This window comes from Cydia splendana, chromosome 4, assembly GCF_910591565.1.
Source record: "Cydia splendana chromosome 4, ilCydSple1.2, whole genome shotgun sequence".
NCBI classification, from domain to species: Eukaryota; Metazoa; Arthropoda; class Insecta; order Lepidoptera; family Tortricidae; genus Cydia; species Cydia splendana.
The window spans coordinates 14,163,648-14,740,363 of record NC_085963.1 but is presented as its reverse complement, the minus strand read 5'-3'; the positions used below and the strand labels follow the sequence as shown (position 1 = coordinate 14,740,363).

Genomic DNA, 576,716 nt, shown 5'->3' with positions numbered 1-576,716 from the left:
TAAGTAGGTACTTGTGCACTTTCGTGTCAGCTACTTATTATTATTATCTACCTCTTCAGAAGTAGAATTCTTGAGGTTGAATATTTTAAGCACACAAATCGACTTTTTCTTAAGGGGCCCACTGATTAACAGTCCGCCGGACGGTATCGGCCTGTCAGTTGTTCGGAACTGTCCAAATTTTGTTCTAACTAACAGGCCGATACCGTCCGGCGGACTGTTAATCAGTGGGCCCCTTTAGGCTAGTCCCAAACTAAACACGTAATCGCAGGCGGCGCGTAGGTACCTAGTGGAGATGCCCACAACTGGTTCAAGTCCTATCTGAAGAACAGAATCCAATTAGTTGAAGTAGAACATTATGATATTAAAAGGAAAACCGTTGAGAAAATATATTCAGAAACTAAACAAATAACATGCTCCATTCCGCAAGGTAGTGTCCTAGGTTGTATCCTATTTTTGATTTACATTAACGACCTGCCAAAGATAATAAACTCCATCAATATCAAATGTTTTTATATGCCGATGATATTTCCATAGTATTCTCAAGTCAAAATAATGAGGAAGTAAACCAAAAAATGAACAGTATCCTAAACGTAATTGTTAAGGGCTACAAATATAATGACCACCAAAAAATACTTTGGTACCCTAAATAAAAAAATCATGCTTACCAAAAAAAATAACTGAACACCAAAAAAATAAGGCCTAAAAATACAAAAGTACCACCACTTTAATTACGACTGCACTTCAAATTGTATTCAAATACCAAATATATTGAATGATCACCAAAAATCATTAATGATCACCAAATCTTGAAGACCAAATTAATGCGATATTTTCACCTAAATAAACCACTATGATTACCAAAAAATGTATACATATTACCAAATAAAGTAAACTGATGCCAAAATTACTAGCCCCTCCCGCTCAACCCCCCGTAGCCCGCACCGCATACCTACCTAACCTAATCTACTTTTCTAGTAGCATTTCGTTATGCTACTAGAAAAGTAAGTTAAACTGCTATCAGTTACGTGGGTTAGGTTAGGTTAGCACTGCGACCCTTACAGAAACGAAATGGTACTAGAAAAGTAGGTTAGGTTAAGTTTCAACTGCTACCCATACAGATACGAAACGCTACTAGAAAAGTGAGTTAGGTTAGGTTTGAACTGCGACCCTTACAGAAAAGAAATGCTACTAGAAAAGTGGGTTAGGTTAGGTTTGAACTGCGACCCATACAGAAACGAAATGCTACTAGAAAAGTGGGTTAGGTTAGGTTTGAACTGCGACCCTTGCAGAAAAGAAATGCTACTAGAAAAGTGGGTTAGGTTAGGTTTGAACTGCGACCCTTACAGAAACAAAATGCTACTAGAAAAGTGGGTTAGGTTAGGTTAGAACTGCGACTGTTACAGAAATAAAATGCTACTAGAAAAAGGTGACGAAGTGGATTAATTAATTTAATAGGATAACGATATATTAAATGTTTGCACATTTTTAATTAAAATGTGGTTACAATTTTTGTGATCATTTACTATTTTTGCGTTTACAATAATTATTTTGGAGCCATTTGCTTTAATAGGATAGCAAGAATTAAAAATTTGGTTATCATTTTACATTAAAATGGAGTTCTAATTTTGGTGGTCATTTACTATTTTTGGGTTTACAATGATTATTTTGGTGTCATTTTCTTTAATATGATAGCAAGATGTAAACATTTGGTTATCATTTCACATTAAAATGGGGTTTGAAATTTGGTAATCATTGACTATTTTTGGGTTAATAATGATTAGTTTGGTGTCATTTCCTTTAAAAGGATAGTAAAATGTAATAAAATTGGTAATCATTTCACATTAAAATGGTGTTATAATTTTGGTGATCATTCATGATTTTAGGGTGGTAAAATAGATTTTTTTGGTATTAAATTTTACTAAATCTGGTGATCAGTTAAATAGCAGCCATTGTTAAGTGGTTTGATGACCATAATTTACTATTAAATCTTTAAAAAAACCAACCTTATACAGTTTAGACCCCATCAAAGATCCCCAATAGATATAAATTACACATACCTGAATAATACTTTCCAACAAATTAGTAATTGCAGTCTTCTTGGTATAAATATCGACGAAAATATCAATTGGTAATATCATATTGACAAAATTAGTACAAAACTTTCTCGATTTACCTACTTATGTCTTACGAAATATTAAAAAAAGCACAGATTTTAAAACGGCCGTTGCTGCATATTATGCATTTACCCAAACCTGCCTCCAATATGGAATCATTTTGTGGGGCAATAGCACAGACATACTACAACTATTCAAAAAAGGTGCATAAGATTTCTTACAAATATTAAAAACCTTGAAACCTGTAGACCTCACTTTAAAAACTTAAAAATTTTAATTTTACCGTGTCTATATATTCTAGAAGCCAGTAAATTTGTCCGCAAGAATCCAAGTTTATATACAAAAGCAACAGACCACCACACATGTGCCATAAATATAAGAAATAAAGATAAAATAGCCATACCATCAAGTAACTTACAAATTAGTAACAAGAGCCCTCACGTAATGACTATAAGAATTTATAATTACCTTCCAAAAGAAATAACTAACGAGCAAACATACACAAAATTTGTTACTAAGCTAAAAACCTACCTATTTAGACCACAGTTTTTACTCCCTGCAAGAGTTTTTCAATGAAAATAAGTATAATTCAAAGATAATAAAATAATAATTTTGTTATATTTAATAGGCGTAGAAATAGATAAATTATAGTGTACCTTTCTAATGTGTATACATATTTTATATGCACGTGTATTTGCATTTGCAATGCCCTTGTAGGGTAACAAGTTGTAACCTTATTGTACTTGTAGAGTAAGATCAATATGTGAGCAATAAACATATTCTATTCTATTCTATCTATAGGTATAATACATAGGACAACGAGCACATGACTGGCATTACACTATAGTTCGTTTTTTTTAGCATTAGAAAGAACCTGTAAGAAGGTAAGCGATCTTGACATGTCTTTTAATCCGAGCTTTTAATTGAAAAACGCTTTTTAAAAATCAGTAACTATAACTTATGAAAGCAGAAGAATATAAATGATCGTATTAGATTCATAATTGTTACGTAACTTATTTTTAAAATGTGTTTTTCAATTAAAAGACACATCAAGATTGTTTACCTTATTTCTAATGCTAAAAAAACGAACTATAGTGACTACTTGACTAGCTTCACTATTTCTCCTGTTACAGGACCTATACTATTAGTACGGACCATTTACTTAATTTATTAATCGATAGGTAACAAGTTGTGTATTTTTCATTATGTCAAGCCTCAAAGCAAATTTTGTGTTCCTCGAGTGTCAAGCGGTCGTTTTTGCCTGTAGGCCTAGCACATGATTGGCGCGACAGTATCTCTCGGTGAGATAGACAAACCGTCTTTTTCTAAGGGCCCCTGTACATATTGGGCCAACGCAGGCCAGTCCAAGGGACGCAGACATGCGGTAGAATGAGATAGCAATATCACTTGCTCCCTCTAACGCATAAATGCGTCCCCCAGACTGGCCCACGCTGGCCCAATATGCACAGAGGCCTTTACAATATTAAGAGGGACGGGTAGTCGATCTCGCCGCGAGATACTGTCGCGCCAATGAAGTTATAGGAAGGTTAAGAATTTTAATCCTAGGAATGTTTGGAGAATCCAATCAAATAATTAAATAAAAATACTTGTAAAACATATTTTATTCATTTTTAACAAATTAAACCGTAATATAATCTAATCACAGGTCTATCAAAATTACATTTCCACATTTAAAAACACACTTACCACCAGTTTAAAATGTTACATTTTGGTCCATAGTTATTAAATCCTACATTTATAATATCAATACATCTAAATACAAATAATTATATAATATATTACTAATTTAGAATATCACGTAGGTATTCTAAGTAAGTTAACAAGTAAGTATGTGAATTTCGGGTGAGATTACATGAAACCTCGGAAACAAGTTGAAGAAAAAACTATCAATCATCAATACAAGTATATTACAAAAGATAAATTATTCCAAAATAATCACATACCTAAAAGCGTTCTATAGAAATCGAATATCTAACACTGGATCAAGCATGTCAGTGTTTTATTTCCATGTCAAAGAAAGTTAAGTCTAAAAATAAAATTCCTAAACAAACGGCCAGGTACATAATCAAACCTTAACATATGTCAGTCCATTCATGATCTCAAAACATCGTTCCTCACACAATTACAACTAAGTCACTTTTTAATACAGATACCTAAAATATTCATAATACCTACTTATTACACCTATAGGTAGGTCGTCGATGGTATCTTGGCTAGTTCTTGAAGGGCTTCTTCCTTCAGTTCCGGGAGCGCCGATACCTTAGCTAGTTTAGGGTCCAAGTATCTGTTGTATACAGACTTGTACTTGGAATTCTTCACATTGACGACGATTTTTGCGATTTTCCGAATAATAGGATCGAGGTGTTCCAGAGTATACTCTGAGTAGTAGGTCATCGTGGGAGTCCAAACTTCTTCAAGGGTCTTTCTAGACAGCAAGTAGAGGGAAAGGCATAGAGCGGCGGCGGCCAGTTCTGAAGGGCGGTAGTGTGCCATGCTGTATTCTACCAGGCTGAGGTCAACAAAATACTTCGCTAAATGATGGTTCTTTGATGTCCCGTGAGCAGCTTTGACAAACCTGAAAATAATAACATATTCGTATAAAAAGCATATCCATTTTAATTTTATTCGCGATCTCTTGAAGTTTGCAGCACAAACGGTACACGTCAGAGATGAAACGTAAGATGAGGCGTTGCAGACGCCACGTTCTTCAATGAACTTTCGAGCTTTCATGCAAAATGTATGTTTAGCACATTCACTGCCCCCGACCAGGCGTGGCTCACTCCGCGATTTCGTCGCGTCGCAACAAGTAGCTAAAAGTACATCCGTTCCACACCAATTTTGGTGGCTAGCCATAAGCCGCGAGTGGCGCTGTCGCCACCTAGCGGTCATATCTGTCCTGATCGTAACAGACGCGTTTTGTTAGAGAGTGAGTCTTCTGTACCTAGTACTATTATCTATTCTGTGCCCCGACGCACATGTGTGTCCACCGTCATACAAGTTTGTTCCTACGCCACGCCCCCTGGCAGTGAATGCGTTAATACGAGGATTAGTGTTGCGATGTAAAACTGTAATCAGTGTATTTTCCGAATACCTTACTAGAATGAATACAAATAAATACTAGATTCTTATACTCAATACTAACGTTATTATATCTATGGTCTTCAGTGAGGTAGAAATGGTTTGCCATACAATAGGGTATTTTCCTACTAGTCAAATCAGTTACTTTTTTAGCACTGTCTAAACGATTTGCTAATATGGAATTTATATGAAACATTACATCGTGACGTCACGGTCAATTCGCCTACTTTTTATATTTCTATCCGATTTATTAAATAGAACTTGTGTTTAAAAGTAACTCCTATCTGTGTTTATCTAATAATTATCTTTTTTTTTTAATTTATTTACACAAAAGGTACATATATACATGCTCATAAACAAAATTTACAATATCGCCAAACTGTAACCAGTTTGTTGGCGAATGAAGCGCTCACTTAACTAATCGAATCATGCACCTAAACAAAACAATTAGTAACTAAAACAATAGGTAATCCTTATTATAATATAAAAAACTAACATGCATAGATGCCTAACAAGTCTTCACATTGTCTCAAAGTTTAATTTTCTAAAAGGTATGTTTTTAATCTCTTTTTAAGGATCGGCTTACTTAACCTAGGTTTACCTCTTAGCCACCCTATTTCGTTAAACAGCCTAGCCACTAAATATTTATTTAACCTTTTCCCATAGCCCACATATCCCACATGGTGCTTTATTTCATGGAAGGTGTAAAATAATTTATTTTAAATACAGTATAATACCCTATTCCCAGTCATCAAGGTGCTCAATATCTGAACATGCACTTTTATGAGGCTTTGTTGAGATATTTGTGAACACCCTTGACTGCTCCGGAATACCGTAGCGTAGCGACCAAGGCACGGTATTCCTTCCCACTTAAAAACTGTTATATATCCAGAGGGAACGAAACATAGACGGGTTACGGCTCAGCCACGACATTGCGCGACTTTCGACGACGGCAATCATAGGTTAGAGCGAGACAGCGATCGGACCTTTCGTCCCCACCTATGGTTGCCGCCGCTGCCGTCGCCAGTCTCGCAATGTCGTGGCCGAGCCGTTACCACAGAATAAATAATAGTACTAGGTCCAGAAGACTCACTCTCTAACAAAACGCGTCTGTTACGATCAGGACAGGTATGGCCGCTAGGTGGCGACAGCGCCACGCGCGGCTTATGGCTAGCCACCAAAATTGATGTGGAACGGATGTACTTTTAGCTACCTGTAGCAAAGCGACGAAATCGCGGAGTGAGCTACGCCTGCCGTTACGCACAGCGCCGACGATTTTATAAATTGTCTAAGACATCGGTTACACGCTAATTCTGGCGTCAGTTCAGTCCATCAGTCCATTCGAGTTTTGACTGATGGAAAATGGACACGGTTACACGATCAGTCCAGACTGACAACAGACTGATAAAATTACGACACAGTCGCCGTGTGGACACAGAACGCAACACAGTCATTTAGTCTTGTCTAATATGGTGACTGACGCGAGAATGACACGAACAGGTTACACGATCAGTTACCTATCAGTTTTCTGTCATTCAAAATGGACTGACGAATATTATCTAAAAATTTAAATTTTCATCAGTCCAGACCATCAGTCCATCAGTCCGCGTGTTACACGATAATTCTCCCGTCAGTCTGACCAGACTGATGGACTGAACTGACGCCAGAATTAGCGTGTAACCGATGTCTAAGCTTTACGTGGTGGTAATCGTATCAATTCCTTCAGTCTTGCTTCCTTGCTACAAATAGGTCAGTGTGCTGTAAAATCTGCTACGATTATGGTAATTTACCTTCTAAGGAAGCTGAGCGGTATGGGCCGAGCGAGACAGAAGCCCAGCTTGGCCATAATGTCCCTCTCGCACTGGAACACGTCGGCCTTGCTGTACGCGTTGTCGGTCACGTACACGAAGTCGCCCACCTCCGGAGCGTAGATCTCCTCATATTTGGACGCCAGGAACATCGCTGTGACGCCGACTAGCTGCAGCTGGTTGCGTTGGACGTTTGGTACCGCCTGAAATGAATTAATAAGTTTAGCCAAACATATCGTGTGCAGAGTTTTTTTTTTCTAATAGTTTCCTCATACGCTGTTCCGGCATTCGAGGGCTGAACTCAATAATGGCAGAATATTAATGGCTAGGCATAGTTAAAAAACGAACTATGGGGCTGTCCATAAATTACGTCATCGATTTTTGACGATTTTTGACCCCCCCCCCCCCCCCCCTATAATCATCCAAAAATCATGCTTCAAATGACCCCATTTCCTCCTACTTTATGCTACCGTCATCCGATGTCCAGACCCCCCCCCCCCTAATTTGAAATGACGTAATTTATGAATAGCCCCTATGTACTTTCGGTACCTACAAAGAAAACTTCAGGCATGCCTAACTTAAGGTAAGGGGCTTTGTTTTTTAATAGCCGTAAATATTTTTGCCTCTCCAATCTTGTCATACAATAAATAAGCGTCAAATTACACGCAAAGACATCAATCGAAAGATTGTACTGATCAATTGTAGGGGCCCACTGATTAACAGTCCGCCGGACGACATCGGCCTGTCAGTTAGAACAAAATTTTGACCGTTCCGAACAACTGACAGGCCGATACTGTCCGGCGGACTGTTAATCAGTGGGCCCCTAATAATGGATTACAGTGGATTACCAGTCGTCTTCATAATCCTAACATTGGCACAAAAAATGCAAATCCAAAATTCTATTAACTCAGTACTATATTTTGATACTTAGAATAAGTACTTTATACCTTCGCGTAAGCATTACTATGGCCGTTAGCAATTAATGAGAGAAGAAACAAGAATATTTTATTTACCTGCAAATATCTATCAATAATTCCAACAGTTAGATGGAATGTTTCCAAAACTAGGGAGAACTGGCGCTGCACCTCCACCAGCCAGTCAATGAGTGTGGCCCTCATCTTTCCCGTGATCACAGACTGCAAAAAAAACATAAAAAAAATTTAAAGAGGAAACATTTTCCACTAACTACTAACTATTAATGTACCTTGTAAATGCCTGCAATGATTTGTTACACAACGAAGGCCGCAAAAATATCTGACAAGATCTTATTTGTAAAGCCATAAGAGCGTGTTACATATTTTTGCGGCCTTCGAAGAGTAACATATTATTGCAGGTGACTGTACCCTATACTACTACCGAATGAATACTAGCTTTAGCAAATACCATTTTTAAGAAATCATGAAGTAATTAAATAGCAAATGGCCTGTGCTACTAACTAGATAAAAAAGATTAACTTACTTTAATGAAAAAAGGTGACACTAGGTCACTAATATTCAAATTCCTAAACTGCTCTAAATAAATACATGTATGCAATATCTATCATGCAAGTTGCTCACAAATATCTAAACACGCCTCTATTGTCAAGGCACTAGAGTTCCTGTTCAGATATATTTGACTACCTGGGCCGCTCTGATATATCTGATGGCAACTGTTCACATTTCCCTGGTTATCCATTTCAAGATTACCCACATGTTTAGCACAAAATTATACAATCAATCTTTTATTTTGTTACGAAAAAGCCTAGCAAATAATAACTATACACGAGACAATTATTACCTTTAGGGCTCATTTAGATGATGCGAGAACTCGTATGCGAGTTTCATTACATTGCGGTTTTTGATCGGTCGGTTGAATTGGACGTAACCAACAGTCCGCAATGTAACTAAAATCGCATGCGAGTTCGCGTGCCGTTTAAATCAGCCCTTATTCTAAATTTTAGCTAAAAGAAAAACTTAATATTGTAAGTCTAGTTTTTAAGCTACACTTACCTGTTTTCTCAAATGATCAGGCTCAATAGCATACTTCAGCTCCAGCTCAGTCAAGTAATGGTAAATGTCCTTAATATAGCATGACATAAGCAAAGGACTATTATTGTCACCGGCATCAATATCTTCCACATCAGAGGGCAACGGAGGATGCTCCTTTTCAAGTTGCGAGTCCTTATTTACAGTCTCAGCTAACTTCAGTTTTCCCAATGATTCTGTGGGCTCTTTTAATACTGGTTTAGAATCTTCTTTTACAGCTGATAATCTTGACGGCTTCTTAGAGTCCTGACTCTGTTTTCTTGGCTTCAATATGTTTTCATCATTGGTCTTATTTTGTTGAGTCTCCTTGAGGACCGCCTGGATGACAAATTTTGATAACAACTTGATATAACATAAGATGAAAATGTTTTATAAAATGTACTGTAGGTAAGAATAAAACTGAATTAACAGAATATAATTAAAAATCAGGACTTGCAAACTTTTAACAGAAGCCTGTTGTAAAATACACACAGACTTGTATGGAGTACGGAGTAGCTGAGAAATTGAGATACGAGTTTGGTTACCACTTTGGCTTAGCCCACATTACCCTTGGTTTAAATCCCAATAAAAACATCTGTGTAATATAAGAATGAACATAAACATTTGTTCCTAAATTGCTTAGTACAGTCACCTGCAATAATATGTTACTCTTCGAAGGCCACAAAAATATGCGAGGCTCTTATGGCTCTACAAATAAGATGTCAGATATTTTTGCGGCCTTCATTGTGAGACATTTTGTTGCAGGTGACTGTACCCATCACAAGCCAGATTGAACTTACAGTAGGACTTATGTGTAAAGGAATGTCCTATAGTATTTCTTACCCAGTATCATTACTATAAAATTTAAAAGCAAAGTTTACCTTAGTTCTGGCTATTGCTTTAGCAGCGAGCCCGGCTGTGCTTTCTTCTCGTCTCAATGGTGGCCTTGAAGAGGGCTGAATGATTGGCTTGGCGGCCGCCAAGCCTGTGTCAATCTTGGAACGCACATGGCTATAGTTGCTGCAATGCAAATAAAATGCATCAAGTCTGTGCAAAGTGCCATAACAAATAAAAAACAAGTAACGTATTAAGGCTAATACATGAAACCAGTAAAATAAAAAAAATAAGCCACAATAAAACGCTCAAAAGATTCGAGTTTGATGATCATAACACATACAAATATCACTTAAAACTAAATGTGAGGCATTCAATTACTGAGAATCCAAAACTGCAAATCATTAACGCGATTACAAACTTGAGGGTAGATCTGCTTTCTTACCTTTTAATTGTGGCCCGATTTAAAGTAGCCTTCTTCTCATATTCTGCGGTGGCTACTGCCACTTTCCCGATTGCAATGTCCCGCTGAGCTTGTGCGTTGGTGTTCAAATCACCCAAGGCTCCGCGAGCACTCAACCCCTGTCTTTTGATAGGGAGAATCGCATTGCTTTTTCCTTTAAATACATTCGCGTTTTCTTGATCATGAAGATTGACCTGTTGCAAGAAATAAGATAAAATTGTTCGCCATATAATGTAAATAACACCATATTAATTAACACGTCGTCAACAATGGCTTACCAATCGTTGCTGCCTCCTCACTTGGATCTCCATTTCTTTCTAGAATTGACCGAAGTAGCTTTATATTTTCTTAGAATGATTGAAAATGTTGCAGTGCACGTAAATAACGTTGAAAAGCTACAGTTGCAAGTGTCAATCAGTTGCGAGACATCATTGCAACATAAAAATTTATAAAGCACTTGGTAATGTAGCCTCTCTTGCTTGACGGCCGACTTAAAATTAACGGAAAAGATTTGATTTCGACAACCCAGCTGTGATGCAACTCGCTGATTGGTCATTGAGAGTTACGTTGTAATCAACACAAAAGCTTTTTGTATAAATATTAAGTTTATTGTAATAAGTATGAATAAACTGATACAATAAATATATATATTATTTATTTGCATCACCAATCTAATAATATATATTAATATATTATAAATTTCGTAATGATAAATTTAAAAACCTCTCAGTTGACTATAACTCAGAGACAATGATCAGCTGTTTTTAGATGGTCTATGACTACAATGCTTTTTTTAAGCTTTTCATAGGTTTCATTCTAAATACTCAAAACAAATTATTTTTTACAACACCTTCTACAAATCTAATATTTTCTTAAAATAATACTTTTTTTAATAACGACGTTTTCTATATATTATAATTTATTCATCTTAAGTCTATTTTCAACTTCTGATTGTCTATGGAAATTAGTGTTGCTAGTTTTTAATCAATCGGCAATTTCAACGTTTTTATCTATCCTTCCAGTTCAGAAGCCAGCAGATCCAAAGCCGTCGGTGAAGTCTGGTGCCCAACAGCCAGATCCAGCACCCACAAAACCTGACCATCTGACTGAGACACGCCGATCTCGACCGCGTCGTGGAGTTGGTTCATCGACCCAAAGTAAGACGTGCGCCACAAAAAAGGCTGACTGTCCTCCAACGGCCCCTGCTGTAAGTAGCCCCGGGATATCGCCAGCGCTGTTGCCGCCCGCCACTGGTCCGGTGCCACAGTCTCCCTGCACCTCTGGCCTGCGTGCTGCGGGCCCTCGCGTGGTCAGCCTGCACGTATATAACCTCAGCGAGGAAACCACCACGGAGGATGTCGTGCGCCACGTCCAGACCAGCATGGGTATCGCAGCACCAGTGTGCCAGCAACTGGTGGTCACTCGTGGAAACTACACTTCGTTCCGCCTAGATGTGCCAGCTGACAAGGTGAAAACCGCCAAGAATGTTGCCAATTGGCCGTCGGGGGTTGGAGTACGATATTTTAACGTCGTACAACCAAAAAACTCCAATGCACAACGCGAAATCACGACAACACGGTAACAACAAAATTCACAATCATTCACCAAAACGTACGATCGATTTGTGGAAAAATTTCACTACTTGAACTATTATGCTTTGATGAAAACCCAGATATACTTGGATTAAGCGAAATTTGGTGTAATAAAAGTGAATTGGAGCGCGTTAGGTTAGGTGGGTACACGCTCGCGAACGGCTACTGCCGCGCTCGCGCCGGCGCGCACGGTGGGGTAGCTATTTTCTTACGCGACAATATACAATATAAGTTACGAAATGACCTACATAACCTATGTGTTCCATATCACATAGAATTCACTGCAATTGAAATACCTTATTACCATATGATTATTATTGTATTGTATAGGACATGTAATGGCGACATTGATATTTATTTAGAACGTATTGAATTATTATTAAATAAGCTAACTGACGAAAATAAAAAGTACCTCATTGTTGGCGATCAAAATGTGGATTATCTATCTGACAATAGTTCAAAAAGGCGGGTGGATGACGTACTTAATTCTTTTGGTTGTATAAATCTTGTAACTTTTCCAACTCGCGTTACGGACGACTCTGCCTCGTCCATTGACTGCGGATTAGCTAACTACGCGCGCGAGCATCTCACAGTAACAGCAGTGGATACCGCTATAAGCGATCACAACGCGCAGCGGTATGTGTTTACTATAGAAAAGTTAGACACCAAAGCGAATACGACAATGGAACGCCGATTATTCAATAGCCAATCTATTTATGCATTTTACACTGACATTTCATATTACAATTTTAATTTTATTTATGATAGTACTATTGACATTAACTATAAATTTGATAAATTATTTAATATATTGACATATTATATAGACTTACATTTTCCAATTAAGACATTGAAGTTAAGACAGAAATCAACTGTTCCATGGGCGACAGACGAACTGTTTGGATATATGCAAAGGCACCGCGACCTTCATGAGATATTGCGCCAATATCCTGACAACCAAATCATATCAGACTGCATAAAGCATTACTCGCAATTAATCAAGTCAGAGACATTACGAGCCCGTCAACAATATGTTGAAACTAGACTGGCGGAAAGTAAAAATCCATCTAAAGAGATATGGAGGATTGTTAACGAAGAGGTCGGCGTGAAAAAATGCACCCAAACCGTTACTCTAAAAAAACCTGACGGGACCGATTACATGTCTCATGAGGAAATCCCTAATGCATTTAATTCTTACTTTTTAAACATAGCTTCGAAAAACGTGATAAACAGCGATGAGTCATTATCCAAACAGTACGTCAGTAGGCACTTGGATGGCTCTGATATACCGACATTCACTTTTCCTGTCGTAACACGTGAACTGCTAGACAAGACGATTAAGTCTATGTTAAACACCAGGACTACAGTTGACGTTTATGACATATCTTTAAACATTATATTAAGTATATGGCCTATTTTATCTGACATTTTAGAATTTCTATTAAATGACATGTTTCTAGTTGGTACATACCCAAGTGTTCTTAAAAGTACACGAGTATGCCCTGTATATAAAGGGAAAGGAGACAAGAGTGATGTAAACAACTATAGACCCATAACCATCGTGCCTACCATCTCAAAGCTGGTGGAGTCCATTCTATCATCTTCCCTAATGGCCCACTTGGAATCAAATAAGCTACTTACTGACCATCAGTACGCATACAGGCAAAAAAGATCCACCACCATGGCGGCACATAAGATGGTAGACTGTATTACGACTGGTCTAGATGATAGGTACAAAATGGCGGGCATACTGTGCGATCTTTCGAAAGCATTCGATGTAATAAATCATAAATTGCTTCTAAATAAGTTAAGTATGTACGGTATTACTGATTCCGCTCTAAGTTTGTTTGCATCATTCTTGTCTAGCCGTAAGCAGGTGGTCAAAATGTCCATAGGTGGCAAAACAGTGTCTTCAGTCACTGGTTTTGTCAATTTGAGCATCCCTCAAGGGTCGGCAACTGGCAACACATTATTTTTATTATTTATTAATGACCTCCCGTCGGCAATTACGAGTGGCAATTCTATTCTATTTGCCGATGATACAACAGTCATCGTCAACGCAAAAACGCACACGCAGCTTGCTGAACAAATTCACGAAGCAAGTGACCAACTGCAAACGTGGTTTTCCTCTAACGGCCTGCTCTTAAATATGGCCAAATCACATGTTATGATTTTTTCAGGACGTAACGCTGAAGTGCCACCGTGTATTGCTGACGGGCCTATGCCTATATGTAATGAGACCAAATTTCTAGGTTTTACACTTGACTCAAATCTGCATTGGAAGTGCCATGTTGACGGGCTATGTAATAGGTTGAGTAGTGCTATTTTTGCTATAAAAAAACTACAACCATTGATATCTAGGAAGTCACTGAAGGCCGTATATTTCTCGCATTTTCACTCCTTGATGTCATATGGTACGGTTATTTGGGGCAATTCCACGGATGCAAATCGCGTACTAATACTCCAGAAACGTGCGATACGGTTACTGGCAGGAGTTAAACCCAGGCACCCTTGTAAGGAACTATTTAAGCAAAATCGAATAATGTCGCACTACTCACTATACATATTCGAAGTATTGATGTTCGTTAGAAAAAACTTGCCACTGTTTAAACGTGTTGAGGTCACGGGCAAAATAATCAGATCCACGGGGAGACTCAGAACAGTGCCGCGACGCATGGCACTTTCATGCAAAAACCCGCGAGTAATCGGCCCGACATACTACGAGCGTCTACCCGCTGAATTACGAACGGAAACATCTGACGAAACATTTGAACGTCAACTGAGAGTCCTTTTATTGGATAATCCACTTTATTCTGTAAATGAGTATATGACCCTGACATTTTAAATTGAAAATTGAATCGTATAAATTTGACATGTTCTCAGTTATTGATTTATGTATATTGTAATATGTACCTAGTATTTTATTTAGAACATGACGATCATTAAGAGATACTCGTACTAAGTTATTACCGTATTTTGTTTTGACATGAATGGATAAATTGTTGACATAAGATTAATTATTGCAAGACATTTTTTAATTTGAATGTATTAAATAATATTATGTAAATATGAATGACGATCATAATATAAATTCGTGTAGATTAGTCTAGCATAATTTATAATGTAATTTAATATTATGAGAATAAATATCTAAATCTAAATCTAAATCTTTAAGTAAACATTTATTACATGTTACAATATGATTTATGATATGTAGTTCAAATCTTAGAGAAAATTCATATTTATTATAGTTATGTACACTTTACAAAAATGCAATAATTAAATTACTTGATATTGACAACTATGTATCATGGTGCACAAATTTGTTTCTCATTTCTACCCACTTATATGGTATGTTTTTAGTTGATTTTTAAGGAACGGGTTATGTAATCAACTCAGGTTTGCCTCTTAACTAACTTGTTTCGTGAAACGGCTTAGGCATAAAATATTTATTTAACCGTTCGTTTCCCCGTTGACGGCTGGAGGTTTAATATATAATAAATCACATCTTAAAAATATAAACTTAAACTTTAAGTAAGTTTTTTGTATTAGTCATTAAGTAACCTAGTTCTGTTAAAAAAATTGTTCCTGGTTCCCCGCGGTACAGGCAAAGCCTAGTGCGGAGACCCCTGACATAATCTGTAACCTATATTCTTGAAAATAAATACTTTTTACTTTACTTTTACTTTTTATATAATGAGCTATAGTAAAGCTAATTATTCCTTTATATTTATAAAATAAACCTCAAAGTAAGTAAATACAATTGTACTCTAATTTAAACAACAATTTTGCAAAGGGTTTGATATGACATATTGAAAACAGTCAGCAAAGTGATTAGTTTTGCATCTCTGCATACAAATATGTATGCAGTTGCAGGAGGTGTGCTAAACTTATGTTTTTTATTATTGTACATCAAGATATTACAGCGTACGTGGCTGTAATATATTTACAACGAACTTATTCAAACTGTCTTGAGTTTGAAACAAGAGTTTAAATCCAAACAAATCACATGTGACTCTCGATATATGGGCGACTAATTTCCTGCAACACATTCTATCGATCGAACAAATCTCGCAATGTATCTATAGTCGCACCAATAAAAGTCTGCAGCGGATTTGATAGCCCACGCAGTGTAAGTGTTTATTTATACGTCATAATTTCATAGAAGTTTGACGTTTAAAATTACGCTTGCACTGCGTGGGCTATCAAAATCGCTGCAGACTTTTTACGGTCTAACTCTTAAATCTTTTGCAATTTGTTGCAAGGTTAGTAGTCTTAGAACAAAGAAATAATAAACTCGACTTTTATTATCAGTAAAATATCAGGAACAGTTTGGCAACACCAATCGACGACAGACGTCATTTAAATGTCAGTCGGCTGAAGAGCGAAAACTTGTATCCACTATCGATAATATCCGCAATAGTTTCCAATTTTATCCAATTACTCTCTCACTAAGCAAAAAAGAAATTACAGAAGACAGAAGTCTTACCGGATATCACCACGAATTTCATCAAATGTAATAATCATTCATTCAGTGTAAACGTGTAATTCTTAACCTAGGTTACGCACGGCGTCATTGTAATAATCTAATTCGATTTGCATTCAGTTTTTGCAACAATGGTGCAGAAAGGGCCTCGACCTTTGGTGCTGTGCGGTCCCTCGGGATCTGGAAAGAGTACTCTGCTGAAGCGCCTTCTCAAAGAATTTCCCGATAAGTTTGGGTTCAGCGTTTCTCACACGACGAGAGGCCCCCGGCCGGGAGAGAAGAATGGAGTCCATTACCATTTCACTACAAAAGATGAAATGCTCGCTGCCATTGAAAAAGGTGAATTTCTAGAAACCGCTACATTCAGTGGGAACACCTATGGGACAAGGTACGTTTGAGTTTTTCTGGGTACAGGCTGACCATGTGCTTTTTCACAATATTGTGATGTGAACCTTGGCAATGTGCCAAAAGTTCATTGTGCCTATTTTGAAACCAGTGTTTACCCTGCTGAACCAAACAGAATCAGCACACTCGCTTGAAAATACATTGAATATGAATTATTACATCTTGTAGTTATATTTCAGTATGTTGACTCACTATATTCTGGTTTCCTGTTACACAGACATTTCATAAATGCTGCGTGTCCATATCCACATGTAAAATCTAGATTTTGGACTAATTTTACTTAACTAGGACCTGTGGGGCCTTTAACTTTAATAATGCTGACCCACATTGCTACTTGATTTTGCATATTTACATTATTTTATTCATCATTTATTATGTGGCCGGAATATTTGAAATAAATTACACAATCCCAATAGTATATACATGTATGTATGCATCTACTTTGGTTTTTTGATACAAATATTTATCATGAGATGTCCATATCAGAGTCCAGTTGTAATTGATATTTAAAAATTAAACTTATTATCGCTTGTAAAGTTGTTCTTTTACCATCAAGCTCCACTATTGTTGTGCCATTTAGGGTCTAAGCTAAATTGGTTGTTCAATACTTACACTATAGAATTTCTAATTTAGCAAGAACCCTAAATGGCATAACAATCCCATGTGGTGACTGTACACTAAATAGCATTTATAAATACATTGTCCTGCTAATGTCCTGAAGATAGTAATAATCTGCCTGTCACCCTCGTATGATGTATTTATCAACAATGATTACATTATGTTTATGTTAGCCAAGTATGTTTTTTATTTACTAACAATATCAACACAGCACTACTGTGTTGTTATGACTGTGTGTAGTAGTTATAAATTTAATAGCATTTATTTGTAAACATACAATAATGCAGGTCATGATTATCATAATAATTATGAACAAGGAGACATTTAGTACTCATTAAAACTTCTTATGAGTATGACTAACTGCATAGCTGAAATTAGGGAACGCCCCTGGTTCTGAATTTGTTTGACGAGAACCAGGAAATCCTGGTCCGGGACTGATTTTGTACTGAAAACAAGTTTGGAACATACCCTAGAAAACATTATCAACTGTTTATGAAAAGTTTAGTTCCAATATTTTTAGAAACTTTATACTCCTATACTAACAAACCAGATGTTATACTAATATTTAAAATGTGAAAGTTTCAGTTTAACAATTTACTAGAAAATCATCTTTGAATTGATTGTCTTATTATTCCAGTAAGAGAGCTGTAGAAGATGTTCGCCGCACTGGAAAGATCTGTGTACTGGATATTGAGATAGAAGGTGTGAAACAAGTGAAGCGCTCAGACCTCGACCCTCTACTGGTGTTTGTGATGCCGCCTTCAATCAATGAGCTGGAGAGACGCCTGCGTGGACGCAACACGGAGTCTGATGAGGCACTGAAGCTGAGACTCGAGACAGCGAGGAAGGAAATTGAATATGGTAAATATTTGTTTTGTTATATTTTTGCTTTGGAACTCACCTTTTCTTAACATATACTGGGAATATTGACTCATACATTAGAAAATTTTGCCATAGGTAATGGTAAGTTTTAAGGCGATAAAAGCAATGAAAAGTTAAATTTTAAAATTATTGACATAAGTAGATATACTTAGATACTCATATAAAATTAGACATGTATTGATTTAGGGCAGTGAATTTACTTTCACTTTTGTTGGCTATTTTCCACAACAACATGTTTGCCATCTTGGCAATACCCAAATAATAAGTCATTGCCTATAATTTTGTTTTGTTTTGTTACCTGGCAATTTTGAATGCAAGAGGACAACACCACCATTTACGGGCATGTTAACAAATCTAAAGGTGGGTCCACACTTGTGACATGATGATGGACCGGACTATGTGGCATCGCTACAGGACATGTTACGCTAAATGTGGACGGCTAAATCTATGTTGTAGGTTACGAGGGGCGTTCAAAATATTCTCGGTATTGATATCTTACAACCTCTTCTAAAATTTCTTTTGTTACTGGCCGCTAAGGTTTATTCATTGACATTAAAAAAAAGTATAATTCGAACCGAGATGTTCTTTTGTTTTTCTGCAATTGCTGAACAAACATGAACATCATGTGCGAATTGACAATGTTAACTAAATCAGAACATCAATGCGTCATAAGATTCTCGACAAAACAGGGTAAAAATAAAAAAACCATAAAAGAGGAAATGGATTGTGTTTACCGTGAGTCTGCTCCTTCTTTATCTACCATTTAAAAGTGGTCAAGCGAATTTAAGGGTGGAAGGGCTAGTATTGAAGATGACCCTAGACCTGGTCGGCCTGTAGTAGCTACTTCACAAGAAAATATTGATAAAGTGGAAAAACTTATATTGGAAGATGGTCGAGTGAAGGTAAAATCTATAGCTCAAGTAACCAATCTTTCTATTGGTATCGTACATGATATTATCCATGACCATCTTAATATGTCAAAAGTAAGTGCAAGATGGGTTCCGCGAATGCTGACTCGGCTTCAAAAAGACATGCGTGTAGCGTGTAGTTCCGATGTTATTGACCTGTGCGGTGAAAATCCTGATGAGGTGCTGCAAAGAATAGTTACTGGAGATTAAACCTGGGTTCATCATTATGACCCAGAGAGTAAACAAGAGTCCATGCAGTGGCACATTAAGGGTTCAGCTCATCCCAAGATGTTCAAGGTCGTCCCTTCAGCTGGCAAGGTCATGGCCACGATATTTTGGGATTCTGAAGGAATATTACTAATCGATTATAAAGAAAAAGGTGTAAATATCACAGGACAGTACTACGCTAACATTCAACGTCAATTAAAGGATGCTATCAAAGAAAAGAGGCGAGCAAAGATAACCAAAGGTGTTCTGCTTCTGCGTGACAACGCCCCCGTCCATACTGCTCATATTGCCAAGGCAGCTATTGTTGAATGTGGGTTTGAAACTGTTACTCACCCACCGTATAGTCCGGTCTTAGCCCCCAGCGTCTTCTTTTTGTTCCCCAATCTTAAAAAGGATCTGCATGGAATATTTTTTTTCTGATGATGAAGCATTGAAGGCGGCAGTGGAGGAGCATTTTTACACCAAAGACAAAAAAATTTTTTTATCGGGGATTTAAAAAAAATTGATCGATCTTTTAAGTGGATGAACATAGGGAGGGAGTATATTGAAAAATAAAAATATCAAACTTTTCGTACTTGTTTGTTTTCATTTTCATACCGAGAATATTTTGAACACCCCTCGTAGATCAGGATCGGTGGAAGTGGATTCGTACCGCTACCACTCGCTTTCATCGAGAGTATCGAGACACACACACACACACGCACACACACTCTCTCTCACACACACACACACACACTTTCGCTCACATACATACACACACACACACTCACACACAAACACTCACACACACACACACACATACACTCTCGCGCACACACACACACACACACACACACACACACACACACACACACACACACACACACCCACACACACACACACACACACACACACATGCATGTGCTGCGTGAATGATTGAACAGCGCGGCGGCGAGGTGCGGGCGGGGGACGTACCGACTAGGGCTCCCGGTATCCGTGTTACACGCCGAAACGAATACCCGTGTTCTTAAGACCGGCGGTGCTAAAAACACGGTTTACACGGAACCGCCGAGTTCCGGATACGTATCCAAGAACCGTTCCCAAGAAACGTTTCTCAGATACGTATCTCCGTTTACACGGGTACTTAAGACCGGCCCGAACGGATCCGAAACAGTTTGAGCTAATCAATGCTCTAGCTCTGGGTATGCAAGGTCTAGTATTGAATGTTGACTTCAGATGAACTCGTTTAGCGTACGAATTTTTTTTTTAATTATTTATAACAGTTTTAACACATGTGTTAATATAACATATTTAACCAACTACACAATACAGGGTCATTTTTGAACCGTATGCCATATTGTGCGAGGTGATTAGGTATGCCATACTGAACAACTTTTTGTATGGGACCAACTCCGAAATTCCAACTCCAAAATTTTTTTTGGCCGTTTCATATATTTTGGTCGAGTGGATGTCGACGTTTTCTATGGGAAGGCCAAATTTTTTTGGGATTTCGAGGTTGGTCCCATAGAAAAAGTTGTTCAGTATGACCTACCTAATCACCTCGCACAATATGGCTAACGGTCCAAAAATGACTAACAACAAATACTAAAAACAGAATAAAATAAAGACTTAAGTGGGGCTCTGGGACTTAAGTACTTGGATGGGTGACCGTTTTTATAGATGATGGTACGGAACCCTTCGTGTACGAGTCGAACTCGCACTTGGCCAATTTTTTTTACTATTATTGCTTTTAAGTTAATTTCATTACATATTACATTTCAATCAAATAAACACATTTTATATATAATGGTGTAAGTTATATAGTTTCGCGAAGAATAGGTATGCAGACAAATACTACCTACTACTGCTTTGTGGTTATTTGTTATTTTTATCAATTACCTAACTGTGTTAACTAATCTACCAACGAAGCAAAAAAAGTACAGCGGCATTTGAAACGCAGGATTTCACGCGAGAACCTTAAAAACCTATGCTACCTTGGTTACCTTGCAATTATATTGCTAAATACATTAAGATAGATCTCAAAATTGGTAATCATTCATGTTGACTGGGGTCACTTTCACACTAGTGCTCAGGTAATAAATGCCGGCCGGTGGTGTTCCATTCATTAGAACTTTAGAACGTGTTGTTTTCCAATACCCTTTTGTCTGATATCGCCGAAAACAAGTAGAGTCCCAAACCATTATCAGAACTGCCATAGCTAATTATAAGCTTTATGTCGGTGTAATAAGGAGAACCTGTCTACACATATATGAAATTGTAACAAATGCAGCGGCTAAAATTAAAGAAGCAAATGTATCGAAGCAAATGTATCGAAGCAAATGAACACGAAATAAATATGACTTTTAAGATATTGTGTTTAGGTAAGTAGGTATGACTCCAGTTCGCCACTTAGTCGGCCAATTCGTAAAATACAGTCTTTCCAAGTTACTTTAATTTAAAATCGTTTTGTTGTTTTGTTGCTAAAATTGTAAATAATATTTATTAGTACAGTCTTAAAGTTCATTTTATATGATAATAAGATAATGAATTTAAGAAAAGTCTTACTTTTCATAAATTCATACTAAATTATATTCTTCTTCTTCTTCTTCAAGTGCCATCTCCGTCCAGGAGGTCGGCGACCATATCTCTATATGTCTCTCTATGTTCAGTCATGCGAATTAGTCTATCTATATATGAAATTATATTAAAAGTTGTAAATACATTACTTATTGGCAGATACACATGATTACAGTGTAAACTCTTTATAACGTCACTCGATTACGCCAAACTCCTTAAAATGTCGAAATTGCTTGACTTTGGTTGGTTTACCTTGTTTTCTATACAGTAATACACTCTATATAGCGTCACGCTCACTCTATTTAACGACAACAATACGGCATAATACATCATTAAGAAATACTTTCTAAGTTGCCGAAATTGATATAAACTGCAGCTGTGTACGTTTTTTTGTTTGTTGTTTTATTATCTAGCACGTGTTTACTTCGACTGACGTACCGGAGATTCTAAGAAAATTTGTCTTTTGTTTTTGTATGATCAACTTGCACATGTTTACCTCGGGCACTAGACTTTTGACAAGATGTTACACGTTATAAATTAATAGGCGTTGTTATTTGTATGAAATGAATGTTCTTCTTGTGCAAAATGTGTCCTAAGTATATTATAAACAGATACATTAGAATATTTAGAATAGTAAGATGACCTTTTTATTTCACTCCATTTAACAACCATTCTCTATACTTAACGTCGAAAAATCCGCAGTCCCTTCAGTGTCGTTATATAGAGTTTACACTGTATTTATTAATTTTTACGTGGTTTACTATAATAATACTAAGATGTCTGGCTTACGTAACTTGAAAAATAATTAGATTCAAAATATACATTTCTTATTGACAGAATATATTCGTAAAAACTCACACATACAATATACAGAATACAAATTATTAAAAATATAAGAACTGTTTAAAAATATGCAATTGGTAAGAATATTGTATACTTACCTACCACCACCTACCAGATCATGCATGGCCAGATTTTAACGTAAAGTCTTTATACTCTTTATTGCTTTTATTTTTTTTAAGCACTTTAAATTTATTGCTATCAAGTTATATTAATAAACCATAAAGTATTAGCATTTGAAGTCTTATATAAAATACTATTTTGATAACTAGCATAGGTATACCTATTGTATTTCTAATTTTCTACTCGTATTTGCAACATTGCAAGCAAAAACTACCTGGTCAAAAAGGGTTCTGTAAACCGTTTATTGAATTTCGACTCTATGAACCACGGAATAAGGTTAAATATGACTCTTAAGTACGCCGCGTCGGTTCGTTCCTTCGCTACTCGTCAAGGACGTGTCCGGAGCCCCGGGTAAATAAGATCCGTTTCTTCGAATACCCGTTTATCCGTGGAGACGGATCTTAATTACACGTTTCTTAATTACACGTGCGGAACGGGCCAGAAAACCGTGTACGTGTTATTCGGAAACGGGTATTCGAAACGTGTAAACAAAACACAGACTCGACCGCGAGCCCTAGTACCGACCGGCAGCACACGTCACGACGTGATCCACTCCTACCCCGTGTCATTACCTGTGTCATCTGGCGTACTTCGACACGCGCCAATAAATGCAAGTGTGGACGTCTCCTAGTCACGCGGACAATAGCGAACATGGTCTCCTAGTCACGCGGACAATAGCGAAAATCCTTTGAAAAAACCGACTCTCGATGGATCGGCTCGTGACACGTGACTTTAGATGCGTGACAGTACACAGACCAGCGTCCACACTGGCCACGGCTAGTAGATCGTAACTCCATACATTGTCCTGCCGTTTATTCTGTGTTCAGTAGTTTCTTCCTGTGTTCGGAATGGATTGAACCGTAACTGTAGCTTGTGACAATTGTTCGCGTAACAAAAAGACGTCCACATTAATGGTACTGACACGTGTTTCTGATACGGTCACGGGATAATGTTCGGTAAATTGTCACAAGTGTGGACCCACCTTAATACGACCTACCTACCACATAAATAATTACGCCTTAATTAGAGTAAAAGAGAAAAATGCCCGCAAAATTGCGAACTTCGGTGTTCGCGGTAGGCCCTCTGAAGTATGATCCTCAATATTGTAAAACATGTGCATGGCATGTGCTTGCTTGTATAGTCTCTCGATTTGTAACTGGCCCAGAGCCGCTAATCCTTTGTCTATTGTTAAGTAAAACCGCACGTGCCTCTACCTGTAAAAAAAAGGGTCTTGTAATTCTCTACGGCAGCGGTCGGCAACCAGCGGCTCGCGAACCTCTCACTTGTGGCCCGCGAACCTCTCACTTGCGGCCCGCGAGCCTCCCTGCCTATTTTGTATGTAATATTGACAAATGACAATGTCTGATAAAGTCCTAAATATTAACAAAGTGCGGCCCGCGTCCACTTCGTTAACTGCTATGTGGCCCATGGCTGCTAAAAGGTTGCCGACCGCTGCTCTACGGTTACTTAGTGCTGACGAGTCGAACCAGTCTAAAATGTGTCATCCAGATGCCTAACAGAGGCGCGTTATCGGAGAGCGCACCTACACTGGTTTTTTGAGCGTTGGACTAGCTCGCGCTCAGGTGCCAATCAGAATAATTAAGACCTTTTTTTGCAGGTAAGTAGCACGTGCGGTTTTACTTAACAATAGACAAAGGATTAGCAGTTTGGGGCCTACTACGAATCGACAGACTATACCAACACAAGCAGCTGTGATGGTTGCCTTTAAATATTTGTGAAAGATACAGATTAATTTGTTTATACAAAGTTTAACGAACCATGTGACCTTCCTTTCCTTGCATTTCAGTCCAGTGAGACAGTCGACGTCAGAGATATGTTTACAATTTTCGCCTTATTACAAAGGAGTAAAATGCAAAAGTGTAAACATATTAGACCGGGAGATAGTGACACATTTTACTGGGTCATTTGTACCAGTATGGCGGTTCGTCAGGGGTCTAAGCATGTAATGAAGGAAAGAAAATGATATGACCATAGCGCTGGTACCGGCGGCCCAATCGCGTGGGCGTTAGTCGAACGTGTCGGATAAAATACGAGTGTCGAACGATTTGTACCACAAAAATCCTCGTATTATTCGATAGTCCATAAAAAAGAAGTAGGCGGTAGCGTAATGCCATACTTCTCCGGTGTGACTTACAGCCCGCCATACTGAGGGGAACACGTTAATTAAAAAAAAACAATTCAACCATTTGTACCAAGCTAATTTTTGCACAGGTGATCATCGTCGAGCAGCCATTCATGGACATCACCATGCCATACTTTTCGGATGGTTCCAAATGCCCGCCATACCGCCGCAAGGGAGTTAATTTTTTTTTTATTGCTAAACGATTTGTACCATCTTGAATTTTTTTTTCAACACTTTCTGTGTGATCATAAATAGAAATCTCATAATGCCATACCTGTAGGAGGTGGCAAATGTGCACAATATTTTTTTTTTATTGTAAGATTTTATTCGTATTTTTGACGATTTGTACCAGTATGGCACTAATTTTTCCTGAAAGTTTAAGTTTTACCGAATATAAATCCAAAATTTCAAAGACGTAGGTGGCGGCAATCTTGTCTTATAAGCTTATAACTATATATTATGTTGAATAATATTGTACGGCTACCACCGCTCGAACGATTTCTCGAATCATAGAGATCTCGGCTCATCGTGCTGTAAACCTCCATTCACCATTAAATTACATCAAATCTACCACTGTGTTGCCAGTAAAATGAAACGTTTTATTAATAGTAAATATATTTATCGGCGGAAGAATGCACATAAGTAAATAAATTACTACTAATTAAAAATACAATATTTAAATGCTTATTTTAAATAATCAGTCTTCTAAAAAGCTGTCCCATGAATTAATATTGAATTATAACTATTTTGAGGTAGAAAAGTTCGTATTGAATTGGTAATACTTCAGGTCCTTAGAGAATATAACCAACGGAGTGGTCATTAACAGGCGTTCCCCTCTGTCGAAAAAAGGCGGCCAATGGTCAACGACTTGTCAACCATATCTATGGAATGACGTTTATCTGACATGGCTATGTTGGCGTTACGTATACATTTGATGTGCCATACTGTAACAATTCGTTCCATTTTTTTTAAATTCATATCTTGCTTGAGTGTGACAATCTTCCGCCCCATGGTAACAGTAGATATGGGATATTTTTTTTTAGGTAGAATTTTACCCAAACGATCCGGATACAAAGATGCCATACTGTAACAAATGATTTTATGTCTTGTACTTTGAAAACCCGTCGAAATATCAACTTTTTCAAGTATGGTGCCCCTTTTTCCCCCTATTAGAAGTATGGCAAATACAATAATGGTCACATTGCATCATCTAATTTCCAAAAATCCAAATGCCATACTGGTACAAATCGTCAAATTTTATTTTTATTTTTTAAGTCTTGGCTTAAGTCTCACAGTCGTCCGCCCCGTAGTTATAATCCGGAATAATTTATTTTTAGGTATAATTGTATCCAATCAAACAGAATATGATGATGCCATGCTGTAAAAAAATATTTTACGTATTGTATAGTCGTATTTTTGAAACGTGTCGATTAAATAAGTTTTTCAAGTATGGCAGCACTTTTTCCCCCTACTATAAGTATGGCAATTATAATAACGGTCACATTTTATCAAATACTCTCCAAAAATTTAAATGCAATACTGGTACAAATCGTTTAGCAAAAAAAAAAATTAACTTCCTTGCGGCGGTATGGCGGGCATTTGGAACCATCCGAAAAGTATGGCATGGTGATGTCCATGAATGGCTGTTCGACGATGATCACCTGTGCAAAAATTAGCTTGGTACAAATGGTTGAATTGTTTTTTTTTAATTAACGTGTTCGCCTCAGTATGGCGGGCTGTAAGTCACACCGGAGAAGTATGGCATTACGCTACCGCCTACTTCTTTTTTATGGACTATCGAATAATACGAGGATTTTTGTGGTACAAATCGTTCGACACTCGTATTTTATCCGACACGTTCGACTAACGCCCACGCGATTGGGCCGCCGGTACCAGCGCTATGGTCATAGCATTTTCTTTCCTTCATTACATGCTTAGACCCCTGACGAACCGCCATACTGGTACAAATGACCCAGTAAAATGTGTCACTATCTCCCGGTCTATATCTTTTACGTCGAATGGACAAAGCAATGTCAATGACATGGCTATTTTCAGTTGCAGTACTAATACTAAATGTCAACCGTTACAGCGTCAATCACTATTATCCTAACTAAAGGCCTGATTAACGCCTTGCGCTGCGTACAACGTTAGGTAATACGTATGTTGTGGTAATATAATATATTTTTTTATAGAACGTGACGCCGTACGCAGCGTCCGGTGTGAATATGAGGTGCTCGATTGGTGCTGACCTCCTTTTGTAGGCTTTTCTACGTTAAATCTTATGGACTAAAATTAGTTGAAATTGCTCTAGCATCAATGTGCGATATAAATAAATAAATATTATAGGGACATTCTTACACAAATTGACTAAGTCCCATGGTAAGCTCAAGAAGGCTTGTGTTGTGGGTACTCAGACAACGATATATGTGACGTTCCACGGCAAAAGGAACCTTATGGCGGCTGGCGCTTACGTCGCATAGCGTCGCAATAATATTGGAGCGGCGTTAATAATAGCGTAAGCGCCAACCGCCATAAGATACCTTTACCCGTGGGACGTCACAATGTAAGATATAAATACTTAAATACATAGAAAACAACCATGACTCAGGAACAAATATCTGTGTCATCACACAAATAAATGCCCTTACCGAGATTCGTACCCGGGACCATCGGCTTCATAGGCAGGGTCACTACCCACTAGCTCAGACCGGTCGTTGAAATATCGGTCGGCATATGGGTGCCTATAGAATGGAACTGAGAATCCCTATTTTTACAAGCTTTTATTTTGTCCCGTTGTCTGTCGGTCTGTAATCAAATCTTGCAAGTTAAATTTGATCCGGTTTCCGATTGAGCTGAAATTTTGCTTGCATGTATAAATCGGATGACAATGCAATATTATGGTACCATCGAGCTGATTTGATGATGGAGACAGTAGGTGGCCATAGGAATTCTGTGATGAACCAACGCAACCTAATTGTGTTAGGGGTTTTTAGAATTGTCTCAATGAGTATTAGTTTTCTGTCGTAAGAAAAGTACAGTCAGCGATAAAAGCTTGTACCAAAAATGAAATTTTAGCTAAAAACTTATTTAACTTGGTAACAATTACTGACAGTAATATTTGTGCACATTACAGGGCAGGAACCTGGCAACTTCCACATCATCATCATGAACGACAACTTGAATAAGGCGTATTCGGAACTGCGCGAGTTTATTGCGCAGAATGTGAAGGACAACGACCAAGGTAGGTACAAATGGTCGCAGTTTATATGTGAAGTTCCATGGGACAAGGTACCTTATGGCGGCTGGCGCTTACGTCGCATATCACCGCAATAATATTGGAGCGGCGTTAATAATAGCGTATGCGCCAACCGCCCATAGGTACCTTTACCCGTGGGACATCAGATATTGTGAGTGTTGTAACAGCTTGAAACTTGCAAAGTGTGTCCATATCTGGCGATCGCGATACCATTGCGATTGCATTGTTATGCAAATATGCACGCGAACCATAAACACTTTTGAAAATCATCGTATTTTCTCGTACAAAACCTCCTGTTTTTTGAAAGTCTGTTTAAAATGTAGTACGAACATAAATCGATTGATTCATCGAGTTAGCCTCTGTAGCTTCGACATTTCGCTAGAACTCACAAAACAAACGAATCCAATTATCCACATACAGTACCCCTTTTATGGCCTTCCCGTACAATAGAATACACCAGAGGGCCTACTGCGAACCAGGTTCGATGTGTTAGGGTGGTATTCCACTTGTCCAATGTGTATTTTGTCTCACATTTTGCTTAATGAGAGAGTGAGACGCAATGATATTGAACATCACCCTGACCTCCCTGTCACACTTACGTACGAGTTAACAAGTGCGGCAGAGAACGTGGTTCGCGGTAGGCCCTCAGTACCCCTTACCCCTAGTGTACATTTTGTTCGATAGCGTGACGTACGCGTTTGCGTTAAGCTGGACTTCCGAGCAAAGCGGCTCTGACGCAACGGCCGCAGCGTCAGAGCCGCTGCGTCAGTGTCGCAGCGTTAACTGACGCAGATTCGCTTCCGAGCGGCGCGACTCCGGCGACAGTCGCTGTTGTTATTCCATACGGTGCAGACGTTATATACTTATGATAAACCGATCAATTATGAAAATATTTTTAGAAGAAGAGGAGGATCACGATCTTTTGCTTCGTTACTTTTACAGTATGGAGCGAAGACTACCCAACTCAGTTTTCAAAAGTAGAATAGATGAAGGCACGTATAGCATCTTGAAAAAAGCATTTAAACGAGAACGATGACAAACTCAGGAGCTTTTGTCGGTTTAATATTCATTTTTTAGATATTTTAAATATTGACATAGCCTCAAAACCACGTGCGATCGCAGCGACTGCGCGACAGTGCTTGCGCAGACGTAGCACGGCCGCTATCGCCGAGCGATACTGACGCGGCGCCACTGTCGCTGCGATAGTGACGCTGCGCTCGGAAGTAAGTTCATACATTTCCATGCTGCATAATACTATCGCTCTGTCGCCGCGTCAGTGTCGCTGCGTTAGTGTCGCCGGAGCCGCTTTGCTCGGAAGTCTACCTTTAAGTGTCATTTTGTTAAGTGTCGCTTGGCGTGATGTTCAAAATCCCATACAAAAATGGACATAACGCAAACGCGAACGCTCGTCACGCTATCGAATTAATTTTACACTAGGGGTCCTGTAGATACACCGCGTCGCTGCTAACTACTCAACAGTACCTAACCAATTATTAATAACTTATTAACCATGCATTATATTACCTATTTATGTCAGGGGTCGGATACCGGTATTTTTTCGCTGCCCCAATATTACAGGGTTCTATGTTTCACTTTTATCGAACTGAAATTTGAACAATGTCATAGTGACATTAAGTCGAATTTCAACTATCTTGAAAATGTAACATAGAACCTTGTAATATTGGGGCAGCGTTTTGTATAGGAACGAAAACGTTATTTTTTCGTTCTTTGTTAATTTCTAATTGGGCACTCTAATAACACGAAGTCGTTACCTAAAAACACAACTGAGTCCTACATTTCGAGTATAAAATATTTCGAAATATATGGTTCTTTGTATGTTTTTGCGAAAAACCGGTTCCGATCCCTGATTTATGTGTGTTTGTTTGACTAACAAAGTGTTAAGTGTGTCTAATTGTTTTTTTCAGCACGCGACGGTCCTGCGGCCACCCAGTGAACATTTCGATGCATGGAGTGGTTTTAACATTTACTGGGCTGTTTTACTTTCTGAATCTTACCTATGTAACTCCCGTTTAGGTCTTAAAAATAGTTTCGATTGGGAATTATAATTTTAAAAAATCACCCAAGAAAATTATGATAGGTATTTCATAAAGTGAAACTGATTTCTTATTTTTACAGTCTCCTTAATATTCGCGAAATGAATAGTTCTTAAGCCGCGTTTTCACTTAGTGTTCAAAGGGCCTATCGCGAACCGCGTTCGACGTGTTGCCTCCCTGTCACACTTCCGTACGAATTTACAAGTGCAACAAAGAGGCAACACGTCGAACTTGTTTTGCGGTAGGCCCTCTTAACAGTTTTGCGCGAGCAATCATTCGTTCGTTCGTTCAATGGAAATACTTGCTCCAATAGAAAATGGGAAGAGCAAACGTTTGCTCAAATCAAAATGTTTGCCTAAGCAAACATTCTAAAATTCTAGAACTCTAAGTGAAAACGCGGCTTTACAGAGCGTACTTGTGCAATGTTGCGTCTAGCACCACTGTAAATAAAACTGAGAAATAAGTAAAGAAATAAGTGGATCTAATAGCCTGACTTCTTGTGTACTGTGTACTTTACTGGTGTTTTTAGTAAGCGATTTTTCGCCCAGTAATTCCATAGTATACAAAATGAGTATTAAGCCCCCTCCAGACTGCGCGTGAATCGCGGGCGAAGTCGCGAACGCGAGTATGGAGTCGATTTCGCTATCTGCGTAAATCGACTCCACACTCGCGTTCGTGGCTTCGCGCCGCGATTCGCGCACGAGTGTGGAGGAGGCTTTAGAAAGGGCACGGTTTCTTGATAATAGATATTATTTATTACTATATATTTCGTGAATATTAACGCTTACTTTAAATAAATATGGAGGTTAAAAGGCCGAAGAGTCACCCTTTACCTTTACCGTTTGTTTAGTTAATTTTTAACACTTAATGTTTTTATTTGTGTGTATTAGTGCAAGTTAGAAAATATCTCAAGTTTAAGTTGAATATCAATGCTGATTTTCATTAATTTTACTAAAAGATGATATTATTTAATATTTATTGATTTGCCTTTAAGTAATCTCTTATTTTTACTGATCCACTAAATAGTTTTCCTTTAATTAAGTAGGTACAATCTTGACAATTAATTAATTTATGAAAATACATATGTAAAATCAGCATTGACCCTCTATTCATTGTAAGTTTAATTGCATTCACTACTTAGCGTGAATGAAATACGGTGTCGCGTGCAGTAGACCTTAATGGCTATATTATTTGACCGCCATGTAGGTCCACCGAAAATTAATAGTTTCAAAGAAAAGGTACTGTGTAATTTGATGAGCGTATGAAAGGCACACTCTTCAAATGACATACCTACCTATTGCTATTTAAACTTTCCATTATAATTGTGAGATCGGTAAATACTTGGTAATTTATGCATGCTATGTAACTGAAATGCGTATTTATTAAGGAATTCATTAAAATGTCGAAAGAAACTGATAAGATTGTCACTGCGGACTTATCATATTCTTTCGACAATTGTGTTATATTTAAAATTAATGTTTCCCAAACGTTTGCCCCAAAGGTACCGATATTTGGACAATTATTGCTAAAGATATGTGGGAGCTCTTAACATATAAAAATCAATTATGATTATTCAACTTTGCTCAAGAGCAGATATTGTTTACAATTACATAGGAAGTCCTGAGAATATTTATTTTATCGTCATGTTTAATTAAGCAAAGCATTATTTTGCTCTAACAGCCAGTGCAGGAGGGTTGGCAATAAATGCAACCATCATACCACAATTAAATAATAATGATGTTAACGTGCTTAGGTTATTTTACACATAATTATTATTGTTGTAATTTATTACTCAAAAATGAATAAATCATTTATTTACATACAAGTTATATACAGTGGTACTACTAAACTAAATTAATAAATGTCTTAAATCTAAAATAGGCCCCTGAGGCATTGTACCAAGGTTGCTGGCGGCATTTCCTCGCTGTATCGCAATGCTGATACGTTGTGCGAGGTAGCCGCCAGCTCTTCGGTCACCAGTTACGTCAACCAGACGCTTCGCGATTTCTGCGAACAACTTGAAATGGTACAAAATGGTACTCTCTACCGAGGCTCTTATATTTAGACCATATATAAACCATAGACAAAGATATATTACGAATGCACATAGTGAACAGTATTGTAGGTGTGTTTATGACACTTGACTGTGTAGTCTGTGTAACACTTATTAGCGCTGCATGGCGCCATTCGTTTTGTGATAACTATTAGATTGTCATTTGTCTATAATATATTACACAATTTTGTTCATCTTATTATTCCTAGTATGCCTACATTTAAGGCCTTCTTACAAAAGTCGATTAGTGTTTCATATGAGTTCACTCATACATTTGCTATTAGCGTTTAACCTTTTCGACGCCATGTCAAGCACAAAAGCTGCCACTCGGACGCCATATCACCGAAGTGTCAAAACTGAAATTGAACTTTATGCATATGCACGTAGGTATCTATGTTGCTCTGTGGTCTGTGACCGATTAATCCGTCTTTGGCGTTGGACCTGCGGTGCGGATATATCGGTCATTGGCGTCCAAAAGGTTAATAGCAAATATAGGTATGAACACTAATCAATGTGTAAACAGGCCCTTAGCAACTTAATTCGTTAATTATTAGTTATTGTAAGGAAAGTTTGATATACAAATTTTTGCCAACTACCTCTATGAAAACATGAGCTAATTTTATTATAAGATTTTAAACATTTGTACCAAAATTTGCATAACGAGAATCCTGTAATAACCACAACGCGGTCGTAAGCTGCCACGATATATCAAAATATGTAGTAGTTAAAGTAGTGTAGGTAAAAGGTAATAGTTAGTGGGTCAGACTCACTAGTAAATGTATGTATGTATGTAGGTATTGCATTAGATTAACCAAATTGATTGTCTTTGTCATTAAGTTTAAGAAAAAAAGGCAATCCTTCTACAATCATAATATGAACATGATTAGGGTTCAAAACTGCCGGTTGCTCACTAAGAGGGCACTTATAACTTGGTAACTTATAATCTTTCATGTAAACATGATCAGGAATAATTAATAAGCAGGAATAGTTAATTTATTTTAATAAGCAGTGTTCAATAATACATTATTTTAGTTATATTGTATAAATGCTCATTTATTAGTTTTTGAGCATCATGCATAAATAAATAACTGAGGTCGATTATGGTGCCAAATATAAAAGAACATCGGCCCTAGTTTATTTAAGTATATTCTTGTTCATACGTTACATCGTGTAGCGTATTTATGTTTTGAATACTTAAAAATGTAAAAAAATAATTACTTAATTGAAAGTAAACATTCCATCTTAATATTCGTAATATAATATAACTAAGTGCAATAAACTTACCGCGTAGGGTTCATCATCGCCGGCATAATAAGTAAATAATTTATTGTTTTTCTTCATAGACCTCCGTGGGCTGTAAGAAGTAAACTACAAGGAATTAGTCGCCACTTCATTATTTAAGGAATATACGTATGTATACGTTAAGTATATATTCTAATAAGGTAATACTTTTATTCATTTGGGCATTGAATTAATAAACCATTCCATGAAAGAAATACTATGCCGTATCTATGTAATCATAATGGTGTTACCAAACAAACGTATTTTGCGTCTACCGAGGATGATAATTCATCGATCGAACCATTATATGGGCGATTGTGCACTACAATGAATTTTACTGTCCGGCAGTCCGAGTTTTTACGGTCCGATATGGCACGCCATTAAATGTATATAGTAGCTTGTGCACTAGACGTAATTTTACCGTCCGACATTTTACTTTTCCCCATTCCGGACAGTTTTTTTCCGGTCCGAGATGACAGCTATGAATAACGTGTTTATGCTTGTGCACTGCGTCTGGAATTAGTATTATTCATGACTTGGCCGGGCGGGGGCGGGCTAGGGGGGGTGTGTGTTTCATGCCACTGCGCCGCACCTGCGAGTAAAAAGACGGACAAGTGCACAAGCCAATCATCCGTTTTTATCATGCCATATCGGACCATGAAAACTCGGACGGCCGGACAGAAAAATTCATTGTAGTGCACAATCGCCCTAAGACCGATCGTCACATTGATTGGTGTAGAATGAAATGTGTAAATAAAGATAATAACTTCGGTTTGGTAACACTCTTATATAGGCATGTTTTTTGCTTAGTTTTCTTTATGTATTATATGTCGTGATGAACATCTGTTGTTTGTATTTTATTGTGATGTACCTTTTAAGTTGATGCAAGTCATTTAACTATGCAATATTTACTTCCATTATTAATTTATTACTTAGACCAGTGTGTTTCAAGCTGTGTAGCGCGACCCCCATTCTTAAGAAGTCTCTTTAAAAAAATATATATAGTTGCAAACAGCAGAAGCTTAGGGTATCGCGAATTAATTTTATTATAATATAGTTTCACATGTTTGTTTCTTTCATTAATTTTAATATTGTTGAAATTGTAACATAAAATGTCTAACATTGTAACATAACCTACGCTTGTAATCGGGAAGGAACTGGCTCTTGAGACACAGGGAAACCTACTTTGAGAGCCAATGTTATATAAGGTGTATTCGGGTATTACCGAATGTCGGATAATTCCGAAATTCAGATGAAAATCACCCTTAATTCCATCATAATAAAAGTCTCTTTCGGAATTATCCGACAGTTTTCGACATTCGGAATTACCCGAGTAAACCTTAACAACTCAAAGTTGCAATAAAGATTATTTTATTTTATTAAAGGGGCTGCCCCCTTGAAAAAGGTTGAAAACCACTGACATAGGCCTAAATCTCATAAGTTTAATTTAAATCATCTCATTTTGGAAATGAATTGTATCATATCTCAGTCCTAGCTATCCAGGTATAATGTTGCTAACATAGTAGGCATTTGTCGTTGTCACGTGAATGTTGTTACAAATACAGGATAAAAATGTTTTTGTTGTTTTATTTGCACTATTGTTTTCGTTTTATATATTTTTACACCTTATTTGTAGGTATTAAGTATGGCGAAAAATGTAAACATATCTTTGACATCAACTTTACCTGAAGACTAGTAGCCTTACCACGAGTCCTAATCCTAACCACTAATATACTACATAGTACGAGCGAGATGCATAGAAAGTAAGTTACGCACAAGCTAGTGAATATGTCATTATTGACACTGTTAAAGGTGCTAGCAGTTTTTTTACAAAACCAACGAACTATTTCCAGTGCCGTTGGGAGTGAATAACGTTGCTGTGACAATTTATAACTAGGTGTTATAAGATTTATAATTGCCATTAGTTGGTATTCAACAGGTTAAATAAGAACTCAAAAGTTGAGTAAGGGTCTTTTATTAAAGAAAATTGGCATTAACATACATTTATCAATTAATATTTAATCTATAAAATGACAAAATTATCCGTAGTCAATAAACCAAAGTCAAGAAGGTGAAACCAAATATTTGTGCCTCTTAATTGCAAAATATTTGATTGATAAAAGCTTCAGAAATCATACATATCTTTTTATTATTAGATTACAAAGTAAAAATGAGACTACAATATGTGAATGAATTCAGCATTAAATTTAAAGTACAATACTAGTATCTTTATCCCATTTATCGCGATGGGAGTGTGGAGGAGTGTTTTCGCAGTCTCCGATAACTCCAGCTTTCGAAATGTTTTTTAAAGAAGTGCTGCTAGCTGCTGGCATGAATTTGGATTTTGATAACGATTTCAGTCTTGGGATATGTGATACTTTTTTGCCTGTAATCGGGCATTTATTGTCATACAATGTGTTGGCAGATTTAGAGCGGCCATGAGCATTCTCCCCCTTGTTTTTCATGCAAGACAAAGGAGTTCTCGATTCACCTGAGCCTGCTGATCGAGGTTTCTTAGGAGTTTCACGGGTCTCCTCTTCATCTTCATAGACGAGGATTCCATCCGTATCCTTACCAGATTTCTTTGTAATACCATGAATTAGCTCTGCATTGGTATTCTGGAGAACTTTAATAAGTGTGTCATCAGACATATCTTCAACGTTGTCATCAGTCTTATCTTCAGTTTTAGAAATCACAATAGGAGTTCTTTCTATTCCATTAGTGGGGGATCTTGGGTCTTGAGGTAAAATTTTAAATTTGGCAAAATTAAGTATTTTCTGTTCATCTTCACTATTATTACTATTGCTCTTTGATTCTTCACTGTCTTCTTCATATTCTTCAATACTTTCCTCAATTTTGTCATCAAAGTCAAAGTTTGTTTCTAATAATTGTTTTGGTTTGTGAATGGAGTCCTTAGTAGCATTTTCAATACTGTCACTTGAAGCTGTGGATGAGCCTAATGGTTCTTCTACATCCTTAATAGTGTCATTAAAAGTCAGATTTAGGAACCCATCACACAGGTTTTTAGGAACAATGTCAGGAATAGATTTTGGGACAAAACCATAATCACTTGTGCTATTGTTCAAACTAGGACTGCCACTATCATCTATAGCTTTAGCCCGTAGCACATTTTTGTCTTTCAATTCTTCGGTATTCATTCCTAAAACTATAGGTGTTCTTTCAAAGTCCTGAGTGGGTGAGCGAGGATCATAAGATTGTAGGTGATTTTTTATAACAGCAGATAGAATAGGATTGTTGTGAATAAGCTTGTCTTCGCCCTGGCCGTTTTCAAAGGTCTTCCGTAAGTCAACATTTTTAGTTATATTGTGCTTTGATCCACCTTTACCCTGTAACAAAATGTGTATAATTTGAATTATAAGTCCATTGAATTTAGTAAAAACATGATTCTAACTATTCTAAGATACAATTTTACAATGAAGACATACATTTCTGATAAATAACTATAACGACAAAATGTATATGAACTGCTAAACAAGACCTAGACTGAGACCAAGTACTCAGATCAAAAATGAGCAAAATTTAAAGGCGGGAAAACATTACTGCTCAGCTGTGTAAACGTAAAAGTGTACGACTATACTAGAAACTAACATAAATTACCTGTAAAGGTGTCCGCGAAATCTCGGGCGTAGGAGACCTTGGATCAGAATTGATTTCATGGTCGTTTTTTTGGACCTGAACAGCTGCTTCATTTGTTACTTTGCTGGTGTTGCTTCCCATTGTCTTAGTGCATAAATTAAATTTCTTAAACGAATTGCACTAGGCCACTTTAAACATATCGCACATATAACTTTCTTTAGCTACTTACTACTACAACAACTTTAACAACTTCCAGTGCAGAGACAAAAAAATTAAAATAGTAACGGTTGGATGTGTCAAATTTGTTTCCTAATTTAAACGCTGATTGACAGTGACAGAACTCGCAATGCTACCAGTCGCAGAAACATAAAGACTGTTGTACACGAGGGGATATGATTGATCATGATCACGTTAAGGGCACTACAGAGCTTGGAACAAATCGCATGCGATTATTAATTGGTTTCCGACTAAATGTCCGTTTTTGGTGAACATTCAGATAGAACAAACAAATTGCCAATTCAATCAGAAAATAAATTGGCCTAATGATGGTCAATTCGGCGAGCTTATGGCCGCTTTTATATACTAGAGTCGGACCAAAAAATGTCTGCACCGGATTTGATAGCCGACGCAGTGCAACTGTCATTTATACGTCATAATTTCATAACAGTTTGACGTTTAAAATAACACTTTCACTGCGTGGGCTATCAAATCCGCTGCAGACTATTCTTGGTCTGACTCTATCATTTCACTATCACGCACGAATCAACAGGGGGCGAAATGTATTGGACTGTATGAAGTCGCTATTATATTATTATCGACGATATCGTCCAGGATTATTAATAATAATTATTAAGTGCGGTAAGCTTTCACACTATGGACAGGCCTATGGAACTCTCCGCGCGAGCTCGGATTTATATCTACGAATCTGCTCCTGTTCACGGTAGAAAAGCAAGCCAGTTGGTTGCCACTATACATATATTATTATACTCTTTGGTTGCCACACGCGCTCACGTACGCACGTCACCGCGCGCCGCACTGTCAATTTCTACAATACTTACAAGCTACGTAATAGGTAGTGTAGGTACCTACTATTGAATTTCTTTAATTAAACATGTAATGTGTATTATGTATGTCAAATGTATAGTTTTAGATATCTATCTATTTGAAATAGGTAGCAAATTTTTAATTTATTTTGGTAAATGTTTATTTTAACGACAGTAAGTTAACTTTACACCGGAAAGTGCCTACTCATTTTTGCTCTGGTTAACTTATAATTAATTACCTGTATTCATGGGGTTTCTAGTTTCTATTATTTTTCTTTATTGTGTAACATTAATCTCTATCTGGTTTTAAATTACACGAAGTTTTAAAACTAATTCTTGCTGGGATTACTGCGCGGTTTATAAAACGGGGTAAACACTGCGGTTACTGCAAAGACATATGACCTTTTAAAATGACTATTTCGCAAACACTAACGCATAATTGGAATATTAGGTATAATTTAAGATTTAGCTTTCCTTTTATTTCACTCCGCTGTTTAAGTAGGTATTTATTTATCATTTCTAAGCGTCAGCAACCCTAGCGTTGTGCCGGTGCGCGCGGTGCGGGGAGCGGCGCGTTGAAGGTCACTCCATTGTATTTTTGTGTAGGTATCAAAACGGTAGGTATTTGCGTTTTGTTTGAGAGATATAGATGGTCAAGCAAATCTTGTCAGTAGAAAAGGGCGCGAAATTCAAAATTTCTATGGGACGATATCCCTTCGCGCCTACATTTTTCAAATTTGCCGCCTTTTTCTACTGACAAGATCTGCTTGACCAGCAGTATCTGTTCGTAAGAACTATTATATAATCTGTGCTATGGATCTACTATCGATACGTGCGCCGCACCGCGACCTTGGTGCGGTAGTGTGTTATGGCTTTTACCGTCCACGACCGTAATACACCGTATACAACAAAGATATAATATAAACTTGTCAGTAGAAATAGGCGGCAAATTTGAAAAATATAGGCGCGAAGGGATATCGTCTCATAGAAAATTTTAATTTCGCGCCTTTTTCTACTGACAAGAATATAATATAAACTTGTCAGTAGCAATAGGCAACAAATTTGAAAAATATAGGCGCGAAGGGATATCGTCTCATAGAAAATTTTAATTTCGCGCCTTTTTCTACTGACAAGATTTGCTTGACCATCTATAATTCTATACCATGAATCTAGTTTTTAACTGGATCAGGCATGAGTGGTGGGGGGAAATGACAGAACGTGATTAAGTCTTATGAATCTGGAGTAGCAGCGAAAGCGCTATTGTTAGTCCTTGTCACAGTCTCACATTTTTTTAAATTTCCCACCGTAAATTTAGTATGGATTATGGTGGGCAACAAATAAATTCGACCAATCATAGTGTCACATTGCGTATGTTTTGTCCCTCAAGGAGGCACGCGTATACCACTTCTATAGGATCCTACATCCTATCCTCTATAGCCCGCTCCACACTCGTGCGCGAGTCGCGGCGCGAAGCCGCGAACGCGAGTGTGGAGTCGAGATCGTAGATCTGCGAAATCGACTCCACACTCGCGTTTGTGGCTTCGCGCCGGTATTCACGCACGAGTGTGGAGCGGGCTTATGATCCCAAGGTATTTATTCATGGTACTGCGATTGCACACTGGTTAAAACACATTAACATAACATTAACACAACACTGTAATAATTCAGTATGTAGATATGAATACGCATTCTTAGTCAGAATTATGAAATTATTGTTAAAGTTCGGAATATAATATTATTTTTTATTTAATTAATACTGAAGTACAGAATAAGTATGAGTTTTACACAGTGTAATTAATATAATTTGCTGAAAAATGCAGAAGTTGTGCTCGTGCATTGACACGCCGCTTCGGAACATCGCTATAGAATTATGGCTTGGTGCTCCTTTTGCGAATTGGCTGACAGACGAGAGCGTGCGTCCAAGCACCTCGGCGGCAAACTGGCGTCACGCGAAGGCTTCTAAAGCCGCGCATACACTTTACACGGCATCGCGAGCCTTCGGCGAGCCCCTTGCCGTTGCCGATGGTAGCGCCTTGGCAGCTGACGCGTCCGTGTTCGGGCGGCGGTGGCAGCTCGCACCATGTTTTGGCTGTGGAATTCAAAAATTCACTAAATACGTCGGTATGCACGGACCAATGAAAGTGGGATGTATGTTACGCGGAGACTTAGCCAACACGTAAAGGCCCTATTGACACTATAATGAAATTTAAGGGGTAGGTACATCGAGCGGATGCTGGACTTGCCTGTGTCATGGGACACGCGCAGAGGCAGCACCTGTCAGGATGTTGAGACTTGATGAAATCTAAAATGGACTAAGCTTGCATGACGTAACCACACAATAAATAATAGTACTGCCGTACAGAAAGGAAACTTCCTACAAAACCGAAGTTTGACAGTGGTTCAAGGTCGAATCATGCTTTCTAATATATGGCACTATCCTTTTCGGCTATTGAGGGTTGTCAAAATTCAAGTGATTAGGTATCTTATCTGTGGTCGTGCAAAAGGAAGTCAAGTGGTGCCAACCCTAATAATTGCTCGGAGCAATGCTGAGCCGAGCGGAGCCGAATTTGGCCGATCTCAGGAGTTTCGCACCACTGACGTAACGTAAAAACGAAATACATAGTTTTATCCCGCACATTTTAAAGTGGTAACACACTATCGCACCGCACCGCGACCTTGGTGCGTCGCACCCATAAGTGAGAGAGAGAAACAGATATCTCTTCCTCGATCTCACTTATGGGTGCGACGCACCAAGGTCGCGGTGCGGTGCGATAGTGTGTTACCACTTTTAACCTTGGGTACCTACTCTACCTTTGCAAACCGGAAGATCTCCTTTCCACTTCATATCGTCGCCGCATACTTGAGTCGTCGGTCCACTTAGCTCGAGGTGTTTGTTGTAACAAGTAAAGTTGCATTGCTTGTTCCGGTCCCAGCAATGGGCTACCAAGTGTTTCGGTGTCACACAACCCTGAGTCACGACGTGCACTTGCATTTTACATAACTGGAGATTCTGAAAGAGAAAGATAACTGATAACTGTTCTTGCATTGTCATTACTAGTTCCTTTTCCTTCAAGATGATTTAAATATTGCATAGTAGTAGTGTAATAGGTAAGTCATCAGCTCTGGTAGAGGAGCCCAAGAGGGAATTATTGTGTTTACTCGAGCGCGTCAGATTAAGATATGAATGATATCTTGCTACCCCGTGTAGTCTACCTTTACCCCTTTTAGCCATCTATGTTGAGCCCTTGGTTGGTGGGAACACCCAAATATTCCGAAATATGTTTTTCCGACTTTCATAACCTCGATTTTCATAATCACGATTTTTTATACGTCCGAAATATCGAAATCACGACTTTGAAAAAAAAACGACGACTGCCCTATTTCCGAATACTTAAAATCCGATTGTCATATGAACGAAAGCTTAAAGTTCCGATTAAAAAAAAAACCGATTTTTTTTTCCGAATTTGTCTATTCCGAAAAATCATTGACCGATCGGAAATATTCGGAATTCAGAAATTCGATCTTTTGTAAACTCGGAATAATGAAATTCGTGATTTTCAAAAGGGAAGTAATTAAATGGTCGCCGTTTTTAAAATTGATCTGCAAAAAAATGCATTTAAATCATTTGGACATGCTAGAACTGCTACCTTTACAGAAACCAACTGCTACTAGAAAAGTGAGTTAGGATAGAACTGCAACCTTCACAGAAGCCAACTGCTACTAGAAAAGTGGCTTAGGTTAGAACTGCGATCTTTACGGAAACCAACTGCTACTAGAAAAGTGGGTTAAGTTAGGTTAGAACTGCGACCTTCACAGAAACCAACTCCTACTAGAAAAATGGGTTAGGTTAGGTTAGAACTGCGACCTTTACAGAAACCAACTACTACTAGAAAAGTGGGTTAGGTTAGGTTAGAACTGCGACCTTCACAGAAGCCAACTGCTACTAGAAAAGTAGGTTAGGTTAGATCTGCGACCTTTACAGAAACCAACTGCTACTAGCGAAGTGGGTTAGGTTAGGAAGTGGGTTAGGTTAGGTTAGAACTGCGACCTTCACAGAAACCAACTGCTATTAGAAAAGTGGGTTAGGTTAGAACTGCGACCTTTACAGAAACCAACTTCTACTAGAAAAGTGGGTTAGGTGAGGTTAGAACTGCGACCTTCACAGAAACCAACTGCTACTAGAAAAGTGGGTTAGGTTAGGTTAGAACTGCGACCTTTACAGAAACCAACTGCTACTAGAAAAGTGGGTTAGGTTAGGTTAGAACTGCGACCTTCACAGAAACCAACTGCTACTAGAAAAATGGGTTAGGTTAGGTTAGAACTGCGACCTTTACAGAAACCAACTGCTACTAGAAAAGTAGGTGTAGGTTAGGTTAGAACTGCGACCCTCCCTCCCCTAGAAATTTACTGCTTACAGAAAAGTAGGTATAGGTTAGGTTAGAACTGCGACCCCTACAGTAAATAACTGTTTATAAAAAAGTAGGTTTAGGTTACGTTAGAACTGCTGCCCCCCGTAGAAACGTAGGTACCTTTATTTATTAACAACAAATTCGGAATATCGTTATTCGGAATTTAAAAAATAGGAATCACGTCAAATCGAAATTCAAAATTTCGGAATTATGACAATTCGGAATTCGTGATATCAAAAATCGTAAACGTTAAATTCGGTGTTTCTCCCAATCGGAATTGTTATATTCGGAATTAAAAAAATCGGAAATATAAAACTTCGTGATTTTCATCGTTCGGTAATTACGACAATCGGAATTTTGATGGGTCGAGCATTTATAAATCGGATTAATAAAATTCGATATTTTAAAATTCGGCATGAAATATTTCGGAATTATGTAGTGTACCCTTGGTTGGTGGGGGGTTCGTGGGGGGTTCAACAAATTGTTAAGTAGATTGTGGATATGGTCATATTAGTCCAAATTAACGCTATAATTGTGCTATTACTAAATCTGATAATTATTTACACGCATTTCCTTAATCTGACGGTTACAATGTAAAAATTAGGCGTCAAACTTGTGTTCGTCAGATTAAGAAAATGCCTACAAATATGTGTTATATTAAGTTATAGAAAAAATATAGCATTAAAGTGGACAAAAACTACCAAACCCACAAACTGCCTAACGATTTTTTAACCTTCCACCAACCTCCCGAAATTAAAAAAAAAAATGTAGACGCTTTCCGGCTCGCTGGAAAAAAAACTTTATACATATAACTTTTTTTTCTTCTTATCATCTAATATTTCGATTCCAATAGGTCTGTATGACGCTCGAGTAAATCCCGATTTAGCATCGTGGGGTCCCCTACTACTCTATCTTATGTTAAGAATTGGGTAAAAAGTCAAAACTGCAAATAATAAACAGGTATCGGGACGTAATTATTTATCTACATACACAGGGACTGGTGTAACTAAACAAAAGCTAAGAACTAGAGGTGCAAGCACGTACCTACTGCTCGCCTTTTAGAGTTGGTCAAAATCGCCTAGCCTTTTAAAGATTGCATATTACTAGAGAATTTCGGCGGGTACCGCTGTGACCGGGTGGTCTAGTGGTCAAGACGATATAAGCTGACGACGCCGGTTCGATACCGGCCTTGGCCACCGGTAGGCTTGGTCACTTTTTCTTTAGTATAATATGGCACCTATTTTCAGCTTCAGTATAATAAATAAAAGTTAATTTTCTTTTTTTCTAATTCTTAAATAGTCAAGTTATGTTAAATCTTATTTTGCTGCTACATTTCGACACTTACCTTGTTTTTGTACATTATTCGCCCAACGATCATGTGAGACCCTTGTTCCAATAAAGAGCCCATTTTCGGTCCGTTCATGGGCAGAAATCTTGCATTTCTTGGCGCTTTTCGTCCCGAGCACGCTCGAAGTGTCGGGCTCTGCAGCACGACTCGTCCAGATGATGCTTTTGCTACCAACGTTAGGTCATGTGGGCATTTCACACATATGTTAACATCTGTAAAAGTATTAGAATTAGCGAGAAGTTCAAGTTTAATGTGAATTTTAATTTAGATAAATGTGGTTATGTAGATGCATTATCAGCTTTTGAAAGTCCTCACTCCTTGAGAAAGCATTAGTCATATTTATTTCACCATCTTGATAATTATAGTACTTAAAAGCAAGTTGGTGCAAATGTGCCTCACGGCTAAGACTCTAGCAATAAGGTACCAATAAATGAGTTAGGTATATGCTCTACCTTCCCCCTAATTTTACTTAACAATCATTTAAGAGAAGTCTAGTTAGTTATCTATAAAGAAAATGACTAGATTTATTTTCAATTCAACCGTTTCCGTGAATAAACACTTGCTCATTTTGACATTATCGAACCAAAGTAAATCGTATCGACATTTACCATTCGCAGCAAAGGTGCCCACTCTGTCCACGTCCTTAGATTGTATTCGAGAAAGCTCTGCGTGTTCACCAGCTCGTACAACATGCCTGCCAGGATACACGAAAGTGACTTCTTCATTCACTTTTCCCCTAACATGCTCGTTAAGATACGCATCAGACTGATAGTACAAACGCGGGTCTTCGCGTGGCTGGTGGACATCGACCGGAGTCTTGGAGGTTTCGGCGGCATGAGGGGGTAACGCCGGCGCGTGCTGGTACCAGCTGCTATGATCGTCATAATCATTGCTTCTCAAAATTAGCCTATCGTTTTCGTGATTGAGCGGTTGATTTGAGAGCTGTTTAATTCTGAAACAAACGCAAGTGATATTTTAGTCTGGCTGGTTCGCTATCCATCGACGCCACTTCGGTAATCCTGTAAATATTTAGGCAAGAATAGGTAAGTATACCTCTATGCACATAGTCGTGGAATGTTCCACTCTCATTCTAGTTCCCTGTGCTATTCCTATTGACGCAGGTACTATTTCGGTCCAATGTTCAATCGAAAGCTATTATCGGTAAAATATTTCTCTCCATTTATTTACAGTTTATACTATCTACATTTCTCAGGCATGCTGATATATTTATAGCGCTAAAATGTTTAAGTAAACAAACATGTTAAGTATAGGGTATAGGTAATCAAAACACAACATTGAGTATTTCGTACACTCTGTTACTTTGTGGTGTCTCGCGGATTTTAAATACCTAGGTAATATTTAATATAGTTTAATCGATTTTGATTGGTCATGTTTTATAGTTAGTATTTTCCTGGCGTTGGTGGGGCGAAAAATGTTGTGTTTCGCTAGGTAGCAAAGTTTGTTTATCACTCGTGCCTTGACACCCTCGCAACGCTCAAGATTCCACTTTTACGCTCGTGGATCAATTTTGGAATATTTCGTTTGCACGAGTATCAATCAAAGCACGAGGAGTTAAAAAACAACTGTGCCCCCTAGTAAAACTATATGACTAGGTATTTTAGTCTAAAGTGTCATTCTATGGAACTTGCTAACTATGTAAACAAACCGCCATACTGAAATCATCATTCAGTGACAGTTTCAATATGGCGGTTTGTTTACATTATAGCCTGTATCTTTAGGTATTTAAATAAAAGTAAAGAAACAATTTGTAAATTTTCAGGTAGTTATAACATTTATTGGTTAACCGACCAATTACAAAACCGCCTGGATCAGTCACTGAACGACCTGACTTTACATTATTTGATCGTGTAATGTTTTCATCTACCCTCAACTGCCGGAGCCATTTGAGGGTAGATTTTGTTACCTACTTTTATTTAAATACCTAAAGATACAGAGTATATGCATGTATAGGTCAAGTTTTGTAAATCGAGTTTCATCTAATTTGAATGGGTAAATTTTTATACGTTATTTTTATACTCTAAAAAGTCTAAAAGCATAACATGCCGTAAAAAACCGCAAGACGTATGTAATGTACTCGTATTGTAATAATATTTGAATGTTATTTGGAGAGATGATGGAAGCGGCGACTCGATTATTGTAGCAGATGTTAAATGTGAGCAAATGCGAGTGTCGCGAGCCGTGCCAAGCGGAGTGCGTCACTGCACTAACCTGTTGATGTCTATGTCCGCGCGGCGTCCTAGAGCTCCTGAAAGTTTTACATAAAGTTCACAGTATTGTATACCTACAGGGCGTCCCACGACTTTGCCATATGGAGGAGAAGTACTTTAAATACTGTAGATTAGGATTTTTTTACTGATAGAAGGCTTTATTTTTAGGGTTCCGTAGCCAAATGGCAAAAAACGGAACCCTTATGGATTCGTCATGTCTGTCTGTCTGTCTGTCTGTCTGTCTGTCCGTGTATTGACATACATCCACTTTTTTCCGAAACTATAAGAACTATACTGTTGAAACTTTGTAAGTACCTAGATGTATTCGGTGAACCGCATTAAGCTTTTCACACAAAATTAGAAAAAAAAATATAAAAATTTTTGGGGGTTCCCCATACTTAGAACTGAAACTCAAAAATCCCATACGTGTGGGGTATCTATGGATAGGTCTTCAAAAATGATAATGAGGTCTCTAATATTTTTTTTTAATAGTTTGCGCGAGAGACACTTCCAAAGTGGTAAAATGTGTGTCCCCCCCCCTGTAACTTCTAAAATAAGAGAATGATAAAACTAAAAACAATATTTATAATGTATATTACCATGCAAACTTCCACCGAAAATTGGTTGAACGAGATCTAGTAAGTAGTTTTTTTTAATACGTCATAAATCGTAAAACGCAATTTTATTATGTTAGTTGCTGCTACGGAACCCTTCATGGGCGAGTCCGACTCACACTTGGCCGCTTTTTTATGTATAAACAATATACGAACTGCATTTAAAGAATTTTCAATAATCGCCTATCTGAACTGGAAATCGAACCCGCTAAATGTGGTAATGAAACGTCGACAATTTTGCAAAATAAAAAAATCCAATCGCCTCGTCTCGCAGCCCGCTATGACATTTGGTCGAGCCATTCATAGTAATCCAGAAGCCTCTAACTCCCGCCATGCAAAATCTCAGCGCGCTAGGACCCTTTTTAAAATTGGCCGCCATTGGTTCCACATTTAGCGGGTTCTATTCCCCGTTCAGACAGGCGATTATTTAAAAAAAATTGAATGCAGTTCGTATTGTCCTAAAAATAAAAATAAGATTTTGGCAAAAATTTCATTTTTGGTACAAGCTTTTATCGGTGACTGTACTTTTCTTACGACAGACAACTAATACTCATCGAGACAATTCTAAAAACCCCTAACGCAATTAGGTTGCGTTGTTTCATCACAGAGTTCCTATGGCCACCTCCTGTCTTCATCATCAGATCAGTTCGACAGTACCGTATTATTGTATTGTCATCAGAACTACATACAGCTGCCAATTTTCATGACGCTACGATCCTTGGAAGATGGTTAAATTAGTTACCTTAGATTCCATTACATAGTTAGTTACATACAGGTCGAGAGTTCCTATGGCCCCCTCCTGTCTCCATCATCAGATCAGTTTGACAGTACCATATTATTGTATTGTCATCAGAACTACATACAGCTGCCAATTTTCATGGATCCACGATCGTTGGAAGACGGTTAAATTAGTTACCTTAGATTCCATTACATAGTTAGTTACATACAGGTCGCCCTAATAAAAGCTTGTTAATAGTCTTGTTTCAGTAAAATTTCCTATCTACAGTATTTAAAGTACTTCCCCTCCATGTGGCAAAGTCGTGGGACAACCTATATATATTATTATAGTCCACCATTATGTCGTATCCGACAACGGCGACCTTTACAATTTTCTCTGATGAGCACGTATATGGCACAACACTGCCACTGCTAGCTCTCCATCGCCGCAGGACTTTTATATCAGAGTCCAGTAATTTTTCAAAGGTCATATCTGCGCGTGATGCGATTATAGTGAGTGAACAGTTGCGCTTCTGCAAACCCACTCTCTTGTTCCTAACGCCCCTGGCAGTGGACCGTGTGATCGAAGTTCACAATAGAAACTGTATCACTAGGCTAAGAACGGGAGTGCTGACTTTCATTTATGGTAGGGGAGCCCAGGAGGGGATTTTTGTGTTTACTCGAGCGCGTCAGATTAAGATATGAATGATATCTTGCTACCCCGTGTAGTCTACCTTTTCCCCTTTTAGCCATCTATGTTGAGTCCTTGGTTGGTGGGGGTTCGTGGGGGTTCAACAAATTGTTAAGCAGATTGTGTATTTGGTCATATTAGTCCAAATTAACGCTATAATTGTGCTATTACTAAATCTAATAATTATTTGCACGCATTTCCTTAATCTGACGGATACAATGTAAAAATTAGGCGTCAAACTTGTATTCGTCAGATTAAGAAAATGCCTACAAATAAGTGTTATATTAAGTTATAGAAAAAATATAGCATTAACGTGGACAAAAACGACCAAACCCACAAACTGCTTAACGATTTTTTAACCCTCCACCAACCTCCCGAAATTAAAAAAATTTTGTAGACGCTTTCCGGCTCGCTGGAAAAAAAAACTTTATATAACTTTTTTTTCTTCTTATCATTTAATATTTGGGTCAAACAGATCACTGTGTTATGTCTTTCCTGTAGACATACACAAGAGTTAAGGGCTATAAAGGTTAATTTTCTTATTTAACCCTTATCCACGTGAAAAGCTCCTCCTTTTATTTAGAGAACTATGATAAAATCATTGCTTACATGCCCACAAGCTGTTAACTATTGCCCACAGGATAGAAAAATGTGCTGTTCGCGATAACACACTAGTTTTCTCTCCTGTGGGCAATAGTTAACAGCTTGTGGGCATGTAAGCAATGATTTTATCATAGTTCTCTAAATAAAAGGAGGAGCTTTTCACGTGGATAAGGGTTAAATAAGAAAATTAACCTTTATAGCCCTTAACTCTTGTGTATGTCTACAGGAAAGACATAACACAGTGATCTGTTTGACCCATTTCGATTCCAATAGGTCTGTATGACGCTCGAGTAAATCCCTATTTAGCATCGTGGGCGGGCTCCCCTACTACATATTAGGGTCCGTTTCACAATGTCCAAGCAAAGAGAATTCAAGTCCTAAATAAGCTACTTGCCACTTATCTGTCAAATAAGGTCCTGATAGTCCTGATACTTCTGATGTTACTTTGTTGTCGTCACGATTTTATTTAACTTGACTTAACAATTTAACTGAGAATCTTACACAGAATGAGAATAAGATGAAGTCCATACGGTACAATGGTACAATCAAGCTGATCGGTGTAACATATATATTTTTTACAAGCTTTTATTTAGTTTCACCTGACCGTTGTCTGTCTGTATGTAATCAAATCTTGCATGTTAAATTTGATCCACTTCCCGGTTTCCGATTGGGCTGAAATTTTGCATGCATGTACTTATAAATTGGATGACAATGCAATATTATGGTACCATCGAGCTGATCTGATGACGGAGGCAGGAGGTGGCCATAGGAACTCTGTGATGAAACAATGCAACCTAATTGTGTGAGGGGATTTTAGAATTGTCTCGATGAGTATTAGTTGTCTGTCGTAAGAAAAGTACAGTCAGCGAAGCTTGTACCAAAAATGAAATTTTTGCCAAAAACTTATTTAAATATTATATTTGGAAATATAAAGTTTAATACTTATGCCATAAAAATAAAGACAATTATTAGTCCAAGCACGGCTGGATTAGACAAATTGTTTTATATATCTACTTCTGGTACAGTCAACTGTAAAAATATGGGTGTAGCCAACTTATTAAAAAATATGTCCCATAGTTCTTAATTCGCTGACATAAGAGCTATGGGGCTGTCCATAAATTACGTCATCGATTTTTGAGATGATTTGTGCACCCATATTTTTACAGGTGACTGTACCTACCTAATATTTCTTCAAAAATAGGTAAGAACACTAAGAACCATCAAAACAGGTAATTAAAATTTCCGAAACAGCACTCAAATCTGTACATTTGTTTCGGGAACTACATAGATACACTCACATACATACAGTACATACACACGGTACACAGGTACTTATGTATGATATCTCTCTTTTTGTGTCGGCCTGTAGAAGAGAACATCCGGACATACGAAAGCATTTTAGCCCAAGCTGAAACGGACACCTACGCTAACGCTCAGTCAAAAATAAAACTAAAATTTCACTAAATTCAAGATTCCTCGTTTTAAAATATAAAATCAGTTTAAACCAAAAAAACTTACCAAATACACCAACAATCAACAATGCAACCAAAATCTTCATTATGATTTGGTAACAGTCATTTGCGTTTTAAGAATTAATTATTTAACAAGTGTCATTTAATTAAAATTATAAAAAACAACGATAATGTGTAATTTATCGAAAAAAAAAACAATATTTTAGAAAAATTGCAATGCGCAAGTTCGTAACCGGCCAATGTTTGCAAAAAGCGCGCGTGAACTACGCTCAAAACTAGCCTAGTTTGAAGATTGGTTCAGGAAATCAACCTTGAAACTTGAATCTAAACATTCGAGCTATCTCACTTGCGCTTCAGCTGGTAAAGCATCGAGCAAAAGAGACCATACGAATATCGTCGATCTACTATTTCATACTTTGATTTACACTAGATATTTCATACTTTACCTATGTGGGCGGCTACAGTCGCTTGCCAGGTTTTTTTCCAATTGGTCATAAATACTGCAATATTATGTACCTACAAATTATGTAATGTGTTGTAGCGTTTGTGTTTTGTAAAATGTCACGTATATAGTGCGTCGTCGTGTAGGTACAGTCAACTGTAAAAATATGGGTGTAGCCAACTTAATTATTCAAAAATATGTCCCATAGTTCTTAATTCGCTGACATAAGAGCTATGGGACATATTTTTGAGATGATTTGTGCACCCATATTTTTACAGTTAGGGGGGAAACTAATAACGCAACCATCGCTTTCGGTTGGAAACCACCGGACGTAAGCCGTGACCTCGGGCGCCCTGTACACTCTTTGCAGCGGTCCGTCACAAATGAACTACGAGCGAAGAAGAAGAAGGTCGGGTTGAGCTGCTGGAGCGAGGCCAGAAGGGTCGCTGAAGATAGGAAGGCGTGGCGCGAGCTTGTGAAGGCCCTTTGCATCTCTGGGGTGCCATAGGACAACAACAACAACAACAACAACATATTTTTACAGTTGACTGTACCACGTATAAAAGTAGTAAGTCTTAACAGCCACTGGAAAACTCATACAATTGTCTACACTACACCATTGTCGCGCAGCAAATACCAAATAAAAACTGAGTTTTCCATGGCTGTTACAATTGTCGATTGTTAAGCCCGCTCCACACTGGTGAGCGAATCGCGGCGCGAAGCCGCGAACGCGAGTGTGGAGTCGATTTCGCAGGTCTGCGTTCAAAACTCCACACTCGTGTTCGCGGCTTCTCGCCGCGATTCACGCATGAGTGTGGAGGGCGCTTTAGGTATGCGTGGTGAGGTAGAGCTGTTGTGATGGATTGATGAATTACTGACTTGCCGACCTGTCATCGACTAAATCCATCGTAGAAAAAAAGTATTTTCACCTCGGCAGCTCAAATAAGCGTGGTATGTACATTGAAAACTTTTTTAACAATGTGTAGGTAATTTATACCTAAATGTAACGCGGTTATAATAACTTGTAAGTATTATGTATTTGTGATCTTGTTCAGCACAATATCGTGTTGTACAACAAGATACGAAAGTTATTTGTACCTTGTGGCTTTGAGCTCTTTGCTACGTTTATGATTCTAAATAAGATAACTCGCTACGCTTGTGGATCTAATGTAGAGTCATCTGCTTGCTTCGAATTCAACTCAACACTCCAGATAAACGAGATAAAATACAGTAAATGTTAGTTAATCAGGCATTTAATTACCCAAAAACAAAATACACTTATTTCAAATCATAATAAGTTGCAAAACTCCATGGTCATACGAAACTGGAAGGTTATACCTATTTCTGTAAACGTTCTATAAACATTCTCCAAGGGAGCTACCGTTACAAACGATGCTACAGACGCACATCACTTCACAATGCTAAGCCTTTGTATAGGATACCCCTCAGAACTTATTGCAGGTCTGGAAGCAGCACGGATGGAAGGGTGGGCTGGGGCACGTGAAGGTCTGGCAGGGCGGGCAGGCGGGGCAACACTCGCCGGGGTACCACACGGTGCGCGCGTAGCGCCCGCTGGGCCGCGTGCACGCGCCGTGGTTGAAGCAGTGCGCCTTGCATGGCATGTCGTAGCGGCATGGCCTATACGAAGCGAAGTTGTTAATATTTTTAAATGTTATTCGCGTAATAGGTTTCAAGACAGGTATATTCCTATTGGCTCGTTACTTAGTGCACCTGTTACAAATCAGGGATTTTGCGGATGCAGATTTTTTGACATCCGCGGATGCGAATGCGGATATTTAAAGGCTCACATCCGCGGATGCGGATGTCGAGATGAGGTACTTAAAAAACATCAAATATTACATTTTTAGTATTAAAAAAAAAAACACAACGGTTAGTATTTGAGCAATAATATATTACTCGTAGGTGCGTTATTTTAATAAACAGTAACATGGCCGACTTTTCTGGATCTAGACGATTTCGTTATAATGTCGTGCCGAAATTACCTAGCACTTACGCCGCCGCTAGGACGTTCCTTTACCGACTTGTTCGACATTCGCATCCGCATAAGCTCCTCATCGATTTCATGCGGATGCGGATGCGGATGCGAATATTCGTAACACCCTTGTTACAAATGATTGAAATGACATACCTCTCCATTGGAGCGTTAGTGGGTCCACTGCAATAGCCGGCGCACTCCCTTGTAAACGGCTGGGGCCGCGGCTGCCCGTAGCGTGGCCGCTTGTGGTAGATGCTGTACTCTCCGCGTACACAGCCGTACCTATACAGCACATACGTCTTTAGATGGTGGCCATGGTGCTTACCTACATGTTTGTTCAGTAAAAATGAAAACGCTCAGACAGCTGCAGGCATGCAAGTATGAATAGGTACAATTACTACAAATGGTCTCTGTGTCTCATTTTTTTTTAGGATAGGATAGGTTATCTCATAGACTAGTAATCCTCTAGACGGAGTTTAGAGCAATTATTTCATGAAACCGATGCTGCTAAAAATACTGAGGTGTGGGGGACGAGGTGAACGAGTCCCGTGCCGTGTTTGGTCCATTCAAAGACACGGGCGTCACACATTAGACACTTTGACTCGAAAATGGAGTAATACTACCGTATATTTGTGGCAGAGGGGGTAGCGCTACTATGCTCAGTCTGGTCTGGAGGATGTTTTGTCTGTGGGTTATCTTATCACACACACATAATACGCGCATAACGTTGTCTCGCTCAAACATCGGAGCGACGTGCAAAACGCATCCAGTATGATAATCGATTGCATATAGTTTAATATATCAGACATATTGTAGATATTATAGTACTAATTTGTAAAAGTATTAGCTCTGATGATGAAGTGGTTAAAGTTCATCCGACTCTAATAGTAAATAAAACAAATACATATTTTGTATTTGCATTATGAACAGAGTCGCCTGATGTTACAAAAATTAACCATTAAAAAAACTTGTGAACGAAGTATTTCCTCAGTTCAACATGTGAGTTTCAGGTGGGCTATGAATAAAATAAAAATAAACAAATACCTAGGACACGGCCGGCAGCATTCGTAACCTCGGGGTAATACAGACATTAGGCAGAATCGCAGACGAATTCGGCAAATACTTGCAAAACTAAAAAAAAAAATGAAAATATATACTATCTTATCAAGTTAATTAATATTATGTACTTACCTTCATTAACAAGTACTAACCGTGATGCTTTTGATGTTTCTAAATTGTATTTTCCAATTTTTATGATAATTTGAAAATTTTATTGAATTTTTTGGATTTTTGTTCGATTTAGTTAAAAAAATATGAAAAACTGACAGATTTGTTTTTTTTTATTACTATATATAGAGTTGACTATTGTTTTGTACCAGTTGCATAATTACACGTCGTCAAAGAGGTACGTAAGCGGAGTTATATTCTCTATGGCATTAATTAGGCCAGGTGCACACTTATAGAGATAGAGTTACACCAAGTCTGCAACGATTTTGATAGCACCCGCAGAGTATTATATTCTTTGACCCGCAGTGCGAGTGTTATTTATACATCATAATCTCATAGAAGTTTGACGTTTAAAATAACACTTGCACTGCGTGTGCTATCAAAATCGTCGCAAACTTATCTTGGTCTAAGTCTAGTCTTCGACCCGTAGGTATATTCGAACGAGCGAGCGAAGCGAACGAAGTTCTTACATTTGACTTGAGACACGCGGCTGGCTAGGGGCACGTCCCGGCATTTCGATGTTTTTAAGCTGAACTATCAGAGGATAGTTTGATACTCAAGAACTTAAGTAAATTTGTTCTAATTTAAATGAAATTGGGTAAACGTGTAGTTGAGGGCATTATATTTTAGTCATTAAATTATGAGCAGGCTCGATCAATGGGTTATTGAGCTATAATAGAAGAGCTTAGAAGGCTAAAAAGCAATTTGTGAGGGGTCTTGCTATTCTGGTCATATTTTTGCAAGAAATTATGGTCGAGTTTGGTATCAAATGAAAGTTGCACTTTTATAATATAGTTATTAAATTTACCATTTTGAAATAATTAGCAAGATAAAAATAAACATAATATAGGTAAGGTTTACTCGGGTAATTCCGAAATTCGGATAATTCCGAAATTCAGATGAAAAGGGGATATTACTGCAATGTTCTGCCGCCAGAGTGCAGCACTACCGACTCAGTAAATTCATAGACTAACTTATACATACTGTACCTTAAACTGTTTTTTGACAAATTTTCACACACAATAAAATATGACATTGATGCATCAAGGCGGTTCTTTAACAAGGGCCTACCGGTAAACACGAAAATCGAAATTTAGTTATCTGCCTCTTTATCGCTCGAATATGCAAGAGTGATAGAGAGATTAGATGACGAAGTTTCGATTTTCTTGTTTCGCGGTAGGCCATGTGTCAATGTGGTTTGTTTACTGTATGTGCCACAAAGGTGCACCTACGCAGAGCTTTGCCTAATATTCCCTATTCCATCATAATAAAAGTCTCTTTTCGGAATTATCCGACAGTTTTCGACATTCGGAATTACCCGAATACACCTTATTTGACATTTAACAGGAAATATTTCGGCTTACCACAGATACAGTATCAGTTAAGGGCTCCACAGACCTTGTAATATATCCACGCGATTTTTGATCCATTGCCGCCTATAGTGACATAAAATAGTAGAAATTAAATAAAATGGAACTCTAAAGTTTCCAATACTATAGTCGGTCAAACAAGATTGTCAGTAGAAAAAGGCGCGATATTCAAATTTTCTATGGGACAATAACCCTTCGCGCCTAAATTTTTTAGCCGCTTTTTTCTACTGACGGAAATGGCTTGATTGACTATAAATTGTTGCCATACCTCAAAAATGTGACAGCTACGTAGAAAGTGGCGCCCTCATTTATTAACTGACTTCCAAATCTCAAAAAGAGGAGATTCAATTGTGATTTTTTTTATGTTTGTTACTCCATATCTCCGTCATTACTGGACCGATTTTTTCAATTCTTTTTTGATTGTATTTATATGCATACAGATTGGTCCCGTTTTTGTCAAAACCCAGTTCCGACAGGGGTGCGAAACTCCTGACTTCGGTCAAACTCGGCTCCGCTCGGCTCAGCATTGCTCCGAGCAATTATTAGGGTTGGCACCACTTGACTTCCTTTTGCGTGCACGACCACAGATAACATAATCACTTGATTTTTGACAACCCTAAATAGCCGAAAGGGATAGTGCCATATATTAGAAAGGGATAGCATGATTCGACCCTGAACCGCTGTCAAACTTCGTTTTTGTAGGAAGTTTCCTTTCTGTACGGTAGTACTATTAATTATTCTGTGGTTCCGATGATGGGATCCATGAGGAATCGAGGGAACTCCTCAAATCTTAAAGGCATACATATAGTGATTTATGTGTTTTATCAACAAATCAAGCATATACATTCAAAAAAGTGACATTTGATGAAGTGGAACTGCTGATAATGATCAGAACGGAACTCCTCAATGAAACATAGTTCACGTTTGGCGATTTGTCCTCTTCGTTATGTTTGTTGCTTAACAAACATAAACTTAACTTGCTTCAAGTTAAGTTTTTAAGCCACATTTTTGTCAAGCTCGAGTTCTGATGATGAGATCCACGAGGAATCGAGGGAACTCCTCAAATCTTAAAGGCATGCGTATATAGATTTTTGTATTTTCATCAGAAAATCAAGCATTTTCATTAAAAACTGTCGCATTTGATGAAGTGGAACTGCTGATGATGATCAGAACGGAACTCTTCAACGACGCATAGTTCAAGTTTGGCGATTTGTCCTCTTCGTTATGTTTGTTAAGCAAGTTAAGTTCTTAAGCCACAGTTTTGCCAAGCTCGAGGTCTGATGGTGGTATCCATGAGGAATCGAGAGAACTCCTCAAATTTTAGAGGCACGCGTATAGAGATTTGTGTATTTTCATCAGAAAATCAAAAATTTACATTACAACTCTTCGATGACTACACGTTTGGCGATTTTGAATTTCGATTTTGACGGAGCTGGCCCTGGAGCCAGACCTGACCCGGATCCGAGCTCTTATCTGGACCTGAACCCGGACCTGGACACGGACTTGGACCTGGACTTGGACCTGGACCAAGACCTAAACCTGGACCTCGACCTGGACCTGGTCCTGGATCCGGAACTGGACCCGGACCCGGAACTGGACCCGGACCCGGAACTGGACCCGGACTCGGACCTTGACCCGGAAAACCACTGATACCTAAGCTAAATAAACCACTATGATTACCTACCATAAAATGTAGGTATAAAGTATATTGATGGCAAACTTACTAGCCCCTCCCGCTCAAACCCCCGTACACCGCACCGCACGCGCCTTTAAGTGGGTTAGGTTAGGTTTGAACTGCGATCCTCACAGAACCGAAAAAAGTGGGTTAGGTTAGGTTAGAACTGCGAGCCTTACAGAAACGAAATGCTTCCAGAAAAGTGGTTTTGGTTAGGTTCGAACTGCAATCCTCACAGAACCGAACTGTTATCAGAGAAGTGGGTTCATGAGGCTAAAACTGCGACCCTTAGGTACAGAAACGAAATGCTACCTTAGAAAAGTGGGTGGTTTGTGGGTGGTGGTTGGTGGTTTTGTGGTGGTAAAATTTCTACATAGTGCACTATGTACAATAATCGTTCACCGGTCCCCATAGAAGTCGGTTTTTTTTTCTTGAAACTTATTTTCTACTATTTCATGTCGAACTATACTTGAACTATACGAGTAAGTAGGTGCAACAAAGTCAATCGCTCTATATAATTTTTGACAAACCGCGAGTTCTCAGTTCGGGGCGAACTACTAGTTAATTACATTGTTATTGTAAATGGTCTAAGATTGCATCACTTGCCTCCCAGGGTCGAAATATTACTATTGACTGTTGTTCTCGGTAAATTAACCTTTTCGACGCGGTGTCAAACACAAAAGCTGTCACGCGGACGCCACGTCACCGAAGTGTCAAAACTGAAATTAAACTTTATGCATATGCACGTAGGTCTATGTTGCTCTGTGGTCTGTGATTAATCGGTCTTTGGCGTTGAACCTGCGGTGCGGATATATCGGTCATTGGCGTCCTAAAGGTCAATAATTGATAAAAGAAAGGCAATAATTACTTCCGTGGGGTTTGGGATGGGACTAATACCAGCCATCAACCTGGGTAGCCTGATGGGAGCGATTCATCACTTTCATCAGCTACAGGTACAGGTGTGCTCTCATCTCAAGTATCAGGCCTATTCGGATTTCGAGATAATCACAAGATCTTGAGACGATTTAGAGATCAACTAGATCTACGTTAGATATCGACTAGATGTGACTTGGATATCTAAGTCATAACTTGTCGAAATCGTCTTCGAGCAACACGGAAGGGAGGCGGCATTCGCACTATTTCCCCTCTGCCGAGGTACAAGATTAGCGCGTCAATCTAATCTAGCGCGGGTAATAAAACTAGTTGCACTTGGATTTTTCACTAGACAGAGTCCAGACGCGCGCGTGAACACTGCTGCACAAAAATGCCTGTTTGCTCGGTTTTTTGTTATAAAAAGAGGTCGGGGACATCAAATTTACAAAAAGAAAGTGTTACATTTCACATGTAATATTTTTTTTACATATCATACGTTTAATTACATTCAAACACAATTATTATATTTTAGTCTCATGTAATTGTCCGATTTATCGATTTTGCTCGCTAAGTACAAATTGCGGATCGGTCGAGCGACAAATCCGACTTCTCATCTCTCAGAATACAATAACATACTTCAACGAAAATGTGTTAGTGTGCGTGTTGTGACCTCGGAGTAAATATCTATGGAGCGGCCATTAACAGGCGTTCCCCTCTGCAAAAAGATCGCGGCCGCCGGTCAAGGAGGTTATATAAAACTAGTTGCCACACGTCATACGCCATTCAGCAAACGTCAGTCTAAGCGGAATGATAGGAGCCGAAAATGCCGAATTGCAGCGTTTTCTCGTGCAAAATGAGATCGGAAACGTCTAGTCTACAAAAAGAACACGTTTCTTATCATATGTAAGTACTATTACATCTAAATATTATCAAATAGTGCATTAACTTTGCAAATAACTAAAAAACATTGTCAATCTGACAGTGATACCAGTGATATGATATTAGATCTATTTTAGGGTAATTCTAAAGAAGTCTTTCTAAATATTAATTAGGTACGAGTAGAATTTCTAATAGGAAATATTATGCGAAACTCTGCGTAGGGGGCGCGACTACCACAATCCATCACAATCTGGGGGTCCGCCGCGGAACAAGAAAATTTAAATTTCGTTATCTAACCTCTCTATCACTATTGCATATTTGAGCGATAAAGAGAAAAGAGAAAATTTACTAGCTAGCTTAGTGCTACACTCTGGCGGCAGAACATTGCAGTAATATGCCCTATTTGCGTTGCTTTTTGTTATATGTGACGTTCCATGGAAAAAGGTACCTTATGGCGGCCGGCGCTTACGTCGCATGGCGCCGCAATAATATTGGAGCGGTGTTAATAATAGCGTAAGCGCCAACCCCCATAAGGTACCTTTACCCGTGGGACGTCACATATAATTTATGTAACACATTATTTTTATATAACACCTTAGTTTCATATCAACCTAATCTATTTAATCAAACAAATAGATCTATAGGAATAAAGAAAAGGGGGACGGGGGATCAAAAAGTAGTCGAAAACATCTCGCGTGATTTGTGCACAACCCCTAAATAACGTAAAATTACCGATAGACTCTTTTTTTTTAATTAATTTTTCCTAGTTTCTACATATAGCTGGTCAAGCAGATCTTGTCAGTAGAAAAAGGCGACAAATTTGAAAAATGTAGGCGGGAAGGGATATCGTCCCATAAAAAATTTGAATTTCGTGCCTTTTTTACTGACAAGATTTGCTTGACCAGCTATATATTTTTATTTAACATGTCAAATATTTTATTAATTTAAGGTATTTACGGCTGTCACTTTCCATAAATAGGCACTTTTAATTTATTACTCTGGTATCACTGTACCAATATTAGTGATGGGACACCATAAAAACCAATATCGGTAAAATCGATATAAACATAATGAATAATATACAGATGGTCATGATGCCTAGCGAACACCAGCCATATCGTACAAACCTCAATGAGTGATATTCCTTGGCAGATGATGATCTGCCTAGTGACCACCAGCCATATCATGCTAACTTCAAGGTGTGATATTCCTAAGCAGATCGTGAAACGCCGGCATGTCATGATCTGACTAGTGACCACCAGCCATACCGTTCAAACTTCAACATTTAGGCATATCGAATAAGTAGGATGTCCTAATTTTAGCAAATGATAACCATTGAAATGGCTTGACAGCCTACTTATAGTACGTGTTTGGGTAGCGTATGATTTTAGTACCTACCTAGTACCTACGCATTCTGCTCCAAATGCCACATAGAATGCAGCACTAGCCGTGGCAAAAAATGCAAAAGGCAGATTATTAAATGGCGGCGTTTCATGATATGCCTAGGAATATCTCGATATGCCCGATTTTACGATCTACCGCCGATATATATACTAATTATCCCCTACTCAATATCCCTTAAATGACATCCTATGGCCGCGTTCCATCTCTGTCATCAGATCTGCATGCTCGATAGTATATTGCATTGCTTTCAGAAGTAAACCAACATGTAAAATATTAACTAATGAACTGATAATAAAAAATCATTCTATATCAGCTTGCAAGATTCGCCCTAAACAAATTGACAAAATATTAGAAATAACATCTAAATCATCATAAGTTAGTAAAATGCTGGTACAAAGACTTGATATTGTATTATTATTATAATTGATAAAATCAGAAATTAAAATTCATTGTCAATTTTATCGACAATATTATCGGCGCGTCCCTCGCACTATCTAGGTTTACTTAGAACTGACGTCATCTCGTTCACGGACAGGGTTGTCTGTGTTTGTTCTTGTACTTGTGTGAATATAGTTTTTGCTAGTGTTTGATAATTTTGTCGTGTGCGTGTGTAGCGACGCATGCTAAAAATGCATTAGTGTTAACATTATTTGTGTGCGTTACCTCGTCCCCCGCGCCAAAAACGACAGAATTTTTCAGATATAAATTAGTGCGCGTCTCTACTCCATAGATATTTACTCCGAGGTTGTGACACTTGTCACTCGTCCGTACACAAAAAGAGATCGAGGTTTGCAAGATTTGTCTTTGACGTGTGTCATCTATGTATTCGTGTCGTCATTACAGATTGGATTTTGTATGTAAGTGTGTGAGAAGTGCGACTGTGTGCACCTTTCCCCCCGCGAAAAATGGCAGAAAGATTTGTATGGTGAGATATCGCTAGGGCCCCTCCCTTCCGATGTGTCGGAAGCCGGTGTTGCTCGAAGGAAATCGTTCAAGAGGACCTCCAGAATCGCGGAAACGTCAAATTTGACATATCTATCTTACAAATATCTTTAAATTATCCGTATCGTAACTTGTTGAAGTCTAGTAGAAATCTAATTCATTTTCCGAATCGAGCCGTCAGTCTAATAGTGCAGTTTCTGCTAGCTTAAGATATTGGGTTAGGCGGTTAGGGGTTCGGGATTTGGACTAGGGATCATCTAGGGATGATGCCTAGAGTAACCAAGAAAAGTCTGCAACGATTTTTATAGCACACGCAGTGCAAGTGTTATTTATACGTCATACATCAGCGTAGATTTAAAACTCACTTCTAGGTCCTGTCTCCTGTGGGTCATCTCATGTCATTACAAGGGTGTTCATTAGTATAAATAATTTATAAGTTTTATAACTATGGGCATAAGTAGGGATTAAAAAAACAACACACATCAAAACATAGTAATTTATAATATAAATACATTCACATGATAATTGATAACGTGTGGACACGTTACTTGGAAGATGTGTACAAAGGGTACTTATTAAAAAACTTTATTTATGATTCTGTTTATAATACACATATACAGGGTGGAAAGGCACGACGATCCTTTCCGGAAATGGGAGATAGTTTAGCCTAAGCTCTATATTTTCTCCATAGAAACTATGTTAATATGGGCAACCGTTTCTTAATTATGACCTTTTAAACATCCACGCAAAAAACTACTTTGTTCTAACCCTAACAGGTGACAGGGTCAATGAACTTACTTGTAAACAATCAGTATTCGACAGGAAATTATGCTAATTTGTTGCCATCTAACCATTTTTAGGTCTGCTTACAGCACGGTAAGAATCATTGCAGGATTTTCGCTTTCTTAGTGGTTCCACTTGTTCAATACTTGAATGAAATAGTTATGTTATTCCTTAATATTAATAATACTAACCACAACATTGTTTACAACGACAGTTCAAATGGTGACATTGACAACCACTCAAAAGTACGCAATCGTCTTATAAATATCTCTGGTTTCCTTGACTGATAAAAAGGTTTTAGTTTCTTAACACGTTTCACAAAATTATTTTCGAATAATTGGAAACTATCTAAAATAATTAAAAATAACAAGTAGATTGTGTTAGTTGCACCAAATGAACTTGCAAAAATGAAATACTAAGAATAAATACTTCTTCAATACCAAACTAACAAACCTTCTTGCGTGGTAGGAAATAGACAAGACGTCTGATGTTTGAAATTAAATTTTCATTGAACTATACTTATTGAATGTCATATTCTTCAAATAAAAATGTTAGATGCTCGTGGCTATTTAAATTTGTGGGGCTGTGTAAAAGATATGGTGTACCAAACCAAACGGAATGTGAAACTGCGGACGAAATGAGACAAAGGCTAATTGGTGCTTTCTGCGGAGGATAAATGACGAAGAGCATACACTATATCGCATGTGCATCGACATACTCGGGTACGGGCTGCGGCGGCGTTGTAATACACGGAGGTACATTTGAACACCGTATGTGAAAAGAAGATAGTATTAAATATTGGAAAAAAGTAATTATCTAAGAAAGTAATAAAATTGTTTGTAATATTTTTGCATTCATTTGATTTATTTGACATTTATGCGTCATTCATACATCATTGCGATACTGTCAACGATCGGAAAAAAGTGTAAAGTCCCGAGCTTTCCCGACGGAGATCCTTAATCTAGCCGTCATGTGCACATGCTATAGGGTTATCACCACAGTTAAAAAGTAGTATTTTTGCAATTTTTATTTTTTACTCAATTAACGATTCTTACCATTACCAATAGTCTCTGTATCACTTAAACGACCTAATACTTCCGGGAAGGATCGTCGTGCCTTTCCACCCTGTATAAGATACATAATATATAATTATTTATAGTTTGGGAAAACCATTAGCATTTAGAAGTACTCGTCGTTCTTCTGCGTGTCTTTTTATTATTTAAATTGGGGCTGAAACAAATAATTGTCAATTTTAGAATTATAATAATACGGCAGACCTTAAAATCTCACGAGACGGAGTTAAATTTATATCTCATTCCTAGGTAGTTATTTGTCATTTCAATCAATGTGATATTGTACCTATTATGGTCGTATCTAAGATTTTCATTAAAGTAGGGTATTTTTTCGGTAAGTAAAGCATTTGCTTATTTATTGGTTCATTTCGTAGGTTCCTATTTTATTTCAAATTTCGTGTGACCAACGACCATCTACTTACGGCATTCATTTTCTGTAACACACGTATTCGTCTGAGGGTTTCTCCAATACCCTTGCTCGCACGCGCACTTCGGCTCGCAATCATCAGGGTCGCCTGGCACAAACGGAGGAGAGTTGTATCGCTCATCGCAATACTCCCAGTCACCCAAATGTTTGCACTTCCACACCTCGTGTGCTCTGGTGCATTCAACTGGAGCTGCAATAACAAAATTAATTAATTATACTTAGGTACACATAAATTAATCGTCAACAACAGTATGTTGCTGTTACTTTACCATATGCGAGGCAGCGATCTTCCAATTTTATACACAGTGACTATAGAGTAGGTATGTAGCTGTGCATACATATTATACAATTTATAATTATCTATATATTAGCAATTTAGGCAGAAAAAGTCATAGGCATGTTGGTCATACACGTAATTACTTAGTTATATATTACTTATTTGACTACTTTGATTTAATATTGTTAGGTATGTACATGTTGTTTACAAGATATTTAAGCTATAGGTATACTATAGGACATAAGTTTTGATTTAACATAAAACTGCCAAACATTGATAAAAAACAGTTTTCGAAACAATTCTAAAGACCCCAAACACAATTAGGTTGCGTTATTTTAGCTACCTCCTGTCTCCATCATCAGACCAGCTCGATGGTACCATAATATTGCATTGTCACCCGACTCACATATGCAAATTTTCAGCTTTATCGAAAACCGGGAAGTGGGTCAAATTTATTTTGCAAGATTTGACCCGTACAAACATAAATACGTACATTGCAAATTAAGAGCGCTCTTACAAGAAAAGTCGAAATAATGCAAAATTGATGATACTAGTCGACGAAATTCAGGACTTTGCGCTCATTATTAGAAACAATGAGTACTTGTTCCAGTAAAAGCGTCTTCTTATCTTTATAAATATCGTTGTAAATATTAGAAAAAGGACTTATTAAATTAGTAATGATTTTTTTTCTGATGGTCGATTCCGAAAAACCCCGTGAAGCACTGAATGGCGAGCTCTTATTTGGAAATGTTGAGAATTTTACTCTGCTAAACCTGGCTATTTTGTATTACTAATACCCTGTACTTTAGGCATATCAAACTATATTTTTCCTACATACCTTTGAGAAAGAGAAAATCAAAGTAAAACGAACTCGATTTTCTCTCCGAAACAAGTGTCAATTCCTACGAAAATATACTTAATATCGAAGTCATTTTCATACTCAAGCAATCTGCAACGTTTGCTTATACTGTTGGTATACATTAGTGTTTATGAAATTCTACTATAATTTTTTGGCAATTTTTTGAAAACTACTCTATATTACCGATGACGCGCGCTGCGCCAGCTCAGTGCCGCGGCAGAGCTTGTAGAGGCAGGACGTGCGTCGGTCGGCTCCGCACATTTTCAACGGCGACGACGAGGTTTTTTATCATTGTGTGCGGCGGGCGCCGTGTAAAACGCTATACTGTGTGCGTGTAAACCGCAACGAGAGACTTTGATCCTAGCACTGTTTTTATAGTATTATAATTTATAATGGTACAGTTTAATAAACTACCGGACAGGATTAAAAATATTTGAAACGACCTGACATTCTAAATGTATTTATTTGACTCAAGATAGTACTCAGGGTCTGATGATGGAGCGGGAAGGTGGTCACCGGTACCAATCAACCATGCAACTAAACCACTTCGTGTTTAGGCTCGTTTTATTCATCTCAACAAGATCTTTGACACAAGATAGTACTCAGGGTCTGATGATGGAGCCGGAAGGTGGTCACCGGTACCAATCAACCATGCAACTAAACCACTTCGTGTTTGGGCTCGTTTGATTCGGCTCAACAAGATCTTTGACTTAAGATAGTACTCAGGGTCTGATGATGGAGCCGGAAGGTGGTCACCAGTACCAATCAACAATGCAACTAAACCACTTCGTGTTTAGGCTCGTTTTATTCGTCTCAACAAGATCTTTGACTTAAGATAGTACTCAGGGTCTGATGATGGAGCCGGAAGGTGGTCACCGGTACCAATCAACCATGCAACTAAACCACTTCGTGTTTGGGCTCGTTTGATTCGGCTCAACAAGATCTTTGACTTAAGATAGTACTCAGGGTCTGATGATGGAGCCGGAAGGTGGTCACCAGTACCAATCAACAATGCAACTAAACCACTTCGTGTTTAGGCTCGTTTTATTCGTCTCAACAAGATCTTTGACTTAAGATAGTACTCAGGGTCTGATGATGGAGCCGGAAGGTGGTCACCAGTACCAATCAACAATGCAACTAAACCACTTCGTGTTTAGGCTCGTTTTATTCGTCTCAACAAGATCTTTGACTTAAGATAGTACTCAGGGTCTGATGATGGAGCCGGAAGGTGGTCACCGGTACCAATCAACCATGCAACTAAACCACTTCGTGTTTGGGCTCGTTTGATTCGGCTCAACAAGATCTTTGACTTAAGATAGTACTCAGGGTCTGATGATGGAGCCGGAAGGTGGTCACCAGTACCAATCAACAATGCAACTAAACCACTTCGTGTTTAGGCTCGTTTTATTCGTCTCAACAAGATCTTTGACTTAAGATAGTACTCAGGGTCTGATGATGGAGCCGGAAGGTGGTCACCGGTACCAATCAACTATGCAACTAAACCACTTCGTGTTTGGGCTCGTTTGATTCGTCTCAACAAGATCTTTGGCACAAGATAATACTCAGGGTCTGATGATGGAGCCGGCAGGTGGTCACCGGTACCAATCAACCATGCCACTAAACCACTTCGTGTTTAGGCTCGTTTTATTCGTTTCTATAAGATCTTTGACACAAGATAGTACTCAGGGTCTGATGTTGGAGCCGGAAGGTGGTCACCGGTACCAATCAACCATGCAACTAAACCAGTTCGTGTTTAGGCTCGTTTGATTCGTCTCAACAAGACCTTGGACACAAGATAGTACTCAGGATCTGATGATGGAGCTGGAAGGTGGCCACGGGTACCAGTCTACCATGTAACTGAACCACTTCGTGTTTGGGCTCGTTTGATTTGTCGCAACAAGATCTTTGACACAAGGTAGTACTGAGGGTCTGATGATGGATCCGGAAGGTGGTGACCGGTACCAATCAACCATGCAACTAAACCACTTCGTGTTTGGCTTCGTTCGATTCGTCGCAACATGATCTTTGACACAAGTTGGTACTCAGGGTCTGATGATGGAGCTGGACTGTGGCCACGGGTACCAGTCTACCATGTAACTGAACCACTTCGTGTTTGGGCTCGTTTGATTTGTCGCAACAAGATCTTTGACACAAGGTAGTACTGAGGGTCTGATGATGGATCCGGAAGGTGGTCACCGGTACCAATCAACCATGCAACTAAACCACTTCGTGTTTGGCTTCGTTCGATTCGTCGCAACAAGATCTTTGACACAAGTTAGTACTCAGGGTCTGATGATGGAGCTGGACTGTGGCCACGGGTACCAATCTACCATGTAACTGAACCACTTCGTGTTTGGGCTCGTTTGATTCGTCGCAATAAGATGTTTGACACAAGATACTACTCAGGGTCTGATGATGGAGCTGATGATGATAATCAGGTACCCGTCGCCACCTTCGCGCTCCATCATCAGACCCTGAGTACTACCTTGTGTCAAAGATCTTGTTGAGATGAATAAAACGTGCCTAAACACGAAGTGGTTTAGTTGCATGGTTGATTGGTACCGGTGACCACCTTCCGGCTCCAACATCAGACCCTGAGTACTATCTTGTGTCAAAGATCTTGTTGAAACGAATAAAACGAGCCTAAACACGAAGTGGTTTAGTTGCATGGTTAATTGGTACCGGTGACCACCTTCCAGCTCCATCATCAGACTCTGAGTATCACCTAGTGTCAAAGATCTTGTTGAGACGAATCAAACGATCCTAAACACGATGTGGTTTAGTTGCATGGTTGATTGGTAATGGTACCTTCCAGCTCCATCATCAGACCCTGAGTACTGTCTTGTGTCAAAGATATTGTTGAGACGAATCAAACGAGCCCAAACACGAAGTTGTTTAGTTACATGATAGACTGGTACCCGTGGCCACCTTCCAGCTCCATCATCAGACCCTGTGTATCTTCAGTGTCAAAGATCTTGTTGAGACGAATCAAACGAGCCTAATCATGTTACTACATGGTTGATTGGTATCCGTGACCACCTTAATCGTCATCAGATCCTCAGTACCAGTTCGTTTTTAAACCCTCGTTGATACAAACTTTACAACCTATAGGTACCAAATGCAATGACGAAACATGTAAATAAGCCTAACCTATAATCCTAACCTATAATTTCTTTCGAGTAATATACCTTCATAAGTACGAGTATGGGGCTATTCATAAATTACGTCGTTTCAAATGGGAAGAGTGGGGGGGGGGGGGTCTGGACATCGGATGATGGTAACATGACGTAGGAGGAAACAGATTCATCCGAAGCTTGATTTTTGGATGATTTGAGGGGTGGGGGGGGTCAAAAATCGTCAAAAATAGATGACGTAATTTATGAACAGCCCCTATGTAGATTTGCACTGCATTTAGTATTTTCGTACTTACCAAATAACAGTTTTAGAACTTTAAAAGTTAAGTACAGTTAGTGTTGTTATGGTTGATTTCAATATGCTTCGCGAAGGATCAAGAATGTTTAATCCATCATTGTAGTGCGAATGTGGTAGAAGGGATCGGCGTACTGAGCTCGCACGGCCTGCCGCAGCGCGTAAAATACCTAAACTCGCTCAACGCCGAAATGTAATAGCGCTCTTAAATAAAAGCTTGTAAAATGATTTGCTATTGACAAGTTATGAGTAGGTAACTTACGACAATCAGTCGACTTGATGCAGTTGTTATTGACGTCATACCTATAGTAGGGCTTGCATCCACACCCTCCAGGGCAGTCTCGTGGTGGCTTGCACAAAATCGTTTGATCTGATTCAGGACACCTTACTTGCGGGCATCCTTTATATGTGCATGGTACAAAAGTTTGATTGCAGGGACAGTGGATGTAATCTAGAATTGGGATCGAAAAATTACAATTCATGAGAAAAAAATATATTTATCCTTGCTGATCAGAATTAACAATTAAGCAATATAACGTTAATATATCTCAGTTCATTATAGTGTCAGTTGTGTTGTATCTCAGTTGCAATAGTGGTATTGAATATTTCCATTTAGAGAAAATTCAAATAGCAAGAAACATTATGGACATAAGAAATTTTAATAGGTATGCAAATATCATGACCTTTACTTTTAGACGTATTAGAACAAATTAAATTATTTTCAGAAAATACTTTAATTTGTTTTTATTTCAAGTAGAAACACTACTATATAAATTATAAACTGAAATAAATGTCATATTAAACTGAATAATGTCATAAAGTCACCAAGGGTCACTGGAGCCCCAGGCTGGAATCGAACCAGGAGTCCTCTGCTATCGCACCTGCCACACACACCTGCACCTGGACAGGCACCTGCCGCGATAGCAGAGGACGCTGGTTCGATTCCAGCATGGGGCACTAGAGGCCTTGGTTACTTTTTCTTAGTATAGTAAGTCAAGTAAGTCATTCAATTACTTTTCTTTACCTGCGCATGTTTCAATTTTAACGCATTTCCCATCTTTCCCTTGTTTAGATAAAACGTAGCCTTCATTGCACTGACATCCTGGGCAGCAAGGTTTGGTCGGACATACTGGTTTAGTGTTACAGCAAGTGCCTGGGCAGGGGTTACGGCAATCCGCCCAGGAGGCGTTGGGGTCTTTACACACGCCCGCTGCAAAAAACATTTTGATATCAATAAACTGTTAGGTAGTGTAGGTTAGGTGCCTATACTTATCTTTAAAAAAATATAAACTACTGCAAATATAAAAAAATGGAAAAACAAAAATGAAATTACTGTTTATAAGAAAAATGCTGATCGTATTTGGGTGAATTGACTTTATGTGTTATTTGGTCCCGTCAGCCAGGCGACAAAAGTAGTAGTAATTTGTTAGAAGAAATATTAAACTACGTTCTACAAATATGCTAAGTAGATAGCCCATTATGGAAAGTGCTTTTTATAACTGCCATAAAAAATATGTTTGGTTATTTTTTATACCATATTAGGTTTATGAATGAATGAATGAATGAAATTAATTTATTCCAGAAACAATCCATATGTGATTAATACATTTAAAACTAATTACATAATACAATATTATATATATATAGAACCAGTATTTTAAGAGCGACCCAGGCGACCGTAACTATGGCAAAGGGTGACAAGGGGCTCTCGTAGAAAAGAGGGAACCAGTTGTTCCAATGATAGCAAATATCAAATACAAAAATAACATTAATAAAAGTTTGGTTAATATTTTTTTAAACTTTTCGCCGTTCTTTTTTATTCCTGGGAATATTAATTAGGTAATACTGATTAAGTGATTACGTACAGTATCCATGTAAGTAAAACTAAGTAGGCATAAGACGAAACTTACGACACAGTGACTTCTCAATACATTTTCCATTCGCATCTCGTAGGTAACCTTCTTCGCAAACACAGCCATCTGGACAAGGAGGTATTACTCTCGGGCAGCCAGGTGGTTTTATTAGGTCCTTACATGTTTTAGGGTTACATTGACCGATTGGACAACTTATGAGTCTTTCATGGGGTCCTTTACATTTGGCTGAGAAAGAAACAGATACATATTTTTACAACTGAGAAACCTGAGATAATTTATTAAGTACCTAGTCATACACACAACCAGCACACAAATATCTACATCCCTATAATAATATTATAAATGCGAAATAACTCTGTCTGTTCTTCACGCGTAAACCGCTGAACCGATTTATATGCAGTTTGAGGCCCGAGGAAGTACATAACAGGAGTATTTTAATCATCAGCATCATCTCACGCAGAAGAAGTCACGGGCAGAAGCTAGTATTGTATTGTATAAAGGTTGTATAAGTTAACAAGATTAGGACTATTGTGCATTGTACTTAAGGTGCGAAACTTTAAATCTATCTAGTTATAGTCATAAATAACATACGGCATTTGTTGACCGGTATACATGTGTTGTTGAAGTCTCTGACGAATCCTTTCTTGCAGAAGCAAGCTAATTCGCATTTCTTGTTGACGCACGTTGGAGGCGTGGGGTCGACACAGCTGGCTTCGGGGCATGAAGTACCGCAGTAGTACTGTTCGTTCGCTCCACATTGCGGAGTAGCTACAAAAAATGGTAAAATCAATTAAACTGAAGGTTTGCCAAAAATTAGGAAGGTTTGACAATTAGGTGCTAAAACGATGGATCGCATAGGTCGAAACTCTGCGTTTCAAATCGCGTACAGCTGTTATAATTCCACCACAATCAAATATAATTGGACCGGTCACATCTGCCGCATTCATTCGGAAAGATAGGCGAGCATCAGCATAGTCACCAAGAGGATTGCTCTGACGCGTGTTGTAGGCGGGGCACGCTTGGCCCGAGATGCCGAGTAGTTTGGGGTATTACGACAAGTGATGACAGCTACCGTAACGAACTGCTAAAAGCTGTAGAATATACCGTTGAATTTAAAACTAAGTTCTTCGCTTCCTTGTCGGAACCCAATGGCTGAGGGGAGGGACGTGACGATTGTGGACACTTCGCCGGTGATCTCCAAGCCGCTCAAAGGCTAAGTTAGCATGCCAAATGTTAGCATAGCTTTATCAGCAGTAATACAAAAAAATGCTTTACGCACCTGAGACTTTTCTGAATATTCATCTTTAGTAGTCCCAATTTAATAAAATTCCAAGAAAAGAAACGACAAAAAATCTGTAAAATTATCAAACCTGTTCACAAAATTTTACGAGAATCGTTAATCGGTTGGGAAACGCGACGAGTAGAAGAAAACAGTTAAACATACAATGACACTTTTGCCCAAACTGAAACTCAGATCTCCACTTGCCTCGGTCAACAAAATATGGTCACCGGTTCACTACCAAGTCATTAAGGTCATGACCTTCGGTTACCTTCGCTGGTGTCAGTTATACCTACTTATTTAACTGCAATTCAAATACTGAATCTAACTTCAAGCTTGGAAGCGAAACTGATTAAGAGTTGAAATGTAATGACTAGAAAGTGCAACTGCACCTCAAAATGTCTTTCTTTCTCAACTTCAACTTCAACTTCAACATTTATTCAGCGAATAGGCCACAAGGGCACTTTTACACGTCAACATTGAATTTACATACAAGCAAAAATAACAATACAATATTAATCAATACATCAACAATTTTATAAAATACAACTGCAACTACCAATTCAAACTAACGTATTACAATTACTTATAGAGATGTATATTATGGTCTCTTAACGTCGAATTACATAAACAAAAACTATAATAATCATATAAAAAAAAACCGGGCAAGTGCGAGTCGGACTCGCGCACGAAGGGTTCCGTACCATAATGAAAAAAAAAACGGAAAAAAATGCAAAAAAAAAACGGTCACCCATCCAAGTACTGACCACGCCCGACGTTGCTTAACTTTGGTCAAAAATCACGTTTGTTATATGGGAGCCCCATTTAAATCTTTATTTTATTCTGTTTTTAGTATTTGTTGTTATAGCGGCAACAGAAATACATCATCTGTGAAAATTTCAACTGTCTAGCTATCACGGTTCGTGAGATACAGCCTGGTGATAGACAGACGGACGGACGGACGGACGGACAGCGAAGTCTTAGTAATAGGGTCCCGTTTTACCTTTTGGGTACGGAACCCTAAAAATACAGATACAAAAACACAAGTGAAATCTATAATATTTAGAGGTGTAAATGTCTCTAGGTGTCAGAACTATAAGATTATATAGTTTATCAAATTATCATTAGAGATGTATAGGGTCTCCAAGAGTCAAAATCCTGTATAATTAACACATTCATTAAGAGAAAAGAAACATACGAGAGCAGAATGAGGCGTCTCACTGTAATTAAACTCAAAAATAAAGTTACTAAGTATAATAGCTCGTGTTAGCTTAAACAGACCAGTCTCCACAAACAGCACCCGTTCACGAGTATGACGCGTATCTCAGCCATCGCCTCCCTCAACCTTCATTCGGGAAAGTGGCGACCTGATCAACGATGCCACCGTATAAGCAAAGATTTTTAAGCGAGCATGACATGTTCAAGCTACCGGCCTATACTAATATTAAAATAGTAATAACATGTAGCTGTAAGACACAGCATTTTGTGCTCGTATGTTACATAAAAGATAGTATACTAACCATAATAACTAAGTAAGACATAATTACTAGCCTAAATTGACTTAGAGATGTAAAGGTCTCTAAGTGTCAGAAACATTAAACATATAGGCATGTACAATAAAATAAAATAAAATAAATAAATAAATACATACTTAGAGATGTATAAGGTCTCCAAGTGTCCAAAACTAAAATTAAATTAAACAATATAATCAAGCGAGAACATGACTGTCTCATTTGTCAATTTTACTGGACACTAGGGTTTCTGCTCGAGAATTCTCGAGGCGAGAAATCTCGAGAAATTTGTCTTTCGGCGAGGCGGGAAATAAAGACTCAATGCCTCGAGAACTCGAGAAATAAATCTCTTGTCATAAGTAAAAAGAAAACACGCGTATAACACTTGATGTGTCTATAGTGACACATCAAGTGTTATACGATACTAGATTTGGGTAGTTAAATAAATGTAAACAATGTTTTTTTTTTTACATTTTCCGGTACTTCAAACATTGATTAGTTAACCAACTAAATAAAAAACTGCCTTGATCCGTAGCCTATCGTTCTGGCTTCAGCTGATTTCCATGTTTTGAAACTTTTGAACTACTCTAGTTCGTTTTTTTTAGCATTAGAAAGAACTTGAAAGAAGGTAAGCGATTGTGACATGTCTTTTAATTGAAAAACGCTTTTTAAAAATCAAAAACAATTACTTATGAAAGCAGAAGAATATAAATGATCGTATTAGATTCATAATTGTTACATATATTTGCCGTAACTTATATTTAAAATGTGTTTTTCAATTAAAAGACACATCAAGATTGTTTACCTTATTTCTAATGATAAAAAAACGAACTATATATGTGTAAATAATTCGTCTCGTTTTAGGTTCATAACTATACTTCGTTTTTTGAACATTAGAAAAAAGGTAAACAATCTTAAAGTGTCTTTTTATTGAAAAAGGCTATTAACTCTATTAAAAAAATCGTAAATGTAAATGATCGTATATGATTTATAATTGTTACATATATATTTGCCGTGACCTATTTTTCATATTTTTTTCAATAAAAAGAGACGTCTAGATCGCTTATCTTATTTATAATGCTAAAAAAACAAATATGGGGGTAATTAATAACAAATATTACAAAACTAGATTACTTTTGATAAATCTAATCATCTCGATAAAGGTCTCTTAGCAAAATAGCACAATTTTGCCAGCTTCATTGTTACGTTCAGTAAATATTAATATTACGTAGTAAAACTTCTGTAAGATTGTTACATCGAGTTAAACTAATTGCCTAATAAAATACTATATTGTGGTTTGCATACATTTTGTTAAATAAAAATAACTAATGAAATACACTATAGCATGTCACATCCCCGCGCCAGCGCGCACGCCTGCACCTATAGTTTTTCTTGTTGTTTGTTGAATTTTTGATCATTTGTAGTAACAATAAAATTACCATTTGTTTGATTTTTGATCTAACCTACAACTCCTATGAGTCTAACTTGCAATAAAGCAAAAAAAAAACAAAAACAGTGTTTTTTTTACTTTCAAAATTTCTCGAGATACTCGAGAAACTCGAGACATCGCGGTCGAGAATTCCCGTGCCTCGAGAAACGAAAAAGGTCGAGAAACCAGAAACCCTACTGGACACTAGCATATTTAATTCACAATGTAAAAAAAAAAAAACAATATTTATTTAGCTCTTATTATACTAATGAAATCAAGCTACCGGCTTAAAGGCATCTCTATCGTTTATAAAATCTTTTACAGTGTAGTACGCCTTACTTAACAAGGAGCGCTTAATGTGTGACTTAAATTTGTGAAGTGGTAAATTCACGTCAACGATTCTGCTAAATCAAGGTAAAGCATTAAAAAATTAAAACATGCAAAGCATTTACCTACTTAAAGTGAAGAGAAACTTCTAATGAAAACTGTATTTAGTAAAGAAGTTGTTCGTTTATTCATTTAATATCAACAAGGTAATGAAATAAATCACTTACCATTAATAACAGGTGTCGTGGCGGTCGCCGTGGAGATTACGAAACAAAAAAGAAAAACAAAATGCGCCATATTGTTGACACGACCTGTGTGATCAACAGGCCGGCGGGAATTAACTACAAAATAAGTTTTTTCATTATTATTCACGCACATTTAGAATATCGTGACTTATTTGTTTTATGAGTTGGCATACTGTACAAATATTTTTTGTAGCAGAGGTTGCCAATTGCACCCATTGCTTTTTACTTACACTAGTAAAGTTTTGTTTTTCAACTGCATTACAATAACATTCAGCAGACTGGTTTGTATTAAATTTATCAGTTATCGGCTTTTGACGTAGGTAACTAAGGTCACCTTTTTCCGATACCACTTGTTAGAGGTGGGTATGTTTTGGTGACTGGTAGTACCTAATTGACTTTAATTATCACGTGATAATTAAAGTAAAATATTTAATAGAGACTAGTATTTGTTTGTTATAAGTAAGCTTATAATGTCGAGGGCAAAAACTCATGTCTCTAAAGTTAGATTTTTTTGAAGTGAAAACTTCTTTAGCGGCGCTGTCACAGAATAAATAATAGTACTAGGTACAGAAGACTCACTCTCTAACAAAACGCGTCTGTTACGATCAGCACAGATATGGCCGCTAGGTGGCGACAGCCCCACGCGCGGCTTATGGCTTTCCTCAAAATTGGGGCGGAACGGATGTAGCTACCTGTAGTAAAGCGACGAAATCGCGGAGTGAGCCACGCCTGGCGCTGTGCACTTTTTGTGATGGGGAAAAATGTTAAACTCGCGACAGGTAAGATTCGTAAGACGTAAGACGGACACGTGACTTGATCGAAAAACTGTTACAATGTCATTGAGTTTTTCTTTATTGATTTAAATGTCGTCTAGTGACTTTCCCTCTAGTTAACTCGAGTAGGTACTAACAGTGATGTGCTTAGGGGTTTAAAGTAATGCGACGAAATAACGCTAGATGAAGTTAACCTCAATTATACAGGGTGTCCCATAAGTGACACGTCACAGTGACACTGGACGTAGACCAGGCCAATAGGAACCAAACCAACTTAACATGACCCCAGTAAACGTGGCACGGTTTTCGAGTTATTGCCAAATTAAGGTTTTTTATTAATTTTGACCGTTTTTAACATTGTTAGTGCCAGTGTGCACTCGGAAAGGTCTCGAAGTTAGTTTTTTTTTATGTGTACGGCATCATGAATAGTTAATTAAGATAGCAGAATAGGTATTTTATCGATAAACAATGTAAAATGCAAAAAAGTACTGATTTAATCTTGTATTAAATTCACAGCGAAACATTAATTTCGACTTTGACCACCTGTCGTGAAAAAAAATTACTAGAAAAGTAATGAGCAAATAACGTCAAAATATTGAGCATGTTATGTATGTAAAATACACAATAGCACCACAGAACCACTCTCGGCACGACCACTCGGCGCCACGGTTAACAGTCAACTACCCCCACTCCTGCAGGTGCAGTATACTACATCCCTTCCTTATTAACGAAAATAAAAGAGTTCTGATTTGCTTTGACTTATAATCATTGAATTATTTGGAAATCGATACATTTTTATATTCCAGCTAATTATAGATTCCACACGACGTTCATATTAATCTTCATTTTGATCTTGGTCCGGGATGGGTGCATTTTCGCTATTTTTATTTAGGTTACATATCAGAATACCGAAAGTTGATTTACCTAATGTCGAATCACCTATGCTCGATTCACCTATTTTTTTAAACACCTAATGGTTTATTAACCTAAGCTCATAACACCTAATGAACGAATTACCTAATGCACGTTTCACCTATAATTGTTTTACCTAAGCTCAGAATACCTATGGTCGATCTACCTAAACTTGATACACCTAATGCTTAAAATACCTAAAACCGAGTTACCTAATACATGAAATACCTAAAGTTAATATACCTAATACACGAAACACCTAATTTTGATATACCTAATGCACAAATTACCTAAAGCTGACATACCGACTGCATGAATAACCTAAAGCTGTTACACCTAACGAACCAAACACCTAAAGTCGATATACCTAATGCACGGAATACCTAAAGTCGATATACCTAATCCACGTAATACCGAAAGTCGATATACCTAATGTCCGATATCCCTTAAGTTGATTTACCTATTGAACGAAATACCTAAAGTTCATATACCTAATGCACGTAACATATACAGTTGATATACCCATTAGGTACAGTCAACTGTAAAAATATGGGTGCACAAATCATCTCAAAAATATGTTCCATAGCTCTTATGTCAGCGAATTAAGAACTATGGGACATATTTTTAAATAAGTTGGCTACACCCATATTTTTACAGTTGACTGTATCTAACCAACGAAATACCTAAAGTCATTATAAAAAATCATTTACTGCAGATAATTTAAGTAAATATAGCATTAATAATTAAAATAAAAATAATATTGTAATAATGTAATTAATAGATACCTATAATAAAATTATTAAATTAAAAATGATAACATCTATACATTTATTAATTAAATTTAGATTAAAATTAAAAACTCTAAAACAAAAAGCAAAAAATAGTTTAAATCGTATAATGTTACGCGCAGTCAAAAATAAATTAGAATGTCAAACTTAAATTAATTTATAATACAATCCTATTTTTTAGGGTTCCGTAGTCAACTAGGAACCCTTATAGTTTCGCCATGTCCGTCTGTCTGTCTGTCCGTCTGTCCGAGGCCTTGATCCGTGATCGTTAGTGCTAGAAAGCTGCAATTTGACATAAATATATAAATCAATAAATCCAACAAACTCGTAGAAAATAATCTTTAAAAAACCTCGTCTACACGTAAAGTGGGGATGGAATTTTTTTTCGCTTCAACCATATAGTGTGTGGTATCGTTGGATAGGTTTTTAAAACGAATAGGGGTTTTCAACCAACATTTTTTGACAAACTGAATATTTTCGGCAATAACCGCTCCGAAAGAAAAAATAAATGTGTCCCCCTCTAACATTTGAACAATGAATCCAAAAAATATAAAAAAAAACCGTGGAACTAGAGCTTAAGAAAGACATTCAAAGAAAACTATAGCAAACATGATAAATTTATCCGTTTTAAGTTATCGCAAAAAGTCTCCGCTTCATAGTAAAAACTAGAGATGCCACGAATATTCGGCAACTATTCGGTATTCGGCCTATTCGCCCATTTTGCCGAATATTCGATATTCGGCCGAATGTTGCCTACTATTCGGCCGAATACCGAATATCTAATTGCACCTACCTAAAACGAAAAATTACACAAAAAATAACCAAAAGCTAGGTATATTTAATATTTAAAATGAATTCTTGGAAAGTAGTTAAATACGAAGACACGTTTGTTAGCATTTATTTTGTTGATTACAAAATATTTTATTTTTAATATGGATCTGATTTGATTGACTCTAACTACATTAATTAATTCTGTTCAACATAAAAATATATCTTCGCAAACGTTGTGCTTAGTTGGCGAACAGTTTTCATAATAATTGTGACTCAAAATATTCGCATGTCATGCCGAAAATTCGGTCGCTCAATATTCGGTATTCGGTATTCGGCCAAATTCACTATTCGGGGCATCTCTAGTAAAAACTTAAAAAGACGTAATGCCACAGTTAAACGTTATTATGGCATTAAATGGTGGTGGCAGCTGAGCCCGCTGGTATTTCCATTTAATAGGTCATGGTAACCGCACGTGGTAACCAATATGTCACTGTAAACGAAGTCATTCGGCCATGTTACAAAACTTACAGTAGGTATTTTCGTTCGTTAAAACATATACTAGCCTTAGGTATTTCGTGCATTAGGTATATCGACTTTAGGTGTTACGTGCATTAGGTATATTAGCTCTAGGTATTTCGTTCAATAGGTAAATCAACTTTAGGCATATCGTCCATTAGGTATATCGACTTTCGGTATAACATGCATTAGGTATATCGATTTTAGGTATTCCGTCCTTTAGGTATATCGACTTTAGGTATTTCGTTCGTTAGGTATAACAGTTTTAGGTATGTTATCCTTTAGGTAAATCAACTTTAGGTATATCGTTCATTAGGTATATCAGCTTTAGGTGGATCGTCCATTAGGTATGTCAGCTTTAGGTGTTTCATGCATTAGGTATAATAGCTTTAGGTAAAACGTGCGTTAGGTAAAATGTGCATTAGGTAAAACGTTAATTAGGTGTTTCATCCATTAGGTTAATTGAGATTAGGTATTATAAACTTAGGTCATTCAATATTTAGGTAAAATGATCGTTAGGTAATTTAAAAATAGGTGAATCGAGCATAGGTGATTCGACATTAGGTAAGTTAATTTTCGGTATTCTGATATGTAACCTTTATTTATAACAGCCCATTCACCAGTTTCAGCTTTCTTGAGGTGAACAACATTTCTGCGATATTCTTTTCCAGTCACGTCGTTCCTTACTCTAACATCACCACCGGTTACGTCTGTAACAGTGTGCGACTCAGAATTAAAGTTGGGAGTAAGTTTGTTATCTTTTATTAAGTTTTTTCACCGATTTCTAGATTACTATCTGCTGCTTTCCCCTTCCTATCCGTATATTCCCGTCCCTTTTCTTTCTTTTCTTTATCCCTGTCTCTTACATCTGAATCGAGTATTTTGCACTCCATATCAGCCGCTGTGGGTATTTTGTCTCGGAATTGCCTTCGGAAGAAGAGTTCTGAAGGTGTTTTACCTGTAGTGGAGTGTGGAGTGCTGTTGTACATAATTAGGTATTCTAGGAGATCATCTTTCCAGTTCTTCTTTTCTACTTGGCTGATTTTCAGCCGTTTGAGTATATCTCTGTTTTGGCGTTCGACTTCGCCGTTCATCTGCGGCCAATAAGGAATCGTATTGTATATTACAATATTGCATTCCTTACAGAAGGTCTTGAAGGTCTCGCTGGTAAACTGATTACCATTATCGCATGTCAAAGTCGCAGGATATCCCAAACGGGAAAATATTTCTTTTAGGACTCTAACCGTGTCTACAGCCGTGATACTTCGCATAATCTTGATTTCTTTGTAGCGACTATAGTAGTCGACGAGAACCAGTAAGTAATCGTTTGATGGTAGAGGTCCTAAAAAGTCAAACGCAACATCGATCCAGGGTTCGACTGGAAGCTCTCGTCTCTTACTAGGGTGTGGGGCGTTAGGTGCCGAAACGAGTGTACATCCTTTACAGGCCTTTACTCTGTTTTCAGCGTCTCGATCTATCTTCGGCCACCACACTTTAGTTCTGAGACGAGTCTTCATGGCTACGATGCCAGGATGACCTTGATGTGCCGCTTCCAGTACTCTGTCTCGAAGTTCTTTGGGGATAATCAATTTGTTCCCTCTTAAAGCAATATTTCCTTGAAAACAGATCTCAGCTTGGAAAGCTTTATATGCGCTGACCGATTCATGCCATTTGTTTTCATAGATTCCACTTTGAAGCGCCATTATTTCTTCATCTGTGGCGCAGACGGCTTCAATTTCTTTTAGTGGGACTCCTGTGGGCTTGCTGTATTGTACGATCGCATTAATATAATTTTCATTGTCAAACGGTTTGGGACTGATTGATTGGCAAAGCCGAGAAATGGGGTCGGCAATATTGTCCTTGCCTGGCCGGTAAATCACCTTGTACTTGTAAGCCTGCAAGCGGAGAACCCAGCGCTCAATACGTGCGCACGATTTAGATCTGGGACCAAATATGGTTTCCAAGGGCTTGTGGTCGCTTATAATCTCAAAGTCTTTGCCGAACAAATACGTTTTAAAATGTTCGACTGCCCAGACGAGGGCCAAGGCCTCTTTCTCGGTCTGGCAATACCTTTTCTCACAATCAGTTAGGCTCTTGTTACCGAACGCTATGACACGGGGACCATTTTGAACTATTTGTATCAGTACAGCCCCAAGACCCACGGGAGATGCATCAGCTATTATTTGCGTTCTGTCAGCTGGGTTATAGTAGCCCAGGCGTTTGTATATTTGACAACCTCGCTTTTAAAGTATCAAACGCTTGTTCTTGGGAGCTAGTCCAATATTTACGAAGGTCAGTCGTTTTGCTCAATTTAAGTCGTACAAGCTGACGAAGGGGCTCCGTTAATGATGCCAAATTAGGGATCCACTTCCCCACATAATTAACCAATCCGAGAAAACTTTGAATCTCCTCCACATTGGTTGGTCTCTTCGCCGACTGAATGGCTTCGATATATTTATCAAGTGGTTTTACCCCTTTAGCAGTGAGTTCATGGCCAAGGAACTCAATTTTATCAGTCTTGTAAATGCATTTGCTTTCGTTAAGCAGGACGTCGTTGTCCTTCAACAGCTGTAGGACTTTCTTAAGCGGTGTATCATGTTCTTTTTCATTAGATCCGTATATAATTATGTCATCGATGAAGTTGGCGGTACCTTCACATCCTAACAACATCTTCTCTAGCACCTTTTGGAACATTTCCGGCGCGCATGACACTCCAAACATTAACCTTTTGTACCGAAATAATCCTTTACTGGTGCTGAAGGTTGTAATGTGCCTGCTGTCTTCGTCAATCTCTAGTTGATGAAAAGCATTTTTTATGTCAAGCCGAGAAAAGTATTTCGCTTGTCTGAAATGGGGTAGCAATTCATTCATCGTAGGAAGAGGGTGGTTCTCCCTTAAAATAGCTTCATTAGCCCTCCTCATGTCGATACAAATTCGAGGGTCACCATTTTCCTTGAGCACGGGTACCATAGGCGATACCCATTGCGAAGGCCCGTTCACCTCTTCGATGATATGAGCTTCTTGGAGTTCTGTCAGTTTTAAATTAACTTTTTCTTCCAAAGGTATCGGTATTCTTCTATACGGTTGGATAACCGGTTTTACCTTATCATCGATTGGGATTTGAATTTTGACACCTTTGAATTTGGGAAATGTCTTACTGATGTTGTTAACCGGTATGCCAGTCTGAAGGACACCGAGATGTTTTGCAGTTATCTTTCCCAACAGGTTACGCGACCCGTTTCGAATGACATATAGGGTAGCCGTTGTTTCAAGTCCATCACGAATGTATATCTGTGCCTCGAATTTCCCCATGATATCCAGTGGCGTTTGACTGCCATAAGGCACTAATGTCTTGTCAGGATTTTCGATTTGATTTGATGTTTTCACGTTATGGCTCTTTAAATATTCCCACGTTTCATCAGTAATGATATTGCACTTACATCCAGAGTCTATCAACATCTCAATAGTGACACCACCGACTTGGCAGTTGATAACGTCATCGTTATCTAGATGGAATACATAGTCCACTTCTTCGGTATCCTTTTGTCGATGGTCATACTTTTGCCTTTTTGCTTTATCAAATTTTCCATCTTTTTTGTGTTCAAATTTCCGCTTTTGTTTTCTAGTTTTACAGTAATCTTTAAAATGTCCGACAATCCCACATTTCAAACACTTTTTGTCTCTAGCAGGGCATTCGGGTGCAAAAGACAAATGTTTATTGTTACCACATCGGTAACAAGTCTTTGAGGTACCTCTAGCTGGTAATTTCTTAGTATCAATTTTATTGACGTCCGATTTATCCATGTCACCCGCCTTAAATGATCCAGTTTTCCCAAACGTGTCTAGTTGCCTATTGACAGTCTCCAGTGTGGTAGCTATAGTGATCACTTGGTGTAAAGTGACACTATCGCCGGCCGACAAAATCTTTTTCCGTAATTCAGAGCTATTTCCTTTCTCAATGATTTGATCGATTAAATGTTCGTCCTTTGCCGTAAATTTACATTTGTCAGCCTGTTGACGAAGTCTCACAAGAAAAGCTTCAAACCTTTCGCCTTCATCTTGTTTCATAAGTCTAAACACGTAGCGTTCATAATATCTACTCTGCTTAGGAGAAAAATAGGCATCTAATTTTTCCATAGCCACATTATAGACATCGACGTCATCAGCTTCTTCGGCGTGAGCCCCTGGCAAATTGTAATAGCTTCTTGCAGAGCAAGGCCACCAAGATGTAATAAAGTGGCCAGCTTGACCACATCTTCCTCAATATTTGCGGCCAGAAAGTATATTTCAAGCGCCCGTTTCCATTTTTCCCATCTTACACCGACGGAAACCGGGTCGCCACCACAGTCGAAATGGTCTAAACTTGGAATGGTTGATGTTACTTGTGCCATTTTGGTGCGATCTGTAACAACAAGTGATTCTGTATAGTCTAATTTGCAACTACACAGGATCCATTGAGCACCTAGTCAGCATTCACCACATGACCACATGAACCACATCACACATGACCACCATATCTCGTAAACATCCACAACCAGGTCTGTCATATTGACCTTTCGTATAAGTCTTTCAAATCACTTCTATATACGGCCTGTCAAATTGACCTCTAATAACCCACTGTTAACTTTAATCACAGCAACCATTGTCTATCATATTGACCTTTCATATAAAAGTCTTCCAAATCACTTTTATTAAATTTACGTGGTCTATCAAATTGACCTCTCATTTAACTCGGGCAAAACCATGGTTTTGCCCGAGTTAAATATGCCTATCGTATTGACCTTTCATATAAAGTCTTCCATAACACTTTTAATATCTACATGTTCTGTCAAATTGACCTTTCATACCCGTACAACAAAACAATAACAACAGTGAAACTATATGGTCTATCATATTGACCTTACGTGTAACTGTACACCCGCCATACGTAGGTACCGGCATGGCCCGTCGTATCGACCTCTTAAACCAAACGATTAATATTACCGTACCTACCCTAAGATCTTATTTATTTAAATACAGTCATTTATGTGTACATCAACATACCGGTAATTACTTTTTATAACATTCGCAAGCATATCTTGCTTATGAAAGCGAATACCATTCTATTATTTAGCCGTTTGATAGCACGCGTCATCACAACAAATAGCGGTGTAGTTGTAATTATGCACCACAAATTAACTACAGCACTGTTAATTTAATCCGTATTTTAATGTAGTAAATATGTTGCAATACATTATTAAAGTTTTTTAATAATCATTCTATAACCTAGGTAAGTACTAGAAGATACTTAATTAAAGGAATCCAGTAATAATTATCTCATCATTCATTAACGGTAGGTACTTTCCGATCATACTAAAGTAAGCTGATTTCCATCTAGGTAGGTACTTATGGTCGCAATGCAAGTAAACAACACAATAATGCATCAAATCATTGCTCCGCGCTGCACGTCAGCCGGTGCAAATTTCGTTAACAAGACAGTTACCATCAACTGAACCGTTAATTATGGGTAACAGCCGTTTTTTACTATTAATATTATATTAATTTCATAGCCAATAAACAACACCTCGATATAAAGTTCGCTTCCCATTCGTACCTACACGTTTTAGATTTTAGGTAGGTACATACTTAGTGTTCCTTCCCTTTCCTTTAAACAATAATTAAGTAATTTCCTGAATGTACTTACATTTTCCTCGTTCGCCACTTGTAAAATACACAATAACACCACAGAACCACTCTCGGCACGACCACTCGGCGCCACGGTTAACAGTCAACTACCCCCACTCCTGCAGGTGCAGTATACTACAATGTAGATTCAAAAATGGTATAACACATGTACCTTCCTGCAATAAAATAGGAATTATTATCATCTTTCGAAAGCCTCATAAAAAATAAGTGAAAACTAGGAACTCTGCAATCCGTTGCTGCTTTTAGTAAAAATAACGATTTATGTTGAGATATCTAATTCTGGATTCAGAAATTAAAAAAACGCCTATTCAGTATTTGCCGAATGCCTAAAAGAAAGACGGAAAATGGTTATGTCCCTTTTTAAGGATATCATTGACTTGATAAAGGTTCAAAGAAAATAAAATACTGCAAGTTGAAGTTTATTCAATTTTATTTAAGAATAGGTGCTCGAATTGATTATCCCCGGCTCGTATGCGCGCTTGGCACCCTCTTGTAAAACTTCAAGTTAATATCCTTAAATTAATTTCGGATATGTTTCGTGCTGCCTCGAACATGCGCCGCCGTAGTTCCTCTTGGGACCTTATTGGCACGGAGTAAACTTTATGGTTTAAGCATTTTAAGCATCCCCAATGAAAAAAATCTAATGGGTTTAGGTCCGGGGAACGCGGCGGCCATGCCACTGGTCCCAATCGGCTGATCCATCTGGGAACTTCTGTGTGAGGTGGTCGCGGACATCGCGAGCGTAGTGTTCTGGGCAGCCATCTTGCTGTGGTTCCAGCTCCAGAAGATGGATCGGCCAACTGGTACCAGTGGCATGGCCTACGTTCCCCGGACCTAAATCCATTAGATTTTTTTATTGGGGATACTTAAAAGATAAATTTTACTTCAACCCAATAAGGTCCCAAGAGGAGAGGAGGAGGAGAGGAGGAAGAGGATTTTTAATGTTATTTGTACTAGTTATGTAAGCTGACATGTAACTACCTATTACCAATAAAGAATGAGTATGAATATGAGTATGAGGAACTACGACGGCATGTTCGAGGCAGCACGAAACATATCCGAAATTAATTTAAGAAAATTAACTTGAAGTTTTACAAGACGACGTCAAGCTTGCATACGAGCCGGAGAAAAGCAATTCGAGCACCTATTGTAAAATTATTTCAACCTACCCTTTCAAACTTCAACTGTATTATTCTTGTTGTTCTTTGAACCTTTATCAACTCAATGATATCCTTAAAAAGGGAGATAAGCATTTTCCATCTCTTTCTTTTAGGCATTCGGCAAATACTGAATAGGCGTTTTTTTTATTTCTGTATCCAGAATGAAATATCTTAACATAAATTGTTATTTTTACTAAGTAGCAACGGATTGCAGATTTCCAAGTTTTACTTATGTTTTATGAGGCTTTCGAAAGATGATAATAATTCATATTTTATTGCAGGAAGGTACATGAACCATTTTTGAATTTGCATAACATGCTCAATATTTTGACGTCATTTGCTCATTACTTTTCTAGTATTTTTTTTGGCTACAAATATAATGACCACCAAAAAATACTTTGGTACCCTAAATAAAAAAATCATCCTTAACAAAAAAAATTACTGAACACCAAAAAAATAAGGCCTAAAAATACAAAAGTACCACCACTTTAATTACGACTGCACTTCAAATTGTATTCAAATACCAAATATATTGAATGATCACCAAAAATCATTAATGATCACCAAATCTTGAAGACCAAATTAATGCGATATTTTCACCTAAATAAACCACTATGATTACCAAAAAATGTATACATATTACCAAATAAAGTAAACTGATGCCAAAATTACTAGCCCCTCCCGCTCAACCCCCCGTAGCCCGCACCGCATACCTACCTAACCTAATCTACTTTTCTAGTAGCATTTCGTTATGCTACTAGAAAAGTAAGTTAAACTGCTATCAGTTAAGTGGGTTAGCTTAGGTTAGCACTGCGACCCTTACAGAAACGAAATGGTACTAGAAAAGTAGGTTAGGTTAAGTTTCAACTGCTACCCATACAGATACGAAACGCTACTAGAAAAGTGGGTTAGGTTAGGTTTGAACTGCGACCCTTACAGAAAAGAAATACTACTAGAAAAGTGGGTTAGGTTAGGTTTGAACTGCGACCCATACAGAAACGAAATGCTACTAGAAAAGTGGGTTAGGTTAGGTTTGAACTGCGACCCTTGCAGAAAAGAAATGCTACTAGAAAAGTGGGTTAGGTTAGGTTTGAACTGCGACCCTTACAGAAACAAAATGCTACTAGAAAAGTGGGTTAGGTTAGGTTAGAACTGCGACTGTTACAGAAATAAAATGCTACTAGAAAAAGATGACGAAGTGGATTAATTAATTTAATAGGATAACGATATATTAAATGTTTGCACATTTTTAATTAAAATGTGGTTACAATTTTTGTGATCATTTACTATTTTTGCGTTTACAATGATTATTTTGGAGCCATTTGCTTTAATAGGATAGCAAGATTTAAAAATTTGGTTATCATTTTACATTAAAATGGAGTTCTAATTTTGGTGGTCATTTACTATTTTTGGGTTTACAATGATTATTTTGGTGTCATTTTCTTTAATAGGATAGCAAGATGTAAAAATTTGGTTATCATTTCACATTAAAATGGGGTTTGAAATTTGGTAATCATTGACTATTTTTGGGTTAATAATGATTAGTTTGGTGTCATTTCCTTTAAAAGGATAGTAAAATGTAATAAAATTGGTAATCATTTCACATTAAAATGGTGTTATAATTTTGGTGATCATTCATGATTTTAGGGTGGTAAAATAGATTTTTTTGGTATTAAATTTTACTAAATCTGGTGATCAGTTAAATAGCAGCCATTTTTTTTCACGACAGGTGGTCAAAATCGAAATTAATGTTTCGCTGTGAATTTAATTCAAGATAAACCAGTACTTTTTTGCATTTTACATTGTTTATCAATAAAATACCTATTCTGTTATCTTAATTAACTATTCATGATGCCGTACACATAAAAAAAACTAACTTCGAGACCTTTCCGAGTGCACATTGGCACTAAGAATGTTAAAAACGGTCAAAATTCATGAAAAGCCTTAATTTGGCAATAACTCGAAAACCGTGCCACTTTTACTGGGGTCATGTTAAGTTGGTTTGGGTCCTCTTGGCTTGGTCTACCTCCAGTGTCACTGTGACGTGTCACTTATGGGACAACCTGTACATAGTGCTGCAGACATTTTGCACTAGATGGCGCTGTTATTAATAATTTTGAAGTGAAAACTGACTTTTCACTTCTGCCGGCACTCCCAGAGTGCAACCCGTTGTTTTTTTTATCTTCATTACTTCCGAAAATATTCACTTTATCAATGGTTGTTGGAGTCTCGTATTCGTTTTGAAGGATCTTACCCCGATTGGTTTACAGCGAATAAAATTTTTCAAAATATACCTAACATAATATTGTACGAGCGCCAGCGGTACCCTAATAAATATTTTTTTGTAGTTTTTATTTTACCGTTCGATCGCCATGCATGCGATTTATGTATCCATGCCAAATTGCAGCTTTCTAGCAGTAACGATCACGGAGCAAAGCCTCGGAAGGACTAACAGACGAACATGGCGAAACTATAAGGAACCCTTATAGTTTCGCCATGTTCGTCTGTCAGTCCGTCTGTAGTTGAGTTGAGCCTAATACAGCCCACTTGAAAAAATGAAATGTTGTCAATTGAAGATAGATAGAGCTATTTAGACTAACATCCTCGTAATATGCCATAATATATACATAAACGTTAATAAGGGACACATCTGTATGATGCACCCGGACAGATAGGCCAAAATAGCGACCGAATGGGCACCACAGTTCACCCGAGGCAGAGGCAGGCCAAAAACGAGATGGCGAAACGACCGACTCATTTTGTGGCGACTGCATGGCGGGTAGAGATGGGTAGGGGTGAGTAAATACTGAGTATTTACTCGGTATTTACTCAAAGCACCCGATAAATACCCGTATTTACTCATTTAGGTGGGTAAAAACGATTGCTTATGAAATATTAAAAAAGTGAGATTTAAGAACAAAATTGTCTTTTATTGAGGAGTGCTAACGTGTATTAACAAAATCTATAAAATAAAACGCATATAGGTAGCTTAATTTTGGAATAAAAGGTAATTATCAGTGAGAGGCAAATTGTGATAATGCATAGTTAACAATTTTGTTTTAAATAAGAAGGTATTTACTCTAAAAATATGGTACTTAAATTCTATCGATGTTCTAGATAAGTGCATGTCGCGCAAAAGTGCGTGTTAACGCGGTACTTACGACCTTTTACTAAGGGTTTTTTAAAGAAAACTCAATACTGGCTCAGCCGATATTGTTCAAAATATTGTTTTTTGTACTCTATTATATGGCTAATCTCCCGATATGTTTTCATATTTTTTCTGAACTTTGGTTCGAAAGATAAAGAGAGATAAACATTATTTTGGCCATTCGAAACGGTTTATTTCCAAAACTATTCAATTTATCCAAAAAAGTTTTTAGAAACATTCCAGTTATTTTTAAAGACCCATTTAATGATGTGCAACACGTTGGTGGTTTCTGAAATTTTTTTTGGTGACAATTAGTTACATGTATGGAGTGCCCCTCTTAAAAATACATTTCTTACAATTTTGAGTACTTAACCCAGTAGCGGCTTACAAAATACACCTATATTTCAAATTTATATGGCCCTTTCAGCCCTCGAAATAGTTTATACCCACCAATTTGGGTATAAACGAGTAAATACGGGTATATTGAGTAAATACTGAGTATTTACTCGGTATTTACCCGTGAGTATTTACTCACTACCCATCTCTACTGGCGGGAGCATGCACAAAGCCGTGACGAGTGGCGGAAGTCAGGGGAGGCCTTTGCCTAGCAGTGGGACACAATATAGGCTATTAAAAAAACGTTAATCAGGATGGATTTTTGTCATACATAAACCCAGAAAGAAAAAGCTAAGTTTTGAATATATTTATTGTACGAGGAATATGATAAATATTTAAAACATTATATTTGACAGAGAACATTTATGCTTTATACTGAGTTCCCTACAATACCTACATACATATCCGGACAGAATGTATTTAACATAACATACCTAGTTATACTTGGTTATACCAAGTTATACTAAACATTTTAATCAAAGAGTAGTATAATAAAGAGGACAAAGAGAGCCCTCTCGTGGAACTTGTGGAAGCGCCATCTGTAAATCTGAACAAGAAGCATTAACGTCATATTCATACCTACAGAGCCTGTTTACACCACTTCGGCCGCGTACGCAACCGGAGCTTCGTAACCAGTTGCGATCGAAGACTTTTTCGGTCTTGTACGAAACCAGTTGCGATCAAATACTTTTTTCTTCTCATACGTAACCAGTTACGATCGAACACTTTTCGTTTTTGTACGAAACCTCTCGACCGTTCATAGGTACCCGCAAAGACCTTCCTTAATATAAAGTACTGTACACGTTATACACGTAGGTACTGGTACACAGGTCAGTTAAGTGGTAAGGTAGACGTATTTCTGTTAGGAGTACGGCTCCGTCCTACACGCCACGTACTATCCACGTACCCCTAGAGAGCAATTCCGAAAACGGAGGCGCGGAGGGAGGGCAGCCCTCGCCCGCCGTGACAATCTGCGGAACGGAGTGTAGTGAGCGTGATTTGTCACGGCGGGCGAAGGCTGCTCTACGTGTGTAACGTGTACAGTATTTTATATTAAGGAAGGTCTTTGCTTGTACCTATGAACGGTCGAGAGGTTTCGTACAAAAACGAAAAGTGTTCGATCGTAACTGGTTACGTATAAGAAGAAAAAAGTATTTGATCGCAACTGGTTTCGTACAAGACCGAAAAAGTCTTCGATCGCAACTGGTTACGAAGCTCCGGTTGCGTACGCGGCCGAAGTGGTGTAAACAGGCTCTGTAAGTATGAATATGACGTTAATGCTTCTTGTTCAGATTTACAGATGGCGCTTCCACAAGTTCCACGAGAGGGCTCTCTTTGTCCTCTTTATTATACTACTCTTTGATGATGCCTATGTATTCTTAATTTCTAGTTAAGTAGTTACAATATGGCAACCCAATTTGTCAAATTTGATAAAAGTATTAGGCGCGAAGGACTAGGTCCGTATTAGCCCGCTCCGCGTAGGTGGAGGAGGCTCGTCTCCTGTGGGGGCTGTGGGTCATCTTAGTGCCAGTTGCACCATCTGCATTTGACAGACTGATCAAAGTCACCCGGCGCGCCGCGGCGGTTTACTATGAAACTTTCCATACGCTAAAAATTAGCGAAGTCTTTAACGATGACAAACAGTTTGGTGCAACCGACCCTTCGTCATCTTCATCTCATGTTGTCATTACAGGGGCGTTCATAGGTAGGTATAAATAATTTATAAGTTTTATAACTATGGCATAAAATAGGGGTTAAAAAAACAACACACTTCAAAACATAAGTAATTTATAATATAAATACATTTACATGATAACGTGTGGACACGTTACTTGGAAGATGTACATGTACAATACGTACTTACTAAAAAACTTTCTTTATGATTCTGATTATAATACCTACATAATTATTTATAGTTTAGGAAAACGAATACCATTTAGGATTTACTCGTCGTTCTTCTGCGTGTCTTTTTTATATTCATTAAATTGGGGCTGAAACAAATAATTGTCAATTTTAGAATTATAATAACACGGCAGACCTTAAAATCTCACGAGGCGGAGGACTTTAATTTAGGTAGGTATATATCTCATTCCTAGGTATTTATTTGTCATTTCAATCAATAAGATATTGTATTATGATCGTATCTCAGATTTTCATTAAAGCAGGGTATTTTTTCGGTAAGTAAAGCATTTGCTTATTTCGTAGGTTCCTATTTTATTTCAAATGGCGTGTGACCAATGACCATCTACTTACGGCATTCATTTTCTGTAACACACGTATTCGTCTGAGGGTTTCTCCAATACCCTTGCTCGCACGCGCACTTCGGCTCGCAATCATCAGGGTCGCCTGGCACAAACGGAGGAGAGTTGTATCTCTCATCGCAATACTCCCAGTCACCCAAATGTTTGCACTTCCACACCTCGTGTGCTCTGGTGCATTCAACTGGAGCTGCAATAACAATATTAATTAATTAATGATACTTACACATAAATTAATCGTCAACAACAGTATGTTGCTGTTACTTTACCATATGCGAGGCAGCGATCTTCCAATTTGATATACAGTAACTCGAGTAGGTAGGTGTGTAGGTATACATAATTGTATATTTATAGAATTTTTAACTATAGATGGTCAAGCAAATCTTGTCAGTAGAAAAAGGCGCGAAATTCAAATTTTCTATGAGACGCTATCCCTTCGCGCCTACATTTTTCAAATTTGCCGCCTTTTTCTACTGACAAGATCTGCTTGACCAAGTATATCTATGTAAATGCAATTTCGGCAGAACAATGTCAGAGCCACGTTGGCCATACTTAGGTACTAGTAATTTTATTCAGTACTTATAAATGTGACTACTTTCATTTAATATTGTTACGTATTGTTTATAAGATATTTAATCCTAATTTAATTAAACTACATATACCTATAGGCATTTAGATTTGATTTGTCATAGAAATATCAAAACCTTTAATTTATCATAAAAATCAATTGAAAACATTGATAATAAACAGTTTTCATTGAAATCCGCACAGTAGTTTTTAAGTAATAAAATGATTTGATATTGACAAATTATGAGTAGGTAACTTACGACAATCAGTCGACTTGATGCAGTTGTTATTGACGTCATACCTATAGTAGGGCTTGCATCCACACCCTCCAGGGCAGTCTCGTGGTGGCTTGCACAAAATCGTTTGATCTGATTCAGGACACCTTACTTGGGGGCATCCTTTAAATGTGCATGGTACAAAGGTTTGATTGCAGGGACAGTGGATGTAATCTAAAATTGGGATCGAAAAATTACAATTCATGAGAAAAAAATATATTTATCCTTGCTGATCACTTGATCAGAATTAACAATTAAACAATATAACGTTAATATATCTCAGTTCATTATAGTGTCAGTTGTGTTGTATCTCAGTTGCAATAGTGGTATTGAATATTTCCATTTAGAGAAAATTCAAATAGCAAGAAACATTATGGACATAAGAAATTTTAATAGGTATGCAAATATCATGACCTTTACTTTTAGACGTATTAGAACAAATTAAATTATTTTCAGAAAATACTTTAATTTGTTTTTATTTCAAGTAGAAACACTACTATATAAATTATAGACTGAAATCAATGTCATATTAAACTGAATAATGTCATAAAGTGACCAAGGGGCACTGGAGTCCCAGTCTGGAATCGAACCAGGCGTCCTCTGCTATCGCACCTGCCACACACACCTGCACCTGGACAGGCACCTGCCGCGATAGCAGAGGACGCTGGTTCGATTCCAGCCTGGGGCACTAGAGGCCTTGGTCACTTTTTCTTAGTATATGACATTTATTTCAGTTTATCATAAACATTAATGATAATATATCAATCAATTACGTTTGCTTACCTGCGCATGTTTCAATTTTAACGCATTTTCCATCTTTCCCTTGTTTAGATAAAACGTAGCCTTCATTGCACTGACATCCTGGGCTACAAGGTTTGGTCGGGCATACTGGTTTCGTGTTGTAGCAAGTGCCTGGGCAGGGGTTACGGCAATCCGTCCAGGAGGCGTTGGGGTCTTTACACACGCCCGCTGCAAAAACCATTTTGATATGAATAAAGCGTAGGTAGTGTAGAGATACCTATATTTATCTTAAATCTTAGAGGATATAACCAACGGAGACGCCATGTCTAAAATTTTCGGTACAAAATAGTCTGCCGTTTTTTGCGGGGGAGGGGCACATCAAATGTATAGGTACGTCATGTCAGATAAACGTCAGTCCATACATATGGTTGACATGTGGTTGACCATTGGCCGCCTATTTGCGACAGAGGGGAACGCCTGTTAATGGCGGCTCCATTGTTAATTACTCCGAGTCTTAAATCAATTATGAAGATTTATATAAAAATAACTGCAAATATAAAAAAAAAACAATTAGGAAAAAATAAATAAATTAGTGATTATAAGAAAAATGCTGATTGTATTTGGGCAAATCGACTTTTTTTGTTATTTGGTCCTCATGCCAGCCAGGCGATAATAGTAGCATAGTTTATAAGAAAAAATGTTAAACTACATTCTACTAATATGCTAAGTAGAGATGTAAGTACTAAGTAGAGGAGTAAAGAAAGGGCTTATAGCTGGCCTGGCATAGGTATATAAAACCAGGGTTTTAAGAGTGACCCAGGTAACCGTAACTATGGCAACGAGTGTCAAGAAAAAGTTGATTCACCCATTCACAGCAATCAAGTTGTGCAAAGTTTGTAAAAAATTATTGCTTCTGTTGATGAAAATTATAAGCTGATGTAAATAGCGCTGAACGGTTCGGCACACGAAGCGGTAACTCTGGTTGTCAAAAGTTGAAGGTTGCCAATGAATACTTACGACATTCTTTAGCTGGAACGCATAATCCAGTTTTCGGGTGTTTAAAATACCCTGGTTTACAAACACACCGAGGGTTGCAATTTAGAAGCAATGTGTTGCACGTTACTGGCGGAGAGTTCGCTGCTTCGCATTGCTCATTCAAGCAGGCTGGAGGGCATGAATCCCATCTTGCGTTAGGATCCTTACATTTTATAGGTGCTGTTAAAAAAAGGGAAATATTATAATTGTTATTCAACGGCTACTCAAAATAACCTGGTCGGTCGGTAGTGTAGTATGACTGTCTGCAAAGTTGGTGAACACGAATATTAATCTTGACTTATACTATGGATATTTACCTATTCATTTCTATATTTAATAGAATAGAATAGAGAGAGCGTTTATACGTGACAAAAAAAAGAAAAAGAAAATTCGTGTTATTTTCGCATTATTCATTGGTATAAGCTTAGCAACATAATTTTAAAGAAGTGGCAATGCTGTAAAGGTTGATTCGATAAAAGACAACAAAAAAAAGTTCTCACGGCAATCAGAAGCAAGTATGCATTTTCCAGATTGGTCATATCTATAATTGATCTTGCATATGCACCCTGGAGGGCAGGGTCTGGGCGGGTCGCAAACAGGCTGGGGTCCATCTATTTTCGGGCAGTGCTTATCGGGACACTTGACAGCACATTGTACGTAGGTTTCATTAGCTTTGCAAGGAGGTTTGGCTGTAATAATATTATCATCATCAATATTGTGTTTTTGTGCTGGACTACTGAAAAAGTTTTCTCTCGTAGAAAAGAGGGAATCAGTTGTTCCAATGATAGCAATTATAAAATACAAAAATTAGCATGAATTAAAGTTCTGTTCATATTTTTTTTTATTAATACTGACGCACAATATCCTAGCTAATTAAAAGTAAGTAGTCATTAGACGAAACTTACGACACAGTGACTTCTCAATACATTTGCCATTCGCATCTCGTAGGTAACCTTCTTCGCAAACACAGCCATCTGGACAAGGAGGTATTACTCTCGGGCAGCCAGGTGGTTTTATTAGGTCCTTACATGTTTTAGGGTTACATTGACCGATTGGACAACTTATGAGTCTTTCATGGGGTCCTTTACATTTGGCTGAGAAAGAAACAGATACATATTTTTATAACTGAGAAACCTGCGATAATTTATTAAGTACCTAGTCATACACACAACCGCACACAAATATCTACATCCCTATAATAATATTATAAATGCGAAATAACTCTGTCTGTTCTTCACGCGTAAACCGCTGAACCGATTTATATGCAGTTTGAGGCCCGAGGAAGTACATAACAGGAGTATTTTAATCATCAGCATCATCTCACGCAGAAGAAGTCACGGGCAGAAGCTAGTATTGTATTGTATAAAGGTTGTATAAGTTAACAACATTAGGACTATTGTGCATTGTACTTAAGGTCTATGTAGCCAGATTTATTACGTCTTTGTTATACGAGTTATGCGAAACTTTAAATCTAGGTATCTAGTTAAACATAAATAACATACGGCATTTGTTGACCGGTATACATGTGTTGTTGAAGTCTCTAACGAATCCTTTCTTGCAGAAGCAAGCTAATTTGCATTTCTTGTTGACGCACGTTGGAGGCGTGGGGTCGACACAGCTGGCTTCGGGGCATGAAGTACCGCAGTAGTACTGTTCGTTCGCTCCACATTGCGGAGTAGCTATAAAAAATTGTAAAATCAATTAAACTGAAGGTTTGCCAAAAATCAGTAATGTGCTAAAACGATGGATCGCATAGGTCGAAACTATGCGCTTCAAAGCGCGTACATCTATTATAACTCCAGTAAAATGAAATACCCTGATACATCTGCCGCATTCATTCGGAGAGATGGGCGAGCATTGTCACCAAGAGGATGGCTCAGACGTGTGACGTAGGCGGGGCACGCTTAGCCCGACATGGTATACGATGAAAGTAATTGGTGGAAATTTAGGGAAGAGGTTTATGACAGCAATTGGCTTAAATGTGGGCGTTGGTCGGCATACGATTTGATTCATCCAAATGCTCAAAGGAACTTACGCTTAGGACATTCACTCTCTGGAACACATTTTTTAGACTCCGTGCCATCTGTGCTGTCTGTTAGAAGACGGTATCCGGGTTTGCAGTCGCAGCCATTGTACTCGCAATATTGGGGGCAGATCAAGTCGGAATTGTTCGCGTACAGACTCGCGCAGGTTTTACCACAAGGGTTACCGCAACCGCTTACCGCGTTAGGATCTCCTCCACAACATGCTAGAAGATAAGGACAACGGTTTAAATATATTTAGACTCTTTACAGAGTAATTAGAAGAGGTGATTATGAATCACGTTTTAAGTCTGTACTGTTTCTTACGTACAAAACAGAGCAAGATTGCCAAAATCTTTAATGACATCGCCCTACATAGGTACATAACATAGGCCATAATTTTAAGCGGACAAAACTGTATTTTTTTTTATCAGTTTGTTATAAAAAATTATAATCGACATCGAAGCTCCACGCTTTAATAACACCATATTTAATTTTCGTGCTAAATTGCTGCTAAATTTCGTGCTATGTACTATTATCAAATCGTATATCGGATTACATAATATGCGTCAACCAGCAGAATATCTTAAATACTCACGACAATCTTTCATGTCAATACACTCTCCTTCACAGTTTCTTACGAAGCCTTCAATGCAAGTACAGCCGCCAGCGCAGGGGCCTATAATGTCTGGGCAGGGTACTGGATACCCAACGTCTTCGCAATCCCTTGGAACGCATTCTCCGAGCACGCAGTTTGACCAGCGTTCGTTTTTCTTTTTACATTGCAGAGAAGCTAAAATAAATATAAAGTTATAATATAGTTGTTTACATATCAATAGCCATGTCTGTGCTGATGTGCTCATTACGTCTTAGGGTTCTTCACTCTCACTATTTAACATGAGTGTTTGCAGTAAAAAAAATGTTATAATTACCTATAATGGAATATTATTTTGCTAAAACGCGTTTTTCTGCTACATTGATATAAAGATACAGAAATGTCTAAAGATTCTGAGACACAATAACTGATTTTGGTTTATCATATAGAGATTATTTCCCCTATTCAATATTGTTAGTAAAAATTACCACATTTATTATATCATTATCTTTTTAATGAGGCTTGAATTGTGATTTTTTTTAATCTAAGTACTTATACATATAGAGTCTGTTAGTGGTTTTTATAAGTAAAGTCTGACTTACGACACTGTTCCTTCGGTATGCATTTTCCATATTTATCTCTCAAATATCCATCTTCGCAAATACAGCCTCCTGGGCACGGAGGTTTAATTCTTGGACAACCAGGTGGATTCACGAGGTCATCACAAGTTTTCGCGTTACATTGCCCGGCTGGACAAAGAATGTATATTTCATGCGATCCCTTGCACTGCTTGGCTGTGAAGAAATAAGAAATTTATATTTGTAACGACTTGTAACAGTTGTAACAAGCCGACGGCGCCGCAGCGATACGAATGTCAGAATTTTTTTGGACCGTTCTTGATTGATTCATTGACCGAGCGAACGTGAATCTTCGTTTTAGATTGGGAAACAACTGTTCCAAATTTTAGATATCTACTTCAGACGGTCTCTGAGAAAAACGCATTTAACTGATTTGCAAGACTGAAGTGATCCCATAAGTGTACCGTGAACAAAGTTTTGTACGGAACACTAAATATGATTTCGTATGTCTAGTTGTTCTCTTCTACAGTGGTCAAATTCGACAACTGAAAACTAATAATGTTTTTTGTCCAGTTATGCTTGGAAGTTTCTAAAAATGGCGGGGCCATTGGGGTCCGCAAGGCCTACAGCTCACAGAACCACTAGTCCTAATTTAATTTAAGTTTCGTGGTTGCCGCTCAAGTCAAAATTTGGAGGTGCAGGTGCGCGATGCTATAGTAGGTATGTACAAGTATAATGCTAATGTGGTTTCAACGTAGAATTATAATATATGAACTCTCTTACTGCACTGTTCGGGTTTAACACATCTCTTTGTATTTTGATCATAAACCAATCCATCTTTACAGTCACATCCGTTAATATGGCATACATTGTTGTTGCACACTTTGGTCGTATTGTTGTAATCTGCGCATGTTTTTCCGCATCTATTGCCACATCCTCTTGTAGCGTTGGGGTCATCGGCGCATTCGGCTGACCGAAAAAAAATTAAGCTTAGTCCTGCGTCCTGCCTATTTTTTTCAGGTTGTTAAGGTTTTAATAATCGGACACTTGTTTACTTCATTAAATAAAAAAGTGGAGTTTAAGACTATTGTGTTCTATATATTAATACCTATATTAATGTACGTACACCTTCGGGCCTTCCAAAAAAATATTTAACTTAACCATTAACAGGCAAGCTCTTGGGCTTAAGGATGACTCACGTCATGCTAGACCGGGCCGTGCCCGTGCCGAGGCGTCCGACACGTCATTTTCTATGACGGCTGATCGGTGATCACGTAGTGCTTTCCATAGAAAACAAAGCGCCGGAAGCTCCGGCCCGGCCCGGCTCGGTCTAGTGTGAGTCATTCTTTGCGCTTTAAATATTATTTAATTACGTTAAAAAGCTTTGCAACGTTCTTAAAACCTTAATTGCAAAATGAAGGTTACTTACTATCATTATTTGATTTAGAGTTGAACATGCACGATCGTGCGAAAGGTTAATCCCCTTGTTTTCCTTATTTTGATTATACCTAAGATACCTACCTGGTCGAGGTCGTAGCATATGATTTGATTAGAACAATATACTTATTTGCACCTTTAAATCATTATTCTCTAAATTCGTATTTAGTTAAATATTTTTATGCAATGTTTATTACGTTTTAGGGTTCCGTAGTCTTCCGTAGTCAACAAGGGATTACTGTTATTTGTAAAATTATGTATGTATATCACAATCGATTATTTGAAAAACTATTTTTTGACTCACGTGGAAGACACCTGTCTACAGGTACACAGGTATTGTTTCTCCGCAGATAGCCTGATTTGCAAGTGCACAAAAGTTCTTGAGTTTGGTTTGCGATGCACAAAACGGACAGATACAGCATGTCGCAAGAATCCGGGGGGCAGGGCGCTTTTAGCTTGAGCTCCTCATTTGGCGGGCATCTTCGAGGGACACTCGTCACAGGGACAGTAGGAACTACACTGTCATCGGTCTCTGTTACATACGATACAACATATTTAGGTATTTATAATTTGTACTTTGTGCCTAGTTAACATAGTTTGGGGTATTCCGACGAGTGATGACAGCTGCCGTAACGAACTGCTAAAATCTGTAGAATATACCGTTGAATTTAAGACTAAGTTCTTCTCTTCCTTGTCGTAACCCAATGGCTGAGGGACGTGACGATTGTGGACACTTCGCCGGTGATCTCCAAGCCGCTCAAAGGCTAAGTTAGCATGTCAAATGTTAGCATAGCTTTATCAGCGGTAATACAAAAAAGTTGCTTCACGCACCTGAGACTTTTCTGAATATTCATCTTTTGTGCAAGCCCTCATAGTCCCAATTTAATAAAATTCCAAGAAAAGAATCGACAAAAAATCTGTAAAATTATCAAACCTGCTCACAAAATTTTACGAGAAACGGGTGGGGAAACGCGACGAGTAGAAGAAAACAGTCAAACATACAATGGCATTTTTACCCAAACTGAAACTGAGATTTCCACTTGGCTCGGTCAACAAAATATGGTCACCGGTCCACTACCAAGTCATTAAAAAAATATACGAGTAAGGTCATGACCTTCGGTTACCTTCGTTGATGTCAGTTATACCTACTTATTCAACTGCAATTCAAATACTGAATCAAACGTCCAACGACTCCGCTAAATCACGGTAGGTACCTCAAGCATGAAAAAATTAAAACATGCAAAGAAACTTCTAATGAAAATTGTATTCTTTAGTAAAGATGTTGTTCGTTTATTCATTTAATATCAACAAGGTAATTAAATAAATCACTTACCATTAATAACAGGTGTCGTGGCGGTCGCCGTGGAAATTACGAAACAAAAAAGAAAAACAAAATGCGCCATATTGCTGACACGACCTGGGTGATCAACAGGCCGGCGGGAATTAACTACAAAATAAGTTTTTTCATTATTATTCACGAACATTTAGAATATCGTGACTTATTTGTTTTATGAGTTGGCAAACTGTACAAATATTTTTTCAGCCGAGGTTGTCAATTGCAACCATTGCATTTTACTGACACTAGGGGCCCGATTCGGATTTTGAAATAGACATCTTTTAGACATCACCAAGATACGATAACGATATGTCTAAGATCTTCTTCTTCTTCGTATTCTTCATTACTGAAGGTCGTGCCTGTCTTGAAATGCCTTCACCGAGGCCTCGACGAGCTGCTTCCATTTCACCCTGTCTTCGGCTTGTCTAAGGGCAGTAGTGACAGTAAGTCCTGTAATGTTCCTTACTTGATCGGACCAACGGGTGGGTGACCGTCCTCTCGGCCTCTTGCCATCCACTTTTCCACAAACAACCAGTTTCTCCAGGTTATCTGGCTGCCTTCGAGCAATATGTCCAAAATAGCCCAGGACTCGTTGGTAACAGATTGTGGATAGTCTGGATTTGATCCTGAGTTGGTTGAGAATGGATTTGTTGGTTCGTTTTCCTGTCCACGGTATGCGCAACATTCTCCTCCAACACCACATCTCAAATGCCTCAATTCTTTTCCTGTCTATTGCCCGTATTGACCATGACTCCGAGCCGTAGAGAAAAATTGAAAACACTAAAGACCGCACAAGTCTCATCTTGGTGTCATTGGAGACGTTTCTGTTCCGCCAAATTTTGTTCAATTTGCTCATGGCGCCTTTTGCCATCTGTGCGCGTCTTCGAATTTCTTTCTCACAGCCGCCCTCATTGCTGATGAGTGAGCCCAGGTAGACAAACTCTTGTACACATTCGAGGTCTGACAGTTCACCAGTCCGTACAAGCAATCCAGCTCGATCAATGACCATGATTTTGCTCTTCGATTTGTTAACCGAGAGCCCTACCATTTTGCTTTCACGCTCTACCTGCTAGTTCCTGTTCTGAAGAAGCAAACAATGTTGTGTCGTCTGCATAGCGAAGGTTGCTGATCTTGTGACCACCTATTGAGATGCCTCCCTCCCAGTCCTCTAGGGCTCTTCGCATTATATATTCGCCGTAGATGTTGAAAAGAAGCGGTGATAGAATGCATCCCTGGCGGACACCCTTTCCTGGTTTGAAAGCACCGGACACAACATTATTGATCTTGATGCTCGATTCTCCATCTTCGTACAAACTACTAATCAATGCTATCAGATGCAGAGGGACGCCCATTTCTTGCAAGATTCTCCACATACAACTCCATCTTACACAATCAAACGCCTTTGTGTAGTCGATAAAACACATGAGCATTGGAACATTAAATTCTCGGCTCTTCTCTATCATCTGTCTAATGTTCACAATTTGCTCCCTGGTGCCTCGGCCTTTGACAAAACCAGCCTGTTCGTTTGGTATTTGGTGTTGCAGGTACGATTGTAGCCGTCCGCTGATGACGTAGAGCATTATTTTGCTAGCATGAGATATGAGCGCTACTGTTCGGTAATTTCCACAAGACTTCGTTGAACCCTTTTTATGCAACGGTATCAAAAGAGACTCTTTCCAATCGTTTGGCCATTTACCAGTAGTCCAAAGCTGGTTACACAGGTCCAATAGGATTCTAACACCTGTGTCTCCTAGGTTTTGAAGTTCTTCAGCTAATATCGTGTCTCTTCCGGCTGACTTGTTGGTTTTAAGCTTTTTCAAAGCTCCCCTAACTTCAGCCTCAAGTATCTTAGGCTCGACGTTATCATAGTGGGCTGGTGGCAATCCTGAGTCATCAGCTCTTCCGTTCCCCGGCTCTTTATACAACCCTTCACAATATAAACGCCATCTTTCCGTGACCTGATCTATCTGTGTCAGCAGAACGCCTTGATCATCTTCGACAGCCCATGTCTTCGGCTTAAAGTCTCGTGTGATACTTTTCACTTTAAGGAAGAGATCTCTGGTGTGTAAAGTTGCAGCATGAGATTGTAGTCTCTGCGACATAGACGCTGTACTTTTGCTGAGAGGTGCTGATATTGAGCTAGACCTGCATCACTTCTGTCTGCTATGGCTTGTTTCCTATATTTGATTGCGGACCATGTTTCCTCGGTAATCCACGGCTTTTTCGGACAATCGAATTCTTGGTTTAATACTTCTTTCCGCGTCTCAAGAATTAGCTCTTTTAACTTAGTCCATTTTGTGTTTACGTCCTCATTTTCTTCGTGTACAAAGTTTGTGGTTTTGCCGATAAAACTATCTTTAAACGCAACGATTGCTTGACCAGAGATTCGCTTTTGAGGTTTTACTGTAGTTCTTATACACCTTTTAATTTTAATACTCATCTCTGCCACCAATAGTTTGTGATCACTTCCGCAATCCGCACCAGGGTATGTTTTAGTGTTACTAATGCATGATCTCCATCTCTTTGCCACTGCAATGTAATCAATCTGGTTTCTAAAGCGATCTCCTGGCATAACCCAAGTATACAGACGTCTCGGATGGTTTTGGAAACAGGTGTTCATAATAGTGAGAGAGTTCTCAATACAGAATTGTAACCACATCTCTCCTCTCTCATTCCTTTCTCCAAGTCCATATTTACCAACTACTTCTCTAAGGTGATCATCGTGCAGAGTTGTCCCGATTTTAGCATTAAGGTCCCTTAATGCTAAAATCGGGTCTAAGATCTAATAACCTGTCAAATTTGACATTTGCATGATTCTGGAGATACTGTTGAACGATTTCCACAGGATATGACTTAGAGATCCAATTCACATCTAATAGATATCTTACTCTACCTAACGTAAAAGTGACATTGGTTGCCCGAATTGCGCTGCAAAAGAGAACGAGTTGATATCTAAACTATAACGTATCTAGAATGGATCTAGTACGTGTAGTCTCTTGTGAATATCTTGAAGTTCGAATACGGCAGTTTGAAAGCTTTGTTTTTCAACTGTGTTACAATAACATTCAGCAGACTGGTTTGCATTTATCAGTTATTGGCTTTTGACGTAGGTAACTAAGGTCACCTTTTTCCGATACCACTTGTTAGAGGTGGGTATGTTTTGGTGACTGGTAGTAATTGGCTTAAATTATCACGTGATAATTAAAGTAAAATAATGTACTAGAGACTAGTATTTGTTTGTTATAAGCTTATAATATCGAGGGCAAAAACTCATGTTTCAAAAGTTTTTTTTTATTTCCGCAGCGATTATTTCCGGAAATATTCACTTTATCAATGGTTGTTGGAGACCCGTATTCGTTTTGAAAGATCTATCCAACAATACCCCGATTGGGTTAAAGCGAATATTTTTTTTTTTCAAAATACCTGTACCTTAGCACATATACATGTTGTACGAGCGGTACCCTAATAAATATTTTTTTCACATCACCTATTCGGAAAAAGGCTTTTTCTTCCCCGCTAGGAGGAATCAAAGTGGCACTTTTCCTCCCTGCTAGGGGGGATCAAAGTAGCACTTTTCTGTTCTAGGACACCGTTTTTGTTATTTTTTTCAGTCTTTTTTTAGCTTGAATAATATTTTGAAACATAATAATTGTGTCAACACTAAGATTTTTTTATTTTCCTCATAGTTGATGTGAAAAGCAGTATGTGTCACACGGTATCAAAATTATTTCGTCTTGGGCGTTAACACTTGAATCCCTCATTACGCTCAGGATTCTACTTTAGAATCCCTCACTACGTTCGGGATTCTATTGTAGAATCCATCGCTTCATTCAGGATTGACGGAACGCCGCAACGCAAGACGCCCTTGACGGAAATATATCATTTTGATCCCTTGTAACACAAACTACTATTTGTAGTTTTTATTTTACCGTTCGATCACATTGCATGCGATTTATTTATGTATTCATGCCAAATTGCAGCTTTCTAGCACTTAACGATCTCGAAGCAAAGCCTCGGACGGACTGACAGTCGAACATGGCAAAACTATAAGGGTTCCTAGTTGACTACGGAACCCTAAAACAGCCCACTTGAAAAAATTAAATGTTGTCAATTGAATTGAAGATTATGATTAGTAGAAAAATGGTCCACCTAGAGCTTAGAGCTATTTAGACTAGCCATAATTATCAATATGATACTTAAATTATCTATACATATAATAAAGCTGAAGAGGGTCGAAAGTCTGTACATGGGAGATATTTGAAAAAAAGTTGGCTGGGGATACTTAGAATTGATAACAGAACACGTTCCAACAGTTTTTAAAATTTTTGTCTGTTTGTCTGTTTATCTGTTTGTCTGTTTATTTGAACGCGCATCACGTGAAAACGGCTGAACGGATTTTGATGAAAACTTTACTAATCTGTCGAGAAAATCCCCGGCCAGGTTATAGGCTATAAAAATTCAAACCCTAAAAGGGGGGGTAGCTACAACCCTCGATTGACTTAAGTTTGCCCCTGAATCGTATGGCGCTACTTAGGAAGGAGGGGCAAACTTTTTTCAAATATGTGCTAACACTATAGAGTACCCTGGTAAACTAACAGATGGCGCTGAATTTAATACGATGTGACATAAATAAGCCACCGAGAAAGGATTTTGCCAAATTAACTCTAAGTTTAGAAGACCCCTCTTGTAAAATTTCAATCGGGGGGCACGGCAGTGCCCCCGCCAAGTCGAGCGCGAAGCAAACACTGCCGTACCATCCTTTACTGGAACCATTTCGCCGCATTTTCAGGTCCCTATTTGAGAACCTCTGGATAAGACCAGAACGCAGAAATTTTCGTCATCCAGTAAGCTATAATCACATACTTAAAATCCAAAATTTCAAGTCTGTAGGTCATTTAGTTCCGAAGTTAAGCGAAAGCAAAGTTTCGCATTTATGACACACACTCACTCACTTATGATCATCAGAATAGAACTAGTACTTCCCATTAACTCAGAGAGCTGAAATTTGGTACAGAGTTAGGGTTTAATGGCCACATAAAGGGAAAACTATAAAAACTAGGATAATCGAAGATCTGGAGTACCTGGTGACCCTGATTAGAAAACACAAGAGCCCAACCAAACTATTGGAGATCGACATACCGCCTTTACAAAAAATATTCATATTGGTGGGCCGCTTCATTTGATGTCAAAAATCGAAGGTCTGAAGTATCTGATGAAGAACCCTCAGCTGGTCTCAGCTGTGTTAAGGCTCCGTCAGACATAGGCGTTTTGCTTGGTGCAACATATGTACACACTGTTTTGGTCATCCGACACGCCTTGATGAGCCTTTGGGAAAGTAGTACCCAAGATGGAGCTGATGCTGAACCCTGGCTGTACCTAGTGGAACTCAGGCTTGGTGCAACATATGCACACACTGTTTTGGTCATCCGACACGCCTTGATGAGCCTTTGGGAGAGTAGTACCCAAGATGGAGCTGATGCGGAACCCTGGCTGTACCTAGTGGAACTCAGGTTTGGTGCAACATACGCCCACGCTCTTTTGGTCATCCGTCACATCTTGATGAGCACTTGGGAGAGCAGTACCCAAGATAGAGCTGATGCTGAACCCTGGCTGTACCTAGTGGAACTCAGGTTTGGTGCAACATAGGCCCACGCTATTTTGGTCATCCGTTACACCTTGATGAGCACTTGGGAGAGCAGTACCTGAAATAGAGCTGATGCTGAACGCTAGCTGTACCTAGTGGAACTCAGGTTTGGTGCAACATAGGCCAACGCTATTTTGGTCATCCGTCACATCTTGATGAGCACTTGGGAGAGCAGTATCCAAGATAGAGCTAATGCTGAACCCTGGCTGTACCTACTGGAACTTAGGTTTGGTGTAACATAGGCCAACGCTAGTTTGGTCATCCATCACATCTATGAGCACTTGGGAGAGCAGTACCTGAAATAGAGCTGATGCTGAACCCTGGCTGTACCTAGTGGAACTTAGGTTTGGTGCAACATAGTCCCACGCTATTTTGGTCATCCGTTACATCTTGATGACCGCCTAGTGGAACTCTGCAACAGGCACACGACGACAAGTCGGTTAACCAAAACAAAGTGTGCCTAAGTTGCACCAAACCTGAGTTCCACTAGGTACAGCCAGGATTCAGCATCAGCTCTATCTTGGGTACTTGCTCTCCCAAGTGCTCATCAAGATGTGACGGATGACCAAAATAGCGTGGGCTTATGTTGTACCAAACCTGAGTTCCACTAGGTACAGCCAGGGTTCAGCTTCAGCTCTGTCTAAGGTACTGCTCTCCCAAATGCTCATCAAGATGTGACGGATGACCAAAATAGCGTGGGCTTATGTTGCACCAAACCTGAGTTCCACTAGGTACAACCAGGGTTCAGCATCATCACCTTTACCAGAATGTAACAAACACTTTTCTGAAAACCGCATCAAAATCGGTTCAGCCAAACGCGAGATAATCGCGAACAAACATACATACGGGTCAAACTGAGAACCTTTATTTTAAGGCGGTTAAAAATACATCAACTTTGACATTTTTGGCAGTAATGCAGTCGGCAGCTATACTGCAGCAGGATTGCAGCATGCACTACTGCCGACTGAATTACTGAGGTAAATATCAAAAATTCGGTCAGCATCATCGTATTTGACATTTGCTGCAGTAATGCAGTCGGCAGTATTGTCGCAATATACTGCTGCAGGCTACAAAACGCTCGTGAAACTATTCAACGTCCATGATCATGCTTTCCAACGTCCAACGTTCAGTAATCGAGTGACCGCTCGCTGTACATCATTCGATACCTCCCATTTAGGGAGGTATGAGAGGCCGTGCCCGCCTTTCGGCTGCGACGGCTGTGGCGGGTCGCTCCCCACCGCGTGGGGAGGTCAGTCGTCATCGTTTTGGGGATGACAGTGTTGCTGGTGACCGCTCGCAACACGCGCTGTGTTGTGTGTGACTGCGCGGACGTGATCAAAGCGGGTCGCGCGCGCAGCGCGCCGGCGGGCCGCTGCGTCCAAGCGCAGATCGCGAGCGCTACGCGCTCGCGTCACGCTCGCATCGTGCCCCGCTGACGCCGCGCTTTGAAAACGCTCATGTGTGACGGAGCCTTTAGAGATATGGTAATAAAAAAAACTACTCCTAAAAAGAAAAAAAATGTGTCAAATAAGAAAATGTAATAAAATAAACCAATATGCCCACGTTTCTACAAAAAGAAGTGAAATCCCACCAAAAACATTCTGTAAAAACTAGCCAAGTCTCGATGGAGCTGCTTGTTTATCTCTAAAAAGTAATGAAATCTAGACAAAGTCGTGCCAAGTCTAAGGTTCCTTACTGCGATTTCTTTATTATTATAGTTAATGTTGTGTGACTTGGCCGTTGAAGGGTACACAAGGGTACAAAACCAGGTGCTCCATGACACCAAACATACAGTATAAAAAATTATTTCCAGTACAGACGGACTTCTAATCATTGATAGAAGTCCGTCTGTACGTCTATTTTATGCTAAATCGATGGTCGATTTGACGCTTCAAAAAGAAGTGTTTGTTTCAGGCTCGCCTATACATAAGTATTATTGAAATACGCAGCTTTATCAAGCCTACAATTGACTGGTTATTGAATCAACGTTTTCCAAGTGGCAATTTTCCATCGTCAATGGGTAGCGGTTCTGGCGACAGATTGGTGCAATGGTGTCATGGAGCACCTGGTTTTGTACCCTTGTGTACCCTTCAACGGCCAAGTCACACAACATTAACTATAATAATAAAGAAATCGCAGTAAGGAACCTTAGACTTGGCACGACTTTGTCTAGATTTCATTTCATTACTTTTTAGAGATAAACAAGCAGCTCCATCGAGACTTGGCTAGTTTTTACAGAATGTTTTTGGTGGGATAAATATTACGGATATCAACAAATTTAATTGAATAATTGTGTTGATTTAATAATACAACAAAATTAAACGACAGTAAATTAATTGCCCCTCATTGCACAGAGCCATCTTTTGGGGAGCTGAGTAAATATTAAGTAACCAAGAAAACTAAAAATGAGTTTACATAGTTACGTAGTGGTAAAATAAACACACATCAACACGCGTATAATTGCATAAAATTATTTAAAATTATTTATTTTCTCTTTCATGAATTATACCTAATCGTAATTATATCGCATCCATATCAAATCCATATTCATACGTATCGCCTCCTTAAGCACTTAATAATGGCCACGAAGGTGGGTAATTTGAAAAAAAAAAATATTGACCTCTGTCATTTGCAGTGCCGGATTAACCCTTTTAAGCAAATAAGCACTTGCTTAAATAATAAAAATTATTGAAAAAGTTACGCGTTCGCTTCGCTCGCGTTTTCAATAAGTTTCTAAGATATGATAAATGTGACATTCGGTTGGCGACTGCAGCAGCATTACTCTGCTGCAACGTTACTGCTGCAGCACTGTCAATTTTCGTGATAAAATGATGTGACTGATTTCCACACTAAAAGTAAAAATGTACAACTGTCTATCGAATTACGTTTTTTTATATCGAAAAATTGTCGCGCTCGCTTCGCTCGCGTTTTCAATAACTTTCTAAGATATGATAAAGGTGACATTCGGGTGGGGACTGCAGCAGCATTAGGTACTCTGTTGCAACGTTACTGCTGCGGCACTGTCAATTTTTGTGATAAAATGATGTGACTGATTTCCACACTAAAAGTAAAAATGTACAAACTGTCTATCAAATTGCGTTTTTTTATATCGAAAAATTGTCGCGCTCGCTTCGCTCGCGTTTCCAATAACTTTCTAAGATATGATAAAGGTGACATTCGGGTGTCGACTGCAGCAGCATTAGGTACTCTGTTGCAACGTTACTGCTGCGGCACTGTCAATTTTCGTGATAAAATGATGTGACTGATTTCCATACTAAAAGTAAAAATGTACAACTGTCTATCGAATTGCGTTTTTTTATATCGAAAAATTGTCGCGCTCGCTTCGCTCGCGTTTTCAATAACTTTCTAAGATATGATAAAGGTGACATTCGGGTGGCGACTGCAGCAGCATTAGGTACTCTGTTGCAACGTTACTGCTGCGGCACTGTCAATTTTCGTTATAAAATGATGTGACTGATTTCCGTACTAAAAGTAAAAATGTACAACTGTCTATCAAATTGCGTTTTTTATATCGAAAAATTTTCGCGCTCGCTTCGCTCGCGTTTTCAATAACTTTCTGAGATATGATAAAGGTGACATTCGGGTGGGGACTGCAGCAGCATTACTCTGTTGCAACGTTACTGGCTGCAACACTGTCAATTTTCGTGATAAAATGATGTGACTGATTTCCATACTAAAAGTAAAAATGTACAACTGTCTATCAAATTTCGTTTTTATATCGAAAAAATTTCTAAAAACATCTTAATGTTTATAATAAAGGTGACATTTGGGTGGCGACTGCAGCAGCATTAGGTACTCTGTTGCAACGTTACTGCTGCAGCACTGTCAATTTTCATGATAAAATGATGTAACTGATTTCCATTCTCAGCTGAAATGCAGCAATGAACGTCACTCAATTTACCTAAAAAGTTCAATGTAATCTTGATGACCCTAGGGAGAGGGGGCACCATGGCCTAGAAATACTTAGGGCATCAAAATATCTTAATCCGGCACTGGTCGTTTGCGGAGTCAAACGATTTGGGACTCGCATTTTATACGCATTACCATGCCTTCCCGAAAAAAATCGAATCATTCGCGAAAGTTTCGCAACGCATTGAGGTTACAAGGGGCACGTGGTCTTCCTCAGGAGTCTGAAGAAGACCACGGTAAGTGGCGCTCTAGCCAGGCAGGCCACTTCGCTTTCGCTCGCGCGCGTATACCTTACTGTATCGTCCGATATACACCTACTACTCTGTCATTTAAATCCTTAGAGAATATAACCAACGGAGACGCCATGTCTATAATTTTCGGTACAAAATAGTCTGGCGTTTTTTGCGGGGGAGGGGCACGTCAAATGTGTACCTACGTAACGTAAACATAGCCATGTCAGATAAACGTCGGTTGACCATTGGCCGCCTATTTTCGACAGAGGGGAACGCCTGTTAATGACCACTCCGTTTGGTTATATTCTCTAAGTTTAAATCACATGTAAAATTTGAATAAGGGCAAATAAAACTATTGATTTTGGAGTGTAGTTTTATTTAGTGGTACCTAATTGTAAAATATTTTATCTGGACTTCAGTCCTCTAGCATATCCATATTATCCATATGTCAACTTTACTTCCGCCTCCAGGGGAGAGGGAGAGAAATTAGGATTAGAAATTAGCCGCTTACTGACACAGACCGAATTACACGCGGGCGGAGCCGCGGGCACAGCTAGTAAAAAATATAACATAAACGTTAATCAGGATGGATTCCCGTCATAGAAAACCCCAGAAAGAAAAGGCTAAGTTTTGAATGTATTTATTGTACGATAAATAAATATTTAAAACATTATATTTGTTACAGAATATTTAATGCTTTACACTGAGTTCCCTAAAATACCTACATATAGGTATGATTATGATATGCAAATATGTTTTTCTTCTAAACTCGACCCTGTTTAATCAGTTGATGAGTTAAGACCTGAAACAAAAAAAAAAACACTACTTAAGTTAAGGATAGTTAAGCCTGGTTAAGGCAACCAACATTCAGCGATAATTAGGTACAGTCGCCATCAGATATATCGGAGCGGCCAAGGTGCTCACAAATATGAACACGCCTCTCTACACGCCTCCTCTCACGCTCTATCATTTTCATGGCGCTAGGTGTGTGTTCCGATATTTTTGAACACCTTGGCCGCTCCGATATATCTGATGGCGACTGTACGGAATAGTATTTGTCCTCTTACCTCTTCTAGGTTTCACAAAATGCACAGTTAAAAGGCCTCCGGGTTAGGCTATTACTTACGCACTTTGCGCAGTACCGCTACACATGCCATTCGACGTAATGTAGCGATAATCGGAACCCTGAATGCATTGATGTTTCGGACTAGCCTAACCAAGATTTAGATGACAATTGACAATCTCCGCCGCGCATTCCCGCAAAGTATTCACGTATCGAACGACATATCGCCTCGTTTAGGACTCTTCATTGTAAAATATGCAAAGCTGATCGCTTTAGGGCAGCGGTCGGCAACCTTTTAGCAGCCAAGGGCCACATAGTAAATTAACGAAGTTGACGCGGGCCGTACTTTGTCAATATTTATGACTTTATCAGACATTGTCGTTTGTCAATATTACATACAAAATAGCCTGGGAGGCTCGCGGGCCGCAAGTGACAGGTTCACGGGCCGCAAGTGACAGGTTCACGGGCCGCAAGTGACAGGTTCACGGGCCGCATGCGCTGCTTTAGGGAATAGGGAGGAGAGCAACGTCTCCTTTGTCATGCCCTTTGTAAATATTAACGTACGGCCATTTTTACCTTCAATACTTACACATTTTACCATGCTCATGGACAGTCGCCATCAGATATATCGGAGCGGCCAAGGTGCTCACAAATATCGGAACACGCCTCTATTGTCAGGGCGTTAGAGCGCGTGTTCAGATATTGTGAACACCTTGGCCGCTCCTATATATCTGATGGCGACTGGACCATCATGGACATACTTTTAAGTAGGTAATTTGGTATATATGGCAAAAATATGATTTAATTTAGGCGAACACTACGAAAACAACTTGCTGCTATGATACCTAAGTAGCGAAGCCGATTGACATTGCGATGATTGTGGGCTCACTAGTCACTACTCGTACGAGTAGAAGAGAAGTACCCTGTTGATGATGTTCAAGCTTATAGGATATAACCAAACGGACCAAACCAAACCATGTCTATAATTTTCGGTACAAAATAGTCTGCCGTTTTTTGCGAGGGAGGGGCACATCAAATGTATACGTAACGTCAAAATAGCCATGTCAGATAAACGTCAGTCCATACATGTGGTTGACATGAGGTTGACCATTGGCCGCCTATTTTCGACAGAGGGGAACGCCTGTTAATGACCACTCCGAAGTGTTCCAGTGTACTTTTAACTCCTTAAAAATGTAAACCCAAATAATTATTCACTCACTTAATTTTTTACAATCCTTAGGGAGAACGCATCTCGGTGGGTTAACATCTGTGTTCAAAATGTAGCTCTCCTTGCAGTCACAGCCATTAAATTGACAAAATGTGGTACACTCCGTTGCAGGTTTGCCAGCTGGGTTTGCACAAGTTGGTCTACAAGGATTGGCACAGCCACTTTGTGCATGAGGATCTCCGCCACAGTTTGCTGTAATATAAAAGGTAGGTATGCAACCCAACCATGTACTCGTACTACATGGAACATGGCACAACTAGGCGCCCAACATGGCACAATCACTAGCCCTTATCCTGGTGTTTTTTATCATCCAGTTATCCTTGTTAATTTTATTACTTCGTCCAATCATTGTGTAGGTGGTTGTTTGCAAAGACGGAGGTTTCAAAAACGGCCTGGGCCTTTCTATCGTGGTAACCGTACAGGTCTACCATTCAACCGACGTATTTGTTAATAAATTATGTTGTTATGTAATTATGTATTACATATTAGTTGCGGTTGTCTGTTATGTATTATGTTAAGTACCTTATAGTTGAATCATCAAAGTAGATTTATTCCGAAAACTTAGCTGAATACCTCCTTCTACTAGTATACACTCAACGAATACTTTACCGACCAAGGAAAAGAACTTGCAATCTAACCATATTTAATGTACACACACTTACGGCATGTCTTGGCATCTATACAATCGTCATTCTCGTTCCTCACAAAGTCTTGTTCGCAAATACAGCCACCGGCGCAAGGCGGTGCTATAGAGGCACATGCCAGTGGTTTGCCCAGGTCGCCACATTTGATAGGCGCACATTCACCGATGTAGCAGTCCGTCCATCTTTCGTGGGACTTGGTGCATTGTTTGTCTGAAAAGGCATTTCTTTTACGAGTTTTGCCATGTCGTTGTCTGTCTATCCGTCTATTCGCGGTTTAGACTAGCCTCTAAGCCGAGTGATGAGTGCTGGAAATAAGGTAAAGGGCCTCTGTTTCGGCAGGTTAAGGCTCTTGAGAGTTTGTATATTTTTTAAATATTACTAAGCATAACGATACCTTGAAAGCTTTTGAGTAAGTGATATTAGCCCTTTGTTAATAATTTAATGTATAAACTATAGGGTTTTAGTTGAAACTTTTTTTATAGGATTTTTTTCGAAACCTCTTATTTGGCTCCCATTTCGTGATAAAATTTAGCTCAGCTCCTAAGTTCGTGAATCCGTGTCCCCTGTTTCGGAATAAAGTTTTCTTATAGTAATTGGTGATAGTTTGTTGACAATCATTTCAAATATTTAACGGGCTTACCTACTTACGAGTAATTGTAAGGTCAAGTTAAAATTAATATTTAAAAAAAATGACAAATTTAGATCTAGCCTAAAGTTTTTTCTACTCGTCGACTTTAATGGTTGAATTAAGACTTCGTAAACCATATAGGTACTTAATTGCATACATTTCACTGTGACTTCATTATGAAACGCTTTAATGAACTATAATGAATTTGACCAATCGCCTCTCGTGGCGATCAAGGCCACAAAATCAAAGGATAGAAGAAAGCCATCTATCAGCTTTTTTTAAGTATATACTTACTAACCTAATTTTGTTTATTTATTTAGATTTCATAGTATTATGTTAGTTGTATATAATTGTGATATAATCAAGCTTTTCAATTTTGTACCTTACTTAGGCCACTCAGCATTATTTAAGTACAAGCTATTAAAATTAAAACTTAAATTAATTATTAACTATCTTATATGTTAAATATAAACATACACAAAAATAAATCAAATAAATTGAATTATGAACAAAATTGTGCTAGTAGTTAGTATGAGAAAATACCTTAAAAATGTAAACTCGGGTCACATTCAAACTCGTTTTATGAGAATTCTAGTGAAAAAAACATAAATACCTAATTTCGCTCATACGAAACTTCATGAAATACATTAATTGTTTTCTATTTTTTTTTATTATCTTCGTTGTTATATTTAAAAACAAGCAATCAAAATATATCTAGAAATCTAATCCATGATTCATTAGTGGCACGAAATAGGAGACACACGAAAAATAAAATGACCGCTATTTCGTGAGTCGATTTATTGCAATTTTAAGGTATTTCTATGCATATATTCAATCTTTTTTCTTATCAAATCAATTACTAAGTAACCCACAGAAACACTCCCAAAAACTTTTATTCGAATGGGTTTAGCTTTTCCTTCCTATAAGCTTAACAAGTGAGAGCGCGCACCTTACGCCTAAAAAAAGTGCACGCATACAACACAGCTGTATGCGGCTGTCTGACAGTTTCGAACGATTACTCTCAGTTTAATCACTAAAATATTGGTTATTATTTTATTGAAGATATTAAATAATACAGTTTTTTTTTCATATGTATAATTATAATGAAACATATTTGAATTCCTTATTATTTACGCCAGAAACAAAACTAACGAAATAACGTACTAACACGAACTAGGGGCCCTTTACCTTACCTAATGTTTATTTTTCATTTCAAACCCATGCTGTGGGGTCATGGGGTGGCGTTGGATAGTTCTTCTAGTAAAACCTTTCAAAAACTATAACCCACCTTTCAACTATTTTTCGTATTGGACGGTGGTAGGTAATACCGGTATATTGAAATATCATAAAACTATTCTTTTTTTTTTGACCCCGGAACCGAAAGAAATACCGGGTGTGGCCTGTAATACGAGCAAAAAATTTAACTGTAGACTGTACTCCTCATACTGACCAATATTTGTTCAGCAACTTTTAAAAATAACTTGTGGTTGGATTTTTATTACACTTTAAAGTTTATTCTAAGACGCAATGTACCTATTGCGAATTTTGTTATGTTTAAGGCGTGACAAGCAACGTCAATCAAAACATTCACAACGATATGCCGTGGCGATGGCGTCCATTGAAGATAATATTTATTTTGTATGAAAAATAGGGACTCTAAATACTTCATACATTTTAAAAGTTGTTGAACAAAAGAGTCATCGTTTGAGGAGTACAATCTATGTTTTGATTATTTGCTCGTGTTACAGGTCACACCCGGTATACGAAATTATATTCAAATTATTTGTGTCGTTTTCAAGCAAATGGTACGATTTGTCGCTTACCATAAGGTTGAAATTTGCTTATATCTTTATACGAATAACTTGTCAAAGTGTCCTTATGGCAAGCGACAAAGTGGTACCTTTTGCTTGAAAATCACACATTTATTTCATTAACTATCGCTAATAAATGTAACCATTTGCAAATTAGCCAGTGTTTTAAATTAATCACTTACCATTGCTATCAGATGTTGTGGCAGTCCCCATATAAATAATAAAACATAAAAGAAAAACAAAACGAGCCATGACGTCGGATGCGACTAACGTGGTCAACAGGTCAGCGAGAATGATCTTACTTATAATAAGCAGACATAGAAGTTTTTGTAGCAAAATAAAATGAAATATCGACATGTCTGTTATCGATGTTACCTTAACGTTATACTTCGATATTTATTACATTTTATAAGAAGATAGGTACTGATATAAGAAGCTACCGCGAAATACACAACACGTTCGATATCTTCTTCTCTTAGTTTTCTATTCTTTTTGCACTGTATACCTACTACAATTTACGTTTTAATTTTTAAGAGCCAAATATATGTAATAAAGAAATGATGTACCGCTTTGTAATTTATTTGCATTATTGAAATTTCTCGGTAACTTACCTACAGCCAGTAGAAATTACATAGGTACTTATTTTAAATAAATATACTCGTAAATATAATATCGATAACATATTTATCGATGTTTCATTTTCTCAAACACTGTTATTGCCACAAAAACTTCTATGTCTGCTTATAAGACTTGATTGTTCATTATATACCTGTCTACAATATCGTGACATTCGTGACTTTGGTATAGAATATTTTCCTGCATTGACATTTAATCTTTAAAAATATTCCTCATATTCAAGGTCGCAGGAAGCCATTATATTATAGCAGTTGCTACGATAGTAAGGTAGTCAAGGTATTTAATTTAATATTGCCACGAACAAAATGTCAAAAATATGTAGGTAAGTATGCACGATCTTACTGCCCATGCATTGAAGCAGTGTCGTATGTACTTACATGGTTTTGGCACTTTATCTGTGTCGATATTTAATACCCTGTACCTACATGCCGATATCTATTTTAACTTATTACAATACTTAGTTAAATTGTACTCATACGAAGTATTTTCATTGTGTAAGTACAGTATAATTATTGGACCGAATAACATAAAAAGGGAAAAGGGTACTATCATATCATAAATCAAATACAAATAAGTTTTTCTTCTGCAAAGACTCGAACCGGCTTAATCAGTTGTGGAGTACGACGCTGAAACAATAAAGTAAAAGACATTAATTAATAGTTAATTATCTATACCTACATATTATAAAACAAAGGCCTCCGCCGCGTCTGTCTGTCTGTATGTTCCCTATAAACTCGAAAACTACTAAACGGATTTTCATGCGGTTTTTACCTATCAATATAGCGATTCTTGAGGAAGGTTTAGGTATATATAATAATAATTTATTAAGGTTCAAGTGGCGCCAGCGAAAACGCGAAAAGTAGTCAAGTGGCGCCGCGGATTTTCGCTATTCTGCTTTGTGCTGTAATTAATGCTTATTGCCTTTAATATAGGGTGGTTGACTGTCAAGTCAAATCAAGTTCTCTTTTTTTTTGCGACGTGTCGGAACGGTTAGCGACTATGGAGTGTATATGAACGCACACACGACACGATGTCACGTTAAAATTACATTCTCCTTGTATATCTCGTTAATTAAATATATTACATATATTCTATATTTTATATACAGTCAACAACCCTATCGGACTTTAACCTTATAATGTAAGCTGTAGCCTTTTTTTGTTTTCTCTTTGTTCGATTGTTGCTGTAAGTTTTGTTGCGACAATAAATGACTTTTTATTTATTTTATTTAAAAGCAGTCACGTGGCGGGGCCTCGATGGGTGGTCAGCGCAGATTAAAAGAATTTTACAAAATCGTCGATTTCTGCTTTTCTATGTTTGAAAGTATATTAAATCACAAATCGTTATAATCAGCGTTAAATACGCTATTTGAATATAGCAATTAAATTATTATAATGTTTATACATTAGGCCAGACCTAATCAAACTCCGGAAGAATGACAGTTTTCCAGTTTCCTTGTTAATTGGAGGTGATTGCTATTTAATTATCAAATTAAGACTCATATTTTTAAGATTATATAATTAAAAGGGGCCTTACATACAATTTATTTTACAAAACAACCTCTTAAAAATCAAGGCTGAACTCTGACTAGGCGGTCGTTCGCGAATGAATGGTCTTCACCGACAAACTTAATACCAAGTGTTATTTGTGTTTCATACGATATGCTATCCTTGTCTAACTCGCTACCTAATTTTGGGCGCTAGAAGAGCGTAACTATACTTAAATGCGTTCAATTTCACCTCTAAATACGGCAACACCTTATTAACCACTCACTGGTGGCCGACAGTTTACTGGTTTTCGCATCGACCCGTGAGTGGTGGGCCGCCAGTTTACTGCTTTTCGATCCGACCATTAACGGGTTGACCGCCACTTGAAGGATAACCCGCGCGAAGCCGGGGCGGGTCGCTAGTTACAATACTAATTAATTGCAACATTATTTGTCGTTTTATATTTATGGAACATTTTTTTTGACAACTAACGACTTTTATCAATTTATTTATTTAAACTTTATTGCACAAATAATAATAAGTCCAAGTGGCGGATTTTTTGCTTTAAGACATTAGTGCTTTAAGTTAGTGACCAGTTCAAGGCAATGCCTAAGAACCTTAAAAATAACACAAATCGCTAAATCTTTTTGCATGTAAAAGTAAGTAAATATTCTTTTCACTTCTCATGCTCAAAAAGTGCACCTTTATGTCGTGCGTAGACGACATAAAATCGCATTTTATGCTCTAGAGCATAAAAGTAAAATTTTCTTCTAAGACTAAGGTAATCGGTCTCAACAGCCAAACAGTTAAAACATATTGCACAATTTTACTGAGCAATAAAATTGTGTAGATGACAAAACTAGTTATATTATTTTATTTTTGCTACAATTTATTAGAAATCCGTATTTTCTGTCATTAAATTTAGTAAATCACATAAAATAGGAGTCGATTATCGTTCAAAAATGCTCCGAAATGTTTGACTTGGGGGCTATTCATAAATTACGTCATTTCAAATTAGGGGGGGGGGGGTCTGGACATCGGATGACGGTAGCATGAAGTAGGAGGAAATGGGGTCATTTGATGCATGATTTTTGGATGATTATAGAGGGGGGGGGGTCCAAAATCGTCAAAAATCGATGACGTAATTTATGGACAGCCCCTTGGCAGAAAACCAAGCGTCTGAAACTCTGATCACATGTTGAAAATTTAAAAAGAAAATTAAAAAGTTAGTTGGCGGGAATTGGTTATGTATTATGTTCTTTCGCTTTACGACAATTTCGTGGTGTAAATTGCCGTGAAAAATATAATTATTTTCCTCGCATTCGAAGTGAAAAGCAGAGTGTACAACAAGGGCATAAATGTCCATTTTTAGGGTTCCGTACCTCAAAAGGAAAAAACGGAACCCTTTTAGGGTTCCGTACCTCAAAAGGAAAAAACGGAACCCTTATAGGATCACTCGTGCGTCTGTCTGTCTGTCTGTCTGTCTGTCCGTCTGTCACAGCCGATTTTCTCCGGAACTACTGGACCAATCAAGTTGAAATTTGGTACACATATGTAAGTTTGTGACCCAAATACGGACATGTAACGTAAACAAATGAATTTTAAACATGGGGGCCACTTTTGGGGGGTAAATGAAAAAATGAAAAAAAAAAATTTTCAAACTATATCATGTTACATATCAAATGAAAGAGCTTATTGTAAGGATTTCAAATATTTTTTTTTTATAATTTTCGAATCAACAGTTTAGAAGTTATTTAAGAAAATAGGCAAAAAATTACCATCCCCCCCCCCCCCTTATCTCCGAAACTACTAGGTCTAAAATTTTGAAAAAAATACATAAAATAGGTCTATACCTAATATAGATGACGGGAAAACCTATCAGAAATGTACAGTCAAGCGTGAGTCGGACTTAATTACAGTTTTTAATCCGACCCCTACGGATTTTTTAAAGAGATTTCACTCACGTTTCACATAAAAAATACATTATTAACAGTGCCGGATTACTTAGAGTAGTAGTTTTCTTAGAGTAATTGGTGATAATTTTCTGATAAGATAATCATTTTCAATATTTAACGGTCTTACCTACTTACGAGTAATTGTAAGGTCAAATTAAAAATAAATGTTTAAAAAAAATGTTAAATTGAGAGCTAGCTTAAAGTTTTTTGTACTCGTCGACTTTAATGGTTGAATTAATAAAGACTTTGTAACCAATAAGCAAAACAAGCACGTGCTTAGGGCACCACGTTCAGGAGGGGCACCAAAATGCCAGGTTGAAAAAGGTGAACAAATTTTAAAATTAGGGACAGACACATCGTTTTTACCACACGATTTTTTTTAGCTGTCCAAAAGCTAATTTGCAAAAATAATGGCGCGTAATTCTTTGGGAAACAATCGGTAGCAGTAGAAGAGTCGTGATTACATGCATAGATTCGATTTCAACCCACTCTTTTGCGGTTCGGCGTTAGGTCTTATGCGAGGCCTTCTGCCTTAATTACACTTGGGCGTGGATCCAAATCCAAGCTTTCCTCTTTCGCAGCTAGGCCTACTGCCTTTTTCACACTTCGCCAATTCAATTCCAAGCTCTGCTTTCTTGCATATTTTATGCATGAAAACAACCTCGAATATCGAAGCCTAAGAAATATCGAGCCCTATGCGAAGCTAGGCTGATAGAAAACTGTCCCATCCCTTCTCTGTATGAAATCTCTCTCGTAAATCGTCTCTCGCTTCGCTCGCGTTTTCAATAACTTTATAAGGTATGATAAAGGTGACATTCGGGTGGCGACTGCAGCAACATTACTCTGTTGCAACGTTACTGCTGCAGTACTGTCAACTTCCGTGATAAAATGATGTGACTGATTTCCATACTAAAAGTAAAAATTTACAACTGTCTATCATATTGCGTTTTTATATCGAAAAATTTCCGCGCTCGCTTCGCTCGCGTTTCTATTACTTTCTAAGCTATGATAAAGGTGACATTCGGGTGGCGACTGCAACAGCATTAGGTACTCTGTTGCAACATTACTGCTGCGGCACTGTCAATTTTCGTGATAAAATGATGTGACTGATTTCCATTCTCAGCTGTAACGCGGCAATGAACTTCTCTCAATTTACCAAAAAATCAATGTAATCTTGATGACCCGAGGGAGAGGGGGCACCTAGAAATCCTGAGGGCATCAACATATCTTAATCCGGCACTGATTGTTAAAAATTGTGTAATATACGGAACCCTTGGAACGCGAGTCCGACTCGCACTTGGCCGGTTTTTACCCTCGTCTACTATTTTGGTCTTCGATTCGCTCACAAATGGGTCACTTTATGCCCTTGTTGTACAATCTACTATTATTGCACCAATAATTATACATTTTACATGTAAAACTACAAAAAAATTAATGTAATGCTTTGCAGATGAAACCGAACCCTGACTTTTGCCATTTCTGCTACTACAGCACACTACTCGAACATCTGTAAGCTACTTTTTGGCTCCAGGTACAAAATGTCAGCAATCAGCATTGACTTCTTAGCTGTCCGAAACTAAGTTACTTACGACAATCCGAAGCCAGGATACAGAGTCCAGTTGAATTTCTTTCATAACCTGGTTTGCATTGACATCCTGGGTAGCATGGTTTTAGCTCAGCGCAAGGTGATGGTGGCTTGTCGTCTCTTGGGCAACGAGGATAGGGACAGGGCGCGTTGCACGGGGACAACCATGTTTGATTTCCTCCGCAAGGTTTCGGAGCTGAAAATGATGTCTTATTTCAGGTATAAATTGATTTTCTTAGTGGATCTACTAACCCAAAAAAGAATAAATATAGACAAAATAAATATGAGCTCCCAGATAAATATTACTGCGTTGCGATTAGTACCAATTAAGATTAAATGTGTACGTACGGCAGTCTTCGATCTTGATACATTCTCCTTCTAGTCTTAAATATCCTTCTTCACACATGCAGCCACCAGGACATGGTCCTATTATGAAAGGACATGGAATCGATTTATTCAAATCTTCACAAGTTTTGGGATTGCATTGACCAGCGTAACAACCTATATATCTTTCGTGTTTCTTGGTGCAAATGTAAGCTGAAATAAAGGATAAGTAAAAAAAATAAATGTAGTAAAGGTCTGGCACTTCTTAGTATAAATTCTTTTATTAATTTTGCAGTTATTTGGTCCCATAATAAAAGTATCTAGTTTTGTATGACCTGCATGTTTACCTCGAATCATCTTGTACCTGGTTATATGTAGTTAAACATGCAAAACTCGTTTTTTGTACCTACTGTAAATTCAGACGCATCTACGTAGGTACAACATAAAAACCAATAAGGTTTTCCCATCCTTATTCAGATTATTATTCTGGTGCTCAATTTGATAAGACTGACTCATAAAATAAAGTGCCACCATAATTATGATAGTTATACTTAGTTATGTACAGTCAGCAGCAGAAGTTGCTAAGCGGGCGAGGTGTCCAAAATTACCTTGACACGCTCTTATTCTCTTAACAATAAAGTCGCGTCAAGATCATTTTGAACATCTCGCCCGCTTAGCAACTTCTGCTACAGACTGTAAGCAGTGCAACTTACAACACTGTTCCTCCGGTATGCATGTTCCATTCTCATTTCTTAGATATCCGGTTTCGCAAACACAGCCACCTGGGCATGGTGGTATTATTCTTGGACAATCAGGTGGATGCACTAAGTCGTTACAAGTTTTGGGGTCACATTGGCCGGCAGGACAGTCGATGTATATTTCATGTCGTCCTACGCAGGTCTTACCTAGAGAACGATTAAATAATAAAATAGTTAGTTTTTATGTTCTTAATCGAGAATGTATGACCGGGCTCAGATGGCGCGCAACAAGGGCTGTTATGCTGAGGATATGACAGATTTACTTAGTTAAGAGCACTTTATTCAAAAACAACCAAGATCATGATCGGGCCATGCTCAGTGATTTTGAACCCATGGTTCAAAAGTTAGGGAGAGGCGGGGACACTTTTTAGCGAGATATTGTTATTAAATTTTTCATTAATAATTACACCCAATCATACGAGTATCTACTAATGTTACAGCGATATTTCTTAGCACCACAGATCATAAATTATATGGGACTATTTAACTCAAGAAAGTGATGTGGGTTTATGTAACGGTTGCAATATGGTAGCCCCGTAATTTATTTATATAATAATTAGGAAATAAATTACTTACCAATACTAACAGGCGTTGTGGCTATCGCCGTATAAATTATCACACATATAAGAAAAACAAAACAAGCCATTCCGACTGATACGTCTCGCGCCGTCAAGATGTCGACGAGAATGATTAGCTTACGAGTAAATATGTAAGCGTGCGCCGCAAGCAGACTAGCATTTGCTTTAAACTTTTTTTGGTGCTTTTGGTTTTGGCTATTATCTCACAATCAAGTTAAAATCAATCCTTTGGCTACGTGATGCTAAGTTTAGAGTGCAGCAAGTGACTTTACATACGGCATTTTGTCACTGGACGTTAATGCACTTTTATCCAATAACCGGCTGCGCAATTTTTCCGGTTTCTCTATAGCGACAGTGACCATCCAAGATAGCTGGTTTGTTAGTACACGACACCTTGCATTTTGTGACTATGCGCTGAAACTTGACACAGTTGATTCTTAGCTGGTCTTGAACAGATACAGATACAGAGGATCAATATTAAAAAGGATATTAAAGAGAGAAAATAAATTGTAAGGTCGCGTTTTTAAATACTGATACTAGAAAAAGTTTGAATAACCTTTTTTGAGGATTTTTTATATAAATTATTCATGTAATAAAACATTTATTAGACACTATTAGAGGATCAATCTGCACTATAAAAGGACTTTGCACGACCATTACGTAACGTTTTAGCTTTTTAAAAGTTCTCTCAACATCGCTATAATCGCTATATTATAGCGAAAAAGTTTGAATAACCTTTTTTGTAGGAAATTTTATATAAATTAGTCTTGTAATAAATTTTTTTTTGCTTTGGCCATCGTTCGTCGAGGTCCAGGTCTAGGTCCTGGTCCAAGTCCAGTTCCAGGACCAAGACCGGGTTCAGGTTCAGATAAGAGCCCGGATCCAGGTCCAGGTCCGACTCCGGGTTTGAGTATATGTCCGGGTACGAGTCCAAGTCCGGGTCCGAGTCCGGGCCCGAGTGTGGATACGAGTTATTTACGAATGACTAAAAAACCGGGCAAGTGCGAGTCGGACTCGCGCACGAAGGGTTCCGTACCATAATGCAAAAAAAAAAACAAAAAAAAAGCAAAAAAAAAAACGGTCACCCATCCAAGTACTGACCACTCCCGACGTTGCTTAACTTTGGTCAAAAATCACGTTTGTTGTATGGGAGCCCCATTTAAATCTTTATTTTATTCTGTTTTTAGTATTTGTTGTTATAGCGGCAACAGAAATACATCATCTGTGAAAATTTCAACTGTCTAGCTATCACGGTTCGTGAGATACAGCCTGGTGACAGACGGACGGACGGACGGACGGACGGACGGACGGACGGACAGCGAAGTCTTAGTAATAGGGTCCCGTTTTACCCTTTGGGTACGGAACCCTAAAAAGGGGACCTTAGAATTTATTTTCTCCCTTCAATATATTTTTTTAATATTGATCCTAGCGAAAAAAGTAGCACTTATTTTATAAGAAATCTGCAACAGATTATTTACGTAAAGGATATTATTTTGCTGTGATAGCCCGTTTACAAGTTATTTACGAAAAACTAAAAAAAATAAACGATTGTAGAACAAATTATAAGTAACTGTCCCACCTTAATATGAGATCACTCTGACCCATGCTTAATATTATTTTTTATCTCCCATTTATCAACAGATTTGTATAATAAATTATATTTTTTTTAAACGTAATAAGTGTAGCTTTACGACTATATTTTTTGATTTCAGATTCCTGCTACATTTAAAAAAAAATTGGTAATTATAAAAAAATCAAAAGTACGTTTTTTAGTCTTATCTACTTCATTCTTTTTTTTCTTAGAAAGTGCATTGTTTTTGTTCTAAAAATAAATTCCTCATTCTCAACTTATCCGAAAATGATATATTACATGCCCTAGTAGGTATAGTTTTAGAGAAATGTTGCTCCAAGTGAAGCGCCGCAGCGTCGAACTTATCCCACCTCCCACCCACTACATGAGAGGTGGCTCTCGACGGCTGTCGGTCTGTATCTGCTCAAGACCAGCTAAGAATCAACTGTGCCAAGTTTTAGCGCATAGTCATAAAGTGCAAGGTCCCCATACAACGGTATGCACTAACAAACCAGCCATTATAGAGACTTTAAACTATGATGAATGCTGGAAATACCTTGTTTTTTTAGGGTTCCGTACCCAAAGGGTAAAACGGGACCCTATTACTAAGACTTCGCTGTCCGTCCGTCCGTCCGTCCGTCCGTCCGTCCGTCTGTCACCAGGCTGTATCTCACGAACCGTGATAGCTAGACAGTTGAAATTTTCACAGATGATGTATTTCTGTTGCCGCTATAACAACAAATACTAAAAACAGAATAAAATAAAGATTTAAATGGGGCTCCCATATAACAAACGTGATTTTTGACCAAAGTAAAGCAACGTCGGGAGTGGTCAGTATTTAGATGGGTGACCGTTTTTTTTTTTTGCTTTTTTTTTGTTTTTTTTTTTGCATTATGGTACGGAACCCTTCGTGCGCGAGTCCGACTCGCACTTGCCCGGTTTTTTTTCATTTCAAACTCATGCTGTGGGGTGGAGTTGGATAGTTCTTCTAGTAAAACCTTTCAAAACCTATACACGGTGTGGCCTGTAACACGAGCAAATAATTAAAACATAGATTCTACTTTTCAAACGGTGACACTTTTGTTCAACAACTTCAAAAATTATGAAGTATTTAGTGTCCCTATTTTTTTTCATACAAAATAAATATTATCTTCAATGGACGCCATCGCCACGCTATATCATTGTGATTGGCGTTGCTTGTCACGCCTTAAACATAACAAAATTTGCAATACATTGCGTCTTAGAATAAATTTTAAATTGTATTAAAAATCAAACCACACGTTATTTTTACCCGACTACGGCAACGCAAAAGGAGGGTTATGATTTTGACCGGTATGTTTGTGGGTATGTATGTATGTATGTATGTTCATCTGTTCCCTCATAACTTCTAAAGTACTCATTGAAATTTGACAAACGACGTGTCATTCGAATCGTCTTATTCAGTCATATTGTTAGCTTTTGCACCCGGCTTTGCTTGCATGCACCCGATAAAACGTTAATTTATCTGGTAGGTAATTCGAACTACGAATCTACAATCGCTCTGGATTCTATCTATCCGCGTGTTACGCGACTACGGCGATACAAGAAGGATTTTTTTAAAAGAAATTTGTTTGGCCGCTATATACATGGTGTTTTTTAATGACCTGCAATATTTTATAACGTGAATAGAAGTCCAGATCAGCAAATTTTTTTACGAGATCGGGTTTGGTCTAGGGTTTCTGCTCGAGAGTTCTCGAGGCGAGAAATCTCGAGAAATTTGTCCTTCGTCGAGACGGGAAAAAAAATCTCAATGCCTCGAGAACTCGAGAAATAAATCTCTTGTGATAAGTAACAAGAAACACGCGTATATTGACGTGATGTGTCTATGGTGTATTTCTTTAAGCAGTTAAATAAATGTAAACAATGTTTTTTCATTTTCAGGTACATACCTAACACATTTATTAGTTAACCAACCAAATAAAGAACTGCTTTGATCCGTTTTACTTTAAATCTACTACCTTTACATATCTAAATAATTTGTCTCGTTTTACGTTTATTACTATAATTCGTTTTTTTAGTGAACGAAACGTGTCTTTTTTATTGAAAAACGCTTTAACAATTTAGAAACTGACAGAAAATGATCGTATATGATTTACAATTCTTATATCAAAAGTGTTTTTCATTAAAAATATACGCCAAGATCGCTTATTTTCTTTTTACGCTAAAAACGAATTATATGGCCATGTAATAACAAAATATTACAAAACTAAATTACTACTGATAAATCAAATCATCCCGATATATTCCTATTAGCAAAATAGCACAATGTTAGCAGCTTCGAGGTTACGTTGAGTACGTATTCACAGTACCATAGAGAGATATAGTAAGACAGGAGTGCTCACTCCATACATCAGTTTTGGTACCAAAAAGACTAATATTTTCATAGTCGACATCTAGCATCGAGTAGCGGAATTATCAGCACTGCCAAAAAGAATAGATAGTATAGAGGGGTCCTGTCATTGTAAATGTTGTAGTCACTGTAAATTTACTGCCATCTATCGTCACACGACTAAAACTCAAAATGAAAACGTATAAAGTTATCAAAAAATGTATATAAATGGATAAATGATTTTATTATTTTTATATCATTTTGATCCATGTTCATTCACTGATATCTATGTGTTAAAACTGTTAAATATGAAACGGTGTCGTCACGCCATCTAGCCGAGGATAGGCTAAAGGTGTGTGCGCCATCTATTCGAGAATGACTTTTGCTTGAATTCCGAGGCACGTTTTTTCCTTAGACTTTATTCGTCTTATACGAAGTTACATATGTCTTTGGCACTGCTAAGTAGCGTAGTAGTACTGTCAAGCGACAATAGATGTAGCACCGATGCTAGATGTCGACTATGAAAATATTAGTCTTTTTGGTACCAAAACTGATGTATGGAGTGAGCAATCTATGTATTTTTTTCTCTATGATATTACTTAGAAAAACTTGAATATTCTTGCCTTATAAAATACCATATTGTGGTTTATTTACATTTTGTTAAATACCTAAAGAAATTAATACACTATTAGCATATCACATCGGCGGCGCGCACGCCTGCACCTATACTTAGTTTTCTTTTGTTGTTGAGTTTTGATTATTAAGTGCAATTTTTGGTAGCTAAAAATTTGCCATTTGTTTTATTATTGATCTCACCTACCACTCCTATGAGTCTGATTTGTAATAAAGCAAAAAATTTAAAATAACATGGTGTTTTTTGACACTTTCAAAATTTCTCGAGATACTCGAGTAACTCGAGTAACTCGAGAAATCCTGGTCGAGAATTCCCGTGCCTCGAGAAATAAAAAAGGTCGAGAAACCAGAAGCCCTAGTTTGGTCCCATGGTAAAAGTTGCTTAGTAATCTTAGTATATTCACCTCGTTAAAATTCGCAGTGGTCAGGCGAAGCATACTGAAACGTACCTATGTGACGCACCGGACTCGATCCAAAAGGCGAGACTAAAAGGGTCAGGCGTAGCCCGATGTACGTGGCGTGCTGTACGCGGTCCAAAGCCGGGCGCCTTCGGCACCCTCATACTAAAAGAGTCGGGCGTAGCCCAACGTACGAGGCCTGATGTACGCGTTCCAAAGCCGGGCGCCTTCGGCGCCCTCATACTAAACGATCCGGGCGTAGCCCAACGTACGAGGCTCGTTGTACGCGTTCCAAAGCCGGGCGCAGAAGGCGCCCTCATACTAAAAGAGTCGGGCGTAGCCCGACGTACGAAGCACGATGTACGCGTTCCAAAGCCGGGCGCCTTCGGCGCCCAATCACTAAAAGAGTCGGGCGTAGCCCGACGTACGAAGCACGATGTACGCGTTCCAAAGCCGGGCGCCTGCTGCGCCCTCATACTAAAAGAGTCAGGCGTAGCCCGACGTACGAGGCTCGCTGTACGCGTTCCAAAGCCGGGCCCCTTCGGCACCCTCATACTAAAAGAGTCGGGCGTAGCCCGACGTACGAGGCTCGCTGTACGCGTTCCAAAGCCGGGCGCCTTCGGCACCCTCATACTAAAAGAGTCGGCCGTAGCCCGACGTACGAGGCTCGCTGTACGCGTTCCAAAGCCGGGCGCCTTCGGCGCCCTCATACTAAAAGAGTCGGCCGTAGCTCGACGTACGAAGCACGATGTACGCGTTGCAAAGCCGGGCGCCTACGGCGCCCTCAAAGAGTCGGGCGTAGCCCGACGTACGAGGCACGATGTACGCCTTCCAAAGCCAGGCGCCGAAGGCGCCTTCATGCCAAAGGTTGTCGGGCGTAGCCCGATATATGCGGCGCTCTGCGTGCATTTCTGTACTGAGGACGCCCTCGCAAAAGTAATATAAAGTGACTTCAAATCAGGGCTTTAAATACCGTTAAAAAGTTGGTATCGTTACCACAAGGTGACAGATTTAACGTTAAGTTGTAACTAACGTTAAACCAGGTACCGTTAGTTATACTACTCTTTACCGGTAACAAAATGGTAACGTTAGCAGCTGTCAATTTGAGCTAACGTTAAGTCAAAGGTATCGATACACCATTTTTAACGTTAGTCGGTAACGTTAACAGCTGCTTATTTACCGTTTGATTCACTGATAGATGCCATCATCGTTGACAATCGAGCGAATGTTCATTCACTCTCAAGCAGAGATGGGCATTTCGTAATTGATTCCTGGTTCCACGATTACCCGAAATTACTTTGTAATCTGATTACCGATTCCCAGATTACTTTGTAATCTAACAATACCGAATTACTAAGTACATCTCCATTTAAGGAATCAAGAATCATCTTTTCTAATATTACAATTACTAGTAATTGGAATCAATGTCGATTCCTCATTACAGGAATGCATTACTTGATTCCTTTCAGATTACATTTCGTACTACTACTATTAAAAGTACATTTCGATAGTAGATATGTTGTTGATTTTTTTTTTTTTTTTTTATTTATTTAACAGAACACAAAGTACAGTGTTACCTATAATTAAAGTTTCGCCAAACTGTAAAACAGTTTGTTGGCGATGCGCTCAATTAAACTAAAAACAATGATGTTGGCTTAATAGATATAGATGCACCTTATATGAATCAGGTGTGCAGATTTCGAAAATGACCATTTTGGAATCCAAGATGGCGACCATGCAGTATGTCAAAAAAGTCGTCATGGATGTCATTTTGTAGGTTTTAGGGGGCGCAGATTTTGAAAATGATGACCATTTTGGAATCCAAGATGTCTGCCGTGCACTTTGACATGTTTCAGGGAGTGACGGTTTCGAAAATCATGATAGTTTTGGGATCCAAGATGTCTGCCGTGCAATTTGACATAAAAGTCATCATGGGTGTCATTTTATACGTTTCAGGGAGTGAGAGCCGGCAAGACCTTTTCACGGCTAGGCATGTATAGTGCTTTTCTCAAACATGCAATGAAATAATAATAATGTCCCAATGTGATAGGTTGTTCAGTGCGTGTGGTTCTGAAGAGGAACGAAAATTTTATTATTTTTGCGCTACGAAGCACTGTTTAGGAGATCCAGTCCTATAAAGATGTTTCTCTCTTTTTTTTCTTCTTTTTATTCGTTTTTAGGGTTCCGTAGCCAAATGGCAAAAAACGGAACCCTTATGGATTCGTCATGTCTGTCTGTCCGTCCGTACGTCACAGCCACTTTTTTCCGAAACTATAAGAACTATACTGTTGAAACTTGGTAAGTAGATGTATTCTGTGAACTGCATTAAGATTTTCACACAAAAATAGAAAAAAAACAATAAATTTTGGGGGTTCCCCATACTTAGAACTGAAACTCAAAAATACTTTTTTCATCAAACCCATACGTGTGGGGTATCTATGGATAGGTCTTTAAAAATGATATTGAGGTTTTTAATATCAATTACATTTCAGCAACACCTCCATATTTCACAAAATAAATCAAGACATTATCCAACCTATATAATCTTGACGTATATTATAAGACGCCTGTACCTAATATAAACCGACCAAGTAACGAATTAGCTATACCATCATATTTAACAAACAAATTTATGATGTTTTGCAACCTTCTTATTTTGGCAAATATATTCCGACACAGCCGGGTGGTATTCTATCTGTCCAATCTCGGCCCAATGTGTATTTGCGTCTCACATTTTGCTTAATGAGAGAGTGAGACGCAATGCATATTGGACAAAGATCTTAAACAAGTAGAATACCACCTCTTTCATTTGATAAACATAAACAATAATGACAAAAGACTATGAACTCTAACTACTAGAATTAAAGTTGAGTTTTACTAACGTACATAATTATCTTTAATGTATTTTGACTGATTCTATTTCAATTTGACAGAAGCCCTGCCGTATTTATGGTCAATAAGGTCTACTGGCCTTAAAATTGTGTTTGAAATTACAAGCAAATATCAGCTTAACAAATGATAGTGTTAAAGTTAGTTTGGTAACGTTAGTTTATAATGTGAATTGGGTAACGTTAACAAGCCCTGCAATAAAAAGTAAATTTACCGGTAAATTAACGTTAACTAGGTAACGTTATAATAATGTTAAGTTATCAAGTATCGTTACCATTTACTACCGGTAGTAAGGTATTTTTATGATTTTAACGTTAAGTAACGTTACTTTATAATGTGAATTGGTAACGTTAACAAGCCCTGCTTCAAATATTATTGTAAGTAACGAAATCCTGACCCCAAAATTAATTAAATAAAAAATAAGTTCAAAAACTAAAACCCGACTACTGCAAATCGCGCTCTAAAAAGTATGAAACAAGATAGAATTCTTATCTGAAATTATCATATAGGAAAATTATAAGAGTTATCTATTTTTTATATATTTACAGAGATTCAGAGGATAGCCATGGTCGTATGCCACTTTACCTTAAAGTTTATAATCGTGGCATACGTCCACGGCGATCCTTTCAATATCTCTGTAAATATATAAAAAAATGATAACTCTTATAATTTTCCTATATAATAATTTCAGATAAGAATTGTATCTTGTTTCATACTTTTTAGAGCGCGATTTGCAGTAGTCGGGTTTTAGTTTTTGAACTTATTTTTTTAAAAGTTGCTGGACAAATGTTGGTTTGTATGAGGAGTACAGTCTACAGTTTAATTTTTTGCTCGTATTACAGGCCACACCCTATATAACCCGACTATCAATTATTTTTCGTAGTGGACGGTGAATATTAAAATATCATTAAATTATTCTTTTTTCTGACTCCGGAACCGGAAGAAATGTACGAAATGATATTCAAATTATTTGTGTCGTTTTCAAGCAAAAAGTTCCAACTTGTCGCTTATCATAAGGACGAAATTTGCTTGTATCTTTATACGAATAACTTGTCAGAGCGTTCTTATGGCAAGCGACAAAGTGGACATTTATTTCGTTAACTATCGCTAATAAATGTAACCATTTGCAATTTAGCCAGTGTTTAAATTAATCACTTACCATTGCTATCAGATGTTGTGGCTGTCCCCATATAAATCATAAAACATAAAAGAAAAACAAAACGAGCCATGTCGTCGGATGCTACTCGCGTGGTCAACAGGTCAGCGAGAATGATCTTACTTCTTACTTATAAGACTTGATTGTTCTTTATAATATACCTGTCTACAACATCGTCACTTAGGTATAGAATATTTTCCTGCATTGACATTTAATCTTTAAAAATATTCCTCATATTCAAGGTCACAGGAAGCCATTATACTAGTTGCTACGATAGTAAGGTACAGTCAAGGTATTCAATTTAATATTGCCACGAACAAAATGTCAAAAATATGTAGGTATTGTAGGTATGCACGAGCTTATTGCCCATGCTTTAAAGCAGTGTGTATGGACTTACGTGTTTTTGGCACTTTATCTGTGTCGATATTTAATACCCTGTGCCCTGTGCCTACATGCTGATATATATTTATAACTTATTACAATACTAAGTTAAATTGTACTCATACGAAGTATTTTCATTGTGTAAATACTGTATAATTATTGGACCGAATAACATAAAAAGGGAAAAGGGTACTATCATATCATAAATCAAATACAAATAAGTTTTTTTCTGCAAAGACTCGAACCGGCTTAATCAGATATGGAGTACGAAGCTGAAACAATAAAGTAAATGACATTAATTAAGACGAAACAGGAGCTGAGTTTTAAATATTTTAGGTAAATATACCCGTCTCGCTAACGGAAGCGGCACCTAAAAGTAGTGCGATAAGGACAAGGCGAAAAATCCTGCGTAAAAATCTCAAAAATCGAGGTTTCCTACTCCTCTGTTTCCTCCTTCAAAACTTAACCAATCGTAACCAAATTTGGAAATCTAAATGATTATGAAATTATCTGTGTTGGACCGTTTTGCTTTTTTGGCTAATCGATATCAGTTTTGAATGCCACACCTCTCATTGCGGCATAGTCAATTAGGCCATTTTGGCCATTTTTGAAGGGCTCTAGCGCCTTAAAAAACAAAAATATCAAAAAAAGCAAAACGGTCCGACACAGATATTGACAATATTAATCTGTGTTGAAAAAATCATTGCTCTAGCTTCAAAAACCACGGAGGAAAACGAGGAGTACGTTTGTATGGAGAAATGACCACTCCCGTTGGCTCTTAATAGTTAATTATCTATAAATATTATAAAAAACACATACAGGGCGTTTTTTGAACAACTATCCATATTGTGGGTGCGAGGTGATTATATAGGCCATAATGAACAACTTTTTCTATGGGACCAACCCCGAAATCCCAAAAAAAATTATGGCCTTCCCATAGAAATCGTCGACATCCACTCGACCAAAATGTATGAAACGGCCAAAAATTTTTAGTGATTTCAGAGTTGGTCCAATAGAAAAAGTTGTTCAGTATGGCGTATATAATCACCTCGCACAATATGGTTAGTTGTTCAAAAAACGCCCTGTATATATTGTTCAATTGGAATTTTTGCATATGTAAGTAAATATTCTTTATTGCACCAATAAATTATAAATTTTACATGTAAAGACCGTATCGTTAATTATGGGGACAACTTTACTTAGCCGTTTTTTTTTTGGTATTATATTTTTATTTCAAAATTACTTACACATGTGTTTAATTAGTGCTTTAATAAGGTACACATTTCGTCCTTGGGAGCTCGACGTAAAGCTGGTTTGGATGAAATTTACCCTATCCTCTCGAGTGACAATAACGACTGCTTTTTGCGGTTTGCGAACAAGACAATATCACACTAAAAAAATCGTACTATGTAAACAGCAATTACACATGATACGTATAGCGAAACATCTGGACATAGTCTAAGCATTTCTTTTCGTTAAAAAAAAGTTTAGAATCTGTGCATGGTCGCCTTTTAGGGCCCTTACGCACTTGCGGCTGGCCGCCTAGGCGGTTCGATTGAGCGGCCAGCCGCCTGACGCGGTTGATATAGCGGCTGGCCGCTGTGGCGGCCAGCCGCGATGAAACCGCGATGCAACCGTAAGCGGCTGGACCGCTCGACGTCTTGGGTCCATTAACAAAATGGACGCCGTTGAGGTAGCTTGTGTTATATGTATATTTGTGCTACCTAAAACAACGAAAGAAATATAAATAAAGATACTGGATTCATCCTTTACTAGAAACACGCAACGAATTTGGCCAGTTCGCAACCTGTTTTCAAGAAATGAAGAAGCAAGAAGATAAATTTATTATCTCTATATCTAAATTATTCTATATATACATGCTAAATAATATTGTAGTGGATGGATACGTCGCCTACAAACTCATCGGCGGCTCGCCGCACCCTGAACCGCCAGTGCGTGTAGGCAAGTTGGCGGCCAGCCGCGAAGCGGGCCGCAGCTCTTCATTCAACCGCCGCGGTTGATATTTTGTGGCGGTTAAGAGCGTACGATCACAAGCGGTTGCATATTAAATTGGTAAACCCGCGGTTAACCGCTAGTGCGTAAGGGCCCTTAGAGAATATGGCATGCTACTTACGACAACTCTGACTTAGACTTTTTTTAACAGTTTTTTTTTATATTCATTTCATTTCATTTGACATCTAATATAACTATCATGGAGCGTTCGACCCGCTCTAGCGATGGATCAACGCCATGAATGTCAGTTAGGCTTTGGTTTTTAGCTTATTCTTCTACCTGTCTCCGTCATTTCGCTTGCATCAGAAATTGAAGGGATTCCAAAACGTGGGGTGAATAATCATTTTTAAATTATGTAAAAATAAAAATTCACCACATTTATTCCGCAGCTGCTCAATTGAACAATCATGAAGAGGACACTTAGATAACATGTTTTGGCAGCCTATTAACCTGTTGTTAAAAATCAAAAATCAAAATCAAAATATACTTTATTCATGTAGGCCTAGCAACAAGCTCTTATGAATCGTAATTGGATGCTGATACGCAATAATGAGTCATCCCACATCCATTTTGCAATAAAGGGTCAACTTTAAGCGTCAATGTTTTGAGTTGACATCTTATTGCAAAATTAATGTGGGTTGACACATTATTGCTTAACAGCATCCAATTAATCTTAATCTAATTATCAGAGCAATTTATTGATGTTAATATTATTCCATAATAAAATTGGATTATTATACATATCAAATTTCAATCAATCAATCGTCAAACATTAAAAAGATTGTATAAAAAAATACTAGTCTAGAATTTCTAGAATAAAATCTAAATGTCAAAAAAAAAAGCATAAGTAACAAAAGAAGTAGATAGTATTACATCGGAATATCCATTTCCTCATCAATAATCAAATATACCTAATAAATAAATAATCATTTCGAATAACAATTAATCCCACGTTGTAATATCATTCATGTAGTCTTGTGTGGTATAATAAGCTTTAGAGATAAGTTTACGCTTTACATAATTCTTAAATCGTACCAAAGAGTTGGTGAAATAGTCTCAAATTCAGCTCAATAGGCTTGTGCGGACTATATTTGCTATACGGTATTAAAAGCATCATAAAGTCCCTAAAATAAAAAAAAAATGTCAAACCTTCTTAAATCAGATAAAGCTTAAAAATACCCTCAGATCAAACTCTTAGAACATAGAAATACAAAATAATACACATGCCAACAGTTAGACCAGGTTTTTATCTGTCCCTATACTTAACGATACGGTCTTTAAAACTACAAAGACATTAAATTGTAATGCTTTGACTACAGCACACTACTCGAACATCTGTAAGCTACTTTTTGGATCCAAGTACAAAATATCAGCAATCAGCATTGACTTTTCTTAGCTATCCGAAACTGTAAGTTACTTACGACAATCCGAAGCCAGGATACAGAGTCCAGTTGAATTTCTATTATAACCTGGTTTGCATTGACATCCTGGGTAGCATGGTTTTAGCTCAGCGCATGGTGATGGTGGCTTGTCGTCTCTTGGGCATTGAGGATAGGGACAGGGCGCGTTGCACGGGGACAACCACGTTTGATTTTCTCCGCAAGGTTTTGGAGCTGAAAATGATGTCTTATTTCAGGTAAGTATTATATAGTAGTTTGTGTTACAAAGGATCTAAAGTCTAAAGTAGAATCCTGAGCGTAATGAGGGATTCAAGTGTTAACGCCCAAGACGAACTAATTTTGATACCGTGTGACACATACCTACTGCTTTTCACATCAACTTTGAGGAAAATAAAAAAATCTTAGTGGTGACACAATCTGATGCTTAAACAGATGATTTAAGCTAAAATTAAAAAATAATGTACAAAAAAATTTAAAAATAGTATGCCAGAACAGATAAGTGTTACTTTGATCCTTCCTAGCAGGGAAGAAAAGTGCCACTTTGATCCCTCCTAGCAGGGAAGAAAAAGCCCTTTTTCGAATTGGTGACGTGATAAATTGATTTTCTTAGGTGATCTACTAACCCAAAAAGAATAAAGACAGAATAAATATAAGCTCCCTGACACAAATTACTGCGTTGTGATTAGTACCAATTAAGATAATGTGAACAGTCAGTAGCAGAAGTTGCTAAGCGGGCGAGGTGTTCAGAATTACATTGACGCGCTCTTATTATCTTAACTATAAAGTCGCGTCAAGATCATTTTGAACACCTCGTCCGCTTAGCAACTATTGCTGCTGGCTGTACGTACGACAGTCTTCGATCTTGATACATTCTCCATCTTGTCTTAAGTATCCTTCTTCACACATGCAACCACCAGGACATGGTCCTATTATGAAAGGACATACAATCGGTCTATCCAAATCTTCACAAGTTTCGGGAATGCATTGACCAGGGTAACAATTTATATATCTTTCGTGTTTCTTGGTGCAAATGTAAGCTGAAATAAAGGATAAGTAATAAAAATAAAATGTAGTAAAGGTTTGGCACTTCTTGGTATAAATTCTTGTATTAATTGCAGTTACTTGGTCCCATAATAAAACTAAGTACAGTCAGCCAAGAAAGTGGTCTACCACTTTCTTGGCTGACCGTACCTAGTTTTGCATGACCTGCATGTTTACCTCGAAGCATCTTGTACCTGGTTATAGTTAACCTTTTGGACGCCAATGACCGATATCTCCGAACTGGAGGTCCAACGGCAAAGACTGATTAATCGGTCACAGACCACAGAGCAACATAGACCTACGTGCATATGCATAAAGTTCATAATGTTCATATTCAGTTTTGACACTCCGGTGACGTGGCGTCAGAGTGACAGCTTTTGTGTTTGACACAGCGTCGAAAAGGTTAAACATGCTACTCATAAATTATTGCATATTTTGTTTTGTGTTACTAAATATAGAACGTCATTGATTGTGAGACCTTGAGACATTAGTTTTTTGTACCTAATTTAAATTCAAATGCATCTACGTAGGTACATCATAAAAACCAATAAGGTTTTTCCAAATTTTCCTTATTCAGATTATTATTCTGGTGCTCAATTTGTTAAGACCGACTCATAAAATAAAGTGCCACCATAATTATGATAGTTATACTTAGTTATGTAAGTAGTGCAACTTACAACACTGTTCCTCCGGTATGCATGTTCCATTCTGATTTCTTAGATATCCGGCTTCGCAAACACAGCCACCTGGGCATGGCGGTATTATTCTTGGACAACCAGGTGGATGCACTAAGTCGTTACAAGTTTTGGGGTTACATTGGCCGGCAGGACAGTCAATGTATATTTCATGTCGTCCTTCGCACGTCTTACCTAGAGAACGATTAAATAATAAAGGGAGTTAAGGGAGTAGGTACCTTCGCAGCGCTTTGGACTTACCGACGTCTTTTTATTAAGAAAGGAAGACTTTTTGCGATAACTCGTTGTTCAACATGTTCGTTATAGTTTTCATTGAACGTCTTTCATAAGCTCTATTTTCACGATTTTGGACCCATGGTTCAAAAGTTGGCCGGGACACTTCTTGCGAGATATTTTTATTCAATTTTTCATTAATAATTACACCCAATCATACGAGTATCTACTAATATTACAGCGATATTTCTTAGCAGCACAGATCATAAATTATATGGGACTATTTAACTCAAGAAAGTGATGCTATTATGTACCGGTTGGAATATGGTAGCCACGTAATTTATTTATAAAATAATTAGGAAATAAATTACTTACCAATGCTAACAAATATTGTGGCTATCGCCGCATAAATTATAAAACATATAAAAAAAACAAAACAAGCCATGGCGACGGATACGTCTCGCGTCGTCAAGATGTCGATGAGAATGATTACCTAGCTTAAATAAGTATGTAAGCGTGCGCTGCAAGCAGACGTGCATTTGGTTAACCTTTTTTGGTGGTTTTGGTTTTGACTACATATTGTCTCACAATCAAGTTAAAACCAATCCATTGGCTATGTGATACTAAGTTTAGAGTGCAGCAAGTGACTTTACATACGGCATTTTGTCACTGGATGTTAATGCACTTTTATCCAATAACCGGCTGTGCAATTTTTCCGGTTTCTCTATAGCGACTTTGGGCCCGATTCGGATTTTGAAATAGACATCTATTAGATATCTTTTAGACATCACCAAGATACGATAACGATATGTTTAAGATCTAACCTGTCAAATTTGACATTTGCGCGATTCTGGAGATAATCTTGAACGATTTCCACAGGATATGACTTAGAGATCCAATTCACATATAATAGATATCTTACTCTATCTAACGTAAAAGTGACATTGGTTGCCCGAATTGCGCTGCAAAAGAGAACTAGTTGATATCTAAACTATAACGTATCTAGAATGGATCTAGTACGTGTCGTCTCTTGTCAATATCTTGAAGTTCGAATACGGCAGAGTGACCATCCAAGATAGCTGGGTTGTTAGTGCACGACACCTTGCATTTTGAGACTATGCGCTGAAACTTGCCACCAAACGTCGGACTATAGGGGGCAGTTTGAGGGCAAGGTAAGGTTTACAAAAAAATCTTAACTTACGAGTATTATAATGTACCTAGTATTTGTAACATAGTTAATTAAATTAGTTACCCGTTATCATTTATTCATCTTTAATGTGTAAATACTCTTTGAAGTGATGACTGATAGCAGGCCTCCGTCACACGCTCAAGGCCACGCGCTATATGCCTACCGCTCGGCGTATCGTCGACGATACAACCGACAGAGGGCCGCCGAACGCCCGCCTCAGCGCTCGCACCGCATTGCACCGCGCGTTTCCCGCGCTTATGCTTCGAAATGCCGAAACCACGTAATTATTGTGCAGTAGATGGGTGAAAAAGTCAAAAAAACAAAGGAAAAAGCCTATAATAAAAATCCATCTTTTTATGGCGGGCTAAAGGTCCCACCTGAAAGTTTAATAATTATATTGAAGGGTTAGAAAAAGTATTATTAAATAACTTTGACGACGTAATAATTAATCGGCCTGGTAGCACCGTATTACAACTTTTAAAAACCGTTGATTGTCCGTTGCTTTGCTCCTGAATATTTATTAAAATTATTTACGCGATTTAGGATATTTTCAACTACTTATAAAATTGTAATAACAGAGAATTCCGAGAAGTGAAAAAATTATAAATCATTATATTAAAACTAAAACATATTTGATTCGCAACATTGGTTTTATTACAATAATCATCATAGGTAGGGTAGCTACAACCCTAGCGCATTCTTACGATGACGCGTTGGCACGTGACTCGAACGGCGGGCAACACAGTCTCGACTCTTTGTGCGCGTAATTATGGTACATTTCTTCTTGTCCTGAGCAGCAGGTATTATTATTAAGGTTCTGTAGGCTATTATAGCGTAGGTATTTTTGCTTTTGTTTGGGAATGAAGTATCTGTTACGTAGTAACTATTTATTAATCTGTGCTGATAGCCCACTGAAGTGGCCACTTAAAAAACAAATAAATAGCTGACATGTGTCATTATGACTGTTGTTCATACTTATATTTGTTGGAATTTCACATTATAAATACTAGGTACCAAATACTAAGTACAAATACTCGAAAGTGAATTGATTGATTTGCGAACCTTACCTATCATTCTGACATGCCACGAAAATGCCCGCTGGAGTCCGACGTATGCTTGCCACAGTTGATTCTTAGCTGGGCTTGAACAGATACAGAGGATCAATATTAAAAAGGATATTAAAGAGAGAAAATAAATTCTAAGGTCCCCTTTTTAAATATTGATCCTAGCGAAAAAGTTTGAATAACCTTGTTTGTAGGAAATTTTATATAAATTATTCATGTAATAAAACATTTTTTGCTATTGGCCATCGTTTACGAGTTATTTACGAATGACTAAAAAAAAATAAACGATTGTAGAACAAATTATAAGTAACTGTCCCACCTTAATATGAGATCACTCTGACCCACGCTTAATATTATTTTTTATCGCCCATTTATCAACAGATTTGTATAATAAACTATACCCCCACTAAATGAGAGGAGGCTCTCGACGGCTCCCGGTCTGTATCTGCTCAAGACCAGCTAAGAATCAACTGTGCCAAGTTTCAGCACATAGTCACAAAGTGCAAAGTCCCATACAACGGTGTGCACTAACAAACCAGCTAAGACGCATGATGGGCGAACGTCACTTTTCGACTAAACAAGTTATGAGCGGTAGCGGAAACTGCTCCAGTTCACAACCTGACTTGTCAACACTTTTCTCGCAAAATGAGCTTTTTGAAGAGTATGTCAATAAAAGGAAAAGAAAAGAACCAGATTCTGATTGTGATATTAAGGCTGACCTTCAAAGTCTTCGCGAAGAAAAGAGGCTGTTTTTTAAAGATTTTGCTAAAAATATCGGAAATAGGAGTACCTACCTAAATTATGCAGAAATTAAAGAAGAGATTAAAATTATAAAAAAACTACAACTATAGGTACCTACTATGGGCCCGATTCGGATTTTGAAATAGACATCTTTTAGACATCACCAAGATACGATAACGATATGTTTAAGATCTAACCTGTCAAATTTGACATTTGCGTGATTCTGGAGATACTGTTGAACGATTTCCACAGGATATGACTTAGAGATCCAATTCACATCTAATAGATATCTTACTCTATCTAACGTAAAAGTGACATTGGTTGCCCGAATTGCGCTGCAAAAGAGAACTAGTTGATATCTAAACTATAACGTATGTAGAATGGATCTGTACGTGTCGTCTCTTGTGAATATCTTGTGTGTAAGTTCGAATACGGCAGTATGTATACTAAGAGAACAGTACAACGATCTCCAACATGAGATACAAGACTAAAACACAGAAAACTCTAAAATGCAAGAAAACATTCTAAACTTACAAAATGAAGTAACTTCGTTGAAAGCCACTGAAGTAGCTGACTACGAGTAATACAGTTCGAGAAACACCCAAGAATCCGCTAACCGCGTATAACGAAGATATGATTCTTGAGTCATAAGTACGATCGTTATCAGCATTATAAAAACATATTTTTCCAAAAGTTGTCCTAAGTCGAAACAGGAGCTGAGTTTTAAATATTTTAGGTAAATATACACGTCTCGCTAACGGAAGCGGCACCTAAAAGTAGTGCGATAAGGACAAGGCGAAAAATCCTGCGTAAAAATCTCAAAAATCGAGGTTTCGTACTCCTCTGTTTCCTCCTCCAAAACTTAACCAATCGTAACCAAATTTGGAAATCTAAATGATTATGAAATTATCTGTGTCGGACCGTTTTGCTTTTTCGGCTAATTGATATCAGTTTTGAATGCCACGCCTCTCATTGCGGCATAGTCAATTAGGCCATTTTGGCCATTTTTGAAGGGCTCTAGTGCCTTAAAAAACAAAAATATCAAAAAAAGCAAAACGGTCCGACACAGATATTGACAATATTAATCTGTGTTGAAAAAATCATTGCTCTAGCTTCAAAAACCACGGAGGAAAACGAGGAGTACGTTTGTATGGAGAAATGACCACTCCCGTTGGCTCTTGTTTTTTTACGCTAATGTTCGAAGTATACGAAGACCAGACAAGTTTGATGAATTAAAGGGCATACTCCAGTCAATGAGGGCGACCAATAATTTACTGATCTTAACAGAGACGTGGATACGCTCGGAATCAGAAGCAATATTTGCCAATCTACTTACCTAACTATATGTGTTTGTAAAATGTATTAATGTCAAATTTCTACAAATGTTGACGTTAATAATGACACTCCCTCACTTTGTTCTATTCAAGCCGGTGTAAAGTTAGCTTAGACGGAGTTAGTAGACGTATAACATGGTGTCTTCTGACTTGTTTATAAACTATATCTTAAAGGAAGTTATGAGGAATTATCATTATTCATTATCAATATCATCATCGTAGCGTAGCTCGTTTCTTTTTATCCTTTTCCAGGCATAGTAAGATTTACTGACTACATATGCACTAATAAAATGTCAACTTTATCATTCCGGGTTAAGGTTCTAATTAGATTGCACTGTCGGGAAATGTGACTTGTCTTCAAGTGAATAAAAAAAACTAGATTAATTGGAATATATTTGGATTTATTGGGAAAACCTTGTAGATTCGTGCAGCCTGGAAAAGGGTTAATTTAATGAGCGAATGGGAAGAAAATAATAAAAATTATTTAAAATGTCAGGGTAAACATTAACTGGATAAATAATTATACAAAATAAAGAAATTGATGCTTAATCAGCTGAGGAGTTAGTAGCTGAAACAAAAGAGAACATTATATCAGATTTGTTTTAGTTATTTAACGCTAGTTATGATTTTAAATGGTAAAGGGGCCCACTGATTAACAGAAATGTTGACAGTTCCGAACAACTGACAGGCCGATACTGTCCGGCGGACTGTTAATCAGTGGGCCCCTTTACTAACTACGTGTAGATGATTAAAAAACTTGGACATTCTTCAAGAAAATCGCTTTATTTTCACACGTACAAAACAATACTTACGGCATTCGCATCTTGTAACACACGTGCCGTTGTCGTTCTTATAGAAGCCTTTTTTGCAGACACACCCCGGGTTGCAGATCGTTGGACCACTACTCTCAACAGGTGTTGAACCAAGTTGGGCACATGAGATTATACTACCATTTCTGGGGCAAGAATTGTACTCCTCGTTACGCCTGGTGCACTTCACTGGAGCTGTTCAAAAGAATGCACAAATTAAAATGGCCGTTTAGTTCATACCTCTATATATAAAATAACAGTGGTTCAATCTTTTTAATGCGAATTTTGCAAGTAAAATGCTAAGGCAAACATTTTGCATGACAATAATGAAATTATGTTAATCATGGTCTAAGGTGACGCATGTACATTTAGCAATAAAAAATAATTTGGGATAAACTCATTTCACAATTAAGTTGGTGATAGTCTTTGATGGATTGGTGGAAAACTGTCTACGACCAATACCCAGCAAATATCAACAAATAGTATAAACATTTCAACTTACGACAATCACGTGCAGGGATACACTTATTGTCCTTAGAGATCCTGTAGTTCTGCTTGCATTTACACCCAGGATGGCACACGCCAGCAGGGAGGAAGCATATAGGTTGCTCCTGGTCGTCTTTAGGACAGTAGGCGTTTGCGCAGTTTACCGCGCATTGTACCCAGGCTTGGTTTTGATCTGTGCACGTACCAGCTTCGGCTAAACGAAATGAGAAAAAGTTGAAAAAAGTGTGATATCATACTGAAGGTTAAAAAAATAGGTACAAGTTTAAAGTAGTGTAAAGTTAAAATAAAAATAAAAGTTTAAATAAAAGAAGAGTGAATGAAACTGGCGAACCTACCAGGTTAAAGTTACGTCGTAAATAACGACGTCATCTCCCTGTTCCAGACTTAAGCCAGTGTATAAGCACTATTCTAAAGAACGCCAGGTTAAGAGAACCCACAACTGTGGAGCACGAGGTGATTTAACGATAATGAAAGTAAATGAACCAATAAAAGTAGGCACCGTAATGCAAGACCTCTGCCTACCCCTCGTATTAAATGCATGTCAGTATCATATACGATACTTACGGCAGTCACTTATAGCAATACAGGTTCCATTATCACTCCTCACGAATCCATTCTTGCACTTGCACCCTCCTGAACAATCGCCAGGCTCTTTAGATGGACAATATGGCATTTTTACCACCTCTTTACAAGTTGTTGGAGTGCACTGATTGTTTATGCAGTCGGTGTATTCTTCATTCTGGCCTTTACAGGTTTTAGCTGGAAAATAATATTTTTTGTAACAGCTTGAATTTGTAATGAGATATATCAGAAGATATTACTAATTGCAAATTAAAATTGGACTCAATAAAATTTTCGAGAATCGAAAAATAGTGCCATACAATAAGGGCCCTCACCAGGGATTTCCTCATCCACAATGCCCTCCTCGGCCCTTGTTTAATGGTTCCCTGGCGACCATCCTGTGCGACCATCTCATGCTCATAATATAGGTACCTACTTAAAACGAAAATGTGCTAAATTACTTGGTGCCATTAGTTTCTAGTACCAAAGCGTTTTGTTTTCACTCTGTATTCGATCAAAGTATTTTACTAAAACTACTAGGAACTACATTTCTGCAATTTATTTTATTCAGGCAAAACTGTATTTGTAATATACTTACGACAGTCTTCTTTCTTTATGCAGCGTCCTGTTGCATCCCAGACGTATCCTCCGTCGCAGATACAACCACCAGGGCACGGAGGCATTACTCTAGGACACGGCGCGGGTTTTATCAGATTATCGCATGTCTTCGGCTTACATTGGCCTGGCAAACAATCTGTCCAGTGTTCATTGGATTTGCATTTAGGCGGAGCGAGAGTTGTAGTTGTGATAGGGGCAGAAGTTGTAGTAACTAAAAAACAATAATACATAGTACTATAGTAGATTGTACAAAATTCAACCCCAACTAGACAAGCCTTTCACTGGGGGTAATACGACGATGTACTTAAATAGATGCTTATGTTAAAATGTTTAGAAATAGGAATCAACCAAGAATTAGGAATAATTATAAATGTTTGGCATTTTTATGCCAGCTATGCCAGAAACACCAGCTACGCCTTCAAAAGCCAGCACCGCTAAATATATACTTATTTAATTGTTTAAGTTACTTTTTTAGAACTGTCAAAACGATTTGCTAATACGAGTAAGTTTGGCCAAGCCTTAACTGAAATAGATTACGAATAGATAAATGTAACAAGCACTTTAATCATCATCATCATTTCAGCCTATATATGTACGTCCCACTGCTGGGCACAGGCCTCCTCTCATGCGCGAGAGGGCTTGGGCTATAGTCCCCACGCTAGCCCAATGCGGATTGGGGACTTCACATACACCTTTGAATTTCTTCGCAGATGTATGCAGGTTTCCTCACAATGTTTTCCTTCACCGAAAGCTAATGGTAAATATCAAATGATATTTCGTACATAAGTTCCGAAAAACTCATTGGTACGAGCCAGGATTTGAACCCGCGACCTCCGGATTGAAAGTCGGACGTCATATCCACTCGGCTACCACCGCTTTTCGAGTAAGTATGGAGTTTATATGAAACATTACATCGTGACGACATGGTCAAGTCACCTACTTTTTTATATTTTTATCCGATTTATTAAATAGAACTTATGTTTAAAAATAACTACTATCTATGTTTTGCTAATAATTTTCTGGTGCTTTATTTCATGCATGTTGTAAAATAATTTATTTTAAATACAGTATAATACCCTATTGGTTAAGTAGGTACCTGGACATTTTTCAATCTTGACACATTTTCCACCATCGCCAGGCTTATCTAAGACGTAGCCTTTTTTACACTGACACCCCGGTCTACACGCCACTTTACTCATACATATAGGTTTAGGGTTTTGACAAGTGCCTGGGCAAATATCACGGCAATCTCTCCACGAGGCGTTGGGATCTTTACAATAAGATGCTGAAAAACAATGGGGGATTATTTCGATTTATACAATATCATACCAAAAAAGAAAAAGTAGGGGTCGTGTCGTATCAAAAGGTCAAAGAGCTGGCGAAAGATAGGGAAAGCTGGAAGATACCTACTCCACCGACAAGAGAATAACTTTTAAGTTAATTATGATGGATTGTATTCACTCTGTGTTACGTAGGTACTTGTTTTGTGTCAAAATATTTTACTAAAACTACTAGAAACTACATTTCTGCAATTTATTTTTATCAGGCAAAACTTTATTTGTAATATACTTACGACAGTCTTCTTTCTTTATGCAGCATCCTGTTGCATCCCACACGTATCCATCGTCGCAGATACAACCACCAGGACACGGAGGTATTACTCTAGGACACGGCGCGGGTTTTATCAGCTCATCGCATGTCTTCGGCTTACATTGGCCTGGTAAACAATCTGTCCAATGTTCATTGGATTTGCATTTAGGCGGAGCGGGAGTTGTAGTTGTGATAGGGGCAGAAGTTGTAGTAACTAAAAAACAATAATAGTAGACTGTACAAAATTTCAACCCCAACAAGACAAGCCTTTCACTGGGGGTAATACGACGATGTACTTAAATACATGCTTATGTTAAAAAGTTTAGATACCAACCAACAATCAGGAATAATTATAAATTATTGGGATTTTTTACACCAGCTATGCCAGAAACACCAGCTACGCCTTCAAAAGCCAGCACCGCTAAATATAAATACTTATTTAATTGTTTATAATTTGTTAAGTAGGTACCTGGACATTTTTCAATCTTGACACATTTTCCACCATTGCCAGGCTTATCTAAGACGTAACCTTTTTTACACTGACACCCAGGTCGACACACTGCCACTTTACTCATACATATCGGTTTAGGGTTTTGACAAGTGCCTGGGCAAATATCAAGGCAATTTCTCCACGAGGCGTTGGGATCTTTACAATAAGTTGCTGAAAACAATGGGGATTATTTTGTTTTGTATAATATCAATATCATACTAATTTCGTACCCTTTCAAAAGAACATGCGTTAGCGTAACATAGGTTAGTTTGATATTAATCATGAACAAAATCATAGATGGCAGTTTTTAACTAAAATCTATAGTCTAGGGTGTTACTTATCAGTAATAATATTTATAATTTCAGCCTATACAGTACGTCTCACTGCTGGGGCCCATTTCTCGAACGGTATTAGTCTAATATTATTAGTGTGTTGTCATGGTAACCCATACGACTAGGGCTTGCAATATCCGCCCATTTTTTGTATCCGGATATTTCGAATATTTATTATTTTACTATCCGGGTATCCGGATAAAACGGATAATTCGAATTCTTGCTTTTTATTTAACAAAACTCACATGATCTTTACAAAAAGTTTAATAGAATCAAATTTTACGTATAAAAGGTTGCGTAACAGCAAGTGTTAAGGTATTTTTAGGAGTTCTACCTTTTCGTCGAAATTTGACTGTCCGAATTTCACTTGGAAAAATATTTCACTGAAGCTTTACTGTGACAATCAACCTTCGGCAAATTTTATTTATGAGAACGGTATTATTTGCTTCAGTTTTGTAATCGGAATCGGCTGAGTCAAACTATATTTGTAACAATTTATAGTTTATGGAGATACTTCAACCCTCCGCTTAATATTGGCAGCCTGCATTTGATAAGTGACTTCAGATGATCACAAGAAATTCGGCGTTATTTCATGTAAAATTTATAACCATGAGTTATAATTCTAGTCAAACATTTCTTCAGCTAAGAAATTGGCGTCTTATTGACATATGGTACTGACCGTGGTTTTGATGATATTTCGAGACTCGAATACGTCTTCTAACTGTTGAGACAGTCTCTTCTTGTTGAGATATTACATTTCATTTAAGGTCAACCAAGGTTTTAATTACAGATTTATTCAAATGCAGAATGCTAACTAACTTTCTTATCATATTTGCTAAACAGCTACTACATCTTGTTCGGCAGTTCAATATCAACCGAAGTCCTCCGTTGGACCTATTTTAGATGTTTTTGCACGTTATTAATCATTATTATGTATTCAGAGTATTCAGACGCTAACAATAATGCAGTTCAGCTCGTTTGACAGGAACACGGTACAAGTACATTCAAAGTTACTTTGTACGTTTTATGGAGCTAGGTCGATCTGCATAAGAATGTTCCCAAATATTTTAAAAAATAAAGGAGTAGTCGGCAATCAAGGAGAAACACTTAAATAAACAGTTTTTATACCGTAAAAATGTATCCAATTAAGCCTATAAATCAACCGACGTCGTTTACGTTATGATTTTCAACGTTTTTAAAATAGTTTTCTTAAAAATTGGAATGATATTTTTGTCATAAATGGTATTCGAATTATTCGTTTTATCCGGATATCAACCTCATCTAAATCCGGATAGTAAATTGGACGGATATCCGATTAAAACGGTTATCCGGATATCCGGATTGCAAGCCCTACATACGACTTGACAGTTCGTGGACTAATAATATTAGTCTAATACCGTTCGACCGTACCGTTGGACCCGGGTATGTCCTTAAACTACGACCGGACCCGGGTATGTCCTTAAACTACGACCGGACCCGGGTATGTCCTTAAACTACGACCAAGACCACCGGAGGATGGGCAGCAGCGTCCCCTGAGTGCGGTGGAGATGCTGCGATCGCCAACCCGCATGCCAAGCGTGGCGATTACGGCATTCACCCCCCATGGAAAAGTCATATAAACCACGGTGCCCTGGTTATGGTAGCGGTCAGGGTATTAGCGGGGTCAGGGGTGCTAAGAATCTCCGGCAAAGGTCCGGCTACCACCACCAACGACTCCTGGCCCTGGCAACATATAATACGCGTACACTGCGGACCGACGAAAAGATAGTGGAACTGGAGGAAGGATTGAGCAAGTTGCACTGGGATATTATAGGGTTATCTGAAGTCCGAAGAGAGGGGGAGGACACGATAACGCTAAAGTCCGGCAACTTGCTCTATTTCCGGGAGGGCGACCAACAGTCCCAGGGAGGTGTCGGGTTCATCGTCCACAAGTCCCTCGTGAACAACGTAGTGAAGATCGAAAGTGTGTCGGCTAGGGTGGCGTACCTTATACTCAGAGTATCCAAGAGGTACTCGTTGAAGGTCATACAGGTGTATGCGCCGACTTCGACGCGCTCCGACGACGAGGTGGAGGCTATGTATGAGGATATTTCGAAAGCCATGCATAGCTTCAAAACCTACTTCACCGTTGTCATGGGGGACTTCAACGCGAAACTGGGTAAGAGAGATGGTGAAGAGCTGAGAGTGGGGCTATTTGGAGTTGGAATTCGGAACCACCGGGGCCACCTACTGGCTGGCTTCTTGGAGAAGGAGGGACTCTACATGATGAACTCCTTCTTCAAGAAACGCGAGCACAGAAAGTGGACCTGGATGAGTCCCGACGGTGCAACTAAAAACGAGATTGACTTCATCATGTCGACAAAGAAGCATATATTCAATGATGTCTCTGTGATCAATATGGTCAAAACCGGAAGCGATCACCATCTGGCGAGAGGCACATTGAATATATCTGTTAAGTTAGAGCGCTCTCGACTGATGAAGTCTACGCTCCGCCCAGCAGCAGTCCAAATTCAAAACCCCGAGAGCTTCCAGCTGGAACTCCAAAACCGTTTCGATTGCCTAGGCGGCGATGTGGATGAATTCAACGACGGCTTTGTGGAAGCTGTCCATAGCACTGGGTCTAAGTTCTTTAAGGCCCAGCGGACAAACAGAACCAAAAGGCTTTCCGACTCTACTCGGGGACTCTTGGAGGAAAGGAGAAGAATGGTTCTACAATCTTCAGAAGATGAGACATTGTATCGGCAGCTCAATAGACGGATCTCTAAGTCCCTTACCCGTGATCTGCGCCAATTCAATACAAGTCGTATTGAAGAGGCCATCGAGCGGAATAAGGGCTCTAAAGTTTTCGCACGAGATCTGTCTATTGGGCAAAGCCAGCTCGCCAAATTAAAAACTTTGTTTGGGTGTTCTGGAACAACTGGAAATAATTAGGTACAACAATAGGGGCATGATTCTTAACGAACAATTGAATGTTGCGTCATCGCCGTTATTACGAATTTTTCCATCTCACTCACACTTGCACGGTAGGGGGAGTGGTCAAGGTATAAATATGGCCGACCATTCTAGACAGGTCATTCCGTTGCCGGGCGTCAGACCGTCAACAACTCCTGAGGATGCCTCGTAGAGAGGCGAAACACGTGTCGAGGTTTATTCTTTTGGTGGTGGTTTGTTATATTTATTTGCGTATTTATTTTTGCGGTGGGAGGGTGGGAATATTAATTGCATGTAAAAATACGCAAGTAAGTATAACGGGTTAGCACTGATTGACTAGCACGTTACCTTTTCGCGGATTAGCAAAGTAATATTTTGGTTTTAATTAAATTAAAAACTGAGGATGGTAGAATCGTTTTATCCAGACCCGAGCTCCTGGGTGAGATAGAGAGCTTTTATGGACAGCTATACACATCGACTAAAAGTCTCGAAGCTGGTCTGGTGGAAGACCCTAGAGCTAGACTGACCCGACATTATACCGGAGACATCCCGGACATCAGCCTGTACGAGATTAGAATGGCTCTCAAACAGCTCAAAAACAACAAGGCACCCGGTGAAGACGGAATCACAGCTGAACTTCTGAAGGCGGGTGGTAAACCGGTCCTTATGGCCCTTCAGAAGTTGTTCGACTCCGTCTTACTCGAAGGGAGAACGCCTAAGGCATGGAACAGAGGTGTGGTGGTGTTGTTCTTCAAAAAGGGTGACAATGCCCTACTCAAGAACTACCGACCCATCTCACTTCTGAGCCATGTCTATAAGCTGTTTTCAAGAGTCATTACGAACCGTCTCGCACGCAGGCTAGATGACTTCCAGCCTCCTGAACAAGCCGGTTTCCGAAGAGGCTTTATTACCGTAGACCACATCCATACGCTCCGTCAGGTAATATAGAAGACTGAGGAGTATAACCTGCCTCTCTGCTTAGCGTTTGTGGACTACGAGAAAGCCTTCGATTCGATCGAAACCTGGGCTGTACTACAATCTCTCCAAGAGGTGCCAAGTGGATTACCGCTATATCGAAGTGCTGAAGTGTTTGTACGAGAACGCCACTATGTCAGTCCGACTCCAGGACCAGAACTCGAAACCTATTCCGTTGCAGCGGGGAGTCAGGCAAGGCGATGTTATTTCTCCTAAACTGTTTACCGCTGCATTGGAGGATGTTTTCAAGACTCTGGACTCTGGACCTTCGGTTTGCGGACGATATAGTAATCTTGGCTGAGACTACGGAGGATTTTAGTATGATGCTCGATGACCTCAGTAAAGCTTCCGAGCGAGTTGGTCTGAGGATGAACATGGACAAGACGAAGATCATGTCAAATGCCCGTGTAGAACCAACTCCTGTTACAATCGGAGACTTTACACTTGAAGTTGTAGACGATTATATATACCTAGGACAGATTGTCCAGTTAGGTAGGTCCAACTTCGAGAAAGAGGTTAATCGACGAATCCGACTCGGTTGGGCAGCGTTTGGGAAGCTACGGCACATCTTTTTGTCCAATATTCCGCAGTGTCTCAAGACGAAAGTCTTCGACCAGTGTGTGTTGCCAGTGATGACATATGGAACTGAAACGTGGCCGCTTACTGTGTGCCTCATAAGAAGGCTCAAAGTCACCCAAAGGGCAATGGATAGGGCTATGCTTGGAGTCTCTCTGCGTGATCGCATCAGAAATGAGGCCATCCGCAGCAGAACCAAAGTAACCGATGTAGCCCTCCGAATCGCTAAACTTAAGTGGCAGTGGGCGGGGCACATTGCCCGTAGAACCGATGGCCGTTGGGGCGGAAAGGTTCTCGAGTGGCGACCACGTACCGGAAGGCGCACGTGGGTAGACCCCACAAGGTGGACTGACGACCTGGTTAAGGTCGCAGGAGTCCGCTAGATGCGGGTGGCGCAAGACCGGTCATTGTGGCACTCTTTGGGGAAGGCCTATGTCCAGCAGTGGACGTCCTTTGGCTGATATGATGATGATGATGATGACCGTTTGAGAAATGGGCCCCTGGGCACAGGCCTCCTCTCATGCGCGAGAGGGTTTGGGCTATAGTCCTCACGCTAGCCCAATGCAGATTGGGGACTTCACATACACCTTTGAATTTTTTCCCAGATGTATGCAGTTTCCTCACTATGTTGCGATGTTTTTCAGCTTTAGTATGTAAATATTAGTATCCCATGCCTAAACTGATTTAAGAATACGTACGGCATTGTGAAGCAGGAATGCATATGCCATCCTTGTTCCTAAAGTGCCCCTTCTTACAAACGCATCGAGGCGAGCAGAGCCAAATGAGAGTATTACACGTCGTAGGCTGATTGTAGATGTTATCACAGCCTTCAGCCAGGCACGTTGAGGGGCACCCATCCCACTCTTCATTTAGCCGAGTACAGTTTACCGGTGCTTAAATAAAATAAAAAACAAATATACTGGAAACAGAAATGTAAAAGATTTTGGTTTAGAGCATTTAGTACCTGGAGACGCCTTGTCTGTCATTTTCTATACAAAACAGTCTGCCGATTTTTGCGAGGGAGGGGCACCTCAAATGTATGTAGATAAACAAGTAGAACGAGAGTCAGTCCATACAAAAGTTTGCACAATTGTGCAAGGTTTTCGGCAGAGATGTAAGCTCTTAAAGGCGACTCCAGTTATTATCTAAGGTCTTTGGTTACCTATTAATATATTTACAGTAGTAGGACTTGAATAAAATTGATTTCATTGAGTAATGTTGGAAATAAGTAGGTATCTGTATCGTAGAAAATTCATACAACAGAATGAATAAATTAATTTAAAAGTTCGTTAACTAATAACATGACCACAGATTATATAATAGTTCTTCATGACTCTTGTAAGTATCCTTAAATTTTGACTTCGCTGGCTTTTCTTCAACTCTTAAAATCAGATCGAAAGTTTCCGGCGACAGGACAGATGTAATAACCCCTATACACTAACTACTAGCTGCTTCATATACTTACGACATTCCGGGGCCAGGATACAGTCTCCACTCGAGTTTCTCAAATAATTCAGTTTGCACTGACATCCTGGGTAGCATGGTTCTATCTTGACGCACGGCGGTGGCGGCTTGTCGTCTCTTGGGCAACGTTGATAGGGACAAGGTCTGTCGCAAGACACCCAAGTCTGATTCTCTCCGCAAGGTTTCGGAGCTGGAAATGTAATTGTAAGAATTAAAATAATATACTTACCCACATCATATGATGTCACTGGGCGACTAAAGTTTAAGAATTCAGTAGGTACATACCAATATTTATATCAGAATAGCGTTATAAATAACTCTTTGATATTAGGAGGCCTAGCCCACATGACAATCGTACATCGACAAACATAAACCAATAAGTACCTAATTAAAAATGTATCGGCATAACAGAAATGCTACGAAAAGTCATGTGGCTATTTCCGTACATTATATCGTTTCTATTGGTGTTTTCCTTACGGCAGTAAGGTAAGGTATACTTACGGCAGTTCTCCATCTTGATACAATCTCCATTAACGTCTCTTAAATAGCCTTGTTCGCATATACAACCCCCAGGGCAGTGACCTCGGCCGAGATCGGGACATGAAAGCGACCTCCCCAAATCATCGCAAGTTTTGGGACCGCATTGACCAGCTACACAATCGAAGTATACTTCGTGTTTCTTGGTGCAGTTTATAGCTGTAATTAATTGTATAATTATTAAGAATTCTGTAAGTATACAGAAATATCTATTCTTAAGCTTTGCTAATATTTAGGAACTCAAATAATAAAAAAAATGTGTCGTACGACAAGGGATTTAATTAGGCTAAAAACAATTAGGTACCACAACTTATTAAAGTACGGGACAAAACAGGGTAAGGGGCCCACTGATTAACAGTCCGCCGCACGGTATCGGCCTGTCAGTTGTTCGGAACTGTCAAAATTTTGTTCTAACTGACAGGCCGATACCGTCCGGCGGACTGTTAATCAGTGGGCCCCTTTACATTTCGTCTAAATGGCTAGAGGATTAAATTTCCTGTAATAAAACAAGAGGTATTTGTCGGTAAACTTACGGCATTTATCGGCAGGAATGCAAACGTTGCCGTTCTTATCATCCCTCACGTAGCCTTTCTTGCAAAAGCATTTGAATTCACATCTCTTGTTGATGCAAGTAGGTGGGTTGGGTTTGGAACAAGTAGCTTCAATGTCTGGACAAGATGGTCCGCAGTAGTATTCTTCATTTTTTCCGCATTTGTTAGGCGCTAGCACAGAAACAAAAAAAGACATGAAGTGAAGTCCGTCTGGAGTTCTGAGCCAAAGGGCAAAGAAAAATACATTTTCATCACACTTGCTCTAAAAAGATCTTATTTCATGCAGGTGTACTGAAGGACAAAGGCCTATATTATTCCCGTGGCAGTTACGGATTGTGAAAAAAAAAAGCTACAACTCCCTGGAGTTACAGCTTTATTTTTTAATTATGTCACAAATTCATACGAACCAAGTTGGTTGTAAGTAAAATACTTTGTTTAAAGTCAAGAGGATTAAATTTCCTGTAATAAAACAAGAGGTATTTGTCGTCAAACTTACGGCATTTATCGGCAGGAATGCAAACGTTGCCGTTCTTATCATCCCTCACGTAGCCATTCTTGCAAAAGCATTTGAATTCACATCTCTTGTTGATGCAAGTAGGTGGGTTGGGTTTGGAACAAGTAGCTTCACTGTCTGGACAAGATGGTCCGCAGTAGTATTCTTCATTTTTTCCGCATTTGTTAGGCGCTAGCGCAGAAACAAAAAAAGACATGAAGTGAAGTCCGTCTGGTGTTATGAGCCAAAGGGCAAAGAAAAAGATATTTTTAACAGATATTACACACTTACGTTTAGGGCAATCTTTAATAAGAACACATCTTGGTGGTTTAGCATCATCATCCAGAAGGTATCCTTCTTTGCAGTCGCAGCCATTGACTTCACAATATTGCGGACACATTATGTCAGACTTGTTAACATTAAGGCTCGCACAGGTCTTTCCACAAGGGTTTCCACAGCCAGTTTGTGCATTAGGGTCACCACCGCAGCAGGCTAAAATATTAAATCAATCAAATTGAATACCCATATCAGACGTAGGTTTATGTAACGTCGGCAATGCGTTAAAAACATCGATAATGAGTTTAGTTTAGACTAAAGCAGCCGTGTACTTACGGAACTACACCGCGTTCGAGGTCCTTTCATTTAATTTTTATTTTAAGGTATTTAAATAACAGTTATATGTCAACAAAATTACGCTCTTATTACAGCCATTGGCCTAAGAGGATTAGCAGTAGGTATGTTAATTTCTTATACAAAGAGAATCTGAAATACAGGAATATTGTCAAAGTAAATTATGTAGTCAGTAAATTTACTGCCATCTTTCGACATAAATGATAACACTTGATAAATGTCCAAAAGTATCGCCATCTACTCGCGCGAAAAGATGGCGATACTACAAATTTAACACATATCAGTGAAAAAATAAGGAAGTCATATGGCGTTCTTAAAGTGTTAATCATTTGTGTCGAAAGATGGCAGTAAATGTATTGACTACAATATAATTTACTTTGACAATATTCCTCTAGTGTAAATTCTCTTTGTTATTATATAAGGTAGATAGCTATTCTAAGCCCTGGAGTAATAAATAGAACAAGTAATAGCCCATTTCCCTAACTCGAAATATTAAAACTCGTACTCACGGCAAGTCTTGGCATCTACGCAGGTACCATTTTTAGCTCTGACGTAGCCGTAGTCGCAAATACAGCCACCCGGGCAAGGATACACTGCATTGGCTGGACACGTCAGCGGTTTGCCCAGATCCTCGCACGTCTTGGCCACGCACTCACCCATCAGGCAAGGTGACCATCTTTCGTGAGGTTTGCACGGTTTTGCTGTAAGATGCCGGCCGTAAATTAAAATTGGGCAAAAAGGTTGCAAACTCGTGCTCTGCCCAATTTTGAATGAATTAATTCATGAAGTGTAAGTGTAATTTTGCGGCTGAGTGCAAATAGGGTATTCAAACTATCAGAAACTGAACATGTATCATATTATTTAATACAAATTACAATTAAAGCAGATCAACTCACTGCAGTCCTTAGGAAGAACACACTTGTCCTGATTCGTATCATGTATGTGTCCTTCTTTGCAGTCGCAGCCATCATTTTTGCAAGGTCGTTTGGGGCAAATAGGATTGCTGTTGTAGTCTGCACATGTCTTGCCACATTTGTCCCCACAACCTCGCCGGGCATTGGGATCGCTGACACAATCCACTAATAAATGAATTAATGCCATTATAAAATTGGATTTTCCTATATGTTAAGTGGAGTTGAACGTCAACGTAATTTGTAAATGAGCCCATAAAAAGATGAGGAATATATTTGCTGACAGAAAATAAAATCGAGGAAAATACTTAAGTCATTCTGTAATCAAATAATCATTCTTAGCAGACACTAACCGGCTATTTATATAAAGGTCTGATATAATACCTAATATATTTACAAAAATTAAGGCGACTATATTATCTCCAACGATCTCAACATGAACAGGTAAAATCGCGCGCGCATCAATGATTTCTTGAAAATCCTATTTTCAAATTATTATTTCTTCTTTAGAAACCTTCTTTAGCACCCAATAGTTCTTGTAAGCACTTACAAAATATTTAGTAAGAGACAAATAAGTAGTTACGACGCACATAGGAGACACAATACCGTATAATTTTTCGAAATATATGTAAATAAAGATGACTCCCGAAACCACATCAACATTACACATATATAAGAAGATAATGAATACTTACTCGGGGGACACTGGTCCCTGGGAACACACGGGCCATTTCGACCAATCCTCAGGTAATCGTCTTTGCAGTAACAGCCGTTAACACAAGTTTGGTTGGCGATGCAATCGAAAGCCGCATATAAGGTGATGCAGCCGTCTGGCGGGCAGGTGTTCTGACAGCGACGTACCTCATTTTTAGGACATGGAGGAGGCACTGGTTTCCCATAATCTGAAGAGTTATAAGTTTGATTATGCGCGTCAGTAAAAAAGAAAATAGTATAGCTTTAATAAGTAATACTTTTCGTAATTACGCAAGGAATGAATGAATGAGCAGAACTACAGTGCAAAATCAAACCTAATAAGTACGTTTAAAATCACTCATCTACCGTAGAAGGTAAGACTAAGGTAGTAACTTACAAATAATTTAAGTTGTAATCCAAAGGAATTATTGTAAGTTGTGTCAGTTAGTTATGTGGTTATAATCCAATAAATACAATAATACTAAACTAGTATTAAATCAAATGCACTCACCAACAACCGGGGGTGATTCAGCTACAACCGCTGAAACCAGCAAAATAATCGAACCGACACCGACCATAGCGCCCTTCGTACCCATCCTCAGTCATTCGTTCTACAGTATGTAATATAAAAACTTACTCGACACGATTATTTATGCACGTATGATAAATGTCGTGGTAATGTGTTTTATTTTTTTATATTATTTGCAGAACAAAGGCAAACTGTGCAAATGTTTGTTATTAAATGATGAAAGTAGGTATTAACCAGCTGGAGTTTATAATATGACGTACGAGTATATGGTGCATTGGAAGTAAACTAGCTCTTTAACATTTATTTATGCATTTATGGATAAAGTCAATGAATGTGGAATGAAGTAAATATAATGTATCATCAGTAAAGGCATTGGGGGTCCATATTTCGAACTATTGCACTATCTATGCAGTATGCACACAAACAATCTCCGAATCGAGCACTCCATCAGCATCACCCAACAGGCATTATAAGTTTTTAATAGGTAGGTACAAATGAGTAAGCTCTCGTTTAACCTACTCAACTTTTTGAAATAATTTGAAATAATCATTACCTAATTAATGAAATAAAGAAAAAGCGCGCCGCGCCCTACTTAATTTTCGCCTTGTTTCATACATTAAAGTGTTTATTTACATATTGATTAGAGGAAGGTAAAACATGTCTTTCTAGATAAACAATCAAAAATTATACAAAGAAAACATTTTACTCTTATTAAAGGTACGTCACAATTTCTTTACAACACTTTTTATCAAAAATATTTAACCATATCAAAATACTTTAAACAATGACTCCTACAGAACATTATCTTAGACGGCCCCGACTACCGCAGATTTTTCTCTAAAAATCTTTACGATAGAACTGGTGATTTTGCCTCCTACCAGATGGGCATGCATGGTCCTTTGCAGCCACAGCAGACGGGCGCGCCGGGGTAGCTGCAGCGTTTCGGTATGCAGCAGCCGGGCCCTTGGCAGCAGTAGCAGGGGCACGGCTTGCAGCGGTTGGGCCGGCAGCACGGGATGGCGACGGACGGGCAGATGTGGGGCGGCACAGGAACAGCCGGGTACACCTGCACGTACATTATGGTTTTTATTACGATAAATAATTATAAACAGAACATTTGAATAAACGAGTTGCATGCAAATATTATCAGAATATGTGTGCATAATTAATTACGACATCAACAAGAAATTAGAAACGCTATGATATCATGGAATTACAGGTATCCTGTTATTTTTTACTTTTAGGCAACCTCTTTATTAGTTTATCTGCATATTCAGTATTAACAAATCTGGCATCTCCGTCCATAAAAAAAAAGAATCAAAATTTTAGGTACTAATTTTCCTTTTTTTTTAGTTTATCGCTAGTACAGCCAATCTATAGGAGATTTTTAAGAATCAAAGAATGTGAAGTAATTGCAAAAGACATACTCTTGATTACGCAATACGCAACTCTTTAATTCAAGCACAAGATTCTGCGCAGCATTCTTGGGAAACTGCATGGTCTGAGGCCCAAAATCATCTTAAAATGAGGTATTTAATTTAATTGCGTTTTTCTTAAAAAGATTCTTCTGATTTTTATTGAACAATGTTTGATAGGCCTTATTTTGTATTTTCATATTTATTTTTGTGGTATGTTTCCATTATTTTTTCTAAATTGAACAAATAAATGTGTGAAGACCTAAAATTACTACCTTTAACATTGAAAGGACATCCTAGCCTGAAAATTAAAATTTACAAGCATATTATTAATACTAATTCATTCTTAAAAACCCAAGTTTTAATTTAAGTACCAATTTTTATGACTTCTTCACCAAACATTTTGAGAAAATCGTTCCTGAATGATCACAAAAACTTGCCTGAATTACTGATATTAAGACATCACCTACCCTACTGTCATTGTTTATCGATAACATAAAAAGTAATTAATTTATTTATGTCTTTACTTATGCAATTTATTACCAAAAAGTGATGTATCATGACCTGCGATCATATCATGACCAATGTATCATCAAAACGTATCATTATGTGTTTAGCTGATATCATGGTCTAATAAAACATGGTCTTCTATTCCCAGAGTGACACGGGCCTACGTCACAATAACATTGCCACTTTATTTCAACATAACATGTTACATGGGTACATTATACCTATGGTTAATAAGTTAAAATATTTCTTTATAATTTTATAATTTTCATTTATATGTATTTTATCTTAAATTTTACAATAACACGTCATTTTTAATTATTCGTTAGTAATATCTTCCGATTCACGAAAGAAATTTCAGACGTTCGGGTAATTCTGTTTACATTACTGGCAACACAGGATAGCGCTGTCACATTTGACAATTCGGATCTAGATAACTTCATGCCCTGACCGTCATCCTTGTCGAACGCGTGTTAATTGTTATTTCCTTCTCGCTCAGTGTCAGCAGTCGCAGTGTTTTCCAAACTTTTCACGTCGTAAGCTTGGTAATTAATGTGTAACTGTGAATTAGTTTTTCAAACGTTTGTCTTGTATAGATAAATAAAGTTTAGTTTAATACATTAGATTTGTTTTATTTTACTATGTTTCTGCATGAAGAACTTAAAATTAATGCCGTTAAAATAATTTTCACCGTTGGTTAAAATTCTCCCACATTTTAAAGTTTGAGAACCTGTAAACAGCATGATGACGTAGGCCCGTGTCAGTTAGGTCATACGCGAATCTCGGAATAGAGTACCAGGCGGAGTATATTATTATACCATGGCTGATATCAATTCTAAAGACTTTTTGATGTACCCTCGTATACGATAGTGGCTTGATATCAATAAGAACAGGTACCTGCGGTAATTTTATGCAAGTGGTTTGCCAAAATGTTAGGGTTCCGTACGTCAAAAGTAAAAAAACGGAATCCTTTTAGGATCACTCGTGCGTCTGTCTGTCTGTCTGTCCGACCATTGCCCCCCCCCCACCCTTTATCTCCGAAACTACTAGGCCTAAAATTCTGAAAAAATACACAAAATAGTTCTTTACACATAGAGGACAGGAAAACCTATTAGAAATGTGCAGTCAAGCGTGAGTCGGACTTAACTGCTTAGTTTTTGATTCGATCCCTACGGGTTTATTAAAGACATTTCATTCACGTTCCACATAAAAAAATACATTGTTAAAAATTGGGTAATGTACGGAACCCTTGGAACGCGAGTCCGACTCGCACTTGACCGGTTTTTTACTATCCTAGATGTTTTATTCAAAACATAGTGATTTGTCAGAGTATTAATAAAACAGTCGGAAACAGTATGCATGGACTGTATGATATTGGCAGGGTTTGTACCTATGGACAATAAGGTTAACTGGAAGAGATCCCTTAAAGGGATAAGTTCGCCTTTGTACTAATGACGAATGTTATTTTTCCTGTTTTGTTTTGATTTTTGTACAATAAAGTGTTTTACTACTTACTATTAATATTATAATAATAATATTCTCGGTAGTTACTTACTACTTTTCAGCTGTTACTTTTGGACTTGGTAGTGTCTGCAGGATCTACAAAGTCCTCGGAATCATCGCTTAGCACGCAAAACTTTAAACGAATGAAGCAAGATTTTTAGTTAGTCAGAGTGTCCATAGGTACATACTTATTCCACCTCCTTTTGTTAATCCAAACTAGTTATCATTAAAACATCTGGCGAATTGCGAAAACTGGAGAAAACAACAATGTAACCTTGAAGTTTATTCTGTGATGATACACATATCGATGTATACAAGTTCGTCAACATTGAAAGGCTGGCGATGATTTTTAATCGGTGATCAGGAACATTTTTTCTAACTCAGTAATTGATGTAGATCGCGTTGAAGTCGTAATTACATGGAAACAACCTTGTTTTTTTTATCATCATTTTAATTTTGAGATCAATTTTATCATAAAATCCTTGTCGCTCTACTATCGGTATCTATAAGTTATAGCCTCTTTACAAACTTAACCTCTCATTGTCATATGCATAAATCCGTCAAATTTCCCGCCATATCGATGGCACTTGACGTATCGTGGTTACTTCATGTAGGATAACCATGTATTTTAGTGGTTATTAGTTTTAATTATGTTTTAACTTTTAACACATTCAACACCAAGAACCCGACTGTCGGGTACACTGTTCGTAGCGACTACGCGCTACATACGACGAAACTGTGGCTACGCGCTACGAGCGTAACCCGTAGCACTTAGTGGTATTGAATGTGTTAATTAATTAAACAATGAGATAATTGCGTGAGACCTAGCCTAATAAGTTTAATTTGGGCTAGATATTAATATTTTTACACTCCTGATCACAAATTAAAAATCATCGTGTATTTATGGTGTATTTGTATCATTTACTGAATTCATAAAAAAAAATCATTTATAATAATGAGGATGAAAGTTTACTTCGTAGCATAATTTTTTTCAGAGCCAAACATTTATAAATATTGTGAATCTAGTGTTAGTATCTAATATAAGAAACACGTTTTTTTAAGTACACGATGGTAGTTTATTAATACCGACTAGTACTACAGTAAGTAGTTCTTTAAATACCGGCAGTGGCCAAAGGTACAACCATCCACAGGTACAATATTCGCGGACTCTGGACTCCAAAAAAAGAGGGTGCAATCGGGATAAATACTTTGTAAGTATATGAAAGAGAGAGAAAATGTGTTGCTGATATATAAAGTTTATAATATATTATGTAGATTATAATGCGAGTAGCGCACTCGCAACCAGTCACGGTCCAATCAGTCTCGACTGCATAGCAGTACCTTGTCACACGGTGGGCACTCTGGCAAACATGGTAGCACAGGACATGGCGGGCACGGCGCCGGACACGGCCGCACGGGCGCCGGGCATGGCGAGCACCCGCCGCCCGGGCACACGGAGCACGGCCGGAGATCGTTCCGTGAATGCACGCACGGTTTTGTTGTGTACGGGTAGCACGCACCGCACGGCGCGCCTGTGCACACGCACGGATCGAAACTATAGAAAGGAGCACTCATTTTGCAATTTTTATAATTTTTTTAACAAAATTTGGTTATATAAAAAGTGACAGTTTTGCGACGCTTGAAAATTTTGTTTTAAGAGTTTTTTACTATCCTTTTAGAAATGGAGGTGCCACAAAGAAGGTTGTGGACCTTGAGTTTCAACTCGAGGTATTTTTGTTATACGAATATGCAAATAAATCTGTTCGTATTAAATTTTATTAAAATAAATTAATTAGTATTTGAATTACAATAGGACATTGTAATGTTTAATTTATTTATCTTTAAATTCATAGTTATTGGCATATAACAACTAATATTCAGACAAATTCTTTGTTATTCCTGACAGAACATTTTACAAAAATGAAATAAACAATCACCATCAACTTAAAATTCTTGTAAAAAATATAATTATAACCAGATAATTTTATATAATATAAAATAACAAAAACAGGAAAATTTTAAAATTACTAGTTCATACTAACTTAACCTAATTACCTACTGAACTAACAAAAATGTGTGCGTGTACATTTTGCCCGACTTGCCCGCCGATCCTGCCGTGCGGCACCGGACCGTGCCGCTACTACTGCTGTCCCCCACCACAGTGCTGCCAGCCCTGCGTCCCACCCCCCGTGCCTTGCACCCCATGCCCCCCTTGCAACTGCTGCGCCAGGTTCCGGCCGTGCCCGGCGCCGGTCATCCCGGACATAGTTCCACCTATTGTGCCGATACTGCCGCCTTGCAGGCCCCGCCGGTGTCCGGCGCCGGAACCGCCGCCGTTTTGCCCCCCGAGACCAGTGTGCTGTCCTCCAGTGTTACCTTGCTGTCCACCTCCCGAGCCATGTAATCCTCCACCAGTAAGTCTAATTTTGCAAACCTATATATTTAGTTACTGCTACGTATTATCGTTTCTGGGTCAGTTGTCCTAATCCCAAATAATTACTAAAAACCATATTAATCTAACTATTTTTGCCTACTATTTTCAGTGCCGCCCTTGCCCGGAGCCCATACCATGTTACCAACCAGTGCTGCCTTGCTGCAATCCACAATGCCCTCCTCCAATCTTACCTAAACAACGACCGATTTGCCCGAGAGCCCCACCGTGCCCGTATCCTTGCCTACCCGTCGGCCGTAGCTGCTGCCCCGAGATCTGTGGATTGGACCCCGTGACACGGCGACGCCCGACAATAGTCCACAATAGTGTAGTGACGAGGAACGTTGATAATAGAAAACAGGTTTGTATTTATTTATTTTTTTTTTAATTTATTTACACAAAAGGTACATGCTCATAAACAAAATTTACAATATCGCCAAACTCTAACCAGTTTGTTGGCGAATGAAGCGCTCACTTAACTAATCGAATCATGCACCTAAACAAAACAATTAGTAACTAAAACAATAGGTAATCCTTATTATAATATAAAAAACTAACATGCATAGATGCCACAAGTCTTCACATTGTCTCAAAGTTTAATTTTCTAAAAGGTATGTTTTTAATCTCTTTTTAAGGATCGGCTTACTTAACCTAGGTTTATCTCTTAACCATCCTATTTCGTTAAACAGCGTAGGCACTAAATATTTATTTAACTTTTCCCATAATAATTATAATATTACTGCCAATATTACTTGTTAATTATTAGATAATATTACTGCCAGCTTTTGCTGAGGGTCGTGAAATCCTCATGGAATCAGTTTCTCTTTGACGGTGTCCCGCCATCTGTGCCTGTTTTTGGCATCGTAAAGCGCGACATGTCGTTGGGTGTCCATGGTTGAACGGACTTGAACTGCCCACCTTCTTGGGCTACGGCCTCTAGGTCGTTTGCCAGCAACCTTGCCAGTAACTATGACTTCTTCAAGATTATGACCTTCTTTCCTGGCTATGTGACCGAAAAACTCCAGTATCCTGCGTAGACATATGGTTGAATGTCTGGTTTTGATGTTGAGTTCGCGTAAGATCGATCTATTTGTAAGGAAATACAGAATGTTTTTAGTCACCTGCAATAATTTAATAATGAGCAAATTTTACTACGGGACTAACCCCGATATCGCGCAAAAGAAATTTACTCTCCCGTACAAAATATTAACATCAGTCCAGCCAAAATGTGTGAAACAGCCAATTTTTTTTCACGATTTCGGGGTTGCTGCCATAGTAAAAGTTGCTCAGTATGACCTACCTTTAAATTCATCCCGTAAATTATTGCAGGTGATTAAAAAAACATCCTGCATAATAAAAAATACCTATTTTATTTCAAAAGTCCCTGGCCAAACTATAATATAAATAATAACAGGGCAGCTTGTGGCGAGCTGTTGGGGAGTAACGACCCCACGGACCCGAGTGCTCCCGAGAGTCGGTCAGGGTCTCCGTCTCCGGCGTGTCTTCGTCGGTCGGAGTGGACCCCAAGGGGACCCGCAAGACTCTCAGCTCCGGCTTACCTTCATTGGCCGTCCAGAGAGGAGTCGCTAGAGCTATATGCTCCAGGGGTGGAAGTGAAAGATGCATAAGACGCGAGTTGGCACAGTGGCTGGTAACAGCCACTGGGTAGAAAGCGGCGCACACCTCTCGACACCCCTGAGCCGCTCACACCGGTGTTGCTCCTGGTCGTCTTTACGACGGCAGTTTCAGGGGCCCATCTAGTCAGCGGCGAGTCACCGCCTGCCTCGATGACGGTGTTAACATTGTTATGGCAGGTGTCCGGACCTCTTTTACAATAGCCCAGTCTCATTGTCCACCCAAACATCAATCCATACACCGGCATACTGTTCACTTTTTCTACAATAGTCCCAATGCCTGCTGAGACCGGTTCATGGGTGTCTATTGTTGCGCCTGTGAACGGGTTCCAGCAGGCGTTCTACATGACATTAAAGCTCTCCAAAGGGCCTCTACGTGTTGGATCTATATCCCCACGCAAGCCTATCAAAAGACCGGGATTTATAGGCCCGTGTTATCTAAGGAGATACAAACATTAATTACAATAACAATACCGTGGCGTTATTATTTGTTAAATTTTGAAAGATAATAATTGGCATTTCCTGACTTAATAGCGTAAACGAAATAGCGGCATTTCCGAGCATATTTAAGAAAACTTATTAATCTAATAAGTAATAATATAATTTTCTTGCCCGCAGCTGGTTCCCTGCTGTTGCAACCACATGTGCGTGCCCCTGATCTAGAGAGGCTCTGGCTGTCCTTATTATGGTAACGTTTTAGTGATGTTTGATGCAAGTATTGTGATGTTTTAGAAAAAATATTGTGGTTCGATAAAAATATATGATTCTAAAAGTTCAGTTGTTCGTCAATTTAACATTAATCCCTTTTATAATATTATAAATGCGAAAGTAACTCTGTCTGTCTGCCTGTTACCTCTTCACCTTCACCTAGCTGGACCGATTTAGATGGTATCGTCTTGGGTCGTCCCATTCGTTTTTCGTCAATTTCTTAAATTAGTCCTATTCTGCTTTCGTCACTCATTCTACTTTGAAAGCCACCGACGATTGTGACGAATGTAGAATGAGTGACGAAAGCAGAATAGGACTAATTTAAGAACTTGACGAAAAACGAATGGGACGACCCAAGACGATACCATTTAGTTAGATGAAGTTTGATATGGTGACAGCTTAAAATCCGGTAAAAAGGACATAGCCGACATAGGATAATTTTTATCCCAGAAGAAATTTGTTAAGGGGATGTACAATGGGGGGTGGAAATCACTTTGGAAGTGTTGTTATGGATATATATTAACCCCCTTATTCATAAAACTTTACGGGCCTGATTTAGTTAAATTATATTTTATCCCTTTCTTACGAATACATAAGTCAAAACGACAGATAAAGACAAACTATTATTATTAGCTAATTAAGGTTTGTAGCGCGTTTATGAATAAGTGGGTAAGTCTACGCAGACAAAGTCGCGGGCGGAAGCTAGTATCTGTGGCTTTCCATCAGAGAATTCCTTGCTACGTGTTACTATTTCACTATTTCACTGTTAATACAGCAAAAAATAAAACTGCACTCGACGGTTATTGATTCACTATTATTTGGTCAAACACTAAATTACAGACATTTGTTACAATGACGATTTTTTTACACTGATTTTATAGATTTGCACATATTCACTAATTCTTAACACATCACACTATATGCGTATGGCAACTGTAGATGTTGACGCAGCGATTCTCGAACCTGAGAATGAGAATAGAAGAGAATAATTTATTGAGAAAACCTTATTGGTAATGTTACATTATGCGTGAACTTTTACATTTTACGTACATTATTACATGCGCCTGAATGGAATGTAATCCTGTATCTCAGGCAAAAAGATAAAATACTAATTTAAAGAACAATAAGTTTTTGGCAAAAATTTCATTTTTGGTACAAGCTTTTATCGCTGACTGTACTTTTCTTACGACAGACAACTAATACTCATCGAGACAATTCTAAAAACCCCTAACACAATTAGGTTGCGTTGTTTCATCACAGAGTTCCTATGGCCACTTCATCATCAGATCAGATCCATAATATTGCATTGTCATCCGATTTATACATGCATGCAAAATTTCAGCTCAATCGGAAACCGGGAAGTGGATCCAATTTAACTTGCAAGATTTGATTACACACAGACAACGGTCAGGTAAAAGTAAATACAGTGGAAACTGGATAAGTGGAACCTGGGTTAGTGGAAAACCTCTTTAAGTGGACCCAAGTTCTCGGTTCCAGTCCCTTGGCAACGAATTACCTCTATAAGTGGAATTTTGGGACCTCTATAAGCGGAATCCATTTTTTCGAAAATTTCTTATTTTTACCTCTGTAACTGGAAGCAGCCGTCTCCGAAACCTCTATGAGTGGAATAGCTCGGCGTTATAAAATTTGTATTTTTAATAAACCGTCACAAGGAGGGTAGTTTGTTTTGTTCATTATGGTTCGTGTTTTAACTACGTATTTTGTATGAGATCACACATCGTTCAGTTTTTTTTTGCATTAAAGTACAATCGGTACATTGATTTATTTAACCATACTGGTTTCTCGTGCATAAATAAATATTAGGAGTGATTTAGTTTTTGTAATTTTGAAAATTGTATACGAGTAGGTACTGTGGATTATTTACAGTATTGCTTTTTTTAAAGTCAGGATTACATACCTATTTTTGTTAATACATACATATCTACATACATATTTAATAAAAGATGATTATTTAAGTCTTGATCATACCATACGTGACCTCTATAAGCGACATTACTAGCATCCACAACCTCTGTTAGCGAGAGCCTCTGTAAGTGAGAAAATGTTTTATTTGAACCTGGTTTAGTGGAAAACTGGATAAATGGAAAACCTGGATAAGCGGGACTAAACAGCCGGTCCCTTGCGATTCCACTTATCCAGTTTCCACTGTAAAAGCTTGTAATATAACAAATTAAAATCATGAACATAGAGACATAAATAGGTATTGAATTATCTTACACTTGGTAACCAAGTAATGCTGTGTCAGTGTCTATAATATTTATAAAGTAGGGCGATCTTGTTTATTTTATCATTACGTTGTTATTAGTTATTACCTGGTGCACTGGGGGAGCCTGGGTGGGGGGTGGCAGGAAAGGGAGATTTGTCCTGGCCCGCATTGCATTGGTCCGACCGACTGGAGACATGACTCTGGCGGACAAGGCGCTGGATAACAGGTCACAGGTGGGCAACACGCAACAGGAGCTGGGCAGCACTTCATCTTGTCTGATGTTCCGGATAATTTTATGGTAGACAGGAGCCTGGAATGGTTGTTGAGGAAATGAAGAATATCACGCGTTCGCTTGCTGTTTATATAAGCTTTCGTGGCACACTTGATTATGTTTTGAAATCGAGTGCTGTTTTTTATCCAGTTGGTATAAACATTATGACAATCTATGGGGTATGTTCATCTTGTCATAAATACAGTTCAGTGAATTTATTTTTGTACATATTTTACTAACATATCCAGATTTTAAAACATTTTTCGATAGGTATGTAAACTTATGTGAAACAAAAATTACTTAACTGTATGACCTTTTCCAGTAAGTTAGCTAAATTTAATCTTTAGGACGCCAAGGACCGATATATCCGCACCGCAGGTCCAACGCCAAAGACGGATTAATCGGTCACAGACCACATAGCAACATAGACCTACGTGCATATGCATAAAGTTCAATTTCCGTTTTGACACTTCAGTGACGTGGCGCCCGAGTGGCAGCTTTTGTGTTTGACACGGCGTCGAAAAGGTTTATCTTGAGATTTTGATATGTTATAGATTAGAGTCCTGAACAAAAGCCTCCAGGGGTGCTACCACTGTTTCCGAGTCCCTTTCAGAGTTTCGGCTGATTTTGTACTAGATAACAAAGTATTAGTACTTTTTATTTTACTTTTACTTTTTTCGCGGTTTCGGCATTGATCTCATAATAAAAGTTTTATACAAATACAAAATACAAATACAAATACAAATGCGTTTATTTCATTACTTTTTACATAAGTTCTTAGGTATAGTATAAGGGTTAGGTAGGTAATTAGTCCATCTTAGGTATAAGGAGTAAGTAGGTAAGTATTAATCTAAACATTGTGTAACAAATTGTGTAAGTAATGAAAAAGGTGCGGGTACAGCTTGCTGAATTTAAACCCGCCCTCGGTCAGCTAATTGGAATGGCATTAAGATTACATAATACGCAAAGTATGGCTGGTTAAAATATCACCCTGTATATTTTTGCCGTCATAAACCTCTGTCCATTATACCAAAATATGTATATCGTAATGTACCTACAATATAGGGTAATTCGCCAGTAACTAGCCACACTTAGTAACTGGCCACCCAAAATCAAAAATGAATAAGGTGGCCAAGAAAGCTGGCCGGTTATTGAAACCTTTAAAATGTTTATAGGTGAATAAGTACTAAAACGTAGTGATTATATTCTCTTTGATAAGTACTTAGAATTCATTTTTAGTTTAGGGTGGCCAGTTACTAAAAGTGGCCAGTTACTGGCGAATTACCCTACTACTAAGCCCTACTAAGTTATCTTAAGATGCCTTGCTATGATATTGTAAAATATCAAAATATGAAAAGTTTTTGGCAAAAAATTCATTTTTGGTACGCCACCTCCTGTCTCCATCATCAGATCAGCTCGATGGTACCATAATATTGCATTGTCATCCGATTTATACATGCATGCAAAATTCAGCTCAATCGGAAACCGGGAAGTGGATCAAATAACTTGCAAGATTTGATTACATACAGACAGACAGACAGACAACGGTCAGGTGAAAGTAAATAAAAGCTTGTAAAATAATTACAGCTTCGTGTGTGGACTGTTAAAAGTACGTATAATATATTGTTAAGATACCTTGTTATTATTGTTACTTGTTTTACAAGGGGGCATGTTGTTTAACCGGCGTGAAACACTTATTATTAACCGCTCGTGCTAATATTGATACCCGAGCAAGCGAAAGGTGTTTGACACGGCGTCGAAAAGGTCAATTCTACGTGTGGTACTATACAGCACGTCCCACGGATGATTTTATTATTTCTTTTGCGGTACATATTCATGAAAAGAAATGTACTTTTATGTACTTATGTTTTTAAAAAATGTACTCGCACGGTTTTGGCATAGCGACAAACAGGTCGTGGTCGTGCTGGGTAGATACTACCTGGCACAACCACACTATATTTATGGTTAATTTAATGTCAAATGAATACAAAACAAAATAATTTAATTTCATTATGGTTCGGCAGGAAAACTGTGGCCAGACAGTCAGTACGTCTACCATCAGTTTTGACATTGACATATACTCTCACGTTTACGTAGCTTACTTTCTATGCATCTCGCTCGTACTCGCATATTAGTGCAAGCGAGATGTACAGAAAGTAAATTACGTAGACGTGAGCGTTATGTCAATGTAAAAACTGGTGGTAGACGTACTAGTGTTCGGTAAAAGAGGTACTAGAATCTGTTCAATGAGTTCACATTTAATAATCACATTAACAGGGTGTTTTACGTAGCAAATTTGTTTTTCAGTTTTCTCCAAAAAAACACCGTAAAAGCTATAATGTTTTATACTTAAATATACTTCAGGAACCGAGTACTATCAGCTGTATAAATTCTGCAATCGATCGTAAAGTTGCTCATTTCACAACATTATTTTCAAAAAATCATATCTCTGTAACTACGCAACCTAGAAGGTTGATCTTTTGTGTTATCGATAGGTTATTTATTGTAGATTACTGGGGTATGCATAACTCCATACCCGCCATAAGGTACCTTTGACCGTGGGACGTCACAAATTTACTCAAATTGTACTATCTACAAGCACATCAAAATGTGACAGTCATAAGAAAACAACTCAAAATTTGCATTTGATTACTTTGCCTCACATGTGAATAAAATGCGAGCTGGTGTGGTGAATAATAGCTTTTGGTTTATTATCGCTCCGTCTGTTTAAGGTCTCTATACAAAGTCGCCCTTAGCCATCTAGGGCCTACCGCGAATCACGTTCGACGTGTTGCCTCTGTCGCACTTGAAAATTCGTACTAAGTGTGACAGGGAGGCAACATGTCGAACGTGGTTCGCGGTAGGCTCTCTGACTACACAGATTTAATAACAACCATCAGTCACATTTCTAATTCACTTTATTACAGCACTAGACAAACGGCACATTCAAGATAGCTTCACAAATGCTGCCAGGTAGGCGGCACCGTCGCCGCAAGGCAAGGTGGCTCTTCATCCTGATTTTCATCTTTCTTAGCAGATTTTCTTAGCAGATCTTTGTGCAGCATGTGTAGATGGTTATCTTGGGACAGCCGCAGCCACAGCAACCTCCGCAACACCTGGAATTAATTAAAGGTTAAATGAAATGAAAAACAGTTAAACGATCCTATATTACGAGGCTTATCCATGTATCAAATTTTAAAGATACAGAAACGAATGCAACGGCCTATCCTTTAGGATCTACCGTTTTGGCAGAAGTTTCCTGGAAAGAAAAAGTCATTTTCCCTGGCCCTCTTAGCAGAGCAGAAAATTTCCGATAAAAAGGATTATAGCCTTAAACCCTTGAAAGACTGCCGACATTGTTACAACCGTGAACCACTTCGTTTGCCTCTATCGGAGCATATTCCATCGAGAAAAGCAATGTTCGGGAATGTCCCCAGGGTACTGAAATTGTAGTGATAGGGAGGAGCGTCTTAGACGAGTTGCGAATTAGACCCCGTGCTACTAACCCATCTATACAATAGCTGTAAAAAGAACAGGATTTTGTAGCATGCATTTAGTCGCAGTGCTACATTTGGAAACCAAAATAGAATATTGCAGTTAAAACAATTTAAAAGAAAATCAGAACTTACATTTTCGTAGGGAAAAGAAATAGCCTTCGCTAGCACAGAACTTATTTTCAGCAAACGCTGGGTATTTTCCTTAGGATATATATTTATTAAAGATTATCAAACTAATATGCGTTTTTTTTCTTATATTTTTGTGTTTTCAATAGGAACAATAAGTATATACTGAGCTTTGATTGTGATTTCATTTAGCATTATGACTTTTGAGTATTTTGAATATAGAAGAACTAGAAAAAAAAGTAGCCAGAACACGCTCTCTACTTCTTTTTTTTTAGGGTTTCGTACCAAAAAGTTACAAAAAGAACCCTTATGGTGCGACTCTGTCCGTTTGTCCGTCCGTCTGTCACATCGCTAAATATCTCGAGAACTACTGAGGCTACCGATTTGAAATTTGGAATAGTTATGAACAGCGCTAACCCAAACACATTGAAAGTGTAATTTTTTAATTTTAATAATTATGGAAAATGCCCAATATAAAAAGGGGGCAAAATTTTAAAGTCTCGTTACTAGGTCGAGTGGGATATCATTTGAAAGAGCTCGAATTGAACATTACAAAACGATTTTTTTTAATAATGAAAAAAAAAATACTTTTGAAGGTAAATGTGAAAAAATACCATTCCCTCCCCCTTATCTCCGAAGTTTACCAACGAAAATTTATGAAATTTTCACATAATAATAACATTATCATAAATATTACAGGAAAAATTTAATCACCCCTCTATCTTGAAAACTTTTTTAAGTATCGAAAAATGTTTTCTTATTTAATTTTCAATTTAAGCCCCTTTGCGGGTTTTTATTATACTAGTAATATCTATGAGATTACACAAATAAAGCACCTACTTTCAAATAAAATAAAAATTGTCGAAATCGGTTCACATGATAAAGAATTATTGAAAAACCAACATACAAACATGTCGCGCAAATTAGTTAGCCAATTTGCCAAATACATGACGCTGTAGGTACTGTACACAATTACGCTTAGTATAATTCTGGTCAAGTCGTTCATGAATATAGTGACATGAAACAATTTAAAGTTTATACGGAACCCTCGGTGCGCGAGTTACAACGGACTCGCACTTGACCGATTTTTTTTACATAAGGCTATATCCATCACGCTGTAGATACCTTTTTTGTATCGCATTCTGAACTATTCTGAATAAAGAATCTTCAAAAAAATGACCAAATCTTCAGACCAATGCTTAAGCAGAGAGTAATTCCGGCGGTGTGTGGCCGGCTTAATTTTTATTCAAAGTTATTTACTTATTTAATTATCCTCGTTTTAGTTGGTGCAACCAGAAGAAGAATTTTACTGTCAACGTTTGACATTATAATCGGTAAAAAAATAGCAAAATTATCAGTAATAGATTTTTGTAATATTTTTCTAAATTACAATGTGTAGCCCTCTACAATGTTTGCCAAGTTATAAAGAACCTCCGCCATGTGTTCCGTGTTGTCGTGTCTCAGTAAGTCATAGTTATTATTAGATAAATTTATAATTTTTTTATAAATGATATAAAAGACATAAATAATAAATCATCATTAAGTACATAATGATTTAAACAAGCAACATTTGACGAATCTCTTTTCGAGTTCTGTCCATAAACAAAAATATATTTGCAACTTTAGCATATGGTACCTGGAAACCTGAAATGTAGGGTAAATCCTGAATAACTGCCACCTTATACTAAAATGAATTCTATTCACCCATAAACATTCATGTTATTATAAGGTTTCAATAACTAGCCACCTTTGTAGGTACTACCTAAAATGAATTTGTAAATTCTGTTTATAGGTGAATATAATTCATTTTTAGTATAAGGTGGCGAGTTATTAAACAGTGGCCAGGAATTGACGAATCACCCTACTAACCTATAGTTTGGCAAGCTATTTCCATCAGTAGAAATAGGCGGCAAAATTAATAAAATATAGGCGCGAAGGGTTGTCATAAAATATGAATTTCGCGCCGTTTTTTACTGACAAAGTATTGCCAGAGTATAAACAATAATTACCCACATCAACACAAAACCTCCAGGACCACAAAGTTGAATTCCTAAAATGTTGAAATCCCAAAATGTTGACTTTCCCAGAAAGTTGTTTTTTTTTTTAGTTTCGCAAAATGTTGAATTCTTATAACGTTGAAATATTCAAAAGTTGAATTCTCAAAATGTATACTTTCAACATACTGGGAAAGTCAACATTTCGGGATTTCAACATTTTAGGAATTCAACTTTCTGTGCCTGGACGCTTTTTTTAACATGGGTTTTTTTATATAGAAAAAAATTGTCCAAAGATTTCCATATATTTTTCGGACTGTCCATCCCATTACCGCTATAACTATGAAAAAATGGTAACGGAATGGAAAACAAATCTTGGGACACTTCCTTTCTCCTATCAGGATCTAAAGAGCCCGCGATTCTAAGAAGAAATCACATTAAAATGACAAAATAAAAAAAGTGGAATTCTTTTAAGATATATAATGTTAAACAAAATATGTGGTAACATTACATCAGTAATTTCAGCAAAATTAGAATAGAATAGAATTGATTTATTCGTAAGCACAAACAATCGATACAATACATAATATAAAAGAAAACACAAAATAAGATTAGCTTGGCATTATGCTACGAAAAGGCTCACCAGTCGCGACTGGAGTCTTAGAACTTATGCCCCGAAGCTATACAGGTCTGGTCAGGTCTGTAACAAAAGTCCCGAACGATACTTCAACAGCCGACAAGGTTAATACCCTGATTGCTATGGAAGCGGAAAAAAATCGAAACTGGAATTTTTTTTTACCTTGTATGGAACAGCTGACCGAAAATACACCTATCTCCATACAAAGTGACTTTTCTTTTCGAATTTCGAATTTCTTCCACTTGCATCGCACTTAGGGTCATTGACCCTATCAGCTGTTAAAGTATCGCTCGTGACCCTTGCTACATCCTGTAGGTACCGCAAATTCAATCTTATGCAAATTCAACATTTTGTGATTCAACATACCGCAAAATCAACTTTCTGCAAATTCAACATTTTAGGATTCAACAAGCTGCAAATTCAACTTTATGCAATTTGGACTTATAGAGAATTCAACTTTATGCAAATTCAACATTTTAACATTCAACATGCTGCAAATTCAACTTTTTGCAAATTCAACTTTGTGGTCCTGGAGGACACAAAAATGTCCCCCTTTGGTACACCTTCAGATTTTTATCAATATATATAAAAAAAAAAATCAAAAGGACTACCTAATGAAGAAAAAACATTCAAGAAAATCAAGTTTATTATTGTGAAATTTATTTTTATTATAATATTTTATATATAGTCTGTCAAAACATTTCAATCAGTAGAAAAAAGCGGCAAATTAAAAAGAAAATACTTATCTCATGCGGTTACCTACTTCTACCTTATTAATCTTATTATCTAGGCGGGCCCGCGTCTCCGCTCGCGTAAATGAAATAAAGAGTTAGTCTTATGTTTCGTTAACTACCGACATTATTATGTACCTATTCAACCCTGCCAGGGTTCATAACTCTGTGATAGGGACTTCTTATTTGTAACCGTTATTTGGATAAATTAATTCGCAAATTTCTTAAGAAGATTTGATAAGATAAAATGATGGCAAGATTGTATTTTTTTTAAATTATTATTTATTTTTAAAAGCCCAGTCCAGTCAGCAAAAATGTTCATTAGATTAATTTCCGCCTTAAGACGAATTCGGACGACCACCGCCCATATATCGCCTTTTCATACAAACGTAGGTAGGTAGTCCCCATTTTCCTTTCTGGACATAACAATACTTACTACGGTGACGCAACGATCCAAAAAGAGTCCTGGGCCCCGATACCAGATCACGCCATGTTTCTCGGTCTTGCGATAGCTCTCGCCAGTCGCTATGGCCGAGGTTGAGCAGGTCTTGAGCAACGACGTCGTTTCTGCGGTACCTAGGACGTCCAATCGGGTGTCTCCCATTTCGTTGTCCCAAGTACGCTCTCTTCACGGCAAGATCCTCTCCCATTCTCTCTGTGTGCTCCGAGCCACTGAAGCTAAGCCGCTTTGGTCTCTCCAATACCCAAATATATCGGAAACATCCTTATTTCTATGGCAACAAAGTTATATTACGATGTATTTGGCTACTTTAGCCTGATCTATTTCATACTGACTGTACATTGGCTTCATGAATGTGTAGTTGCCATTAGATATATATCGTAGCCACCAAGGTCGCTCAAAAATATCTGAACATGCACTTTAAAGTAACATTATAATTTACATTGTTCAGACTTCAGATATTTGTGAATACCTCATCCACTCCGATATATCTGATGGTGACTTTCAGCAAGAAGAAAAATCTTACCTGGTCGAGCCGTATCGTATTACGCGAGAAAACAGTTTCCAAGTTGATTAAGTATACCTATCTCTAAAGTCATCCCTTGAACTGATGGACTTCATATTAAATATTAACGTATCCACTTTGTATTTCTGGCCTATCTCGGCAGCCCGTTCCCCGGACGAATGGCAATGTTTAACGAAGTCGAATTTCTTTTTGACTTGATTGACTGTGAATTCAAATTGACTCCGAATAATATAACTCAAAATAAATTTAAAACAACAAAATACAAATTATTAATAATATGATAATATTAATTTGATTGATGTCATATTTGTCATAAGTCACTCGTATGGGCGTACACTAAGGTTGAGGTTGACATCACTTTTTATATTACTTCGTATAAAAACACGTAGGAATAACTGTATACCAACATGACAAACATAATTTAAATTACTTTACACCGAAACGAAACGAACCGAGAGTTGCCGAGAAATGGCCGATGTTCATACAATAAAGTATGTTGTTATGAAAATTTCTTTTCCTTTTTGTAAATTAAATACGCGTCGAAAGCGGTAGTTTTTACGTTCTAGTTCTATTCCCATATTTAGATAATTGATTTGAACAGTTTTTTCTTATCATACGTGCGTCGTATTCGAGAAACGTGTCAAAAACTTTTTTAGAAATTTGTAAGGCGCCATCTCGCTTCTTCCCTCGTTTTTATCCCGTTCTGGTTTTTCAATTTTATATATATGATAATATCAGTCGCGTGCACAGAGATTTGGGACTGGGTAGGCAAAATTATATCAGAAAACCGGGCAAGTGCGAGTCGGACTCGCGCACGAAGGGTTCCGTACCATAATGCAAAAAAAAACGGTCACCCATCCAAGTACTGACCCCGCCCTACGTTGCTTAACTTCGGTCAAAAATCACGTTTGTTGTATGGGAGCCCCACTTAAATCTTTATTTTATTCTGTTTTGAGTGTTTGTTGTTATAGCGGCAACAGAAATACATCTGTGAGAATTTCAACTGTCTAGCTATCACGGTTCGTGAGATACAGCCTGATGACAGACGGACGGACGGCAGGACAGCAGAGTCTTAGTAATAGAGTCCCGTTTTACCCTTTGGATACGGATCCTTAAAAAATGAGATCTACTAACTCACCAAAAAAATTGCGTGATGGTTTTCATTTTGTTGTCAAGTCTTTTCAATTACTTCTTTTTTTGGCTAAACGAAAGCTTCGAAAACGCATCATTTTTAATAGTTTGCACACACACACACCCACCACAACTTTCACAGTTAAATTATCCATTTTTTCACTAATCGCACTTTATAATTTCCGGCAACTGTTAACTGTTATCTCATAAACTCACCAAAACAAACAAACAATGGCGACCGAATAAAAAATGAAAATAAACTTAACCAAATACTGTAAACGAATAAAAAAATAGTCTCGTATTTGCACTAAATTACCATAGCAAATGCTACTTTTTAAAATAGTCACATAAACATCGGAACTATTCGGAAACTTTCGGGCGTCATTCGTTTAGGCTTGGTACGAAAGACACTGCCTATTGCGTCTAAATGTGTGCGTTACTTGTATAATTGTGTGCTCGTACTTATAGGAAGGCCCACTACACTGTAACCGCGTAACGACGAAGGCACACATAGAAAGATTTAGACGGAAATGTTTTCTGTCTTTGCCGTGCAAGGCACGTAGCGGCGCTAGTGCCGCGTGGTGTAAACTTCGTCGCGTAGAATTATTATAGATGATGACTTGATGACAAAGCTTAACCGGTAGATGGAGCGCTTATTAATTTTTAGAATGTTTTAAGTTATATCGATTACTGATAGTACGATCAAGTATAAATTAAATTAAGTAGTTTAAGAGGATAGACATCGGAATTATAGTAGGGTAGGCAGTGCCTTTTTGCCTTTATGAAGTGCACGCCACTGGATAATATAAATGTCTCAAATTTATATGCCCATATTTTTTGGGTTCTCATTTTAGCAGCTTAATATTCAAACTTAACCTAACCTACAAAAATGTAACTCGGCGAACGGAATAATGCTCTATACCAGCGGTCGGCAACCAGCGGCCCGCCAACCTCTCGCTTGCGGCCCGCGAGCCTCCCTGGCTATTTTGTATGTAATACTGACGAACGACAATGTCTGCTAAAGTCTCAAATATTACCAAAATGCGGCCCGCGTCATCTTCGTTAACTACTATGTGGCCCTTGGCTGCTAAAAGGTTGCCGACCGCTGCTCTATACAATAACTTAGCGAAGCGACTAGTTACTGAGTAGGCAAGTATTTTAGGTGCTCAGTGAATTTTTTTGTTTTTCGTTTTATAATTTTCCTATTCATTCGAGCAGGGCCCAACATGCCTACCATGCGGCATAGACAACGTCACACTCCGGCGGCCTCTGATCGTGGGTGACAGTTGCTTCGAGTACCGACCCACGTCATGGCCTGGCATGATTCTGAATAACCAAGACAAGCATATTCGATATCAACTTATTAATTATGAACGACCGGTAAGAACACGTGTCTACTTATAATTTTTCGTAGTACAATCGTCTGCGCTCGCGGTGTTCCACCCTTAGGGCGATACTCGTTTGAACGCCTTGCAGGTGTAAGGATTACCTAAGGCATTTTTTTCACCGCGAGCGCAGGCGATTGTAAGTACCTATATACATACCTACATACAATCAAACGCGGTTACTTATCGCTGCGCTGTGGATCCGCACCTCATTCCGATATCGCGGTTATCACACTGATGCGAATTCGCTAGTCGCTACGGTGTATGAGTGGGACAGCGCTATGCGTGTATATTATAGCAATTATAGCAATGTCCCGCTCGCATTCCGGAGCGGCGTGTAATTCGCGTCCAATGTGAAAAATCATATAAACACGTGTAGGTACCGTTTTTTGCACCAAATTACTTTAGGTACCTACTTAAAATAACTCCGAGTCACTTCCGAGTGTCGGGTACTTCCGGAAATGGCCTCTGATATGATGGAATGGAACTAAAAGGGGCCCACAGATTACCAGTTCGACGGACGATATCAGCCTGTCAGTTGTTCAGAGCTGTCAAATTTTGCGTTTAACTGACAGGCCGATATCGTCCGGCGGACTGGTAATCAGTGGGGTTAAGTGATTTTTCGAAATTACCCGATATCAGGGGATGATTCCAAGTAAGTTACCTAAGTAAATAAATTTTTATTTGTTACTTATAATATAAATTTTCCTAATTGAACTGTAGTAGGTATATATTTATTCCTTCTTTTATGTTTCAGGTCCAGCCCCACTACCCATCCTGTGCGCCATCGTATTGCCAATGCCGCTAAAACAACGAGTGGAAAATCAGGTGCGTTTTGCTGCAACCAAATATCATAATAACCCAATTACCTATGTAAACCCACGTTTAACATGACACATAATTATAACTAATTTACAGTACAAGTACATATAGTGCTACTTGGTGCTACTAATTAGCACTTTACGTGCACTTTGCCGATTTTGTATGCTAGGCGTCTCAAAAGTATCCTAGTTTTTATTTATAAAAACCGGGCAAGTGCTAGTCGGACTCGCGCACGAAGGGTTCCGTACCATAATGCAAAAAACGGCAAAAAAACAGTCACCCATCCAAGTACTGACCCCGCCCGACGTTGCTTAACTTCGGTCAAAAATCACATTTGTTGTATGGGAACCCCACTTAAATCTTTATTTTATTCTGTTTTTGTTATTTGCTGTTATAGCGGCAACAGAAATACATCATTGTGAAAATTTCAACTGTCTAGCTATCACGGTTCGTGAGATACAACCTGGTGACAGACGGACGGACGGACGGACAGCGGAGTCTTAGTAATAGGGTCCCGTTTTACCCTTTGGGTACGGAACCCTAAAAACAATAATATCAAAAAAAGCAAAACGTACAGACATAGGTACATTGTACAGTCGAGGACATAAATATGTATACATTTTTTCACCTTATTTCAATGGGTTAAGGTGAAGAAATGTATACATATTTATGTCCTCGACTGTACATAGGTAATATTGAACTCATATGAAAAAAACATCTAGGGCCAAAATCCAGAGAGGAAAATGTCGACACGTTTGTATGGAAAAATTACACTTATGTTTAAAAAAAAATGAAAAATATTGATTGCATTATGATAAATCTTACATAATAATTAGGTATATGTTTCCTCTTAAATACCAAGAGTGTAAAGTCGGGTAATTCGGAAGGCGAAGGCTAGACGTACAATAAATACTGTTATTTTCTGATCGTGATATCTATTGATCGTCTAGTCTCTAATATTGACGGATAACATAATTTATCACGGAATTCTAGATTGCTAGAATCCGGATCGCAGTTTGTGATAAATATTGACATCCGTCAATATGCTAGACTACACGTAGGTACAGTAAGTAAATACTGCGATATGTCAGTACGCATCGCGACATCAATGGAGACTCGACTGAACTTAACCCTTTACCAGGCTGACGGTTCAAAAATGAGAATCGGATGTCAGTCTTACTCATTGAATATAGAACCACAAGTTTGAAGTGCCGTATGTGGTATGTGGGAAATATATCTCCCTCAGCCAGGTATAGGGTTAAATATTGCACGTGAAGCCTTGTTGCGTGAACAGAATGTGAGATTATGATCCTTCAGTATTTACCACACAGGTTGATTGGTTGGTTGGTTCACAGTATTTATTGTACGTCTAGCCTTCGCCGAAGGTGTTCGCAAGGTAACCTCTTTAAAGTTTTACCTTTTTTGTTGACATTTCGATTTATAAATTTGACAATTCAAATGACATAAAAAATTACAACAAACGTCTATTTTGACAGTAATTTTATTCAATCCATTTGGAACTTCAGTCAAAATTTTTAGAGTTGAGATTTTTCTAAGAAAAATAATATAAACTTTTAAAATATTCTGCCTTATATTAGAATCCAATTCAATTACAGAAAAGTGCAAAATGTGCGACCGTATGAACGTTATCAATCAACTCCAGTCAATTATGTCAAATATCAGGTATGTTTTTACATTGCTTTGTCTATACATTAAGCAGGCCACTGACGAGCCTTCCAAATGGATGCCGTTATAATGGATTCATCCAAATGGACGGCATCCTAATATTAAACATTGTACGTTTTTGACATTCACGGACCGATTTTGGATTGCAGCCACGCTATTTGGACTGTTGGAAGGCTCGTCAGTGGCCACCTTAAAGCTCTGGTTTCCTAGGATAACGACCGTCTCCATACAAAATACTACTACTACATCTATATTTAGCCGTATTATTTCGTATGGAGACGGCCGCTATATGACGGCACCGCTATCCTAGGAAAGGAAAACAGAGCTTTAAGGCCTGTGCACACTGGCTGCGTGTGCGTGACGTGCAGGTGCACGTGCGGCGTTGTAGTATACAGATCCTTATGAGAGACGGCACACCGCTTGCGTGACGTATGCGTGTGTGGCTCCAACATTTTAGCACACACGCACGTGCACGTCACGCACACGCAAGCCGGTGTGCACAGGCCTTTAGGGTTATTTGCAGACCAACGGCAAGTTTTGATTTAGATTAATTCGCCAAAAATCATTCTCTCTGAGCATTTATTACTTAACATTGGCTGCTATTTAACTGATCACCAGATTTAGTAAAATTAAATACCAAAAAAATCTACTTTACCACCCTAAAATAATAAACGATCACCAAAATTATAACACCATTTTAATGTGAAATGATTACCAATTTTATTACATTTTACTATCCTATTAAAGGAAATGACACCAAACTAATCATTATTAACCCAAAAATTGTAAATGATTACCAAATTTCAAACCCCATTTTAATGTGAAATGATAACCAAATGTTTACATCTTGCTATCCTATTAAATAAAATGACACCAAAATAATCATTGTAAACCCAAAAATAGTAAATGACCACCAAAATTAGAACTCCATTTTAATGTAAAATTGTAACCAAATTTTTAAATCTTGCTATCCTATTAAAGCAAATGACTCCAAAATAATCATTGTAAACCCAAAAATAGTAAATGACCACCAAAATTGTAACCACATTTTAATTAAAATTGTGCAAATATTTAATATATCGTTATCCTATTAAATTAATTAATCCACTTCGTCACCTTTTTCTAACCTAATCTAACCCACTTTTCTAGTAGCATTTCGTTTCTGTATGGGTCGCAGTTCAAACCTAACCTAACCCACTTTTCTAGTAGCATTTCGTTTCTGTAAGGGTCGCAGTTCAAACCTAACCTAACCCACTTTTCTAGTAGCATTTCTTTTCTGTATGGGTTGCAGTTCAAACCTAATCTAACCCACTTTTCTAGTAGCATTTTGTTTCTGTAAGGGTCGCAGTTCAAACCTAACCTAACCCACTTTTCTAGTAGCATTTCGTTTCTGTATGGGTTGCAGTTCAAACCTAACCTAACCCACTTTTCTAGTAGCATTTCGTTTCTGTATGGGTTGCAGTTCAAACCTAATCTAACCCACTTTTCTAGTAGAATTTCGTTTCTGTATGGGTTGCAGTTCAAACCTAACCTAACCCACTTTTCTAGTAGCATTTCGTTTCTGTAAGGGTCGCAGTTTAAACCTGACCTAACCCACTTTTCTAGTAGCATTTCTTTTCTGTAAGGGTCGCAGTTCAAACCTAACCTAACCCACTTTTCTAGTAGCATTTCTTTTCTGTAAGGGTCGCAGTTCAAACCTAACCTAACCCACTTTTCTAGTAGCATTTCTTTTCTGTAAGGGTCGCAGTTCAAACTTAACCTAACCCACTTTTCTAGTAGCATTTCAGTATGGTACTAGAAAAGTAGGTTAGGTTAGACGGGGGGTTGAGCGGGAGGGGCTAATAATTTTGGCATCATTTTACTTTTTTGGTAATATGTATACATTTTTTGGTAATCATAGTGGTTTATTTAGGTGAAAATATCGCATTAATTTGGTCTTCAAGATTTGGTGATCATTAATGATTTTTGGTGATCATTCAATATATTTGGTATTCAAATACAATTTGAAGTGCAGTCGTAATTAAAACGGTGGTACTTTTGTAATTTTAGGCCTTATTTTTTTGGTGTTCAGTAATTTTCTTTGGTAAGCATGATTTTTTTATTTAGGGTACCAGAGTATTTTTTGGTGGTCATTATATTTGTAGCCCTTAACATTTCTAGTTTAACAAAGATAGCTTAAGAATATAAGGTAAACCTGGGTAAGATCGGATGGAGGGTAAAATCGTACGATCGCGATTGCTACCAAAATATGTAGTAGTTATTTTACATCACTAGCAATACAATGTGTGACGCCATTTAATCCCGCCCCTCTTGCCACATTGTAGTAACCGCTCAGCCGTGTCACGAACGTTTAATAAAAACCGGCAAAGTGCGAGTCGGACTCGCGTTCCAAGGGTTCCGTACATTACCCAATTTTTAACAATGCATTTTTTATATGTGAAACGCGAGTGTATTGCCTTTAAAAATCCCGTAGGGTAGGGGTCGTATCAAAAACGAAGTAATTAGTCCGACTCACGCTTGACTGCATATTTCTAATAGGTTTTCCTGTCATGTATAGGTAAAGAACTATTTTGAATATTTTTTTCAAAATCTTAGACCCAGTAGTTTCGGAGTTAAAGTGCCCCCCCCCCCTGGGAATGATAATTTTTTGGCTATTTTCTTAAATAACTTCTAAACTATTTATTTTAAAATTATAATAAATATAGATTTGAGATTCTCAAAATGACCTTTTTCATTTGATATGTAACACGATATAGTACCCCCCAAAAGTGGCCTCCATGTTTAAAATTTATTTGTTTACGTAAGATGTCCGTCTTTGGGTCACGAATGTACATATTTGTACCAAATATCAACTTAATTGGTCCAGTACATTTGGAGAAAATGGGCTGTGACAGACGGACGGACAGACAGACATACAGACAGACAGACAGACGCACAAGTGATCCTATAAAGGTTCCGTTATTTCCTTTTCAGGTACGGAACCCTAAAAAGTGTCAAAGAGTTAATAATAATTAATGATTAATGAAAAAGACCACATTTTTCAACGTATGCAACTTATTCTACTTGCTTTAGAGCTCGAATCAGCATTAGTCCGATCTTAGTCCAAGAAGGTTTTTCGGTTTGGTGTCTTGTAGTCTATTTTTTGTGACGTCCTTCCAACTCACCGAAAAGTTGTCCGGTCTTACCCGGGTATACCTTAATAGAAATAAAAACTGGTTTGTTGGACTTGTTGGCAAGTTACAAAGGTTTTGATTGTGATCGTTACAGAGGTGGATGCGGCGGATGCTGTGGGGCGTGTTGCCCTCCGGCGCCGTGCAAGCCGTGCTGCGGCGGCGGCTCTCTCGTCACAGTATACAGTCAAGTAGCAAATATCCAGTGACACCTGGCGCTCCGGCTAAAGGCAGATTTAAAGCGGGCCTAGGCTAGCAAGAACTTGCATGCAATTTACATTACATTGCCGACTACTAAGGTAAACCGCATTCAAAAGTTTGAATAGGTACCGTAATGTAATGAAAATTGTTTAAAATTGCATACAAGTTCTTGCTAGTCTAAACCTCGCTTAACATCTGATGCCAGAAGTTGGGTAGATACCCACTAGTGTATTGTAATGGCACCAATCATGAAACATTTAAAAGATAATTTGGAATTATATAGATTTTTCACTGATGTTAAATTGATACCGCTTTGCGCTTTAAAAATTGAATGTATTATCCTCTTTTATGTCTTCAATATATTTAATGAAAGAGAGTACAATTGGTTTCAACATAATTAACAAATGAAAATGTTTTTATTCTCCAATCATGCAGGACAGCTTTTAGAATAAGTACTCGATCTAAATTAATGATAATAACACAATCATCAACCTCAAGCTAGCTCAGTGACACAATGACTCTTGTTTTTGGTAAAATGTGGCCAGTGTTTAAAAACTGATGTTTTATACTTATTTGACAGGATTTGTGGTTTACTTTTCATTGTTGGTGCACGTCCATTTAAGGGGTCTTTGTCACTTAGCAATCCTCGGATTTTAGAATATTCAAATTTCTAATTTTATGTATTCTCCCAACAGATGCTGTGCTCGCAGTAGGTCAGCCTCCGCGGCCAATCGCAGCCTTCGACAAGGCAGTCATAGCTGTCGGGCATCAACCTGCATGAGCCAAATTCTATAGATCATTGATAAGATAATGACGGTATATTTTATTAAGCAAACTGTGAGTTCTGTGCAGTCCTGTTCTTTTGACTTGTAACGTCTTTCAAATAAACCATTATTGTATTTAATGTGGTTTTTCATTGGGATTACTATCGGAATGATCCATGAGTTGCACCAACCACAATGGGGTTTACCGTATTGTCGCTCATCAGGCGACGCGACGCGGGTCCAGGAGTGAACACCTACTTACCTCCGGAAGGACACGAATCTGCCGTAAACAGAATCTGCCGTAACCAGAATCTGTCCTTAACCGAATAAAGGTTCAAGAGTAGTGGGTTTTCTCCAACGTTTGCTTTCTGCTGTGTGTACAAACCGCGGGTCCAGGAGTGAACACCTACCTCGCAAAATGGCTACACGGCAGAAAAACTACAACGCAAATTGTCTATAACGCCATAAAACCTACAGTGAAAGTTGTCTACGTCGGAAAATGTACACACAGCAGTACGGCTACCACCAGTTTTGACATTGACAGATTAACTCGCGTCTACGTAAATTACTTTCTATACATCTCGCTTGCACTAATATGCGAGTACGAGCGAGATGCATAGAAAGTAAGTTACTTAAACGTGAGTGAATATGTCAATGTTAAAACTGGTGGTAGTGCTTCAGAAAGCCAACGTTGAAGAAATGACTGTCGCAAAATTACAACTTCTTGAAATATATGGTCAGCAAAAACATTTATATTTGTATTAAAAAAGAATTTAATGTATTTTATTATATTTTTAATTATTTTGTAATGCAATCTCTGGCTGAGGCCTATGTCCAGCAGTGGACGTCGTTCAGCTGCTAATGGTGATCATGATGAGTTGATGATACATACATATAATCACGCCTATGGTATCGTCTTGGATCGTCCCATTCGTTTTTCGTCAAGTTCTTAAATTAGTCCTATTCTGCTTTCGTCGCTCATTCTACATTGAAAGCCACCGACGATTGTGACAAATGTAGAATGAGTAACGAAAGCAGAATAGGACTAATTTAAGAACTTGACGAAAAACGAATGGGACGACCCAAAACGATACCACGCCTATTTCCCGGAGGGATAGGCAGAGACCACGGATTTCCACTTACTACGATCCTGACATACCTCTTTCGCTTCCTTCACTTTCATAACATTCCTCATACACGCTCGCCGGTTTAGGGTGCTCTTGACCTGGCAGGATTTCCCCAATCTGATCAGAGAAAGTCCGCCGAGGTCTACCCCTTCCAACTCCAACTTCCACTTCTTCCTTATACACTCTCTTTGTTTGCCTTCTTTCACTCATTCTTACCACATGTCCAAACCATCTCAACATACCTTTCTCAATTTTTGTCACTACGTCTACATTCAGTCCACACTATTCCCTTATCACACTATTCCCTTATCACACTGTTCCTAATTCTATCTTGCAATCTCACACCACACACACTTCTCAACGCTCTCATTTCCACTGCATTCACTTGATGAGTTGATGATGATGAAATATAATAAAAGCATAATAAAGTACATTTTTTTTAATACATATATAAATATTTTTGCTGACCATATATTTCAAGAAGTAGTCATTTTGCGACAGAGTCATTTGACGATGTAGTCTACTCAGGAGGTATTCAAGAGTAGTGGGTTTTCTTCAACGTTGGCTTTCTGCTGTGTGTACATTTTCCGACGTAGACAACTTTCACTGTAGCTTTTATGACGTAATCCCACCATTTGCGTTGTTGTTTTTCTGCCGTGTAGCCATTTTGCGAGGTAGGTGTTCACTCCAGGACCCCAAACCGCCATCAATTGTTCTTTAGCTGTCATTTTGATTCATGTACCTAAATATTTGTAAGAAAGGGATAAAACGTAACTAAATCAGGCCCGTAAAGTTTTATAAATAAGGCGTGATTCCTTTAACCTTTTGGACGCCAATGACCGATATACCCGCACCGCAGGTTCAACGCCAGAGACTGATTAATCGGTCACAGACCACAGGGCAACATAGACCTACGTGCATATGCATAAAGTTCAATTTCAGTTTTGAAACTTCGGTGACGTGGCGTCCGGTCCGCGTGACAGCTTTTGTGTTTGACACGGCGTCGAAAAGGTTAATTATTCTATAGACTTACATTCGACTTTGAGCACACTGGCTAGGGGCACGTCCCGGCATTTCGATGTTTTTAAGCTGAACTATCAGAGGATAGTTTGATACTCAATAACTTAAGTAAATAGCTTAGAACCTCTTAGCCTTCGGAGAGACGTTGGCTCTCTTTGCATGTTCTACCGTCTGTACAATGGGGAATGCTCGGAAGAACTTTTTGATTTGGTGCCATCGTCTCGTTTCTATCACCGCACCTCCCGCCAAAGGAGCAAAGTTCATCCCCACTTCTTAGATACATGGCACACCAAGAATAAGCGGGCATCTCGCTCGTTTCTTCCCAGAACGTGCAGAATGTGGAATGACTTGCCTCCTGAGGTATTTCCTTTGCGCTACGACATGGGATTCTTCAAGAAGCGGGTATTTAGGGTTCTCAAGGGTCGGCAACGCTTAAGTGGCTCCTGTGGTGTTGCTTATGTCCATGGGCGACGATAACCGCTTCCCATCAGGCGGCTCGTCTGCTCGTTTGCTGACTATAACATAAAAAAAAAAAAAAAAAAAAAAATTGTTCTAATTTAAATGAAATTGGGTGAACGTATATGATAGATGGTGATATACTTAGACAGGTGCTAGGTGAGAGTCAGGATCGCGGGTGTACCTAAATAAAAATAAACAAAAAGCATACCATATTTTAGTACCTAATTTGTACTATTTGGTACCTCCTTTAAAAAAATTAGTACCTCACGGTATTAAAAGTTATCACCAAAAAACATTACACCCGCCATTCTGACAGTCAGAATGGCGGGTGTATTTTATTACGCAATGATCCCGCGATTATTGATAAATTCTTTAAAAGCCAAATTTTAGTACCTTTTTAGTACTTTCATATTCAATTATAAATTGAGCCATTTTATTTGTGGTTTCCGAGTTTTACTCATTTTACACTTTACATTGCTATTACAATTTTGCAGGCGCTGTAATTTTCCACCGTATCGATTTCGTTTTTAAGAAAAAACGCTACGCTACAACTATTGTTATTACGCCAGGATTTAGTACCTTTTACGTTTAATTTGCTACCTTTTCACGATTAATCTGTTAAGTTCAATTAACTATGAAAATTACGTCTTACAAATGGCCAGGCGCCATGTCATAGAATTCTTCATATGAAACAATTCTGCTCTTCATTGTGCTTGTAATTGTGTACCTAATACCTACTTTTAAGTATATGGTGATTAATGAAATAAAACCCGCAAATTATGTCTGTTTGTCGGTATATGACTTCTCGTCCCGTTGATGTCCTTTTTAGGGTTCCGTACCAAAAAAGTACAAAAGGAACCCTCATGGTGCGACTCTGTCCGTCTGTCCGTCCGTATGTCATATCGCTAAATATATCGAGAACTACGGAAGCTATCGATTTAAAATTTGGAATGATTATTTGTTTATGAATTTTTAATAATTATGGAAAATGCCCAATATAAAGAGGGGGCAAAATTTACAAGTCTATAGTTACTAGGTCGAGTAGGATATCATTTGAAAGCGCTCGAATAGAACATTACAAAACATTTCTTTTTCACACTGAAAAATAAATTTATATTTGAAGGAAAAATGTGAAAAACAAAACTATTAAGGTCAATGTGGCAAATCCGTCAGAGGAGTAAATCCGTCCAACAACATTTGCGACTATTCTAACAACAGTATACACTTGCTGACTCGATCGCTAAAGCAGAGAGCATATTTAATACCAGTAGTCAAAAACAGATCACAACAGTAGTCAGAAACAGCGCTGTCGCCAGTAAATGAAAAAAAAATAACGCTATTAAAGTTCAGGTGCGCTCCGAACTTGATATCGAGCTAAGTGTGCTGCTCTGTTTTGTGAAGTTGGGATGAGACGATGTAAGTTCGGCCTTAATAATGGCTTATTTAGAATTTTAGACGATGCGAGAACTCGCATGCGAGTTTCATTACACTGCGGTTTTTGATCGGTCGGTTGAATTGGACGTAACCAACAGTCCGCAATGTAACTAAAATGCATGCGAGTTCGCGCGCAGTCTAAATCAGCCCTTAGTATGTTTATTATTGTTCGATATGCATGTTTAATTGTTTATCGGTCTTTTTATCCATTTTACATTATAATCTCTTGGTGAGAAACCATGGGTGGTTAAAATTTGTGTTTACAAAACTATCGAGCGGACAAATCCGTCAATTACGAAACGGGAAAAATCGTCATGTGCCGGAATTTCCCTATTTCATATATTGCCAACCTTTTTTGATTTGACTCACTTAGGTAAGTATAACTCATATCATACTCATGCAGTGATGCGAGATTTTTACTGAATTGTAAAATTTCTCATATAAATTCGTGGTAGCTTTCGTACATCAATCTAAGATATCTGTGCTGTATTATTTAAAATTAAAAAGTAGATTTTATTTTTAAACTTTTTTTAAAAGTTTAATTTAAAAAAAAATAGGACGGATTTGCCCCAAGAATATATTTGGGAATAAAATCTAAATTTAACCTTAAATTGAGTTCACTAAGGTTTAGTTTCGATTAAGGGTATAGTGGTATTTATGTTCACTTGACGTAAGTACCTACATGTTTGTAATACGTCACGATACAAGAAAAATCGTTGGTTGACAGAAATGCCCCAAACCCTAGGGAAAATCCGTCAACTGACATGTCTTTAAAAAAATCATATTTAAATAACCAGCAGTACTAGGAGTTTAATATGAGTACCTTTATATAAATAAATAAAATATATAAATAATTAATATTGGGGACATCTTACACAGATCAACCTAGCCCCAAACTAAGCAAAGCTTGTACTATGGGTGCTAGGCGACGATATACATACTTATATAGATAAATACATACTTATATACATAGAAAACACCCATGACTCAGGAACAAATATTAGTGTTCATCACACAAATAAATACCCTTACTGGGATTCGAACCCAGGACCATCGGCTTCGCAGGCAGGGTCACTACCCACTAGGCCAGACTGGTCGTCTATATCTCATAGGTTAAATAAATGCTTAATCTATTACAGTGATAAGGTTTATTAAAAAGTTAATATCATCATAGTTATGACCGGCCAGTGAACTTAAACTATGACGGAAATGCCCTCATTGACCTTAAATCCCCCCCCCCCTCCCCACCCCCTAAGTATCCCCGAAAAACCAACATACATACAGTGAGTATTTTAGTTACTAAACGTGTCTGAACACCAAAAATTTAGTCGAGAAGACTAGTAAGAGTGGTGGAGTGAGGCCACGGGGAGGCTCACTCGCCAGAAAAAATAGAACAAAATGGATCCATTCGACTAATTTACTGACTAATCTACTCGACTAAATTGTTGGTGTTCAGACACGTAATACTCGCAACTCGCCACTCGACTATGTAGTCCGAACTAGGCTAGACATTGATACTCAAGGCGGTTTGTGTACAAGTGGCTTAACCGCGAAACGCAAAAATCGAAACTTCGTTATCTGCCTCTCTATCGATCGAATATGCAAGAGTGATAGAGAGGCAGAAACCGAACTTTTGATTTTCGTGTTTCGCGGTAGGCCCTGTGTTGGTGCTAGTGACGCCCTCTACGCAGAGTTTTGCGTAATATTCCCTGTGGGGTCGCTTTCCGTGCCATATTCATACTCAGACACAGCGACCTTGTCAGAAGAAAAACTGTACCAAGACGATAGAAAAACATCATGTAATAGTTAAATGAAATAATTGCTTGTATTTCTAAAAGGTACGTATTTCAATCGTATGTCTTCTTAGCAAAATCAACGGGATCCCACAAAGAAGTATATTCATCACACTAATATACCGACAAACAGACATCATTTGCGGGTTTTATTTGATTAATCAGTAATCACGATATACTTAAGAGTAGGTATATGTACACGGTACGCGGAATTTTTTCATAGGAAGAATTCTTTGACATCGCGCCTGGCCATTTGTAAGAGGTAATTTTCATAGTTAATTGAACTTAACAGATTAAACGTGAAAAGGTAACAAATTAAACGTAAAAGGTACTAAATCCTGGCGTAATAACAATAGTTGTAGCGTAGCGTTTTTTCTTAAAAACGAAATCGATACGGTGAAAAATCGAAGCGCCTGTAAAATTGTAATAGCAATGTAAAGTGTAAAATGAGTAAAACTCGGAAACCACAAATAATGTGGCTCAATTTATAAATGAATATGAAAGTACTAAAAAGGTACTAAAATTTGGCTTTTATAGAATTTATCAATAATCGCGGGATCATTGCGTAATAAAATAAACCCGCCATTCTGACTGTCAGAATGGCGGGTGTAATGTTTTTTGGTGATAACTTTTAATACCGTGAGGTACTAATTTTTTTAAAGGAGGTACCAAATAGTACAAATTAGGTACTAAAATATGGTATGCTTTTTGTTTATTTTTATCTAGGTACACCCGCCATCCTGACTCTCACCCTCATTAGTGTTTTATACCGGTGGTTCAATTTTATATCCATTTATATCTGTTATAAATGTTATAATGTATATTTGGATTCCGGGACTGGGCAGTCAGCATGAGAAAATGTTCAATGGCTGGAAAGTGCAGGGGTCAAAATGTCCATACGAACTGGCTGTCTATGTGGTAAAAAGTATGAACGTTGTAATGCCTTAGTGTCAAAATGTCCATACGGACCGGCTGTGTATATGGCAAAAAGTAAAAATTTCAAAATTTGCAGTGGTTCAAATGGACGGCAGTTAAAATGTGTTCAGGTCCAATTAAACAAGTGCCATAATGTATAATAGCCAACGCGAACACATGCGTAAATGCATCACGGTAATAATGTTTCCTTTTTGTACATGGTATAAAGCTTTATTCTAACTAAAACGTTTGGTTTTACTCCAAATTTTACAAAAGTTGTACAGTTCTAGATCAATGCATTACGTTTGAGGGAAATAATTTTTATAAGTGAAAAATTCTCAGATTTTTGTTCAGTTTCGTTTTGCGGCGGTTAAAAAAAGCGTTCAGACGCATAGTGCCAGAAACGCAAATTACCTTATACGCGGATGACCAGAATTTCGTACACAAATTACCAGTTACGTAGATTACCCGAATTTTATTACGCAAATGGCCGGTATGTTCAAATTACGCATAGTACTAGAAACGCAAATTGCCTTATACGCGAATAACCAGAATTTCATTCGACGAAATTGCCTTAGACGCGGATGACAGTAAACCATGTTTCTAAAAATAAACATGCCTGTGTGTGTACTCATCAACATCAAACTAATAATAGCTATATCTATATAGACACTCAGCTAGATTTAAAAACTTCATGCTAAATATAAGGTAAAAATAATACAAGCCACTAGAATGTGAACGTCAGTTATTAAAAATACTAACTGTCAATTTGTGATTGATTTAGCAATAAAGAATTTAGCAATTAAAAATTGTGGTAAAATATTGAAAAATATGAGCTACTTCGAGTTAAATAACACATATGATTCCAGGTCTCGTCCTACACTAAAACGAGCAATAACCGATAGCAGCCGATGCATTTTTAGTGAATGCCCCGCGATGGATCTTCTCCATATCCCGTATCTTTCAAAGGCCATGCTTTTATCAAAACATAATTTTTATGTGCCACGAGATGCAAGGGTGTGCCGTCAACATTTAGAATCTGAAAACTGGGACCATGTATTAAATTATAGTGCATCAGTTACTGATTTTAATGAAATCCACACAGCAGACATCATACAAATTTATAAAAGTACTCTACAGTTGATAAATGTTACCGTGTCGTCTGCCCTAATAGAATAAGGTCATTTTAGGCTGTAGACTAGAATTAAATAATAAAGGTTAAAATTTAATGTTTAGTCATTTATTTATTTTTAACTATGTAACTCCAGTGAAGCTCAATCATATCTAAACGATATATACAAGACAGTCCTTTCACTGAAGTGGTTGTGAGTGTTCTTTGGTGATTTTAATCGCTTATCATCTGGCGATTTGTCTGCTCGTTTCCCTCTTATATCTTAAAACAATTTTGCTTGTATATTTAAACATTACTTGTACAGTAGACGTAAAATCCCACCAGGTATGTACCTGTTAGCTATGAGCTATCGGCTATAAACACGAACAAAAGATAAGCACTCCCGTGAAAATAAAAGAGACACGGCGATATTTATAGTTACTCGCCCAGCTATGAATTCAGGTATTCAGAATTACTACGACGACTTCACTATGACTAAATTACGTTACGTACCTACCTCTTTACATAGCATTCAACCTATCTCTGTCAATTTATATTGGCCACTTTAGATTAAAAAGTAACTTGCATTATGACTGATAAATACTAAAACAATGTTTAATGTCACTTTATAATGTTTCTCGGAGTTATTCAGTTACAATGCAAGAAGAAAGCGAAAAACTGATATTCAGTAAAACTCAAAAAGGCAGGGATTCACTGTTACTTGGTGTACATAGATATACTTTGGGCGTGCATAATCCAAGTGGGTCCACTCTATGGAAGTGCATAAACCGTCTGTCGTGTGGTTCATCGATTACCTTAAACGCCAGTCGAACAAAGATTGTGCGAAAAAGTGCACATACTTGTGAGCCATCCTCGTCGAAAAATAAAAATCACCTAGCTTATCAAAAATGCAGAAAAATGGTTTGCGAGTCCTATGAATCCGTTCAAAAAATATTTGAAGATGTTTATAGTCGGGATATGGACACAGATGAAGATTCGGATGATTGTACGATTCCATTATTTGAAAATAAAAAAAGGTCATTGTATAGAGCACGAAAGGAGTTTTTGCAGGTCAAATCGACGTCTTTCAAAACACTACAAGACGTCGAAGTACCAATAATATTAAGACAAAATTTTTTAATTTGGGAGGATGGAAATGACGATAAAATTTTATTATTCGGCACCAAATACTCGAGAAAAGTATTAAAAAATAAAAGTGATGACACAATATTCTTTGGAGATGGCACGTTCAAAATAACTCCTCAACCGTTTGAGCAGCTATTTACTATACATATGGATGTAAATAGCACAGAAGAGCAAACTAATATCATACCAATGCTATATGCATTGCTTCCTGATAAAACCACAAACACCTACTTACGACTCTTCAATTACCTGAGAAATGAGTTAGGCATGTGCGTAAAAAAATATAAAACTGATTACGAAAGAGCTGCTATAAATGCCTTCAAAGAAGTTTACCCTGAATGCGACGTAAGTGGATGTTTTTTTCACTACAACAAGGCTATATGGAGAAAATCTGAGGAACTTAAACTAGAAGACACTAAAGATGGCCGCAAGTTAGCAGAATTAGCGTCATATTTGCCTTTCTTACCAGCCGATCTAATATTACAAGGGTGGGCTGAAATAATGTCTAGTTTGCCCAAGCATAACAGATCCATTCCGGGAGTGGGCAGTCAACGTGAAACCACCCCAATAGAGAAGTTTGAAAAGTATTTTAATAAACAATGGTTGTCAAAATCACTTTTGGCAGAAATCAGCTGTGCAGGTGAGAGACATCGCACCAACAACGCGTTGGAGGGGTGGCATAGTAGGTTAAATAAAAGAATGCGGGCTAATCCAAGCTTATTTCAATTTATTCTCTTTTTAAGAAAGGAAGCCATCTATCAAGAATCAAAAGCTAAAGATGTGCTATTTGAAAATGTAAAGAGAAGAAAATGTGACATTTTATTTGATAAAAATTATAAAAAAAAGTTACAACAATTGAAGAACAAAGAGATTACTATTACTAATTTCTTGAAGTGTATTGTGAAGTTGAAGAAAAATGAAAAAAACTACAATAATTAGATTACAAAATAAAGAATAAGTGCTAATTATACTACAAACGTACCCATTTTTTTAGTTTAAGTGCTTAAATGAAGGTTTTTTTTAGTTTGTGAATAAGTAAAGTAATTTTTTAGTTTAAGTGCCTAATTGAAGTATTTTTTTAGTTTAAGTGCCTAATTAAGGAGGTAGCTGATTGTGATTTATGTTCGTAACTTACGGTACTTTATAAATTGAAATAAAATAATTTGTAATGATGTGTCGTAATTTATTTATTTAATCATATGGCGAAAGGTCACTTGTAGGAATCTATAAATCTAGGTATATCCAGGTTACGCAACTGGTATACAGTCTGTTTGTTAGGCCGCGTGCGGGCTTTACTTTAATCAGACGTAGTTGTCGCTCGTAGGGGAATTTGCGGGCACGTCATGTGGTAAGGTTTCCAAAAAACAACGTTATTTACTAGTATACATACTTAGTATTTGTAACTAACCTGTTATCATGTATCAGTCTTAAATATGCAACTACCAGCGTAGAAATAAAATTAATTTATTGATAAATACAATATACAGAGAGGTAAAAAATAACATACTTTTGCGTGATCAGAATTTTCCCATGTAGATTTTTTAGTACTTATAGTTAAAAAAAATGGCGGGACGAGTTACACATTTCGTACAGACTGGCGGGAACATGTCATGAGCCGCGACGAGTGGCGGACAAAAGGGGAGGGAAAGAAATTGGTACAACAGTATTTTACCAATAACATAGGACACTTAGTAAAAATACCTTATTCTGAAAACTTGAAAATATATTGATTTATATGTGAAACTTACTTTTGATGTGCCCGCATATCGCCCGCTGGAGTGCGACATATGATTATTGCCGTTAGTATTTTTAAAAGTACAATCAAGCAGCAATATATGCATCTAACTCCAGCTGTAGTGGTGCAGTTTCACGTGGTAAAGTGGATATGCTGGAGAAAAACACCAATTTTTTTTCATGTCTAGTTAATTTTTTGACAGTTATTCATTTAAACTTAAGCACGTTATATCAATCAAGCGTTTCGTCTATCACCCCTTTTGTTGTACTTGAATTTTAAGATGTGTACCATTTGTCACTAGACCATTGTGACCACGATTATATGTACATTTTGACACTAAGGCATTACAACGTTCATACTTTTTACCACATAGACAGCCAGTTCGTATGGACATTTTGACCCCTGCACTTTCCAGCCATTGAACATTTTCTCATGCTGACTGCCCAGTCCCGGAATCTATATTTGTGAGAGGGCATTATATTCATCAAATTCATTATAGTCATTAAATTTTGAGCAGGCTCGAACAAGAGGTTGAGCTAGAAGAGCTTAAAATGCTAAAAAGCCATTTAAGAGGGGTCTTGCTATTCTGGTCACTTTAATTTGCAAGAAAGTATGGTCGAGTTTGGTATCAAATGAAAGTGCTCGGTTTGTTACACATTTATAATATTGTATTTTTAATTTAAGTTTTTTTTCAAAAATGAAGACAATTTTGGAATTCAAGATGGCGCCCATGCACTATGTCATAAAAGTCGCCATGGATGTCGTTTTATAGGTTTTAGGGGGCGCAGATTTCGATGATGATTATTTTGGAATCCAAGATGGCGGCCATGCACTATGTCATAAAAGTCGTCATGGATGTCGTTTTATAGGTTTTAGGGGGCGCAGTTCGAATATGATGACCATTTTGGATTCCAAAATGGCGGCCTCGCAGTATGTCATAAAAGTCGTCATAGACGTCGTTTTATTGGTCATGGTCATCATTTTCGAAATTGATTCCTGATCAAATGGAATTGTACTTAGTAATTCGGTATCGTTAGATTACAAAGTAATCTGGGAATCGGTAATCAGATGTAATCGGGGAATCAGGAATCACTTACGAAATGCCCATCTCGGACTAAGTAGCACTGTATTCAATTGATCTTTCTGACGAACAGCGAGTTCACAGTTCGGGGAACTACCCTAGACCCTAGCCGGAGGAATGGCCGAGAACTCTACTTTAACACCTATGGGTTCAGTAATGAAACTGTAAAATAAGCTTAATACATAATTTATTTCACGCAACAACACTTGTGAGAATATGACATCCACACAACACGGGTTTTGGTAGAAGCGTCAGAAGCGCTGGCATGACTGCCGGCACTCCTGCTGCCACTACTCAGCAAATCTTGGTGCAACATGTGTAGATGGTGATGCAAGGACAGCAGCATCCGCCGCAGCAGCCTCCACAGCAGCCACCACAACCTCCGCAGCACCTGGGAACAGAAAGGGAATGTTAGCACAAGAAATAACCAACAACGTGCGCTGAGGGACAATCTTGAGTTCACAGCAACCAATTGCTTTGAGAAAAGAAAACGTGGAAGACCACGTGGTCATCATTTTTCTTCCCGGATGCTAACATCCAGAGGAAAATGGGAACTACGTTTGTATGAAGAAGCGGCAGTCCCCTTCTCTCTTAAACACCTCTATACTTACATGTTTATTGTTTGTAGAGAGTACTACTACCAAGTAGCAAAATACTAGACGTCCAAAAACGGACTCAGCGGATAAAGTTGTAAATAGGATGATTTTCGAGAACTTGGTAGGTAATATGTACTATTTTTTTGGTGTTTTTAATCGTTTTAGACGAATGATTTGAATGTACTGATGATAAATTCAAAACGGTGGCTTTATATACCCCTAATTCTAGTTTGAACGAAGAAGAAAATTGTACATTTCTTTTAATTTAGATTATGAAGTGCCAGCATTACAAAAATAAAGCTAGCCATTTATTATACATTTTTCATGATTGATAGAAGGTAAAAAAATACTAAAAGTACTGTTACACATGCTAGTTAGCCTAGCATGCAACTATTAAGCAAATACCTTCTAGCATGTGTGTTTAGGACGTGCTACTTTGAAGCATGCTTTTTAGTGGCACATAGAAAATTTAATGTGAACAGTTCATAAGCATGCTCATATTAAGCATACTAAAAAAGCACGCATATTGGCATGCTATTGCGGAGCAAGTGTAACAGTACCTTTAAGCTTCTTAAGGTACTCTACTGAGTACGATAATCTTATCTTTTGATACCAGTTTGATACTTCAAACTGGTTTAAACTGGTTTCAAAAGATAAGATTATCATTTTACTTAAAGAAAACATTATTTTATTTAAAAAAAGAAACAAAACTGCATTCAAAGATTTTTAAAAAATCGCTTGTCTTGCCCGGGAATCAAACCGACTTAAAAAAACAAAAAATATTAAATACATATTCAATTTTATGGATATTTTGTACGATAGGCTAGTATATAATGTTTCTTGGAGAAATTATAACATTAACATGAACTGTATCGACTAGTGGAATAAAATAGTGAACAGTGTTTTTTTTTTATTATTTTTTAACCGACTTCAATTTCATGGAAGGAGGAGGTTCTGTATTCGGTTGTGGCTATTTTTTTTTCTATGTACGTTCACCGATTACTCCGACATCCGTAGTCCGATTTGAGTAATTCTTTTTTTGTTTGAAAGGAGCTACCTCCGAGTTGGTCCCATTTTAATTTGGTTCTGTTCTGATGATGGGATCCATGAGGAATTGAGGGAACTCCTCAATTTTTAAAGGCACATGCATGGTGTTTTGGGCGTTTTCTTAAGCAACTCGAGCATTTTCTCCCGAAAACCACCAATTTGATGAAGTAGACCTGATGATGATGATTATTTTGATGATAATGATGATGATTTCTTTAAATTTAAGTATGTTCAGCGATTACTCCGGCACCTGTGATCCGATTTGAGTAATTCTTTTTTTGTTTGGAAGTAGTTACCTCCAAGGTGTTTCCGTATTATTTTTGGTTCTGGTCTGATGATGGAATCCATGAGGAATTGAGGGAACTCCTCAATTTTTAAAGGCACGTGTTAAGTGATTTCGGGGTTTTCTAAAGTAACTCGAGCAATTGCTTCCGAAAACCACCAATTTGATGTACTGCAACTGTAGCCTTACCACGAGTTTGACATTGACACATTCGCTAACGTCTTATGCATCTAAATGTAACTTTTTATGCATCTCGCTCACACTAAGGTTAGTACGAGCGAGATGCATAGGAAGTAAGTTACAAACATGCTAGCGAATATATCAATGTCAAACTCGTGGTAAGCTGGTAAGGCTACTGATCGGGGATTAGGGTTAGGAGTCAAGGGGTCAGGGATTAAGGGGTCGGGGAATGGCAGTTGAAGAGTTGCTGGTTCAGGATCGAGGGGTTCCTGGATCAGGGGTTGATGTGCTGTGAGGTTGAGTGATCGGGGGGCAGAGGGATTGGGTCAGTGGCGGGGCGGGCGGATGGATTTAGTTGACAGGAATTATAATTTCCTAGACGGACTCGAGAAAATTTCTGGTTCAGGGTCGAGGGGTTCCTGGATCAGGGGTTGATGCGCTGTGAGGTTGAGTGATCGGGGCGTTGAGGGATTGGGTCAGTGGCGGGGCGGAGGATGGATTTAGTGTAGTAGTGACAGGAATTATAATTTCCCAGACGGACTCGAGAAAATTCCTGATTACATATTTATTAAAGAAATAGGTACACGAATTTAGTGTTAAACATGATCTTGTTTTTCATTCATGCGTCGCGCTCTTAACAATGCGTTAAAACTAAAAATGGAAAAATAAAAACTTTTTACAAAAAAAAGCAAACCGACTTCAAAAAGAATGAAATAAAATGTTATCCTTTTTGAAGTCTATGCGTTACCTACTGATATGTTTGAAGTCGGTGCCAAGCCAAGTAGTAACAATACCAGTCAAAAATAATCAGCTTTATGGCTATAAATCCCATTAGAACTGTACTAATAACTATTACAAATGTGTAAGTAATTCTGTCTGCCTCTTTGTCGCCTTTTCATGGCTAAACAACTGAACCGCTTTAGGTGAAATTTGGCAAGAAGGTAAATTTCTTGAATTGTTTTATATTTTGAAATGTAGTCCTCTGGATAAGGGACGGGAAATTACTCAGTCCCAATCTCACACTTGCGTGCTATAGACTGTTGGAGCATTAGTAAGAAATGCTCTTTAAAAAATACGACGGAAAAAAATGCATTGGATTTCCACTAATGTGCCGACAAACATGGTACAAACTGCGCCAAGAAGGTTTGATCGTGTGTTCTGAGGTGTGTTCTTAGATACAATCTACGTCAAAGATATGTTTACACTTTTGCACCTTACTCCTTTGTAATAAGGCGAAAAGTGTAAACATATTTTTAACGTCGACTGTACCTACAGAAAGTACGTTCATTGTCGTCGTGTAAGGCAATCCAACGTAGGTACATCCTTATCGAATCGCACCAAAATCATGGTATGCTTCAAAATTTGACTTGGCACCGACTTCAAACATATCAGTAGGTAACGCATAGACTTCAAAAAGGATAATATTTTATTTCATCCTTTTTGAAGTCGGTTTGCTTTTTTTTGTAAAAAGTTTTTATAGTCGGTTCGATTCTAGGGCGAGATTAAGCGAATTAAAAAAATCTTTGAATGCAACCGCATTCATCTCATTTTACTTAAAGCAAACAATCCTTGAATGAGCTAACTTAACGTTTTATGGCACTTTCCCTCCAGGGCCCTTTTTGTCACACATGCGGTTGATACGGCATGCCCAAAGTAAGCGTCCATACCTTGAATACACGAGCTCGATACGTTACGCATGATCGTGAACGGAAAAATGATACAAGTGTGGACCCAGCTTCAACCAGCCTATGAATAGATAACGATACCCTTACAACAGGCTTAGTATGGACTCTTGAAATAATGACAACTAGGTGGTAGTGCGACGAACATCTTTAAAAATTGCAATTATTATTACATCTGACTGTAGTCATAGCCATCTAAAGCTAAACAATCAGGGCCTACTAGTATTACCATTTTAGTTCAAAACAAAATTTTGTTACGTTTACATCACACAAATTATTTGGCTAAACAAAATTTTCCGTTAAACCTTTATTTTATTTTATTCCATTTCAATTTAAATTCGCAATGTCTTGCAAGCCCGTTTTATGTAAAATGGAGTCAAAAAAATCAAGATCAAAACCGCATTCGGGAGTTTACATAGTTAAAAGTCGTGAGCTGAGAGGAGGCATACTGTATACAGACTGCCATTGTCTGCGGAGAAATGGATTACAATACGACTGTCGGCGGACGTGCTGCCAGAACTCAAGCTGCTGCGTCGTGCTACCGGCGCCGTTGTGCGTGCCCGCCAACGTGGCCTGCGCCAAGCACTGCCAAAACCCTCATGCAGAAGCATTAACCGCTATATGCAGAATGCGTACCTGTTGACATCAAAATAATGTAGTATGTCAAGAAAAAAAAAACACTAGAAAAGGGCAAAAGTTCAACCGTTCGTCCAACATTTGAATGATAATGAATAGCTTGCTTCTAGCAGGAATACTGGCATTAAAATTTCAAATTCGGAATACAAAAAAAATAATGCCAATCAAAAATGTTTGTCTGACAGAATACCACATTTCTTTGAAATCCGTTGGACGTATTTGTAAAAAATTGTAAAAAAATATCAAAATTCTAAATTGTTCGTGGAAAAAATAAAATTTATTTTGGCTGTCTTATTAAATTTCTAGATTTTATTTAAAAACTGTTATCTAAAAGCGCCTTCTTCGCACGTTTCATTAATTTATCGGATTTAACTACAAAAATGTAAGTACCCAACCTATATCCAAAATACTTTTAAATATAAATACTGAAAACAGTGCACGCTGAACGTACACGCTGACCGTCGGTCGTAATCAAACGTTAGTGCTCGACCGACGGTCAGCGCGTACCGTACGTTGCACGCGCTGGTCTTTGATTGGTCCGTTGCTTCGATCAGCGTCGCACTGAACGCATGATGTATATGTCGTAGTCAGATCGTATAATCCGCCGTATTACATTACGGCTAGCCGTTATCAAAAACAGGGGCGTTTTGAAATGCGGCGGTTCGACGATTAGCCGGATTGTCATTGCGATACGTTCTTCAATAAGGCGGCCAACGTTTAGCCGCATCGTACTACTATTTTAGATTGTAGAGTGACCAGTTCTTTCGGTCGCCTACGTAACCGGAGTTTGACAATGTTTGCAATTTAATTTATTTTTACCATGGTCCCACCGCACTACATGTGTTTCTTTTCCAAAACATTTCCTTCACAACTTAAATAGACGGAGCCCCGCAAGCGGGGCTCCTATTTCTGGGCGGTTTGCCCTTCGGGCATCTGAAGCTACCTAACGAACCTAACCTACTTACCTACCTACGCTTTTTTCCCCAAAGTGTAATGTTTTCACGGACGTCTCACTAAATCAATAGGTAGGTAGGTTAGGTTTGTTAGGTAGCTTCAGATGCCCGAAGGGCAAACCGCTCAGAAATAGGAGCCCCGCGAAGCGGGGCTCCGTCTAGTTAAGTTGCGAAAGAAATGTTTTTTGAAAAGAAACAGTCCGACGAACTCCAGATTTGATGGACACCCCAGCGTTTGTCAGGCAGCGCCACGGGTGTTAAAAATGGGAACTAAAAACTGTCAAAGCGGCGGCTAATGACTCGCTGTATTACATTACGGCTAGCCGTGTTGAAGAACGTATGGCGCCGAATACATTCCGGCGGTTTCCCATTCAGCCGCATTCAATCCGGCTAATCGTTAAACCGCCGCATTTCAAAACGCCCCTGTTTTTGAAAACGGCTAGCCGTAATGTAATACGGCGGATTATACGATCCGACTGCGACATATACATACAACCACCCAACCAACCAACCACCCTGCGCGTCGGTCGACGTCAGCGCTGACGTCGGTTAAACGTAGATATATTTAATGAAAATGTATGATAATACGCGTACGGCTACGTTGCGTATCACACACGCATGGGTGGAGCACTGTTTCGAGCCTAATTGTTTATGTAGTAATCATAATCATACACATAAATGTTCGAATTGCTTTCAGGTGTTCTCCGTGTGGTCCCATGGTATGCTACAAATATGAAGATTGCGGTCCCGCCGTAAGTATTGAGGAAACAAATTTTGGAATCGCACAGAGCGGCAACCATTACCATTGTAATATTCAAAGATCGCAGGCCGTCAGACTAAAAATAGAAGCTTTATGTCGACATTTGTAATCTGATACCTTTGTGATTTCAAGACTAGGTATTATATTTAACATATCTTAAAATTTACATGTAATTGTGATTTTTGTACAGTTGCAATGTCTCCCGAGATCCGCGTTCAAGCGGAATGGTCTTCAAGATTGCCAGTTCTTTCAACAGGGATCCATCCGGTACTTGTGCCGGGCAGGTCCATGTTGCTCTAGGCCGTGCCCGCCGTGCTGTCCGCCGTGCGTCCGCAGACCGCCTCCTGGGAAGACATACGTGACGCGCTTCAGTGACTTTGATCTGGTTTCCCAATGGTAGCAAGATTGATGCCGTCTTTCCTAGCACTCGGTAATACATATTTCACATGGCGGACAGTTCGTGGCATTTTTATATATCTGATAATAACGGTATTTTTTGTTTACAGAAAGGAAAAAGCCAAGAAGGCCAAGCTTCGCGTGCGGAGGAAGGTGGCTCACAAAAAAAGGACGATAAAGAAAACCAACTTAAAAGAACGAAAAGCCGTGAATTGCGTGGGGGAATAATGTATTACAGTTGTCATTGTATAAAGCGCAATGGGCTGCAGCACGATTGTCGCCGCACGGGATGTGGCGGCGAACCTGCATGTCTAGTGTTACCTGATCCTGTGTGTGCCCCTAGTCAGCTGGCTCGCGCCCGCGGGCTCGCGGATCCTGCGCCGCTTGCAGCCCACTACGCCGCGGCCGGGGGCGGGGGCAGCTCCGGTGGGCAAGCGGCAGGCGGCTCTAAGTCCGGTGGCAAGAGATTTATTGTTTGTGAACTCAAAGGAGTTGTCCCAGACGTCGGCGGGAGCAGAGGTGAAAAATGCTGTAAGTGTACGTGTCCTACTACTCGAGACCATGATAAACATAGTCAACCCGGTGCGGCCAGTGGAGCCTGTTTCGTAGCTAACGTTCCATTCCAATCCAAAGCTTCTGCAAATACATCAACTTCACGTTGCCCCTGCAAATCTGGTAAAGCCGCTGCGGATTCCCATTCAGGTGGGCAATTTCCAGCGTTTGTTTTTGATGAGAATACTTTAGATACAATTCTGAAGCGCTTCGAAGACAAAGAGTTGGCAGAATCTAGCGACAAACCAGTGGTAGGTCCAGGAGGTCGCTTTCGTAAGCCTAAGCCACCTGTAGTGGAAAAACCTTGTACAAGACCGGGTTGTGTTCACTGGCAGCCGCCCCCGCCCTGTGTGTGGGATTTGCCTTGCAAAGCAGACTGTTTTGAGACACCGGCGGGGATTCAGCCAGGTCGCAATCCACTGAAGAGTGGCGGTGGCGGTTGGATTTCAAAGGAAGGAGAGCCATCCGTGGCTCTCGGTTCCCCCAATAAATCACCTAGCGGCCAGCATCACAATAAAATGAAATTGCTGACGCCTGAATGTTGCACAGGTTGTTCCGGGGCGGGAGGCGGCGGCGCGTCGGCGCCCGCGGGCGGCCTGCCGGCAGGGCTCCCGGTTATGGTTATGAAGCTGTGCTGAGCTTCTCGTATATCACCAGAGGATAAGAAAAAGTGCAAAATGATATTATGAAGTCTTCGGAAAAATAAATGTTTATCGAATAATTTAGTTTAATTTTGTGTACCGTAAAATGGTGTTTTAACCGTGGTACCACAGCTTTTGTACCACAGGGGGACCACGGGTAATTTTTTCCCCGTGGACCCACTGCTCCAGTTTTAAGTTATCTCTTTGAATACGAAACTTTCAGTGGGCCCACGGGTCATTCCTCAGATAATTTATTTCCCCATAGATAGACCCACTTCAATTTAAGCGTAGGTAGGTAGGTACGAGTAGGTAGGTTAGGTTCGTTAGGTAGCTTCAGATGCCCGAAGGCCAAACCGCCCAGAAAAATAAAGTTTTATCCAGGTTTGAATGTCAGTTTTATCCCTACTCATCCCATTTTACGGTACCATTTCTATTGTCAACTAGCGACCCGCCCCGGCTTCGCACAGGTTAGCAAATTATACACCAAAACCTTCCTCAAGAATCACTTTATTGATAGGTGAAAACTGGATGAAAATCCGTGCAGCAGTTTTTGAGTTTATCACGAACATACAAACACACAGATAGACGCGGTGGGGGACTTTGTTTTATAAGGTGTAGTGATGTAGGTAAGATAAGAGTGGGTAGTTGTGCCCGATTTCGCGCCAGGTTAATAAATGCTCTAAGGTAGAGTTAGACCATAGACCTAGGATTCGCTTGCGCTTGACAGACAGCTGAAGTGTGCGAAAGGGAAGCCATCACGTATATGAACATCCCATGAGTGCGAAAGAGTCAGACTACCAAAGAGAAAACGTAACCACTTTTGAGTTTGACGACGGCCGCGGACGGCCAAGAGCTTATCACGGTAATTTTCAAATTGAAAAATATACACGGATTAGGACGAAAAGTATTAAATAAAGTAATTCAGTGAAGATGGTGTCTTGTAGTGTGCCGGATTGCAGTGTCACAGGGCCAATGATATTCCGACCGAAATTTACATAACGATATTTTGTCAAATTAACAGCGTAAAAAGTGTAAGAAGCCGGTTTATACAGTTCATTATAAGTTTTTCTTCCTTTGTGTGCTAATATTTTATCATATTAGTCTATAATTTAAAATATTTTGTGTAAAAACATAATCTGTTACTTTACGCTAGGGCTTGACAAAATGTTCGATAACTTGTCGGTATATTAATAGCTATGTAATTATTTCTTCACAAGACATCATTAAGATATTAGCTTTTATAACCGACTTCAAATAATAACGATTGTTATACCTTTTTGAAGGTGTTCATGTATAGCGGTAAACTTAAACTTCACTTTCCAACACAGTAAGGCCAAGCGCGCACCACGACTTTTTGTCGCGCGATAATTTAGTCGCAGAAATGTAACGTATGTGTTTATATGGCAGTGCGCGCATATGCGACAAAAAAATCGCAGCGATTTTAAAATTGTGATTTGTCACATTTTTCCGCGACTGCTCGCGACGCGATTGTCGCAAAGTGAATTGCGGCATACGGAGTTGTATGGCCCCGCGCGCACTGCGATAATAAAATCGCACCCGGACCTCAGTCGGCATATCGCTCTCCAAGCGTCAACATGTCAACCTGCTGCTGAAGACGCTAGATGTTGACCATTTAATTATGGAAATAGAAGGAGATCACCTTTGTGGTGTAAATACTCAAAGTCATACAGCGATCACATATTAAAGACAACGTTTCATGACAAACGACTGGTACGAAATCCATGTTGAGAATGAACAAACCGCGACTTTTTCATCGCAGTGCGCGCAGTGAATTTTCTGCGATATATTACAGCGCGATTCTAAAATCGTGTCGCAAAAACAAAATCGTGGTGCGCGCTTAGGCTAAGAGTTACATTAAGATAAGTCTGCAACGATTTTGATGGCAAACGCAGTGCAAGTGTTATTTATACGTCATAATGTCGTAGAATTTTAACGTTTAAAATAACACATTTGAAAAAGTAGTCGATAAAGCAATCAAACATCGACAGATTATTAATATGTTGTAACATGACATCACTATTTTTGATCTAACATAGACAATTTACGCACACACTTGCATTTATTTTTGGTCACACTTTCGAAGATTGACAGTTGTTCTTTGTCATATAATTCTTTGAGTTAGACCGAGATAAGTTTGTTCCTGGTAAAGTAGTCATGTCGCTAAGACGCAAAGTTTCCAAGATATAAGTGAAAAACCGAAAAATGGGACCTTCTTACCCCTCTCTCCCCCCGGCTTAAAGGCTATGGCCGGGGACTTTTGATAGGGAACGTGCATTATAGGGGGCAGCACTAGAGGCGGCTAAAGCGACACTGTGCGAATTAAATGGAACGTTAACGCAATTCTGTCAAACTATCACAAATGATGTTTCAAACGGAAAAACACTAGAAAAAATTTAGAAATGTTAGCGAGCGGTTCCGATTATGGCCACCGGTGGCAGACTCTCCAACGCGCACGTTCCCTATATGTTCACCTCCTAACTAGTCCAAACAAAGTTACGGAGTCAAAAATTGTGTTCTAGGAACACTTCTATTGTAGAATAATATACTTTTTAACCGCCTTCTCAGGTTCTCAGTTTGACCCGTATGTATGTATGTATGTATGTATGTTTGTTCGCGATTATCTCGCGTTTGGCTGAACCGATTTTGATGCGGTTTTCAGAAAAGTGTTTGTTACATTCTGGAGAAGGTTTTAGTATACATAGATCTGAGCTCATGCTGAACCCTGGCTGTACCTAGTGGAACTCAGGTTTGGTGCAACATAGGCACACGCTGTTTTGGTCATCCGACACGCCTTGATGAGTACTTGGGAGAGTAGTACCCAAGATGGAGCTGATGCTGAACTCTGGATGTACCTAGTGGAACTCAGGTTTGGTGCAACATAGGCCAACGCTATTTTGGTCATCCGTCACATCTTGATGAGCATTTGGGAGAGCAGTACCAGAAATAAACCTGATGCTGAACCCTGGCTGTACCTAGTGGAACTCAGGTTTGGTACAACATAGGCCAACGCTATTTTGGTCATCCGTCACGTCTTGATGAGCACTTCGGAGAGCAGTACCCAAGATAGAGCTGATGCTGAACCCTGGCTGTACCTACTGGAACTCAGGTTTGGTGCAACATAGGCCCACGCTATTTTGGTCATCCGTTACATCGTGATGAGCACTTAGGAGAGCAGTACCCGAAATAGACCTGATGCTTAACCCTGGCTGTACCTAGTGGAACTCAGGTTTGGTGCAACATAGGTGAACGCTATTTTGGTCATCCGTCACATCTTGATGAGCACTTGGGAGAGCAGTACCCAAGATAGAGCTGATGCTGAATCCTGGCTGTACCTAGTGCAACTTCGGTTTGGTGCAACATAGGCCCACGTTATTTTGGTCATCTGTCACATCTTGATGAGCACTTGGGAGAGCAGTACCCGAAATAGAGCTGATGCTGAACCCTGGCTGTACCTAGTGCAACTCCGGTTTGGTGCAACATAAGCCCACGCTATTTTGGTCATCCGTCACATCTTGATGAGCACTTGGAAGAGCAGTACCCAAGATAGAGTTGATGTTGAACCCTGGGTGTACCTAGTGGAACTCAGGTTTGGTGCAACATAGGCACACTTTGGTTTGGTTAACCGACTTGTCCTCGTGTGCCTATGTTGCAGAGTTCCACTAGGTGGGTCAATCAACTTTTATCTAACAGCCTTTAAAAAAAGGAGGTTCTCAGTTTGATCCGTATGTTTGTATGTATGTTTGTTCGTGATTATCTCGCGTTTGACTGAACCGATTTGATGCGGTTTTCAGAAAAGTATTACATTCAGGAGAAGATTTTAGTGTACAGTACGTACATGGATGGTTTGAAAAACCAATTGGACCCGGTAGGTGGCGATGCTATCGGTATACCTACCAACAAATTTAAGTTGCTGAAACCGATTTAGATAAAATAGTAGGAGTGGGAGTCGGACTCGGACTGGAAGTGGGAGTGGGAGCAATATACATACAAATCGTTTAGCACCGAAACGTTATATTATGTTTTGTCGCGATTATCATCGAGTTAGACCATCACCAACATTAGTAGGTAGTTACTAGCCCAAAACTAAATGGAGAAACTAGTATTTTAGCCCAAAACCTAAAATAAATGAAGTACCTATCACTAAAAAGTAAAAAATTAAATTAAATAAATAAAAAAGAATAAAATTTTAAAAAATAAACAAAAAGAAAATGAAAACAAATAACTTCATACTAAGTTACCCTAAAACTAAATGGAAAGCCTAAAAAACTAGTATTTTTGACCAAAACCTAAAATAAATGAAGTACCTACCTATCACTAAAAAGTCAAAAATAAAATAAAAAAGAACAAATAAAATAAAAATAAAGAAAAAGAAAACCAAAATAAAATACCTAACTTAATATTATTTCTTTTTAAAAAAAAAAGGGAACCGCCTTCAAAAAACCAACCCAATGAAAAGCACAAAATAATTTTTATATGGCACCCCTATACCTGTCCACTCTGTCCAGTCCCTATCCCGTCGTAAAGCAAATTTCAGCCAAAAAGTAATTAATACCTAATGTCACAGTCGTTGGGTATTGAGGACGAGGGTATTAGACGTTCGGTGAAGGAGCGCTTTTTCAGTCGGCTCACAAAAGTCCTTAACAGTCTTTTGTCAGGAGGCAACAAAGTGCGCGCCTTCAACGCCTGGGTAATGCCCCTACTCACTTACTCCTTTGGCATACTAAGGTGGACTCAGACCGAGCTGGACGCCCTGGATCGGAGGGTCCGGTCACTGCTCACCACACATCGCATGCTACACCCACGCTCGTCAGTTATGAGATTGTACATCCCACGGAAGTGTGGAGGCCGAGGCTTCCTAAACGCCAAGGATCTCCACAACCGCGAGGTGTACAATCTCAGGAATTATTTCCTTAACAACGAGTGTGGGATGCATCGTGATGTGGTGGCAATAGACAGGAACCTCACGCCGCTCTCCTTGGCAAATGAGAACTGGCGCAAACCTGTAGTACTAAGTACTGCGGATCGCAAGGCGGCATGGGAGAGTAAGGTGCTACACGGGCGGTTCTACAAGGCCCTCACGGGACCCGATGTGGACCTGCTCGCGTCGGTGAACTGGTTACGATTCGGGGACCTCTTCGGAGAAACCGAGGGTTTTGCCTGTGCAATTGCGGACGAAGTGATGATGACGAACAACTATCGGAAATATATCCTGAAGGACGGTACGGTCGACATTTGTCGGGCATGCCGCCGTCCCGGAGAGTCACTCAGGCATATCATTTCCGGTTGTTCTCATCTTGCTAACGGCGAGTACTTGCACAGACATAATCTCGTAGCCAGGATTATTCACCAGCAACTTGCTCTTCTGTATGGCCTTGTGGACCGCGAAGTACCGTACTACAAGTACTTACCTGCGCCTGTTCTCGAGAATGGTCGTGCCACGCTCTATTGGGATCGATCTATCATCACTGACAGGACTATTGTCGCCAATAAGCCTGACATCGTGCTGATAGACCGATTGCAGCGCCGGGCCGTGCTCGCCGACGTCACCATCCCCCATGATGAGAATCTCGTGAAGGCCGAGAAGGACAAGTCCAGTAAGTACCTAGACTTGGCTCACGAGATAACCGCCATGTGGGATGTTGATTCGACGATCATTGTCCCGATAGTCGTTTCAGTGAACGGTCTAATAGCGAAGAGTCTCGACCAACACCTAGACAGACTCTCGCTGGGTGGTTGGATCAAGGGTCAGATGCAGAAGGCGGTAATTTTGGACACGGCGCGTATAGTACGTCGGTTCCTCACTCTGCGGCCCTGACCACCGGCAGCTTGGGCCAAGCCCCGCTGCCGGCGGCAATCTAGGTTAGGTTTTTTATAATGTGTTTATATGTATTTTATATTGTTTTGTAAATGTTTTTATATTTTACTTTTATATTCATATTATAAATTACCTAACTTAAGAGGAGAAATAAATAAGAAAAAGATAATTAATAATCATTCGGGTAATTACTTAGTTTTTGAAGGCGGTGCCAAACCAAAAAAAACATTCTTAGCTGCCAATCAGAAAAAAATACGAGTATGTAGTACCTACAAGAACTAAATTAATGAGTAAACTAAGTATGTCTTTATAATGCAAGTAAGTGCAGCGTTCTTTGTTGTCTAAAATATCGGTTCTCAAAAATTTTGGTTTGGCACCGACTTCAAAAACTAAGTAATTACCCGGATGATTATTAATTATCTTATTATTAGGTATTAATTACTTTTTGGCTGAAATTTGCTTTACGACGGGATAGGGACTGGACAGGTATATGGGTGCCATATAAAAATTATTTTGTGCTTTTCAGTGGGTTGGTTTTTGAAGGCGGTTCCCTTTTTTTTTTTAAAAGAAATAATATTAAGTTAGGTATTTGATTTTGGTTATCTTTTTCTTTATTTTTATTTTCACATCACCTTTTCGAAAAAGGGCTTTTTCATCCCTGCTAGGAGGGATCAAAGTGGCACTTTTCTTCTCTGCTAGGAGGGATCAAAGTTGTACTTTTCTGTTCTAGGACACATTTTTTTTCATTTTTACATACAATTTTTTTAGCTTAAATAGTGTTTTGATACATGATAATTTCCTCATTTATTATTTTTTTATTTTCCTCATATAGTTGATGTGAAAAGCAGTATGTGTCACACGGTATCAAAATTATTTCGTCTTGGGCGTTAACACTTGAATTCCTCATTACGCTCAGGATTCTACTTTAGAATCCATCGCTTCATTCAGGATTAAATGTAGGTAGTCTAGTATACGCCCTTGACGGAAATATATCATTTTGATCCCTTGTAACACAAACTACTATATTACTCTTTGGCCATTACCAATGTTACCATAGATAACATGTTACAGAGAAATGTCAATAACTTTGACAACATCAACCGTTCCATTAAATTTCACCGCCATAAAATGACCGACATCTAAAATTGTAAAATCAAATCAAATGATACCAAAAACAATAGTACAAAATAATGAAATTACAGTACCTAAATACCCCTTACACAAAAATGTCTTTAAGTGCCCTTAAAACCTGTTCGAGTGTCAAAAATGGCCTCCTCTGCATCAAGCGCTGGTGCAGCTATCAAAGCAATGATACCGGTTGTAGTGGCAGTAATTCGAATGATAGTTCGGATTTGGGTAACCAAGGTGGATACTCCATGTATGATGTAAGTGCCCATATGATGGTTAAAGGTCTCTGCCCACTACACCGTATCATACCATGACCGTAGTAGGAACGTTTCATGCAAAAAAATATTCTTTGTATTAAAAAGTATGAGAAGCCCACTAGCCCGTTCCGTCACCGACCATACCCGTCGCGTGCCATGCACGGACCGTCAAAAATTGTCGGCGAGGATATTTTGCCGGTGCCGAAACGCTCCATGCACGGCACGCAACGTTGCCAGAACGGTGCGTGCAGGCGGCGAAACCGTGAGCATACGGGTTATAACCGCTTATGGTGACCGTTCTAAGCCCGTTATAAACGCGTTGCCATATTTCTTGCTCGCTCTTGCCAGTCTGATAACTATTCGCTCGCTCTTTCTGACGAGTCTTGCTCTCGAGAATAAAACGCGGGTACTAAGGGGATGAAACGCGGATGCTACGGGGATGATGCGCGGTTACTACGACCCGTTATGTACGGATATGAAACAATGTGGACACGGTGTAGTGGGCATAGTAGTCCGTATCGCGTTAAATTCCGTGCCTGATACGTTCACAGCACGGTCATGGTATGATACGTTGTAGTGGGCAGAGACCTTTAAGCCCTAAATTTATCAAAGCACTAGAAATAACCGGTCAAGTGCGAGTCGGACTCGCGTTCCAAGGGTTCCGTCCGTACATTACTCGATTTTTAAAAATGATTTTTTTTATGTGGAACTTGAATGAAATGTCGGGCATTATAGGTAGAGGGGCGGGGGGGGTGGCATTTTATAGGGGTTGGTCACCCCTTTCAATGACACCCGATTTGTGTCTAGGACACGCGTAGGTTTTTGTTTATACGTGTTTGAAGTTACGAAATACAGTGGTCAAAAACGAAATACGGTGCCAGAGTCACCGTTAGATACGACGACGAGCGAAGCGAGGAGGAGTGTTAGGTATCTTGCGTTCACAACATACCCGACTCGCTGTCAAAAAAGAAATACAGTGGTCAAAAACATGTACTTATACGGACAAAGTGCCCAAAAACATGTTGGACAAAGTGCTCAAAAGTCCACATTGGTTACCCTTTCGTACACCTCAACCAATTTATTCACCGAAGAACCGATTGGTTGTTATATTGAACATAACCACAAAAAATAAAAATAAATTTTTCGTAAGTTTGGGGAGGGGTCGGGGGGTTTCCTACCCCCTCCCCCCCTCCCCCCTCCCTATAATGCGTTATTCAAATGCATCCCCGAAATGTCTTTAAAAAACCTGTAGGAGTCGGATCAAACTAAGTAATTAAGTCCGACTCACGCTTGACTGCACATTTCTAATAGCTTTTCCTGTCATCTATAGGTAAAGTAGGTACTATAGTTTGAGTATTTTGTTCTAAATTTGGGGGGGGGGGGGGGTCGGACAGACAGACAGACAGACGCATGAGTGATCCTATGAGGGTTCCGTTTTTTCCTTTTAAGGTAGGAACCCTAAGAAGAGCGGAGGTAAGTCGAGCAGTTTCCAAATCGGAGGTTTTTATACTTTTAATCGGGGATCATGGTACCCAAGTGCATCCCGTGCTCCATTAGGTTGCAACCGGGAAATCACTGAGATTATGTTGCCTAGGAGTAGGAGTACCTACTGTACCGTGTTATTCCAGCTATTGTGTTCAACCAACATCCAAATATCTCAATATACCTAACATAGAAATTCTCACAATTGTATTATTTATGTATTTTGTTCTAGGCGAGAAAATACAGCCACTCTCTACCCGGCCATAATGTGAAAACTCCCTTCGATATCCCTAAAATGCCTAGTGGCGTATTCCGCTGCACGGACTGCGAGGTAAGCGTAAATAGTACCTAAGTGGCAAGCGCGCTTAATTCTGTAGGATTAACACAAACTTCGAGTATTACAAAGTGATTATCCAAAATTAGTTAGGTTATAAATATTGAAACGCAAAATTTGTCAGCTCTGAATAACTGATAGGCTGATATCGTCCGCGGCCAACCGGTTATCTGTGGGCCCTTTATGCAGCAAATAAGTACTAATTAATCGTCCTTGTTCACACATAATTTTAAATATTTTAATATGTTTGCTCAATTAACACGTTAAATGCATGTATTCATGTCAAATCAGCTATAATCGGGAGCAAAAACGATTTGATAGTCTGAAAGACTATGGCTAATGCAGGACTCGTACATGTCATGACAGTTAACGCAAAAATGACGTAATTTAACATACAGGGTATTTTTTAATAACACAAATTGACATAAGTAACTAATCTATTGACGCGTAAGTACAAAAATGTACGCAAAATATACTGTTAGTAATCAAAGATATGTAGGTACCTATTATTTAATGGGTACCTATTATTTAGGGAGGGAAGGACACAAATAACATCTCGCTGTCCCAGCTGGTCTCGCCTGCTCGTGGTCCTCCTGCTGCTTAACGGAAGAGATAGCTACAGAGAAGGAAAACTTGAAACAAACCCGGCTCGGTGCCAGCCGTTATGCATCTGCAACCGAACCGGCTCCGCACGTATTGACTATGTCATTCCTGTGGGTCCAGCCGGCGAGGTCGAGAGAGTGACGTGGGTTTTGGGCATGCCCGCATTACTTACTCGCGTCCCAGGCGATGCAGCGTCCGTGGAGAGGTCACTTCACCCACTTCAGCTTGCTAAGTGGAAAACAACACGGAGAGTGGCAGTTACCGGTTCTAAGTCCAAACAGATAGGCGTTAGTGCGGACGCCAGGGGTCACTCTCGACAGTGGGAGGGTCCATTGCAGGCCCATTGACAAGTTATCGCCCGCTTTAAGCCGGGCAGCCCCCGGTCAGGTAGGTACTTGTCCGTCTCGGTACTGACTTGCTTCTAATGGGTGGTAGGAGCACTAGCAATTGCTAGACAGTTGGTTTCGTTAATAACTTCACCTGCTATCAAGAAAACCAACAAACCATGTCAAATTCGCCAATCCATGCGCCTGGGAACATGGAATGTCCGTACAATGAGGACAGGCTTTCCGAACACCGGTGAAAGCTTAAATTACGAGCAAAACCTTCGTAAAACCGCAGTTATAGACGCAGAATTGTCAAGGCTAAAGTGGAGATAGCTGCATTGCAGGAGACAAGACTGCCAGATGAAGGGTCCCTACGTGAATCAAATTACACGTTTTTCTGGAAGGGAAAAGATTCCTCTGCGCCGCGACAGCACGGAGTGGGTTTTGCAATAAATAATAAGCTGCTACACGCCATAGAAACCCCAAGAGGAGTGTCCGAGCGCATCATGGTTTGTCGCATTAACACGAACAGCGGCTTTATTATGTTAATCGCTGCTTACGCCCCAACATTGACCTCGTCCCCGAATTCAAAAGATCAGTTCTACGACCAACTAAACGAAACTGTCCGTGAAGTTCGCAAGGGAGACCGCCTACTGATCTTGGGCGACTTTAATGCTCGAGTGGGTCAATCACACACATCTTGGCCAGAGTGCATGGGCTGTCACGGCGTTGGCAACATTAACGAGAATGGGCAGCGCTTACTGGAGTTCTGTTCTCAAAATCTGCTCTGTATCACCAACACTTACTTCAAGGGCAAATTCATGCGCAAAGTCTCATGGAAGCATCCTCGATCCGGCCACTGGCATCAGCTGGACGTCATCCTTACCCGGAAAAAAGATCTTTCTGATATACTCCACACACGTACGTTCCATGGCTCAGATTGTGACACCGACCACTCTCTTGTAATCACTAAAGCAGCCTTTACTGCTAAAAGAATTCATTCGTCTCGTACCACCGGTCGTAAGAAGTTAAAGGTGCCAACATCCAGGTCCATAGAAATGGTTGAATCCTACAGTGATCTTGTACGCAAGCATACAGCTTGCTGGAATACAGACATGAATGCCAGTCAGGAGTGGACTAAATTAAAAAATCTTCTTACTGATACCGCAGCAGAGGCATTTGGTTACGTCAAACCATCAAAACACGATTGGTTTCAAGACAATATTTAACATCTTCAGCCATTTCTGGATGCCAAACGGGATGCAGCACTGCATCATCGTCTTAGTCCTAACGACAAAACGCGTGACAAATTAGCCAAAACTAAATCTGACCTGCAAATGAATACCCGCTACTTTGCTAATACGTATTTTCTCGAAGTGTGCAAAAGTATTCAAGCAAGTGCAGCTACGGGTAATTTCGCTGGTGTTTATTCGGGAATAAAGAAAGCTCTCGGTCCTATTCCTTCAAAAACAGCTTCTCAAAGAGGTAGACGGCACTGTGATTCTTGAACCAGACCGCCAACTTAAACGTTGGGTGGAACACTACATGCAACTTTATTCCGAACCTGTTGGAATACATCAAAATGCAATTGTGTCATTACCTAAATTGCCAACATGGAATGAACTTGATGATATTCCCACTATTGCTGACTATCACACTGCTGTCAATTAACTCAAGGATGGTAAAAGCCCGGGCAGTGATGGTACTCTCGCCGAGATCGTTAAATTGAAATGTGTGGCTCCTTTCCTTTTCAATTTTTTCGTGAAGTGTTGGAACGAGGAATACATACCCCAGGATATGCGCGATGCCAACATTATCACGCTCTACAAAGGGAAGGGTGACCGCGGCAATTGTAACTCATACCGCGGTATCTCTTTGTTGAGCATTGTCGGCAAATTGCTCGGCCGTATCATCTTGGCCAGGCTACAGAAACTGGCAAATCGTGTGTATCCTGAGTCCCAGTGTGGTTTTCGTGCAAACCGTTCAACAACTGACATGATTTTCACGTTACGTCAGCTTCAAGAGAAATGCAGAGAGCAAAAAACCCCCTTCCTGGCTGCATTTGTCGACTTAAACAAGGCCTTTGATACGGTGAGTAGAGAGGGATTGTACACAGTGCTACAAAGCGTTGGCTGTCCTCCAAAACTCTTACACCTAATTCAACTCTTTCACCTTGATATGAGAGGCTCTGTTGTTTACAACGGTAACACTTCGGCTCCTTTTGAAATGCGTAGACGAGTAAGACAGGGCTGTGTGTTGGCGCCTACATTGTTTGGAATCTTCTTCTCTGTACTTCTGAAAGTTACCTTTGGGGACACCACTCAAGGCATACATCTACACACCAGATCGGATGGTAAACTGTTCAACATCTCACTATTAAAATCCAAAAAATACCGCGAGGATTTGTATGTTGACAGTTTGCTATTTGCCGACGACGCCGCCTTCGTTGCTACGTCACCGGAGGAGCTTCAGAGTATGGTAGACAAATTTAATGCGGCTTGCAAACTCTTTGCAATGTCGATTAATGTCAAGAAGACAGTCGTAATGGCTCAAGGTGCAAATCAAGACCCAACAATACAGTTGGATGATTTGCCTCTGGAAGTTGTTGGAAATTTCTGTTACCTTGGATCAACCGTGACCAATAATCTCTCGCTGGATGCAGAGATTAACATTCGTATTGGCAAGGCATCTACGATGTTCGGGAAGCTCAGTACAAGAGCATGGGATAATAAACATCCAACCATAAACACAAAGATGATTGTTGATGAGGAACGGAAATTGAACAACTTCCGTATGCGCTGCCTTCGACGCATTTTAAACATCTCGTGGAAGGATCGAGTCACAAACGAGAAGGTACTTAGCATCGCACGTTTACCCAGTATCACAGCAATCTTGAAAAAGAGACGATTACGCTGGTTGGGGCACGTGCACAGGATGGAGCCCTCTCGTTTGCCACGTAAGACTCTCCTGAGCGAAATAGCACACGCTAAACGACCGGTTGGGCGACCAATGCTTCGTTTTAAGGATAGCGCAAAGCGAGACATGTTGTCCTTCCGGATCGTTCCCACCAACTGGGAAAGGGAGGCCGAAGATCGCGACCAATGGAGGAAAACCCTGGGTGAAGGGGTAGTTGCACACGATGAAGCGTGGTTTAGCCTTCTTCACACTAGGCGAGAACTGAGACACCAGCGCGCCGCTCTCCCACCTTCGTCACCGGGCACGGCATTCTCCTGCCAGCTATGCGGTCGCGGCTGCCGCTCTCGCATTGGACTTAATAGTCATTTGCGGAAGTGCCGCACTCTTAATATGGACGCTGTTTAAACCATCATATTATTGATGTTACAGGCCAATGATGATGATTATTTAATAAACTAACAATGTAAGAAGCAGGGGGGTATTTACACACTTCGGGGTAATTTAAACTAATACAAATATCTTCCATGTTTTACAATATTAACTAGTCACACGTCACACACAATACACACAACACATCTTTTTCGCTATCTGGACATATATGGCACTCTAGTTAATAATAATGTAGTTAGTTAGTTTAAATGATCCCGCAGTTTAAATTGCCCCCTACACCTTATTAACTAGTTTAGTGAAAAGCTTATCAGTAATTTTTGAGTTTATCGCGAACATACCGGCAGACAGACCCGACGGGGGACTTTGTTTTATTAAAGTCAAAGTTAAATATACATACTTTATTCATGTAGGCCTAGTAACACTTAAGGTGTTAGTGATTGTACTAATTAACAGGCAACACAGTTGACAATTGGTAGACCTTCCATGCAATAAGTTTTTCGATAATATGTAGATACTTACTTAAAAGAATGTGTTTAAAAGTACATATCTACCTATGTTGTTTGTTGAGTAATGTCTTGTAATTTCACAGGTAATCGGGCCACGAGCTGGTAAGTGCGCTTATTACCGCAATCCAGAGTACTATTCTTTCCATCACATGTCATTCTTCGACTTGCATATGGTTTTGGGTGAATATAGAAAACCTCAGATTTGTACCGGTCGAAAACCAACAATCATTTGATACTTTTTGAATGTGTAATATCTAAGAACATTAAAATATTTTCGTTTAAATGTAACGCCTAAACTATCCATTTTCATTGACTGCATTAAATATGGCATTTTGATTGTGTAATAAAATACTAAAAAATGAAATAAAAATGTTATCTAGTTCTAAGTATTATCTACAACAAACAACTCTAAGAATAAAATTATCAACCAAAGACGAATTTTGATTTCTATTTGCGTACCTAGACGCGTATATTTCGAACGCACTTTAGATAGAAACGAATATAAAGTTACACGAACATGTTATTCTATTTAAAATATTTATTTCATATAATCACAAAGAAAGAAATAAACAAACATAATAAAACTTAAAAATCTATTCTATTTAGTAAGCACTATAACAAGTTTGAAACAGTAAGCTCAGCTACTTACGAATTAAGTATTCAAATTGCATAACCCTTTCGGACTCTCGAACTGTCAGTGAAAGTCAATGATAATAAATCAGCCCATCCAATTGAATTAGCAGGAAAACCAAACACAACGCGATCATACAACACCATTGTTATGACATGAAAAACAATATATCAAGATGATGAATGTGACGTCAATAATTAGTAGTCATCGTCTTGCTAATTGCGTGGTTGCGTTCCACCGGCTGTGATATAGCAACTTGTTCGTCTGACAGGTTGCTGCGAGCGCAGAAAAACCGCCTTTCTCTCATGCACCATTGCACATTGTTGTTATTTGGTGCACAATATTCCTGTGCGATATTTGCATGGCATGAAAATTATGGTTCTGATAATAACAAGCGGCCTAGCCAAGGTGGCAATCGCTTGCGCTTCGCCATCGAATCGCTTTGTGTCTCTACCTCTCTTGCATATTAGTGTGACGGTGACAGTTGCATTTCGTTCGCTACGGAGCGCCAGCGATTGGCATGTTGACTGCTATAGTTATTGGGCACTATACATAGTAATTGGCCACTCCTAACAAATCAGAAAGAAACAAGCCAATAGAAGTCTTATTGTTAAGTACCCTACGTGCGACTGATCGTTATGGGTTAAATTAAAATATTGACACTTATTGTAGGTATCTTGTAGTACTTATATAATTTAATGAACGCGGAATACCTATTATACTTGCCGCAAATCTTATAGCGAGAATCACAAAAATAATGCAGGTTGTATTACGCATATAGTCATTTTATATTTAGTGACAAATTTGTGAACGTAAAAATCGTGAGGAAATTGCATTACAGAAGCAAGGAAATCTAAAGTTGTACATGAAGTTCTTCACCGACAAGAATAATAGTTACAGTTGTATTTTTAAGGTGTCTGAATTTTACTAAAGACCTCTTCATACAATCATATTATTATTATTTGTTAGCCAGTTGTGTCACACTGCTAGGCAAAGGCCTCCCTCTCTTTCTTCTACGCGTCTCGTTCTATGGCAATATTAGGCCAATCTTTCCGAAAGACGTCAAGATCGTGCCGCCACCTCCTTCTAGGTCTGCCGTGACGCCGCACTATGTTTCAGATATACTTAATAATAAAAAAACTACTGATGATAAGAAAATATTTGGTTTCAAAAGTAGCCTTCGTGTACCTTCAAGCTGCCAATCTCATTTCATAACAGTTTAGATTCATTTAACAGGTGAAGAACATTGAGATAACACCGACAGATTTTTGAGTGAGATACGGTACTCTCCAACTTCATGTGTATTACTTATTGGAGTTATTGGACTTGCAAGTAGGTGAACAATTGTACATTTTTCACTATGCCTAACTACATGTACTGTTTTATAGAATTGGTAATATTGATCAACTCTATATTGAAAACACATTAAAATATTCATCATCATCCTGTCCTGGACGGTTTCGATTGGGATTTATACTAGTTACTGAGAGCGACGATCATGAGCTCTCAGATGGCTGACGTGGCTACGCCATTCACTGCAAAAAAGGCTTTTTTTGCAGTGAATGTACGGCCACACTCACTGCAGGTCAGCACCCCTCCGACAGGTGATCAGGTCTTTAACTCGTCACGCTTCGCGTCGAGTTCCACTCGCCTCTGCTCGTCGAAGGCTTGCACTTTTTACTCACTGTATGCCTCCACTTCGGTCGATCTTGTGCCGAAGTCTCCCAGTGCGATGGTTCAATGTCACATCTTCGCATGTGGCGCTTCAGAACATCTTTGTAGCGTAAAATTTGGCCGCCCTGTTTCCGCTTCCCACTTTGCAACTCCGAGTAAAAGATGCTTAGCAACTCTGTCATTGGACATACGGGAGACACCACACCATCACAGCTGGCGTTGCATTAGATAGGCTTCAAGAAAGACATAATGTAAATATAGTAGCGGAAATATCGAAAACCAACTAAAATGAAATCTAAGGCATATTAGGCGGCATTTTGACATCCCAGTTCCTATAGATATAGGAACTGGGTTCTCCTTTTGTTCCAGAGCAAAAAAAGCATGTTAACACTCAAGGTATAAGGCTATTCTAGTCATTCCAAGATGTTTGGCAGCTGTATATTATACCTATAGGTGAGCAAGTACTTTATTATCACGGACATTCAACTTATGTTAGTAAAGTAATTAAATTCTTTCTTTGTAACACCGGTTTGAAAGAGGACTATACATCTGACTTCCTTTTTGAATGATTATGAATGCTATGTGATAACATGTCGTTGTTACTTAGCCCATGTTTATATCATTTATATGACTGAATGTCTAACCTAATAGCTGCCAACAAACTCAAGCGGTTGCGGGCATAAAATAAGTTATTTGCGGTGAAAATTGAACACTGTTGTTATAATAAACGACAGATTTCTAGTTCAGATTTCTACAATATTGCTGCCCGAAGCGCGGGTTTCCATAACGGCAAACAGTTTATGGAACTATGATATTAGCAGGCAGCGGATGGATAGTCTGACCAAGCTAACTCTGCACAGACTTGGCAAAGTAAGAAAGTGTCACCATAAACGTCTAACTTCTATGAATATTTGACGTTGGTCTGTACTTACAATTTTTAAATTAAGAAAAATTAAAAATATTAGCAGACGCTTAGTATAAAAATAAAGCTTGAGTTTATTTAGTAGATATCTCTGGGATTATTTATCAGTTAACTGTATCGCCGGTATTCACCAACTATCAAACAAACATCTTCATATAAATAATGTAATAAAACATTAAGCTTGTATCTCAACATAATCCATTCTGTACCTACTGAAATACTTACGAGTTTTTTGAACATGGTGACAGATTAGATGGGTTTTGGTTACACTGACGATTTAGTTAATTGGTTCACTTGATTTACAGCAATTTTATTAATAAATTATGGTTGTTTTTATTAGCCATATGTACAGGTAGAGATTTATTCGCCCAACTGTTTCGAAAAAAAATATATGCCCTTACGCAACTGAAATAAATCCATAGTTACTCACTCAATACCAAATGTGGGTTAATAAAATATACACAAACAGACAAACGACAAAATGACCTAAAAACTCGTACGTTAAGCTTAGATAATGCCATGTGTGAGAAGTAATCAATACCATTAATTTTCTATTTGTTTATACTTACGGTGAGCCATAGACGTGAAAATATTACGGATCTATCACCATGCAAAGTCGCATGATCAAATTAAGTTTCATATTACAAACCTAATTACACTTTTCAGCTGGAATTGAATATACTTCCAATTTCTTAAAAGCAACAATGCTGCACCCGTATTAATTGCTACACTATTTACAATGTACCTACCTATGGTAATGACAATGAGTAACATGATATGGGGATGTAGATAGGGTGCGTGACGTATCTCAGCCACAGTAATCCAAACGTCCACTTTCTCCAATAAATATTATAATGTCAATAATATATACAACACAGAAGGAATGTCCAAAGTTCGGAAGATAGAAACACAGAAGGTAACAGTACGGAAGAAATATAGAAATAGAAATAAAGCGTCAACAAAAGCAAAAGCGATAGCGAACGTAATGCGTCTAGCGGTCACAAGCGACATGCGTTTCGCGTCAGTAATGTGCATAGACTGAAGCGGGGCGCGGCGATGGCCGGCCGGCACAGGAGCGGGTCTCAGAACCGGCCGCTCTGAACAAAGGAATGCTATCGCGGTGCGCGTGTGCATTGCACCCGACTTGTTGGCACCGTCAAGAATTGACGGACGATATGAAAATATAACGTGTATATTATTATTGTATAAATGTAAATATATGTATAAAATGTATGTAAATAAATATTTGTATATATTAATATTATTTTTTATATAAGTGTATTAATATTAGTTAAGTGTAGTGTAGGTATAAGTGTAAGTGGGAAAGTAGCCCACATCACTCCCCCCCAGAGACCTGGTTAAGGGCAATAATAATCTGGGAAACGTACTTGCCTTCCCGAACGAGTAGTTTTAGGTACGTTAGCCTGACTTGGCCCAGGGTCACTATGCTGCCTCCCGCGCAGGATGTTTTCTGGTGCGGCAGGTGTGGTCGACCCCTGATCAGCGAGCTTCAAGTCCTCGGACAGGTAATGCGCTGGTTTTAATCGGTCGATGGTCACGGTAACCGGTTTGCCTTTAATGAGGAGTTTAAAAACTTTATCAGTCCTCTCCAGGACTTTGTGCGGGCCTGAGTATACAGGCGTTAGAGGAGCGCGTGAAGCGTCTTCGCGAAGGAAGACGTATTCAGCTGTCGCTAACTCTTTAAACACAAAGATCCTGTCCTTGCTGTGGCGTGAAGCTGGCGTAGGCTTCAACTTCGAGGCGAATGAGCGTAACCGTGCGGTAAAATCGGTGACATCAGTGGTACCGGGTACGCTTGGGTCAAAAAATTCGCCTGGAAGTCGCAGCGGCTCGCCGTAAAGCATTTCGGCTGAGGACGCTTGTAAGTCCTCTTTAAAAGCACTGCGTATGCCGAGAAGCACTTGAGGCAATACCTCGGACCAATTGGCGTCAGCATGGCATGTAATGGCGGCCTTGAGCTGCCTGTGGAAGCGTTCCACAATGCCATTGCATGCTGGATGGTACGCGGTCGTGCGTCTATGCTGGAAGCCGATGGCCTTAGATAGATATTGAAACAGTGTGGACTCAAATTGTCGGCCACGATCTGTGACAATATCTACAGGACACCCAAACCTGGATATCCAGCCAGCCAATAATGCCTTGGCCACCGTCTCTGCCGTGATGTCCGCTATTGGTACGACCTCTGGCCACCGCGTAAAGCGGTCTATGGCCGTCAAGCAATAGCGGAAGCCTTGTGAAACAGGGAGGGGACCGATTAGGTCAATATGTACCTGTTGAAAGCGAGCCCGAGGGAGTTCAAATGTGCCTAGAGGTGCAGACACATGACGGCTCACCTTAGACCGTTGACATGGCACGCAAGCTCGTGCCCAGTCTCGGCAGTCCTTCCTTACGCTGGGCCAGACAAAACGCTGGGCTACAATCTTAGCACTTGTGTTGGCACCAGGATGACTTAAGGAGTGGAGACTGTCGAAAACGGCTTTTCGGTACTGCTTGGTAACGAATGGTCGGGGAGTCGGCGTACTGACGTCGCAGTACAAGGGTTCAGGGCTACCCGGGAATGGCATTCTTACCAAGCGCAGGGATGACGAGGCCAAGTACTGAGCAAGCTCGGGATCAGACACTTGAGATCGAGCTAGGTCGGCAAGATCGAATGGTATCGCCAGTTCTTCAATCCGAGATAAGGTGTCGGCCACGACATTGTCTTTGCCAGATATGTGCCTTATGTCGGTGGTGAACTGGGATATGTAGTCCAAGTGTCTAAACTGCCTAGGCGAACAGTTATGTTTCCTCTCATGGAAAGCAAAACTGATCGGCTTATGGTCAGTATAAATCGGGAAGTGCCTCACCTCTAGCATATGCCGAAAATATTTAATACCCTCGTAGATCGCAAGCAGTTCGCGATCATACGGCGAGTATTTGGTCTGGGATGGACTCAGCTTCCGAGAAAAGAAAGCCAACGGCTGCCATACCTGGTCCTGCAGCTGCTGCTGCAGTACTGCACCCAGTGCCACGTCTGATGCGTCTGTGACCAACGCCAGCTTAGCCCGACAATCGGGATGAGCAAGTAATGCTGCGTTGGATAGGCTTTCCTTGGTCTCGTTGAAAGCCTTCAGAGCATCGCCGGTCAGGTTGATGGGTTTGGAACCTTTGACTGCTCCACCCAGGAGTGCGTTGAGAGGTGCTTGGATTTGGGCGGCATGTGGCAGGAATCGCCTGTAAAAGTTGGCCATACCCAAAAAATTTCTCAGCTGCTTGACGTCCTTGGGTGGTGGAAAGTCACGTATGGCTTGGACTTTCGTGTCTAAGGGTTTGGTACCGCTCTCAGAAATCAGGTAACCTAAAAAAGTTACCTGTGGAGCCCCAAAGACGCACTTAGACACGTTGATTACCATGCCGTAGTCTCGGAGTCTGGTAAAAACTTCACGTAGGTGCTGTTTGTGCTGCTCCTCGTCTCTGGAAAAGACTAAAAAGTCGTCCAAGTAGCAGTAGACGAAGTCCAGCCCGCGTGTCAGCTCATCCACGAACCTCTGAAAGGTTTGGCCTGCGTTCCGGAGTCCGAATGTCATAAACGGAAACTCGAACATACCGAAGGGTGTAGTAATGGCCGTCTTCGGTATGTCCTCCGGACATACAGGTATCTGGTTGTAAGCCTTTACGAGGTCAATGGTACTAAAGACGTTACAACCAGATATGCTGTGGGTAAAATCATGCAAATGCCTGATGGGGTATTTGTCAGGGACGGTACGGGCGTTGAGGTGACGGTAATCACCACACGGGCGCCACCCATTATCTTTTTTAGGCGCCAGGTGCAGTGGTGAAGACCAAGGGCTCTCTGATGGTCGTGCCGTGCCGCTAGCCAACATACCTTCAAACTCCTGCCTCGCCAGCTTCAGCTTGTCAGGGGCAAGACGTCTCGGAGTGCAGGATACCGGGGGACCTGGAGTGGTGCGAATGTGGTGTTGAGTGTTATGTGGTATAGTGCGGTGTATGCCAGCAGGTCGTGTGATCTCAGGATATTCCTGTGACAATATTTGATGGTAGCAGGAATCGCTGCCGTTCATGACCTTCACAGAAAATATATCACTAGTATTAATAGCAGAAACGGCATTAACATATAAACTAGTGATGTTATCTACAATACGACCTAGCCTCTTACCACCACAATCTACAATTAAATTATAGTGCGCTAGAAAATCTGCCCCTATAATCGGTTTAGTAACCGTAGCTACCACAAAACGCCACGGAAAGTCACGTCGAAGTCCAAGGTCCAGGTTAAGATGCGCGTAACCGTAAGTTTCGATGGGTGTCCCATTGGCTGCGGAAAGGTTGTACCCCGTCGGTGCTCGACGCTCGTGCAGTAACGACTTGGGGAAGACGCAGAGGTCGCTACCGGTGTCGACCAAAAACTGCAGCTTCGACCTTCTGTCGGTGACAAACAGGCGACGCGATGTGACAGGGCGGTCAGGAGTCGCCATTACCGACTGCCCATGGCATTTCCCGACTTCTTGTAGTCGCAGGGTTGTACGCACTTGCTAGCGTTCTCGCCATGTCTTGAATGGTACCAGCAGATGGGAAATTTCCTATAACTGGACTGGGACCTGGTGCTGGAACGACTCTGCCTTCTGGAGCGGCTGGGATTCCTTGAGCGGGATCTTCCTCCTTCACGGTCCATCTTCAAGGCTCGAACCTCTCTCCTGAGCGCAGCTATCTCCCTTGCCAAGGCGTCACTACTGGAGCCAGGTTGCTCGGAGCCTGCAGAAGCGACGTGCGACGTCAGCAAGGTCTGCGATAATGTCCAACGAAGCATCTGGATGCCCTGCGAGGACAGTTTGGATGCTAGCGGGTAATCTGTTGATCCACATCATGCGTAAAACGTCGTCCGATATGCGCTTAGCTGCCAGAGCCTGCAGGTGACGCAGGAACTGAGACGGCTTACGGTCTCCCAGCTCTTCATGATGCAGGAGTTGCTGGATCTGTCGCTCGGTGGTATCGCTCAGTCGACTGATGAGTTCGCTCTTCAGCTTAGCATATTTGTCAGTTACTGGTGGATTGGTGATAATATCCCTGACCTCCTTTGCAAACTGTCGATCCAACTGGCTGACGACATAATGAAACTTTGTCAGGTCATTGGTGATGCCGGCTATGTCGAACTGACCCTCAACCTGCGAGAACCAAATCGCGGGTTCCTCCGGCCAAAAAGGTGGAAGTCGTACTCCGACTCTAAAAACTTCGGATGACGGAGTCGTTGTTGTTGTGGAACCGAGCGGCGCAGTTGTGACGGATGGTGCAGTGGGAACAGGCACTCCCGCCGGTACTTGTGTGATGGGCGACATAACGGTATTTCCTTTGTCTATTTTGCTCGACACTTCTACGTACGGTTTTCTGATAAAATCCTCGTGGTACTGTGTTCTTCAGGGGTCACCAGTATGGGGATGTAGTATGTCCACTTTCTCCAATAAATATTATAATGTCAATAATATATATGTCGCAGTCGGATCGTATAATCCGCCGTATTACATTACGGCTAGCCGTTTTCAAAAACAGGGGCGTTTTGAAATGCGGCGGTTTAACGATTAGCCGGATTGAATGCGGCTGAATGGGAAACCGCCGGAATGTATTCGGCGCCATACGTTCTTCAACACGGCTAGCCGTAATGTAATACAGCGAGTCATTAGCCGCCGCTTTGACAGTTTTTAGTTCCCATTTTTAACACCCGTGGCGCTGCCTGACAAACGCTGGGGTGTCCATCAAATCTGGAGTTCGTCGGACTGTTTCTTTTCAAAAAACATTTCTTTCGCAACTTAACTAGACGGAGCCCCGCTTCGCGGGGCTCCTATTTCTGAGCGGTTTGCCCTTCGGGCATCTGAAGCTACCTAACAAACCTAACCTACCTACCTATTGATTTAGTGAGACGTCCGTGAAAACATTACACTTTGGGGAAAAAAGCGTAGGTAGGTAAGTAGGTTAGGTTCGTTAGGTAGCTTCAGATGCCCGAAGGGCAAACCGCCCAGAAATAGGAGCCCCGCTTGCGGGGCTCCGTCTATTTAAGTTGTGAAGGAAATGTTTTGGAAAAGAAACACATGTAGTGCGGTGGGACCATGGTAAAAATAAATTAAATTGCAAACATTGTCAAACTCCGGTTACGTAGGCGACCGAAAGAACTGGTCACTCTACAATCTAAAATAGTAGTACGATGCGGCTAAACGTTGGCCGCCTTATTGAAGAACGTATCGCAATGACAATCCGGCTAATCGTCGAACCGCCGCATTTCAAAACGCCCCTGTTTTTGATAACGGCTAGCCGTAATGTAATACGGCGGATTATACGATCTGACTACGACATATACAACACAGAAGGAATGTCCAAAGTTCGGAAGATAGAAACACAGAAGGTAACAGTACGGAAGAAATATAGAAATAGAAATAAAGTGTCAACAAAAGCAAAAGCGATAGCGAACGTAATGCGTCTAGCGGTCACAAGCGACATGCGTTTCGCGTCAGTAATGTGCATAGACTGAAGCGGGGCGCGGCGATGGCCGGCCGGCACAGGAGCGGGTCTCAGAACCGGCCGCTCTGAACATAGGAATGCTATCGCGGTGCGCGTGTGCATTGCACCCGACTTGTTGGCACCGTCAAGAATTGACGGACGATATGAAAATATAACGTGTATATTATTATTGTATAAATGTAAATATATGTATAAAATGTATGTAAATAAATATTTGTATATATTAATATTATGTTTTATATAAGTGTATTAATATTAGTTAAGTGTAGTGTAGGTATAAGTGTAAGTGGGAAAGTAGCCCACAATGAATAATAATTTTTAGTGTTCCGTACAAAACTTTGTTCACGGGATTACTTATGAGATCACTTCGGTCTTGCAAATCAGTTAAATGCGTTTTTCTCAGAGACCGTTTGTCGTAGATGCCTTAAATTTGGAACAGTTATAGCAATTACCACCACTAATATTGTTAATAAGTCAAAATCGCTTATTTAATCCCTATTTTTTTTTCAGAATCCGCTGAACACTAACACACCAACAATTGAGCTACCCAATATGTGTGACAACTTTTTACGTATAAAAACATTCTCTATTATTCACCACTCTCTGGTCAAACTCGTAAATGCAGTATTTGTGTAGTTGTGTAGGTACCTGCCGTAATATTAATACGCCAATCGCGGTCGCATGCGCATACAAACAGGGTCACAAGTGTCACAACTATTTACATTCTTTTCACCTAGTTCCCATGATTAGTATTATTTCCTGTAATGGTTTTAGGTTTCACAGAGGAAAGATTTTATAATCTAGCTACTTATAAATAAGTAGGTATCTATGTACTAGGTACTTATTAGAAATGTATGCAAACCAAGTCGATTTACCAAACCTGAATGCTAGTTGTTACATGGAAATCCTAGAATCTTGCTTCTCCTCTCTGTGGTTTAAAAGATTGTTTTTAACGAAACATTTTAAGTTTGAAATTACTTATATCCATAGCAATCTCTCTCCTTCAGGACCTTGTGGACAAGATATGAAATACAGTACAGGGTTATATAATAATAACATTTAATTAATAGTACGGTACATTGGGCGAATCAAACGTAATATACTTAATTTTTATTTGTGGCTGTGGTTATGTCAAATATTTGACTGTGATTGAACTCGTTTAACTTTTAACGTTGTCAATCTTGAAAGTGTGACTAAAACTCTGAAAATATCTTATTACTAAAATAAGCAACCAAGTTTACTAATTAGGTAATCATAAATAGGCCATATGTAGATAAAGTATACCTAATTACTTATAATATCGACTTATTTGAAACTCTGCTTTTAATTGAAGGGATGTTTACAAAAACAACATAACTGACTACACTGGTTGACACCTGAAACGATTAACAATGTTCTTAAAAAAGTGTCAACCGCTCTAAGCAGTTATGTTGTTTTTGTAAACATCCCTTCAATTGTGTTCATACAAGTTTATAACTTGTTAAACTTATCATCAGTTATCAAATTTGAATAAAGTAATTCATGTTGTTACAAAAATCTCTAAAAATGCGACGAATACTTAAATCTCAAGCCACAATAATTGCGGTATCTTACTATTTTCATTGAACTTTTGTTGATTGAATCAAACCACAATAAACGTATTAATTTATTTTCAGTGTTATGTCACAAGAAGCCCCTACAAGACAGGAACATCCATCAGCACAGTGTGATACTGCTCACAACAGCAACGGGCAGCCAGCAGAGGTCAAGCGGGCGGAGCTCTACAGTTTCGTCCACAGACAGAAAAGATCAAGGTAATTGGTTAGATACCATCTCGGTCGCGGCCGTGCACAATGGAAATGTATTTTGGGTTCCGTATTATATTTAAATTATATTATTATATATAATGTAGTACGTATATGTAACAAATAAATAACAAATCCTGGTATTTATTCTGACGTAATATATAATAAGATATATTACATATTGAAAGAAAAGATCATTAGCTCTCTCCGTATTTATGGAGGTTTAGACTACATTATATTATGAAGCTGGTTCTTTAACTTGTAAGTTTTGTGCACGTAGGTAAGTACGGTACTAAAATAAACAAGCTAAAATATGAACACATTTTCAATGCGCTAAAAGCCGTTATGATCATTTGTGTTCAGCATTTTTTTTTTTAATTTTTATGGTTATAATACGTGAAATGATAATAATTACCGAACGGTACCCAAAAAAGTGAAGTTATCAGAGCATATCTAGTTGACTGCGTCCCACAGTTTAGGGACGTTATAGTCACGACACTTGCGGACCAAAAGTGGCTCGTGGGACTGATGCTAATGTCGCTTCAACTCGTGGCACTGTTATGTGCACTATCGCCATGTGTATGGACTTCCAACAAATGAATTTTCACACGAGAAAGGGTTCAATATACATATGAACACAGATTCATTGAAGTATTACTTCTTATAAAATAGGTACTTCAATGAATGAACTTACCTTTTTTTCAAAATTTTTAGGGTTCCGTACCCAAAGGGTAAAACGGGACGCTATTACTAAGACTCCGCTGTCCGTCCGTCCGTCCGTTTGTCCGTCCGTCCGTCCGTCCGTCCGTCCGTCCGTCCGTCCGTCCGTCCGTCCGTCTGTCACCAGGCTATATCTCACGAACCGTGATAGCTAGAAAGTTGAAATTTTCACAAATGTATTTCTGTTGCCGCTATAACAACAAATACTAAAAAGTACGGAACCCTCGGTGGGCGAGTCCGACTCGCACTTGTCCGGTTTTTATGTATTTGTTTTACTGGTTTCAGGACCAAATTATTTACATACAACGGTCAAATTTTCTGAATATGAATACTATTATTATTCATGACTACAGATCCCTTACATACAAAGGCAAGGTCACTTCCCACTAGGCTAGACAGGTCTTCGAAAATTATAGTCTCGATTTAATACAAGCACCGTTAAAATCATAAAATATTACCTATTGAAGTTAAGTCGAAAAACCGTTGGCCCTGGCGCAGCATCAAATGTTGAATGGAGCATATTTATAACCCACTCATAAACAAATTGAATACATAGTATAGGTATAGGTCCGAGTTGAATGGCTTGACATTCGTTTGTTTTTAAAGCCCGGGACAAAATTATCTATGTGTGGTAACGTGTTGAGTATTAGGCGTAAAATAAATCTTCCGTAAACAATTATTCCGTAAGACTGAAAAAAAAAATACAAACCGCGATTAGGAATCGTGTCAACAACTTGAAGAATAAAACTTCAATTCGTAATCCTACGACATATTTGACCACTTTTACCCATAAACATGCTTTATATTTAATGTTATTGCCGACCATGGTATAATAATATACTCCGCCTGGTACTCCATTCCCGTCTTTTCTAGGTCACCTAACTGACACGGGCCTACGTCATCATGCGACAGCGCTATATGATAATATGCGATAGCGCTATATATAGCGGCCATGTTGTTGTGACGTAGGCCCGTGTCACTCTGGGAATGGAAGACCATGTTTTATTAGACTATGATTGCCGACTTACTTACTTAAGTACTTAAGATTTAAAGTGATTTTAGTAATAAATAGGGTATTTCCCTACTAGTCAAATCAGTTACTTTTTTTAAACTGTCAAAACGATTTGCTAATATGGAATTTATATGAAACATTACATCGTGACGTCACGCTCAACTCACCTACTTTTTTATATTTATATCCGATTTATTAAATAGAACTTGTGTTTAAAAATAACTCCTATCTGTATTTTTCTAACAATTATCTGGTGCTTTATTTCACGCATGGTGTAAAATAATTTATTTTAAATACAGTACCATATTCAACCTACACACAAATGCATTGACGTAGCCAGAGGTGCAAAAGTTATTGCTTATAATTATACCTCCTCCAAATCCAATTTAACATAAAATGCATGGAAGATAACTCAAAGTAACACTAAAATGTTTGCCTGCATGTACATTTTATTATTATTGCTTACGCCTACTCTTTAAACTTGATTGCAATTATGTAAATTTACACGTTTGTACATATTTACGACGTCCATAATTACCTATAGACTCATCTTCATTTATTGCGAAAAAATGATTGAGAATATCGAAATCGTGATTATATCAAAACGTATCTAATTATTATGTTACTATAGTTACATAAAGACGGAGTGTAGTACCTATAAAATACACGTAAGTTAAAAGCAATTCTCTGAAGCCACGAAGGAACTCCAACAATTAAAGCAATTAATGATATAAAACACTGAATCGATTCGTAACAAGCAATTGGCCGTTGATAGAACATCCGTGAGTAATAGCTGTATATATGTAGATGCACTAGTCGCGCAAATTAACAGAGTAACAGCTGTTTGATCATGATACAGGATGCCGGTCATTTCCATTTTTAACTACTTTAGACCTTCTTTAATTTGGAAAACACATAGAGAAACCCTTAAAAGAACCTAAGGTATGGCTTTAGTAATGTATGACATAAGAACATTTCGTTGCAGTTTTTGGTCAGCAAAATATCAATTATGCGAGTACGGTCACGAGATAAGGTCATCCATATTCAATTAGTACATGAGGCTAAACAATAAAATAAGTAGTCAATGTTATAATGATCTGTCAATAGTCGCCACAGTTCATAAATTAAACACAATAATGTATTTCACTCATAAAATAAAATAAAAAAATATGAGGTAATTAATGCAATCGCACCGACACGGACTATTAAATATTTCGAACATAAGTTGCATATGCGTCCATCCAATAAAACAAAATTATAAGACAAGACTTGCATTACATCTGAAAAAGTTGAAATGGTGTTTATTAGAGTTACATAATTATCTGTATAAGTAAGGATAGTTTATGTAGTAATTTATAAGTGTTGTTTAGTAGAAAAAGGAAAATTGTGTTTAAGTATATAGCTTTGCTATAATTAGTAAAAATATGGTTTAAACGATAAAATCTTAAAGACCATTACATATTATAGGTACGGTACAAATGCCTTGGTATATATAATATCTTATAAACAGAGATCGGACAAATTTGCGTCATTGCTCGCAAGAATGTGGACATGACTCCAAAATTGATTAAATAATTAATCATTCAATTAATTTATTACCTGAGGTTTAATTTTGATTTCTAATCAATAAATAACACAAAGATTTCTTATAATGTAAATTTATTAAAGAAAATATTCAGTATGTTTTCCAAATTTTCTGTAGGTACTCATTTTTTATATCAAAAATATATTTAAGTGCTATTTATTGACTAGGGAACAAAATTAAATCTCAGGTAAAAAATAATTAAATGATTAATTATTTAATCAAATTTGGAGTCATGTCCACATTATTGCGAGCAATGACGCCAATCTGTCCAATCTCTGCTTATAAAACAAAGTCCCCCGCCGGGTCTGTTGTTTGTATGTTCGCGATAAACTTAAAAACTACTGAACGGATTTTCATGCGGTTTTCACCTATCAATAGTGATTCTTGAGGAAGGTTTAGGTGTATAACTTGTTAAGGTTTACCCCGTGCGAAGCCGGGACGGGTCGCTAGTATAGTATAGGCACGGATTGTGTAGGTAGGTACATACCTTCATATAATTTCTAAACCTCAAAGCCAGACAGAAGCCCTCTTTATGCTGCCAGTTTCAAGTTTCTCACTTTAAGTTAAAATGCTTTGAACCTTCGTTAAATTAAACATCTTCAATTTTATGTGAACTTTACTTAAGTATTTTATCATAAGAATCTGTTTAGATATCACTGATATCAGCATACTGAAATGTAAGTCAATTTCGTAATAAAGTCACATACATGCGCTAGGTACTCAAGATTGATAGTACTTAGTACTCTACTCATTTTCTTCTTTTTTTTCTGTTTTCCGATTTTACAAAAACGACTGAAGTGGCTGGACCGATTTGGTCAATTCTCATTGTCATCATGTCAGGCTTTGAGACTTGAGTATTCTGGAGAAATCGAGGGAACTCTTCAATAATATACACAGCTATAGTGATTTGGATATTTTTTTATAGTAAACCGTGCATTTTGCGTGCGTTTTGTAAAGTGAAACTGCTGTTGGAAACCATAAAATAATGGCATGTTAGATGTGTTATCTGAAATAGTTTTCTTTTGTTAAAGATTATATTTATTACAAGATTTAACTGAACCTAAGTTAATAGACATATAAAAAGCCGTTCAACATAGGAACATTGTACTCGTATAGGTCACGAAATTGGTTTTAGGTTCAAGTCAATGTCATCGTAACACCTATTGGTACCGAACCGTATCTTATCTCAAGTTATCTGCGCGGGGAGGGGCGCACCGTTAGTCGGCAGCGGCCACAGCTGATTTCACATGTGCCTCCGATCGCGTCGTACGCTCGCTCCGCGCGCCATGCCGGCAAAACATTAAACACACAACAAACGTGTTACAAAAATATATGGAAAAAAGTTGAACATAATTGGAAAATTGTGATTTTGTGTAATTTGAAAGACGCTTCTGTTCGCGGGTTTTAATTTACGAAAACTGTGTTACGGCTTTTTTGTATTGGCGGGTAAGTTGATTCACTTTTGTTATTAAACTAAGTATTAATGCTTATACAATATATCAAGACACCGAGACTTGTTTACAATAATGGCTTCTTTTTCTCTTATGTTTTTACGTCAAAACGCGAAAAAATATAATTTTCCCGAATTAACATACAGAAATTCGCATTGATAAACAAATTGTAAAGTTCTAGATGCATGCTATCCTAGATCTAGATGCCCATTCAAATCTAAACTGCGTGTTATATATAGTGATTACTGATTAAATTCTTATATATTGTTAGAGCCGTCGTCTAGAATTCCATAAACTCTACAATAAGTATATTATAGTAGGTACCTATATGTACTTAGTGGATAAAAATGCATGGTGGCAGATTTATGGCTTATATTAGTCATGGTTGCAGGAGTGTTTTGCGAAGAAACACGAGAGCATAATGGAGCACCGAGTTTATTGCACCGGTTCGAAACAGGCTTTCTTGGGCTGCAAGGGCCAAGTGCCGGTGCCCTAAGCGATTTCGCTGATTATGCATTTAGACACTTTTACCTTGGAATAAATAATTCATAGCTACCCACGTTCTTACTACAAACAACTATAAAATATTAATATATTTGTTTCTGTCTCATAATATTATTTACTTTCACATAATTAATTTCATACCAACATTATTTATTAGCAAAATAGAGGTTTTATAGATATTTAGGTAAGGTATTAATTAACCTTAGAAAGATTTACATATTGGTTATGTACTAAAAATCAAACAGTAATCAATCATCATCATGTCACCCGGTAAGTCTCGGTAGGTCAATTGGCAGAGCGATGGCCAGTACGGTTACCATCAGTTTGTCACTGACATAAACGCCGTCGAGAACGTAATTTACTTTCTATACATCTCGCTCGCACTCGCATATTACGTATAGAAAGTAAACTAGTGGCTCTGTGAGCTGTAGACCTCGCGAGCAGAGCTTAAAACTGAATAAATGTATGGTTCCGTTGTTTAGAAGAATTTAGAGAATCTAATTTGACCATAAAAACTTATCTATCAATTGCTTACAAAATTCGGGAATTGGTTTAAATATGCGACCTGTAGAGTAGAACATATGGACATACGAAACAATTTTTGGCTAACAGGCCAATTCAAACTTACACTGATATCAGAAAGACATCTAACTGATGTCATTTAGTTATCGTGCATTTCACTCGTTCTTGTCCGTACATGTATTGGCGCAAGCGAGACGCACGATGACTACTAAATAACATGATAAAAATATCATCCCGATTTCAGTGTACGGTCGATGCCCCTTAAGTATCCACGTCGCCATACCAATTGTATAGAAAAGTGGATAGAGTTAGACCAAGAAAAGTCTGCAGAGATTTTGACAGCACACGCAGTGCCAATGTTATTTGTGCCAGTGTCAAAATCTCTGCAGACTTTTCTTGGTCTAACTCTACTTATGTTAGGAAACCAACATTACCTTTGAATTAGCCTGTAAACTGCAACTAAGAAGCTTCGTGCGCGAGTGTGGCCCATAATTTCCGAAATCATTTTTTCTTCAAGGCAATTACTCCGTTCTCATATTTTGCGTTGCCCATAATTTCCCGAAATCATTCATTCTCGGTAGCAATTACTCCGTTCCCATATTTTCCCAATGGTTTTTTTCCGCAATCGCCTATTTTTAATATTTTTAAATTAATCTTTTCCTTATAATTTTCGTTCTTTTAAATATCTAGGATAATATTTTCTTGTTACTGTATGTTAATAGTGTAGTAATTATATTTGTTACTTGTAGGTATTTCACATACAACAAATATTAAAAACACTAAAAATAAAACATAATCTAAAAAAATACAAGTAAAAAACCAAACGCTGTCAGCCAATAACTCTAACCTACCTATCTCTGGGAGCAGATTCGTTTTTAGGGTCATCAAAAAAAAATAACCCTAACCTACCTATCTCTGGGAGCAGTTTCGTTTTTAGGGTCATCAAAAAAAATAACCCTAACCTACCTACCTCTGGGAGCAGTTTCGTTTTTAGGGTCATCAAAAAAAATAACCCTAACCTACCTATCTCTGGGAGCAGTTTCGTTTTTAGGGTCATCAAAAAAAACCCTAACCTACCTATTTGAAAAAAACCTGGTTATTTTTACCACTAGCATTAAAAAAAAGAGAAAATATGGAGATAGAGAATATTTAGTTAGTGAAAAAAAAACCTACTGGTTATTTTAACTACTGGGATTAAAAATAAAAGGGAATAAATTGAGAAAGGGAAATTTAGTTTATGAAAAAATGTCCACGAAATATAAAATAAAGCGAAGAAATTTCACTGGGAAAAAATGAGAACGGAGTAATAGCCTCGAAGAAAAAATGATTTGCGGAAATTATGGGCCATTTTAGCGAGGCGATCCAAATTAAAAGGCTCTAGGATAATGATAGTTAGACTTTGAGCCCGGGAAAGCGCAACGTACGAGCAACCTACAGCTAGTTCCCTGAGCCTAAGGTCGACCACTACCCTAGGCAATGTTAACCCCTGCGATTTATGGATGGTGACCGTCCATGCTAGAACGTAAGTGGAAATTGACTCCTGGAACAGCCATGCCCTTGAACTTAAACCGCAAAAAAAATGTTCAAACAAAAACTCAAACTAATACGCTTACCTCGCGCTTCGCGCTCGCTTGTGCAATCAGCAATACGATGTTTAAGTGCAAAAAATAAATAAAAAAAGTTGCATTTACTGGGGATCGAACCGGGTACCTATCCCATATCCTTGCTTGTAAGCGTCTTTCCAACTGCGCTATGATAGCATTTAGATGAGCTGACGAAATTTGGCTACTTATTCTCGAGTAAGAATTTAAATATCTAATCTAAAGAGAATAGAGTGTATAGGGCACGTGCGTGAACTATAGGGGGCAGCATAGGAGCCGTCAGATTTTTGGCGTGAGGCGTAAATGTGACGTTTATGCTTCCGATGTAGCCCACAAGATGACAGAACCAGGCGTGTCTCACTCCGCGATTTCGTCGCTTTGCTACAGGTAGCTAAAAGTACATCCGTTCGGCCCCAATTTTGGGGTTTGCCATAAGCCGCGCGTGGCGCTGTCGCCACCTAGCGGCCATATCTGTGCTGATCGTAACAGACGCGTTTTGTTAGAGAGTGAGTCTTCTGTACTTAGTACTATTATTTATTCTGTGACAGAATATGCATAAGGAAACGTACCTACAAGAACGGTAGATGGTAGAACTTGTTTTGGCAATGTACATGTTTCCGATTCAGGCCACAAGATGGCAGACCCTCCAACGCGGACGGTCCCTATATGTAGTAGAGGGTTATTTTAAGTGACATTGTATATTGTGAGATAAATAAATCATATCATATCATATCATATTGTCATACTAAATTTTGTAGTCACAGTAAATTTACTGCCATCTTTCGATACAGGAATAAAACTAGTGGCTCTGTGAGCTGTAGACCTCGCGAGCAGAGCTTAAAACTGAATAAATGTATGGTTCCGTTGTTTAGAAGAATTTAGAGAATCTAATTTGACCATAAAAACTTATCTATCAATTGCTTACAAAATTCGGGAATTGGTTTAGATATGCGACCTGTAGAGTAGAACATATGGACATACGAAACAATTTTTGGCTAACAGGCCAATTCAAACTTACACTGATATCAGAAAGACATCTAACTGATGTCATTTAGTTATCGTGCATTTCACTCGTTCTTGTCCGTACATGTATTGGCGCAAGCGAGACGCACGATGACTACTAAATAACATGATAAAAATATCATCCCGATTTCAGTGTACGGTCGATGCCCCTTAAGTATCCACGTCGCCATACCAATTGTATAGAAAAGTGGATAGAGTTAGACCAAGAAAAGTCTGCAGAGATTTTGACAGCACACGCAGTGCCAATGTTATTTGTGCCAGTGTCAAAATCTCTGCAGACTTTTCTTGGTCTAACTCTACTTATGTTAGGAAACCAACATTACCTTTGAATTAGCCTGTAAACTGCAACTAAGAAGCTTCGTGCGCGAGTGTGGCCCATAATTTCCGAAATCATTTTTTCTTCAAGGCAATTACTCCGTTCTCATATTTTGCGTTGCCCATAATTTCCCGAAATCATTCATTCTCGGTAGCAATTACTCCGTTCCCATATTTTCCCAATGGTTTTTTTCCGCAATCGCCTATTTTTAATATTTTTAAATTAATCTTTTCCTTATAATTTTCGTTCTTTTAAATATCTAGGATAATATTTTCTTGTTACTGTATGTTAATAGTGTAGTAATTATATTTGTTACTTGTAGGTATTTCACATACAACAAATATTAAAAACACTAAAAATAAAACATAATCTAAAAAAATACAAGTAAAAAACCAAACGCTGTCAGCCAATAACTCTAACCTACCTATCTCTGGGAGCAGATTCGTTTTTAGGGTCATCAAAAAAAAATAACCCTAACCTACCTATCTCTGGGAGCAGTTTCGTTTTTAGGGTCATCAAAAAAAATAACCCTAACCTACCTACCTCTGGGAGCAGTTTCGTTTTTAGGGTCATCAAAAAAAATAACCCTAACCTACCTATCTCTGGGAGCAGTTTCGTTTTTAGGGTCATCAAAAAAAACCCTAACCTACCTATTTGAAAAAAACCTGGTTATTTTTACCACTAGCATTAAAAAAAAGAGAAAATATGGAGATAGAGAATATTTAGTTAGTGAAAAAAAAACCTACTGGTTATTTTAACTACTGGGATTAAAAATAAAAGGGAATAAATTGAGAAAGGGAAATTTAGTTTATGAAAAAATGTCCACGAAATATAAAATAAAGCGAAGAAATTTCACTGGGAAAAAATGAGAACGGAGTAATAGCCTCGAAGAAAAAATGATTTGCGGAAATTATGGGCCATTTTAGCGAGGCGATCCAAATTAAAAGGCTCTAGGATAATGATAGTTAGACTTTGAGCCCGGGAAAGCGCAACGTACGAGCAACCTACAGCTAGTTCCCTGAGCCTAAGGTCGACCACTACCCTAGGCAATGTTAACCCCTGCGATTTATGGATGGTGACCGTCCATGCTAGAACGTAAGTGGAAATTGACTCCTGGAACAGCCATGCCCTTGAACTTAAACCGCAAAAAAAATGTTCAAACAAAAACTCAAACTAATACGCTTACCTCGCGCTTCGCGCTCGCTTGTGCAATCAGCAATACGATGTTTAAGTGCAAAAAATAAATAAAAAAAGTTGCATTTACTGGGGATCGAACCGGGTACCTATCCCATATCCTTGCTTGTAAGCGTCTTTCCAACTGCGCTATGATAGCATTTAGATGAGCTGACGAAATTTGGCTACTTATTCTCGAGTAAGAATTTAAATATCTAATCTAAAGAGAATAGAGTGTATAGGGCACGTGCGTGAACTATAGGGGGCAGCATAGGAGCCGTCAGATTTTTGGCGTGAGGCGTAAATGTGACGTTTATGCTTCCGATGTAGCCCACAAGATGACAGAACCAGGCGTGTCTCACTCCGCGATTTCGTCGCTTTGCTACAGGTAGCTAAAAGTACATCCGTTCGGCCCCAATTTTGGGGTTTGCCATAAGCCGCGCGTGGCGCTGTCGCCACCTAGCGGCCATATCTGTGCTGATCGTAACAGACGCGTTTTGTTAGAGAGTGAGTCTTCTGTACTTAGTACTATTATTTATTCTGTGACAGAATATGCATAAGGAAACGTACCTACAAGAACGGTAGATGGTAGAACTTGTTTTGGCAATGTACATGTTTCCGATTCAGGCCACAAGATGGCAGACCCTCCAACGCGGACGGTCCCTATATGTAGTAGAGGGTTATTTTAAGTGACATTGTATATTGTGAGATAAATAAATCATATCATATCATATCATATTGTCATACTAAATTTTGTAGTCACAGTAAATTTACTGCCATCTTTCGATACAGGAATAAAATGAAAATGAAAAAAAAAATCAATAAATGTATATATGTATGGCTAAAAGGTTTTTTTTATTTTTAGAACGCCATATGATTTTGTCCCATGTTCTTTTACTGATATGAGTAAAAATTGTTAAATATAAAATGGTGTCGCCATCTAGACGAGCATAGGCCAAAGGTATGGCGCCGTATATTGAAGAATCAAATTTTCTTTAAAGCGCAAAAAGCCATCATCTCTTGCAAAAAATAAACGAATACGCTTAGCCCGCGCTTGATAAATAAAAAATACGATTTTTTTTTCATTTTTTCAAAATAAAAAACAACAATTCATACGAAATTTAAGTATAAAAAAATACAAAAAGTTATGAAGCAGCATACAATTACTGGGGATGGAACCAGGGACCTCCCTATGCAAACAAAAAAGCGAACGTTTGCTAAATGCGCCATGATAGTTCTTACTAAAGCTGACGAAATTTAGCTACTCATTCTCAAGTAAAAACTAAATATCTAAATACCGCCGAAACCAGCGATACAAATTTCCTGAATTTTTGGCCATTTAATCTATAAACATATATCAAAAAGAAAAAACTCTTATGATATCGATACGACTATTTGTTTAGGCAACAGGTATCACGACCCCGCCATTTTTAAAAATTTCCAAAAACCGGATTGACAAAAAAAAAATATTTAGTCATAGAATCTGGTCACAAAATTTCATGAGAATCGGTTAAGAATTGCGACCTGTAGAGGAGAACATCCGGAAATACAAAACTAAATATCTAAATACCGCCTAAACCAGCGATAATTTTTTTCTGCATTTTTTGCTATTAACTCTGTAAACATGTCTCAAAAAGAAAAAACTCTTATGATATCGATACGACTATTTGTTTAGGCGCCAGGTATCACGACTCCGCCATTTTTAAAAATTTCCAAAAACCGGATTGACAAAAAAATTTTATTTAGTCATAAAATTCGGTCACTAAATTTCACGAGAATCGGTTAAGAATTGCGACCTGTAGAGGAGAACATCCGGACATACGAAAGCAAAATGCCCGAGTCAAAACGTAGACCTTCGCTTCGCTTCGGTCAATGAAAATGAAAAAAAAAATCAATAAATGTATATATGTATGGCTAAAAGGTTTTTTTTATTTTTAGAACGCCATATGATTTTGTCCCATGTTCTTTTACTGATATGAGTAAAAATTGTTAAATATAAAATGGTGTCGCCATCTAGACGAGCATAGGCCAAAGGTATGGCGCCGTATATTGAAGAATCAAATTTTCTTTAAAGCGCAAAAAGCCATCATCTCTTGCAAAAAATAAACGAATACGCTTAGCCCGCGCTTGATAAATAAAAAATACGATTTTTTTTTCATTTTTTCAAAATAAAAAACAACAATTCATACGAAATTTAAGTATAAAAAAATACAAAAAGTTATGAAGCAGCATACAATTACTGGGGATGGAACCAGGGACCTCCCTATGCAAACAAAAAAGCGAACGTTTGCTAAATGCGCCATGATAGTTCTTACTAAAGCTGACGAAATTTAGCTACTCATTCTCAAGTAAAAACTAAATATCTAAATACCGCCGAAACCAGCGATACAAATTTCCTGAATTTTTGGCCATTTAATCTATAAACATATATCAAAAAGAAAAAACTCTTATGATATCGATACGACTATTTGTTTAGGCAACAGGTATCACGACCCCGCCATTTTTAAAAATTTCCAAAAACCGGATTGACAAAAAAAAAATATTTAGTCATAGAATCTGGTCACAAAATTTCATGAGAATCGGTTAAGAATTGCGACCTGTAGAGGAGAACATCCGGAAATACAAAACTAAATATCTAAATACCGCCTAAACCAGCGATAATTTTTTTCTGCATTTTTTGCTATTAACTCTGTAAACATGTCTCAAAAAGAAAAAACTCTTATGATATCGATACGACTATTTGTTTAGGCGCCAGGTATCACGACTCCGCCATTTTTAAAAATTTCCAAAAACCGGATTGACAAAAAAATTTTATTTAGTCATAAAATTCGGTCACTAAATTTCACGAGAATCGGTTAAGAATTGCGACCTGTAGAGGAGAACATCCGGACATACGAAAGCAAAATGCCCGAGTCAAAACGTAGACCTTCGCTTCGCTTCGGTCAATTACGTTCTCGACGGCGTTTATGTCAGTGACAAACTGATGGTAACCGTACTGGTATCCAAGAGTCGCGAGTTCGAGACCCGCCTGAGACAGGGAGTTTTTCCACTTTTCCTTTAGGTACTTCTAAGCAGAGATGGGCAAATTTTATTCGAGTGACGAATAACAAATGAAAATAACAAAATTTATCGCGAATGACGAATAAAAATGTCGGATGATTATTCTTATTCGAATAAATTATTCGTTGAATAATTCATCCGCGAATAATTTATTCGTCGAATGAATTGCCACGAATAATTTGTTTATTCCAGGAATACCTTATAATGTTTTCACGGTTTCGAAAGATTTGGCAACTGTTGGCTCGATTCGGGAAATGAATAAGAGATTCACTAGATATGGAATATTAAAGATATGTGACGTTCCACGAGTTTTCGGTGAAGGAAAACATCGTGAGGAAACCGGACTAACCCCAGTAAGGCCTAATTTCCCCTCTGGGTTGGAAGGTCAGATGGCAGTCGCTTTCGTAAAAACTAGTGCCTACGTCAAATCATGGTATTAGTTATCAAGCGGACCCCAGGCTCCCATGAGCCGTGGCAAAATGCCGGGATAACGCGAGGAAGAAGGATGTGACGTTCCACGGCAAAAGGTACCTTATGGCGGCTGGCACCGCGATTCGGGAAATGAATTAGAGATTCACTAGATATGAAATAGTAAAGTCATGTGACGTTCCACGGAAAGAGGTACCTTATGGCGGCTGGGACTTACGTCACATAGCGCCGCAATAATATTGGAGCGGCGTTAATAATAGCGTAAGTGCCAACCGCCATAAGGTACCTTTACCCGTGGGACGTCACATAACTTTATTATATCATATCTAGTGAATCTCTAATTCATTTCCCGCAAGTCCTGCAACTTCCTAAATAGTTGCTGTAAATATAAATTACGCGTTGTGATATTCGCTTTGAAGCAAACAACTGCTAAGAAAATTTGGTTTTCTCACTCTATTAGTGTATAGCTATCTCTTTCTAGGTCTGGCTAGAAAGTTACTAATATAACTTTGTGTGTGAGTAATTCATTGTTCACGCTAATCCTTTGTTTATTATACTACCTGGGCATAACCTTTAACCCTTAATAATCTTTAACTTGTCAGAACAAATTTACAGTAAAAACGAGTCATATTAAACGTGTTATAATTCGTGTTGTTTATTTGAATGGAATAAGCCAAAAAACTGAAATATTTTTCGTGGATTTATTCGAATGAAGTAACGAATAAATCATTCCTCATTTAAAAAGTGGTCGAATGATTTATCAGCGGATAAATTATTCGCGAATAAATCATTCGCGAATAAATCATCCGCGAATAAAAATATCGTGAATTATTGTTTATTCGAATGATCATTCAGATAAAAGTTTATTCGAATGATGCCCATCTCTGCTTCTAAGCATTGTGGTATCGTTTGCAGACGTTTCTGCTTAATACAAGATTAATCAAACATTCAGTTTCACAAATGTTGTACGTATACCTACCTTACCTCCACCTGGTGGTACTAGTGCTCGACATGCTAATGTCCAATAGATGATACCCTGTTGTCACCTCTATTGACAATGACTTTAAGTTTCAAGATGACATGTACTGGGACCGCGTCGAGCACCAGTACCACCAGTACAACCTACCTATCACACGCGTCTGAATTGATGGAAATAATTTTAATTAGTAGGTTTTCAATTATGCTTATCTACTTGCGAATTGAATCCCTTTTTCAGTACCGTAAAATGGGGTGAGTAGGTGCAAAACTGAGATTCAAACCTCGATAACATTTTATTTTTACATATGCAAACTGAATGGTGTATATGTCGCAGTCGGATCGTATAATCCGCCGTATTACATTACGGCTAGCCGTTTTCAAAAACAGGGGCGTTTTGAAATGCGGCGGTTTAACGATTAGCCGGATTGAATGCGGCTGAATGAGAATCCGCCGGAATGTATTCGGCGCCATACGTTCTTCAACACGGCTAGCCGTAATGTAATACAGCGAGTCATTAGCCGCCGCTTTGACAGTTTTTAGTTCCCATTTTTAACACCCGTGGCGCTGCCTGACAAACGCTGGGGTGTCCATCAAATCTGGAGTTCGTCGGACTGTTTCTTTTCAAAAAACATTTCTTTCGCAACTTAACTAGACGGAGCCCCGCTTCGCGGGGCTCCTATTTCTGAGCGGTTTGCCCTTCGGGCATCTGAAGCTACCTAACGAACCTAACCTACCTACCTATTGATTTAGTGAGACGTCCGTGAAAACATTATACTTTGGGGAAAAAAGCGTAGGTAGGTAAGTAGGTTGGGTTCGTTAGGTAGCTTCAGATGCCCGAAGGGCAAACCGCCCAGAAATAGGAGCCCCGCTTGCGGGGCTCCGTCTATTTAAGTTGTGAAGGAAATGTTTTGGAAAAGAAACACATGTAGTGCGGTGGGACCATGGTAAAAATAAATAAATTTGCAAACATTGTCAAACTCCAGTTACGTAGGCGACCGAAAGAACTGGTCACTCTACAATCTAAAATAGTAGTACGATGCGGCTAAACGTTGGCCGCCTTATTGAAGAACGTATCGCAATGACAATCCGGCTAATCGTCGAACCGCCGCATTTCAAAACGCCCCTGTTTTTGATAACGGCTAGCCGTAATGTAATACGGCGGATTATACGATCTGACTACGACATATATAATAAGTGTTCCGGACGTTTGTATTTTAGTTTTTATTTTATTTTGGGTAGTTCCATTTCATAACTTTGACGATAAACAGGAATTCCCACCTCACCCCGTAGTCCCTCGTATTTGGGGTGACTTGGGTTTTCATACAAAGGTGATTTTGGAAGATTGTTGGATCGAGTTTTTTATATCTCCATTTTAAATTGGAATACATTATTTTTGTAGCAGTAGCCTTAAAATCCCATCTCACCTTCTTTCATCCCTTCTCTCCCCATTCATAACCCAACTCTCCCCGCGAACCCTACTCACCCCATTTTACGGTATTTCCCGTTGGTATATCCTTATTACTTAGGTAGGTACTTAAATGTCCCCACCGCCACCGGTCTATAAGGAAAAAATACTATTGTGTTCGTACAGTCAACGCCTCCTCTATTTTATGTAGGTATGTTAATACATTTATATCTTGTAAATAAGTTGTATAGTTAGAAATTTTTATTAGTTGTGACGTAATGATGTCCGAAGTGTAGGAGGCTCTTAAAGTAGGTAACATAATATTTTGGGCACCTTAACAAGTTTGTACATATATTAAAATGTTGTTTTAGTAATTTTTCCTAAATGATCTGAAGTCGTAATCAATGCATTTTCCAATATATTTGAATATTATATAAGTATTTGCATAGGACTTTTATTTTATTTTAAGGGCTTATTATATATTAAAAAATTTGGTCATAATATTACTTAAGGGTGATTTACAAGGAAATGGCATTTTAATCTAAATGTTAATAGATTTAGAAAGTAATGAATTAATTTTCCAAGAATACATTTGCATAAATGCAACCTTAATTCATTTATGTTCCCTTTTGAACGTATCTAACAATCTGATACCAGTAACTTCTTAATTTAACATTTTAACACTATTTAACACAGTACAAATCAAACTGAAAATATCATACTTAATTCGTTTTTAATGCAAATAAATAATACTATATGTACTATGAATGTAAATTGTCGATATCAATTGAGTCATTTTATTTATTTAAGGCCTATAAAAGTCACATTTACTTATACATCAAACGTTTTGATGGTCTATTAGTGTACGGGTATAAGGGATAAAACTGAGAGTAGGTATTATATCGACGAAAGCCAACAAAATGCCAAGCATGTTAATTCTGGCCCTTAAAAATCTTAAGGTTTATCAAATTCAATATTCCGCCGCAATATTATATATTTCCGCCTCTGACTTTTGAAAGATGGGTCCAAAAACATGAAAAAAATCGTGAAAATAGATCTTAATAAAGGAATTCAATGAAAACTTTAGCGGGCATGATCAGATTGATCAACTATCTAAGCCGCTTTAAGCAGATCGGTGAAGGTCGATCTTACTTTGGATCCTCTACTACAGTGTTTTTCCATCCGTCGCGAGTCGCGACCCTCTGAGTATTTTTTGTCCAAGTTGCTTTTTCTCAATACAGAATAGTGTTCCATTTGAGCTACTATGTCCACTATTGTCCACTATCATGGTATAATAATATACTCCGCCTGGTACTCCATTCCCGTCTTTTCTAGGTCACCTAACTGACACGGGCCTACGTCATCATGCGACAGCGCTATATGATAATATGCGATAGCGCTATATATAGCGGCCATGTTGTTGTGACGTAGGCCCGTGTCACTCTGGGAATGGAAGACCATGTTTTATTACACTATGTCCACTATAGCATTCAATTATTAGACACCTAGCTTATTAATCCACACTTCACTTTATAATGTTAACATCTAGAGTAACATCTAGCCCATAACAAGGTATAAAAGTGTAATACCTAAGTATAATGAATCCTGACCTTGTGGCCAGTTAAAGCATGATGCACTAATTACAAAAGGCGTATGTGCAGCAACATGCGCGAGCGCAGCATGGTGGCCGGGTGCATCGCTCGGTGCACAGATTGCGTAAAGATAATTGCCGTTATAGGAGCAGCAGCGAAGTGCAACGACGTCGTTTGGAATTCCATGCCTGATGTGTGCAAATAAAATATATACTAGGACTTTAATAACGACAACTTCTTCTCTCGCTCTTACTGAGGATAAACGAGAGCGAGATAGTTGTGCATGCCCGGGATTGCGGATACCAGGTTTTTGATTTTTATACAAAAAGTGATCTATGAGATCGATCAAAATTAAATTGCTGATTTTTAGAAGCAATTTTTAAGTTTTGTGCAAAATATGTTACGTAGTTCTCATACAAGATTGCAAGGCCACTTTATGAATGAATGTATTTATTGATAAAGTGGTATGAACACATTTTAACGCAAAAACCTCCTTCCTTCTGGAAATCTGTTAAAAAATGTAGTCTACAGTCCGACAAGAAATTGTAGAAACTTATTGGGGCGCCACTGAGTTTCAACAGGCAGCACATGATGCAGACATCTATACATCTATCTCCTTCTGCCGCATAAGGGCATCTTTTAGTACGTTTGTGGTTTGACTATGTTTCGTCTTTAGTTCAATTTATTAAATAAATAAAAAATCCGCACCGTCAGCGTACTTTGAGCAGTTGTGGAGGGCATGCGATAAAATGCGTGACCGCGTACGGCACGACACTGCGATTCCAAAGCGTCATCGTCACCGTATTTTGAGCAGCGGTTATTGTCAGTCTCCAGCAGTATTACTTTGTGATATAAATCGTGTTGTATCATAAAATATTATATATTGTATAGTGGCGTGCGCAAACTCATTAAACCAAGTGCTAGCGCCGTTATTTTAATTTTTATTCTCCAAAACACCGGCAACAAATTTCTGAACTTAGCTGTCTGTCTTACAAGAGCCTGAATCTATATGAACGCCACATAAGTATGTGACGTTAACAACCAAATGGTACCACATTGTCGGTTGTCGATAAGGTTGATTTCAAATTGAAGCTATATAAAAATAGCGCCTTATTGATAACCGACAATAAACATCCTTTTGGTTGAGAATGGCATATATACCGGTATACGTACCATTGTCATCTTGCAGAGTTACGCGGCTGATCACCGATCTCGAATTAAACACAATGGAACCTTTATTTTTTAGCAGCATATTTCACATTCTCTTATTGTGGGAGCATTTTGTACAAGCGTTTCGCACTTTTCTCAGCAATTTCTATGGACTAAAGTAGGTTTTGTACAATATTATTGATAAAAACGTGTCGGAAGAAAACTGTGCCGGCAAGATTGATAGCTAAGATTAGAGGTCGTGTAAAATCGATTAAGTATTCTATCCGTATATTTTACCGGTATATCGCTAGTCTTGGTGTTCTAGTTTCTATATTTCAACCATGACTCCAATAATAATGAAAACTCGTTTGGGCATCAACCATAAGGTTCGTCATCATCATCATCTCTATACCAGTTCTTGAAGCCTGTCCACTATCTTGGTCCAATGTGTATTTGTGTCACACATTTTGGTTAATGAGAAGGTGAGACGCAATGCACATTGGACAAATACATTATTGGACAGGTGAAATACCACCCTTAGCGCCACTTGCGCCATCCCACTAACCCGGGGTTAACCGGTTAAACCGTTAACCCAGTGTCAAATTGTACTGGTAACCATGGTAACTCGAAGTTTAACCGGTTAACGCTGGGTTAGTGGGATGGTGCAAGTGGCGCTTAAGCATGCTACCACAGCAATAGGGGACACTTCTGTACGACCACCAAATATGTACCTGTAGTCCTGTACTGATTAATAGTGCATTTAATTCCCATTTTATTCAAACCAAAAATTTAGAATTCGTGTTGACCATTTAAGATTACATCTGCAACATTTACCACACATCTGTGTAAAGTAGAACACAATGACTCATGTAACACAAAGTAGAATCTAAATAATTGAACACCGGCACGTGGATTTGTGAATTTTGTAGGTGCGCATTAGTCGCGCGCGGCCGCGCTGCGACGCTCTTCCGCATCTAAATAATTGTCAAGTGTAGACATTTTGCTGTTTGATGCGCTTGCTTCGATGTAGGTAACTGTAAAGTACCTAGGTATGCATTCGTTTAAAGAATAATATTTTCATTTGGATCTTGAATTTTATTGACGTGGATATACGAGCAAAGGAATATATTTTTGTATACAAAAATAATAATCCACTCTGGTGATCAGAAAGTGGTCCGGTGTCGATACGTCACGGCCGTCAATCAGATCAGGGCGCGTAGCCAACGTGCCAATCGTTAACGCTCCGTAGCGCATCGTCTCTCTCACTCTTCCCCACTAGTGCGACAGTGACAGTTGCGTTTCGTTCGCTACGGAGCGTTAACGATTGCACGTTGGCTACGCACCCTGGGCTGTTATTTCCTTCGCTTACAGAGGACTTGCCTCAAGCGATCCACTACAAAGGCATGTTTATTAGTTAGGTATATGATACGAGTGTCTCGTACGTTTTAGGACAAAAATTATGACATTTTCATAGACAATTATCATTATACAATATGTATCAGAACGAAAGGCAAAGAAAGAGACCCATTAAGGTTTAGGTCATACTGAGCAACTTTTACTATGGGACCAACCCCGAAAACGCGGAAGAAAATTGACTTTCCCATAGGAAATTTCAACATCAGACCAGCAAAATGTACCTATGAAACATCCAATTTTTTTCCGCCCTTTCGGGGTTGGTCCCATAGTAAAAGTGGCTCAGTATGACCTAAATATTAATGGGTCTCTTTCTTTGCATTTCGTTCTGATACATACTTACGAGGAGAAATGTACCTAGTAAATGGACCTTAAAAAGGCACTTCGGGTGACCTCGATCTTGAGATCACAATTTTAACATTGGTTTGCTTCACGCATAGTGGCTGATGGGAATATAAAGCATTAGGCGGACAGTGCCCGATACGCTTACAATTGCATGATATCGACCCCGTTACTACAGTGATTTCACTGTGGCCAATGTCGTCTTTATTACCAAATCTGAGTTACATCCACCCATTACTTCTAACCGATACCGTTGGAACACTGGTTATTGGTAGTTGTCAGTCAGTTAGTCACGAAGACACATTACATAGATATTACCGCTCACGAAAGCACATCACAGTTCTTGTCTTTCCGTAATTCTTAGTAATTTATCAAATTTTTATAGGTAGGTACCTAGGTCAGTGGCGTTCAAAAGTGCATGGATAGATTGGATAGATGTCGACCGTAATGCCTTAATATTACGGTTGAAACATGTCCATGCACTTTTGAACGCCACTCTACATGGGTTTCGATTCACGACATAGCGCGTAGGTATAAAATAAATCTGTCAAACAAGCGGAAGAACCTTTTCAATCAAAGTAATTAGGTACCTTCTTTAATATAATTTTTGAAAGGTTTTTCATTGACTTATTTAAATACACGCTGCATAGATTCAAACTATTTTATTTCATACCGAATACAGGTATCATGCTTACCGCAATTGTTATAAAAGCTAAGTCTCGATTAGTGATATATAGTGTAATAAAATAATTTGATTATAGGTCGATACGTATAATCAAAGTACTTTAGGACACTATACCCTACTGCCTCTTCAAAATTCGAAAGTTCTGACTGTCTTTACAGCAAGGGTCTATTGATGATTGCGAAATCGTGAGAAGATCTCTCGATCGCATTATTGAAGCAACAAAAAGGCCGAAAGCCAAAATTAAGGCTAATGTTTACTATACTTATCCGTGACTGTTACACATGCGTAATGATCTATGCATTTGGCTCGGATTCTGCGTCAATCATGACGGCTCAAACCAGTTTGGAACTCACGCGCGGCTAAGTTAAGGCCCGGTCACACACTAAACATATTTGCGATCAATTTCAACCCCCTATTTTCCTACGTTTTATTATACATACGTTCGAAGATACGGATATTTGCTTAACACTTTGGCACGTTATCTTATACCTACCTTTAAACGAGCAATTCTTGTACATAATTATATTTATCATATTTCGAGGATCTCGGAAACGGCTCTAACGATTTAGATGAAATTTGCTATATGGGGGTTTTTGGGATCTTATCTCTGGGAAAACGCGCATTTCTGAGTTTTTTTTATGTTTTCCTAGCAAAGCTCCCAGGTCCCAAATTATTATTGATATTGACTGTACCTATGCACACAAAATGTGTGTCATCAGCAACTTCAAGCCACAATATTTTAGTATGTCAGTTGTTACTCAAACACTAACGCACCAAATTAACAGATAAATCATGGCATGAAGATGCGCGGTAGGTAAATTGCACACTCAAGATTTCAGAGCGAATTGGACTACCACACAAAAGTACTATTCTGCATCGTTCCGCCAGCTCTATGGCCAGGCCTTAAGACTTAATTAATGATCTTGAACACGCTAACATTCGATTCAAATTATATGACGGCTTGACTTTCTATTTATTTTTCGAAAGTTTTTCTTTGAAAATGAAACTTCTCAAACTAATTTAGTTTCACTTAACTTAATGTTATATGTTCGCCAGAAATATGATACCTAATCTGAAAATTGTACAGAGGAAGCTACATAGTTTGTAAAATGTCAGGATATAATACTTACTTATATGTGTGTTTTAAGGTGTCCAAAATTAGCATCTTAAAAAAATCTAACTGTACACTTTGACGAAATATCGTCCACACTGCTAGTTGTCTGGCACAGTTTTCAAGGCCCCTCGATGGCCAGTTAAGTCAAAGTGTGGATGTGAGAAAATAAACATGTCTGTTTGTACACAATAATCACAATTATAAATAGTTAAATCCTGCCGTGGTTATTTATAAACATACTAGCTACTTCCCGCGACTTCGTGTTGTTCCTTTTACAATTGTAATGGTTGCACCACCAATGCAATTAGACCGTTTTTTTTACTATTATTATAATTAACCAACAAGTTACAGTACCATTACAGCAAATCAACTACCCATCGAAATGTCAAATCGATGGTCAATAATTAGCATCGCTTCGCATTTCTAGGTCGCTGTCATTCTACTTCGTCATGATTTCTAATTGGAAATGGCCTATAACCCATTGTACCATGCTGGGTCAATGGTTCATTTGGATCATAAGTACGTACCTAATCAACACTAATTGTATATTATATGTATGCCTACTGAAAATTTACAGATGTAATAATTTATAAACATTACTTTACTTACCTACTACTCTTGTGGCCGTATGGCCAGAACTACTACTTAATACATAGTAACTTGTGGTCACAATGGGGTGGTCAGTCGGTCTTACGTGCCCACGTGTGACCACTTTATGAATTTTATGATACTTTAAACTTCGATAAACTTATTTCTTTAGCGTCACTTTGTTTCACACCTTACTTTAGGCATATCAATTAAAATTTAATTTACGAACCAACAAAATACACGGGATAGTAGGTAACCATTTTTCCAGCCATGTAAGTGCAGTAGGTTATGGTTATATGACGAGTGGACCATACTTTCGGTCTGGCCATATTCGTCACAGATACCTTATTATGGACCGGTGCCATAGCTTATTACATTGATAACTTATACAACGCAATGACCGACAAATTGACTGATACAGATAAGCTAATGAGCGCCGGCAGGTCGGCACCCGGCGTAATTGACAACTACGTGACCGCAATTCACTTGTGGTTTACATTACGTATGAGTTTACTTACGAGTATTTCTACTACTCTTCGTGCATAGTACGCGCAAGTTACTGACCACATTAGTTATCATGCCAATTATTTGAATAAAGCTAAACTTGAGTAAAAGCATCATCTATTTTTGGAAATCCCTCAATTCAATTCACATACATAGTATACAATGTATTTATTTCGTATAGTCTACACAAGTATTTAATTCTTATAGTAAGTAATTATAGTATCGATAATCAATATTCATTAAATGTGATTTGTAGCGCATCCTCCACCGATCGTAGTTATTAGCATTTTTACCATGTTAGGTTTTGCAACACTAAATGGTTGAGTGGCATACATGCACTGAATACCACCGAAGCAAAACAATAACCAGGTTGTTCGCGGCATGAGTATGAACTGTCATTGATGCAGAATATGCGTATATTTACGCGGCAGTGAAAATTAACATTACAATGGTAATGTTACTCATTGTGTTCTAAGTGTTCAGAAACAGAAGGTTCTTAAAAATAACTTTCGTGTATTAATCATAACTCTGCTTGTATTGTATGTTAAAACTTGACACGGTTATTTCGCAAAGAATAAATATTTGGTTGTATTCGCTTTATTAATTTGACTTATTTAGTTCCTGAGACTAGTGTAAAAGTTTTCTTTATTGTTCACATGTTAAAAAAATTACAAAAAAAACTGGAAGTGAATAAGTCGGTTAAGCGCGAAGCGATTTCTTCCAGACAACGTTAGCCGTGTAGATCATTATTTTAATACAATTCTGGATAAGTATTTAATTTCCACATAATGGGTACACTTGGGCCATGCATATTTTAGTTGCGAAAAAATCACAGCATTGATTTGTTGTAGGACTTGGTAGGTAACTGGTATATTACTTAATGCTAAATTTTGATTAGAAACAGTAGTAAGGTACTTGTATGGTTATAGATGTACCTATTCTAGTTAAGTACTGCATATGTAACTAAAAATAAATCTTCTTCTTCCTCGCGTTATCCCGGCATTTTGCCACGGCTCATGGGAGCCTGGGGTCCGCTTGACAACTAACCCCAAGAATTGACGTAGACACTAGTTTTTACGGAAGCGACTGCCATCTAACCTTCCAACCCAGAGGGGAAACTAGGCCTTAATAGGATTAGTCCGGTTCGATGTTTTCCTTCACCGAAAAGCGACTGGTAACTAAAAATAAATCTTAACTATAAATCTTAACTTGCGAGTGTAAGATAAATATATATTACGTTTCTGTATTTTTATCGTTTTAAAAGAGTTCGCGTAGGTATTCAATTAAATATAAATAGTCGCATGATCACAACCTATTCATTACAAAATTATTATCTAATTTATGTAGGTACTGTACATACGTGCAATATCGTGTTATGTCGATTCCATTTCACTACGCACATTATATTATTATTACGACAAAGTTACGATTATGTAGTAATAGTTCATACACCATTAAGTAGCTACTTTATGTCACATTCTTCGAAGAATATGCTTAACTGATCATTGGTAAACCTATGTACCTATCTCGGTATTGTAGAGTTAACGAATTGTGATGTAACTGGTCATTCGTCCAAATCACTAACTTGTCCAAATGACATCTTAGTTAAATTTTAGTATAATACCAAGTACCTAATACCTGTATTATAGCGTGCGTGTTTGTGTGTAATATGTCACGGTATTTGCTGATAATGTACATAATACTACCTATAATAAAATCTGTTAATGATCTAAAGAGGTTTTAATTAAATTGGCTTTCACTTCAATCGAACACAGTATTATTTATTTTTATTTGTTTCATTTATACCTGTTTTACATGCCAACAACAATGGAATACAATACATAATACATCACAACAACACACAATACAATACACGTTACAATATCAATGATGACATATATCTTGTTTTCATGATTGCCTTATAAGTCTGAGTAGATTTAGCACAGTTTATCCAGAAGACAATTTCTCAAGGGACAGTCTCATGGCAGTTTCGAAGTGGTAGTACTATGTACAATATATTATTAGTTTCTGCAGCACTCGAGCATTTTCCATAAGATAGGAAACTATAAACTAAACCTAAGAGCCTATTAAATATCTTCACTACAGTGTGAACAGTAAAACTTTTCATCGTTTATTTTATTACAATATAAGCAAGCAATATAAGTAGAAGCGGAATAGGTAGCGAATTAGTCACGTGGATCCGAAGGTGATGGCCAAGGATTAGCCTTGCTCGTGACATTGCTGACGACGCCACGTGCGCCTTTCAGGCGTAATTAGGGAAACCATTTCAGTGCTACTTCCACGTCATTCATAATGTTTCTAATTAATACGATTAAACTTCAATTACTTACATTACTGACTTAGTAGTTCATTGATACTACAGTGGAACCTGGATAATTGCAATCTCAAGGGACCGGCCATTTTTTGTCAATTAATCAGGTTTTTCATTTAAGCAGGGCGTGTCAATTAACGAGGTTCAAAAAATCGTTGTGTCAATTATAGAGGTTTTCATTAATAGAGGTTGCGTTCTGACAAATTTCTTTTATGGAGGTGCAAATAACCATTGAAAGTAGATTTACACGCTTACGTTCTGGGTTTCTGGTCTATATATAGCTTCTATACTTGCACTTTTACACTACATTAATTACTACTTTATTTTCTTATTAATCATTTGGCCAAGGATTAGCCTTGCTCGTGACATTGCTGACGACGCCACGTGCGCCTTTCAGGCGTAATTAGGGAAACCATTTCAGTGCTACTTCCACGTCATTCATAATGTTTCTAATTAATACGATTAAACTTCAATTACTTACATTACTGACTTAGTAGTTCATTGATACTACAGTGGAACCTGGATAATTGCAATCTCAAGGGACCGGCCATTTTTTGTCAATTAATCAGGTTTTTCATTTAAGCAGGGCGTGTCAATTAACGAGGTTCAAAAAATCGTTGTGTCAATTATAGAGGTTTTCATTAATAGAGGTTGCGTTCTGACAAATTTCTTTTATGGAGGTGCAAATAACCATTGAAAGTAGATTTACACGCTTACGTTCTGGGTTTCTGGTCTATATATAGCTTCTATACTTGCACTTTTACACTACATTAATTACTACTTTATTTTCTTATTAATCATTTGGGTTTAAAAAATTCCCTTGAATTGTAGAAGAAAGTTTTATTGGAATGTAAAAAGCATACTTTGTTTTTGATTTAATAAAAAATATTTCACCTACTACGGGCTGTGATAGATACCCAATAAATAAATTGAATTCTGGATGAAGATATAAATAAAATGATCACTGCTATTAAAATATTGTTTCTGCTGTCTACAACTACATTATTTCAATTACAGAGGTAATATGTAAGACTCGTTTCAATAATAGAGGTAAAAAGGAGAGCAAAAATAACGGATTTTTTTAGCACAGTGTCAATTATAGAGGTCTTAGTTGCGACGTGGTCAATTACAGAGGCAAAATTACGAAAAGCCCTAAAATCTAAATTGCAATTATAGAGGTTCCAAAATTTCAATTATAGAGGCCCTTTGGTCTCAAGGGACCGGGACCGGACTTTTGGTTGCAATTATTGAGGTTTTCCATTTATCCAGGTGCCAATTAACCAGGTTTCACTGTATTATAATAATAATATCTACGGTTATCCTTTATCCGTTCTATAAAAAGGGGCTACTTTAATGTATTTTGTTTGAATATTTATTTTGACGAATCATAATTGGATTTGTGGGCGACTAGGAAATAACAAAGCCTAGCAATGATTGATGAATGATCGATTAAAATGATATCTAAAAATGAAGTTTTTGTATATATGCCTTGTTTTTAAAGGTACCTATATCCGTGCCAGAAAAGTGACAAGCAGAACCCTATTACCAAAGAGAATAAATAGTATAGAGGGGTCCTGTCATAGTAAATTTTGTAGTCGCAGTAAATTTACTGCCATCTATCGACACACGACTAAAACTCAAAATGAAAACGTATAAAATTATAAAAAAAATGTATATATATGGATAAATTATTTTATTATTTTTATATCATTTTGACCCATGTTCATTCACTGATATCTATGTGTTAAAATTGTTAAATATGAAACGGTGTCGTCACGCCATCTAGCCGAGCATAGGCTAAAGGTGTGTGCGCCATCTATCCGAGAATGACTTTTTCTTGATTTCCGACGCACGTTTTTTCCTTAGACTTTATTCATCTTATACGAAGTTACATATGTCTTTGCTATTACTAAGCTTTCACTTACTTCATTCTGAAACATAAAATCTCATAACTTAATTTTTATCTCTTATGGAAACTTAGAAATTTTATTTGTCATAGTTTCTAAGTTCCTTAAAACCTTAAAATTCCTAAAATGTCAATGTATTACATTTCCTAAATTACTGAAAGTGTAGAGCACGCTTACATTCTAGATCTTTAGTGTTAGTAGAGAGTCTGAGCTGTCTACAAACGATACAAAAGTAATTGTTAAAGTGTTATTGCTTTATAAAAGAGCGCATGAGATTTTAGTTAAATGTTAACAATAAGTTTTACAAAACTAATTGGCTCTTACATAAAAGAAAAATATTTAAAACAAGTTGACTTTTACTTTGCCATTTATGTAAGTTTAACCTAATTGCTATTAAATATTGCAAATTTGACTTTCGGTCCCTTTTTTGGTGCAACATGTGGATGTGGCAGTTGCATGACCTACACTATAACAGGTTTAAAGTGAACTTGTAGGTAAAACTTTTCGACGTTTAAATTAAATTATTGCCAAACTTGATCAAATCAGACCATAAGCACACGACGCGATTCGGGAAATGAATTAGAGATTCACTATATATGAAATAGTAAATATAAATATGTGACGTTCCACGGCAAAAGGTACCTTATGGCGCCGCAATAATATTATTGCGGCGCTATACGACGTAAGCGCAAGCCGCCATAAGGTACCTTTTGCCGTTGAACGTCACATATCTTTACTATTTCATATTTAGTGAATCTCTAATTCATTTCCCGAATCGCGCCGACAGTCAGCTTAGGATTTGAGACGTAGATATTTTATATTGGTCTGACATACCTACTTGTAATATAGATTTCAGACATGCACATATGTTTCTAACCCAGTTGAATATAGAGTGCTAATATAATACAATGTTTACGTAAACAAGCTATGTTATTGTTTTTATGGATATTTACATACTACATACCTGACGCTAGCTAATCCCAAATATCTGCGTAGGAGCGGACTATTGTTTGTTAGGTTTGTTTGGCATTGTGACACGTCACCATTATAAACAGTCCTACCTACCTAATGTTGGAATGCGTCTAATTGTGAATCATAATGCACCTACGGACGATTAGCAAAAACGTGCTTGATGTTTGAAAATTGGGTCTATATTAATTCGCATAACTTAATACTCCTAATTCAAATTGGTATAACGTATATTACGCATAACTTCTAAATCGCATAACATTATACCGCATAACTGAGTACGCATAATGTTAATGCGCATAACGTAAATTGTCATAACGATGACTTGGGATAAATATAATAAGCATAAAGTTACTTTGCATAATTATTAAATTGTATAAATATAAAAGGCAAATTAATAAAAATGTAGACAGAGCGGCTCGAATTAAGGTTCAGTGGGTTCAGAGAACGAAGTTTTAAGTAAAAGTAGCGCTTTTTTAGATCACAAATATCACAATACGGTTGCCAAAAACTTAATAAGCAATCCCGCGGCCTTTCTTTAGGGACTTCAGCGATTTGAATCCTGAGTTTTTGACTTTTACTCGATAAAAAAAACACTAAGATAGGTCTAAAATGGACATAAAAAAATTTACACAGAAAAATCAAAATATAAAAATTATTGCTAAAACCTAAAATTATAAAAAAAATGAAGAACATGAACTTACTACGTCTTAATAATGTTTTACAACAAAAAGATTATTATTTGCTACTTAAAGCATCGCTTCGTTTCGCTCGATCCTGCGTTAGCCTTGTGAACCTGACCTAACTGAGTTGGTTTTGCCCTGATCCATCTAATTCTCTTGCTTTATTAAATTATGCTAATTCATTTTGTGCCAAATAAAGTTATAGTTAATAATGTTATGCATATTTAAATTATGCGGATTTATTATTTGCGCAATAAGTGTTATGCTTTTTTAATATTATGCCTTTTCAATGTTATGCACAATTATGTTATGCCAAAACTGTTATGCGAATTCATATTATGACAATTAATGTTAGGCGTATTAAGGGGCACCCTTGAAAATTATATCGATAATTAGACTGCCCACTCGCTCTCTCTATAGCGCAACCACTGGTGTGCGAGTACCACGCACTCATGTGCTCGTTAATTTGGTATTATATTAGTAGAAAAATGCAGTTTTGAATAAAGTATTCTAACCTAATTCGTTGGCTGCGCCGCCTGCACCCGTGCGCGGATCTATGCATCATTGGACCATTGTTTGCTTAAACGTGTGTAAACGGTCGATTGATTCATAACGTTTGTTAGTTTTGTAACACAAACATACTTTTTTATGAGAAGAGAGAAATATTATTGTAGTGTCAGTTATGACCTGTAGAAAAAAAAACAAAATTTTCCACTCATCAGGCTTCGAAAAACTACGTACCGTAAAATGGGGTGAGTAGGGATTACGAAGGCAGTTGGGTTATGAATGGGGTGAGGAGGGATGGTGGTGATATTTTTAGACCAGAGTTATCACATTGTTACGTAAATACTTTATTCTCTTGAGAAGTCAAGCTATTAAGTAAGTAAGTAAGTAAATATTCTTTATTGCACCAATAATTATACATTTTACATACATGTAAAACTACAAAGAAATTTTAACGGAAAAATAGAACCGGGTAACAACAGGCGGTCTTATCGCTAAAAAGCGATGTGTTCCAGACAACCTTTGGGTAGTAGGAAATGTAGAACTCAAACAAAAGTCAACAGGCTATTGTAATATTGTGTCAATTCTATACTCGTAGCAAATTGTCCTCTTTCACTCAATTCCTATCCCTCCTAACCCCGACTACGGGGGGAGCTGGGATTTATTACTACTACTATTAAATAAGTATAAATAAAAGTAGAAGTAAACAATATAAAGATAAAAATATTAAATTATACCTATTGAAATGATAAAGTTTTATTTCACCACACCAGCTCGGAAAGGCTTACTTTGCACTTCAAAAACTGATAGCAAAGTTGCATTTTATGCACATGTGAGGCAAAGTAATCAAATGCAATTTTTGAGTTGTTTTTTTATGTTTGCTGGTAGAATTGACTTATAAATGATGATTTTGGATGATAAATATTTAATAACATTCATTTGGATTTGATTTTGTTTGATATTCTATATTTAATATTTGCTTCGGGTTGGTTTGGTGAAAAATTTTATGTTTCACTCGGGGGCAAATTTTGTTTAACCCCCGTGCTTTGAAACCCTCGCAACGCTCAAAATTCCATTTTTCGAACCACTCGCTACGCTCGTGGTTCAATTTCGGAATCTTTCGCTTGCTCGGGTATCAATATTAGCACGAGCAGTTAAACAACAACTTTACCCCCTTGTGAAACAAATAACTATTGTCGAAATAAAAAACAAGACACAATATGTAATTTTTTGCTTCAAGTACTTACTCAATTATTTCTAATCCGTATTTTATGTTACCTACTTATTATATCTTAACACACATACGCGATTTATCTAATTGTTAAAAGAGCAAAATTCCTAATACTTCGGTAGCTTATGTATAAGTAGGTACTTGTGCTCATTGCTGTATTAGGTATTTTATTTTCGGACATTCTTGGACAAAGTATGATGAAAATGTGGATTGATATGCAATATTTCGGATACTTTTGGGTTCCTAGTAGTTATTGCCACAGTTTGTTTTTTGATGCGTTCATTATTTGACTAGTATACATTAATTACCGACCTAGATTTAATTGAAGCTAACTGTACACTAACTTAGTACGTCAAGTGCTACTATAAAAGTAAAATTCCTCTCAATACACGACGTTTTTTAGAGTTTCGTAGTCACCTAGAAACCCTTATAGTTTCGCCATGTCTGTCTGTCTGTCCGAGGCTTTGCTCCGTGATCGTTAGTGCTAGAAAGCTGCAAATTGGCATGGATACATAAATCTTGCATTGCGACAGAACGGTAAAATAAAAAGTAATAAAAAAAAACTAGGGTACCTCCCGTACAAAAAGTTTTTTTTTGTAATTTTATTTTTTGCTTTGTCCCAATAGTGTGGGGTATCGTTGGATAGGTCTTAAGGAAACGAATAAGTGTCTCCTAAAACCATTTTTTGATATAGTTAATATGTTCGGAAATATGCGCTCCGAAAGAAAAAAAATATAGAAATGGAATAGAAGAATAGTAAAACGTTTATTGCAAAAACCATCTATACATACAGCACCATAAACATTTTTAAAGAAAGAAGATCTTATACACTATACATTTAAATCTACTTGTAGCGTATACTAACATGCAATAATTACAGTATTGATGCTGCTATAGAGGCTGTAAATGGACACCACTCAGCATATGCTATAACATATAATGTGCTACATACAGTGTCAGTGATAGCTCAGAACAGTAAAGGCAGTGACAAAATGTGATTTAGCAACTAATATTTACTTAACACAAATTAGAAACTTACGCATGGAAGTTTTTTAAAGTGGGTTTGGAAGTGAGTGGGTTGAGGGAATATCTAAAAAATGTATAGGTAAACAGGTATACGTCAGGAATTTATTTGTTAAATATATAGTGGAGCATATAAAAAGGCAATTCAAATAAATACTTAAATTAAATTTATAATATAAAATAACCAAAGTTAGTATGTAGTTGTGAATAAGTTTTTAGAAAAGTCATCGATCGAGGGTTCTAACTAACAAAAATATCGGTTATGCACAATATCACGCCGGAAAAAAGTATATGTGTCCCCCCTGTAACTTTTAAACTACGGGTCTAAAAATATGAAAAAATCGTGAAACAAGAGCTTAATAAATATTTTCAATTAAAACTATAGCGAACGTGATCGGTTTAGTCGTTTTTGAATTATTGCAAAAAATGTTCCTTTCTTAGTAAACAGAAGAGAGAAGAAGACTTTTCTAAGTACAAAGCGCTGCAAAGGTAAATACTCCCTTATGATACTTACTATTTTGCCTAAAAAGGCCTATTTTGACAGAATGGTAACTACGAAACCCTACACTGAGCATCGCCCGACATGCTCTTGGCCGATTATTTAGTGCTGTTATCACCAGACATCGTAAATTTTATAGCATTTTCGGTGCAGCGGAGTGGTGTTAACAGAATTGGTATAAACAATTTCAACCCTAATGATTAATTATCGTTAATTACGTTAATATTAACCTTAATTTAACATTTCAATTGGAATTATCTATACCAATTCCATTAACACCACTCCACTGCACCAAAAATGCTATAAAATTTACGATGTCTGGCTATCACACTTTGTCGGCGTCAATTCATGCAGAGTTAGGTTAGACGGATTCTAGTTAGACGATCGTTTCCTGAATACATCAATATCATGAATAATAAATGTTAATGACTGTCATATAATAAAACAAGGCTGTTTAAGATAAACTAATTATATAACACCATGCTTTTCAAGTTCTATAGTTACGCAAGGTATTATAACGATGGGACAGAAGAAAAAAGTTGACAGATCAAATGTGCGGAAATGCAAATTGATCCATCTCGCTATTGCACGATTGTTATTGATAATTGAAAGCCATTATTTACCCTTGATTGCGAATAGAAAGTGTTGCTTTCTCGCCATGGTGACGGTAACAATAATTTAGCTTCACGGTTATTTTGAAGACACCACGCTCGCTGTTCTGCCTGTTTACGCCGCAGTCACGCCGAGGTTATTAAGCGCAAAAAGAAATCTTTTTGTCACTTGCTCTAACAAGGAGTGTGGAGACAATGTCATTTTAAACGCTCTCTTCTGACACTATGTAAACACAGGTTTTTCCTCGATTTGTTAAATTCACGGAGGCAAGCAATACAAATAATAAGTAACTTGGTTTATTATTTTTATAATCCTACCGGCAAATTGCAACTTTTATGGTTTTGGCACTAGCTTAGATTTAGGCTGGAAACAGTGCTCGACTGACGGTCAGCGCGTACCATACGCGCCGATCACACGCGCTGATCGTCGGTCGTGATCAAACGTTTACAGTACTCGACCGACGGTCGGCGCTGACGTCGGTTGGACGATTAATGAAAATGTACGATGAAATACAGTGCATCGCTGATACATACGCGCGTACGGAAGCACTGAACGCATCCATAGAATCTCATAGCTCGTCGGTCGACCGACGTACGCGCGACCGACGAGCGGACCGACTAGACGGCTCGATCGACCGTACGCGCGGACCAAATCACGCGCGTACCGTCAGCGTAGCTGTGTGCGCATTCATAGACTTGCATAGATATAGCTACGCCGACCGACGGTCAGCGCTGACCGTCAGTCGAGCACTGTTTCTAGCCTAAGCTTAGATTAAGTATCCATAGAATCTCATAGCTCGTCGGTCGACCGACGTACGCGCGACCGACGAGCGGACCGACGGCTCGATCGACCGTACGCGCGGACCAAATCACGCGCGTACCGTCAGCGTAGCTGTGTGCGCATTCATAGACTTGCATAGATATAGCTACGCCGACCGACGGTCAGCGCTGACCGTCAGTCGAGCACTGTTTCTAGCCTAAGCTTAGATTAAGTATCCTAGCTAAGTTATGCATGTTACGTTTTCTGTTCTCAAGAAAGTGAATTATTTTTATTCTTTTGAGAAAATATAGATCTTTAAACCGAATGCTTGGGGTGGTTTTAAGTTATTTTGAAAACAAGTGACCCTTCACTTTCTTCGGTCACAAGATCTTTCTTCGGTCTTGTCGAACATCTAAAATGTTATTCGGTACAGAGGTGTTTTGCTGTTATAGAAATATTTGCTGTTATGTTCCTGAAATAACTATCTTCTTCTCTGTCGTATCGCTCTAGACAGAGCGGTCGTGGTCACGTTGAGGCGTCCGCATCGGTAATAGAGGCGGACACAGCTCTTCGTACGATCTCCCGCCATCTTTCCCTGTTGGCTGACTGTCTGGCACAGTCAGATACGCGGTTTCCCACTGCGGATTTTATTTGGTCAGTCCAGCGCATAGGTGATCTGCCGCGCGATCTGATTCCCTCCACTCTTCCTTGTACGACCAGTCGCTCTATGGAGTCGTTATCTCGCCTAGAGACATGGCCAAAGTACTGCAGTATGCGCGACTGTACTACTGAAATAACTATAGCATTTATAACATATATAACATTTATTTTGGAAATGTATTGATACGTAATTATAATCTCTGAGATAATCTCTAATGGCTGATATTGTAAACTGCAAGTGACCCAAAATAATATATAGATAAATAAAATAGTGGCAATACAACAGGATTTGACTAACAGACACACATGAATACGTAATTTAATATTATCCTCATTTCATTGGAATAAAATGATATTCGGAAGTGGACGCTACAGTGAACAGCAGTGGACAGATATTGAATAACAGAGCTCGTAAGTCCGGAATGTTCACTCAAGTGAAAAAATATGAAAAACAAATGAGCAGGAAATGTGGATGCAGGGTACTTTTTGTCGTAAACGCCTACAAACAAAGAAATCGGTACAAAAACTTTAGTCAGCACTTTACAGGTTTTAATTCCTGTGTGGTTTCGCGTATGTATTCATATACCATCTGTCGCAGATAATCCGTCCAACGACCGTGGGGAAGCATTAGCAAGCACTCTCTAATGCTTTGAAAGGATTGTATTGTGCAGATCATAGGCTTCGTGACAACCATGTTGTGCCAACACGCTTAAATCCATTGTTGGCCTATAAAATCGGACTGCGATATCATATTATATTCCAAGAAAGATCGTTAAGAGCATCTAGCAATCCATTTAAATCGGAACGAATTGAAACTTCAATTCAAATGCAATTTCTTCGGTGCTTGACTGCTTGATTCGCCAAAGTCAAAAGTATACACAATATTTTAATTGACTTCTTTGTTTTACTTCGAGAGAATCACACGAGCAATTTTTCAAATTTTATATTATAGAGTGAATTTCACTGTACTTTTACCTTTCTAGCCAACAAAGAGTTAATGGTGTATCTCACCACGCGCAAGTGGGCCCCATTACGGCGATACTGCAACACTTTCTGTATCCGAGTATATGCCCATAAATACAAGTGTCAGTAAATGACGCCCATAAAAGGTCGACTGAAGTATCATAAATATGAAACTTGTAGCTTTCCTTCACAATGACGCGATTCGTAATGGTAGATTTACTGCTGTGATATTATTATACCTCTATAGGCTTCATGTGTATTATGTTCAGATACAAGTCTTATTGGTATCAGTTTAGGTATCTCACTTCTGAACTTTTTTACGAGAAAAAAAACAGATAAGTACCTACTTAATTTAGCTAGTGATAATCACGATCGTGACACTCGTAAGAGTTCCGCCAGAACCCCGTGGGAGATAATTAATTCAAAACAATCTGCATACCGATATCTTAACAATAGTGTTTACTTTAAGTACCTACCTACAAACCAGACTTCGATCAGACAACATACAAAAACGTTTACCGAAATGTTTAATTCCAAGATAAATACGGGAAATTTGTACCCAAACAATAAAACAATACCAACCGTGGAGCCTGGGAACATGTCATTCATTTGCATACATTATTATGAGAACATGGCTTGTCCTGCTGTATTTCAATAGATTCTAAGCTGAATTCCTCGGATTCACGCGAATACCGGTAATTAAAAATGATCTAGATTAAATTAAGAATGTGATAAAATCTTATTGTTATAATACAGGAACTAGCACAATAGGTTTCCGTGTCATCGGAAATGGGTAGTTGGAAATATTGCGCTCGTTTTATTTGATTAAATAAATTTAAAAGAATAAGGTAATTTGGGTTAAGTAGCCGTGCCGTGATTCACCTGTATAATAAAGTAGAGACCGCGGACAGTACTTTCTCATACATTAAAGTATTACGTATATCTAGTTTGGACTAAATGCTAATTAATTACACAAATTAATCTTCACCTGTCATATGGATACTAGTGGTTACAACGTAAAAACTCGAAACCAATGTATCCTTTGTTTTGCTTATTGATTTTACTAGCTTAATTATGATATTTATGACTACCCAACTAGCAAAATAGTCGTATAAGAATTGATTTACTCAGCCTGTAATCGTATAACAGCCGAGTTACGGTTGTTGAAGCACCAATATATCGTATAATAGCGGTTAACTCGACTATTTAGCAATTTTCGCTAATTAGTGCTATAATCATGTCGTATAAACGTTTATAGCACTATCTTTTAGCACTTTTATTCCACCTTTTAATAAATGCTGAGTTAGCGCTACTAAATCACTTTTATTCAGCATAATTGTTCTATTAAAATCATATAACAGCTATAGATTAGCTAATTGTCTGAATAAGGCGCTTTAATACAACTGTTACTTAACTCTCTTCTCTGTTGCTATAAAAGCCTATTAAAAGCAATCAAATAACCATTTGGCAACAATGCTGCTGTAACAGCGCGCTTATATCATAATTCGGGTAATGGGGTTCAAACCGCTGTTATAGGAGCTGAAGTGTATTTACAGGTTTTATTCAAAATGTATTCAGCTTAGAGTACTTTTAAAGAGTTTTGAACTACATTAACAGCACAAGTCAGCCATGTTGACGTTTCAATATAGTCCGGTGGCCAACTGCATGAAACCCTACCTGACAAAAAAATAGAATAATCCTACTCTGTAGGGGTAGCTGACTTTTAGTAGCATCAACTGTTCTTGGTCGGCCGCGGCTTAATTTGGAAAATTTTGCGCTAATGGCAAAATAGTGGCACAAAAATTCATAAAAAAAAACCCCATCGTATAATAATGAATGAAACTTGCATGGTAGGATAGCTGCCTTTGAGGACAGCAAAACAAAACCGGGCAGCGAATTTGTGGTACCACGTGACAGCGACAATTTACCTCATCGAAAAATAGAATCAAAACAACTGATTGTAATACCTACATTAAATTTGTTGACATATGTCTTGGTCGGCCTCACCTTAGCCTGACAGCGTTTTCAGTCCGTCCGCATTAAAAAAAAAGTCAATGGCAGCTATCCTACCATACAAGTGACATTCTATTTTTCGATGAGGTAAATTGTAGCTCACTTGGTACCACAAATTCGGTCGGACACAGGAACCTGCCAACACAGGATGTAGCTGACCACTTTTGTTTTTTTGATGAATATTTGTACCACTTTTTTGCCATTTGCGCAAAATTTGCCAAGTTAAGCCACGGCCGACCAAGAGCAGTTGAAGCTGCTAAAAGTCAGCTACCCCTACAGAGTAGGATTTTTAAATTTTTTTATCAGGTAGGGTTTCATGCAGTCGGCCATCGGACTATAAATCTATAAACATGGCGACATCATGTGCTATAAGTGTAGCAGTAAACGCAGTTACTCGACTTATAGTCGAATTAATGAGATATAACAGAAACTAGATCGTGTAAGCAAATTTTTACTTATTTTTATTAATATTTTTTTATTGAAATTTAAGTAAATAGGCGGCCCATGAATATATATGAACCAGTGCCTTTGGTTTTATCAATAAAGTATTTTTCGCGCTGGGTTTTACTGTATTACGTGTACTTACAGACAGTAAAAACTTATGTACACAATCACGGTAAAAATAAATGTCATGGATGACAGCAGTAAAAAATACTTAAGTACCTTTTTGTTTTATTAGACACGTGAAGACGATTAGGCCTCAAACTTAATCAAATAATTGAAATATAATCGCTTACCTGAGATCGTTTTTAGCACATATTAGTTGAATAAAAGCATTTACTGCACTCATACACATTTAAAATGCCGAGTAAAAGCAATCCGGCTACCTTTACGAAACATTTTTGCTGAGAAAAAGCAGTGCGGCTGCTTTTATAGAACACTTTTACTGAGTAATAGTAAATTGCTAATGTTTATAGAACAAATAGTCGAGTAAAAGCACTATCGTTGCTATTAAAACACTAGATGTGCTTTTATCCACTTTTACTCAACTCTTACAGCATCGATTTGCTTCTTATACAGCGCTTACTCGATTTTTATAACACTTTTAGTCTGTATAAGTGCGCCTTTTAGCGTTGAGTAAACGCTTACAGGACTTTTACTCGACTGTTTTTACACCGTTTATAGCACCAAAAAGCGAAAATAAAAACGTGCTCTCAACTTTTATAGCACATAGATTTGCTAGTTGGGTAGTAACTGATGGTGATGTGAATATTATCAGTAGGTACCTAGTGGCTATCACATTATTTTAGACTACATCCAAAAATATTATAGGATTATTTTAGGATTATTAGGAATATTATAGTAATAACTGACGAAAAAATTCTGGCTGTTACCCAGCTACAACAAAATTGAGATAACAAGTAAGGTTATCTTTAGAGTAACTTTTTAATATAATATGTATCAAATCCTATTCTCGTGGTAGGTAAATAAATAATCGGACACTTTGCTAGCGCCGGTGGTTATTCTCCGTGACAGTCACAAATAGTGAAAGTGTCGCTTCTGCCGCGTCCGTCCGCCGGCCGGCAAAACCTCTTTGCATGAAAACATTTTAATGCCTTCATTATAAAAGCATTGTGAGAACTAATTACTTCTGACGCCGCTGTCAGTCACACCATCAGATCCATAACGCCACAAGTGCCGGTCACCTATAGTGATGTACGACTTTATTCTCTTAATACAGTCCAGTGTTATGATGGATTAGGTTCAACGCCTCAGCGGCTGCGACCTCGACGGTTTTTCTTTACAAAGTGTATTGAAAATGTGCACAGTGATGTTTGTTCAGTGTGAATGCAAGACTCTGGAGTGAATTTTCCTTAGGTAGATCTAGGTATAATTTTTAAAAGGTAGGTCCAGTTTAGGTATATATAAATTGTCAAAATTTATAATGGTTATACCTATACAAACAGAGCCTAATATCTATTATCTAGTCGTGAAATTAAATGGAAAGAGAAGACATTCCATTTTCAAGTATATGATATTACGAATTCACCCAACTGGATCATGAAATCATTATACACTTATTTTTTTATGTCATTAGGCTCTGTCATTAGTAAAAAAAAGGTATTCTATCAGAACAGGTGTACGTGTAAAATTGAAATCTCATGTCTCGCTACTCGTTACGCCACACCACGCGACAAGGTTGACACCATTGGACACTTGTGTAAAAAGTAAATAAAGGTTTACTTACGACACAAATGTAACAACCAATATTTTGTCACAATTCATACTAGTTTAAGTGTAAGTAAAGTAAGTAAATATTTGCCTGTTCCAAATTTTATACCTACATCAAACTGGCGAATTTGGAAGTGCGAGTAGGTATATACTTATGCACTTGATTAACACTCTAATTAACAAAATAAATATATAAACTTAAGATATTTAGAAACGGTCGAATACATATGCAAATTACAATCTGAAATATAACCCATCCAATTGCTATCATCTTACAAATCATCTAAAACGTTCTGAACGAATCTCAGAGTAATTACTCCGAGGAACTAATTATTCATCTTCTTATTGGCAACTGGCTTGACACATAACATCAAAGTAAGATATTTATACAAAACTCGTTTTAACGGTAAATTAAACTTGAATAATTATGGATAAGATAAGATCATAATTATACATATTTTAAAATAGGTTTGGGCATTAATTAGCTTAACTAAGATTCGCATCACTGTAAAGAGTAGGTAAGTAATATGTAAATATAAAAAAAACTGATTTTTTGGTATAGCTATGGGAAATATTTTTGAGATGATTTGTGCACCCATATTTTTACAGTTGACTATACTTAAAATGTATGAGGAAAAATTTTGCCGCAGCAGCAGTAAGTAACTATTGTACAAAGTGTAAATAAAATCTACTTATTCGATTTGAATTCTGTGTAGTTACTTCTTTCGAAAATGGATATAGTTCCTGTGTCCCGAATGTCATGATAAAAGTGAATTATAAGTGGTTCAGAATTAGATACAAATCCTGACAAAGTCGTCCTAATTTGTTGTTTGTCATCAATTGTAAGTAAGTGCATTTATGAGTACCTACCTACGCACAATGACGTAGTCACGTACATTTTCTAAAAACAGCCATCCGGTGTGCGACAAGGTATACTTTATGCTGACACTTACAACCACGCTGCGTGCGCCAGCGAGGTGGCATGCAACGGGGTTTTATGTACTATTGTATTCATAATGCCATATCGCTAGTTTCTTTCCCACTATTATATAAATATTGATAAACAATTATTGTATCAATACTTAGTATTAATAAATGAAAATAAAAGTAAACCGCTTCTCTAAACAAACGTAGTCCCTTTTAAAATCTTCTGCTATTATAACAATACAGACCTTACATATCGATTATTTTAAATTTCACCTGCTGCTCTGTTTCACTTATCGACAATTTGATACAGAAACTCACAGCAACCTCATATAATTATTTCGAGAATATTCCACTCCTTTATGCATTAAATAAAATAATATTAGTAGTTACCCTACTTATCAGCGGATAACCGTTTTTTGTTGTTTACACTTTCATAAACGTATCGAGCGTTCATTGCACTATAATAAATAATTCAAATCTCCTTTTACGTCCGAAACGAGCAGCGCCATGTGTGGAGCAAGCAGTATTTGGTCGGTGTATGATCGCCAGTGAAGCAACAAGTATTGGTGTCAGTCTGTCAGCACCTCGTAGGGACGTTTTCCTGCCGGGCCTGGCGTGGCTAAACTAACTTACCTATTGATTGGTAGGTAATATAACTAAATTAAATACGCGATTAAGTCCCGTTGTGCAATTTAATAATATAACTCCATTCGTTAGATGGTTACTTCGTGGCTCTGTGAGTCAAAGACCACACGATAAGCTTGAAAATTTTAAAATGAAAATACTTTGAGTCATTATCACTTATCATGGTTTATCGGGTTCGTATACAATGCAACTCAAGATACTTTTTAATCCACAAGGAATAAAAGATAACAATTCAAGGAACACGGTAGGTACCAACAAAAAGTAGACATAGACAACAGGCAACAGGTGATTTTAATAGCTAATCGGTGTAATTGCGTGTGTAAGCGATTCATAAGTTTGCTACACACTAACACATCGATTATATAGTAATATTTCCGGAAATATTACGGAAATGACACAGACTGTGAATCATTTCCAAGCAAAAACCGATTTGTAGATGTAGATAACAGTGATAACTATTATGATACTCTTTTCATGTTTACGACTTTCTTGAAAAACGCCATATTTTCGTTTTATTGTCAAAGTCTAATTTTTGTAATATTTTTCAATGTAAGTATTTATATTCGGCCAAAATCGTCATAACGGATTCTCAATTTTTATTTTACGACGAATCAAAGTTGCCTTTCCCGTTTGCCCTGGCATGGTCACCGAAATTGCTTTCGTGCACTTTCACATAATGGTAACGAGTATATAAAATTAACTATAGAACTTGGCAAATCGGTGTTTTTACGGTAACCGAACAGCCTCGTTTTTACCGGACGTTTGAGCGGATTCACGTGCCAGTTGCAGTATTTTTTACTTCGTCTTTAATAAGTGCATTGCGACTGTTAATTAATGCACCTATTAATAAAATACTATGTTGTTAGCGAACGGTAACAACGGTATTTTTATTGCACCCCGTTCTAATACAAAGCTATCTCAATTTTAATTCAATTGTCAGAGTTCAGGCACGTATGTACAGTCAGACCAAGCTAAGTTGGCAGCGATTTTGATAGCACAAACCGTGCAAGTGTTATTTTAAACGTCTATGAAATTATGACGTTTACTTAACACTTGCACAGTCTGTGCTATCAAAATCGCTGCCAACTTAGCTTGGTCTGACTCTTTGTGTCTGTTTTACAATAATAAAACGGTCTGTGAGTTAAATATAGTAGCTACATTTACCGACTCGATCGGAAATAGGTACCTACCTCCCAAAAAAGAATAAGCACTATTGAGTAAATGCCGTGTGTAGTGCTGCCCTACAAAACTGAGGCAATTATATACGCTTAAAAACAATACACTAGAAATGAAAAATATAATAGTACAGTAGAGTCCGGTTAGTACGACTCCGCATATAACAACCAACCGCTTATAGCGACGTAAGTATAGGCACTTGTTTGGTTTTAGTACTAGCTACTATGAAAGTACTACCGTTTATTACGACTCCGCTTATAACGACCGACCGCTTTTAACGACGGAAATTGACACAAAATCCGTCCGTCAAGTCCGGTTACAACGACGAGCGACGTAGTTTTTACAAATAAATTGTTGGTAAGAAGCTTACTTCGTCCCGCGCACCCAACTTCCCTCCCCTCTTTGCCTATACTCAGCAAGATGAAATAGTCATGTGACGTTTCGGCTTGTAAGAATTGTCTCAATTGAGTAGGCATAAGTTGTTTGTTGAAACAAAAGTAAAAGTTGACTCAAAATTGAAATGTTTGACAAAAAACTTATTTTTTTTTTCATTGTCGATGTATGATTGTCGTCTTGATTAGATCCCTAAGAATTACGACTTTTTATTTTACGGGGTCGAGTAATTTGCGGATGATGAGTGAGTACGCGTACCTACCTACAAAAGTGGCTTCTTCTAAACACACACTGAGAGAAAAATCACCACCAGGAATTAATAAACAGTTCTGTACTGGGGGAAAAAATGAAGTTTTAGTAGTAATCATGGAAGTTTCACTATTTCTGTAAAATTTATTTATTTCTACAAACAGCTCAGTAATACTAAATCTAATTTCAGCAAACAGACTTTAGTAAATGGAGCATTAAACAAAGTTCAGTATTTGTTACAATCCATTTTTATTACTACTAAAATTCTCCGATTTTTACTAGTAAAGTTTGTGATTTTTGGAAAAAAGCATCAGTGATTTCAAGTTATTATTTTAGTAAATGTCTCACTTACATAGTTTTGTAATATCTAAAAAACGAGTTCGCGGGAATAACATTACCCCATTTAAAATAACAATTCAGTTGTTACTATAGCGACATTACAAAGTTTACTGGTATTTAGTAGATAGACTTGTTGTGTTTATGTTCATTGTTGTACCAATCACTAAACGAGTTTTGTAATACCAACACAGCTACTTGCTACGTTCATTTGGTTAGAGTTAGTATTGTGTCGGATGTCGGGCGGGCGTGTCTCGTGTCTTCTTTGTTTAAAACATACTTAAGTTAAATAATAAATTTAGGATATATTGTGGGCCATGGACATATTAACCCGCGACCTACTGTGTAGTTGGGGTCTACAGGAATATATTGTTCTGCAACTTCGAGCTGTTGTTATTCTAGTGATAATGACATCAAAGGTAAATCTAAACTGTTTGCAATTCCAACCTCCCTAGCACAGGTGCGCCGCGAGAGCATGTTGCGCGCGTAATAACTACTAGTCTCTTTCTGACTGTATGAATAAGAAAGGAATGGGTAGAATATCTCGACAGGCTTTTATAGTGCCTCTTTAGTACAGAGATATACTACCAAATGCTTATTCATACAGACAGAAATAGAGACGGGTAGCTACCACGCGCGCGACATGCTCTCGCGGCGCCCGTTTGCTAGGGGCGGAGGAATTGCAAACAGTTTAGTTTTTGCCTGTGACGTCATTATCTCTAGAATAACAACAGCTAGCTTGGAATCGCAGTACAGTTTAGTAAAACCTATGACGTCATCGTCTCCGATATTGCTAAAGCACGCTTAGAATTACAAAACGGTTAGTTTTCACCCATGACGTCATCACCTCCGATATTGCTAAAGCACCTCTCGGAATAACAAAACCAAATTTCTGAAATTACTCTAGCATACTTCAAATTACAAATATAGAAGTTGTATTTCCTACTAAATGGAAATTGCAAAAGTCAATTTGTTCCTATTAGTTGACTCTCCTTGTCCCCGGATTAAGTTTTATTTTTGTAATTCTAAGTGTGTTTTTGTTAGTTTTTTCTGTCAGTGCACAAGTCTCTGCATTTAAGACAAAGTGTTGTAATACTAACGTAAATAAATATTTTAGTTGAAATGTTTTTTTTTTCTTTGATTGTCGCTTAAAGTATTAATAAATAGAAAATGATGTAATTATTTTGATTAAAAAAATATATTAAAATTGGCAGTTCGTTTAGTGCGACGTCCGGTTAGTACGACGTAATATCAGCGGTCCCTTGGGCGTCGTTATAACCGGACTCTACTGTACTACAATTACATGTATTGTTTCAGAAATGTCAATGTGAGCCGCGATGCGCAGCGACATGGCGTACCGCGGGCTCTCGCAGCACGTGGAGCTGGACCGCGCGGCCGACCCGCGCGACCGCTTCACGCTGCAGGAGCTCATCGGCGAGGGAACCTACGGCGAGGTCTACTGCGCTCGCGACAAGAAGAGCGGCAGGCGAGTCGCCGTCAAGGTGCGTTTACCTCACTTTGATTGGTAGTATGTGTGGCCAACCGGCGCAGGCGACGCGCGACCGCTTCACGCTGCAGGAGCTCATCGGCGAGGGAACCTACGGCGAGGTCTACTGCGCTCGCGACAAGAAGAGCGGCAGGCGAGTCGCCGTCAAGGTGCGTTTACCTCACTTTGATTGGTAGTATGTGTGGCCAACCGGCGCAGGCGACGCGCGACCGCTTCACGTTGCAGAAGCTCATCGGCAAGGGAACCTACGGCGAGGTCTACTGCGCTCGCGACAAGAAGAGCGGCAGGCGAGTCGCCGTCAAGGTGTGTTAACCTCACTCAACCGGCGCAGGCGACTCGTGAAACTATATAAACACGAGATAATACCAAATTAAAAATCAGAATACTTATATTAAATTTGTATGAATAACAATTTTCTATAATAATAATCGATAAGTACAAAAGTTGAATATTAAACGGTTCATGTATAACATATATCTATTATAGGTAACTCTACCTGCGTCCCATCTGTAGATGCCTTACTTACTTAAAAAGTATCACGTGAGGTGAATGGACACCCACGCACTTATACACTTTATACAGGGTTGCATGAGGTCGCTAATTATTACAAAAGTTGTTAACTTTGTTAACCAATGAAACGACATACATATGCTAAAAAGAAACCCGTCTCTAATGCATACTTTTAATTGTGTATTTATGGTAGTGACATATTAGTTATACCCAATTCAAGAAAAGCGTGTAGGTGATATTTTAAGCGAGTTATTACCTACTTTATTTAACATAATTTTATTAACATGAACTACAGAGACCATCTGGCTTTTTTACTCCTGCTCTTAATAAGGTAGCTATGACCGCTTTATCTTTATTAGGTAAAATAAAAAGCCAATAAAAGTTACTCTAAATGAGCCGTTGCCGTTGTAACGGAACGGCGAGCTCCAATTTTGAGTCGGCGGTGTATTTCACCGCTGCATAATTAATTTGATTTCAAGTGTTACGAAATTCACAGTTTGACAAAATAATGTGACGAAAATAATCGAAGGTTAAATATTGAAACGCACTTTCCATTAAAATTCATTTTTTTATCGATGTTTATAAATGCTAATGAGATTTTAGAATAAATTCCATCGAACTTGACCCGCAACCGTAACCGCATAAATTATCAATAGAGATGTTCTAAAGAGCGATTCATGAATATTGATTGAAGATTAATTTATGGTAGCTTATGTTGATTAAGGAATTTTATTCGTACTCTCGTTCACGTTTGTAAGTTCGTAGTAATGGGTCAAACAGATCACTGTGTTATGTCTTTCCTGTAGACATACACGAGAGTTAAGGGCTATAAAGGTTAATTTTCTTATTTAACCCTTATCCACGTGAAAAGCTCCTCCTTTTATTTAGAGAACTATGATAAAATCATTACTTACATGCCCACAAGCTGTTAACTATTGCCCATAGGAGAGAAAACTAGTGTGTTCGCGCGAACAGTACATTTTTCTCTCCTGTGGGCAATAGTTAACAGCTTGTGGGCATGTAAGTAATGATTTTATCATAGTTCTTGAAATAAAAGGAGGACCTTTTCACGTGGATAAGGGTTAAATAAGAAAATTAACCTTTATAGCCCTTAACTCTTGTGTATGTCTACAGGAAAGATATAACACAGTGATCTTTTTGACCCTAATACGTGAGCATTTCTTTTATTTTTTGCCATTTTTATATATTGTGACCTTTTTTTCCACTTTTGTGTTATTTCTAGTCAGGATCGCGAGCCCTTTTCATCGTTATTAGGAGAAAAAAAGTGTCCTGAAATTTCCATACATTTTTCAAATTGCAAATGACAAATAATTTTAAAATTTTACGTTTAATACACATAAACGTTATTGTACAGCATCATTGTAAAATGATGATGAGATGTAAAGGATTCAAAACGTCCAGATGTATTATAAATTCGTTATACGCGATATAATCCGTTTCCATAGTTTTATTTCGTGTGAAACTATCACGATAACCGATGAAAATATTATGATGAATACATACTTAAATATTATCACAGAGTAATTTAAAAATAACAGATCGGACTTTTAATTAAAATAAATAATTCAATATGACCGTAAGTCCGTAAAGGGGGAGGCCTATGTTCAGCAGTGGACGTCTTATGGCTGAGATGATGATGATGATGATGATCGTAAGTCATACAATAAGAAAGAAAATTAATATAAATTTTACAACCATACCAAAAGCTTTTATTAAACTTACATAACTTACATGAATCGACGATGCTTGTATTATAAAAGAGCCTTCACAGGATACCTTTAATTAGGCACAGGAAAGCTCCTAAGTATACTCGACCTCCGATCACCGCTAACAAACATTCATTCTTATGCTGGCCATTGTTAACATGCCGTCTGTAATTGATTGCGTAGATGTTATCTCAAAACTTAGTATCTGTGTCAAGGCCACCAAACAATACATAACTATGTAGCCTCTCGTTCTACACTACTTAGTGTCAATGTTCGGAATATAAAACATGTTATGTAAGGCCGTCCGCACACCGTTATCCGATCTCCGGTGCGGAGAAGCGTGACAATGAGCGTCATATTTAGCTTTTTAATTAAAATGTACATCACTGCATTATTGTATATTTTAAAATGATGATTATCTTGAAAATATTGATATGGTTGACTTATTTTTAGCTGCTCTATATTGCATAGTTATATCAAAATTAGATTATCTTATATGCTTGCCAAATTTAATAATTTTACTGTTCAATAAAAAAACTATATATTTTGAATGTTTTATGCAAATGAACATTTCTAGAATTCTACTACTACTACAAAAGTTAAGTATACTATTATCAAAGAGAAATTATTGTAATACAAAGGTAAAGTCTAAGAAAAAAACGTGCCCCTTAGTTTGACGTGCAAAACGGATGGCACTGTAAAAGTGCGCCATATGTTTTGCGGTCACTGAATTGTCAAACGTCAACTTTTGACAGTCAGTTATCGCAAAATGTATGGAGTTGACAGCGCCATCTCGTTTACCTGTCAAATTCGAAGCACGAAATTGTCTTAACCTTTTCGACGCCGTGTCAAATACAAAAGCTGTCACTCGGACGCCACGTCACCGAAGTGTCAAAACTGAAATTGAACTTTATGCATATGCACGTAGGTCTGATGTTGCTCTGTGCTCTGTGACCAATTAATCGGTCTTTGGCGTTGAACCTGCTGTGCGGATATATCGGTCATTGGGGTCCAAATGGTTAACCCTTAAACAGGGCTGACGCATTTTTTACTTTTGATTACTGATTCGGGTAGGTAATAGCTTAAAATGAAAAGTAATTTCTTGATTTTTTTTTTATTACCCCTAATTTAAAAAAAACCCGGTGGTTTTTATATGCCCACTGCTCGTGACCAATGGTGCTACGTGGTCCTTATATGGCCACTGCCTTGTTAGCCATACAGAGTAGTTTTAAGGGCAAGTCATGTGCACATCACATTTACACTTGCGTCACAAAATTCACTAACTGCCAGCACTTTCTTGGCTCGCATGGACGTCGTGGCTCGTAAGATTGACCGTTGAATAAATATTTAATTTAAAAACCAAAGGAAAATATATTACTTTTGTACTATGAGGGTTCATTCATAGTAATGAATCTTACCCTTAAATGTCATGTAAACTCCCTGCAGGGCAGAGGCCACTTATAAACCACTCGAACGTGCCCCAGACGGGCAGAGGGTTCATACGAACCACACACTTTTAGATAGAATATTTTATCAGAAAACAATAACTAAGGTAAGTTATGACTTACTACACATACATTATCTAATAATCTACCACAAAAATACAAAACAAAATACTTACAGTACTTTTTTACGGCGTAGCGAACTTATACAGCGGGAGAAACGTACAAAAACTGCCATTTGTTGTCGATTTGAACTTGACAACTAAATTTTCAAAGAAATTTGTTTTGACACCTGTCATTTTTTTACGTTCCGATATAACCCACTTAATAGACTTTACGATAATGACATTTTGCGGTCGTTGTATTTACTCAGATCGCCAAAAAAAATCTTTTGCTATGTGGTACTTATATATACACAACCTGTTTAAGGGTTAAATTTTACGTATCTTACTCAATCAATGTATCTTTGCTATTATTATACAAAGGCAATTATTTAATTTCAGATCTTGGAGAACATCACTGAAAACATCGAAGAGATCGAGGAGGAATTCCTAGTGTTTCGGGATTTGTCCAGCCATCCAAACATTCCAGAATTCTTCGGGCTATTCTTGAAGCGTGGAGTCTGCTCTGATGATGACCAGATATGGTTCGTCATGGAGGTAAGAGAATTTTAATAAGCTGGGAAGTAACTTGTAATCAAGCATACTACGGGGCCTAGCCAAGATGACAACCGTTGATAGAAAACGCCAATCGAAACTTAAATAATGTATGGAAATAGTCACGTGACATTTTGTAACATCTGTCATCCCGATACATTTTTTCGCTTCGTTTGGAGTTTGTCAAAGTAAGAATGTCATCTTTGCTACTAGGCCCCTTAGTTTGTAATTAGCTGCGTTTCAATCAATCAATATTTTATTTGTCATAATACGGTTAACATGGGATCTTAATCTAATTAATAATAGTACATGCGTATAAATAAGAGTCCAAAATGGTCCCATTGCATGCAGTTGATGCAAAAAATAAAGTACTCCTACTTATACGTAGGTATAGGTACTTAAAGTTTACTTAATACCCCCAAGAAAATCATAGGTGAACTAAGTAGGTATACTTATTTTAAGTTTACTTAATTGACCCAGGTGATCAGAGCTGGGTGAACAGAGTCAACTACAGGCTTATTTTTTGCATAGTCTAATAAAACATGGTCTTCCATTCCCAGAGTGACACGGGGCTACGTCACAACAACATGGCCGCTATATATAGCGCTATCGCATATTATCATATAGCGCTGTCGCATGATGACGTAAGCCCGTGTCAGTTAGGTGACCTAGAAAAGACGGGAATGGAGTACCAGGCGGAGTATATTATTATACCATGATTTTTTGTAATATAAGTATTTACTTATATATATTATTGTTCTATTATTTTGAGGAATACGTTTCTTACTTTTACCTATAGTGCTTATTACACTTAACTATATTTATTTTTTATTACATTTCTATTTCAGCTCTGTACCGGAGGTTCAGTGACAGATCTATGCGCTGGTATCCGCGATCACGGGAATAATCTCACAGAGCCGCAGCTGGCCTACGTCCTGCGGGGGACAGTCCGCGCTCTCACCCACCTCCACGCTCACCGCTGCATGCACCGGGACGTCAAGGGCCATAATATTCTACTCACTGAGAACGGCGAAGTGAAACTCGTCGATTTTGGAGTTTCCTCACATTTAGCTGCGACTGCTGCTCGGAGAAATACTTCAGTAGGCACACCTTATTGGATGGCCCCAGAGGTAAAATCATACATTGCCAACATCTTAAAGTACTTCTTAACACAAAAAACGGACAATTTAATAAACATGCGAGGTCTACCGTCTAATCGAGAACTATTGAAATCGCCCAAAAATATGGTACCATATCAGTATCATATTTAGTACGTAGTACCTATAAGTAAAACGAATTCTTATTGTTACCTTTTCTATTAAATACTTATGTTATGATGTCTTTGGCGTAATAATCATCATGGTGTTTTGGTCTTGTATATTTCTGTAAGAAGGCTTTTAACTTAAGTTGTGTATCATCTTCTAGGTTATAGCATGTGAACAGCAGTTGGATCAGTCATACGATTGCAGATGCGACGTTTGGTCAGTCGGCATTACCGCTATCGAACTAGCCGAGGGCGAACCTCCCTTATCCGGACTTCATCCAATGAGGGCATTGTTCCAAATACCACGGAATCCGCCTCCTACGTTAGCGCATCCTGAGCTATTCTCATCACAATTAGCAGATTTCATTGCCGAGTGTTTGGTCAAAGATATGAACCAAAGACCATTCGCGAGGGAACTTCTAGAGCATCCTCTGTTATTAGCTGTCAGTAGTTTTGAAGAAAAGGTTAGTAAACCATAATATAAATGAGACTTCAGTATCAGAAAAGGTTACGTTATGTAGAACTATATATTACTGTATTTTGCAGATTCGCAAAGAACTTCAAGCAGAAATAAAACGCCAACGAGCTGAAGGCCGAAGCTGTCGAGCCCCCGATGTAACGACAAAAAGGGGAAAACTAAAGTCACATAGAAAAGCACGTCCAGAAAAAATGTATACTGATGATCTAGCAACATTAGAAGTACTGACAGAAGATGCCATTGTAGAGCAACTACAGAAAAGATATAACCAAAATCAAATATATACTTACATTGGAGATATACTTGTGGCGGTCAATCCTTTCACTGACATAGGTATTTACACTACCAAGGTAATTGAAAATTTACGTTATGTATCTTAAGTGCATATATTGTGAATTACAACAATAGGTCAACCACTTAACCGTGACCTTTAAGCAGATTGTTTCAAGTGTATTATTTATATATTTATACCAATAGAATAATTTGCAATATTTAGTCGAAATATATGCACCTATATTGTTTAATAAAAGACTCTGTCATACAGTACATTAAAATTCGCCTTTTGACCGCCCCACAACGAACCTAATACGTACATAAAATAAACTAGCTTTACTTGATAAAACATTTTCAAATATTGCTGAGCGTTCCAAGGTTAATATTTATCGGAGATTTTAATCGTCTCTGCATTTTTAGAGTCAGCAAATTTACCAAGGCCGTTGCCGTTCGGACAATCCTCCCCACATTTACGCTGTAGCAGATGCTGCACACCAAGCTCTCATGCACCAAAAACAGCACCAAGCTATAGTTATATCTGGGGAGAGTGGCGCCGGTAAGACTGAGTCGGCCAACCTCTTGTTGAAACAGCTGGTCTTTCTCTCGAAGGTACGTTAACTGTGAGCTTCACCGCAAACTGGTTAAAATGAATACTGAGGTTCGAAATAATCGAAATTTGGTTATCTGCCTCTCTATGGCTTTTGCATATTCAAGCGATAGAGAGGCAGATAATCTTATCTTATATATAAGATAAGATAAGAGGCAGATAAAGAAATTTCCTTTTTCGCGGTAATTAAGGCCTCTGATATTTGGATGCTGTTAAGCATTAGGTATGCCTCAACCCACGTTCATTTTGCATAAACCGAAAAAAAATATGCTTTTAGTTGACACCTTTGACACATTTTTGCTAAACAGCATTCATTTGTCTTCGAGTTTGACAAATGTCTTCTATTGTTTTACTAGTATTGTAAGTACAGTCGACAAAAGATCTACGAAAAACGGACTGGTTCATAATGATGTTTTTTTACCTCCTAGGTAGCGTAAGACACTTACCAGTATCGATATCGATGTACCTATATGCAAGTACCTACCTAAATCTAATATGCATAACATAACGTAGTTGAAACCAATACCTACTTTTCTTATTATTCCAGACACAAACTGGCAACGTAGAAGATAAAATCCTACAAGTAAACCCTATCATGGAGGCGTTTGGAAACGCTCGAACAGGCATTAACGCCAATAGCTCGCGGTTCGGCAAATATTTGGATTTGTCTCTCATGAGAGTGGGGAGGATATCTGGGGCACGGATTTCTGTTTATCTTTTAGAACAATCGAGGGTTGTTCACCAAGCGTTGTGAGTGCCACTATTTATCCTTATTGCTTATTGATTACATCTGTGTGTATGTAGTTTAGTGTGTTGATTAATTTCCTCAATAGGGATAATTTACTAAGACAACATTATTTGCAGAGGCGAAAGCAATTTTCACGTATTTTACTATCTATATGATGGTTTGGAAAGTGAAGGGCGTTGGAGGAAATTCTACCTTGATGAACAACTCAAATCTAGGCATCGATACCTACAACCACTTTCTATTGCCCATCGTGAACATAATGTTCACCGTTGGCGGCAATTAAATCAAGCGTTTAAGGTAAGGAACAAAACACAATTATGTATACTCTGTATCTTTTTAGGTAAAAGTAAACAAGCAATTTGTACATTTTCGGGTAGTTAAAACATTTATTGATTAACCAACCAAATACAAAACCACCTGGATCTGTCACTGAAAGACCTGACTTTAACCTACATTATTTGATCATGTAATGTTTTCATCTTCGATTTTGATTACTCTTTTTTAAATACCTAAAGATACAGAGGTACCGTCCACAAATTACTCTATGAGTAATTACTCGCTCAATAGAAACATCTGTAGCAATGAAAAATAACTATTTTCGTTTCAGGTGGTCGGATTTCAAGAGGAGGAGGTACAAATAATTTACAAAATGCTATCAGCAATATTACATCTCGGCGATATAGAATTTGGGGAGACCGCGGGGGAAGATAACACTGATAACAAAGCTACGATAATCGACACGGCACCTTTACATAGAGGTAAGGTTACGTATCAAGGATTAGCATCGCTAAAAAAATTTTGCCTGTACAAACGGTATAATTTGTTTCGTGTTTTGTTGTCTCGGAAATACGCATATTATCTTCGTAATATTTCTTTGGTCCTAAAGTACTTAGGTATAAGTAGTGGCTTGGTACTATAACTCCATTTACTAGGGCTAGTTTTACGTGGTATGTAGCATTATAACTAAAAATGCCATGATATACATTAATAAACATGAATGCTTGTGAAATAGGTAAACATATACCTACCAATACAAGAACGTATAGTTATACTCTTATTAAAATTTCATTCCAGCATCGTGCCTATTAGGCGTAGAGACAGGAGACCTGCGCGAGTGCTTGACTAGCAGCAGTGTGGTTGCTCGAGGGGAGACCATAGCGCGATACTGCTCGCCCACCGAAGCGGCCGTGGCTCGGGACGCCACCGCCCGAGGCCTGTATGCGCGTGCCTTCGACAGAATAGTCGAGAGGATCAACGCATTGCTGTGTCAAAATAGACCGTATGGGTATTTACACTTTTCTACTAACTGCTCACAATCCTACTAACGTACCTACAACCCACCCTTCCAGCCATGCCACAGACAATTGCTGTGCCTATTAGAATTTGCACTGCCACGGTTCCAAAAGTGACAGGCCAATTCGAACTTACACTGACATCAGAATGATGTCTAAAATGATGTCATTTAATAGGTATCGTGCGTCTCGCTCTTGCCAATACATGCGACTGACAAGTAAGAGCGAAATAAATGACATCATTTAGGTATCATACTGACGCCAGTGTATGTTCGAATTGGCCTGTAAGTGTTCTGTAAGCTACAGTTGTTTTTACTACTAGGTAATTGATCGACCCGACTCAAACAAATAAGTAGAATGTCTGTGAACCTATTTTCAGCCCTAAACTTGTGAGTTTGATTAAACTTTTATAATTCTGTACAATAATTATGTTTCAGCATTGAACAACTATCTATTGGAATATTAGATATCTTCGGATTTGAAAACTTCAATAGAAATTCGTTTGAACAACTATGCATCAACATTGCAAACGAACAAATACAGTACTATTTCAATCAACATATATTTACCTGGGAACAGCAAGAGTATATGGCAGAGGGCGTCCCCGTCGATCTTGTGGAGTTCTCCGACAACAGGCCCGTCTTAGACATGTTGTTGTCAAGACCTATGGGTCTGTTAGCTCTGCTTGATGAAGAAAGCCGTTTCCCAAGGTCTACTGATAGAAGCCTGATTGGTAATCACCTTTTTTCTTGATCAGTACTTTACAAATATATTATTTTTATAAGCCTATACGGTGTCCCAGTGCTGGGCAAAGGACTCCCCCTTCGATTTCCATTCGTCTCGGTTTTGAGCAATCTCTAGCCAGTGACCAGGCGGCCTAGTCAAGGTGACAATCGCTTGCGCTTCGCTATCGAATCGCTTTGTGTCTCTCTATCACTCTTCCATATTAGTGTGACAATGACAGTTGCGTTTCGATCGCTACGGAGCGTTAGCGATTGGCATGTTGTCTACGGGGCCAGACCATTGAGATATGCGTCCAGCCGGCCTAGCCAAGGTTACAATCACTATCGCTTCGACAACGAAACGCTTTATGTCTCTCTATCACTTTTCCACATTAGTGCGACAGTGACAGTTGCATTTCGATCGCTACGGAGCGTAAGCGATTGGCACGTTGGCTACGCGGCCAGGTTGTCCCGCCATCTCCGTTTGTGCCTACTGGTACAGTCATTATATCCATTATATCCGGGCAAGTGCGAGTCGGACTCGCGCACGAAGGGTTCCGTACCATAATGCAAAAAAAAAACAAAAATAAAGCAAAAAAAAACGGCCACCCATCCAAATACTGACCACTCCCGACGTTGCTTAACTTTGGTCAAAAATCACGTTTGTTGTATGGGAGCCCCATTTAAATCTTTATTTTATTCTGTTTTTAGTATTTGTTGTTATAGCGGCAACAGAAATACATCATCTGTGAAAATTTCAACTGTCTAGCTATCACAGTTCGTGAGATACAGCCTGGTGACAGACGGACGGACGGACGGACGGACAGCGAAGTCTTAGTAATAGGGTCCCGTTTTACCCTTTGGGTACGGAACCCTAAAAACCGACCCTACCCGTGAATAATTAGTTCTTGGATTTTTTTTTCGTAGGTCCCTCGGGGGGGTCACTGGGAGTGTAAATTCAAAAAGTAGACTGAATCAGGCTCCTGCGTATATTCGAAAAATGTTTTTTTTTCAAAAAACGGTTTTTCTTGAATAACTCGGCCATTTTTGATGTTACAGTAAAACCGTGAGGACAAAAATTGTAGGAAATTTGATTCTCTACAAGTTAGTCCAGTCATTATATCCATAAAACCGACCCTATCCGTGAATAATCAGTTCTTGGATTTTTTTTTCGTAGGTCCCTCGGGGGGGTCACTGGGAGTGTAAATTCATAAAGTAGACTGAATCAGGCTCCTGTGTATATTCAAAACGGTTTTTCTTGAATAACTCGGCCATTTTTGATTTTACAGTAAAACCGTGAGGACAAAAATTGTAGGAAATTTGATTCTAAAATTTGGTTTTACTGTAAAATCAACAATGGCCGAGTTATTTAAGAAAAACCGTTTAAAAAAAAAAACATTTTTCGAATATACGCAGGAGCCTGATTCAGTCTACTACTTTTTTAATTTACACTCCCAGTGACCCCCCCCCCCCCCCCCCCGAGGGACCTACGAAAAAAAAATACAAGAACTAATTATTCACGGGTCAAAATCTATAATGACTGAAGCCTAGAATCTTGGGGCTAATAACCTTATTAAGCCCCTAAAAAAAAGCTTATTTAGCTCTTTAGCCCCCGACCGGCTGGCCGGGCATAATAAGGTTATTAGCCCCAAGAGTCTAGGATCTTAAATAGAACTAGGCTCGGGGGCTAAAGAGCCAACAGGAGTGGTCATTCCTCCATACAAACGTAGTCCTCGTTTTCCTCCGTGGTTTTTGAAGCTAGAGCAATGATTTTTTCAACACAGATTAATATTGTCAATATCTGTGTCGGACCGTTTTGCTTTTTTTGATATTTTTGTTTTTTAAGGCGCTAGAGCCCTTCAAAAACGGCCAAAATGGCCTAATAGACTATGCCGCAATGAGAGGCGTGGTATTCAAAACTGATATCAATTAGCCAAAAAAGCAAAACGGTCCGACACAGATAATTTCATAATCATTTAGATTTCCAAATTTGGTTACGATTGGTTAAGTTTTGGGGGAGGAAAAAGAGGACTACGAAACCTCGATTTTTGTCATTTTTACGCAGGATTTTTCGCCTCAGCTGCAGTTGTCCCTATCGCACTAATTTTAGGGGCGGAGTCAAGTTTCTAAATACGTACACAGCCAGAAAAGTGATGGGCAATAGTCGACATTTAATGTCGATAATCTAGTGATGTAAGAAGTTATCGATAAACCGTCTTGTGTGAAAATATCTAGATCCTAAGATACAAGGGGTTTTGGGTTGAGAGTAGGGAACACATTTTTGTAGTTATGATATACAATCTATTATGAACTTTTTGATTCTAATATTTCAAATTAGAAATCAAAATCAAAAATATTTTATTGCATGGTTAAAATGGGTTAACAAAATTTTTAGGTACCTACAGGCACGCTTCGTAATTGTCGAGCAATTTAGGGTCCTAGCTGAATTGGTTGTTCCATACTTACTCGTGCTCTATGGAATGTCCAATTTAGCTAGAACCCTAAATGGCTCAACAATCACGGAGCGTGACAGTACTAATGATTCATGTTCTGTATATCCTGCCCTACAATGGCGTTAATATTTGGTTGTCATGTCTATACTTCGTTTTTAAGCATTATTGAAAAAAAAAAATAGTAAATACTAATATTAACCACTAAGTACATAACTATTACAAAAAAAGCTAAATAATTATACGATTGCATGCTTAAAAAAGACACGTCACCTTCACTCTAATGCTAAACAAACGAAGAATAAGAACTAACAGCGATAAGACCGCCTGTTGCTACCTTTATCTACATTGTAAATCGGTTTTAGGGTTCCGTACCCAAAGGGTAAAACACGGGACCCTATTACTAAGATTCCGCTGTCCGTCCGTCCGTCTGTCACCAGGCTGTATCTCACGAACCGTGATAGCTAGACAGTTGAAATTTTCACAGATGATTTATTTCTGTTGCCGCTATAACAACAAATACTAAAAACAGGATAAAATAAAAATTTTAGTGGGGCCTTCCATACAACAAACGTGATTTTTGACCGAAGTTAAGCAACGTCGGGCGGGGTCAGTACTTGGATGGGTGACCGTTTTTATAAATAATGGTACGGAACCCTTCGTGTACGAGTCCGACTTGCACTTCGCCGGTTTTTTTTTAATTTGTTTTTATGTTTGTGGTGTAATAAAGAATATTTTAGAGTCAGACCAAGAAAAGTCTACAGCAATTTTGATAGCACACGCAGTGCAAGTGTTATTTATATGTCATAATTTCATAGAAGCGACGTTTGAAATAATACTTGCACTGCGTGTTCTATCAAAATCGCTATAGATTTTTCTTGGCCTAACTCTACTTTAAATTACAAAGTAAGGCCTAAATTATAAAATAAGGCCCATCAATGTTTTTTTTTTGTGTTTATTAAACTTGATATTTTGTCTATAGTATTAGCGGACATGGCCTCAAAATTTAAACCCGCTTAAGAATCGGGCCTTATTTCGTGCATTATATACAATACTACCCATTTTTGTGTAGTCATTATTTATACTATACATAGAAGCATTGTTTGAGTAGCCAATTATTTAAACAGTATTTTTTGAATGAATTTCTTACGCCCAAAAACAATACTTTTTTGGTACGGAGACCAACAATACAACCGGCACCGGATGCAGAACTATATCCACTTTTATACGAACGTTTTGCCCAGGAACCATCGGCAACTACTGTTATTAAAGGCCATCCATGCTCATCAACATCGCCATTCAAGATAGCTAGCCTTTTTCTTCTTGGCCTGCTGCAATCATTTCTTCACATGCGCATTCTTCGATGGTTGGCGCCAAGAGTTGCTCTATTTTAATGTATGTTTTATTATCCATGTTTGGCATATTTAACGAAGCACAAATTTCGTTAAGCTGAGCATATCCGTTCCCTGTGCACATAACTCCTTCTACGGCAGCAGTATTTACTGACATTTTCTTTTTTGGGTCTTCAGAGTATATCGTTTCCTTTTTGTTGCACATGTTACACTTAAATATATATTCACTGTGTAAACCCTTACGTCTTTCATTAACAAAGGCAAGATCAGCAAATGTACAATTTGTATGATCGTGCCTGATATTTGAGATCGCAGAAAATAAATATTTTATGTCCACTATTCTGCGACCTTCCAAAATTTTGTTTTCTTTGTTATCATGATCAAAAAGCTCGGGTTCAATGGTCATATCAAACGGCGATGATGCAGTTGATGATGAGCTTGCATTTTCTTCCATTGTTGCTGCAAATGCATCAATCGGCGGCGATAATGACGCATGGCGATGCAATTCTGAGTGGATATTTCTTTTGACGCAAACATTAGATTTTTTTCGTGTAACACTCATATACAGTCTCTTTTTTGGTCCACTCCTCCTCCCCATGGTTACTTGGTTCCTTATTCAACCTACCTGAAATTAAACGAGTAGGTTAGTAAATTATATCATTTTACATTATAAAGTTAAATGTTTAGGTATCTCAATCACTTACTCACTGGTGGACATGGACGCAAAATTTTTGCCCATCTACTTATACTATCTTATAAAAGTTGAAATTTTGAAAGTTAGCACGCTTAAAGTTCGTTTTTTTGCATTAAGGTAACAGATTTTGACATGTCTTATTAATAATTACCATTGAAAAATAAGTCATAGCAAATATGTTAGAATTATAAATCATATTAATGAGCAAGAGCACCCTAAACCGGCGAGCGTGTATGAGGAATGTTATGAATGTGAAGGAAGCGAAAGTGGTATGTCAGGATCGTAGCAAGTGGAAATCCGTGGTCTCTGCCTACCCCTCCGGGAAATAGGCGTGATTGTATGTATGTATGTATGTATGTATTAATCATATACTTTTTTATATTCTTTTGCTTTCATAAGTAATATAAACTAAAAAATGGTGACATGTGGTTAGAGCTGATACTGTTAAACTAGTGGTTCTGTGCGCTAAGTATAAAAAATAAGCTTCAGCGAACTCATTAAGCCTAGAAAAAACCCTACACCCTACTGCCACTTATGTCAGTCTTGAGTCTTTGAATCAATTTCCGTAGTAGTACTACTACTACTAAGGTACTAGGAGGTAATAAGGCCTATAGTAGGTATAATAAGGCCTACTTGAAAAATAATGTTCTTACAACAGTGTAACCGTGTTAGTTATTTGAGTAACATATATGTAAAGTGATACAATTAAAAGCTAACAGCAAACCAGTACATAAATTATATCTTATGTACTTCTTATGAATTACACTCTTATAAAGGTTTCGGCTAATTACGCATATGTGCATCACGCAATAAAATCTATAAGTAGGTACCTTCTAAAGTAATGAATACTCGTATTCTTAAAATAATGTTTCGTATAATAATAATACCCTCAGGTACCTTTATAGTATAATACTTAGAGGTTAAGTTCGTTGAAATTTAGATACTTAAATAAATTACTTTCAATCGGAATAGAGATGTTTTAGTGCCTTAAATTTTCAAATAAAATAAAACTAATATGATAATGGCAAATATTGGTCATATTTCTTGAGTACCTGGGCCTTATGAGAATACAGTAGGTATATGGTGCTTATAAGAATTATGTGCTTCATAAATCGAAGTAGGTTTATATAAACGTACATAGGCATTTTACATTAAATTTTTTTTAAATCAAATCTGTTTTTAATTCACAAAAAATAATACTATTACACGTTCTTAACCTAGTTATAATCTTTAATATTTAAGATTTTAGTAACTAGGATGAGGGGGACATATTAAATTTATTCCCTAATCTTAAGTTCTAATATATTTATTACTTATCATTATAAATACATAATGTATATTTATGTGTAGGTATATGTATTATATTTATGTGCTTACTTAACTAATAATTATTCTTGTACTATGGTATTCAGTTCTTTTTTTATTATATACTTAATCTTATTAGGCTTATTACTTATTTCTAGTAAAACTCTATTAGGAAAGTTGTTTAGAATAGTAGGTAAGTATGAATTCCAAACTCTATTGCCATATTCATTAAATATTATGTGTGTAACTAATAAACACGATTTACCTATATGTATGTAGGTACCTACCTATACTTCGGCAAGTCATCTTTGACATTAGAAAAATGCAGCAAACTTAAAAAAAATGTAATCGACAATGATCGACCTCCCATAATAAATTAAATTTAGTGCCTTTTTCTAATGTTAAAGTTGGCTGTTGAGTGTAAGAGTATATATAAGTAAGTACACGATTTATTTTCCCTACCCTTTTGACTCATTATTTGACGTTATCATGAATTTTTTATAAGTAAGTATCATAAGTAGGTACCCTACGTACAACACAAATGTCATAATTATTGTAATATTATAACCAGAAGTTTTGTAAACAACACGTAGGTATAACAAAAGGTATAGGTACTTTACTTGAATAAAGGTAGATGAATTGCGTGCGGTCCAATAGGTAACCACAACTCACAATAAGCTGATCAGCAAAGTCAAGTAAACAAAGCCAAGTCACAGTAGTAAAAAGATTATCGAGTTCCGTAAACGTAAGCCGGGTCAAAAAATTCAATCGCAACACAGTAAGTAATAAGTGAACGCCTCGTGGCAGTAACGCACGAAAAATGACATTGCAAATTGTCGGCAATGAGGCACGCGCGGGTGCAAGCGTACGCATCTGTGTGCGTGCATTACACACACAAATACAGTCTCTCACGCCCCGTCAGAGCGACGGGTATATTCAGCTTGAAATCTCAAAATTGACTTTTAGCTCAGCTCCCGTTTCGTCTAAAGAGCTAAATAGGCTTTTAGCCTTTTAGGCGTCAAGAAATGAGGCGAGCCCTAAAAAAAGAGCTAAAAGGCTCGAGTCCTTTGGATCACTAATAGAAAGTATGTTTACCTTACCTAATTTTTTTTTCTTACAGAAAAATTCCATAATAATCTAAAGAGCAAATACTATGTCCGACCAAAATCAGATGCTATATGTTTTGCCATTCACCACTTCGCCGGTCGCGTGGTTTATCAAGCCGATGGGTTTCTGGAGAAAAACCGCAATTTCCTGCCTCCGGAAGTGGTTCAATTGATGCGACAAAGCCAATACGATATAATTAGGTTCCTTTTCCAGTGTCCGATTACAAAGACTGGCAATTTATATTCCCCTCTGCAAGGAGATATGGACACTAATAGAAGTTTAGACAGTTCATGTGATACTCGGGTAAGTTATACTAACGTTTTTTTTACTGTCACAAAAAAAACGTTTACTATATGCTACATAACAACATTACATTAGATTAAATTTAGGATTTCCTTTTACTTTACTTATCTGTACAAAACCGTGGGTAGTTGTTGATTAAACTTCCTTGTTCTAATCACTCATATTTTCAGCAGGACCGCTTCAATAGCCGTGGGCTTGCTTCACAATCTCGCGCTCAGCAAACAGTGTCCACATATTTCCGATATTCTCTAATGGAACTGCTCCAGAAAATGGTCAGTGGCTCACCCCAGTTCGTGAGGTGCCTGAAACCAAACGATTCGCGGTCACCGAAACATTTTGATTCTACGAAAATTTTAAAGCAGCTTAGGTATACGGGCGTTCTAGAAACTATTAGGATAAGACAAAATGGGTTCTCCCACCGATTAACGTTTGAAGAATTTTTGAAGAGGTAAGACAATTACGTATAATATAACAATTAATTAATTACAACTCCACAATCACTTCCATAATTAAAATATTTAGACCACAGATAAATCCAACATGGATCCAACAGAAATTCGTGTCTTTAGTGTTAATGTGTCATACAGTAAGGTTTGAAACCTGTCGAGCCACCTCACCTACCCTGAACCTGTCGAGTGATCTACGTCATTTATGACAGTTAAAGTTAATTGATACGTTAGTTATACTTATGCCTGTGTCTGGTGGACTCCGTGAAAATAATCTGTGTAGATATATATGTAGGCGGTTCTCCGCCTTTATTAGCATCGCCCATAGTGGTTAATGTAAGTGCACGATTAGGTAGTAGTCAATAATGAACACACTTCACAATCAAAAGTTATTTAATATCTAATCAAAAGCATAATCACAAAATAAATGTACTAGTAATTAGGAAATCACTTGTTTTATCGATTTTACACACTTTCAATTATAAATTACGCAAGATTACGCGGAACAAAAGCGATTCGTCGGTTCCGTGGTGCGCTCGTTGAAGTTCAAATCATTCTGACATTCAACATGGTGGCGCTAACCATCGACCCAACGCTCCGCCAGACTGACAGGTTGACAGCTGTCAATCTAGTTCCATCGTAACTTAAAAGATGGTGCTAGCGAAGCGCCGTCACGGCCGGACTGACATGCGACCGTCCTCGGGCGCTTTGTGTTGCAGTTCTGTAACAATCACAAAATCAATCGAGCAAGTATCAGTAACTTAGCTTAACCGCTCGTCCAACCTGACCAGCAGTTAATTATAATTTCACCGATGTTCTTATCAGAATAGTAGAGAAAACGTACATCCTTTCGACCACGCATGGACCGGATGGTACCTCTCTGTCAATATCCAAACAAGAATATTCTCAGTCGCAACTAGTATGTCCCATCAACCAACCCTAACATGAGGGTCTGGCCCGGACGATACAGTTGGATCAACCTCACAATGCTGCATTAATCTGGACCGGACGGGTGTGTCCTTTCGACCAGCCCTATGTGCATGGCCCGGACGGCACTGTCCCTTCGACCAGTTATCATTTATGATTTGACCTGACAAATGTGTCCTTACGACCAGCCGCTTGCAGCTGCATGGCCCGGACGACATTGTCCCTTCACCACAATTAACATAAACACAGCGTTAGACATACCTACTAGCTAAAGACTGTCTTGCTCTGCGTGAATTTCGACTTCAAGCTCGATGACTTCATGATCAGAGTGATTACTTAACGTATCTGACCCTGCTGTAAGTGTGTCTGATTCTGCGGTATTGGTATCTGAGCTTGCAGTTAATGTATCACAACTACTTAATCTGTCGAGGCTGTCATTATTAAGTTCTACGTTTTCCGGCGCCGTCGTGGCCTCGTCCTGACTCATTAAACTAGTAGATATTTCAACTAATCCTTCATGCCCTTTAGGTACTAAACGCAAGTTCTCGTGTGAGTATTTAAAGGTATGGTTGGAACCACTCAAACTTTTTAATTCGTATCGGTCATTATCTAACACGGCAGTTATAACAAACGGACCCTTAAACTTTCTATTTAGTTTAGTCTGGTTGCGTTCGCTACTTTTGATAAACACGAAATCTCCTGTTGCGAATGGTTTAATAGTCGCGCGACCTTGGTTAAACCTTTGAGCATCTGATGCGGCTGCTTTCTGTATGTTATTAGATGCATCCTGTCTAGCAGACTCTAAATCGATTCGCTGTTCGCTTTCTGAAGCAGAAGTCCTAATCTGTGATATACCCAAAGACTGTGAACGAATACCGAACATAAGTTCAGTTGGCGTAAATTTGGTGACTGTGGAAATGGTACTATTTAACGCTAACTGAACATTTCCTAACTCGTCACGCCATCTTTTGTTGGCGTCGTTTTCGACAATTGTTAACAGGCTTTTCAGGGTGCGCATGACTCGCTCTACCTGTCCGTTCGCCCTACTAGAGCCCGTAGCTATAAAATGAAGCTCAATATTATGATCAGAGCAAAAGTTCTTAAATTCTTGGCTAGCGTAACATCTGCCTTGGTCAGCAATTATACGTTTCGGAGCTCCGAAAAGACATACGGCGTTTTTGAGGGCTCGAACTGCACTAGCTGAATCAATCGAAAAAGTATGTTCCAACAACACGTACTTAGTGAATGCATCGATAATTACGGAACAATATTCTTTGCGGTCGCTCTTTCCACTTAACTTCCCGGTAAAATCTATATGAATTGTGTGCCACGGTACAGAAATCTTTGGAATGGGGTGTAATTGTACGGGTTGAGCACCTGAGGGGCCTTTCGATGCTTTGCAAACAATGCAAGAGTCAATGAACTTTCTAACGGACTTGGACATCTGCGGGAACCAGTACTGTTCGTACAATTTGTCCAACGTTTTGTCACTACCCAGATGTTGCAATTCACTATGAACGTGGTTGATCAAAGTCCATGTCAAGGAACGAGGCACTACTGGCAACCATGAAATGATCTTGTTTCTTACTACCTTCCTGTAAAGAATACCGTCCCTAACATCATATGTTTGACCGACTGTGTCAGGAAAATCGTTGTTATTGTGCTTGTTGATTAGGTCTTGGATCTCTGCATCGCGCTTCTGTTCTACGGAAAGCCAGCCTTGATGCAATTCTACAAAAAGTATCTTCTTGTTTGGGGTCACAGATGTAGGTGAGGAAGAGTCTGGTAAGGGATTTCTGGACAAAAAGTCCGCATGCTCCATACCACGACCTTCGCGATATATGATGTCAAAATCATAGGCCTGTAAAAATGCCCACCAGCGATGAACACGTGGGGTCAGATCAGATTTTGATTTCGACGCTTTCAACGAGTTACAGTCCGTAAACACACTGAAACGTCGGCCGTATAAATAATGCCTGAAATGTTCTACAGCTCGTACGACTGCCAGCGTTTCCAGTTCGTACGAGTGGTAGCGGGATTCGACTTCAGATGTACGTCGGCTGAAATATTCGACCACATGCGGAAAATCGTTTTTCTTTTGAATAAGTATAGCCCCATAGCCTTCAGAGCTAGCGTCACAATGCAGCTCAACTGGTAAGGCTGGGTCAAAAATGGTCAGAACTGGTTCAGAAGTTAGAATCTCTATTATAGTAGTGCGGATTTTCTCGTGTTTTTCCTCCCATTTTACAGGACCCTTCAGTTTTGTTAGAGGATACAGTGGACCAACAATTTTTGTGAATGCGGGAATGAATTTCCGGAAATAGGAGACAAGGCCTAGAAACTGACGAACTTGCGTGGCTGTTTTAGGCGGACGGGAATCTATAAGAGCCTGTATCTTGCGTGGGTTTGGTCTAACTTCACCACACTGAAGTGAATACCCCAAAAAGTCGATTTGTTTCTTCATGAATTTACATTTCTTTAAGTTGAAAGAGAATCCAGCCGTAGAAAGAGCATCTAAGACTGCTTCAAGTCGTTTAAGACCATCGGATATATCCTTGGAGTAACATAAAACGTCATCCATATAAATTAAGGGCTTATCCTCGAGCTGACGCACAGCCTTCGTGATACAACGTTGATAGACTGAAGGAGCATTGCGCAACCCGAAGGGCATTGCGAGGTATTCGTATTGCCCTTCGGGTGTCACAAATGCCGTCTTTTCTACCGAGGCCGGGTGGATGGGGATTTGGTGAAACCCTGATGCCATATCCAGTGATGTAAAATAATGTGCACCACTAAGCTGGTCAATTTGTTCCTCAATACGAGGTAGAGGGTAGTGCTCAGGTTGCGTATTGGAGTTTAGCTCGCGATAATCGACACACATTCTATCGGAATCATCTTTTTTCTTTACGAGAAGAATAGGGCTCGCGAATGGTGATGAGCTTTCTCTAATGACACTGGCATCTAGAAGTTCCTGAACCTTACCTCTAACGATTTGCTTTTCTACCGGTGCTAACCTGTAAGGGCGCCTCTGTACAATTTTATGTGGATCTACTAAATCGATTTCTAATTCCCCTGTATTTACGCGCCTATTAGAGACACCCTCTATGAAACAGTCAGCATAGCGATTCAATAGTTTAATTAGAGTCGCTCGATCATTGCCTGTCAAATCTGTATCTACTTGTGAAAAATCTGGCTTAGTAGCGTGAGAATCACAAACATTAGTTTGTTCTTCAGAATAAAAGACCACTTCGTTTTTACTAATTTTAGCACTCCACCCCTTTTTAATCATATCCCTTCCTATTAAGACAGGTTCTACAAGGTGTACGTCATCATCAGGTACTACATGAAATTTCAAGGTTTCTGAAATTTCTCCAATATCTACCTTACTCAAAATTTGAGACGTACACTCTATATCACCGCCGAGACCCGTAAGATAAACGAGATCGTTGCGCACAGTACCTGGGATTTTACTAAAAATGCTTTCTTTCACTAAAGAGCAAGACGATCCACTATCAAATAAAAAAGTGACTGGCTCACCGGATGACGTCCTCAATACACCCCTCGACAGTCGTTCTTCACAAACATTGACCTCTTTTTTCTCAGCAACTTTACTACCACTCTTCTTTTCTTGACAATTCGTAGCTAGGTGTCCAGGCTTGCCGCAACTGTAGCAGGTTACAGTTGAAGTCTTCTCCGAGGTACGCGCAGGAGCTGAGGCATCTCGCTGGTTAGGAGTCGCAGAAGAATCTTCTCGTCGCTTTCTACACTCAGATTGTCTATGTCCAGGGATTCCACACCAATGACATTTGCCCGGGAATCTAGCATCTGCTGTTCGTGATCGCTTCGGTTCGGGTTCTTGAGTGTCAGTGACATCCAATCGTCGCTTTATTGAAATGCCGCCTAGGATTCTGAACAACTGAGCTTTAGTAGTAATAGCATGTGCGTTTAATTCGCGGCGAATAAGACTATCCTTTTGGCACAACACCGATATAACAAAACCAGTTATGACAACTTCCTCCATTTGAGCCTTAGGAATTCGTTCGATCATATTCCACAAACGTAACCCAGCTTCTGGTGCCGTCTCCTTGGTTCCGATTTGGAAACGTAAAACTTCATCAAAGTAATCTTGTAATAACTTGGGTCGACAAAACTGGGCCATCAAACTTTGCTTTACTGACTCCCACGTCAATGCGTTCAAATCTAGTTTAGTCAGGCAGGTAGCTGCACGTCCTTTTAAAGCACTCGTGAGCGCTACAAGCAAATCTACTCCTTCTAGGCACTTAGTCTTGACTATAAGTTCAGTGACCTTGCACCAACCTTCTATATCCGCGTCGGCATCTTCAGGGTTAAACTGTATTAATTTCACTACACCGGTCTGAGAGCTAGTACCAGCTACCGAAGCATGTGACGATGCTAACATACGGGTAAATACCGCTTCCATGTTATTAAAAAAATTTAAGGCGCTATTTTCATCTGGCGGCCGTTTCTCGGATTGCGGTTCGGGCGGGATTTCTCGCACTTCTGATGTAGGCGGTTCTCCGCCTTTATTAGCATCGCCCATAGTGGTTAATGTAAGTGCACGATTAGGTAGTAGTCAATAATGAACACACTTCACAATCAAAAGTTATTTAATATCTAATCAAAAGCATAATCACAAAATAAATGTACTAGTAATTAGGAAATCACTTGTTTTATCGATTTTACACACTTTCAATTATAAATTACGCAAGATTACGCGGAACAAAAGCGATTCGTCGGTTCCGTGGTGCGCTCGTTGAAGTTCAAATCATTCTGACATTCAACATGGTGGCGCTAACCATCGACCCAACGCTCCGCCAGACTGACAGGTTGACAGCTGTCAATCTAGTTCCATCGTAACTTAAAAGATGGTGCTAGCGAAGCGCCGTCATATATATTTTTTAATTTAATATTCAAGTCTTAAATAATGTTTGCAGGTACAGTTTCTTAGCATTCAACTATAATGAAGAAGTAAAACCGAACCGAGACACGTGCCGCCTTTTGCTTTTAAGACTAAAGATGGACGGCTGGGCGCTAGGGAAATCAAAAGTCTTCTTGAAGTATTATCACGTTGAAGTACTCGCCCGAATCTACGAAGAACAGGTAAATTTTATGTATATTATTATGGTATGAACGCTGTCCGATCGGCAGATATGTATGCTCGGGCAGATATAACAAATTTTCATAAACATGAGATCTAGTCTAAGCTGTCCCCTGAAAGATAGATCTGTCGTTCACCTCCGCAAACCCAAATTTTGGACCAATATAGTTTTTATGTAACATTGCTCATTTAATTCGTACAGGCGTACTCGTATATGTATACACAAATACAGAAAATAAGCAAATAGTTATTTATCCTACATAGGTGTCATCGGATCTATTCTTACCTATACATTAAATTTAAAATAAGATTTATACAAAATATTTAAGGGTCGCATTTACTAGGCATTTATTACATACTTTCCTAAAATTTTAGATTCGGAAAGTAGTATTAGTACAAGCGTGTGGTCGAGGATGGCTCGCTCGACGTTACTTCCTCCGGCTGAAGGCCCAGATGGCTATATCTGTACTCACGCTGCAGAAACACGTTAGAGGCTGGCTCACCAGGAAACGACTCCAGGAACGACAGAGACAGCTAGCCAGGGAGTTCCAGAGGGAACAGATGGAACAGGACAGTCGAAAACATAAATCCGGTGGTAAGAAACACTTGTGCTATTTATAGGTACAGCACGTTTAAGAAAGCTTTTTTTAATTTGTAGAGACGCCCGAACAAATAATACATTCCCACCCATTACCACCAAGATGAGGAATAAATTACGTTTTTTCTCAGTTGTTATCACCTGTCGGGGTTTTTCAAAACTATCATCTGTAATATAATTAATAATGAATAGGGACCTTCATTGATAAACATCTTAGTGGTAACAAGTGGATATCCGGAATTAATTCCAACAATATTAATGTTCTGGTTCTTAGCACGCTGACTTTGCATAACAGGTATCTACTTATCTATCTTGCGTCGTCGTACAAAAACAATTTTTTTATTAAATTTTATGAAATTTCAGCTGCCTTAATTAAAAACAAGGCCATGATGAAAGCGAAGATATTAAGGAAGATGACGTCAAACGATAGCGACAGCAACGACACCAATTCCGGCAGCAATAAAGAAAACGTCGATTCAAATAAAGCTGCCGTTGTTATCCAGAGTCGTAAGACGCAATCTTAATCGGTTTTGAATCTTTCAACTTAATAGAGTTCAATAAACCTACATTTGTTTTAAAATTCAGGGATCATTTGTAATCCGAATTAAATATTACTTGAATTGACTTGGTTCGGTATATAGCTGGCAGTCTAACTATGTAGGAGTTTCAGTATGTATCATCAAATAATTATTCATTGTGGAATAGGTGTAAAGAGTAAGAAAAAAATTTACATAAGTACCTAAATTTGCATTGTCCAACTCAAATTAGATTAAAAATATTTTGTTACATAGGTCCTGGATTCATCTTTTGCCGACAAATCGTTTCAGATTTCCGGGGCTACACCGCACGGCGCAAATGGGCGAAGGGCCGAGCGCCGCCGCCGCCTCAACACCCAGCACCTACGCCGCAGCAGCTCATGCAGCAGTACTCCGTGCAGGAGCGGGCCAGCCAGCTGCAGTCCTTCGCGAACCAGGTAGTCTGTCTTCACGACCTTTTACTTCCACTCGAGTCTTTGCCTTTATGATATCTATTCTTTATTATTGATATTTACCTATTTTTAAATCTATTAAAGAAAATTAAATAGAATCAGAGAGTTATTTACTTAAAGTAGAAAGTGTGTAAGCATAAAGTCAGAAAAAGTCGTGCCTCGAATTTGACCACTGAGAAGATCTCGCTGTACGGCTCCGTACGTTATACGGTAACACTGGCTGTCAAAAGTTGACATCTGAAAAAAATATTTATAATTTATTACCTACCAAAAATCATATGGCGCTGAATAGCGTCATCTACTTCGGTAAAGATTTTATCCAAGACTTCACTACTTTCATTTATTATTAATTAGAAGAGCCCGGGGTACGTAACTTCCAGGAACTTTGTGTAAATTAAATATCTTGCTTAAGTAAGTTATTTATTTACTCGATTTATAATTCACTATATTCTAAAAATATTAATTTCCAGGTGCACGACAAAAACCAAGAGGTCCACAAGAACCTGCGTCGCAACAAGCCTGGTGTCCGTCTGTCCCAGGTCTCGCGGCCACCCGCCGAGTACCGTCCGCCCCCCGGCTTCACGCTCGTGCCGGCCATCGTGCGCGGTCAGGTGACGCAGCTGGAGCAAGACGCCAGCCGCCTCTCCAGGTACCATCTCTTAAACTTGCACAGTATATTACAGCGTTACAACAAGGTTGAAGTTCGTCTGCAGGCAGGTCTCGCGGCTGACCGCCGCCCGGCTTCACGCTCGTGCCGGCCATCGTGCTCGGTCCCGGTCAGGTGACGCAGATGACACAGGACGCCAGTCGACTGTCCAGATAACTACCATCTCATATTGACGAGCGGTCTGGCCTAGTGGGTAGTGACCCTGCCTGTAAAGCCGATGGTCCTGGGTTCGAATCCCAGTAAGGGCATTTATTTGTGTGATGACACAGATATTTGTTCCTGAGTCATGGTTGTTTTTTATGTATTTAAGTATTTATATATGGCTGCTATTTAACTGATCACCAGATTTAGTAAAATTTAATACCAAAAAAATCTATTTTACCACCCTAAAATCATGAATGATCACCAAAATTATAACACCATTTTAATGTGAAATGATTACCAATTTTATTACATTTTACTATCCTTTTAAAGGAAATGACACCAAACTAATCATTATTAACCCAAAAACAGTCAATGATTACCAAATTTCAAACCCCATTTTAATGTGAAATGATAACCAAATTTTTACATCTTGCTATCCTATTAAAGAAAATGACACCAAAATAATCATTGTAAACCCAAAAATAGTAAATGACCACCAAAATTAGAACTCCATTTTAATGTAAAATGATAACCAAATTTTTAAATCTTGCTATCCTATTAAAGCAAATGGCTCCAAAATAATCATTGTAAACGCAAAAATAGTAAATGATCACAAAAATTGTAACCACATTTTAATTAAAAATGTGCAAACATTTAATATATCGTTATTCTAATAGCATTTTATTTCTGTAACAGTCGCAGTTCTAACCTAACCTAACCCACTTTTCTAGTAGCATTTTGTTTCTGTAAGGGTCGCAGTTCAAACCTAACCTAACCCACTTTTCTAGTAGCATTTCTTTTCTGCAAGGGTCGCAGTTCAAACCTAACCTAACCCACTTTTCTAGTAGCATTTCGTTTCTGTATGGGTCGCAGTTCAAACCTAACCTAACCCACTTTTCTAGTAGCATTTCTTTTCTGTAAGGGTCGCAGTTCAAACCTAACCTAACCCACTTTTCTAGTAGCGTTTCGTATCTGTATGGGTAGCAGTTGAAACTTAACCTAACCTACTTTTCTATTACCATTTCGTTTCTGTAAGGGTCGCAGTGCTAACCTAACCTAACCCACTTAACTGATAGCAGTTTAACTTACTTTTCTAGTAGCATAACGAAATGCTACTAGAAAAGTAGATTAGGTTAGGTAGGTATGCGGTGCGGGCTACGGGGGGTTGAGCGGGAGGGGCTAGTAATTTTGGCATCAGTTTACTTTATTTGGTAATATGTATAATTTTTTTGGTAATCATAGTGGTTTATTTAGGTGAAAATATCGCATTAATTTGGTCTTCAAGATTTGGTGATCATTCATGATTTTTGGTGATCATTCAATATATTTGGTATTTGAATACAATTTGAAGTGCAGTCGTAATTAAAGTGGTGGTACTTTTGTATTTTTAGGCCTTATTTATTTGGTGTTCAGTAATTTTTTTTGGTAAGCATGATTTTTTTATTTAGGGTACCAAAGTATTTTTTGGTGGTCATTATATTTGTAGCCTTTATATATTATACACCGTGTTTTTATTGAATTCCGTTAACTTCGGGGTATGGTTAAGTACGTTTAAGAAAACTAAATGGCATCGTTAGTTTTCAAAAAAAAATTTTTTTTTTGTTTTTTTCTAAAAAAAAGTTTAAGTTTAAAAAGTAATTAATTGTAGCATATAGCGTTGTTGTAACACGGGCATTACATTTAATTCAACTAAACAATTGAAATCTGTGACATATCAATGTCATTTCGAACATCGATCGACCGAGATTGTACTTAAGTTTAGTAGCATATGTATGAACTCATTCTAAACACTAATCAATATGTAAACCGACCCTAAGGCAAGTGTACACGCTTGTAGAGGCGTTATAGGAAAAAAATTTTTTATTGATTATCTCCGAAATGGAGTTAATTAGAATAGCGGTGTCTTTGAGAAAGTTACTAGATTTAAGCTCAGGAATGCACCCTTGAAATTAACGGAAATCAAAAAAAACACGGTGTATATGTCGCAGTCAAAAGTGTGAACTGGTCAAAAGAACTTTAAACCGACAAAAACAGGCAAAACTGCTTTTGACTGAGCATGTTGGTCAAAAGTAGTTTTACCTGAAAATCATTGGTTAATAGTAATTGTGACTGTTACTATCAGTCAAAAGTACTCCCAGAAATAGGTAGGTTAGGGTTTTTTTTTTGCTACGCCCTAAAAACGAAACTGTTCCCAGAGATAGGTAGGTTAGGGTTATTTTTTTTTGCTACGCCCTAAAAACGAAACTGCTGCCAGAAATAGGTATGATTTTCAGGTAAAACTACTTTTGACCAACATGCTCAGTCAAAAGCAGTTTTGCCTGTTTTTGTCGGTTAAAAGTTCTTTTGACCAGTTCACACTTTTGACTGCAACATATATATCGTTGTCTGAGTACTCTCAACACAAGCCTTCTTGAGCTTACTGGGGAACTTGGTCAATCTGTGTAAGAATGTCCTATAATATTTATTTATTATTATCTCCTTTTTTTGCCTACTTATACAAACTGCCTCCATCGTGCATTGCCAGTTCAAGCATAATATCCCAATATGTAGGTGTACTTAATTATACTAAACTATGGAGCTACTCTTGTGGGTGGTAAATAAACGCTCGGGTCAGATAAACCGATTAAATGGTCAATTAGAGACTATTGGCTCATCAGAACTGTTGGTGTAGTGGTACCTACTACCATCGACTAAATTAACGTAGGTATGACTAGACTTATATCGACCGGGATATGGACCGTGATTACCTTTTGTATTGTTTTCGAGCTCCCAATACTAGTCTAGTCTATAGATAGTAATAGTAGTAGATTCAAGTCTAGTGAAATTAACCGTGAATCATTCAAAACTGTTAATTAACGTATGATGACGATGTCGGAGTGGCGGGCTCTTTAGGGGTAAACACCTCGTAAACACTATTAAACAGCAGTTCTATATTTCGAATTTTATTTTTCATGTATTTATTATTAATGTATAGTTAACTATTTCGGCAGTAAATTCTTGATAATATTTATAACAATTATAACCTTGTTTTCCCTCATGCTTTCGCGGATCAGTCCCTCGCCAGAATTTCTAGAGAGCTTTGCAAGTCCCTGGGATGAACCCTTTATCAATAAAGAATATGAGAACAGTCCATTAAGGTTGGTTAGTTGTTGTGTTGTTCTGTGGTGTTATTACTAAATTAGTTTATTATTTGTGTGTTATAGGTAACTACTTATTTCAATTTGAACGGTTAGGATCATCTAGATCATTTTTCACTGGATGTTACGAAACAAACAATTTTTTGCCGATAGTACTTACTTACTGTTCCATCTCGCTCCATCTATAGGAAGTAGACAATTAGAATACATAATTTATTTACATATTTTACCTGAAAGTCCCGAACCCAACACTTATCACGTAAATCCAAATAGCGCCACAGATTAAACAAGTACCTAACCATATATTTCCAGAGCCAATAGGGGCAATCAACAGCCGGTCGAGCAGTGCGGCGAGCACCGACACCACCTGGCCAGTCAGAACTGGCAAAACCTGCCCTGCAGCCGTCAGTGCGGCGGCCTCGTCAGGTATGCGCGCGACGATGATTTCACTAACTTCTGGCCGTGATTCTAACTAATCCTTGTGTTGTACATGCCAAACGCGCGGAATTTAGGAAACCTGGGTATGATAAGTTATCTATAATGATAAATCATGGTATTTCATCGTTGCTTGTTGATATTTGTCATAGTTTGTGGTTTTCCATCGTATTTTTTTTTCATTAAAAGTGATTAGTCATAATGTAGTTTTCAAATGCCTGGGGCGACTAAGTGGCTACAAATTTCCTATTTAAACGTCCATCATTAGTTCATTATTTGATTGTTTTCTTTCATGAATTGAAATTTTTGATCAAGACTTTCCGTCTACTACTAATTCAGTTTTGATTGTCGTAAATTGTCGTGACAATCATTATTAATGAGTTGCTATTCCCATACAGTACCTATTCTTACTCACGTTACTCTTTTCCTTTTTTCCTGGATAAATCAGTTGATCTAAGTACCCTACATTATGTTTCCAGTAACAAGATAATCGAGCTAGTAAAGCAGTCACATAAGGCAGACCCACCTCCGCGGCCAGTCTACAATCCAACACACGACCCAGAGTCAGATTTCCGAAAGATTCTCCGCAACTCGCCAGAAATCCTCGCAACACCTATCTTCAGCTCCGACGATGACTACACAGAAGGCCCGTTCAGGTTCAAACAGCTACTCAGGCCAACGCTAGGTCCGACGGAAAGTTTAAGGAAACGAAAGGTTAGAAATTCGCCCGGACAAAGTCCATGGATGTCAGACAGTTCTCAAGATAGTACCGAATCTAAGCAGGCGCTGTACAACAAGCGCAGGCCGCAGATCAGTATGGGCGTTTATTATAACTAGCTGAGACCGTGTCTCTCCTTTCAATTAAAACGTTGCTGTGGTCAACGGAACAACGGATTCCAAAGACTCCAGAGACTAGGCAAACATCGTGGATGTTGGAAAGTTCCCTGGACAGAACTGACTTTAACCAGGATCAACAAGCGCAAAGCGCGTAAAGTCCGTCTAAGCTAACTATGCGCCGACTTGAATAAAACAAAGTGAAGGGGTGTCATAATAAACGACCAATTCCCATAGGATTTTGAGACTAAAGATGGCATTCGCACACTTTGTCATTGCAAATGCCATTCAGAGTTAGCTTGGTCCGCTTTTATCTAATGTTAATCACAAACACTAGACTTATATATGATAAAGAATCCTTAGCAGAATCACAGCTTTCCATAAGTACAGACATGAGTACTCTAAGCCATAAAGTTTGCGATTCTGTATTTCACGTTTTTAGTCCAGTTGACTACCGTTTTTTATGTGTATTTAAGCATAGAGAGTAAGTAATTTATATTACTCTATGGTGCAGCGGATGAACACCACAAAACATGGCTTTTATTAATGACTTGCATTGAGGTTCGAAACGTTTCCCTGAGGCATATGTGTACCTATCTATATTATCATTTTGAATGTCTAATTAGTTGGTATATATAACATTTTGCCATGAGTAGTTTATAATGGCTTATATTGTAATAACAGGAATAACGTCCTACATTTTACAAGAATGCGCATACCGCATTCAGATACATCTAAAAATAGTGCAGTATATCGTGCTTTACCTGTATGTTATATTCGTATTTGATTTGTATCTTACAGTTATTGTGTTGTTACTGATTCCGTCCTAATCGGCTCATTTTATTTTATCAATAAGCAAATACATAGATAGTAAGTTATAAATCTACCTTTAGTTGAGAATTCGTCATATAAGTAATATTATTATGTTCTCGTACCACCAATAAAATGATTCTATTAGATTTAATATATTTACTAATAATGTTATTATACATTATATATTTACTATTTATTTATTTCATAATACGATTTACCAAAGTTTAACTCCTAAATAATATAGGTAGCTTTCCTACTGCATAACTTTAAATGTAAAAAAATACTACTTAGTCCCTATCTTAGAGTATTGCATGTGTGTTACAATTTTTGTTATTTTATTCTCTTCGTTGTCTGTATGAGTCTTGTAGTAAAATTATGTAATCTTATATCATTTTCACCGTTTCCATCAGTATTATTTTATATACCATATTATATTAAAGACAACTAAACTAAGAGACATACAAAATATGATCATAAGGTGTATTTGGGTATTTCAAACTATTTCATTTATTAGAGTTTATTGGAATTACCCGACACCCTGAACTTTTCCGAACCACCCGAATACCTACACCACATTAATGCTGTCGCCACGAATAGGATTGTTTTACTTCATATATCTCTCAGTTTATTTGTTTGTTATAGTATTTACAAAAATGTCAGGTTATTGTAATTAGATCTCACAGGAGAACACGATTGCATAGATATTATTGTTATTTACTTTATTAATTAATTGCCATTTCATACATGTATGTAGAGCAAGAAATAAATAAACATAATTATATCATTGACAACCTTTGTGATAATGTGCCAATGATTACTCGTAAGTTTTAGTTGTTTGAATGGAATGAATTGAAAATAAATATTGTTGATACAAATATTGTTTTACTGCTCGACCAAATACATCACTCTGTAGTATATATACTTAACCTATTTATGTTGAGACATGAGATAAAAATACCGCCTTATTAAGCTTTTATTTTATCGCAGACTGACCCTACACTGTAGATACTAACGAGCCCAAAATCAACAATGTTGTGGTAATTTACAGCAGCCTTTTAATTTTAAAGACCACATTCGGTCTTCATCATCAGACCAGTCTATGGTACCATAACATTTGCAATGTCAATACATTTACAGATTACAATTAATGTTCCGAGAGCCAACACAATTGGACACTAACAAGTGGTTGAACAACGGTTTGCGAATATTTACATAAGTGTAGTTACGTTTGAGAGCAGCAAGTTGAATAAAATATTACAAAGATAAATAAATAATATTCTTCCCGTTGCAAGTCTATCAATAAATCAATTTAAACGTGTTAAAACCTACACGCTTGCACGCCATGCGTGTACAAATTGGCGTCCGCAATCAAAACAAAGTGAATCCCGTAAAGCTGTAGTTTTATAAGCCCACCGAGTACGTGTAAAAGCTAAACAGTGCGTGTTTACGGCGGGCGGGCGGAGGGCGGCTCGGGTCTGCTCGGGCGGGCTCGGGCCACGTGACGGCGACGGCGGCCAATAGCGGCGCGGCGCCGGGTGCGCGCGCACCCGCGCAGTCGCGTCCGCGCCAGCCATGGCGGCCGCTGGCCTGCCTGAATTCGACCTCTCGCAAATAAAAACGCGCTCCGTAGAAAGAACTCTACTACCACTCATCAAACAGGTATGAAATACACCAAAATATTACTCAATATTATCCTAATTCCACAACCCTCTCGCCGTCCTACTGTGATGTTTACTCTTCACAATACTACTAAATCGCGTCAGCGACCGTACCCTGACGTCGTTTTGGACTCTGACGAGAACTCCGAAGTTTATGCGTAGTCTAAAATCATAATTTTATTTTCGGCACGGCTTCACCATAAAACACGTCGGTTTTACTACGTCACATGACGTTTACTGTTAGAATTTCCCGCCCACGACAACAAACTGTTGCACCATAATCCGCGCCGTCGCATTGGGTTCGTTCGTCTGGCGGGCAGTTTGAATGAAAAAGGGATTTTTGGAGGATGCATTATGAATAAAATACCTTCTTTGCAATAATAGATTTATCTCTGAGTTGTAAGGGATAATTTAAAATACTTCTCAGTGCATGATTGCGATGCATTCAGGTGTTTATGAGTTAAGGGCGGGCGGCCACGTGGTGTTGTATCGGTGTAGAGTGGAATGGGGTAGGGCAGGTCGGATGGGGTGTCTGGGTGGATCGATGGCGACGGCAGCGGCACGGCGGGCCGGGCAGGCGGGCAGTGCCGCGGCGGACGCGGGCAGAGCGGCGCGGTCGCGGTACGGTGTCGCGCGTCCGGCACGTCGAGCACGTGCGCGCCCGCCACGCGCCGCCCGCGCACTCCTCTCAGACATGGACGCGCTCTCCGATGACGACGAATACACACGTAGGGACCCGCAGGTACCGTACCTATCACGACAACAACAACAAAACGTCACGAACATCTGATAGTAGTGATAGTGAACACGACCAGCTCGCAGATCCTTCGGAGGTGGCTCAAGGAGCAGACGCAACAAGTGCTAGGCAGCCTGGCAGATCGCGTGCTACCACGACCTTGATCGAAGCTCCGCGAGCTCGCCCCGCTACCCGGCCAGCCCGCTGTCGCTCACGAAGTCTTAAACGATTTGATCCGCTAATTGATGCCCTTCCTTTGAGCCCCGCACATAATTAGAAAGAGCCTGGTGTTGTGCTTAGTGAATATAGATGAATACTTAGTCTATAATATTCATCTCAATATTGTGATAACAGCTGTTTGTTAGTTACGTCGAAGTATAAACAAAAGTGATAACTGTACGTACATATAAGTACATACTTCAATAATTTGGATGCGATAATTTCACGAGCACTATGTGAAACAATGGAACGCCAGGGCTAAACTGATAATGCTGCTAAACAACATTTGCAGTACCTATCATATTAATCGTGCATGTAGAATAACTAAGCAAATTTTATTAAGTAGGCAGTGTTCCGTAATTTACGCAAATTATACGCTAGCTCACTGAAAATTATATGACTACTGCATGAAATCGTTCAATATAAACAGACACAGCTGTTATAAAAAATGCAGTAGATGGTAGTGAATTTAAAGTGATTGTGTTTAGTCACGCGAATACCTAACAGTTTATGGGATTATAAAATAACGCCCTTCTACTATACACTATACTACTATACTTATATACTACAGACTATAGTTATAGTCTGTATCTTTAGGTATTTAAATAAAAGAAAACAAAATCTACCCTCAAATGACTCCTTAAGCCAGTTGAGGGTAAATGAAAACATTACACGATCAAATAATGTAGGTTAAAAGTCAGGTCGTTAAGTGACAGATCCAGGCGGTCTCGTATTTGATTGGTTAACCAATAAATGTTATAACAACCCGAAAATTTAAAAATTATGTGTTTACTTTTATTTAAATATCTAAAGACACATACTATAATCAAGGCGCCACGGTGGCATCAGTGGGAAGACACTCCTGACTTCGGGTAAACTCGGCTCCGTTCGGCTCAGCATTGCTCCGAGCAATTATTAGGGTTGACACAACTAGACGTCCATTTGCGTGCACGACCACAGATAAGATAAAGACTTGAATTTTGACAACCCTAAATAGCTGGAATGGATAGTGCCATAACTTAGAAAGGGATATCATGATTCGACCCTGAATCGCTGTCAAACTTCGGTTTTGTAGGAAGTGTCCTTTCTGTACGGTAGTACTATACTTATTCTGTGGTGGCATCAGAAATCGTATGATAAACTATTTAAATAACTTCCTCATTATTCATTTTCTTTTGATTTATTTAATTGTCATACATAGTATGTGGACTTGTAGAAAATAGCGATTTCTAGGTACATACATCATAGTTTGCAGGTGCCCAGGTCTTTTTTTGTAGCACAAACTAAGCAACTAAACCGTAAATCATTTCAAATATCTAATCATTTCCACTTGCAAAGATTGCCAGGTATAAAAAGATAAATATATCTATCTAATAATAAGTGTGACAGTTAAAATACTGTATCAGTGGAATATTTTAAACTATCATATCACTCCTATCATATATATAAGTATGAACCAATATATGAAATTATGTACTAGTTTCGATTTGGCGTGATTTAAACCTAAGTTTTTAATATTCTTGGTGTAGTTTAATAAGTATAACGGGGTAAATCGAAATTGGTATTTATTTATATTAAAACAGATCCGATTTACCCTATGTTATTTAAGTCATGAAAATTTTTTTTGCAAACATGACAACGGACAAAGTGTAAAATACAAATTCAAGTATTCTCGTTCTGAAACTGTCGGATACTTGCTGCAAGTATTGCAAGCTTCTGCCTTACCTAATTAAAGTCTTACCTCGACGCAGCAACAAGCCAAAACGTTGGAACTGTTGGAAATTCTCATAAGACAATAAGTCTGCACTAATTAAGTGCAACGCCTGAATTATTGTTTCCTGCTGTGGATTCGAGTAATTCCAAGCTCGACTGTTCCAAATAGCTAAATCTACACATAAAATAAACACTCTTGTAAAATTGCTCATTTCGTTTTTATTCAATGCTTAAAGATTTTGAATAAGAACAGGAATATATTAGGGAATATTATTTGTTCTGTCGTTAGAAGTAGATTTAATACAAATTATTGAGTTTTTTATTTGCGTGATTACTAAGTTGTTTTATGTCGCCAAGTCAAGCAAAGCCACACTTACAGGCCAATTCGAACGTACACTGACATCAGAATGTCATCCAAACGATGTCACTTCATTTTCGTGCATTTCGCTCGTATACTTGTCCGTGGTGCATGTATTGACGCGAGCGAGGCGATCAGGAACTAAATGACATCATTCTGATGTTAGTGTACGTTCGGTTGGTGTAGCGTATCGATACATTGAAAAATTCAGATACTTTTTCAATTTAGTAAGTAAAATATACAATTACAAACTGAACCCAATGGCCCACATGCTATTTTTCATAGGTACCAGTCTCCGCAATAAAATTATTGTAAGGACTGGTAAAATGAAAAATAGGTACCATGTGTCTTGTAAATTAACTGTAAAGTTTTCTTCCACAGATTAGTAGTTTGGTGGCGACACGGGGCGACGCTTCCGGAGCTGCCGTGCAGCGCGTGGGCGCAGCTGTGTGTTGCGCGGTAGAGCGCTTTGTGGCCGTGGGAGAGACCATCGCGGACGACAACCCGGACGTACGCCACAGCATGGTCCTGGCGTGCAAGGAGGCGCGAGCCGCAGGTACGTTAGCTCATAGATCTAAAGGCCCCTGTACATATTGGGCTAGCGTGGGCCAGTCTGGGGGACGCATTTATGCGTTAGATGGAGCAAGTGATATTGCTATCTCATTCTACCGCATGGCTGCGTCCCTTGGACTGGCCTGCGTTGGCCCAATATGTACAGGGGGCTTAAAGTTTGGGAGACCCTCCCTATATTAGTCTCCCGAGCGTTGGCGTTTCGTCAGCGCTGTGGCTGATTCTTGTTGGAGCAAAGTCACCGCCACATCAACTGGATGACGACGCTCGTGAGATGTTAATATGAGGGCTTTCTAATAGCAACACGCACTGACGCTTCAGTTGCCATTCTACCTTAACCGTCGCGATAGACAACTGCAACGTGCTCCACGACTTAGTCCTAACATGCACTGCAGATACTCTCGAAGAAATGAGCTACCTACCTACCTACCTATTTACATTTATTTGATTTATTTGACAAGAAATTAAGGGCAAAATCATTGAGCCTAATTTGTAATTACCTTTGCGCTGTACCGATAAATCGGATGGTCAAAGAGATGTATGATCAAAGGCTTACAATTTTTTCGGTAGTCAAAGGAGGCGTTTGACTAAAGATTGAATATATTGTTGTAAGTTTAAAACCTACGCAAGTGTATTGATATTGGTATGTTTCTTACAAAGTTTTTATTATAAATAAAGTAGGTACTTACATATTACACGTTGCATATTATATAAACAATATCACTTACCGTCCTGCATTATTAATTATAATAATTTACGTTAAAGAAAACAAAAGGTAAAATTTACATTGAATTTCAAATACCCGCTTTAAATATTAAAATTTAAAATCAACTTGTTCATTCCGCGCCTTTTATTAGAGCTGGAGTACTCGTAACTCGGACGAGTAAGGATAATAAATTTGCATAGAAATCGCGGAAGTTTGGGAAAGTTTGCGTTGATTGTGCCATTTTCCCAAATAGTTCCGAAGGTATTTTCATCTAGACTCGACCTCTAACAATGTTGTCTCCCTTGTCGACTTAAATTAAAAACCGGACAAGTGCGACTCGGACTCGCCCACTGAGGGTTCCGCACTTTTTAGGATTTGTTGTTATAGCGGCATCATCTGTGAAAATTTCAATTGTCTAGCTATCACGGTTTATGAGATACAGCCTGCGGACAGACAGACAGACGGACAGACACACAGGCAGATAGACAGACGGACAGACAGACAGACAGACAGACAGACAGACAGACGGACAGACAGACAGACAGACAGACAGACGGACAGTGGAGTCTTAGTAATAGGGTCCCGTTTTTAGCCTTTGGGTACGGAACCCTAAAAATGGTGACTTCCAGTTTCAACATATGTATTTAGTACTAAGTACCTAGTAGCGGTAAAACACTTTATTGTACAACATTTCAGAGTTGTGCTTTTTATATGCGTCTGCTAATCTTAATGCTTGGATAAATACCATAATGATAAGATACTTAATTCTTATTTATACCAAGCAGATGCATACTTATTAAAATCACAACTGTGACATTTTGTACAATAAAGTGTTTTAATAATTATGTATGATAAAATATCTGACTAAAGCATAAATCATCGCTGAAAATAAAACACAGTAAAACAAAGAACAAACATTACGACATTTATTCGCTGCATTAAATTAAGTCGTTTATAGCCAAAAGCCAATCCAGTAACAGAACAAAGTTACAAAGGAAAACCGGGGAAATGAATGTCTCGTATATGTACCCATTTAGAGCGTTTTTAATCAAGGCTGGCTTGCGTGACCTATAAATCTCTCCGATACCCTCTATTGTACGGCCATATTCTCCCCTCACACTCACAGTGCCGGCCTAAAGACTCAAATATTCATGTGGTTATAGTACAATTTGACCCGCTGCGCGCTGCAGTGAAACGTAAAGTTTGACGTTCGAAGGTTCTTGATATTGTAAGGTTAAAATTAAAACTCATTATGTATTCATTCATACATATTTTAGAAATTATCTAAAAGCGCCGGAGCCAATTGGCCATCGGCTTAGAAATCAAATCCTGCATTATTTACATTTTAAGTCTTATTCAGAAGTATTAGACTTAGATTATATCTTATATATGATATATAATATTACGATGCTTGCAAATTTTTTTGCAAATCAATATGAAACTGGCTATTATTCATTTATAGTAAAAAAGTAGTAAAATTTCGAACATTTATGCCGAGGTGTCACCAAAAACATTCGCGACACAGAACTATAAGTAGTGATTGATTACTGGATTACGAATAGAGTACTGTAGCTTTTGCTTTATAGCTCGAGGTCATTTGTTTCCATAATTTTCAAAACAGAAAATATCACAAATAAATTGTACATTACCTCGGCAGTCTCAGCAGCCCTTAATAGAATCCAAAGTTCACATTTCCGAGCTTTTCGTTTTATTTGAGGCCCTCTTCCTTTGTCGGTCTTCTTACCGGGTCGCTGTAATTATTTTTGCCTTGACATAAAAATATGATCATTTTACTCTACTCGATTATGCTGTTTTAATTCATTTCAACATCAAAGTAGGAGTGCCACGTTCACCATGTTGTATTGAGCTTTTGTTTTGTTTATTAAAACGCTTTTGATAACTGTGCCTCTGTGTTAAAAACAGTGTAAGTAGTTGGATGTATTATTTAACTATGACTAAACCACCGAGTGTTTCAAAAGTACAACCTAAGAATTAAGATTAGAGGCAACAAAAGTTTCCAAGCTTTTTATTCATCCGCAATTTCAAATAAAAGCGCTATCTGTTGGCAATGTGTATAAGAATAAGAATAAAGAACTTATTGCGAAAATGAATAATACATTTTAGGACACAAATCCGGCCTAACCTCGAAGTAGTAAAATTAAGAGCGTATCCTGTGATTTAGGCAGTTAACAGTCAGACTTATTGCTGTTTGCTGTTTACCGCTTTAATTATAGCCCCTTCCTGCCAGCATCCGCGTCGCTTTCGTACAGTCAGCAGCAGAAGTTGCTAAGCGGGCGAGGTGTTCAAAATTACCTTGACGCGCTCTTATTCTCTTAACAATAAAGTCGCGTCAAGATCATTTTGGTCACCTCGCCCGCTTAGCAACTATTGCTGCTGACTGTACATGTTTAAGGTTGTTAACGTTTAGTACACTATGAAGCTGACCTGTAATTTTACATTTCCACTCAAATCAAATTTTAGACCATTTTCGGACTATCGTTTTAGCTTACGCGCTTACAACTTATTTATATGTGCGCGAAATTATACGTATACACATGCCTTTTTTACCGTATTCGCCCGTAATTTGACGTCTATTTAGACAACAGTATCTCGCCCACGAGGTAGACTACTTGTCTTTTTCTAATGGTATTAACTAGAGAGGGACGTGTACGGAATCGCGGCACTCCTGTGCTAAGCCGGCTGGTGGCACTTTTACACTATGTCGCTTGCCAAGTCTGTGCACAATTAAATGGGTCTAACTTGGTCCGACTAATCGTCAGGAGGCCCACTGGCCAATTAAATTTAAACCTACATTTAATAATGACTTATCGTGATACACTATTACAAACATGTAAATAGATAGCAAATAATGAAGTTTATCAGTGACATCGTCGCTTTAGCTTAAAAGCAATTTGGTCGAACCACGAGCTGAACAAAAACAAAGTCGTATAGAAGGCGCGCACATGCATATTATCGGAAAGTCCGTCATTAAATAGCCTCATTTAAACCTCTTATCCCTTTTTTACTCCACGAGAAAGGTCAGTACTCTTTTCTTTTCAAAATATTCGTGTGTTTATTTTCAGTGAAAACGCAAAACAACATTGAAACTCTGTTATGTGAAGTCGTCTGTACCCACTCGGTTTATGTGGAATCAAGGGAAGGGACGGGTCTGGAAGTGTCAGCTGGGTAATAAAATCTTATTGGAAAGGGTTAGGGGACTTAAATAATTTATGGATTGTAAATAGTTGTCGTAAACCGTCCCTTACTATGTAGGTACCGACTACTGTGTTGGTAAATATGACATCAAATTTTACTTTAGAGGCGGGTAACATTTATGTACTAAGTATACCTAAATTACAAACATAATTTAAGCCTGACCTTAAGTTGGATTTTTGTAAGTGATGTTACGGAGCAAAGTGTCGGAACATTATTTCTATAAAATTGATTGAGAGAAAAATGTACTGTTCGCGCGAACACACTAGTGTTCTCTCCTGTGGGCAATAGTTAACAGCTTGTGGGCATGCAAGCAATGATTTTATCATAGTTCTCTAAATAAAAGGAGGACCTTTTCACGTGGATAAGGGTTAAATAAGAAAATTAACCTTTATAGCCCTTAACTCTTGTTTATGTCTACAGGAAAGACATAACACAGTGATCTTTTTGACCCAAAAGCCGTAATTAAAGCTCAAAAATTGTAACCCTAAAGTAACAAAAGGAAATTACACAAATAAAAATAGTCGTAAAAAAACCTTACTCCCATCACAAATGTGTGACAATCAGCGATTGTGTGAACTTATTCCGAATATTGAAAAACACATTATCTTCTTTTCGGTTTTGCCGTAGTCGGGTGATTAAGCTAAAATCGTGGCTACCATTTGCTAAAGCCCTCATAAATTTGTGTCAACAGCCTGACCCGAATTTTAATGCTTGAACGTTATTGCCGTATCCAGAATGCGGGCAAACAAAAGGGCTGCTCCACAGGGTGCAGACCCAACGAATAATGTTATAAAAGAACGCTATATGTTATTTTAGACATTTTATGGGCGATCGTCCTAACGATAATCGGATAATTTCTAACTAGAAATCGATTCTGTAGCTCTAGTGAATAAGAGTACTAGTTTCAGGCAGCGCAGGTGTAAAAGTGTAAAAGTAACACTTCCATGTAACACTTATGCCCTTTTACATCTAAGCTGCGCGAGCCTTGTACCCTTTTTCAGTAGGGCCACAGAATTGTAAAGGATCCTTCTGAAGTATCAGTGTGACTCAGTCGTATGAGCTATAATAGGACTAATAGGTACTTAATTGTTAATCCTAGTAGTTCCAGTATTCTTTTACTCCCAAACGAAAGAAATACGAGTAAAATAACTACACAGCAGACCTAAATCAATCAAGCCCCAGATCCCCAGAAATCTCCCACGTCGCTTAAACTGTTATAAATAGCCTTTTCATTTTAACATAGGTATTAATCTGAAATCCGTTGATTAATAAAATGTCATCAGTAATGCTTTCTGGATTAACTACGAGTAACTTAGTGTCTTCGTAAAATTTGTTTTCATTTTTTATCTTTTATATAGTTGCTATGAGACTCATAACCTATTTTTTTGGTCTTCTTATTTATATTAAAAGCAGCACTTTCACATACATATATATACACACACACATCACATAAAAGGTACATATAGTTAGCTATAAGATAGGTATGAGTACTTGGGAGACCGAGCTGTGCTCGGAAAACTTATAAAAACTCAAAAATGCGGGTATTCCCAGAGATAACACTTAGCTAGATCGATTTTTCGCCACCAAAAACCCCCATTTTTTTTCATTAACTCCAAATTTCATCGTAAGCATACAAACACACATACAAGAAATGCTCGTTTACAGGTATTATTATAAGATAGGGAAAAGGCTTTCTTAAAACGCGCAGATATGATTCGACTTATTGTGATACAAATTAACTTCTTTTACTCCCTTTTATGGGGTCACTTTTATGACTAATAAAATTGCTATACGGCACTAAATGGCGATTTGGTGAGTGTTTCCGATTTGGGTGTGTTTGTCAACACATGGACTATAAAATGGACTACCTCATAAAACAGGCTTACTCCATTGTACCGTATACTGGGAATGATAGACGGAAATGTTAAGTATGTCAGTTAATCCAGTAACTTTGTCGAATTTTGTAACCTGGCTCTTTTGCGTCAAATCCGGTAGTTCTGATTTTTTGCAGACTTGTTTATGATGTTGGCCCAATGAATAATCCAAGTTCGTGACTTCGAGCGCCGAACGCCTGAGACAAAAGTGTATACTCACTGCACTTACTTAGCCTACGAATACAAGTTCGAAAAAATTATACATTTTGAAAGGCTTTATCTCGGAAAATATTAGATGTACAGAGACAATTCTAGTGTCTTATTGTAGCAAATTTAGTCTACTTTAAAAACGCCCTAGGAAGTTACTATCAAAAACTAGTACTTTAGGGTTAATCGCCCAAATCAAAAAAAAATTGCGGTTTATTCGATTTTTGACAAAGTTGCGTTCGGCGCTCGAGGTCACAAACTTGGATTATTCATTGGGCCAACATCATAAACAAGTCTGCAAAAAATCAAGAACTACCAGTTTTGACGAAAACGCAAAATGTATAATTTTACTGTATTAAGTATTGAACCATTGTACTTACCTAATTATCGCTTAGTATAAAATAAAGGGCAACTACAATGTTTTTATTTTGTACTAAATATTAATGAATAGGTATGTATTTTTCAAATGAGGAAGAAAGATTTTTAAAAGTATAACTCTCTGAATCGGTTTGGAAAATGGTAAATTAAAAATCCACAAGTAGCTTTTTTTACCTATCTCCTTTAATCCCAATTTTTTATACGTTTGCTGTAAAGGAATATGTAGTTATTTAGTGGCGATTGTTTTTTTTCAGTAGTTAAAATATAATCATTTCAATAACTGTTTCTCTAAAGTCTATTCACATTTAGTTTAAAACTAACCGACCCATTCCAATTTCAAAACTACGATCTTGATTTGATATTAGTTTTCGTTCATTTCGATCGCACCAATACATATAGATATGCATTAGAGATACTCTATAACTTATATCGAATCAATGTAGAATCAGTGTCATATTTAAAAAAAATGGGAATGCGCCTCAAGAACTACGAGTAGTATCATCAATCATTGTACATACGTGCTTTGTCGCGAATCGCGACTGATGTAATCTGTGTAACTGTTACGGAATGACTGCCAACTACGTTAATGGACACATCCTGACTATGACATTATTAGATTTTCAGTATAAATACCCTGCGTCTTTACCTAACCTACTTAAACTTTCCGTACAAACAATTTCGATTAAAAAGAGAGCCGTCAGGTCCTGGGTGTAAATGTGCCTAATATCCCAATGTTTTTGCAACTTGATTGTGTATACCTATATTAAATAACAGTAGGTAAATGTGTAGAAACCACCGAAAAGCCCGTGGACGGTCGGCATAGCGGGTCGCCCGTATAACAAGATTATCCGGGATCGAACGAAACAAATCTAATAAAACACAGCATAGGTGTCAGCGGCACACCTCCGCCTTGCCAACTATCGAATACATATCTGTTTACTCGTAATATCTAGGTAGTTACCTGCTCAAATATTACTTGTAGGTAAAACGATTTCGACAAGTTATGACTTAGATATCCAAGTCACATCTAGTCGATATCTAATGCAGATCTAGTTGATCTCTAAATCGTTTCAAGATCTTGTGATTATCTCGAAATCCGAATAGGCCTGTAATACTACCACAGGGCTTAGCTAAACTTAATATTTTGTACACTCAGCGTCACGAAAATCGCACACCATCGGGTGCAAGCGATTCTTTCTGTGCTGTGAGGGGCAGGCGGGAACGGACTATGAGTGAAAACAACTTGTTAGGACTACGTCTCTTTAATGACTGTCCTACATCGAGTCGTCTATATGCTTAAACTATATCTATACTTAACTTACTAGCTACATACCACTACACTTTCAAAGGCCGACAATTTTCACAACAAATAAAACACGTAAATAAAAGAGACATCAGACTAAAGGTTATTCAATTAGCTTTCAAATGATGTCAAATTGAATAACTAAGACTAATTAAACTATTTCACTAAGAGCTAGAATCGCTCGCAATCGCTCGCACCATACGAAGGTGTGCGATTTCTGTGACGTTGTATATCAGATCTCTAAATTTCAAACAAGAACCGATCTAATTGTGTTGTGATCGAATGAGCTTGGCAGTTGTTCGCATTTATAACTTTGAAGATTTACTTATCAAATCGTCACCACATACACTTTATCTCCAAGTTTAAACAACATCAAGCTCGGCTATAATGGCTCCTCTACACGATAGGCCAGCGCCAGCCACTCCAAGGGACGCATTTATGCGTTAGAAGGAGCAAGTGATATTGCTATCTCATTCTACCGCATGGCTGCGTCCCTTGGAGTGGCCGGCGCTGGCCCATCGTGTAGAGGAGCCATAACATTCCAGTGCAGAAATTGTGTGGTCACACTGGTCACATAAACTCCCTTTTAATTGATCTCGGAGATAAATGGTAATCGTATTTTTTTTATACTTGCCGTCTTTATTATGTTATAAAATTCATCGTCATCGGATGCTTGTGGTTGACTTTATGTGTTTTATTGAAGTCAGCATCAAATAGATATAGTGACAGCCAAAGTTGCCAAATTTATCGAATTTTAATGCAGACCGTACAGAATTTAAAAAATAAAAATGTTGAATAAAATAGTCTGAGACAGAAATACAGTAGTTACGAGCACAAACAAATTTAGTTGTTGATTAATTGATAAAATTCTAACTTTCCCAGACTGTTATTTTTAGCGTTAATTATGCCGACAGCAGCTAAATTTTCTTTCACAATTTGGAGAAGTCGGAAAGAATAAAAGATGGTAGAAAGTTTTGAGTGATCATTTTGTTATTAAAGATAAATTATTGTGACAACTGCGACTTTGAACACGGCAAACGCTAATGACCGACCGCAAAGCTTTGGGGCCGTTTTTATCATGACGCTAAACGTCGTTAAATGCTGCTGTATTTTAAAAGTGATTTTTTACAGGTATGAATGTAACTAAAAAAATCAACGTAAATCGGATTTAATAAATCTGAAGTTAGCATTAATGATGTAAAACATGGAAGATATTTCGATTAGTTGAAATAACCCCGCAGTCGAAATTGGCCCGCTGCACCTTATACCTATTGTTGTTCATGGCTAAATAATGTTTATATTAAGTACCTTAAACTAGGTACTTCATTTAAATAACTTTAAATTTTTATCATTTTGGTGCTTTTCGGTCTACATCCTAAAGATCCATTTTTAGAAACCTAATCCCAAGTAAGCAGGCCCGTTTTTTTTACGAAATTCCATCTGACCTTTCAACTTAGTGGGGAAACTGGGGCTGATTGGGAGTCCAGTTCCCTCAAAATGTTTCCCGAAGGGGAACTGATGCGTATTTTAAAGTGATATTCATTGATATTCTTACACAAGCTCTATAAAAAACAAATATGGGATCTTAGATCAATTAACCTCATTCAATTAAACAATGATATATTTAGTTACCTACTCCATGACGACGATGATTAGGTACAGTCAGCTAAACCATTAGCTTAGCACACCTGCATACATATTTGTATACAAAAATGCTAAGCTAATAACTTTGCTGATTGTAGTTATTTGTCCTTTATTGGTTCAGTATTTTGTACAATTTTATTTGTCTCTTGAACGTTAAATATTGCAAATCGAGTGAAATTTATTACAAGAGGCCGCGTAACAAATTGTGTTACCGAGTGAAAACTACGGTGAAAAACATCCGCCAATTCCTTCTCTCATCGACACGGACTGGAACTTCGCAATCCGATTTCCTCATATATTTCCATTCGAATCGAGCAACTGTGGCCCGAACTCAGCGTTATTCCTGAATACGGAATTTCAGTCGTAAACATGGACCGTAGACTAGGAATCCTCTACACGGAGTTTAGAGCAATTATTTCATGAAACCGATGCTGCCAAAAATACGGGGGTGCGGGGGACGAGGTGAGCGAGGTCCCGTGCCGTGATTGGTCCGTTCAAAGACACGGACGTCACACAAAGACACTTTCGACTCGAAAATGGAGTAAAACTACCGTATGCGTGGCAGAGGGGGTAGAGCTACTATGCTCAGTCTGGAGGATGTCTTGTCTGTGACACGGACCCAAAATGCGGATCTTCAACGAAACATCTAGATCGTACTTTACTTAGATAAACCTACGAATTCTAGTTCAATGCTAACGTATCTAGCTCTTATTGCGTGGTAATAAAGACCCCGCAATAAGTCACGTAGTCGCTGGCTTCTGGCCGCAACAATTCGACTTTCCCTGTGCCTCTCCGACACGCAAAGCTCGTAAAGCTATTCCCCATGTACCGACTTCCCGCTTTCATCCATTTATTCATGAACATTACTGCTATCAAGCATTTAATATTAATAAGCACGGGTTTATCACCATAACTTGATTCGGAAAGAACTACATTCAAAGATTAAGCTGTGAAGTTATTGTGTTTGCCCGGTTACGTAGGTATTCTGTATTTTAGCTATATTAAGTTTGAAAAAAAAAAACAGTAAAGCATATATTTGTGTTGACTATAAAGACTATCTATGGAATACTAGGTTCGTCCATCTTTGTATGGAGAAAAAAAGGTATAGGTACTAAATAAATTTTACTTCCACAAGGCTTCCTTTATTGTACCAAATTTAAACTAATTTACTAATGATTTAGTGGTTGCTATTATATTTTGTAATTTGCAATAACCTCATATAAACAAATGTTTTATACCAACGCATTAATAAAAAAATGTGAGACATATATTTTTACTTACTTATAACCCGCTTATAACTAACAGAAAAAACCTAAAAAGAGCCATCAACAACATTCTTATCACGACAGTATGCTTTATACTCGTTAGAATAACTAAACTGTACGTTTTAGTTTAGTTATTCTAACGAGTATAAAGCATTATTTTAAGCTTTAGAATAACTAAACTGTAAGTTTTAGTTTAGTTATTCTAACGAGTATGAAGCATATTCCCACTCTCAACACTCACGAGGCGTTGCCCGCGGTTTCCGGTTTTCATGTTTACCAAATAATAGGCTTCGGACGACTTGAACAGAAGTGTGCTACAACTTGGGATACTGCGCTATTCCAACTCTGAGGGCGGAATTGAAAACAGTTCTATACTTACATTAATATATGTTCCTATATAGAGTCATTTTTAAATGGAAACTGTTAGGTTAGATTGGGCGAGGGAAACATTGGGGCAAGAGATACTTGTAGAGAATTCTCATACTATTCCTCTTGCTCCGAGTGAAACAAACTAATTTCGTCTTGACCTTACTGCTTATGTCAAATATTGTGACAATAATATAAAAAAAACTTTTTTATTTTATTTGTGTATCACGTGACTAAAATACAAAACAACAGTATAAATACTCGTAAAGTTAAGAACCCTGTCAATATGCGTTATGTTCGCTAAAATTGATTGCATAGGAACTTTGAAAACTCTCTATGGGAAGAGAACTAGATTACGTTAACCTTTTGGCAAGATTATATTAATGCATCTTAACCGTCATATTCGTCATTGATGCAATTTTTCAAATGAAACACAAAATATAGGCGGCGAATATGACTGTTACGATTAATACGCATTGATCCAATTCAAAATAAAACAGTACAATATACATATCTACAAATAATTAGGGCAAAAATAAGTACCTACATAAATAATACTTCTGTATAAATAATCTGATAATATTTACTTATTCTCGGAAGAAGATGATTATATGTACTAAGATAATGTATTACCAAGTTAATTATTAAATGATCCGAGTCAGTTAATTAATAATTGCGGGTAAAGCCGTGTCTAATTTATCCTAATCATTTACTCTACTAGCTCGGATCGGGAAATGCAAGGAGGTACGTCTTACGTTTATGTATATAAATAATATAGGTCTCTCCTATAGGTAACTCCTGTGGAAGAAGTATTCATAACCAGCTTGGCCGTAATGTAATGAGGAAAACACTGGATTGAAGCCTATTCTGTGAAAGGAAAGTTTTATAAACTGTTTAATACACTTAGAAGTATTTTAGCTGGAAAATATAGAGTGCACGTCTTGATTGATATTATAAGTACCTACCTAATATTGTGTGTAGGGTGTAGGTACATTTTGTTAAAAATATTTAATTCTAAACAGGCATTTTTTCAAGTCAAATCCAACTAAGTAGTTGATAAAAATACACAAAAATCGACTGATGGAACTCTCCTGTTTGAAGTGGATTAAACAACCAAGTCCAAAAGGTCTTATTACCTATTTACTCGTACCGTGCTACAACCGGCCTTACCCCATTCCATTGCCTCCCTCAGTAGCCTAGGTTGCCTAGCTTCGTGTCAGTTATTTTTACTAACAAGGTATTTATTCGCAAAAGAATGCGCAAAGGAAGTGGTAAAAGCCTTTTTAGATAGTGGCTCTGCTTACAACAGTTTCAACTTTGACGCCAAACGCTTTAAGAACAGTTAACTTGAAAAACATTTTCTTAAGGCTTATACCTAATGTTAAATTGTAATGTCCATTTATCGAGTATCTTATTTAACTTACAAAAATATATTTGATACTCTAAATTTAACGATACCCAGAGCGAAGGTGTTTTTAAAAGTGCTTATTTTCCTAAATATTATTGTACACTAGTCTCAGCTCTCGAATATTTCCACGTGGGAGTCGTTAAAATTTTTCAGATAAAGGTCATAGTCGGTTTTCCATAGTAAGTTGGCCCTTAAGTCAATTTGATTTGTGATTAAGTGAATTGAAGCAAATCGCCTGAATACATCCCGAAAAACAATACATTAAAGAAAAAAATTAATAAAATCATAAGTCAAAAACTGTCACTAGTAGGATGTTGATACTCATCAATAATATCCTTCACCATAAGAGGTACTCACAAAAAAAACCCGAATCAAATTGACTTAAGGGCCAACTTACTATGGAAAACCGACTATAGCCTTTCACCCCTTAGACATAAGATATAAAATATTATAGAATTAAGAACGTGATACACAATCGGTAAAAAATAGTTCCACAGAAGACAAATCGAAAGGGTACTTTAACGTTTAGTCTTGTTGTGATTGGACTAGGTAAATAGTGTTTACTGAGTTGTAGGTTTAGAAGATTATAACTCAGTGTTATTAATTAGCATCAACTTATAGTAGTGATGTCATTTGGTGCCTCATTTTGTGACGGTGCTATTTGCTTTGGGACTATTTCTTTTGTTTATGCGTCACGCCCTTAGGAATTGAATTTAAATAGATCCTTTCTTAATTGAGCTCTACAAATTCAAAATAACTGTTTCAAATATCATGTCAATGTTTCATATTTCTAGATAAATTTAACTGAATTTTCAACTTATGAATAATTCATTCCATCCGTATCACTAATAATTCACACCAAATTTAGGGGCGCCTAGGTGCGCAATTAAAATTCGTCTTTTTCTTTCTAAAATGCATCGGAGAAGCCGCCCGGCGGCCTGGCCTTTTGGAAAAAACCTGTTACATATTTTATGTAGGCTGCTATGTTTAGACGGAAGTTGTAAAACACAGCAGGCTTCTACATTTTTCATCGTAATCAAGAAAATTATTCTCGTAGCTTATAAGAAACGAAGATGGAGCCATTGCAAATTTAATTTCAGTAAAATGTTATCGTTCCGTGTGGTGATTTGTATGTATGTACCTACACTGTTGAAGTTTGGATACTTAAAATACCCTTTATATCTTTAATCGAATCGATATAACAAGGTTTACCAATTGCATTTGACATTTCATTATTTAACTTATTTAATGTTAAAAAATACTTAAAAATACAACAACGAAAATAACACTTAATTAACGAAAAATATATATATTTACAAGTAAAAAATGGGGGCTAGCTCGGCTTTCAATTGTGGGGTGCCGAATAAGCTGGTAGCGATACCAATTCGCTGATCAAGGAAAGAACCAGCCCTCTGAAATTATTACATGAAAATCTGCTGAAAAATGCATCATGATAGGGAATAGTCGGACATACGAAAGCATTATAGATCAACCTAAAACGGAGACGCCTCGCTCGCTGACTCTCGTTCGGTTAATAAAGAGGAAGCCTGAATCTACTTCAACCTCAATGGCTTGCATGCAGTATTAAGAAACTGTAAACGTAAAACGTAGTGCAGAGTAGATGCGGCGTGTTTGCAGAGGGCAGGGAACAAACATTCCAGGCGAAGCTAGCGGCGAAACGTCACCTAACCACTTTCGCTCTTTGTTCACGAAGTAGGTCAACCATGGGACTTACCTTTTGGAAGATTGGTAAATAGCGCCTCAGTTTTAGCTCTTGATGTAAAGGGTGAGCATTATTCTTAAATGGGCCACCCTTCTACTAAATATATGTGACGTCCCACGGGTAAAGGTACCTTATGGGGGTTGGCGCTTACGCTATTATTAACGCAGCTCCAATATTATTGCGGCGCCATGCGACGTAAGCGCCGGCCGCCATAAGGTACCTTTTTCCATGGAACGTCACATATGAACTACGTAAACTGTAGGATATCTACATATTTAGAACGTCATGAAAATGGGCTTGTTATTAAATATCACTAGGTACCACTAATTCCTTGCATTTAGAATCTTTGCATTATATCAACTACTATATACTCGTAGTTACTAATACCTTAAATTTTAATAACTCTGTATATTTTTAAATGCTTGTAATTATTATTAACAGTACCAACTTACGAGTAAATGTTAAAAAATCTCCATATTTCTATTCTATAGTAGGTATATGTAGGTAGTGCTAAAAATAACTAACTAAAAATAACATGTGCCTATAGATGTTACAAACATAGTGCAGAGAGGCTGCGGTGTGTTTGCTGAAGACAGGGAACAGACATGCCTGGCAACGCTTCAGGTAAAACGTTACGTCTTTGTAAAGCCGAAGCAGATCAACCATACCTACATATATGACTTGCCGTTTTGGAGATAAGAAAAAAAATTTTTTTAGGTCTTGTTCATGTTAAGGTTGATTAGTTTTCTTGTGAATAACTCGTTAAAAAGGGATTATAAAAGCTTTTATGCTTGATTTAACACGTTCACTGCGGCAAGCCAAAAGCTTTACCTAAAATGTAGTGCGTTACGAGGCCTAATCCGCCCCGTAGTGGTTTACACCTTGTTGCGTTACGGGCATAAAAGTGCCCCGTACACACAAGTCTCTTAAAACTGCTATAAGGTCCTGAAATATTTTATTATATTTTTTTTTTCTGACAAACTTAAAGAGTATGAAATTACCTACGTCATGTTCCCTTCGCACGTAGATACGATAAAAACGTATGCAATTATAGAGAAATGAAAGGACGGGGTTATTTTCTCCCCGTACCGCACTAAAATTTAAAAAATACGGGGCTTAGCAAACCTCGTAACGCACATACCTTATTTATGTCGATAAATCAATAGTGATGGGAAATAAAACAAACGATATTTTAGCGCTTACTATAGTAATAACTAGATATCGTTTTTCAGATTGAAAGCTAAAGTTTTAATATTAAAAACGTCACTTTCGGACACAACATGTCTGGCACTGATTGGTGTCGTAATTGATTACTGAGCAGCAGTCAATAATACGTATTATTCAGTGATATGATTATGTCGTGAAGTATAATTACTTGTTCTAAATTATACCAATTGTTAACTACATTATTTTTGCAATAACACCATTCTAGCATGCGTCCCAAACGCATTATTTTTAATTTAACGATAAGAATTCTTGAAATGCTGACTGCACTAGTGACTTTGTGGTCATAACCCCGTACGGGCCAGCTAAAATCTATACGGGGTTCACTGGAACCCGTATCGCACTAGAAGGCAAAATTTGTTCCCTGGTCGGTACGGGGTTCCTGAGACCTCGTATTTTCTGAATATACCATTTGGTTATACTTTTGACAAGAAACTCAAATGTATATTTGTTTTTATCGTAATCATAAAAATATCTAAGATACAGCTTCCGCACCAGCGAGTAGACACGATTTTTAGCCTCCGCACTGAATGATGACATCGTACGGGGTTCAAAGGCCCCCGTAACGCAGTGAACGTGTTAACTAAAATAAACTCGAAAATATTTTTCCACATCGTAAACAAATTCCCATAAAACTCCAAGCGCATAAGTGATTAGGAAATGTTAACGTACCCTCCGTACGTTAACATTTCCTGATAAACAATGACTTATGAATAGCCCTTTTAAAAATAATGAACCCTTTGTTTCGAGGTGCAGTATAATTCCCCGTCTTTTGTTTAAAACACGACCGGTAGTTAGGCAGCCCGGAACAAAACGTAAATATTAACCGTTAGGTAGTTCCTGAAAGAACCTATTACCTAAAGGTTACAGTACTGTTAAAAGTTTGAGCCTTAAGTCGCTCGTGGTTACTAGGTTCGTGAAAAAACATTCAGAAGTGTATTAATACAGGCTTACGTTGTTATTTATATCACATAAATTGACTATAAAAAAAGGTTTTAATTATTAACTTACTATCTCCATGAGGATAAATAGGATGAATGTTAAAAGAAATCCAATAGTAACCCCTGAATCCCGCTGAGGTCAACCTCATTGCTAATTTGTTAGCGTTTATGTCGCAATTACTTAGGAGTATCGCTTCTAGGGTCTATTACTTTTTATGAGGGTATTTTAGGGCGGTTTCCTCATAGTTCAACCGTTGGGCTTCGTGGGCCGAACCTTAGTGGCATCTGTAGGGCATTTAAGATGTGCTTGTATCGGGTTGACCGAAATCGTTTCGAAGCCGTTGGAAGGAGATAGGCTTCATGACATTTAAAACAACCCAGATCCTTTATATGTTATTTCACCGGTTCAGATAGGTACTGTTCAATATTATTTATGACATTTTTCTATAGGTTCACGGCTTGGAAGTAGGTATGACGGCAGGTACAAAATTTATGTCTAAGGAGTACCCAGATACTTACCAAGTATACACGTGCGTGCCAAGTAGACACGTAATAAGCATAATAATGTTTGTTCACCGTCTGTGGTACCTACTCAACGTTAACGCTCGAAGGAAGTATTTTCATCGTAATCGTATTAGTTTACTTAAATAGATTAAAAATACCTAAATCAATTAAGTTCACTAACATAGCGCGGATCATCTTACTCTAGTTTATAGAATGTATTACATCCGATAATTGTGAGATCTATTAGGAATGCAAGTTTTGAGCCATCAGTTCCGTAATTTTGATATTAGTTTGATAAAGAAGTCCAACTGTGGCCTTAACAAGCCTATCTTCTTAATCCTACTACCTAATCAAAACGGATACGTTCCATGTGTAGGTACTCATTAGAATCGCCTATAGCTCCAGTGTATTTTGTAAAAAACATGCCACACGATTAAATAAATAAATAAGAATCGCCACAAAAAAAATATCTTGTGTAATACAAATATACACTTTTACACTTGTAATGACATTGAAAATATTCACAGAATTATGTTCCTTTGCTATTCATGAGCTTTTTATCCTGTTTGTTTTATTTCTTACTAGGTACCGTCAAAACCGCAATTACCTACTAGCGTCTACCGCTGTAGTGCTTAATTTTTTCCGATTTCTAATAGTGAACATTTAATACAAATATGTGACACATTATACGGGTATGCATCGGTAATGTGATGTGAGTTAGTTAATAAAACCTTCTTACGAACTTCATATTTAAAATCTTAAAAAGTACCTAAACAAAGACTGTATTAACAAAACAACATTTAATTTACGAGTAATATTTACGTAGCGTGTTTGAAGTGACACGTCTTAAAATAACGGTACCGTTTGAAGCTCTTGAGGCGCGGCGATCGACATAATTCAGCTACAATCGTGACGTCACCACTCCGGCAGCTGGGTCCGCATCAGCATAATACTGTGATAATGTGCTCCTTGAGAAGGACGAGAGCACACGCCTGCTGGATTATGGGATTTATGGGTAAAACCTCCACGCCCAAATAAGCTCTTTATGCCTGCCCTGTCTTTTGTATGAACCCATTACTGCCAATTTTACGTGTACTTAATCCCACCATACCCTATTTCCGGCTTTACATGTTAGTTTACTTGCTTCGTAGGTTAAAATAGTTATACTATACGTAATAATTCATTCTGCTGCTACACTACACTTGTCAATTCTTCATCTTTTGATTTTAAAACAGTTATGAACAAATTGTGTTCAAGAAAATGAAAGCAATAATGTGTGTAAATACACAAATATTAATAACAATAAAAAAATATTGACACCTGATTACTATTTCAATTTTAGGCTGCCACTCAGCTCCATTTTTGCGAAAGGCGACCCGCTTTGTGCCCGGCTGGCGGCGACAGTGATAACATCGAATCAATAACCCCAAAGGAGTGTAAACGCGTCAGTTGAACGGTATTGGAGGCGCCTGTCGGAAACGTCAGATTCGAGTGCTTCCTGGCTGCGGCAGAATTTTGAACCCGCCCATTCGTTTAATTAGAAACAAGGTTCAAAATTAAATTATTTCGCAAAGTTATGGGCCGAACGTGGGTGTAGACGCTCCGTAATAGCCAAATGTTTGAGAAATTAATATAGAAGTATGTATGTTGTTGATGGCATGTTAAATAATGAATGACAGAACCGATTGCCTGAAACAAGAGCACGTAAAAATTAAACGAGACACTTAAACTTCGCATAAAGGTATATAAATCGTATATAACCTCCAAATTAAATTAAACTAATTTGTGTCTCATAGTATAGATATAAACTGCTTTAAATTACAAGAACATATGGAAATCCAAACCTAGGTACATACATTTGCAGCGCGGAAAACAGCTAGCTGTGTATATAGATGAAATAAAAGCACTTTGAACATTTTATTACCACATTTGGCTGAAGTTTGCTTGAAACTTTCCATCTTATTGAGATTCCAATGCCAACAACCAACCTTTGTACACTGCCAACTACTTCCGGCGGGTCGAATGACATGACTGTTTTTATCTCGTCATGTTTGCATTTCCGTGTTGTGATTCAATTTGCTTCAATCTTTACTTTCCGTTTCCAATTGTTAATTAGTGAAATTAAATTGATCTTTTTTCTTAGGTACTTATATAACTAGAGAAATAAGTTTTTTAAGCACGGTCAGCAGCCAAAGAGGCTTAGCGGGCAAGACATTAAAACTTACCTATCTGAACACAACTTTGTTGTTAAGGAAATATGAGAAGGTCCCATCCCACTTTGAACGCCTGACCCGCTTGGCGACTTCTGCTTAGTAAATGCTCTTAATCAGCACAACAATGAATAAGTTATGCTAGTGACCTGGCGGCTTCGCACGGGTTAGCAAATTATACACCTTCCTCAAGAACCACTCTATCAATAGGTGAAACCCGCATGAAAATCCGTTCTTTAGTTTTTCAGTTTATCGCGAACATACAAACACACAAACACAGCCGTATTCGAACAATGAGATACGTCAAATACTAGATATTAAAACGATATGGATTGGACGTTTCTAAGAAACGTCAATTTTGACACTTGTTTGACACTGACATATCCAATCCATATCGTTTGAATATCTAATATTTGACGTATGTTATTGTTCGAATACGGCTGACAGACAGACGCGGCGCGGCGGGGGACTTTGTTTTACGAGTATAAGGTGTAGTGATAACGACTGACAAATATGTACAACCTAAAATTTAGAATTTCTCTTAGGTATTAAAATACCATTTTGCCGTAAGATCTACAATGCGCCAAATTAGTGTGAAAACACGAGCCACCGCAGCCTCGTAAACTCACTATCACGGCGTAATCCAAACTCATAGACTATCCCCCATGGACTACGCGTTGTAAACACTAAAGACTATTTTATTTGTAAAACACTATGCCACGAGTCATACACTCTGTTGTAAATCCCTAGAACTCAATTCTTGAGACCTGAAATGAGCAGTCGTGTTCTCATACTACTCGTAGTATTTACTCGTAAATGTATTTATTACGAGAGCGCCTCTCAATTATCTCATATTCTCCATCTAATGGGCGGGCGTGTGATCTGCGCCTACAACTCAGGTGGGAATTAATTAAGGTGACAGTTGCGCCCTCACGAGAAGGCTGGATGTCACAACCCCATCCACGTCGCGTATAAATTTCGCCAGCGAAACTTGAGCCGGTTTTAGAGCGATTGAATTTACTAACTTCTGTAATCCACGGTCGCTGCTTAATAAGATGGATAGCGCAGATGTCTATTAAGAGAAAACTACTTGAACGGCAGGCTTTACTAAACGTTCCTAGAATAATAAGATAATGAACAGATGAGAACAAAGATGATTGATTATTGACACATGAGTTCCATGACATAATGATAATAGGGACCGTGCGCGTTAGAGGCTCTGCCATCTTGTGGCCTGAATCGGAAACATATGTGCACATGTACATTGCCAAAGCAAGTGCTACCATCTACCGTTCTCGTTGGTAAGTTTCCTTGTGCATAGTAGGTTCTGCCATCTTGTGGGCTACATCGGAAGCATAAACAACACATTTACGCCTCGCGCCAAAAACTGACGGCTCCTATCCCCCCTATAGTTCATGCACGGGGCCTATACCTACTCTGACTTTCTAGTGGTGTTCTGCAATAATTTTAGAGCTATAATTTTGTTTTTATATTTTTATAGCTATTATTATGAGAATCTATTGTTGCTGAAGATGACGTACGTACGAAGTACGAGCATGGCGTGTGAAGGAACAGCGTGCGGAAGCGGGACGCAACAGGCCTGAGCTCGGGATTACCGCCCTCAGGGGCTTCACTGCAAATTGAATGAACGCAAACATTTCTTACTACACAAAACACTAAAATAAATGTTCCATTCCTTACGGGACGAAGGATGTCAGTTATAAGTTTGAAACGGACGAAACTATGGTGCCACGTAGGCGTTTTATTTTATTTATTACCTTGATCGAACTTACATTGACAAAGACGTGTCACTGACATAAAATAATTTATACTTACACAAATGTTTTACTAACAAGATCGGCTACATCAGCCAGTTGCGAGCACACCAGCGAGAGCAACGGAGTTGACAGCAGTCGCCGTGGCCGAAGTCGGCCGTGGAGTTATTATTATTCTAGAATCTTCATTTATCAGCTGCTGTTCTTTAAACACTGTCAAATCATAGTTAATTAAAATAGATGAGGTATCAACAATTCAACAGCTCGACGTCAAACCTACAATATCAATAACTTCACATTCGTTTGACTGGAACATGATCGTACATCGCACAACAAAGCTCGCGATTGTCGTGTCAAACAAATATGTCGAGGTAATTTCAGTACCAATATACCTACAGTTAACTTTTTTCAAACTGTCGACTGGTAGAGAAAATAACGTTATCTTTATTTTGTTGGCCAATTATAATGTAGTTTGCTAACAAGTTTATGGTGCAGCGCTCACGGAAGCTCCTCAAAGAAATAACATAATTTTAGTCCCATCAGGGACGCGTCGAATGTTTTGCTACATGCGTGACTACAGTGTTTATTTAGGGTGTCATACGAAATAACATTTGTGTAATGTCAATATAACTTGATTTGCGATACCACATTGAGGTAAATAATATTAATATTAAAACAATCCAAAAGTAACTCAAGTGGACTCCGTTAAGGAGTTGAGCAAACAGACGACCATTGTTTGTTGCTTAATAATCAGTCTAGGAGCCTCGGTGTGATTAATTATAATTGTCATCTAGCGGCGCGATTCGGGAAATGAATTAGAGATTCACTAGATATGAAATAGTAAAGATATGTGACGTTCCACGGCAAAAGGTACCATTGCCCCGACTGAATATTGGAGCGGCGTTAATAATAGCGTAAGCTCCAGTCGCCATAAGGTACCTTTTGCCGTGGAACGTCACATATTTTTACTATTTCATATCTAGTGAATCTCTAATTCATTTCCCGAATCGCGGCGTAGGTGTGAGTGTAGATCTTATTCCAACGCCCCATTTAGACAGATCAAGAACTTGCATGCGATTTTCGTTACATTTGCTCGATCGCCTGTTTTTATTGTATTCTTCAGTTAGCAATGTATATTGAATATTGTATGCAAGTTCTTGAAACAAGTTTTTGATACCCATGTATAGGTATGTGTACTTGTATTTTTTACATTTAACATTATGCTATAGGGTATTTGACTGTATTTTAAATAAATTATTTACACCATGCATGAAATAAAAGCACCAGACGTTTAAAAGAGAAACGTAGACAGCAGTTATTTTTAGACACAATTTCTATTTTAAAACCTGTATAAAACTATAAAGTGTAAGTAATTTGATTGTGACGTCACATGCTAGTGTTTCATATAAATTCTATAGTAGCAAAATAGTTTTGACAGTTCGAAAAAAGAAATTGATTTGACTAGTAGTCAAATACACTATTGTGATAGGTACTGGTATGTAATATCACTAATAGGAATTCAATAAAGATCAACCATAAATAGCAACAATGAAGACCACCATGTCAATAAACATTTATTTTTATACATGGCAATATATAATTCAATTTGTTTATAAATTTTGGGTCTGTCCGTTACCTGTTTTACCAAGTTAAACAATGTGAATTGTGAAGTACTCTCTGGCGAACAGTTGGGGCTACGATACACGCGATAAATAAAATCTCAACTTGCGCTTGTTACGAACACATGTTTTAGTTAACTTGTTTATAAAATGTTTGCTTTAATTTTGTGCTTTGGGCTTGGGCAAATAATGTAGTTAGAACTTTCGGAAATGTGTTTTTGAATGTAATTACGTATACTTACTGCATATGAAAGGTAACTTACCTACAAATATATTATTATGTCTAGATACGAAAAGGATTATATATGTCAGTGTCAAAAGTCACGTTTTTGTTTGAAGAAACGTCACTTTTGACACTGTCATATCTAATCCATATCCTATCTAGACGTAATATAATATTTAACGTATCTTAAAGTTCGAATCGGGCCGAGTGTACAGAAAATGTAAACGTTTTCTGTGTCTAGGTATACATGTATATTTCAATTTATTTTACCATACATATATAGTAAAATTTAAGATATACAGCAAAATTTAAATTCTTAGACCCTTACGATGTAAATATGATTCACCCTTATGATGTTTTCGTTATTAGTTTTTAATATTAACTTGTCATTAGGTCATGTGCCGCTTCGTCATATTCCGGAAATGTCGCGCTGGCCGGCGGAAATTCGTCGGAGACTCGCAATTTGTTACTCTGCTAGAAATTGTCAGGAAACTAGCGAGTCCGAATCGCGAACACCACGTCGGCACTTAATTGACGTGCCTTAATAACACGTACATTTGACGTGTTCAGTTCTCTAATAGAAGGATTAGGTACAGTGCGGCTACATAATTAACACCTACTACACGACTGGTATCACTGTAACGTTACTTAAGAGCCAACGGGAGTGGTCATTTCTCCATACAAACGTACTCCTCGTTTTCCTCCGTGGTTTTTGAAGCTAGAGCAATGATTTTTTCAACACAGATTAATATTGTCAATATCTGTGTCGGACCGTTTTGCTTTTTTTGATATTTTTGTTTTTTAAGGCGCTAGAGCCCTTCAAAAATGGCCAAAATGGCCTAATTGACTATGCCGCAATGAGAGGCGTGGCATTCAAAACTGATATCAATTAGCCAAAAAAGCAAAACGGTCCGACACAGATAATTTCATAATCATTTAGATTTCCAAATTTGGTTACGATTGGTTAAGTTTTGGAGGAGGAAACAGAGGAGTACGAAACCTCGATTTTTGAGATTTTTACGCAGGATTTTTCGCCTTGTCCTTATCGCACTACTTTTAGGTGCCGCTTCCGTTAGCGAGACGGGTATATTTACCTAAAATATTTAAAACTCAGCTCCTGTTTCGTCTTAATTACTTGTACCTACATAATAAATAGCTATGTATTAGCGAAGATCCACGTATCAATATTTGCTATCATGACTGTCCTGCTGTTTAGTAATGTAGGGACAATTTTGTACCTTCTACTTGTAAATACATTTGCCAATAAGCCTAATGAAATCCATTACGAAAAAGTATAGACGATAAGGACCTATTAAGTCTTTATTTTAGTTTATCGTTCTTAAACTTGTATCGGTGATTAAACGTTTTGGTGAGTATTATATTATGACAAGAGGTGGCATAACTATATATATAGATATATCTGTATAGGGCATTAATCAGTGTCCGGCGACAAAAGCCGCGTACAAAGGATTTGGTCCCTGGCGCGGCGCCGTACAAATATTGATGGGGCGGGGGAGACCTGCCGCCGCTGTATTGTTATGCAGATACCTCACACATACCCTCGTAAAATCAACATCAAAATATTATAAACTGAAACCATTCTCATAAAAACCTCCTCTCTCCCCTTATCATAAACCGATTATGTAGATGTCTTCCAGAGAAATCAAACGCAATTTGTTACTGAGGTCACTCCCAAGGGTGTTATTACAGCTTTTTTATAGCTTTTCAGTTCATAAACGTTGCTGAAGTGGCTTAAAGCTGTCATAAGGGGCATTTAATCCGAATAAAACCCTTTGGGCAGCGAACCGGCAATGCATGAGTGTCCTCGGAAATGATATTTGCTTACGGGAAATTAGAACTAAACAGCATAATGCCATCCCTTGACCGATCAACCTGTATTAGGTAGATAGGTAGGTATCTAACTATCTACCGGAATTTAACACTTTTCGGTTTGTTACCTCAAACCACTTTTTTAAACTTCAAGATTAAACGAATTAAGTAATTCTAAACGAATCAGGGAAAGATATGTAAGTACGTTGGTAGTAGATCCAGTAACTTAGCACTAACACCAATCTTTTCTAACTCATCTGGCCTAATTCCGATTCAAACCAATGTGGTAGAAGTTAGTGGGGAGTTTTTAGATGAAAGTCGGTTGCAGCGTGGTCATCACTTAGCCGAGATATCGATCGATGTGCCTCATTCATGCGGAGTCGCACGCTGACACAGAATAAGCCCCTCCAGTACCTACACTTTATGTTGAAGGCATTATCAATCTTCTACATCATAAAGTTTTCACGTACCTATTTACAGTTTTATTGTTGGCAATTTTATTCATTACAAAGACAAACTAAATCATGGTAATTGTCTTCATACATAATTATTTTCTTGGTTCCATGTTTATCCCTCTTATATTGTAAAATGATACTTACTGTATTTTTTCGTTTACTTGCGTTTTTATTTACATACTTTTCAACCGGCTTGTGCTCTTTCCATTTCACTTTACATCTGGTTCCGTAGACTTTGCCTGAACCCTCATAATCTCATTGATCCATCCGTCTGCCAGTCGGACTGTAATTTTATAGACGGTTGACTTGAAAATGCCGCGTTGCTGTATATAGACACAACTGATAAAGTAGAAAATACATATAAAAATAAGTTTATGGCAAAAATGTCATTTTTGGTACAAGATTTTATAGCTGACTGTACTTTACAACTAATACTCATCGAGACAATTCTAAAAACCCCTAACACAATTAGGTTGCGTTGTTTCATCACAGAGTTCCTATGGCCACCTCCTGTCTCCATCATCAGTTCAGCTCGATGGTACCATAATATTGCATTGTCATCCCATTTATACATGCATACAAAATTTCAGCTCAATCGGAAACCGGGAAGTGGATCAAATTTAACTTGCAAGATTGATTACAGACAGACAGACAGACAGACAGACAGACAACGGCCAGGTGAAACTAAAAAAAATAAAAGCTTGTAATTATTCTAACTAAACAGTTACCTTTGAGGTAAATAACGTCATAAAACTATTAGAAACTATTTTATTATATTTTAATTTATTTTATTTCAAGTAGAAACACTACTACACACGCACCTAAATACTTACATTCATTACAATGCGAAATAAATGTCATATACGCAGAAAAAGTGGCCAAATTCCCAACGTCATACAAATCAATAGAAAAAAGATTAATTAATAATAGATAGCTAATACCTCATCTGAATGAGGAGTTTCCGGACACACGAAAGCATTTTTGCCCAAGCTGAAATGGAGATCTTCGCTAACGCTCGGTCCATAAATCAGTCAGAAACTTGAGTGTGATATTTGATCTGAATCTCAATGTGTTTTTAACCTCAATATTGAAGTAAATATTTTTTTTTTGAAAATCGCTGTTGTTTTTCGGTTAGACATGGAATGCCAAGTTAAAAGTGCCGCGAAGAATGTTCCTTGTCACATTTGCTGCACTCGTCGAAAGTTGCATCGGCGCGGCACAAGATGCTAGCTGCTAGATGCAAGAAGCTAACAGCTGCACAGAACGTTTTTGAGTAAACGGCGGCGTATTTCTTCTTGCTTTTTCTAAACAAGTTTTCAAATTTGAACCCTATTTATAAAAAGATAGGGTTCAGTTTGATCGTTCCAATTTAAATATGAGGTTGAGTAAGTATAGAACGTTTCCATTTGTTAAAAATAAAAATAAAACAATATTTTTTGTGGGCACCTATTGTTCTTACTCCGTTCCATGTATTGCATTGGTTGAACTTCAATTACTATTTCTCATGCATAAATTGTTTGCAGATATCTTCCCGGTACCTACGTTACAAGTGCAAAGTACTTCGGTACCTACACTATTTGAACATTTTTTCACCGCGAAGAATTTGCATGCATAGGTAGATTACAATTTGTTTAGAGTGAAATAGTTTATAGTTATCCTGCATGCCACCTTTCCCACGCTTGTTATTGATTTTGCCTTCATTAAGTACGATTGTTCGTGTTAATAACCATCGAGAAACAATTCAATGAGCAATATGGCATACATATACCTACTTAGATATATGAAAATTAGGAAGTTCGGTCAATGATTGGGCGATTAATCATCAGAGTCATCTTGAATCGACATCCGAGTGGGCATGATTGATAGCGATGTCGATGACTGCTTAGTTAGATATTACAATCGCTGCTGAATCGGGATCCGATGAAAGGACGAAAGATCAACAATAAGTCTATTAGTCACTCGAGCGTTATAATTTTTCGCCTTTTAAGTAGACGTCTATTTTTGATTTCATGAAACCGTATACAAGAGCGCTAGATAATTTTGACGTGTTTTATTTTGTTAGATAAATTACCTACTTAATAACAAGACGCGTGTCGTTGCGTGTGGTTATAGTTCCTTTGTTTCTGTTACCTACTCAAAAATATAGGGCCATCCAGAATAAATCATCAATATTCATTCGAATGTACGACCGTTTTTATAAGTATAAATAGTCACTTCCCAACGTACCAAGTTTTTTAAATCTGTATTTATATAATACCTAGAGCCTACTCCATTGACTATACATGTAAATATTCATACTTGCTCTGAAGTAAAAGGTAAACAACACACAATAATAATAATATCCATCACTATTCTATAAATTTCACTCTTATGAAGCGTTCCAGTCTTCAATAATCAGGCTTCACTGTACCTACATCATTGAGTTCAGCGCATAGATCAACTGCTAAGCCGCGACAGACGCTCTGTCACGTTCAGGCGTGGATGCACTGCCTGCATATCCAAGGGTATTATTCCAACCACTTACAAAGCTCAGACATATCAAACGCTTAGGTGAACTAACATAAGTAAGTATGCTCTTATTGTTATCTATTCCACCTAGAGTAGGGCATACAGATGCTTTTAACCAACAATGCTGCACCAAAATTGCTGGAAAATTAACAATCACTGATAATAATCTTATTGTCAAACTTGCTTTGCACTCCAGGGCCCCATGATACAGGCTCAGCCTACTTAGTTTGGGTTCCGCAGACATTTCTTTTATGTAAAAATTGTACTGTTTAACAATAAAAATATTTTGATTTGATTTTGTTGTGTCTGGCGAGCTCGGGCAATTTGCCTTGGGGCAGGGGCAATTTTTCCCAGAGCCTAAGCTTAGCCCTGAAGAGAAGCAATGTGGCAATTGTCTTGGCAACAATGCCTCGGGCAATACTCCCTAGTCTTAATTGCATTGTACAAGCTATTTAGATATTACGGACATCGAGGTTTGTCTGACCGAAACTATATATCTCACGCTGTCGCTCATCGCTAGGTTAAATTATGATGCCATGATGACCCAAGCAACGTGTCCCTTGAGAGAGGTGTCGCGCGAAATTAATCTAGCCCAACGTTAGTTGGTGTTTCATGTAGGCTGGATTAATTATATAGTAATACAAGAATGTATCACATATTATAAGATAAATCCGACAAGTACTTATGTAATTTACATTATAATCTTATACCTTTAAACGAGCAATTTGTGTTTATTCATTTATTTGTATATATATTTCGGGATCTCGGAAACGGCTCTAACGATTTCGATGAAATTTGGGTTTTCGGGGGCGATAAATCGATCTAGCTAGGTCTTATCTCTGGGAAAACGCGCATTTTTTAGTTTTTATATGTTTTTCGAGCAAAGCTCGGTCTACCAGATATTTTTAATATTAAATGCCATCGGTGATGACGGTTTTATAAAGAAATTATTTATAGGCAATGATTATCTAAACAGGACCTAATCGTGTATTAAAAACAATTTACAGTCAATGTATTAAATATCGACACGGACAGTGCCAAAAATATGTACACACTACAAATATATGTTTAACTGCCGTATTCGAACTTCAAGATATTGACAAGAGACGACACGTACTAGATCCATTCTAGATACGTTATAGTTTAGATATCAACTACTTAGTTCTCTTTTGCAGCGCAATTCGGGCAACCAATGTCACTTTTACGTTAGATAGAGTAAGATATCTATTAGATGTGAATTGGATCTCTAAGTCATATCCTGTGGAAATCGTTCAACAGTATCTCCAGAATCGCGCAAATGTCAAATTTGACAGGTTAGATCTTAAACACATCGTTATCGTATCTTGGTGATGTCTAAAAGATGTCTAATAGATGTCTATTTCAAAATCCGAATCGGGCCCTTAGTCTCAAGAGGTTGAAAGTAATATATGTATTACCTATGAAAATTGAGGAGAAAAAAATAATACGAGTACATCAACATACTTATACCAAACACCAAGTTAAGTTAAGTCATTAGGTGGCTAGTGAAAGGTTAAGTCGCGAAAGCCAGTAAATAAGGGAACGAATTTATGGCCGGTGCTAGCATACGTTCGGGATAAATTACTTCAAGCTACGGCGGGAACATTATCCGTGCGATTAGTACAAAGAACGCGTAGAAAAAGTTCGCGACAACAGACATTAACAACTTTCTACTTTACGATCCCTTTGTAGGAAACGAAAAGCTATTTGGAATAGGCGTGCGCAAAAACATCTACGCACATTTTTTTATTTAAGACAACGTTAGTGACACACGGTTTAAATTGTTCCAACAACAATGTATATGTTACCGTAAAAAGTAAAAATCCGTTTTTAGTGAAAACGCATTTTTCTTAGTTAAAACTAGTTTTCCGTATCGCCAGTGAAAACGCGTTGTGACGCGCAGTGCAAGTGTCATTTATACATTATAATTTCATGACAGTTTGACGTTTAAAATAAGACTTGCAATGCGTATGCTAACAAAATCGTTGCAGACTTTTCTTTATCTAACTCTAACGGTTTATCGTTGTCTCGAATTAAAATCCTATGAAATAATAAATAGAACTAAATCCTAAATATAACTATAAATTACTATAATACACATTATATACATATTTACAAATAAAATATACAAAAACCTTAATAACTAATAAACAACCCAAAATAAGTCCTCAAGGCTCAATCAATCTATTTGGTACTAGCGACCGTAAAAAACCGTAACAAATTATACATCTAAACCTTCCTTAAGAATCACTCTATTTATAGGTGAAAACCGCATGAAAATCCGTTTAGTAGATTTTGAGTTAATCACGAACATACATACAGACAAACAGACAGACGCGGCGAGGGACTTTGTTTTATAAAGTGTAGTAGTGATGTACTGGTAAGGTAAGGACTGGCAGTAGTGGCAGTAGAATCATTTTATGACAAGTATCATTAGAGGATATAACCAACGGAGACGCCATGTCTATAATTTTCGGTACAAAATAGTCTGCCATTTTTTGCGGGGTAGGGGCACATCAAATGTATGCGTAACGTAAACATAGCCATGTCAGATAAACGTCAGGCCATACATGTGGTTGACATGTCGTTGACCATTGGCCGCCTATTTTCGACAGAGGGGAACGCCTGTTAATGACCACTCCGACTGACTGACTGACTGACTGATTTTGACTTTAATTTTCTTTTGTCAAACCTCTGTTTAAATGAAAATAGAAAATTCCCGTCGCCGGAAAATACATAACGCAACTATAAAGCAAGCATGAAAAAGTCAGGGAAAGTTTAACAGGATAAGTTTCAGTACATTATTCCCAAGACACTCCAGCTGTTTCTTTAGGCGTTGTTCGGACTTGTTGATGTCGGAATTTTATGTCTTATTGCCCTTATTGCTATATGTTTATTGCCAGCGCGAGCTACGTGCTACGCTTGTAACTGATTATAATTATGGTTTCCCCGCTTTGTAGCGAAAAGCGCCTACAAACAGAGAACCAGCCTAGCGCGTCGCTGGCAGTGAATGAATGTGAGTTCGGTTCAGAGGGTAAAAACGGGACCCTCTTACTAAGACTCCGCTGTCCGTTTGTCCGTCTGTCTGTCACCAGGCTGTATCTCATAAACCGTGATAGACAGTTGATATTTTCACAGATGACGTATTTCTGTTGCCGCTATAACAACAAATACTAAAAACAGAATAAAATAAATAGGTATTGAAGTGGGGCTTCCATACAACAAACGTGATTTTTTTGCCGTTTTTTGCGTAATAGTATGGAACCCTGAGTCCGACTCGCACTTGTCCGGTTTTTTAGGATTGGCGTGCATCTCGTGCACGATTTTCACTTGCATGCACCAATCAGCGTGTGTGATTTACAAGGTCGTATGAGAATAAGATCTAAACTGTAACAAGAGCTTAAATCTGAATCGGGCACTGTGTTTAGGATCATTGTTATATATTTTCTTCGGAAAATTGTAGGTGCAGTCGCCATCAGATATATCGGAGCGGCCAAGGCGCTCACAAATATCTAAACACGCCTCTATTGTCAAGGCGTTAGAGCGCGTGTTCAGATAATGTGAACACCTTAGCCGCTCCGATATATCTGATGGCGAATGTACATATTACCTAAATCTTTATTTATAGTCAAATGTGGATTGCGGATTGTATACACTGCGGTATTGACAAAGTGGAAAACATCCTTTCAGCATAAATTGCTATTGACCTTGGGCTCTACAGTTGAAATATCGCGTCTGCGAGCGCCGACCGGAACAAATAGCCACGGGAAGGAGCATCCTTCGGAGACGAGAGACGCTTGTTGGCGCGAGGCCACGACGCGGCGGCGCCCGCTCTATAAAACCAGGCTTATGTTTTAATTTACTAAGAGACAAATGCGGTGGTGGCCGAGTGGATCTGACGTCCGACTTTCAATCCGGAGGTCGCGGGTTCAATCCTGGCTCGTACCAATGAATTTTTCGGAACTTATGTACGAAATATCATTTCATATTTACCACATGTAAAGTCCCCAACCCGCATTGGGCCAGCGTGGGGACTATAGCCCCAAATCCTCTCATGCTTGAGAGGATACGTGTGTCCAGCAGTGGGACGTATATATGCTAAATTATTATTATTAATTATTAAGAGACAACTATTTTTAGGGTTCCGTACCTCAAAAGGAAAAAACGGAACCCTTATAGGATCACTCGTGCGTCTCTCTGTCTGTTCGACCATTCCCCCCTTTATCTCCGAAACTACTGGGTCTAAAATTTTGAAAAAAATACACTAAACTGTTCTTTACCTACAGAGACAGAAAAACCTATTAGAAATGTGCAGTCAAGCGTGAGTAATACTTAATGTACGGACCCTTGAAACGCGAGTCCGACTCGCACTTGGCCGGTTTTTTTAATAGAGAATTCAATATTTTTCTCATAGACCTTAACTTAATCAATGGCTGTCGGTGACTTACCTACCATTGCAGCTTTCTTTTGAAATCATAGGATATTTATATTTATAGGATTTATGGACATTTGAGCTATATAAGGTGCCACCTTATTAGTTGCAGAATTTATACAGCTGATAGTACTCGGTTCCTGGAGTATATTTAAGTATAAAACATTATAGCTTTTACGATGTTTTTTTGGAGAAAACTGAAAAACAAATTTGCTAGGTAAAACATCCTGTTAATGTGATTATTAAATGTGAACTCATTGAACAGATTCTAGTACCTCTTTTACCGAACACCTGACTGTCTGGCCACAGTTTTCCCGCCGAACCATAATGAAATTAAATTTTTTGTTCGGTAAATTAAAACAAAAAAAAAATAATTAAATATTCTTAATTTCTATTTAAAGTTAATTGTTTTAAAGTAAAGTATCATCTGTTAAAATATCTGCAACTAATAAAGTAGCACCTTGTATATTAAATACCTATAAATGCTATGTTATTACTTATTATATTGTTCATGTGCCATATTATAATTGGATTTTCAGATAAAAAGGATCTTATTGCACTTGAAGCATAAGGACCCTTCTGTGTTGGAAAGCCACATATATACCTACCTTTATAGAGTCAGACCAAGAATAGTCTGCAGCGAATTTGATAGCCCACGCAGTGAAAGTGTTATTTTAAACGTCAAACTTCTATGAAATTATGACGTATACATGACACTTGCACTGCGTAGGCTATCAAATCCGCTGCAGACATTTTTTGGTCCGACTCTAGTGTATATGCTATCTTTATATTTCAAGCTTGGGTTAATTGCACTGAGGAACGGTCTTATCGCGTGATTACCAGAGAGCCATTAACTGCAATGTAATATTAAAATGCGGTCTCGTCTTCAAGTTTAATATTCTAAAGAGATTTTAACTTCAGGGAACTCCTTCATTTTATGTAACATCGTATAATAAATAATAAAGTAAGCATTTGCCTTTTTATAACGGATTTGGTACTTATATTTTTAAAGATACTTACTCGAAATTTCAAGGATAATGTGGTTATTTGAATACTGTTGAAATTTAGGTTTAACCGCTTTCGCGAATAACGTCTAAAAATAAGATTTAGTAGGTACTTTTAGGACGTGATTTATACGGTATTTTAGTCGAAACCGAATTATGCTTTGTAATTTTTTTTAATTTACCTACCTATAGTAGGTTTGGTCGAAATAAGTACAAAAGACCAATGAGCCGTTTTGATGCCAGAAACATCGCAACGAAAGAAAAAGTGACCAATGTATTTTTCTTTTGTATATGACATACATTTGTATATGACGACCGGTCTGGCCTAGTGGGTAGTGACCCTGCCTATGAAGCCGATGGTCCCGGGTTCGAATCCTGGTAAGGGCATTTATTTGTATGATGATACAGATATTTGTTCCTGAGTCATGGTTGTTTTCTATGTATTTAAGTATTTATATATTATATATATCGTTGTCTGAGTACCCACAACACAAGCCTTCTTGAGCTTACCGTGGGGCTTAGTCAATTTGTGTAAAAAATTTAATGTCCTTAATATTTAATATTTAATATTTAGTTCCAGTTTACACTTTGGGCCCGATTCGGATTATTAAATAGACATCTATTAGACATCTTTTAGACATCACCAAGATACGATAACGATGTGTTTAAGATCTAACCTGTCAAATTTGACATTTGCGCGATTCTGGAGATACTCTTGAACGATTTCCACAGGATATGACTTAGAGATCCTATTCACATCTAATAGATATCTTACTCTATCTAACGTAAAAGTGACATTGGTTGCCCGAATTGCGCTGCAAAAGAGAACTAGTTGATATCTAAACTATAACGTATCTAGAATGGATCTAGTACGTGTCGTCTCTTGTGAATATCTTGAAGTTCGAATACGGCAGTGTTAGTGGTTTGTACACATTTTGATAGTGATACTCGGAATTTTATGTATGTTAGAATCTTTTTGTTATCTAAATTCTATGTTATGACCTCGAGGTAAGTATCAGTATGCGTAATCGGAGAGCCCATATTCTAGTTAGCTTGAGTGTTAAACTCGCTTACACCCTTGATACGCTCCGATACCAACCTGGATGGGAGACGTGATCCATTAGTCCATTAGTAATATGAGGCCTACAAAGCGCTTCGTCAATTCTATGCAGTTGGCGGCTGCATTCAAGCTTGTGAATATCTTGAAGTTCGAATACGGCAGTGTGTGGCAAGAATATGGTGTGATTGTGTTTAAGCTTGCAACCTGCTTTAGCCAGCTGCACTACCTATTACAACAAGTGTAATAGTGCAGCTGCGGTCGGAAATGCGTTATATCACCATATTACGTGCAGTCCGTATCGTCATTCATTTTGCTATGGAAATTGACAATAAAACCGGCGCGTTGACTGCTGCAGTAGTGTCGGAGCAGTAGTGCAGCTAGCTGCGGTCGGAAATGAATGTTACCTTTAGACAGTTAATTTGTCATTTCACCTTCTATCGCATTCTAGGTTTAAATTCCTTGATTAGTCACGGCGGAGCTATCTATCGTACAGATTCGAGTATTATTTTGTAATAGGGAATATTACGTGAAACTGTGCGTAGGAGGCGCCACTACCACTATCCTAGATATGAGCGCCGCGCCGGCGCGCCGCCGCCGCCGACAAAATTTACGCGCCGCCGCCGCCGACGCTGCGCTATCGGCGTGGCATCGGCGTGACCTTGTTAGATACTACTACTTTCAGAATCAGATAATATATAATTTATCTAGTTTAGATCTTTAACGGCGCCAGTCTGAATAGCTTATAGACATTCAAAAGGTATTTTAGGTCCATATAATTCTAAAATATCGATGGTAAATTCAAACTTTTCTGTTTGGTAACCGCGCTACTAGTGTTAGAGCAACGAAATGACTCACTTTGCCAGCTGGCTAGCTCATCCGTCATTCACCGCGAATTCAATTATTGCAAGCATGGTTTAAATGTCTTAAAAAGGTGTAAAAGGGGGTTAATTTCAGATATTAAGCGTTTTCACGCCCAAAGGTCCGGCCGTTGGCTTTGCACGGAAGGCATCGGAAACGGAATCAGGTCTCATTTTAAGCTTGGCCATTGTTCAAATTTCAAGCTTTGCTCTCTCGCAGACCAATCTTTGGCCTCGCATCGCTCGCATAGAAGTAAGCCGCTATCTGAACCTCCAAGTTTTCGGCCCTGTTTGGAGCGTAACTTTTAAAATTAAAATTCCTCGCTTTTAAAATGCTTGGTTCTTCTCCAATCTTAGCTCCACTGCAGCACGGCCTTTGGCCTCGCACGAATGCACCTACAGGAGAGCCCCAGAGGTCTTTAACACTGTGGCCACGGTCTTTATCGGCCTTCGGTCTTGCTTACACTGGACCAATTCCAAGCTCTGCCCTCTTGCAGCTTGGCCTTCGGCCTCGCACAGAAGCGCGCCGTAATCGGCACTCCGCGCATTCGGCCGTCAGCCAAGCTCACACTTGGCGTTCGATTCTAAGCTGTATGCTTACCTGCAGCTCAGCCTCTGGCCTCGGATGGGAAGGCGTCGGAATCTGGTCTTCGGTGTTAGGTGGAGCTCGGCCTTGGGCCTCACTTTTTGACATAAACTTGTTTGTTGGGTCGATATTGGTTAATAACGGAGCTTGAATTTCCTCACATCGGCTCTTTGGACAGTCGACCAGATGTTTCCCTGATACAGTCAATCCGCTACTTTTTACTTAGCACAATAGATAAGGGCCTCGCAAAGATCTTCCGGCCAGGGCCTCGCCAAGATTAAGACCGCCTCTGATGCCGCTCGATACCGTTTATACTATATAAAACTTTTTTCGTACCTTTATTCAATAAATTTTGCTTGCAATTGAAAAATGCACTTATTTTATAACTTTCTTACAGCAAAAACGTGTAAATTCGGTAAAATTTTGGTTTGAATTCTTTTTTCATTAATCAAAGGTGTTTCAAGGCCACGCCGCCGATTCGCCGCCGCCGCCGACCGATTTTGACCGGCGCGCCGCCGCCGGCTAAATGCCTATCGGCGCTCATATCTACACTATCCGTCACAATCTGGGGGTCTACCGCGAAACAAGAAAATTGAAATTTTGTTCTCTATCACTCTTGCATATTCGAGTGTTAAAGAGGCAGATAACTAAATGTCGACTCTCGCATTTCCCGATAGGCGATAACAAACCGCCTTGATGCATCAATGTCATATTTTATTGTCTGTGAAAACTTGCCAAAAACAGTTTAAAGCACAGTGTGTATAAGTTACTCTATGGTTTACTAGTGGAGCTAGTGCTGCACTCTGATGGCAGAACATTGCAGTAATACCCCCTATTACCTAGGTTTTATTCTAACAACATAATAATACTACGATATTCTTAGAAAAAGCTAAAAAGCTTTACCTAAATTTATGTGTGGGTACACTAATATTTCAAAGACATAATGCCAAGGCTAACCCAAACAACTTTAGAAATAGGGATAATCCGGGGAATAATACTATGTATTAAATCAGATGATACGTGGGTATTTACATAATATATGCTTAACAAACGGCAACATTGTCTCGGCCTGCATAATTCAAAACCCAGAAGAGTTTCAGTCTCTTGCCGCGAAAGAAAAGAAACGTCGGGAAAGACTTATCTTGATTATTTTGTCTTTTATAAAATGACTGTATTTTTTACGATGAAATGTCTTAAGGGAGAATTTTGTTTAAAAAAAAACGGATGAAACATAAAACGTCATCAGCCTCCAGTTAAGATCTGAATCTTTGTATCAACTTACTGCCCGATTCGAACTTTAATATGCGTCAATTAATAGATCTAGAAACGATATGGGTTAGATGTGTCAGTGTCAAACGTGACATTTTAGTTTGAAGAAACGTCACATTTGACACTAACATATCTAATATCGTTTCTAGGGGCCCGATTCGGATTTTGAAATAGACATCTATTAGATATCTTTTAGACATCACCAAGATACGATAACGATATGTTTAAGATCTAACCTGTCAAATTTGACATTTGCGCGATTCTGGAGATACCCTTGAACGATTTCCACAGGATATGACTTAGAGATCCAATTCACATCTAATAGATATCTTACTCTATCTAACGTAAAATTGACATTGGTTGCGCGAATTGCGCTGCAAAAGAGAACTAGTTGATATCTAAACTATAACGTATCTAGAATGGATCTAGTACGTGTCGTCTCTTGTGAATATCTTGAAGTTCGAATACGGCAGTAAATCTATTAACTGACCTATCTTAAAGTTAGAATCGGGCCGATATTCTGGTCCTAGAGATCATGCTCAAGTAAGTTCAAAAATGTTATGTTATTTTTGTTACATTCCCGATGCTTTCTATCATGGTATTTGAAACCTGAATATATTTGACTAAATAACTGTATGTATACCATATTTAAATGCAAATACGCTAACGGCATTATATAAGTTCCTGTCCTATTTTCGCAGCATGTGCCGCCACGGCGGCGGCGGCTACGGCGTAGCTCGTAGCGCTCGTAGCCGCGGGGACTCATTACCCGGCATCGTTAGCATAAGGCATTCAGCCCGCGCATATGCGCTTTAGCAGCACCAAAACTAACCGGATAATTATTTTCATCCATTGCTAGCCCACCTTAGGAAAGTAATTGTAAGATTAAAAATCCCTTTCACCTAAAAATAGCTTACTTTTCAAGCTAAAAATAATGCAAGTATAGTATTTGAAAAGTTAACTACTAGCACTTTTCTTTTTATATGCACAGACTTTAAATGTTCATAAAAAAGCATTTGCATTTAATTACTATACCGGGTGTGGCCTGTAATATGAGCAAAAAATTAAACTGTAGGCTGTACTCCCCATACTGACCAACATTTGTTCAGCGACTTTTAAAAATAACTTGTGGTTTATTTTTTAATACACTTTAAAGTTTATTCTAAAACGCAATGTATTGCGAATTTTGTTATGTTTAAGGCGTGACAAGCAACGTCAATCACAATGATAATGGCGTGGCAATGGCGTCCATTGACGATAATATTTATTTTGTATGAAAAATAGGGAGTCTAAATACTTAATAATTTTTAAAAGTTGTTGAACTAAAGTGTCACCTTTTGAGGAGTACAATCTATGTTTTAATTATTTGCTCATGTTACAGGCCACACCCGGTATAGAGTATATAGAGCTTCCAGTTCCATCATCATACAAGTGTACTAGAATCCAAATTATAGTATTGTATTGATTAGTCAATAAGTTTACGGCTTACGCCAACATACATGTAGCGTGTACATACAATTAAAATAAATTCGTAAAATTCATGGTTAATTAATTCGGAATTCATAAAACAAAAAGAACATATTGTCTGATATGCACAAAAAAATCTGCTTGATTAAATACCTCAATATTGCATAACATAACATTACAGGCAGAAAGCACGTAATAAAAAAACCCTGTCATCCAAAAAATCTCTTTACGAATACCTCCGCGTTCAAAATTCGCGAGGAACGAAACTGAATAAAGTAAGCTTCAGGTGCAATTTAGGTGCGCGTAATTAATATAATAAGTCTCTTAACGAGAGCTACGTTAATGTTTCCGGCTTTTTTGTGCGAAATTCCTTCGGTTAATTGCTATAATTAATGATTAATCGCCCAGAATTGTACCTCGGCTCTCAACTTTATATGTACTTTTGTACAGACAATTGTAAAAATATGGGTGTACAAATCATCTCAAAAATATGTCCCATAACTCTTATGTCAGTGAATTAAGAACTATGGGAAATATTTTTGAGTAAGTTATCTACACCCATATTTTTACAGTTGACTGTACGTGTCCCGCAGTGTATGTACAACCGCTGAACTAAACTGCTTCATCCGACCCCATTTGTCTTTGGGGATGGCCCTGTCTTGTTCGTGAAGTAGTAGGAGTTACGTAAAATGAGTTTTTGTTTAGAAACTTCGCAGAAATAACTTACTTCGGTTGAGAGGCAAATAACGTGTAAATGAATTCTACCTCTTACTATTTTATAAAAAAATATACAGAATAAAAAATAGTTTATTCAAACAGTTATCTTGACGAGAGGAAAAAAAATTTAAATATATTTTTAAATACTCTTAAACTATTCAATCGACATTTCATCTACGTTCATAGGCAACGTAGTAAGACAAAAATATGCTATTGTTGCGAAGAAGCATCCTTAGATGTAATTACGACTACGAATTAAGGAAATCTGCATATATTAGGTCCTTACCTATGAAATTGGCGTTTTTGTTCATAGATATAAGTCTGATCCTAGTTTTTTTTTTTTTACAAAAGTACATACACAATTACAATAAAACTACAGTGCACTCAATAAACAACGATTTTACATACAATTAATTGTTATTTTTTATTGTTAAGTGTTCAGAATTAAGCCTTGAAAATAGGTCTTTTCATGTGCTGTCGGTTCGAGTATTAAAATTACTTATATTTTTCTAATGGTACCAATTTTCAAGAAATGGAGATATTGAAAACATACCTTAAAGGTGTCAAAAATTACTGGAAAAATTTTGTTTGGTTTGAATTAGCCATCAAAAAAATATCCGCAAAATTAATTGTATGGAAATTCGTGTTTCGTTGAAATTCTCCGTACAAAACGCCAATTTCATAGGTAATGACCTAATATTAAAATATTTACGACTCTCGCGGCATTTTAGAGCGACCGCTCACAAGTCTGTGGGTGAGAACAACGTTTTAGTAGATGGAAATTAAGTTCAATGGCTACCGTTCTTTTTACGGCACTTATGAAAATTAGCCTTTCTAATATAAATTAGTTCTAACGGCTCAATTCGGAAAATGAATTAGATTTCTACTAGACTTCAACAAGTTACGATACGGATAATTTAAAGATATTTGTAAGATAGATATGTCAAATTTGACGTTTCCGCGATTCTGGAGGTCCTCTTGAACGATTTCGACAAGTTATGACTTAGATATCCAAGTCACATCTAGTCGATATCTAATGTAGATCTAGTTGATCTCTAAATCGTCTCAAGATCTTGTGATTATCTCGAAATCCGAATAGGCCTGTAAGTCACACGGCGCGATTCGGGAAATGAATTAGACATTCACTAGATATGAAATAGTAAAGATATGGGACGTTCCACGGCCAAAGGTACCTTATGACGGCTGGCGCTTACGCTATTATTAACACCGCTCCAATTTTCAGCCGGGGCAATGGTACCTTTTGCCGTGGAACGTCACATATCTTTACTATTTCATATCTAGTGAATCTCTAATTCATTTCCCGAATCGCGCCGAAGATCTCCTATTCCTTTATATGTTGAAATAGCGACCCGACCCGGCTTTGCACGTGTTACACAAAAGCTTAACAAGTTATACACCTAAACGTTCCTCATGAATCTCTGTTGATGGGTGAAAACCGCGTGGAGAGCCGTTCCGTAGTTTTTGAGATTATCGCGAACACACATACACACAAACAGACAAACGCGGCGGGGGACTTTGTTTTATAAGGTGTAGTGGTGATATTTATTTGATTTGACAATTGCATTTGTCTTGGCAAGTTTTGATGACTAGGCGCACTGGAGCCGGTGGAGGATGTAATCTAATCTAATTTATTGTTTATTATATCCGTAAAAAAAAGTCAGACCTGGCTAGTACGGAATGTGTTTAATTCAAAGAGCGCTTGAATGCATAATTACGAGTATAATCAAGAAAGCGCGCTACCGTCCGAAATGCAGTGTATACTTATACATATGAGGACAGTAAATGGCTTTTTCGAGGTGTGAAAGGCAGAGCGAGCTGTGCAAGCACCTGTATTCAGCTTTTGTTCGCTGGGGACCGCACGTGACACTCGTTCGCAATTTACATTGCACGTGTGCCTGAATAACGGTTTAGTTGCATAGAAACGCATATGTATTGAATACTAGTATTTGCCTCAATGTGCAGGAGATGAGAATCATTGATTTTCCTTATGTGGCCTGCATCTACACTGTGCACATTTTTAGCCAACTGCCGAATAAATATTTCGAGCGTATGTATGCCTAAGTACACTGTTTGATGTATTGCAATATTTGAGTGGTTATAACTTATAAGATTCATCTTAATTGCGAAAGTGACATAAGCTGTGTTGAAACAGAAAATCCTAACCGTATTCGGTTTTTTAATTTCTTTATTCGACTTGTGGTTAATAATATAGTGTACTAGGTATTTTAACTGCAAACCGATGGCAGCGCATAATGATGTTTATAAGTATTTAGATGTTAGAAGTTTTCATATTAGAGTTTTAATATATGCCGCTCGAATTTAACTTTTATTCACATAGGACCGTACGAACGTGATGGCACTCAAGCGAATTTACATTTGCTACAGGTGTTTCTAACATAATATCTCGCTTTTGCTGAAGATTGTATTGTCAACTTTATCCCGTAGTAACAAATGTCAAATTTAAATAAAGAAATGCTGGCAATGTAGACCAGCCCCGTTGAATAATGGAAGATAGGAATAAAGTTATTGATAAGCTGTGCGAGCGAACGCGTTATTCTACTATGGAATGTGATAAATATCTGCAGTTTTAAATATTTTTGTGACAGATATTTAAAGAAAGTAGATTTGCATTGTTGTAGAATTCCAGGAAGGCTAGTATACAATAGTTTTTAAACTAGGAAGCTTTAAGTACCTAGTAATTATCTACTGCTATTTCCTTTTTAATATATTTAGTACCTAAATAAACTTATTAAGGTTTTATATCTGTAAACGTGTATCTAACAAATATACGTAACTGTGTTTGCCAGGCACATACAACGGATTACTAGCTCTAACGTCTGTGGCTCCCTCTAATGAATAGTTAACTTAATTAGGTGGGAGTAAACACAACGATACTAGTGCATTAGTAATGAATGACATTACACTCAGCGGTTCTGCCCCATTCAAGACAAACCGACACTTACACCCTCATAGATAACTCTCAATATAAATAATAATGTTTACAAAATTCTAGAAGCATTTAAAAGAAAGTTTCATTATAAACCTTATCTTATCGTAAACTGATAAAAAAAATACACGTATGTACCGGAAACTACATACATTGTTTTTGTAATAAACTGGACGTGTGGTACAGTTACAATTTATTATATACCCCCCCATATATATCGTTGAGAAACATGAAATGTACCTATACATATCTTTTTATTAAACTATGCTGAATATTTATTGATTGGCAAAATAAATAATTTCATACGTTACAGTGGTCTTGGATTGTCAGATAGTTATTATTATTAATCCATGACGCGATGCCGTCACTTTCGATTGCACAGATAATTTACTTTACAATTGTATACCCACTATCTGGCAAATTTACCAAAAAACGTGGCTAGTCGGATCGGCGTGCCGCGTCGTGTGGTTATCGCCCGTGAAAATGGTCATCACATGCTGACTGCATTAAATTGCTTGCGTTATTTCGTGCATACGAAATCGTTCGGTCATTCCAGACTAAAGGTATATTGGTTGCTGTAAAAGTGGATATAAATATTATATAATGGATATGAATAAAATATAATGACAAGAGTCAATATTTAAAGAACGAAAGTAGGTCGCTCTATAGAAAATATACTTCAGAAATAGACTGTGCAGTTTGAGTAATATGTTTCTCTATTCTAAGGATTTTTTAGACAAGGATAAGTGCGATGCGATCACTAAAATCGTGTGTAATTAAATAATTGTGCGTTTATTAATTTCCAATATTTAGCGGGCAATTTTACTTATTTTTTTTTCATATTCGCTATGACGCATTCAAGATTCAACGTATATTTAATGGTAACGGCCTAGTCCATCCCATTTTATTTAGGTAGGTAGGTATGTGTTTGATTAGTTTAGGACATTTAGGTACCCTTCAGAACAAAGTTACAACGTCTTTTCTTGCGTACACAACATTCAACATTTTGAAATCTGTAACAGGTAACAAATATTGCTCATGATACATATGTGACGTTTTCAACTAAAAGGTACCTCGTTGTCGGTTGTTGATAAGGTCGATTTCAAATTGAAACTTTATGAAACATCGACAATAAGTACCCTTTTGGCTGAAAACGGTACATAATATAATAAACAAAACACAAGCGGGATAAGCTCCGGTCTTTCTAATGGATATGCTCGACGCCCCGCCAATACTCTTCATTGAAAGTAATAGTTTCAGAAAAAAAAAACTAGTGACTAATGAATATAATGGAAGTGAGTGATAGAGAGAGACTACAGATGGGCTTATGTACTTAGACTTTCAAATTACTCTTCACCTTTGCCTCATAATCATAAACGAGCTCGCAGCCATAGTTATTTGAACCCAAACCACCCTTGCGTTATTACGGCTTCCTCTGACATACAAAATTGCCGAAGCCAACATATTGCAAGGCAGTGATTTCGGAACTCTGTTCGACCTTTCATATTATAAAGAAATCTTTGATGTGGCACTTTGGTCTTAAATTGGTGTTTTTTCCATTGATATATTCTTTCGGAAGCGGAATCTTATAAAGTTGTTATTAAATATTTTTGATTGTACAGTGGTAAAACAAAATCAAATTATGTATTACACCGTAGGACGTATTTCAAAAAGCAAAGTAGGTAATGCAATATGGTCTTAATCCTTACAACAAAGGAACATAAATAAGCAAACAAAGTGTATAAATTTAATCAAACATCTTTCTATTATAGATAAAATATACGCGCGATTTGGTTCTAAAACGAGTTCAGAAAAATTTACATACCATAAGTTCATAACACGCAATGTATTTAATTGGCAGGAGTATAATTAAAAACACGCGGCGTCGCGATATTTATCACGCTTGCCGGCCCCTTGTTTCAACGTAATACTAACAATACAATACCGATATTGTAAAATGATACCTAACCTGGGGCGCGATTTTTCGTCGCTTTGTTTAGGTACTTGTGGCAAAACCAACTTTGTATGAAACATGCCAGCCAATTGTAAGATTTTTACTATGTCCTCGTCATCTTTTCAAGCTACAAATGAAATTACATTAGATAGATTACATAATAATCCAAGATTAATCGTCATAATTGTTGGGACCAATCTTGGGACTACCCTATTGTTATTTAGTCAAATTAACACAAAATTAATCCTTTCCTTTCACAAAATAACAGAGACCCAAACTAGATTTTTTTATAAATCGTCCTGATATGTATGTATAGCGTTTGTTACAGTTTCAACAGGTACAAGTCACGACACTTCACACGAAATTTTTCGTCAAGCTATCATTGGTGGTGCGTCCAAAATATTCGTAAGCAAACAATACCTAACCTAGTTTGGCTTTCATTTTCTTAATGAGCTGCAAAAAAATGCTAATTTAGGCAAGCGTACATATGGCTTACAAAATAAAGGTACATATTTACAAAAAATACGTACATTAATATACTTCGAAAACATTTCCCTTTGTCAAAATGTAACGAGTATAATTTTCCTCCTGAAATCACGTAAAATATGAATCGGCTCTTAGACATCGGAGGCGGAGCTATTATCTATTTGCTTTGCTATTTGAGCATTCCCAAGCGTGAACCGTCAAGAGCCACTCAGATTTACGCTAAGTGCGCCTAAGCCGACACTCGGCCGGGGTCGTAAATACGCAAAGATTAATCACAAGGATGTGCCTAAGCCGTACCTGCGATCCGGGTGAAGGCAGCCGGGAGCGGCCTTGTCCTACTGGCGGTCGTCTATATTTAGCCCGTCCTGCCCCCGCGCCGCGCCGCCCGTCAATGGATGCTATTTACAGCAAGTGCTCTACTCCAGGAAACTATCTGAATACCTTATCGCCTTGCGCTCTAATTAATGTGCACCCACGTGTCTGGACGTTCAATTCAGATAACTCCGTCTGACTGAAGTCTAGTCTAGGTTTCCAATACCTAAACCAAATAAATTAACCAACCGCAGGAGTTGCAACGCTTTCACTTTTAGCTGAGAAAGCTTGCAATATCATGTTGTTAATTCATGCAAATCATGAATCAACTTACATACATTAATAAAAATACTTCGCCATCGCGCCGCGGAATATTATTTCAGAAAGTCATCACATGCATTGGAATCGCTTTGTAATGAAAATTTTAAAGGCTCTTTGGGATTTTTGAATTTCGATTGTGAATACGGGCACGACCTTGGAGTTACGCCAAATTCCGGAAAAGCCATGCATGAAGGTCGTAGGGAACGAACCCTCATGGTAATACGGTTTCAAAGGAGCTACCGTATTACCGCTACTCGGCTATGGTATTATGTATAATTACTCCCTGTAGGTAATTATACCGGGTGTTTCCTGTAACAGGAGCAATAAATTAAACAGTAGGATGTACTCCTCAAACTGGCCAACATTTGTTCAGCAACTTTTAAAAATAACTTAATTATGTTTTGATTATTATTACACTTTAAAGTTTATTCTAAGACGCAATGTATTGTTATAAAGCGTGACAAGCAACGTCAAACACACTGATGTCAGCGTACATTTAAGGCAATATTTATTTTGTATGAAAAAGAGGAAGACTACAGGTTTCATAATTTTTAAAAGTTGTTTAACAAAAGTTTTATAGTATGTGGAGTATAATTATATGTTTTAATTATTTGCTCATATTACAGGAAGCACCCGGTATATACATGTATGCAATCCAAAATTTTCAGTAATTACTTAACTACTTATACCTACTTGTCTACATATTAGGAATAAAGACATATGTACAAAATTCGGTAATGAATTTTACAAATTAATACTTTACTATCGTCAACGGTTTAAATTTGTAGCTGGGTTAAGATTCTCAGGCCTATTCGAACGTACACTAACATCAGAATGATATTTGAATCATGCTATTTAGTCATTAATTATCATGCATTTTTCTCCTACTTGTCCATGTCCGTTATCGTGCGTCTCGCCCGCGCCAGCGTACGTTCGAATTGACCGGTAAGTGAAAATAGTAGTAGGTGTATATCTAATAGGTATTGCCTGAAAACAGGATTAAATATATAAATGATAAATGTAGTATGTAGATCGATGATGCTCAGATTAATTTCCAGTGCAATTACAGCCCTATTCATTGACTCGCTGAAATGCATTAGTTACGCTTGCCGCTTGCTGCATCGTATCCGCTAAAATCTAAGTTAACACTTTGTCCGCACGCAATTTAACCTAATTGCATGCTAACTCCTCTCCTCTACGTGGCTTATGTTCAGTTCGGAATTGATTTTACTTTGACACTTTGAAATACGTTTAGTAACTCTGGCGAGTGGTTTACGTCGAGGATCCGTTCGGAGGTGCTCTGATGGCCAAATACAAGTACTAGTCCCGGTTGGAACTTAGTTCCACACTGTCTAGTAAAAGTTGCTGCTGGCCGCTTCGCAAGTTTTAGATGGATGCTTTTAGTGATTTGGAATGTAGTGCTTTTAAACAGTTTACTCAGGGTTATTATTGCATAATACCTACCTCTTTTTAACGCCTAAATAAAGATGTTCTCAGAGCTTCGTATGTATATTTTACTATAATAATATTATACATTTTCTGTGTATGTTTACCTGTTTATTGAGTTCAAAATGCGTGATAAGAAAACGACGGGGGTAACAATTTTTATATTATTTTATAAAGACGTACTATAATAACTAAATACACAAATGTAATGAACTTTTTGACTTCTATCTATTTTGCTACTAATCACTAACCCCCTTATTCATAAACGCGCTACAAACCTCAATAATTACCTTACAACTTAGCTAAAAATCGTTTGTACTTATTTGTCATTTTGACGTATGTACTTGTAAGAAAGGGATAAAACATAATTTAACTAAATGAGGCCCGCAAAGTTTTATGAATAAGGGGGTAAGTATCATAAATAGGCCATCGATATGTGTTTGTGAAACGGCAGGAAGCCAGTGACCCGGACAGGGAACAAAATAAATTGGTAATTATTTCTCTGTTCAGTTGGGCGGCCCCTTGTTTCCTCGCGCTACCAACTTCGGGCCGAAAATAGTATCTTATCATACTTAAATTATATGTATTACATTATTTTAGCATAAGTTAAGACTTAAAGTTGTGATATCTAAATCTATACTAAAAATATTATAAATTGGGTCCTAAACGGGGCCTTTGCATAGTATTAATAAGGGTCATGACATTTAAAAGAATGTTTATTTCAAATTCCGTACTTTTAAGAAATTGCTATAAAAGCTTATACTCTTAGGCTATTATAAATTCTCACAAATACAATTTACCTATCACAATTAGGAGCATCTTCCCTGAGCGCCGGTTCTAAATTAAATCAAGCCTTTGTTATAGAACAAGATTCAACTTGACAAAACTAACTTTGGGTTCATGTTACCTACTACATTTTCTTCATTTTAAATGTCACTAAAGACCAACAAAGAGGTCATTAGTACACTTCAATTTTATCTGCAACCTTAATGGATACAAGTTTTAATAGATAATACAAAGTTTTACAGGTACATTACAACTACAAAGGCAAATTTCCCCGGGGTAATACTTTGTGCCAAGGCTTTAAAACTCCGGTATCTCTTAATGAAATGACTGGGAGTCGCCTGGATATTGCTAAGAATTTATGCGACAGACATGCAACGTAAACGTAATTTACGTGACGTACCGAAACCCAGTTGAACTTTCTTCGTAATATGAATCCCTCTTTGCTATGCAGAAGCTCCACTTGCCTGTTCCAAATTCTGATATTTGCATAACATCTGTGTCTTAAGTCGACTGTAACGATACACATTTCCTTTGCAGAATTTATATAATTTTCAAATGCGAATTTGTTTACTAATTAAAATATTTTGTTACAGGTAATATACATACACACTGCATGAGGATTAACGGTTGAAGTGTTTAATTTCTTAATCTGTAAGTACTTGCGGAAATAGTGTAATCTTTCATATCCTGAGTGGGTTTGACGGTTCTAATGACTGTTCCCCATGATATGACGAAAGTGATGATGCAACACCTAACATTATCCAGCCAAAGTTGGGTAGACCTATATTTAAATTTTCGGACTTTACCCAAAAGGCTCGGGTAATATTAGTTATGCTAGGGTAAACTTCAGTTTAATTAACCTTTTAACATCCCGTAACATAACCAACAACAACTATTAATGCACTGTTTAATATTCCGTTAGAAGTGCTTAATGCGGTATTTGCGGCGAGGACATTATACTCGTACGTACGATAAGCTTATTGTGCGACGCAAAATACCCATACATACTGACAGTTGTTGCAACCCATGCATGATTTATAGTGTCGATTCTATTTCCACGATAGCAGGCGGCTTTGCGCCGTACAGTACCTAGAGGAAATGGACGGGTAGGTATAACTAAACCGCGCCATATAAACACATACATGAAATACCTAATAATCTGAGTTTATAGACATCAAAGAAGCCTATTTTCTAGGAAATTGCTATTGCAAACAAGTGCATGGATATTATATTATTAATATCACCAATTGAAAATGTTATAAATACCAACAAATGTCTTTTTTTTTTTCATGTAACCCAATAAATTTGTAGTTAATATTTATGGAACAGGTACTCCATATTGTTTTTAAGAGCATTTTTTTGTCTGATAACATTTTGTAACCTAATTCTTCTCTACAAACATGTTATCGCGGGACTTCGGTGACATTAAAAGCTCACAACAAAATCCCGGAATCACCAGGCATGGATGAAAAGAGGCACGAATGCGTATGTACGAGAGAGGAAATACCAGGACAGTTACAAATGGCGTTTTGCGGTCTCTTCCTACCCTGATGGGAACACGTTTTACGTCATAAACGATTAAGCTTTCGTTCTATATAAGAAACGTTTACAGACAGACACTGATTAATAGCTTCAACGACTTCAACGTGCTGTAAAATTATAGAATCCATGATCTAATGTTCTTTTTACCTTTTGGTATGAATACAAAAAGGTTTGGTTACCTATTTAGGTACACTTAAAAAATTAAGGATATTATTAAGTAGACATATTGATATATAATAAACGGGTCGTACGCAGCAACTTTTACCTCGGCTATTTTTTATTAGAAATAATTTATTAAATAAATAATAAATAACAATTAAGTACATAGTAGGAACGGAACGTGCCGCGTATGGCCAGTTGCGGTTCTACCCTGATGCATGGCTATTGTCCTTAAACTATGAACTATTTACCTACCCGAATATGGTTTTACAAATGCAGGTCTCTCGATGTGTGGTGTAACCATAAGAAAAGGCTAGTTTGAGCTTTTCTGCAGGATTTTAGCCATAAATGGAATAAAAAACCGGCTAAGCATAAAGGCCACCTTCTTAAAGGTCCTTAGACCTCATTTGTCGCGGCCATTGCCCTTTATATTTATTACAAGTCACAAAGAGATTGGAAGTCGAAACGATAGCTGAGCTGATCTTTTTACTCTACTGGATATTCATTCAGTCGAATAAATTTTACCAAAAAAGGTTCTTTCGGTATAAAAACTTTATGGTTATCATTTCACAATTGTACGAAAAGATCGGATTTTAATAAGTCGATGATAATTAATGGATAATTAATGAAAAATATTCGCTTGTTTTGCTAAATATAAATTCATGTTTCAAATGTAGGTATAGCATTGGCTGACCAACTTTTATGCCAGCGGGTAGTTTTTTAAGTTTGCATGCTATTTCGCTGGCAAGCACATGTTGTACTACTACCTACTTCTTAATTTGACGAGTATCCACCTGACGACAGATATCGTTAGATTTATCGCCAGTGAGGAAGTAGCATGTAATTAGTGAGTTTTTTGATAATGTTTTTTACCTTTTTTATATTTTATTTGAAAGTAAATTATGAACAACAGCAATGATAATCCGGAAAGTCTAGCCAGCAGAGGAGTAGAAAATAACTCAACTTACTGGTGAAGCCAATACACTTAATTAAGTGAATCTGCCAATTGAAAATAAGTTGGGCCGATTAAACGTCCGAGCAGCTTTAATGGCAACACAAACCGATAAAAGCTTTTATTGGGCTTTTCTCGCTTTGAATGCATTCAATGTCGTTTAATTAATAGTTTAATTATAGTTCAGAGTCATATCATTTATAGATCTATTAATTGACGTATCTTAAAAATTGAATCGGTTCAGTTACTTTTGACACTGACATATCTAATCCATATCGTATCTAGACGTAATATTTGACGAATCTCAAAGTTCGAACTTATGTTACTTTTGTTAATTTATTTAGTCCGATAAAATATGCCAATTGAATGATATAAATACCTAAAAAGTCCATCAAAAGTCTGCAGCGGATTTGATAGCCCACGCAGGGCACGTGTTATTTATACTTAACGTCAAACTTCTATAAAAATATGACGTATAAATGACACTTGCACTGCGTGGCCTATCAAATCCGCTGCAGACTTTTCTTGGTCTGACTCTACGTATGTGATGCCGAGTCTTATTTTTTTACGAAAGGCTATTTTAAGATTGATCTATGAGTCTGGCAGATGACATAAAGCCATTATTCTGTCATCTTCTCTTTTAAGCTTTTCAATTTAGAACTCCACGGCCATCATAAACAATTTTGTGTGGGATTTTTCCTGTCCCACGAAACCGTCGTAAATTTCAGCCTAACCCTTCTCGCAGACACCCACAGCACAAAAATATTCGATTTATTGACAAAAACGCCGTAACGAATCTTTTCGCTTTTAGACCCTATTCATGCCAAACGGTTATTTGTATATGTACTAAGCAACACTTTACTTGCGTCATAGCAAAAAATAATATTATAAGTAGGTAACGTCCGTATGGTACCCACGTGTAGATCTCGATAGGTATTTACCTCTCAAAATATATTGTAATAATTAATAGGTATATCGTTAATAATTAAAACGTATTCCTCAAAAATTGGTACCTACCTTACCTAGTAAATATCGAAAAACTATGGCAAAAAATAAACAAAAGCAATACAACCCTTCGACGCATCGGTAGGGCGGGCCGAGGGCTTACAAATTGATCTCGGGCCACCGGGGCCTGCCTTCATTACATTTACAAAGATTAAACATTGAAGGAAGCAGGCACGGGTGACTGGACTTTCCAAATTTCGACGTTGCTTTATTTTTCAATTAACTAAGGCCATTTAAATTTCCGCCTGCTTACCTCAAACTCAGAAAAGAGGGATATTTATGATTTTATTTAAATATTTCAAACGAGATAGATAAAAATATGACTGATTAGGTTTAAGCGACATTACCGCTAGGTCGAGCGTTAAGTTGTAGGTAAGATATACGAGTAGATATAGGTACCTAACCAATGATCGCAATTCCCGTCTCCAGATTGTCCCGTACTTGCTGGCGGGCGTCTACCTCATCGAGTGTAGTCACCGGTGTAGAATGGAGTTGTTGAGGATATTGACGTGTTATCGGAAAGGCTTGTAAAAACGCGACGGTTATGGACGATAAATCCATGTCGTGACAGAGAATAAATCTTCGTGGCAGATGAGCTGATTGGTGTGCTTCGCGAAACGGATTGCTATTACAGCTTATTCTGAAACACACGGTCTGCGAAAGGGTTAACGATGTTATTTTATTACTATAGAATAGACCTTAGAGTTCCGTGATGCTTTCTTTGATTGGCTCTATTCATACATTTTACCTCATCTAGATTCTAGATAGGTATGATATACGAATAAAGTGGCTGAAGAAAACTACGCCCTAAAGAGCTTGCTAAACGGTTTTCTGAATTAACAGAAAAAATGCTTAAACAACTAGCTGTCAGTAAATAATGAAATATGTAGCGAGCCAACCCTATACACTAACCTAATAGCTTACTTACCTTCCTTAACCTAACCTACCAGCTCATATACTTACCATACTTACAAGACGATTAGACGCAGATGTCTCAGAGGTAGATGCAAGGTATCTCAGATGATCTAAGACCCCCTCTGATAAAGTCCCAATGATTAGATAACCTAAAAACTTACCCATTACCATCAGAAGCAAAATACTTACTGTAACCTTAGAAGAGACAGGAACAGGATCCTAATTAAGTCTAATTTCCCTAAAGTCCTAATATGAGTCAGTGTATCCACGTCAAACAGCTTACTTAATAACTATGGCCAGGTAAAGATCGTAGCGGTATAAAGGACCCTTATTGTTGTGCTACATAGCAACTCAGATTCTTTATGAGGGCGAGACAGGTCATCAAAACAAACAACAAGTTAGAGTTTAAAGCATTTATTAACCGGAATAATTGAATTTTAATTTAATTTTATGTGTTTTTGTATTATATTTTAGGGTTTATTTGTTTTAGTCCTAGCCTGACCTACCTAGCCTTAAAATTGATACGACGTGAATCTACTGAAACGTTCATAACCTATTAGCTTGCAGAAAGAACGTTTCCAAAGAAAACTCACAAGGTTATTGATATGGAAGAGCGAAGGCTTCTTTTACTTGGACTATAAATTATAAGTTATTATTTGCACTTGCTTGAAAATAGACTAAAACTGATTTTAGGCAAAAGCTATTAGACATGGAAATGCATATGCTAATCTCTATTCAATTCTACTAAATTGCAAAGCTAATAAACTGATTTCCATCTGGAGGGATCTTGGTCGTATTGAGGTAGACATGTTCACGGAATTTGGTGTCCCTGAAAATTATTGGGCACAGTAGCATACCGCAAACAAATTAAACTAGAATAAAGCCAAATATGATTATAAATATATAAGTAATAAATGATTCCATTAAAACTCCAAAATTCTTTTATTACAGTATAATGCACAGATCACAAATGGGTTTTCCAACAGTAATCTTTCAGGCTTGCTCTGCTAATCTGATGCTCTGTAATTTGGAACATGAATAGAACTATAGCACATTATTTCATGCTAGTAGGTACCTTTTATTTTAACAAAGGCTTTAGTCCAATTTTATTCATATTTTAAAAGTTACTCAAATTTTCTTGAGCAAATGCATTTATTCTCATTAAATTTCTTTGTAACTTGGCTATATTTGTATAAATTCATTTTCATATGCGTTTATTCTCAAAAGAAAAACTTGGGCATTCTAAGCATTGCTCTTTTGTTCTAATTCTTTCATACTGTCAATGATGTCATTTATTCTTAGCTCACTGTTTCTTTAAAAAATATTCCTACTTTCTTTCGCAAAGCCAGACGAATACTTTGATACTTCTACAAATCTGTTGTTTGTAATCCATATTAACTATGATAGTATTACAATACTATTTATTTTTAATCAATTTTTATTTATTTAATGGTAGTAGAAATATCTAAGTTAATTATTAGGAAAAGTATTTAAACACTCACAGAAGTTCTCGAGGCTAGACTGAAATTCAGGGCTCCGGATCTAGTAGCCGTCGCTCTGCAACTGAAGTCTCGTTGCTCGCAGTGGAGAGGCGACTGCCTATTACAGGCAGTTGAGTTCGGAGACTGCCCGCTGGGCGAAGTCACCCGCTGAACTCCGCTGTCCAGAGCCTATTCAAAGGGCTCCTCCGTAGGGCTTCACTGGCGTCCTCGGGCTTCGCCGTAGGGCTCCGTAGGGCTTCACTGGTGTCCTCGGCTTCTCCGTAGGGCTCCGTAGGGCTTCACTGGTGTCCTCGGCTTCTTGGGCTGCTTCCTCTTCTTCTTGGGAGTTCTTTCCTGGATCTCTGCTGTAGACTGAATGAATCCTCTCAGGTTTCGCACTTCCTTTTATACCAGTCTGATTATGGTACTCGCCGTCCTGATCGTCTCCTTCGTCGCTTTCGTCGCTTTCGTCACCTCCGTCTCAGAAAAATATCCTTGTCCTTTTCAATCGTTCTTAATTAGAATTTTCGATACTAGGGTGCAAGCAAATTAGAACCTTATTTTGTTGACATTAAGGTTCATTTTTATTTGTTGTTTTTTACTAAAAAAACGAATAAAAATATGATAAACACTAATTCCTAAACCTTTGAATTTATATTATGAAAATTTTACCTAGGGAAATATTTTTCAGTATTTTGAGCAAAATTACTTGTTTTTAGATGAATTTCAATACGAAACCTGATATATTTATGCTTTATTAATATTTTACAATAGTCTGTTATAGCCATATTCCCTTATTTTTAAAATTATGAACAAAATAACCTAACATTTTATTTGTATGATTCTTTGAATTTTTTCCAATGTTTCCAGTATTAATATGATCAAAACTATCTTTTAAACATATATTCTAATATTCTATAGTATCAATTAACATCTACATTATCAGTTTTCCTCAATTTTCCTGTTTGACTCTGTAGTATACAATTTTCACCTAGCAAATTATTTACAAGCTTTTCTCTGAATTTACTGTTATTTACACCGTTAATTATGGCTAAAACTTTCTTAGGCATATGATCTTATTTGTTACAATAACATTAATCCCAATTAAAACTTTTCTTTGTTTATTCTTATTTTTAATATGGAAATTTCTCGCTACTTAAAGTAAATATCTGTTCTTGCATATTATCATATTACATATAAATCAAATGAAAAAGCTGTCTTCATCAATCTAAAGCCCCTTATGTATACAGTTGTGCTCCCAATTCATTAATTAATGATGTTAAAGAATACCTATACTAATTTAATCCATTCAAAAGCTTCCTTATAGGTAATTAATCGCCAATAATTTTAAAAAACGATGACAGAGGTCATTCGTACTGTTTCAAATAGAAGTAGGAAAATAAAGAAGTTGAACAGCGGAACATTATTTTGGCAGTTTTAGTTATCGATAAAAAAATCCAGTCATTCAAATTCATAGTAAAAAGCTAATAGTCGACGGTCAGTTATTAATTATTAATATGTTGTGAACATTTTAGCTAATTCCAACCAAATTACTCTCTAAAACTATGAGAGTAATTTGGTTGGAATTAGTTAAAATTTTCACCAGTCAGCCGAACGAATTAAAGCTAATATTGTAGGTACCGAATAGAGTTTACTGCTGTAGGTACTGTGTCAGTCAATTTCACTGTGCAGTTCTACAGTTATCCCTTAAGCTCCGGCTTACCAATGCTGACATTTTATGATTTGGCGGCTGTCAATACACTTTCCGTTCTACATATATCCCGCTCCATATACCATAGTCTAATATCTCTTTACCTCAGGTATGAAAATACGGTTTGCGGAAGCTGAAAATTTTGCCACATTTTTCATGCATAAGGAGCTTTGGAAAATTATGAACAGTTCGTGAGCGAAATTCTATTGAACTATTATATAGTAACGTTGTGGCTCACAAAATTATAGTTTTATATACCATCAGGTCAGGTACGTAATTTTAATTACTGCCTTTAAAAAAAGTTTGCTTGGTCGTTTTTGTAGTTTTTGCATTTGGCTGCTAATATGGTACTTAAATAAAACTAAATATATAAAATTATTCCAACGTAGCTCACCGTACATAGATAGGAGATTAAAGTTAATATTACATTTCAGTTATATAATTTTGAAAAGTATTTCTAATGTCGTGTAACATTGTACACTACAATGTTACACGACTAAGCGCCACTTGCACCATTCCACTAGCCCGGGGTTAACCGGTTAAACATAGAGTTACCTTGGTTACCAGTACAATCTGACACTAGGTTAACGGTTTAACCGCTTAACCCCGGGATAGTGGGATGGTGCAAGTGGGGGTTAGGAACCAATAACATGATGATCACGCGTAAAGGTGACATTCGAATAACCACTGCAGCCGCATTAATATTGCAGTTATCGCTGTGGCGTTAATGCAGGCGATGTCACTTTAAATCATCCTTGATAAATGGCGTTGCTGTCATTACAGCATTACTGTTGCAATAGGGAATAATTACGCGAAAGTCTACGTAGCGGGCGCCACTAACGCAATCCATCACAATTTGAGGGTCTACCGCGAAACAAGAAAATAAAAATTACGTTATTTAACCTCTCTATCATTCTTGCATATTCGAGCGATAAAGAGGCAGATAACTAAATTTCGATTTTCGCGTTTCCCGGCAGGCCCTTTGTAAACAAACCGCCTTGACGCATCAATGTCATATTTTATTATCTTTCAAAACATGTCAAAAACCAGTTTAATGCACAGTATGTATAAGTTGCTCTTTGGATGTCTTTGGTTTACGATAGGCGCTACTGCTGCACTCTGGCGGCAGAACTTTGCAGTAAGACCCACTATTAAAACGACCAATCCGTCAGTTCCGTCACTCATCAAAGAGATTGACAGTAACACCGTACACGTGAACGCTGCAACAGTAACGTTGCAACTGCTAATGCTGATGGACTCATCCGAAGCTCCGAGATTATGAGAATATTTTATGTTCTATTTCAGTGTTCAGAGAAGAGCATATTGTAAAAGTGTATGTTAAGTATTAACGCGTTTAATTTATCGTAAACTACTTAAGTACATCGTAAACTGATATATAGATTATACAGAATATGTATGTATATCAGAATAAAAATGGTAGAGGTAGGTAATTCGTATATTCAAATGACGCAAATCTCGCAAACCGGTACAGTGCGGCCACACGCCGCACCTGCGGTCGCTGCGGATAAGCGCAGCCGTTATTCACGGCCCTCACCGAGCGGAAAACACGCTACGCTATTATTGTTTATCTACCAATCGGTACCACGGTATAAAATACTATAAGTGTACACCATCATATATATAAAATTGAAAAACCGGAACGGGATAAAAAACGAGCGAAAAAGAGAGATGACGCCTTACAAATTTCTAAAAAAGTTTTTGACACGTATCTCGAATACAACGCACGTATGATAAGAAAAAACTGTTTAAATCTATTATCTACATATGAGAATAAAACTAGAACATAAAAACTATCGCTTTCGATGCGTTAAATACGCATCGAAAGCGATAGTTTTTATGTGTGTGTATTTACAATAAGGAAAAGAAATTTTCATAACAATCTTCATTTTACGACTTCGACCATTTCTCGGGAACTCTCGGTTGCTTTCGTTTGGCGGTGCTACAGATTAGACCAAATAATCCGTAAGTTAAAGTAAACTAAATTATGTTTGTCATGTTGGTATACAGGTATTTCTGAGTTTTTTTACACGAAGTAAAATAAAAAGTGCTGCCAACCTCAACCTTAGTCCATAGCCCATACGAGTGAATTATGCCATTTATGACATATCAATCAAATTAATATTATCGTATGATCATCGTGTTAATAATTTGCATTTTATTGTTTTAAATTTCTTTATGAGTTATTATTATTCAGATTGATTTTCATGGCTCGGCAAACATTGTCATTCGTCCAGGGAAAGGGCTGCCGAGATGAGCCAAAAATACAAAGTTATAGAATGGGAGACGAGCGTACTTGGGACAACAAAATGGGAGACGCCCGATGGCGAGAGCTATCGCAAGATCGCAAGAAACATGACGTGATCTGGTATCGGAGGCCAGGTGAGTCCTTTGGATCGTTGCGTCACCTTAGCCGTAGTAATGTTAAGATCCAGAAAGGGAAATGGGGACTACCTACGTTTGTATGAAAAGGCGATTTATGGGTGGTGGTCGTCCATATTCGTGGCTTAAAGCGGAAAATAAGTAATCTAATGAACGTTTTTGCAACTAGGCTTACAACAATAAGTAATAATTTTATGTTAAAACAAGTTTTAAATAAATACCTACGTACGTTATAAGAAATTTTCGAATTAAGTTATCCAAATAACGGCTACCTACTTGACAAATAAGAAATCCTTATCACAGTTATAAACCCTGGCAGGGATACATAATAATGTCGGTATTTAACTAAACATAAGACAAACTCTTTATTTCATTTACGCGAGCGGAGCTGCGGGCCCGTCTAGTAGTGTATAAAAGGTAACATATTGACGGCAACTGCAGCTGCAATCCTGTTGCTGCGTTACTGGTGTCTAACTGACAGTTTCTTTTGTTGCCACATTACTGCCTGGATTAGAACGTTCAATCCGTCACTCATTTTATCAAATTAATTGACAGTGACAGCGCTCAGCAGTAATGCCGCAAGAATCCAAGCGTAGATCTATTATGGGAGCCACGTTCCCTTCTGACACGTTCTCGAATATTTAAATTGTGATCATCAAGTAGCAATTAAACATTACAAATCCTTATTTAGTTGTATACGGATTTTAAGCCCACCTTATTTTGAAGACATTCGCGATTGAAACAAAATGTTTTGTGAATTAGGCAGCGGCAACAGGACCGTTGAGTAATACAGCGTTTGTGGGATGATGCCGACATGCTTATTCGACGGCCGATGCGGCTTAAATCGCTCGTTTGAATATGCATTAAGGTACATTATCGAATTAGTATTCTAATTAAATCATGGAATACATTTCAGAAAGGGATAGATTTACTACAATAGAATAAAAGGTGTTCATTATTATCGATCACTTTATTAGGATTTAAAAACTAATAGATTTTTGAAAGATGATTATATGACTTAACGCAAGAACACAATAAAGATTAGACTATGAAAAAAGCCACCTAACACAGTTGTAAATTATTTAATCGTATGGCATGCACAAAGAAGGACAATCAGAGTATGGCTTTGAGGTCGCTAAGCCAGGCAACCAACTCAGGCGTGACTGAGTTCAAATCTTCAGGTGGTCCAGAGTACGAGTGAAGGGGACAGCGTTGGAATATATGGTCAGTGGTCTGCTCTTCCTGCCCGCATTCGCAGAGTGGAGAATCTTTCCAACCCCATTTGTGTGTTAGAGAATTACAGCGACCATGCCCGGTTCTCAGACTATTTAGGCGACACCAAAGTAAATTTAGTAGTCTTCAGTTTTGTCTGTACAATATACGTCATAGTACCTATATTCGCGTAAAAATCACGAGGTCTAATAGACTTTGAAGTACAGATTTGCTGACGTCAAAGCTTCAGCTACTACAGCAGTCTTTGCAGGTCTAGGTTTTGTAGGAAATAATGCAAGAAGGCGTGCTCTAATGACTCTTGAATGAATATTTAATGCCTTCACCTCTGCCGCGTCTCGCTGCACTGCAATTAGGAACTTTCCGAGGAGGAAGAGTCTTTTGTAGCCTAGAACCAAGATTACTAACTTTGAGAATGACTATATTTTAATTAATGTTAGAGTGGAATAGTCGCAACAGTAAAGCAGCTGCAGTTGATATCCGAATATTACCGTAAGGAGGATTTTTTTGATAGTTTCCGCTTTAGTACCGGCACATTTGCTACACTACTCACTTAACATTATTAACCACCTCTTTAGGAGATTAACGGTTTACGATCGAAATCATGTTTATGACTCCTGCCGTAGAATACGGGGGGCGTAAATAACAGGCACGGCTGCGACTGGCAATAGTTAAATCCTTGTCTTGCTCTTTATTATGGATGTAATTAATGAATAGGTATTTAAATAGGTACGCGTTATCCACAAATCTGTCCTATTTTTTAAATGTGGTTTAAGTACATTAATTAAATCTGTAGTACTTACTACTTAGTTAAATATTTTTTTTTTATTTTTTTTTCTAAAATAACTGTTTTCAGCGTTTTCTAAACATTTCCTTATTCAGTTCCTTTTAAAGCAATGATGCAATCCGCCTCAAGCGGTTACGAAGTTACCTATTCCCGAGCGACATAATGGAATTTGAAAACGGTTCCCAACGCGTATGCGGATGACAGACGATAAGCAAGTATTCCCTCCAACTGGAAGAGAACATAAAAATACACTCCGTAAACAACAGCAGTGGTAAACACTAATAATATAATAAATATACATTTACATCGTAGAGTTTCGTTGCCTGCGATATACCGGGTGTGGCCTGTAACATGAGCAAAAAATTAAACTGTAGGCTGTACTCCTCATACTGACCAACATTTGTTCAGCGACTTTTAAAAATAACTTGTGGTTTGATTTTTAATACACTTTAAAGTTTATCCTAAGACGCAATGTATTGCGAATTTTGTTATGTTTAAGGCGTGACAAGCAACGTCAATCACAAAGATATGGCGTGGCGATGGCGTCCATTGAAGATAATATTTATTTTGTATGAAAAATAGGGAGTCTAAATACTTCATAATTTTTACAAGTTGTTGAACAAAATTGTCATGGTTTGAGGAGTACAATCTATGTTTTAATTCTTTGCTCGTGTTACAGGCCACACCCGGTATAATATATGTGAGTATACGTAAGTGTACAGATGCACTTATGCTTGTAGGTTTGCTTGAACCGATACATATGGGTGTGGTCTGTAATACGAGCAGAAAATTTAACTGTAGGCTGTACTCCTCATACTGACCAACAGTTGTTCAGCGACTTTTAAAAATAACTTGTGTTTTGATTTTTAATACACTTTAAAGTTTAGGTATTCTAAGACGCAATGTACCCAAGGACCGGAAAACCCCTCTTTACGCTTAATCCTATCCATTCGGTAACCCAATCGATTCGGTTACCGTATCATTCGGTAACCCTATCATGCTGTTACCTGATTGTAATGGTAAGCTTATTGAAACGGTAACCTTAACCTTTAACCGAGTTAATCTCAAAACCCAATCGCGATAGGGTTTTTGTTAGGGGTTATTAACAGGTTTTTATTCAGTTATGGTAACCTTTATTATCGGTTGCTTATAGGTTTGCTACATCCGTATTTAGTGATGTGCCGTCAGTAAAATACTAAAAAAAATAGTGAATTTATTAATTGTTAACTTTGTTAATTTTCTTAATTTTGTTTTAACTTTTTTGTTTATTTAATTACTATAATTCATTTATTTTATTAATGATATTCATTTTATTAATAATAATTATTTTATTAATATTTTATCAATAATATTCATTTTATTAATGTAGTTTATTTTATTAATAATATTCATTTTATGAATGTTATTTATATTATTTATATTATTTATTTCTTTGTTTATTTTGTTTATTTTGTTTATTTCGTTTATTTCGTTTATTTCGTTTATTTCGTTTATTTCGTTTATTTCGTTTATTTCGTTTATTTCGTTTATTTCGTTTATTTCGTTTATTTCGTTTATTTATTTCGTTTATTTCGTTTATTTCGTTTATTTCGTTTATTTCGTTTATTTCGTTTATTTCGTTTATTTCGTTTATTTCGTTTATTTCGTTTATTTCGTTTATTTCGTTTATTTCGTTTATTTCGTTTATTTCGTTTATTTCGTTTATTTCGTTTATTTCGTTTATTTCGTTTATTTCGTTTATTTCGTTTATTTCGTTTATTTCGTTTATTTCGTTTATTTCGTTTATTTCGTTTATTTCGTTTATTTCGTTTATTTCGTTTATTTCGTTTATTTCGTTTATTTCGTTTATTTCGTTTATTTCGTTTATTTCGTTTATTTCGTTTATTTCGTTTATTTCGTTTATTTCGTTTATTTCGTTTATTTCGTTTATTTCGTTTATTTCGTTTATTTCGTTTATTTCGTTTATTTCGTTTATTTCGTTTATTTCGTTTATTTCGTTTATTTCGTTTATTTCGTTTATTTCGTTTATTTCGTTTATTTCGTTTATTTCGTTTATTTCGTTTATTTCGTTTATTTCGTTTATTTCGTTTATTTCGTTTATTTCGTTTATTTCGTTTATTTCGTTTATTTCGTTTATTTCGTTTATTTCGTTTATTTCGTTTATTTCGTTTATTTCGTTTATTTCGTTTATTTCGTTTATTTCGTTTATTTCGTTTATTTCGTTTATTTCGTTTATTTCGTTTATTTCGTTTATTTCGTTTATTTCGTTTATTTCGTTTATTTCGTTTATTTCGTTTATTTCGTTTATTTCGTTTATTTCGTTTATTTCGTTTATTTCGTTTATTTCGTTTATTTCGTTTATTTCGTTTATTTCGTTTATTTCGTTTATTTCGTTTATTTCGTTTATTTCGTTTATTTCGTTTATTTCGTTTATTTCGTTTATTTCGTTTATTTCGTTTATTTCGTTTATTTCGTTTATTTTGTTTATTTTGTTTATTTTGTTTATTTTGTTTATTTTGTTTATTTTGTTTATTTTGTTTATTTTGTTTATTTTGTTTATTTTGTTTATTTTGTTTATTTTGTTTATTTTGTTTATTTTGTTTATTGTGGTTATTTTGTGGCGATGATAATTTGATAATGAAACTATACATATAAAGTAAACTGCGAAATTATAATTATGATGGTTTCAATGTATATTCCTTTGCCAATTAAGTATGTATTTTGTTTATTATTCTTATCAGCCTTGAGGTCTTGCGTATGCTATCTCTTTCACACCTACGGAAAGTGAATGAGATAGCAAATTACAGCAGGTAAGAAAATAGCAGCGTTTTACCTACCATTAAAACGCTTATTAAGCGATAACCTTATTTGAAGCCTAACATAAATAAATAATTTGAGAGTAGCAAACTTGATTTCCTGTAACAGATCGGTCAAACCACGAATACTCCCCACTCCATCCCTACCTTGTGACGTCAGGTCCTGTGCACCAGGTGGGGCAACGAGGCAGGTGGCGCTCGGAGCCCTCGTCATTGGCTCTCAAATATGAATGTACCAGGCAGAATTTAAATGTTAGGCTTCAAATAAGGTTATCGCTTAATAAGCGTTTTAATGGTAGGTAAAACGCTGCTATTAAGCTTTGAACCGTTATTTGAAGCCTAACATAAATAAATAATTTGAGATCTGTTTGATATCGCCTGGTGCACAGTATGACGCCAATGTGATTAGGAAGATAGGGAATAGAATTTTAAAAGACATTATGTATATCAATCTTTTTATTCAAATGATATTCGTTTGCAATAATTACATACAATATCACATAAGTATATGAATCAAAATTATGGCTAATTATATGAAATTGCACCACACTTTACATAAGTATCATTGCTTATGCCTAGTATAATCTAGATATTTAAGAGAAGATACCTAAGAGAATCACATTAAATTAGGTAACGTGTAACTATCATAATAATTACTTTTAGAAATTAGATTATAAGTAGGAATGTACACAACAGTTCACCAATGGGCAAGTTAATTTTAAGTACAATTACCATCAAGATACACAGTTTAATCTCTACTTACATTTAGGTGTATATTTGTAAATAAAGCTATTGATCATATAATCATTAATTATATTCATTATTCACCTACTGGTATAAATAAATTAGCACATGATTGTGACGGCAAATTAGCAGGTTGAACTGGACGACAATAGTATTTTAGAAATGTATTTTCTGACCTCCAATTTCCCCTGGCCAGAATCTCATCTAGTGGGATATTCTCAACCCAACTTTTAGATGCTACTGCAGGCCGGACGCTGCCAGCACTAGCTTTAATGCCGGCCTGCAGTAGAATCTTTCTTATCCATCCAGATATATCTGTACGTGAAGCAGCCTTTGGCTGTCCGCATGTTGTCAAAAATAAATTGTCAACACCGCAAGCTATACGTCTAGGTTGCGATAGCAAAATGACTCTTTTTACCCAAAATAATGGATCTAGGACTTTGCTATCTTTATTTTGAAAGATTTGCCATCCAGATTGACGATTTAGTACTGTGTCAGTTTTAGATCCATATTTGGGCCAGAAAATTATAGAATTATCGGCCACAATACAACTATTATCACCTACAGCCAATAATGTCAAGTCATGTACCCGACGACCAGAGCATAATAATAATAAAATAGCAGCGCGAGCAGAACATTCGTATAAACTATTCTCATTGCAATTATTACTCTTTAACCAATTTACAAGGACGTCTGTATCCCATATAGGAGCTTTTGTAATTTTTATACTCGAATTTCGTATAGATTTTAATGCTTGACGTACCAATATATGTGAGCTAAGGGGGATATTTAAGCTTGGATCACATAGAGTTGAAACTGCGGATTTGTATACTAATATAGTATTATAAGCCAGACCCTGCTTAAGGTGAAGGTCAATTAAGAATTTAGCCAAATCAGCCCCCTGTGGTTTCGACATACTAACGGAATTTTGATTAGCCCAAACGCACCATTTTTGCCACGCATTTTTGTAAGTTTTAATGGAAGAATCCCGCCAACTTTTTTGTAAAAAATTTATATGATCTTGTGACCATCCATTTAAGCTGGCTGACCACCCCCACATCTCCAGACCTCCAGAGTCATGTCCTGTATCATGGGAGGAGGAAGGCCGGTGGTCGCGTCCACCAAAACTTGGTCTAGGTTGTAAATTGTGAACGGGGGACTCAGAGCCCTGTTCTTGATGTCTGGTCTCCAGAACACTTTCAACCAACGTGGGGCTACGATCAAATATATCCCTCTCGCAGTGTTGAGGTGTTGCAGTACGCGGGGTATCAGAAAGGGGGGTGGAAATACCCACGCTAGGGGGTAATCCCACGTTTGGCTGAAGGCATCGTAAAGGCTGGCCTGTCTGTCCGTCAGGTCCAGAGTACCGTATATTGGGAGAACATGGGCTACTGAAGACGCAAATAGGTCTATTGATGGACGGCCGAACTTGGAAAAAATTTGATTCATTATTTTGGGGGACAGGTGCCACTCGGGAGGCCTCGTAAGGCGAGACAGGTGATCGGCTTCGCCGTTGTACCGGCCTGGCAAGTAATGAATTTCTATGTGAATCTTGAACCGGTCTAGGACTCTGAATATTTGATGCGAGGTCTCCATCAGACGGGGTGACTTTGTGCCCCCTTCGTTTCTTAAATAGGCAACTACCGTTCTGTTGTCCGATTGAATTAACAGAGAGGCACCGACTAGGTGCCGACAGTGACCTTTTAGGGCGTAATATATTGCCAACATCTCGCGCTGATTGGAGTGAAGTTTTGCTTCCTCTGGAGTCCAGAGGCCCCACAGCTTGAGATTGTCTAACTGGCCCCCCCACGCTTGCGCCGATGCGTCCGTCACTAGATAGTTGGTTGTAGGTGGGTAATGAATTGGGGAAGTCATTGCTAGATTTGTGCACCACCACTTTAACTCGTTTAACGCATGTGTTGGTATCGAATAAAGGTGGCGTGGGTTTCTCAGCAATAGATTTTGGCAATGACTTAATAGCGCTCTGTGATTCAGACGACCCCTGGGTACCATAAAGCTGGCAAAATTTACCATCCCTACTAGACTCTGAACTTCGTTTACATTGCCCGTTCCTCGATTTAGCAAGTTTTGTGCTTTTTGTCGAAAGCTTTGCATTTTTTGAAGCGGCAGAGACTTTTCGTTTCTGTGTGGGTCCCAAATCACGCCCAAGTACTGGAGGCTCTTTTGGGGGGTCAATATCGATTTGGCATAGTTGACTTGCCAGCCTAGGTATTCTAATAGGCGGGTAGCTTCTAAAGCCTGCTTGGCTAAAATTTGGGGGTCCTGATTGGCCATTAAGAAGTCGTCCAAGTAAACAACTATTCGAAATCCCTTTTCTCTGAGTAACTGAGCCACCCAATTTGTCAGGGATGCAAAGACTTTTGGGGCACAGGCTAGGCCGAAAGGTAAACAGGTCATTTGCATTAATTGATTGTCGTAAACTAATCGGAGGAAACATCGATGTGCTTTGGCAATTGGAAGATGGAAATATGCATTTGATAAATCGATTTTTACGAGCCAGTCGCTTGGTTGCAAGAAAGTGGGTATTCTGTGCATGTTCATTAAGCGAAAAGGTTTCACTAAAACGTACTCGTTTAGACTTTTTAAATTGAATATCGGGCGGGCCGACCCGTCGCTTTTTGGTATTATGAACATTGGGGATACGAAGCTGGGGCTGGGATCTACAGGTTCCAACACACTCATTTGCAACATTTGATTTATAATGCGATCCATTTCGCAACTTTTGGGAGTCATCAATGGATGATTTACTACATTTGGTACCATCAAAGGGGGTTTGGCTATAAAAGGGATTCGAAAATTTTGAATTATCTGAATTAAGGTTGTTGGAGCCTGTAAATCCTTCCAATGTTGCACAAAATCTATTAAACGGCCAGCCCGAAAATCGCTCAAGTCACAACTTCCGCCTACCTTGCCCTCGTGTTGAGGATGGGCCCGAGAACCTACCTCCGCGGTAGCTATTGGCAAAAGTGTCGCTGCTTTGAAAACCTTTATTAGCCCTTTGTCGAGGCGGCCTTGCCTGTTGATTATATTTTTGGTTAAAGCGAGGGTAGTCGCGAGGTTGCGACTGATAATTCACAAACGGGTTGGGCAATGGCATCCGATTTGTGTAATCAGGATATGTGTAATTAGTATTAAACAAAGGAGGTGCTTTGTTTGGATAGGTGTTAGCAAAACTAGGCATGGCCTGAGCTTGCTGTTGTGGCTGAGCTTGCGCAGCAGCTTTGTGACTAGAGGGCGCCCTGGGCGGCCAAAATGTTTTAGAGGATCCACCGGCCTTTTCAATTGCATTGGCAAACAGTTCTTTATTAAATAAATTCTCACAAGTGGGTGGAATTTTCTTCAAGCTAGCTTTCAGAAAATTGTCCTTGACTGATCGTAACATATTATCGCGCCTTTGCTGTATTAATTCGGCCCTATGGCCACAAGCTATTTGCAAAGCGTCATTACTAATTTTCTGAAAGCTACCCTGCACAAAAATTTCATTTAATTTTTCCTCCAGTAATTTCGGGGTAATTTGGGCCACTGAATTTGACCAAGCAACTAAATCTTTAAAACCGGTCTGAGCCGCCTCATTTTGTTTAATAAGGGCCTGAGTGATAGTAGCAAACCCACGTTCAATAAGTGCTAGCGAGTTAAACTTATCAAATGGCTTGAGCTCATCATTCGTTTCTAGATACGTGAACCCTGGCGAAGAACAGTACTGTTTTTGTACGTCTGCATAGCGCACACTATCCCAGTCCTCTGAATTGAATCGTTGGATGTTATTAATCAAGCTAACTAAGTCTGGCCTCGATTTAGGAATAGTCGGTTCTTTCAAAACAGTACTAAGCGGTAATTGAAATGAGCACCCGGGTGCAGGCTGCTCGGCGTGAGCCGGGGGCGGGGGCGCGGGCGCTGTGCCCGTCGCATCATTATCAACAAAAAGGTCTCCGCTAACATTTGCACTAACCCCGCCGTCAGAATCATAGGCTTCCTGTACACCAGGTGTGGAGTGAAAAACAGGTTGGAAGGTAGGCTGAAAGGCAGCGTTATTCGCGATGAAATTTGATATTCCACTTACTTGTTCACTTAAATACCTTATTGTAGATTCCATGCGACGGCGTTTATTCTTGCGTCGCTTTGCGTGTTTCGAAGCCTTCCTCTTGCTTCCCACTTGCGAAGGTCCGGGTTCCCGTGCCTCCGCAGGTGGCCTCGGGGTATTTTCCATAGGGGCAGTATCCGTGGAAGAACTACTGGTTGAATCTGAATCAGAGGACTCACCTGTATCGTGGTCCATTTTGGAAATAATTTAATTAAAAACCGAACGGTAACACCGTTTGCAAAGTTAAAGTTTTAATAAACGACCGATTGCTACGGCAAACAAGACGCCAATGACGAGGGCTCCGAGCGCCACCTGCCTCGTTGCCCCACCTGGTGCACAGGACCTGACGTCACAAGGTAGGGATGGAGTGGGGAGTATTCGTGGTTTGACCGATCTGTTACAGGAAATCAAGTTTGCTACCCTCAAATTATTTATTTATGTTAGGCTTCAAATAACGGTTCAAAGCTTAATAGTCCTACGCTTATCACTAGATTTGCAGAAAGTCGCAGATCGCAGCATGAATTGTATTGTATTATTTGGCGTGTTTCCACTTGAGACCGTCATTTATTACTCATTGGCAATAACAATAAGATTAAGTCGTGGCGTGGTGAATTTTTTGTCAGCATTTGCTAAACACGTGTGGTAGGCGGTGTGTCAAACGATATTAATATCTATTCATTTCCGTCTAATAATGAATGCAAATTTTAAATATCAGCTGAACTTTTAAAAACACAATGAGTCTCGGTAGTAACTCGGACACTGAAACTACATACTAAACATAATTCGAAAACAGAAAAAATCATGAATACTTTCCCCATTTGTTCCTGCCCAACGTGACCGCCGCGATACATGAGGTGGGGACATATATATGGGAATGATTTAAATGAAGTGCCTATTCCCATCTGTGCCCGGCGGAGAGAAATAGGAATACACCATATCGAGCTATTCCTTATCATACCTTTAAAAACATCTTTTTAGGGTTCCGTACCCAAAGGGTAAAACGGGACCCTATTACTAAGACTTCGCTGTCCATCCGTCCGTCCGTCCGTCCGTCCGTCCGTCTGTCACCAGGCTGTATCTCACGAACCGTGATAGCTAGACAGTTGAAATTTTCACAGATGATGTATTTCTGTTGCCGCTATAACAACAAATACTAAAAACAGAATAAAATAAAGATTTAAATGGGGCTCCCATACAACAAACGTGATTTTTGACCAAAGTTAAGCAACGTCGGGAGTGGTCAGTACTTGGATGGGTGACCGTTTTTTTTTGCTTTTTTTTCGTTTTTTTTTTGCATTATGGTACGGAACCCTTCGTGCGCGAGTCCGACTCGCACTTGCCCGGTTTTTATTTAGGGTTCCGTACCCGAAGGGTAAAAACGGGATCCTATTACTAAGACTCGGCTGTCCGTCTGCCTGTCACTAGGCTGTATCTCATGAACCGTGATAGCTAGGCAGTTGACATTTTCACAGATTATATATTGCTGTTGCCGCTATTACAACAAATACTAAAAACAGAATATTATAAATATATAAGTTGGGCTCCCATACAACAAACGTGATTTCTTTGCTGTTTTTTGCGTAATGGTACAGAACCCTTCCTGCGCGAGTCCGACTCGCACTTGGCCGGTATTTTATTTTTTACATTAAATTAGGCACAGTGAGCCATTGAAGTGTTTCGCTATCCACCATCCGATCAGATCAGCTGAATTGTACCTGATGATTTAGTTATCACATTAAAAGCAATACGGGTATCGACCAATACAAAGACTATGCGGCAGTAAATTAAATTCTTAAGATTTTATTGAATAAAATTAGGTATAAATTAGACAAGAAATTATTATTATTTACTTCTATCTATACGGTACCCAGACTACGTTTTAATCCAGGAATATTATTAAGAATATAAAATCATGATTACATTTACTTGATTAAGAATGAGATTTTCTTATAAATTTTTTTATTTGCATAATTTTGACGGGTATAAAATCAACATGATTTTATCCTTAGGAATTCTTATTCAAATAATGATTTTATTCTTGAATGCCCAACACTGCTTACTAAGTATGTATGTATTTAATTTAATCAAAATTATTTCACCTACCAATGTTACAGATACTTAATAAATATAATGAATTCTGGTATTAATGAAAGATTTGAAGTATTAAAATAAGGTTATCACTGCTATAGATAATATATATATATATTTTTCTGCTCGCTGCATTAAGCAAAACAAGGTAAATTACGACTTTTAGCTGACACAACTCACCGCATCTGAAAACGTTTAAAAGTAATTGCTTATTATAAAATAAGCTCATAATAACTATTATGTCATTTGTCAACAATGGTTAAATATCTACCACACTACCACAATCCGCTAACGCATGTATCTTTATCACAAAGTGTTTTTTTTAATCACTCTATCTAAAGATAAACTATACCTACCAGTAAAATTACTAGTTAGGTTAAAATTTTTCCTTAAATCAGTCTTTAATCTGTAGGTACATACCAAGTTTGAACCCGAAAATAGAAAAATAATATCTAAGTAGCATTAAAAATATAACTAAATAATAGCAGATATTGCTAGGATAGGATGGTGTATACTTGCAGCAAGCCCTTTTCTAAAAATTCCAAACTAGAATTGCTCCGAAATGAACAAAAACAATAAGAACACACACAGGTATAAAGATAAACAAAGGAATGGCCGCGCTGCGGCTGTCGCTCCAAAATAATACTGTAATCGCTCAATAATGTTTTCAATTTTAGCTTAAGGACTCAAAGTACAATATTGTTTGAATTGACAATAAGCGAAGTTACCGACAAAAAAACGTGTTTGTGCTGGAGACTTAATAGACCGCCCATGCCAACCAAGGTTATTCAATAATAAGTTCAATTTAAGTGTGCGTAAAGATTACAATCGTTTGAACTGGTTCAAAACCTTATTATGAGGTAACTGAATCGACTGGGTTTTTATTTCGGTTACCGGTAACCGAGGTTAACTCGATCTGATACGGTTACCGAATCAAAGTGTTACCTTATCAGACGGTTACCGTTATGGTAGGGGTTTTTATAACCACTTCTAAAATAACCCTATGAAAAACCCCGGTTAAGGTAACCGGTTCCGGTCCCTGAATGTACCTATTGCGAATTTCGTTATGTTAAGGCGTGACAAGCAACGTCAATCACAATGGTAATGGCGTACATTGAAGATACCTAATATTTATTTTGTATGAAAAATAGGATGTTTAAAGACTTCATAAAAATATTAAAGTTATTGAACAAAAGAGTCACCTCTTGAGGAGTATAATCTATTTGCTCGTGTTACAGGCCACACCCGGTATGTACATGTACACATCATTGCCGAATCCCGGTAAATACGAGAATACGCACGGAATTAAATTTTTGCGACTAGATCTTATTTAGAAAGCGAGCTGAAAATAATATATGTGCAGATAAACCCTAGTCCGAATACAGCTAAATCAGTATTTATTTCAACTTTCGACTACTTACACAAAGTGGCTACGGATTGGGGTGAAGGTAATTTTGGGGCATGAAATATTTTATTAATAAGTATGAATTATGTACAGGTAGGCCGTTTTAAACTAACACTAATACCTCCAGATCCCAATTCCCGTCACGAAGCTATAACGCGTCAGGACGGATAAACTAGGCGGTCCGGCCGTGCATCTTAATGAGAAAGCCTAATAATTCTACTAATAGCCCTGTTACAAAACAACGCCATTTGACTTAGCACCTGGGCGTGTTATTCAATTGCTTCCTTAGGCTCCGGCGAGTCGAATCTTTGGGTGAAATATTGTAACGTAACATCAAGGCCTGTCACAAATTACATGTAGGTAAATAGCGCACAGAAACTGGTCCACTGAGCATTCGACTCGACGCGGGCCCGACAAGCGAATGTAATAACAGCCCTGATCTTGTGACTATAATGTAACTGGCAACTTCAAGTCACATAACTTGGCCGCTTTATTAAATTGGTTAGGCGATGGACGAAGTTTTCAGTTTAAGCGAGGATAGTTAGAGACGGAAATAACAACATTGTTGCTCGAAGTTTCTGAGATGTAGGTATACTTAGTAGAAATTACGGTTAGCACGTAACATTATAACTTGGACACTGTTGCTTACGGAAAGCAAAAATAAAACAGCAATATAGCGGAAAAACTTAACAAGTAACCTCAACGTAAAAGTAACTGTATTACATATTTAATATAAAGCTAAGAACTTTAATTTAAGGAGGTCGGTTCCAATTTTAATTTATTATTCTGAAACTGTTATGGATATGATCTGTCAGCTGTCAACAGTGACATTTCTGAAACCGGAAACACCACTGTTCTCTCAGGCAAAAAGAATAGATAGTATAGAGGGGTCCTGTCATTGTAAATTTTGTAGTCACTGTAAATTTACTGCCATCTATCGACACACGACTAAAACTCAAAATGAAAACGTATAAAGTTATCAAAACATGTATATATATGGATAAATGATTTTATTATTTTTATATCATTTTGATCCATGTTCATTCACTGATATCTATGTGTTAAAATTGTTAAATATGAAACGGTGTTGTCACGCCATCTAGCCGAGGATAGGCTAAAGGTGTGTGCGCCATCTATTCGAGAATGACTTTTGCTTCAATTCCGAGGCACGTTTTTTCCTTAGACTTTATTCGTCTTATACGAAGTTACATATGTCTTTGTCTCAGGTCAAGGTCTGACTTATTCTTAAATTGAAACAGATTAGTTACAATATCTGGGAGACCGAAAACATATAAAAAATGCGCATTTTCCCAGAGATAAGACCCAGCTAGATCGATTTATCGCCCCCGAAAACCCCCATATAGCAAATTTCCTCGAAATCGTTTCCGAGATCCCCGAAACATATAAATAAACAAGAATTGCTCGTTTAAAGGTATTAGATTTGTATTTCGAGTCACTGAAATCTGATACCACCTTCATCAGAGTGTATCCAATAAGATCACCCAGGTGATCGTATTGGACGATTTTGTCTTCTGAGATCCCGCAAGTGATCCCATTCAACTATACGTCTATCATGCTGTCCTGGGTGATTATAGCGGACAGAATACAACTTATGATAAATAATTCAAAATATCCCTGACATTGACGTGGCAATGTGGCTACCCAAATATTTGTCTAACCTCAATTAGAATACGAGTAAATTGAAACGAAGATTCTTTAGTCTTGTGAAATGTGTAGGCGTATGTTAGGATCTGGTGGGTGTACTCGTAACAATAATTCAAGCAGCATTAATCCAGCAGGTCTAATAATAGTCAGTGCCATAAAGTAAAGGAACAAAGGAAACACGTAAACCGTAACTATTGCATAGCATTTCCATTATTTCCGAACGAGTTATCACTTAGCAGGCGGTCGATTTAACACTAAAGCGGTTTGTTGACACGCAATTAACTCCGTGCCGGGTTTGACGAAATTCTACATTGCGTGTATGCGGCTCACGTATCGACGGGTTGCTACCAATCCGGAGTTCTGCCACGTTTTACTAGAGACGAGCAAATAATAAAGAAATCGAATTGAGTGGAACATAGTTAACTGTGAATGGCATTTCGCTGGCCCAATATCACAGGGTTCTATGTTACATATTCAAGATACCTAGTTGAAATTCGACTTAATGTCACTATGACAATGTTCAAATTTCAGTTCGATAAAAGTGAAACATAGAACCCTGTAATATTGGGCCAGCGAATTTTGCTAAGACAAAGTGTAGTAATGTCATCAATGTCATCATAAATGTAAAATTTATATGTAAATATAAAGTTTATAATGACTTCCTCACTTTGCTCTGTCAAAGTCGGTGTAGAGTTATTAGCTTAAGCGGACTCTACCCGTAGCACAACCCACTCTGACTCGTATTTGTCCTCGATTTGTATTCAAAATATTATGTATTTATACCTGCTATTAGTTCTTCAGTAAAGGTAAATATCGCCAGGAAATCTTTTCAAACCAAAAATAGCTAGTTACCGCTTGATCGTCGCTTTCGAAAAAGCTATCAATAATTGGTGACACGTTATGAAGTGCATAAGTCAAAGCACCAAACTAAGAGTTCAAGTCTTCCGTTACTTAGACGCGTGGTATCTGCCATATACTTAGATACAGCGAGCTGTAAAATATGCAGCTGGGGGAGTTTGACAATCTCTATTATCCACCTGTCTCTAGTTTTACTTAAAAGCTCTCAGCAGAGTTGAGGCAATGAGTTAAGCTTAATATTGATCGACGGACGTGATGTGCAAGATACAGACTTGCATTATATGCTAATCATATCTAGCACATAGCAAGCATGTTGAAATAAAAACGTCTAAGGGCCCGTCAGACGAACAGGCGAGCGCGAAATTTTTTGTTACCAATAACGCAAATTTAAAGACATTGATACATTCGGAAAATACGTCATAATCATAACTTTAGCAGCAGCGGGCAGTAGCAGGCGCGGATTGTTCCAAGATTTCCTTCAGCGTCCGAGCGAGTTCGCTATCATGCGAGGTCAAAGGCCGAGCTTCAGCAGAGATAAGTACAGACACGGACTATTAGTCAAGTGTGTTAAAGAGCGAAGCCGAATGCTGAGCATCACATAGTTGAAAACATGAAGCTTCTAAACGCGGCACGCCTTTGTGCGAGGCTAAAGGCAAAGTTGCACGTGAGCCTTATTTCTGTCGCGATTAGAATGTTCAAGGATGCAACTTGCAACAATAAAGGTGATATTCATTTGAATGCAGCTAGATGCAGTTGCCATCCAAATGTCTCCAAGGTAGAATTTGAAAGAAGTGACTCCAAATGGTCCTACTATGCATAGAAGTTATTTGACACGTTAAATGTAAGATTTTTTGACAATTACCTACTATAAATGATTGTTGAATCAAATAAAAAAATAACACCAAATCCACCTTAGGTTTCGTCAAAATAAAACGTCCATGTAGATGCATATGTGTAAACATAATTATGTCACCTGCAACACGTTGTAATTCGTCGAAATAAAAAAACAATAGTAGTTAAAAACAAGACTGTCAACTTTACCAAGGCGTGTAAGTATAGAATGAAGTTCACTTTCAAAGTAGTAAGTCTTCTTGAATTTGAAATATTCCCTATCCAGCTATTAAATTTTCACTACTTTCGCGCGACTTGGCTTTCTCGGTTTACGGCTTGCCGACGCCTGCGGTCGAGCTATTTCACAGATAAATAGCAGTTTTCAATATCGGCAAACCATAACTACGGGTGATTCTTAAAATAATGGCTCAATTTAAAAACAATGAGGTAGGGAAGCCGGAAACGCAAAATCTATAAAAATATGGCACGCAAAGTTCCGTTATTCAATCTTGCATTCGGTTTTTTCAAACTCGATGGGTATGATAACAGTGCGTCTACCATCAGTTTTGACATTGACATATACGCTCACGTCTACGTAACTTACTTTCTATGCATCTCGCTCGTACTCGCATATTAGTGCAAGCTCGAGCGAGATGCATAGAAAGTAAGTTACGTAGACGTGAGCGTATATGTCAATGTCAAAACTGATGGTAGACGCACAGGTGTCATCTCCATATAATTTATAACCTTAGTAAAAACGCCAAATCTCGCAAAATTGTATTGAAATGACACCTGTCATCCTACCCATCAAGTTTGAAAAATACAGTTTATTGTAATGACACTAATGACAGTTTATTGTACGATGATGTGGAGTTACTTTGATACTTGATCCGTGATGTCGCTCTACTCGTCGGGTAATCGTGTTAACCGTTCCATTTCGGGTGAAGAGTTATTTATTATATTAAAAAAATATTGTTGTTAGACGTCCTAACACCGCAAAATTAGACAACACCAATTCACTTTCCAGAATTTCATTACAAACAATGTGATTCACACACAACGAAAACTACTTCACCTAATTCCGTTAGTGACGTCATATACGCTGGAATATATGCATGCGCGGCTACACGGCCATTGGAACATTAGCCTAACGGCCGCACACCGATTCCATTCGGGTCTGTTCGCTATTTTACATATCTACCTTCGAAAGGGTTAGCAAAGTTTCATCCTGATATCCGGTTTATTCATGTAGAAGGAAAGTGTTCAAAGATTCAAAGAAAAGTCCAAAATTAGATTTCATCCCATCCCTTTGAAATACGACGAGTAGGTATGAAATGTGCAGTTTAGACAGGGGATTTGATTTTGGTCGTTCGTTTTATAATGTTTAGTGACCGTGTATATCATAATATAATTTAATCAAATATATTATAATCAAATACCTACATTTGAGTTTATAGTGTCTACCCGCAAATTTTATAGACGTTGATCGGGTATCGTCTTGGGTCGTCCCATTCGTTTTTCGTCAAGTTCTTAAATTAGTCCTATTCTGCTTTCGTCACTCATTCTACATTCGTCACAATCGTCGGTGGCTTTCAATGTAGACTGAATGACGAAAGCAGAATAGGACTAATTTAACCCTACAATGCATACAGTTCCATATATGACACAACCGAAATATGTGCCAATTGTGTCAAGAATCAGGTAGGCAGCGACATCTGTTATACTTTACATTCAAGGCTACTACATTAGTTCGGCGTGTTGCCAGGTAGCAGTAAATATTCAAGGTGTCGGGTGATCGATCAAATTTCGGGAGTTGGTGCAAAAATCAGTTTTGACAAGTTTCGAAGTGCGACAAAAAAATCATTTTAAAGTTAAACAACAAGAAAAAATATATATTGTGACTGTTAAACTGTGTATTATTCCATGGTAAGTTTAATTTTATAGTTTTGCAATGTTTAGATAACGCCGAGCAATATTTTTCAAACGTTCCCGATATGGTACATTATGCATTGAGGTTCATATTGCTTATACAAAACAAGTGAGGAACGCTTGCACTTGTCAGAGTCTTTATGACGTTGGCATGAGTTTTAATTTGGAGTAATCTGTAGGAACGGTTATTTATGGTTTTACGGCACACTCACGTTAAAATATGTACACATTCGAGAACTTCTGCCCAAGGCATAAGGCTCAAAATCGTTAACCTTTTTTTAGAGCTGACAGTGACAGCTTTTTTTAGAGTTTAGAGTGACTAAATTAATAATTATGCATAGTTTCTAGATGATGCGAAAGTAATCCTTATTTATCAATCCTATGCAAGCAAAGATGATCGGGATCAGGATGATGGGATCTTCGGGTGCCGATAGTGAATTTGACTTTGAAATATTGCTGGCAACTATAAATCAGACCTGTGAAAAATTTAGCGATTCATAAAATAGTCGATCGTTATGTCCTGAGTTAGTTGAGCTGACTCCAGTTACATAGGACTTATTTTTAACTAATACACAACTCCATACATCGGAATCACCTGTCAGAATTTCGGAGTTGGCATCAAGTTCAATAATAGATCACCAATGTGTTCAATGATCACCTACACGTCCTACACTCTGATTCTGTAGAATGCACCTACAATACCATAAGTTTTGGTAATGCTGATGCTGGTTATACATCACCACTAGAGCTCTAAGTTGGCCTCATCAGGACTAAGAAAAGATACAAAAATCTCATCAAAAACATCATACGAGTTCGCTGAATCCATAAAAGTCACTTAAAACCAATCCACAACCATAAAAACTGTTGATAGCATTACAAAAAGAAACGGAACATATAAAAACGAAATTAGTCATATATTTCCGTATGTATATACTCTATACCTTAATGCATGAAGTTCCACATATGGAACACAGATAAAAAACCTTCTATTTTCCAAAATATGCGTTGTATATATTTTTTTTTATTTTTTCCTAAGAGTAAACACATATATTTATCTCATATAATTTTATTTCTCAAAACAAAAAAGTCATGCATTGTAGGGTTAAGAACTTGACGAAAAACGAATGGGACGACCCAAGAAGATACCGTTCATCGGGTTAGTAGTTGAACTTTGCTTATTATCACTGAGGCTGTGAGAAGGGTAGTCTCCAACTAATCCCTAGAAGGACAAAGTTGGCTTGAAAATCACGAAAACACGTCTAATAGTTATACAATTATTTCAGTTGTCTTTCTAATTTTCTGGCTTAACGGCCCCTCTTAATTGTTACCTACTCATTCCATGACATTGACCAAGCGACGGTGTTCATACAAGAAGGAGAACCTTAGCGCGACATTTTGTTCAAATATCACTAGTTAACAATGTTGTTGTGACCAGGATTTTCGCACAACGGAAGAAATTAAAGGTCGAAGTTTTAATAGGTTTGAGGGTACCACGAGCGGGTCTCGGAAATGAGCCTTTAATAAATTCAAAAACTTTGCCATTCGTGCGAACAAAACTGGAATAATTCGTGTGGACCCAAACTCAGCATAAAGACATCTTACAATTGAGACTAGCGGCAATCATTGTTAGAGGTTGATTTATACTACAACATTACGTTCCGGTCTGAGCGGGTTTCCTCTTATGGATTTATCTCTCAAAAGCTTTATTCTCTAATATACATTTTACGTTCCGAAATCATATAGAAACTCATTGGTTCCGTACGCTCACCCAATATAATGTTGTATGTCATCTCACAGTCCAACTAGGAAAACTACCTCTTACAGAAGATCAGCCAAGTGGTGATCTGCGTTTACGAAAAAGGGACCTATTTCTCTTAATCTGGCAACAGAATTATGCTTTAATGTGCATGTGATATCTGTGGATTTGCAAACGTCCATAGGCTGCGGTGTATAGTTACATGCCATAATGGCATAAAAATAGATTCAAATATTACCCTAAAATTACCAATTTAAAACTAATTTAGAGCTTAGGAATTCGCGTGTGCTACAGAAACCACCCCTAGTTAACACTTTTTTTACATATACCTAACGGCTTCAAGCGCCCCGAAATATTTACTAAAACTCAATTTTATCGTGGCTGGGTTGCGCTAATTCACATTTGCCCTAAAGTTTGACTGTTCTCAAAGTAAGACTATAAGGACATCAAAAGCCTTCTTCACCATTAATTTTGATAAGTACTCGTTGTGCCAACTGCAGATGTTGTCCAACTCGGATGACACTTTGTTTGAGGATTCCATGGCACAGATTCTGCTGTTGACATTATAAAACATGAAGTTGTCGAGGTACCAATATTTTGTTTGCGCTTTTTGCGAAACGTTAAAATGCAGACATAAGTATAAAAAATCTGACCCTTACGTTAAAATTACTAGTATACCTCGAATAGCTGAACTTATATTACGAAAAATACCTACAATGTTAAATATTTTAAAAACTGCCGATTCTACCATTTTACTAGAAATAATTTTGAATAATACCACTTTAGTTTCCATGCAGACTGACAACTTCTTGTCCATAATTGTATAAGTAAAAGTAAATATTAACGTAGTTGTCGAGTTCGAGTCCATTGTTCTCCAGACTCGTTAAGGGCCCTGAGCAATTAATATCTGTAAATATGAGGCGCTGCGGGCGCAATGATTCAGCGTCTGTAAACTATTTTAGCCATAATTGGGCTTTAGCCGCGCGGCTGGAGGCGTTTTCATGTTGCTTGCGCAAGCACAAGCGAGTCCAGTTAATAGACGAACCATTACAACTTGTTCTTGAGATCCTTAATAACTATGCGTAATCCGAAAGCGTATTTTAAACTGGTTTATCTGAGTCTTCGTCTCGGCCGTGCTCATTTAGCGTTTCGAATAACACCAATGTTCTTACCCGCCCCTCTTTAATGTCCTGTCTTTTAGTCTTGCTCAAATATTAATATGCTGTTCATGTTTAAACGGGTCTTCTTCGGTGCATTAATACGATACGACCGAGCTTAACCCTTCTTTGAGTAAGTATTGTTATTACATAAAATCCACCATAAAAGCAATTTTTCAATCTAAAATCACAATTTGAGATTTAAAAATGAAAAATTGCTTTCTAAACTTATATTGAATCTCATTGGGGTGGGCCCCAATGAGATTAAATTTAAGTTTCGGATATAGTCTAAAGGGGCCCACTGATTAACAGTCCGCCGGACGGTATCGGCCTGTCAGTTGTTCGGAACTGTCAAAATTTTGTTATAACTGACAGGCCGATACCGTCCGGCGGCCTGTTAATCAGTGGGCCCCTTTACAAAAGAAATTACTGGGTTACATATTACATATTTCAATACTAGCCAAATATAAATTGTTACCTTCGGAGCTGCTTGACATCGAGAGATTTTAAGCTTATTGCACAACCGATATAATTCTCATCCATGTTTTTATGTTCCAGACACCTAAGTATCTACTAAAATTAGTTTTTATTTACAATTTACTACCCAATCATCCTGTTTTTTTGTCTCATTTTTGTACTATTTAAAATAACAAATCGGTCGGAAAAACTGTAATTTTCAGTTTAGTAGGTAGGTATCTCGAATAAATATTAGCTAAGTCCTATTATATTACCTGTCCATAAACGGTTTTTAAATTTACTTATTTTAGGTACTTACTTATAATTGTTACGACAAACAATAATTAAGGTGGGTCTACGCTAGACGAACCGAGCACGAGCGAAGCACGAGCGGAGCCTTTCTCGGCTTCGTCGTTCGCGGCGTCAAGTGTGGACGTACAACGAACCTACAACGATCACTTTCCTCGAACGTAGTTTTCCGCAGTGTGCTCGCGGCACTTGGCGAATATGGACGATATTAATAATAGCAGCGGCTGCTGCAATAAACTAATAATTTTGTTTTCGCACAATTCTACATCCTTGTAACGTACCTACTTCCCGTATAAAACCTAGTCCAGTTAGCAATGCTTAAAGAAAATTGCAAGGATATATCCGATTTAAAAGAATACAATCGTAACAGTAGGTTAAGAGGTTTACCTAACTCACATCGATTTATATTACCACCAACAAAAAATGTCTACGGCATGAGAACCAACTATTATTTGCTTCCAAAAATATTAAACACCCTTCCGAAACATTTACAAGATTTATACCTAACCAATCCTGAATCAACTAAAGATGTAAAAAAATACCTGTTATCATCTAGTAATTATGAATATATTTTATAAAACGTAACTTTAATTTATAGGGTAATTCTTATTCTTATGCATTTTTTGTGTAACACGTAAGAATAACATGTATTTTTGTGAAAATAAGTAAACTCTATATCAATATACTTAGCAATTTACCTCTAGTTTTAGGTCAACCTAAATGTATTGTCCTAAGAGTATTAGAAACATATTAAAAAAAATTACAAGTGCGAAATGTCACGGACCGTGTAGTGTGACTTCCCCAGATTTTGTGGTAATTGATTTTTTTTTTGAAAAAATATGAAGTGATTTTGCAATAATTTATATCAAATATAAAACACTAGTCCTTATTCTACAACACTGTTTAAAAATTGTATGGATTTATAACGATTTAATAACATTTTAAACAACATACATTTTGTGATTAGTTTTCGCGTCACCACCGCGCGTGGTAATATAAACAAACATGTGGTACTCGGTAGAAAATTATCTTTACTACTGGCAGCTTTATTAAAGTTTTTTTAGAACAGCAACACTGTGTTGTTGTCAGGTTTACAAATGGCTGAAGGGAGAAGTTTTGTCGAAAATTATTTATTTGTGTTCATTTGAAAAAACGGTCAACCTTAACGCGTCACCGCCGTGTTAGAGTTTTAAAAGCAAGTTGCAGTTTCACGTTATTGTTTGTAACATAAGATATACCTCATACATTGCAGATTAAGCTAATTATTTAACATTTTCAAAATCAAAGGAAATGTTTATGTAATATCGAACATGTTCCAAATTATCACGACCGTGGCCTCAAAAATCTGTCACCGCCACGGACTTTTGAGTCCACGTTCGTGACATATAGACACGTGGTCGTGTCATTCTTAATTCGTTTGATTAATTTAGAGGCACATGCACTTTTCAGAAATGCATTTTTATTAGCTACAGATCATTTGCTATTATTGCCCGACTACCAAAGCAAAAAAAATGTTTTTCGCTTGTATGTATGTATGATGTGTATCGAATTCTTTGTCACGCTCTACAGCCTTTATAGTTTGACGGATTTCAACGTCTGAGCTGTCATTAGGTTTGTCATAGTCATAGGAGTGACTTAGGCTATGTTAAAATAACTATATAAATCAAAATAGCCGAGTTGGCCACCAAAATGCCGAAATGTCACGACTGAGGGACACTTTGTCACAACCGTGCTTATGTACTCATTTTATTTACCTTTCCTGAGGGTATTAAGCTTGACCATATGCATCAAAAAATTGCTTTTTGTATGTACTTTTGATATATGTATAATATGTGTAATAATATGTGAAAAATAAAAACGTTTATGAAAAAATATTTTTTTTGGACACAATTTACACTACTATAACATACCGCATTTAGTCCGAACTCTAGCTGTAAACAAGCCATTTTTGGCTTAGCAGTTAAGAAACATGAAACTCTGCGATTCATTTAATTGTTTAGAACTTTAATAAATGAAAAAAAAAATCACCATACAACCATACCATACTACCATACCATATTTACCATACCATACCATTTTTATTTTTATTTATTTATTGGAGAAACAACAGTAGTATGCGACAGGATAATAGGTTACATTGATAGGTACATATATTATTGAGATGAACACTTACTTCCTTAAACGCTCTCACTAAAACATACTTAAAATAAACGGACTTAACTAAAACGTATCTTTACATACAAGTTAACCAAGTGTTGTAGACCATTCTTATGTGAATTGTATATAATATTTATTATTGAGGTTCTAAAATTTTAAATTAGCTAAACAAGAAAAATAAAGAGAAAGTTGAAAATACTGACAACCAATCTGATCAATAATTATTAAGTACAATGACAGCAGAGATAGTAGCGATGATGACGACACATTACTGACGGACACTATGTTGGTCGTTGAGGATATTGAGTATTTGGTTACGATATTTGGGCCTAGTGACATTGAAATACCATATTTTTCATACCATACTTACCATACCACCATACCATACCATACCATACCATACCCTACTTACTATACCATACCATATTTTGGGATATACGAGACCATGCATCAATCTTCTTATTTTTTTTATAGTAATCCTCATGTTTTGGGTCCCATATCAATGGATTATTTTGATATAATTCAATTAATTGCAAGGAAGCATCTTTGGTCCACGTTTCCATGATGCTCGGCTCGAGCGACCGACATCTGTCACTAAACACGTCCACGAGCGCACTGCGAGCGCGAAGCAAATCCCTTTGTGTTCGTCAAAAAACCGACAACTGGCGGAACGCAGCCGAGCACGAACGAAACGCTCGCAGCGCGCTCGTTCGTGGCTTGTAAGTCGGTCCACATTAGACGAATTGTGTTCGGCTCGTGCTCGGTTCGCCTAGCGTAGACGCACCTTAGTCTAATAAAAAAAAAGAGTAACATAGTTCAATTGTAAGTCACGTCAGCGTCCACCCGGCAGCCCCAGGGGCAGCTACGATACGGCCCACACGTACGGCTGATTGCCTTTGATAACCCTTTAATGCAGCTTTTTCATCTGGACGTGACACTACTCTTAATACTATTGCAATAATAAGATAGTTTAATGAAATTATAAATCTTATTATATTACCTACGTTTTAAAATTTAGATGCCTAGTGTAACTAGAAAAGATGCATGCCAAATTTAAGCCTACTTTTTTTCATAGGCGCAAGGTTGGTAACTTCACAAGCGTTCTGAACATTCTACGTTCACTTTTAATATTATTACGAGTCAGCATTGTTTCATTATTTCCTTCAAAGAGCTTCAATCAGATAATAAATCGATTGAGGGGTAACAAAAAGATATACCATTAAATTGATGTACTGCCATCAAAATTAGGGCAATTTATAAATTCCATGTTTTCAAAGAGCCTATAATCAATATTTTACAAACCTCGTTAACTCGCTCGTTTCGAGTTACATTACTTACGCTGCTTCAATAAAAAGTAACGTTTCAATTCGTACCTACCAAATTTACTACTCGTAGATGTTTATTGGACTACAAAATTTAAAGCGGCTGATTCGTCTGCAAAAAAAAATAATGTTTTTAAAATATATAATTATATTTATTTATGTATTTTTGCCTCGGTAAAACTGGAGTCCGTCCGTAACTTAACAAACTTTTAATTAACATGCGATATTTATTAATATCTAACTATGTTTATGTAAGTTTTCTTCATGATTTACAAACAGGGTATAATTAAGTTTTAAAATTACCTACCCCCGATGTTTCAAGGACGGCATTGTCCCCGTGGTCTGTCCGTGGTGGTGGTGGTGGTCCGAGATGGTTTCCGAGACCACGGGAACAATATCGTCCTCGAAACGTCCCGTCCCGTTTCCGTAAATAATAATGTGTAAAAATCGTGAAAGTTTCTGAATGAATGTTTGTGTTCAGGTCGTGCGATCGAGCGGGTGTGTGCGGGCGCGGACGGCGCAGGCATGGTGTCGGCGGCGCGGTCGCTGCTGGCGGCGGTCACGCGCGTGCTGCTGCTCGCCGACATGGTGGTCGTGCGACAGCTACTGCTAGCCAAAGACAAGGTGACTACCCAATGTAGATAGCCAGGGTCGACACAGGCGTGGTGCAGCGCGGGCACTGCTGGCAGCGATCACGGCATGATTATTGGCCTGTAGAATGTACTAGGCTACTGCACTAAGCATAAAGTATAATAACCCACTTTGAAATCTCTTTCAATCGTAAACCATTTTGTACGAAAACAAGCTAAACAATTGAATGACATTTCAAAATGACGAATGACAAAGCGACTAGATACTCGATGTAGACAGGAACAACGTGGGTATAAAGTCAGCGAATGTGAGTGCTGAATGTTTTAAAATAAGTTAAGATAGATGTGCCTGCATACGTATTAGGTAAATATATTTTCACTCTTCTTAAGTTTTGTCTATTTTTGCACTATATTATCATCTTGTTTTACTATAACTTTATTTTCTTCGAAACTCCGACACCTCTTTCTCGCCCTCACTACCTTAATTTAATTTACTTGGAAATTCTACATTAGTATAGTTGACGTAGTAGTATATATTATAAGGTGTTATGAGCATCAGCAGGCATTCGAGATGCCGTAGCCTAAGATCCTTCATCAATACCGGCAGGTGGCGCGCTCGCTGGACCGCCTCGAGTCCGTGTCCAACTTCGCGGAGTTCGTGCGTGCCTTCACCGAGTTCGGCGGCGGGATGGTGGAGCTGGCCAGGCTGACGGCGGAGCGGAGAGCGGACCTGAGAGACGAGCGGCGGAGAGCACAGGTCGCCGCCGCGAGGAACGTGCTGGAACGATCTACGCTTATGCTACTTACCTCATCCAAAGTAAGGATTTATAGGCTTGTTCTGTTCTTCCAATGTACTGTTTCTTTTAGCTATGTCTCTCTACCTTTGCCTAGCCGTAATCATACCAAACTTAATATATACTAAGACAAGTTTCTACAAGTGCGGGTTGAATTTAGTGTCGTTAAAACCTCCAGAAAAATGTGTCTATTGACTTTGTGAAGTTGGCTAGCCTAAGGATAGCATAGCTAGGGACACTAGCTTAGTGTTTGACATATATTTAGTAAAGTACTGGTGCTATATTATGCTTTACGACAGACAACGTCAGAAATAGTTGAGCTAAATTTATGCGGCAAACACGAAGGCACTAAATTTATGTATGTATAATATCCATCCTACCTAATGTTTCAATCGCTCGCTTCTTATAGCCATAATCAACCACAGACAGGTTGAAAGCTGTCTCCAATACCGTTAAGGATCTAAGTAGTTAATTAAAGCCTGGACGCAGAAGAAACGCAGCGCCGCGATAAAGGGTTTAGAGCGATGGCACGCTATAAATTTCAAACGTGGTGTTTGTCCCGTGGGTCCAGTAAATTAGCACTGTCGGTCGCTGTTCGGCCCATCAATTATTTAGGTGCCCTGCCCCGGAGTATCGTGACCACACCTTGTTGTTTCTCCTAGATTTATTGAAACTCGATAAAAGAAATGTCTGCGAATTGTAGGCGATTCGCGGAAACGATGGCAATTAATCAACGTCGGATTCAATGACATGGGAGTTTTCACGCAACCCTAATAAATTAATAGTTTCAAAAATAATTCAGATTAGGCTTTTAATATTTACGACTACTATTTGATGAAATATGAGGCAGTCTATTTTAATTACCTATATCTAACCTACCGCTTTTATGATATCGCACGCAACATTATTTGTAGGTACCAACACAAATTGATTAACTACGAAACTAAAGTGTTTATAACTTAACTAGGTACTTTGTGTTTATTTTTAAAATGTTATTCAGAGCTGAGCTTAGCCGCCCAGGTATTAAAGAAATGCAATTAGAGTTCAAAGTATTTTTTTAATTTATTTAGTAGCTTGCACAAAGCGTATGTGACCGCAGGCGCGGTATGAGAGCCATCATTACGTTTAAGCGCTGAGATTCATCCTAGGCCGACGTAATGGCACTTTTATTGCACAGGAATTTAAGAAATGAAATAGCTTTAACCGCTCTGAAGTGAGCCGCTACGGGCATTGTACGAAGTGACAGCCGTGTAAGTGCTCGCTTGCGAAAAACTAACATGAAACGGCTGAATCACGAGTTTCGTTGAATGTTCATTGCATTTTTGTATAGCATGAAGTAATTTTGATGTTACTGGTAAAAAGATGATATTAGCCAATATTACAAATCTATTACACTTAGGCGGATGGTTTAGAAAATCGAATGGAGTAACAATGTGGCATCACAAATTAGTTTTCACTTTTAGATAAAGAATTACTATTATATTTTAAAAATATTTGAGAGATTGCCTACGCCGTACTATTTAGTATTTTTTTTATTACGTATCTAATTATTTTGTATCTATCACAACTTTCTCGGACAGCGAAATAATTTCTTGTTATTATAGTATTGATTGCTAAACTAGGTAGTTCGTTTTAGCTGGTTCAACTAGTATAGGATGGTATAGGTAACAAATACATATATTATATCGCGTGCTCCATTTCCTCAATAGTGGGTAATTTGCCATGTGAAGAGGTCGAATAACACCTTGAATTTCCGATAGCCGTTCATAACGGCGCTATGGCCGGAGCTATCGCATAATAAAAATAGCTTGGCCCATATTTCAAGCGCAGGGCCCTATTTCTCAAATACGGTTAGCTTCGGCGGTGACCTGTTAGAGTGTGCTGAGGATCGTCGGCCGCAAATGACCTCTTACTGTTTCATCCTCTTATCTTAACTGCTAAACAAGCGCAAAAGCAACCTTGCTCTTTCTGAATTAGAGCTCATATTCCGAAACGATGCTATAGAGATGCGACATTGAGATAGTAAGTAGTCAAATGCCTGCAATCTGTCAACGTTTCCGGGCGACCGTGTCGTACGTACGCTCGATGGTTTCCCGTTTTCACATGACATATTTTAGCGGCAGTCGTCTTGCGCTTCTTTTTATATATTTCTTGGAAACATCTGTGCGCAGCTGTAAAATACGGAATTGAGCAACGCTGAGAGCATAAATTTGTAAAAATCTGCCGACGGGTACCTATGGCATATAAATTTCACGAGTCTTATAATATTGGGTAAAGTCACATGAATGATTTTTACAAAGACATTAACTTAAAATCAGGTCTACAGATTGTTGTTTAGAATGACGACAGTATTACCAGATTGTTTTATGCACCTTCCTTCAGAATCAATGTGAATTGCTTTCGGTTTGTAGCAGTATCTAATAAACCTTCAAGGCTACTGCTACGCCGTCGCTGTAGCTATTATAATAGTAGCCATACTCGTAGCTGCATTTTTTCTTTAGTACAGTACATAATATAGTACAGTACGTAAATACATAAGTGTCATCACGGGCCCGACGCTAACGGGTGAAACTTATCTTACATCGTCTGTAGTTCCAACTGTTTGAAATGAAATTACCCGCCTTTATCTTCAAAGCGTTCCTTAAAATAACGGACGTAAGACTTTACGATAATAAGAAATTAAAGTTTCCCTCTCAATCTGAACTTTTCTAACTTTCGACGATTAAGTGACCCGGCCCGGCGGCGGACTGCTCAGCCGTAGCGACGTCAAGGACCGAAACGAAGAGATCGCAGACTTGGATATAGCTCGCGAATTATTCCATGTCACGGCACAGACCGGGCCCGTGCCTAGATTACATCAGAAAACATTTTGCCAATCAATAAATTACCGAAATGCTTCGCAGCATCGTAGTCGAAAATACTTGAAGTGTGATTTTGTGCAGAAAATTGATGGAACTTCACTTTTTAAATTCGCTTTGTGACAATCCTCGTAGCTACACAAGGCAAACTAGGTAGTTAAATAAGAATCAATAGTTTGGTTTTCGTTTTATTTAATTGTTTTAATTGTTCAAATTGTACACGGAAATATGTACCTATATAGTAGTATACCCTATAATGGACACGGAACCAGTAATGGGACAAAAAAAACACAATTCCTCTAAAATAAGTATATAAAAGTAGTTTATAAACACTGGATATATTTTTATCATAAATAAGAGTCCTAGAGCTGATTATGTTTGAATTTTTATTAAATTCGGTTATTTTTTAAGAAATGTGCGTCAACCCAAAAGTTGTCGTGCCACTGAAAAAAAATATCACTAAAAATTCTTAACAACTTCGCTAAGAGAGGTGAGTTAATTTATTAAATTTTAATGAATTAATACTTGATGAAAACTAGAATGTGTTTTGTTAATTGCATTTACCATGAGATAAGGTATACAACACACTATGTTGTGACTCCACAGATGTAAAAAAATAGTGGTATTTGGCCCAATCCCATTATAGGAGCTGTAAAACTGCATACCTCCTATGATGGGACAATTGACATAATGATGCTTGCCATGCCATAATTTCATGTTTTAAACAATACAGAAGTAAAATGTAGTTACGAAATATGTCAACCAGGAGGTATTCTCGGACTTAGGATAAATTAATATCGTCTTTCCAAACTTTTATTTAACTTGCCTTGTTAGTTAATGTGGGTCAAATCTTGGTAGCTGAATTTGACCCACTTTTCGATTTTCGATTCAGTTGAAATTTTGTGTAAGTACGTAATTAAGTATGCAAATCGGATGATAATGCAATATTATGATAACATGGACTTGATCTGATGATGGAGACAGGAGGTGGCTATGGAAACTTTATCGCAATAAACCCTAACTAATTGTGTTTGGGTATATTAGAATTGTCTCGATGAATCTAATACAATAATAATTGGCTGTGGAAAGAAAAATACATTCAGCGATAAAAGCTTATACCAAAACGTGATTTTTTTGCCATAACTTATTCCCCATTTCTATATTTTATACTGATAGAGCAATGTCCATTATAGGGGGCCCATTACTGGATCCACGTCCATTACCGGGGGCCCATTACTGGAGCTTTGGTGTCCATGACTGGAGAAAAAAAGCATAGTATTAATTTGTTAATTATGTGGAAACTCATTGCAGTATCTTTGATACAACACGCCTAAAACATGAAAGGCGGATAGGACTTTCATCTTTTAACACGCTAAGCGGAGGACCATTTACATGTACAAGGGAAATATCATAAATACTCCAAATTTCCTCTTAAATGTCCCATGACTGGTGCTGTTACTATAGTTATCTAATATTTACGTAGGTTTATAATAAATCTCAGAGTAGATAACGTTTTTTGAAATTAACTTTATTAAGTAACTGTATGTTTTACCTTTGGATAAATATAAGAAGTTAACAAAATTTAAATTGTCTGTAATCACAGAGGCTACTTATGGTTTATTCCTGCGATAGAAAATCAGCTTTTACAAAGAAAATCCGTTCTTTAGCCTGATAACTACCCCAACTAATGTTTTTCACAGACTTGCCTTAGGCACCCCGGGAGTGCCAGCGCGCGGGAGAACCGCGACACCGTGTTCTGCCAGATGCGGCGCGCCATGGACCTCATCCACTACGTGGTACGCGACGGGCTGCCTGGCCACGACGACCACTCGCAGGAGGTTGGTACCAGGCTCAGGTATAACTGTGATACCGTGTTCTGCCAGATGCGGCGCGTCTTGGACCTCATCCACTATGTGGTACACGACGGCCTGCCCGGCCACAAGGACCACTTACAGGAGGTTGCCATTTGTATAATCATGCGATAGGCCATAATAAGTACAGCTATTTTAATTCACCAAAATTCATTAAATTGATAAATAAAAATTAGTAATTAATAAAAATTTATTTAAAAAATGTATTAGTTAGCGTGATCATTTTTCTAAACATATTGTAAGTGCTTCATTGGGGTAGTTTTCGCATCGTTTAATTGTATATTTAATCCTGAATAAATTTAGGATTATCTTTATGAATATAAGAATATAACAATACATTTAGAATTTAAAGCGGTCTTCCTTTCTTCCTGCCTAAAAGAACTAGACAACAACATAGAGCGTAAGGAATTAAACTTTGCAGTATTTTACCATTTATGTAGTTAAAAAGTCATGAAATTTAAGCCATAAGCCACAGCTAACCTAACTTGTAATATTACCGAGCTAAATGCACTAACAAGCACTACGAGATAATCAGCCATAAGCTTACTACGTGTTTGTTTTGCAGTATTAGATATCTCGCCGTAGCTACGAGCAGAAACAAAAACATTATTTCAGCTGCGCTTGCTACGTAAACTTTGTTAACTCTGCATCGCTCAGCTAACATACCATGCCTTAATTTCCCCTTAATGTTATATGAAATTCAATATAAACAATCAGAGTCCGATGCTTGTGCCGTAGGGCGCATAATAGTTTCCAGCCGGCCTGTTGCCCGCCGCGTATTTCCTATTACGACGTCAGAATACTCGATAAACATCTAGCACCAGAGGGAATGCGTCTGGCGCCATTGATATGTGCTCGAGTCACGTTTGTTAAAGGAAGTTTCATATTTTACGAAGGTTTTATGTAAATTTTGTTTCGCTTTTATCCTCTGTAATGGCTACGAGCTTATTTTGATGTGATACGTAAAATACTGATATTTTGAAACGTATTGTACGTGTAGCGATTAACCTTCAGTTACGGCGCAATAATAACTCTTTGATTTTTTTTAATAAAATAAATAAATAAATATTATAGGACATTCTTACACAGATTGACTAAGTCCCACAGTAAGCTCAAGAAGGCTTGTGGTGTGGGTACTCAGACAACGATATATATAATATATAAACTTAAATACATAGAAAACAACCATGACTCAGGAACAAATATATGTGTCATCACACAAATAAATGCCCTTACTGGGATTCGAACCCAGGACCATCGGCTTCACAGGCAGGGTCACTACCCACTAGGCCAGACTGGTCGTCAATAGTTTTTATTACACTATTCAACTTAACTTAGTGCTTAAGATGAATTCTACACTAGGTAAAATAATCGATCCAATGGGTTTATTATTACCAGTCCGTAACTCTATTAATAATACCAATATTAATTATTTCTACTCTTTTTACTCAATGAGATATAAGAACAGTAAGTTACTTTTTGTTACTTATAGCAATCGTTTTCCAATATTACTTAATATGCATGAATGTATAGTTAGTAACTGATTATACTTTAGTATTAAATATTTAACTTTATTTATGGATAAAATAAGTAGAATAGATAAGTATTGGTTGGTTTCAGAAAAACAACCTAAAATATTAGTATATCAGATGTAGGTATCTAAATTTTCTCTAAGTGCTATATTATTACTTTAGCTATAGCTATCCGTAAAGCATACGCTCAGTTGAACCACCCACATTCTAGAAGGAACAATTCTAAACCACTAGAGCAAGTATTTTATTACCTATACAAACTAGAACTATTTATTGGATATTTCCTACACTGTGAGAGTGTGCCAGAACGTTTATCGGGAAAGTTGTGTCCTGTCGCGCCGCTGTGCGCTTACGTATACCGTTTACGGATTTATCATTCACAGCGAAAACTGGTCTTCAGTACATAGGTATCTGATTTCATTACCCTAGTAATATTTTTAGAACCGAATGTAGAATCATAGATAAATATTACTATACATAATATTAGGTACCTAACTATATAAGTATTTGAGAGATCGAATCTCATTTTGGAGAAAAAATAATGTATTTTCAATTATTATTTATAATGGTTTCGTTTACCAACCTGGGGAAGTAAGCGTTTTAAACGAATGTATGTAAAATCCGAGTACTAGTCATGGACCTAGAATACTACGGACGTAGTTTTGCTAAGACAAAAACTGTGATTCCATCATCCACCAATTTCCTAGTATTTACGCGTAACACACACACATTGACAGTTATCTCAATGCCCTCATCCACCAATTTGCCGTCAGACGGATCGAAACGTCAGTGAAGTAAATATGTCCAAGAAAAATGTAAAATATGCCGGCATGCGTAGTTAAATCCTGCAAGAATTGTACCGATCGAAAGAAAAAAAGTGACGGAATAACTTTTCATAGCTAATTTTATCAATTATCACGGTATAGTACATAAAATCTCCATATTTCATTGTTTATAAATGCGAAACAGGAGTGTGACCAGTAAGTTGAATAGGGTAATTTCCCGAAAGTAGGGTAATTAATGCCCTTCTTATTAAATCATAATGTATATAAAAGAGATAATTTAGGATATTTAGGTAAATAGCTAAATTAATGATTTTGCATTTCAAACTAGGTCGGTATGGTAATTTCCCGATAATAAGGAGATTAAAGACGTTTACATGAATAATGTTTGATAGTTAACGTTTATTTGTTATGTAAGGTAAACATACTCATGGTGCTCGACGCGGTCCCAGTCCAGTACATGTCATCTTGAAACTTAAACCATTGTCAATATAGGTGACAGCAAGGTGTCATCTATTGGGCATTAACATGTCGAGCACTAGTACATTTACCTTATATTTATTTTTTGTTTAAAACCAGATGTGTTACAAGTTAAATATCATTAGGTATTGAAAATAATATTTGCACAAAGTAATTTGCAGGTAATGCGCATTTTCAAGACCTATAAAATCAGTTAGGTACACACAATTTTATTGTCTAACGTAAAACTGTCCTACTTTAAACAATATTTGAAAACAAGGACGATATTGAAAATAATTGTTTCACCATTAGGGGAGAATTTGTGTTACATGGTATCACTCGTCTACACGCACACTTTCAAACCGTCCGCCATTGCAGTGTCACAGTTTGTCTTAAGTGACATTCCCTCTGTCAAATATATAACTCTATGGTACTAGTAGTAGTAGTTTAGAAAATGTGACTTAATGTTACCACTCCTAAACTTAGGTTGTCAGTCTTAAAACGCTCTCCATCTTTAGGAAAATAATAACCCTATAGATAAAAAAGCCGGTTGCATTATCAAAACCCGTAAGCTGTGTGTGTGTGTGTAAGCTTTTACGCAAAACATTCCTTGAAATGGTCAACACATTTGTTGCGGATGCTAAATTCAGTTTTACTCCCTCGTATGTATTAACGAACGTTGCTGAATTTTTTAGAGCGTAACTCTAAATGTATGCTGACGCAACGGCCGCTGGGCTCACAATCCATTGCAGTAAAAAAAATCCCAAATTATATCACAACTTACATAGAGCCAATATCAAATCAGCTATCTGATTTTATTGTGGTATTGAAGACCGTATATGAACAAAATATTGAGGTAGGTGTATGTGTCTTAAAAAATATATTTTTTTCTTGCCGCCCTATTGAATGGATAGTGGACCTTGAATACGTCTAAAAAGGAAAACCCGCAGGTAAAGCAAATTAATATCTCCACTTTATTGTTTTTTTTAATAATTAAGATTATGGAAACACAACTCACAAAGTTAACACTTATAGTTACCGCGTCTTCTAGTTCCTAAAAATCAACAAACTAGTTTAATTATTGACTATTTAAAAATGTTAGAAGACTGGGCGAATTAGACATTTATATTTCATTGTGAACATCTACAACACAACATCACATCGCATGCAACCATTAGTCATACAGTACCCAGATCCCAGATACATATTTCACCTGCATTGAGCATCTTTTATAAAAGCTAACATATGAGATTGTGTAACATGAACACGACTCGACGATAATACCTCCCATGGTAGCAATAACAGCTGCTACAGCAAACTGTATACGTTCAATACATAGCACCACAGATCACCTACCACTAAGCATCTAAGCCGACTCTCGGTAACAGTATAAGAACGCAACGGCTTATGTCACTGTTTACGACTTGTACCTATAGAGTGAGTAGAGTTAGACCAAGCTAAGTTGGCAGCGATTTTATGTTTTATGCAAGTGTTATTTTAAACGTCGTATCGTCGTCGTCGTATGACGTTTAAATAACACTTGCATAGTCTGGGCTATCAAAATTGCTGCCAGTTGGTCTAACTCTACAAGTAGTAACCATGGACAATTTACAAATAAGTATAAATAAAAATCATTACATGGAAAAACATACACTTTTGTAGTTAGTAGGTATAATATTGCGCCTATTGTGACCATGAGTCCTCGTAAACGCTTCATAATCCGGAGTCTGTGGTAGTTAGTCAGTATATATTCGTAGCACACAACTGAAGAGGCTTCCGCGAGACACGGCCGGAAGAGCTCCGTGTAGTCCGTATACCGGCATGCCGCAACTCGCCTGCGGCCAGCGCACTTCGTTTATCGATACCTAAAGACTAATCTCTTCATTGCATGCACTTCAACATTCATTCATTTGTGTTCGTCATTTTAGGAATACTACGGCGCTTTAATTGATCATATTTATTGTTAGTTTGAGATATCAAGATAGGAGTAGGTAGTAGGTGGGTAAGAATTTGTAAAGATATGTCCAGGTTTATCCAGCTTTACACGTGGAAATGTACCTGCCGGTATGTACCTAAAGCGTAACGTTTAGAGAGGCTTAAAATATTTTAGACGGCTGTACGACGTCAACACGCTAGTACACGAATAGAATCGTTAATCGGGAAGTGGCTTTACCGTCGATAAAACAAAGGGTGCGTTTAAATAAGAAATTATCGATAAATGACAGGCCTGGTTCAAACGGCGGGCGGCTAATGATGCGATAGAGATCAGTGCTATCACGATGGGCAGCCCAACTTGGATGTTATTCCAATCGTTCACCTAAGCCTGGCTTGTCAACCACTCGGGCGTGCAAGTTTAAAGAGCGAACATAGTTGTTACGTATCCCTATGATACCGTCTCACTGGTTTGCCTGATCGTTCACCTCGCCTGCTAGCCGAGCAATTGGAATACACTTGCGGCCTGTACGCCCGAAACACGGTCAACTTCCGCAGTGTGTAATAGATACCACAAAAGATATATTTTAAACCGCACCTCGTTAAAGTCATGATCGCATTACATAACACATACCTTCCTGAGATCATTCAGATTCTATCTTTTATGAACTTCTTAAATAAAATCGTAAGTACGAGCAGGAAACTACCATGTAATGTATGTATATGTCGTAGCTAGATCTTAGAATTGATCACTTCATGACGTCGCATTCATTTAATCTAATTACCGGTTGGCCACGCCATGAAAAAGTCAAACCTAACCTAACAATAATCATCATCATATCATGAAGTGAACAATTCTAAAATAGCAAATCATGAAAGGATTAAATTCTATTATCTGGCCACGACATAACACATTCTTAAGGAATGGTCCATAGTTTGTTCCATAGTGCGGTGCATTTTAATAATTTTCCATTCGATTAATAAAAGAACCTATAAATTAATTTAAACTCATATCAGTTTATACTTTCAATACATAAACACGAGTTTCTTTTTTCTTGTAGTTGCAACCTTTATCGGAAAGTCGTGACCTTCAGGTACAATTTACCAAGGAGGTAGACGAGTGCCTTCAAAATGTTTCGCTAGCTCAAACTTTCTATGCATAAACACAGTTTTATTTTTTTCTTGTAGTTGCAACCTTTCTCGGATAGTCGTGAACAGGTACAAATTACCACGTAGGTAGGTAGACGTTTGCCTTCTAAACTTTCGCTAATAAATACTTTAGAGGTAGAATATTTTATACGCTTACTACTCGTATTTTATAAACTTGCTTTAATATTTTATCGTAAAGAAGTCGAGCAATCGCATTGACATCATACCGTAAGTACAGCCAGTAAACGCATTATGTACATTCATTGCACCTCGAACGACTATGACTTACCTAAATATAGTTATTTACACCTCTATTAGCACATTGTAACTTAGTAACTGGGGAATATCATAGCATTCTAAAACCATAGTATATTAGGTACAGATTTAATTCGTCTACAATATGTTCATAATATGTATTTAAAGTTGTTATATTCATATATTTTGTTACCCTAAGGAATTAATAAGTTGTAGACCAGTTAATGCTTAATTTAAGGCTTTTACTACTGTGTAGATATATTTTAATTCACTTGCCTACCTACCTACCTGTGTAAAGAATATAGCTTTAGCTTCCTGCTATACAGTAATTAGGTAAATCTTAGAAATCACATAAGCACCAAAAAAAATACATAGCATAATTATCTTATTCTCGTTGTTACTAAGTATATGTTAGTTCTAATTAACGCTTTTATCAGCCAATACCTACACTGCAGCCGTAGTATATGCTCACTATTGCCTAAAATTTTACATATCTGGTTCTTATCTCTCTATTCACTCTTATTATTTTACACTGTATAAAAAAACTTGAATAGTTAATTTTATTCATTATAAGAATAATAAATATACCAATCTTTTTTTAACAACAAGACGTACTTCACAAACTATTACAAGCCAAATGCCTTTTAATAAACTCCAACATCACACAATATCACGTTACGTAAGAAGTATAAAAATCATATGGGCATTTCTCGCGAGACGAGACGTGAAATATCATACAGCTTAATACATATACAAACCTTGTGCGTAGTTTTCTTATCATGTAAGTCTAGATTTTGATGTGTACATTATTATAAGATTTATAAGTATACGGACTTGCCTCGTAGGTACTTAGATTTATATGTTTAGGTATTTTGTAATCGGTGGAAAAACAGTAGGGATGAGATTTATCTATTAAAAGATTTTTCTAATGTATTACCTGGGAAAATAGACAAAGCCAAACAATAATTTGTGTAGCTTTCAAAATCCTCACCTCTTGTCTAATAAGCTTTACGTATCAATTTTGAAAACAACGCAAATTATTTATTGTGATTTACATTTTTAAGGTACTTTTCCCAGACTAAATCAGTGTTGTCAACTTGGCATAAATGATGCCAGATCTGGCATAATTTCACTCACTCTGGCACTAAAAATTTTCATTTAGCATCTGGCATATTTTTTAGCATAATTTAGCCTAAGCCAAGTTTGCACCAACTTGGCAGCAACAATATGCGCCATCGCCTTATGTGGTTCATATTTTCATATGAATTTTGACTTTTGTGGGTGGATGGACGTCGACGGACTATACAATGTATATTTTTTTTGAAATGGCAAATAAATTCAGTTAAATTGACCTCTGATTTTTTCGTCGATTGACATATTTGAGTTCCGTTTTGCAGATTTGATCAGACAATTTAATCAGGTTGGGCGAAAATTGTCCCATCTGGCAGTCCAGTGCCTTCACTGATCTTGTAGGTATTTAACTACATAAATTTACAGAGCATCGTTACGAACGTCGATAGTGAAAATTTCGAGCAACTACCTCTTTTACTCCAATTAAGGCGTAATTAGATTGACAGAGATATTTGCTAGAAATTTTCTATTTTCGTTGTTCGTGGTTATATGCCTGAAACGGAGAGACTGCTCGCATTTTGAGCTCACTTGGTCAATAATAAGGCTGACCTAGACGCATGGAATTTTCCGTACGGAATGACAGGTGCAAACGAGACTTGTATAGTTATGTGTATAGCGTCGTCCCGTTTACACCTGACCGCCCGGAAACCGAATGAAAATTCCGTACGTCTGCGGCCAGCCTATATTGCCAAACAGCAGACTCGTAACCGTCGTAACTATAGTCTGTCAAGCCATTTCCGTTAGTAAACAAAAACGACAAATTTTAAAAAAAAGTAGGCGCGAAGGATTGTCATCCCATAGAAAATTTGAATTTCGGGCTTTTTTCTACTGACAAAGTAGTGTTTTTTAGTGAATATTTTTAGACAGCATATTATTTTAAGTGTCTATTTTCAAGTGAAATTTTAGCATTTTTTTTAGCATATTTCAAAAAACTTTGGCATAATTTTGGCATAATTTAGACAATAGCCTAGCATATTTTCAAAATCCGAGTTGGCAACACTGGACTAAATCTTACGGCCCCTTGCACCATCCCACTAATCCGGGTTAACCGGTTAAACATGGAGTTACCATGGTTACCAGTACAATTTGACACTGGGCTAACGGTTTAACCGGTTAACCCCGTGTTATTGGATTGGTGCAAGTGGCCCTTAGTCGATCGACCGCTCTTCCTGTAGCTTTCTATTCGAATGACAGTGCCACTGAAAAATAGGTCATAATTTGTCCGACAGACATACGTCGTGACTTCATAATTCATAACACAGTCATGTTTCGTTTTTATTAAAATTGACAATATTGCCGCTTTAAGCAGCGTATATGCAGTGTCAGTGTTATTTGAAAAAATACTAACTAGTAAAACTAAACATTTGTACCCTATAGGCTGCACAATGGGAAGCAGGTACGGCGTTAGGCTCGCTTCGGGGGCTGACGTCACAAGTCCGGGCAGCGCGCGCTCGAGGCGGCGCGGACGCGCCGCGGCGGCGTGCCCTCGCGTCGACGCTCCGCGCCCTGGTGGAGCGCACGCACGACTTCACCGATTCCGCCTACACGTCGCACAACCACCGGCAGCGGATACTGGCCCTCGCCGAGCGGATAGCGTACGAGCTGGAGAGGCTCGTCGCCGTTGCTGTCTCAATGGTGAATCTTAAGCGTTTAGAATTTCAAAGATCAGACGACACGACGCAGAGTAGCTTAAACGACGCAGTTTTCTTGTGTTCATGCCGTCCATTACACTCCGAAACTACGTCTTTTCACATTTTAGTTCCACTGAGGCGGAAACGAGCAGGACGTAAATATGAGAGACAATATGTGAATTTTAAATAATGTAATTGGACAATTTATCAGTACTCGTTTTACAGCCAATTTAAATCTAACTATTTTTCCGCTATTAAGAATTTTTTTTTTAAAGATTTCTTACATTTATAGGTAAAATATATGTTGACCTGTGATGTTAACTCACATTTTAACGTACTCTTTCCCGATGGAATGTAACAGGAGGAGCAAGGCGCGACGGGCAGCGGCGCGGCGCTCGAGAGCGCGAGCGTAGGCGCAGCGAGCGCGGCGGCCGAGCTCGAGCGAGCGCTGGTGGAGGCGGCGCGGGACCAGGCGCGCGACCTGGGCCCGCTCGCCGACGACGCGAGGAGGCTAGCCTCCGACCTTGCACACATAGGTGAGTACATGTACCTAGGAGAAGCCAGGCGCGGCATCCAAGCGCAGGTGATGTGCGCTCGTGAATGCAGACCGGCATAGGCATAGGCGAGGGGGCCTCAGACTCGCTGACGACCACGATGGATTGAGGTGGCGAGCCTCCGACCTTTCACGCCTAGGAGAATAGTCGCTGGGTTACAAATTTCGGCAGACTTATACGCGCCTCTCTATAATGAATGGACTCATAAATAAGCGAGCTCGCATAGCATATTTTCTTAGGATAATATACACGATAGTACAAGCCGTGCTGAAAATATGAACGGCAGCTTCGCGTTTTACCCGGACACACGTATATATCAATAAAAAAACAATCGCCTTTAGGCAATCATCAATTCAAAGAACAAAAGAAAATCACAATTCACTCAACCTGTATATATAAATTTAGTTGCAACGCCAACAAAGCAACCGTTTTTATTCACACTCACCATTTATTTATGCATGCAGAGTTAGTAAACACAAAAGAGTATATTTTTAAGGTCAGTTAGAAATTTTGAAACAACCAGTACGTATTTGCTCTTGCGCTTCGGGAAGCATTCAATCAGCAAATCAAATAAAAGAGAAGTCGGACAGGATAAAACCGTTCGACCATACGTTGCGCTTTTGCCGAGAGTGTTGCAAACACTGGAAATGGACAAGCTAGGAGGTGTCACTCCAATTGCATACAGGGCGCAGGCGAATTGTTCACACTGACGAAACTACTTCAAAAGCGTTCCTATTGCCCATAGGTTTAAAGGGATTTCGGGGTCACGTTCTATTGGTTTCCCTGACAACCCAAGTCGCCCAACCTTGCATAACCAATCAAAGTACACGGGCAGCACAAAAGCTTACGTCGGTGTTGATATCTATTGACCGTCTTTTTTCTTCTGAATTCGTTTGATTTTCTCAGAACAGAATGTAAATCCCTGTCGGATTATTTAACAAGTTAAATGAAAAAAACGCAATTCGTTACTTGTCCGCTTAACCGGGTACCTACTGTATGCAAACGTTGAAAATATTGAAAATGTAATATATAGGTACCAAAAATAAAGAACTATGTATGTATGTACTTAAAATAAAGAACACTAAGCAAATGAGGTAAAACGAACTATGGAGAAATGTATCCCCCTTTTCCCTCTTTCACTTTCCTTTTTATCTTGACTGCTGATTTTTAGGGTAGAGTCGTATAAGGGGGTTGGAACTAAAATTATATTCTTGTTTCCAGCTAGTTCCTGTGGTGAGAGAGAATCAGAGAGACTGCACAATATAGCCAGCCGGCTCCACGAACAATTAGATCACATAATAGAGGTGGTTTTCTAATATTACAATTAAATTATATACCAATTAGTTCTTCTAAAGATAATTTTGGTGCCGCGTGTTTCAGGTATGCAAATTACTTAGGCACATAGCAATGTCGGAGACGTTGCAAGTGAGCGCGAAGTTTGCAGAGATTAACCTGAGGATATACGGGCCACAAGTGGTGACGGCTGCGCGGACACTGGCCGCACACCCAGGTAAGACGCGTCAAGGTCCAGCCAGATTTAGCTAATCCCATTCACCTCACGTCTGTACCTAAAGGAGACAGATCATCAATTGTCCCTACAAAGAGTCAGCAACACGCATTCTGAAACCGATAGAATTTCGAATGTATTAGTTGCGATTTTCGCTTTCCACCGTCTTGTAAAAAAATATAATGAACAATTTTAGAGACTGTTATTTTTATGAGATCTACCTGAATGTATAGGAACATATTGTTATGTGGTTTTTATTAAAATTATCGAGGATAATATTTGTTGTATTTGACAACCCAGGCAGCGCAGCGGCGCGGGAGAACCTCGACGTGTTTGTGGACATGTGGGCGTGGTTGCTAGCAGACGCGGCGCGTCTGGCGCGCGAGTTACTCGACCTGACGGGCGAGCGGCAAGACAAGCAGCAGTATAGCAGTTTGCCTAGGCCAGGGGTAATCAACATAATACGACAACTAACTTTTTTTTGTTGCTTGACACGGTTGTTTAACACGGTGCGGTAAGCGAGAGAGTTACTAGAGAGAGTTCGACTAGACTGCACGGACGATCAGTAAGATATGTAGCAGTGCAGCTGCTAACCGAAGCGGAGGATATCAAAAATAAAACAAAACTTTACTTTCTTCCTGAACACTGAACTGCAAGAAAACGGTATGCGGCTGGCGAGATTAGGCCTCACGGGAAATTGGCCAGATAAACAGCAGTACTTATAATATACCTAATAGTTTGCCCAAATTAACACAGCACCATACATTAAAGCGTGTCTCTTTTCTCGTCTATACGTCGGAGCTACAAACTTTGAAGTTGAAAATGTTTAAAATTAATTAGTTCGCGTTCTGAGTTTGCGCATATGAGGTAATAGATCACACACGTCGCTAGGCGACGCGCTTAGAAATACGCTTCTTACCCAGTTCTTACCTAATCGAAAGTTAGCCGACGTTTGAATGTTTCAAACATACCTAAACTTGATTTTAAATCATTTCCAGAAACATGGAACGACGAGTAAACCGTTAAAAGCAGTCAAATTAGACTCTGAAGAACAAGCGAAAATCGCCAAGTCAGGATTGGAGATGAAAATGATGTCTTCGGAGATGGACGCGGAGACTGAGAAGTGGCAGGGGGCTGCTGCCGACGAGAACAACGACATTGTGAAGAGGTACCATTTGCTATTTTAATTAAAGCCTGATTAAATGGCGCCGCACTTTGAGACTAGCTCGGTCGAGCAATTTAAAGCTTTAAATTAAATGCTTTAATACGTGGTCAGATTTTAAAATGTTATTGTTTGATATTGATTTAGGTAATATTTATCTTCGTGCACCTTACATATTGATTTGAGTTTACAAGTAAATCGCGGGGCGAATCGATTTTTACGCTTACAAATAATAAGACGGATCCAGATATCAAAATGTACAGCTGATCCTGATATCAAAGCCAGCTTGCCCCCGTGTCCCACAAGCTCGCGAAATCCAAATGTAATATCTTTACATTTCAATTGGATTTACGGATGTGTAGGGCAAAAGTGCTACGGGAAACATTCAGTACAAAGCGGGAAATACCTGCTACGAGCCTACGGCGTAGCACTCGCGGCGAACTTTATAAATGAGTTAACACTTCGAAGAACATTACCCACATTAAAGATGACTGGCACCTGTAAATCCATAAGTTTAATGCTCATAATAATATCTTGCAATAAATTTTGGTTTAACATCGCATTTAATTGCCTCTAGCGTTAAAGTAATTAAATTGTATAAATCGGACCGCTGAATATTTTCACGAAATGATAAAAATTATCGAGTACTTATCTCCCGAGACCTATTAGTATTTATGTGATAACTTCTATGATGAAATTGAATCTTGAGTTATAAAATAATCATCTTTAATTTTCAATTTGCAATTCCATAAAGAATTTATTTATTTTATTTCAGGGCAAAAAATATGTCTTCCATGGCCTTCGCTATGTATCAGTTTACAAAAGGCGAGGGCCGTTTAAACACTACCCAAGACCTCTTCACGCAAGCGGAGTACTTCGCCGAGGAAGCGAATCGACTGTATAAAATAATACGACAATTTTCATACCAGGTAAAAACTTTATACTGCACCTGTTTTGGCCACGGAACTTTAATACAGCATATTGTAGAAATAAACTAGCTATTTTGTTACATTCCAGGTACCAGCAGGTACAACGAAAAAAGAATTGTTAGAACAACTAGATAGAGTCCCCACGTACGTGCAACAACTACAATTTACAGTAAAAGAGCCGACAGTAGGCCGCGCAGCCACCTTCAGTAAGGTTGACAACGTCATTCAGGAAACTAAACACCTTATGAACGTCATAAGTAAAGTCGTCACTACATGTTTCGACTGCGCCAACAAGGTGACTGCCCTTTTCTCTCACATATATGACATATTTACAATTTTCGAGCAACACGTCGCACTTTTTGAAATCCTGAATTTTCTAGGCAACATTAAGACTTTAGTGCATTGGAACGTAATGTTCCTTAGGTACCTTTGCCGTGGGAGTCGAGTGTGGGAGTGGTTAAAAGGCACCAGAGTGTTGCACCTGTTAAGTACTTTAAAGATTCTACTTCATTCGTGACTGTTAGAAATCGGGAACCGGGTGAAACAGTGTGATCTCAGTTTCAAGGTTTATTCTTGGTGACATTTTAAAAGGCAGATCAATACAGTAAACATTTTTATTTATTAAATTTCAGTGACCAATAGTAACAAGAATAAATCTTTTTAGTTAATTAGATACATACCTAGTTTTGATTAGTAATTTATAGAACATTGTGAGAGTTCGACAACCCCATTATTACCTATTTAATTTTTAACGTATGTTTTATTTTATTTTTTCGTTTCTGTTTTCCAATCGTCATGCACCGGGTCCCTCCGCATCCAGGGTCTTATACCGCTGGACAAAGCGATTAACAAAACCTCAAGAAGGGGCGATTCGGTCTGTCTCGACTGCACTCTCATACATTCCGTATCCATGTATCTGTGTGTTATTGTTACGTAGTGTACCGAAGCATGTCTGTGTTATCATGCCCATACATTTTTAGGACTACATTAGAGATGTTTTCTTTGCCGTTATTGATATTCGCTAAAAGCAAAGTGGACGTACATATTCGTAGAGAATTCGGTGTGGATACGTGTTACTAGCTAGAAGCTACAGTTTATTCAGAAAAAATAATGGTGGTTGGTATCAATAATTGAAAACTTAAGTATATAGGTGTCATATTTCTACCCAACTTGAATCGGTGGTATGGGTACATTCCCTAAACTTCAACTCTACAATGACTCGACTTACACTTTTGACCGACATTTTTTTTTACGTTGTTATAATTTATTTTGTTTCTGTTATTTTATTTTCCTTTTTCAGTATTCCCTGTGTATGCCTGAGAGAGTCCCTATGCATTGGAAACCAAATTTGCGCAAAACATCCACATTTAAGAGTGAAAATAGTGTATTGAATGGTTAAAGTAGGTACACTGTGTGCGAACTGTGTTCTGAATAACCCGTAACACCTTCAACTGATACTAAACCTTTTAAAAAACCTGATATACTTACTATAATTATATAACTACGTAATTCAAACCAACGTTGTATTTTTTTCGAGATTTAGTGTAGACTTGTTTGAATTGGTGGTGTAACTTATATAGCTAATTTTGAATGTTGTTGGTGTGTGCTGTTTGCAATGATAATACAATGTTTAACTAGAATAGTATGTGTGGTATTAGGTATTATAACATTTCCGTTTATAAAGTGAATTTTTACATCTGCTAGAACATGGTGTTAAAATAAATTGTACTTTTGCTACAGTAATAGTTACGCTGGTGTGAAATCGAGTTTCGAGAATAAGTAACTTTAACTGATCTGATAAAAAAATTTGCTTTGCATAAACAGTTACTTTTGCGTGCATGATGTTTGGTATCATCTCGGTGCGTCCTCGCTACGAAGGCGATGTACACACTGAACTCTCCCTTGGACTCACTATAGTAATTCCGGTACTCATAGTGAACCTATGTAATCAAAGCACACCGCATGCCGAAAAGGGCGACTATAGCTCGGAACCATACGTAATGGTCACTTTATCCAGCCTAAGGTTTCTTTTGACTATATATACCGCAAAATCCAAAAAATAAAATCCGCAATTTATCATTGTGTATATATCGGTGTAGGTATAGTATGACCAAAATTGCATCGAACCCGGTGACTATGGAGGAGAACGTTTTCAGCATGCGACGTGCCATTTTGTAAATTTGAACACAAACGGTATATGAATAGCGAGTCCAAGTGTGAGTTTGCACGCCTATATGGACTCGTGTTAACTGTGTGCGTGTAATGTGCAGTACAAACTGGACTTCACGGGGCTGTCGGCGGGCGAGGCGGTGCGCGGGCGCGGCGCGGCGCGCGACGAGGACCCGGCGGGCGGCGGCGGCGGCGACGCCAAGCCGGGCGGCAGCTCGGGCGACACGGCCATGTGACAGTACGGCATGGGCCGGCGCGGCAAGGGCGACGCGCGCCGGACCAGGGTCAGCTTCCTCTTGTTTTAAAGACTGCGTCTCTAAAACGAACGTCGCCTACGGTCGGCTGGATCGCTCTCTTGCGGTTACATCGCTCTCGTGAAAGATGAACCGGTGATGGACGTATAGATTTTGATGTCGGTTATTACTAACGAGTTTTGCTGCTTAGATACTTACCTCCCTCGAAGTTTTACATTCGTAATGTTCGTATTCGTAGTAGTTTTTCGCTAGATACTATTTCTAATACTCTATTATAGTATTTTCTGATATCTTTGAAATTTAAAGAATAGATAAAGTTCTGTATTTTATGAATCTCTCTAGCCGGATCTTTGAAGATCCATCCGAGTGATGGTAGAGAGAATCGAGTTGAGTATTAGTCGTACAACGAAATATAAACGAAGCGATGCGTCCGCAATATTGTTTGTATCCTGGAAGATCACATGGATCAGCGTCTACTATCGACGTAGCCTTGTAGCGCTGTATGCATGTGGTTTTACACTCCGACTCTGAAGGCTGTCAACCGTTTAACAGTAGGATGACGATACGAACCGATATCGCGACTGTTCGATGGTTGGCAGCTACACTTAATGTAAGATGGACAGTACGATAAATTTAAAGTATTTACGGAAATAAGTTTTGGCTAATCACTTGCGACACACAAGCGCGCCCTCTCGCGGACTTCAGGTCTATTCTCTTCTAGATAAACTAGGTAGTTAGTAAATAGCAACAAGTAGGTAGCGAGCGCGCGGTCGCGACGCATTTGGCTGTGCAAAAATAATAATCTACTAAGTATTGTGTTCTACAGCAATTTCTAACTGTATTCGTAGACTAGGGATCAGGCATTAAAGATATCGACATTACATGCAGTTGTTACAATCGTTACGAATTTTATCTTTATTACTATTTTGTGATCGGTAAGAAAAGAGTGAAATCGTACAATAAATACTTGTTAACTACACACTCATAAATAATGTTACACTACCTAGTTAAATAAAATACGTATGTATACAATAACACTGAATAATAAGTACAAAGTATTTCCTATTTCTTTATGTTTCCCTTTCTTAAGCTTATCTAAGTATGTACCTACCTTTCTTATACCTTTTATCTACCTACTTGTATTTTAATCTATGGTCATTTTCCTGTATATATTACCTCACACCCCGGATTGTTTGTCTTTACGCTATTTGTCTTTCCTACTTGCACCCTTCTGCACCTTCCGTGGTCCTGTTGCACATTTTGTTTATGCACGTTTGGCTTCCTTCATTACTTTGGCATCAGATCAGACGCTCTTCCTAACGTCACGTCAATGAATATTTACATCTTCAGAACGACACAGCGTCACTCGCATTCGATGTTTACGCATTACTAGAAGTTTCTCTTTCAACGAGTTCGTGTACATACGTAGGTAAATATGAGTTCGGTTGATGTCTTCGATTCTGCGTCGTCCGGATGGCGACTTTTGCATGCTTGTGAAACGGATCAAATAGATGTGTGTTGCATGTGTGTACGTGATTATTGTATTGAATGTCGTACTTCATCTTTCTGACGGGGGATGTTAAGTAATAAGATAAGGGAACTTGACTCTGGTTGCTAAGAAGCAGCACCTACGTCGCCGAAACGCATGGTGTTATATAGACCTTCTCTGCGCAGGTGGCAGCACTTACTGCATGCTAAGGCACAGAATACACGTTGAATCATCTTTGCGCGTTGATAACCAATTTACTTGGTGACTTCGCGCGTATAAGCGGTGCGCCGGCAGCGTGTGTGAAGAGCTCGCGTGATTTACCTGCACCGTCGTAACGTAATCATGAGCATTAAATACGAACACGATTCTCGCCGTTCTGTGTGTTCTGTGCCTAAGCTAACACCATATCGCCGGCATGACGCCACAGACCATATCTGCATTGTCGCTAATTAATAATCAATCGTTACGGCAATAATCAACATATCAATTTAATTAGATTTATCGATTGTTACCGAAAAACGACGGGGTCGTTATTTAGTATTTAGGTATTTTTGGGGGCTAGATTACAATAGTTGGTATGTATTACCAAAGCGTCAGAGACGATTCATTTGATAAGTAATTTAAAATATTTCCTGTAGTAGGTGCTGGCTATGCTTACAATAAACGTGTATATATTTTTGAAGAGCCATTGTTAATAGTGCACGATCGGCCTATGTTTCGAAGCGTTTAGTTTAGGATAGGCATCAATGTAATTGTCTTGCCATATCACGTTTCGAGTGTTGCCAGCTGTCAATTATTTTGGTGGGAGTAGTGTAGGTACATGCTTTCTGATAGCTCTCGCCTCTCCGTGCTCTCACCTGTTCACGGTCTATATAACACTTCGCATGTTTCATACACCTACTTTTAGCATTTACTCTTTAATTCTACGTGAATGATGTCGGCTTTCTATAATTTGTAATTATATAGTAAGTAGGTACCTATTATATTATTGTTAAACTGTAACGACTACTCTTAAATCTTATTGCCTTCAAAAATAATTTTACCGTTATATGTACTTACTAGACTCCTGTTAAGATACTTAAAGCTCTGAAATTAGGATAGTGATATGCTAACAATATTCGAGTTAATGTAAAGAGCTTGACAAAGCTTTATAATGAAGAGTTGTGAATCGAACTTGTGGCCACGTATCTAGATTCAAAGATTAGTATAAGGCGAGGCCGTACAGCCCGATGCGACGATCGGATGGTTGCGTCGGTCCTCTGGTTCTAGGTAGCGAGACTCACAAGCATCAATATAATTTGGTCACATTTGTGCATATTGCACGAATGTGTGATGAACTGAGGTTTTATTTCAACCGTAGATATATCTACATAATTACAGCAAATCGGTCCAAACGCTCATGGATCACGTAGGTACAGTTGAAGTTTATTCCAAATGGCTGTTTTACAGCATGGCTATGTTACGATTTGTGATAATAAAATGGAAAAAACACATAAGTAGTTACATAACGCGTTTTTTTTTTTCAAACACTAAAGCATCACTAGCTATGACACGCTTAGCTTTTATACATTTCACAATTCATGCGACATGTCTTTAGACATGCACCCTGATACAACGTCTTAAACTATTTAAGTTTAAGTACCAACTGGATGGGCAGACGCAATTACTTCTTCATCGCATCTGGCCAGTGCCCTCGCGTGCCGCTTTGACTGTTCAGTAATTACGTACCTATATAATAAGCGTTCACCGCGAGCCGTGGACTACGATATAGGTAATTAGTACACTTAGATATTCAGCTAGCGACGTTATAATAGGTATCATACGTGCTTTTACTTCAGAACGATAGCCGTTATTGATCAACTCTACGTCCTAATGCGTGAAAGTAATACCATAGCCAATTAAGTAATAAGGAGAAGTCATATAGGTTATTATTACAGATTGCGCAGTATCAGTGACATATAATTTTTAAAGCGGTTTGCCCTTTGCTTATATCGCAGCGCAATCTGTGTATGTCAGTGAGCTCACTATACTCGTAGTGATGTAGCTCAAAGTGACGCCATCTACAACATTGATGACGGTCTACAATTTTGTGTTTATTATCATTTACTTGGCTCTGGTAAAAACATACCTATGAACAGTGACCAAAACCACGGCAATCTTATGAAACATTGGTAGGACGTGTAGAATAAATAGAAACATTTATTTTATTATACAAAAAGGTTCTTTAGCTGTTTAATATATATCACGTATATCAACTGAAACTTATTTTTGAACGTGAACAATCAATAAATAAAATGTTTTAAATGTTTAAAATTATATTCTGACCTTGAATAGCATCGTCTGCAGACGTATCTGCTTGATACAAAATTAATTTAACAACTAAAATGTCGACATATTCGTGATTTCTACATTTTTCTCTCATTAAAAAAAAGAATTCAGGTGTTTCTTTCTTTTCTTTCTTTCTTTCAGGTCAAACTAATACAACAGCTTTTACTTAGTTTTTAAATGAGTAACATGATTGTTACAAATTATCCCCACCTACAAACGCTTATATAAAAAATAAAAACAACAAAACAACTAATCAAGTGCTCATATTAATGTAAAAATGTATTATATGATTTCGCATTTTTCATCAGAGCAATGTCAAATCCTCCTAACGAAAGTAGTATTATACCTACAATAGGGTATCCACATAATAGATCATAAAAAGCTACACTACACACACGTGCCTCGGTAGACACCTACGTAATGTAGGCCCTACTCGCGTTAACAGTGACGGTAAGGTACCGAGCGGCCTCTAGGAGTACCATTTTTTAGATTTAAAAAGATCTAGTGCTAAAGTCAAAGAAAAATCATATTATAAAAGCAGTTCAGTAATGTCTCTCAAATAGGCATCTCAAAGCCCTCTCTAAGTGCTAAAGAATATCCGCACTTGGATTAAGTCTATACCTGATGTTCATAGTACTATTAGTACCCTAGAAGACGTCGCGTCGTACAGTTACAATCGCAAAATATATATACCTAATGAACCTAAGTACAGATACTTACACATGCTATTTCTTGACAGTTTGGGATATTTTTTTCGCAACCTGTAATTTATATTTGAAAATATTTATCAAAAAAATGTTTCTATCTAACCAAATCTAATGAGAAATAGTTCTGATAAGTTCTGATAAAGAGTTCAATCGTTTTAGTTACTCATTGTATGGGATTTTACAGAAAGGGAATTAGTGGTGCTACGCCTTTGTACGCCATATACTTACATAGAGAAACTGATATTTTCACGATAAGATTTTTTTATTGATTTTAGCACTATATTAATTTCTCAATATATCTGCTAGTTGTCACTTATCACCTCACTCAGAAGCATTCAACTCGATACAATAAATTGACTTCCATCACATTATAATATTAAATTCAATCACTTATTTCACAAAGGAGCTAATCTCTTTGGGCCATTTGTAAAATAATTAATTGAGTCGATTAGTGGTTATATAGAATAGACAAATAGAATAACAAGATACATGAGATAATTTGTGATACTTGACATTTAGTGCAAAGTCCTGTATAATTTTCAATATGTAGTTTTTAAAATAAATGGACAACAAGAACACCAAACTTATTTAATTGTACCACGTAGTTATATTTAGAAATGGAATAGTTTGGGACGATGGTTCAAGTGATGGATTCCCTTTCATATATTAACTGTCTTAATTAAAACCAATATGACAGTACTGTAGCTAAACACATAAAGTCTATTTAATAATTTAATGATAGCGAATGCTTAGTGCAATGAACTTACTATTTTTTTCAATACAAACGAAATTATAAAATTTCCATCTTATTTGTCCCATTTTGAAATCCTAGATGGAGTCCCAAAGTCGGAACATAAATGAACCAAAGAGTAGGACCTAGTTTAATAAATGTTTAGCCTAATAAAACAAAATGCTATAATGAATAAGGTGCAAAGTACCTATCTAATGATAGATATATTTCGGCATTCTCTTACATGTAATGTATAAATGGTGACCCTGAAGGAGTAAAACCCCGATAAGTAACTGTGTAAATTAAACATTTTAGTTAACATGTGTCGTCGGATATTTCGAAATCAATTTGATGTAACTTTATTAAGTGTATAATAAAGATTGAACCTATTGTCATGAAACTGTTGTGATTGTTATATATTTGAAGTTGCATTTTCATTAAAGTAATTAGAAGTATATTTTCCATAGTGCTGCCAAAATATTAATGATATACTAGATGTAGTCATGTTGTTTACATAACGGAATATTTTGAGGTTCGTGAATTTATGGAATGTATTTTGATGTGAGCGAGGAATGTATAACACTGTGTACGTGATCTAATACATCACTAATTAAAAACAAATTCATACGAATACAATGAATTTTATTTTATTACCTTCCATCGAGAGACCACCGAGAAACTAATAATAGTTTTAATAAACCAGGTAACTGTACAGTAATCGCTAAATAATAAAGTTTCGCAACATTGTTGTATGCTAAGTTTCTTTGGCGGATGACGCGTTCTACAAACTCAATGAGAAGCATATGAGAAGGGTCCAATAATAGTACATTATGATATTTATGATACAAGTGTGCTACCTTGATCATTACACTCGTGGCGATATTATACGCGCGACCTGATAGCGAGTCCGCCGCGCTATTAGAAAGACGATGAGTGTAATGACCAACGTGTTTCATGCGATAGTAGGTTCAGTAAGGTCATTTAGCATGCACTTTAGTCTCAGGCGATGCCGCTTGGCACGATTGTTCCTTAGGTCAAACAAAGTTGATCTGGCCCGGTAGCCGGGAGATCGTAGGTACCATGTAGACCCCCCAAAAAAGGGGGGGGGGGGGTGAAAGGGTCGGCTTCCCAGGTCCAATTAATGCTATATTCCTTCCTAGTCTTAGCAACTAGGGCAAGTTATATATCATTTTCGTATAATTTAGGGACGGAGAATTCATTTTCGAATTATACCTTTCCATACAATAAAAAATTGTTTTGTACTCGTACAAAAAATGAAAATGTTATGTAATTTTTTGTGACAATTTTGGATGTTACAATCACAGTGTGGCGATTTGCACTAAATCAAAAATGGGACGATGTAGCCCATGTATTCTTTATTCTGAAAAATATCACTTTATAGTAGGCATTCATACATGTTTTCGTAATAAAAAAAAATAATTTATAGCGCGTGGCGGTAACGATTTCCATACAAATGGAACTATGCCCAAAGTCAAAGATTAAAAATGTTTACTAAAACACTGAATTTGGCAATTTAAAAGTTTAAATATAATGTTTTAATGATTTTTTCATGCGTTTTTGCCCTTGTTTGGTACAAATTTGTTGTTTTTGTTTTTATTCCAGACAAACTATCTCCCCCCCATTTCCCCCCTTAAGGGTAGATATTTTTCAATTTGTTTTTATAACTAACTTATACCTTTTGTAATTAATCGATGTTCAAACTTTCAGGTTAAAATGTTCAGTAGTTTAGGATCTACGTGTGTTTGAGCTAAAGACATTTTATTTCATAATATCCCATATATTATAATATCTAACAAAACTCTGCTTACTTCCAGACATCATACAATCTAAACCCCTGAAGATATGAAGCTGAAATTTTCAACATCAATTAAATGCGACAGGTTTAAGTTTAAGATAAAGTAAAATTTTATAAAATCAACCCTTAAAGGGGGGAAATGGAGGGGAGAAAGTTTGTATGGAAGAAAAATAAAAACAACAAATTTGTACCAAAAAAGGGCAACAACGCATAGACAAATTATTAAAGCATTACATTTAAACTTTTAAAATGCCAAATTCAGTGTTTTAGTAAACATTTTTAATCTTTGACTTTGGGCATAGTTCCATTTGTATGGAAATCGTTACCGCCACGCGCTATAAATTATTTTTTTTACTACGAAACCATGTATGAATGCCTACTATAAAGTGATATTTTTCAGAATAAAGAATACATGGGCTACATCGTCCCATTTTTTATTTAGTGCAAATCGCCACACTGTGATTGTAACATCCAAAATTGTCACAAAAAAGTACAAAACATTTTCATTTTTTGTACAAAATTATTATTTTTTGTATGGAAAGGTATAATAATTATTTTGAAAATGAATTCCCCGTCCCTAAATTATACGAAAATGATATATAACTTGCCCTAGTTGCTAAGATTAGGAAGAAATATAGCATAGATTGGACCTGGGGAGCCAACCCTTTCACCCCCCCCCCCCCCCCCCCTTTTTGGGGGGTCTGCATGGTACGATCTCCCGGCTACCGGACCAGATCAACTTTGTTTGACCTAAGGAACAATCGTGCCAAGCGGCATCGCCTGAGACTAAAGTGCATGCTGTTCCATACATTTGTGTTCCTTACTCAACCTACTACGACGGTTTTCAACCCACTTAAAAAAAACAAACCTTAAATATTAATTTTAATTGTTAAAACCATGAATCTAGTATATAAACTGGATCTGGCATGAGGGTGGGGAGAAGTGACCGAACAGGATAGTCTTATGTATCTTTCAGTAGGAGTAACAGCGAAAGAGCTATTATTGTTTGTCCTTGTCACAGTCTCTCATTTTATTTGTTCTCCACCGTTTTTTTAGTATGGATTATGGTGGGCAACAGATTAATTCGACCAATCAGTGTCGCATTTGCGTATGTTTTGTCCTTCGCGTATACCACTTCTATACGATCCTACCTTCTATGGTTAAAACAGTTATTAAAAGTACAACTCAATGAAAAATTAAAATCGAATTGTCATATACGAGGGTGGATCAAAAAGTACCCGTGTTAGAAATGAAGACGCGTTTTTTTTAAACATTAAATATTTTATTTTATAACGTAATCTCCTTCTAGGTCCTTACACGTTTCCCAACGTTCCGGCCACTTATTTAACTCCTCCAAAAAAGAATCTGTCAAACTCTCTAAAATATGCTTCTCTCTCGGCGATAGCTTCTTCGTTTCACCAGAATTTCTTTCCCTGGAGCCATGTTTTTCATATTAGGGAACAGAAAAGAGTCAGATCCGGTGAGCAAGGTGGGTGTAGCAGCAATTCGTATCGTAGTTGGTTTAATTTGACGCGACAATTCTAGAAGAATGTTCTGGTGAGTTGTTGTGGTGAAACAACACTTTCTTCTTTACAAATGGGGCCATGTCTCCTTTATTTTTTTGTCGAAATGGTACAATAACTCACATTGGTACTGCACGGTAATATTTTAGCTTAAAAGTAAAAGTCCATACGGATTATTCCTTTGGAATTCCAAAATATCGTTACCTTAACTTTTCCAGCTGTTTGCTGACTTTTGCAACTGTTCTCCTTCTTCGGGTCAGAATTGTCAGAAAAAATCCATTGTTTTGACTGCTACTTGGTCTCAGGTCTATAATCATGGATCCAAATTTGATCAACGGTAACGACACGACGCAAAAACTCCTGCCAATATCGCTCAAACAATCCCAAATACTCCTTCAACATTAGCAGCAGTATCGCCAGCATCCACTTGTTTTCATCCGTGAGCAATCGCGGCACCCATCGGGCGGACACTTTTTTATGTGTGACTAGTCGTGTATTATATTAATTGCTGTTCTGTACGACATCCCTATAGCCTCCGCTAATTCGCGCACTTTAGTACAACGATCGATGAGCATCATGTTTTTGACCACTTCGACGACTTCTTTGGTAACCATGTTTGCAGGTAGTCCTGGGCGGTTCTCATAAAAACACATGTGTGACCTTTTTTAAATTTATTATACCAATATCTCATGGTAGTCATAGACGGCGAAAGACCTCCATAAACAGCATCTAACTTAGCTTTTAATTGTTCGCATGTATTTTCATCCAAAAATGAGAAGCGGATTACGAAACGATTCTGCTCTTTTTCCATTTAGTATGAAAAACAAGACAAGTCTCACAAAATTAGCCGCCTAAAAAAAACTAAACCACAGATACCTGTCAGTCTTTAATTTTTTTATTCGATAATAGTAAAACTACTCGACGGTAATACCAATTTTCCTAAGCAATGCCATTTGTCATCAAACACGGGTACTTTTTCATCCACCCTCGTATTACCGCACAAGTCCGATAATTATAATGAAAAAAGTACGCGGGTTTAATATCTAGGATTATAAGATTTATAAGCCTATAAGTTCCACGTTACGAGCAAGTGTGTTGAAAAGTAAGTATTTTTTGCCACGATGCGTGTCATCATTAGTGCCAATTTCCACCATCCATCTCGAAGCACGCGACTTTTCCCACGGTTTTAGCCATCTTCCCCGCAAAAATAATCTATCCCATCCTCGTCGCCAATGTTAAATTTGGGATTGGTGTCTAAAGGAAACGCCCGTTCGGTTGACAGATTTATTCCAACTGGCCATAGTCTAATAAAACATGGTCTTCCACATAGTCTAATAAAACATGGTCTTCCATTCCCAGAGTGACACGGGCCTACGTCACAACAACATGGCCGCTATATATAGCGCTATCGCATATTATCATATAGCGCTGTCGCATGATGACGTAGGCCCGTGTCAGTTAGGTGACCTAGAAAAGACGGGAATGGAGTACCAGGCGGAGTATATTATTATACCATGGTCTTCCATTCCCAGAGTGACACGGGCCTACGTCACAACAACATGGCCGCTATATATAGCGCTATCGCATATTATCATATAGCGCTGTCGCATGATGACGTAGGCCCGTGTCAGTTAGGTGACCTAGAAAAGACGGGAATGGAGTACCAGGCGGAGTATATTATTATACCATGCAACTGGCCATCGCATGATTATGCATCTACCTACATATAAGTAACCATACATAACAATAGCCATAAGCGAAGGTCAGTATAAATATAAAATGCCTGAGACTTCTTAAAGTGACAATCTACAGCAGTGCCTAATGAGAAACAAACTGCACGGAGAAGCCCCAAAAGTTTGTTGTATATAATTTTATGGATTTTGACTCTCGGCACTGGACCACAATGTTTTAATTTTATTTTCTAGGTGTTCTTGACGCATGAAGAAAGAAGTTGCCTAGGCTAGGATATAGGATAGTTTGAATAAAACATTTACACCTATATATTACGTATTTATTTATATTTTATTCAAAGGTACAATATATTACACCGGCTGAACTTCGTCCCCGCATACATCACATATCCTCGCTATGACTAAGCAAATGATCAGTATGGTAAAGTGGGCCGCGACCCTACACAAAATACAAAATTAAGCATAATCTTACCACTAAAAAACTCCTTACTTAATGCGGAAGTCAATACTGCGTTATAGGAATTAAATATAATTAAACCATGGCATTACGATTATGCATATCAGAAACCTTTTTTCAGCGTTTAAACCGCCTCGTTTTCGTAGAGATATTTTTGAAAAATGCTATACGTTTATTATGTTATTTCCGGATATTTAGAAGAGATCACGTATGAGACAACCGGAAACACCGTCAAAATCTATAATACAGTAAAATTATACATTTAGCGTTTGCGTCAAATCCGGTAGTTCTGATTTTATGCAGACTTATTTATGATGTTGGTCCAATGAATAACCCAAGTTGGTGACCTCGAGCGCCGAACGCAACTTTGTCAAAAATCGAAAAACCTGCGAAAATTTCGGTTTTTGTTTAGTTTTGGGCGATTCTAACCCTAAAGGACTAGTTTTTGATAGTACCTTCCTTAGACGTTTTTAAAGAAGAGTAAATTTGCTACAATGCGAGATTAGAACTGTCTCTGAAGATTGAATAGTTTCCGAGATAAAGGCTTTCAAAATTTAGATTTTTTTTAAATTGAGCTCGTAAGCTAAGTGAGTGCAGTGAGTATGCACTTTTGACTCAGGCGATGCCGCTTGGCACGATTGTTCCTAAGGTCAAACAAAGCTGATTTGGCGCGGTAGCCACGATATCGTACCGTGCCTACCTCCCAAAAAGGGAGGGGAAAGGGTCGGATCCCTAGGTCCAATCTAAGCTATATTAATTCTTCCTGCTCTTAGCAACTAGGGCAAGTTATATATGATTTTCATATAATTTAGGGCTTCCTTATTCTATAAAGTATCACTTCAAAACAGGCCTTCATATATTTTGTTGTAAAAATATGATGCGGATTGAGTGACGATTTCCATAGAAATGTAATTATGGCCAAAGTCAAAAGTTAAAAATCTTTAAAATAACACTTAACTTGGCATTTTAAAAGTATGAATATAATGTTTTCATCCCTAAATTATATGAATATGATACATAACGTGCCTTAGCTCCTAAGAGTAGGAAGAAATATAGCAAAGATTGGACCTGGGGATCCGACCTTTCCCCTCCCTTTTTGGGGGGTATGCACGGTACGATCTCGTAGCTATTGGGCCAAATCAGCTTGTTTGACCTTAGAAACAATCATGCCAAGCGGCATCGCCTGAGTCAAAAGTGCATACTCACTGCACTCACTTAGCTTACGAGCTCAATTAAAAAAAAATCTAAATTTTGAAAGCCTTTATCTCGGAAACTTTCAATCTACACAGACAGTTCTAATCTCGTATTGTAGCAAATTTAGTTTTCTTTAAAAACGTCTATGGAAGGTGCTATCAAAAACTAGTCCTTTAGGGTTAGAATCGCCTAAAACTAAATAAAAACCGAAATTTTCGCAGGTTTTTCGATTTTTGACAAAGTTGCGTTCGGCGCTCAAGGTCACAAACTTGGATTATTAATTGGGCCAACATCAAAAATAAATCTGCAATAAATCAGAACTACCGGATTTGACGCAGAAGAGCCACGTTACAAAATTCTACAATTTCACTGGATTACTACTGCTTCTTAAAATAATGTGTTCATAGAGACGATTCGGAATAAACGCTCAAAAAATGACCCATTTCATAATAAGTCACTTGCAGTCACCAGTTCTATTGAATAACTTGATATTTTATACTTTATGTCCCATGTATGTAATCGTGACTACAAAACAAAAATATTTACATAAATAAATGCGAGTATGTAATACATTAAAGAATATAATCACAATAAATAGAAACTCTACAAGTATATCGAATTAGTTCAACAAAAAAGAACGAGGTGTCGTAATGTCTTATCTAAATATTTATTAACTTATCTATTTTAACGATATGAATGGTGATTACTGATTAAAAATACAAAGTTGTATTATGTCCGCGGTAATCAAATATAATATTAATGGTGAACAAACCTCACTCCATTCCATTACAAATATTTGAAACGCTAACACCTAGCTAGAGCTATTGAGTCTATGTCACAACTGAGCTATGAGCATGTTCCGTATCACTAAGCAGAGAACGCTTCCTCGCTCCAATAAGCCAAAATCGTATTAAATATGTATTGAAAACGAAGTAAAAATTATTTTTATCTAATTTATCGTTAAGATTTAGAATGGTGTCCTAATTTATATTTTACGTACGTCTACAGTACGTAACATCTCTACTTACAAATATAACAGAAAATAAAACTCTTCACAGCTAGCATTTGTAAAGTTTATTATGCTATATTTATCAGTAAAGATTTTAGTGCCTAGAGTTTAATGTCACACAGTTTTTGAGCTGAGAAGTCATGTCGATGTTTATTAATTATAATATTTGTATTTGATAATTACGATACAGCGCTCGTAAAATACTTGTTAAAATACAATATTGTAAAGACCGAGGGTCTTACTTACGCAGACCATTACAAGCTATTTGGCATCTTCGTGGACGTTAATGTCGAATCATAAAGTGTCAAAGTACTGTTTGTGCTCACTTGTAATTTAAAAAACGGATCCAAAATATTAAACCACCTTGTAAAATCCATAATACAAAATTCCTTTGAAACACAACTCGTACAAAATTAGGCCTCACTTATCATATAAATGCTTTGTCATGGAAAAAAAAACTTATAAAATACATACAAAAAGTAATCTCGTATAGAAACCTGTACCGGTTTGTAAAGTGATAGTGTATGGTTACACCCAGCGGATAGTCTTAATAAATCGTTGTTCAATTACGCTATATTCATAGATCTACTTCTTACACGTAAATACATGTGGTGCCTCGTATTGGGGTAGTCACCAATATTAAATAGCTATCCCGATGTGACACTCTTAAAAGACCAATCTGAAATGCAAATATGCCAATATAATATATGTACGTATTAATAATTTCGATAAATAGAAATATTAAATAGAAAACTAAACATGAAATTAAGTCTACTTACTGATATTTACAACGAATACATCAGGCGTTAAAATAATCGACTCGTAAAGATTTAATTACAAAGATACGTTATTGTAAATTACGAAAAGTTAAGAAATGATGCGAAGACATCTTACTCGTTCAACAAGAGACAAAGCAATATACACCGTGAATCCATAAACAATCACAATATAAACGTGCAATTTGCTGAAGTCTAGCATAGTTATTAGCAACACCCGTCACAACGCTGAAAATGGCACAATATCCCAGAATTAATACAAATGACAATTTATACATACAGGTTATTCGAAACTTACGTTTCTTGTTCAATTTCGACTGCCTGAAAAACGAATAGTTTCTGTAAGCAAGCCGGGTAGGTACAAACGATACCGTACTTATATTGATCGAAATTTTAGAAGAAACACAAGTATTTAGATCTAAGGCTAGACCGTTTGGTGTGTTAAGTGACGACCGCAATGTGAAAACGAGAACGCCACCAAGCTAACAATATCCGCATTACAACAATACAATTAAAACGTGTACTTTGTTTTATAAAACAGGACACACAATAAAGTTGCTTTTCCATGTATTATACATTTTGCAGATATCCTTACAACCCAGCCTTCACACGCTAGCCCATGAGCCGTATTTGTAGCTAGCATAGCCAAGAAGAATAGTATCAAGCACGAAGCGGAGCAATATATCGTAGGAATCGCTTTAACAGCTGATCTAAACAGCACTGAACGGCACTAGTTTGTCTACGTTAAGTTTTTTCACACTTGGCAGTGACAATTTACGGGAAGAACATTGACGTAGCATTTGGCGTGAAAACTTAACGAGATAGGACTTTATAGACTGTCTAGATGAGCCATACTCAAAACCTGTGACTCGCCGGGCTTTGTTGGATGATTTGGCGTGAAAACTTAACGAGGTCGGACTTTACGGACTGTCTAGATGAGCCATACTCAACCTGTGACCAGCCGGGCTTTGTTGGATGGCCTGCCAGGAGATCCTGGTATAGATCACAACCTTACCAATCTGAACGTCACCTTTAAGCAAACTCATCTTGCGGCCCGGGGCTGCAAGGCAAAACTATCTTTGTTGCCCTCATAAAAAAAGTGTTGGCTTGTTATGATCTGGATAGTAATCGTAGATGTGAAACACCGAGGTGAAACACTATCTAATTTAGCTGTCAAAACCACGCCTAAGATATATATTACTCCACTTCGTGTGTCTTATTACCTCGTAACTCTTTTGATTTTTTAAGGTAGTTAGCACACGAACTTGTTCACGGTAAAAACAGCCGATTATTACAGGCACTCAAGTTACATGTGCACAATGACTTTGTACGCGTTGGCGTAGTGAATACTGGGCTTTGGCGGCGGAATATAAGTAACGAGACCTGTTATCGCACTGCACTCGTCGGGTTAGTGGCGACATACGGTGGGTGAGACACGACAGCGTAGACTTAGAACAAACCTTTCTTTTTCTTGTCCTTCTTGTCTTTACCGTCGACGGTCCTGGAATAGATACAATGGAATGTTAGTAACAAATAGACCGAAAAGATCAGTGGCGTAGCTAGGCGTGGGCGAAGTCTCGCGCCCCAAGGGGGACCTCGCGCGAGGCCCCTTCGGGCACAGTTAAAAAAAAGGGCCTCGCAGATGCGACTTCGCCCACAGCTAGATTAGTTCACGCTACGCCACTGGAATAGATGTGAGTAGTATTAAAAGTTAGTGCCTGACCGAGCCGACTTTACAGCCGCGTCGAAACTATGGTACTGTCCTACCGAAGTTCGGTTTCGGTAGGTTTCGGCATAAAAATCATATATCGGCCGAAACTGTTCTAGTTCGGTTCGGTTAAAGGGGCCCACTGATTAACAGTCCGCTGGACGGTATCGGCCTGTCAGTTAGAACAAAATTTTGACAGTTCCGAACAACTGACAGGCCGATACCGTCCGGCGGAGTGTTAATCAGTGGGCCCCTTAAGACAAAAACTTCATTCAGGTTGAAATACAGACTTGAGACGTGAATAAAAGGTTCCTAAATATATTTCTTCCTGATTCAGACTTTTGCCGTGCTTAAAATATATGTATACTGTGACTTGCACTTGAATAATACAGGCAGGAAACCATGATCGATATTTTCGTGTGACATATAAAAATAACCGCGCTAGCGTTCTTCCAGGCTATTTTATTCCAGGTTCTTTAAGCTTTGGAAACTACTCCACTGTAAGGTATGTTAATGCTTACTCTTTGCTGTTGGCCTCGAGTGAGCGCCGGCGCAGGTCGTCGAGCGAGAGGCCGGTGTCGCGCTCCCACGCGGCGCGCTCCGCCTAGAAAGAGATACAAAACCTTATTTTCAACTGCAACTTATTTGACAAGTTTGTGTCAACCAACTTTTGTATAAATGAGTAAACTGACAACCATTTATAACGTTTGTACGTATAGTATTATTAGCACAACTGGAACAATCGGTACTTATTCTGTGACTGTGGTGCGATATAATGTTCTCGATCCCATTACGTCCCCCATATGGTAACGTCGGTTTAAGTTTAGTGGGTTGGCTTCTCCCCCGTTCGTCGCTAAAAGAAAGGGATGAGAGATGGGAGTCCCACATAGCCCCCGCGCCTCCCTAGGCACAGGGAGTGTGCGCACAGCATTAGCATAGTGGGGGTAGGGGGGTGTGGGGTGGGTTGGAGACAGACGTCCCTCACCTGCAGCGCTTCGACTCCTTCAGCTTGTGGGGGAGGGAGAGGAGTGTCTCATGTCTCACCTGCAGCGCGCGCTGGCGCTCGTCGAGCTCGCGCGCCTGCGCCTCGAGCGCGCGGCGCGTGGCCTCGTGCCGGCGCGCCAGCTCCGCCTCCGACTCCTTCAGCTTGTGGGGGGAGGGAGAGGGGTGTCTCATGTCTCACCTGCAGCGCGCGCTGGCGCTCGTCGAGCTCGCGCGCCTGCGCCTCGAGCGCGCGGCGCGTGGCCTCGTGCCGGCGCGCCAGCTCCGCCTCCGACTCCTTCAGCTTGTGGGGGGAGGGAGAGGGGTGTCTCATGTCTCACCTGCAGCGCGCGCTGGCGCTCGTCGAGCTCGCGCGCCTGCGCCTCGAGCGCGCGGCGCGTGGCCTCGTGCCGGCGCGCCAGCTCCGCCTCCGACTCCTTCAGCTTGTGGGGGGAGGGAGAGGGGTGTCTCATGTCTCACCTGCAGCGCGCGCTGGCGCTCGTCGAGCTCGCGCGCCTGCGCCTCGAGCGCGCGGCGCGTGGCCTCGTGCCGGCGCGCCAGCTCCGCCTCCGACTCCTTCAGCTTGTGGGGGGAGGGAGAGGGGTGTCTCATGTCTCACCTGCAGCGCGCGCTGGCGCTCGTCGAGCTCGCGCGCCTGCGCCTCGAGCGCGCGGCGCGTGGCCTCGTGCCGGCGCGCCAGCTCCGCCTCCGACTCCTTCAGCTTGTGGGGGGAGGGAGAGGGGTGTCTCATGTCTCACCTGCAGCGCGCGCTGGCGCTCGTCGAGCTCGCGCGCCTGCGCCTCGAGCGCGCGGCGCGTGGCCTCGTGCCGGCGCGCCAGCTCCGCCTCCGACTCCTTCAGCTTGTGGGGGGAGGGAGAGGGGTGTCTCATGTCTCACCTGCAGCGCGCGCTGGCGCTCGTCGAGCTCGCGCGCCTGCGCCTCGAGCGCGCGGCGCGTGGCCTCGTGCCGGCGCGCCAGCTCCGCCTCCGACTCCTTCAGCTTGTGGGGGGAGGGAGAGGGGTGTCTCATGTCTCACCTGCAGCGCGCGCTGGCGCTCGTCGAGCTCGCGCGCCTGCGCCTCGAGCGCGCGGCGCGTGGCCTCGTGCCGGCGCGCCAGCTCCGCCTCCGACTCCTTCAGCTTGTGGGGGGAGGGAGAGGGGTGTCTCATGTCTCACCTGCAGCGCGCGCTGGCGCTCGTCGAGCTCGCGCGCCTGCGCCTCGAGCGCGCGGCGCGTGGCCTCGTGCCGGCGCGCCAGCTCCGCCTCCGACTCCTTCAGCTTGTGGGGGGAGGGAGAGGGGTGTCTCATGTCTCACCTGCAGCGCGCGCTGGCGCTCGTCGAGCTCGCGCGCCTGCGCCTCGAGCGCGCGGCGCGTGGCCTCGTGCCGGCGCGCCAGCTCCGCCTCCGACTCCTTCAGCTTGTGGGGGGAGGGAGAGGGGTGTCTCATGTCTCACCTGCAGCGCGCGCTGGCGCTCGTCGAGCTCGCGCGCCTGCGCCTCGAGCGCGCGGCGCGTGGCCTCGTGCCGGCGCGCCAGCTCCGCCTCCGACTCCTTTAGCTTGTGGGGGGAGGGAGAGGGGTGTCTCATGTCTCACCTGCAGCGCGCGCTGGCGCTCGTCGAGCTCGCGCGCCTGCGCCTCGAGCGCGCGGCGCGTGGCCTCGTGCCGGCGCGCCAGCTCCGCCTCCGACTCCTTCAGCTTGTGGGGGGAGGGAGAGGGGTGTCTCATGTCTCACCTGCAGCGCGCGCTGGCGCTCGTCGAGCTCGCGCGCCTGCGCCTCGAGCGCGCGGCGCGTGGCCTCGTGCCGGCGCGCCAGCTCCGCCTCCGACTCCTTCAGCTTGTGGGGGGAGGGAGAGGGGTGTCTCATGTCTCACCTGCAGCGCGCGCTGGCGCTCGTCGAGCTCGCGCGCCTGCGCCTCGAGCGCGCGGCGCGTGGCCTCGTGCCGGCGCGCCAGCTCCGCCTCCGACTCCTTCAGCTTGTGGGGGGAGGGAGAGGGGTGTCTCATGTCTCACCTGCAGCGCGCGCTGGCGCTCGTCGAGCTCGCGCGCCTGCGCCTCGAGCGCGCGGCGCGTGGCCTCGTGCCGGCGCGCCAGCTCCGCCTCCGACTCCTTCAGCTTGTGGGGGGAGGGAGAGGGGTGTCTCATGTCTCACCTGCAGCGCGCGCTGGCGCTCGTCGAGCTCGCGCGCCTGCGCCTCGAGCGCGCGGCGCGTGGCCTCGTGCCGGCGCGCCAGCTCCGCCTCCGACTCCTTCAGCTTGTGGGGGGAGGGAGAGGGGTGTCTCATGTCTCACCTGCAGCGCGCGCTGGCGCTCGTCGAGCTCGCGCGCCTGCGCCTCGAGCGCGCGGCGCGTGGCCTCGTGCCGGCGCGCCAGCTCCGCCTCCGACTCCTTCAGCTTGTGGGGGGAGGGAGAGGGGTGTCTCATGTCTCACCTGCAGCGCGCGCTGGCGCTCGTCGAGCTCGCGCGCCTGCGCCTCGAGCGCGCGGCGCGTGGCCTCGTGCCGGCGCGCCAGCTCCGCCTCCGACTCCTTCAGCTTGTGGGGGGAGGGAGAGGGGTGTCTCATGTCAGTTCGCTTCACAAAGCCTGCGAAGACGCACGTGCATAGAATTTACGTATTTGTTTCAACCAGGGCAGTGATTGTCAAACTTTCATCATGCCGACGTGTAGTGATTGTAACCTAGAAGTCAGTGATTCGGCTCAGTGTAGTGGGTGCAAAAATCATTTCGGGTTTTGCTGTGCCAATATTACAGAGACAGGCTATAGGAAATTGGGCACCGAAAGAAGAGCTGGATGGAAATGTTTAAGATGTAGAAAGGATACCACACAGTCTCCTCTGGTCACTAAACAACAATATGTGCCTGTTCCTGAGCCGAGTGCTTCCAAACCGGTTGATCTGGAATCTTTAATGAGCGAGATCCGCGATATGAAAAGGCATGTTGTGTGCCTTCCCGAGATCAAGGTGGAACTCTCAGAGATTAGAAAAACGTGTGAATTCACAAGTGACAAATTGGATGAGTGCATTTTACGTATTGCTGAAGTTGAGAGCAAGATTCCTGAGATTGAGATCCTCCACGGCAAGGTTGAAACTTTAGGCCAAGAAGTGTCATCCCTCAAAAGTGAACTCGCTAGTAGGGATCAGTGGCAACGGCTCAACAATGTAGAAATTAAAGGGGTTCCACTTAAGAAGAATGAGAACCTGTTCTTGATCCTTGACAATATTTGCGGCGTTGTGGGATTCCCAATCGATAAGAATAGTATCAATTATATTTCAAGGGTCCCTGCTCAGAACTCAAATGAGAAGTGTATCATTGTAGGATTTATAAATAGATACATAAAAGAAGAATTCTTGGCTTCAGCGCGACTTAAGAAGACCATCACGGCTGAAGAAATCGGATTTCAGGGCAGTAAACAAAGGATCTTCGCCAACGATCACTTAACTCCTATGTACAAGCAGCTGCTGACGAAGACGAAAAGTACTCTTAAGTCGAAAGGATATGCGTACATATGGGTCAAATACGCGAAAATTCACGTACGCAAGGATGACTCTTCCAAAGTATTTATAATTAATAGTGATAATGATTTAAACAAATTAGTCTAATCAAGGTCGTAATGTACTTAGTTTTCTCATTATTGTTGTCTCGGTTAATTTTAGTGGTGAACTTACTATTTTTCATATTAAAATTTTTATACATCACGCAAACTTTGAGTACCGTTGTCCGGCCTAAACCGGGCGGGAGTTGTTATTGTCTGGGTCGGCCGCTTATCGCCGATTGCATTCTTTGCATGTTGCTACTGTTCTTATTGTTGTTGAGCTCATTAAAAGATATCTATCCTTGTCTAATTCATTTGATTTTCGTGCTTGTTTATGACTTACTCGCTCACGCTAATGGGAAACTGTTTATGTCTGTAGGCGATTATTTAAATTATTTTACAAATCGGACTTTCTGGAATGCTAAATATTTCATTGACGTGTTTTTTCTGTTCGATTGTTCATTATTATGTTTTAATATAATGTTTTTAAGAATATTTTTTCACAGTGAATAGTAAACTTACATATCCAACAATTTACTACCAGAATGTGAGGGGTTTACGGACTAAAACATCGATATTTTATAGGAATTTAAGTTTAGCTTGCTACGATATTATTATGTTGACGGAAACGTGGCTTTTGGATGGGGTCTTAGATAATGAGCTATTTGATGACCGATATATGGTTTGGAGGCGAGACCGTGACGCGGCGCTGACAGGTCAAGGTCGTGGCGGAGGCGTGCTCATCGCTGCCCGCAGGGACCTGGCTGTGGTACCGCACCCGGAGTACCACTCCTCAGCTGAGGACTTGTGGGTCACTCTGTCTATATCTGACGACTCAAATAAAGTACTTAACGTTCACCTATGTGTCTTATATCTATGTAAGCAAAATGGAGGATTTACGTTTTCCCAACAATTATCTAACTTTTGCAACCAACTTGAAAATATTGTAATTAATCACCCCAATGATAAATTCCTAATTTCCGGGGATTTTAATATGAGTAATATAGAATGGTTGATCCAAGATTCATATTTAACCCCTGTTAATTATACTACAGTAGAGGAGCGCGGTTTTATTGATGATTTAAATTTGCTTAACTTGCATCAATATAATGGGGTCCGTAATCGCTATAACAAAACATTAGATTTAATATTATCAAACGATATCGTGTGCGTTAACAATTGTTGTGATCCCTTAGTCCCAATTGACCCTTACCATGAAGCCTTAATTATTTCCTTGCAATTTTCTGTGCTAAAGTCTATTATACCGGCACCACGCTATAAATATTATTACAACAAGGGTGATTATACCTCGATAAATAATGAGTTATTCTTGATTAATTGGGTAAATGAATTTTCTTGCCGATCACTTGATCAATGCGTTGAGTTTTTTTATTCTACTTTTAAAAAATTAAGAGATAAATATATTCCTTATAAGGTCCTAAACATGGGTACTTTTCCTCCATGGTTTTCAGCTTCTTTAAAAAAAGTTATCAAAGAAAAAAGTAAGTATTTGAAAAAATTCAAAATGTATGGTAACAAGTCTGATTATATTTCTTATTGTATTTTAAGAGACCGTGTTAAAAGAATAGAACGGGAATGTTATTTGACATATATTAGTCGTGTTGAAAGCAATATTGCTCGGAATCCAAAGCAGTTTTGGACCTATATTAAATCGCGTAGTAATTCTCATGGTATACCAAGTTCTTTAAAGTATGGTGATAGAGTGATTTCGAATGGTGCAGATATATGTAATGCATTTTCTGACTATTTTTATACAACTTTTTCTGCTCCTACCAATAGCTCAGATGTATTGTCTTACAATGGTAACTGGAACTCACCAACCGATATATTTAAGATCGAAGTTGATCCGGATTTCATCCTTCGTTTGCTTCTTACCCTTGACCCTTCTAAATCTGCAGGTCCTGATGAGCTTCCGGCTCAGTTCTTAATGAATTGTGCTAAAGGTCTATTGAAGCCTATAGAACTGTTGTTTAAACGGTCACTTAGTGAGTGTGTTGTTCCTAATGTATGGAAATCTGCGTTTATTACTCCTGTCTACAAAAAAGGGTCTCGGATAGAAATCGTTAATTACAGACCTGTGTCTAAATTATGTATTTTAGCTAAAGTGTTTGAAAAATTAGTATATGTTCAAGTTTATGATGCTATTAAACATTCTTTTAATCATAGTCAGCATGGTTTTATGCAGCGAAAATCTACGGTGTCCAACCTGGTGCTACTAAATGATTTTATTACAGGGGCAATGGATAAAGGTAAGCAGGTAGATGTCATTTATACAGACTATAGTAAAGCCTTCGATCGTATTGATCATAAGTTGCTTATTGTGAAACTCCAACGCTTAGGGATAAATGGTGACCTGTTGAGGTGGTTCTCATCATATATTAATAACCGATCTCAAGCTGTTGTTATAAGTAATTATGTTTCTAGTTGGGTTAATGTCCCGAGTGGTGTCCCACAAGGATCTTTGCTCGGTCCTTTGCTTTTCAATATTTTCATTGATGATATCTCTGTATGCTTTAAGTTTTCTAGGTTGCTTTGTTTCGCAGATGATATGAAAATTATTGCTCAGATTAAATCAGTCCAAGATGTTGCTCTATTACAAGCCGATCTCGATCGTCTTGGTATGTACTGTAGAGAAAATAAGTTGGATCTTAACCCATCTAAATGTCATGTAGTTACTTTCTCACGTCAGAAATCACCGATCACTTCTGTTTATGCTATACATAATCAATATTTATTAAGAGTATCTTTTCTAAGAGATCTGGGCGTAATACACGATTCCAAATTACTATTTGACGCTCACATTGATAGCATTGTGAAGAGCGCTACTAAGTCTCTTGGGTTCATAATGCGCAGTTGTTCCGATTTTACACAGGCAAAAACTTTCAAGATCCTATATTGTTCATTTGTAAGAAGCAAACTCGAGTATGCTTCCCAGATATGGAACCCCTGTTACAACGTTTATATAGATAGGATCGAGCGGATTCAGCGAAAATTCATAAAGTTTCTCTGCTATAAATTACGTACCCCATATAACTCATCTAATTATATTAGCGTGTGCAAAAAACACCATTTGTTACCTTTGTCACAGCGACGTGAAATTGCTGACATTATATATTTCTTGAAAATTACGAATGGCACCATTGACTGTCCTGATCTTCTAGGTAGTATTATGTTCAACACTCCTAATAGAGTTAAAAGGTATTATCCCCCTATTTCTGTTCCCTTTGCATCCTCGAATTACAGACGTAACAGTTTCCTTATTCGTGCGGGTAGAACACTTAACAGTCTGTCAAGAGAGCATGATATTGATGTGTTTAATATAAATACGCAGTCTATACGACGTATTTTAACGCTTAAATTCTTTGAGTGAGCTTGACCTTTCTATCTTGTCTGTAATGATTTTTGTCCTCAATAGTTTTTATTCTTAATTTATGTATGTACTTGCTTAGTCTACGCAGAATTGTAAACTATATATACTTACTTAGCGAAGTTATCTTCTATGTAATTTCTATCTGTGAAAACCTATAATTGGCCTTCGATTTTTATACATAGTGCTAATATGTTTCATGTGCTGTTGGTTTTCCAATAAATAAATAATAATAAATAATAATAATAAATAATGTCTCACCTGCAGCGCGCGCTGGCGCTCGTCGAGCTCGCGCGCCTGCGCCTCGAGCGCGCGGCGCGTGGCCTCGTGCCGGCGCGCCAGCTCCGCCTCCGACTCCTTCAGCTTGTGGGGGGAGGGAGAGGGGTGTCTCATGTCTCACCTGCAGCGCGCGCTGGCGCTCGTCGAGCTCGCGCGCCTGCGCCTCGAGCGCGCGGCGCGTGGCCTCGTGCCGGCGCGCCAGCTCCGCCTCCGACTCCTTCAGCTTGTGGGGGGAGGGAGAGGGGTGTCTCATGTCTCACCTGCAGCGCGCGCTGGCGCTCGTCGAGCTCGCGCGCCTGCGCCTCGAGCGCGCGGCGCGTGGCCTCGTGCCGGCGCGCCAGCTCCGCCTCCGACTCCTTCAGCTTGTGGGGGGAGGGAGAGGGGTGTCTCATGTCTCACCTGCAGCGCGCGCTGGCGCTCGTCGAGCTCGCGCGCCTGCGCCTCGAGCGCGCGGCGCGTGGCCTCGTGCCGGCGCGCCAGCTCCGCCTCCGACTCCTTCAGCTTGTGGGGGGAGGGAGAGGGGTGTCTCATGTCTCACCTGCAGCGCGCGCTGGCGCTCGTCGAGCTCGCGCGCCTGCGCCTCGAGCGCGCGGCGCGTGGCCTCGTGCCGGCGCGCCAGCTCCGCCTCCGACTCCTTCAGCTTGTGGGGGGAGGGAGAGGGGTGTCTCATGTCTCACCTGCAGCGCGCGCTGGCGCTCGTCGAGCTCGCGCGCCTGCGCCTCGAGCGCGCGGCGCGTGGCCTCGTGCCGGCGCGCCAGCTCCGCCTCCGACTCCTTCAGCTTGTGGGGGGAGGGAGAGGGGTGTCTCATGTCTCACCTGCAGCGCGCGCTGGCGCTCGTCGAGCTCGCGCGCCTGCGCCTCGAGCGCGCGGCGCGTGGCCTCGTGCCGGCGCGCCAGCTCCGCCTCCGACTCCTTCAGCTTGTGGGGGGAGGGAGAGGGGTGTCTCATGTCTCACCTGCAGCGCGCGCTGGCGCTCGTCGAGCTCGCGCGCCTGCGCCTCGAGCGCGCGGCGCGTGGCCTCGTGCCGGCGCGCCAGCTCCGCCTCCGACTCCTTCAGCTTGTGGGGGGAGGGAGAGGGGTGTCTCATGTCTCACCTGCAGCGCGCGCTGGCGCTCGTCGAGCTCGCGCGCCTGCGCCTCGAGCGCGCGGCGCGTGGCCTCGTGCCGGCGCGCCAGCTCCGCCTCCGACTCCTTCAGCTTGTGGGGGGAGGGAGAGGGGTGTCTCATGTCTCACCTGCAGCGCGCGCTGGCGCTCGTCGAGCTCGCGCGCCTGCGCCTCGAGCGCGCGGCGCGTGGCCTCGTGCCGGCGCGCCAGCTCCGCCTCCGACTCCTTCAGCTTGTGGGGGGAGGGAGAGGGGTGTCTCATGTCTCACCTGCAGCGCGCGCTGGCGCTCGTCGAGCTCGCGCGCCTGCGCCTCGAGCGCGCGGCGCGTGGCCTCGTGCCGGCGCGCCAGCTCCGCCTCCGACTCCTTCAGCTTGGCTCGCTTCTCGCGCACCTTCATCTCGAACACCTGCCACCACACACGAATACCATTATCAAAGGGCCGAGGATTAATTCTGATGTACATGATAACGACTCGACTTTATTTATTATGCGAAGACTATGTATACCTCCTCAAGTCTTCCCCTACTAGTGGGTTGGAAAATAAAACATCACCATACACATACGAACACCAGGAGTTGAAGCGTCGTTTATTGCCTACCACGCTGACCATGATAGCACAACGTAACACTGGCACGGGGCAAGCGCGTTCTATTTTTTTATTTCTACCTATTCTATTTTTACTTCTGACTCACCGTAAGACTAAGATAAAGATGTCGACATAATCATTTTATAGGCTATCGTATCGATCTCACTACACCCCGTTTACATTGATCGTATGGCTGCTAAAATTCACTGCGACAAAGCCTTGCCTTGTTGGCTTATCTGCGCTGTTAATGATGAAAAATGTACTCTTTACTGACCTGTTCCATTTCACTCTCCATCTTCTTCATCTTAAGATCGTGTTCCCTCTTTTCTTCTTCCATTTGAGCCAGGGGGTTCCTGAATAAAAGAAAAGTGACATTACTAAATACATATAAAATACGCAACATTCTCGTAATCTTTGTTGATAATACTGTAATCAAAAACAACATCAACTGCCGTACACATTAAACATAAATATAAATAATTTAATACCACATGCATAAACATAAAGAAATTTTAAGCAACACTAAAGAGTTAAAGCAATAGTATAAATAATGACTACTCATGCGGAGAAGTTTCTAAATAATTGGTGATAAAAGTTTAATCGTCTAGTGAACCTCAACTCCATCCAATCCATTAGTGAGTGACGATTTGTGTTCCATAATGGAACTGCCATAAAACAGCTAAATAAATATTGGTAGGGCCTTTTCAAAGAGATGTGAAAGCAGAACTGCCTTTGAATGAACATTTTGACAACGACAACGTTGATTTTGCTTTGACAAAGAAGATTTAGGAATATAATAAATTAAAAATAAGAACATAGTCCATAATTCGTTTTTTTTAGCATTAGAAAGAAGGTAAGCGATCTTGATATGTCTTTTATTGAAAAACGCTTTTTAAAAATCAGTAACTATTACTTATGAAAGCAGAACAATATAAATGATTGTACTAGATTCATAACTGTACTAGTACATATTTGCAGTGACTTATTTTTAAATCGTGCTTTTCAATTAAAAGACACATTAAGAATGTTTACCTTTTTTCAAATTTAAAAAAAAACTAACTATAGGCTAAGAAATTTCTAAATCGAAAAGTGACGTATCAGCCTTATCACACTCTTCGCTTTCTTTTATCCGGTTGCATTTAAAGATATATACTAGAACGGTAGTTTTTAATTTTAGTTTTTAAATTTAGTTTTTAATCTTTTTATGTTACTCATTATACTGTATTATTTTTATCGAACCTTATAAATTAATCTTATAGGTATTTACATGTGTTAAGACGCTTGGTATAATAAAATTTTAAAAATACAACACATAAAGTACTAAAATAGCAATACTCCAACATACATTACTATTCATCGTAGCTTATTGCATGTGTCCGCTATCATCCCCGTTTATTTTAACGCTTTTAACTTCCCGACATAACAGCTGACAATCACTAAACTTCGGTAAAGACATAATAGCGATACAAAAGTATGTTACCATGCTAGAATTTTATGGGGTAAGCATGCTAATACATTGACGCTGTCAAAACATTAATCTCAAGGCGGATAATGAGTGATGGTTAAAACACACGTCAGTGTGCGACGGAACTTACCACACGGTCATGAAACTGTTCATCAGTCCTTGTGGGCACAAACTGAACACCAACACAACCATAGTTAGACACGTGGCCGTGCTCGCACACACGCACACAGTGGCATTACTAACGTGAAGTGATACAAGATAAAGCAAGGTGTTTTACGGCGACTAGCCTAACCATACTCCGTGAACTGAATATCGTGTGGGCCATAATGAACGACTTTTTCATGGCGCCAAAGTCCGAAAACCTGTTCTTTATGATATAAACATTTTGAAAATTTTGTTTTTATGACTTTGGTATTAGTATTAGGTATGTAGATTTTATCTTACTATCTTTGTTACGTTCAACGTTCAAGCACATTTATAATCAATAATGTATTATTCAGTTTCTGTGCACATGTAAACATAGTCGATATGCCCGTTATAAAATAAATATGCCCTTTGACTTCAAGAACACAACAAATAAAGCTTCAAACAGTAGCACAAGTAGACCACTTGTTGGATAAAATCATAGAAGTAGTCATATGAAATAAGTCAATTTTTTTACGATCTGATATCGTATTAAAGCCCGATAAGAACTGTAAATAATAATGCAATGAACAATGATGAATAATGATGAATGTAATATTTTCTAATTCATTGTGGTCTCTTGGACCGCCCAACGGTGTAAATTGTACATACCTAATAATCTAGCGATGCTGTCACTACAAACAACGACATGTTTGTGTAATAAACTCACTGTGCGGTGACACATAAATGGTGACAAACAAAGAAACTATTAATCACACAACAAACGTTAAATGTTATTAATGCCACTGTTGATGCGCAACTGTTATTATTATGATTTATGATTACTCTCATGGATATTTACAAATATTACATATTTCAGCAAAAGTTAGGTACCTACTGAGATGTCTAATAAAATTAAGTAATTAGGCTATCATAAGCAACATTGATAGATTGATAGTAATTCGCTGGCCCAATATTACAGGGTTCTATGTTACATTTTCAAGATAGTTGAAATTCGACTTAATGTCAATATGTTCAAATTTCAGTTGAATAAAAGTGAAACATATAACCCTGTAATATTGGGCCAGCGAATTGTTAGGACCAAATTTAAAAATAATACTTAATGTAACTCACGGTAAACAACTGAAAATCTAGTGAAATATTTGTCAAAAATCCATGATAAGACGATGACAATGATGTATCATTTCTGCATGCCCAAACACAAAACATTCACGTAATTAAAGAATGTTATATGCAACTATCGGTAGACTAATGTATGGAATATAAATTAAAATATTCAGCACACAACTGCGAGGACAGCGACAGAGCAAACAGTCGAAGGTGACCAGACATGCAGCAACGAACAACGCAAGTTAGACGAAATTTGAGTTAAGATATTATTATGAAGAACTTCATATAAATGTGTAGTTCTTAGCTATAAGGCACCGCTCGTCTTTTGTCTTGAAGGCGCTACGATTCAAATAAATCGTCCTTATTGACAATTGACAAAGCGAAACCTTGTTTCTGAGAACGTCACATATTATTGCACAAGTGAAAGAAGTCTGGTCACCTTTAAAGCGGTGACTGCAGTATCAGTCGAAAATATTAGTTAATGTATAATATTATACGTAAATTACGAATAAAGCAACCCGGTCTATATAGGTTGTTAGGTTTAAACCATGCCTATGATTGTTATTAGAAAACTTTTATAGTGACTACAATTCATATTATGTTAGAAGCTTCAAAAGTTTTAAATAGTGTGCGTTAGTCGGATAATATTTTAATAAAGAAAGCATCGTTACTACGAGTACACAGCTGGTATTTTTAAACTTGACATAAATACTTCGACATTAGTTAATTATTTTAGCCCAAACAAGTACTTCGACTAATTACCGTTGTGATGAGGCCCAGTGGGGTGAGAGAAACAACGTTTATTTTCTTTGTGAAAGTGGTTCCGTCCAGGGCTTAAATGACTGTAATTTGTTTGTTGCAGGGTCCTGATTTCTTGTTTACTTGCTCCAATTATTAACTCCGTTTCACTGTGTTTTTCATGACTCTCCTTATACAATATTTAGTCCATGTTTTGTTATGGTGTAATTTATTTTAATTCCTACCAATTAATTGACATTTTACTTAGAATTATACACAATCGCGACGTATTCTTCCGTGAGCCCGATTTTACTCATGTTGGCCATCACGAAATTTAGACGTTGATTCTCATTCTGTATGTTGGTAATATGTATTATGAAATGTAAGTAAACTATGGAGAAAATTTAAAAAAACAACTTCCGAGACATTTCTCTTACCGCACCCGACCTTAATAGCCGTATGGTTTGGACACCTTTACAACCTTCTCGGTTACCTATCAGAGAGACTTTGTCAAATAGAGGAATGTTCGATGGAATGCATTGTCGGGTAAGCGATGGCTTCGCCCTGTATACTTAACTACATCATAATACATAAACCGAGGAAGTTATATAAGTATTCTTTATAGAATGTAACGAAAATGTAATATAAAGAAGATATATTATAACGTACTTATTAGAGTTGATCCTGTGCGGCTTGCCATCGTGGCTCAGGCCGGCGAGCTTGCGGCAGCGGTAGTTCTCGTAATGGACGGAGCTGGTCACGTCCTTCAGGTCCTGCAGGTGCGTCCGGATCACCATGTTGCGCAGCGCCAGGAAGTCGCAGTGCTCTAGGTTCTCCACTGTAAACAAGAACACACACTTTCTAACAAATACAAATATAAAGGGGACGGATAATGGACGGCCTAGCCAAGATGACAATCGTACAGTCAGCAGCAGAAGTCGCTGAGCGGGCCAGGTGTTCAAAATGATCTTGACGAAACTTTATTGTTAAGAGAATAAGAGCGTGTCAAGGTAATTTTGAACACCTCGCCCGCTTAGCAACTTCCACTGCTGACTGTACATTGACAAACGCCAAAAGAAAAGAGAAAATGTATCGGTATGACAAGCTGCGAAAAGTCACGGGATTATTTTCATGGATTATTTAAGTCTCAAATGGCGTTTCTATACCAAGGACAAATTAGTACGTTTTTATCAGTCTCTTTTTACGTTACGAAACTAATTTCGTCGGGATTATGGCTGCCAGGGCCGACGATTTCAAAACCTGCGTGTTTTCAACTAGTTTCTCTTCGTTTCCTTGCGACTAATTAATAGAACAACTGATGCATTTAACATGCAAAACATAAAATTGATAGGACCTACTTAAATAATATCGTTTTTAAATCTGAAATCTTATCCTGCGCAACTTGAAATATAGTGTGTAGCTTTCAAATAGAGCTCGACGGCTAATCCTATTGTCTATTGTTAAGTAAAACCGCTCGTGCCACAACCACCTGCATAAAAAATACGTACTTCGGTTACTGAGTGCCGGCGAGACGAACACTACAGAACCAGTCTAAAATGTGTCATCGAGATGCGTAACAAAGGCGCGTTATCGGAGAGCGCACCTACACTGGTTTTTTGGGCGTTGGACTAGCCCGCGCTCAGGTGCCAAATAGAACAACTAAGACCCTTTTTTGCAGGTAAGTAGTACGTGCGGTTTTACTTAACAATAGACAATAGGATTAGCCGTCGAGCTCTATTTGAAAGCTACACACTTTACCACCAATAATCTTGTCTCTGTAGAAGTAAAAATAGGAAAGACTGTTTTTTTTTTCGTGTAATTAATCATGCCAAAATCACAGGTACGCCCAAGGCTGTAGGCAACAGCGATGAGGCTCCTTAGTGAGTGTAAGGTTAGGTTATGAAATAGTGATGCAAGTGGTGTTTACCCTCGGCCACGCCCCAGGGGTACTTGCGGCCGCGCACGCGCTTGCCGTCCTGCTCGATGACGGTGTTGGCGCCCACCACGGCGAACGGCACGCGCGCGCGCAGCCTGCCCGCCTCCCCGCCCGAGCCCCCCGAGCCCGAGCCCGCCTCCTCCTCGCCCGCGCTCTCGGGGAACGAATAGATCTTGATCTTGTGCTCAGCTATCTCTTTCATTATCTGGAATCGGAGCAGAATTTCGTGATTTGTATCTATCGAGCCAACTTTAACCTTTTAAGGTTTTTCTTACAGTCTACCCTCGAAAATATAAGCTAGTTTCCGTGTGAATTTTTGTAATGCATTTTCCCTTCAGTATAAAATATGTAAAAAACTCAAAATAAAAACTGCAATTTTGCGGGAGCCTCCTGTTAAAACTAACGGTTGTCGTAGATTTACATAGGGGATTGGCGTGAAAACTAATCCGGAAAACTAGATACCGGTGACTCGATGCGAATGATTCAAAGGCTGGTAAAGTCTGATGAATTCATAAATAAAGTTATACATTACAAATTCCGCCTATAAGATAAATTACGTGTGAACGGCGGTAGGTGGTAGGTAAAATACGATTTTACGGGACTTCCCGTTAGGTACCGGATATTAACGGAAGGGGCATTGGTTAAAGTATTATTATAAATAAAACCCCTGTGCTTGAAATTAAACAAAAAAATAATATGAATAAACTCAAATACGCCTTCATTTTGAAATGATGAAAAATAACAATAAATAGCAACACGACGTAGTCATGAAGTCATGATACATCGTAGCAGCTGTCACGGGAGTAGCCTTGTCTTATTCTAACATGGAATTAAATACAAATTAATTTAACTTTCGGTTAATGCAGGCCGAGATTCTCAAAATAGGAACTGAATTAAACGAACATGTTGAACGGAGTTATATTTAGCAGTCGCAGACGACACTAGCAAAATGATGTTATTTCCGTTTTGCTGTAAAGTTAAGTTATAAATAAAAGATGGCTGGAATGGTGTAAACTTTGTCCCTAAGACCGCAGACAGAGAATGTAGCCGCCGTGATGGTCTGGATCTCGACGACTCAAGCCGGATTCACATTTGTCTGTCGTGTTGTGTTGTGATGCTCTCTGTCGTGATGGCATACTGTTCACATCTATATGACGTGTTATGACGCATTATGATGCATTTTTATCAGTTCCGTCTTGGCTCTCGGAGAGTTCACACTCCTCGTCCATACTTGATGCGGCTCTGACGCGTCACAACACAACACTGGCGCGTGCACACTAGTCTGATGCGCTGTGTCGTGTCGCTGCACCGCCCCCCGCACCTCACCCGTCCTGACGCGGACCGGGATCGCTTGTGATGCGACACAACACAAGCCGTCACAACACGCGGCATCAGAGAAATGTGAACGCAACCATATTAAATTTATGAAACCGATACCGTTCTGATGCATCACAACACAACACAACAGACAAATGTGAATCCGGCTTCAAGTGACAGTACTGGCAGACTAGACAGGAAGTGCAAACATAGTAGAAATACCAAAATGTGTTCTGAATTGTGATGTTAACTTTATCCCATAGCCTCTTCATTCTTCATCTCACCTAGATACTTCTGACTGTAGTAGCTAAATAAAGACAACGAAGTACAAACAACCAGCATTAAAGCATCTATAAAGCATACCTGTTCTTTAAAGTCTTTGCATTCCTCAGGCGTCATAGTGTCAGCTTTCGCGATGACTGGTATGATGTTGACCTTATCCCCCAGCCTCTGCATGAACTCCACATCCAGGGGTTTCAGTCCATGGCCACTGGGCGCGATGAAGTACAGACAGCAGTGGACGCGCGTGTCGGCCGGCGCCGCCTTTCGTGTGACTCGGGACTCCGCGTTTAGGAATTCTTCGTATTTCGATTCTACGAAGTCGATTATCGGTTGCCAGCTGGAAATAATCGAGAACGTGTTGGATTCGTTGATTAATTTATAGGTTAGAATTACGCGTCGGTAGAAAAACAAGTATTTTATTTATTTATGTGTACGCTGTGCAACAACCGCATAAAGGTGAATACGCATGAGTAAATTTTGTATCCATTCGTCGTGTAACTTTCTGTTGCTGGAAGTACAGTCATGGGTAGAGAGTAGAGATAATCAACGATGCCTATATTTTGACTGTATAAAAACTAACTGCTCGTTAAATATTTCAATACTTTGTTTCTTCAGAACAGATGGCAGAACATATTAAGGGTCAACATTGTAAATTTATAACATCCACTGTACTGTACAATATGTTTTTGTGAATAAACTTTCATTCATCCATTCACGCATAATAAACATAAACTTGATTACTTATATAAAAATATGATTTGAAAACCATGTTTTAACGTACAAGAAAGTTCTGTGAAACAAGTACAACCGTGTCTTGCAAGTGTCAAAGATGCCAGATAAACGATAGAAGTTGGTATCTAAACTACTTTGCGACTGTCGGACATTTCTAACTAAAGTTTACTTAAAGAGAGATTAATGTAAGAAACTTTTAGTATTGGGTACAGGACAAAACTAAGTGGACAGGAAAAAAATAGAGAAAGTGACCTCACCAAACCACGGATATGTACAGCCAGGAAAAAAGCGAGTGTGTGTAAGTACCAATTGCTGTTGTCGACGGCATCTCCGAAGCCCGGCGTGTCTACGATAGTGAGAGTGAGGTTGACTCCATTCTCCTTGAGGATGACGACGCTGGTCTCTACGCCGACGGTCTTCTTGACGCGAAGCGACGGCCCCGGATGCTTGTCCTTGTCGTACACGTCGGTTAGGAACAACGAGTTGATCAGTGTTGACTTCCCGAGCCCCGTCTCACCTGGAATAAGTTTAAATTGTGTTACGAGGGAACAAACCTTAGCTAACTGTCGGTATACATTTTTCTTTATCAATGGAGTAGGATATAATAATCGTAGTGTAATAGCATACAGTGCTCGTGTAGAGACACATACACACATTTTATTATAAGACGTCCGTGTTCAGCAAAGAACACCGCGTGAAGACAACTAGCTAACTTACTTTAATATACGGGACCATTGAACACCACCTATAGTTCCTTTGTTTTAGCATTAGAAAGAACTTCGCAGAAGTAAACTTGTGGTTCCAAATCCGGCACTTTTAGCGGTAATAATTTGAAGTAAATTATATGTATTGACCATGCTACATTAGATAATTCAATAATTATTAACAATTAAAGAGCCTGATAAAAACTGCAAGCTTGCTTCTGTGGAGTTCTTTCTAATGCTAAAAAAAAAAAAACTATACATACTGATTTGATAAATTAACGCTTAAAGGTGCCTTAGAAATGGATTTAATTACGGAAAATGGACATCCAGCCTGATAGCTATCAATCGATTTTTTAATGGACTGGAAATACCGACCTACTTTTCCGTCCCACATTTACCGTCTATGCATATTTTGAATTCAATTTGTGGCGGAAAATACGTGATTATTAATTTAAAAAAATCTTACCTACAACCATCAATGTGAACTCAAACCCTTTTTTAACTGCTTTTCTGTACACTTGATTTGGTAGATTTGCAAATCCAACATATCCATCTAGTTCTTTGGTTTTTGGTTTTTCTAATTTAGGTAGGTCTGGTTTTGGCGCAACCGGAGGGTGGTCAGTTTTCTGTAAGGAAAAAGAAATAACGAATAGATGTCAGAAATTGAATCATAGTACCAAATAACAGTATTAAATAATATCATCAAACACTATGAACGTTTAATGTAATGATGCATTATTATCCTATGAAATAAGGTACCTAAGTGTATAGACTGTCAATGATTATAGTCACGGCAATTATCTTCCCAATCTTCAATATTTGAATGTACAGTGGGTGAAAACAAGAGCTTGTCAATTTGGACTCTATTTCAATGCTATGAACGTCCTAAAGTAACAAACTTTTGCTTTTCGTAACTGTATAACCTCATTAGAAATGATAATAATGAGATCATTAGAGAAGTTTCGACAGTTAGTTAAAGTTCGGGGTTTATTCAATTACCTATTGCCAGGCAATAAGGTATGTAAGTTAATAAAACAACAATGGAAGACACTGTTCGAGAAAGTAGATAAATGTTAATTTATCTTCATCTGCCTTTAAAAAATTGCTTCGTTTATAAATAATGTTAGTCTCATTAGAGTGTGGGCACAAAGCGGATAAAAGGATCACAGTCCGCACCACCAATTCAATTTTATGAATCCAGCGGTGACTGTGGCGGGGCGAGATAGGGTCCACCAGACTTGACTGGCAACATTTGCCGCATTGGGGTTTATACTCTTTATTCAGCAAAGTCGGTTTGGCGGCGACATGTGGGCAAAGGCGTCGTTGCGTATGGAGACACTTCAGACTTGGCGGAGTTCGCGCGCGAACTACGAAGAAGCCAAATGAACCTCCGCCCCAGCTGCCCAGAATTTAGGTAGGGACGAGGCGCTGTTGGCCTATAGTGGTGGTTACTAAGCTTACCTTGATTATGTTCTCTGTACTCCTGAGTGGCGCAGGGCCGGTCGGCGGCGCCGTGGTGGGTACAGGAGGCGGTGCAGATGGAGGCACATTTGACTTCGCGGAGTCTATAGACACGCTGTTGCTCAGTTTGGCGGACGGCGGGGCGCCGTTAGCCTCGTGGTGGTTTTCGTGGTTGTCGGGCAGCGTGGCCGAACGCTTGGCGAGTGAGTCTTTGAGCGCGGAGGGCGCGAGCGGCGGCGCCGGCGGCGCGGAGCTCGGCGGGCCCGTCGCGCCGCTCACCGTGTCTGACTTGAAAAACAGCTCGCGTTTACTTTGTAACTGTAACAAAAAATATTACATAAGTTATACGATCTTTCGAAAATATATATTTTATCCTAAAATACTGATAATGATGAATAACTCCTACGCCGTCAAGAACTAAGCTGTTAGAAAAAAATATTATTGAGATTAACGACAATAATTATAACAAGAACAAGAACGCATCCATGCTGAAAGAACTATCGTTTTAGGCTAAGTCCAAGAGTGTCAAACCACTAAAGAGTTATTTCGAAGTTATACACCGTGTACATTGATTTGCGTAGAATCGTATCTTTAATATTGATAGGTAATGTCATTTTGGCTAACGGCAATATTCTACCTAACGTACAATTAACGAGCAATGAGTAAAAGAGAAATCATACAATGGATCATGTGATCCATTGACATTAATAAACGTGTTTTTATTCGGTTTGATGACAGTTTTAAGAAATGAATTTGGGTCAATGTACTTAACGGTGCATCGCACATCGGAGTAAGCTACCGAAACGACATCGAAAATAAATTCGGAGACCATTCCATTACAATGACTGCCTCATTTTTCAAGCGATATTGTATAGGTTAAGATTAAAATCTGCGGAGCTTGGTAGCCGCAGGCTGGTAGGTTAAAGAAAAGAGTATCGAGTCAAGCCCTACGCTAACAAAATGTAAGGTAATTTGAATTTCGCACAGTGAACATGAGTATATTGAGGGATAGGATGAACAGAGTAACGAGGCTCCCGCGGCGAAAAGCCGTAAATTCACTCTCGAATAAGACCGGTAATACGTGCCTACTTATACGAATTATTTGTTGAATACGAGGGTCGCACTGAAATATTCGGGAATGGGACACTTAGAAATAACATAATAGAAACAGGCATATAATTTATAAAAATGTAACTCTTTATAAAACTTTTAAGGTATATTCCATTTGGTTGTCATTTGTATTTAAGAATTACTGGCAATTTGAAAATTGTATGTCGAACATTATTTGAAATTTTGGCCAAGTGATTTTTCGGATCATATTTTTAAACGGTTTTCAATATGCCCTCAGCGAACAAATAAAAGTTACAATGGGCTTCTGTTATTTTTTTATGAACTAGAGTTCATCGTACGCTCGTTTGCAGTTAAAATTAAATATGAAAGTCACTTTCATTTTATCCCATGGGTGATCTTAAAGAAGCATGTCATTCCAAAGCGACGTCAAAAATTAAAATCGCATTTGTGCTGTTAATTAAAAAGACTGCCAAAAAAGTTGCATATCGGCAGATTTCGACATTCCTAAATATTCATATGACAACAGTAAAAAAATCTTTTATATATATATATATATGTAAAAAAACTTCAATTCCGTTGGCTACTCCACGAATTTCATACAAAACCACTAAGGCCCCAAAATCGCCATACAAAAAGGACTTTGGGATTATGAGCCGTGTGCATTACAGAATGATTACTTTCAAAAGAAAATTTATATGCGTGGTCAGTTTGAGTTTAAGTATGCATTACAATAAAGATTGACTGTCTAGATGCGACAGTTTTCTCTATTCCCGACATTTTCAGTGCAACCCTCGTAACAGCAACATTGGTAGACCGTATCTCGTTGTGAAAAGGTTTACGAATGGTCAATTAATTGGTGGTACAGCTACATTATAAATCTGTCTAGCCGGCTCCGAGCCGGCTCGGATGACTCATTGGCATCAAGGTAACGATGGTAACGATGGTAACGATTCTCAGTTTCGTATTCAATAAACGTTGCATAAAAAATAAGTAGAAGAGGGTGTTTACTAATCTTACTCGTCCACGATGGATTTATGTGGGTAATAATATTATTATATTAGCATAAAGAAGTAGTCCACGTAAATATACTGGGGTGCCTAATACATCGTGTGTTTGGAGCGAGAGTACCTACATATAACCAAGTAGAGCGTGATACACGTTCCTTCCTATTGCTTTTGACTTATGGTTACGGTTGAATTCCTTTACTAAAATTATAAACATTACCGATGTTATTACCACTACAATCGGCATGATAGTAAATTGTTGCCGTAGCCTTTAGCCGCTTGCAACTTTACACAGTCCTGTATTCAACAATAGAATTTAAAAAAACCTGGGTTAATTCCAAGCGTTTGTCAAACTTATCTTCATTTTCTACATTCCTTTGGAAGCATTTAACCACATCACGTTTCTTTATTGTGGCATAATAATTCTACTAACGTTAGCTAACAGTTGCATGAAGTATACGAAGTGGAATTGATTATCATTACATAAATATCTACAGACTTAGTTGATTTTTATGTATGTAATAAAATAACATGAAATACTTACATGTAATAACTAATAGCGAGTAAAGGTGACAGTCCATTTCCAACGACAGCTGCACTACTGTTGCGACGTTACTGTCACTCATTGTCTTGTCATTCATTTTAATATGGAAATTGACAATAACATGACGTGTCGGAGCAGTAGTGCAGCTGCGGTCAGAAATGGAATGTTACCTTAAACCGAGTCAAGCACGCAACATACTTAGGGAAACGTAAACCACTAGAGTGGGACCACAAGTGCCAATAACTAGGTGCGAATAACGAAAGCGGTGAGTCAGGCGGAACACATCGACAGGCTGGGCTGGTTTCGTAGCTTGCAGAGCACTTGGTGTACCAGTATAAGTAAATCTTCAAAGTCCGTAAAAGCTATACTTGATCGGTGGTCATATTTAAACCTACTCTGGCTCTGTTGGCCATTCTCATTGTATACTGAGCGCAGGCAATCCTCAAGCAAACCGTTGATACCGCCTCTTAATACTGGTTGTCCTAACTTAACCACTCGGTAACATATCGATATAACAGTTCGAGTACTCGATGCATAAGCATTCAATGCACAATTCTGCATTAACGATCCTTGTTTACTAAGGTAACGATTATAACAATGGCTTAAATATTGTTGATATTCTATACTGGTAGATTAACCCTACCCATTTTAACATAATTTATGTAATTCAATTGTTAAGAAAACATTATTGTTACTTATCTTTTATGGTGAAGTGAAGATGGATGGATTACCATTTATGGTAAATATTTTTCTACAAATACTGATTTATTTTCGACATAAAATGTATCTTGAATAATACAAGATGATATAGTGTTTTACATAAAACCTTGAGCCGATAAACTTGTTTTATAAAGTCGCAATATCTCAACGTATAAAAAGGATATTATAACTACACTAGCTCGGCACACCACACCCCGTTCTTTCTGTCAAAATTATAATGTATGCCGGCGGGGACTCTTACGCCGAGATTGCCGACGGAGATTTCTCAGGCCCATTTAAACATCAAGCAGCCCATAAAAACGATTGGTATTGAGCTCCATCAACGATTTAGGTACATAATCACTATAATAAAAGTCAGACGTGTAATGTAAAGCGTTTAACATTGAATCATCGTTATAATGCAACTGAATGCAGCTATGCATAATTCCGTTAGTTTTAAGCAACTTTAGTGGAATTTCGCAAAGAGCGACGACCTTTTAGACGTGCCAATCTAATATGTACCTATCAAGTAGCGAAGCCTTTCGTGCAAAAACAAAGAATGATTAGTCCCTTGAATTGTTTTACCTTATAAAGTCCAACGAACGTGTTAAAATATAAATAGCAAACTTAACACTGTATCACTGCATTGGACAATACTTAGTACAAGCGGGTCGCATCATAAAAAAAGTTGAAAAACACTGGGCTGCAAAATAAGTTTTCGTTTTTTTTTTAATTCATTTTATGCTTCACGCAATTTATGATGAACGACTGACGATGAACTGAACGACGACATGAAAAACGACTAATCTTACGTACCTTTATTTACTCGTATGTAATCAGCAACCATTGGTTTGTCCAGTACATTACTCAATGAAAATTATATGCATCCATTCTGTTCTCTAAACGGCATGGAACACTTTATCAATACTGGCATAGTACATACATTAGCAAACTTCTCGACTAACTATGATTTGTGAGCATACTACATCACCCACGTGAGCTCACGGGAAATAAGCCGACCTAGTTTCAATCTTCTTGAACACTAGAAAATTTGAAACTACTAGATCTAGTAAACTAGCTAAATGAATACTACCAGAATATAGGTAAGCCATTCAGAAGAACAGATAACAACTAGTCTGATAAAGTGGTATTTATTGGTCTAGACACGAGGCGGTTCGAGAATGACATTGTTAAATACAATATCAGGAAATTGTAAATAACTAGAGGCACTAGAAAGTTACAACTACCAGTAGTAGAGGAAGTAAATTGGCTAAATTATTACTGCTCATAGTGCTCATACTAATCTTAACTATATTCTAATCACGGTTGAGAGTAGGTTACTATTACTAGGCATACTAGTATTCATGGGCAGTGTAGCGTAGTTTACAACTAGTGTTCATTATTCAATTATCAATTTATCACAAACGTACACTTGACCGGCACCATTATCTTGATCAACTTTGTTTATTAGTAAAAAATATTATTTATTTCGTTTTAATTCATAATTATTTAAGCCATAATACGGTTTTTTTTTAACTATGTTTGTAAAGTTCTGTTAATATAAACTTACATTGTGATCGCCGTTTACTACCGTTAACACATTAATACTAGGTTTATCCTTATGTTTATGTCTTTTTAAACTAAGTCTTTTCAAAGTGTTAAACATGATTATTTATTTTGAACCACTACACAAAAACTCAATACCACTTTTAAAACGAACCATTTCATAGGTAGAAATTATAGAAACATGACAGAAAACACTTTGGAATACAAAATTACGCCACGCCTGAGGAAAAAACACTGAAACAACTGAGCGGATTACAGGATTTGAGGAAACTGAGGTTTGCAACCTTGCCTTCGCGGTTCGCGCCTACTTCACCTACTGAATTTTTACAATTATATTTTACACAGCGCGGAGTCATAACTACAATGGACTGTTATCGCGAACACACAACGGTGACTAATCGGTCGTAGGTATCGTTAGGCCTTTAAATTGAAGCGTTACGCATGCTACTGCCGTGATTGGCATTGATTGAATTAAATAATATCATTTTTAGTGAAAGTACACAAATAATTCTCAATAAGGACGAGTAACCAGAGGTGCCCGGCCCCCTTTCAGGGCGTTTATTCACAACGCTTACCGATAGTATCACCACAGATTCACAACCAGTAGACACGTAATTTAAGACTACACGTCGTTGTTACTGGTTCCGAGTTAAAGTTACAGTAGCAACGAACGTCAGGTCAGAGACGAAATGGTTTGTGAACAGTAAGAAACGGGAGTGATTAGCTTCGGTCCCTGCCTCTCGACAAAGACTCATTGTCCTCTATCTCTAAACGCACTAATACTTTTAACTCCAACCTTAAGATTTCCAATACTGTGATCACATTTTAAGCAAACAGAACAACATAAATTTGACATAAGCTTGGCTGTTTGGTACCTTTTCACGTACAACAAAGGATAAAAGGAAGTAAATTTCTATGTTTAATGCAATAGATGTCTACGCTACGCGGACTTTTATTTTTCACATGGCTTGAGTATGGTGCTAAGTCGTGGGCATTATAACTTTATCTAAAGTCTATTTCAATAGACTAGTGCTAACTATGTAAACAAACCGCCATATTGAAATTGTCTCTGAATGATGAATTTACTAGTGATGGGCAAGACTCCTACTTACTACTTTACTAATGTCAAACCATATCGAATAATAAAATACCAAAAGTAAAAAACAAGTAGTTACTTATTTTAATTTGTTTAATCACGATCAGAAGACAAATTAGTACTTAAGAATGATGTATTGATGTATTTATAACCGCGGCGGTACAGAGCGTGGGTTGGGTAGTGTGTAGCGGGTTTATATCACCAACTTTAGTCACAACACTACCCATCATAGACAATTGTAGAATTTAAAAGAAACAAAACCGTCATTCCATCAGGTCCTAATAACCTAACTTATGAAGCCATTTTAAACTTTTAATTAAATATCCAAGATATAGTTATATATTTATGTAATATACGGAACGGACCATTTCAATAGTGTATATGTGTATGGTTTCAATGGTATATGATGAGGTGGTGGGAAAATTCAAAGAGAAACAGTGATAAAACAAAGTTACGTTGTTTGTTTACATAGTTAGCAAGTTCTATTGAAATATACTTTACGCACATATCATTAGTGCTCTATAATGCGTTCAGAAACCGTAGCAAATGGACAGCATTATTACAACCAATTTTACTACGAGAACTTTCTTATCTGTGGTAGTAGGTAAATCTGTACTTTAAAGTTATATAACTTTAACGATTTTTGTAAGGTTATGAGTTTAAATTTGGAACAGCACTCAAAACTGAAGTGGGTCTCTATTCTAGTATCCATAGATATTAAAAGAGTTATCGATACGAAACGTCAATTCAGTATGTTTTTTTTTTATATAATCCGCACGACATTTGATCTCGAGTGACTGAGAATAGGGACTTCATTCGTTTGTCTATGAATTAAAAAAAACTACGGATTCTTGACATGCGTGAAAAAAGTTTGCATTTACCGCCATTTGACGTACAGTTTATTTTTAATTAATTTTATGGTTTTAAGTATAAAAATAATTTGTTTTGTTGTTTTTAAACAAACTTAAAGCAAAAGTTTCGTGTAAAATGAGCGATAAAGATATTTCGGAGACACCACCTCTCAAATCTGCGAGTTCTGCCAGAGAGCAACGATGCCCCATCCCATGTCGGTTAAAATATTATGAGGTTAGTGAATATATCATAGAAAGTTTATAATATGTGTGTAGATAAAGTAGTGTATGTAACTGTACATAATTAGGCATTAAAACACTCGTGTGATCCTATTAAGAAACTCACTTCGTTCGTTTCTTAAACCCACACTCGTATTTTAATGCCTTTCATTATGTAGCAGTCACATAAACTACTATTATTTGATATTATCAATTCATTTATAAATAGCTAAATCTAACAGATCCAGGAGCTTAAGCTCAACGAAACAGGAAAAAGACAAGTCCTTTAAAACGTTCCACGGAAAAAAAAGTGCGGAGAAAGGAGTTGCAATCTTGCTCGTTGGCGCCACGACATTGCAACGGGAATCCGCCAGCGGTGACTATAGCAGTCTGACTCACAGTCCGGTTAATGAGACATTTCTAACCATGAAAAGCAAGAAGATCACACAAATGACTGAATCACCGGATATTTTAGAAATATCTAAAAGCTACCTTATCCAATGACAGCACATGACAACCTCTCTCGCCTATCCAGGCCTATGGCCTATTGATTTTGATTATAAAATATAATGCGGCATGAACTTCACTCTAGCCCCCACCCATATTCAGAATATGATTCGCCTTTATACTTGCTAATAGCTAAATATCCGCTTTGGAAATATCCCACCTCAAACATCATGAAACACATGTTTCCAAAACAACGCATTCTGCGGGAAGTCAACAACACTTGCACGTGCCTTGGTTTGCTGCTCGTTGAAGTACACCAAGGAAATTTATAGGTACATACATAATTCCAAGATTTGTGGGATTGGAAATGGGATAGTAACGGAATCAATCTCTCTGATAATCAGTTGTTATGGTCGTGACACGAAAATACCATTACTTGAAGTGCCTAATTTATATATTTTGTAACAAAGCGCATTTTCGAAACTATCCGTCATACGTAATGCTCCTAGAAACTTAATTATAATTTTATATGATATCAGCTTAGGTAATGATCATCATTCAATTTTAAATCATTTGACCTTTATTATCATTGATCTGTCACTATGCTTCAGATTAAATAAGTGAAGGCTCGTATATAATCCGCTTACGTTAAAAGGTACAGTTACTTACGTTAAAGTAGGGTTATGTTAGTCAATTAAGTCGCTTATTACCGCAAGTTTTGTACTTAACACTGATTTATAAGATACCGGGCGTGATCAAGATAACCACAACCCGTTAGGTTAGACCATAACCATATCAAAATCATACGCTACATTAGACTATGACAGTGTTCATCAGATAGAAGGGATAACATATATTATGGATGGACTTATTTACATATATTACCTATGCAATTGAAAGAAAAGCCAATTCACAACTTAAGTGTCATTCTATGGAACTTGCTAACTATGTAAACAAAAGTCACTAATAAATTCATCATTCAGAGACAATTTCAATACGGCGGTTTGTTTACATAGTTAGCAAGTTTCATAGAATGAAACTTTAAGTAACCCCTCAGAAGTTATAATGCATTCAGTCACATTAACAATGAGTTAATAACTTGTGCAAAAAGTGCATAAAACTGGTTTTGTTGCATCGATTTCACTGCATATCCAAAGACGGTAGCCATAATTTGGGTCGTCGGTTCAATTAACTTTACTTTCACTCTATACCATTGCAACCTGCGCTTTTTCCCATAATAGTCATAATTATCACATATTGTTCTTTAGAAGCATACCCAGCACCATTACGATTACCATTTGTTTCTTCTATCAAATACAAAAATCTAAGTTAGAATTATGTCGAAGACTGGTCTCAGTGGTCTCATTAATTCAATGAGCACTTGAGCATTATATCGAGTCGGGCAATATAGGTCTAGGCTATAGAAAATCGGTTCATAACCTGGAAACTCCCAGACCTACCTACGTATCCAACGTGTAATATGTGTAATACAAAATTATTCCGAGAAATAGTGCGATTTAAAATTACTTGTGGGCAGTAAAACAGTTATTCCATGGGACCCGTGCATCGAAAAACTTTTTTTGTATTTGCATATGAACTTGAGGTTAAAATCAGTCTCCCTAATAGGACTATAGACGCATTTGTCTGCAACAGTTTCATTATTAACATACCTTGTAGAATAGATTAGTTCATAAATACGATATATTATAGAGAAGACCTAGCAGTAGATTTTGTAAAATGATAAAACCAAAGCAAATTACAGGTCCTCAGGTCCCCACCCGTGGGCGGCCGGGCGTTGGGATCCTCACGCGTGGGCAAACAGGACGTGGACAAATCTACTGTGCATGTAGAATTGTAATTACATTTCGTCCTACTCGGATAAGCTGTGTATAACAGGTGTTTACAGTATAATATTATTAATACACAAAGGACATTTAGAAATATAAAATAAACACCAATTTTAAATAAAATTGGTATTATATTTTTTAATACGTATGTAGGTATCTGATTACGCTCTCATGTATAAGACAAACGGAACATGACATTGTGATTTGTGACTTTTTCTTTCAATTGCGACAATTACCTATACTGTTTTGCGCGTAAAACCGTTATATGGTAGGTATGTAGGTACTTTACATTTTGTTAATTTATATTTTTCAAAAAGGAATAGGTATTACTCGATTTCTTGATAATGGCTCTGAAGTTTAACGATTAAAAAAATATTTTTTGTTACCTGATCTACATCCCAGTTCGGCCCAATGTCCTACTAGGTCAGCACACCTGTAGAGATTTGGCGTTTATGATTGAACTAATTATAATGTTATGAGTGCAACATTTGAAGTCCTTTTTTATGTAAGCCAGGTTTTGAAGCATATGGACATATGCAATCTCAAATTGCAAACGTGAGCAAGTCTTGGGACCCAAGACAAGGATTGTGCTAGGGAGTAAAATATTGGATAACCATTGTCTATGACATTGGTTTTCAAACTAGGCACACATTAGCAAATTATGCAAACATTTTATTGTTATTGTTTGGTCCTACTGTGAGAAAACATACATTTACTATCCAAACTATGTGAGGCCGATATGAATAAAGTTTATGTAGACGAAATGAAAATGGCTGCCATTTAACTGATCACCAGATTTAGTACAATTTAATACCAAAAAAATCTATTTTACCACCCTAAAATAATAAATGATCACCAAAATTAGAACACCATTTTAATGTGGAATGATTACCAATTTTATTACATTTTACTATCCTATTAAAGGAAATAACACCAAACTAATCATTATTAACCCAAAAATAGTAAATTATTACCAAATTTCGAACCCCATTTTAATGTGAAATGATAACCAAATTTTTACATCTTGCTATCCTATTAAAGAAAATGACACCAAAATAATCATTGTAAACCCAAAAATAGTAAATGACCACCGAAATTAGAACTCCATTTTAATGTAAAATTACAACCAAATTTTTAAATCTTGCTATCCTATTAAAGCAAATGTCATTGTAAACCCAAAAATAGTAAATGACCACCAAAATTGTAACCACATTTTAATTAAAAATATATCGTTATCCTATAAAATTAATTAATCCACTTCGTCACCTTTTTCTAGTAGCATTTTATTTCTGTAACAGTCGCAGTTCTAACTTAACCTAACCCACTTTTCTAGTAGCATTTCTTTTCTGCAAGGAAAGCAGTTCAAACCTAACCTAACCCACTTTTCTAGTAGCATTTCGTTTCTGTATGGGTCGCAGTTCAAACCTAACCTAACCCACTTTTCTAGTAGCATTACTTTTCTGTAAGGGTCGCAGTTCAAACCTAACCTAACCCACTTTTCTAGTAGCATTTCTTTTCCGTAAGGGTCGCAGTTCAAACCTAACCTAACTCACTTTTCTAGTAGCATTTCTTTTCTGTAAGGGTCGCAGTTCAAACCTAACCTAACCCACTTTTCTAGTAGCATTTCTTTTCTGTAAGGGTCGCAGTTCAAACGTAACCTAACCCACTTTTCTAGTAGCGTTTCTTTTCTGTAAGGGTCGCAGTTCAAACCTAACCTAACCCACTTTTCTAGTAGCATTTCTTTTCTGTAAGGGTCGCAGTTCAAACCTAACCTAACCCACTTTTCTAGTAGCATTTCCTTTCTGTAAGGGTCGCAGTTCAAACCTAACCTAACCCACTTTTCTAGTAGCATTTCTTTTCCGTAAGGGTCGCAGTTCAAACCTAACCTAACCCACTTTTCTAGTAGCATTTCTTTTCTGTAAGGGTCGCAGTTAACCCACTTTTCTAGTAACATTTATTTTCTGTAAGGGTCGCAGTTCAAACGTAACCTAACCCACTTTTCTAGTAGCATTTCTTTTCTGTAAGGGTCGCAGTTCAAACCTAACCTAACCCACTTTTCTAGTAGCGTTTCTTTTCTGTAAGGGTCGCAGTTCAAACCTTTTTTTTTTTTTTTTTAAGAGGGGAAATGCTTTACGCATACCACCCGGCGCGGGGACGGGCCGGGATGGTTATGTGGGACTCCCAGTTGTGGGCTAATGAGACCCCAGGTTTACCCACTAAAACCCCACTTTTCTAGTAGCATTTCTTTTCTGTAAGGGTCGCAGTTCAAACCTAACCTAACCCACTTTTCTAGTAGCATTTCGTTTCTGTAAGGGTCGCAGTTCAAACCTAACCTAACCCACTTTTCTAGTAGCATTTCGTTTCTGTAAGGATCGCAGTTCAAACCTAACCTAACCTACTTTTCTAGTAGCATTTCGTTTCTGTAAGGGTCGCAGTTCAAACCTAACCTAACCTAGTTTTTTAGCAGCATTTCGTCTATGTAAAGGTCGCAGTTCTAACCTAACCTACTTTTCTAGTACCATTTCGTTTCTGTAAGGGTCGCAGTGCTAACCTAACCTAACCCACTTAACTGATAGCAGTTTAACCTACTTTTCTAGTAGCATAACGAAATGCTACTAGAAAAGTAGGTTAGGTTAGGTAGCTATGCGGTGCGGGGTACGGGAGGTTGAACGGGAGGGGCTAGTAATTTTGGCATCAGTTTACTTTATTTGGTAATATGTATAAATTTTTTGGTAATCATAGTGGTTTATTTAGGTGAAAATATCGCACTAATTTGGTCTTCAAGATTTGGTGATCATTAAATAAATAAATATTATAGGACATTCTTACATAGATTGACCAAGTCCCCCAGTAAGCTCAAGAAGGCTTGTGTTGAGGGTACTCAGACAACGATATATATAATATATAAATACATAGAAAACAACCATGACTCAGGAACAAATATCTGTGTCATCACACAAATAAATGCCCTTACTGGGATTCGAACCCAGGACCATCGGCTTCACAGGCAGGGTCATTACCCACTAGGCCAGACCGGTCGTCAAATGTCATTAATGATTTTTGGTGATCATTCAATATATTTGGTATTTGAATACAATTTGAAGTGCAGTCGTAATTAAAATTTGTATTTTTAGGCCTTATTTTTTTGGTATTCAGTAAGTTTTTTTGGTAAGCATGATTTTCTTATTTAGGGTACCAAAGTATTTTTTGGTGGTCATTATATTTGTAGCCAATAAAAATGTAAAAAAGTCAAACATTTCAGTTTTCTACTATCGCAACGCAATTCAGTTTCATAGTGAACTTCATTGCAAAGATTGGTTCAACATACCTACATTTATAATAAAAGCATTTGATTCACTTTGCTCTCACTCGAGTTGACGTGTATGTCTAACTAGATCAGACATACTAAGTGGAGCATCCGTGACTCAACGACCACCGTCACACTTCTAAGCTAAATTACGCTGGCTGCAAGAAATCGATACTTTTTTGCTATCACATGTACATATACGAATAGAGCGTCTGTTTGTGTAACGTTTGTAGTAAAATGTAAGTATTGAAATGTAGAAAAGTAGAAACTGTCGGTAAAATGCGACACGGCCCCATGAAATATAAAAAATGACACTTATAACAAACATATGAAGACGCCGCCGTTCATACACGCCATACTCAGATTGTCAGATAGTCAATAGTAGTATAGCTGTATTTAAATGATAAATATTTGTGAAGAAATTCTACACATACATTCCTCATTGTTTCTTATCGAACAGCAAGAACTTAAGACATTTAACATCTAGGAAGTCACATTCGTCAAATAAACGTTTTATGAAACGTATGACAGTTCTCTGAGATGAAAGTTATCGGCGCCTTATTTAACGTTAACCGGCCCATTAAATCTGTTGGCCCTTTGGAGATTGATCAAGCAAACCGTAGTCCGACGCAGAACGGGGTGCATTCACGGTCATTAGTGCAATATTTACGAGCCGGTCAATGAACGGGGCGGCCCGATATAACTACCATAACGATTGATTTCACAATATTGCGGCTGATAGATTTGACATACTCTTTTAAATTGACGACAAATCTGATTGATCTGTTATCTGTTTCATGCGCCATGTATCAACACACTTCAAAAACCTTATAAGATACATAAAATAGAATGTTTATCAAGCTTTTAAAATCTGGGGCCGAATTATAAAAACTATAAAACTGAAATTTACACGTCACGTCAGTCACGGCAGAAGTTACCTAAAAGCGCAAAACACAAGCGTACACATAATTACATATAATATTCAACATTTTGTGGATCTCCAAATACTAGAAGGATTGATAATTTTAGGATGACAAGATGATCAATGCGAATTTGACAACTTTATTAGGAGTCGCGAACTGTACCGACGGGTTCAAGCGTGACTACGCTTGAACCCGCGGGTCGTAGTAAATTACGACGTTAGGTAATATCGTTCTCATTAACTCTTGCACTAACCCTGAACCCTTATAAAACTGAGGTCAAATTACAATTAATTGCGTTAAAGGACAATTCACACCAATTAAGTGAGCGCGACATTGCAACATTCGGATAATTCGGATATATTATCATTCATGAGGCTAGCTCCTTTTAACAAGCGTATTAACTACCTGTACTTCATTTAAGTAGATTTAATTTCTGTAACATCCACTGTTTAGGCATTACAAAGCGGTGAACATAAATATGCTCAATATGCTCCACTCCACCTACCAAAATTTTGTGAGGAATCAATCAATCAAACAATTAAAAATTAAGGACATCAGCTAATAACATTGCTATTTGATTTGCTAATAAAGATAACATTGGTTTTAACACTTTTAACACAAAACACTCTGGAACCTAAAACCCATATATACACGAAATGTCATTTTAGTAAGCTATCTGGGTTACTCGTATATAACAAATCACGAAGTACTTTCGTTAACAAAGATGTCTTTATGACTATAGAGTCCATTAAACAACTTGAAATAGATGAAACCCGACTCTCTCGTTGCATTACCGTTAATGAAGACAATGGTTGGATTCCGGAGTATTTTTGGTGAGATACTATTTTAAAAATATCACGAGTATCACGACGTAATGAAGATTCACACGTGTCCCGTTTATAGGCATTCACAGCGATGACATAATAAATGTTACTCGTATAATTTTATTTTATTTAATAGCTTGACAGACTGGAAGATCGATAGCAGTATTTTTTAAAGATCAACGTTATGTGTAGACAACACGTTATAGAGGTGAGAATTATATAGCTATTAATTAACAAACTATTGACGTGAAAGTTGTCACATATGGATAATTACATATATTCGACGAAATGAGGAAATTAAACAGAATTTTCACGTTTTATAAAACTGTCATGCGGATAATTGCTCAAAATAGGTTGCACGTAATGCAATTAGGCTTGGAAAGAGAACGTATGCACAATGATCAAAAGGCGCATTCTAGTCAGCCATAAACTTGCTCAGCTCACCCAATGGAGCGAATACCAAACGAAGGACGATTGTGAATATTGTGACTGCATATCTAGGTGACTTCGTGCATAAACATCTAGAAATTACGAAAATTATTCATAAAAGCAAACCACCAAGTGCAACTTTTTGCACGGAAGAAGGGTTCCGTACATTCTTACAAGATTAAACCGCCGCATGAATTAGATTTTTTGTATTGAGATATCTTTCATTCTTTATTTTTCTTATTTGTTAATAGAAATACATATTCTGTGAAAATCCCAGATTAAAAAAATACCAATGAGGATTAAGGTGATACAGTTAGACAGACGCACGGACAGTGGGTGTTTAGTAATAGAGTCCTATTAGCACTCTTCGGATACAGAACCCAAAAGTCAGGTTATTAATTATTATAGATTTACATAAGTGGTAGAAAGCGAGCAATACCGCCCCGATTCACACGTTTCTTCGTAGTTGTGCTAGTATAAACAATAAGCCAATGCAATGAGTATCGAGTCGTGTCTATGAGCAAGCGCGTGAGACGTATTGTGCCAATACTGCGACGAACTGAGCCGACGAATGAACACTATATCACAGTCAACGACCTACAGGCCCGTGTAGCATTAGGAAAGTGATTAATTTGTTCATAATGTTTCATTTATACTTAATGAAATTCATGGATTGGAAACAGCATCCACAGTTAATTTTATTGCACAAAATATGTAGGTAGTGTACCAATAACCGACTTTGATAAAACGAGTGGAATTCTTCTCAAGTCAACCATGGGAATATAATAGAATACATTTATTTACGTCTCACCATGTAACCATAGCAGAGGGTATAAAAGGAACGGACGAAAAAAGTACCCCCAGTCAGCGTAATGCCACGGCAAGCCGCAGCGCTGATTTTCGGTAGGGACCTAAGTAGATAATAGGGAATACGGAGATCCATAAAAGGCGAGAAAGTAACGTACAGCGAATGGACATTAGCATAGATGGCATTGCTAAGTTAATGAAACAAGTCATAAATTGAATTTTGTAACTTAAACTCAATATACTGTTGTCATATCATATCTCCCGCAAATTAATTGCAAAAGACGAATAGGTTACTTTAGAGTTACCGAGATGTTATCCGGCTCGATTGAAGGCGGGTTTAGTTCAGTTGATTCATCGTTCGCTTTGACAGCAAACAGTGTAAATCAATAACAGTCTGGCGGCTGTCGTCGCAGTTTGTGGTTAAAACCGCATATAATATTATAAAGCCTGGCTGTATATTTATTACCTTTGCTCATCGAATACAGGACAGTCGAACAAACAGATGATCCATTGGAGTGGAACTCTGACCTTAAGAATTACAGGAATTATTCATAATCAGTGATGTTGCTGATTTTTACTAGTTCGCCTGAGAGTTCGACTCTTCTCCACCTGGGAAGCAATTGAAAATAACTCCCCTATAAGTTCCTCAAAGGCTTAGCCGCCAATGAGCACTCATGTTTCAAGACGTACCTAAATTTATGTCCGATATATATTCGAAGCGACGCAGACTCATAAAAACGGCGGCTGTTAGGGCTCCATGTTTAATGATAAAAAAAATGTCCCGAGCACGACTTCTCGGAATCTTTGGATGATACGTTTTTTCGTCACGATTTTAACAAGTAGCTTTTAAATACATTTTGGTACTGATGATTATAACCAGTTTAAGACACCGATTTAGATAACTACCTCAGCTTTCCTCCGAAGAGATAAGTTCCTCCATATATCCCGAGGACTAGTCCATCCAACCTTTGCCTTGTCCGCTCCGCAGTCACCGACACTACTAACGCACCTACTAAGTTTAGTCTGTTGGCCGGAGCTATTACTAAAAGCTCGATTTGGCATTCTCCTGACATTCAACTAAACAAAAACCAAATAGACACTTGAAAAGTAGGTAATCACAGAAACTTGAGACGATTCTCACGCGTCACTACTTGTTGTGAATAGCAAAACATTCACTTTACAACTGTTCATTATTTGGATGCGTCCCAATTTGTAATAATCCTCTCACATCTTATTGTTACGCATAAAACTATAGAAACACTGGGATTAACAATGCACTGGCACGGTGGTTTAAAACAAACTGTAGTAATATGAGGCACATTCACGTCTGTCAGTTTGGAGGTTAAGTTACTGGCGATACCGGCTGCCTGCCGGCTGGCTCGAGCGTGCCCTACGCCGGCCCGCCCCACACGGGGCGAAAACTATTAACCACCTGTCTTTTTATTTGTTAACGATACTCCATAACTAACACAAAAAAATGCCTTAAAAGCAGTGGAATATGAGCTAGAATTAAATGGCTGAGTAAACTATCTTCCTTTCGGAGTTAAAAAGATACCTACTAGGAAACGATACTCTAGGATTAATACTGTAACTCAGAGCATTAAGAGCTATAGTCAAGTGGCCGTACACATGTGCCTTTTAGAACTATAAAAAAGTGTTATCTTTAACCGATTTCAACTAAGCAAAAAAGGATCTGTTATTATTGTATTAAAACAGTTTTACGACTAAATGGAACAGAAATTAAAGAACGACATCTAATAAATCAGTAGAAGATATAATGTGTACAAAAAATAGAATAAGTAGTAAGTAGTATTTACTACTGAACTGACCGCTTTTAAAGCAATTAATGAGTACAGCTACAACGGTACAAATAGGTGCAACCAACTAACACCACAAAGTCTACAATTAACTATTCAAACGTTAAAAAGGAAGTTGCATAATAAGTGAACCTACATCTGAACGCTATTACGAACGCGCGCGTGTGGATCGACCTCCTTCATTCAGGTACGAGTTAATTATGGCTATAGCTGTATACAGGCAAAAGGATCCCAGACCCGTCACACTCATGACCACCAGACACAAAAGCGTTAACGAATCTATAAAGAAGTAAATCCTTAATAACGATTACTTAAAATTGGATCTTAAAGTTTTTATAAGAAAGTCTATAATTGACTACGTTCGAATGCGGTTAGCTTTTTGCGGTATCGAACGAAACAATGCAAGAAGAGAACGTGCCCCAACTGCTTTTAGCCATTGGTGAATTTAAAACCAAATCCGTCTTCTGAAGAAGTCATTGTATTGGAATGGTTAAATTCCTTGTGTCGTAATGTACTTACAAATGAACAGTAGTCAGACGTTGCTCTATTATTAGGAGTATTTCTTATCGGTGCAAGTTCTTTGACACATCCCAACGAGATAATGTTGCCGATAAGGAGAGTTGAAGAAATATTATGATAGACTATACAAATACGAGTTTTGCTTCAAAGGATCTGTGACCAAATTGAACAAGGAAATAGTATACTCGTAATATCCGTATTCCATAATCAACATTTTAGGAAAAGTTAGTTATCATTTTCGGGTACCGTATTAAACAAAACGTTATCAATATTATCTATACCCATTAATGATATCTCTGTATGTTTGTTGTTCGTCAAGAGTAGGTATAGGTATAAGTATAAGGCATACTTTAATGCGCTTAAAAGATAACCTCTTGTTAACACTAGTTGGCTTCAATAACTGCATTGTTCCCGATTTTCAGGTCAGGGGGCGACCGTGAAACAGTAGCGACTGTTTAGTGAATTCGACATATGCGAACAGCATGGCTGCCGCTGCAAGAAGTTATTTTTAACCCAGTAGTGTAGGGGTCAGTCACCCGTTCTCTCCCCGGACCAGTCCTATCACATGGAGAAACTGCGTGGGAATATGGTGGGATGCCAGACATGTCCTTACCGGGAGGATAAAACACTCGGTAAAAAGACAAAGTGAATTGAAATGCTTTTGTTAGCCTTATGCAGCCCAGTCACGATGCGCAAGATGATAAAGTAACTTTGAAAAGATTTGCTAATTTTGTTGCGATGAGGATCCAAGGAGGTTACTGAGATTATTTCTAGGACTTCCAAATTAGAGAAGATTGTGTCTGTGTACGTTTATATTTCGCGTATTTTTGCTTTTTACACTTTCTTCCAAGGGTTAAGTCGATAGCCTAAACTAGAGAAGAGTCTAGCTTAGTCTCTAGACTAGAATATCCATATACCTAAATAAGTAAATGTACGATATCCAGATTCTTTTCAGCAGTCATTTTTAAAACACTGACATGAAAAAGTAATACCGTACGTAGGTAATGTAGATATGCCTGCCCACGTATGTTTTTCTTTTCCTGTCAAGGAAAATATAAATTCTGGTTAGAAAATACGTAGTTACAAACCTTGTGAATTTTCTTATTAACTTCCACTTCCACGATTTTACAACGTATAATCAACTAAACTAAAACATGGTCTATCACGAGTGCAATGTTACCTACACTATAAACGTCGGAGGTAATTTTGGAATTTTAATTTAATACCTAACTTATCTACAGGATTCATTGTTGTTAAGGATAAGGTTCAAGTCAAAGGAATATTCTATTTTTTTACGATTTTACAAAGAGAGTACAAATCAACTTTCTAATATAGTATATCCGTGTGTAACGTATTCTCAAATAATAGGAGATAAAGTAGCATTAATATTATGCAGTCGATCGCAGAACTCGTCTGAAAGACTACTATGTAAATGTAATAAGGACTAGCTACTTACAGCATGATGAGTTATGTAATACAACACCTGACACGGGTGGAGCGTATCGATTGAATGTAAACACAAACCATTATATTCTTCTGAGTGAGTAAACAAAACATCCTTTAATTGTTTAATCATGTCATATGCCTTGTTATTGAATATTCAGCGTAAAAATGTTTGAATTTACATTACCTACGAGAAAAAAATGAGGGAACAAGCGTCGTATCAATTCATTCAAACGAAATAGTTTCTTCAAATGTGACCCAAGGTGTAGTTATGCTTATCGATACTTAGATTAGGATTCATATGTACAAGAGGGTTGCCGGCGTTAAAATAACGACGTCTCCCTTTTTCGGGGTAAGCTATTATTGGGGAGAACAGTAAGGGTGCACAAAATTTAATACGGCAGGGGACTCACCGTAGCCGTATCGGTGAGGGTGACGGTGGCTGAGGTGGGCCCGTTCGGTGCATTATTGTTGAGAGATAAGCCGGCCGCCACCTGATTGTTCGCATTTTGTTCGATTATACGCTGCCTCAGGGCCAATCGTTCCAGGCTAGCCAAGCGGTGAGATCCTCCTGTGCCTTCTCTATCCCTCTCCCGTAGGCTGCCCGTGCTTCCGGCACTGAAGGACCCACTATACTTTGGAAGAGTCGGAGGCGGCACAGGCCTTGCAGAGCCGCTTCTCCCCAGAAGCGATCCACTTGACGTGTACGCGTAGCTGCTCGGGGTGCCAAGAGTGGCAGTCCGCGGAGCGGCTCCAATCCCATTTAGGGTTCCATTAGTACCATTGACAGCGCCACCATTCACCGTGGTCGTGGTGCCGTTCATCTCCTTAACATGTATTCCGTCATGCGAGTGTTACGAATCGGAAACACGCACTGAGTCACTGTGAGAGCACTACGATATGATCGCGATTTGGAGCGATTGAAGTAGCGTACGAGCCGAGTGCCCGTCGGAGGCGGTTTGACAGCTCAAGCGGTACAGAGGCGCGCGGGCGGGAACCGGGCGCCCCGCGCTGACGCCGTCGCCGGCCGGCACTCGCAACCCTACACCGCCGAGGATTCCTACTGCACGAAACCCCAACAGAGGGTTGAAAATGCAATGCCGCCCTTTCAAGGTCGACCCACAAATTCCGGACGCATCCAGTAGCCAAATAAACGCAATCCATATAGGGATAAATTTTAGCCGGAATAGCAAAACACGTGTCCATTATTTTTCATGTTCTCCAATATATATTCAAACCAGTAATTACTACCAAACTAGCTATTTGCTTGAACAAAACTCTCTACAGAATTTAGAGCGTTTTGTCACTTTTCAGTACTTTGGAGGCCAATTTCTACCAGGAAGTTTTGTATGGGCAGCTAAAAAAAATACGTGTCCGTTATTTTAGACTACTCTATAACATATATAAAAATTAATCAAATCGGAGCCGGCCAGTTGGGTACCCTTCCTTGTAAGTAAATATTGGAGAGAAGAAATGTTAGGTAAGTACATTATTTTCAAATGGATGAACGCTCTTCGTTTTTTTTCTTATCAGTTTTAGTAATAACAGGAAGATTCCAGGAATAACACATTCAGTTCAATTGGGTAATTTTCAAAAAAGTACAGCTATTCAACTAATCACCCAACTCATTTAAAACCATGCCAAAGATATTGCGGAATTTTAACGACTATCATGAACTGTGAAGTTGTTAAGAAACTAGATCGTACACGAGTTTCTTTCGTAATGGATACGATTGTCATAATATGTCATATTTCACTCTCCGAGGGAAACAAGTACACAAGTGTCGTAGGAGCGTATAGACACATGTGACGTTCTAAAGGTGCGATATTGGGTGTAAGTTAATATTCAATGAAGAACGGATGTGTCTAGTTCGATGAACTGACCCAAGACGCTCGACGACTAGGGGACCAGCGGAAGTATTTTTAAGGTCGAACAATAGTGCTACGCTCAGTTACTCTGTGACAGTAGTCTAATACAACGGTATCTAGTCGCATTATATTAAACAAATACCCAAAAAAACAGTCAATTCATGCACCTACTTATTCTAAGAAATCAATTTGATTGGGTTCATTGATAATTTGGGAATATCGCAACGTAAAGTGTCATTCTATGGAACTTGCTAACAATGTAAACAAAAGTCACTAGTAAATTAATTATTCTTTGACAATTTCAATATGGCGGTTTGTTTACATAGTTAGCAAGTTCCATAGAATGACACGTTAACCTTACTTTGTTTTAGGGACACATTGATCACCAGACAGCGTAGCTGCATCTACTAGAAAACGTTTATCTAGTTTACTTAAGCCACTTAGGAGGATACATTTAAAATACCGGACAAGTGCGAGTCGGATTCGCCCACCGAGGGTTCCGTACTTTTTTGTATTTGTTGTTATAGCGGCAACAGAAATACATCTTCTGTAAAAATTTCAACTATCTGACTATCACGGTTCATGAGATACAGCCTGGTGACAGACGGACGGACGGACGGACGGACGGACGGACAGCGGAGTCTTAGTAATAGGGTCCCATTTTTTACCCTTTGGGTACGGAACCCTAAAAAACATCATCTCTGCAAAGTCAAACCTAAGTAAAATTTCGATAAAGCAATTAGTGAGTTAAACCATGAAAGAGAGACTACATTTCTGCGTATACTTAATAACTATTAAATTAAAAAAATTAAAAAACCCCTACACTATATCCAAAAATATCCATTTTATGTCAAAAATGCTTTACATACATCATTTTGGAAAAAGCTGATACTCTTCAAATGCTGGATCGATTTCTATCAAACATAGCTAAGAAGAAAACGCGCGTAAAAAACTGCATCGAAATCGGTCCATCCGTTGGAGAGCTACGGTGACAGTGACACAGACAGACAGACAATAAAAACCAACACATGTTATATATTCCCTGCTTTCCATAAGGTACATCTATTTTCTTTCTAATTCGATTCTACTCAGGAATGTACTTATTGGTTTATGGTATTGATTCCATATGTTCATTATGATCAACTACTCAAATTATCCTTATCGTCTATAAATCCATTTAGAGAAAATTTAAACAAATATGTAACTGTAATAATTAATAAATAAAAGTCTGCTAAAAATCCTTACTAATTCTACATGATGTTGATGACTTAGAAGTACTATAAAGGTCCATTAGCAATGAAAAATAGAATATTAGTAATTAACAGTACAGTTATTTTTCTTGTGCACTATAGAACCTTTATAAAACTCAAGAGTATAATATGATGTTTTTTAATGCTACCATGAAGTAGAACTCCAAGACATGCAGATGACCCACAGAGTGCTCGACAATAGCGTGGCGTCCAAAAAGCAATTCACGGCTGATGGTAGCATTTTTCATTTATCGCCACGGATAAAAGATCCGCTGAATACCGTCCAGTATGTATGTGCGAGAGTGACAGTGCCGTATCCATATGGATAATAGATAAAAACACTACCATAGTCAGTGTGCCACGCCACGCCACTGCCCGTGAAGTAATGATTGGACCCAGCCAGCTGAATCATGAATGGGGAAGTGTTTTAACTTGCCTATTCCTTAATGCGGGAAGCACGTGCTGTCCGCGTGTGCCGACTGGCTGGTCCGGCGGCGATCGACCGCCTCGCGCAGGCGCGCTGGCACCCCACAGACCCAAAGCCCTCAACCCTTACTACTAACACGCCCACTTATTTTCCAAATGTCTACGACTCCCAGAAAGTTTTGTGTTCATAAGGCCTTATACTATCAAGGATCCCGGGGGCCCCTGCTGCGGTGCAATTGCGCCGCGAGCATCACGCTTGTTGAATGTCAATATGGAATTCCCACCAACATCAAAATTTTTCCAAATGCGTAATTTAGACTTGCAGACCTTGCAATGCATTTTGATTTCTTATTGGCGTCAGGGTGTAACTGGCGGCGTTTGACAACACAACATGGAACCTAGCAAGTTACTTGCATAGAAATATAAACATTACACCCATAATTGCAGCTACAAATAACGGCCCGATTCGAACTTTAAGATGTCAAATAATACATAGATACGTCATGGATTAGATATGTCAGTGTCATAAATGACGTTTTTGTTTGAATAAAAGTCACTTTTGACACTGGCATATATCTAATATATAGTATCTAGGCGAAATATTTGACGTAATCTTAATAAAGTTGGAATCGGGCCGTAAGTGTCGGAATTGTCTACTTCTACCTTAAAGTTGTAGTTTTAAAGTTATCATCATCTGTATCATCAATACCGCAGTGTTTTTAACCTATGGGTCGCGACCTTCTGGGGGGTCACGAAGCCTCTACAGGGGGCCATAGATGCCAACAAAAAATTCAATAGGTACAGGTTACAACAGCAAAGGGTGAGAAGCAGCATTTTTTTTTTCATTTCAAGGGTGTGGCGAAAATGGTATCGAAAAGCGTCACGAAAAAGGTAAAATAAGTATATGATTTTGATTAATGACAATAATGGCATCAATTGCATATTGCATCTTACTTACTCTACTTGTATTACCTATATGCTTATTAAGAACGCTATTATATTTCGGCGTTGAGCGAGTTTAGGTATTTTACGCGCTGCGGCAGGCCGTGCGAGCTCAGTACGCCGATCCCTTCTACCACACTCGCACTACAATGATGGATTAAACATTCTTGATCCTTCGCGAAGCATATTGAAATCAACCATAACAACACTAACTGTACTTAACTTTTAAAGTTCTAAAACTGTTATTTGGTAAGTACGAAAATACTAAATGCAGTGCAAATGTACATAGGGGCTGTTCATAAATTACGTCATCTATTTTTGACGATTTTTGACCCCCCCCCCCCCCCCCCCCCCCACCCCTCAAATCATCCAAAAATCAAGCTTCGGATGAATCTGTTTCCTCCTACGTCATGTTACCATCATCCGATGTCCAGACCCCCCCCCCCCACTCCTCCCATTTGAAACGACGTAATTTATGAATAGCCCCATACATGTACTTATGAAGGTATATTACTCGAAAGAAATTATAGGTACTTACCTACTCGCTTATTTACATGTTTCGTCATTGCATTTGGTACCTATAGGTTGTAAAGTTTGTATCAACGAGGGTTTAAAAACGAACTGGTACTGAGGATCTGATGATGATTAAGGTGGTCACGGATACCAATCAACCATGTAGTAACATGATTAGGCTCGTTTGATTCGTCTCAACAAGATCTTTGACACTGAAGATACACAGGGTCTGATGATGGAGCTGGAAGGTGGCCACGGGTACCAGTCTATCATGTAACTAAACAACTTCGTGTTTGGGCTCGTTTGATTCGTCTCAACAAGATCTTTGACACAAGACAGTACTCAGGGTCTGATGATGGAGCTGGAAGGTACCATTACCAATCAACCATGCAACTAAACCACATCGTGTTTAGGATCGTTTGATTCGTCTCAACAAGATCTTTGACACTAGGTGATACTCAGAGTCTGATGATGGAGCTGGAAGGTGGTCACCGGTACCAATCAACCATGCAACTAAACCACTTCGTGTTTAGGCTCGTTTTATTCGTTTTAACAAGATCTTTGACACAAGATAGTACTCAAGGTCTGATGTTGGAGCCGGAAGGTGGTCACCGGTACCAATCAACCATGCAACTAAACCATTTCGTGTTTAGGCACGTTTTATTCATCTCAACAAGATCTTTGACACAAGGTAGTACTCACCCTAATAGCATTTTCTTGTAGGGATTTTGTTGGGCCTTTGTTTACGTATTAGTTGGGCAACCGTTATATTTGGCCGTACGATTTGCTGGAGGGCCCTCGACAAAGGCCCTCCCGAAGATTCCCAACAGAGGGCCATAAGAGTAATTTTTTCGTTGGGCCTATATAAATAAATCATACAATTATTCAACGGTGGTGGTTTTGGTTGGGCCGTGGTTGGGCCTATACACATTTGTTTGATGGTTGGTTAATTGTTACATTTGGCCGTACGATTTGCTGGAGGGCCCTCGTCAAAGGCCCTCCCGAAGATTCCCAACAGAGGGCCATTAGAGTAATTTTTTCGTTGGGCCTATTTAAATAAATCATACAATTATTCAACGGTGGTGGTTTTGGTTGGGCCGTGGTTGGGCCTATACACATTTGTTTGATGGTTGGTTAATTGTTACATTTGGCCGTATGGCTTGCTGTAGGGCCAACTGCATAAAAATAAAAAAGGGCAATTTTTTCGTTGTGCTTCTGTTTGCAAATTCAACAATTACCCAACGGCAAGTCAGGTAGGTCGGTAGGTAGTCGTGCACCAGGTTGAAGGCCCAACACAGCTTGTCCCACAAAGGGCCAACATTGTAACTTTAACGTTGGGCCTTGTGTAGGATTCTTACAATACTACCGTAGGTAAATAGTTGTGTAATTTATAGTGTGCCTACAGTCTAATTATGTAATGGGCTTTTGTTTACGAGTCCTACAGTTACCCTACGTTAAGTAAGTGGTTGTGTAATACGACGTTGGGCCTTTGCTGATAAATATTACAATTACACTACGGTAGGCATTGGTTGTATCCACATGAAGGCCCTAGGCCAGGCAGCAGTTGTTGTTAATCTTCTCTGTATCGTTCCAATTTTAGTATATGTACTGCCGAAGCAAGTACACTTACTATACACTCTAATTTGTATATATACTAACCGCACTTCGAAACTTCGTAAGCGAGATTTATGTTTTTTGAGATTTAAATTGAGAAAATGTTGGTAAAATACAATTTTTTTAAATTTATGTATATGTATAAATTTTATAGTTATAGCTATTAGATTTATAAGTTACTTTTAAAAAATATTATGATTATATCCGGAATAATCGAGAAAATAACTATAACTTCGATGTTTGGAGACAGTAACGCCATCTAGTGACGCCACAAGCAAACTCAACTGGTATTGTTGGGCATCAGTACCACAGCCAATGTTGGTAAATGCGATATTTGTGCTCACTGGGCCAACGAATGTTATCGTTGTTTAGCCACCGGTACCAAAATACACAAAGGCCCATTGTTAAGCGTTAGTGCCACAGCCAATGTTGGTAAATACGATATTTGTCATCATTGGGCCATCGGATGATATCGTTGTTTAGCGAACGGTAGCAAAATACACAAAGGCCCATTGTTGGGCCTCAATGCTACAGCCAATGTTGGTAAATGCGATATTGGTCGTCATTGGGCCATCGTATGATATCGTTGATTAGCCAACGTTACCAAAATAAACAAAGGCCCATTGTTGGGCATCAGTGCCACAGTCAATGTTGGTAAATGCGATATTTGTCATCATTGGGCCATCGGATGATATCGTTCATTAGCCAACGTTACCAAAATACACAAAGGCCCATTGTTGGGCATCAATGCTACAGTCAATGTTGGTAAATGTGATATTTGTCGTCATTGGGCCATCGGATGATATCGTTGATTAGCCAACGTTACCAAAATAAACAAAGGCCCATTGTTGGTCATCAGTGCCACAGCCAATGTTGGTAAATGCGATTTTTGTCATCATTGGGCCATCGGATGATATCGTTGATTAGCCAACGTTACCAAAATACACAAAGGCCCATTGTTGGGCATCAATGCTACAGCCAATGTTGGTAAATGCGATATTTGTCGTCATTGGGCCATCGGATGATATCGTCGATTAGCCAACGTTACCAAAATAAACAAAGGCCCATTGTTGGGTATCAGTGCCACAGCCAATGTTGGTAAATGCGATATTTGTCATCATTGGGCGATCGGATGATATCCTTGACTAGCCAACGTTACCAAAATACACAAAGGCCCATTGTTGGGCATCCGTGCCACAGCCAATGTTGGTAAATGCGGTATTCGTCACCATTGGGCCAACGAATGTTATCGTTATTTAGCGAACGGTAGCAAAATACACAAAGGCCCATTGTTGGGCATCACTGCCACTGCCAATGTTGGTAAATGCGATATATGTCATCATTGGGCCAACGAATAATATCGTTGTTTAGCCAACGGTACCAAAATACACAAAGGCCCATTGTTGGGCATCTGTGCCACAGCGAATGTTGGTAAATGCGATGGTGGGCCAATACAAAATTAATGTTGGCTACGGAACGAACCTCATCCCAACGTTTTCCCTACCGTTGGCACCGTGGGCCCCAACGAAAATGCTACTAGCAGGGTCTGATGATGGAGCGCGAAGGTGGCGACGGGTACCTGTCTATCATCATCAGCTCCATCATCAGACCCTGAGTAGTATCTTGTGTCAAACATCTTATTGCGACGAATCAAACGAGCCCAAACACGAAGTGGTTCAGTTACATGGTAGACTGGTACCCGTGGCCACAGTCCAGCTCCATCATCAGACCCTGAGTACTAACTTGTGTCAAAGATCTTGTTGCGACGAATCGAAGCCAAACACGAAGTGGTTTAGTTGCATGGTTGATTGGTACCGGTGACCACCTTCCGGATCCATCATCAGACCCTCAGTACTACCTTGTGTCAAAGATCTTGTTGCGACAAATCAAACGAGCCCAAACACGAAGTGGTTCAGTTACATGGTAGACTGGTACCCGTGGCCACAGTCCAGCTCCATCATCAGACCCTGAGTACTAACTTGTGTCAAAGATCTTGTTGAGACGAATCAAACGAGCCTAAACACGAAGTGGTTTAGTTGCATGGTTGATTGGTACCCGTGACCACCTTCCGGCTCCAACATCAGACCCTGAGTACTATCTTGTGTGATCTTATTGAAACGAATAAAACGAGCCTAAACACGAAGTGGTTTAGTGGCATGGTTGATTGGTACCGGTGACCACCTGCCGGCTCCATCATCAGACCCTGAGTACTATCTTGTGTCAAAGATCTTGTTGAGACGAATCAAACGAGCCTAAACACGAAGTGGTTTAGTTGCATGGTTGATTGGTACCGGTGACCACCTTCCGGCTCCATCATCAGACCCTGAGTATTATCTTGTGCCAAAGATCTTGTTGAGACGAATCAAACGAGCCCAAACACGAAGTGGTTTAGTTGCATGGTTGATTGGTACCGGTGACCACCTTCCGGCTCCATCATCAGACCCTGAGTACTATCTTAAGTCAAAGATCTTGTTGAGACGAATAAAACGAGCCTAAACACGAAGTGGTTTAGTTGCATTGTTGATTGGTACTGGTGACCACCTTCCGGCTCCATCATCAGACCCTGAGTACTATCTTAAGTCAAAGATCTTGTTGAGCCGAATCAAACGAGCCCAAACACGAAGTGGTTTAGTTGCATGGTTGATTGGTACCGGTGACCACCTTCCGGCTCCATCATCAGACCCTGAGTACTATCTTGTGTCAAAGATCTTGTTGAGATGAATAAAACGAGCCTAAACACGAAGTGGTTTAGTTGCATGGTTGATTGATACCGGTGACCACCTTCCGGCTCCATCATCAGACCCTGAGTCAAACTATCTTGAGTCAAATAAATACATATAGAATGTCAGGTCGTTTCAAATATTTTTAATCCTGTCCGGTAGTTTATTAAACTGTACCATTATAAATTATAATACTATAAAAACGGTGCTAGGATCAAAGTCTCTCGTTGCGGTTTACACGCACACAGTATAGCGTTTTACACGGCGCCCGCCGCACACAATGATAAAAAACCTCGTCGTCGCCGTTGAAAATGTGCGGAGCCGACCGACACACGTCCTGCCTCTACAAGCTCTGCCGCGGCACTGAGCTGGCGCAGCGCGCGTCATCGGTAATATAGAGTAGTTTTCAAAAAATTGCCAAAAAATTATAGTAGAATTTCATAAACACTAATGTATACCAACAGTATAAGCAAACGTTGCAGATTGCTTGAGTATGAAAATGACTTCGATATTAAGTAGATTTTCGTAGGAATTGACACTTGTTTCGGAGAGAAAATCGAGTTCGTTTTACTTTGATTTTCTCTTTCTCAAAGGTATGTAGGAAAAATATAGTTTGATATGCCTAAAGTACAGGGTATTAGTAATACAAAATAGCCAGGTTTAGCAGAGTAAAATTCTCAACATTTCCAAATAAGAGCTCGCCATTCAGTGCTTCACGGGGTTTTTCAGAAACGACCATCAGAAAAAAAATCATTACTAATTTAATAAGTCCTTTTTCTAATATTTACAACGATATTTATAAAGATAAGAAGACGCTTTTACTGGAACACGTACTCATTGTTTCTAATAATGAGCGCAAAGTCCTGAATTTCGTCGACTAGTATCATCAATTTTGCATTATTTCGACTTTTCTTGTAAGAGCGCTCTTAATACCCACTGGAAACTCTGGAAAGTGACATGATGACGTTTTTGAAAAGAACGTTAATGTAGCATACCAAAAAAATAAGCGAATTTAGCGAATAATTAGTTCGGTTTACTTAACAATTGAATTAAACTCATTTTACAGACGCAAACGCCACCTAGTGAGCGTTGTATTTAGCATCATAGCGATACGTTACAATCAGTATGCAGTATGCCACATAAATGCAGCTACTTGCATGCACCGCGCTCATAGTATTAATAACCCAAGCTGTCCGCTAGATGGCATAAACGTTAACCATTAGAAACTGCGGAAAACTTTTACAAGTTTTACATCTACCTATTGGTGCGATGATTTTCAAGAAAGTAGGTACCTGCCTAGTTTCTTTTTGTGACTAAGTCTGTTTAAATGTTCAATTTTGTCTTTCTTAACCATTTCTTAACCTTCACCAATCAAGAAGCCTCAGATATTACACCCGATGTAAGCAAAGTGTCTATATACCCATTATACCCAATAGATACAGGAATTACTTATTATTTATCATTTCTCAAAGCTTCTTCGAATGTAATGCTTTTAAATGAACCAAAATTCGGCACATTGAATGATTCCGCACGCTAAATTATACTCGTATAAATATAACTAAATTAATATATTATGTACATAATTTACATATAAATACACTTGCTCTATATGTATACGCAATTACTGTGATATTACACATACCTGAACCTGATACATTATAAAGCGAGATCGAGAAGAAAGCGAAAATGAAATTCTTATGAGCGGCGACAAAGCAAGCATTGAATTACATTAAACGAGATATTTTCTCACACATGATTGATAATGTATATTCAAAATGGGTTACACGCAACTAGTCGTTTGATAGAGATTATTAAGTGAAGTAAATTATAGGTTCCAACTTTCCATAAAAATAGCAAACTTGATAATGGATAAATAGGGTAAAAATAAGTTTGATAACTTAAAAGGAAGTTTTCAGTTAGTAAAATAATATTATGTTCCTATTCGAGATCAACTTCAGCTGCCGTGACGCATTCATATTGAAATCTTCGCACCTACTTACTGTAATTTTATAAATCTGTCTAGCTCCGATCCGAACATAGAGAAAAGCCAGGAATAAGCAAAACGAATCCAGATGACGCGATAGTTCATAAATAAATATATGTATGTACTAAAAAGCACATGTAAATAAACATTATTTATGTTATGTCGCAAGGCGGTTTCGGCTCTGCCAGTCAGTTATGTACCGTAACATTTTTTGGTAGGTACCTATAATACAAACTGAAAATATTAACGCTGCTGCATCTTGAAGCGTCTACATTTTTTAATGATAATAATGAACCGACATTGAGACATTTTACATCGCTTTGGATTTGTAGACATTTTTACAGTAAACTGTATCAAAGTATTGTACACTTGTACAGCAGGTACCTGCCTTACATATAGGTAGATCAAAGGTAAACAGGATAAATTACGACCATTAAGAGGATGACGCAGGTCAAAGCGTCTTCCTAATCAACTTGGTTAATATCATCAGAACATTCAGAACATTTAATAACTTTGTTTGTCGAAAACGATCTTCTTACACGGCATGACGGCACACGCAGATCCTAAATTGAATCATGAAAATGTCGTTCATCGGACAATCAAGGCGATGTTATGATGCGATCGTTTTGATTACATCCTGACGCATTTGAGTTCGCGATCGGTGAAATTATTGCCATCGCTTTTGGAAACCAAGGGTCGAACGCTCGGGCGAAGTGCGCACTCCGATTAGGCGTAATTGTCAAGTTGTCACGGATCTCCTGGTTATATTTTCACTGGTTTGCCTACACTTGGTAAGCAAATAAAATAACGACACAGAATCATACTATACGTACCGCATGTATGTTCTTGGAGCTCCGAATGGGATCTTAACCGTAAGAAAGTTTGTTGAACTTTAAATACGTTGAACGATATTATAAAGATGTTGAACACGCCTAGTAAACATGAGGAAACGTAAACACAATTCGGAAACGTGTAATCAAGTCTGTATGGAAATAGAAATCAGATTCGTTTTTGTAATTCATAATCATAAACCTTACTTTTAGGCCGGACGTAGAATATTTTTTACCAGTTTGGCTTGCATTTTTCAAGTGGATAAGTTTAATTAATTCCGCAATTGCGAAGGACGTTCTTGTTTAATGTAAGCAAACGATTTCAGTAATTTAAGCCTAGGTCGTTGCTCATTTGGTGCAGAGACAAGTAAATATTAAAGACTGTCAATCTCCAGCATAAACGTTGCTTTCCTCGTCATTATAAGTATTGTCGAATATAGCCAGGGAAATCTGTCTGGGATTCGTATACTTCTTTGTATAGAAAATTAAAGCGAGTCTTGACCCCCTGACTCGTTACGTAAACGTGTGTGTATGTATGTATTTGTATGATATGTGAAATCAAAGTGCCTGTGATATGACGCTCTCTACGAAGTCGAAGAACGCCACTATGTGTTAATAGATATATACGCTTTTCGCTCAAATCAAATGAATATGATATTTAAATTTTAATTATGCAGTCAAGTACCAACCTAAAAACAACCCAACGACACGCACCCTCTATCCTTTGCGTCTATTGCAGACGATTTATGGTGTAAGACATTACACCGCCTGCGACAGAATTAAGGAAACGCAGGGATGCCCAGCACCTGCATTACCCTCTCGGCTTCACTGTCTTATCCCACAGGAAAGGCGATCCAATGTGTGGAGGCAGCTCCTAGATGGATTTGTGGTGGCCGGCGTTAGAATAGCGACTGGCACCAGCACCCATGAAAACTGCCAGTCTATATCACTCGCATTTCTTTGTTTGGTGCAACGAGCACAACTAAATCGAACCATATGACGACGCTGCGCGGCATGTAGCTAACGTTCACTAAGTAATTTATGTTGCACTGATGGCATTTATTGCCCAGTGTGGACAAACCTTGATGAGAGACAGTCCTTATATGTGCGGACGTATTTATTTCAGACCGGCGCCTATTAAATTGCTACTTACAATGTCAATGTCAATTGCACAAAATATTCGCTTGTTTAACATAAGGTTGAAAGATAAATTATGGTATTTAAGAATAAAAACATTTTTGAAATGTTTCTCCATAGTGTCAGTCATAACACGTCAGGTGTGTGATATTAGTGATACCTATCATTTGGCACATTTGACAAGGAAAAATTCTTAAACATCACAAGTTATTATATTGTAGTGCAACGTACATAACAAAAAACGCAATCAGGAACATACCGTAAAACGGGGTGAAAAGACACGATTTTCAACTTCAAGGACGCTTTTCGCCAATAATCCAAATGATAAAAGTAATAATTTTGATATCATTTTTTGAGTCTTGGTTAGTTCTTCAATTTTGCATTTGTGAAATAAATTTTTACCTACCCAATTCAGAGAAAATCAAAGAAAACTACCTGTTTTCTCCATATCCTTAAAACGGGGTCGATAGACACAAGAAAGGGGTGAATAGAAATATTAAGTTTTAGCTGTCATAGGCATCGAATTTGGTCATTATTATGTGGATACTCTATTGGCAAATGGTATATATATCTGTTAAACAGCTATTTGACACAAAATTATTTTTTCGTGTCTTTTAACCCCCAAGGCGTGTCTTTACACCCCTTTGTTGTATCTAATCACCCCCTATGGCGTAACTGTTCACCCCATATGCGTGTCCACTGACCCCTTTATCACGTAAATTTGCTTGTTATTGGTTTTTTGCAAAAAAAATGCTTTATTATAGAGAAAATTAGTGATATTATTTATTATTTAGGTACTACAGATACTATATTACCAATATTACCATGTTAGCTAACTTTTACTTAGTTAAAGTCAAAACATTTACCGGTAGAACAAAGTTCAGACAGGCTTCATTTCTTACCTCGGCGAGACCTTAGTCAAAAAAATCTAACTTTTAGGCAGTTTGATTAAGTTCTTTTAGTATCAATATAGAGAATAAATAGTCTACTTTATACGCATTCCAAAAAATCTAATTTTAGAGATGTACGTGTTTAAATATAACAACTTGAAAGAAAAAGTTCAAAATTTCTCTATTCACCCCGCGATTTCTGTTCACCCCGTTTTACGGTACATGAAAATATTTTATTATGTTCGTTTAATTAATACATTTAACAACACCAAATTAATGCAAAAATGTGATCCGGAATAATTTTATTACATGTTTCGAGTTTAAAAACGTACAATTTTAACATAGGTAAGTACTTAAGTATTTATTTTTATTGTACAAAGTATACTATCATTACATTCCTTATGTTTAATGAGAAAAAAATTGCGTACAGCAACTATAGGTACTGAATAGGTATATTTCTCTCTCTGCACCAATTGTAGATGTCTGTTTGGCCCTATGGTTGACTGGTAGAGAATGCCATTTGGCATTAAGTCCGCCATTTGTACATTTTTGTATATACTTTGTGCAATAAAGTTTAAATAAATAAATAAATAAATACAGCAACTATATAAAGATAAAGATCATTTTCACCTCAGCAGCTCGAACAGGGGTACTGTACTTTACTTCTTAAAATGACATTCAAGTGACCTTTATAGTCAAATGTCATTTAAACATGCGGGGTCTAATACAAGTTCGAAATACTTGGGTTCTATTATCTCTGTCCCTTTCACACTGTAAGCACAAAGAAACAGACAAAAAAAAAGTTCATACGACATTCAACGATATATTGACGGTTTATAATAGACCCCCGAAAAACTTCAGAAATATCAAACTTTGATCTCTTGTTGTACAAATAACTATTATTTTCATTAAACATTACCAGGTACAAGGTGTTATAATACTTATAGGAGTTATAGGTAGGGAACTACATATTACTTAAACGCATTTTTTACGGCGAAAATAACGAAAAACGTATTTTCATGATTTCTTCCATACAATTTTTGTATTAGCCGTTTTTACCATTGGTGCACGCGCCACATTTATTTTAGTTCATATTATTCTATTACAAACATTTCAATTTCATGAGAAGTCGAATCAACTGAAATCTTCAAAAAACATCATGCATGTTCCTAATTATTATACTCCATTTAGAGACACAATCGTCCATTCAGTATCAGAGTGTACTTAAACAAAGTGATAAAACGTTGTCAAGTGAATAATACGTGAAGACATTAACACGATAATTCTATATAGGTTAGTACATAATTACTCAACCAAGTAGATGTTACATGCTTAGCGAGGTCGTGCGTCATGGCTATTAAGGTAAATCATTAAGCACCGTACGCATGTGTACAAGTACAGGACGAAAATAGTACTTTAAACATAACAGTCGGCATCAGTTATATAGGAGCGGCCAAAATGGTCAAAAATATCTGAACATGCACTTTAATGTCTTAACAATAGAGGCTTTGTTCAAATATGTGAACACCTTGGCCGCTCCGATGTATCTGATGGCGACTGTGTACCAAGAACGGGAAAAATGCCTCAGATCTAAATTAGTTGTCACCCGCGACAATAATCAATTAATCACGCGACTTAGGTATTCTTTATTTCGTGTCGTGCTTGCAGTTTATTTTTATTATCACATGCTAAATAGGAGCGTTAGCACAGCGGGTAATTTCTACTTTACGACCAGGCGTAACGTAAAAACACTTGACCGATTTTTTAAACCGATTAAATGAAATCTAATCTAAGCCCTAATATAAGTAGTGAATAAGTACTTTATTATACTTCGACATACGATACAGTGATATGTATTTTTATTTTACTATACGCCAAAGTACAAGCGCAAAGCTTAGAGAACTGCCGCCGGTTACGTATAATTAAAACGTGATTTATCACTTAGCTTGAATGCACAATTAGTCAGAGCTCGAGGCATAGTTTAGCCAAAGAGGCACGTGCGATCAGACCAACAGCCAATGTTTCTTAAACAAACGGAAACATACACAACAGTAAAGATAACAAAGCGAACACTCGCCCAAGTTAAAATAGGTCGCAGTAGTCCGGATTCGAACCAGCCTACTCCAACTTCATACAACCCCTTATATTCATATGTAGACTTTAGAGAAATTTAGATTTTAACCTTTGGCGGACTGCGGCAACGTTACCATCGTAAGTGAAACTAAAAGTAATATTTACCTGATACCTGCCGAAAAAATATGATTTTTAAAAACAAAATATTTTGTTTCAAATAAAGGAAGTTAATTTTGAAACAGGGCAGATTTTATTAGAGAGACGAGATAAAAGTGATAAAATTGAGTATTTTATTTGGTAGACTATAGGTTCCGTAGCATTTGATGTTTACAAGTCGGTTTTCGGTAAAGGAATATGTACATCATGAGTATACCGGAATCCCAAAGAGGTCTAGTTTCTCCTCAGGATTGGGAGGCCAGATGGCAGTCGCTTTCGTAAAAACTAGTGCTTGTGCCAATTAACTTGTGCTTGTGGAATTAGGTTGCGGAAGTATTGCCAAGTATTTCGGGATGTTTCATTCGGTAATTAGTTAAAACACACACACAATTGTATTATTATAAATGAAATTAAATGAAAAAAAATATACATTTTAATATCTGATAGAAAGAATAATGAATATTAGGACTCACGCTAATTTCGCAACCAACTCATTGCAACGTTGCAACATCCGATAATGAACACATCCCACTTGCAACAGATACTTATTGTATCTACGGACTTATGGGCGGTGTAAAATGATGCCGCTCAAATGAATGGAAAACCTACAACGGGTGTGATGGATGACTTGAGATCTCAAGGTAATCAATATTAATCAATGCACTCCTACGAGAGTTTACTAATACTAAATACTAACAATAATTTCGGAACAAATGTGTTTTTTTACGTAATCATAAAATCGTACCGAGCGAGATCGCGACTTGGTTTATGCCGCAAACGAACATCAGACTAACCACAATCAAACCTTTAATTGCGCTTTTTTACGCCTTTTTAAACTGTTGTTACTAAGAGTCAAAATAACGCATATTTGAACACTCAGAGAACTACAACCCTTGCATGTCGTCACTCCGTTCCATCAATAAAGCTTTCTTTTTCCGATATATAGGTTCAATCTAACTTATAATAACCTAACAATAAGAAATAAAAGCAACATGTCACATTATGAATTTATGAACACCATTTCTAGGTTATGACTTCCCATTGGATGGTATCCTAAGTTGGTACTGTAGCTCTCTATCTAGAATCTAGATATTATCTATACGCACGCATGTATACTATGCTATCTGGTAAGAATATGTCTATATAGGTAGGTATTGTAATGATTAATCTACCAGTACTAATAGTAATACGTTGTAATAGTAGGTATCTCTCAGAATGTGATATTGAAGCATTATCCGCAATACTTTATAAATAACTGTAGCAGGAAAAGTGGTCAAGCTACATTTGTTACAGCTACACCTAGTTAGATGTAACATGCACGGAAAATTACAATATGTAGGTTACTTAATCCTTTTTATCTAATGTAACACAATTAGCCCATTGAAAGCGTTCCAAATAAGGGATGGCGAGTCCAAATACATTTCATATCCGTACTTAAATATGTAAAGTCCTTAACTCCGTGGACAAAGTAGCGTTTGTATTAGGAACGTAATAATTTATGGGTTAATTACAGACTTGCTGGTAACTAACACGGTAGACACACAAAACTAACTGACAATACATTACTTTCGAGTACATATTAGTTTACACACTTGTCTAGTAAGTAGTAACACAAAGGAAGGATGACCACAAGTTTCTAATGGCCGAGCCTTGTACGAGTATTATGATGGACTGCCAAGATTTCTACTAGCTATAAAACCAGGTCAAATTGATTCATGGATTTTTAATTTGTTATTTTGGACATGTTTAATTTGTCACTTGGAGCCTTTAATTAATTGTCCTAATGTTTTTAATATATGTTCTGCAGACTTACCTGTTCTGCAGAAGCATTAGGATTTGGCTTGTACCGAGACAAGACAGGTCTGTTTCTCGGCCTATTCAATGGGGATTCCGAAATTGAGGCCATAGTTTTAACTGATATTCACTCTCACTGAACTGTTAGAATTCACACGTCACTGAGTACTAATTGTTACAACACCGGTGGCGTTTAAGGAGGAAACATGTTCCAATAATTACTGGTGTGCGCACTGGCAAGCCCGATTGCTCATTTTATGTCGACAAATCACACATCCGGAGGAGCGCCGACTGAAGCCAGTGTGTGAATCAAGCGATTACAAATAACGTTACAGTTTCACTGTCCGTGATAAACTTTTATGGTATACTGCACACAAACATTCTTATCGAGAATATCTGGTAATTCGGAAATTTAAATTTGCTTCTGAAGTATCGGTAAACCGCGCACTTGAACTATCGAAACAAAAGCACGAAGCATGTTACCATCAACAGGACGCAAAAATAGTCACACACTGGTTCATTGGAATGGAAAGGAATCCGAAGGTAAATATAGTGCTACCAAGGAACTCGCGCAAACCTGGAGCAATGAACTAATTAATAAAATGGCGTCTGAACTAGCGAGTGGCGTTCAAAAAATGTGAATTGATTCATACGATGCGACGTATAGCAAACGCGTCGAGTGCAATCGTCACCGTATGAGTATGAGCTACGATTGGCGAGCGGTCCGAGGATGACTGGATGACCATAGGGACGTGCGATATCGGTGTCACACGCCTGCTGGGCCAACCTCGGCGCCCGAGGGCCGAATAGCGGTCGCGAATTCCTGCTCGTAATTCAAATGACACCCAACATACGTGCCGCATGGACAAACGGTTCGTATGACCCAATAATTTCTAGTGATAAAATATGCTTCACTTCATATTGCCAACGCATTTCGAATGTTAATAATTTGTTTATAGTATTATAATATAAAGTATGGGGACTATAGCCTAAACCCTCTCGTGTTTGAGAGGCCTGTGCCCAGCAGTGGGACGTATATAGGCTAAATTATTATATTATTATATAACATTATTTTTTAAGTAACAAATTACTTTAAACTAGACGTGTGCGCCGATTAAAAAATGATCGGCGGCGGCGTTTGCCAAAAAATCGGCGGCGGCGGCGTGTTTTCGGCGTGAAATCGGCGTGACCTTGACTTTCAGGTTTCGTAATAAAAATCCTTAATTTGTTGTTTTTCTTGAAAATTTTATCAATGCAGGTTACTGGTCAGTTAACTACGTATATTTTGAATATGCTGTGAGTAAAATAGGGTTTGTAAATGAATATAGGATAGGTATAATAACTTATTTTCCCTAGTAACTGGCTTGCATTAAGAGGTTACCTGGTCCCAATGATCTTGGATCCGATCTGTAACTCTCCGTTTTCTCAAGCTTTCCATGGCTTATCCTATTAAAAATGACGTACTTTAACAAAACAGAATTCCACATATCCTTGACATTTGCTAGACTATAGTGGACTGCTATGGCTTCTTTTTAATGGTTTTCTTATCGTACAAGCACTAGGCTTACTGAGACGTATCTTCTTTCTCGTTTTCTCATTGCTAAGGCTCGCGACCACATGTAATTTGTCTCCATTTTGTGCGGCCATAAGCCGTATGGACTGCACGGTGCAGATTGCTGCAAGCCGACTTCTTCATAGCGTTCGACCATCTCACACATGCTCCAACTCGAGCACGTTTGCCATTCTTCTTCTTCTTCATTTGCCATGCCCTAACGGACGTCGGCGACCACCTTTGCCATCTCTCTCCTGCTCTTAGCCATTCTTGCCAGCGTGGCTGCGTTATCCATGTTCGTCCATTTTTTTATGTTGTCAAGCCAGGTGACCCTCCTTCTTCCCCTTCCTCTCTTGCCATCAATTTTTCCTTCCAATATTAGTTGTAGTATATTATATTAGTCATTCCTGTATATGTGTCCAAAATATGATATTTTCCTTCTTTTTACTGTGATCAAAACCTCTAACTTTTTGTTCATTCTTTTAAGTACTTCCACATTTGTAACTCTATAGGTCCAGGAGATTTTTAACATACGCCTATATAGCCACATTTCAATAGCTTCTATTTTCTTTTCTATAGCTTTATTAAGAGTCCACGTTTCGCAGCCATAGACAAGTACTGATAGTACATAGCACTTCACAAGTCTCCAACGAAGCTTTAGGTTGATATCCTTGTTGGAGTAAATAGACTGCATTTTTATAAAGGCATTTCGCGCAATCTCTATCCTGACACGTATTTCCTGCTCCACGTCCCAGTTCTCGTTCAGCCAGCAGCCCAGATACCTGTACTTTTGTACCTTTTCTAATGGTGTATTATTTAATTTTAAAATGTGTGGAGTTGTACTAGATTTGCTTACTACCATAAATTTAGTTTTGCTAATGTTAATTTTCAACTTGTAATAACTTATTTTGGAGTCTAAACGATTTAATAGGTGTTGTAATTCTTCAGCACTATTTGCTAGCAGGACGGTATCGTCGGCATATTTATTTTATTTTATTTTTATTACATACATGGAAAACCAACAGCTATAAACATTTGCAAAAACTAAAATAGATTCACAGAGCCAATTACAGGTTCTCACTTATAAAAATTAAGTAGGTAAATAAAGAAGAAATATAATCACAAATCAGTTACACACACAAGTTAAGCAACAGCACAAGCCAAGGTTCCTGTGTACAACTAGCTGCAAAACTGCATAGGCACATTAGGAATGGAAAACATTCATAAAGTGGCCATGCACTTCCACCGCCGACTGCACAAAACTTCAAGAAAAAACCGAAATACAGAAAATACAAATATATATACAAGTGCACCCATGTAGTACTCGTATACTTCAGTAAGCCAAGCCCGAACCCGCGCTAGAAGTATCACCCATAAAAAATGCAATTAATTTATTTCTTATTACCGATATGCTATCACTAAATACATCAAAGTCTAAATTCAGTAAAACTTTATTTAAACTCATGCCTGCCCTGCACAAGAAACTGTTTTTTCTATATTTCGTGGAAGCCTGATTAATACTAATGGGACGAAAGTGCCTTAACCTCCTTAAGGGAACAGTGAAAGAAATTTTACTGAGTAAATATCTTAAATTATTAATATACTTTCCATTACATTTAATGCCCACTTCAACCCCCTCAAAGGCTTCTGAAAAGATACGTTCGGAAAATAAGTTAAAAAGGCTTGGGGATAAAATACATCCTTGGCGGACTCCTTTTAGTATTGCCTTTTAGTTTGACATTCATTCGGCTTAAATTCATGTGTTTCTCCACATCATGCGTTGGATAATATGTCCGAAGAATCTAAGGGCTCACCCATGGCATGTTGGGAAGAGATGAGTGGCGATATAGAGCTCTTTGAGAATGGAGGGGTTTGTTCTGTCCAAAGTGTAAGCAGCAGTCTTCGTTCGTTCGTTATCAGTTGACGGTGAATACTTAGGTTTACTCAGTTACTTTAATTGGTATGTCAAATAGTTTCTGCAACTGGCTATTCAGTTTCCTTTAATTAATAATTGATGCATATTTGAGAACTATAACATAAATAATACAAAAAATCCATTACGTAATCCAAAAACCAACTTGGAATAGCTAATTAACAACACTCAAGGTCACGCCGATTTCACGCCGATCATTTATCGGCGGCGGCGGCGTGGTCAAAAAGCCCGGCGGCGGCGGCGCGCCGGCGCGGCGCACACGTCTACTTTAAACTTTAATATTGGACGTAACCAATGGTCTAGTAACTTTTGGACATAGGTACTTACCCTGTGCTTTCTTATCTCACGTATGTAAGATAATAGGATGAAAATAATTTAATATTATGAATAAAGGTAAGTACTCACCGCTAAATTTGCAGTTGATGAACATGTGGCACATGAAACAGAAAAATAAAACATTATTTGCTATTCTTCATAACTACAGTTAAACCAAGAAAAGTCTGCAACGATGCAAGTCTTATTTATACGTCATAATTTCATAAAATTTGACGTTTAAAATAACACTTGCACTGCGTGTGCTATCAAAATCGTAGCAAACTTGTCTTGGTCTAACTCTATTGAACTTAAAAACAAACAATATTTCACGACAGCTTACGTATACAGCAACATAAATCTACGTCCTCAGTATCTGGTTCTAATGAATGCCTAACATCCATGTAAATTCATGAAATAATTTCAAAAATAGAATGTGAAATGAAGAATCGTTATCTTCCAGTGCGACGACTATTGGAAATGACACCAATGTCAGTACATCTATAGGCTACTATTGTTTCAATCGCAATTGTTTTATTTTTCTATACACTAACGAAAATATAAACAATTGACGAGGGACGAGGAACTAAACAATTGTCGACTACGGTTAAGTTAACCATATATCCCAACAAACAATTTAGTCGTATAACAAGTAGCTATACGACTCGAAGTACTATAAAGGTAGCATAACAGTCGTCATTTTGACTAATGGTGCATTATGCAACTAAATAGTCGGTTAAACTTATTGTCGGGTAGCAAGGTCGAATAAATGTTTATTCTACCATTTTATACAACTAAATAGTCGGTGAAACTTATAGTCGTATAGCAAGGTCGAATAAACGTTTATTCTACCATTTTATACAACTAATAGTCGGTAAACTTATTGTCGTATAGCAAGGTCGAATAAACGTTTATTCTACCATTTTATACGACAGTCGTATAGTAGGTATCACGACGACTCCTATAAAACTTTCTTACACGACAGTTGGTCGCATAGAGGTCCTCATTATTATGGTCGTAATAATGTCGTAGTCACGACAATTTTGTGGTATGAATGTCCATTATGCGACTTTTAAACTACTAATAGTTGCTTACACGTCGTAAAAGTGTTCCTTATAGGACAGTCGAATAACTGTTACTATAGCGACCGCTATCCGTATTTAAGTAGCAAAAGTGCTATTATACTACCGCTATTTAACCAACAGTCGAATAGATGTGGTAAAATAAACTTTTATACAACTTTTGAAAAGCTATGGCGACCATTCCAATTCAAACGTATAGATTATAGAACCTCAAGTTGTATAACGGTCGCATAAGGCATCTGCTTAATAATTTGTTAATCAAAATAATTAAATAAGTAAGAATTTTAAAAGCGCATCAACAATTAGTTATAAACGTATATAGCAATCATCAGTAAATTTAACTGCGCAGTAGTTTACAGATATTATATACACTTTTGTCTCCTATTTCATAAACCACCAACTTAATAAAAATGGCTACTTATACCTTCTTTCAAAGATACAAATTCATACCACTTGCTGTTAATATTGGTGTCATTTTTAACACAAGCCGACGCGGAACTTACGTTGAGAAATAAGCTATTTATACGACCTTTAAGCGACGATAACTCAACTTAAAGTCGTATAAATATCGTATTTATCACCACTACTCTTCCTTAAGTCGAATAAGCGTCGTAGTAGTTACTATTTATACGACGAAGTGTTGAATCGGCGACGCATATACGACGACTATGCAACTAAATAAGTATTATCACGACCATTACTCAACTTTTTTACGACTTTGAGTTGAATAAGCTGCGCCCAAATCGCGTCGTATAAACGTATATACGACGTTTATACGACCATAAAATTTGGTCGTATAAACCTAAATTTTGCCTCAAATTGTTAGTTGGGATACTTGGGATGCACCCAAACGAATCAAAGGAAAATAGACTCAGAGATTGAGAGACAAGAATTTATTTTTGTTTGTACTTATATATTACAGATATATGTAACCGCATAATAAATTGGAGTATTATTTACATTCATAAGACACTTCCGTCACTATAAGAATTTCGGAAGAGAGTGTAAGTACCATTTAACAAGGTTATAAAAATATTCACGCCTGGAGAAATTTATTACTTTTCAACATAAATAGTCTGACCAATTAGTTATTCCCAAAGTTTATAGTTAAATACAAAATCAGCGAGGTCAATAAACGACTGACATAGTATTTATGACAAGCACTACGACGCTGTAAGTACTAAACACAGTACAAAGGTTAATATAACATTGGTAGGTAACAAAGGTTAGAAATAACTAGAGATTTTTGCAAGGTGGCAAAACAGAATTGAAGGACAGAATCGGCAAATACAATAGGTATATAGGTGGACAGAATGACCGCAAGTTAGGTATTGTACATTCATCTTACAATACATGCATTCATGGTGAAATTTATTAATCGATGATGATGATGACAGACCAATTCAATTGAGAAGCTTGACTTGAGAGTAACTAAATTTTGAAATTAGCAAATAACAAGAGCAAACATACAATTATGTTAATACCCTATTATTTATATTATGAACACAATATGTATTATTTTAAACAATTACGCAATATAGGATATAAAAATATAAACATAAACCTTACATGTAAGAGAAGATGTATCCATAGCCTCCATTATATCCTTTTATGTTGTCCGCGTAAAGCTCAGATCAAAGAACTAAAGACACATAATATCCATAAACAAATTAAACGTCAGAGCACAGCCGTTGAAATCAAAACACAAGTGCCACAGTTGAGCATGTTTCGAGGCGATCAATGTATTTGTCAATAAACATGTCGTCACTCACAAATATTGACAGTGGCCGAGTTAGATTGTTAGGGTAGGTTTAGACCGATGAACTTGGTTTAAGATTTGTTGAACTCGTGAATCTCGTCGGAGAAGGCCGGCGCGCGTACGCGACTGAGCCGCGAACGAGGTGCAACGTAAGTAAACGCCACGCAGGGCACAACAATACATGCTATTTGTGGGAATGGTGCATGCTGAGAATTCGCAACTCCGCAGATTCCGGCGGAGTGGCCGTTGCTGGCTTAAGGTCAGCCATCTCGGACACTTACCGAGTAACGAGAGAAATGGTTTCAGGTTTTATGCTGATTAGTATTTAGGGCAGCGTTAAAAGTAAGTAAATGGATGTTAAGATCAATAACGAGTAGGAGATAAAGCTAGTAAGTGTGAGTGTGACATTCAATTCTGGAAACTAAATGTTTCTCTCACTACCCTTGTTGGAAAACTACATGCGGACATACAGAGGTTGAAAAAGATAAAAGCCGTGGACCGATTTCAATAGCTTTTCGTATTTCCCGAATTTCGCCTTCAAACTTCGACGAATTCGTTAGTTATAAGGATTTTTGCTATCTACTTATGTCCCTAACTTTTTATATACCTATTTATGGAATCGAATTGCCGAGAGTGTAAACTTAACGTTATAAGTATAGTAACTAGACAATTTTCATTGCATTTGGTTAGTCTTAATTCTTATATGTAATTAATTAAAATGTTGATGGTAGAAAAAAACGAAAAATATTTTCCAAATCCGTTTAGGGAGGAAACACGACATTACGTTTATATGGAGAAATGGCCACAAATGCAAATTGTACTTGTACCTGCTTACCTATACCTAATCAATTAATACCTATGCCCAGGATACATATCGCGCTACCGGGTATGGGACGCCTCCTAATCTTTCTGAGTTTCATGACGTCAGCATTTTTTGAGGAGCCACTTTAGGTGACTAATTTATCTACTCCATAATTTCACACGTCATTATTTATCGATTGCGTTACATTTGCCTTAATTACCATTTGGATTATCTAAAAGCAATTTTTAAAAACTGACAACTTTTTAAAGATTACAACCACATGTGACATTCAACGTTTAAAAGAATACTAGTTTTTTTTTTAAGTTATAATAGGTGATAGGTACCTACAATATGGCATGCTGATTTTTTAAACTTGTTCGTAACTTCTAAGTACATAATAACTTCATATATGTAGGTACATATATAATGGGGACAGACGACAGTGCTAAATTGTGTAATTTTAATTATAGTATTGCAATAAGTAAGCGCACATTTTAATTCGCGACGCAATAAACGAGGTTAGACCGCACTCAAGTCATGAATACACATTGAATACCTAGTCTACTCGCTCCATAATAAATGTACTTCAATTCTAATACGAACATATAGGTTTTCGCGGGCTTGGTTTCCGCAACTCGACGTCATATTATTGCGCCTATTTTGCGTACCATGCGCCTAATACGAACATAATAAAATTAATAAAGTACGTCACGCTCTCACATCGTGGCTGCCTTGTGTTGTGCCTGTAGAGCGAAAACGGGACGCAGAAATCATACGATTCCAATGCAATTTCAGTGTGTCAGTTGGCGCAATTTGGAAATGATGTCTTTGCAATCTTAAATGATCAATTACTTTAATGAGAGCTTTGGCCCAATACCATCTTCAACACTGTCACAATAAAATGCAAGAAGTCAGTTAAAAATAAAACATCGCATTGGATGATTGCGATGAACTTTTTAACAACTGCATAATGAATACTCTATTCATAACTGTCGGTAGTTTAAAACGCAGGAAATGAAAAGATATTAAAACTATTTCAAATATGTACTTAGGTATGGTTTATTAAATTTCATTTACATATCGAAGTAACCCGAATTATGAGCTCAGCTAGTAATCTCAGATATTTCATAAGTCTCATGCGAATGGAATAAAAGTTACAATTTTAATTATAATTTAAGTAGACTAAATTTGGAAAACATTTCTTAATACGGAAAGAATACCATTTCTCGAGCGCTATAGGCGCTACAGTCAGAGCAACGACGTAAGAATAGAGTTTTGACAGTAATTGACCCTAAGACCTACTAGATTAACTCATAGCCTTAGCTTCATGAATATGTATATAAGGGTCAATTCACAACATAACTTAAGTTGCTCCGAGTATAATACTTAGTATTGCCGTGGCAACTTGTAAGAAATGACACTAGTAACGTTCCCGAAGCGAGCACCCCACTTAACAAGTAAAATCTAACTTTCTAACAGCTGTCATCACCTCTGTTTTTTCAGTGTTGACAAGGGACACGCAACCATGAGAAGGGGTGTCGATTACAGTAGGAAGGTCACGCCAGGGCGCACCGGGATGAGGTCACGCTCCGAGCACGAAACAATGCCACCGCAGGGTTCAGACAAAGGCGAGGTGAGAGGTATGGCTCTGCGATACGCATTTACTTTTAGTAACAGTAAGTTGGGCGCCATTCATTTATTACGTAAGACGATTTAAGGTTCCGTCACACAGGCGCGTTTTCCGGGCGGGGTGTGAGCGCGGCGTGAGCGTTTTATATGTAAAAACGGCGCGCCCCGCTCACGCGCCGCCCGCTAACGCCGCGCCTGTGTGACGTAGCCTTTAGGGAGAGATGGATCGACAGTATCTTATTAATATTTTTTCTTACAAGAGGGTAGGAGTAGGATGGAGTTTTGATCTCTCTCTTACGTAAGATCACAAAAATGCGCAAAGTTATGATTAAGAATAAGTTTTTTGCATAAATTGAATTTTCGGTACAAGCTTTAATCGCAGACGTTTCTTTCCACATGTAACTTATACTCTTGGAGACAATTCTAACAACCCCAAACACAATTAGTTTTCATTGTTTTATCACGGAGTTTCTATGGCCACCTCCTGTCTCCATCATCAGATCAGCTCCATGGCATTATAATATTGCATTGTCATCCGATTTACATTGCATATATGTATAAAAAATGTCCGCTCAATCGGAAATCGGTCATCATCTATATTTAAGAGCTATGCTCTTGTCGGTGGAGTAATCGCCACTCTTCTTTTTGCTGGGCTCGAAAATCGGAAAATAGGTCAAATTTTACTTCCACGATTTGACCCATACTAACTAACCAACTAACATACATACTAGAGTATGTTCTGAAAGAGATGAGTTGTGGAATGTATTGGGCCCCATTCTCTTTCCGAACAAACTCTAGGGGAGCCCACGATGCTAAATCTGGATTTCCTCGAGCGTCGTACAGACCTATTGGAATCGAAATATTAGATAAGAAAAAAAAGTTACATAAAGTTTTTTTTTTTCAGCGAGCCGGAAAGCGTCTACAATTTTTTTTAAAGTTCGGGAGGTTGGTAAAGGGTTAAAAAATTGTTTAAGCAGTTTGTGGGTTTGGTCGTTTCTGCCCACGTTAATGCTATATTTTTTCCATAGCTTAATATAACACTTATTTGTAGGCATTTTCTTAATCTGACGAACACAAGTTTGACGCCTAATTTTTACATTGTAACCGTCAGATTAAGGAAATCCGTGCAAATAATTATCAGATTTAGTAATAGCACAATAGGCCTGATGACAAATTTTGAAAACCCTTTTAATATTGTCGGTACACGGGTGTGTAAAGTTTAATATAATTATAAAAATAACTATCATATATTTGTTATAACGCCATTTGATATATTATTATATGTTATAATGTAATTTTTATTATACGTTTCCTTTATTATATTGTGATTTCATCTAAACTGTCATTGATATAATGCCTAGTGTAATATAATTTACAAATAGTATATAGACATATTTTATAATGACATTTGTTATATTATATTTTTGTATAACGTAATACTTCATACAATTTTATCAAGTATAAATACATATATTGTATAACATTTTTTGTCATATTTAATTTACTGATAACGTAAAGCTTTACATACTTTTTATAACTAGTACGCAGCCCTACTGCTTTTGCTAACTATTTTATTCTAGGGAGGTCGCAGTTCTAACCTAACCTAACCAATTTTTTCACGGTTTTCGTTCTACGGGGGCCGCAGTTCAAACCTAAACTAAACCACTTTTTTGCCAGAGTATTTTATTCTACGGAGGGTCAAAGTTCTAACCCTCCTTTTGTTAGGTGGTTATTCGTTTGTGCGGAGTCACAATTCCAACCTAACCTAACCCATTTATGTCATGCAACTATTATGCCACACAAATAATTATGTGTAGTCACTTGTTATAACAAATAATATGCTTTAGAGTATGTAATAATTATGACAATGTATATTAGACAAAGTGTAAAGATACCTTATGACCATTATACCAATAATAACATTATGTATACCGCTAATTAGGTATTACGGTAGTATGCCATTTATTACGTTATTCAAAATAACGATATATCAAACTATAATATACGAAAAGTAATTATAACAAATGTAATGCACCCTCGGTACACTTGTATTGGTTCCGAAAAACACAATATTTCAGCTATACTCATAAGATTTAACATAAATAATTGCATTTTATTATAGTTAGTTTAAACCTCGCGCGAAAACGCCTCGCACGCCATTTGTGACGTCATAAATTAGTTGGTGGTAGGGTGGTAGACATTGTTTACATACTTACAGTTACGAATTTCCCTTGAATCCGAATGATATTGTTAATTCAGCATCATATCATATATTACGATTAGGGATGATAAATACATTACAAAAATTTATCACAATAACTCATTTTATACAAAAACTCTCACACGGTTGCAATTTAAGATGAATTATTTAGATACATGTAAATTTTGAGTAAAAATCACCGAGCGCCGGTTTTACTTTTTAATTTTTAATTTTAATTAAAACCAAAATATTATTTTGCTAATCCGCGAAAAGATAACGTGCTAGTCAATCAGTGCTAACCCGTTATACCCGTTGTATAACGGGTTAGCACTGATTGACTAGCACGTTATCTTTTCGCGGATTAGCAAAATAATATTTTGGTTTTAATTAGTATGGATTTCCGCAAAGTAACGCCTGATTCTATTCACTATTTTTAATTTTTTCTAGTTACGACAGCCAACATGGCAATGATAGTTCCATTCAGCCAAATAATTAAAAAAGTTTGTTGGTGAAATATCGTATTATTTAGCATTTTATTTGGATAATAACAAATAGATATTTACTTTATATCGTGTAATAATATTTTTTGGACGTAATAAATGTTTAGTGGCGAAATATTAATTTTTTTTGAACCTCCAAACTCTTTGGTGAGGACGTATGGATTACGGTCAATGAGGTTGTCTATGTTGCTCTAAGAAATATGTCATGGATTGATGACGTCACTTCTTAGATCGCTTCTGATTGGCGTTCCAGTAAAAATGGCCGATTGGAGAATTTTGCACTTTTATTTTATTGAATATATTAATAATCCTTGAGTTTATACTGAGATTGGGCCATTTTTTAGAATCGTATTAACATATACATTTCTTTGAAACCATTATTTCCATGATTCTTTGTTACTGTCATTAGGCCTATTATAGCGTTAATTTGGGTAATATGACCAAATCCACAATCTGCTTAACAATTTGTTGAACCCCCCACCAACCAAGGGCTCAACATAGATGGCTAAAAGGGGTAAAGGTAGACTACACGGGGTACCAAGATATCACTCGTATCTTAATCTGACGCGTTCAAGTAAACACAAAAATCCCCTCTTGGGCTCCCCTACCACTAACAGGGCAAGTTAAATAAAAAAAACAAACAAAGCATGCGGCATTCATTTTTTCTTTTAGATTAATATGTAATATTTTTTTACAGAGGGAGGGGCTTGGTCCATTTTTAACTTTTCTTACACAGTGGGAAGGGCTCAAAAATTTGCAAAAATCTTACATAATAAATGAACGGCTCCTTCGCTCTTATATGGACGCAATGGGGTTCTGGGGAGCTACATGAATATCTAGTAATGTTATAAAAGATGACTGATTCTTTAGACAGACATGACAGTAGAATTATGCTCTTGGTACCTTACAGCATAATGTAGTAGAATGATGAAATATGATTAATTCTTGTCACATCCAAATAAAACATCATGTCGTACAGAAAGTGTAGTGGTCACACTATGTTAGTAATGAGTCCAACACGAGCCAATACTTAATTTTTTTTTTAATGTGTGGGAATTACTACATTGAGTTGTCGCCGCAGGGGCATAGTTTAGTAATAGCTGATTTCAATGGATACAAGATAATATATGCTGAGTAAACAAAAAAGAGGAAAATTAATTTCTTTATTATTTGTGGACAATCTTACACAGATTGGCCTAGCGCCAAACTAAGCATTAAACCTTTTACTATGAGTACTAGGCAACAATATATCTACTTATACCGGCTGGTACCTGTAACACAAGCAAATGATTAAAACATAGATTGTACTCCTCAAATGGTGACCATTTAATCAAAAATTTTTAAAATTAGGACAACTTTACACTTCCTATTTTTCATAGAAATTAATTATTATCTTCAATGTACGCCATCCTCTTTCAAATTGATGTCGCTTGTCAGGCCTTTTATTAATAATAACAAAATTCGCAAACATAATGAACTTTAGTTTTTTTTTTTTTTTATTTATATATTTAAATTTACAACTTATGTACTAAACATTTATATTCTCGCCAAACTGTTACGTTTGATGGCGAGATGCGCTCAGTTTTTATACACTATAACCTATTTAACTAATTATACATTTAACGTAGTGTAGTGTGTGTGTTTTAATCAAAACACAAGATATTTTTAAATGTTGCTGAACAAAAATGTTGGTCAGTTTTAGGAGTACAGCCCACACTTTAATTTATTGCTCCTATTACAGGCCCCACCCGGTATAGATAAATAGGTACGTACATACTTAGATATAATATAGTAGATAACATTCATAACTCAAGGAACAAAAATGAAATTAAATACAATTATAACTAATAATCTGAAAGCAAAAGAATCAAAGTGATATCTGCATCAATATATATTAAAGTTTAATTTTTAAAGTATTCACAATAAGTACCTATTTCAAACTGTAGATATATGCTCATTTCAATTTTTTTTTATATTTAACAAATAAAATGTATCAGGTTATTCATTTTACTAAATTGGGAGTATAATAAAGAGTTTAAATTATAAATAAAACCTGTAACTTGATTTATGTTCACACGAATACTCTGAATTCAGATCAAAACTAGGAGCACTAGATGCTGAATGGTGATCTGATACTATGATACTTAGAAACGTGAAATGCAAGGCACACTTACATTCGAAATTATAAATTGTGCTTTACATGTTGATCAAATAATAAATCAGGCAGTTAAAGGAAACATGAAGGCTGGTCAGAACAAACCAATATGAATAAACAACAAAATATCTTTACTAAATTAAATAAAAAAGCTGTTGGCGCGAATGAATGTCTTATTTGCATTTGGTAGGCCAATACGATTTCTAAGTAGTAATGATAATATTACCTGATCTCTGCATAGTTGAAATGCTAGAAAAACTATTTTTACACAAGAAACATAATCGCAAAATACGATTTTTTTATCACTTCACCAAACTGTCAACAGAACAACTCAACCGCCCTTGCTTGTACCGGGTAGAAATTGATTTTTGAAAATTCTTGCCAGATAAAAAAAACTTGGTTAGAGTCTGTGCGGAATGTGCGTAAAGAGTGGAATGTAAATTGGGCTCCATACATTTCACGACTCTTCTCTTTCCGCACAGACTCTACCCAAATTATAAGAAGAAATAAAAAAACTATGGTATTCTCTCGTGAGCCTCAAAAAAGCTACTTGCTATCTTTTTTGTTTACATTCTACTAACAATAATGCTTGAAATGTTGTAAATAAAACAGGAAACAACATGAATCTAGGATATACCTGGATCTGGCATGAGTGGTGGGGGTAACTGACAGAACGGGATAGTCTTATGTATCTTTCAGTACGAGTAGCAGAGAAAGCGGTATTATTGCTTGTCCTTGTCACAGTCTCACTTTTTGTTTGTTCCCCACCTTTTTATTAGTATGGAGAATGGTGGGCAACAAATGAATTCGACCAATCACAGTGTCGCATTTGCGTATGTTTTGTCCCTCACGGAGGCACGCGTATACCACTTCTATGCGATCCTACCTTCTATGGGAAACAATAATATATTTGTCTCCTTACGTTGTCGCCTTGCTTGGTTTAGAAACCGTCCAACTGCATAGTATATTCTTTACTATATTCTTTGGTCCACTGGCGTTCGTCTAAGTAGCTAACACACTATCGCACCGCACCAAGGTCATTGTGGGACGCACCCATAAGTAAGAGGGAGAAAGAGATATCGCTTTCTCCCTCTTACTTATGGGTGCATCCCACAATGACCTTGGTGCGGTGCGATAGTGTGTTAGCTACTTTAGAGTTGGCTTTATCTTTATCTGTGGCGTTATTGGGTGATTTTGGGATAGGTTCTGAAATTGAAAGTTTTCACTCAATTCAACGAAAGGATAAACCAAAACTTGGCAAATTTTTGCGCTTAATGAACATTTTATTTTGTTATCAAGTAATGGAGCAATAATCTTCTAAGTGTAATAACAGGTCACGATAATACTTACTTTATATATGTCACGATAACACTGTAAAGCGGAAATATGTGGGGTTTCAGAACTTATATGACTAGAATAGAGGTTGATTGGGTTGCATATGTGTTGCATTTGGGTTGTCATGTCAAGTTGTCATTTTCAATCAGTGTTTTCAATGGACTTTGGTTTATTGTTGTTTATAATTACAATATAATATCTATGTGGAGTTTTAAGAACTAATTCATGATGAGTTTGATTTTCGCAACCACTAGATTTGTGGCTGTGCAATTTCTACTTAAATACAGGAAGCTACAGCATAACAATGTAGTGCTGCGAAAAAATGTAAGAAACTTGTAGTTTTTGAAGTACCTAGTCAAAATAATTAGAACTTGAACGATTAATTGAAAATAAACTGGTAAATTAACAAGACAACTATTGTTAATGCAAGTTGAATACTGCTTTTGATATTAAACTTAATTTCCTTGGTTTACTTCCATCAGCCACATCAACTAAATTCATACTTGGATAATGTAGGATATTTTGTTTACATTGGTATCTAACGGTTTCAAAGTCTTTTTAGGGTTCCGTACCCAAAGGGTAAAACGGGACCCTATTACTAAGACTTCGCTGTCCGTCCGTCCGTCCGTCCGTCCGTCTGTCACCAGGCTGTATCTCACGAACCGTGATAGCTAGACAGTTGAAATTTTCACAGATGATGTATTTCTGTTGCCGCTATAACAACAAATACTAAAAACAGAATAAAATAAAGATTTAAATGGGGCTCCCATACAACAAACGTGATTTTTGACCAAAGTTAAGCAACGTCGGGAGTGGTCAGTATTTGGATGGGTGACCGTTTTTTTTTTTTGCTTTTTTTTTGTTTTTTTTTTGCATCATGGTACGGAACCCTTCGTGCGCGAGTCCGACTCGCACTTGCCCGGTTTTTTAAATAAATTTCTACGCTTTCTACTGCTGGCCATGTACAGAGTTCTCATCTACTACTTACTGCTTATTGAAAGTGTATTTTTAATATAAAATATTCAAAATCTGTCATTTGCATTTAAACCTTTCGTTTCAGGAGAAAATGCCAATATATGGCTTTCTAAAAAATGTCCCAATGTTAATGGGGGCACTATTCTGGAGGTCACAAGCACAAACCTCAGATCCCAAAAAACCTGCTATTTTTGCGACTCTAGATCACGCTGATCAATTGTTTGAAAATGGACATATAGAGGAATGCTACCAGTATTTAAAAAACTGCAAGGTATGTTCAGCTATCCATTTATTTTTCCAAAGCATTTCAATCATTTGCCCATTTCATAGCTGTGAAACTATCTGCTTTCTACTGTTAAATAAAAGAAAATATTTTTTTTTTTTTCAGAGCAATGATGTAGAAATACAGTGGAGACTTTGCCGGGCGATGTATAATATGGCAAAGGAATCAAAATATGAAAAATCTTATAAAAGGCAATTAATCTCAGAAGCATATCATATTATATCTCGTATACTGGAAGACAATTATGAAAACTATGCTGTACATAAGTGGTATGCATTATTGCTCGATGCAGAAAGCACAGAAATCGGCCTCAAGGAACGGATAAAGCAACTTCAAAATGTGAAGAAACATATGGATGTAAATAATACACTTTTAATCAACAATTATGGAATATGGCATGAGGGGCTGTTCATAAATTACGTCATCTATTTTTGACCCATCATCCAAAAATCATGCTTCGAATGACCCCGTTTCCTCCTGCGTCATGCTACCATCATCCAATGTCCAGACCCCCCCCAATTTGAAATGACGTAAGTTATGTATAGCCCCCTGATGTAATGTAACATTCAAGCTGTTCTAGCATATCAACCTTTTTCTTATTGGTTAGATTTGATTTAATTTTAAGGATGAATTAAATAGTTTTTCATTTCAGATGGCTGTTGTACACAATCCAAATGATGCAACTACTTTATACATGCTAGGAGAATGGTGTTACCAAGTCAGTGAAATGCCCTGGCATCAAAGGAAAATAGCAGAGACCTTCTTTGCATCACCTCCTTATTCTACGTATGAAGAAGCATTGGAATATTTCCTTAAAGCAGAATCAACTCGACCAAGATTCTACAGTTTAAACTTGCTTAGATTGGGGAACTGCTATTTAAAATTGAAAAAAGAAGATCAAGCGAAATATTACTTAAAGCTTGCAGCTAGTTATCCAGCTAAGACAAATGACGATCATCAAGCAAATAAAGAAGCTGCAGAATTACTGAAGCAATTAAAATGATTGTTCACAAGTGAATACGCTAATTCAATGATATATTCTGATAATATGGTCATGGGTCATGGATTAGGAGTTATTATTATAAGTTCACTTGCCACTTTTAATGTACAGTTGACATCAAAGATATGCTTAATTTTTTTTTACATGTAAACATATATTTGACAATAACTGTAACTACTTTGTTTTGTAGACTGTACTCAAAAGTACCAGAAATCTTGAAATATGAGAAGCCCTCTCATTTTTAATGGTTTGCTGGATTTTGCGACGGAATTCATAACTTCAGAATTAATAATTCATTGCTAAATTTTAAATAGGTACCTATATCTATAACACTGTTGCCAAATAGTGTTGCTGAGTTTTGTAATGCTTTGTGTGATCAAGATCAAGTTGATTGGTTCTGCCACCGTCACCTAAATTGACACCATTCAATGCATTCCCAATATTGTTGTTCGTTCAACAAGTGTCGTTTAGACAATTATTTGATTGAGATCTATTGAAATTGATATAAGAAGTGCATCTGGACACTTATGTTGGGCTCAAAATTGCAAGCAAGTTTCCAATAAAGAAAATAAACAAACACTAATTGAGTATTGCATAGGTACACAGAAAAGATGAACAGTGTTTTCTTTTTTCTGTATTACATAAGTGGTACTGGTACATATAAATAAGATATACTTACATGTTAATTATTTTTTTACTTAATTTTTGTAATAAATGATATATTAGATATTAAGTAGTTATTATTTTATTAAATTATTTTACAGCAATATTTGGTAATGCTTAAAAATAAAGTGGTATCCAGACAAGACTGATCAAATCAGTCGATTTGATCAGAAATGAAATTGGCGTCAATCTCCAATTTTAGATTTATGGTGATATTAGAGCCCTCTAAATTGAAAAACCGGGCAAGTGCGAGTCGGACTCGCGCACGAAGGGTTCCGTACCATAATGCAAAAAAAAAAACGAAAAAAAAGCAAAAAAAAAAACGGTCACCCATCCAAGTACTGACCACTCCCGACGTTGCTTAACTTTGGTCAAAAATCACGTTTGTTGTATGGGAGCCCCATTTAAATCTTTATTTTATTCTGTTTTTAGTATTTGTTGTTATAGCGGCAACAGAAATACATCATCTGTGAAAATTTCAACAGTCTAGCTATCACGGTTCGTGAGATACAGCCTGGTGACAGACGGACGGACGGACGGACAGCGAAGTCTTAGTAATAGGGTCCCGTTTTACCCTTTGGGTACGGAACCCTAAAAATACCCCAGAACGAAAATACTGGCCTCACAAATTGCTATTCTTGCGTCCGCACCTCCTGATTCGATCGGGCAATTGAATTAGATTGGCAAAAAATTAACTAATCTGGATACGCTTTAAAGGAAAAGTGTATACTTATAGTTGGTCAAGCAAATCTTGTCAGTAGAAAAAGGAAATTAAAAAAAATGTAGGCACGAGGGGTTATCTTACGTCCCATAGAAAATTTGAATTACGCGCCTTTTTTTATTGACACGATTTGCTTGATCAACTATACCTAAATTCGCTGCTTCGGGCTAAGGGGCTGTCCATAAATTAGGTACATCATCGATTTTTGACCCCTCCCCTCTAAAATCATCCAACAATCATGCTTCGAATCACCCCGTTTCCTCCTATGTCATGCTACCATCATCCGATCTCCAGACCCTCCCTCCCCCCTAATTTGAAATGACGTAATTTATGAATAGCCCCTAACTCGAACCGGTACTCAAACTGGCTACACTAGGAGGGCTGCCATCTTTCGGCCTTAAATGGAAAATGGAAGCGCTTTCTTTTTTTTATGATTCCGAAACGGACGTGAACTTTCGTCGGACAGTTAGCGATGTCGCAGGCAGAGAAAGAAAAGATGCCCGCAATTTGCGAATTCGATTTTCGCGGTTATAGCCCGGGCCCGATAGCTGTTCAAGCAGATCTTTTCAGTAGAAAAAGGCGGCAATATTGAAAAATGTAGGCGCGAAGGGATATGGTCTCATAGAAAATTTGAATTTCGCGCCTTTTTCTACTGACAAGATTTGCTTGACCATCTATATGTCGTAGTGGTCTAAGAGCTAGCCACGGAAATAGGTATGCAATTTATAGAGCAACGAAATCCCTCTAGTTAGTGTGCCATACTATCATTATTAATTAATCCGGGCGCCTGGCAGCTGTTTAGCGGTGGGTGCGGGAATGGTTGGGCAACAAAGGGGTTGTAAAATCAATCGAAGGTGTGCAATTTATAGAGCTCTGATTTTGGTGTGATATAATAGCTAAATATGTATTTAATTCAAATATAACAATGCCAGGCGTTTTAATTGGGGGAAAAGTAGTGCCAGGTGACGTACAAGATTTCGCGAAAAAGTACCAAAATAGGTTTGCAATTTATAGAGCAACGAAATCTTTCTAGTTAGTGTGCAATACTATCATTATTAATTAATCCGGGCGCCTGGCAGCTGTTTAGCGGTGGGTGTGGGAGTGGTTGGGCAACAAAGGGGTTGTAAAATCAATCGAAGGTGTGCAATTTATAGAGCTCTGATTTTGGTGTGATATAATAGCTAAATATGTATTTAATTCAAATATAACAATGCCAGGTGTTTTAATTGGGGGAAAAGTAGTGCCAGGTGACGTACAAGATTCGCGAAAAAGTACCAAAACAGGTTTGCAATTTATAGAGAAACGAAATCTTTCTAGTTAGTGTGCAATACTATCATTATTAATTAATCCGGGCGCCTGGCAGCTGTTTAGCGGTGGGTGTGGGAGTGGTTGGGCAACAAAGGGGTTGTAAAATGAATCGAAGATGTGCAATTTATAGAGCTCTGATTTTGGTGTGATATAATAGCTAAATATGTATTTAATTGAAATATAACAATGCCAGGCGATTTAATTGGGGGAAAACTAGTGCCAGGTGACGTGCAAGATTCGCGAAAAAGTACCAAAATAGGCTTGCAAATTATAGAGAGACGAAATCTTTCTAGTTAGTGTGCCATACCATCATTATTTATGAATCCGGGCGCCTGGCAGCTGTTCAGCGGTGGGTGTGACAGTGTGAAGTTGAGTTTCGAGATAATTTAAAATTTGAATGATTCAAATGCTGTTATCGTTGAAGATTCATCGTATTTTTTTTTTTTATAATATACTCGTAGGAAATGTGGTCACCAGATCACGCTGATTGGAAAGCCAAAGCTTCTTCAGATTAACCTTCATTCAAAAGTTTTCATTTAATTCGAGTTGAAGAGTTCCGCATTACCAACTCTTCTATACTATAATTATTGGTCACACGAAGTCATGCAAGTCAAGTTACATGACATACGTGTGATCAGACATGGCACGTATTACTTTACAAATAAGTTTCTTGACATATTTTCTCTGCATTTGAAAAACAATTGTACCTGAATTGTACCTTCGTCGAATTCAAATTTGTCAACAATTTTAAAGATGATTTAGACTGGTTATCCGTAACACATCTAAAGAACTCAAGTTGCGGAGCGTTGGGCGTGACACGGCAGCGCGGTCGACGCGGGCGGCCCGAGCGGCGCGAGGCCAGTTGCTCTTTGTCGTCGCCTGGCGGGGTGATCGACTGAATATTTGCGCCTGTATTTTTGCACACACGATTTTGAAGGTCCACTCTAATGAAAAAGTAAAGGCCCAGACCTCTATAAATGAGACAACTTTGGCACTTTTTTCCGCACCTTGTACGTCACCTGGCACTAGTTTTCCCCCAATTAAAACGCCTGGCAGTGTTATGTTCGAATTAAATACATAATTAGCTATTATACCACATCAAACTCAGAGCTCTATAAATTGCACACCTTCAATTGATTTTACAACCCCTTTGTTGCCCATCCACTCCCGCACCCACCGCTGAATAGCTGCCAGGCGCCCGGATTGATTAATAATGATAGTATGGCACACTAACTAGATGGATTTCGTCGCTCTATAAATTGCATACCTATTCCCGTGGCTAGCTCTCCCTCTATAGTCAGATCGTATAATCCGCCGTATTACATTACGGCTAGCCGTTTTCAAAAACGGGCGTTTTGAAATGCGGCGGTTTGACGATTAGCCGGATTGTCATTGCGATACGTTCTTCAATAAGACGGCCTACGTTTAGCCGCATCGTACTACTATTTAGATTGTAGAGTGACCAGTTCTTTCGGTCGCCTACGTAACCGGAGTTTGACAATGTTTGCAATTTAATTTATTTTTACCATGGTCCCACCGCACTACATGTTTCTTTTCCAAAACATTTCCTTCACAACTTTAATAGACGGAGCCCCGCTTTGCGGGGCTCCTATTTCTGGGCGGTTTGTCCTTCGGGCATCTGAAGCTACCTAACGAACCTAACCTACTTACCTACCTACACTTTTTTCCCCAAAGTGTAATGTTTTCACGGACGTCTCACTAAATTAATAGGTAGGTAGGTTAGGTTCGTTAGGTAGCTTCAGATGCCCGAAGGGCAAACCGCTCAGAAATAGGAGCTCCGCGAAGCAGGGCTCCGTCTAGTTAAGTTGCGAAGGAAATGTTTTTTGAAAAGAAACAGTCCGACGATCTCCAGATTTGATGGACATCCCAGCGTTTTTCATAGTTTGTTGTTGTTTGTCAGGCAGCGCCACGAGTGTTAAAAATGGGAACTAAAAACTGTCAAAGCGGCGGCTAATGACTCGCTGTATTACATACATTACGGCTAGCCCATGGTTACCCGTGTTGAAGAACGTATGGCACCGAATACATTCCGGCGGATTCTCATTCAGCCGCATTCAATCCGGCTAATCGTTGAACCGCCGCATTTCAAAACGCCCCTGTTTTTGAATACGGTTAGCCGTAATGTAATACGGCGAATTATACGATTCGCGGCTTCGCGCACGAGTGTGGAGCGGGCTTAAGAAGTATATGACGCCATATGTTCCATTTGTTGAAACGTAACCATCGGATTTTGGCTTTTTTTAGTTTTATGTTGGTTGCCTTGCTTTTACCTCACTAGCCCAGCGCTATTACGTATGATATTGAATTCGTTCATATCACATTTAGAATGCTATCTGTGGTATCAGCCGTTTAGTTCGATTTGCGAATTTCGTTAAAAAAAAACATATGTATTACAAGTTAGCTGCAGTGGCGAGAAACTCTCTTACTACGAACAAACGTATAGCAAAGATATTTGTCACAATTAGTTCAGCGGCGTGGCATTGGCGGCAGCACTGTTGAAATGCCAACTTGACATTATGCGTATACGAGCGGCAACCATTTTGAAATACAAAATTGACATAATTCGTGTGCAAATTTTGCAAAATAATAACAGTTTTCTAAAGTTGAGTTTGCTTCTCCTGAGTTTTGTGGTGACTTGAAACAGAAACCCGTACTGTTGTAAAATAGTACAATGGCCGGCAAAAACCGATATTGTGAAATATGCGGTGTCTGAGAAATCACTCGAGGAGGATTCTTTGCCAGATTTCTCAAGGATGAACAGCGGTAAGTCTACAAGTTCCGAAATACTACCAGGGAACAAATCAAATTATTTTATTAAACATTTTGATTTATCAGCCGCGTAACAAGCTAAAGACCGACCGAGACGCCGGTTCGAATCCGGTCTCCGCCACTCCGTAATAGGAGGAACAAGCACGTATTGCTCGCCCTAAATGTTATTTATTTATTTATTTAATAAAATACAGAGGTATTCTTAAAAATAGTCATAGCCCAGCAAAACTCAACAATGAGTTTGACTGTGGGGTCATCAGTCTCTAGTTATCAAAGTTGTTGGTGAAATACTTCCCAGTGCCCAGGCATTCAAAGATGACGTCTATTTCAATTTATAAATTCCTAAAAATATTATTTGCTACTTATGCGGTGTATTATTTGAATTTGCTATGTTTGCTACCTGTAAGTCTCTTCTAATAGTTAGGGCACAGGGTACTTATTAGACCGACACAACCCACGTTGTTTATCATCATCGAATCTCTATAATCTCCATTTCTTTTTCAAATATGACCTTTTATTACTATAAAAGCTTACGTGTTATTCAATTTCATATTTTAGCTATCTGAAAGTAGTCCTGCATGAACCCAAATGTCGCAATCACTTTAAAGCACATACTTACTACTACTATCTTCCTCTTATGTTTGCAATACTTATTGATTTAATTTGCATCATTTGTGTCCCTCAATATTATGTTTACAGTACACAATGAAAAGGTAGCCAAAACCACTTTGCTTACAGGTGTATAACTTGGGTTAGACAAGCTAGACTGGAAAAGAAGATCTCGTTCATTTACCCATAGAAAAGTTGCAGGAGATTCGTCACGTTTGTGGCGATCATTTTGAACGGAGAGACTTTGGCAAGACAGGAAAATACGCTACATGTCGAGCCATGCTCAATTGCTCAGTGTAGAGTTTCGTAGTTACGATTCTGTCAAAATAGGCCAAACGGGGGATATTCGTAAGTATCATGTAGGTACATTATAAATTACAGGGAGTACCTATTTGCAGCGCTTTGTACGTCTTTTTACTAAGAAAAAGGAGATTTTTAGCAATAACTCAAAAACGACTGGACCGATCATGTTTGCTATAGTTTTCATTGAAATTATTTATTAAGCTTTTGTTTCACGATTTTTGTCATACTTTTTGGACCCATGGTTCAAAAGTTAGAGGGGTGCACATTTTTTTTTTCTTTTGGAGCGATTATTTCCGAAAAATTAACTATATCAAAAAAGGGTCTCCTTATTCGTTTTGAAAGACCTATCCAACGGTACCCCACGCTATTGGAACAAAAAAAAATTTTTATAGTTTTTATTTTATTGTTGCCGCAAATGCATGATATATGTACCCATGCCAAATTGCAGCTTTCTAACACTAACGATCACGGAGCAAAGCCTCGGACAGACAGACATGGCGAAACTATAAGGGTTTCTAGCTAGGTGACTACAAAACCCTAAAAAGAGCCTGTTCAAAGTTAAATCTTTCCGCACCTCCACTGTCGGAATACCAATTATTATGAGAATTTCCTCAACATGCTGCAAGTAGACAAGGTAACTTTCTATTAGCCATAATTAGTAATTACTTAATTAGCCTTAGTTGTAGCCCACTAAGGGCCACTTGCACCATTCACTAACCCGGGGTTAACTGATTCAACCTAGAGTAGCCATGGTTACCAGTACAATTTGACACTAGGTTAATGGTTTAACCGGTTAACCCCGGGTTAGTGGTATGGTGCAAGTGGCACTAAGTGATTAGGTAAATAATAAACATTTTATCGTAGGTAAGTTTAAAACAGTCCAGCACAGCAACAGATACATTTTAAATTATAAAGATGAAGTTATCCCTTCATCCAGCTAACCCCAAACAAACTTTGAACCAAGACCTAATATTATAATTTAAAAAACCGGCCAAGTGCAAGTCGGACTCGCGCACGTAGGGTTCCGTGCCCATATGCAAAAAACGGCAAAAAAATCACGTTTGTTATATCGGAGCCCCACTAAATATTTATTTTATTTTGTTTTTAGTATTCCTTGTTATAGCGGCAACAGAAATACTTACATTATCTTTGAAAATTTCAACTGTATATGTGACATTATCTATGAAAAGGGACCTTATTGTCGATGGCGCTTACGCCATTATCAACGATGCCCCGATATAAATACAATGCCGCGCGATGCTGTGCGTCGTAAGCGCCATCGACAATAAGGTCCCTTTTCATAGATAATGCCCCATATAGCTAGCTATCACGGTTCATGAGTTACAGCCTGGTGATAGACTGACAGACAGACGGACGGACAGCGGAGTCTTAGTAATATTAGGGTCCCGCTTTTACCCTTTGGGTACGGAACCCTAAAACATGTATAAACGGCATACACTACCTACCTTCTAAGGAGGAGGAATTTTACTGAATAAGTACCTAATATAGGTACTGTAAACAATTTGTCATATAATTGGGTGTTTGTGAGGTTGGATCATAATATCGTACTTTTCCGTACATGTATTGGTGCGGGCAAGACGCACGATGACTAAATTTAACAATGAATGCATAATGATGATTAAAATAAATTATTATTCTGATTTCAGTGTATGTTCGAATTGGCCTGTTTTTGTGCACATCACGGTTATTCCAGTCCAGAGTAGGTACTTACAGCTATTTCATTATTTTTAATTACTTATTAGTATTACCTACCTTTTTTTTATGGAAACAATGTCCATCTAACAAGAAACTTCAATCAATAGGTACTAAGTATGCTATGCTATGAGAGATTGAATTGAAGGTACTTATTTCAATTTCAACAACAGTATTCTTATGACATTATTCATAAACGCTTTTAAGCCCTTGATAATCGATTATCTTTATCCGTCATTTTGTCATTTGTGTTTGTTAGAAAGGGACAAATTTAACTAAGGTAGATGCTAAGTTTTATGAATAAGTGGTTTAATATATAAGTCAGTACGTCTTTCCCATAAGGGCACACGGGGCTCGTGCCCAGGGCCCCCATCCTCAGGGGGCCCCGAAAGACAGACAGTAACAGTAGGTATATTTGATTACCCATAAAAAATAGATCATCTAAAAATATTAACATAATTTTTCACCAGAATTTTAAATTTCAGCTGCAAACCAGATCCATGCATCTTTACATGCCAGACCATCGACATCGAACAGTGAAGGTAAATGGTAATTATTCTAGCGGCTCGATTCGGAAAATGAATTAGATTTCTACTAGACTTCAACAAGTTACGATACGGATAATTTAAAGATATTTGTAAGATAGATATGTCAAATTTGACGTTTCCGCGATTCTGGAGGTCCTCTTGAACGATATCGACAAGTTATGAATTAGATATCCAAGTCACATCTAGTCGATATCTAATGTAGATCTAGTTGATCTCTAAATCGTCTCAAGATCTTGTGATTATCTCGAAATCCGAATAGGCCTGTAGTTATCTTTAATAGTATTTTCACACAGACTTCAGAGGGCCTACCGCGAACCACGTTCGACGTGTTGCCTCTCTGTCGCACTTGTAAATTCGTACGTATGTGCGACAGAGAAGTAACACGGCGAACGTGTTTCGCGATAGGCCCTCAGTTTACCCACGTTTCTCTTCGAATTGGTTAGTCCGAATTGTGATCGTTTTCAGGGTTCCGTCCGTAGCCAAAATGGCAAAAATGAAACCGTTATAGTTTCGTCATGTCCGTCGGTCAGTCCGTCCGTCCGTAGATCACAGCCATTTTACTCAAGAACTATAAGATATAAGGATATTAAAATAAACATAGGCTTTTCTATATAAGTTATATAGGAGGCAAACGAGGACACGAATCACCTTATGGTAAATAAGCGATTACCGTCGCACATGGAAAGTCCATGAAGATCTTTTTTTTTCTAGATAAATTGCCGCTCCCAACCGCGTTATTGCGGTGCACGGCGTATGGAGTTACCTAATAGTACTTAATCTAAAAATGTTAACTTAAGGCAGAAGTACTAGTGCTCGACGCTGCACTAGTATTCGACATGGGCACTTTATGCGAAAGTGACAAAGATTAAATTTGAATACAGAAAAATCTTCGCCGTTCAAATTTAACCTATATTATTTTGACATAAAGTGCCCATGTCGAATACTAGTGCAGCGTCAAGCACTAGTACTTCTACCTTATTTCTTTTAACATAATTTAAATTTCAGCTGCAAACCAGATTCAGATCAGATCTACACATGCCAGAGAGTACCTCTGTCAACATCAAACAGTGAAAATGGTAATTATGCTAGTTTTGCTTTTCGGTATAAGTATTTTAGTTTTCACACAGATCTCAAGTAGTTTATCCACGTTCCTCTTCGAAACCGATAGTCCGATTTGTGAACGTTTTTAGGGTTCCGTAGCCAAAATAGCAAAAAAAGAAACACTTATACAGTAATTTTACTCCAAAACTATAAGATTGTGTTTTTTATATGTACCTACTTATATGATATAGGAGGCAAACGAGCACACGAATCACCTGATGATAAAGATTACCGTCGCCCATGGATACCCGCAACATTACAGTCGCAACACCGTAGGGGTTGTAATCTCGATGCTGGCCTCTTTTCTTGAAGGTTTGAAGGTCGAAACGGACCGGAAATACCGCACGCGGCAGTTCATTCGACAGTTTGTCTGTGCGAGGTAGGAAGTTTCTGGAGAAACTCATACTTGAGGACTGCCAGCCGTCCATTAATGGACGTTAATTAAGTGGTGTTGATGTACTTTATGCTTCGGTACGTAGTTTAAAATACACTCCATGGGTAGGTAAATAAATAAATAATAAATATTAGGAGACATCTTACACCAGATCAACCTAGCCCAAAACTAAGCAAAGCTTGTACAGTCAACGGTAAAAATATGGGTGTACAAATCATCTCAAAAATATGTCCCATAACTCTTATGTCAGTGAATTAAGAACTATGGGACATATTTTTGAGTAAGTTGTCTACACCCATATTTTTACCGTTGACTGTACTATGGGTGCTAGGCGACGATATACATTACATACTTATACAGATAAATACATACTTATATACATAGAAAACACCCATGACTCAGGAACAAATATTTGTGTTCATCATACAATGCCCTTACCGGGATCCGATCGGTTTCACAGGCAGGGTCACACTACTTACTAGGCCAGACCGGTCGTCGTCGTATGAAACTAACATTGTTTTTTTCTTGAGAAATATCAACATAAGCACATCATTCGATAGGTCTTCAAAATTACTATTAAGCAAGTTAAGGTTTTAAGCCACATTTTTGTTAAGCTCGAGTACCTACTGATGATGGGATCCATGAGGAATCGAGGGTACTCCTCAAATCTTTAATTAAAGGCATACATATAGGGATTTTTGAGTTTTTATCAACAAATCAAGCATTTACATTGAAAAAAGTGACAATTGATGAAGTAGAACTGCTGATGATGGTCAAGAACGGAACTCTTCAACGATGCATAGCTCACGTTTTTAATCCACATTTATGTCAAGCTCGAGTTCTGAACATGGGATCCATGAGGAATCGAGAGACCTCCTCAAATTTTAAAGGCATACGTACAGAGATTTATGTATTTTAATCAGAAAATCAAGCATTTACATTAAAAACTGTCACATTTGATGAAGTGGAACTGCTGATGATTATCAGAACAGAAGTCTTCAACGACGCATAGTACACATTTGGCGATTTCGATTTTGTGGGTTAGGTTAGGTAGGATAAAACTGTGACCCTTAGAGAAACGAAATCATCATTATATCATCATCATCATCATCTTCCTCGCGTTGTCCCGGAATTTTGCCACGGCTCATGGGAGCCTGGGGTCCGCTTGGCAACTAATCCCAAGAATTGGCGTAGGTACTAGTTTTTACGAAAGCGACTGCCATTTGATCTTCCAACTCAGAGGGTAAACGAGGCCTTATTGGGATTAGTTCGGATTCCTCACGATTTTTTCCTTCACCTAAAAGCGACTGGTCAATATCAAATGATATTTCGTACATAAGTTCCGAAAAACTCATTGGTAGGTACGAGCCGAGTTTGAACCCGCGAACCTCCGGATTGCAAGTCGCACGCTCTTACCGCTAGGCGACTAGCGCTTCTTAGAGAAACGAAATGCTACTATAAAAGTGGGTAAGGTTAATATTAGGTTAGGTAAGAACTGCGACCCTTACAGAAACGAAATGCTACTAGAAAAAGGTGACGAAGTGGATTACTATATATGGTGATCAGTTAAATGCCAGCCAATAATTTACATATATGGCATTTCAGACTGTTTTGAGAAGTCGGTTTTTTTCTATTAAATATTATTTTTGGCATAGGTACATTTATCTCAACTTAGTAGGTTATTCAGTGGAAGTTTTATCAAAACCGGTTTATCCATAACGTTCTATGTACGTGTACGTATTAGTATGATAATCTCGCTTATTGATAGGTACGAACTACGAGTGTGGTATCATTGGGAATTAAGAAACGGGGCAAAAAATCTTAAAGTTCATACCCCATGCAAGTTTCATCGAAACCGGTTAAATGTGTGCGTCCGCTTAAAGATTTATACGGAGATGGTCTTCGCATGCTCTTTAATAGTTTACTTGAGGATTCTTTACCTACTAGGTATTCGGTAGTATGCGAGATTTGCTCTCACGCGGACGCCGATATGCATGTCTTCAAGCAGGTCATTAGTATCAGCTATTACTAGGTAAAACATAGATCGGTATAAAACAGATAAGAAGTTCAAAGTAAGGTATTTAAACGGTCTAAGTCTTACCTGCTTGGTTAACAGCTAACTACGACTGACAAATAAAAATAAGTGAAGGTACTAACTATTAATGTTTTATGTTGGTACCTATGTTTGTAATTTATTTTTAAAACTTATTTTAACGTGTGAAATGTTCCAGCACAAACTTCAGCTACCTACTGCATCTACGAGTACAGGCCAAGCTTGTCTGAAATCTGGAATAAGCATTCGACCGGAAAAAGGTAAGCGTAGAATTGAGAAAAAAAATGTTATTGGCTCAATTAATGCTATTGCCTATTGAGCATGCGACTTGTCCACCGAACAAGAAATGGTTATGGTTCAAAACCATACATTAGACCAGACAAGTAGAGTCCGTATAAGTGAAGCCTGCAGTGAAGTATGTAATTTAAGTACAAAGGTATTTAATTTATAGGACTTGACCGATTATAAGGTTATTTACTATAAGGGCCAGGTGTTCAAAATGATCTTAACGCGACTTGTATTGTTAAGAGAATAAGTGCGTATCAAGATGGTATCAAGGTAATTTTGAACACCTCGTCCGCTTAGCAACATCTGCTGCTGACGTGGGAGTATCAAAAAAACTCTACCTATGTTGACGAGCTCTTATTTATCACTAACTTACATTCCATGCTTGATACGTTCACGACAGCACGGTCATGGTATGATACTGCATGGATGGGTAGAGCATTTACGTATTTTTAGTTACTCGCGCGACGGGTTTCCGAAAGCTTCATCATCATCATATCCATCATATCAGCCGAAAGACGTCCACTGATGGCCAAAGAACTCCCTCAACGATCTCCACAGCGGCCGGTCACGCGCCGACCCCATACAACTCCATCTTGTAGAGGGCCTTCCCACGCTGCGTCTTCCGGTCCGTGGTTTCTAGAGCTTATAGGTCTCCATTTTTAAGTAGGTAGGTACTAATACTACTAATAAAGAGGCGAGCAGCTAGTACCTCTATAATTATGCGGATTATTTGATTTCAGCGTCAATACCAGCGAAACGCCCCCGCTTTGCTGACAAACAACCTGGCGGGTCTAGGGATACTCTAGTTCTTGCTTCTGATAATCGAAAAACGCAGCGAGCAAATCAAAAGACTAGGTAAGTGAATATGGTATTGTTACTCGTATTAAAAAAATATGTTTATCTCTCAGCAGTTTGAAAATTAATTCCAAAGTTATTGGTTAATATTTACGCACAGCATATTATTATCTCATCTTCGTTTTAAAGGATGTAGGTATACGGCGGAATAGTACCAAATAATACTTTTTAATCTCTGTCTGCATACATACCATTGCTTAAAACAAGCCTAATTTCATCCACTTGGTAAAATGTTCTCATACATGTTTTAATTTTTGCGCGGATGTACTTATGTTTGCATTGTACGAATGCATTTAAGAGACCAAAGATTTCTACGGAGTTACATTTAAATTAATTTTACTTGTTACAGATTACAATACAACGAAGAAAGAATTGCTGAAGAAGCTCATGAAAGTGAAATCGAGTTTACTTTATTAAGAATCTGCCTAATAGGTAGCTTAGGACTTTAACCAAATAAATTGTTTTTTAAATCCATCTTTAAAACATGGTATCTAAGAGAATTTTAAATAGAGAGTTACTGTCATGGTAAATTATGTAAGTAGCTACAGTACTCTACATTTACTGCCATCTTTCGACAGAAGATTAAACCTGTTAGAACGCCATTTGACTTTGATCATTATTCTTTCACTGATATCACAGAATAAGTAATAGTATTTGATATGTGTAAACTTGTTAAATATTAATATTAACACCATCTACTCGAATGTAGGCCAAAGGTATGGTGCAATCTTTTCTAGCGATGGCGCCATAACCTTTGGCCTACAGTCGAGTAGATGGCGTTAATTTCAATATGTAACAAATTTACACATATCAGTGAAAGAATAAAAGGGCTCATTTAGTCAATGCGAGAACTCGCATGCGAGTTTCATTACATTGCGGTTTTCGATCGGTCGGTTGAATTGGACTTAACCAACAGTCCGCAATGTAGCTAAAATCGCATACGCTTCGCGCGCCGTCTTAATCAGCCTTATGGATCAAAGTCAAATGGCGTTCTAACAGTTTTAATTTTCTGTCGAAAGATATTGGCAGTAAATTTACAGTGGCTACATAATTTACTTTGACAATCCGCCTCTAATACACTCTATTTTCATTGATGGTATCAATGCACACTATATTTAGTACAGACTATGTAACTATGTTTGTACGGGTCAAATCTTGCAAGTTAAATTTGACCCACTTCCCGACTTCCTATGAAGCTGGAAATTTGTATACATAAGTAAGGCGAGACAGGAGGTGGCCATAGGAACTCTGTGATAAAACAACGAAACCTAATTGTGTTTGGGGTTTATAGAATTGTCTCGATGAGTATTAGTTGCCCGTGGAATAAAAGTACAGTCAGCGATAAAAACTTGTACTAAATTTTTTTTTTGCCATAAACTTATTATTTTGGTTAAAGTTAGATCTATGGGTTCGTTTTGGTAGGGTCTTAACTGAATGAGTTTTATTTTATGCGTATTAACTTGGAGATTGTGATTCTGTAGCCATTCTGCGTCAGGGGTTAATGAGGATCAGCTCATAGCGTTATAATTAACACACACACTATCACACACAGCCCACAGCTGATACGGCTTAAAGTTATAGCTAGGTATATATAATTTCGACTGTTGAGTTGAGTGTGTGACGGTAATTCAGTTAGTTCCTACTTCCTTTTTACAGTTATATTTGTGTTTACCTTATCCTATTTAAATATATTAATTCTAAGATTAGTTTTTGAAAAATCTTTAGACAAACATGTTAGATTTTGTAACGAGTACAGTGTATCCGTTTGTAAATTCTACCAGAATATATTTTGTACAGTTCAGTGTTTAAAAACATAGGTACAGCATATTTGTACATTCAGTATTCAAATTGTGCAATAAGAACAAATATGTAATATGTATATATATATATACCATATATTCAGTCTGGCCATTAATTCAGCTATTCATAGTCTCACGTTCATACTGCATGTTTGGTACCTGGACGACGGCACCATCAGCGGAGACTCAAAAACGGTCCTGGCAGACTTATCCCTCCTCTTCAGTCGGTCCCTCAATACTGAGGATCGTGACATCATATCCTTCTGTTGAAGACCAGGTTCCTTCATAGGGTTCTGTTCCCCGCCAAGCGCATGGCCTCGTGCAGTTTTAATAGCATATAGGTGCCGTAATTTGAGCACACCAATCTAGTAGGAGGAGGGCCCTGAGGTGTCGTGCCTTCAACTTTTCCCGTTATTGTTACTCTTTTACTATTAACTTAGACAAATGTGAATTGTACATTTTCGAAAACTTAGAACCCTCTTTAGCAGCCCAGGTACTTCAAAGTTTTTCGAGTTTAGCCCCAAACATTAAAATCTTATCAAAGGATAATCTCCACCTTCTCGGCTCCCTCATTTTCGATGAAGCTATTCCGTCTGTTTTGGCCAAATCGATTTCTAAATTTTATGTTAATTCAGATCGTTTAGTCAAAATTAGTAGCCATTCGGCCTTATTTATTTTAAAATGTTGTTTGTTGGTTCCCAAATTTACGTACTTGCTCCATTGCTGCCCTATCTGGAAAGTCGCTAGTTTAGTCCAACCTATCGATAGTCTCCTTAAGTCACAACTGGAAACTATTTTGAATGTCCGTTTTAATGAACCGGCTTGGACCCAAGATTCTTTGCCCATTAGGTTTGGCGGTTTAGGAACACGCAAAATATCGAGTATTGCTCTGCCGGCATTCTTGTCCTCAATCCATAGCACGTCTGATCTCGCAGGTAAAATCCTTAAAATAACAAACTGCGAGATCGCGTGCTTGGATGAGGCCAAGAAAGCCTGGCTAGCTAAACTGCCAGATGTTCCACCTAGACCCGAGAGGCAAAGGGCCTGGGACAACTTAGCCCCCACTGCCGTTCTAAAATCCCCAATTGACACTTCGTCGGGAAGGGACCACGCAAGGCTCCTAGCTGTGTCCATTCCAGAGTCTGGACAATGACCCTTTCGATTTCCAACTTCTGAACTCTACGCTGAAGCTATGGCCTGACTGTTCGGCAGTTATTTTTGCACAGTATCGTTTTGCTTACACACAAATCGTCTACACTCATGACTTGTTACGTCTCGCTTCTCAAAAACCGAATCTTTAACCTGCCTGTTCCAAAAGTCTTCTCCGCCTTCGGTAAACGATTTGAGGACCACCTTAAGGCTTCAACCTACAGTGTCATGCTAAAGCATTGTTATCTCAAATCGAAGACAGATCAGTTATTGAGGCCAAAAAGCTTACCTACACTCTTCTTCAATCACTTAACTACGTGGAAACCGCTAGAAGCTATACTAAGTAATATTTTATAATGTACGCAAATATTTAAGTGTAATTTTTAGTAATTTTGTAACTTGCATGCTATACCTATTAAGTAACTAAATCCAGATACTGTACAAATCTAAAGGCCCCTGTACACAATGGGCCAGCGCCGGCCAGTCCAAGGGACGCAGCCATGCGGTAGAATGAGATAGGCTACGATACAGAGGGGCTACCGCGAAAACCGTAATTCGCAAATTGCGGGGATTTTTCTCTTTTACTCCAATGAAGGTGTAATTAGAGTGACAGAGAAAAATGCCCGCAATTTGCGAACTTCGATTTTCGCGGTTATATGTAGCCCAGGCGGCTTAGCACGGTGGTGTTTTTATCCCTTGTCACCATGCCTGTCACGTTCTAACAAGTATGTAAGTGCGAAAGGGACGCGCATAGTGATAGTCGATAAAAATGGAACCGTGCTGAGCCCGCAGGTCTCACCTAGTGCGGGGGTCCCTGGTAAATATGTAAACCATAGTTTATTGGTAAATAAATTATTTTATTTTACTAATTTTATGGCTGCACGCCTATCCATCACCCAACAACGGCACTTTCATCGAGCCAAACACTCAGAATTGCTATCGGACTCCGGGTCGGGGCCGATGTATGCGTGGACCACAGCTGTGCCTCTAGTGGGGCCCCTGTTGATCGCCTTGGCCACCACGGACTCGCCTGCTCCTCGGGCGCCGGCCGCCTATCCCGTCACGCCGCGCTCAACGACATCCTGAGGAGAGCGCTCGTCAGCGCCGACGTCCCTGCGGCTCTGGAGCCCCAGATCGCAAGGGATGACGGCAAACGCCCCGACGGGATGTCGTTGATCCCCTGGCGGATGGGCCGGGCGCTGGTGTAGGACGCCACCTGCGCAGATACGCTGGCGGTGTCCTACATTTTAGCCACCAGCAAACAGGCCGGGGCGGCGGCTGACGTCCGAGAACTCTTCAAGGCGAATAAATATAGTTGTCTCGGCGCATACTACGAATATGTAGCCTTTGGCGTCGAGACACTAGGTCCATGGGGTAGGGGGGCTCGGGGACTCCACAAGGTGCTCAGTAAATTCCTAAGGGAGGCCACAGGTGATCCTCGCGCAGGCAGCTTTCTCGCGCAAAGATTGGCCATAGCAATCCAGCGCGGGAACGCTGCCTGCGTGATGGGCACCCTACCAAGGGCGCAAAATTTTTAGCTTCAGTTATCTTAATTGTAGTTAATTTTAGTTTTATATTCATTTTAGAACACTTATTATTTATAATAAATGAGTTTTTGTATATACCAAGTATGAACTTAAGAAATTAATAAAGTTTGTAATAAACTCACAGGTGTTTTATTTTCTACGATAAAAAGTTTTGAATGAGTTTAGGTTTTTATCGGTTTAGGAAGTCACTATTATCGATTTTTCGCAGCACTACTTTCTATCATGTCGGTTATTATCGTTTCGAGAACTCACTATTATCGATTTTTCACAGCACTGCTTTCTATAAACCATAGATAAATATATAGATAATATATTTCTTTATCTGTGCTATAAACAATTTTCTTTATGTTGGTATGAATAGATGCTCATCAGTCATACGTCAGTCAAGTCCTGTCAAAACGAACCGTTTGACAAAAACGTACTATGGAGTTCCGCCTCTTAGAACGTAGTGATTATATGCTCTTTGGTTAGCTGTTCTTTCATTTATAACTTTTCAGTTATTAATTTATTTGCCTGTTAAGTTCCTTATCAGCGTGATCATTATGAGTTTGAGAGACGACGAACCATGCAGTGATGATGAAGTATTCTACGGAAAGTTAAGTCTCAGAGAACTAAAACGAATGTTTATTAGCAACCAAAATCGACAAACTATAGCGTAAGTACGGTTTAATATTATAAAATACATATGTATTAACCTGGGTCTCTATTGTTTCCCAAAAACTTTCAGTCATAATGTATTGTTTGCCTGCATTTTCGTTAGTCATAATTTGTTTAGTTCAGAAACGCGTCACTTTTCAGGATTGCCATAAAACAAACCTAACCTATCTATAGGATAACCTTACGAAAATCCTGAAAGTAAACGGTTTCAGTTTTATGACTAATGATAATATGACATACAATACAATACATTATGACTTAAAACTTTATGGGAAACAAAGGGACCCCGTATTGACCTATACGCAAGACTAAAGTTACTTCATTTCATATATATTTTTACAGCACTAACGAACACCTTGAGAATGATAATCATAATATGAGCCTAAAACTTATATCAACTCACTCGGAACCTGATATTACATCGAAGCATAATCGTGACACATCACCAGAAATCATTCCAAAATCACTGTCGAACACAATACTATCCCCTGACGAACCGAACTTATTCGCGAACTGGGACGTATCAAACAGCTTCTTAAATTTAGAAAAAATGGTAGAAAAATCATGTGATACCTCAAGTAAGGAGTTTGATAATACCCTTGAGGAAATAGAATACATATTGAATACACCCAAATCAGAGAAGAAAAATACAGCCAATAATGCTTACAAAGAAGCAGAATTGGAGGGAAATCAAATTGTGAATAAAGAAAAAGTAGCTTTGAATACAAAACCCTCAGCTGTAGTAACCCCTATGAAGCAAGTACAAAAAGAAGTATTTGCTACCCCATCATCTGTGCTACAAACAAAACCCACCTTATGTAGAACACCAGCCAACCCTCCATTATTCAAGAAGCCATCCACATCGTCAGTAAAAAAAACTCCCGGCAAAAACAATGCATTTCAACATGTAGCTAGTCCTGTGGCATATTACATCAACAATAGCCCACAAGTTCCATTGATACAGAATGTGCACCCTAAGAAAACTTTACCGGGACTATCATCCATCCCAAAGCTTGTGAAGAGTTCCGTCAACAAGCCAAGTAATAAAGAGAATGTCAATCTTCCTTCTGTTGCATATAAAAGTGCGAAGAAAACTACAGTGGTAAGGATAACTTGTTTACTTTATTTACCAAGCTCCTAAATAAAATAAGAACTAGTGCTGAAAAATCTAAAAATGGTAGATAATTTATTTAAGTATATAAACTTGTGATGCTGACTATTTTCTATTCTATTTATTATAAATACAAGTCAGATTTCAGTTACAGTTTGATAAGTCTGACTTGGCACCATACAAATGGTCAAAACACATTTCAAATGTATTGTCCTTGCTGGTCTTCAGAGTTCATATTCACTATGTAGTGTATGTATATAAACTATGTAGTGTGCCGTGTGGGAAAACCCTAATTTATTTGTATTTCTTTTCAGATTGATGTTTCAAATGCACCCAAGATGCCACAAAGTCAATGGGCAAAGAAATTGACTAGGTCACTACCAAGGCCTGCAGTCATAAAACACACACACAGAGAGAAAGACTTCTTCAATAAACAATTACTACAGAAGCCAGAAGACAGTTTTGGTGACTTATCACTCCATCAAGCTGATATATCAGTTTGTACTAAGAAAGCTGCTTTCTAAGCCTGGGCCTATATATTATGTTTCCAATAGGTAAGGTTTGACTGACTTAGTAAGTAATGGTATTATATTTTAAAGTTTTTGTCTTATGTATTGTTAGAATTGACATCATTTGAAGTGTTTTAAAGGTTTGAATAAAACATTATGCCATTGTGTGTAATTTTTCTCATTTGAATTCAACTATAGTAACTAGAAATTAAAAAAAAAATATATATATATATATGAAGGTTAATATTAAACAGTATCCATGCATAGGCAAGTAGTGAATGGGTTAAGAAATTAATTGCCATCTAACCCAGAGCGGAAACTATGGTCTTATTAGGATCACAGAATAAATAATAGTACTAGGTACAGAAGACTCACTCTCTAACAAAACGCGTCTGTTACGATGGACAGATATGGCCGCCACGCGCGGCTTATGGCTAGCCACCAAAATTGGTGTGGAACGGATGTACTTTTAGCTACTTGTAGCGGGTTATTCCCACTAGTTACCACCAACTCGGCTTGGTGGTAACTACTGGGAATTTTTATTCCCAGTAGTTACCACCAAAATATTGTTAGAATTCAATACTAATAAAAACAGTATAAATAGTATAGTATAAATGTAGCGTGCTGTAATAAATAATTATGTGTCAGTTAGTGATTCAGTAAACTGCTTTAAAAGTGATCAAAAATATTAAAACAGTTTTACCGGTATAAGTGTAAAAACTAAAATAGAAGAGTCTCATTCTAGTTAAATAGAAATTAACTTATTATCCGGATTAAATTTATCTTATTAACTTAATTGAATTACATATTTATAAAAACGAACAAACAAATCAGTCAAAATCCGACAGAACAGATTTCGTTTTATTATTTACCGCTACTTCATTTTGTTCTATTATAATACGACGCAAACCTGGAATATGTAGGTATTCATAATTTGTACTCAGGCTAAATAACTAAAGGGCATGGTTGTTATTAAAACCGCTTAGGGCGCGCTTCGGATGGGCTGATTGCTCGGACTAACCAGCATAGGCTGGCATTCCAATTACGCTCGGGTAGTACATCGCTCGGTCATGTTACGCTGGTTGGCTCGATTGCTTAAACACCCACGCTAGCGGGATGGTAATAACACTCTACCAGAGGGGCATCATTTTTTTGTATTTAACTTTTATTCATTTGGAAAATATGTTTATTGGAAGAACGTGTAAGACTGTAAGTGATTAAAATTCTGTCGGTTTTTGACTGATTTGTTTGTATAAATATGTAATTCACTTTACAGTTAATAAGATAAATTTAGTCCGGATAATAAGTGAATTTCTACTTAACTAGAATGAGACTCTTCTATTTTAGTTTTTACACTTATACCGGTAAAACTGTTTTAAAATTTTTGATCACTTTTAAAGCAGTTTACTGAATCACTAACTGACACATAATTATTTATTACAGCACGCTACATTTATTCTATACTATTTATACTGTTTTTATTAGTATTGAATTCTAACAAAAAATATTCTAATTTTATTCTGGGAATAAAAATTCCCAGTAGTTACCACCAAGCCGAGTTGGTGGTAACTAGTGGGATTTTTTTTCCCCAGTAGTTACCAGTGGTAAAAGGTGGGAATAAAATTCCCAGTAGTTACCACTGGTAAGAACTTGGTGGTAATCTGTATTCTGAATTGTCAGTTCCGGGATTTTTAGTTCGGCAATTAATATTGAATAAGATTTATTAGTAAATTCGAATTTTGATGAGTACTTAATGAAATTAAAAACCGGACAAGCGCGAGTCTTACTCCCGTTCCGTTCCGTTTTACCCTTTGGGTAGGGAACCCTAAAAATGGTAGGTAAGACGGTGAGGTCGGTGAGTGTACCTAAATAATTATTAATTATATACAATATGAGTGTATACTTGACTGATCATGTTGTTGTAAAAATCGATTTCGACTGGCAAAACATATTATTTTTTGGCAACCGGGTTTTTTAACCTACTTAGACCCCGCTGAATCCGAAATTGCCGGTTGCTTGATCGAATTCTTGACTGGAAGTGAGATAGTTGATATTAAAGGTCCCTTTTTTTAGCTTTTCGTAAATAACTCGTAAACGGTGGCCAATATAAAAAAAATGAACTAATAATCTACACAAAATTTTCAATAAAAAAGATTCAGTACATTTTTAGCAGGGATCAATATTTAAAAAGATAATAAAGAGGGAAAGTTAATTATAATAAATTCTAAGGTTCCTTGGTTTTATTTTTTCGTTAATAATTTTAAAAGTATGACATATAGCAAAAACAAATCTTACACATAAATAATAAACATAAAATTTCCTACAAGAAACATGTAGAACACTTTTCGCTAGGATCAATATTTAAAAAGACAAAGCAGCCCGGTAAGTTAATTACAATCAATTTTAAAGTCCCTTTTTAGTTTTTTGTAAATAACTCGTAAACGGTGTCTCATAGCAAAATAGGTTTTTATGAATAAATAATCTCCATAAAATTTCCTGCAAATAATATCTGAACACTTTTCTCTAGGATCAATATTTAAAACGATATTAAAGGAAGACAGTTCATTACAATCAATTCACATGTCACTTTTTTTAGTTTTTAGGGTCCCGTACCTCAAAAGGAAAAAACGGAACCCTTATAGGATCACTCGTGCGACTGTCTGTCTGTCCGTCCGTCTGTCACAGCCCATTCCAAATTCGGATTCAGCGGGGTCTAATTAGGTTAAAAAACCCGTTTGCCAAAAAGTAATATGTTTTGCCAGTAGAAATCGATTTTTACAAAAATGTGACCAGTCTAAATTATTCAATTTGATTAATTTTATAGCCTTTTAAAATATGTTTAAGTACACAATTTATCAATCGTGACTGTATTCTGGATTGGTTAGATGGGTGTGTGCCTTTGCTGCCCATCATCATCATCATTGGCCTGTAACATCAATAAGATGATGGTTTAAACAGCGTCCATATTAAGAGTGCGGCACTTCCGCAAATGACTATTAAGTCCAATGCGAGAGCGGCAGCCGCGACCGCATAGCTGGCAGGAGAATGCCGTTCCCGGTGGCGAAGGTGGGAGAGCGGCGCGCTGGTGTCTCAGTTCTCGCCTAGTGTGAAGAAGGCTAAACCACGCTTCATCGTGTGCAACTACCCCTTCACCCAGGGTTTTCCTCCATTGGTCGCGATCTTCGGCCTCCCTTTCCCAGTTGGTGGGAACGATCCGGAAGGACAACATGTCTCGCTTTGCGCTATCCTTAAAACGAAGCATTGGTCGCCCAACCGGTCGTTTAGCGTGTGCTATTTCGCTCAGGAGTCTTACGTGGCAAACGAGAGGGCTCCATCCTGTGCACGTGCCCCAACCAGCGTAATCGTCTCTTTTTCAAGATTGCTGTGATACTGGGTAAACGTGCGATGCTAAGTACCTTCTCGTTTGTGACTCGATCCTTCCACGAGATATTTAAAATGCGTCGAAGGCAGCGCATATGGAAGTTGTTCAATTTCCGTTCCTGTTTGGCATACGAAGTCCAAGTCTCAGCTCCGTACAAGAGCATGGACAAAATACATGTCTGGTAAACAATCATCTTTGTACTATGAAGTATTTGAACAAATTAAATTATTTTTCAGAAAATATTTTAATTTGTTTTTATCAAGTAGAAACACTACTATATAAATTATAAACTGAAATAAATGTCATATACTAAGAAAAAGTGACCAAGGCCTCCAGTGCCCCAGGCTGGAATCGAACCAGCGTCCTCTGCTATCGCGGTGGCCGAGTGGTTCAGGCACCTGCCGCGATAGCAGAGGACGCTGGTTCGATTCCAGCCTGGGGCACTGGAGGCCTTGGTCACTTTTTCTTAGTATATGACATTTATTTCAGTTTATAATTTATATAGTAGTGTTTCTACTTGATAAAAACAAATTAAAATATTTTCTGAAAAATAATTTAATTTGTTCAAATACTTCATAGTATTGATTGGCAGCGCCATCTCTCTCGCTAGCTCGGTATCATCATGAGAATGATCCAGATAGAAGGTTCGAACCATACTGTTCTACCTTAGAGATGGCCAGGGGGCGCCACAAGCCTTCAGTAGGAAGTGCATATACTTGGAAAATTTGACTAATGTCGCTGTGGCCCGGTGGCCGAGTGGTTCAGGCACCTGCCGCGATAGCAGAGGACGCTGGTTCGATTCCAGCCTGGGGCACTGGAGGCCTTGGTCACTTTTTCTTAGTATATGACATTTATTTCAGTTTATAATTTATATAGTAGTGTTTCTACTTGATAAAAACAAATTAAAATATTTTCTGAAAAATAATTTAATTTGTTCAAATACTTCATAGTATTGATTGGCAGCGCCATCTCTCTCGCTAGCTCGGTATCATCATGAGAATGATCCAGATAGAAGGTTCGAACCATACTGTTCTACCTTAGAGATGGCCAGGGGGCGCCACAAGCCTTCAGTAGGAAGTGCATATACTTGGAAAATTTGACTAATGTCGCTGTGGCCCGGTGGCCGAGTGGTTCAGGCACCTGCCGCGATAGCAGAGGACGCTGGTTCGATTCCAGCCTGGGGCACTGGAGGCCTTGGTCACTTTTTCTTAGTATATGACATTTATTTCAGTTTATAATTTATATAGTAGTGTTTCTACTTGATAAAAACAAATTAAAATATTTTCTGAAAAATAATTTAATTTGTTCAAATACTTCATAGTATTGATTGGCAGCGCCATCTCTCTCGCTAGCTCGGTATCATCATGAGAATGATCCAGATAGAAGGTTCGAACCATACTGTTCTACCTTAGAGATGGCCAGGGGGCGCCACAAGCCTTCAGTAGGAAGTGCATATACTTGGAAAATTTGACTAATGTCGCTGTGGCCCGGTGGCCGAGTGGTTCAGGCACCTGCCGCGATAGCAGAGGACGCTGGTTCGATTCCAGCCTGGGGCACTGGAGGCCTTGGTCACTTTTTCTTAGTATATGACATTTATTTCAGTTTATAATTTATATAGTAGTGTTTCTACTTGATAAAAACAAATTAAAATATTTTCTGAAAAATAATTTAATTTGTTCAAATACTTCATAGTATTGATTGGCAGCGCCATCTCTCTCGCTAGCTCGGTATCATCATGAGAATGATCCAGATAGAAGGTTCGAACCATACTGTTCTACCTTAGAGATGGCCAGGGGGCGCCACAAGCCTTCAGTAGGAAGTGCATATACTTGGAAAATTTGACTAATGTCGCTGTGGCCCGGTGGCCGAGTGGTTCAGGCACCTGCCGCGATAGCAGAGGACGCTGGTTCGATTCCAGCCTGGGGCACTGGAGGCCTTGGTCACTTTTTCTTAGTATATGACATTTATTTCAGTTTATAATTTATATAGTAGTGTTTCTACTTGATAAAAACAAATTAAAATATTTTCTGAAAAATAATTTAATTTGTTCAAATACTTCATAGTATTGATTGGCAGCGCCATCTCTCTCGCTAGCTCGGTATCATCATGAGAATGATCCAGATAGAAGGTTCGAACCATACTGTTCTACCTTAGAGATGGCCAGGGGGCGCCACAAGCCTTCAGTAGGAAGTGCATATACTTGGAAAATTTGACTAATGTCGCTGTGGCCCGGTGGCCGAGTGGTTCAGGCACCTGCCGCGATAGCAGAGGACGCTGGTTCGATTCCAGCCTGGGGCACTGGAGGCCTTGGTCACTTTTTCTTAGTATATGACATTTATTTCAGTTTATAATCATCTTTGTGTTTATGGTTAGATGTTTATTATCCCATACTCTTGTACTGAGCTTCCCGAACATCGTAGATGCCTTGCCAATACGAATGTTAATCTCTGCATCCAGCGAGAGATTATTGGTCACGGTTGATCCAAGGTAACAGAAATTTCCAACAACTTCCAGAGGCAAATCATCCAACTGTATTGTTGGGTCTTGATTTGCACCTTGAGCCATTACGACTGTCTTCTTGACATTAATCGACATTGCAAAGAGTTTGCAAGCCGCATTAAATTTGTCTACCATACTCTGACTGTTGCTGCCCAACTTGTTATAAAATGACAATATGACGGACGAATGTCTGAAATGTCACCGTATTTAAGAATTATTTTGCTTTTCTTCGTAAGTATGTTGAAAAACATTGTGTGTATAACATATTTGCATATTTATACGGTGATTACCCATTTTATGTAACGTCCGCTAAACTAGCACAGGTCCGACGCTGACAGTGGTCACGGCGGGCGTACTGGCGTGAGGAATAGGCGCAAGGTATTGCCGCGTAGGGTGTAATTTAGTAGGCAAAATGTTGAATTCATCAAATGATGAATGAAAAAATTAACGTATCGATAAAAGGACAAGCAATAACGAAGATTTACTTAAAAGCTATCGACTGAAGTAAGTTTCATATACATTTTCGTCCTAGTACTTCTAACATAAGGAAATAAAGACAGTGTTAGGCATGTTTTCAACTTAAGATTCTATCGAGAAAATAATGAGCCGTCGTGTTTCTGACAAGCAATAACGTAGTTCAAGGACTGAAGTTATACATACTAGAAAATAATGCATGAAATCCTTGTAAAAGTCTGTAAATATGGTGACAAAAAAGTGCATTTTACTACACACCGCGCCTTAACGTGAGGCGTTTCTTTCTTTGACTAAAAATGGACTAATAGGGATTGGTCATTCTCTGTGAATATATCTGCGGTTGCGCCTAATTACCACAACTCTTCGTCGCGGCAATCAGACCAGCACGCAGACATATTTTTCGAGAATGATCGGTAAAATATAGTCACGTAGCCCAAGTAGGTCGTTAGGTAATTCGCCAGTAACTGGCCGCCCTAAACTAAAAATGAATTCTATTCACCTATAAACAGAATTCGTTTTAGTATAAGGTGGCTAGTTATTGAAACCTTATACTTAAAATTAATTCTGTTTATAGGTGAATAGAATTCATTTTCAGTTTAGGGTGGCCAGTTATTGGCCGGTGGCAAATTCCTATCGAGATTATTTTTTTAATTTACTATTTTTTAGCAAGTATACGCATTTAATGTTACCTATAGATGGCGCTGATTAGGTAATACTATAATAAACTCCTGAATCCGCGTTTTCAACATTTTATGCTCATGCTCGCTAGATCGGCTAAATGGTGAAAAATAATCATTGGGCCCTAAAACTGAGTGCGAGTTAAATATTAAACAAAACTAAAATACCCACATATGAATCGTCGTTCGTCATATTTTTTCTTTTATTAGTTGTGTAGGTAAGTAATACCTACATACCAAAATACCTTTGAGTCGCCAGTCATAATAAAAAAAAGCTATGCCACTATGTATGATTTACAGACGTGATAAAAATAAGAGCAAACATTGTATGTAAAGATTTATTGAATTTCCATTATAATGTGCAATCCATAAGACGGTTCACAATACCTAAGTAAAAAGGTAACATTTATATAGAATGTCACAGCAATATAAAAACACTCTCATGCAAAAATATAAAAAAATGTAATTCTAATGAGATAAGACTCCGGAAAGGCTACCACGAACATCGAAAATCGTATGTAAATCTCTCGTATTACCCTATAAGTAACACTAGGAGACGAAACTTTCGATGTTCGTGGTAGGCACTCTGCCTACTTTCATCGCTTGGTTGAAGGAAGCGACAGTCCTTAAACAAGTCAAGTATTAGTAGTATTTAAGGCTGTAATTATGAAATACATTATTATTGTCAGCCGCTACCAACACTAAACTAAAATTAAACACTTTAAAATGCAATTACAGCCGTAACATAACATAACCAAGCCAATATTACTTTGTTAAGATTATTTGAAATTACAAAAATGAATTTGGCGCCATTAATATTTTTTGTATAGGTACATATTACATTTTATAATTAAGTTTAAATACAACCCATGTGGGGAGTATTATAGTCATATACATAAGAATAATAGGAACAAGGCTTTTACCCGTGTACAACATTTGCATAAAATTCGTTTTGTATTATGTAATCTATGTACTTAAGTATTTTATTTAATAAGGACAAAGAGTTATTTACAGTAGAAGAGGTCTACACAAGAGGTTTGATACCTCTTGTAAGAAAAAATCATCCTCCTAGTTTTAGATATCGTTGTTATTTCCCGAACAATTGGCCTGATGACAGTAACAAAGAATCATGGAAATAATAGTTTCAAAGAAACATATATGTTAATATGGTTCTAAAAAATGGCCCAATCTCAGTATAAACATTAGGATTATTAATATATTCAATAAAATAAAAGTGCAAAATTCTCCAATCAGACATTTTGACTGAAACGCCAATCAGAAGCGACCTAAGGAGTGACGTCATCAATCCATGACGTATTTCTTAGAGCAGCATAGACAACCTCATTGACCGTAATCCATACATCCTCACCAAAGAGTTTGGAGGTTCAAAAAAAATGTTATTTCGCCACTAAACATTTATTACGTCCAGAAAATATTATTATTTATTACACGATGTAAAGTAAGTATTTATTTGTTATTAAATAAATAAAATGCTAAATATAGACGGTCAAGCAAATCTTGTCAGTAAAAAAAGGCGCAAAAATCAAATTTTCTATGGGACGATATCCCTTCGCGCCTACATTTTTCAAATTCACAAGATCTGCTTGACCAAGTTTAATATGATATTTCACCAAAAAACTTTTTTAATTATTTGGCTGAATGGAACTATCATTGCCATGTTGGCTGTCGTAACCAGAAAAAATGAAAAATGAAAAAGTAAAACCGGCGCTTGGTGATTTTCACTCAGAATTTGCATGTATCTAAATAATTCATCTTAAATTGCAACCGTGTGAGAGTTTTTGTATAAAATGAGTTATTGTGATTAATGTTTGTAATGTATTTATCATCCCTAATCATAATATATGGTGCTGAATTTACAATATCATTCGGATTCAAGGGAAAATTCGTAACTGCAAATATGTAAACAATGTCTATCACCCTTCCACCAACTAATTAATGGCGTCACAAATGGCTTGCGAGTCGTTTTCGCGCGAGGTTTAAACTAGCTATAAAAAAATGCAATTATTTATGTTAAATCTTATGAGTATAGCTGAAATATTGTGTTTTTCGGAACCAGTACAAGTGTACCGACAATAATAAAAGGGATTACAAAATTTGTCATCAGGCCAATTGGTTGTCAAAAGTTGACTATTGACAATTATATTAACTCAAAATATATGGCGCCGTTTGGCGACATCTTGTATGGTTTTCAAACTCAGGGACACGTTTTTTCTACAATCAATAACTCTTTGGTAAGGATAAAAGAGCTATTAATGTACAGTCGACCTCAAAGAGATGATTACAATTTTCGCCTTAATGCTTTCGTAGTCATACTACCTAGTTGCTACCTAGATACCTAACAACATCAAATATAAATGTAAGTATGTATGAATTATACGACTCAATTTCGTAAAATAAGTACATGTACAGCCAAGTGTAAAAATATGGGTGCACTCATCATACTCAAAAATATGTCCCATAAGTAGCTCTTATGTCAGCGAATTAAGAACTGTGGGACATACCTATATTTGAGTTAAGTTGTGTGCACCCATATTATTACACTTGACTGTACTAAATGGTTATTAATATTTCAATGGTTACTAATCTTATAATGGACGTTTTATTGCTTCTGTGTAAACTTAAGTATGTATATCAGAGTAGCGCGTATCTATACATCATCATACAGTTTATATTCATAGTAGGCGTTGTCTGTAGGAAAGTTTAGATTTGTTGTACGTGGCTAAAATACCTACGGTGATCACGCCAGTCTCAATTTTACATTATATTATCAGTACCTCTTTAATATTATAACTACGACTAAGCAAATAGCGACACTCCGCGTACGCTCTCGTTAACCCAATCCTCTTAAAAGTTTGTTAATATAGCCAAAATGTAATAACATAGAGCAGAACCCGATGGCCAGAAATACACAAAATGCATAAGCATTACACAAAAATATAACTCTTACATGCCACCCCGCTCGGTCTAACAAACGACTAAAACAATTTCAGTTTTCTCCGATTGTATTTTAAAGGTAGGTAATGGCTTACGCGTCATATTTTTATATTATTCTCTCTAGAAAATGCATTATAAAATGCAAACTTTATGAACTACAAAATCGAAGGCCACCAAGTTACACAACCAACAAATACAAATACACAACAAATTCTTCAGTGTATCTGTAGGTATATATTGAAATGTATAAAGCTACACTTACGTATCAAAACAAAATAATAGATTGTGCGAAAAGATTCTACATACGAGATTCATAAAACTAAGTAATAAAAAAAGTCGTCAGGTGACCAGCAAAAGTCACTAATTACAAAAAAAAAATTAAACAAAAATCGACCTTCTTTTAGTACTAATATGGTTCACTGTGGCTATGAACTTGTGGTGGTAATTAGTGAGTATTGCTTGTCACCTGGCGATGTATAACCATAGCAAACAAACTGTAAATAAAACATTGTAAATACTTTATCAAATATTATTACGTTGAAAAAGCACCTAAGATAGGCTTGTTTACTCTAGTGCAGGGGTCACCAATTAGTTTCTTCAGGGGTCCAATTTTTCAAAATAATATGACCATCGCGGTCCGTTTCTACTTCAGTTTATTAAATAAGTATTAAAATAATATAGGTCGGCGGTCCGGATTCGGACCGCGGTCCGCCATTTGGTGACCCCTGCTCTAGTGTCTTAACTAATTGTGCAGTGGGGAAGAATGCTAATATTATATTACATAAATAATATGCAATTTTCAGGTATTGTCATCACAAGAACTGTTAATATATTGTAAAGATATCGCCAATAAAACCCAACTCAGGCAAGTTAGCAATTCGTCAAAACTATCAAAAATTCGATTTATTAACGTGTCATTTTCCGTGTCATCGTGTAAATTTTTACTAAATATATCTTTTTGGCCTTCTAAAACTGCGTTTAAGTACACGGTTGTCTTCTATTATCATTGAAATATGAAACATCTAAAAGTAATGTTTAAACTATTGACAGCAAAACCAATAGCCGAAATTAAGAAGTTTTTTTTACATTGATTTTCACAATTAATCTCAAAAAGGATCGACCACACCGAAGCTTGAACCCTCGCTTCTCACCGGCTTTATATCGAGTCGGACATAGAAGAGAACCAAAATTCAATTCTAAACTTAGAACTACAGCAGGCCGTTTGCCGAGAAAATAAACAGAAATAACGCAACGTGTGACACAAGTGTGCCAGACGTCAATCTGGGTAGGTAAATCTATCTCTGGTTTGTTCCGGTGTGGTTGATCCTTCAAGCCGTAACAGACTACCGCACCGAGACCGTGGTGCGGTGCGGCGCACATATCGATAGTGTGTAAGGTGTTAAGGACGCAGCTATAAGTAAGAGCAAGGAAGAGATATTTTGACCGCATCAAGGTCGCGATGCGGTGCGGTAGTCTGTTACGGCTTTTAGAGACTACCTACTTCGGTCTCATTGATTAAGAATATGTTGTAAATGTTTCTTTTGCACCTTCCCCATTACAATGACTGTTTTGTTACAACATTCCGGCCCCGTCACTTTCCTGGTTCCCGGATTTTTCGAAGAACATGAAGTCCTGGAAGAGAAAAGAGACAATTAAGTTTTGTTATCAACAGAACAGTCTGATGCTGACCAGAAAATTAAAGGATAAAGAATAAATATAAACAATAATACTTATGCTAAATATGAACAATCTAAAATACAGTAATACCTATGAAATATAATGTATTTCAAATTTCAACGTATTCACGTTTACTGTTTATAACTTTATAGTTATAATGCAAAATTATTATTACGTTTCTACGATGTGAGTCTATAATACTTTTAATATCTACCTATTTATTCATTAAATTTAATATTTTACTTCTACACCCAACTTTTAAGTCAGGTCCCCGCTATTCTAGATGCAATTAAGGGGCAACCCTATGTAGTTCTAGTGATGAGATTGCCGCATAATGGTATACAGACAGGGGTTCAAATTTCATTAGCCAGACTTGACTATACGAGTACATTTACCCACCTGTACAGTCTAAAGTTTTAATCTATACTTGGTCAAGCAGACCTTGTCAGTAGAAAAAGGCGGCAAATTTGAAAAATGTAGGCGCGAAGGGATATCTACTCATCGAAAATTTGAATTTCGCGCCTTTTTCTATTGACAAGATTTGCTTGACCATCTATATGAGTCTGAGTTTTGTACCTTGTCACAGTGCCAAACAATAGTATGAGGGTTCTAGCGACTTTCATATTGATTGTCACTGTGACAATGTACGAAATGGGTCATAAATTAATACTTTCGACCGTACCTGCAACTGATTGCTAAGTTTTAAAAATCTACCAAGATGTTCAATGGAAAATAAAAAATAAATGTAATTAGGAATCAAGGTATGTACGAAAAGGTAAAGGGAATAGGTAATGAGTACCTAAATCAATTAGGCGTAGAAAACTAATTTACGTGTACCGCATATAACTTGCAGATCTTGGTTTCTTTATACGTTTTCTAAATGTGGACTCCTGAAATGTGATGTAAGTAGTAGAATATACTGGAAATAAGCACCAGTGAAACGTGTGTCCTTGGATTATTGACGACTAGCGTGCCGACCCGGCTTCGCACGGGTTACACAAAACCTTAACAAATGACACCTAAACCTTCCTTAAGAATCACTCTATTGATAGGTGAACAGCATGAACATTCGTTCAGTAGTTTTTGAGCTTATCGCGAACATGCGAACATACATACATACATACATATAGACAGATGCAGCGGGGGACTTTGTTTTATATTTAAGGTGTGATGACTAGCTAACGTCTCCTTAGTAACGATTTAACTGTGGTTTTAAATTAACGTCTCAGACATCGCCGGCGGGCTGCTTGTTTTCGAATATATGTAGGTACTTAGGTATTTTGACAGCTTGGAAAGGGATAGATAGGTATAATTTGTACCTACAGCTTGGAAAGGGACAGGTTACAGGTTACTCGTCTGTTCATTTGTTGTGAAAATAAATTATTTTACACATTATTTACAATGCACATTGGGACCTGCTAGGCCAGGCCATCTGCTATAGAAATCGTCAGATTTCGAAACCTAAAGAGCCACAAATGTTGGTTTTAATGGTTTAAAGAGCTGCAAATGTACCTCCAAAGAGCCGCATGTGGCTCGCGAGCCATGTTTTGCGGACCCCTGTACTATAGGCTACCTAAACGAACATTTTGTCAAGCCTACAATCTCCCAGCCGGGCTAGCACATGATTGGCGCGACAGTATCTCGCGGCGAGATAGACAACCCGGCCCTCTTTTATTAACATAGTTAGAAACAGACTGGTAGTCTATCTCGCCGCGAGATACTGTCGCGCCAATCATCTGCTAGCCCTACAGCCTTTTCCAGTGGTTGGGCTATAAAACGGTGTACTTACAATAAGGAAGCAGGCCCCGAGCAGCACAGCCTTGATCCTGACGTCCAAGTCCATGGGGAAGCTGATCCCGAAATAGTCCGCGTCCGTGAACGCCTCGCGAGCCAGTCCCGACCACTGCTTCGTTATTTTGCCGACCTTGTTTTCACCGTCTTTCGAGTACACCTGTTGCAAATAAGTTTACGTAAAATAACTATGTATTCCAAATTACAAATCGATAGCGTAAGTAGCTCTCGAGATAGCGATGTCACAGACGGACGGACGGACATGCAGAGTCGCACTACTACTAATATAAGGGTTCCGTTTTACCTTTTTGGTACGGAACCCCAACATAGTTGTTAATGTAACTGTTTTTTTTTGTGATAAACCGTATTTCAGTCAAAAGGAGATTTAGCTTTCTAGGAGAAAGTCTTTTACCTATAAACACGGGGTATATGTACTCCGAAGTGAGTACTACTGCAAAAAGGATGACCCAGGGCGCGGTGCGGTATCCCCTCCGAGGGTTTTAGAAGGAGTATTTCGTAAAGCTTTGCTGACCCAAGCCGTTGCTCTCTAAAACCCTTTAATTTGGCTTTCTAAGCGCTTCATAATACGGGTAAGCGCTTACCTCTTGAATGGGTATCATTTATGTCCCTCATGCCATTTTCAACTTTCTATTCATGAAATTTATGTTGCTAAATTATGTTTAAAGTGAAGGACTGGGTGTCTAGCGCGTTGACAGCACAGGTGTCTTATTTTCTTTAATTAGGAAGGGGATATCCTTTCGTATCTCTGAAAGGGAAACCCCTTCCTAGAGGAAAGTAAAATGAACGGGTAAGCAAAAAGCAAAGGGAAAGCAAATCGTTGGGGCTATTCGATAAATGACTAAGATAAACACCGAAAAAAGATTGCATCAAATGTGTTTTACAAAATTGATCAGACTGTTACAAGTTGTTAGTGACCAATCAATTTAAAATAGAATCAGCAATATCAGCATAATTTAACACTTGTTCAACAAACGATTACATTTGATACCTAATGCTGACACGTTAATTTGTAAAAAACATTTAATTTCATAAACAATACCATACTAAAAGCAAGCTAGTATTTAAAACCGCAGCTATTTGGGTTAAAGAATTTTAGACTTAATAATAATATCGAGATATGGCGCCTTGATATCACGTTCATATTAAGTAAATCCTACGTTTGTGGTTCGTGCCTTTTACAACTTCTCCCAGTTACTTTCTGTTGAAAAATAAATAATGTCGTTTTACTCTTCTTCTTCTTCTTCCTCGCGTTATCCCGGCATTTTTGCCACGGCTCATGGGAGCCTGGGGTCCGCTTGACTACTAATCTCATGATTTGACGTAGGCACTAGTTTTTACGAAAGCGACTGCCATCTGACCTTCCAACCCAGAGGGGAAACTAGGCCTTATTGGGATTAGTCCGGTTTCCTCACGATGTTTTCTTTCACCGAAAAGCGACTGACAAATATCAAATGGTATTTCGTACATAAGTTCCGGAAAACTCATTGGTACGAGCCGGGGTTTGAACCCGCGACCTCCGGATTGAAAGTCGCACGCTCTTACCGCTAGGCCACCAGCGCTTCAGTGTCTTTTTTACTCATTGGTACCTTATTACCGGAATGTTGGAAGGAATAAGAAATTTAAATTCTTTGCTCTAGCCCCCTAATGTACAATTTTTTCAACAGGAGCCTTTGTTTTACATCAAAAATCCTTTCCAATTTACCCTAACGCAGCAATTTAAGTTTTTACCTTGAAACTAACATCGCCACAGATTGAGTAAGTGCAAAACGGGCCCTTGATCCTGAGCACCACGTCGCCGGCAGCATTCTTAATGACAAAGCTAGGTTTGCAGATGGACCACTCCTGCTCGATGGATCCGATGACGGTGCCGGGCGGAGCGGTGACTTCCATGGACTGGAGCCAGCAGGGGCACCAGCATGACGAGCAGGCGAGCGGCCGACGCAAATGGATAACCTGTGAAAAATAGGATTCTTTTCGAAGATATTATGTATAGCCACCAAGTGGATGCCGCAAAAGAAGCGCGGGCGTGGCAGGCCCAGACGGAGATACGTATTACGTTTAATAAAATGGTTATACGTATTAGGGACGTTAAATCAATATGGCCAATTACAGCCAGGTAAGTATTCCTCCCATATCATATGAGACGTATACGTCGAAAGTCGAAGTATCTAGGCAAAAAACCCCGTTAAGACATTCACTACCAAAAACTATGTGTATTCATTTTGTACTGGAAACTGGGCACCCGACACCTTAAGCAGGCGTGACTCACTCCGCTATTTCGTCGCGTCTCTGCAAAGTACATGCGGCCCAGGCCAATTTTGGTGTCTACCCGTGCGGCGCACTGCTACGGAACGGACGCCTGGTCGAGCTTGCGCCACATAGCGGTCATACCTATCTATCGTAATAGATGCGTTTTGTTACAGAGTGAACCTTCTGTACCTAGTACTATTAATTATTTTGTGCCCTAAGTGTTAATCTCACCTCGTTCTGGAAGTTATCCAAGATCTTCATGTCGAACGGCCGCAACGGTCCGCAGCACATCCTAGTGCAGCAGTCGTTGTCCTCCACGGCGAAGTACACCTTCTGTCCGACGCTGTTCTTTATGGTATACTTGTTGTTGGTCTCAAAGCCCACGAAGGCCTCCAGCAATTCGACCTTCTGGTGGACCAGGAGCTGGTTGATCATGGAGAGGTATTCTAGACCTGGGGGGCAGTTGGTGGGGCCTGTCGGGATACTCATCCATCCACCTGCAAAAATTAACAAGACCATTCATCCATCCATCTATCATTTTGGACTTAAATATATGTGAAGACCAAAGAGTTGATTGTAAAAACCGTGCCATCGCGTAAATGGGGTTCGCCGGTCGAAGTATTTAGCAGATGGCGCCAGCGTACCTTGCCCTGTCAATCCCTAGATTTGTGATACATTTTTGTTTTTTAATGGAATTTTTTGGATGTCAGCCCTTTAAGCCAAATCTCATAGAAAAAGAGGCAAGCTGTAAAATGATGGCGCCATCCAAAGAGTAAAGTAAGTATCGCATTAGGTATGTGTTATTTATTTGTCAAACATTTACGTATACAATCAGAAATGTCGCATAATGTACGGAGCCGTATAGCGCCATCAACGTCAGCTGTCAAATTCGAGGCACGAATTTTTCGCCTCTTCTACTGGGTACATCTTTATTTTTTTAGACTAGGTTAATTGATAGGAGTACTACCAATAAGAAAGGAAGATAAGCCACACATTATTGTGTTTTTTTCGTTATTAAACTTGTTTATTTGAATTTATCCATAGGTTAAAAAATAAGGATTGATTAAGCAGACTAGACAAACTGATAAGAAACCCATCTCTGTTTTACTACCCCTATTTCACGTAACCAATACCTGTGTATAAAATACAGTGCATATGGAATTAGAAAATACATACCTATACCTCCTTATTTGACGCACATTCTGGAAGAATAAAGTTGTACCTATCAGCAGTGTATCTAATAATAGGTTGACCTGTGTGCACCAGAGACTAGGACATTGCGAACATTAGTATAGCTTACTATTTATTTATTTCCCAGTCTGAAAATAAACAACAACTGAAACTGGTTTACCTATTTATTTCTTAAATAACGATAAGTATATTATTTTATTCGTTTTTAATATCGATCCGCTGAGAACTGCGGACAGTTATCAGCAAGAAAAATCAACTTTTTTTCTTCATCAGTCAAAAATTGTTCGTAACCGCTTCGCCGAGACTTGAAAATTCTTTCATATATTCTACACAAACTTCTCCTAACACTAGCCGCACTGAGCGTCGTGATATAAACACTCTTGTCTTTCACACTTGTCACATTCGAATAATGTTTAAATATTGCGCTTTTAAACTGACACCATTTAACACTTTTAACTTTGAGTCGAGTTTTCGGAGTTTCCAAAAATTGGCTATCTTGATCGAGCATGTCTGTCTTGTAATTAATAATAGCACCGAATGACGTTAAGTGGTTGAACAAACAAGAGAACAAATTATTGCAGACACAGATGTAATGGAGTAGCAGGTTTGAGTTACGCTTACGAATGAGAAATAAGTAAGTATGTAATCAGCTCTCTTGAGCGATGGCAAGGGCCTTTCGTGTAGCTAGCAAATAACATCCTTATCACGGAGTCATTCACTTAGTTTGTTCAATTATACAATTAAATAAGATGTTGACACAGTTGCACTTCAGTCTTAGGTGTTTCGTAGTTTAGGTTGTTATGAATTTAGACACTATTCGTTTTATTTTTAAGTTTTTAACCCTTTCAATATCGAGAGCCAAGAAAAATTAAGTGCGTAGGTATGTAAGTCGGTATAATTTCTCTATGCGCAAACTAATTAAAAATATTATACGATAATTTTATTATGTAACCCGAAATAATTTCTTGACACTTGCGAGAACCTTCACAACTCCAAATCTTATTATATTTTATTAATTTTCTCTGACCGTGGGGACCATTTACATCTCCAATCTTAATGTACCTACTAACTGTAGAGACTATATGTCTCTGTACATACATATTACATAATATTGACTTATTGGATACATACTAGTTAAGAATTCTGTAGCATTAGTTTGTAAGACTGTTAGCTTGACAATTCTGACACGAAACATTTATTTCATACTTATATAAGTAATGGAGATAACGTCTGGAGCCATATATATTTTTTTTACATTTTCCGATTTTTTGTAGACTTAATTTACTCTGAAAACTCTGAACGTGTCAATCAGTAATATATTACGATTATAAACCTTTGCTTACTTTTGTAGGCAAGGGGGCATAGGAAGGTTGTTAATTGCGAAAAATCTGCTTACGTAATCTTGAACGTCCCTATGTACCTATTATTGTACACATTAAAAAACCGGGCAAGTGCGAGTCGGACTCGCGCACGAAGGGTTCCGTACCATAATGCAAAAAAAGGGAAAAAAAACGGTCACCCATCCAAGTACTGACCCCGCCCGACGTTGCTTTACTTCGGTCAAAAATCACGTTTGTTGTATGGGATGGGAGCCCCACTTAAATCTTTATTTCATTCTGTTTTTAGTATTTGTTGTTATAGCGGCAACAGAAATACAGCATCTGTGAAAAAATTTCAACTGTCTAGCTAACACGGTTCGTGAGATACAGCCTGGTGACAGACGGACGGACGGACGGACGGACAGCGGAGTCTTAGTAATAGGGTCCCGTTTTACCCTTTGGGTACGGAACCCTAAAAACGAGCAACGCAGTTACAGGGATAATTAATTACATACAACAATGGGATAATTAATTGCGAATTTATCCTAGGCTGTAAATTATGACCCTTTGTGTACAGTAAAATAACCTCATAATTAAAAAAAAGTTATAAATAAAATACATTTATACTAAAATGCTAAAGAAAATCCACTGCACAGCTGCCCAACACCATGACGTTTCACAGCTACCTTAAAGGTGCTATCATATTTACGTAATTATGTGCCGTAAATACATGTATCGTAAATTGAAAAGCATCTGTACAAACAATTTTTTTCCTTATTTCCTCGCTAAATAAGGAAGTAAGTTTAGTGATGATTAAATCGACAATCTAGAAAACAAACAAAAGTGGTTACTGGTTACACAAACGACTTAATGAAGTACCTATTTAATAGATTCCATTCGAACTATAATTTTACCGGTTTTTAAACACGTTTTTCGATTAAGTGCTCATTTTTGGACATATTCGCTCAGAAAGCATCCCAAGAAAAAAAAAACCGGCCAAGTGCTAGTCAGACTCGCGTTTCTAGGGTTCCGTACATAAGTCCGACTCGCGCTTGACTGCACATTTCTAATAGGTTTTACTGTCATCTATAGGTAAAGAACTATTTTGTGTATTTCTTTCAAAATTTTTGACCCAGTAGTTTCGGAGATAAAGTGGGGGGAATGGTCATTTTTTGGCTATTTTCTTAAATAACTTCGAACCTATGTATTTTAAAATTATGAAAAAAACATGTCCATCTTTGGGTCACTAATTTACATATGTGTACCAAATTTCAACTTAATTGGTCCAGCAGTTTCCGAGAAAATAGGCTGTGACAGACGGACAGACAGACAGACGCACGAGTATAAGGGTTCCGTTTTTTTCCTTTTGAGGTACGGAACCCTAACTAGCTTTCAAGCCATGAGTGCATAAATATCGGAAATTATATAAAAATTCATGAATAAATAAATAATAATAATAAATATTATAGGACATTCTTACACAGAATAAACGTATTGATCATTGAATTTTTTTAAATATAAAATTTATATGAAATTTATCTTTGAACTAAAATTTATAAGAAATTGGTCCTATAAATAACCTAATTTTATTTTTGAACATTTTTTTAAGGAAAAGGTTGCGCCAAAAAAGACCTTTTATTGATTTTTATGTTTTAAATGATACCAAAGAGAATAGATAGCATAGAGGTCTAATGCCATAGTCAATCTTGTAGTCACGGTACATTTACTGCCATCTATCGACACACGATTAAAACTTAAAATAAAATTGAAAATGTATAAATTAATCAAAATGTTTACGGATAAATGATTTTTAATTTTTATTGTTCCATACTGACCCATGTTCTTTCACTGATATGTGTTAAAATTGTTAAATATCAAACGGTGTCGTCAACGCCATCTAGCCGAGAATAGGCCAAAGGTATGGCGCCATCTATTCGAGAATTACTTTTTCTTGATTTCCGAGGCACGTTTTTTTCTTCGGCTTTATTTATCTTATACGGAGTTACATATATCTTTGATGATACGCATTGCTGTAGCGAACCATCACCAATGACAGATGATGATAACTAAGAAACCTCATATGAAACATTGTTGTAGTGGTGGTTCAGTTCAGGCACACCTCGGACACTGGCGATCAAATGTATGAAACAAACGCGTTCCTACGCACACAGTCTAAGCAGGCCTCCGTCACACGCTCAAGGCCACGCGCTATATGCCTACCGCTCGGCGTATCGTCGACGATACAACCGACAGCGGGCCGCCGAACGCCCGCCTGTACGGCTACCACCAGTTTTGACATTGACATAACGCTCACGTTTACGTAACTTACTTTCTATGCATCTCGCTCGTACTCGCATATGCGAGCAATAGTGCAAGCGAGATGTACAGAAAGTAAATTACGTAGACGTGAGCGTTATGTCAATGTTAAAACTGATGGTAGAGGCTCTGAACGCTCGCACCGCACGTTTCCCGCGCTTACGCTTCGAAATGCCGAAACCACGTAATTATTGTGCAGTAAATGGGTGTAAAAGTCAAAAAACAAAGGAAAAAGCCTATAATAAAGATTCATCTTTTTATGGCGGGCTTGAGGTCCCACCTGAAACGTTTAATAATTATATTGAAGGGTTAGAAAAAGTATTTTTAAATAATTTTGACGACGTAATAATTAATCGACCTGGTAGCACCGTATTACAACTTTTAAAAACCGTTGATTTTCCGTTGCTTTGCTCTTGAGTATTTATTAAAATTATTTACGCGATTTAGGATATTTACAACTATAAAATTTAATAACAGAGAATTCCGAGAAGGGAAAAAAATATAAATCATTATATAAGACTAAAACATATTTCATTGACTAATAAAAAATATGGTTGATCCGCAACATTCGTTTTATTACAATAATCATCATAGGTATATAGATGCCTACAACCCTAGCGCATTCTTACGATGACGCGTTAGCACGTGACTCGCACGGCGGGCAACACAGTCTTGACTCTTTGTGCGCGTACTTATGGTACATTTCTTCTTGTCCTGAGCAGCAGGTATTATTATTAAGGTTTTGTAGGCTATTATAGCGTAGGTATTTTCGCTTTTGTTTGGGAATGAAGTATCTGTTACGTAGTAACTATTTATTAATCTGTGGTCTAAGCTTGTGTAGGTGAACCATTCTTGTGTGAGTGAGATAAGACGTGCTAGAGTTCCCGCCATTTTGTTGTCAAGTTCGATAACCTCAATGACTCAAAACTCATTGCGCGAAGTAGGAAGAAATGAGAATCGTATTATGCTGTAAGGTGGGTATCTAAGCTCGATTTATACAATAGTTTCCTATTTTGAATCAGTATAAACGAAGTAACAACATTTCTGTAAGGAAATTCAGGCCACCAAAATATTACGTAACTTGAAAACATGTTTTTTTTTAATATAGATATTGTGTTGTTAAAAGTGTGATCTGATAGGTTTTGTAAATATTTGTTTAATATTTGAATATTTTACGTGGCCTCCGCTCTGCGCACCGCGTCGTCGCGTCCGCCAGCCGCGGTAACTGTGAGGTAACCGAGAGCGGGTGAGCGGCACTTTCAACGGGAGGCAGGGAGCGTCCATACTGTACGCTAGTACTCTTTATTGTACTGTGGTTCAGGTGCTACAGCTATTGCCTACTTTCTTGCTTGGTTTTAGACCATCTATTGCCACATTGCCGAACTTTGGCGTGAAAATACATTACTTACATGTGTTCATATGGCACATAATTAATTGCATAACCTCGACTTCCAGTATGGGCTTGTGCACAAATCACGCGTTAAATCACGATAGATCACGTTGGGGGAGGGGGGTATAAGGAAACCTCACGTGTATTTAATAGAAAAATAAACAAGATTTTCTATATACAATACTATTTAAATCTTAAAATTAGGTCGAATGAAAAAATTTCAATAAAGTACACTAGAGGTTTGTGTGGGGGGAGGGAGGGTAGCCAAAAATCTCACCAAATATCACCAAAGGGGAGGGGGAATCATAAAGTAGCTGAAAACACCTCGCGTGATTTGTGCACAACCTCTATGCATGTGAACGGACAAATTCTCAGTGAAAGAATTGTGAACATGAACTGACTTTTAAAACTGTAGCCATTTATAGCTTACCTGGAGCACCTTGCGGGACAGGCTGCTGTACGACAGGCGCGGGGTACCCTAGCTGTGGGTGCGGGTATCCTTGGTGCGGTTGCGGCTGCGGGTAGCCCGGCGAGAATCCAGGCTGAAAACCGGGCTGAAAACCAGGTTGGAAGCCGGGTTGAAAGCCAGCTTGAGTGCCAGGGGGCAAAGGAGGCCCAGGCGGGCCAGGAGGTGCCCCCGGAGGTGCAAGCGGACCAGGGGGGCCTGGGTATCCGACTGGGGGAGCGTTAGGGTACCCTGTCTGAGCAAGAGGGTAGCTCTCTTTGGCCTTCTCGTCTTCAGATGGCGGTCCGTAGCCTTGACTTGGCGGGAAGTTCGGAGAATAAGGCGTTGGTTTATGGGACATGTTGGTCACAGATAATTTCTGGAATGAAAAAAATAATATTATTGTAAATAATTCTAGTAGCAGATGACTCACATGAGTCCTCCGTGTGAGATTTAGGCAGAGTGACAATGACAATAGTTATTTACGATACAAGTGCGGAAAAGAGGAAATTCGAAACGAGTGGCGATAAATTTCGCAAAGTTTAAAGGGCCATATGTACTGTAAAACGTTGTACGATACACGTGCGAATAGGTAAATCGACACGAGTTGCGAATTACCTATTCGCACGTGTATCGTACAACGTTTTACAGTACATATGGCCCTTTAAACTTTTGACATACGCACGAAAAGTGCTGTTTCCCGCACTTGTGCGGGAAAGTAGGATCATATGTACTGTAAAATACTTAATGTAGGTTAAATGTACCTGCTTTATATTATGTTCGGTACAACACCTTATAAAAGAGATACCTACCAAAGAATCGGTTCACAATTTGTATGCTTAAAGTTACTTGGCATTTATTTATAATATGCATATCCTCAGTAGGCAAAAGATTATAACTGATAACATCCGTGGTAATACTCATACCACCTTAATCAGAAAACTTAACCTTTGTTAAATTTTATCCCTTTCTAACAAACAAATGCCAAAATGACGGAAGGACAAACGATTATCAAGGGTTTGTTAGAGTTGACAAGCGCAAATAAATAAGATAAATACGCCATTATTAATATATTTGTCGGACCCTGACACCAGAAAGACGTATTGCAGCGTTATAGTTCATTATTTTAGACGCCTGTATAAAATCGATTAGCAATGTTGAGCTACGTATTATTTGGTTGTAACAAAATAAATAAAGTTGTGTAGAGAGTAACTCCGTCTATTGGCGCATTGTTGAAATAAAGTTGCGTAGAGAGTAACGCCATCTATTGGCGTGTTGTTGAACTGAGATGACAGGTATAAGGCTTTGGAACGTCGAGAGGTTTCTCTCGAGTGAGCGTAGGCACGAGTTGGCATTTTTGTCGGTATGTTGGTAGACTGGTCGAGCAGGTTTGCCAACTTGACTGAGGCGGGAGCGGAGAGGTTTAACCATTTAGCTAAGTGTTTTATTTCAAGTGTTATTTTGATTTCTTATGTTTCATTAGAAGCTTACTTTTGTGAAATAAAGAAATGATGTGTTATGTGTTGTTTTAACTTGTTTTGAAAAGATTTATCCCTCTGAGTTTGTTGCCGGTCCCATATAGGGCTAAATCTTCTCAGGTCAGATATGTAGGGTTGAAGCCGGCCTAGTTTGACTTGAATAAAGATTTATACGGTTTCTTTTTACTTTCATATCGCTCCCTTGAGTTAAAAATAGCAATTAGTTCTTTTAAACATTTAGTACTGAAGTATAGTAGGCACTAGTATGGTTAACGAGTCCTAATGTTTATTTCATGCACTGGTAGCAATGGTAGCATACTGGTTTAGCTGTGAAGTAATACATTATCGTACTACCCCACGCGCCCACCGCCTTTAAGACCCTCGGGTGTTCGACATCAGCAAGTGGGATTGTCAAGGTATCATGTATTGCTTACACAGCCACCTGGGAGCGTGGTGTATTTCTGGTGACCTACATTCCATAATCTGGACACGTGGTAATGGTAAGCTCACGTGTCTAACCTTGATTGAAAGGTGAGTGTAATTCATTGTTATTTGGTGAGAATTATTGTGAAATTGTGAATAAAATTGTGATTGAGGCAGTCGAGCATAGCGGTCGTTACGTGACGTCATCTCTGGGATCGTTACGTTTCTTTGTAATTAATTTTTGTAATCCATTTAAATCAAAGCGATCTTGAGTTATTTTGATTTGAAATCCATACTGTTAATTAAAACCGAGTATTAGCTATTACAACGTGATATTATTTCATCGCTTACTTGTGAATTTACCCTCAATAATTGATTTTTCATGAAAATACAATTCATTTTTATAATCCATTTCAATCTAAGTGATCTTGAATTATTTTGATGTGAAATCCATCTTGTTAATTACAATCAAATATCGGCTATCACGACGTGATATTATTTTATCGCTCACTTGTGCTTCTACCCTCAAAAATATTTTTTTTTTGAAAATACAATGCACCGTTAGAAATTGATCCTGCTGTTTGCCAATGCATAGGACTATGTTATCTTTATCCTGTAACGTTTAGTAATTAGTAAAATTGCTACAAATTATTGCCCGTAATGCCGTGATAGACCACAAATCGTGCATACTATGAAAGCATGAGCTACGCATATGAAAATTAATGTTACAGTGTGCTGCAACCTGAGCAGGGACAACTTACAGACGCCATCACACCTATAACACAGAAGCAGCTGTGCAGTATTATCGTCTGTTCTGGAGATTTGGAAATAAAAGGACAGGTTTCGTTCCAATTGTTTATTAGTAAATTTTATTTTCAGTGTAATGGCGAAGCATAACAGTCTAACGTAACTAATTAGCTGTCACTTTTCGTATTGGCCCATTTTACCGTGTTACTTATTTTTGGAACACATGTTTGTTTGTTCATAGAATGAAATAAAACGCACTCATTGAAGTTTAAATTTTATTCTGAGATTTTTGAAGTCCCGTATACATTGGAAACATGTTTTTTTGTGTCTGCTACATTGCATTTAATAAACCTTTGAGTTTATCCTGCTTACATGATAAACCTGATGCCGTGCTAATGATGATTTCAGTAACAGCCAGCTATGTTAAACTACATCGTGCATCTCGCCATCTGCCGCAGCAACGGCAACTGCAAGGCGGAAAGCATCAGCCTTCGTGCTTGGGTTGGACTTCACCACTACCTTTGACTGGGACGCGTGCATCATGCTTTATTAATCTGGTGAGCAGTTCCCATTTTGTTGGGATTATTTTGAGAGGATTTACTTCTGCATAGAAGTTTTGAGCGAGTTTCTGTTGTTAAAGCTAAAGTAGAAAGCTATCTTTAGTGATTTTGATCAGTGATGTTCAGTTTCAGTTGATCAGTTGACGCTGATAGTACCAATGGTTCTGAGTAACATGATTTAAAGAACCGTTTTTATTTTCTTTTTGGAATTCACTCTTAACATTGTTTTTGCTTTCGATGGACTGAAAGCTTGTACTTTCGAAGGACTGAAAGTACGCCCGATGGACTGGGCAATACTGTCATGCTTTCGATGGACTGAAGGCAAGCCCGATGGACTGGGCACTACTGTTTTGCTTTCGATGGACTGAAGGCAAGCCCGATGGACTGGGCACTACTGTTTTGCTTTCGATGGACTGAAGGCAAGCCCGATGGACTGGGCACTACTGTTTTGCTTTCGATGGACTGAAGGCAAGCCCGATGGACTGGGCACTACTGTTTTGCTTTCGATGGACTGAAGGCACGCCCGATGGACTGGGCACTACTGTTTTGCTTTCGATGGACTGAAGGCACGCCCGATGGACTGGGCACTAATGTTTTGCTTTAGATGGACTGGGTATTGTTTAGTGACCGCATCAGAAGTGCCGGAGCATGTAAGAGGTGCACGTGGTCTGCTTTTTATGTGCAGAATGCTCTTTGCAAGGAGTAGCACTTACGCGGCTGAGATGGTTACTTCTGACGAGGGTCTGGTATCTGCCGAAGGACTGGCAATGCACCGAAGGACTGGTGTTGTTTTGTTAAAAATGAATTCCCGTTGATGTACTGTGTTCATATGAGTAAAATTGGCATTATTGAGTCAGAGTGCTATTTATTTTAAGATGTCCTACAATTATTATTATCACATTTGACCAAAATATTTTTTTTAATGCCAGATAATTTCCCCGTAAATTGATATTGATGACAATAGTAGTGATACTGTCGAGCAATGAATTAGAGCTGTTGTGATTTGTGTTTTTGATGTTTGAGATTGTTCTGTTTTCACATAAATTTGCGAGTATCCGCTAGATGGACGCGATGATTAATGGAGTGTATCCGCTAGATAGCGGCGATGATTACTGATTATTTTTATTAAGTCGTTGCTCGATGGACTATTTTTGACTAGAGAATTGAGGATTGTTAAAGTAATTTTGAATAATCATTTTTTCTGGTTGGATTGATAACAAAGTTTGATTTTAATAGTAATTTGAGAGAGACCCAAATTGTGGGTCAGGAATGACCGAGCGATGAGATACTGTGCTGAGTATTTTGTTACAGAATCAAATGCATACACCCACACACGAGGACGTGTGTAGCGCAGGACGGCCGTGTCGGACCCTGACACCAGAAAGACGTATTGCAGCGTTATAGTTCATTATTTTAGACGCCTGTATACAATCGATTAGCAATGTTGAGCTACGTATTATTTGGTTGTAACAAAATAAATAAAGTTGTGTAGAGAGTAACTCCGTCTATTGGCGCATTGTTGAAATAAAGTTGCGTAGAGAGTAACGCCATCTATTGGCGTGTTGTTGAACTGAGATGACAGGAAGAAGGCTTTGGAACGTCGAGAGGTTTCTCTCGAGTGAGCGTAGGCACGAGTTGGCGTTTTTGTCGGTATGTTGGTAGACTGGTCGAGCAGGTTTGCCAACTTGACTGAGGCGGGAGCGGAGAGGCTCCGCCGCTGGTAGTTCTTCTTGATCGGACCGCGCTAGAGATCGGACGTACTCGTTAGCCAACCTCGTGCCTAACTCGCTACGTTCCTGAAGGTTTATACCTGAAGGATTATTCTGATAGCTTATAGAATCCCGCATTCTTTAACCATTTAGCTAAGTGTTTTATACTCATACTCATACTCATTTATTCATAAAGCCAATTTACATGTCAAATAAAATTAGAATTATACAGTTAAAATTGAGATCAAAAATTAAAATTAAACTTAAAATTATATGTACAATTATAATCGAAAATTAAAACAAAAACTTACTCACATGTCGAATTACAATTAGAAAAAGTTTAAAATTAAATTGAGATCAAGAATAAAGATTGAAAATATAAAATTAAGATCAATATTAAAATTACAATTAATATTAAAAACAAAGCCGATTTACATGTCTAAATAATGTTGAGATCAAAATTTAAAAAAGTATAAAAACAAAAGTCAACAATTACATTTAAAATTAATATAAGAGTAAATGTGATACGATTCTAAGATTAAAAATTACAATTTTAAATTAGTCAACAGAAATATTTAATGTCAAATGAGGTAAAATTAATATTATACATTTAATAAATAACAGTTTGTTACTGACTACAATGCGGCTCAGATACGCACTGACCCTGTATGTATCATGAACTCCCCGTAGGTGTAGAACGGGTGATCGACGAGCCAGTTCTTTAAACGGTGCTTAAAGTTGGACAAACTTGGTGCGTCAATAACGTTTTGTGGCAGTTTATTATAGACAGTAGGTCCCATTACACGAGTTAATTTATTTGATTTCTTTAATTTCCTACTAATCCCTACAAGTTTCCTAGCATTACGCGTATTGTAATTTGACCCCATCTCTTTCGTTTTATAAGTGTCTAAGTTTCCTCTCACGTATATCGCTACCTGCATGATTACTATTGCAGGCAGTGTAAGAATGCCGAGTTTTTTAAAAAGCTCTTTGGCAGGGGTGTCAGCTGGCACTCTCGCAATGGTCCTGACGGCACGTTTCTGCAGGCGAAATACTCTTTCCCATTGCGCACAGAGACCCCATAGCTCTGCACCATACTGTATCAGTGAGTGTACAGTAGCGAAATAACAGGTTCGTGCAACCTCTGGAGCCACTATCTTCTTCAAGTGTTATTTTGATTTCTTATGTTTCATTAGAAGCTTACTTTTGTGAAATAAAGAAATGACGTGTTATGTGTTGTTTTAACTTGTTTTGAAAAGATTTATCCCTCTGAGATTGTTGCCGGTCCCATATAGGGCTAAATCTTCTCAGGTCAGATATGTAGGGTTGAAGCCGGCCTAGTTTGACTTGAATAAAGATTTAAACGGTTTGTTTTTACTTTCATATCGCTCCCTTGAGTTAAAAATAGCAATTAGTTCTTTTAAACATTTAGTACTGAAGTATAGTAGGCACTAGTAAGGTTAACGAGTCCTAATGTTTATTTCATGCACTGGTAGCATACTGGTTTAGCTGTGAAGTAATACATTATCGTACTACCCCACGCGCCCACCGTCTTTGAGACCCTCGGGTGTTCGACATATTTATATTTATTATTTTAATCAGTAGTAGGCTCCAGCCACAAGAATACAATTCAGAACAAATCACTAGCTACCTAATACCTAACGTCACCTCTCCAAGCGGATGCAGATAAATATATTTCGGTTTATTTTTAGCGCGAATTTACATCACGTTTATAACCGTTATAATAAAGTACTTACATTACATTAGTAAAGTTTACGAATAATGCAGAGGACTACGACAGTGTTTTGTAGCTATTAAGGGGTAAAAGAATAGTAGATTGTACAACAAGGGCATAAAGTGACCCATTTTTACCCGAGGCAATTTTTTGGTAAGGGGTAAAAATAGTAGACGAGGGTAAAAATGGACATTTATGCCCTTGTTGTACACTCTGCTTTTCACTTCGATTGCGAGGAAAATATACAAAAAATCAAATATTTTAGGTTATTTTAATGTATTTATTCAAGACTAAAGAAAATTGTTCTTGGGCCGGTCGGAGGCGCGGGGCACGCCGATCGGGAGAGCGCCGGTCGGGGGCGCGCCGGCAGGGCTGGCAGTTTGTATGGCAGAATTTGGACTTTATTGCTAAGTCAATAAGGGTCGTAATAGATGATTTTACTTTATGCTCTAGAGCATAAAATGCAATTTTATGTCGTCTACGCACGACATAAAGGTGCACTTTTTGAGCATGAGAAGTGAAAAAGATCTTTATGACTTTATACATTCAAACTAATAACTACCTATAGTTCGTTTTTTTAGCATTAGGAAAAAGGTAAACAATCATGATGTGTCTTTTAATTTGAAAAAGAAACGTTTTATAAATAAGTCACGACAATTAATTATGTAACAATTATGAATCCAATACTATCATTTATATTCTTCTGCTTCCATAAGTAATATTTACTGATTTTTAAAAAGCGTTTTTCAATTAAAAGACGTGTCAAGATCGCCTACCTTCTTTCTAATGCTAAAAAACGAACTATACATGAAAAATAGGTAACAACCTAACAACAGGGCTGGCGGCAATGGTAAGGGGCTGCCAAAATGACAATGCGCCTTATTAAAATTAGCCTAATTTACCCGCTAATTAGGTGCTCAGATTAGGCAAACCGGAGAGAATTGAGTTCCATGGATATGCAGCCACGCCAGCCACTGATAGGAATAGTTAATTACACTCTTAACCATTTTAGTTTGTGCATTTTGTGTTTGTCAACTCGGGTTGTTTATTAAACTCTATCGGGTTTTATTATATGTAATATAAAATTTATTTTTATTAACGCTGCACGAAGACGTCAAGATGCGCATTGCCGACCTTGATATATGAGTCATGTACCTACATTCTTCACTTGAAAAACTAAGTATACTGTATAGTCACTAGGTGTACAAAATTATGAAGCAAAGCATGCCAAGTTTCGTTTCAAGTTTAAGGGGCAACGCAGACGAGGTCACGGGTATATACCATAGAATAAATAATAGTACTAGGTACAGAAGACTCACTCTCTAACAAAACGCGTCTGTTACGATCAGCACAGATATGACCGCTAGGTGGCGACAGCGCCACGTGCGGCTTATGGCAAACCCCAAAATTGAGGCCGAACGGATGTACTTTTAGCTACCTGTAGCAAAGTGACGAAATCGCGGAGTGAGCCACGCCTGCAGATACTTAAATACTCGTATAAACAAAAAGATGTCGTGACAACAGATATGAAATCGTATGCAATATCGTATCTGGTACATGATTTTTTATTCTAAGTTAAAATAATGCGGCTACATTACCATATTTTGTGGTAATATTTGATGTGTTAAAATTGTTAAATAATTTCCCAATCAGCCACCTCATTAATGATTAGTAATACTTATCTATAATGTTTTGGTTTAGTCTGTCTGCAAGGCAAGTATCAATAGGTAACTGTCCGATATCACATTGGAAGTGAGTAGCATATTATTTAGTCAACAAATTTATCAAATACCTATTTAAGAAATAGGTTAAATGTATTGTATTTAAGCAGAAAGGGGACGACGTTGTGTGACCAGTTCAACATACAAACGTAATCCCCATTTTTCTCTCTGGATAATATAATTTATACACAATTTGATGCAGCACAGCTACCTATGCATCATATAAAATATAAGGTATCATCATATACTAAATCTGACAATTATTTGTATGCATTTCCTTAATCTGATGTTTACAATGAAACAATCGGGTGTCGAACTTGTGATCTTCACATTAAGGAAATGCATACAAATAATTGTCAGAATAAGTTATAGAAAAACTATACCATTAACTTGGACCAAAACAACCAAATCTACAATCTACTTACTTAACAACCCCACGAAACTTAAAAAAATCTGTAGATGCTTTCCTGCTTGCAGGAAAAGAAAACTTTATATAACCTGACAATAGTTATATTATATAGAGTTATTGGGTATGCTGAGGCAGCCAGCATTTTCCTTATAATTGTATGCAATTTAATTTATACATCTTTGTTTGTCCTCATTAACAAGGGCAATGACAAAGTAAAAATTAAATATTATTATGCCTGTAAATTACATAATAAAGAGAGGCATATTCTCTAGCCCAGGGGTTAGCAAATCATGGCTGACTAGCCGAATGTGGCTCTTGGAACCTGCTTTGCGGCTCTTTAAGACACCCAATGATGAATACTTATATGACTTGGACCAGTAAAATTCTCTTATGTTGCTCATTTACATTTGTATTGATGATTTCTTCTGAAATAGGCTCATCTCTTCTAAAGTTTGCCGAACCCAGCTCTAGCCCCATACAAGAAAACTTACCAAGACAAATGCAATTTTGCTTGTATCAAGATTGTGGGAATTTGTTTCCCCAATATTTTTTGACGTTGACAAACTGCCCAAGCCCCATACCTATAAATGGGGCCCCCAGACACAATGCACAAGTCACCAACATTATAAAATGTTATTAAGCTGTTGGTGTATATAAACAGAAATAAAGAAAAGGGACCAGGCCCTCCGGTGGCCGAGGCCGGAATCAAACCGGCGTCTTCGTGTTGGTGGTCAAAGGGTTAACAAGCACTGTATTCAATACTACGCCAAATTGCAGTAGGTGCGAAACCTAGAGTAACACCATTTTCAGAGCAAGAATATGAGTAAATACGGCAACGCCTAAATCACTGATGATTGTTATTTGGATTAACATAATACAGTACCTCGATGTTGTGATCCAAAAATAATTATCTCCAACTTCCACGGACCACGCCTTGTCTTCGCTAATTCACTTTGGCGCCGCCTTATTTTGCAGACAAATTGGGGGTCATGGCCTTGACTAGAATAAAGAATATTTGTCAATTTGGCACAGTATTCCTAGCTAGCCGGGTAGCTACTCCCGTGAGTTTGGGTTCTGTCAGAACCATCTATTGAATTTCTGACATTGACAATGACAACAATGAAATTGCATGGGAATGGGAATGGAATAGCAAACATAAAGAATTCATATGTTGCCATTTGCCATGTACAGTTATTGCAAACAGGTTGCGAATGCCAACTAGCCAAACAAAATACACCAAATGACTTAATTCAACTGGACATCTTGAACTTAAGGCAGTCGTATTTTGTGCAAAAAAATAAAATTATATATTATTAAATAACATTTTCTTCTTGTCCATATTTATAATTTCTGAACGAAGATTGATAAGTTGCCAGGATAAATAATTACAGTCATTTCCGGTAGTGTTGCTGGTTAAGAATATTTTGCCTTAGAAATGGGTAATTATAAGCACAAGGTCTTGATGACAGATTAGCACACTATATAATTATAATCTCTAAAAATATATGCCCAATAAAATTAAATGTATTAAATGCATGTAAAGTTAAATGTATGTTGGTATAAAACTAAATGAACATTGTATGTGTATTGTCAGCGTATCTCTTTCTCGTTTCCACTCACAGCTGCTAACCATCTTTCACTCGATCGAACATACGCTCGTCTATTAGTGCTTTTACTTCCAGTTGTAGTAACTGCGGGCATAACGTCACGAAACGGGTCACGAAAAAATCACGATAGATCACGTTGGGGGAGGCGGGGTATAAGGAAACCTCACGTGTATTTTACTACAGTGAACGAAACTAAGAAAAAAAATTCACAGATTTCGTGCCTCACACGACTATCGAGCACATTGGAAATGAATCTACGGAATTCGAAAGAATATTGTCGCTCAGCGACGAGAAAGTCTGGATAAGGAAAAAGTTACAAAATAAAACTACAACGTTGAATGATAATTATTTTATTCTTAGACTAACACAAGTATCCTGGACATAACGCATGTGAACAAACAAATTGCAAAATTTCCACACGCGTATCCAAGTTTGAATAATTGTCGCCGTGGCGCATAAGTATAGGTACATATTTCGATTAATAAGCAGGATATATTAATGTTCAAAGTACAAGAAAATTATTACACGGCAAATCCGTAGTCAACTCGAGAAGTGGTGATCGGCAGCGGCCCATTTGCTGCAAGATATGAAATTTTCTTGACAGCAGTTTGACGCGACGAGAGATGACCATAACAGCGTTTGTCTATGTTGCACCAAACCTGAGTTCCAATAGGTACTACCAGGGTTGAGCATCAGCTATCTTGGGTAATGCTCTACCATGTGCTCATCATGACGAATCGGGTGTCCAAAACAGCGTGTGCCTATGTTGCACCAAACCTGAGTTCCGCTAGGTACAACCAGGGTTCAGCATCAGCTCTATCTTGGGTACTACTGTCCTAAGTGCTCATCAAGACGAGTCGGATGACCAAAACAGCGTGTGCCTATGTTGCAACAAACCTGAGTTCCTTTAGGTACAGCCAGGGTTCAGCATCAGCTCTATCTTGGGTACTACTCTCCTAAGTGCTCATCGAGACGAGTCCGATGACCAAAACAGCGTGTGCTTATGTTGTATTAAACCCGAGCTCCACTAGGTACTGCCAGGGTTGAGCATCAGCTATCTTGGGTAATGCTCTACCATGTGCTCATCATGACGAATCGGGTGTCCAAAACAGCGTGTGCCTATGTTGCACCAAACCTGAGTTCCGCTAGGTACAACCAGGGTTCAGCATCAGCTCTATCTTGGGTACTACTGTCCTAAGTGCTCATCAAGACGAGTCGGATGACCAAAACAGCGTGTGCCTATGTTGCAACAAACCTGAGTTCCTATAGGTACAGCCAGGGTTCAGCATCAGCTCTATCTTGGGTACTACTCTCCTAAGTGCTCATCGAGACGAGTCCGATGACCAAAACAGCGTGTGCTTATGTTGTATTAAACCCGAGCTCCACTAGGTACTGCCAGGGTTCAGCATCAGCTATCTGCTAGCAGCCGCCAGCAACATGCCGAGGTGAGACCCTCTCCCTCTCCCTCTCCCTCTCCCTCTCCCTCTCCCTCTCCCTCTCCCTCTCCCTCTCCCTCTCCCTCTCCCTCTCCCTCTCCCTCTCCCTCTCCCTCTCCCTCTCCCTCTCCCTCTCCCTCTCCCTCTCCCTCTCCCTCTCCCTCTCCCTCTCCCTCTCCCTCTCCCTCTCCCTCTCCCTCTCCCTCTCCCTCTCCCTCTCCCTCTCCCTCTCCCTCTCCCTCTCCCTCTCCCTCTCCCTCTCCCTCTCCCTCTCCCTCTCCCTCTCCCTCTCCCTCTCCCTCTCCCTCTCCCTCTCCCTCTCCCTCTCCCTCTCCCTCTCCCTCTCCCTCTCCCTCTCCCTCTCCCTCTCCCTCTCCCTCTCCTCTCCCTCTCCCTCTCCCTCTCCCTCTCCCTCTCCCTCTCCCTCTCCCTCTCCCTCTCCCTCTCCCTCTCCCTCTCCCTCTCCCTCTCCCTCTCCCTCTCCCTCTCCCTCTCCCTCTCCCTCTCCCTCTCCCTCTCCCTCTCCCTCTCCCTCTCCCTCTCCCTCTCCCTCTCCCTCTCCCTCTCCCTCTCCCTCTCCCTCTCCCTCTCCCTCTCCCTCTCCCTCTCCCTCTCCCTCTCCCTCTCCCTCTCCCTCTCCCTCTCCCTCTCCCTCTCCCTCTCCCTCTCCCTCTCCCTCTCCCTCTCCCTCTCCCTCTCCCTCTCCCTCTCCCTCTCCCTCTCCCTCTCCCTCTCCCTCTCCCTCTCCCTCTCCCTCTCCCTCTCCCTCTCCCTCTCCCTCTCCCTCTCCCTCTCCCTCTCCCTCTCCCTCTCCCTCTCCCTCTCCCTCTCCCTCTCCCTCTCCCTCTCCCTCTCCCTCTCCCTCTCCCTCTCCCTCTCCCTCTAGTTTGTTTAGTTGTTTTAGGCTCAAATTGTAGCTGACTAAATTGTCCAGAGCCGTTTTTCTCAAATTTTTGATATCATTCTTCGTTTCCAAATTATCGAGCACCAAAATCAAAAATTCGGAAAAAATTGAATTTTATTTTCACTATTTCGATCATAACTTTTTTTGTTTTTGACTTTCTCGAATAATTATTTTTGCACCTTACAGCTCTCGTGATTATGCGTCTTTTGAGCCTATTTTTTAATATCATATCTTCACAACTTTCCGAGATATAAGGGGATCGCACTTTTTCGTGAAATCGGACCGTATACTGGAGCGAACGAAAAGACATTTCCAATGTCAAAAACCTACCACTTGAGTAGATACTTTTTCTGGGTTTCGTTAAACATAAATCTTCACTCTGCGCTTCAAAATAGCGAGCCTATTTAACGAAAATAGAAAAATAAACAAGATTTTCTATATACAGTACTATTTATCTTAAAATTAGATCGAATGAAAACATTTCACAAAAATACAAGTGAGGTTGTGTGGGGGTGGGGGGGTAGCTAAAAACCTCACCAAATATCACCAAGGGCGAGGGGGGGTCAAAAAGTAGCCGAAAACACCTTGCGTGATTTGTGCACATCCCCTAACACACTATCACACCACACTGCGACCCACCCATAAATAACTACGTCGAGCTGTATACATCTTTTTAATTCTGTGGCGTTTTATAAATACATTTTTAGAATAAGAGGGAAACTAGGTACGTATACAGGTTATATACATAACCGGTCAAACAAGTTACAGTAGAAAAAGATGTGAAATTAAAATTTTCTACGGACATAACACTTAACGCCTACATTTTTTAAATTTGCCGCTCTTTTCTACTGACGGAAATGGCTTGACAGAGTATAGTTTGTCAAACAAAAGTCGCTGGTTAGTGGACCACAGCGCAGACAGAGGGAATCGTAATATTTTCTTATGCCAGAATTATAATTCCAAAAAGAGCGATGAGTATATCCAACAAGAAATTGTAGTTTGTCTTGCTTCAAGATGGCAACAATTTAGTATGGATTTTTATAGTTTCATTTAATTTAATTTCTACTATTTTATGTCGCATTATAGTTTGCCAGACTTAAGCTTTTCACAAAAGACGACTTTGTGATTTTTCTTTTCTTTCCGAACATATTTATATGTTTATTAAGGCCCCAGTACACAATGGGCCATCGCCGGCCACTCCAAGGGACGCATTTATGCGTTAGAGGGAGCAAGTAATATTGCTATCTCATTCTACCGCAAGGCTGCGTCCCTTGGAGTGGCCGGCGATGGCCCATTGTGTACTGGGGCCTTTACTTGCGTGCGTGTGAATACATGCATCAATAATACTAACAGGGTAAATTAGAAACGTGCCTGGTAACACCAGCTTCCGGTTAGTGCAATCCATTCACCAATCAAACAAGACAACACAGTGCTTTGACCAACCTGCTGCCGTGATCAGTTAGCTATAGCAGAGAGCAAGTTAGTTTGATAAATGTTGAGTTGCTTCCGCGTCATCTGATGTGATTTTGATACCGCGATGCCATTGGACCTGTATTTCTACACTGTGAACTAAAATGGCGCTGCTGTTTATCAATTAATAAAGTTGCTGCAAGTGAACGTTTCTCAGTGATCGCATCCGAGTGAGTCATAAACCAACATAGCAATGACATTTTTATAGCACAGTGAATTCGTTTCTGAAACGTTGTATTGAAGTCTGGCAAGTGTGATTTAGACAACACAATCATGCGCGAATTCAAAGTTGTGGTTTTGGGTTCGGGTGGGGTCGGTAAGAGTGCTTTGACTGTGCAGTTCGTGTCCGGATGCTTTATGGAAAAATATGACCCCACGATAGAAGATTTCTATAGGAAAGAAATAGAAGTGGACAATTCGCCATGTGTATTAGAAATATTGGATACTGCCGGCACGGAACAGTTTGCGTCTATGCGGGATCTCTACATTAAAAACGGCCAAGGATTCGTTGTAGTATATTCATTAACGAATCATCAAACATTTCAAGACATCAAGCCCATGAAGGAATTGATAACGCGCGTGAAGGGTTCAGAACGCGTGCCCATTTTGCTGGTGGGCAACAAGGCGGACCTGGAGCACCAGCGCGAGGTGGCGCAGCCCGAGGGCGCGGCGCTGGCGCAGATGTGGGGCTGCCCTTTCGTCGAGGCCTCCGCCAAGAGCCGCACCAACGTCAACGAAATGTTCGCGGAAATCGTGCGCGAAATGAACGTTAGCCCCGAAAAAGAAAAGAAAACTTATTGTTGTTGTACAGTGCTTTAATATCTAGAGTGTAATGTGGCATTTATTTCTCGTAAGACTGCAAGGGCTCGGCGAGGCGGGTGAGCGTGTGGCGCCCGCCCGCGGCGGTGTCCGGGCGGCCGCGGCCGGTGCCGGAGCGCCCGCAGCCCGAGCCGGGGCGCCCGCGGCCCGCGCCGGAGCGCTGGAACGCCGAGCTGGCCCGCCGGCACCGAGTCGGCCGCGATGTGCGTCATATCACGTTGTTAATATCTTTGATACATACCATTGTCCAATCGAGGTGCTTTATCTTATATTTTCATACTTTAGTACTTGTAGATACTCCCGCAATAACCATTATCACATTTGATGAAGAAAGTATCCTTATTGGATCACACTTCTTTAAATCATCATGTTTAAAAAGTTAAGTTTCTTTTATCAAATGTCAGACGCAAGCAGGAGCTGTGTCAGTTGAATGATTACAATTAATTAAAGTAAATTAGCCAACTTTGTATATAATTTCATGAGATTAATGATGTCAAAGGACATGGACAGTTTAGAGAATAAAAAAGCCATCCAAATATGCAATAAACTATTATGATTGTGTAGAGTGGAGTGTGATGAGAAACCGATTACACCTAAGTCGAGTCACAGATAGTGTTTTATTGTGTAAATTATGTTTAAATGAGAAATCAGTAATCAAGAAAATACAGTAAGATTTGTCAGTTGCGTGATTGTGTTTTAAAAGTCTACCAGGATTTGTGATAATACATATAACAAAGTATCTATAAATAAAAGTTTTAAGTGGGAGATTACACAAAAAGTTTTATTCATCGGACACCAAGGTAACCTAATTTTTTTACCTTATGTAGATAAAGTTTATGCATGGATTTGTAAATTTGGCTTGATCAGCATTTTTACAATTATGATAATGTTTGTTAAAGTTTATCAAATAGTCCATATATCGCTGGCCCAATATTACAGGGTTCTATGTTTCACTTTTATCGAACTGAAATTTGAACATTGTCATAGTGATGTTAAGTCAAATTTCAACTAAATGTAACATAGAACTTTGTAATATTGAGTCAGCGATATAATAACCGCACCAAGGTGGCAGAGAAAGAATGTGGCAGGGGCACTAAAAATGTCACAGTTTCATTGTAATTTGATGTTTGTGGTGGTACTTCCACCTTCTGGTGCTAGCCAGAGCCAGACTATTTTAGATGCTAATGAATAACTATGAACATTGAATATTATCTGTAATTTTAATATCCAGATATAATGGGGGACTAAATTGTATAGAGAAGAGGTAGCACAGGGTTATCTTTTTCCTCTTAAAGTTTTTCATTTATATGGGTTGCTTAGTTTAAAACATTTTTTTTTTAAATAGTTATGCTGGCCAAGTTATAATTTAAATACAATCGACATAATTTGATCTTTTGAGAATTGGGTGTATAAATTTTAGGTACCTATATACTAAAAAAAGCTGACACTCTGTGATTAAATCTCAGAAACCATACCCATATTTTTGCACTAAAATGAGAGTAGGATAGGGCTAGTATCATCTATCTATCTAGATTGGGTAGTAGATTGGTCAATCAAACTGTCTGTTTTTAGTATCTGGATACCTATAAAAACAGGGCTTAGGATTAACATATAAATGGTATTAGAATTCCTCACAACGGCTATATGTTTTGTTGCAAAAATACCTATCTTGTTAATAAAATTATTTAAATTAGGTACCTATGTATATCTATTGATATAAAAGTCATATTTACGCCAATATATAATCATGCTTACTTTAGGTCTTGTGACAGTATCAAAGTAAGAATCGCAGAGTTTTTGTTGCGATTGTCACATAGCACGTGGGCGCTCAACTGTGCACTATCGCCGATTTCAAATCGCGTGTCGTGTATAAACATATTAAGGGCCATCGAACGATTCTCGCTTGTTTCGAGTCGCAAAAACGGTTCTAGATTGTTTGATGATCACTGGGCCGAATAGTGTTGCGAAGGTAACGGGACTTGTAGCAATCGAGGAGTGAGGCGCGTGTCGATAAACGGTGGCATCTGTTGGACCATGAAGTTCGGTGTGCGCAATCATCCTCAGTTTTTACAACACTCCTTAGTACTTGAGTTGCAATCTCATACACATACGTGATTTTTACACATCCTGACGTGAAACACGGTCATGTTATCTAATCATTACAGTGCTTCACAATATAAAAATACTGTTAACGTTATATCTTTTACCCCCGGTTTGCGTGTATGATTCACATAATCATTCAATTACGGAAGTTTCTAGCGATTTGCGTCACTTTTTGCTTATATCCTATATCTATCAAGAGTGTTCGTTGGTTGAGATTTCATTAAAAACAGGCAGGTAAATGTAGTTTTCTCAGTAGCAGCAGTCTCTTCCGCTTAATAATTAAGTTGTTTACGATTTCCTGGTCCTTGGTATCTACTATCATTGATTATTAACTAATCTGTCAATTTTTCGTTGTTTTTACTAGTAATTCTGAATATCGGAACGATATACTGTGCAATATACCTTGTTGGTTACCGCTTGTTGACCATGATTGTCTTGTCGAGTATATTCGTACGCTACTGGGTAGGTAGACTTTAGGTGCCGTTACCGGCCCAGATAGAGCTAATTCGCCCGGACATTGACGGCGGGTGTTGAAATACCAGATGTTTACTTCCTGAAGCATTAGGCCGAGAATGTAAAGGTTGTCCTACTAAGTACCGATCGGCTTGACTATTAAAATTCTAGAATTTGTTGACTAGTAAGAATTAACCCATTCGAGGGCATTTGTATACGGTTGGTCCATGTAGCTGGCGCTAATCTAAGTTCCTATTTTTCTTTTATAGCTGCATTTTGTCATAAACTCATTGTGTTTTCAATCATTCATTCGGATAAATTCCCTTCCGTTGAAAAGACAATAGGTTATGTTTTCCTAATTAGTAAAATGTTCCATGTTTTCTACCTTTAGGCAGGTGGTTTGCATATTTGAATATTTTCTACTAGCTACTTTTTTCAAGTCATTGTCAATTGACTTTGTTGTTCTTTCCCATTGAATAGGCATCTACTCGTACCTCATGTGAATCGTGTGTATCGAGAAAATGCCAGTTGTTACCAGTGTTACCACTATCCTATGGGCTTTAAATGTATAAAAGTGTACCCGACCTAATCATTTTAAGAATGTCACAAAATGGGAAAGAAAAAGCTTTGATTGAAATAGGTTTGTTTATAATATACGCATGCTAGTATGTATTATATGTTAAATCGGGAATTTTGGGAAGCATCAGAAAATGCCGGAATGCAGGGCTGGCGTCCCGGTCCCAGTTATTGATTAGTTACACAAAGGGAATAGCTCCCCTCGTCTAGTGACGCTTCACCTGAACATGAGATTTCAATGACTTGCTTTTATTTTATGAACCATTCTGTTGAAATAGTTACTTACTATAGATGATGTATTTGTAAAATAATGTATCAATTTATAAGCAACATTATCATATGTCCCTAAAATTATGCTTAGTGTATTTAGGCGAGTGAATCTCGGATCAGTTTTATGACTCATCTTGTTAAAATGCACAATGACGCATTAATAAAAAAGTAAAGTAACAAAACCGGACGATTACATAACTAAAGCCGATATAGCATGTCACTCTCGTAACTCAAAACCCACAACACATCATTATTTGGGTTGCAGGACGCGGCAAAATGTATAATCTCGATAAACAATGTCATACTCTCTATAGGTAGTTCGGTTGTTAATAGTGGTTTAGAGGGCAACCGAAGCCACCGACAGACTTTATAAGCATAATAATAAAGTGCACTTGAGCCCGCAACTTGTTTATTCATTCAGATGTAATCAAGCCACATTGTGCCCCCGCATTCGTATGCGACCGTCCGGCCCTTTCAATGGCCAATTGAATGTTTTAGGAGGCCGTGGTATGATAATAGGTCAGAATCAAACATGTATGTGCCTATTTTAGACACGTCGCTTAAGTTTTTATACGAATGACGGAGGATGGGTTGTTTTTGTTTTGGGGTACGAGTAGGTATATATTATTTCTTTAGTTCACCCTGCATATAGGGTTGCCAGATCGAAAGGCGCTAATATCGGGAAACAATATACATTTTTCGGGATTTTGGGTCTTAAGTCGGGAAAAAAATACATTCAAATAAAAGTAATTGTATTAAAAACAACGATATTTTACATTATTGGCACTACGTCAGCTCGCTCGCTCGACGACAGTTCGGAACTTGAAATTATTGTTTTATAACGTGAAGCTGTTTTTCGGGACAATTTTCACTTTGTCGGGAATCGGGAACACATGCTAAAAATCGGGAGAATCCCGCCAAATCCCGACCATCTGGCAACCCTACCTGCATACCAAAGGGCCTAGAGGAGTGAAAAGGATCCAATTGTAAGAGTGGCAATTCTTTTCTGCCTTAATGTTAATAGAAAGTAAATATATATTTTTCATAATCTGAGTAAAGTAATTTATCGAAGGTCTTGTTGGCGCAATAATATGATAATGATGCGTGATTAATGCCTACTTGAATCTTAAATGCAATATAAACTGGCTGTGACTAATACCTCGATAGGTACTATCTATATCAACAACCATAATAAATAGTCCATACGAGTATTTACTTGTACCTTGTTCATTTGACAGCTTTATTAAGATGAGGTATTGGTGGTATATTTTCGGGACCAAGTTGAATTAAGCTAACTTTATGAAATCATGTAGGTATGTAGTTAATTTTGGTTGGTTTATAAAACCACAACTACTACCGACAATATTAAATGACTACAAGATGACATAAAGTTCGCCCGATGGAATTTTGTATCGAAAACACCAAATATAGTTTTTAATTAACTAATCTCATAGTTTTACCAAAGTATAAAAAAGAAGAAATGTAATAAATTTCTGTCTATTCTACTGTATTATAAATGTAGCTAATGTTTGTAATTGGTGGGGTTTTGGTGAGTGTGCAAGGTCCCGCCAGGAATAGACCGCGGACGGGCGTCTCCCGCGCACCTCTATCTCGTTACTCTCGCCACTGATCGCATCATCACTTGTGCACCACTTTAAGGATCATCTCCGACTACGCATTGATATAACAAATCTCAAAATTACTCTTGGCTGGTTCATCTGACACGTTGCGCTTGGCGAGAAACGGGAAGAACAACGCAGCTACTGCGTGTGGGGCGACTATAAATACGCTCTCTAAACACGCGCCTTGTGGCCGCTCTGTATTATCTCTCAAGATACCTAATTCAATTTATGAAATATAATAGAAGATTATCGTTTTTAGCTCTTACAATTTTATCTAATCCAACTAGAGCGGTCAGTTGAGCTAGGGAACTTGCGAACAAAGAATTCGAATCGCTTTGACCCATTACCCGTATAAGGACTCTTCAAAACTTCTTTTCATGTTCACGAATAATTATCAAATAATAGGCTCCCAGCTAACTATAGTAAGAGTACGCAATGGCTCCCAGTAACAATAGTTCAGTTGTTTACAATCTACGTCGACGTCAATGGTCGCCTCTCTGTTCTCATGAGTAATATTCTCATGGAAACAATCAATGCCGGTGCAGTGGGTTTAATGGAATGGTTCTAATATTAAATCGAATAACTGTATCTATGTGCGTTAAACATTTATCCACAACGTCATCGTTCTGTCCGCATTCTAACCTTGTTACAAGCATATGTGGTTTCTCTGTTCTCGTGCGAGTCGTCAAGACAAGTCATACGTAATCGATATTGATAACTGTGTAATCTTGTAGAGAGATAAGGTCTGTAGTGCGCTAGCTGACGGAGGTTACCGGCTAAATACGATAGACCTTGACATAAGGTCTTAAACGTGCAGAAGTGCTTATCACAAAGAACTTTTGTTAAACGAAGTTCACTTTTTATACCATCCAGCCAGTGTCAAAGTGTTGTTTTTATTGTTGGCAACTTTGAGTTTTTATAAGAATCCATTAATTTAATCCTAATCAGCTCACCGTGTACTGATTTAACTGTAGTATATGCTGATTATTGGCTCTTGATCTGCGTCGCTTCGTGCTCCTCGGTTGCGCAAGCGGCCACCTTGACTTGCATGGCTGTGCCGAACATGGTGTGGCTATTTAAGCCATATCTACTTACTGACTACTCACGGCACGTATTGCTTACTAAGGTACGAACGTCAACAGTTATGACTCCACGCAATACTTACAATAAATCACTATGTCTGAGTAAATCATCATAGTCGTATTATCATAAATTTTAATACCTACGTTACGGATCTTCGGTTTACTATTTTATTAGGTATGATAAAATGTTTCCCTATGTTAGATATCTGAAAATAACACATTTGTATCATTTTGGCATAATGTCACAGTGTATTAGATAGCAAATTTATAATTTGTTAAAATTAATCGTGCTTTTAATGTTTCATTGTTTTATATCACGCTATCCACCCATGTACCGTTGATTTACGGTTAATATGTTAGGTGTCTGTTTTTATTTCCATCACAGTTTGATGTCCCATTTAATACTGTATCTTGGACATATGTATTCGAAACTTTATTAGAGTAAAACGGAACTACGGAGCGTTCATTGTTTTCTGGGCGAACGTCTTCCAGAAATTTTTACAATGGCCGGCTGGGGACCGAAGGGGACTTCTAAACAGATGTTTTGTACAGTTTCCGTTGTAAGCTATAATCATTCTTCCTATAAAAAGCATAAGACAAAAATTGGGATGCACTTGTTTGTCAGTTAGCAAGTGAGATGAAGAACACGTGCTGTGTTAAGCATAGGATACAATAACAAAATGAAATGTATCTTGTATTATGCAGTGGCCCTTAGTACGCCGCCACGTGTGGAACAGGTTTTCTAGCGTCCGCTAAAGAGCTTCTAACCTTATGATATTGTATAACAATAACAAAACATTGTAATTTCCTTGTTAATGTATTAAAAGGTTATTTTCCGTTATAATGCATTTAACTTGTAAAGGATAATGATAAATGATCAACGTAGCATGTATACTAGGCAAGTTATTTCCATGAAACACAAGCATAATGGACATTGTAGGTGCCGTTTTGCCTGTCATTGTGCTGCATTGTTGATAATAGACTAGGTATAGTGTTACTGCACAATCCAAGTGTCAATTAGGTATGCATACGAGGAGTAGGTACGTACAGGGTTGGGTTGTTTATGGTAACCGTAGGGCACATGCATCGACAACGACTTCCGCTCAGGAAGGTCGACGAGCTTTGACCACGCCCTTTTATAAGTCATTGGTGGTCGCTTAACTAAATAATGGGGTTATAAATGGGCCTACTTTAAAGACGATTGCTTATTATACATGTACATTCGTAAATGTTGATTACGGTTTAATGAGTTGTAAGGTTAATTTTTCAGTTAAAATACTAGGTAGATATGTCCAGACTCCAGATGTATTAATTTGATCTGTAATCATATTAAATCCAGATCAAATTCATATTCTGTATTACAATCAGTATATGCGCCTCCAAACCTATAGTTGGTATTTTCGATTTTTTGAGTAACGACGTTAGACGGAAACTTCAGACAACACACACATTACTGGTTCTACCTTTAACCCGTGGAGCGCCCTAAACAGACACGTGTGCTGGTAACTAGTATAGGAGTTCCATACTACGGTAATTCTGGGGCGCTCCAGGGGTTAAGAGCCATAAAGTTCGCTCGACTTAAAATACTCACCTAAACTTAGTTCAAATAAATATACGATTTAACGGGTTTACCTATTGCGATGACATTACTTAGGCCCAGCCCAACCCAAATGCGAAATCATGCTTCATACCTATCTCTACGTCACCAGGTACAACGTATCTATCTCTGGTACCTACAACAATAACTACTCATCAGAAGTGAAACCATATCGAATTGTATATCTCGAAAGTGGACGGTTTATAGGTACGTGCCTGGAGTTTTTTGCGTGCGGTATGGTTGTTGCCTATTAAGGTCAGAGCAAACCGGCTGCGTGTGCGTGACGTGCACGTGCGCTAAAATGTTGGAGCCGCACACGAACACGTCACGCAAGCGGTGTACCGTCTCTCATAAGGTTCTGCATACTACAACGCGCACGTGCACGTCTACGCACACGCATCCGGTGTGCACAGGCCTTTAGCTGGGTTGTAATGTAACATGCGAAGCTTTTGCGTCCCCAAGCAGTATGGTTTTATGGGTAGGTACTAGGGATGTACCGACTAGTCGGGAAAGCCGACTATCCGGCCACATTTGTAGTCGGCGACTAGTCGGCAAAAATGGCCGATTAGTCGGCACTTTATTATTAGTGAAGAAAAACATTGAAAAAAAGAAATCATCTGTCAATATTTACCATATGTTTTATGTTTATTTTACTAAAATGCCTATTCAGGGTGCATACGAACACTTTTGTTCATATAATTGACCGTTAGATCGTTATCGTATGTTGGTGGGCTGGTGTTTTCCTCTACAGGTCGATCTCAACTGATTCTCGTGTAATTTCATGTGAAGTTCGATAGTATTTTTTATTTATTTATATTTGACGGAGGCACGGGCGACGGCAGTGGGCATAGTACCTCAATGTATTACTTCACAGTGATTTGTTGTAAAATAAAAGATCACATCCTTTCAAAACAACACATCCTTTCTTTATTTCACAAAAGTAAGCTTCTAATGAAACATAAGAAATCAAAATAACACTTGGAATAAAACACTTAGCTAAATGGATAAAGAACGTTGAATTCTATAAGCTTTCAGAATAATCCTTCAGGTATAAGCCTTCAGGAACGTGGCGAGTTAGGCACGAGGTTGGCTAACGAGTACGTCCGATCTCTAGCGCGGTCCGATCAAGACTGCCCACCAGCGGCGGAGCCTCGCTGCTCTAGTCCTCCCGCCTCAATGTCAAGTTGGTCAACCTGCTTGACCAGTCTACCAACATAACGACAAAAATGCTAACTCGTGCCTACCTTCACCCAAGAGAAACGTCTTGACGTTCCAAAGCCTTCTACCTGTCATCTTAGTTCAACAACACGCCAATAGATGGCGTTACTCTCTATGTTATGAATTTCGTTACAACTTCCAAACAGCAAACATTGCTAGTAGCCAAACATTGCTAATCAATTGTATACAGGCGTCTAAAACTATGAACTGTCACGCTGCAATACGTCCTTCTGGAGTCACGCCCCGACATATTGATTTTTTTTTAATGGTGGAGCCATGAGGAACTATTAATGTTATTGCAAAATTTAGAGACTTAGGGCACGTTGCTCGTAAAGACGCTGACCACAGGGGATAGTTTCTTAACTGACGGTCTGCTCAGGATCGCAAAATAAAAGAAATCAAGACAGAAATTGAACTAGGATTCTTGTGATAGGTCTTTGAACCTGTAGAGAACACCTTTTAGCCAAGCTAAATTTATGATGAATAACGCAACCAAAAGAGCAAAACTATTGTTTTTCACCTGAACTTATACGAAACTAATGATCTGGCCGACTAGCCGACTAGTCGGCCAAATCAATAGTCGGTACATCACTAGTAGGTACGATTGCAGTGTGCTGTCATTCTTAAAATCTTGACACTAACAATTCACCAGCTCGCCTTAAGGTGAACCACGATGACTTGGACCTTCGATAAAGGACAGTTCTTACTAATCTTGAGATCATGTTATGCTACGAATTGTACTCGAAGTTAGTGAATAGTTGGGACTTGGCCTCTACACACCGCTACCTGCAAGTATCCGATGAAAAACTTTTTACAAAACTACAAATTAACCTGTATCAGCCTTGAATGAGCAGGTTGTTACAAGACAAGACCATTATTATATTATTTTTAAGCTTAGGTTACTCAGGTAGGAGTAGGGCTAAAAATATAATTGCAGAACTTTCGTCAAGATTTAAAAAATGTATGGACTTATTTCTACCGTTACACGGTGAAAGTACTTCATGTTTTGGGGTAGCAAAGCAAAAACTTTATTAAAACATTTCCAATTCCATATTTTAAAATTTGACTTCTATGTAGATAAATGGCGACGGTTGAGGCCAACTCATTGATATTCTAAAACAGTATTTTTATAATAACGCCTCTGTTATGATTGCAAAGTAATGCCGGGAAGTAAAAATTGCTGAGCTCATTCATAAAACATACAGCGGTGGTCGCACGTGGAAAGGAGGGTGAGCTGGGGTCTGGGGTGGCGTCGCATTGTCTTGCAAATAGAAAGACTATTTTCCAGGAAATTTAAATTAATGTATTCTGTGTCTAAGTAATTGATTTTCTAATTCTTGTAAGTATCTAATAGTTTTCATTCGATAATGTATTGATGGTTAATCTTGCAAAATATAAACTACTTACATTGTTATTTTTAATTTAGATATGTCGGATGCGCCGTCGCAAACTGCAGGTACTTAGGTACCTAACTATTATGTTGTTGAAAAAACTATGATGATAATACAACTGAAAATTAGCAAATATTCAAGTTGAAATCCATCATTTTCATCAACTTCAGTCACTCGTCATGTGCAAAATAATTAAGTATCATTGGTAAGTATCACATAGGCCGAGGAAGCGGAATTTGCCGGCCGAGTAAGATATAAAGCAGTAAATATAAGTTAACTAAAAAATGTGCGGGAATTCAATGTAAGTACGTCACTTGTGGCATGTAACATGCGGCTTCAGATTGCTTTAGGCCGGCAATATTGTATGAAAATATATTTGCCGGAAATGGCCTCGCTTTGCTCTTTATATCACAGTCGGCCGGCATCTCCCTCTATGTCTCGGCCTTTGCAGTAATGTACTAGTTACTATGGGAATCTTAAACTTAGATATGAATACGAAAATACCTATACAGGACAACCATAGTGTCGAACTTGTGTCGAATCAATGTGTGTCTGCCGATTTTACGTTTTGTTACAGGGCACTTGGTGTTGTGCCAATTTCTTAACGCAGATCTTTACTCGAAGCAAAGTTCAATGTCGACATGTTTAACCTTCCTATAATTGTAGTGAAAATAAATCGAAAGTGTCACATAAACACGATATCGATATCAAGTGATCAGCCAACCATGACCGTATAAATAAATACTTAAATACAGACATTTACACAATAATTATCCGTTTACTTCGATTATCTAGTGCAAACACTTGGAAGTAAAATGGTACATGCCTAAGTTTACAGGAAACTTTAGGTTTGAAACGAGAACAAAATATATACTTTAACTCATCAATACAGACAGATTCAAACACACCCGAGCGTGACACAATAGAAATACCTACAGACAGAAGAACGGTGGAACGGTCGGTGGTTTAAAAGGTCGTTCCGTGTAACGTCATAAGCAGACTCACTATCAAGTAACTTGTGTATCTACACAAGTTAACCAAGTCTTAAAAAACTCAATAGGTAGAATCTTATAAGAGCTATAAGTACAGCAGGCTGTTATTGATTTTCCTAACCCTGCATCACTTGACAGATTACCACTGCTTTCTTGGAGTGGGATTGTAACAAAGGTCAGTGGGAAGTGGCACAGCTGTTGTTACTGTTCTCTATCCGCCGACGAATCGAGCGAAAGGCACCACTACCGCGTTTCCCAGTGAAATCGCTTCTTCACACGCGGCCGGCAAAAAATCGCTGGTATAGTTCTACAGCTTGTTAATTGTATTGAAATATGCGTCGAGTAAGTATCTACGCGCTTAGTAAATGTTTATTGTGGGCCACGTATGGCGGAGACGCAATGGCACAACGCCAACCGGGTAGGCTGCTGTTTAAATGACTAACATAACAAAACAATAAGGAAGATACATATTAGTTACGAGTACGACTTGAACTTCGAACACGAGTAAGGAGAAACAAAGTTAGTTGTTGTGAACATTGGTAGCGATAACTATTATCTATATTTATAGGGATTCACGAATGTTCGTTTAGACTTAGAGCTAAGTCATAAAGTAATTTTGGTATGTAAGTAAGTAAGACAGAGAATTGGGTAAGTTGGAGGTATGGTGCGAAGAGACAAAAAATAGCGACTGGTATTAAACCTAATTACTCGCAATTTGGAGGTTCGCGTCGCGATGATGCTGACAAACTGCGGGCCATTTAGACACGGCCCTGATCAACGGTCGTTTTCTGCTGTTAAATAACGATTCGTTATAGTACGTAGGTACTATAACGAATCGTTATCGTGATCGATGTTTTTTGTTGTCATTGAGCCATCGCCTTAAAAATATATCGCACTGAATTGTTTTAACGGATTTCCTGACGTATACGTCCTACAGAATCACCGGCCGAAAGTGCGCAATTTTGCAGGCTGGCAAATATTTTTGCAGCGCTTGGCCTTTCGAGACTTTATGTTTCGAGCCATAAATTCGCAATGACGTTGTTGGCAGGCAAGTGCCTATATACATCCATTGCAGCCGATGATTACGTAAGAAGGCTTATCACAGCTCAGTAGCGTGGACTTGACGCGACGTAGAAAGCGATTTCAAGAACATTTTGCGTAACACCCAGAGAAGTGGGTTCCGTTTGATTTACAGGGGTGTTATTATGATGGCTTACCGATCGCGGGTCAGTCGTGAGCTTGGAAGAACCGGCGTGAGTGTGCTCTGCGTAGTTGATACGAATCTAGTGGTTTCAATTACGCTGGTTATTTAAGTGCTCTCGCGCTTGCGCTACGTAGTCAAGTAATGGGAATAACCTAGGCCAGCAGTTAACCGTATCATCGTACGCTTAATCTGACAATAATATAACTCTGTTACCTGCTTTGTAAAGTAATTAAATTCGGGAGATTGGGCCCGTCTGCGTGAATTTTTAATTGGTAATTTGGTTTCATCCAATTAACATCAGCATTTTTTATGGGTTTTTGTGTCTTCTTGTAACATAAAAATCAATTTACGGTTCCCATTTTTCTGAAAACTGAGCAAATTTATTTAATTTGCTAAAAATTGTTTGCAATCTGAATTAAATAGGTAGGTATTTCCGACCGCTACAGTACCTATTTAGGTACAACTAAGGAATGCAAATCGGTTATTTTTTGTATGGAAATAACCGCGGTTTCGGTTAAAAACCGAATATTTCCATACAAAAAATAACCGATTTGCATTCCCGAGGTACAACGTTCTACCTAGGCTAAGTGCAGGACGTAGCCTAAGCTGGGTTAGAGATTAACTTGTTCATTGCACCACAATGTCATCTTTCACAGGTGCATGCTAATTGAAGTGAATCAACACAACCTAACGACGTGTCTACCTACAGGCCTTATGGCTGTAGAACCGGTAGGTACCTACAGAAAAGTATCTACATACATTTTTGCTATAAGTAGGCAAAGGTGTTAGATATATGTAGATGTATTTACTCATTTATTTTTCAGTGTGTACCAATTTATATAGGATTGGCAGGATCCCTGCAGCGCTTAGCATTTAGGTCCGAACGTGATTTCATTTAAGGAGAGGGAGAAGATTTCAGGGAGTTCAATAGAAGGCGTTATCACATTGTAGGCACTAAATTACAATTTATAAAATTTATGTTATTAATGCATAAAAAATGAAAACCAGTGGCAACCAGATACATACTTGTACATATGTACCCACTAATACACATGTGAACACGCGTGTGAGTCACACCATGCTGATTGGCCCATCCGCTCTCTCTACAGTCTCTACAGACATCATAATCGGTCACTAGGCAATCTGTTACTTATTTTAACCCGTCTCTTATTACTTACTCGAATAATTTTGGCGTGCGCATGTTCTACTTGTTTTCAGTTTAAAAATAATCATGAACAAAAAGCGGTGTCTTGTCGTATCTGTTTTACGTACAGTAATGGCGAAATGCTAAAAAAACGCCAATGAGAGATGACTATCCGAGTAGTTCTATAGGTTTGTATGTCATGGCCGTTTTTATCTGCTAAATACTCTACTAAACTCTAAATCATAATTAGATTCCAAAAAATGTTGCCACTGCAATAATTTGTTTGTAAAATAGTAAATTCCTTTTTATAAATAAATACGCTAAGATAATTTATTTATTGGTAATTTTACGCCTACGATTTAAAAAAGTACTTTTATATATTTACTTATTTTTACATAAATACAAGACGCGCTAGTAAAAAGTGGCAACATTGTCTTACTTTTTTTGCAATCTAATTATGATTTAGAGTTATAGTTGGTAGTTAGTACTGCCAAGCCAATACTAATTACCTATGTATTTGTGTGAAATTTGGCACAGTTATAGCACGTGCGTACCCGCAT

General features: G+C 38.2%; 18 protein-coding genes and 4 long non-coding RNA genes across 43 annotated transcripts; 11 read left to right on the top strand and 11 right to left on the bottom strand.

The window, feature by feature from the left end:
* Nucleotides 1–3,721: 3,721 nt before the first annotated feature.
* On the bottom strand, nucleotides 3,722–10,839 carry LOC134789976 (G2/mitotic-specific cyclin-B2). Its single transcript, XM_063760703.1, has 7 exons — nucleotides 10,600–10,839; nucleotides 10,304–10,515; nucleotides 9,906–10,044; nucleotides 9,010–9,363; nucleotides 8,035–8,157; nucleotides 7,004–7,224; nucleotides 3,722–4,710 (listed from the first exon to the last, which is right to left on the bottom strand). The coding sequence occupies exons 1-7, from the start codon at nucleotides 10,630–10,632 to the stop codon at nucleotides 4,320–4,322; spliced, it is 1,473 nt and encodes a 490-aa protein (XP_063616773.1). The 5' UTR covers nucleotides 10,633–10,839; the 3' UTR covers nucleotides 3,722–4,319.
* Nucleotides 10,840–16,253: 5,414 nt separating this feature from the next.
* On the top strand, nucleotides 16,254–35,323 carry LOC134789975 (guanylate kinase). 3 transcript variants are annotated; one of them, XM_063760701.1, is made up of 5 exons: nucleotides 16,254–16,429; nucleotides 16,520–16,787; nucleotides 18,060–18,283; nucleotides 28,236–28,343; nucleotides 33,809–35,323. In XM_063760701.1, the coding sequence occupies exons 2-5, from the start codon at nucleotides 16,531–16,533 to the stop codon at nucleotides 33,823–33,825; spliced, it is 606 nt and encodes a 201-aa protein (XP_063616771.1). In that variant the 5' UTR covers nucleotides 16,254–16,429; nucleotides 16,520–16,530; the 3' UTR covers nucleotides 33,826–35,323. The 3 variants fall into 3 exon arrangements, with proteins under 3 accessions (XP_063616771.1, XP_063616770.1, XP_063616772.1); XM_063760700.1 differs by lacking the exon at nucleotides 33,809–35,323 and adding an exon at nucleotides 30,284–30,403; XM_063760702.1 differs by lacking the exons at nucleotides 16,254–16,429; nucleotides 33,809–35,323 and adding an exon at nucleotides 30,284–30,404 and having other exon boundaries at nucleotides 16,521–16,787.
* A 387-nt stretch (nucleotides 35,324–35,710) lies between these two features.
* Nucleotides 35,711–37,686, bottom strand: LOC134789973 (uncharacterized). Its single transcript, XM_063760699.1, has 2 exons — nucleotides 37,365–37,686; nucleotides 35,711–37,093 (listed from the first exon to the last, which is right to left on the bottom strand). Exons 1-2 carry the CDS (start codon nucleotides 37,482–37,484, stop codon nucleotides 35,954–35,956), a joined length of 1,260 nt encoding a protein of 419 aa, XP_063616769.1. The 5' UTR covers nucleotides 37,485–37,686; the 3' UTR covers nucleotides 35,711–35,953.
* Nucleotides 37,687–40,170: 2,484 nt separating this feature from the next.
* LOC134789972 (uncharacterized) lies at nucleotides 40,171–50,731 on the bottom strand. Its single transcript, XM_063760698.1, has 6 exons — nucleotides 50,515–50,731; nucleotides 46,373–46,409; nucleotides 44,752–45,095; nucleotides 44,141–44,355; nucleotides 41,198–41,396; nucleotides 40,171–40,475 (listed from the first exon to the last, which is right to left on the bottom strand). Exons 1-6 carry the CDS (start codon nucleotides 50,552–50,554, stop codon nucleotides 40,255–40,257), a joined length of 1,056 nt encoding a protein of 351 aa, XP_063616768.1. The 5' UTR covers nucleotides 50,555–50,731; the 3' UTR covers nucleotides 40,171–40,254.
* Nucleotides 50,732–52,147: 1,416 nt separating this feature from the next.
* Nucleotides 52,148–54,231, bottom strand: LOC134789515 (uncharacterized). The gene is made up of 4 exons (XM_063760092.1): nucleotides 54,118–54,231; nucleotides 53,951–54,037; nucleotides 53,060–53,188; nucleotides 52,148–52,548 (listed from the first exon to the last, which is right to left on the bottom strand). Exons 2-4 carry the CDS (start codon nucleotides 53,995–53,997, stop codon nucleotides 52,356–52,358), a joined length of 369 nt encoding a protein of 122 aa, XP_063616162.1. The 5' UTR covers nucleotides 53,998–54,037; nucleotides 54,118–54,231; the 3' UTR covers nucleotides 52,148–52,355.
* Nucleotides 54,232–90,840: 36,609 nt separating this feature from the next.
* Nucleotides 90,841–152,870, bottom strand: LOC134789980 (zonadhesin-like). 2 transcript variants are annotated; one of them, XM_063760708.1, is made up of 17 exons: nucleotides 152,725–152,870; nucleotides 152,225–152,413; nucleotides 151,458–151,652; nucleotides 145,925–146,116; nucleotides 145,439–145,669; nucleotides 144,962–145,150; nucleotides 97,033–97,224; nucleotides 96,434–96,628; nucleotides 95,850–96,062; nucleotides 95,317–95,493; nucleotides 94,720–94,908; nucleotides 94,315–94,503; nucleotides 93,797–93,994; nucleotides 92,822–93,007; nucleotides 92,024–92,212; nucleotides 91,192–91,386; nucleotides 90,841–90,929 (listed from the first exon to the last, which is right to left on the bottom strand). In XM_063760708.1, the coding sequence occupies exons 1-17, from the start codon at nucleotides 152,735–152,737 to the stop codon at nucleotides 90,919–90,921; spliced, it is 2,943 nt and encodes a 980-aa protein (XP_063616778.1). In that variant the 5' UTR covers nucleotides 152,738–152,870; the 3' UTR covers nucleotides 90,841–90,918. The 2 variants fall into 2 exon arrangements, with proteins under 2 accessions (XP_063616778.1, XP_063616779.1); XM_063760709.1 differs by lacking the exons at nucleotides 93,797–93,994; nucleotides 94,315–94,503.
* LOC134789998 (uncharacterized) lies at nucleotides 111,917–115,262 on the bottom strand. The gene is made up of 3 exons (XR_010144146.1): nucleotides 115,145–115,262; nucleotides 112,542–112,733; nucleotides 111,917–112,071 (listed from the first exon to the last, which is right to left on the bottom strand). It is a non-coding gene; the product is annotated as an uncharacterized LOC134789998 (long non-coding RNA).
* On the bottom strand, nucleotides 116,051–122,410 carry LOC134789990 (inducible metalloproteinase inhibitor protein-like). Its single transcript, XM_063760731.1, has 5 exons — nucleotides 122,284–122,410; nucleotides 121,663–121,854; nucleotides 120,974–121,162; nucleotides 120,630–120,821; nucleotides 116,051–116,224 (listed from the first exon to the last, which is right to left on the bottom strand). Exons 1-5 carry the CDS (start codon nucleotides 122,351–122,353, stop codon nucleotides 116,202–116,204), a joined length of 666 nt encoding a protein of 221 aa, XP_063616801.1. The 5' UTR covers nucleotides 122,354–122,410; the 3' UTR covers nucleotides 116,051–116,201.
* Nucleotides 135,600–547,861, bottom strand: LOC134789988 (phospholipid scramblase 2). Its single transcript, XM_063760728.1, has 6 exons — nucleotides 547,472–547,861; nucleotides 541,057–541,322; nucleotides 540,304–540,528; nucleotides 538,553–538,714; nucleotides 536,581–536,718; nucleotides 135,600–135,610 (listed from the first exon to the last, which is right to left on the bottom strand). Exons 1-5 carry the CDS (start codon nucleotides 547,845–547,847, stop codon nucleotides 536,659–536,661), a joined length of 1,089 nt encoding a protein of 362 aa, XP_063616798.1. The 5' UTR covers nucleotides 547,848–547,861; the 3' UTR covers nucleotides 135,600–135,610; nucleotides 536,581–536,658.
* On the bottom strand, nucleotides 153,240–156,795 carry LOC134789589 (zonadhesin-like). Its single transcript, XM_063760158.1, has 8 exons — nucleotides 156,550–156,795; nucleotides 156,041–156,247; nucleotides 155,331–155,513; nucleotides 154,944–155,135; nucleotides 154,096–154,296; nucleotides 153,808–153,996; nucleotides 153,294–153,428; nucleotides 153,240–153,256 (listed from the first exon to the last, which is right to left on the bottom strand). Exons 1-8 carry the CDS (start codon nucleotides 156,632–156,634, stop codon nucleotides 153,240–153,242), a joined length of 1,209 nt encoding a protein of 402 aa, XP_063616228.1. The 5' UTR covers nucleotides 156,635–156,795.
* Nucleotides 157,441–161,643, bottom strand: LOC134789992 (sperm mitochondrial-associated cysteine-rich protein-like). Its single transcript, XM_063760733.1, has 2 exons — nucleotides 161,334–161,643; nucleotides 157,441–157,633 (listed from the first exon to the last, which is right to left on the bottom strand). Exons 1-2 carry the CDS (start codon nucleotides 161,565–161,567, stop codon nucleotides 157,442–157,444), a joined length of 426 nt encoding a protein of 141 aa, XP_063616803.1. The 5' UTR covers nucleotides 161,568–161,643; the 3' UTR covers nucleotide 157,441.
* LOC134789991 (DBF4-type zinc finger-containing protein 2 homolog) lies at nucleotides 162,027–165,669 on the top strand. Its single transcript, XM_063760732.1, has 3 exons — nucleotides 162,027–162,406; nucleotides 162,536–162,784; nucleotides 164,676–165,669. Exons 1-3 carry the CDS (start codon nucleotides 162,065–162,067, stop codon nucleotides 164,718–164,720), a joined length of 636 nt encoding a protein of 211 aa, XP_063616802.1. The 5' UTR covers nucleotides 162,027–162,064; the 3' UTR covers nucleotides 164,721–165,669.
* Nucleotides 172,230–178,579, top strand: LOC134789514 (uncharacterized). Its single transcript, XR_010144082.1, has 3 exons — nucleotides 172,230–172,349; nucleotides 177,584–177,745; nucleotides 178,508–178,579. It is a non-coding gene; the product is annotated as an uncharacterized LOC134789514 (long non-coding RNA).
* Nucleotides 180,043–184,533, top strand: LOC134789997 (uncharacterized). 3 transcript variants are annotated; one of them, XR_010144143.1, is made up of 3 exons: nucleotides 180,043–180,255; nucleotides 183,526–183,614; nucleotides 184,325–184,533. It is a non-coding gene; the product is annotated as an uncharacterized LOC134789997 (long non-coding RNA). The 3 variants fall into 3 exon arrangements; XR_010144145.1 differs by having other exon boundaries at nucleotides 183,526–183,658; XR_010144144.1 differs by having other exon boundaries at nucleotides 183,526–183,727.
* LOC134789971 (uncharacterized) lies at nucleotides 191,056–194,570 on the top strand. The gene is made up of 2 exons (XR_010144139.1): nucleotides 191,056–191,336; nucleotides 192,011–194,570. It is a non-coding gene; the product is annotated as an uncharacterized LOC134789971 (long non-coding RNA).
* On the top strand, nucleotides 200,220–217,942 carry LOC134789986 (uncharacterized). Of its 6 annotated transcripts, XR_010144140.1 has the most exons (5): nucleotides 200,221–201,020; nucleotides 202,289–202,343; nucleotides 202,858–203,278; nucleotides 212,876–212,974; nucleotides 217,802–217,942. XR_010144140.1 is itself a non-coding variant. In XM_063760727.1 (4 exons), coding segments are annotated over exons 1-4 (567 nt in total). In that variant the 5' UTR covers nucleotides 200,221–201,018; the 3' UTR covers nucleotides 203,938–204,020. The 6 variants fall into 6 exon arrangements, 3 of the variants coding, with proteins under 3 accessions (XP_063616795.1, XP_063616797.1, XP_063616796.1); XR_010144142.1 differs by lacking the exons at nucleotides 212,876–212,974; nucleotides 217,802–217,942 and adding an exon at nucleotides 202,542–202,781 and having other exon boundaries at nucleotides 200,221–201,024; nucleotides 202,858–203,022; XM_063760727.1 differs by lacking the exons at nucleotides 212,876–212,974; nucleotides 217,802–217,942 and adding an exon at nucleotides 203,849–204,020.
* LOC134789994 (myosin-IIIb-like) lies at nucleotides 233,814–305,896 on the top strand. The gene is made up of 22 exons (XM_063760735.1): nucleotides 233,814–234,020; nucleotides 273,794–273,978; nucleotides 278,166–278,321; nucleotides 279,167–279,448; nucleotides 279,744–280,046; nucleotides 280,129–280,410; nucleotides 280,754–280,942; nucleotides 281,488–281,690; nucleotides 281,805–281,985; nucleotides 282,296–282,446; nucleotides 282,763–282,973; nucleotides 283,418–283,713; nucleotides 290,624–290,913; nucleotides 291,084–291,361; nucleotides 297,242–297,407; nucleotides 297,781–298,000; nucleotides 298,367–298,510; nucleotides 298,831–298,976; nucleotides 299,462–299,640; nucleotides 302,856–302,939; nucleotides 303,252–303,365; nucleotides 303,854–305,896. Exons 2-22 carry the CDS (start codon nucleotides 273,814–273,816, stop codon nucleotides 304,209–304,211), a joined length of 4,398 nt encoding a protein of 1,465 aa, XP_063616805.1. The 5' UTR covers nucleotides 233,814–234,020; nucleotides 273,794–273,813; the 3' UTR covers nucleotides 304,212–305,896.
* On the top strand, nucleotides 306,452–416,469 carry LOC134789981 (alpha-catulin). Of its 11 annotated transcripts, XM_063760719.1 has the most exons (17): nucleotides 307,044–307,421; nucleotides 310,087–310,261; nucleotides 393,596–393,738; nucleotides 394,291–394,521; nucleotides 399,057–399,194; nucleotides 402,915–402,950; nucleotides 405,121–405,150; nucleotides 407,845–408,102; nucleotides 408,460–408,634; nucleotides 409,874–409,956; nucleotides 410,033–410,162; nucleotides 410,460–410,608; nucleotides 411,158–411,327; nucleotides 412,097–412,250; nucleotides 412,339–412,545; nucleotides 413,551–413,650; nucleotides 414,521–414,648. In XM_063760719.1, the coding sequence occupies exons 1-16, from the start codon at nucleotides 307,110–307,112 to the stop codon at nucleotides 413,647–413,649; spliced, it is 2,490 nt and encodes an 829-aa protein (XP_063616789.1). In that variant the 5' UTR covers nucleotides 307,044–307,109; the 3' UTR covers nucleotide 413,650; nucleotides 414,521–414,648. The 11 variants fall into 11 exon arrangements, with proteins under 11 accessions (XP_063616785.1, XP_063616784.1, XP_063616781.1 ...); XM_063760715.1 differs by lacking the exons at nucleotides 307,044–307,421; nucleotides 413,551–413,650 and adding an exon at nucleotides 306,452–306,680 and having other exon boundaries at nucleotides 394,312–394,521; nucleotides 412,339–412,733; nucleotides 414,521–416,467; XM_063760714.1 differs by lacking the exons at nucleotides 307,044–307,421; nucleotides 413,551–413,650 and adding an exon at nucleotides 306,452–306,680 and having other exon boundaries at nucleotides 412,339–412,733; nucleotides 414,521–416,467.
* LOC134789995 (septin-7) lies at nucleotides 425,262–470,231 on the bottom strand. Of its 2 annotated transcripts, XM_063760736.1 has the most exons (13): nucleotides 469,681–470,231; nucleotides 449,855–450,172; nucleotides 448,860–449,019; nucleotides 447,996–448,206; nucleotides 447,039–447,294; nucleotides 445,350–445,563; nucleotides 444,092–444,260; nucleotides 441,561–441,602; nucleotides 440,240–440,318; nucleotides 439,648–439,785; nucleotides 430,623–430,705; nucleotides 429,854–429,894; nucleotides 425,262–428,296 (listed from the first exon to the last, which is right to left on the bottom strand). In XM_063760736.1, the coding sequence occupies exons 1-13, from the start codon at nucleotides 470,089–470,091 to the stop codon at nucleotides 428,265–428,267; spliced, it is 2,154 nt and encodes a 717-aa protein (XP_063616806.1). In that variant the 5' UTR covers nucleotides 470,092–470,231; the 3' UTR covers nucleotides 425,262–428,264. The 2 variants fall into 2 exon arrangements, with proteins under 2 accessions (XP_063616806.1, XP_063616807.1); XM_063760737.1 differs by lacking the exon at nucleotides 441,561–441,602 and having other exon boundaries at nucleotides 469,681–470,230.
* LOC134789513 (regulator of microtubule dynamics protein 1-like) lies at nucleotides 502,872–505,095 on the top strand. The gene is made up of 4 exons (XM_063760091.1): nucleotides 502,872–503,047; nucleotides 503,784–503,969; nucleotides 504,087–504,338; nucleotides 504,634–505,095. Exons 1-4 carry the CDS (start codon nucleotides 502,949–502,951, stop codon nucleotides 504,982–504,984), a joined length of 888 nt encoding a protein of 295 aa, XP_063616161.1. The 5' UTR covers nucleotides 502,872–502,948; the 3' UTR covers nucleotides 504,985–505,095.
* On the top strand, nucleotides 523,295–525,259 carry LOC134789970 (uncharacterized). Its single transcript, XM_063760697.1, has 3 exons — nucleotides 523,295–523,477; nucleotides 523,822–524,581; nucleotides 524,905–525,259. The coding sequence occupies exons 1-3, from the start codon at nucleotides 523,365–523,367 to the stop codon at nucleotides 525,112–525,114; spliced, it is 1,083 nt and encodes a 360-aa protein (XP_063616767.1). The 5' UTR covers nucleotides 523,295–523,364; the 3' UTR covers nucleotides 525,115–525,259.
* A 13,764-nt stretch (nucleotides 547,862–561,625) lies between the features above and the next one.
* Nucleotides 561,626–563,282, top strand: LOC134789968 (ras-related protein Rap-2c). Its single transcript, XM_063760695.1, has one exon. The coding sequence runs from the start codon at nucleotides 561,959–561,961 to the stop codon at nucleotides 562,502–562,504; it is 546 nt and encodes a 181-aa protein (XP_063616765.1). The 5' UTR covers nucleotides 561,626–561,958; the 3' UTR covers nucleotides 562,505–563,282.
* The last annotated feature ends 13,434 nt before the right edge of the window (nucleotides 563,283–576,716 follow it).

What these genes read in the sequence shown, in the direction of transcription:
- LOC134789589 (XM_063760158.1), bottom strand. Translation starts at nt 156,634, where the DNA reads ATGGGTACGAAGGGCGCTATGGTCGGTGTCGGTTCGATTATTTTGCTG. An exon ending in CGTAGATGCCAAGACTTGCC is followed by an intron (nt 154,297 to 154,943) that starts GTGAGTACGAGT and finishes TTAATATTTTAG; the next exon opens with CCTGCTGCGGTGGTGACCCT. An exon ending in TATTAAAGATTGCCCTAAAC is followed by an intron (nt 153,997 to 154,095) that starts GTAAGTGTGTAA and finishes TTTCTGCGCTAG; the next exon opens with CGCCTAACAAATGCGGAAAA.
- LOC134789972 (XM_063760698.1), bottom strand. Translation starts at nt 50,554, where the DNA reads ATGAAGATTTTGGTTGCATTGTTGATTGTTGGTGTATTTG. An exon ending in GCGGACATAGACATCAACAG is followed by an intron (nt 45,096 to 46,372) that starts GTTAGTGCAGTG and finishes CGTTTGTTTCAG; the next exon opens with AATTAAACAGCTCTCAAATC. An exon ending in GGGCACCTTTGCTGCGAATG is followed by an intron (nt 44,356 to 44,751) that starts GTAAATGTCGAT and finishes ATACTTTTACAG; the next exon opens with ATGTTAACATATGTGTGAAA.
- LOC134789970 (XM_063760697.1), top strand. Translation starts at nt 523,365, where the DNA reads ATGAGTTTGAGAGACGACGAACCATGCAGTGATGATGAAGTATTCTAC. An exon ending in CAAAATCGACAAACTATAGC is followed by an intron (nt 523,478 to 523,821) that starts GTAAGTACGGTT and finishes ATATTTTTACAG; the next exon opens with CACTAACGAACACCTTGAGA. An exon ending in GTGCGAAGAAAACTACAGTG is followed by an intron (nt 524,582 to 524,904) that starts GTAAGGATAACT and finishes ATTTCTTTTCAG; the next exon opens with ATTGATGTTTCAAATGCACC.
- LOC134789992 (XM_063760733.1), bottom strand. Translation starts at nt 161,567, where the DNA reads ATGAGTGCTCCTTTCTATAGTTTCGATCCGTGCGTGTGCACAGGCGCG. An exon ending in AGTGCCCACCGTGTGACAAG is followed by an intron (nt 157,634 to 161,333) that starts GTACTGCTATGC and finishes ATGTACGTGCAG; the next exon opens with GTGTACCCGGCTGTTCCTGT.
- LOC134789995 (XM_063760736.1), bottom strand. Translation starts at nt 470,091, where the DNA reads ATGAACGGCACCACGACCACGGTGAATGGTGGCGCTGTCAATGGTACT. An exon ending in CCCTCACCGATACGGCTACG is followed by an intron (nt 450,173 to 469,680) that starts GTGAGTCCCCTG and finishes TTTTTGTTACAG; the next exon opens with TTACAAAGTAAACGCGAGCT. An exon ending in GTACAGAGAACATAATCAAG is followed by an intron (nt 449,020 to 449,854) that starts GTAAGCTTAGTA and finishes TTTTCCTTACAG; the next exon opens with AAAACTGACCACCCTCCGGT.
- LOC134789513 (XM_063760091.1), top strand. Translation starts at nt 502,949, where the DNA reads ATGATGAGTTTGATTTTCGCAACCACTAGATTTGTGGCTGTGCAATTT. An exon ending in AGTATTTAAAAAACTGCAAG is followed by an intron (nt 503,970 to 504,086) that starts GTATGTTCAGCT and finishes TTTTTTTTTCAG; the next exon opens with AGCAATGATGTAGAAATACA. An exon ending in ATGTGAAGAAACATATGGAT is followed by an intron (nt 504,339 to 504,633) that starts GTAAATAATACA and finishes TTTTCATTTCAG; the next exon opens with ATGGCTGTTGTACACAATCC.
- LOC134789968 (XM_063760695.1), top strand. Translation starts at nt 561,959, where the DNA reads ATGCGCGAATTCAAAGTTGTGGTTTTGGGTTCGGGTGGGGTCGGTAAG.
- LOC134789994 (XM_063760735.1), top strand. Translation starts at nt 273,814, where the DNA reads ATGCGCAGCGACATGGCGTACCGCGGGCTCTCGCAGCACGTGGAGCTG. An exon ending in TTTGAAGAATTTTTGAAGAG is followed by an intron (nt 291,362 to 297,241) that starts GTAAGACAATTA and finishes TAATGTTTGCAG; the next exon opens with GTACAGTTTCTTAGCATTCA. An exon ending in TATGAGAACAGTCCATTAAG is followed by an intron (nt 302,940 to 303,251) that starts GTTGGTTAGTTG and finishes ATATATTTCCAG; the next exon opens with AGCCAATAGGGGCAATCAAC.
- LOC134789975 (XM_063760702.1), top strand. Translation starts at nt 16,531, where the DNA reads ATGGTGCAGAAAGGGCCTCGACCTTTGGTGCTGTGCGGTCCCTCGGGA. An exon ending in GGGAACACCTATGGGACAAG is followed by an intron (nt 16,788 to 18,059) that starts GTACGTTTGAGT and finishes TTATTATTCCAG; the next exon opens with TAAGAGAGCTGTAGAAGATG. An exon ending in GAGGAAGGAAATTGAATATG is followed by an intron (nt 18,284 to 28,235) that starts GTAAATATTTGT and finishes TGCACATTACAG; the next exon opens with GGCAGGAACCTGGCAACTTC.
- LOC134789988 (XM_063760728.1), bottom strand. Translation starts at nt 547,847, where the DNA reads ATGTCCCATAAACCAACGCCTTATTCTCCGAACTTCCCGCCAAGTCAA. An exon ending in TGTCCCGCAAGGTGCTCCAG is followed by an intron (nt 541,323 to 547,471) that starts GTAAGCTATAAA and finishes TAATTTTTGCAG; the next exon opens with GTGGATGGATGAGTATCCCG. An exon ending in GTGGCGATGTTAGTTTCAAG is followed by an intron (nt 538,715 to 540,303) that starts GTAAAAACTTAA and finishes TATTTGCAACAG; the next exon opens with GTGTACTCGAAAGACGGTGA.
- LOC134789515 (XM_063760092.1), bottom strand. Translation starts at nt 53,997, where the DNA reads ATGTCTGTATTACCCCGAGGTTACGAATGCTGCCGGCCGTGTCCTAG. An exon ending in TGCTGCCGGCCGTGTCCTAG is followed by an intron (nt 53,189 to 53,950) that starts GTATTTGTTTAT and finishes TGTGCTGTATAG; the next exon opens with GTACGGCTGTGTACGCGGAG. An exon ending in ACTAACGCTCCAATGGAGAG is followed by an intron (nt 52,549 to 53,059) that starts GTATGTCATTTC and finishes CGCTTCGTATAG; the next exon opens with GCCATGCCGCTACGACATGC.
- LOC134789981 (XM_063760710.1), top strand. Translation starts at nt 307,110, where the DNA reads ATGATTGCGATGCATTCAGGTGTTTATGAGTTAAGGGCGGGCGGCCAC. An exon ending in ACACACGTAGGGACCCGCAG is followed by an intron (nt 307,422 to 310,086) that starts GTACCGTACCTA and finishes TTTCTTCCACAG; the next exon opens with ATTAGTAGTTTGGTGGCGAC. An exon ending in TCTCGGATAGTCGTGAACAG is followed by an intron (nt 405,151 to 407,844) that starts GTACAAATTACC and finishes TGTACCCTATAG; the next exon opens with GCTGCACAATGGGAAGCAGG.
- LOC134789991 (XM_063760732.1), top strand. Translation starts at nt 162,065, where the DNA reads ATGTGTGCGTGTACATTTTGCCCGACTTGCCCGCCGATCCTGCCGTGC. An exon ending in AGCCATGTAATCCTCCACCA is followed by an intron (nt 162,407 to 162,535) that starts GTAAGTCTAATT and finishes TACTATTTTCAG; the next exon opens with TGCCGCCCTTGCCCGGAGCC. An exon ending in ACGTTGATAATAGAAAACAG is followed by an intron (nt 162,785 to 164,675) that starts GTTTGTATTTAT and finishes TCTTGCCCGCAG; the next exon opens with CTGGTTCCCTGCTGTTGCAA.
- LOC134789990 (XM_063760731.1), bottom strand. Translation starts at nt 122,353, where the DNA reads ATGGCTTGTTTTGTTTTTCTTATATGTGTGATAATTTATACGGCGATA. An exon ending in CACAACGCCTGTTAGTATTG is followed by an intron (nt 121,855 to 122,283) that starts GTAAGTAATTTA and finishes ATCGTTCTCTAG; the next exon opens with GTAAGACCTGCGTAGGACGA. An exon ending in CATACCGGAGGAACAGTGTT is followed by an intron (nt 121,163 to 121,662) that starts GTAAGTTGCACT and finishes CCTTTATTTCAG; the next exon opens with CTTACATTTGCACCAAGAAA.
- LOC134789976 (XM_063760703.1), bottom strand. Translation starts at nt 10,632, where the DNA reads ATGGAGATCCAAGTGAGGAGGCAGCAACGATTG. An exon ending in TGAGGAGGCAGCAACGATTG is followed by an intron (nt 10,516 to 10,599) that starts GTAAGCCATTGT and finishes TTCTTGCAACAG; the next exon opens with GTCAATCTTCATGATCAAGA. An exon ending in CTGATCATTTGAGAAAACAG is followed by an intron (nt 8,158 to 9,009) that starts GTAAGTGTAGCT and finishes TTTTTTTTGCAG; the next exon opens with TCTGTGATCACGGGAAAGAT.
- LOC134789986 (XM_063760725.1), top strand. An exon ending in ATGAAGATTGCGGTCCCGCC is followed by an intron (nt 202,344 to 202,857) that starts GTAAGTATTGAG and finishes TTTTGTTTACAG; the next exon opens with AAAGGAAAAAGCCAAGAAGG.
- LOC134789973 (XM_063760699.1), bottom strand. Translation starts at nt 37,484, where the DNA reads ATGGGAAGCAACACCAGCAAAGTAACAAATGAAGCAGCTGTTCAGGTC. An exon ending in TTTCGCGGACACCTTTACAG is followed by an intron (nt 37,094 to 37,364) that starts GTAATTTATGTT and finishes ATTTTGTTACAG; the next exon opens with GGTAAAGGTGGATCAAAGCA.
- LOC134789980 (XM_063760708.1), bottom strand. An exon ending in CATTCCTGCTTCACAATGCC is followed by an intron (nt 146,117 to 151,457) that starts GTACGTATTCTT and finishes CATTGTTTTCAG; the next exon opens with CAACTTATTGTAAAGATCCC. An exon ending in CATCAAGTCGACTGATTGTC is followed by an intron (nt 91,387 to 92,023) that starts GTAAGTTACCTA and finishes TTGTTATTGCAG; the next exon opens with CTCCAGTTGAATGCACCAGA.